General features: G+C 34.6%; 9 protein-coding genes, 2 long non-coding RNA genes and 1 pseudogene across 11 annotated transcripts; 9 read left to right on the forward strand and 3 right to left on the reverse strand.

Annotated features, from left to right (window-relative positions):
* Positions 1–6999: 6999 nt before the first annotated feature.
* On the forward strand, positions 7000–8797 carry LOC123662065 (HIV Tat-specific factor 1 homolog). The gene has a single exon (XM_045596954.1). It carries the CDS (start codon positions 7171–7173, stop codon positions 8731–8733), a length of 1563 nt encoding a protein of 520 aa, XP_045452910.1. The 5' UTR covers positions 7000–7170; the 3' UTR covers positions 8734–8797.
* A 9526-nt stretch (positions 8798–18323) lies between these two features.
* On the forward strand, positions 18324–18442 carry LOC123662563 (annotated as a pseudogene).
* Positions 18443–20180: 1738 nt separating this feature from the next.
* LOC123662143 (WD repeat-containing protein 20) lies at positions 20181–23484 on the forward strand. Its single transcript, XM_045597028.1, has 4 exons — positions 20181–20462; positions 21038–21220; positions 22037–22248; positions 22605–23484. Exons 1-4 carry the CDS (start codon positions 20181–20183, stop codon positions 23482–23484), a joined length of 1557 nt encoding a protein of 518 aa, XP_045452984.1.
* A 4828-nt stretch (positions 23485–28312) lies between these two features.
* On the reverse strand, positions 28313–36928 carry LOC123662144 (translation initiation factor IF-2, mitochondrial). The gene is made up of 15 exons (XM_045597029.1): positions 36685–36928; positions 36440–36593; positions 36092–36212; positions 35676–35839; positions 34869–35049; positions 33916–34092; positions 33501–33550; positions 33112–33326; positions 31931–32009; positions 31360–31485; positions 30870–31095; positions 30275–30396; positions 29724–29907; positions 29334–29474; positions 28313–28944 (listed from the first exon to the last, which is right to left on the reverse strand). Exons 1-15 carry the CDS (start codon positions 36708–36710, stop codon positions 28772–28774), a joined length of 2139 nt encoding a protein of 712 aa, XP_045452985.1. The 5' UTR covers positions 36711–36928; the 3' UTR covers positions 28313–28771.
* Positions 36929–37713: 785 nt separating this feature from the next.
* Positions 37714–64476, forward strand: LOC123662229 (protein phosphatase 1B). Its single transcript, XM_045597101.1, has 4 exons — positions 37714–38643; positions 43393–43510; positions 63003–63117; positions 64200–64476. Exons 1-4 carry the CDS (start codon positions 37831–37833, stop codon positions 64306–64308), a joined length of 1155 nt encoding a protein of 384 aa, XP_045453057.1. The 5' UTR covers positions 37714–37830; the 3' UTR covers positions 64309–64476.
* A 92-nt stretch (positions 64477–64568) lies between these two features.
* Positions 64569–66646, forward strand: LOC123662339. The gene is made up of 2 exons (XR_006744485.1): positions 64569–64947; positions 64999–66646. It is a non-coding gene; the product is annotated as an uncharacterized LOC123662339 (long non-coding RNA).
* Positions 66647–69455: 2809 nt separating this feature from the next.
* On the reverse strand, positions 69456–77805 carry LOC123662145. Its single transcript, XM_045597030.1, has 9 exons — positions 77248–77805; positions 76629–76808; positions 76012–76205; positions 75790–75923; positions 75535–75662; positions 73941–74181; positions 72761–72896; positions 70621–70705; positions 69456–69639 (listed from the first exon to the last, which is right to left on the reverse strand). The coding sequence occupies exons 1-9, from the start codon at positions 77803–77805 to the stop codon at positions 69490–69492; spliced, it is 1806 nt and encodes a 601-aa protein (XP_045452986.1). The 3' UTR covers positions 69456–69489.
* Positions 77806–78691: 886 nt separating this feature from the next.
* Positions 78692–84000, forward strand: LOC123662280. The gene is made up of 2 exons (XR_006744469.1): positions 78692–78737; positions 83848–84000. It is a non-coding gene; the product is annotated as an uncharacterized LOC123662280 (long non-coding RNA).
* Positions 84001–84018: 18 nt separating this feature from the next.
* LOC123662279 (protein preli-like) lies at positions 84019–93644 on the forward strand. The gene is made up of 6 exons (XM_045597142.1): positions 84019–84242; positions 84632–84810; positions 84910–85017; positions 90732–90837; positions 92270–92419; positions 93501–93644. Exons 2-6 carry the CDS (start codon positions 84719–84721, stop codon positions 93642–93644), a joined length of 600 nt encoding a protein of 199 aa, XP_045453098.1. The 5' UTR covers positions 84019–84242; positions 84632–84718.
* Positions 93645–97978: 4334 nt separating this feature from the next.
* On the reverse strand, positions 97979–99686 carry LOC123662389 (probable methyltransferase-like protein 15 homolog). The gene is made up of 3 exons (XM_045597234.1): positions 99498–99686; positions 99144–99409; positions 97979–99093 (listed from the first exon to the last, which is right to left on the reverse strand). Exons 1-3 carry the CDS (start codon positions 99566–99568, stop codon positions 98078–98080), a joined length of 1353 nt encoding a protein of 450 aa, XP_045453190.1. The 5' UTR covers positions 99569–99686; the 3' UTR covers positions 97979–98077.
* Positions 99687–131980: 32294 nt separating this feature from the next.
* On the forward strand, positions 131981–373168 carry LOC123662146 (neurexin-1). The gene is made up of 27 exons (XM_045597031.1): positions 131981–132289; positions 135408–135541; positions 207031–207175; positions 247978–248119; positions 288040–288189; positions 290466–290626; positions 295316–295342; positions 349160–349318; positions 349971–350123; positions 353590–353709; positions 356216–356408; positions 357033–357224; positions 357776–357919; positions 358859–359073; positions 359709–359817; positions 361020–361619; positions 361686–361886; positions 362297–362413; positions 362917–363095; positions 363966–364137; positions 368120–368337; positions 370215–370397; positions 370950–371056; positions 371266–371480; positions 371823–372104; positions 372367–372509; positions 373067–373168. Exons 1-27 carry the CDS (start codon positions 131981–131983, stop codon positions 373166–373168), a joined length of 4872 nt encoding a protein of 1623 aa, XP_045452987.1.
* Positions 373169–378829: 5661 nt separating this feature from the next.
* Positions 378830–382272, forward strand: LOC123662148 (the record flags this gene model as incomplete). Its single annotated transcript, XM_045597032.1, has 3 exons — positions 378830–378877; positions 378970–378998; positions 380415–382272. Coding segments are annotated over 3 exons (1935 nt in total), but the record flags the coding sequence as incomplete, so codon positions are not given.
* Between the last annotated feature and the right edge of the window lie 88791 nt (positions 382273–471063).

Genomic DNA, 471063 nt, shown 5'->3' on the forward strand with positions numbered 1-471063 from the left:
GGTACAGTAGTTTTATATTTACACAAGTCGAGAACCGGATTAGATAAAAAAGAGTTGGCTGCTTCTGCAGAAGTAAATTGTACAGAAATTTTATTTCGACCAACGTTTTTAACGCCGTCATTAACAACGGATTTAATTTTATTTGTATGTAAGAACTGACCAAATTTAATGGCTCGGATCGTAGTTCCTGAGGCTGGGTCTGAGACTTCTCGTGAGACATGGACTATAAAAGGACCTTTGTCGTCCTCTGCGTAGCTCTTAGGAGCTTCGGAAAAAGAGGGGTGAACATAAACGGTCTGTATAGAGGGAATAGCGGCTGTAGGATCGCTTATAGTTATTTTGGAGAGGGATTAGTGGACAGATCATCGGCTGCTAGACGTTTTCGAGAACTCTGAGGATCACCAGGGTCCGGTGGATCCGGAGGTCTGTCTAGGTCCATTATAATTAAAAGAAAGAAAGAAAAAAAAAATTAGTTAGAAAGAAATAATTTGATTATTCTAGTTAAAATACAAATAAAAAGCACTTACCAGGACTTACGAATGATACTAGAAACTAATACAACTAATTACCCACTATTTTAACTAAAAAATTTACAATAAATCCTAATAAAAATAAATTAAGCGACAACAATCTCTCTAATACGTGTGTCAACCATCAGTTCGCGCCAAAAAAACTCCCAGCAAAGTTCTTTACACTTCACACAATTATTTTTTCAAATAAAATTTTGATGACATTGACAGTCTGATCTTGGTCGTTTTATAGCGAAAATTGCAATCAAATATTATAAATGAATTGATTATGTTCAATTTGGTTAAACATTATTATCTTTTAGTTTCAACATTTTTAGTTACTATTATTATATATTCGTAAGATACTATGTAATAATAATTATAGTAATAAAAAAATTGGTTGTCTGTAAAGTTGGTTTACGGACGATAGTTTAACGTAACAACCAGTAACAACGTCATAACAAAACATAAGCAAGTTATAGGAGAGCGCGGGAACTTTGAAGTGAAAAGGCGGTCTTTTTTTTTCAAAAATATTTTATTAATTTTATAATTCATTCACTGGAGTTTTTTATAAATAAATACTTATAAATTAATCAAGAGATGGGGAGAAGTAAGAAAAGGAAAAAGAAGGAGGAAGGTAACGCTGAGGACGACTCGTTGAGCTCCGACTCCGAGTCCATAAAATCTGTTGAGCTAACAGACGCCGAAAGGTATGCCCCGTTTCGGGTAGCCGATTACGTGCGGCACTACCCTGAGAACGGGGGTAATTTTGACTATATTGTATTCCTGGAGAGTACAGAGGCTGACAAGCCAATCGGAACAAGAGACATGATGACACTCGCTAATAGCATAAAAAAATATAATAAAGGCGTGAAACAACTAAAACGCATTAATAAAAGTAAAGTTGGAGTTATCTTTGATAGACCTGCTTTTGCTAACGCGGTCTTAGGCAACAAAAAATATCTTGATGGGTACAAACTTAAAGCTTCCCTTCCGGCTGCCGCTACAGAGGTCACTGGGGTAATTTCTCATGTGCCTATAGAATTATCCAATAAAGAAATATATTCAGCTCTAACTAGCACGAAAAATATTATATCTATACGTAGATTTATGCGACGTGTAAGAGAAAATGGAGAAATAAAATTAATCCCCACAAAAACAATTTCTATAACCTTTTCCTGTCCCAATTTACCAGATAGTGTGGACCTCAACAGCTGGCGGTTCGAAGTACGGCAGTACATCCCGCCAGTAAAGCAGTGTCTAAAGTGTTTAAGATATGGTCATATTGCAAAATTCTGTAAAAATTCACAAAGATGCAGCATTTGTGGCGAAGGTCACAATTTTAAAGATTGTCAGACTCCTTATACTGCAGCCAGTTGCTGTCACTGCTCTGGCAATCACATTGCCATATCCCCTGCATGCCCTGTTAAAAAAGAAAAAATCCAGCTTAACAGAGATAAATTTCAGAAAAAAAGCTTTGTTGATGTTTTAAACAGCTCTCACTTTCCATCATTAAACAAAACTGATCAGTTCTTATCTCTTTTAAATTCCGAAATAATACTCAAATCTATTACAGAAGCTTTAGTAAAACTTATAACACTAAACAAAAATAATGAAATACCTATCTCTTCCCAAAATATTAAAAATGTCCTGCAAGATACATTAAAAAAGGTTACTAATAAATAATTTGTACTTTATGGATACTTTAAATATTGTGCAATGGAATGCTCAGAGTATTCTACACAATCAACATATTTTTAATTATTTCCTTTTGGACAAAAATATTCACATTGCGTTAATTTGTGAGACTTGGTTAAAGCCTTGTCAAAAATTTAAGATACGTCATTACAATGTAATTCGTCTTGATTCAGGAAACACCCACAATGGCGTAGCCATATTAATACATAGCTCTATTTCTTATTCTAAAATTGATACTTTTTATGATGACTCCATTCAAAATGTTGTTGTTCGTATAAAATACTCTAGCAACAAAGAACTTACTATCATAAGCTTTTACAGTCCAACTAATTTCAATCCTGCTTTTTCTAAATCTAAACTAGACAGGTTAATTAAAAGTTTACCAGAACCAATCTTCCTAGCAGGAGATTTTAATGGCCTAAACTCAGCCTGGGGCTGTTCTACTTCTAATTGTCGAGGCAAAGACATTTTAGAGTCTATCAATAACAATAATTTGGTTATACTTAATGACGGAAGTATGACCACTGTTGGTTCGCACATATGGAGACAGAATGCTCTTGACTTAACCATAGTATCACCTTCATTGGCTCTAGAGTGTGACTGGTCAGTACATGACGATCCCTTAGGCAGCTACCACTTTCCTGTAATCACAAAAATTTTACTTAATAACAATCATTACAATGCCACTCCTATTCCCAATAGTAGCTCACTACCCTGCTTCCCTAACCTGAACAACGTTGATTGGAACATTTATAATTTAAATGTCCAACTATTGCTCACTGAATTTTCTCTTGATACACAAGACCCCCTTCATAACTACACAAAATTTACAGATATTTTACACTCAGCACTGTGGAAATCATCTTCTATTTCTAAGCACTCTTTGGTTAATACAGCTTTATCTTCATGCTCTCCTTCTAACTTAAATAAAAAAAAAAACTTCTTCCTTGGTGGAATTTCAATTGCACCAAAGCCGTATTAAATAGCAAAAACGCTTATTTGACTTTTAAATCTGATCCCACTGAGGCTAATTACATTAATTTTAAAAGACTACAAGCCACCAAAAAATATATTATCAGAAATGAGAGAAGAAACAGTTGGATAAAACTTTGTGAACAATTTAACAGATCGACTCCTATATCAGTCATTTGGACGTATATGCGAAAATTTAACAAAAGCTATTCTCCACCTTCCCATAACAACTCTGACTATTCTTGGATCTTTGATTTTCTCAAAAAATATACTCCAGATACTGTAGAGCCAGCCTTTAATCTTAATTCTTTCTGCCATATTCTTCCTAATCAAAATTTTATTATAAAATCTTTTACCATTGTCGAATTAAATTCTGCTATTTCATCCAGAAAAGACTCTACACCTGGCCTTGACTACATTTCATATAAAATGCTTAAACACCTGTCTTCTCAATCTAAACTAATTTTATTAAATATCCTGAATCTTCTTTGGGAGCATAATCTTATTCCTATGGATTGGAAGGTTGATTGTTTAGTACCTATCTTAAAACCCAACAAGGACAAGTTTAACTTTGATTCATATAGACCTATAGCATTGACTTCTTGCATGGGAAAAATATTTGAACAACTTTTAAAACAAAGATTGGAACATTTCATAGAGTCTAATCATATTTTACCTTCTAATCAGTTTGGTTTTAGAAGAGGCAGGTCTTCAAGGGAGAGCATTGCTCACTTACATCTTGATATTTATAATGCTATACAATCAAAGCAAGCTCTCGCTGGAGTTTTCTTCGATGTAGTTGGAGCCTTTAATAATGTTAACCATCATATTCTATCCACGGAATTAGCTGCGATTGGTTTACCTGTAAAAGTTATACAATGGATTTTTAATTTTTTGCACAGTAGGAAGGTACTTGTTAAGTATAATAATAGACTTATTGGTCCAAGGCTTTCTCATAAAGGTACATGTCAAGGTAGCATTTTGAGTCCATTGATTTTCACACTTTATATACATAGATTAAACTTAATTCTAGGCTCTCATATATACAATTTACAGTTTGCTGATGATTTGGTAGTCTATTGTTCTAGTAATAATATAACTACCCTAAATCTTAAGTTAAACGAAGCTTTAGTTAAATTAAATTCTTATTTTAATTATCTTGCATTGGACATTAGCTTTGAAAAGTCTAAAGTCATAGTTTTTAATAAAGTAGGGTCTGAAAGAATTAAAATAAACTATAATAATATATCTCTTCTTATCACAAATGAAGTTAAATTTTTAGGTGTTACATTCATGAATCACGTGCTGTGTGGCTACGGCACTAAAGAATTTAGCCACCCCCTCTCTTCCCGTAGGTGTCGTAAGAGGCGACTAAGGGATAACACAGTTCTGCTACCACCTTGGAACTTGAGAAGCCGACCGATGGCGGGATAACCATCCAACTGCTGGCTTTGAAATACACAGGCCGAAGACGGGCAGCAGCGTCTTCGGTGCGACAAAGCCAGTACTGCGGTCACCAACCCGCCTGCCCAGCGTGGTGACTATGGGCAAAACACACGAGCTCACGTTATTTTTGGCGTAAACTTGTGTAGGCCTATGTCCAGCAGTGGACTGTATAGGCTGTAATGATATTCATGAATAACTTATCATGGAACAAATATGTAGACCACATAGTTGATAGAGCTCTTAAGGCTCTTAATATTTTAAAGTCTCTTGCAAAAACATATTGGGGTTCTGATCCAAAAATCCTTCTTACCCTATATAAATCTCTTGTACGCAGTCATTTTGAATATGGATTTCTATGTTTTTCTGCTAATGACAAGTTGGTTAACAAATTAAATATTATTCAAAATCACAGCCTGAGACTTATCACTGGCGCCATGAAAACAACCCCAATTAATTCGTTACAGGTCGAGTGCAACATTTCCCCTTTACACCTTAGATTTAAATATTTGAAATACTGTTTTTTGCTAAAACTGTTTTCCATTAGTAATCATCCTCTAATTAAAAAGCTTAATTACTTACATAGTAAATATCCTGTAAATGCTCCATTAACTTCTAATAACCCATTTATTCTCTTCGAATATTCATTCATGTTAAATCTAAATAACCAACACAAAATACACAGTTCTAGCAATTGGATGTGTTACGAAAAGGAGTTTGACTGTCTTATTAATCAAATCGATATTATTATTGACCATAAGCTAAAAGAGCGCCAGGAAGTTTACAACCTCATAGCACAATACTCTGATAAGTTCAAACAAGTTTACACAGATGGATCAAAAAATGATATAAATGTTTCCATGGCCTATTATGTACCTCATCTGAAGTTTGGCCAAGGCGTCAGATTGAAAAAGGAGATATCAATATTTACAGCTGAAGCTCTAGCAATTACTGCTGCCCTAGAATTCATTAAAAAACAAACTAATCAATATTGGCTGATCATTACTGACAGTATGAGCGTTCTAAAGGCTTTAGATAATTATCAATTCAGTGCTAATACAAACTTCATCATTTTAGAAATAAGACATCTCCTTTATCAACTATCCAGAAGAAACTACAACATCAAATTATTGTGGACACCTTCACATATAGGAGTAAGGGGAAATGAACATGTGGACTTTCTGGCACGTTCAATTGTTGACAGTGACAGCGGCAGCCCTGTTGATGAGAATGTTGCCGTACCATACACTGATCTATTAGTTGCTATTAAATCAAAAATCCTATCTGATTGGCGTGATCTTTGGCGACAAACCTTGTTAAGAAAAGGATCTTGGTATGCTCAGATAAATCAAGATATTGGAAAAAGTCCTTGGTTTACTAAATCGCATCAACATAGAAGCAGAAAATATTATACAATACTATGCCGCTTGAGATTTGGACATTGCAGATTTAATGCACATTTGAATCGTATGCGTATCATCTCATCGCCCGTTTGCCCACATTGCACCAACAACTCTACACAGTCTTTAGATCACATATTTTTTGAATGCTCCGCTTTTAATCTGGAACGCCTCTTATTTATAGCCAACTTGTTATCAACTTCTGGACCAAAAAATGTCCCGCGCAATACACAAGATTTATTGACTAATTTGGATAACTATACTAGTATATTTGAATTTATTTGCAATACTATCAATGATATTTGAAACAGGATCAGGACCTTCATTCATCGGATGTGAAATTTTATTTTGATATTTCAGGCTTCGGCCTATTTCAGACTTGGTTTCGACCTCGCCTATCACTTATAGACAAAGAAGAGTAGACGAAAATATGAAATTTCAGACTTGGTTTCGGCCTTACTCTACCAGTCATCGAATCAGAAGAACAATAAAGTTACTTCAGACTTGGCTCCGGCCTTTTGATATATCAGAACGAAACTTACAAATTCAGACTAGGCTGTATGGATTATAGTCCTTTGCCTTTCCCTATTGGGGATAAATTTTAAAACAACAACATAAGCAAGTTATTTTACTTTTTGCAAAACATACTCCTCGGACGTAGGTATATGCTATAGGTATAGGTCAATCAAGTGGAAGAGAGATAGATGCGGCTGACGCCAATCAATCTTCCCACTTCACGTAAAGCTACAAATGAGTCATCCTTTTTCTTTCATGTCGCCGGCGTTAATCAATTTATTACACGTTATCAGGTCAAAAATTCATTTATCTAATAAATATTTTGAAAATTGCTTTGAATGCAACACCAAAAAACTTTAACAATGGGTGGCTCAAACTGGTGAAAAGCTGAAAATTGACATTCCCTTTGTTGTCGTTGCGGTCGCTTAGTGGAACGACCCAACAGAACGTCAGATACAGATTACAGATAGTCGTAAAATTGTCAAAACGAAATTATTTATAAGCAGCCGAAAGATTTTTGATTTTCTAGAAATTGGCTTATATTCATTATAAAATAACATAATAAGTTTCTTATAAGATAATGTAATAAGTTTCTTATAAGATAAACCCAGTGTTTTCAAAACATAAGAACGATGGATAAACCCGAAAAACCTGCGAAGACAGGATTTGTTATTAAACTTTCCTGCGAAACTGTTCAGAAACTAACTGAAGAAGAAGAGAAAAGTAAAGTTATTAAAGAAGATGACACCATCGATACATTCAAAAAACTGCCGAAAGAGCAAACTGAAGTAAAAAGCGATGAAAATGTTCAATGTCAAATGTCTGTATCAACTAAACCTGAACCAACAGAAACCATTACGGAAGCTAAATCCGCAGACGATAAAGAAAGTCCAAAAACACAGACTGATGATTCATTAAATAAGACTAATAATGAAAATGCTGACACTACTTCTATGGAAGAAATTTATGGTAACTATGCCCCATATATAACTTATGTAAACGATGAGGCCATTTATACAGATCCTACAACTCAACAAAAATTTACGTGGAATAAGGACACCAACTCTTGGACTCCTAAAGAAGGTGAAGTGCCTGGAAGGACTTACAGTTATGAAAATGATACCCATGTGTACACTGAAGCAGATGGTTCAAAATTCTTTTGGGATAACGAGAAGAAGGCTTGGATACCAAAAGTAGATGATGAATTTTTAGCCTTTTACCAAATGGCTTACGGTTTCGTTAACAATACAGCTAAAGAAGAAGTAAAAACAGATAAAAAGAAGGAGGTAGAAAAAAAATCTGCAGCGGGAGTAAAAAGAAAGAATGATCCTGAATGGTTTGAGCAAGCTGATGAGAAAAATACAAAAGTCTATGTATCTAACTTACCATTAGATTTGACTGAGGAAGAATTTGTAGATCTAATGCAGAAGTGTGGACTCGTTGAACGAGACCCAAGTTCACAGAAAATGAAGGTTAAACTGTATAGAGATAAAGAACAAGACTGTTTTAAGGGAGATGCCCTCTGCACATACATCAAAATTGAGTCTGTAGATCTTGCACTCAAGTTACTTGACGGCAGTGACTTCAAAGGTAACAAAATAAGAGTAGAAAGAGCACACTTCCAAATGAAAGGTAAATACAATCCAGCTCTCAAACCAAAGAAGAAAAAGAAAAAAGAGTTGGAAAAAATAAAGAAAATGCAACAGAAGTTGTTTGATTGGAGACCGGAAAAGTTTATCGGAGAACGATCAAAACATGAAAAAGTTGTTATCGTTAAAAATCTCTTTCATCCGTCTGATTTTGATAATGATGTGCAACTTATACTTGATTACCAGCAGGATTTAAGAGAGGAGTGCAGTAAGTGCGGAGAGGTTAGAAAGGTTGTGATATACGACAGGCACCCTGAGGGAGTAGCTCAGATCTCTATGAAAGAGCCTGAACAAGCAGACGCCGTCATTCAACTTATCAATGGTAGGTGGTTTGGTAAACGGCAGATTACAGCCGAAACCTGGGATGGTCGTACTAAATACAGAATAGCTGAGACTGATGCTGCTTTAAATCAAAGGATCAATAAATGGGATGAGTTTTTGGAGGGAGAAGAGGGAGCTAAAAAGAAACCAGAAGAGGACGTTTCAAAAACGTCAGAAATAAATCCCGTGAAAAAGAATGTAACAGAACAAGATAAAGATTTATAATAATTTGTAAATATTATCCATTATGTTAGCAAATTATAGCAAAAAATAAAGTAGATTAAGATTTTTTTTCTTTTTTTTATCTTATTACAATGTTATTATTTGTAACAAAATATATAAATAAAAATTTTAAAATTTTTGTTTGTTTTGCTTACTATACTATTTTAAGAGGAAAGGGTACCGGCTCTTTCTCCATACAAACATAGGTAACTGTTTTCTCCCTGGATAATGACACAAGATCAAATATTTTTGTGACACAGAACCTTTTGCTGCCATGACCATGCCCCTGTGTTTTGATTTTTTTCATATTCTTATTATCATAGGAAGTAGGAGACTTCAAAAACTCGAAATATTGCATAATTTTTTGTACATTTTCGGACACTTATTAAAAAATATATATGTATATTTTCAAAAAAATGAGAACATAGGGGCATAGCCGAAGGCTTCTTTTTATTTGTAAAAAAAAAAATTAAAAAAAAATTGCCATGTTTTGAGGAGAAAACAGTCGACTACGAAACACTGTTTTGGTCAAAAATTATTTACCTAAAACGGTCTGAGCTGCAGTTGTCCCTTTCTTGCTTTTTGGGGGATAGGTCTGGGGGAGGGAAGGGTCAAAGCAATACGTATATACGCCTGCGAAGTGATGCCTCATAGTCGATAATTATATCGATACACTAGTGATGTAATTTTTAGTCGATATTTTCTAAAATTCGTATTAACAAAATTAAATAATTTCTCTTTTCATAACTACAATAAAACCTTATTTGTATATGCGGATTTTATTGTAACACTGTGCAAACCTGGGCTTACGAAGGGTTTCGCTAACAAATAACAATGATAAATAATTATGGTAAATAACTATGTTGTTTGTTTTTGGTATCAAATTAAAGGGCTCAATACAAGGATTTCAAAAAAGTATATTATGATTATTATTACCGTAATACTAATAAAAAATACAATTAGAAAGTTTAAAAAATTACGACTGCTCTTTCCCATGCCTATGCCAAGCAAGCTGCGAGCCGGGCTTCTTCCTCGCCTCCTAGGAGAAAATCAACTTCGGGGTTTACTCTTTCCAATATATTTTTTTTATCAATTTCGGAATACCCTGTAAAAAGTTATGCATGGTCAAAAAAATATATATATAGGTACGTGACAACTTTAGAACCTCCTGTTTTTTTTTTATCCGTAAAAAATTGCTTAGTTGTTATCTTGACATTACTGAGGAGCAGATTGTTAAACTTGATCGAATCTATGTACCTATGCGATTCGTATTTGGACTTCGCAAATAGAATGATATTTCTGGATTGCGTAAAAAAATTAAGTGGCACCAGTGGCGTAGCATACTTTAGGTGGGCCCTGCATCAAAATTAGTGGGGAGGGAGGGGGGCAAATGAAGGGTAAAGATTTCTCACAAAAAAATGCTTCCATTAAATTAAAATAAATATTTATTGATTATAAGTTATTACTTCCTCCTAGAATAGCGAATAGTGAGTGTAGTCTGCTGTAGCTGTTCCTGTTCCATCGAAGTCCTTAGGTAATTTTTTATCAGTTTTAGTTTTGAAAAACATCAAGTTAAACCTCCGGAAAACTGGATCTAAGGCTATTAAATTTTATCAGCAATAATTCCATGAGTTTCTTAATGGAATGAATGTTTTAAATTTCAGATTTTAATCTAATTTAAAGAGCTTGTAGTTCCAAGCTGGAGAGTTATCAGCCTTGACCTGCAACAATAGATGCGGGAAACACAATTATTCTTTACATTTTTTTTTTTATATCTCAAGTGGATTTCAAAGTTATCTTGAAAGGACGTGTTTGTAATGTAAAATGATAATTTTCTTAATACAGTTGCTATGCAACATTTATTTATGTATTTAACAAGTTATGTCGCTCTCTGTGTCTTTGCTGTGTGGTTACGGCATTAAAGAATATAACCACCCCCTCTCATCTCGTGGGTGACGTAAGAGGCTACTAAGGGAAAACACAGTTGCACTACCACCTTGGAACTTAAAAAGCCGACCGATGGCGGGATAACCATCCAACTGCTGGTGATTCTCAATTTAATCGAAAACTCGTGTTTATCGTGTAGTCATATTTAAATTTCATCGACATCTGATAACAACTTTTTGAGTAATCTTTAATAACGCGTATTTACTTGACTTTCACTTTCGTCTACCTTTGTCGTATTACATGTCGATATAATTGAAGTCGGTTTTTTTTTCGTTTGCGAGCAAGTCGAAATCGGTCCACCCAGTCAAAAGTTCTGAAGTAACATATATACAAAAAAAAAAACCAGTCGAATTAAGAACCTCCTCCTTTTTTGGAAGTCGGTTAAAATCAATCTGATACGTATTATTATTTTGTAAGTGTTACAGTACATGTTTGAAATTGTTGTGATTTATTTAGCTATCTTTGTGTAATTATTGAATTTTTATCTTGTTCCAGCCTTTTCAGTTGACTTTATAATAGTTGTTATTCACGCAGGCGGCTTTTCTTGTTTTTTTTTTTTAATTATAATATTATTTTTAACCATTGTTATATCGCCGCAATTATATGTTAATTAATACATATAACCTATAGGTATCTATGTATTATTAACTGCGACAAACATAAGACATTACAAATGATATAGGTACTAAGACAAACGTTTTATACCATGTATGTACTACATTACATATATATACTATACTTACACTTATACTATATACTACATGTATACACTATAATTATGTATGTATCTCAATACCCATTCTTACACACACCTCAACCATGTAATTACATACCTAATTCATAACTAAAGTACCTAAGTATTTCGATAATTACCCACAAAAATATAGTAATGTATCAAGTCACAAAGAGTATCCAAGTCAAAATAATAAAACATAATAATAAGTAGTTTACGAAATCCAATAATAGTAAGCCGAGTCACAGCAATACGATGCAGAACAAATTCAATAAAACAAGCCAAATTCAGAAAAATAGCACTATGCGCTATATGTATTCGTAGTCAATCACAAACGAAAGATGCGAATACTAAAATATCGTCAACAATTAATAGCTGAATAGCTGGCGCACGCACACTAACAACACGACAGTCACACATAGAAAAAACGCAGCGGAGATGGCGCGGGGCGCGGTAGCGGCATGCAGCGCGACAGAAACATTTTATTCAAATACCTATTTTTGAAAAGTCTCTCCGGTACCCTTTCCTCTTAATGATACAGAAAATGACTATGACTATGACTATTTTTTATATATTTTAAGAGAACATACCCATACTACGTGACCCATTTTTACAATACTTAAACCACCTCCCCCTCTTAGTTAACACCCGTTGTATTTGATAAGACACCCCCGCCCTCACGAGTTTTTACGTACTAATTCAGAAATATGGTTTAAATAATTTTTTGCAAACAGAAAGTTAAAAAAATATAATTTGCTTCACGTTTGGCTTTATTAATATCATAAAAGCCCCATATTTTAAGCACTTTATCATCATCGTAACTTTAGCTTATCGCAACAAGTTCGCGCCAAAAACTAGCCCGTTGGCGCAATTTGTAGTGACCCTGCTTTCTGCTCCGGGGGTTGTGGGTTCGATTCCAACCTCGAGTATGGGTGTAATATACAATTTAATTATTTATATATTTATATATCTATTCTCTGGGTGTATTACATATTTATTTATTTATATATGTATCACTACATAGTATAAAACAAAGTCGCTTTCTCTGTCCCTGCACATGTATGTACGCTTAAATCTTTAAAACTACGCAATGGATTTTGATGCGGTTCTTTTTAATAGATGGATTGATTCAAGAGGAAGGTTTATATGCATAATAACATCCATTAAATAGTGGAGAAATACTGTTATTTTTGAGTTTTCTAATGTTATGTCGTAAATTTTTTTTTTTCGCTTAAATTGCAAACGCAGGCTGAACCTTACGAGATTTATCAAAATAATGTGCTAAGTATTGTACACATTGAAAAGGTCTACAGAAAACTTCGCGATGGTATATACCTATCTCTTAAGGATATCCCACAATAACATTTTTTTGTCATTTACTTTTTACGACAAATAATGGCTAATTTTCGAAGCGATTTTAACCAATACAGCATTAATCCTTATCCAATTAAATACCTTAAATATGTTTTTTATTTAATATAGATCTATAGGCCCTTTACAGCATATGATTTAAATGAATATTTTCGAAGATATTACAGATTTAAAAATCGCGGTACGTAGCGTTTGCGGCGGTTCCGGCCGGCTTTTACTCTTAAGGACGCTATCACATTTTTCCACAAATATCAGTGTTTTTCACGTACCATTTTAATTAATTAGGAGTCACCCTGAGAGGATATTTTGGTTTCAAATGAAAGATAATATATTCATCTCCGAGTGAGACCATAAAAATTCTATAGCCCCATACAAACTTTTCACACAAATACAGTTTAACCATCACAGAAATCGCAAAAAATTAAAAAAAGACGGGTCTGAATAGGAACCATTGTATCTAAATACACTGCACTAAGAAAAATAACTACACTAAGAAATTGTTGCTTATTTAGTCCTCTATGCGTAGCGCTAGATATTTTATATAAAAATAAATAATATTTCCATTTATGAGAAAAATAAGAAACGCTCTCAAATTTCTTCATACATTTTTTACAAGTGAACCATCGTCGTTCGTCATTCCGCGCCGAAACGCGCTCATGGAAGCACGGCTGTATCGCTTCAGCGCAAGTAATAATTACGTAAAAAATGAGTTCCTTGTGTGTACTGTGCTTGGACGAAATTGATACTTCACAATCGATTGTCTTTGCTATACATCTGGTTTATATATAATAATCAATAATAATAAGTAATCTTCGCAATTTGTCTTCTTTTCAACCGATTTCAAAAAAAGGAGGAGGTTACTCAATTCGACCGTATATATATATATATTTTTTAATGTATGTTCGGAGATAACTTTTTCGTTTATGAACCGATTTTGATAATTCTTTTTTTGTTGGAAAGGAGATAGTAGTTTGGTACTATGATAAGGAAACTAGGATCTGATGATGGGATCCTAGAGAAATCGAGGAAAACTTTCAAAAATCGTACGGGTGACTAGTAAATTTAATCATGTTTTCATTAAGTACTATAAAGCACTACTATTTAATAAAGGTCTGGAGTCGATCTGGTGATGGAGAAGAAAGATAGTCGAGGGAACTCTTCAACAATTTATAGCAATTACCTGGTGTTTGAACTTAATTCGTTTCTATCGATGAGAACTTTGCACCTATATGAGTTACAAGTGCCATTACAGTCTGATGATGGAGACGAAAGATAATAAAGGGAACTTTTCAACGATTTATAGCAATTACCTGCTGTGTGGTCATCTGTGTCGCAGGACCAGGTTTGATGATGGAGCCCATAAACACTCGAGGGAATTTCTCAACAATTTACAGCAGTTACCTTTTGCTGTTTGACGACCGCTTTGATATAATGGTGCATGTGCCGTGTCGGCGGCGCCTAAACACCGACGGTCGCGGGTTCAATTCCCGCTCGGAGTAGATATTTATGTTCATACTAATATTTTATTTTTGGTCTAGTTGTTAATCCTTGTGGTTCTCCCAACCAACCTAGCCTCAGAGAACACGCTAGGCTGTCAGTCCCGGTTGTTTTAATAATAATAATAATAATAAAAAATACGTTGTTATTACGTACACCTGATAGCGAACTTTACTCATAGTATGTCGACGCGTTAGCGCAGCGGTCACAGCACTGGCTGTTGCGCTGGCGTTAGTGGGTTCAATCTCCGCGCAGGACAGACATTTGTATTGGCCATATAAGATGTTTGTCATGATCTGGGTGTTTGTGCTTGTATATTGTAATATTTTATAATATTGAAGTCGGTGCCAAGTAAATACTACAACAACCTGACTACAATAACAAATACAAACAACACACACAAAAAACAAGTACAAAAAATATTATTAAATATATCAAAACAATAACAGAATAATAACAGTATTCAAACTAATTTATAGTCAATGAAACAAATTATGAAAGAAAACTGAATACAACTTACGAGTAGATACTAGAGTAGTTATTTTTTTACTTGGCACCGACTTCAAAATTATAAAATATTTATTAAATCATTTCTGATTAACTAAATCAAAATACGAATTACTTTGTACTAAGTAAATTTATTTTTCACTTTTTAGTTTCCTGTTTGAAGTCTTTTTTTTTTTGTTAAAAATTATTTTATTTTAAATTTACATTCATCATCATCATCATTGTTCCGTTTGCAGAGTTATAAAATAAATAAATTTCTAAAATAAAAGTAGCCTAAATTACTCCTTATTGCATAAGGTAGTACAGTGAAAGTACCGTCAAAATCGGTCCACCCGTTTCAGAGATTAGCCGGAAGACACAGACAGACAGACAGACAAAAATTGGAAAAATGTTATTTTGGTATATGGACCGTGTATACATCCGTATGCATTTAGTAAAAAGCAGTATTTTAATATAACAAAAGGACACTCCAATTTTATATATTTGTATAGATTGTTTACGTAAAATATGTTATGTTTATATTATTATAATGTTAAAACTATAATTATATAACTTAAAATTGTATGTGATTTTGAATTATAAAAATAGGTGTATTATTGTCTATTATATTTTATTGTATAGTACGACGAACGAGTAGTAGATACTTTGACGCCTTAAGACATCGTCATAAACAGAGTAAGGGAGAGGTTCCGTGAATAGTAGGTAACAGTAACTTAGTAACAGTTACCAAGTTCGAATTTAAACTTACAACTAAATTTACTAATCAATACCAGTAAAATTAAAAATTAATACTTTCAAGTACCAAGATTAGTTACGTCGGTACAAAATCGAGCAGAAAGCGGTATCAATGTGTGCGTACGTGTAATGTTATTGTGTTGCGATTTAAATACCTAAACTTGAGCGAGTTAAAAATGTGATAGCGTCCTTAAGTTAACGCGTGCGGGCCACGGGCAGTAATGAATAAATCAAAACTACTGGATCGATTTTAATCATTTTTTCAGTGAATGACATAGGCTATAATTATATTTTATACCCGTGCGAAGCCGGAGCGGGTCGCTAGTTATTTATATGTGTGTTTATCTCAAAAAAAATGTAGCTATATACAAGTCGGCTGTAACCTATAACAGAAGTATTAAGTTGCTTACTTTAAGAATAGACGACTGTGTGTATTGTGTATTGTTTTTTTATAGATGTTTATTAAAAAAAAATGGCGCGAACCCATGTGTTTTGCCCATAGTCACCACGCTGGGCAGGCGGGTTGGTGACCGCAGGTGTATTTCAAAGCCAGCTGTTGGATGGTTATACCACCATCGGTCGGCTTTTTAAATTCTATGGTGGTAGTCTAACTGCGTTATCCCTTAGTCGCCTCTTACGACACCCACGGGAAGAAAGGGGGTGGCTATATTCTTTAATGCCGTAACCACGCAGCAAATTTTATTATAGTTCGATTCAATTCAATTCAATTTTATTAAAGTGCGAAAAATAAGTCCAGTGATTGATTGTGCCCTGCCCTTATTCTATTGTAGAGGGTGAAGGAGTGCACAGATGTTGGCTTCGTGCTGCCGCTCCGTGGCCTCCTTTAGAGCCATGACTTCCTCACAGAAGGAGGCCACGCCGACCAGCACTACTCACTGCCGAGCATGGAGCGGACGACGCTCGAAAGTGAGAGGTCTCCGCCTACAATGGGCACCAGGGCCAGGTTCCCAAGTTGCGCATTCCTCTAAATATATTGTGACGTGCCTTATCCATCGTAGTGCCACACTCATGACATGTAGAGATAGTTTTCCTCCTAGCTATTTGTTACAGGTACTTACCGAAGCAGCCATGTCCAGTAAGTACCTGTGTCTTAGCGATTCCCACGAACGCAGTCTTCGTTCTGATGATCCGCTTATCTCTTGAAATTCCCTCACACTATCGTCTTTCTTATACTAAATATGTCACTGTTCAAGCTTCGCGTCTTTGGGAATCCTTACCTTTGCTTATTAGACGTGTACAAACCCTTTTTCTTTTTAAACAGTCAGGAAGCATTTTCTAAAAATTCAACTTTAATTAAATTATGTGTATGTATGATATTTTATTATGTATATAAGATATTTATATTTAATATATTTATTTGACGCGCTGGCGCAACGGTCACAGCACTGGCTTGTGGCTGTTGCGCTGGCGGTTGCGAATTCGATGTGGCACATAACAAACATTTGTATTGGTCATAAAGATATTTGCCATAGTGTGGGTTCTTGTGCAGTCCTTGTGGGTCTCTCCACCGTACCTCGGAGAGTACATCAATGTCTTCCTTCAGCTTCAATACACAATCTACAACGTCTTAAAAAATTCTGTTGTAGCCTACTAAAACTACTACTGGGGCTCCTTGCCACTATACAAGAACAGTACGAGAGCACCTGAATCAACGATTCCCCAGAAGGTGGATTGGGCGTGGCGGGCCAATTCCGTGGCCTGCACGCTCACCAGACCTTAACCCCATCGACTTTTTTCTCTGGGGATATTATAAAGAGGTGGTTTACGGACGCGAAATAAACACGGAAGCAGAGCTGCGCGAAAAACTAAGGCTGGCCGCAACAAAAATTAGACAACATAGAAGACATTTTGAAAATTTGCTATAAATAAAAATCAGTCATAACTGTTTTAATTATTTTATTTATCATGAATGGTAATTATATCGCACACAACCAACCTAATTTATCTTAGAAATGAACAATAGGTGCTTTTAAAATAATTGATTAATTTAGGACATTTTACGGCCCTGTACATTTAAAGGCAGTTTACGGCTAAAATAGGCCTATTAAGTACCACTTTTTTTGTTTTATAATCAAAGCTGAGGATCTTAGGAAGTTTTTAAAATTACTAAAAAGTCATGAAACTTTTTCGTTTTTTTTTTTATTAAAAGTTCAAAATTGAACTCCGACTCGCTCAAACCCAAATTATTTATTTTCGATCTGAATTTTTAATAACTTTTATTAATAGTAGGAAGCTAGGTATTTTATCTGTGAGAGTACAACTCATAAGGACTAAGACACAAAAAATAAAATTAAAGAAAATGGCTTAATTCATAACGAAAAAAAATTTTTTTCATAGTTAGGTCGAAAATTTTTAAAAATATGAAAAAAAAATCATATCTCCTAAACTACAAAAAATCGCAGAACATACATGGGGTATTTCCGAATACCTCCAGATGTCAGCAATCCAAAAAAAAATTTTGGACGTCAAACATTGGACCATCCTGTATATGTATTAATTTATATATGTGTATATTTAAGTATGTTTACAAGTTTGTCTCATTTTAAATTTTTGTAAGTATCACAATTTGTACACCTACACCGACACAATACCATCTCCGCTGCCCCTATGTGGCCTGGAAGAAATCGCTTTTCAACGATTTGGCCACCCTTTGTACCTCATAATACATTTGTTAAGTTTATATTTTGCTATGTATTCTGCTTTTAGTGTTTTTTTGAAAGTAAAACTTAGGCGCATGAAGGAAATTTTTTTATGAATCAAACGTGTCACACGTCATAAATTTTTAAACGTCCATAGCATGTTGAATACCCCGGTACTCGTCCGATCACCGAAGTTAAGCAACATAGGGCGCGGTAAGTACTTGGATGGGTGACCGCCCGGCAACACCGCATGACGTTGGCTTTTTGTTTTTTTTTCAATTCCTTTTCCTTTTTTTTAATTAGTTTTTTTGAATTAGTTTGCCAAGGAAGTTTCACTTCTGACATGTGTACTCTGTACGCATGCAATTTTTTTTTATACAACTATGGCAATCAAGCGTACGGCTCACCTGATGGTATGCGATTACCGTAGCTACCGTAAAACCAGAAGCATTGCAAGCGCGCTGCCGACACCTTTCCAACAAGAACACAACACTCCTTGAAAGCAGTATTTTTTAGCTATGATCTTCTGTAAGGTTGAGGACTACCCCAGTCGGGCTGCTCCAGATTTGGAGCAAGAAATTTCCTGCTGTGCCCTGCCTCCATTAAAATAAAGTGAATTAATATTATTAATAATATTTAAGTCTGGGCTCTGAAGTTGTGGTAACAAAGCTGCCATTGATGCTAACTGTCACAAATTCGAAGTAAGTTTGAAGCAAGTATTCTATCTATATCTAGTCAAGGTATTTGTCTAGGTCGATCTTCTATCTCGCTGATCAAATCGGCCTCTAAAAATACGTCAAGCCATCGGACCTCGTTTTTGAGATAAGATTTATGCTCCGTAGTAGCATGACGAATTAGGCCCAAACCAAGGCAGAGGAGTCTGCGCATCTATGAAATATTCTTTTTTCAGTGTAATTATTTTCATAGAACAATATTATACAATAGAGCTTGTAATAGCTGTATTACTAAGTAGCACATTTTTACATGTAAAGTATAATAGGGCAATTATTTTTTAATATTTAAGACAGTGGCTTTTATTCCCATACTTCATCTTCATGCAATTTAAATGTGTAATATTATTAGCTATGTGACTTTTCACTAGTTCAAACATTTTTTTCAATTCCATTTCATTGTAAAGTTTCACAATTTTTTTTTGGGAATGTGTGTCAAATTTTTTATTTTTGGCTAGCTGTGCCCGCGACTTCGTTCCCGTGGAATTTAATAAAAAATTAGTAAAATATTGTTCAGTTTGCTAATTTATAAAATAGATAAATTTCTAAAATAAAAGTAGCTTAAGTTACTTACTACATCAGCTATCTGCCAGTGAACGTCCCGTCAAAATCGGTTCAACGGACAGACAAAAATTATAAAAAAATGTTATTATGGTATATGTACCGTATGTACATCCGTATGCATTTGGTAAAAAGAAAGTGGTTATTTTAATATAACAAACAGACACTTCAATTTTATTTAATTGTATAGTTAATGAAATAAAATGAAAATGACACATCAATACTTATCACTGTTTCGATGTACCATTTTAATAGAATTCTATTATTTATTGAAATATAATGTTTGACATGTATTATTTTAGTATTATTGTCTAAAAGCATGAATGTTTTTGCATAAAAAGATATTTTCTTCATTTTTAATTTTTTTTCTGATTATTTTGTACAAAAAAATAAGAATTAAGATTCCATAGCTGACAGATGACCATAAACAATGGGCCGTCATGTTGTCTGACATGACACCTGACTTTATAAGTTGCATACACAGGAAACACAGGAACATCTAATTTGTTTCGACATTTAATATTTTAAACACACTAAGAGCTATTTAATTATTAACTTATTAAGTACCCAATGAGCTGATCAGACTGAATATATTTGAGCTATGGGAATTGTTTATAAGCGGCTTACGTCGCGTGAGGGTTGAGGTGTCAACTGATATTAATCGGGCTTCCCAGGCGGTCTCAATGAATAATAACAGGATATGATAACATGGCCGTGCAATCTGACTCTGGCGGGAAGGACGATGTGAAGACACAGTTTGTGACGCGCGAGGGGACGTATCGATTGATGACTCTGTCGGAGTATTCGAGGCCTAATCGTGTGGGATACACAAGTGGATCAGGTTCCACTCATGTACGCGTGTCACTGGTCACGCTGCCTCCGGGGCCGGGCGGAGGAGCACCCGGGTCGGACGGACAAGGCTCCGATGACAGAATTTGCTTCAATCATGGCAAGGAGTTGTATGTTTATGTGTATAGAGGTGTTAAAAAGGTAATCTTGTGTTTAAAATATTTGCTTACAAATAACTATTTATTACATCATCTTATTAAATAGATAAAAGTTTGTAGAAGAAAGTACTTTCCAGAGAACAATAGCCGATAGAATATAATCTTGTAAAAAGTTACATAATTTTATTTTGTATTTGTAGTTTGTTTAAGTGTTACAGTTGTTAGGTTTTGATAAGGGATCTATAGAGATAAACGTCAACCAGTACTTATGTGGTATTTATTGCCTTTGTAATTGCTGCCACTACATGTGTAATACATTTATATGCACTTTTATATTCGATTCATTTGTTTTACATGCAATCAAGCTGTATTTAGGCAATGTTTTGACTATCACATATATTTATAAATCAAGTTACTAATTACTGGCGACCTGTCCCTACATATTTAATGTACATATACTTACTATATTACTAGTAACGTTACATTTTGAGTAATTATGTTGTCTTTATGATTTGTTTACACATTTTTTTTTTTTTAATTATTATATATGATTTAGAATGTTGAATACAACAATATTTGTGTTTATTAAAACATTATTAATAATACTAATTGTTTCAGGCTGCAGATCTCACTAAACCAGTGGACAAGAAGATGTACAAGGGTACGAACCCAACTTGCCACGACTTCAACAATGTCACTATGACGTCGGACAGTGTTTCATTAGTAATAGGATTTTCAACTGGCCAAATTCAACTCATAGACCCTATTAAGAAGGAATTAAGTAAATTGTATAATGAAGAGGTGAGTTATTATAAATAATAAATTAAGTAAAATAAAACAAACACGTGAAAATAAAATAAAATATCTCAAGAAATGAGTAAAATATAGAACTTTAAAGTTGCACTGGCAAGAATTATTTTGTTACACATGGCACTCCAGGGCTTTACGTCATTTGACCTAAACGACGCAGAACATATTCGCAGAATAATGACTAATGTATTGTTTTGTAGTTGCTTACGCCGTTCATTTCTAATTTTGTAATGTATCCATTTGTATGTTTGTTGTGTTGTTTATATATTGTATTGTTCCCGTATCAAAGCACAACAGTTAAAAATCCCAACGAGAGCGTTACGAAAAGTGTGATCGGGCGAGGCAAATGTAAGTTGAGAGGGAAATGTTAGTGAATATAGAAAGAGAGAGAGTTACGTATCGTAAGTTTTACTTCAGTTGTGTGGCCTAAAGCACACTCGTTTTTTTTAAGTTAAACATTTTTACACACGCTTGACTTGGAGAGTAAGGTGGTGAATACGTCACGAGTGTTACAAAAAGTGTGATCAGGCGAAGCGAACGGAAGTTGAGAGTGAATGGAGCTAAAGAAGATTTACTTCAGTTGTGTGTCACGTTGCACACTCGGTTTTTTAAATAAAATTTAGTATTTGAATATTCATTGATATAACATTATTATATTACATTAGATTAACATAAGTCTGATATCCAATCATATGTTCTTTTGGGTCTGATTAGTTTGAAAGTAATGTGTATAGTAACTTTACTTTTGGTACTAAAATTTTATGTTTTACAAATATATGTTGTAACATAGGATGATATAATTTTCAGAGGTTGATAGATAAGACACGAGTGACCTGTATTAAGTGGGTGCCGGGCTCCAGCAATCTTTTTATAAGTGCACACGCCTCCGGCCAGCTCTATGTTTACAATGAAGAGCTAACCTGCGGTACCACGTCACCTCATTACCAGCTTTTCAAGCAGGGGGAGGGGTATTCCATTCATACATGTAGGACTAAATCAACTAGGAATCCACTGTATAGGTTAGTTAAGATTTGTTTTTGGTTAAGTCAATTAAAACAAGGCGGTGTCTTTCATAACATTGCTCAGATAAATTTAATTCATTACATAATTTAAATGGTTTTTATAATAAGTATTGGGTCAGTGTTCATTTGTTTTTATTTAAAAATAATACTATATCTTGCATCATAAAATTCTATTATCTATGTAATATAGACAGTGTTTTTGTAAAAAGTTTTAATATTTTAGGTTTCTTTTGAGAAAGTTTAGAATGGCTTTATATTAATTATAAAATAAGCAATTTTATTAAAGGTGGTGTACTCTTTTGTTGTTGATATTTTTGGACAGTGTCTTATAACATGCATACAATATCTTCCAGGTGGGTGATAGGTGCAGAGGGTAGTTGTATAAACGAGTTTGCGTTCTCTCCGTGCGGGACCAACTTGGCCGTGGTGTCGCAGGACGGCTTCCTGAGAGTTTTCCACTACGACACCATGGAGCTGGTGGGGCGAGCGCGTTCATACTTCGGAGGCTTCCTTTGCGTGTGCTGGGCACCGGACGGCCGCTATGTTGTCGTCGGTGGTGAAGACGACCTCGTCACCGTGTGGTCACTCGGGGAAAGGCGTGTGGTTGCGCGTGGTCAGGGCCATCGTTCCTGGGTGTCCGTAGTAGCCTTCGATCCCTACGTGGCTACGCTGTCAGAGCCCGAACGCGAGCCCGGAGCACAGTGTTACCGCCTCGGTAGCGTCTCCCAGGACACTCAGCTGTGTTTGTGGGACTTAACCGCAGACGTGCTCCGACCGCCGGTTAGAACGCGCGCCTCGGCTCACCTATCACCTAATGGAGCTCCGCGCGGCACCGGCTCCCCGCCCAATCCCGCTCCGCCCCCTACACGCACTAAAGAAGAGGGTTCTGGATCGTTGGGAGCGCAGTTCACTCAGAGGCTGGGGTTTTCGTTCGGAGAACGTCGGTCGGAGCATCGAAGACACGCGAGCGGCACGCGGCCGGCGGAGAAACGCGACTGCGATCCGCTGCGTTTGATAGGCACGGCGGCGTGTCCCCGCTTCGACGAGTGCCCGGTGCTGGAGCCGCTGGTGTGCAAGAAGGTGGCGCACGAGCGGCTGACGGCGCTGCTGTTCCGCGCCGAGTGCCTGGTGACGGCGTGCGCGGACGGCTGCGTCAACACGTGGGCGCGCCCGCCGCACGACCGCCGGCGCGAGCGCGAGCGCGACCGCGAGCGCCTGGACCTCGTCGACTAGTGCACACACACACGTTCATATACACATACGGGCGACCGAGTCACGAGCGCAAGCGAGACTGCGACCGCCTCAACCTCGTCGACTTCGACACACATTACACACACACACACACACACACATACACACACATACACACACACATACACATACACACATATATATGACGCGAATGACGAGCGCGTGAAGGAACTCTGTACAGCATTTAAAGTGCGGTTAAGTGAGATGAGAATATACATTATGTGAATATGAGACGTCGTTCTGCATGTTTTAAATTATTATATCGGATGCGAATCGATTTTTATTTAATATGGATAGTTTAATGTTATGATTTAATATATAGAGATGGAAACGAATTAGTTGAGAATTCTTTGAAGGTGTCGTTTTGATGTTGTACATTTATAGTTATTTACAAAGACTTTGCATAATTCGCCTTAAAGACATCGAGGTACTGTCTACGCTTATTTTTAATAGGCCTCACATGTGAATGGCAGCTGAAATAATAGTCATTGAGGCATAACACACATACTGTGTGAACATAACTGATCTGTGGTGTGCAATGTTGCCAGTATCGAAGTGATAACTTGAAATATTACATTGATTGGATTGTAAGATACATACACTGAGAACTTTGCTGAACTTTTTTAGTTAGAAAAAATTATATTCTGTATGAAACAACATATGCAAATATATATAACATACATATGTGTATATGAACAAACTTAAATGTTTGTCAGTTAAATTTTTTTTAGAAACCGTTAAGAGATTTTTTTTCTAAATATTTAATTTACGGTACTCAAAGTATTTAAAAATATATTTTTTGTCCTTTTGATGTTTCGTTAATGTACCTTATATGTTAAAAATATTTAAGCTTTTTTTTTCAATTCATCCTTTAATTTCTGAATAGTTTTTTTTATTTTTATTTTTTATTAACGAATAAGAGTTCAGCACAATTCCATTGTTGATTGTTCAAAAAATGATAAAAAATATTTGTAATATGGCAATAGTATTGAAATTCGATTGTTAAGACGAGTGTACATACCTATATTAATCTAAGACATTTTCGTTTCGGCTCACATGTAAATATAGCATGTAGGTTGTTTAGCAATCAAAGATTGCGTGGTTTATATAAAACTCAGAATTAAATTAATTTTAAACTAACCTCAATAAAGACTTAAAATTATTTAAAATTGAGAGGACTTATGTACTGAGTATTTTCAATGTCAAAAATAATTATTTATTTCATTTTTAACCGATTTAATATTGTTGGAAATCGACGTGTCTTTTAAGATTTAATCGTTTGATCCAGTCATATAATTCTTAGGAAAAGTTTTGGGTAAAAATGGGTTTTAATATATATTTATTAAAATTTATAAAAGACGTAAAAAGTCCGCGTCGATGTGAGCGATTCGCTTTATTAGTCGCAATAAATAAATAGTCAATAATTGTTTATGTTACAACTATGAAAGAAAAAATATGTATATAAAGTACACAGAATTTAGACGAATATATATTTAAAAATAATTTACTATTTGTAATAATTTTTGATTCATTCCGATACATATGTGTATAGTTCTAATTTTTTTTAATCTCATTTTATTATAATAAGAGATAATACTTACGTACTACATTACGCGCTATACGCCCAAAGGCTTTGCTTTTAAAGACTAACTTAAATTTTAACATAACACCAAAGGAATGGTCATGGCAGCATCAGAGCCTAATTAAGAACACATTATTTCTAATATTTTATGCGTTGAATTCTATAGAGAATACATGCAGATGAGAATATATTCAACTAGTATTCACTTCTCTATTTTGCACAAATGTCAGGCTCTGGTTATTTATTCATGTATATCTCTGTCGTCATTTTGAAGACACTAAAAATCTCAAGATGTCGACCGTGTTTTAAAAACAGTTCTTTTTAGTATTATGTACATAGTGCCAAGATGGCATTTTTATGACAAATTTTATATTCTATGTTGATGTTGATGAGTTGTCAATGATATGTTTTTCAATTAAGATGCCTCCAAAATTATATCAGCTTTCTGTCCTAGTATACAGGATTAATAATAAAAAAACACAAATCTGCGACCTTTGACCAACTTGACGTACACTCGTGGTGGACTTTTTAGTTTTGTTACACTATCGATAGCTTACAAAAATCTAGTTTTTACTACTTTTTACTACTTTTCCTTAAACTGTTTTTACACATTTATAATGACTGGACTGATGTCGATTATTAGTTGTAATAGTTGATTTATCATTCAGAGTCTTGCGAGCCATCGCAACGCTTTCAACAATTTAGCAAATTTTTAAACTGTGGTTTAACTTTAGTATCAATTTCATTTCTGTATCTTCAGTAAGTACCATGTCCACTATACTCGTATATATTCTTTCGTTATAGTCGATAGCCCTATTTTTAGTATAGTCATGGAACGCGTAACCCCAACGACCACTTGTATATAACATACATTAATAAGTTTATTGATTGTAATCGCATTTTATTAATGATATTTGACTTGTTTCTAGACTAATTGTCAGTATTTATAATTTTATATTTACATATTAAAAAAAATAAAAATTAATAATATATATTGAGGTAAATATATTATTTATCTACATACAACCCTTTTGAAATAACACGAAAACAGTAATTACTGTGAAATGGCTGTTATTAATGGTCTCATAATTTAGAACTAACAATATTTTATATGATTTTAATGAACGTTGTGTTGCGCGTTCGTAATAGAAAGAGAAGAGATAATTGACGGATATGTGAAGAAAAAAGAAATCTTGGAGGTAATTGTCAAAAGTGGTCATTTTTAAACAAAATCTAATACAATGTCAATTCCTCAATATAATTTTTAGACGATCCATATTTTAAAAAAATAGTCTATTACAAATAAGTTTACATTTAAATATTTTTTATTAATTATTTAGAATTTTGGAAAATGAGATTTGACTACTTTTGAAAATTGCTTCGTTAACTATGTATAGCAATTTTTATAACTAAATTGATAGGTACACTTCAAACATAAAATGTTATTTGTTGGTACAATTTAAAGTTGAACTTATTTTTTTTTAATTTGTGTACGAGCCTTTCAGTAGCTCGAATTTTTCTCCTGTTATTGTTAATTTGCAAATTTTGACTGATTAAGTATAACGTTTCATAACTATTACATAGTTTGTTTCAATAAATAATAGAGAATGTGTTATACTAAAAAGTATTTTCTTTTTACTTATTCAAATCTGGTATCATACATTCGTTTAAACAATGTTTATTGCGTAATTAAACTTGTTTTGACATATAATTTGTTTTTCAAAAATTATGATTTTAAAATGCAATATTATTTACGTAAAGCTTTTTGACTGCGGTCAATTGGTAGTGATTGCCTTATTGTAATATAAATCAGATATATGATTCTTTATCTTAGTAAGAACTGATGCAATAAAATGTAAAGAAATAATGATGTTTTCTAAAATGAAAAACTTTCATTAGTGTATTATATCAAACAATTCTTTATTATTGTAAAAAAAATTAAAAAAACTTTTGAAACATTTTCAGATTATCTGAATTAGATATTGATATGTACATAGATAATATATGTCATTGTACATTCATTTAATAAAATATGGTTAAATTAAATTAGGTATACGATTTTTCTGTGTATTCCGAAATAATTTACTTGTAATCAAACGTTTTAATGTTTATTTTTGAGTATATTTTTGCCGCCATTACATAATCAAGAAAATAAAATATACAAGATGTAAATTGTAGAATTTCTTTTTGTATTTTTTATACTGTAATAATTGAGCCTATATAGTAAATATTGTATATATAATGCGAATTAAATCCTATTGTATGTATCTTTCGTTTGATAGTCAGTGTTAGTTCCATACAAAGTTACTAGATGTCGCGTGGGCGATTAAATTAATTTATTGATGAAGTTTGTTCAAAACTAGTGAGACACGAATTATGAGCCTATGAAGTTAAAATAAATAGACGATTCTCTTTATATTACAATGCAGTTTTATTTGCGATACGACTAAAACCAATAACCTTTATCTATTGAAAAAAATATGTTTTTTTTCTATTACTGAAAAAAAAATAGTTGAAGGACCAAAAAAACTGTATGGTACAGTCTATGGTTGAGTGAGAGATGACATGTGAGGGAAGGTTATGAGGGAAACCAAACCCAATGAAAGTCGATCTAACACTATATTTATTAAGAATATTTTGAGTATATATAGGCAGAAGTACAGACGTCATTTGACGTCATTCGTAGCAAACTAATAACAGGTTTATTAGAAATCAGCATCAGTCAAATAATTTCGTAATAAATCAGCTAAATTAAGGGTTATTAATTTGCAAGACATGCAGTCATATTGCTCAATATGCGTTAACCCGTACAGGTTTCTTTTGTTTAGATATAAGAATATATTTTGCATGGGATTGTAAAATATCGAGCCTATATTCAATAATACATCTTAAATTTACTCCACAACCCTACTTACCCCAAACATTCTTAACTAAGGTGGGTGAGGTGGGTATAAAAGTTAAAAATAATAATCCATGGCAATATAAAATGTTGTTTAGTTGGCTCTAATAGTAACCATTGGGTTAATATTTTGCTATCATTTTTTGGCTGATAAAGTTTTTATTTGTCTTAATATAAAAGTCACTTAAGGCAATTGCAGAAAAGAGCCACAATAGTAACACCAAAAATCTAATACTTCTATAACAGTTCTTGACGATTCCACTTTTCAAATCCTATCATGACAATGTGACATTACTCGATGTTATTGTACGGAAGCAATGAAAAAATCATTTTCTTTGATAATTTATTAACTAATTCTATAAATTATCTACTTATTACAATCAAATGTAAATTAATCTGCATACGGTAATAATAGACTGGAACATTTGAATTCGACGTTTTTTCTCTTGCGGCTGTCATGTAAATATGACTTGACAGACTTGAGCTAAGTTATTTTGGAGTATTCATAATTTTATTCACATACATGGTATTAGATTGAAGTTTGCGGCCCACCGCTCTTTTCTATCACCAGTGATTTTGAGTTCGACATAGAAAGGCAGAACACTTTTGACTTCTTTAATCTTACTGAATAAAAAATGTGCCATTTTTAGTTTCATTTATATATATTGACCGTATTTTCTGGTAACTTAAATGGATAGAATCAGTTAGTGTAAGTCTTTCAATGATGTAAAAACTTCGATTTCTTCAACCTATTTTCTGACAATTTGGTTACTATTGGGTACAATTGTCTAAAATCCTGGATCCCAATTGGTTTTGCCCGAAACATCAACCATCTTATAACAAATAACGGTGTCTCCTGGCTGAACGCTAAACGCCGGGTCTTCGAAACGTAGACCACATTCCATATCACGTTTTATTGTTGTCACTTCGTCTTTTAAATGTTTCATTGATGCTAATTTACCTGGACATTGGAATTGATTACTATAATACAAATATAAGGGGAGTACGGGAGAACGTGGGTAAAAATTTTGACTATGAGACATATAAGATATTAGGCATCATAATTTTACGAATTAGTTAACAAGGTTTATTTTTATAGTTAATAAAATATAAAATACGTTTATGAAAGAAAAATAAAATAAAATGCTGTCTAGTAACCAATGCATCTCTGTATGTAATGCATATGTACTGATTGCTCAATTGTTCTTCAGTGCAATTAAAATTTAAGAAAAATAAAAAATGGACAATTCCCTTGAAAATTCAGTTAGTTCATAAAAAATCCCGTACCGTTTCTCCATAAGGTCATATAGTATAATATAAATATATAATAACTGGATTTGTATAAAATACCTTCAAAAACAACCTCCTGTGCCCTGATTACCCTGTAAAGGGCATTCCTGACAAGCGACCCCTTCACACAGCGACAGCCAGCCACTGGGACTTTCTTCTTGCCTTCCGATACTTGGAACTCTTGGAGAACGTTTGCCTCACCTGGCGGACAGGATTTTAATGAGACTCGTGTTATTATTCCTCAAATTAGGTGACATTTTATCAAAACAAATTATAAGTATAACGTCACCTAAACTATTGTTAAATTAATTTTTATTTAATATTGATTTGATTGTTAATATACCTCAGCAAGAGAGTCAACACTGGACAATATCACTTAAAATTCTCAAGTGATGCTATTTCGGCCACTATCACGAAAAATCCTCAAGTGACCACCGTCCCTACACTCACCGAGCAACTCCTCATCTTGTGTGACCGGTATCCGTGCATTGAGCTCTTCTTTGACGTCGTCCACTAGCTTGTAGATGACATTGTGTCTCTTAATCGTCACCCCACTATTCTTGGCCTCCACGGACAATGCTGGTGGACACTCCACGTTAAATGCGTATATTATAGCCTTGAAAGCTTGCGCGACCTGGAAATAAAGAATGAATAAACGTTTACACTCAATAATGCTTGGGTAAGTTCCGATTGTTTTTATAGACTCGTAGTAGCGATTATGTAAAATGGCCATAAGTTATCAGCAGAGAACAGCGAGTTAAATTAAGCTTTAACCCTTCTCCTTTGTGGGGAACTTACTCAGTTGTCGAACTGTTACAGAATGTAAAAAAAAATAAGATGAAAATCGTGTGTTAGGGGTTAGAAAAATATCTGTATGGTCTTTACGAGCATTTCACATGTTTAAGGATCGATTGGGACCGCTATTACATCAGCAAAATGATATCACTTCACCAATGAGTCTGTATTTATGTTTAAAAAAATTCCAAGCCATAGACAAATACCTCGATGTCGTTGGGTGTGACTTGTCCCACGCCGTAGTTGACAAGTTCCAGTTTGACGCGATCGTGCTCGTCATAAGTTTCCAGAATATCTAGAATTGCTTCTACGGATCCGTCGACATCACCTAGTTGGAAAAACATATATTAATGGCAATATTATTGACTATTCAAAGCATTTATATGCTATAATCTAATATAAAAAATTCTCGTGTCGCGGTGTTTGTAGTTAAACTCCTTCGAAACGGCTTGACCGATGCTCATGAAATTTTGTATGCATATTGGGTAGGTCTGAGAATCGAACAACATCTATTTTTCATCCCCCTAAGTTATAACGGGGGGAGGGGGGTTGAGGAAGTTAATAACATAATTATATTATGGCAAAACAACGTTTGCGTGGTCAATATTTACCTAACAACCAGACAGGAATTAAATATTTGCATAAACAAAAATATCCACGCCGAGCGGAAATCCCCGCGACCGTCGGTGCTTAGGCACCGCCGTTTCGGCATATGCACCATTACATCAGAGCGGTCATCCCTAACTCTCTTGGAATCTGACTGAAAGGTAATTCTAGTTGGACCTCAAAGTAGCCACTGACCTTTAACCAGCACACTGAGCGTGGGGTGGTCGTCGTGCTGGATCATCTTCTGCCGGGGCCCGTCCGGCCGCGTCCTGAAGCGACCGATCGCGCGCTTTTGAGCTAGCATCTGTTTGTACTTGGCTTGGTGTTCGCTCTCCTTGATGCTGATCGCTTCGAGGTCGGACTCCTGCTTCTCCTTCATGCGTTGGTTGTGACGCCATTTCATTACTTCGTTTGCGCGTTTCTGTCAATAATGATTAAAATTATGTATATGGCAATTTTTGTTCGATTTACTTATTTAGTTAGTAACATAACTGCTGAGTATAGAGGCCGCTTTCTCCATGTAGGAGAAGTGTCGGAGCTCAACCCACCACGCTGCTCACTGTGGGTTGGCGGATAGTATATAGCAATACATGAATCTATAGTACATTTATATACCACTACGCCACCTGCGGTCGCCTGCGGTCGCCCACGATCCCTGCGGTCGCCCACGGTCCTGCGCACTCACCTCGCTGTCCACCTCCAGCACGCGGTCGCCGGCGGCGGGCATCTCCCGCCAGCCCAGCACGCGCGCCGGCGTGGCGGGCGGCGCCTCCTGCAGGCCTACACCTGCGCTGTCCTGCAGCACGCGCACCTGCCAAACGATCTTCATACAGAGTGCGTTCACACACAAACGACGTTCGTACAGAGTGCGTTCACACACAAACGACGAGCACGTTTATACAAAAAAAATATTGATAGATAAATTTATTTATCTAATTATCCTCTAATCCTGTTTTAATAAAAAAAATTTTTTAAGGCTGTATTTTGTAGTCATACTGACAGCATGCCGTGAAATTTTCAGTTGAAACGTTTCTGAACAACGCATAGCTGATAGCTGACAGCGGCCGTATCTACCTCACTCAACCATCTAACAACACTGATGATCAACGTGCAGTCAGATCGATTCTAAAATTAGCCTTAAGTCTTAAGCTCAAGAAGAGTATAAAAAATACAATAAATTAAAAAAAAAATTTTAAACATATATTTAAAAAATACAACTTCTTCTCTTCATCGTTTATTTAAAAAATAGTTCATACCTTTGCCCATCCGTTTCCGGCGACGATAACACATCCTTTCCGCAACGTACCTCGTTGTACTAGCACCGTTGCTTGCTTGCTAATAAACAAAAAATTCTTTATAGATCTACAGTTCGGTATATGAATTATAAAATCAAAATCAAAATCAAAAATAGCTTTATTCAAATAGGCTCCAAGAGCACTTTCGAATCGTCATTTTACAAATTAAAACTTTAAAAATAAATTATTATTTTTGTAAAAGTGAAGCTACCAGCGATTTGGAATGTAGAGTCTGCAGAGAAGAATCGGCGAGAAACTCCGCAGTTACTCTTTTGAAAATAATATATAAACTGTGTTTTAGTACAAAATTAGAAACATGTTGCATGAAATACAGCGTCACTAAGTCCACACATCTTTATCAACTATGTAATCATGCACTAATAAGCTTTATCTATTAATTTTTTTTAAATAAAAACTTTACATTTATGTTGAGACAATTCCAAAATCGTTTGTGGTATTTTATTATACATGCGAATACCATGACCCAGAAAGGAAACGTTTACTTTGCGCAGTCGGATACTTGGAGTTACAATTTTGTTATTCCTAATATGTACGATTTTATTTTTGTGTTACCCACACATTAGGAATTCTAAACATTTTTGAATATCATATCAAAAATTGACCGCCGTGATGCTACGGACCGTGTGTGATCGACACGGTCAGTCGGAGACGCGGGTTCGAACCCCGCTGGAGCGGTCAATTTTTGATATGATATTCAAAAATGTTTGTTATTCCTTCTCGTGTTTACAATGCGATTATTACTGTTTATTTCAAAACAAAGAATATTTTAGTGGATATACATAATATTGTTATAAATATACATCCAACATATAAAATCCAACTTTTATCGAGGTAGGACGCTGCAGGATTTGACTGCTGGATTTGGACTGGGGTAGTACCTCAACCTTACAAAAGATCACAGCTAAATAATACTGCTCTCAAGTAGTTTGGTGTTTCTGTGGTGAGGTAGAAGTTTCTAGGAACGCTCGGGAGTAGCATAGGCAACGCGCTTGCGATACTTCTGGTGTTGCAAACGTCTACGTCTAGGTTACAGTAACTGCTTTGTAACAAGTGGGACTTATGCTTGTTTGTCGTATTTGAAAAAAAAAATACAAAAATAAAATTAACACAGTATAACTCACCCTGTCCTTGGATCAACAAAGGCTTCAATGACCACCCCCTCCACATACCCCCCGGGGTCCGCCTTTAGGTCCATCAGCTGTGCTTGTAAGATGAGCGCTTCAACTAACGTATCAAGATGCAGCCTCTTTAACGCCGAGATGGCTACAGCTTGAACGTCACCACCTAACGCTTCACAGACTAGGCCGTGTTGTGCGAGAGAACGCATCGTTTTTTCCTAGAAAATGTACATTTGATAAAATTTTTGATGTTATATAGGTCTGTCTGTTTATGAGAGTGAAAATTTTAGTGTGTTTAAAATATGTTAAAACATTAAAACTTAAAACTGATTTAACAATAGAATTTTTAGTGGAATTTAAAATATATATATATAGAATTGAGGCATACCTACAATGTTCACACCTGGCTTGTCGATTTTGTTGATTGCCACCAGTATGGGAACTGAAAAAAGAAATAAAGCTAATATATAAACACTTTCGAACTGATAATAATAAATTATAGAGATAGATCATTTTGTAATAAATTATCAATCTTATTATGTTTTGTTTCAAAATTTGGTTAAAGATGAATAATATTTGTATTTTTAAAAATTCATCGGCTTCCCACACCACGTCCATGGGCTGACATCGAGTAGAAATATCTTACATCGTACTGGCGAATCAAATTAGCCCGCCACTTATTTTCTGGTCACTCTTTTCAGTAACTTATCCTGGTGCACTACCCCAGAACCACAATTAATTGGCAGGTCGAACTGCCCCGCCACTTATCTCCGGGTGGCTCCCCCGAACCCCCCGCCCCGCGCTCACCGTCCGCCTGGCGCGCCATGCGCACGGACTCCAGCGTCTGCTCCATGACGCCGTCGTCGGCCGCCACCACCAGCACCACCACGTCCGTGGCGTGCGCCCCGCGCGACCGCATCGCCGTGAAGGCCGCGTGGCCCGGCGTGTCGAGGAACGTTACCTTCTCGCCTGACGGTAGCTTCACTGTAAACAGATGTTCATACAGGTAAGGTCATCATCATCATTACAACCTATACAGTCCACTGCTGGACATAGGCCTCCACAAGCTTACGCCAAAAATAGCGTGAACTCATGTGTTTTGCCCATAGTCACCACGCTGGGCAGGCGGGTTGGTGACCGCGGGGCTGGCTTTGTCGCACCGAAGACGCTGCTGCCCGTCTTCGGCCTGTGTATTTCAAAGCCAGCAGTTGGATGGATATCCCGCCACCGGTCGGCTTTTTGAGTTCCGAGGTGGTAGCGCAACTGTGTTATCCCTTAGTCGCCTCTTACGACATCCACGGAAAGAGAGGGGATGGGTATATTCTTTAGTACCGTAGCCACACAGCACAGGTAAGGTCACTTAGAGTTATTACTCGTAAAGTTCTTTTATGACCTTAATTAACAATTTGAAATCTTATTAACGTTTGTACTACATATTATCACATCAGCCTATCACAGTCCACTACTGGACATAGGCCTGCACAAGTTCGAGCCAGAAATGGCGTGAACTCATGTGTTTTGCCCACCACCACATATATTATAATAGTATTAGGAAGATATAGTACTAGTAGGAAGTAATATACTGCTGATACAGCATCACATCCAGGCATACAAAAGTCCTTGCAATTTGTGTATAAATTATTGAGTAATAACTAAGCACAAAATGAGTCTATAATAACCTAGATTGGCGATCTCTTGAGTTGTTTTCTTTAAGAAAACCCGGTCTCAATAAAATAGATGATAAATTTACCAGAACCAACCTTCAAAAGCTCCTATATGTTGTGTTATCCCTCCAAACTCAGTGTCAACAACAGATGTATCTCTTAGAGCGTCGAGAAGTGTGGTCTTCCCATGGTCTACATGTCCCATTACACATACCACTGGTGGTCGAGGGCGAAGCCTCTCGGGAGGCGCGGGAGGCGCTGGGACTGCGTCTTTATTCTAAATATGATATTGTAGATTTAGTTTCCTAGTAGACCTTATTTTAAGATCTCCTTAACATGTTTAACGCCATGGGGGACACCAGTTGGGCCTCACTTATTTAGTCCATGGGGCTAGTTAAAAGTCCTTATTTACAACGATTTTTTAATAAGTTTTTATTGCACTACCTACCATTTTTAAGGATCTTACTTATTTTTCCTTACATGACATACATGACATATTTTTTTAAGTCATATTTTTTAAGTTGACTCTGGCTCTCATTTATGTGGTCTCTTCCGCGGCACCAATGAAAAAAAATTGTGTGTTGACTACATGGAGTCCCCCATGGCTCAAACAGAAAAACTAAAAAATCAAGCCAGTATTTAACGTGTTAATTCCATAAAATAAACGACTCAAGGGATAGTATATTTTGGCTAACCTTTTATTTATATAAGGCTGCCATAATTCCATTAAATAATTCAGTCAAGGGAAAATATATTTTAGCTGTATGTATATAATATGTTTCAAATTTAACTTTAAAATTTAAGCAAAATTTGTAGCCCTAAAATTTGGCCACTCGAGACTCCAGAGTACTGGTAAATCTGCCAGTAATCATGCTAAGAGTTTTTATACTTCTCATACATTACCTCTTCTTTTTCCACTTCTTCGTCAGGTCTAGCGACAATTTTGAACCTGCAGCCAGATATTTTTACAACGTCTCTTATTATCTGTGGATTATGGATCACGGTGTCTTTTCTGTATATTGTATCTGAATTTTTATCAGCAAACTCTAAGGCCTTATAGACATGGTCTGAAATTGTAAAGGTGAAATATTTTAAAACAATATCTTGATCACTTTTCTTATATGATCTTATGATTATTTATTATTATGTAATGTTTGTATATACACATGTACAATGTTACTGGTTTAAGGTCCTTTGCTTATATTTATCCTATATTTGTTATACAAAAATAAATACAAATTGAAGTCTATGTTTTTTTTATTTTCATCCATATCGCATTTTTTTAATACAAAAATGTACTAGAAAAATACTATACCAACCAACGTTTTTTTTCAAGACATCAGCAATCTCCTGAACCGTCATGTTACGCCATATTCCCACAACCTCAGAGCCTGCCTTTGGTGAATATCTGATCACCCTCTTTCCTTGATTCTCTATTGCCTAAAAAAAAACATTAAAAAAAAGAATTATAATATTTTATTTGATAAATTTTAATTACATGGTTTTTAAGGTTTTGTAAAAGTATATTGGGTGTTAATAGGAAAATAGTACATCTCAGTAAACAAAATAAAAATACAAATTCTGTTGTTTTATATTGATATTTATGTTGAAATAGAAAAGAAGTAACAATATATTATTAATTTACAACACTGTACCAATATTTTTACCTTTTCCTCTGAAGATTTTCTTTTTTTAAAACTTATACTTGATACTGAAATGCGTCGTCTAGTGGACCAGAACAATTTCGAGTAATCTTTACCAGTTTCTGGTATTTGTAGAAAACATTCATTTTTTAAATGTTTTATGGGTAACCTAAAAAAACTATAAAATTAGAAAAAAAATACGATTCAGTTTAGAATTAAAAATGTGGGATATAATATTTATTATTATTTAATATTTTAAGAAAACTTACCATCTTAATACGACACTTCTAAACATTGTTGTGTAATAAGGCTAACGTTTCATTCACTAAATAAGTATAAATAGATTAAAACGATACATTATAAATATAATAAGGTTTTATAATGTTACGTTGTTTCATTAAAATATTATTTTTCGCATAACATAACCTTAAATTCTTATAACATAACCTTACTAAACCTTACTAAAGATAGATATGTCTAATGTCCATGTCAGATTTTGTCTATTGACAAAAAAAATCTAATAAAGATAAAACCAGAAAGTGTTACTAGCTATGAAATTATGACTATAATATAAAATATAACCTATACCTAGATAGAGAGGCTGATACCATACAATCGTACATAGATGTACATAGGTGTATACATAGGTGTAGCTAGCTACATATATACTAATCTGTGGTGTAGACGTCTAGTTAAGGCCTTAAGGCAAAGAGTATATAAGGCCTTAAGGGATATCGTTATTATGATATTATAAATTGTTAATCAGGCATAGGCTGAAAAAAGGTTCACAAATTTTATTATTAACTAGGTACTAAGGAAAATATATGCATATAACCTAACTTTCGTTTTCCTTCATCAGATAAAATAAAAGTTTACTAATGAAATCTACAAAAAAAAAATGAAAACTATAAAATCTCAATAATATTAGTTTGAGAAGCACAATTCTTAAGTCTTTATAACTTTGTTTTTGGTGATTTCGTCCAATATCTTTCTTGTTACTAAAGCATATGAAATATCATATGAAATTGACTATGTAATTATGTATACTTTTTATTGGGAACCAGTCATAGACAATTACTATTTATGTCCGCCATTCATTCTTTTGAGTTGCTTTTTCGTTTTACGATTTCGTAGAGAGCACCATTTGTCACTGAGTTCGACGCAACATCATAGTATTGTTAATTACGTAGAAGCAGAGTATTCAGAGTAAGCTGCAAAATCAAAATCTGGACTTATCAAACCTGTGCCAATAACAATTGAGTGTAACAGATTTATAATTCACCTGAGACGAGATCGTATCTTAGATCCAGTGATGCTTTTACTTGCCTTTAACGTTATCGGTCGCGACGTTTTTTCGAGTGCCTGATGGTGTGGAAACTATGTGCGAATAGCGATACAATACAGAGGGACTCAGCATGGGGGCCTTTTTAAACAAGCCCGAGACTAAGAAGTACAACGAGAGCGGAGAAGGTAACGGTCTTCGCTATGGCGTGGCGTCGATGCAGGGCTGGCGCGTTGAGATGGAGGATGCACATCACGCGCAGCTCACTCTAAACGGAACATTATCGGACTGGTCGTATTTCGCTGTATTTGACGGCCATGCGGGTGCACGGGTATCAGCTCACTGTGCGGATAATTTGCTCGAGAGTATCCTACAAACTGAGGAGTTTCGGCGAGATGATATTGTGGAGGCGATACGTGCTGGTTTTCTCGACCTAGATAAGAAGATGAGAGAGCTGCCTGAGCTTTCGAACGGCGTGGAAAAATCTGGATCGACAGCAGTCTGTGCGTTTGTCTCTCCTAAGCAGATATACATAGCTAATTGTGGCGATTCTCGAGCGGTTCTGGCACGGAACGGAGCACCGATATTCGCGACCCGAGACCACAAACCGGAGTTGCCCTCGGAAAAGTCTCGTATAGTGCAAGCTGGTGGTTCTGTTATGATACAGCGCGTGAACGGCAGTCTGGCAGTATCGCGGGCGTTAGGGGACTACGAATACAAGAAGGTGATGGATCGTGGGCCTTGTGAACAGCTTGTGTCGCCGGAACCCGAGGTGTCAGTACACGAGCGGCTAGAGTCTGAGGACGAGTTCCTGGTATTGGCCTGCGATGGAGTGTGGGACGTGATGAGCAACAAGGCTCTGTGTGCATATGTGCACTCGTTACTGCAACTCACAGACGATCTTGTGGCTATCACTAATCAGGTCATCGACACCTGTCTTTATAAGGTAAATATGTTAACTGTAATTTAATATGTTTTCTCAATGATTACACTCCGTTTAACTGCACAATAATTACATTTGTCAAATAAAGGTTTTAATCTGGTTAGTGTTGCAAAAAATCAATGGAAATATGAAACAGTGGAGTGAAAAGTCTTTAGATCAAATATGTACATTGATTATAACTTTCATTTTAGAAATATCAGAAATGTGTGGTACTTATGATCAAATAATTACTAAACACTTCATTCCTAAGGAAGACTCTAAAAATTTTGGCATGTTTCCTATGAAGTTTTCTGCTTTAAGTTATTTGTCTTCTTTTTGTATCTCAAGTAATGGCGCTACTGACAAATATATTGTTTATAAAACCCGAGATAAGTAGTCGTAACCTGATCACACACAAAAGTAACGAGGAATGATTATTATATTGTAACATTTTTAACTTAATTAGGGGTTTGATATTAAATTATTTGACATTGACCTTACTAATATAATTAAAGTAATACATAAACTGAGATCAAAAAATAAGTTACAAGAAATAAATATTTACGATAGGTTGTCTTGTTGTTGTGTTTTTTAATCTTTAAATGTCATGATATTTTTTACACAGATAATATTTTGCACGTAAATGTTAGCTAATAGTATCACGTTCAATTAAGTAGCAAATATGTGTGTAGATAATCAAAGATCTGCTTTGTGTGCTGGTGTAAGGAATTAGAATTTATCAGTTAAAATTTAATATGTAATAATAACATTATAATATTAATATTTCTGGATAAGATAGCTTTTGAGGTAAACAAGTTAGCTAAAGATCTGTAATTCTGGTTATAACAATAAATTCTTATTTTACCCAAATAATTTACAATATCTTAACCAGCCAATCTGCATGGCAGTTTATCGGTGGAATTAAAGTAATACAAAAAGGCTGTCAATAAAACTATCTGATTTGTAATAGATGACAGATAAAGATTTATTATATATTTCGTTCATTTTGACCATTCGTCTCCGCTTTTGTTGGATATGTTGATTTTTAACATCCGAAAGTTTTAATTTGATTGTTGAAGCAAACGAAACCTAACCACTTCACCTCCTGCTAATAAATACTAGCAGTAATTTATATAAGAAATAAAATTTATCTGTAAGAGAAACAGGCACTTAATTTGACAATAATTTATTTTTAGAGCTTAAGTTTAATAGCTTAATAGCACATAGGGTTTGAACTAAAGTAGATTAATTACAGTCTTATGTTTAGTTTACTTTTATATATGTACAGTAAATAATTGTGTTTGCTCGCAAACGAAAAAAAAACCGACTTCAATTACATCGAAGAGTAATACAATGTAGATCGACGAAAAAATAGTCAAGTAACTACGCGTCATCAAAGATTACTCAAAAAGTAGTTATCAGATCTCGATAAAATTTATATGTGAACACATGATAAACATCAGCTTTCGACTAAATTAAAAATTATCAAAATCGGTACACCCAGTAAAAAGTTATTACGGATTTTCGAGAGTTTCCCTCGATTTCTCTGGGATCCCATCATCAGATCCTGGTTTCCTCATCATGGTACCAAACTAGGGATATACCCTTTCCAACAAAAAAAGAATTATCAAAATCGGTACATCCAGTAGAAAGTTATGCGGTATAATACAACGTAGGTCGACAAAAAAGCGTCAAGGAAAAACGCATTATTAGATATAACTCGAAAAGTAGTTGTTAGATCTCAAATAAATTTAAATGGGACCAATCGACACAAACCACCTTTCGAATAAAAAAAAATTTGTCGAAATCGGTCCACCCGGTCAAAAGTTCTGATACATAAAAAAAAAAAACAGTCGAATTGAGAACCTCCTGTGTGTGCTGTGTGGCTACGGCACTAAAGAATTTAGCCACCCCCTCTCTTCTCGTGGGTCTCGTAAAAGGCGACTAAGGGATAACAAGGTTCCACAACCACCTTGGAACTTAAGAAGCCGACCGATGGCGGGATAACCATCCAACTGCTGGCTTTGAAATACACAGGCCGAAGACGGGCAGCAGCGTCTTCGGTGCGACAAAGCCAGTACTGCGGTCACCAACCCGCCTGCCCAGCGTGGTGACTATGGGCAAAACACATGAGTTCACGTTATTTTTGGCGTAAACTTGTGGAGGCCTATGTCCAGCAGTGGACTGTATAGGCTGTAATGTAATGATGAGAACCTCCTCCTTTTTGGAAGTTGGTTAAAAAACTATACAAATATGACAAATGGCATGTGTAACAATGTAAATCAGTTTTACAATTGCAACTGTATAAAAATCACATTATAACTAAAAATAAGATAAATTCATTGATTGATTGAGTATGTAATGTCTCATTGCTTAGTATAGGCATTTTCTCCATGTATGGAAGGGTTAGAGCTCTAGGTGAGAAAATCATGCATACTCATTTTTTTTTTGTTTTAAACAACTGGGTCAGTAATTAAGCATACAGCTTACCTGCAACACCAAAAGCATAACAAGCATTTTGCCAAACCTACCTTCAATCCCCCCACTCATCTTACTAACTGTTTGCGCTTACATGAATATGAATATGAATAATTTGTTAAATTAATGCTAGATTATTCGACTCCATTTTTGATGGCTTCGATTCTCTCTTGCAAGTAAAGTGACGCCTGGGCAGGAACGGTGATACCAGTTGTAAAAAACTAATTTACTGTGTTGCAACTTTATACAATAAAACTTTAACTTAAAATATGTATAATAAAATCTTCTTATTAGTGACAGCCTAAACACTAACCATAGAAATACATACTACTTGTAAACAGTATTATTTAGCTGTGGTTTCGAAGAATTGAAAAAAAAAAAAAAGAAATATTGTAATATATATTCATATATATCAATATTCATGTTAAATAGAATACAATGCTATGAAGATATAGGGATTTGATGTAGGTATTACCCTTGAATGTCTTAAAAACAAATTCAATTATTGTATTTAAATAGTATGTATTGTTCTATGTTAATAATTCTTCTATGAGCAGAAGAAAAAACCCATGAAAAAGTATAAATAGCTCTTTATATGTAAAGATATGAAGATTATCCAAAAAGTGCATTACTACATCAGTGTATTGTTTAAGTAAGGTTATTTATTATAATTATGGTTATTAGTTAAATAGGAATATTTAAAATCTTAAATATTATCACACAGCATAGATAAAATATGATTTTGAAATTACTATATCAGTTGACAAAAAAAATCTAGTTTTGAAATTTATTTTCTCGTTTCAATGTTCCATCTTCAACAAATGGAAAAAAAAATGTAAATGGTATATCAGAATCCTATTACTAATACTGCTATCTGTCTGTCTATCTATAGAGATAGCTGCTATCAATCAAATTTAAGTGGGACCATGTGACAAGCACCGCCTTTCAATTAAAAAAAGAATCATCGAAATCCCAGTAAAAACTTAGTAATAACTGAAGTATATAGCAGGAAATATCCTGCTTAAAATCTGGAGCAGCCTGACTAGGGAAGTACCACGACCTTACAGAAGATCACAGCTAAATAATTCTGCTTCCAAGCAGTGTTGTGTTCCTGTGATGAGTAAGGTTACCAGAGCTTTTGGGAGGGATTGCGGGTAGGTTCAGCAACACGCTTGCAATGCTTGTAGTGTTGCAGACGTCTGTAGGCTGTAATCGCTTGCCATCAACCCCTAAGTAGATAGTAAAAGTTTTACAGTATAAATTTATTTTTTTTCGTTTAATAATCGTCAAATAAAAGCTAGTTTTTTAAAAAGGTTTTTTTTTACTTTTAATTTATTTGAAGTCTGGTAATATTTAAAAATTGCATATTGGTATCAATCCATTATTTGTGAAATCCACTAAGGGACTTGAAAAGTAACAATTACATCTTATTTTACTAAGTACAGAAAGGCATTATTAACAAAAAAAAAATTAATAGCTAATTTTTACAAACATAATTAAACTAAAATAGTGACAACATGAAACCTATATATGTATATGTTATAAATAGGTCATGCAGCCTTAAAATATCAGAATCAAAGCTATTATGTATTGTTTTATTCGTGCAATAGTGGTAATTGTGTCACCCAGTCTTTTAAGCCCGCTCCATTTGTGGTATAACAATGAGTTCATTCATAACAGATTGTCAATATCTGCAGTACTATTCATTTTTGCTTTGACATAGAAAGTAGTGTATTTGCTTATGTTTTTCTATTTTTATTGGTTTAGAAGATCCTTTCAATTGTTTAGGGTGATGTTATATTTACTGTTCATTTAAAATATAATTTATTTTTATTTTAAATGTAAAAAAAAATTATCTGACATGTTAGGATGCTACCCAAATCTCACACAACATTAATTTTTGAGTGTACGTTATTTTTGAGACTAATATTTTCTTCAGTTTCCATAAATGATATAATTTGAAAAGGCACTTTTAATCTCGTCAGGTTACTGTGATGACTCTGTATAAGATAACTATGCAATACATATATTCCCCTAAGTTTTTTTTTTAGCTTCGAAAGGACGATTGATTCTGCAGTATGATTTTTCTATATGTAGCGTGGTTTAGAAGACGTCTGTAGAGAACATGGTGATAGATGCTTATATACTTTATATAAAAACCGTTGTAATTAACTCAATTTTAATTATATTTACACACGACTAAAAATATATATATACAATATGTTCTAAATTAATTCCTTTTTATAGGTACAGAGAAAAATATCCATAAACCTAACCAAGACATAAATATTTCAGGGTAGCAAGGATAATATGAGCATCGTGTTAGTGGTGTTCCCCGCCGCACCGAAGCCCAACCCAGAGGCCCAGCGAGCCGACCGAGAATTAGACGAAACGCTGCGACAACGACTCACAGGTTGCTATTACTCTCTACTGCATGCCTGCGCGCACACGCGGACCGACAGACAGACAGACGGCAATAGTAGCGAGGTGCAGGGTTAATGTATTTGTAATAGGGTTTTATATGGTCATTTTCTTTAAATTATTTGTCATTTTTACTATTAGAAGTACTTATGTCGAGGCCCCCCCGGGAATAAGAAATTGAGGGCCCCCATTAAAAGTCTATAGAGCAATTGTAGTAAGGTACAGTGTTGATGTTACAAGTTTAATACATTTAATTACATGCTAATTTTTTTGTAAATTATTTATTGGCATTGTATTAGAAGATACGTATGAATTTTTATGACGAGGCCCCCGGGAATAGGAAATCTCGAGGCCTCAAGAAAGGTCTATAAAGCAATAGTAGCAAAATGCAGGGTTGATGTAATACTTGTTTAGATTGGTTTTGTACGTTTTTTGTTAATTATTTGTCGGTATTACTTCTAGAAAATACACATGTACTTTTATGTCGAGGCCCCCAGGTATAGGAAATTGAGGGCCCCACGAAAGATCAACAGTGAGTTCATATCACTGTTAAATAGGCTTACTAATTTTATTTATTTTTATTATTATTGAGTTTAAATTAATATATTTTGTTTTGCCTTTTTGATAATGAGAAACCATACTTTGAAATATTTAGGGCCCCTGGTTGCAGTGGGGCCTGTGAGGAAATATACATTGTAACTAAGTAGTATGAAGATACTAATAACACACGTCTAAAACGGAATAAATAATGTTTATAGAAAATGGCCCTTAAGTGTGGTCTTAGTTTTCATCATACACAGATAGGTCTGATATAAACGTATAGTGTTGGGTAAGGTGGTGTTGGTATTAAAGACAAACAATTATCAGATAAAAATGTGTCATAGTTTTGATTTTAGCGCAATCAAGTACTAGAGATATGTGTAAAGTACCGTTTTGATTATATTACAGAAAACCAGTGTTTATATATACATATTTATTTGATAGGCTGCATTTATTTCTAAAAACAGGAACGCTGGAAAGGTAAAATATATAATAATAAGTTGAAAAAAATATTAATAATTTTGGTAATATTATTATTATATTTAAATGATAATTAATTTAATAAAAACCCTTTTAATATAATAAAAACTCATTACAAAGTAGAATTATTATGAGTAGATTATTAAACAATTATATAGTGAGAAGTTCAAGAGAAAAGTAATTTAAAACAATTATCATACATTTTACAATAATTATCTTTATTACATTAATACATAAAAATTATAAAATATATTACGTAGTATCTACATAATAATAAAGTTGCCTTAAAGTACGTCATTTTAAGAGTGATTCATATTGTGATAAAAATATATAATCAATGTTATCGGCTCACAATCTCTGAGCATTTTAGTTAATTATTTTTATACGATTTTCGTGTATTAAATGAAAATTAACAATGTTATTACGATTCAAGTTTCGAGTAACTCTTACGTTTAAACTATTATTAACCGTTTTGTACGTATTTGCAGTTTCAAATTTTTTTCGTGTCTTATATCTAAAAACTATAAATATCTTTTAATTTTCCACTTGTGTATACAAATTCAAGGATTTATCGATTAAATATTAATCGTAAGTTAATGCTCATACGATTAATTTCTATTCATAACATAACAATTTATATAAATTAAATTTTATCCACGTGCCAAAACTTTGTTTACAAAATAGCGCCATTATTATTACGTAGTTTTTTTTTAGAATTCGAATTTGGAATCTTATCAGTTCGATGATATTACCAACGGTTCTTTTTAATCAAATTTATAATGATAATCAAGTAAGCTAGGTTATCTTTAAATGTTTTTAATGTGAATCGATTTCAAAACGCATCTTAGACTAATATCATCAGTAATCATTTCATTTACAATATTAATATCGTAAACAGTTATTTGTTACTTGACTTCTCTCCGCCGCTTTACCCTCCTGCATTATAATAATATGATTATGTCTGACCTTTTTATTAACTGACTTCCTAAAAAAGGAGATTCTCAATCCGATAGTTGGTTTTTTTTTTAATGTTAGCTCAGAACTTTTAGATTTTTTGAAATCGAAATGTGGCGTGTCATGTGGTCCCATTTAAATTTAATTGAGATGTGACAAACACATTTCGAGATATATCTAATAATGCGTAAAATCAAATGTAATAATTATTATGACATTAAAAACTATTTTAAACCAACTTTGAAAAAAATTACAGTGTCTATATTTGACATAGTTCCGTAGGACACGAACCAAACAGATTGCATTAATTTCGTTTGCATGATCTAGTTTATCAAACGACAGCTTTGCATGGAATGATACATATTATGTATGTAGTAACCGATATTCGTAGGTTTCCGCTTTACATATTCAAGCTATGAACACATATCGACGCCAAGAAATACTACACCAACTGAATTATACTCTAAAACACAAAGGTATTATGTTTTTCAGGGAAAACTGATCTTCTTTATTATATTTCTACTGTTACTAGTTAGCTTAATGATCTACTGACTTTTAACCGAGGTAGGGCACAGCAGGAAATTTCCTCCTCAAAATATGAAGCAGCCCGACTGGGGTAGCACCTCGACCTTATAGAAGATCACAGCTAAATAATACCGTTTTCAAGCAGTGTTGTGTTCCTGTTGGTGAATAAGGTGACCAGAACTCCTGGGGGGATTTGGGGGTTGGGTCGGCATCGCGCTTATAATGCTTCTGGTGTTGCAGGCGTCTATAAGCTACGGTAATCGCTTACCGTCAGGTGAGCGGTACGATTGTTTGCCGACCTAGTTGTATAAAAAAATACTGAATGTTATTAAAATTGCGTTAGTAATGTAGAAATTATCGATACATTTTTCTTTTGAAGCCTGTTGTATTTCTATAAACAGAGTTGGACTAGTATTCCGTCTCTTAAAAGTAGTGATTTGTGTATTAAAAAAAAATTGTATACAAAATATTTGATTATTCGCGATTAACCAGATTCAATGTTAATGCAAGTTAATTTATAAGGGATACAAAGAAAATATTTAACTGCAAAAAACAACCAATGCTTTTATTCGTTACTCTAATGTGATGTCACGATAAATACATACATACTACATGCGATTGGCGGGCTTTACCCGTGTGATTTAAACCCGTCGTCGTAGGAATGTCTGAATAAATATAACACAGTTTTGTTATTTCTCTAGCTATCTACTTCGTCATCATCATCGTCATTTCAGCCTATCGCAGTCCACTGCTGGACATAGGCCTCCATAAGTTCGCAGCCAAAATGGCGCGAACTCGTGTGTTGCCCATAGTCACCACTCTAGGCAGGCGGGTTGGTGACCGCAGGGCTGGCTTTGTCGCACCAAAGACGCTAGTGCCCGTCTTCGGCCTGTGTATTTCGGTCGGCTTTTTAAGTTCCAAGGTGGTAGTGGAACTGTGTTATCCCTTATTCGCCACTTACGACACCCACGAGAAGAGAGAGGGTGGCTATATTCTTCATTGCCGTAACCACACAGCAATCAAAGCACAGTATCTACTTAACGATATTTAATTGCTATCATTTATATTAGAAAAATAATGTTGTGAACTGCAATGAACTGAACTGGTCTCTTTTTTAATCTAGGAAAAATATTTGAGCTTAATTCACTACGCTTCTCTACTGCAGATGATTTCCCTTGCATTAATAACGATCGCCATCATCATCGTCATTACATTGTGATGACAACCAGGAAAAATTATTTTTATATATCACAAAAGATGCTAATTTTTTATTTCCATAAATGATACACACAAGTAGATATACACAAAATCATTAAGTCGTTTAGATTACAGTGCATGCTAAAATGCTAAATAGATCCAAAATACACTCGATATACATAATTTCATATATGTACACTTATAAACAAAATCTTACGTAGGTACATTGAAGAATTCATTAACCTTCTTTCGTGACAATTGGGTAAATTATTCAATTAACTGACGACTTCTACTAATTTGTTTATTTTGCACTGGGATTTTTCCAACATTTAACTTTTTACCTTGGCAATGAAATAATTTATAATAAATTTATTGGCGTCAATATTAAAAAAACATAGATTTTTTTTATTTGTTGAATAAGTAAATATGAACAATTTTAAATTAAATATTAAATTTGGTAGATTTCAATTTTTGGTGTCAAATATTTTGTTGTCTGATTTATGACAACCCTAAGTACACAAATTCAAGTATTACAATTATTTTTTATTATGTTATCTATACAGTAATAGTCATTACGTAAATAATATTTTACTTACACTTGTGACTTAAACGTGACTTACCGCGATTGCGATTATTCGACAACAAATATCGGGAAACACACTTATTTACATTTTTTTATACTATGATTTTGAATGCATATGATTACCGTAGTTTATAGACGCTTGTAACACCAGAAGCATCGCAAGCGCGTTGCCGACCCTATCCCCAATCCCCCCCAGAAGAAGCTCTGGTCACCTTACTCACCACAGGAACTCAACACTGCTTGAAAACAGTATTATTTAGTTGTGATCTGAGATTGAGTGTCAATATTTTAGTGCACGAAAGTTAACGTTTTAAAATTATAATGAAAAAATAATTAATCACTTACAAATTTATTACCATTTCTTAATTATCATAATTACCATATTTAAAAAGTAACAAAAAAAAAATAGAATTATATTATAAGATTTAAAAATATTACATTCATAAATTCAATTATTTAAAAAAAACTTAAATCATTAAAATGACAATTGTAGGTACAGGATAAACCTACTTATTCAATTATATTTATGAAGGAATGACAGGACTTCGTTGTCAGTACTTTCTATTTATATTTCTTTTAATAATAATGTAACTATCTCGAAGTTTCTGCGCTTCTTAATAAATATACAGATCACAATGCCTCTATTCCGTTTGTTTCTCGTATTCAATTCAGCCTGGTGAATATACCTTTATTACGAGTGGGCTTTGTAATGTACGGATGAACTGTCGCGAACTTGAAAGCAGCGTAGGATGTACAGTAAGCATTGCAAGGAGGCCATTCAATCGCTTTAGTTCTACATTAATTTATATTTTTATTTTTTAGTGCAATCAAGACAAAAAATTGTAGTTACGTTCCTTGGTAGTAGTGAGTTTAAAAATTAAAAAATTTCAACAAATTATATTACATTGTATTATATTAGGAGCTTTCTGAAGCAAGTTTTTATGTAATTATAATATGATTTAAGCGTTCCCTGAATTTGCCGCTTTATTCTTTATCCTACCTTGTCCCATTTCTAAAACCACGTCTAGACAAACGAACATATTCTATCACTAATTATAGTCTTTTGAAAGTTTACAAAATTTTGTGACCCAAGATATCCTGGAGGGATTGGGGATAAGAGATTTACAACGCCCTTACGATGCTTCTAGTATTACAGACGTCTATAGGCTACGGTATTCGCTTAATTCGCTTACCATCAGGTGATCCGTACGGTTGTTTGCCGACCTAGTTACATAAAGAAAAAATATGACAAAGTAAATGACCACATACTACAACAGTCGTAGCTTGCATGGCCTCTTTAACGTCGATATGATATGAGCATATATAATGTCAGCGAAAGGACAGTGACTGTGCCGTAAAGTGAACGCTCCTTTAGATGCTGGAACTAATTTGTCATATTAAAGTTTTTGTCTTATTTAACATTGGATGATCTAAAGAACTGATTATCATTGATAAAAAATCTGTTTCGTTTTAAATCCTGCTTGACAAAACTATTTTATATTTGTGTGTGTGATAAAGGTTTCTGAATACGAAAATTTTAAAACAAGTCTAATAATGTAGGTATTTACAAAATATTAGATGTCTAAATTAATTAACCCATTGTTATTTCAGCTTAAGAGTGGCATTTTTTGTTATTTTTAAAGCAACGACTATCGTAACTAAAACAATTAATTGTGAATGACGATAAAAACTTTTTCGTGTATTCTTACAAAGAATCACTTTAATTACTATATGGAATTAGTTTTCAGAGATTTAGTGATGTCTCACGTCAAGTTTATATTTGGACGTTTAAAAAGCAAATTTCAATTAACTGTCTTTGATTTTAGTTACTATAGATATACGATACTTCGTGTATAGAGTAATATACGATTCTTAACATCCCTAGCATAGGCCTCTTTCTCGTCATCGTTGGCGGAACTAAAAACTTTGTACCCCTTTTTACGAAAATTTCACTGACGGAGGAGTATGAAATTTAGCACACTTATAGTTTATATAGAGTAGGAGTGCAGAATGCTAATATTATTTTAAACAAACATCCACACACTACCACGTATTTGACACATTCACTCTTTTGTAACTTTGTTTAGAAGTTTTCGATAACAGAACCTTAATAATGTTCAAACTTTAAATTTAAATTATTTATCGTCGAAATTACACTTAAGGTACTTTAAAACAACAGTACCTTTAGTTTTTTACAATTTAATCTCTAATAAAAATATAATATTTTTCTTTTGTAAACGAAAAACCGGCCATGTGCGAGTCGAACTGGCGTACTAAGGGTTCCGTACAGACAAAATTATTAAAAATAATTTTTTTAATGATGTAACTATAAATTTATACTTTTCGCAATTTTTCATTTATCCGTACTATAAGACGTTGCTTCGTACCAAATTTCAAGATTCTGAGTTTACGGGAAGTTCTCTGTAGGTTTTGATTCCCTTGTGAGTATCGAAAATTTGCTACATGTGTTGGCTTCGAACTTTGATTTTTTCACAGTTCCAAGGAACAGTAGATTTGAGTTTTTGATATGAATTTGAGCTTGATGCCTCCCACGTGTCCCTGAGAAAAAGGGTCTTGACAGACAGACGGACAATAAAGTGATCCTATAAGGGTTCCGTTTTTTCCTTTTGAGGTACGGAACCCTAAAAATCGGGGGCATATTATTGGACTTGGATTGGAGAATGGAATGGTTAATGTCGACTTTTCGGTTACGACTATGTAATGACGTTTGAAATATATTCTCAAGATTTCAAAATATCGGATATAGAAATAGTTTTAAGGAAAGCCAAATGTATCTTATATTACTAAATTTATGTACTTTAAGATTTACACTCAAAGACACATTTACTGTTTAAAAGTGTTTTCCATATAAAGTCAATTAGTCGTAGTCTTCCTGTGCACTACTTAGTAAAAATCAAATAAAATTTTGTCTATAGTATACCCTATATTGTAAATTTAAAAATTTAATTGTATTACATGTTTATCTTCAAGAATAAGGGCCTATTTTACCAATTGTGGGTAACGCTATTCGACGGATGACGACACAAATAGACTTTGACAGCGGGAGGTAGAATAGGTCGGTCCGTTTCACCACAATTATTATGCAACTTTAAGATGTTCATCATCATCATTACAGCCTATACAGTCCACTGCTGGACATAGGCCTCCACAAGTTTACGCCAAAAACAACGTGAACTCATGTGTTTTGCCCATAGTCACCACGCTGGGCAGGCGGGTTGGTGACCGCAGTACTGGCTTTGTCGCACCGAAGACGCTGCTGCCCGTCTTTGGCCTGTGTATTTCAAAGCCAGCAGTTGGATGGCTATCCCGCCATCGGTCGGCTTCTTAAGTTCCAAGGTGGTAGTGGAATTGTTTTATCCCTTAGTCGCCTCTTACGACACCCACGGGAAGAGAGGGGGTGGCTAAATTCTTTAGTGCCGTAGCCACACAGCACAAGATGTTAATTTATATGAATAGAAATGTCTCATAAAGATATAATTCGATGGTAAAAATGAATAATAAAAACTTTACTGTCGGATACTGTCATCTGTCAAATAGTGTTATCGACAACTGGTTGAAGATGGCGCTAAAATTTACATAGTTATAGAAGAGTTCATATACATATGAATTTATTTGTCAGAGAGACACTTCTTTAGAGATTTTCTTAATTACCTACCTCCCCTACTTGTACCAATTTCCTTAGATATAACTTTATATGTAACTTGACCAAACTCTTTTGCTATAAAAGTCATAATTTTTATAAATATTAACTTTTTTTCTCTTATTATACTTAAAACGTATTTAATAGTTACGATCATCATGCGAGTACATACAATTTTCAGCTTCGAAATATTAATTTCATTAGAAAAACGATTCAATTTCTTTATACGAGTACAAACGTTTAAAAATGGTTTAAAAATATTTTAGCTATTTAATTTTCATCTTGCCTTATTTACAAAATAATATGAAATATTAGCATTGTTTTCTATAGGAGATGACATTATTTATTTATTAGTACTTAATTAATCAACTTTAACTTAATATAAGTCTTCACAGCCCGTTTTAAAAAACTTATCTTTTACTCCGATTACTATTGATGGTTTGTGAAAACACAAACTTTTTGTTCAGAAAAAAACTTCCCAGTTAAAAAAAATGAACACGATAATTATATTAAATTAAATTAATTACAATGTAGTACAGTACGGTCCATATAGTCAAAAAGCGATTTATTTTAGGGGTCGCCGATTAATCATCCCGCATCTGTTGATATGTGGTTAGGTTGTAGATTAACCCCCAAACCAATTTGCATAACCCCCAGCCAACAATCATTGAATATATTCAATAATAAATAAATAAATACATATGACACCTAATTAGAGCCTTCCCCTTTCACTTTGACATTTCCTTTTTTTTCGGGATAGACGACACTACGTCTGCTAACATTTAAATTTCGAAAATGATTTTTGAAATTGAACCGTTAGGAACAATTCGTTTTTTGAATATCGAAAATTGGCTTTAGTTAATGGATATTTTACTATTGGTAATATAACTTTACAATTCAATGCATTTCTTATCTATTTTGATTTAATGATTCATAAAACACTTTAGTCAGTGACGTAAGATCCTTATGTTCACTTGAATCCTAGAATATATGTATTAATTTTACCATGAATCGTTATCAATTGTAATATTACTTGCGTTTACAGTTTATTTATGTATGTGTGCTGTTTAATTTATATAGTTATAAATTGCTGTGATTGTTGATAGATTTGTTATTTTTTTTTAGTATTTTCGTTAATGGGTGTAAATAGTTTGTTTAAATATCTAGTGTATTTTTTCTTTCTTTTATTGATTGATTGATATCCCAGTGTAGGTCTTTCTCCATGTAGAAGGGTCGGAGCTTAATTTATTATTATGTGTGTGAATTTTTTTATTGTATGTAATACATTTATTTATGTGTGCTATATTATTGCATATTTATTTGTTGGTAATTATAATTTATCATTTAGCTAATTTTCGTCGGATAAAAAAATGTTTTTAAATAGCAGGTTTTCATGATCATTTCACAAACTAAAGAAACACTCTATCTGTTAAAGATATAAGAAAAGTGTTAAACGGTAGTTAGTAAAAGTAACATGTGTTACCTTTACGATCACAAAAATGTGATAATAAGTGCTCCCCATGTACAAGTTCATTATGTTGTCAATTTTTACCTTTGTGATATTGTAGAGTTCAACGACCATTATACCTAATAAAAATAATTCATATAATTATATTATAATAATATTTACATTGTTAAAAATTTTATTATTAAAGTCAGTTTTGAAATATTATTATAGTTTCATTGCTTTAGTCCTAACTCTTATGATTTGTTCGTTGCTAATTGGCGTGCTAGTTTTTTTTTACTACGTTTTTTCAAAAAGGGTTAAAGCAATGAACGTCCGGTCGTCGCGACGTCTCACCGACGAGTGGAGTTTTTCGAACGTTTCACGCTAATATAAGCGAAGCCGTATAACGCTTCGAGTAATCCTAGCTGTCTTTATCGATCTTATTTTCGATTTCAGTTGAGGGCTGTCGACCGGTTCGAACCAGTAATTTCTTGATTTTATTAGACGTAAAGCAGCGTTCTAGATTGAGGAGAGTTTATTAACGTCGCTCGGTCAAGGGTGGATTAGGAAATTACCTTACTGCAAATATATGACCTTATAGCAGATCCTAAGATGCTTAAAAGTTCATAAACATTATTAAAACTGTTTTATTTAGTTCACTGGTTTTCAATGGTGGTGAAAGAGCACAGATAATTTTGCCAATGTAACGCAGAATGGAGAAGACAAAAAGTAGATTGATCGGTACGGTCGAGAATACAACTTTTGTTAAATTTTGAGGGCTTAAAATAGTAATGCTTAAGTTAATAAACATGACATAAATGTTGAACTTAGAAATGTATACGCAGATATAACAATTCAATTTGTTTAATTCCCCGGCAACCCTGTTGCCATAAGTTTTAATGAAGTAAATAGTATCTCATTACATAAGTTAATCAAAATTTTTAACTGATAAGGCTTCATAATGAAAATGTAATTATATTATATTTTCAATATTGTCAAGTTGTGTGGCTACGGCAGTAAAGAATATAGTCACCCCCTTTCTTTCTGTGGGTGTCGTAAGAAGCGACAAAGGGATAACACAGTTCCACTACCACCTTGGAACTTACAAAGCCGACCGATGGCGGGACAGCTATCCAACTGATGGCTTTGAAATACAAAGACCTAAGACGGACGGGCAGCAGCGTATTCGGTGCGACAAAGCCAGCCCTGCGGTCACAAATCCGCCTGCCCAGCGTAGTGACTATGGGCACCACACATGACTTCACGCCATTTTTGGCGTAAACTTGTGGAGGCCAATGTCCAGTGGACTGCGATAGGCTGAAGTGTGTTTGTGTGTGTGAGTGTGTGTGTCAGTATTAGGCTAAAATCATCCAAAAATATTTCGTAATCCATAATTATAATATTATAACTAAAGTACGGTCCACGCTGTACGTAGTACACACTATTCATGCGGTAATTCGCCTCGCTCCAGGCCAATTTCTTTGTTTGGTTTCAATCACAAAATTCTTTTTACAGTCGCGTGCAAAAGTGTCCGGTCGAAGATAATTTCACGATTAAGTAATGTTTAAAGGATGCAAAATGAAAACACAAATATAGCATCGCAAAGTTCTTTTATTAGACGATCAAAATGTGTTATTTTAAAAACATTTCACAACTATTCATAATTATTGATGACACTTGTCATAATTCGAAAAAATTTCCCTTCATTAAGTGTCCGGCCACGGATTGCTCAGTATACACGAGAAAATATAATGAAACCTGTGCAAATGTGAAATATTTAACTGAGGTAGGGCACAGCAGGAATTTCCTGCTCAAAATATGGAGCAGCCCGACTGGGGTAGTATCTCGGCCTTACAGAAGATCACAGCTAAATAATACTGTTTTCAAGCAGTATTGTGTTGCTGTTGGTGAGTAAGGTGACCAGAGCTCCTGGGGGGATTGGGGATTGGGTCGGCAACGCGCTTGCGATGCTTCTGGTGTTGCAGGCGTCTATAAGCTACGGTAATCGCTTACCATCAGGTGAGCCGTACGCTTGTTTGCCGACCTAGTGACATAAAAAAAAAATATTTCTCAATATTTGGTAGCCATACTCTCTTATACACTTTTTGCATACCGTTCCAGTGTTGCAGGCACGGCTAACGGTAATTGCTTACCATCAGGTGGACCGTACGTTTGTTTGCCACCTCAGTGGTATCATCATTACAGCCTATACAGTCCACTGCTGGACATAGGCCTCCACAAGTTTACGCCAAAAATAACGTGAACCCATGTGTTTTGCCCATAGTCACTACGCTGGGCAGGCGGGTTGGTGACCGCAGTACTGGCTTTGTCGCACTGAAGACGCTGCTGCCCGTCTTCGGCCTGTGTATTTCAAAGCCAGCAGTTGGATGGTTATCCCGCCATCGGTCGGCTTCTTAAGTTCCAAGGTGGTTGTGGAACCTTGTTATCCCTTAGTCGCCTCTTACGACACCCACGGGAAGAGAGAGGGTGGCTAAATTCTTTAGTGCCGTAGCCACACAGCACCTCCACAGCCTCAGTGGTATAGAATAGGATAATATATATTGCAGGCGTCCATAGCACACGGTAACTCCTGACCATCAAGTAGATTGAATGCTTTTATACTACCTTAATTTTATTACAAAAAAAAATATCTTAGTAAATACAGGCGTCTATAGGTTACGGTGACTGATTACCATCAGCTTTTGTGCCGCCCTAGCGGTATTAGAAAGTAATATAATCCCTACTAAAATATTATAAAATGTGAATGTAAGTTTGTTTGTTACGCTTTTACGCGAAAACTACTTAACCGATCATCATGAAACTTTGTACACATATTCTTGGAAGTATAAGAAGTAACATAGGATACTTTTTATATATAAAAAAAAAAATTAATAGAGTGAAGCCGCGAGCTAGTCTGGAATAACGGAGAGTTACTTTTACCACAGAAAAGTGTACGGTTCATACGGATTACGCAAACGTAGTAACGGGTAACAAAAGCTAGTTAAAAATACGCAGTTTTGTATCGTAACCGTATTAATAAAATAACGCACACATAGACATAGCTTAGAAAGTCACGAGACTCGCAAAGGTTACGTCAAGGTTGAAGGTTTCAAAAAAAATAACGAATTTTTTTACGTGATTACAATTTTGTACTCTAAACCCTGTGTAATAAAGTGGTGGTTTAGGAAAGTGTTACGTGTCGCGGAGTAGTCGAGGAAGTGCAGAGATCGTATACCTTCTATTACAATTGTAAAGTTTAATGTAATCTTAATTAATGTATCGGTTACATTATGCGTGTAATGCTTTTTCTTGAGCGCCTTTTTTTTAAACAATGGTAATTGTAAATTTTGTGTATAACTATTTTACTTATGACGTTGGTTAGATCTACGGTTTTTGGGTTTCGAAAGTGAGGGTAAACGGAACACTTATTAAGATATGCTTGATTTTAGTGAGTTGTTATGAAGATTTATATATTCATCTCTTTTGTCACGGCTTTATTTTTGTAACAGTAATATGTTGACTTCCAAAATGTCTGGCGAAAATTAAAGCAAAAAATATAGGAAATCGTTCATGAACAATTTTCTTTATTCGCCTTTCTAGTTATATTTGAAAAAATTGTTAAAAAGGTCAGCATTTTTAAAATACTGTCAAATTATTTTGTTTTACTATAACAAATATATTCTCTTACTACGAGACCCGATGCAAAATAGTTCGTCTAGTATGGAAAGTAGTGCAAAGCGTAAAATATAGAAAGTAAATATTGACAAAATAATTAAGAACGTTTAATAAAATGTAAACAACAATTCGAAGTTTTAAAGTTTATTTTAACATAACTGAAATTCTTTCATGACTTTCGCTTCAGCCTGTAATATCCCACTACTGGGCATAGGCCTCTTTTCCCATGTAGGAGAAGGATCAGAGCATAATCACCACACGCTGCTCCAATGCGGGTTGGCGGATATATTCCCTACTATGAGTAACGATCGCTATCAGGTGTACATGATAACAACCGGGACAGACGGCTTAACGTGCTTTCATGACTTTACATGACATAAATTTTTTTTTTTTTTTTAAACATAATGTAAACGTATTCGTCTACCCTTGTCACTCACGCAACATAGTTCGTTTACCACTTAGTTGTGTCGCCTTTGCTCTCAATGACTGCTTTAATGCGAAGAGGCATGGTTGCAACCAACGCTGCACACTTCTCAGGCGTAATTGACTCCCAGACAGCCAAGAGTTTAGCCTTTAAGTTGGTCTTCGATCTTTATGGATTTTAACGGAGAACTTTTTTCATTTTCCACCATAGGGTTTCGATCGGCGACAAGTACGGGCTGTCAAGTGGCCATTCGATTGTACGGATGCTTTTCGCAAGTAGCCACGTCATTGTTGTCCTTGCAGTATGGCAGGAAGCACCATCCTGTTGAAAAATGAAGGAATCTTGATGCTTGAGTAACGGAATAGAGGGCAGTAAATTCTCTTCCAAAAGGTTTTGATACCTTGCAGAATTGATAGAACCATCTACAAACTGCACCAACACCAGCAGACATGCAGCTCCATATCATAAGAGACGCCGGAAACTTGACTTTGCGTTTGAGACAATCAGTATGAAATGCTTCATTTTTGTTCCGAATCACTTTTTTCCTTTCATCGCCGACTATCGCTTGAAATTTGGGCTCATCACTCCAATCATACTACGCCACTGATCGGAAGTCCAATTTAAGTGATCACGAGCAAACTTCAACCTCTTTTTCTTTTGTACAGCAGTCAACAGTGGTTTCTCCTTCTCATCTCATCACAGCCTATATAGTCCACTGCTGGACATAGGCCTCCACAAGTTCGCGCCAAAAATGCGTGAACTCATGTGTGTTGCCCATAGGTTTCTCCTTAGCGGTGTAAAATCCGTAACCCATTCTTTTTAGGACTCTTGCAAGTATCAACTGAGACGTCTTTGTGAATCACGTCCTTCCATTGCACCGTGAGTTCTCCAGCTCGAGCACGACGATTATTTTTGATAATTTTCTTCAGGATTCTGTTTTCTGCTCCACTTGTGATGCGTGCTCGACCAGTTTTCTTCAAACAAGAAGACGTTCCATTCTTTTTATAGTGCTGAATGATAGATTGGACTGTAGACCTGGGAAGTATCATCATCATCATCATCATCATCATCATCATCATCATCATCATCATCATCATTACAGCCTATACAGTCCACTGCTGGACATAGGCCTCCACAAGTTTACGCCAAAAATAACGTGAACTCATGTGTTTTGCCCATAGTCACCACGCTGGGCAGGCGGGTTGGTGACCGCAGGGCTGGCTTTGTCGCACCGAAGACGCTGCTGCCCGTCTTCGGCCTGTGTATTTCAAAGCCAGCAGTTGGATGGTTATCCCGCCATCGGTCGGCTTCTTAAGTTCTAAGGTGGTTGTGGAACCTTGTTATCCCTTAGTCGCCTCTTACGACACCCAGGGAAGTATCAAGTCTTTAGATATTTGGTAACTTGATTTGCCAGCATCGACCCCAGAAACTATTCGCTTTAAAAGCTCTTCACACACGGGTTTGCCACGACCCATTGTTATTTGAAACTAATGAAAAAAACTGAAATTTTCAGAATTTATACTGTTTTACTTGACAAATGATACAGAATTGCTTTTACAAATTTAAATTATGCAACATAATAGTACAAAGAAGGAATAATCACCGATAGACGAACTCTATTGCATCAATTAATAATTTTGAATTAATATTGAACTATTTTGCTAATAACTTCTTCGAATTTAAAATAGAATATGTATAAATTTAAAAAGCTAAAATAGTTTATTGGTTCATAATTAAAAAAATGGCATAATTAACGCGACATGCGATAGTAGAACAGCTTAATATTTTATATAGATATACAAAAATAATGAAGTTAGAAAAAAATCTCACAGAGAAAATTTTACACTAGACGAACTATTTTGCATCGGGCCTCGTAGTACAATAACAAATCAAATTCACATGCTAACACACACACTGTTGTCTTTTCCAATGGTAGACAATTGCCTGTTTTGGCACATAGAATATTTATTAAAATCAATAATATGTTATTCAATGTCAAATTAAATCGCTTCGTTTACGCTTTAGCCTTTAATATCTCACTGTTGGGCATAGGCCTCTTTCCCCACGCAGGAGAAGAATCACAGCTTAATTATAAATCAAAAATTATTTTATCTAAGTAGTCTTCAAAAGCACTATTGAATCGTTACTTTACAAATAAATATTGTATTTATTTTAATTAATTACTTATAAAAAGTGAAGCAGCCACCGCTTCGAAATGTAGATTCTGCAGAGAAGAATCGAAAAGAGACTTCGCAGTTGTTTTAAAAAAAAATGTTAGAAACCGGACACATGTTATTGTCAAATGCATTATTTTTATGCAATAAAATGGCGCTATAATTACGAGTAATATCAGTATTTAATTAATAAACCGTTATCGCATCGTTATCATCTTGTAAGTAATTATTTGTAGACTAAACATGTATCGGTTCAATGAAAATTGATATGTTTGTTGATTTATGATGGTAATTTTAAAAGGAGATGTAACTTAAAATAAGTTGTTTGAGTTAAAAACCGGTAAACATATGAACAATAGTGATGTTATGTTGTCAATATTACTGCGAATTAGAAAATTCTATTAATTAAAATAGAATTTAAAATTTATAAAGAGCACAGAAGTACTGTCAATCTGCTTAGAATCAAAATATTTCTCAAAAAAAAAAAGAAATAAAAAAATTATAATTTTAACACAAAAAGCTTAAATCCTAAAATTTATCCTTTAAAGATTTTTCTGTTGAGTTGTTATTAAAATCATATTTGTGGTTTTACAATAAAGTATAAAATATTTAAATAAAAAGTGTATATATTTTAGTATTTGTAATATTTTATTTGTTCATGCATCTCCGTGCAGTCTACATTCTGCAACGCCTCGGGCGATAGCCCCCATCTGACCCTATTATGAGACACGGACACGGAACATAAAATCTTTGCGTGAAATAGGCCACCCACTTGGAACATTTTAATATAGAAAAAACTAAATATTTTTCATTTCTCTTACAGGTAACGTTACATTTACAAGTAGTTGGTATATTATATTTATTTATAAGGTTTTAAGAAAAATATAGATATGGTAGGAATTAGTGTAAAATTATTTGAATAAGACCCAAGATAATAGTCATCCCGGTTTCACACTACTAAACGAGAAACTAACTAAATGATAAATGAGTATCGAAAAGAAACTAGCTGAACGTCATATAATAGTACTTTGTATTTATTTGGATTTTACATACCATTGAACTTTTTTGTCTTTTCTGGTAAATTATAAAAAAATCTAACTTACTCGAAAAGAAATCACAAATGTTTATCTTTAAAACATAATTTGTAATGTAGTTTTTTATACTAATAAACATTAAATTAATATCAATTTATTATGGTATTTGATATCACGTTTAATGTTATGTAAAAATTCTGAAAATTATAGCATATAATTATAGCAATAATAACTTTTCGTTCTTGGAAAAATTTATAAAACAATTGTGTTTGCAGGCGAACAAAAAAAAACCGACTTCAATTATATCGACAGTAATACAACGTAGGAGGTAGACGAAAAAATAGTCAAGTAACGCATTATCAAAGATTACTTAGTTGTAATCAGATCTCGATGAAATTTAAATGTGACTACATGATAACATCTGCTTTCGATGAAATTAAAAATCTTCAAAATCGGTACACCCAGTTAGAAGTTATGCGGATTTTCTAAAGTTTCCCTCGGTTCCCTGGGATCTCATCAGATCCTGGTTTCCTTATCACGGTACCACACCAGGGATATCTCCTTTCCAACAAATAAAGAATTATCAAAATCGGTTCATAAACGACGAAGTTATATCCGAATATAATATATATGTATATATTCGGTCGAATTGAGTAACCTCCTCCTTTTTTGAAGTCGGTTAAAAAATAAAACTATTTGTAATAATATATTTATAATATATATAAATTTAGTTGTGTATATTTCTCTTGAATTAGGCATGTTGAAAGGTTTATACGTTTAACGTTGACGTATCGGAAATCAGCACGAAACACGTCAAAGCGTCATACAGTTTCAGGGAATAACGGTTCTCAGTAATTCGTTATTGATTTCGTCCAATGTTACGTGGATTTTTAATATTTTAATGTGTGATACGATAACTAAGCGGTTTTAGAATATTTTTAGTCGAAAAAAATAGAATTTTTCGATTTTATCTCTATTTTTCTTAATTTTGCTGTCATGTTATATACATCAAGGTATAGGATTAACTAAGTAATCATATAAATATGTAATATAAAATATTATCGAGATGTTTACAAATTTGTGATAGTCGCACTCGTACGTGACAATTAGTATTATTGTTTTTTGAGTATGTATATTAAAATCAGCTTTTTAAGCACTCCGTTGTTAAATTGTGTTATTATTTAGTAAGTAGTTCTAGAATAAAACATAATAGCACCGTTGCGGACTACATCTCACACGGTATCTTATTTATATATTACGGTTATTCATATTATTGTTATAACTGTTACTGTACGTACTGTACGAGATTCGCTTCTTTGACGCGGGTCAGCCGGTTAGTCAAACAACCGTACGAGTCCTCACAGACTGACTCTACTATCATCTTGCCAATGGGTCGCGATCGACCCGGGTTGCAAGAAATGATTGACCGACACAGCTCTACCTCCTCTGATTGAGAGGGAGAAAAAACCATGGTTAAATCCGCTTATTACGTCCATTTGTGAATTTGTATTTACGATTTTGTTCGTGTAACACAGAACACACTAGTAAACTTGTACTTTATTTGCTTTAGTTTCTCCATTGATAGAAAATGTTTTTTTTTTAAGTCTAAAATTTTCCAAAAAGCGGTGTTGACATTTCCAAATGTGATATTTTTAGACCTTTTTTTTCAATCATAATATTATGTTAAATTTAAATCTGTATTTTGTATAGTACTTAAATAGTATACTATGAAAAAACCCAAGTTATTGAACGATGTGCGCTTTCGTACTATGGTATTTTTGTATCGACTATTTTGGCTGCATTTCCAGGGATACCGGGAAAGTACAGTATCAGCCTTTAGTCAACTAATTACACTGCGACGCGACGTTGGACATTATGTTAAACTTATTTTACCTTAATAATAGATACGTTTTAACGTTTATCGTTTGTATGTATAGTGATTATAGTACTAGCTTAATATTGTGTTATTTAAAAAAAAAAAAAAAACTTGAAATATAGTCTTCTTCAGGGTTAATGGCTTTCAATAGTGCTAAATGAGTACAGATGATTTCGCCAATGTTACGTAGAATGAAATGTAGTAATAAAGCAAGTTAACGCTTGACACTAACGCCTCTCACTGAGATGTGAGTTCTGTTTCGGCCTCCGGAAACACATGTATTTGTGTTTGCACGCTAACAAAAAAAAAAAAACATTTTAATTACATAGATAAGTAATATAATCTAGGTACACGAAAAAATAGTCAAGTAAATACGCGTTATCAAAAATTATTCAAAAAGTGCTCGTCGGTTCTCAATTAAATTTAAATGGAGCTATATGCCAAGCACCACCTTTCGATTAAAAAAAGAATAATCGAATTCGGTCCACCCAGTGAAGTTCTGAGATAACATACAAAAAAATATATATTCGAATTGAGAACCTCCACCTTTTTTAAGAAGTCTTTTAACATTATAACCATAAACGCCCAAACTACGGCAACCATATCTTTGTTGTATATTTTTATATTAATAATGTCTTCTAATTTTGATCTCACACATCTTTATCTATTTTTGATATAGAACCAGTAGACTGCCATTTATCAGTAGCTAAAAACAGCAATCTTCTATTTTTTAAATTATATTTCAAATTTTTTATCTATGTATGTCCACTTCAGCCTAATACAGTCCACTCCTGGACATAGGCCTCCAAAAGTTTGCGTCAAAAATGGCGTGAACTCATGTGTTTTGCCCATAGTCACCACGCTGCACGCTTTCTATGTATGTACTAACTCTAAAATGTATAATTTCTTTCCAGCGCTAATACAGCAAAACTCCGGTCAGGAGGAGGACGTGTGCTTCTCCAACGTGCTCAAGGAACTCGTGAAGGAGAACATACCCGGTCTGCCGCCCGGTGGTGGTCTAGCTGCTAAGTGAGTTGATAATTCTTACTTTTCATACTCTTTTGTTATTTGTTGGTCGTCCTTTCTTTTACGGTTCCTCTGTCAAAAGATATAAAGAAATATATTAATTAAACTCTTCAATGTAAAGTAGAAAAATAGTATAGGATAAGAGGTATTGTTTTTATTTTTATTATTATTTAAATAAGAGATGTCCTTTTTTTTCTATGTTAAGTAGAAAGAAATTTTTATAAAACGTGTACCGTTATGTCTTATGTCAGTCGTAACGATAATTTATAAAATTGAAATCTTAATGAGTATAAAAGAATATACCATATTTAATATGTGATTGTAGAATGTGGTTAGCTTGAATTAGAAAATAGGTAGAGTCAAATATGTCAAATATGTAAGGATATTCGTCGTGAGCAAAAGTCGAGCCTAAATCGACCGAGAATAATTTTCAAAGAAGATATTAAGAAAGTCTGTTTATCAGAGGAAGAAAGTTAATAAAATCAAGCTCTCAATTTGCATGAATTGAATTGGCCTTAGACTTATTTAATGCTATTCAAAGACCTCTTATTGTATAGGAGTTTAATCCACCAAGCCACTTCACTTCGGGTTCGTTAATGTTTTCCCTACTCCGGGGCGCTGCGGAAGAACCCACAAGAATATATACCCAGAAAAAAAAACTAATTTTTGTACAAACACAACAATTCACGCCATTTTTGGCGCGAACTTGTGGAGTCCTATGTCCAGCAGTAGACTTATTAGGCTGAAGTGATTAGTGAGTGATGTTATTATAGGCATTTGTGTTGGTAATATTTGCTACTTCCCTTACGGGCCTTTCATAAATTACGTCACATGTTAAGGGGAGTAGTACAACAGGGGTCTCATAAATAGGACAAGCTTTGATAAGGGCGGCAGAGGGGACCAAAAAAAGCTTCAAAATCGTGTGACGTAATTTATGGATGGCACGAATACTATTATGGATAGTAATGTAATGTATTTATGGACACCAAGCGGTATTTACACGGGTAAGAATATAGGTAAACTTAAAATTTTGTCTTATTTTTGTCTCGGTTTGCGTATAATAAAAATTGTCGTTATCTTTCCAGGCAAGCACTACTGGACAAGATATACAGGGAGTTCTACCCGGAACACACTGACAGCTCGGATACGTTCGACTGTCAAGCGGAGCTCGCTGAGGCTTTCGGAGCGAACTAGACGCCGAGCGCTGCCTATTGAGACTTAAAACACGTATCGACACCCGCCCGGTAACATGGGGGGCTGGCGTGCAATACATTATTAGCTTTTTATTTTATTTATTTATTTATTTATTGCACATAAATAGTATAATTCACAGTAGTACAAAACATAAATAATTTTTATTGATTTTTATACCTTTTTTAATAAATGAAAATACTATTTATTTCGCCATAAGGTGATTTATACACACTTGATGAATATTAAAAAAATATCTCAAAAAAGTAGTAAAAACAAAAAATCAAAAACAATCAATTTAAAAATTTCTAAGTCTGAACATTACATACGTTACAAACTAAGGTAATGTTGCGTACATTTATGTAGCACATGCTATCTGCAACCTTAAACGTACCCAGCAACTTTAGTACTAACGGACCCGGTAGACGTTGTTCTGCCCGAAAAATAGTTTCACATTACGTATGGCATGCCGACAACAGCGCCACCTACCGGGCCCAGTTGTGTTTTCAAACCATCCATGATCCTATTGAAATGTACTCATGAAATTTCCAAAATTTTTTTGGATTCAACCAAATTGGTCCAAATGTTTTGTAGAAGTTAGGTGACAAACACCCATACAGAAGAATTATATAAATATTAAAAGTTTTAAAATTTCGCGCTTGCTATGATCACATTTGAATCTGAGGCACCTAGTGCGATAATTATTTTGAACTCACAAACTGCAACGAGGCCGAAATATCGGAGTTTCAATGTAATAGTTCTGTACAATCCAGTGTTCTTTTTATTTTGTATTTTAATCTGGCCACAATAAAAAAAATGTTCTTCATATTTTCTTGTATTTTTTTTATAAAGCAATGTTTTCATATTAAAAAGTATAGTCGAAAATGTTTTAATTTTATGTTTTTTTTTGTTCGCCAGCTCTTCAATAAAAACATATCTCTATTCTTGATAGATAAATACCTATACATCGCGTTAAATTAGTTCAAATTATCTTGATTAAAAAAGGAAAATATGTTATCGTCGACCTATTTTTTATCTGTGTATGGACCAATAGTAGTAAAGTTTTATGAAATTAAATCGTTGGTAAGCTTAACGAAAATTTTGACTTTATACCCATCGAAAAAGTATGACGTTTAGGTGTATTTTCTGGTATGCAAAGTTTTAAGCCTCAATAGCGTAAGAGTGGTTTCGTTTTTTTTTTTCGTATATTTTGTGATCGCTTAAATATATTCATCATTATAGTGTAAAAAATAAAATATATTTCCTAACGAGTGATTTGCATACGCGTTTTGATGAATATAATTTCGCGTTAAATAAATTCGATTCCTACTCGCACTGCGGAATGTTTGACAACTTGTTTTTGTAAATAAAATAAACGCGTCTCGAAGTGTATGCAGTGTGAGTGCGACTCGCTAATGTTCGGTACCTACGTCTATGTATTGTCGTTAGATTTTAATCGCTTTGTAAAAAATCCCGCTTCTATCACCATACAAATGCTTGTCTCTAGAACGATAAGTGATGGTAGGCTGAAACGACGACATAGCTGGGGAGTAACCGAGCAGAAATAAATTTTAACATTCAATACTCTAGCCTTATCTGCTGTGGATTGAGTCATAGACAATTTTTTTTTCTCCCTATGCTAAGGTCAGGTATAAAGTACACAGTCCACAGCATTTTCACATGAATTAATGATTGGCAAATGCGGCACTACACAGCACAAATTAATTTCTTCCGGACAATATTATTAGTAAAATAGATTAAAATATAATTGTAAATCAAAGCCTTTAGGTAATTCTAGAATTTTTCGTTTGATGTTTCAATCCCTGTTCTGTTCCATTGACTTTGTCTAGATGTGTTATATAGTGATTCGATTTAAATATAATGTAATTAATAAAAAAAGTTTGAACTTATTTCGAACCCTATTTTGTGTTGTCTGTATCGGTTCGAGCCGTGTTTTGATTATCTGTGGACTTCTGCAGAATAGAACTGATGATTCTGATAATAATTTTTTAATATTTTTTTTTGTTTATACAATTAAATTTCTCACCTAGATGTGTACGACTGATTTCGTAACAATTGTTTATCACAGTAATAACTCAATTTCTAGATGGTGTATCAAAAATGTAAAGTTATTATTGGCTAATATACGTTATAAAAAAGGATAGAAAAAAGTGTATAGCGATATAAATGAACAATGTAATAAAATAAGTATAAATTTTTGTATTGTTGTTTCAGAACATCTGCTTTTCTAAATTTCTGCGATCGTTCACAGATAACTTTTTTCTATATATTTCAGTTAGGCCAGTCACTGTTAGTGTTTGAAATAAAACTTTAGTTGTAATATTCGTTTTCTTTCACTAAACAAATCCTGAAGCTAACTTAATAAATAAGTATGTGTAATATTCGATGGGCGAAATATTTAATTGACAGTGGTGCCAGTTGAATAATTTCATATGTCCACACCTAATAAGGGCCGGTTTCATCGGTTGCGGGTAAGTTTATCCTGCAAATAAATTTCGAATAGTCTAGAAGCAGGAGGTAGAACAGGCCATAAGAACCTGTTTCTTCTTAATAAACTATAACTTATATATTTATATTTGCGAACAGAAACATCTCGTAAGTATTGTGGAATTCGATGGTAAAAAAAAATTCATTACCATATAACCTACCTACCATCCGTCAAATAGCGTTATTCGCAACCGGTGAAACAGGTACTAAATCTTAATCTGTGCGTGTAGTTTTTGTACATAGTTGTGTGTTTCATCGTGCCCCATTAAATGGACCCCATTGACATATTTGTTTTAAGACCATAGTTTTATATTGAGTCAGTTAAAACATTAGAGCTTCAATAATTTTTTAGTCTCTTATGGAAATTTCTAGAAAATATACGCAGTGTTATGAGTCAAATATAACTATATATGTAGGTGTAATATTCGTACTATTTTGGAGTAGGGTAGTATGTATTATTATATATTTGTATATTATTCAAACAATTTTACTTGACCATGTGTATTAATTTGGAATCTGAAGTTTAGTGACTGACTCAATATAATTCTAACCATTATTTACTAATAACAATAAACTGTTTTTAATGGGACTTTAGAGTCTGGTTTTCACTAGGTATTTTTTCGTTATGCAAATTTATTTTGACATAATTGTTCGTCTTGAGTTATAGTTGAAATTAATGGAATTGTTTAAGATGTTTGTGCCTGGGAAGTAAATATGTCTTGATTGAATATCTTTTTTGACAAAATGTACTGTCATAAATATTTAATATAGTTTTCAATGAACTCGTACTTATATTCGATGTTTCTTCTGAAGTGCATCTGTAAGGTCATAAATATTTCAAAATATACAAAAATTATTTACTATTTCAATATTATATCATAATAAAAAAAAGAAGAAATTAATCTTTACAATAACTACTGGAACATTTGGAACGATTGGAAACTATGGTACTATTGAAACATTTGGAACTATTGGAACCATTGAAACTATTAGAACTATTGCAAGCATTTCTTTACTTCTTTGTTACAAGTTTTAATTAAGATATATTTTTACAATATATAATTAAATTAAAATTTTATAAAATTTCAGATTTAACTCCTAGTAAATACAAGACGATTTAAAAAAAAGAGGATACCAATTAATTGTACCTTGTGAATCACATTGCTTTTGTATCGTTAGGTGTTTCACAATTTATCATAAATTTTTTTTATGATTGCTTTAATAAACGCTTTGTACTTAAAAATCATCTCACGATACTTGAATGTGTAGAAATTAGTCGATATAAAAAAAAATGCGTTATTTATTGTTACCAGAATATAATACGATATTTTCAAGTACAACTTAAAATCATGAAAATTTATATCGAAGTACACCATTTGATAATCTTGAATAATATTCAATGTTTTATTAAACCTTTGGTTTTAAGTTGTATTCTATTCATTTCATCTTGTGTAAATAGAGATATACTCGTGTACCTGCTCGACCGGATCTTTAGGGTCTAAATACTATGTGGGGTTAGAAAATATCTATTATAATTATGTTCTCTGCCGATTTTATTACGATGCGAGGAATCTATTTTTTTAAATTGTAAATTATGTCAAAAACAAATGTGGATTCCGCGCGCTTGTTGTAAAGTTGGTAGCGGCATATTAGGGCTTGGTAGTCTTTTCTTTGAATTTTTAACAATGTTTTTAATTTTTATTCTCTTTTGTGTATGTATGTACTCTGTTCGGATTTTTTTATATATCAATTCGCTTACATAAAACCGTTTCGGTTTTTTAGACATAGGTAGTTTTTTGTAGTCTATGATCTTGCGTCATCGATTTGTCTTAGTTTTTTTTATAATAATATAATTTTTTTCTTCTATTTTGTGAATTAGACCAAATATATCTGGCAGTGGGTTTTGAATTGAAATAAATCTTATGTCCATCCGAGGCGAATAGTTGTAGGGTTATTGTCTTTTTTTTTTTAATTTATAGTTTCGCTTTCGTATGAAAGTTGAAGTGTGTCTCGTTATATCTAGTAGACGCTTGAACAATAAATAAATACCTGTATGTACCTAAAACATTTTTTATTTTACACATTCTAGTTAAGCTACTACAGTGTAGTATAGTGGTTTCGAATCCCGTCAATAAGGACGATGACAATGAACTAATCAAAATAATAAATAATAAGTGTGTACTTTACATTCTGTTGAAAATTCAAAATTTTGCTTGTATAGGTATGCATAAAATCCGACCGCCCTGGTGTAATGGTGCGTGTGCCGTTTCGGCGGTCCCTAAACACCGACGGTCGCGGGTTCAATTCCCGCTCAGAGTGGATATTTATTTCCGGTTAACCAACCATGTTAACAACGACATTGTTAGTCCTTAACAACCATGTTAGTTCTCTTAAAAACCATGTTAGTCCTTGTGGGTCTCCCCACCGTGCCTCGGAGAGCACGTTAAGCTGTCGGTTCCGGTTATTATTTACACCCGATAGCGATCGTTGCTCATAGCAAAGGATATATTCACATTGGAGCAGCGTGGATTAAGCTCTGATCCTTCTCCTACATGGGGAAAGAGACCTATGCCTAGCAGTGGGATATTACTGGCTGAAGCATTGCGTAGCGATGCAATAAATCCGTGCAAAGACAAAATACATTCTTGGTTAAGTTTTTTATTCATATCTATTCAGTTAAATGTCATAGTTCTCCAAAGATCTTATGAAGTCTTGTTGGAGTACGAGTGCGTTATACACAAATCTTTCTTCTGCATCATCAGACTCTTCAGGTTTCCTGTGCTTGACTTGCTTCGCTTTCCATGCGTCTAACTTTTGTTTGATTTTCTGTAAAAAATAATAATACACGTGCCTTTCCTACTAAGAAAAACTAATGGTATTTTCCACTTATGACACCTTATGACTAGGCTGTACGACTTAAATCCTATTTTACTTCGTAAACTGTTGTGACCAGGGCGTCGTCAAAGGTCTAGTTTGGGTTTCAATTGGCTATTTGACAACATTAATAATATACCAACTACAAATTATGGTCATCCTTTCAGATAATAGCATTAAAAAAACAATATAGGTAAACAGATATAGATAGGTAGAAAAATGTAAAATTTATTGTTTTTTTTTTTAATATCACTGAAACGCCCTGTGATCAGGTTCTTATGGCTGATTTACACAGTACGAGCTAGCGTACGAGTCAGCTTTCCGAGTAGCTGCACTGCAGTAACTCGCACTGTTTGGACGTAAGTTACGAGTAACTCGTACGTCCGAGTTGGTCAGTAGCTCGCATCCGAGTTACTTAAACATTTTTTGCTTTTACATCCCGGTATACTGTACTCTGTGGCTTTCAGTGATATTAAAAAAAAACGTTTTACATCCCGGTATACTGTACTCTGTTACTTTCACTCTTTGCAACTCGCACATGACAGCGGCTCGGCTGTCGCTAGCATCGTTTGGACGCGTTCGGCAGTAGCTCGCCAGTGCCAGCCGGACAGTTTGGAAGTTTTTTTTTGAACCCGTGTTTTTTATTGGTTATAGATATTTTCCAATTTTTAACATAATATTGTCGTCATAGAGCGTATCACCGTTTTTTTAATTAAAACATATTCACTCGACATTGCGACTCGACTCGAACTGGGCAGTAGCTAGCTGTCGTAAAGACAGCAAATGCGAGCCGAGCTACTGGCGGACGAGTAGACAAACCGAGTAGCTGTCTACTGGTCAGGCAGCAGCTCGCACTGTGTAAACCATCCTTTAAGGCTGCCTTACTACTAGTTACAACTATATGTATAGAAAGTTATAGAAAAAAAAATCTACCTCTTTGCGATCGTTATGTATTTTTTCACGATACTCAAAAGCTTCCTGCTTCATCTTCAACTTGTCATTATCACTCTTCTTAAACCTACAATAGTTGTATTGCATTATTATTTTCAAAAATATTTATAACATTAACTGAAAGCAAGTAAATAAAAAAAGCTATGACATAACTAGATTTATAATACAAACAAGTGAGGACTTAAACAACCAGGAATTGGTATATAGGTAGTTAGGTACCTACTACCTAGGTGTGCTATATCTTAGCTCCCATGAGTCAACCTATTATGGCTTAATATAAAGCTTATGTATTCAATAATTGTGTGTAAAAAAACCAACTTCAATTACATCGACGAGTAATACAACGTAGATCGACGAAAAAATAGTCAAGTAACTACGCGTCATCAAACATTACTCAAAAAGTAGTTATCAGATCTCGATTAAATTTATATGTGACCACATGATAAACATCAGCTTTCGATTAAATTAAAAATTATCAAAATCGGTACACCCAGTAAAAAATTGTTGCGGATTTTCAAGAGTTTCCCTCGATTTCTCTGGGATCCCATCATCAGATCCTGGTTTTCTTATCATGGTATCAAACTAGGGATATGCTCTTTCAAAAAAAAAAGAATTATCAAAATCGGTACATCCAGTAGAAAGTTATGCGGGATAATACAACGTAGGTCGACGAAAAAAGCGTCGAGTAAAAACGCATTATTAGATATAACTCGAAAAGTAGTTGTTAGATCTCAAATAAATTTAAATGGGACCAAATGACACACACCACCTTTCGATTAAAAGAAAATTTGTCGAAATCGTTCAACCCAGTCAAAAGTTCTGAAGTAACACATAAAAAAAAATACAGTCGAATTGAGAACCTCCTCCTTTTTTGGAAGTCGGTTAAAAAATGGAATATTTCCAATTCAAAAACAGTTTGAAAAAAACTGATTTTGCTAGCAGACAATACGGGAAAAGGTCGGGCTTGATATGCAATAGAGTAAATAAATAAACAGATACATAAATATATAATAAAAAAAAAATTTGACTAAAAAACTGTAATAAAATGGATCGAAACTATAACCTACGAACTTGAGACACTTTTGTAATTAATACATAAAAAAACACACACACACACACACACACATAATTATATGCCGCATGTTTAATTTGTAAAAACTATGATACTTTTTATAAACATTTTTTTCTCATATTTGTGTGTGTACTGTTAATACATAAAAGTATGACAAATGAAATGGAAGAGCGAAGTTTCCTAATACCGGCTTAATGGGCTTAAAAGGAGGTTTCATGTATGTACTACTCTTTGTACTACTTTGTGAGGAAACCAGGAAACAAACATTTTTTTATCCACGATTATAATATTACTTTTTTTTTAAATTTTTAAGTGGAAGATAAATAACACGGAAAATAATCCCCAATTATAATTTAAGATTATTTAGCTTAAAATGATGCAAAAACGATTGTTTTTAATTTTACCTTAATCAATCTATACATATAATAAAATGGTAGGAAATTCAAAACTGTACATCGAATATTTTTTTAAAAGAATACTTGGTATGTGATCTACAATCGATACCGAAGCCAAAAATATGGTTTTTAGAATTTTTGTCTGTGTGTCTGTTTGTCTGTATGTATGTCCGGGATAAACTCAAAAATTACCGCATGGATTTACTTCAAATTTGGCACGAATATTATTAAAAAGTCGGGTCAACATATAGGCTACATATTATCATACTATCACCTACCGGGAACGAGCAGTGAACCTCTATTTCCTCAACGCATTCTGTAACAACGTGTAATCTAACGACGCATATTTGAATGTTGTTGTTATTATGTTAAAAACCATGCTATATAAGCTAGCTTCACACTATAAAAATCACGCAATATAAGTAACTAAGCCGATAAACATAATTAAATGAATATAAGTAGACAAGACAATTTTAAAGCAGCGCCATCTATGAGATTTTTCTGTAGATATGAAATGTAAAGAAGAAACGGGTAAAATGAATGTAATTTTAAAAGGCATAATCGTAGGTATTTTTGCTGCTGTATAGCGTTCACGCAGACGACGTCGCGGGCAGCAGCTATTAATATAATACAACAGTTACTAGAAATAACTTACTTCAGTGCGAAAAGCCTACGAGCTATGTGGTGTATTGGATTCTTCGGACGAGTTTCAGCAACGTCGTACAAGATTTCAGGCAAAATATGACCAAAAGTGTCCCATAGATACTTGATCCCTTCTGAATCTAATTTACCTTAAAGCTTATTAAATTTTAGTGCAGTGCAAGCTAAGACAAACTTATAATTAGATAATTAATTAGTTAAAATATCATAAACTTGACTTTGATATCTTTTTATTATGTTCGTGAGCGCTTATAGTATTTAATGGTATTAGGAACTGGAAAGATAGGCCAAGTGCGAGTCGGACTCGCGCACGAAGGGTTCCGTACCATTGACTAGGTAAAATATTTAGACAATTTTTTTTATCTAAACATTTTATTATTTTAATTATATTATTTATTATTAAAGTAATTATATACAATTTAGTATTTTGTGACTATTTCAATCGTCTACCTGTCTGCGCCAGCGTTTGTTACCATTAATTGGTATCGAGCAAAAATAGGAAAGAATGACGTTTTTTGTATCTGTGCCCCCTTAAGTATTTATTTTATTTTAATTTTATTATTTATTGTTAAAGTAAAAATACAATTGAGTATTTTGTGAATATTTCAAGTGCCTCCTTGTTGCCTTTATTGATATCAAGCAAAAAAGGGCGAAAACATCGCGTTTGTTGTATGGGATCCCCCCTTAAATATTTATTTTATTTTTAGTATTTGCTGTTATAGCAGCAGCCAAAATACATATTTTTTGAAAATTTCAACTGTCTAGCTATCGCGGTTCTTGAGATACAGCCTGGTGACAGACAGACAGATGGACGGACGGACAGACAGCGAAGTCTTAGTAATAGTGTCCCGTTTTTAGCCTTTGGGGACGGAATTCTAAAAATGATAAACATATGTGGTTTGGGATCCAGTTGCCTGAAAATTCAGTTAGTTTCGGTTTCGAACAAGATAAACTGCCAACGATTCTTCTCAAAATATAGTCATCATACATATATTAGTAAAATACCTGAAATGCTTGCGATGATTTTGAGAAGATTCCAATCGAATTAAGTACCTATCTAGTGATCATTTTTACATAAGGTTGAACGGTAAGTATCAGCTTATGGTGTTAACATTTCATAGCAGGAATAAAGAATGATGCCCAAATTTTTGACGTTTTAATTACATTTTCTCTACCTTTGATTTCAACGGGTTTTACATCTGGTAATACATCTTTATCAGTTGGGGTTTGTATTTGCATACGACATTCACCCATAACTTGTTCCGAATGTCCACAATCCTTGGATTCTTTTACGAATCTATCTTTTTCTATTTTGTAAGTACTTGTACATGGAGCTAGTTGATACAGCTTTTGACCACTATCGTCAATTATAAAACGACCCATATTATCGTAGAAATATCTATCTTTATCTGGTTTCTGAAAACAAATTTTATTTTAGTTGACAATATTTATATTATATATATATATATATATATATATATATATATATATATATATATATATATATATATACGTGCAATGGAACGGGCTATGTTAGGTTGGAGTCTCTCTCAAAGACAGGATTAGAAATGAGACTATCCGCGAGAGAACGAAAGTAACCGACATAGCCCACAGAATTAGCAAGTTGAAGTGGCAGTGGGCTGGTCATCTGTGTCGCAGGACCGATGGCCGTTGGAGTAGACGGGTCCTAGAGTGGAGACCGCGTCTTGGCAAACGCATTGTGGGACATCCTCCGGCCCATTGGACCGACGATCTACGTAAGATTGCCGGTTTAGGCTGGACGAGGATTGCGGAAGACCGAAATGTGTGGCGCGAACTTGGGGAGGCCTATGTCTAGCAGTGGACTGCGATAGGCTGAAGTGTGTGACAATATTTCATCCCTCTATCTACACGTTTAAAGTCCAATTTAAGAAATTTAATGATAGACAACATAAAAATAAACGCCTTAAACCCAACGGCTACCAGTATAATAAGAATCCAAAGTCGAGGATTCAAAAACACATACAAAACAAACACAAACGCTTAAAACAAGACAAACATCTGTATGATCAATTCAATTATTTCGTCGTTCGTTATGAGTGGTGATTGAAGCCACTGTCAACAGCTCAACAGCCTGAATATTGTGCCCCTTTGCCTTCAATGTATATTTTTATTTAGTTTAATTTTTCTATTTTATATGTAATACGTTAGTATTTTTTTAATGTAACTAGGTCAGCAAAACAAGCGTACGGCTCACCTGATGGTGATGGTAAGCGATTACCGTAGCTTATAGACGCCTGCAACACCAGAAGCATCGCTAACGCGTTGTCGACCCTATCACCAATTCCAACTAGGAGCTCTGGTTACCTTACTCACCAACAGGAACATAAAACTGCTTGAAAACAGTATTATTTAGCTGTGATCTTCTGGAAGATCGAGGTACTGCTCCAGTAGGGCTGCTTCATATTTTGAACAGGCTTGCTGTGCCCTACCTCAGTTTGCTCCATATTTTGAGCACGAAATTTCCGCTGTGCCCTGTGCATGATAAATGATTACTTATTTATTTATATATTGGTGGTACATGAATAATAATAGCGTAGACCAGAGCCTTAAATAATTGCCTAAATCTCTAGACATAGATCACCTTTATTAAAATTAAATCGTAATTAGTGAGATTGAGGATCATAGGTGAACTTTAATTGTCTACAGTGCAATTTATTCATAATTTCTAAAAAGATAAATTTAAAAGTGGGCAATATATAATTTCACGTTTTATAAAAATAACATTACTTCAACAAAATCACCGACGCAATTTACGTGAAGTTCCTTAAGACCATAGTCGAAGACATATTTTTGATGACCGTATTCGTCTAAGAAATATTTTCCAATATTGTCCGAATACATAATGCGATCTTGACCTACAACAAAAGAAACATGAATGGCATAACTGTCTTTGACCAATCTCAATATATTCGGTTTGTAAATAATAATTCAGAATGGTTGTTTCATTATAATAATTAATTAAAATGTTAGTACTTTTTTTACCTCTTACACTGAAAAAAGTAAGTAAAGTCTTTGCTGCGTTCGATTTTAACTCTCTTATTCTTTCCAGGTTTTGTTTAAATCTTTCACCCATGTTTTCCCAACATTTTCGTTTAGGCGCTGGTATTTCGGTATCGCTTAAATACATATTCGAAAAAAAATTAATGGTAATCCCAATTATAAAAACCGTAAAAAATATTTAAAATCATTAAACGTATTTTGTACTTTAAGGAGTCAAACAATTTCTTCTGTTCCAGAACTTTCTCTTCTTCTGCTTGTATTTTCTTTAATGTTTTCTTAATTTGCTCAAATTCATGTATTTTTGTGTCCCAATATTCATACTCCTCTTGAAGACGTTTATATGGCACGTGTTTGGAATCTTCAATTTTATCTTTTATTATTTCCATGCTACGTTGAACCTATATTTTTTTCAAATGAGGTAGAAATATTTCATTAGAAATTTAAGTTACGTAGAGTATTTTTTTAGGACCGTTAGTAATTATTTGCATGTACATTTAAGTACGGACTTGGAAGAAAATGTACTAAAAACAACCCTTCATTCTAACCTTAATGTGATAGTGAGCAAGTGAAAAAAAATGTTCATGACATTCTGGTACCTTCTAATTCTAATTTGTTGTAGCTTACAAAAACAAAGAAAGAATACTGCTTACGAAAGTACCGATAGGTATATCGAAAACTCAAGAGTAGTAATTAACGCAAAACATGGTAAGTGATCCATTTTACATCTCATTACAATATATTACCGGATATAAAGGTTTTAGAAGTTTAAAAAATATAGTAGGTATAGTTTAATTTAAATTAATATTTTCAAGCAAACTAACTTCAGCAATGTCCGCAGACGACCGGATATCTTGCCGAGATAACATTAGATGTTCCTTATTCTTTTCATAAAGACGTATCAATAACTTGGATATATTCACTTCTGATCGTTCTTCCATAGTGCGGACGTTATTTCGGACGCGAGTTAATATCTCTTTAAGACTGATGTGAATTCGATCAATCTGGAAAAACAGATCATTTGCTTGCTGTTAGAATAATTATTTATTGTTGTTATTATATGGTTGCTTAAAATTAACCATGCTTAATTAAAGTAGAATTCTGAAGAGATCTATGTCTCGTAACAAATTTCTAAAACAAGTAGGTACATCTGAATGTCTACAGTGAATATTATGTCGGACAGTGCGTTACATTAACTTATTTTTCATTTAACATTTTGCAGAATCTATTATTTTACGTTATAAAAGAGCGCTACACCAATAGATGATAGTCTGTCTATCATGGTATATGGTGGTTGTGACAATTTTCTTAAGCCATTGTTAATATGTTGTGGACAATCAATGGTTATGATTATCAAAGGTGATGAAAGAAAAAATAACTTTTTTACACGGAAAACCGTCATGTTACTAAAACTAATAATTTTAAAAAGACTAATTTACTAACAACGTGTGTCAATTGTTCAGATATAAAGTAGTAAGTGAAAACAAAAATATCATTTTTTCTTTGCAATGAAATTGGAAAATGTTCTTTGGCAAATGCTTCTACTTTAGTCTGTTTATCAAGTTTTCGAAGATAGTCTCTCATTATAAATAGTTGCTCCATGAAAGATTCGAATTTTTCTTTTAAATTATCAAATATTTCATTTTCAAGAGAATTTTCAGGTGGAAGAAATTGTTGTACAAAATCGGTTTGTTTCATCTCATGAATGAGTATGGTTTTCTCCATCATTTGCATTAACTCTTCCTTATTTATTGTGTTGCTACATCTGTCTGCTTCTTTTATTGCTTCATCCATCTTTTGAGTCCAATGCTCGATGAAACTGTTAAGTATTGTTTTTATTTCACCGTAGTAAATATGATACAGTCCATCTTCAAAAGTTATTTCATCGAGAAGTCGAATGTAATTATTTAATTCAGTTGCTACATCGTCATTTAATATAATATAAGGTTCAGCTAATGATACGTCTCTTAACTTGTGTAGGAATTGTTTATTAAAATCCATTTTAATTATTTGTTTCGGGAAAATTTGACGTATACGTAAATTTTAACACAACATTTGTGTAAATTTGAATTCCAAAGAGTTTATTGCATTTCTTTTAATTTTATTATTTAATTCGTAGAATTTGAAATATTTGATAGTGCAGGTAACTGAATTTATAGTTCATACTAGCTGTGCCTACGACTTCGTCCGCGTAGAATTCAACAAAAAAGATATTGTTTAGTTCGCAGAGTTATAAAATAAATAAATTTCTAAAATAAAAGTAGCCTAAGTTACTCCTTACTATATCAGCTATCTGCCAGTGAAAGTCCTGTCAAAATCGATCCAGCCGTTTCAGAGATTAGCCCGACAATACAATTAATATTTCATAAAAATTGATTCAGTAGTTTCGGAGTTACATGCCGATAGCAGCGCCACCTACCAGGTCCAATTGAGATAAAAACTGAAAACGGAGTTTATCTGGAACATACATCGTGACACAAATTTTTTATATAAATAGATGATTACAAAACTAATATTATCCTATTTAAAATCTAATGACACACTTTTGAAAAAAAAACTGATTAGCATCTTTAACTTGACAATTTATTACATAATTTATTAAATATCTAATAGAAATTAGGTTATTGATAAGAAATTATATAACACAGGTATATATTTTAATAATTACCTAATTTCTATTATATAAATATATAAACAGAATAAGATAATATGTTTTATGACAGATAATAACATACTATATTTTAATCTGTCATCGTAATGTCAAATGTAGTATGTAATTCTGTGAGTTCTGTCTGGGAATGCTCTGTGCTGGTAAGTGTCAGTTACAAGCGTTTTCGAGTGTTTAGTGATTTTGTTTTTTGTTTTTTGGCAATTCCCACCTGAATTGAATTATTTATATATTTGTTTGTGTTGTTTACTGTTAAGTGTACGTTGTAAGTAGTTTTTTTTTGTTTTTGTTTTTTGTTTTAAAAAAATGGATACCGACCCGCCGGACCCCGGTGGAGGTAACAAAACCAACAGAAAAAGACCTTTAAACGATCCTTCTGACTCTGACCAGACTAAAAGGTTAGTTGTTAACCCATCTTCGTCGACTCCTTCAATTCAATTAACATACACCAGCCCCGAATTTCAAAACGACAAGAGGTTATACTCTTCGGATGATGCTGCTCCATTTGTCGTTCATGTCACCAAACCTGAGTCTGAATCCAATAGCGGTACGGTTCTTCGCCCTATTCAATTTGGACATTTCTTATTCAAAAACAACATCAAAAACATTGTAATGGATGGTATCAAGAGAATTGGTAGGAACCGAATTTCTATTGAATTTAGATCAGCCGAACATGCTAATCAATTCCTAGACCATCCCGCCCTTGGAGCTGCTGGATTTACCGCAATAATTCCATCTTATAGTGTATCTCGCATGGGAATTGTTCGAGATGTCCCAGTAGATTGGTCTATGGAGGAATTTGTAGCTAATTTAGAGGTTCCCCTTGGATACGGTAAGGTTATGAAAGCTAGGAGATTGAGCCGGAAAGCTATTAATGATGGTTCCCCTACCTGGATCCCCACCCAGTCAGTTGTCCTTACTTTTAATTCTCAAAAGCTCCCACCTCGTGTTTATTGTTTTTTCTCCTCTCTACCAGTTGAGACATATCTATTACCAACAATACAGTGTAACAAGTGCTGTAGATTTGGACATATTAAAGCACAATGTAGGTCCAAACCCAGATGCTATAAATGCTCCCAGATGCATGAAGGGGAAACATGTAATGTATCATCTCCTACATGTCTTTATTGCTCTGGTCCACACTCAGCAAATGATACTTCTTGCCCAGAATACTCTAGGCAGAAGTCCATTAAATTGATCATGTCTCAAGAAAGCATATCTTACCTCGAAGCTTCTGCCAGATTCCCTCATGTAAGACGTTCATTTGCTGACTCTACAAGAATCTCTTCCTCTTCTCCTGCTTCCCCTATAAATAGAAAGAATACTCCTCCAACGACAATCTCCTATAAAAAAACAGTATTTACTCCTCAACGCCCTCCTCCCCCTATCACACCCGGCTATGACAGTCATGCTCATAGGGAGATTGTAGAGACACCTGTTTCTGAATCTCCAAATGGATGTGCAGTCCCAAATGATTCTCTCTCTCCTAACGATAACGTTATTGAACTTCTTACTTCTCTCCTGATCAACTTGCTTTCCCGGTTCAGTGATTCCGAGCTACCGAACAATATTCACAAAAACTTAACTCAGCTTGCAAACCTCATTCCCAACAATGGAGCACATCATCCTACAGTGGAACTGTCGTAGCGTTAAAAACAAAATCCATGAATTATTATATTTAATTAAAAAGCACAATCCATTAATTCTTGCCATTCAGGAGACGTGGTTAAGACCTGGTTCTCATTTCAGAGTCCCGGGCTATACATGTCTCCGGGACGACAGGACTGATGGCAAAGCTGGAGTAGCCATATTGGTCTCCAGGAACTGTATATATTCTTCCGTTTCCATCCCCTCACACAGTGACTTAATCAATATTGTGGCTGTCCGCATTTTAAACATTACTTTCTTCTCTGTGTATATACCTGAACCCAATATTAACGTCCTGTGTGAATTCTCATCTGTCATCTCGTCTATTTCTCCCCCTATTGTTGTGTTAGGTGATTTTAACATTCATCACACATCTTGGGGTTCCCATTATTGTGATTATTTGTCCCCATATTTTTTAGATATCTTAGATGATTATAACCTTGTTATGTTAAATGACGGGTCCCCCACTCGCAGAGTCTCCCCTCTACAAAACCCAAATAGTGCTGTAGACTTATCATTCTGCTCTGCATCCCTTTCTTCCCTATCCTCGTGGACCATTCTCCTTCATTCTTTTGGCAGCGATCATTTTCCAATTGTTATATCACTATCATTCTCTTCTAGACCTACTGTTATCCCTATTCCCCCTAGATTGAAATTTAATATGGCCAAAGCAGATTGGTCACAGTTTGCAGTAGTTACGGATAATGAAGTTAGTCATATCCCTCCTGTCCAATCAAATAACGTCCACCTAGTGTATAATTATTTTAAAAATGCACTCTTGCAAAGTGCTGAAAAGGCAATTCCTTTAAAAGGTTCTGGCACTTTTAAAAGGACATCCCCTCCTTGGTGGGATGCTGATTGCTCAAATGCATGTAAGCGTCGCAAAGATGCAGAGCGACAATACTCACTTTCTATGAGTCTAGATAATTATTTAAATTATAAAAGAGTGGCAGCTGAAGTAAATAGACTGCTCTCTGAAAAGAAAAAGAGGGGCTGGTACCACTTTTGCGAAAGTTTATCCCCTGCCTCTCACCCTTCTATTGTTTGGAAAAACATTAGGAGATATAGAGGAACACTTTCTGCTAGTGATAACCATCAGTCCAATGACACATCTACTTGGATCAATGCCTTCTCGCAAAAGTTGGCACCTCTATCGGTCCCTTCATTGGAAGAGTGTACAACATATATAACCTCAAATCATATCCCATCAAATCAATTCGATGCCCCCTATTCTATGGAGGAATTTCAACTGGTTTTGCAGTCCTTAACAGACTCCTCTCCTGGCGAGGATGGTATTCCTTATTCTTTTATCGTCAAGAGTGGTCCAGCTACTCAAAAGCTTTGCCTAGATATTTTAAATTATATATATCAATCGGAAGTCCCTCCAAATGAATGGCGAAGACAAATAGTTTTGCCTATCTTGAAACCGGGAAAACTTAGTACAGACCCGTATGGCTATAGACCAATAGCATTATCGTCCACTATCGCTAAGATCCTTGAACACCTTATTAAAAACCGATTGGAATGGATTATGGAAAGTGGAGGAGTCCTTTCCAAAACTCAATTCGGTTTTCGAAAAGGCTTTAGTACTATGGACAGCCTTGGGATCTTCATGACAGACTTACGTATTGCATTCTCTAAAAAAGAAACAGTTGTGGGAGTATTTCTTGATGTGGTATCTGCATATGATAATGTTCTTCTTCCGGTGCTCAGGCAGAAAATGCTAAATCTGAGTATCCCTGTGAGGATGACAAATTTTATCTACAACTATTTTTCTTCCCGCTCTATTATTATATCTACAAGACATTCTTCTTTCCCTCCAAGAATGGTGTGGAAAGGACTCCCTCAAGGCTCTGTTTTGAGTCCTCTCCTTTATAGTATATATACTCACGACTTAGACCTCTCAGTTAATTGTTTTTGCAATGTCCTTCAATATGCAGATGACCTATCACTATATATTTCCTCCAAAGACATAAATGAATGCACTACTCGACTTAACTCTGCCATTGCCTATTTGAATGATTGGTTAGGTAATCATGGGTTGTCTATATCTATTGACAAAAGTACTGTAGTGGTTTTCTCTCGTTCCAGACTTGTTCCTGACATTAATATAACTAGTAACCAACAAGTTTTCCCGGTTAAAGGTAGTGTAAGATTCTTGGGTGTTTATCTGGACTCAAAGATGACCGGTATACATCACATTAATCACATAAACCAGAAATGTGAAAAGAACATTAATATGTTACGGTCCCTCTCAGGAGTATGGTGGGGCTCCCATCCTTATTCCCAGAAGCTACTTTATAATTCCCTTGTCCGTAGTCATTTAGACTATGGATCTTTTCTCTTAGAACCCTGTAATAAATTATCTTTAAAGTCATTAGACAAGATCCAGTCCAAATCACTAAGAATCATTATAGGCGCCATGCGATCCTCCCCAGTTAATGCTCTCCAAGTCGAATGTGTCGACCCTCCTCTTCATCTTCGAAGACAATACCTATCTGATAGATTCCTTTTTAAAGTCTTTCAATCCCACTATCACCCACTTATTAGTAAACTCCATATTCTTTCCCAACTCTTCCCCTCCTCTAATTATTGGTTGCACAAAGATCCCCCATGCCTCTTAATCAGTTACCAAAAACTGACTAGTCTCCCTTGCCCTATCTATCAATGCCGACTTAATCCCCTTTTTGATACCCCTTTTGAATCTCTTATATTCCCACCTCACATTATCCTTGACTTTTCTATTGAGAAAGGCTCACCTTTTGCTAACTTTCAATTTAATCAAATAATAAACGAACAGTTTAAGGACTGGATACTTATTTTTACGGATGCATCAAAATTTTCTGTTCATAGCTGCGTTGGGGTGTCCGTCTGGATCCCTAAAGTAAATGTGATTTTAAACTTTAAATTACCTGCCATGTCTTCAGTTTTTACAGGGGAATCAATAGCTATCTTAGAAGCACTTTCTTTTATAGAATCACATCATTTAGATAAGTCCATTATACTGTCAGACTCCAGAAGTGTTCTTAAAGCTATTGTGTCAAACCCATTTAGGTCAAAAAACAAATTTTCTTACATCCTGAAAATAAGACAGTTACTTTTTAAATGCCACTCACAGAACATTCGGGTTGTGCTTGCATGGATTCCTGGACATAGTGGGATTTTAGGTAATGAAAGTGCAGATGCTTTTGCTAAAGAAGCCACAATATCTGGTATCCTTAGTCAATTTAAAGTACATTGCCAGGATCTCATCCCACTTGCAAAGACTCACATGATGACTAAATGGAATAACCTTTGGTCTCAGTCAAGCAGATCCTGTGGCAGATATTATGCTGAAATACAAGACTCCATCCCTCCAAGACCTTGGTTTTTCCAATACCGTCAAGCTTGCAAATTTGTCTGTTCAACAATATGTCGCCTTAGACTTGGACACTCATGTACTCCTGTATTTCTTGCAAAGATCAGGATCAGGGACAACTCTCTTTGTGAATGTGGGATCGACGAAGGTACCCCAGAGCATATCTTTTTCTGTTGCCCAAAGAATTATCCTTCTCTTTATGACTTACTTCCTCCATCTATTCCCCGTCCTTGTAATTTCAAATCTATTTTATCGTATGTACATATCCCTTTTATTGATATTTTATGTTCGTATATATCAACTAACAAAATTAAATTGTAATGTGATGTCCATCTAATAAATTAACAATTTGTGTTTGTGTTTGTTTTAGGTAATTCAACAGTGAAAGTCTGCCACTTTAATACCGTATAAATATTTAACACTTGTACTCTCATGACACCAATATTCTTAGCAGAGCATTTACCCTAAACATAAAATCATAGACTCACTCTGACATTGGCAAATCCTCACGGAAGCCATTATACAAGAAGAAGAAGAGTTCTGTCTGTGACCATGATCAAATTTCGTTGTGGACTCTGGAATTATCTGTGAAAAATATTATCGGATTTTTATCTAAAATCCTCTAAAATATGAATGATAACATGAGGTTTTTGGATAAATCAATCATCGTAGGCTTAAAATAAATTTGTGGAGTGTGAGAGTGACTGTGTGAAGGGTTTACTAGAAAATATTTCACAAAAATACGCTCCACATTTGCGGCACTTGGTAATTATTTATTTTTTCTTTAAAATTTTAATAGCTATGTGTATAAAATTGTAGACTGTTCTAACACCTATGAAGAAAGAATTATAAAATTATAGATTTAAAATTTTTGTACTCTATTGTTTTGTATGTTCAAGAGTAGTTGTCCTTAATTGAATATTCAAATTGTATGTAGTTGGATTAACTACATACCTACGTGATCGCAGTCACGAAGTGCATTCTTTGTTTACATTAGTCAAATACCTTCAAGTTTCGGCCCTTTATAATTTAAATCATATTTTGACCTAGTTTTAGTGTTTATGTAACCCGATCGCTAATACGATACACATAACTATGTATAAGTTATTATAATTTTTACGAATTCGAACTTAACGCTTCCGTGTTTCTATCAGTGTAAAAAGTGAAAATATGGCGCATTGAAGAATTCAACTTGTTTTTGAAAATAAGCATTCCAATTTTGAAAAATAAGATTAACAAAAATGGCAAGATACTATGAAAATACGACGATTTTCAACTTTAGCTGGGATCAAGTCGCTCGAGGTTATTGGAAGAGATATCCAAATCCACAAAGGTATCTACTTGCTTATTTATACAATAAATGTACTTTGATTTGTGAAACTTCTATATTATTATATATATTCTACTTACTGTATTTTGTATATATTTTCAGTACACATGTGCTATCAGAAGATACTTGGAGTAGACAAGTAAAGGATGGATGTTTGTACACAAAAAGACTGCTAACTAAAACAAATAGGGTACCAAAATGGGGTGAAAGGTATGTATTATTTACCTAGCTTTACATAAACATAAATTTAATAAATTTGTAGATAATTTTTGAAAGTGGTCATTATTAGATTCTTCTGTTTAGGGTTAAAAAAATGTATTCTTTTCAAACTAAGTCATTTAATTACTTTGTTAATAAATTCATCACTCATCATCATCATCATCATCACTTCAGCCTATCCCAGTCTACTGTTGGACATAGGCCTTCACAAGTTTGCGCCAAAAATCGCGTGAACTTATGTATGTTGCCTATAGTCACCATGCTGGGCAGGTGGGCTGGTGACCGCAGGGCTGGCTTTGTGGCACCCAAGACGCTGCTGCCCGTCTTCGGCCTGTGCATTTCAAAGCCAGCAGTTGGATGGTTATTCTGCTATTGGTTGGCTTAATAAATTAGTAACTTTTACTTGTTATCTATAGTGGAATTAGAAAAATGTGTTTTTTTTTTTTTAAATTATCATAATATTTCTATTATTTATGTTTTTTGTTTATTGGCATTAGTGCAGAAATGCCTTTGTAAGGCAGAGAGGAAAATATACAAAGGAGATTTAATTGAGTTATAATTCATAAATTTTGTTATATTATTTTTACATTCAAAATCTAATGTGTATCTATAGCTAATATAATTAACATAGACATAAGATAATTTCCATGCACCAGGGTCATATTCAAGGTTGGCCAAAGTAAACATCAAGGCCATCAATAAAGATAATGTAAACAAAAATATTTACAAGTAACTGTCTATAAATTGGGCAATAATGGGTGGTAACCAGGGTCTTTTTAATATGTTAATATGAAATAATATTAGGTTCTGAAAGTGCAGTTCTTTTTTTATAATGTTTGATAATATTAATAATGATTATATAATAATAATCTTTTTTGTATCTGTTGGTTTATCAAAATGGATTTAACAACATTTGAATTATACAAATCCTTTCAGCGTCTTGAAAGGCAAACATTTATTAGCAACTGTTGGGTAACAAAAGATTGATTTCATCAAAACGATTTTTGAACAAAAGATCACTTAGTGTTACACAAATATTATCGTAAATATTATGCTATGTGAGATATTTTATTTTATCTTGTTTTTATGAGTAATATAGATAATGAATGATAAATGAGAGGTTACAATGTATGTATAACCTTCACCTCTGTACAGCTATCTCTAAGAATAAGTAATTACACTTATTTTTTATGTTATAAAGCGGTAGGAGTCATAGTAGATTTTTAAAACTAATCATATCCATTCTTTTAATACACCGGATATGACAAATATATATATTTTTTTATGTCACTAGGTCGGCAAACAAGCGTACGGCTCACCTGATGGTAAGCGTAGCTTATAGACACCTGCAACACCAGAAGTATCGCAAGCGCCTTGCCGACCCAATCCCCAATCCCCCAGGAGCTTGGTCACCTTACTCACCAACAGGAACACAATACTGCTTGAAAACAGTATTATTTTGCTGTGATCTTCTGTAATGTCGAGGTACTACCCCAGTCGGGCTGCTCCATATTTTGAACAGGAAAATTCCTGCTGTGCCCTACCGATAATTATTGAAATATTTGAAAGAAAGTTCATTTCTAGTACTACAAACTTAAAATAGGTTTTAAGAAATTTAAATTATTATAATATCAAGTATTATAGCAATTATTATATTAGTAATAATTTAGTATTATAATTAAGTTTTATAATATTATTAGTTTTAGTATAGATTAGATAAATATAGTATAGGAGTGTCATGTACATATGTATACAAGTCTCTATTACAGATATTTAAAAAGAAATTATTAAAAAAAAAATAATTATTGTAACCATGGTTTGAGATATTAAATTTGTTCCAATCCTCAGCATGTTACTTCAAAATATTGTTAAATAAATTCAATTTAGGAAATGACCACTTTTGAAAATTACTTCCTCATATTTTTTTTAAATCTGATCAAACTTTTTTTTCATTGTTACACATAATATTGGTGAAATCATCACTCACATCACTTCAGCCTATCGCAGTCCACTGCAGGACATAGGCCTCCCCAAGTTCGCGCCACACATCCCGGTCTTCCGCAATCCTCATCCAGCCTACACCGGCAATCTTACGTAGATCGTCGGTCCAACGGGCCGGAGGACGTCCCACACTGCGTTTGCCAAGACGCGGTCTCCACTCTAGGACCCGTCTACTCCAACGGCCATCGGTCCTGCGACACAGATGACCAGCCCACTGCCACTTCAACTTGCTAATTCTGTGGGCTATGTCGGTTACTTTCGTTCTCTCGCGGATAGTTTCATTTCTAATCCTGTCTTTGAGAGAGACTCCAAGCATAGCCCGTTCCATTGCACGTTGAGCGACTTTAAACTTGTGGACCAGTCCCTTGGTCAGTGTCTACGTCTCGGCTCCGTATGTTAACACAGGCAGGACGCATTGCTCGAAAACTTTTGTCTTCAAGCATTGCGGAATCTTCGAAGTGAAGACTCGACGGAGTCTGCCAAACGCCGCCCAGCCCAACCGAATCCTCCTATCGGCCTCCTTCTCAAAGTTGTTGCGGCCTAGTTGGATAGTATGGCCTAGGTAGATATAATCCTGAACAACGTCAAGAAGGGTACCACCGACCGATACCGGTATCGGTATGACTTGGTTGTTAAACATAACTTTCGTCTTATCCAAGTTCATACAGAGACCGACACGTCGGGAGGACTCGTTTAGGCCGGCCAGCATTTGGCCTAACTCATCCAGCGTCTCCGCAAAGATGACAATATCGTCGGCGAAACGAAGGTGAGAGATGAATTCACCGTTGACGTTGATGCCCCGTTCCCCCCAATCCAAGGTCTTAAAAACATCCTCTAGCACAGTGGTAAACAGTTTCGGTGATATTACATCCCCCTGTCTTACCCCGCGCCGGAGGGAAATAGGTCTTGTTCTTTGGTCATTGACATGAACGGTCATCGTCGCCGCGTCGTACATAGATTTTAGTACCTCGATGTATCGCCAGTCGATATGACATCTCTGCAGAGAGGCCAGGACAGCCCAGGTCTCGACGGAGTCGAAGGCTTTCTCGTAGTCCACAAATGCCATACACAGCGGTTGATTATATTCTTCCGTCTTTTGGATAATCTGCCGAACAGTATGGATGTGGTCCACGGTGCTGTAGCCATTTCGAAACCCAGCCTGCTCTGGTGGTTGGAATTCGTCGAGTCTTCTGGCGAGACGATTCGTAACAACCCTCGAAAACAGCTTATAGACGTGGCTCAGAAGTGAGATCGGTCTTTAATTCTTTAACAGAGACTTATCGCCTCTCTTAAAGAACAGCACCACCACACTCCTGGACCACGCCTCCGGCGTGGTACCTCGGTGGATGACGGCGTTAAATAGTCTTGCCAAGGCTTTCAGGACAGGTCGCCCTGCGGCTTTAAGGAGTTCAGTGGTAACTCCGTCATCCCCCGGGGCCCTCCCGTTTTTAAGCTGCCCGAGCGCTGCACCAATCTCATCCTCTTCGAAGTCCGTGATACACTCCGAATAATGGCGCAACAATGGTGCCCGTGGATCTTCGGTGTCCCAAGTCGCAGGCTTGCGTGCGCTCGACGAGTACAGCTGTCCATAAAAATTCTCAACCTCTTCTCGGACCTGAGGGCGAGAGCAGACGGTTCTGCCATCTGCTGTTTTAAGCTTCGCAAGAAGGCTTCTCCCCAATGGTCTTTGGAAAACTTTGGACCCCCTATTCTGCTCAATCAGAGTAGCAACCTCTCTCGTATTTGAGCAGCGGAGGTCTCGGCGAATAATTTTCCGTACCCTCTTGGAAAGAGCCCTCTGTTCTGGCGAAGCAGCCGGCAACTCGCGCCTCTGCCGCATCAGATCCAAGGCTTCGGGAGAAAGTTTGGACTGCTTCGTTGGCTTTGTTGGTGGAAAATGCCTGCGACCCAGTGTACACACCGTCTTCACCACGTTGTCGGTTATCTCGTCCACGTCGCTAGTAGTTTCCAGCGAATCGAATCGGTTTTGGAGTTCCAACTGAAACTGCTCGGAGCCACATAGTATTTGGGGCAGCGTAGGTCGGAGAGTAGATTTCATCAAGCGGGTCCGCTCCTTTCGGAGACATATATTCAGAGTGCCCCGTACTAGCCGGTGGTCGCTGCCGGTGTTAAACCTGTTAACCACTGAGACATCTCTGAATATATGCCTTTTATCCGCTATGATGAAATCTATCTCGTTCCTCGTCACAGTATCGGGGCTTTGCCATGTCCACCTCCTTTGGGGCTTCTTCTCAAAAAATGAGTTCATCAAGAAGAGCCCCTCCGATTCGAGGAAGTTGACAAGCGTCTGCCCCCTGTGATTCCTGTGCCCCAATCCGTGTGGTCCGATGCTCGATCCGTCGCGGCCTTGTACTCCCACTTTAGCGTTGAAGTCTCCCATAACAACGCTGTAGAAGGTCGAAGTAGTGCCATGTATGGCCCTTGTAATATCTTCATACAAGGCTTCGACTTCATCGTCAGAGTGTGCCGAGGTCGGCGCATATACCTGTATCACTTTCAGGGAGTACCTGTCGGTGAGCTTAAGTACAAGGTACGCTACCCGGGTCGACACACTACTGACTTCCACAACGTTGTTAGTGAAAGTCTTGTGAACCAGAAAACCGACGCCACCTTGGGAAAGCCCATCACCTTCACGGAAGTAGAACAAGTGCCCTGAGTCCAGGATCATCGTGTCCTCTCCCTCTCTTCGGACTTCAGACAACCCCAGTAAGCTCCACTTAATGTGACTAAGTTCTACCTCAAGCTCGGTGAGGTGATGGTCCAACCGTAGCGTGCGTCCATTATACGTAGCCAGGAATATTTTTCTATGGCAGCCTCCCGTACCCCGGTGATTCTTGGCACCCTCTACCCCACCGTTACCACGGCCGCTGCCGTAGCCGGGAATAGTGGGGCTGCCGGGAACTGAGGGCCTTATTTTTAAGTTCGAACTCATGGGGGTTTTTGCCCATAGTCACCACGCTGGGCAGGCGGGTTGGTGACCGCAGGGCTGACTTTGTCGCACCGAAAACGCTGCTGCCCGTCCTCGGTCTGTGCATTTAAAAAGCCAGCAGTTGGATGGCTATCCCGCCATCGGTCGGCCTTTTAAGTTCCAAGGTGGTAGTGGAACTGTGCTATCCCTTAGTCGCCTCTTACGACACCCACGGGAAGAGATGGGGTGGCTAAATTCTTTAGTGCCGTAACCACGCAGCGCATTGGTGAAATCATCAACATTTATTTGTTTTGTTGTCAGGTGAATAAATGAGTTATATTTTTGTTGACTTATGATGAAAATCTCTTCAATTGAGTGTAGTAGAATTTCATATGTGACGTAAATTGTTATGATGTGATAAATAGCTCATCTTGTTATTTATCTATTTATAGATTATCTTGATAAACACATATATGTTAACGTTTTTGGTATTCATATGTAAGCATTATTATACTTGTCTAGTGTAAAATATTGGTCTTTGTTTGATGTTAATAAGTGTGAAAAACTAAAACTAGCCCATTGGAGCAATTGGCAGCGGCTTTTTACTTCAGTAATGGGTTCGATTCCCACGTTGAGACTGGGTGCTATGTTTATATATGTATTATGTGTTCCCTATGACAGGCATTTAGTTGCCTTCTGTAGTACCAGATGACTGTCTCTATGTTTTAATTTTTTTTTATAAACTAATTATAGGAGGTGAAAATATTTTTTTCAGATTTTTCAGTGCGAAATCAGTTAAGATAATTGAAGAGAGCATAGTTGATCCAGAAAAAAAGGTGTTAGTCACGTACACAAGGAACTTAGGATACACAAAAGTTATGGTATGAGTTTTTAACATACAGCATAATAGTATATTTGTCATGTAAATTGCTTATATCGGACCTTTATAGATTAGATTACGTTTGGAAACATTTCGTATATTTTTGTATAGCTGATCATTATTATTGGTAAATTTCATTATGTTAAGTGACTAGCTTGTTGATGCAGTTTAGAGACCCTGCTCTCTGCTCCGGAGATTTTGGGTTCGATTCCCACCCTGAGTTTGGGTGTTAATTATTTTTATTTTAAGTGATATGCCCTTATAACTAAAATTGGTGTCAGTACTTAATCATTTAGCAATATTAAAATAATATAATGTTAAGAAATGTGACTTAGTACAACAAAACGGATAAAAGTTTCTATATAAGCGCACCAATTGTTACAACTTATATTTAACCTAGGACTTCTATTGCTTCACAACCTTGACTACTAATATTCTTATAACTCGTAATTGTTATAAAATTACTTTTGTTCTCATTTTCTATATTAAAAGTAACAATAGTAAAAGTCACTGCCAACTGGCATCGTTTCGAAATATCCTTCTTGAAAGCCATTTTAACCTGGAGAAGAAGAAGAAATATCCTTCTTACATTTTTGTCTATCATATTTTGCCTTATGTTCTTATTTATTATATTTTATTACTTGGTTATTTAGTTAACCAGCAATTATTATGTAAGATATTAGCTACCTAGCTACTGCGACTTCGTCTGCGCTGAATTTAACAAAAAAAGCAATTGTTTACTTTGCAGAGTAATAAAATAAATAAATTTCAAATATAAAAGTAGCCTAAGTTACACTTTACTACATCAGCTATCTGCCAGTGAAAGTCTCGTCAAAAATCGGTCCGGCCGTTTCAGAGATCAGCCGAAACAAACAGACAGACAGACAGACAAAAATTGTAATAAATGTTATTTTGGTATATGTACCTTGTATACATCCATATGCATTTAGTAAAAAGCGGCTATTTTAATATTACTATGAAAATATATATCTAATCGCAGCCTATCGCAGTCCATTGTTGGACATAGGCCTCGAGTTCGTGCGAAACATGGCGTGAACTTAAGTGTTTTGCCCATAGTCACCAATTTACAAATAGTAGAAAGTAGTTAAAAGTAATATATATAAAATGTAGCTTAAAAATTATGCTTAAAAAATGAAGATTAGAATTAATCTAATTTGTTGTTAGATGTTTTAATTCTGACTTAATTTCAATAATATGTATTTTAGGTAGTCCTCTATCGATGTATCTTATAAAAATTTAGAAAAAAAAACCAATTCAAAGAACGTAAGAAAATTGGGACACTTCACATATAATCAGACTATATCTATAAATATATATGTTCCACTAATTAGAATTCTTTGTAAATTGCTTTGCAATAGTTGTTTATTTAAAATAAAGTTTTTTTACTATTATTTTTATTGTATTTGTTACAGAGTGTGGTGGAACGTGTGGAGTACAGGCCTTCAGGTCATGGGCAGACGATAGCCAAGCGATCAGCCTGGATTGATTCACAGGTGTTCGGCTTCTCGAGGGCCATCAGGGCGTTTGGAGTTGAACGGTTCAGGAAGAATTGTAGTCAAATGGTGTGTATGATAACTTTTACATAACAATAGCTTGACAGAATTTTTTTGAAATAACTCGCCTTAAAGTTATGATTTATAACTTTGAGTCATATTGAGGGTAGAAGATAAACATACGCTTCAGCCAGTAATATCCCATTGCTGGTCATAAGCCTCTTTTTCCATGTAGGAGAAGGATCAGAGCTTAATCCACTACGCTGCTTTAATGCGGGTTGGGAAGATAAACATACGGTATGTTTATTTTCTACCCTCAATATCACTATAATATGGAGTCTATAATTATGGAGTTTGATTGTAATAAATTAATAAAAGTATATACATATATGGGGTATTTCATGCCAAATCAACCACTTTTAAACTCGACGCCTTTCGATCTGGCCAAAAGTTTTCCATTCTTTTCTAGCCTTCGGAAAACCATTTTTTTTTATGTCACTAGGTCGGCAAACAAGCGTACGGCTCACATGATGGTAAGCGATTACCGTAGCTTATAGACGCCTGGCAACACCAGAAGCATCGCAAGCGCGTTACCGACCCAATCCCCAATCCCCCCAGGAGCTCTGGTGACCTTACTCACCAACAGGAACACAACACTGCTTGAAAACAGTATTATTTTGCTGTGATCTTCTGTAAGGTCGAGTTACTACCCCAGTCGGGCTGCTCCAGATTTTGATACTGCTTCAAGCAGCACTGAATCAAGCAGTGTTGTGTTCCTGTGGTAAGTAATGTGACTTGAGCTCCTGGGTGAGATCGGAGTAAGGGTCGGCAATAAATGATTATACTTCTGGTGTTGCGGGCGTCTATACGCTACGGTAATCGCTTAACATCATGTGATGTTTTAGAGACTATTTCAATGTTTTGTATCCAACCCATAAACTAAGTGGAAGGGCACTACACCTTGGGACACCGAGGTTGCTCCAGGAAGTCGTCGGCAACGTGAAGGGTCTGCTAGGCTTCCTCGAGGAGCTCGGCTGGCACGAATAGTGCCCACCAGCCGATCACGCAAAAAAGGCGCACCGAGACGTCGAGTTGCGGAAAATAGCCCGTGAACAACAACAACAAACTAAGTGGAGCCCGTCGGTTCCAGGTGAGCGGCTTCAACGACGTGCTGGCGGGCATGTTCCCGCGGCCGGGCGCGCCGCCCGTGGCGCAGGCGCTGCGCGACATGCGCGGCGCGGCGGCCGCGGCGCGCGCCACCGCCAGCGCGCTCTCGGGCGTGCAGCGCAGCTAACGCGACTGAGAGGTAGGACTTTTTTCTTTTTTTTTTCGAATTGTACAGTGCTGTTGGCCCTAGCGGCCTTTACAGCGTCACCGGTGAGAGGGGCTGGGTACTATAGACACCGGCCGCGATGGAAGAAGGGGAGCCCTCTGGGAGGATCGCACCTCGGCTTTAGAGCGTCGTCGGAGTGGAGGAGGCGCTATGCGGAGCGCTGAGACGACTTACGGACGATCCGCTAGGCGCCTAGGCGCGTGCGAGCCGTCAGAAGGGGACCGGGCTCCGGGCGAGGGGGTAGTGTCGGCGAGGGGGTAGGGCCAACGACGCGCTTGCGGCGCTTCTGGTGTTGCAGGCGTCTAAAGGCTACGGTAATCCGACGTTCCGTCCGCTTGTTTGCCGAACTAGTTATATATGAAACAAAACAGTACTACAGTGGAGTATAACATGTAAACTAATGCTATAAAGCTGAAGAGTACGTTTGTGGTTGAAAAATTCTTTTTATGGCGCAGTCCATTTACCGAGTAAAGATACATAGAATTCGAAAATATATTTTTTAAATTAAATTAACACCGGTGAAACTATGGCACATCTAATATACAATAACAAAAAATACTTAAGGACACTGTTACCAGAGACTAATTAAACATGACTAGATCTGTGTGACATCCTTGACTTAACATATCAGTGTTGCACACTGCACCTTTTGTCAGAAATTGTAAAACATGTTATATCTATTAAATCCCAGTGCCCAGTGTGACCGATTAAGCTTCTCCTTCAAGAGTAGAATCTTTTGCCTAGTTGCGAGACATGCCTACTGCATGATACAAATGTACTGCATGATACAATGTTGTTTGTAACAAAACGAAAAACGCTAGTAAATATTTAAAAATGTTGTTATGTTCAGACCTGATTTAAATTAAATAAATATTCTTTTACAGGAAGAGAAAGCTGTCCATCAAGAAGATGAAAATGTGTCCAGCTAAAGATATGAAAAGTAAGAAAGTATGAAACTTAAATTATGAATAACGATTGCATAATATGTTTGTACAAAAAAACTCAACGAGTACGAGTTCAAATGTTCCATAGATTTTAAGATTTAGTCAAATATGTTCTTGGGTAAATGTTAAAAGAGTGTTCAAATAAGTTGCTCCTTTCTTTGTAACCAATAAAAAATAATTTTGTCTTAATTATAATCTTTAAGCATTATGCTAAATTTTTAAAGCAGTAATAAATTTCAACTTAAAAACTTTAAATCGTAAAGTAATCGATATGTAATATATACAATAATAAGTATGTTGTGTGATACTTGATCAGAAATGCATGGATAATGCTTCAAGAATATGAAATTAATTGTATAAAATACAACACTGCCGTCATTCACAAATACATTTGTGCTACTCGTACCTTAGACAATGATATTACAAATGTTTCAATAAAATATTAAAGTAAGTCTATGTCATATTAACATCAAGTAAACTCTTAAAATTTCACGTAAGAATTAACAAATTCGATAGAATCATAAATTTTTATATTTATGTACTAGCGACCCGCACTGGCTACGCATGGGTACACCCACAGCTAAAAAATTAAAAATAATTAATATTTGCAATGCAAGCGCAAAAAAATATGTTTATTAACGACATCACATTACAAACCTCTAAAACTATCAGTGTGCTTCTATTATATTACGCAAGTATTATATATGTAAACTTTCCTCTGAAATGATTTTATTTACTAAAGAAAACCGCATCAAAATCCGATGCGTAGCTTTTAAGATCTAAGCATACAGACAGCGGGAAGCGACATTCTTTTATACTATGTAATGATAATGCTATATTAACTTCACTCTACACTAGAGTTCATTCATGAATCAAATAGTATGTACTAATTACTGTATTTATAGAATAAAAACTAAAAAAGTAGTATTATAGTAGATTACACAATATTTACCCGGTGTTGCTAAAAAATGACAAAAAAAATTGCTCGATAGTTGAACACATTGTTTTTTTATTTTGCATTTTATTGTAGTATCATTGTGTACCGCATTCCAACTGTGGGATTTTTATGTGAACACAGCACTCTTAGATTGAATGTACAGTTGTAATATGTCACACTTTGAATGAAAATATAAACAGCTTAAAATTTGTAAATACCTCATGTGATTTTTCGGATAATAATGTGCTTTAGGACAACTAAAATACTAAAAAAGTAAAGGATTAAGAAGAAAAAATATTTTTTGTGTATTTAATAATGATAAAAATGAGTTTAACTTGACAAAAATATTAGCAAGATATGGTTCTAATGAAATTGAAAATCAACTGAATCGCTTTAAAGTATGATTTGAGCTCTGGAATAATATATGGCGACAATGCTATCAATTAGACAAGTTCCAATCAATTCTATAAATGCGAATCGATTAGACAAATGCGAATCGATTAGACAAATGCGAATCGATTAGACAAATGCGAATCGATTAGACAAATGCGAATCGATTAGAAAAAGGTCGAAATAGCTGAAAGTTTTGAATAAAATCGCCACGATTTCCATTTGATAGTCTGTTTATATGTATATTCTCCTTTTTGAGGCGATGTAAATCTCTAAATGTTATTATTAAAATGCTTGTACATAAATCGCTTGTAAATTTATAATTAATATGTATTAAGTATATTCCATATTTAGTAATTTAGATTATTTATTCCTGAGTTGCCAGTCAACATGTTTGATTTTGAAGGAATTGGATATGAAATGCATTTTAAGTGTATAAAAATTTCAGCAAAATGTGTCACCTTCTAAAATGGATTGCATGATATTTTTGTACCCACGCATTTTAATGTAGTATTAAATAATGATAAACAGCATAATGCTATTGTAATTAAAAGTATCATGTGCTATATTTTAAATTGTCTCCTGTGGGAATATAGTAAATATGTAATTAAGATTTAATGTTAATTGGTAACCTTTAAAATTAGAAGTAGTTACCATTATATTGTCAAAAAGAATAAATATACTGATAATTAATGAGTCTACATTGCTTTTTGTGTTTTATTCTATAGTTCACTGAATAATTCTATCCTACAACAGTACCTATATATATAAATACGCTTTAGCCTATAATATCCCATAGGCCTCTTTCCCCATGTAGGAGTAGGATCAGAGCTTCCACCATAGTTACTAAACACTGCGGGTTGGCGTATATACTTTCTACTATTAGTAACGATCGCTACACCTGATATACATGATAACAAACGGGTCTGACAGCTTAACGTGCTCTCTCTGGAATCGAACCCGTGACCGGGTGTTTAGGTGCCACCGACACGGGATACGGACCTTTATACCAGAGCAGTCGTCAACAAGGCCTAGGTCTTATTTTTAAAATACATATAACTATATATATATATAAAGGGGTAAGACAGGGGACGTAATATCACCAAAACTGTTTACCACTGCGCTAGAGGATGTTTTTAAGACGTTAGATTGGGGGGAACGAGGCATCAACGTCAACGGTGAATTCATCTCTCACCTTCGTTTCGCCGACGATATTGTCATTTTTGCGGAGACGCTGGATGAGTTAGGCCAAATGCTGGCCGGCCTTAACGAGTCCTCCCGACGTGTCGGTCTCTGTATGAACTTGGATAAGACGAAAGTTATGTTTAACAACCAAGTCATACCGATACCGGTATCAGTCGATGGTACCTTTCTCGAAGTTGTTCAGGATTATATTTACCTAGGCCATACTATTCAACTAGGCCGCAACAACTTCAAGAAAGAGGCCGATAGGAGGATTCGGTTGAGCTGGGCGGCTTTTGGCAGACTTCGTCGAGTCTTCACTTCGAAGATTCCGCAATGCTTGAAAAAAAAAAGTCTTCGAACAATGCGTCCTGCCTGTGTTAACATACGCAGCCGAGACGTGGACACTGACGAAGGGACCGGTCCACAAGTTTAGGGTCGCTCAACGTGCAATGGAACGGGCTATGCTTGGGGTTTCTCTCAAAGATAGGATTAGAAATGAGACTATCCGCGAGAGAACGAAAGTAACCGACGTAGCCTACAGAATTAGCAAGTTGAAGTGGCAGTGGGCTGGTCATCTGTGTCGCAGGACCGATGGCCTTTGGAGTAGACGGGTCCTAGAGTGGAGACCGCGTCTTGGCAAACGCAGTGTGGGACGTCCTCCGGCCCGTTGGACCGACGATCTACGTAAGATTGCCGGTGTAGGCAGGATGAGGATTGCGGAAGACCGGGATGTCTGGCGCGAACTTAGGGAGGCCAATTTACAGCAGTGGACTGCGATAGGCTGAAGTGAGTGAGTGAGATATATATTTTAATAAGCTTTAAAGTTAGCAAAAAAAAGATTGAAACAATAAGTTCATATTTTTATTTACAATCTATACAGACTAAAATTATCCACATAAGTTTACAATCTCCTATACTATATTGCTACTATAAAGTATTTATTTTATTTTAATCGCAGCTCTTAATCTTGCACTTCTACTTCTAGGGTTTCTTTCAACTTCATTTTCAGAAGGTACTTCAACATGTTTAGTGATTGCTTTCCATGGAGTATCTAAAAACTGATTTATTGTATCTTGATCTTGTACTAACATCGGACTGAGATATCTCAAAGGAACAGGGTTGGCTGTTTCGTTAATTATATTTCCAGCAATGTGTCGTTTAACGATGGTATCTTCAAGAGAATGAAAACAGATTGTAACTAATCGTCCATTTAACTTTAAGTAATACTTTGACAGAACCATTCCATAGTTAAGCTCGTTCAGTTCATTATTAACAAATATACGTAATGCTTGAAATACTTTAGTAGCATTGGACTGTGGTCGTTGCAGTTTGTCTAATCTAAATTCGTCAGGACAGCATGAATCGACAATATCGACTAATTCGTGAGTTGTATCTATATTTTTTATCATATATCTAGCTTGAATAATTGTTTGAGCTATTTTCGCAGCTTTCTTCTCTTCTCCGTAGATTTTAAATATTTTGTAAAGTTCGTGTTCATTAGCAGTTGCTAAAACTTCTCTAGCTGTGATTTGGTTCGGGTCTCTTCCGGCGTCCATCCTCATATCAAGATAACCATTTTTACTGACAGCAAAACCTCTTTCACCATTGTCTAGTTGCATGGATGAGCAACCAAAGTCAAATAATATGCCATCGATCGAAGATTGTTTGACATCAATATTTTTTAACAGTGCAGGAAGTTCACTGAACCTTCCTAGCAGTGGAGTTACTCTATTTGGATACAACTTTGATAGTTCTTTGGCTTTTTCAAAGGCAACTGGGTCTCTATCTAATGTTATTAATTTACAATCCGCTGAATCGAGAATCTTTTTAGAATGACCACCGGCTCCGAAAGTCATATCAATGTATAACTCATTGTCACTCGGTTTCATGTGTTTTATGACTTCATTTAGCATAACTGGTGTATGGTCTTTATAGTGTTTACTATGGAGCCTCTGTTTTAAGATGTAATTTAAGCATCGTGTATTTTTTGAAATCATTCTGAATCTCTTTGAAAGATTTTTCTAAAGAAACCCTTGTTTTCCTCTTTTAAATAAGTTAATACCTCATTAGACAGAATAACGTTGCACTCCTCGGGGCTCAGACCAGTCGCAGTGCTCTGTTTGGTTCTTTTATACTTGTCTCTGTAATGATTGTCTGCTATTTTGTTTAGAGCGTTATATTGACGATTGCACAATTCAGAATCTAAGTTTTGTTTATTAGATGCCTCAAAAGCTACTTTCACTTTATCTCGGATAACTTTGCCAAGATCTCTGAAAATTTTATAAATATAATTTAATTTTAAATACAGTTTAGTTAATATTTAATATACATAAGTGTAGACATGTATAAGATACTAACCTATCACCTTTAGAAGCGTCAACCGGCCATTTAGCAATCAATTTGGTAAATTTCTTATACTGTGAAGTCATAGTTAGTATTCACCCATATTAGAATAAAAATAGTAAGCGAAAATATCTCTTTTCTGTCATAAAATTTTAAGCTGAAAGTGACCTTCGAAAGAAACACAGATTTTAACGTGCCAACAGTGCCAATGGCAATTGCGATTTATGCCATAGTTGATGTCAAAAGTTTGTCAAATTGACAGTAAAAAAACGTTTATTAGCAGATATTGTTTATATAAGTCTAATAATTGCAACAAGTAAGTATTAATTTATATTCTACGTGATATTGGTGAAATCATCTGTACTCATTTGGCACTATTGAAAGCCATTTTAACATACCATAAAGAAGAAGAAGCAAAATAATATACTTCAGAAATGTATATCGGACTTTATCTAATGTTATTTTGATAGTTTTAAGCATTTTTATAGCACAACTACTTTGTTGCAAAAAAATGTGTATTATGTAATTGAATAACTATATTTTTAACCGACTTCCAAAAAAGGAGGAGGTTCTCAATTCGACTGTATTTTTTTTTATGTATGTTGCATCAGAACTTTTGACTGGGTGGACCGATTTCGACAATTTTTTTTTAATCGAAAGGTGGTATGTGTCAATTGATCCCATTTAAATTTATTTGAGATCTAACAACTAATTTTTGAGTTATATCTAATAATGCGTTTTTACTTGACGCTTTTTTTGTCGACCTACGTTTGTATTATACCGCATAACTTTCTACTGGATGTACCGATTTTGATGATTCTTTTTTGTTGGAAAGGGGATATCCCTTGTTTGGTACCATGATAAGGAAACCAGGATCTGATGATGGGATCCCAGAGAAATCGAGGGAAACTCTCGAAAATCCGCAATAACTTTTTACTGGGTGTACCGATTTTGATAATTTTTAATTTAATCGAAAGCTGATGTTTATCATGTGGTCACATATAAATTTTATCGAGATCTGATAACTACTTTTTGAGTAATCTTTGATAACGCGTAGTTACTTGACAATTTTTTCGTCGATCTTCGTTGTATTCGTCGGTGTAATTGAAGTCGGTTTTTTTTTCGTTTGCGAGCAAACACAATGTTATTATAAAAGCATTGATTTATTTAAATTTATATAGACTAATAGCTGTCCCCCGCGGTTTCACATGTTTTAGTATAAGGAAAAAATAGCCTTCCTTAGTAAATGGACTATCTAACGTAAAATATTTTTTTTCAATTCGAACCACTAATGTAAATAGCCTGAAAAACAGACTTTTCAGCTTTATAAAATTAATATATATATATATATATATATTATTGTATATATATATATATATATAAACTATATTTCTGAGATTCAGATTATATATATATAATCTGAATCTCGGAAACGCCTCCAATGATTTTAATAAAAAGTATGCAGGGGATTTCGGGGGAGATAAATAAGTCTAGCTAGGGTTCATTTTTAGAAAATGTCGTTTTATACCAGTTTTTAGACAGTGAAAAACTGACTACAATATCGTTAGAAAATGAAGGTTTTCGCACTTGTCAATAAAGTTGTAATAGTGCACATAGGCCCCTCCAAGTTCAAGTTCTCGAAGTTGTTGCGGCCTAGTGGGATAGTATGGCCTAGGTAAATATAATAATATAATATAATAATATATAAGTTGTAATAGCTGAGGTGGAAAATCGGCCGGTTGCGATCGATCGAAAATACCACGGTTGAAATCCTCAAATTTCCAGATCTATTATTATTTTTTCTTTTTTATTTTCTAATTGCACTCGTTATTTTCTATCTAAATAACCAGTTCTTATTTTTCATTATTGTCGGTAAAATCGAATAATATTATTTATATTTTATCATTATTTTTTTTTATTTTTGATTTTTTATACTTATTTATATTTTTTATTATTGTCGGTAAAAAATACTATTCATATTTTATCAATATGTAATTAGTATTTAAATATGATTTCCAAAAAATATGATTTACTAAAAATACCGAGCTAAGCTCGGTTACCCAGGTACTAATATTGATATAGATAGTACCTAAATAGTAATTCATTCGTGCACTGAGATCCTCACATGTTTATCTATGACTGATCGTAACAGGGCATTAATTGTTGTTGTTAAATATTATGTAGGTAGTAAAACTTTCACTCTTGGACAAGGTGCATGTATAACTAGGTTCATAAGGTTCACATAGTTCACGATTATACACATAATACATTTAAATCTATGGTGGTTCTAGAAGTATTCTATAGGTAGAGCGTAAAAATGATAATACTGATATTAGGCTAGGCTTTAGATTAAGAACCGTCATTTTGAAATTAGATAAGATAGGTTATTTTTTGTTGTAACGAAATTATGTCGATAAACGATCTAATTTGAAAATTAGATAGGTTAGGGTTATTTTTTTTTGTAACGAAATTATGCCAATAAACGGTCAAATTTTGAGCTTAGATAATTCGACGGTTCTTAATCTAAAACCTTACCCTGATATGATCTTATCGGAGTTAACTCCTCAAGTAACGATAGAAGGTCCGTAGTGTTAAAAAGATGTGAGGAGGAAAACCGTACAGTAACGCTGAGCAGTGTTGCTGGTTGTGAGAGTGATGTTCTATCACACAACGTAGGTATCTTGCGTTTGCTTGTGTTGGAATGAAAAAGAAAAGACATTAATGGTTTGTTTATGTTGGAATGAAAGAGAAAAGTTGGAATAATCGGGCCCAAATCTGGTCGGATCGACGAAAATTTGACTGGATCCGGCCAGAATGAAAACGACACCCATCCCAATCCCTTCTTTTAATATACGACAAATTGTTTGATCGGTGCTTTTTATTTATTTACCTTTTTATACTATGAAGGTAGAAAGCCAGCATGTGGTCCATTCGATAGTAAGCAAATACTGTAGCTTTTGGTAACCTGTAACACCAGGATTATTGTGAGTGCGTCGCCGCCCCTATCGCTATCCCTCCCCCGTAGCTCTTGCCACCGTACTTACAACACGAACAGAACACTATTTGAGGGTGTTATTTAGTTATTATTCTGTGATTACTTTTTTACCTGTATTACCTTATTATACTTACAAACAAACAGATTTTTCGCTGCAGATATGTACTTACCGTTATTTAACTTATTTTCTTCAGTTCGAATGTAAAATTAAAAAAAATTAAAGTTAAGTTTCTAAAGTAGTAAAAAACAGCATGTTTAGAAACAACTATAGTTGGTACCAATTTTTTCTTCGCTAATAAAGTTTGGGAAGTTATACTGAAATAAAACATTAAAATTTATACAATCTAATGACCACTAATTGCGCTTTTAAAATTTCAAATAATTAGCAGCTACTTTAATGATTGGCTACGACAAAGCCTAGCAATTTCCGTAGGCAGTGCTTACCGGACATTACTAAGCATTGTGCACTGTTATTACATACACCAGGGACAGAAGGGCTCATGTTGCTTGCATGGTAACTTGAGAGCTCAAAGTGGCCAATTAAAGAAACGAAAAAATAATAGTGTATAGTGGTACATCTTATGAATATTGGATATAATTTGTCAACAATTTTAAAGATTAAATACGTTTTAAATGCGTATTACGATTTTATATACAAAAATAGATTAACAAATATCCAAACATCTAGGTATTGGTTGGTATGGTTGGTTTCGATTATTGTTTTTGCTTTATAACGCAAGTAAAAAGTACCGAACTTTAGGAACCTAGGAGAATTCGAAGAATATATTATGATAATAACTATATATAAAAAAAAAACAATATATAGATATAGTGCTGTGTGGCTACGGCACTAAAGAATTTAGCCACCCCCTCTCTTCCCGTGGGTGTCGTAAGAGTCGACTAAGGGATAACAAGGTTCCACAACCACCTTGGAACTTAAGAAGCCGACCGATGGCGGGATAACCATCTAACTGCTGGCTTTGAAATACACAGGCCGAAGACGAGCAGCAGCGTCTTCGGTGCGACAAAGCCAGTACTGCGGTCACCAACCCGCCTGCCCAGCGTGGTGACTATGGGCAAAACACATGAGTTCACGTTATTTTTGGCGTAAACTTGTGGAGGCCTATGTCCAGCAGTGGACTGTATAGGCTGTAATGATGAATATATAGAATAGTCTTGGTCAGTGGACTCGCGTCGATTTTTATAGATTCTAAGGCAAGTTCATTAGTTATCTAAATTTGCAGAGAAGTACCGAAGCATGTGTTAAAAAAAAAATAAAAAAATATGGAATAACAAAAGCACGAGCATTATAAGCCTGTGGATATATCACTTAATTTATAAAAAGAATTATGTGGTGTCATGGGACACCAGGTAGGAACAAAGTTCCTTCGGATAGTATAGAAGCAACACAATTTGAAAAAAAAATGTTTAATTTTATATATATTTTCTAGTTCTTGATTTTTTTTAATTTTGTTGATTGGTTTTTAATTAAGTACATAAAAGTATTTAGGAAATTTAGTATTTTAGAAAATAGCAAATACCGTAAAATAAAATAAAACAAACAAAATAATAATAATAATAATTCAAACTATTAAGTGAAATAAAAAACATAATATGTCTATTTATTTTTGTCGACACTATAAATTACTTAAATAATTAAAAAAAAGTTTACTAGTAATATTTTAATTTTACACACGTCATACTAAACAGTCGTGTGACTGATATAACGTCACTTCCGTTATATATTTTTCTTACGGTTTTAGTATCACATTTTTTTTCAGTTCGCTCGCCCAGCCAAATATCAAGCCTGTCGTAAGGAAGTTCGTTCCAAAAAATGTAAAGTTTTTTAATTTGAATAGCGCCAGTGATAGATTTATTCGTTTTACTATTTAACTACTATTTCGAAGCAAACTTAAGCTCAAGCCTACAATGTTTAAGTTAACAATTTAATAGGTAGTAGCCGATGTTTGTACTTGTGGTTAAAATAATTGACACAGCTAAACAAATTATTACATCTCAGTTATATTTAATTATTGACGTGTAGTTATGAGACTATTAGTACTAATTCGAGTTAACTGTAGGCGAGATCTATTCGATTGGCTCCTAGCCATTAACTCTTAGATGTAAATATATAGGTACATATAGGCTCTTTAAATTATAAAACCAAAACACAAGATTGATGAGCATTTTATTTTTAAATCCTTAATATTCATTAAAATCGTCCAATCGTCTACAGAAGACACGCAGATTTTTTTAACGATATTATTATCATACTGCTGGACATAGGCTTCCACAAGTTCGCGCCGAAATTGCCTGCCCTGCGGTCACCAACCCGCCTGTCCAGTGTGGTGACTATGGGCAGCACATATGAGTTCATGCCATTTATGTCGCGAACTTTTACGATATGTACTACTAATATTACAAAGCCGAAGAGTTTGTTTGTTTGCTTTAACATTTACTGAAGAGGGCTATGGGCTATATAGCTTCACGTTAAGACCAAAATGAGCTATGAGCGTTCATAAGAAATGTTACGAATACGCGAAAAAATAATTATCATTTTATAGAGTTTCCATCGCGGGCACTGCTTAAACGGTTAAAGCTACCCAAAAATTATGTATGACAGAATTAATTGATTAGCGACAGCATACTAATGTCTGTCTTTTAAGGTTAACTCATTATAACCTTTTTTATGGTAATCAAATTTGTTCTAAAATAAGGCATTATTTGCGAAGGCGGTTTTATAAACATGATATAAATATAAATCCTTATCCAAATTAATACGTAATTCATCGCCAGTATTTATTTTCAAATAAAATTGTCCTTGACATCATTTGATTTCAATAAACATATTAGAAGATATCATAGTTTTAAAATAACTCTACAATAAATTAATGATCACAAAAAAATTATTTTATTGTATTACTATTAGATAGGTATATGAATCCTTACGAAAGTTATGAATGAAAAATAATTCATTATGAATGCAATTTTGAAGATAAACTTTGTCTTTTATAGCTTTTAATTTAGACCCATAATTTAGGAGATAATGTAAAATCAAATGAAACGACAACGCGTCGGGCCGTTCGCCGGTGTTAGCGCCGAGTTGAAAAGTACCTAATGGTTTGAAAATGTTGTAATAGGTTTTTTTCTCAAACACAGTTGGAACCGCAGGAACAGCTAGTGAAAATATATATCCTTAAGTCTGGATTGAATCAGCTGGCATGTTCTATTTATTTTACTTTAATAGAATACACACGGGCTTAACAGTGTAACAGAAATAATGTGTACTAGTACTTTAATAATGTTTTTAAACTTTTTTAATACTAAAACAATATTACAACACTAAGATATTTAAGTTTTATGAGATTCAAAAGTAATAACGTAACCTTAATAAACTACTCCTGTATTAATTTCACCCTCGTTCATCCCTCGAACGCATAAACTGTCGAATTTATGTTCCCGCCCTTATTGCTTCTTCCAACAAAGAATTTACTCGACTCCTCACTGCACTTCTCAACGGGAAATTTCGTTTACGAAAATCAACGCTTTTTTCAACGATGATTCGTCTCGTATTATTTGATTGGGATTTTTTTATTTATAATATTTATTGCGTTATTTGTTATTAGTGAATGTTTGAGGGACTATGGGTTTGCGCAATGTATGTTGTAGTTTTGTAAAGGTGCTCCTGAAAAGTGTCACTGGTAGAGGGTTATGTTGAACGTTACAAAGTGTGAGCCTTTTGTTTCATTTAAGGTACGGTTCTGTGAATACGTAAGACATGGTTACATACATTCTTTATTAATTATTAATACATTCAACAATTGAATTTCATATTAAAATTTAACTCTAATAATATAATAACAACTATTGCTTCATCTAACTTATTTTTCAGCAACTAACAGAAACAAGGTAAAGGCTATATATAAGCTTTACATTTTACATTCAAAATTATATACAATAAAATAACTAAAGGTAGCACACGTGAAACCTTTTATTTTATTAACAAATATTTGCCATACTTGATCAGATATTAAAAAAAAATCATTACTTGATGGTTGACACTAGACAGATGTATACAAAATAATCCGCCCAAACGCTTCAAAGGCACTCCATGTTAACCGCAGGGCGGGTTGCGCGCGCAAACCGCCGCCATTTCTGCCTGCAGTCGTACTCAGCGCGCCTCGCTCGCGCCATGCGTCCTAAATCCTGATCTAATTACATAATCTAAACCTTCACTTTATAAATTACAATAAACACGTACCGTACTATAATTTGTGTAGACATTTGTGAATAGTTCTGTGCAAATACAAAGGCGAATGGATATTGAATAGGTATGTAATTTACTCGTCTACTCTTACCCCTAACACGCTACGTTACCATTCTGTTGTAATACAGAACGTAGTATTGGTCTATTGGTCCATTTTTAATTTATATTTAAATTTTTTGTTGTGGCCATACTATGCTGGGTTATATGTGTATGTATGTGTTACTTTCCTTTGTTTGTGTGATGCCATTACATCTTTATACGAGGGTGATATTTTATGGGGCTGTATACGACGCTACGCTGAAAGAAATAGTTATGTGTGTCGAGAAGTATGTATAAGTATGTCCTCGTAAGATTATTTTTAAAAGAATCTTCCTGATTTATGTGAGTTTCTTTTGAAAAGTAATTGCATGGAAATAGTTCACTCAAGTATTCATTTCGTTAGTATTTTTTTTGTTATTGATATCTGTACCTGACTGTCAAGCGGCGATTTTCAATTATATATTCGTTAGAACTAAATCTTTTGTAGTTCTTGTGTAGATTATTGTGTAGTTAATAAACACCGATTAATGAATATAACATTAATTGAGCTTAATATTTTCTATAATTATTATTTTTACAGTTACTTCATTCACTTAAAATATCTGTAAAAATTAAAGGTATAATTTTCATTCATATATTTTCCACATAAACATGAAAAAATTTCATAGAAAAGAAGCCTTAATACATACATATAAATGATACTTTATATGTATATTCGTCAACCCGCAGTGGAGCGCGTGGTGGATTAAGCTTCGATTCTTCTCTTACATGGAGATAGAGTCCTATGCCCAGCTGTGGGATAGGCTGAATCGTGAAAGGATACTTTTGGATGTGGAACATAATATATCAATTGCTATTAGTTTACTGTTATGTCTCTAGATCGCCCACTGCTGGGCAAATTAATCTCCTCCTATGGAGGTGAATTTTTGGAGTTTATTTCGCCACGCTGCATTAAAAAAAATTACACACGTTCTTAACTTTTTGTATAAAAATGTAAGTACGAAGGATGAAAATTCGTGCTCGGATTTGAATGTCTGATATCAAATTGACTAGAATAGTCAATCTATTAGAATATACATAATGCATTTGATGATATAATAAGTTTTTATTAAACGTAACAACAACAAAAATGCATGTATTTGACACTATCATTTTTTAATAAAAAAAATTGCACTTGAACATTCATGATCAGATTTAACTCCGTGAGGCCTAATATTAATTCAGCAATTCAGTCTACTGAATTAATGCTATTATTATTAATAATTTTATGATTAATAATTATATTATTAATATGGTTTTATTAAAGGTAATAGCATTTCATACTACACCTCAAACAGTGCGACTTACGTTGGCTCGATTTTACGGCTAATTTTAATCTCCTGTAGATCGTGGAATTCTCTTTTTATAGCCCATAAACATTCTGAATAAAGATAAATAATCTTTAATATAAGGTATACGTATATATATATATATATATATATATATATATATATATATATATATATATATATATATATATATATATATATACGTATACGTGTTCGTAATATATATATATATATATATATTACGAACGCTTTTACAAATTAAAAGATAGATAGAATTAAATGTATCATCTTTCTCTTATTCCACGTAGGAGAAGGATCAGAGCTTCCATGCTGCATATGTAAAAGCAGTCTCGTCGCTAGATACTGATTTCTTCCAGACGACATTTGGATTGGATATAACATGTGAACAAAAGAAAATGTTTAATCGTATTACATAATATCACTACTAAATAACAACTAAATAATTACTCTGTAAGCCTGCTGTGTGATTACGGCTGCTGTGTGGTTACGGCTGCTGTCTGGTTACGGCAGTAAAGAATATAGCCACCCCCTCTCTTCCCGTGAGAGTTGTAAGAGGTGATTAAGAGATAACACAGTTTCACTACCACCTTGGAACTTAAAAAGCCGACTGATGGCGGGATACCCATCCAACTGCTGGTTTTGAAATACACAGGCCGAATACGTCAGCCGTCATACGTCGCCGTAGCAGCGTCTTCGGTACGATAAAGCCAGCCCTTCGGTCACCAACCCGCCTGCCCAGCGTGGTGACTATGACGGGGGGTGGCTATATTCTTTACTGCCGTAACGACAGCCAAGTAAGGGCGATATAAAAAACGAAGTTCAAGGTCAGTCCGAAAATGAAGGTAACGATTAATGGCACGTACTTAGAGTGTTTGTATAAAAATATAGAAATTACAAGCTGAGCCGAATATGGCGGTACGAAGTTCACCACTTCGTATTGCCATATTACGCCATATTTTTTTGTAGTAAATATATCTTTTTTTTTCTTTTACAGAAACCTTTTCCTGACAAACAAAGATATTTTTCGATTGTAGATACATATATACATTTTAGCGATTTATTTTTATGTACTTAGTATATTTGATATAAAAAAATTCAAGTTTTCAGCAGCACGATAATTCATTGATTTCCAAGCACGAGTTTTGTTAATTAATTTTGTGAAAAACGAGGGAAATTATAAAGTTTCAAGTGCAAGGTCAATTTCAATAGTTGAATAAAAATTGTTACACAATTTTTTCAACCAAATTAAAAAGTTATGGAAGCTGCAGTCTGAATACAATGCAATTCAAAATGAAAACTGTTCTTTAGATTTACCTACACTACGGTAATTGTAGTTATTTTCAGGACGATTTTATGAGAAAGAAATAAATCCTGGCACTCAAACTAAGAAAACCCGCGACTAAGGTATCGCTGAAATAAGTTTATTAAAGTTTTATAAATCTTTTTTTTATACAATGATAGGCTTGCGTTTGACCACTATTTCACTTGATGATAAGTGAAAATGCGGTCTAAGATGGAGCACGCTTACCTAGAAGTGACCTATTCACTCGCGACTTAAGCCAATATAACATTTAGATACCCATTCAAAGAAACCACGAATCTTCCTCTTAAGCGAATTTCCAAATCCACGTCTGCAACTGTCACTTAGGAATAAATTAGGAACATATTTAAGCTGGCGATAAAACGGTGGTGTTTAGTTATTGTTCCCGAAGAATGGAGATTAGGAATTCTGTTTTACTAATTTCCTTCTAATTTTCCAAGTATAAATTGTAATTTGAACACAAAAAAATACCAATCCACTGATATGCCGTTTACTGATTCATATTGTAACATCCCACTTTTGGGCCTTACAGGCCTTTTCCCGTCGGTCCCGGTTGTTATCATCTACACCTGATAGCGATCGTTACTCATGGTAGGGAATATATCCACCAACCCGCATTGGAGCAGCGTGGTGGATTAAGCTTTGATCCTTCTCCTACATGGGGAAAGAGGCCTATGCCCAGTAGTGGGATATTACAGGCTAAAGCGTATTATATTCGGTTATTAAAATTATGATATTTTAATAATAAATATGCTAAAAAAAAACAACACAAAATATTTAGAACTTTTAATGAATTATGTATATTCTCTATCTAAATTCGCTAGCGATTCTAATTAATAAAAAAAAAAGTTAGTAAAGTACACAATAGTGGGTTTAAAAGCCAAACAGTGAAAATTATTTTTTTTAAATAATCTTTCGGTAATATTCTGCGCATTTATCAAAAGAAAAAAAAATATTTTATTCAACTAAAAAGGTTCGTTATTATCAAGAGAAAATAATTTTGGTCTGTAATCAAAATATTCGTTATTCAATTAGGTTTTCAAGAACAATTTTGTTATAATAAGAATTTTAATGGAGGAATTGTGATTAAGAAATTATTATCGGACTTATTTTTTGAATGCTCCTAAAAAGACAGAATAAAATTTTAACGGTTAAACATGAAAAAAAAAACTGAAATATGTATCGTCGAAACACTACCAAAAAAGCCAAAAATACCTGGATATTAAAACAATTTACAATTTTACTATGCGGCTGCATCCGCTTGAAACTCGGTTTATGCGGAAAGTATAATACTTTTGAAATTGAATAATTATAGTTTCGAAGATCGTTGAACGCTTCCATTAACATAAATACATACTTAAATGTATTCCAGTTTTCAATATCTTTGGAACCTATCTTTACTTTACCTCAAAGCGTCAGAATATTCTGCATCCTTTCTGATTCAGTCAAGTTTTGTATACGCTCATTTTATATGGATCATATCTGGGTACGTTTTTAACCAACTTCCAAAAAAGGAGGAGGTTCTCAATTTTATTTTATTTTTTATGTATGTTACCTCAAATTTTTGAGTGGGTGGACCAACTTTGCTAACTTTTTTTAAATCGAAGCATTTCATATGGTTCTAGCTAAATATGATTGAGATCTCAACAGTAATTTTCGAGTTATATCGAGTAATTCGAGTTATAAAAGTAATTCAATTTCATAAATATCACTCTTTGATTCTGATTACGAGTATAGCACATCTTTTTCTATTCTATGTAATTCACAACTCTTTCTATGACTTCTAATTGTTTCAGCTAAATATTTTGGTAGAGCCTAAGCCTGAAATTAATACTAGAGTATTACCGTGCATCGTTGAAATACTTTAGCTTTGAGTTTCAGGCACAGCTTCACAGCATAGAATGTGTTCCAAATATTCAGTAGCAATTACATTGCACGCCTCCAAGGAGGCTGTACTTTAACTCTTACAAAATTAAAACTACGGAAAGTGTTTAATAATAACAATGCATTAATATGGTATAAAATACACACTTTTATACAAATACATATCAAACTATAAAATAAATATCATTTGTCTTTTTTTGACTACAATTATACTAAAAAGTATCGATTAAATTAATATTATATATATAAAGAAAAATGCAATATACAGACTTAACAGAGCACAAATGCGGTCTTATCATATTTATTACTAGCTGTGCACGCGATTTCGTCCGCGTGGGATTTATCAAAAAAGTTATTGTTCAGTTCGCAGAGTGATAAAATAAATAAATTTCTGGAATAAAAGTAGCCTAAGTTACTCCTTGTTACATCAGCTATCTGCCAGTGAAAGTCCCGTCAAAATCGGTCCAGCCGTTTCAGAGATTAATGTAGCTTTGGTATATGTACCGTGTATAAATACATATGCATTTAGTAACAAGCGGCTATTTTAATATTACAAACAGACACTCCAATTTTATTTATTTGTATAGATTATATTGTAATGGTGCGTGCGTCGCGTCGACGGCGCCTAAACATCGACGGTTGCGGGTTCGATTCCCGCTCGGAGTGGATCTTTGTGTTTATACAAATGTTTATTTCCGGTCTGGTTTTCAGTCGTTGTGGGTCTCCCGAACGTGCCTCGGAGAACACGTTAAGCTGTCGGTCCCGGTTGTTACCATGTACACCTGAAAGGCCTCATCTCCATACACAGGACAGAAGAGTTAGAGCCAAAACTCTAGTTCCCTCCTGGTTGGCAGTCTCGTGGCACGAAATGAACCCAAGATTACCACCGCAAAGACTCGCACTATAACATAGGAACCGCTGTCATTATGAATATGATTAATATCCGCTAACCTCAATTGGAGCGCGTGGTGGATTAAGCTCTGATCCTTCTCCTACACGGGGAAAGAGGCCTTTGCCCAGCAGTGCGATATTACAGGCTGAGGCGTAATGCGGTCTTGTCTCTATTCAGACACTGATAGTGATTCTTACAGACAACCTTAACTATCTATGAAGGAAATAAGTAACATGACATATCATACACGATACACTGCACGAAAATCAATAAATATATTAAAATACGAAACGTAATTACATAATGAAAACAAGTAATTAATTACGAGTATTAATTCACAAATAATTAATGTTTCAAGAGCTATCCTTTGTAGATTTGTTAGTAATTTTTAGTACAACATCAATTCCTAGAATAACTTCATTTACGTACACATTAAAATCTCACAATTTGCATAAAGCGATTGCGAAATATGTAAATTTACGTCTAAAAATTACCGAGCATTAACAATTTCACGATGCATTCCACAATAAGCCGTTTGAGTGCTCCAGTTGTTAGCAACTGTGCCTGCGGGATGCGGTTTTGTTCTGCACATTTATGTTATGAAGATATTTATACTGAAATTTACGTTAAATTTTAATAACGAGTTTTGAAATGCGGTTAGTATAAGATTTTATTTGTTTTTTAACCGACTTCAAAAAAGGAGGAGGTTACTCAATTCGACGATATATATAAATTTTTTTATGAATATTCGACGATATCTCCGTCGTTTATGAACCGATTTTGTTAATTCTTTTTTGTTGGAAAGGAGATATCCCTAGTTTGGTACCATGATAAGGAAATCAGGATCTGATGATGGGATCCCGGAGAAATTGAGGGAAACTCGAAAATTTGCATAACTTTTTGCTGTGTGTACCGATTTTAATGATTTTAACTTTAATCGAAAGCTGATATTTGTCTTATGGTCACTTTAAATTTGATCGAAATTTAATGAGTACTTTTTGAGTAATCTTTGATAACGCGTATTTACTTGACCTTTTTTTTTCGTCTACTTACGTTGTAAAACTTGTCCTTGCAATTGAAGTCGGTTTTTTAACCGACTTCCAAAAAAGGAGGAGGTTTTCAATTCGACTGTACTTTTTTTTTTAATGTATGTTACATCAGAACTTTTGACCGGGTGGACCGATTTCGACAAATTTTGTTTAAATCGAAAGGTGGTGTGTGTCAATTGGTCCCATTTAAATTTATTTGAGATCTAACAACTACTTTTCGAGTTATATCTAATAATGCGTTTTTACTTGACGCTTTTTTCGTCGACCTACGCTGTATTATACCGCATAACTTTCTTCTAGATGTACTGATTTTGATGATTCTTTTTTTGTTGGAAAGAAGATATCCCTAGTTTGGTACCATGATAAGGAAACCAGGATCTGATGATGGGATCCTAGAGAAATCGAGGGAAACTCTCGAAAATCCGCAATAACTTTTTACTGAGTATACCGATTTTGATAATTTTTGATTTAATCGAAAGCTGATTTTTATCATGTGGTCACATATAAATTTTATCGAGATCTGATAACTGCTTTTTGAGTAATCTTTGATAACGCGTAGTTACTTGACTATTTTTTCGTCGATCTACGTTGTATTACTCGTCGATGTAATTGAAGTCGGTTTTTTTTTCGTTTGCGAGCAAACACAATTATTCGTTTGCAAGCACAATATAATAAATAAGCAAATATGTCGACGATGTTTTATCTTTTTGTTTTTTGACGTATAAATGTAACGGCAATGTAAAATATGTTATAGGTATATTGAAAGTGTTTATAAACAGTTATTTATAGTAATCGAAGATTCGAGAAACGAGCTATTTAATGGAATGTTTCCAAAGTATTCGGACACATTTAGACCAGAATGGCATTTGTATTAAATGCAGGAATTGTCGCTACTTAGACCTGCGGTTCTGATTCGGAATGCGGTAGAATTGTGATAATAGTGGTTAATAGCTAAGATAGCTTTGTTCTAAATATGTAACAAGCTGGTATTCTAATTCGATTCAATTGACTGAAATTGATTTATATTACTGTATTGACGGAGTCCTCGACGGCTCCTGGAGTGGAGACCGCGTCTTGGCAAACGCAGTGTGGGACGTACTCCGGCCCGTTAGACCGACGATCTACGTAGGATTGCCGGTGTAGGCTGGATGAAGATTGCGGAAAACCGGGATGTCTGGCGCGAACTTGGGGAGGCCTATGTCCAGCAGTGGACTGCCATAGGCTGAAGTGATGATGACGATGATGATTGACGGATAAAACATTATTTCCTATTAAAGCATGAATATCAATTTTTATATCAGTAACAAGAGTAAACGTGAGTCATCCACACTGGAACCTTTTTTTTAAACAAAATCACCAAATGATTATAGATGAGCTTAATACATCTTGAGATACATACAGCTAAGGAATCGATGGAACCGAAACAATGAGGACCAAGCACAACTTGGATTACTTAGTTGTACTTTGGACATTTTCGGATATCTGGATCTAGTTGTACTTTGGACATTTTCGGATATCTGGATCTAGTTTTACGGTATTTATCTTTGTATCTGTGTTTGTGGCTTCTGTTTTGGAATGCACAAAGTACATTGCTGTCTCCTGGGAAGGGATATTATTGTCGATTACATCACAGAAATCAGAAACAATATTCGTAAGATATCAAGTGAAAACTAGTTATATGCATTAAATGTACTTGGTAAGAAGGAATTCAGTTATTTCCGGTAAATTCAACATGATTCCTAACAATCTAGCTCATTAAATTAATCAGTTTCATTGCAATGCAAGGATCCGTCTGTGGTAATAAATCCAAGGTCCTTCGCGAATGTTTGCACATCATATAAAGATTAAAAATCAATTTTCTGTCAATAGTTATAAATCCTTTAAATGCGGCAATAATCAACTTTTCAATGACAAGCGTTTTTTCCTAGTAAACTTCATATGGTAGCCTTCGCTAGCAATGAGCGTCATACTATTGACGTTGTACCAATTAATAATTCAGCCAAGATCGGCTAGCATAAATTTCTACTACATAGGCTATTACGTTAGTAGTCTCCATCTTTATTTATGACTAATATTTGTACATGCCATACAGATATATGACTTGTTTTTGATTTTAAGGCTGTTAAGCGTGAAGTATACGTTATTTTGTAAACAAAATTAAGGATATACGCATCGTGGTCTCAAAAATATTGTATCCTGTGATAGACAGTTGGAAAGAAGACTATTCGCACCAGGATACTGTTAACACCCTTTCTGAGTACAGACCACTAAATTGAATACGATGTTCTGTCCTGATAGATACATACAAGAACCAAATCAAAAGCCATAAATAAATAAATGAATATCTACACAATATACAATTTCTACGTATGTTTATCAAAAAAAAAAAATAGTTATAACAGTCGGCTGTTACTTGTAACACAAGCATTAAGTTGCTTACCATAGGAACAGACGACCGTGTGTGGAGGTTATATGATATTTATTTATATTTTTTTTATATATATACTAGGTTATTCCCGCGGCTTCGCTCGCATTGATCTTTATTTAGTAAAAAGTATCCTATATTATTTATATATATATATATTATATTTATTCCTATATTATATTCCTATATTATATTTATTTATATTATCGCGTGAATACGTAACAAATAAACTTACATTCACATTTATAATATTACTAGGGATACATAATGTACGTTTTGTTAATTAATGGCCAGTAAATAAGCAGTATTTAAACTGCGAAAGTTAATCACACTGTTCATTTATCTCTCAAATGACCAAAGGTTATGCGGGCGTTCGTTGTGGTCTAGTTATTTGTTATGTGTTTTTTGGAAGTCTAACAAAGGGAACTCTATCATGTAATATTGTATGGGCTATTAAAAAAAACATCGATTTATTGGGAGGAGTAAAGCTGGTTCGTTTTAATTCCGTTGGAACATTTAAATTGTAAGTAGTTTTGTTAAATCTGATCTAGATTGGTTATCAATCAATTATTTTGCGATTTTTATTACAAATATTTTTTATTTAGGGGGCGTCCAGAAATCACGTGGTCACATTTTAGCCCTTAGACTCCTCCCTTCCCTCGTGTAGCCTAACGTAGCTTTTCCTGTCAAAAATGGAACGTTTTTTTTGTGAAATTTTCTACTCTTTACATTACATTCATTAAAAAAGTACGAGTATTATATGAATTTGTCCTTTACCATGCCGTGGTAACTATTAAATAAAACGAAACTAAGCAAATTACTGTAAACATTTTTGTAAAATCGATATTAAAGTATATTTTTTAAGTTGTCCTAATAAAGAAATAAAAATAATATAAGTAACTTGTTAGGCTAATGGCAACCGGGATCGACGGCTTGAAAAGCTCGCCGAAAGAAACAGTTTGTACAAATGTTTACCGAAAGTGGTAGAGACATCGTCGACTGTCGGTGTTAAAGCGACTACAAGCACTACACACCAGAACGGTTATCAGTATATATATTCTTTATTGCACTAAGTAAATTTTACAATAGTCATTATAATATAGAAAGTTGGCAAGGGTGAACTTATCTCTAAAAGAGGTCTCTTCCAGTCAACCCGTGGCAGTGAGAGATAATGTGAACGCGAGGCAAAGTAAAGGAGTAGAAGAATAATAAAAAAGCATACAAAATACATACACTACATATACATAAACATATATAAACATACACAGATACATCCTACATACATACATAAAACATAAAAATAAAACATATATACATTTCATACATCTGTAATGATTTTAGAAAGCAGATAGTTTTTAAGATTGTTTTTAAAAGTGGACAGCGATGAGCTTTCTTGAATGAATTTTGGGAGATTATTCCAAAGGTTAGCAGCGTATATAATTAGTATAATACTATTAATTATTTGTAGTTATTAATACATAAAGAAAATAAAACAATAATATATAATACATTAAAATGTATGTTTGTGCATATTTAACATATGTACTTACAAATTTTTCGCTGATTTAAATCATTATTTCAAACAAAAGCTAATAACCATTAAGATGCTATCAGAGCTACGTTACACATTTTCTCGTGACAGCGGAATAAATGTAACGAAATTTACAAGAATATGTAATAAGCGCTCCAGTGATACGATCTTGAACGATATCGATGAAGATATACGAAGATATATTTTGTGGTGTGTATTTCTAATCTTTAAAACAATACTTCGTAAAGATAAATAAGAATAATTCTACATCGGTTGACTGTGATATTTTAAAGTAACTATGTTATATTAATACACGACCTTACTAGGGTGGCTAGTATAACCGTAGCCTACGATTGCCAGCAACATTAGTAACATACCACCTAGAGCTCTGGGTACCTTACTCACAACAGGAACACATCACTTCATCACAGCATCACAGCAGTCTTTCGCAGTCCACTACTACAGACATAGGCCTCCACAAGCTCACGCCAAAAATGGCGTGAACTCATGTGTTTTGCCCATAGCCACCACGCTGGGCAAGCGGTTTGGTGACACGGTCTTCGGTGCGACAAAGCCAGCCCTGGCTTGATGCCGTAACCACACAGAAGACGCTGCTGCCCGTCTTCGGCCTGTGTATTTCAAAGCCAGCAGTTGGATGGTTATCCCACTACGGTCGGCTTTTTTAGTTCCAAGGTAGTAGTGGAACTGTGTTATCCCTTAGTCGCCTCTTACGACACCCACGGGAAGAGAGGGGGTGCCTATATTCTTTGATGCCGTAACCACACAGCATCACTTGAACACAGTATTATTTACCTGTGAACTTCAATAATTGCTACTTTGCATGATACTTGAATTATTACGGGTCGCTTTACTAAACTATTTCTCATTTTGCGTGCCATAAATAGAATATTCATACAATTTCAGTGTTTGTGTCGAATTCTGTCTCTATTATGGAAATCAGAGATCGATTTTGAAACCGGAAGTTTATGGTCATAAGAATTGTAACTGAAGATTATTTGTCAGGAATACCTGTACTGTATTTTAAACGCTTGCCCTATCCTACTACGCTACTATCCTGGGAATGGTCTCTTGACGTAAAATAAAGCTGCTTAAGCGATGATTAAAAAACGCTGAAGAAAACGCACCGGTTATCTAGTTACTCGCATATCTATTGATTATCTGTTTGTTTATTTATAAATAGTCGTAAAAGTAACCATGTTTAGAACCGACGACATGTTTCTGATTAATTACGAACAGGATTAGAGGTTTTTGTTCGCTTTGAGCATGTTCATCTCAAAGGGAAATGAAATGGAAGAATTACGTACCTACTGCTCCGCTGGCCTGGTCTCGCTTTTATATTGAATGATTAAAGTAGCTCGCTATGATACTGTTTATTTGAATAGAAAACGTGTGATGTTTACAATTATAACTATGTCAAAAGGTAGAATCTGTAATTATCTCAACTTCTATGACCTGTGTGTTCTCAAATTCTGTATGAACTTTGTAAATCTTTTATACAGGATATTATGTCTAAAGTAGTGGTTGAAATGGACAGTTTAAAAAAAGTCCCGTGGAGTTTCTTTGCTGATTTTTCATTTAAATTTAAAAACACGACATGTAAAGCGATAATCCAAAATTGATTTTGAGTTCATTCTTAAATCAGCAATGCAGTGTTGCGATTTAAGCTTAAGCTTATTTTTTATAACTATATTATCTACAATGAAGTAATTTGAAGGATTATTCTTTAACTCTTTTCTCTCATGGGAGACGAATGCCAAGTACCGAGATACTTGGAGGTTCTATCCAACGATGGACAGTTTATAATTCGTCCTAGCACAGTACAGGAAGGAAGTCTCTTTAAGTGTGTCCTATAATAAGGTAATTTTAGAAAGGCTCCTATATAAATCTAGAGTAACAAAAATTGAGTACATAATTTATTTACAAATTTTTACGATTTCACAGTTTCCACCTACGCTCACGAATAAAGGTTTTACAGATTTAAGTCGTAGTCTCGTAGTTATTTATGCTTGTTTTGTGTGTTTCGGAGTTCTCGGAAAACAGATTAATTCCAAGCGCGTTGAGTATGAGTCATCAATTTATAACAATATAGTGTCATAAAGAAGCATCTACGGATAACACATTACGGTTATTTTATATGCACGTTGTTGGGTAATTTTTCATATTTTCTAATGTTTACGTGAACTCATTATAATGAAACGAATGTTTCGGATACTTTACAGCAACCTTGGTCACGGGAGGACTCAAAAACTTTCCTTAAAAAACTTTAGTTTGAACATTATTAAGGTTCGGTTGTCAAAGACAAGAGAGCGAAGATAGTCTTGAGAGAGAAGAAAGATACTCTTACTACTATACTACGAGTATATACTTCTATTATAATAAACAAAAGAGTATATATACGTATGTGTGTGTGTGTGTGTGTGTGTGGCAAGTACATGGTAGTGCTGTGTAATGTTTTTTTTGGAACGAAGTTCCTTACTACGGCTTGACATTTGGCGGGGCGACCGAACTGAAAAAAAATGTGATACTAAAACCGTAAGAAAAATATGTAACGGAAGTTACGTAATATCAGTCACACAACTGTATGATATGACGTTTGTAAAACTAAAATATTAGTAGTAAACTTTTTTTTAAAATTATTTATGTAATTTTATACTGTCGACAAAAATAAATAAAGACACGTTTTTTTTTATTTCACTTAATAGTTTGGATTATTATTATTATTTTGTTTGATTTATTTTATTTTACGGTATTTGTTATTTTCTAAAATAATAAATTTAGGTTTAAAGAATTTATTCTCAAAAAGAAAATTCACTTACATGAGAACAACATAATAAATGTATAATACAAATATTCGCCTTATAAGTAGGTACTTAGTTAACGGAATATAGTATAAATAAGTCGTTTTATATTTGTTCTTAATCACTATAAAAGTGGGTACTCTCTAAAATATACTTTGATAGTTGAGACTTAAATCCATTAACTGAGCTTACATTTTTTATATAGGAGGTAATTAAATTAATTAAATTTCCTAAATACTTTTATGTACTTAATTAAAAAAAAAATTTAAAAAAAATCAAGAACTAGAAAATATATATAAAATTCAACATTTTCTTAAAATTGTGTTGCTTCTATACTATCCGAAGGCACTTCGTTCCTAACTGGTGTCCCATGGCACCACATAATTTTTATTGATTAAATGTATGTTTTATGCATAATTCAAAAAAAAAAAAAATATTAGCATTCCGCACTTCTTCTCTATAAAAACTACAAATGTATGAAATTTCATACTCCTCCGTCCGCGCATTTATCCTAAAAATGGGTATAAAGCTTTTGATTCACGTATTGATGCAAACAAATCGAGAAAAGTTTTAAAAAAAAAATACTTTCTATTTTTCTTGGTTCTAACGAAGTCGTTGAAACGATGCTCAAGATTGTATCGTTTTACTATGAATATAAAATTTACTTCGATGAAGTTTTCTTTTAAATACAAATCTCCATAAAAATATCAGATATAAAAGTGTTTTATATTGAATTTTTTATAACAGTTATTATTTTATGCGTTTTCTTTTAAGCCCGTTGGAACGTGTTCGGTTTTAATTTAATAATTTCATTAAATAAGCAAAGGTGTAATTTTATTATGACTGCTCAAACTAATGAATTCTTTATAACCAGATAACATTAAATTCCACAGCATAATTAGATCTCGTTATTTTATAAAAAAATTAACGTTATTTAAAAATATCGCTTTAATTTTGTATCAAGAATTTAATAATTTACAAATATGTAATTCAAATTATAATGAATGACTGTTTACCGTTTTTTACCGGTATTGTGACAGCAAACTTTCCGATTTTATAGTTTGTGTTTTACTATTAAATGAAAAAGCATTTAAATACTAGTAAACGTTTTAGAGGTCACAATACACTATATTAGGTATTATATTATTACTACATTAGAAATTTCTGTTCCAGAAAAAAGCATACACGGTAGCAAATCCAAGTTAATCCCTTTCATGGATTCCTGGATATCATATAGCATGTCTAATATATGCACATAGCCCGGTTAGCTTAATTCGCCCGGATCATATCTTTGTGACCTATGGTCATTACCGGGATGCAAATGCTGGGAAGCGAGATCACTGGGATGACGTTTATGATTTTATCAATTTGCTTTCCATTTTGTCATTCTCTAACTTACCGGCTTATCTTATGAACATATATTTGTAACCGAGTATCTTGATCCGCTCGGGTTATATCTTTATGACCTATGGTCATTACCGGGTATATTTTGTGAAAGGAGCGAAGTTTATCATTTTATAAGTTTCCTGGCTGTTTACCCTTGCTTGTTGGTAAATTATGGTCATATGTTTTTTTTAAACAAAATATTTAACAAAAATTTTTATACACTAAAATATAGATATATATTAATATCATTATTCAATCTGAAATGATGAAATATTGATTTAAATGAGAGAAAGAAATGAAATGAGATGAATATATACGAGTATATGTGTTAATTTGTGACTATTATTTATATTTGTTTTATATATTTTTAAAATTTAATTATTTAATTGATTACAATTAGAATTATTATTATTATTTTTAATAATTGACTAGCTTGTTGGCGCAGTTTATAGTGACCCTGCTGAGTCGGGGTGTGATATAAATATTTATTTATATATGTATTATGTATAAGTATGTTTATCGAAAAAAAATGTAGCTTTACTAGTCGGCTCATACCTGTAACACAAGCATTAAGTTGCTTACTCTAGGAACAGACGACCGTGTGTGTATTGTCTCGACATTTATTATTTATATTTATTTTATTAATTTAATTGAATTATTTGAATTGTTTTTTTTTTATTAATTGTTAAATCTAATGTTATTTATATACAAAATCAGTAGGATTATAATAAAATCTGCATTGTGAATTTGGGATTAACTTAACTAACGCACTGGGTTCTCTGTAATGTTAGATATAAGCGTTTTATGCATTAAATAAATAAATAAAATAAATAAGTAAATCATATCAACGAACCCACAGTGGGGCAGCGTGGTGGTTTAAGCTCGAACCCTTCTAATACACGAAGGAAGTGTGAATGCCTATCATCACCATAATATCATAAGCTGTACAACCAGGAGGTCTTATTGCTAAATACCAAATGTTTTCAGACAAACAGTTGCAGAAAGAATAAATATTGTTTTGCAGATTAGCAGATTGTATAACAAAAATAATTAACCCAGTAAATATTCTAAATAAATAGTGATAGATATCTTTGGCCAGTTGTGGGACATAATCCAACAACAGGGTAAATAACAGATTACGGTAACGTAACGCGTCATACGTTAGTAACGTATACAGTAACCTGTTGTTTTAAATGCTACGTAATAAATCACAAAGCCACATCGTTACTATCACCCTGCTCAGAAAAGCAGTGGACTTTCATAAAACTCGGAATGTAGACGGCTCATACTTTCGTTCAACATGGAAAATGCATTTCGTTCCGAAAAATGAAATGAAAGCAATCTCGTTGATATCCAAAAAAATTGGCTAAAATAAGTTTTTAACGCTGATCTTCTATTATGTGTTTCCTTAAATTTTAAAATAGTATACTAGTTAAAGCTTGTAATGATACTTCTGGAAGTTTCATCACGATTTTTAATTTATTTATATTTAAAAGTAATTGTGATATTTATGAGTAATTTTAATCGAGATTCATTTTTAATATATTTATAAGCACGTCGTTTAAACATATTCAGATTGATTACGCTATTAAAATGAAGACTAAAAATAAAATTTGACGTTGATTTAAATATTTTGGAATCATTTTAACGATAATTTTAGAATTTATGATTGAAAAATTTAACGATAATTTTACAGTAATTAATGATTAAAAAAGATGTCATTTTTTTTTAATAATTTTTTATTTCATTTACCATATGTGTTTACATAGGGTCCAAAAGAATTTTTATCAAAGGTCAAAGAAGGCTTAAATATATCGACCGCATTTTGAAATACAAATACAGAGGTAAGATTCTAATAAATAAACAACAACACAAACATCTTTCCTATACAACGAGCTTACGAATTTATTACATCGTCTTTTTGAATACAATATTTATAAAAATGTAAATTTAACCTAAATTGTATAACATTGGGTAGGATCGTCTCCGAGTTAGTTCTAATCCATTGAGTTCAGCTTATACCTATACGTATCACGAGGTCTATGCCCTTTATGTTCGGTCGTGAGAGACGAACACGTTTTCCGATAGCGCCTTCGCAAAAAACTGCCTATTCCTTACGGATACTTGCTTCCATCGTTTTCGTTTCAATTTATATAACGATATCGTAACATTTTTCCTGAATTTTGTTACAAATAAGCTGATAAGTTTGGTTATTTCCGTACCATTTATTTAAGGTAAACTGTCTGTTAGAGGGCGAGGCTGGTTTGAACACGTATGAATGAATATTAGAACTGGGAAAAAGAAATGTGGTTCAGAGGTTTTGTTTTTTAGCTACAGTTGTTACTTCGAGCTACTTTTAGAGTGAGACTCAAATTGGTGGTAATAAATGTACAATAGCTATGCTTTATCACAATGCGAGTATGTCTGGCAATTAAGTATTGTTTGACATAGGTATGTCCATGCTACTGCGGTATGCGAGACAGGATTTTATTTTACTGGGATTCGCTAAGTATGAGGATGATGAGTTTGACAATCTTACTCTAGATATATAGCGAAGATTATTTGCATATGTACGTAGATAAGATACTACGAGTATTACAAATAACAGACTTTAGAACAAAGATCGTTTGTATGTAAATTTTCATATAAGCCTTCGAGTCAATTTTAAATTGAAATGCATGAAGTATCTAGAAAATAAATAGCAAAAGGAGACGAGTAATCGCTTATTCAGAATGGATGAAAGCTGTACGTGAAATCGACGGCGAGCTATCGGCGAGAACTTTCAGTAGGCTCTGAAACGTTGCCAACTTTCTTTTTCCCAGTTTTATCTCTCGGCAAAATTTCCAGAAGTGGTTGCGATGTTGGAACTTGATAGATTTGTAATGAACCCGAAAATTGATCTAATGAAAGGTGTGATTCAATTTCGAAATATCATTGCATGTTCATGCAGTAATTTTGAATAAAAAAAGGTCGAATAATTTTCGTTGCGGTGAATCAAAACTATTGAAAAAAAAAACGAGTGTGCTTTAAACCACACGACTGAAGTAAAACTCATTTAGCAATAGGCCTGTACCATAAGCCTGTACCTGCGCCTGGGCCTGCGCTGCGTCTTAGATATACGTAACATAACTGACGATGAGAGAAAGAGAGAAAATGTGTGCTCACACCTCTCTCTCTTGCTCCGTTCGCCTCACCCGATCACACTTTCGCAACGTTCTCGTCACGCATTCTCCAGCTTATTTAGTCAAATCAAGTCTTAGTCAAGCGTGCGTAAAAAAGTTTTATGTATTGCAAAAAGAAATACTAAATATACTAAATAAAATCCTCATACTCGAGCGCTCTTAAGTGTGAAATCTTGTGTGTGGAAATATGTCATGACAAACATCTCTATGGCCTATTAAAATATTTGTCGTGGGACCAAACTCGCGACCGACAGCATAACAGTCAGAGGTTGTGAACATTTTAAAATATTAGATGCAATAGGAGTAAGCAATTTCACATCTAGTAAGAATGGGAGTACACAAGTTGTCAACATTATAGCGTATGAATATGTGACTGCTAGCATTGGCCCGCGGCTTCGCTCGCGCAGGAAACTTACCCAAGGAAGTGCCTAAGAGTTAAGACTATTTATTTTTTCAGTTTATGCTGAAAGCACTTCTCTATATACTACATTAGAGGTCTGCCTTCAGATGCTAACACGACCAAGTTGGTAGATGAGCTCACTCTCGAGCAAGCTTCGTAAAACTGGCCGTGCGAGAAGCAATCCCCTAAGATCAATTCCTGCTGTTTTCAGACTTATTGATCGTCATTGCGAAACAGACCCTTAAGGGGGAATTGCAATCTTTTGAACTCGAATGGGTACTCCGTTGGTATAAGTGGTATCCGCGGTATATACACCGATTCACCTCGAGCACAGCCAGTAAATATAATGGCCTCTACTACGTTCTTATGTAAGGCTTTCCCACGCAACCTGGCCCCATTGCACAACTAAAGTGGATTGAAGATTTCTCAGTAGCATTACTGGAACTCCCACTTTGAGCATAAGTGTGTGAGACAGTAGACCATATTTTTATGTCACGTCCGCCGTCTTAGACTTCGAAATAACTTATATTTTCGCAATCAACGTTCCAAAAAACATAAATAACGACACCCATGTCGATTATTAGGTTTATTTACCCCATTTCACCCCCTAAGGGGTTGATTTTCGGAAAATCACGAAAAACGTATTTGATTATTTATTTTTGGGATTACTCCTAAGAAGTTTCGAATCGAAATGTCCATTTTAATATTGTTTCGCCATTCAAATTTGGAACCACCATTTTAGGTTGAATTTCACCAGGTTGAATTTCGAAATATCATTCCTTATTCCTTGTATACATCATAAAGGGTAACTCTGTGCAAAATTTTAGCTTTTTATGTCCAAGGGTTTGGGCTGGGCGTTGATGAGTGAGTCAGGACTTGTCTTTTTATATATAAAGATAAAGATTATCAGAAAAACGTAATCATAAAAACGGTATAATGATTTTGATTTCAAGAATTCTAAGCAATGAATTAGCCTCTGACTTGCGTTGTATTGATATTACGTTGTATGACACACAATTTTTAGCCTGAAGCCTAAGCTATAGTCTGATATACACTATTATTATTAATAATTTTCAATAAACTCGATCCATTAGAAAGAGAACAACAGATTATAAATCTTAAAAATATTGTTTCATCGCTACAATATAAGTAAAACACATATAATTATTATATTGCAAATATATGTATACTCAATGTACCGAATTGGTCTCGCCACGATACGAGTATGTATAGATTAACCGCTCGATCGAGTTAAACTGTCGGTTTTAACTAATGGTGATTGCTGGTGTGTTCGACAATTTAGTTGTGAATTTCTATGTATTTTCATTTCAAAGCTATCAAACGATGGGTATTCAGATTTGGTGACGTTACGGTTTTAGCTGTGATGTGTTATTAGCTGAAATACTGACGACAATAAGTCATAGATGACTTTATGACTATTTTGTTGTGTATTTAATACATCTATTTCTTTTTTTTTACGACTAGGTCGACAAACTTAAGCTCTCCGAGGTGGTAAGGGGTAACCGTAGACTATAGACGCCTGCAACACCAGAAGCATCGCAAGTGAGTTGCCGACCCCACCCCTAACCCTCCCCAGACTTTGACCACCTTACTCTCCAAAGGAACACAATGCTACTTGGTAAGGTCTGGTGTACGCCATTATAACAGCATCATACCAACAATTCGCATATACAAATTAGTTACCGTATCGTAGTGTGGTGGTCTAACTTCATGCCGTTATCGTTAACGTAAAACCCTAATGAATTAATACTCTTCGTAGAGAAACTATTCGAAGTAAAAGCGTCTAACAAATTAATCTTCAATCTATTATATGAAAATGATACTTTTGCCTAGAAGTGGAGCGGTTTTTGGCAATGTAGTTCATCCAACGCATTACACCTTTAGACGTTAAGCCCAATGAATCAGCTCGCCTACATCAATACAAATTTGGCATACTTGTCAAATACGCTTTAAATTCAAGATACCCTAAAATGTATAAATAGTAAAACAATACACATTTCAAATTTTACAAAATATTGAAACCTATAAATCACAAAATGAAAATGGTTTGCGAGACAAGATAAAGCTTGTTCGTATTTTATTGAAATCTGAATCGAGTTGCAATATCCATAACGTATTTGACATAACAATGAAACGATTATTTGAATTTTGATTCGAGAATCAATCAAAATCAAGATGTTATACATTAAACTGTCTTTAAAAACACTTTTCAATCATTGTGTTATAACATTTGTATAATATTCGTAATGGCAGAACACAACATGGTGATACATAAAAATGTATTTCTATTTTTCTTCTTCATGCCATAACTTGAGAACCACATTACCAATGTAATTTCTTTTATAAATCGTTTTTCAAAATTTCGTAGTAAGTTTTTATACAAAACTACAATAAAAAACGAGTGTGCTTTAGAGTTGTACTTTTTTTTTGCCACACGTTTTCTCCTCAAGTTAAGCGTGCGTATGGAAGTTTTACTTAAAAAAAACAAAAAAAAAAACTGTCAAAAAAAAAATAAAAAAAATCAGTAAGTTTAGTGAGTATTTCAACTTCACAACTTTTACAGTTGGCAAGACAGGACGACGTCATCGATAAATCTATTAAGTTATAATCGTTCATTTTGTTGAGAAGAGTCGAAATGAAACTGAACAGTTTAATTTAGTTCATTTACGCCGAGTTGCACGAAAAGAAATTAAAATTTAAGTAGTGATTAAACTAATTTAATCGCAAGATTTGTATGAAATTCTGGTGATTAAATTAGTTTAATCTCTACTTAAATTTTAATTTTGTTTCGTGCAACTTGGCGTTATTCTATATGAATGCTAGTGTTTTTAAACCCAAAATGTCTTCTCTCCTGGAAGTTTCAAGATTAAGGATCTTTACCTAAATCCGCGGACATTTTCTTTCTGTTTTTTATCGCGACACAAACAAAACACTAACAGTTAAGTTGTTTTATATTTCGTCATAATTCTTTTGTCCTACTTGCGCTTTTTATGTTTCTGTTTTCGCTACTAAAATGACTACAGTCGATCCAATAGCATCTTAAGTAAGAATATACGATTTCTGTATTCTTTTTGAAGTACAACTTCTTTACGCCCGCTTGACCTGGGAGTAAGCTAGTGAATGCATGATGAGAGCGTTACGAAGATTATGACAAGGCGGGGCGAACGGAAGTTGAGAGGGAGATATAAGTTAGTGAAGATAGGAAGAGAGAAAGTTACATGTCGCATATTACTGTAGGAGCTAAAGAGGTTTTACTTCAGTCGTGTGGTCTAAAGCACATTCGTTTTTTTTTTCGTATTATTCTTTAATTAATTTAATATTCCTGTTTGCGGTTCATTACTTTAATTTTAGAAGGTTTTTAATAACGCAATTTCAAGTTTAATAAAATAAGTTGTGTCCAAACATATGTAAAAATATTTCTTATATATATATAGCCATTAATAAAAAAAAAATATTCTGGAAAAAAAGGCAATTTTAAAATTAATAATTTAACCATGAATAAATGCGAGTTAAAATCCATAGAATAAATAAGAAACAACGTGACTTTTTTACGTTCTCTTACGATATGGGATCATTGACTAAGTAAATATTTGAAGTTGTTTAACATTGAAGGTTACTTACCGGCCGAATATTTTCGTATGAAGAATCGACATAAGACGAAATTAAAGATTAATCCATATTCTTCAGTGGCTTAATAATATTGAAAATGAATACCTACTTTACATATTTTGACTAGCCCGTTGGCGCAGTTTGTAGTCCCTGCTTTCTGTTCCGCGGGTTGCAGGTTCGATTTCCGCCTGAGTCTGGGTGTAATATTTGTATTTATAAATTTATATATGTATTATTTCTATGTATATTTATCAAAAAAAAAAAAAAAAATTATAACAGTCTGCTGTTACCTGTAACACAAGCATTAAGTTGCTTAATATGGGAACAGATGACTGACGATGTTAAGTATGAGATATTTATATTTATTCATATTTATAGGAGTAGATACTATATAATTAGAGATCAAAGACAAACAAAAACAAGAAATATGTTTCATATTTACTGAAACTTAAAGTGACTTTGTGATTGTACCTAAATAAATAATTATTACTGTCTACTTTGATTTTCAATTAAAACGTTTTAAACAAATTCTTGACGAAGTTCTGCTAAATCGGCGCAGTTCTTTAGTACTTTTGTCCTGTTCTTGATGAGCGCATTCAGTCCCCGTCCTAGTTTCCCGTATCGGCAGTTGTTTTGTTCGCTCAAGAGGTTTTTGTACCTGAGAATCACTTCTGCCAAGAAACATTTGTTGGCAACTGATAGAGACTTCTTAAAATTTCGCTCGGGTACGCGCTAATGATTCGGGAATTTTGTGCCAATGTTAGGTTTTCTTTTAGCCGAGTGTCTATGAGTGTTGTGTGTATATTCGCTGATTAATTGCTTTAGTTTTTACTAAAATAACTTTGAATTTTATAATATATAATACATTATTTTGATTAATATACAGATATAACTAAAAAATATAATATGATATTTCAAATTCATACAAGCATTTTTTGCAAAAAAAATCTTTATTTGAAGAGAATGTGTATGTTTTGAGTTGAAATATACATTAAACATGTTTTATAATAATCATCATTACAGCCTATACCGTCCACTGCTGGACATAGGCCTCCACAAGTTTACGCCAAAAATAACGTGAACTCACACAGGCCGAAGACGGGCAGCAGCGTCTTCGGTGCGACAAGCCAGTACTGCGGTCACCAACCCGTCTGCCCAGCGTGGTGACTATGGGCAAAACACATGAGTTCACGTTTTATAATAATAACAAAATAAAAATTTGTCGAAGTAATTTACAATTTTTACTTTATTCATTAAATTATTTTAATTTCACTAATTGCATTCATGCAATCACGTAACACTAACAACAAGTACCTCTCATATTAATTAAATAATTTAAAACACTCGATAGTGGCATATTGTGTTCGAGTATTTGCATAAAAACTCTTTTATAGTGATAATTATTTTTTTTTCTAATTATTCTTTTTAAAGGTGACGAATATTTTTATTTTATTAGCCCGTTGGCGCAGTTTGTAGTGACCCTGCTTTCTGCTCCGGGGGTTGTTGGTTCGATTCCCTTCCTGAGTCTGGGTGTATTGTATATATTTATTTATATATTTTTATATGTATTATTTATAAGTATTTTTATCAAAAAAAAAAATGTAGCTATACCAGTCGGCTGTTACCTGTGTGTGTATTGTGTAGATATTTATTTATTTATTATTTATTATTATTATATTTTGATAGCGATATTAATTATGATATAAAGGTTAAAGTATAAATAAAATAAACAATAATTTAGCCATTCAAAAATCAATATTATTATTAAAACTCTGTCTACGCTTATATGAGTGATTTAATTTGTAGAATATAACTAAGTTCTTTTTCGTGTCAATGATATAATGCCAGATGTGTGTACAGCTAAACTATAATCCTGCCTTAAGACTAAATCACCGCTATTATTTAATTGATTTTTTGTACATAGCTTAGGAAATGAATGTAATATAAATGTTGTTGAAATAATACCCCTCCCTTGTATCTATCCTGTACTTACGAGTAAGGATATAGTAAATAAACAAAAAAGAAGTGTGCTTTTATTATTATTTATTGGTAAACAAACAGCATACAACAACACAATTAATTCACAAGACAATAAGAATGATTAAGCCAGCAAAGTTTCCACTTATATCTAACTAAATAAAATAAACGTGAAATTATTACTTAAAACAGCAACAAATATATTACACAATACAAAAAAAATATAATTGTACATATAACATATATATATATATATATATAACACGAAAAAAAAAAACAAACACAAATATATATTATATAAATCGAACATTACTACAAACTCACATTGGAAATAATTTTGAGAAACAAATAATACCTATAGCCAAAAATAACAATAGTTTTAAACATTAACTTTTGATCACACTTTTCATACCACTCGTCACACATTAGCTTACTCCCCAAGTAAAAAGTGTGTAAGAAGTTTGACTACAAAAAAAAAAAAAACGAGTCTACTTTAGACCAAACGACTGAAGTAAAACTTACGAAACGTACCTCTCACTCTTTCTATCTTCATTAACTTATATCTCCCGTTAACTTATAACTTCTGTTCGCTTCGCCCGATCACACTTTTCGTAATGCTCTCGTCATGCATTCACTCGCTTACTTCCTATGTCAAGCGTGCGTAAAGATCTTTTACTTCAAATAATTGTGTTTGCAGGCAAACGAAGAAAAACCGCCTCCAATTATATCGACAAGCAATACAACGTAGGTAGAAAAAAAAATTGTCGAGTAAATATGCATTATCAAAGATTACTCCAAAAGTTGTAATCAGATCTCGATGAAATTTAAATGTAAAAATCACATGATAAACATCGGCTTTCGATTAAATTAAAAATCATCAAAATCGTTACACCCAGTAAAAAGTTATGCGGCTTTTCGAGAGTTTCCCTTGATTTCTCTGGTATCCCATCATCAGATCCTGGTTTCCTTATCATGGTAAAAAACTAGAGATATTTCCTTTCCAACGAAACAAGAATTATCAAAATCGGTTCATAAATGACGGAGTTATCCCCGAATATACATAAAAAAAAATATATATATATATACGGTCAAATTGAGTAACCTCCTCCTTTTTTTGAAGTCGGTTAAAAAATAAAATCGACACCGCCTCGATTAAGCAGTCTAAATAAAGCCTAAGATAACAATAGCGTGGCGCCATAGTGATATACGTATAATTTTGTTCAGCTATATATATTTATACACAAGTTAATTTTAATCATTTTGTTGCAGGCTCACGAGAAATGAAACGCAAACGGTCGCTATCAGGCGTCGCTTGGTGACGTTTAGCCGCCATGTCGGTACACGCCAGAACAATGCGTTACATATTATTCTGCCTCCTGTCTCTTTCGCTCAACAGAAACCTCGCGTTCGTCCTCGACAAACAGAACCCTTACTCCCAGTTCAGAAAATGGAACGCTGGACTGAACGGTACATTGGAACTTGAGTTCAAAACCGATCAACCGGACGGCTTACTTTTGTATACAGACGATGGTGGCACTTACGACTTTTTTGAGTTGAAACTAGTGAACGGTGTGTTAAGGCTGAGGTATAATTTGGGCGGCGGTGCACAGATAATAACTGTGGGAAGCAATTTAAATGATGGCCACTGGCACAAAGTTCAGGTAAGTTCTCTAATTTATGTCAGCGATAAGCTTAGTTTATTTTGATTTTTGCCTTCAATTTATATTGCGACATTTTTTAAGGATGTCAATTTTTTTTTAGAATTTATTTCAATCACCTAAAATAAGTTGATATTTACTCAGCATTTTTTAATTTTATATTATGTTTTTTTTTTTGAATGTCGTTATTTCTGGAATTTTATATCATGTTATTTTTATATTTCAATTTATTTTCTATATTATGTTATTTTTAACGCATTTATGTATTAAATTGTAGGTTTTATTTTTATTAAAATACTAGCTTTTACCTTACTTCACTCGCATTGAAATTTTTTTTGTAAAAATTATTCTATATCCTATGTTACTTCTAATACCTCCAAGAATATGTTTACAAAGTTTCATGATGATCGGTTAAGTAGTTTACGCGTGAAAGCGTAACAAACAAACTTACATTCGCATTTATAATATTATTAGGGAATTTTTTTTTTTTTTTTTTTTTTTTTAGTTATGTGATATATCCACAGGCTTATTATGCCCGTGCTTTTGTTATTCCATATATTGTTATTATTATTATTTTTTAACATGCATCGGTACTTCACCGCAACTTAGAATCCAGAAGCCTTAATAACTAGTTTTAAAATTTCAAATTTCTAAAAGTCGACGCGAGTCCACTGACCAAGACTATTCTACATATTGCTTATTTTATATTCTTATATACTAATTATTTTTATTATATTTACACTTATTTGCTAACTAAAATATATGTACACTTATTTTCTAACTACAATATATGTACACTTATTTGCTACTTACAATGTACACTTAACCTATGTTATTGTTAGTAGTTAGGTACTTTTTTTTTTTGTGGTTAGGAATCGTTTTGTCCATTTAAATTTAATTTTTTTTTTTTAAATTTTTTTTTTATTAATATATTATATGACTAATCCTATCTTATTAAGTAAATATATAAAGCCTTATCATTACAATTACATTATCCTATTCCTATACTATTACATTCAATTTTATTATTTATATTACTTACTTTACACTTTTATCTACGCATAATTTATACTTACAATACAATAATGTCTTCACACCTCTACATTTTTCAACATTTTGAGCACATTCTCAATGACGGCAGCATCTCTATGGTGAATGGCCATCTTGAGACTATGCTCAAGGATTTTCTTGTCCGTCATCTCCGCTGCCCTCGCCACAAAGCGACCAATTGCGTCGTCACGGTCGTCGGTGTAATAGACACAGGTGTTGGTGTGTCTAGTCACCGCGACTACAGCGTGCGAAACGCTGTCGTGGATCTTGAGCCTCCTTGTATTTGTCTGGAGGACGATGACGTCCTCATAGGTCTGGCCCTGCGCCTCATGAATGGTTAAGACGCGCGATCCCTCACCGGACCCGTATCCCTGGTCAGTCAGCAATCTCTTCTCCTCTTGCGTAAATACCAGGTACAGGGTTCGGTCCCTTCCTACAGGAATGCGCGCGCCTGTGAGACTCTCCACTCGCAAAGATCGGATCTTTGTGCTTGAGCTGTACACGGACTTGTAAACCTCACTGATGGCAAAGGCGACATCTTTGGGGTTACGATGCGTGCACGACAACTCGCACGAAATAGTCGTTATAAGGGTTGGTCTACAATACCGCATTTCGAACAGGTTATCCCTGTCGATGTACGGCAGTTGGTTTATGTCTCCGATGAGGACTACCTTCTCAGCTCCCGATAGTCGGGCGGCCATTACTATGGCTCCGAAATGGTTCATGAGGGCTTCGTCCACCGTTAGGCGGTTGATTTTTAAACCCTCACGGAAGCCATTTACCAGAACGGAGGCCATAGTACGTACCCTTTGCTTGACCTTGTTGCCATAGCGGTGCACCAGTTTTTCTTTTAGATCTTTAGCCGCCTCGACTGTGGTCGTAATCACGACTTCCGTGTCCCCATCGAAGTCCCTGACTATTCGGGTTGTCTTGCCGCATCCTGGTACCCCGTTTATCCACTCCAGTGATGGTAGTTCCCAGGTCACGTACGGTAAGCCGGCTTCGGCCCGGTCGCCCGTGATGGTTTTTGCCATCCGTAGCATCCGGTCGCCCAGCATTACTTTCGTGCATCTCGCCACTACCACCACCGGGTCCCCTTCGGGTGTTTCAAAGGTTTGTGACTCCTCGTCATTACCCTCAGACTCGACCGCGCTCACGAAGCCTGCTGTGATGTTATATGCGGCCATATACCTACCCGACATCTTGCCCTTGAGTATTTGTCGGGTATCACTGTTGTATATGGCTGCTTCGGCTTCTTCGAGTTCCACCTCCAGTAATCTTTGGTGATCGTACTGGTAGGCCTGCATGATCTTTTTGCAGGTGGCCAAGCTTACCTCGCGGTTTGCCTTAATAATGGCCAGGAACTCGATTAGGGCATTTTCCGCGTGTTGAAGCGGTGTGGACGCCGGTCGAAGTCTCGGTGGTGATACTTGTCCCATATCGGCCCTAGTTCGAGCGGCCGGTGACGCCGCTGGTTGCCTCGGACTATTGTCTTTGGTGAACCTGCTCAGCGCCTCCGATAGTCGCTCTCCCTGTCCAGCCTTTTTGGGAGAGGGGTAATGGGGAAGCTTACTTTGCTTCGGGGAGATATTAGGGAATTAGGGATATTAGAGATTAGGGATTAACGTTAACAACTGCTGTGGAGTCTAGTGTAATGGTGCGTTAAGGCGCCTAAAACACAGACGGTTTGCGGGTTCGATTCCCGCTCGGGTTGGATATTTGTATTTATACAAATATTTCTTTCCGGTTTGGATGTCTGTCCTTGTGGGTCTCCCAGCGTGCCTCGGAGCACTTGGCACGTTAAGCGGTCGGTCTCGGTTGTTATCATAGAAACCTGATAACAATCGTTACTCATAGTAAGGAATATCCGCCAAGCCGCAGTGGAGCAGCGTGGTAGATAGATTAAGCTGCAATCCTTCTCCTTCATGGAGAAAGAGGCATAATTATGACCAGCAGTGGAATGTTACAGGCTGAATCGATTAATGGAAACGTAAAAGAATTAACTTTTCTGTTACTGGTAACATTAAAAGGAACTTCCCGAAAATTTTCAACCAAAACCAATTCCCACTAGGTGGCGCGTCACGACGAACACACCTCATTATCAGTGGACGGTAACATACAGAGCAAAACGTCAAGAGGCAAGGAGTTCGCGTTTGGCAAGTTCAATACTAACTCCGATGTCTTCGTAGGGGGGATGCCGCCATCGTGAGTACATTGCATTTATAATATTGAAAATTATAGTACCAATTATAGCAGCAAATCTGGAATAATTGACTTTCGAACTAAAATACACTAAGATAAAGTTCAAACTTAATTGTTTTCTTTTGAGTAGATACGTCGTTTTTACCAGCAGTATTTACGCAATTTCGGTTTTAAGCCTTACGTTATATATTTCTATATATAAATAACACAAGTATGTGATACTATATTATTAAAGTTGTAATTTTTAATCATTTGAAATTACTTTTTAATTTCACTGAACTGGTGTATTAAATTTGCAAAACTATTTTCACATCTAGTGAGACACTTATATTTATTATATTTAATGATTTTTGACATACAAATCTATTCAGTCTACATACGCTTTTACGTAAATACAGTTATTTGCCAAATAATAATATATATTATCTGTTTTTATCTTGAGGCTATCCATTATAATTCAGAAATTGCTAACAAGACACATATGTATACATATTTACGTTCACTTTGTGAGAATCTGACTTATTATAAATAATGATTTCGATTCAACGATGTTTCTGTTTCTTTAAATAATTAGTAAAATAATATAATTGCCTTCATTTCACCAAACATTTTTTTAAAAAAATGTTTCCATTAAAACTGAAATATATTTTACCTTCATAATTATTTCATTTAAATAATTTTTAAGTACGAAAATAAAACTAACCACATTAAAAATCTCAAAAAGGTTTTATGAAATTAACGTATTAAAAATCTTCGTAGTTTTCTGATGCTTTTATTTATATACCCAAGCTTGTTGATTTTATTTCAAACAGTCTTCTTTTAAATAACTCGAGTCTTAAGCTTATTTCGATCCCGATACGAATTAAAATGCCACGCTAAGCCATTTAACGTTGACTTGTAAGGAATTCCAACGCTTCTGTACATACGTTTGGTTGTGTCACAATTTTTAACCGACTTCCAAAAAAGGAGGAGGTTCTCAATTCGACTGTATTTTTTTTTAATGTATGTTACATCAGAACTTTTGACCGGGTAGACCGATTTCGACAAATTTTGTTTTAATCGAAAGGTGGTGTGTGCCAATTGGTCCTATTTAAATTTATTGAGATCTAACAACTACTTTTCGAGTTATATCTAGTAACGCGTTTTTACTTGACGCTTTTTTCGTCGACCTACGTTGTATTATACCGCATAACTTTCTACTGGATGTACCGATTTTGATAATTCTTTTTTTTGTTGGAAAGGAGATATCCCTAGTTTGGTACCATGATAAGGAAACCCAGAGAAAAGTCCCAGAGAAATCGAGGGAAACTCTCGAAAATCCGCAATAACTTTTTACTGGGTGTACCGATTTTGATAATTTTTAATTTAATGAAAAGCTGATGTTCATCATGTGGTCACATTTAAATTTTATCGAGATCTGATAACTACTTTTTGAGTAATCTTTGATAACGCGTAGTTACTTGACTAGTTTTTTGTCGATCTACGTTGTATTACTTGTCGATGTAATTGAAGTCGGTTTTTTTTCGTTTGTCTGCAAACACAATTATTTCGGGTATTCTTTGTGGAATACTTGATACAATAAGATTTTTCGTGTAAAATTTGTCATTTAACGCTCATTAACCTTCTGTGTGGAATTTTTTCTACGAAGATTCTTAATGTGACAAAAATTTCCATACTCTTTGTTTTGACTTAATACACGGATTCAAGAGTTACTTATTATAGTCGTCGATCTCGACATCATATCATTCAAATTAAAATTCCACAATTCTATATCTTCTATTGCCAGACCTTTTTTGACTAAACGAACTGGCGTACTGATTCAATTGTGAAATGTTGCATTGTTATCAACAAAAAGGCTTCAAAATTTACTACTTATGTTACCGAACACGTTACGCGTTCAATGTGTGCTTATTTATTTTACTTCAAGTAAAATAATATAAAACGAGTAACATAAAACGAGTTTAAAGACATATATATATTTCCACTTCTGCTAATAATGACTAAATAAACTCCATAGAGGCTAGTAGAGAAAGTTCAAGTGTAGGGGAAGAAAAGTGAATTAGAAGCGATTATAGCAAATAAAACTTATTTCAGAACCATTTGGACTGTGTTATTTCTTGTCGAAGGTCTATACGATAAGTAACGCTGAAATTAACCGAAAAACTTTTCTAGAGGTTAGTAATGGAAGAATTTAGTGGCAAAGATTCGGTTGCTAAGTTCGTGTAGGTATCATTGAGTTTTATAGGCCCGAACTTTGGTCGACAGAGTTTTTTGTGCACTCTCGAAAAAGGCAAAAGCATATTTTTAGAACAGCGCATTGAATTGGACATTGCATAGCTTTGTAATGCATTCGCCGATATAAATAAAACACTGACAAAATCGCGTGGTTTAACAAGGAAATTTTTGTAGATTGCCTGGTATTTTTTTGTTAGAGAATGCAAACGTTAGAAAAAAATTGCGTTATAAATACAAAGATTAACGCCAAATAAAAATTATGAAGCATTGTCAAACAGCCACATAGGCAATTTTTAGGTACAAAAACTTAAGTAAAGTCATATGAAAAACATATAAAGTTAATACATACTTTTTCGTTTTATTCAGACAGAAGATAAGATAGAGACAGATAGATAGCCCTGCGTCCGAAATAAATTACGCCGGTCGTCCTCCGATTACGATGTGTGGTAAATTTTCGGCAATTAAGATGGAACAAAATCAACACAGATTTAATTGGACAGAAATTCATGGCCTACTTTGTGTTGATTTTGGTATCTTTCATTTCCAATAAATTCCAATATATTTGGTTTAATATACATGCAATGGAACAGATGTAACAGCAAATGGATTAATTCGCTAGCATTCGTGGATGATTATTCCACAATGCCATCATGCCGTGCCATACAAATGGTGAATGAACTTGCATTGTGTCTGTTTTCAGATCCCGACACAGGATTAATATTCTACTGGATATTGTTGAGTGCATAGTCTTTATTTTTTATTACAAGTGTAAGAAGTATACGTATGTATAATATTCATTATTAAAGATGAAATTACAGAAATTTGTTTTTAGACATTTGTGTAACACGAGACGATTTATCCAATTTCACTTTAATTTTTACGGCTTACATCAATAAATTTTATTTCATACTAAATTTTTGTTCTACAACTATACAAGCAAAAAGTATGTATTAGTGTGAGAATACATGTCCTGTTCATTGCTGAGTGAGTTTAAGCTAAACACCTCGCATTTGACGCTTTACTAACTAAATTTAAAACCGTATACAGTTTGTGTAAGAAATACGACGCAAAAGATGAAATTTTAACTTTTGAAGAGCTCCGTGACTTTTTATAGGGTCTCTTAAAAGTATTTTTATTGTACCTTTCCGATACAAACAAAAAAATAACAATGAATAAGCATTTTCCTCCAGCAATTCTTGTTAAGCACTTAACAAAATCTTAACCAATTTTCTTAAAACCGCACAAAAGTCGAACAACGGAAAGACTTTGATTGAAATAACAAAGAGGTACTCAGGAAATACATAAAATGGTCTGTTTCCAAGCCTCTCGGAAGGCTGATCGTATGATGAGACGAAGTCATTACGACATTTTTTAAAATACAATTTATGAGAAACTCCGCTTGCTCCACTACGCTGCTGAAATATAAATTGATGAATTTACGTATTAATTATTTCCAAACCGTTCACTGCAGTAGAGAAGCATGGCAGATTGAGCTCTGACCTCTTCTCCTACGTTTTCGAAGAGTACTATTCCCAACAGTAAGATGTCACTGTCGCGTTATGGTGTGAGATAATGGTGAAAATTGAGAATATTAAGTTAATAATACGGGGTGGAAGGTAAAGCGCGAACAGAATAGAGGGTAGGGTTCGAAATAAAGCGCGTTAGGCACCTTGATTCTAAGCCTATATTTCCTCGGCTGGCCGAAATTACGACACGTACCTTTCTATGTAATGAAACGACACTGGCCTGACTGATCCCCGGCGCTGGTGGTTTCTTCTTCGCTTCCGTCTGATGCCCGGCGGAGATCTCCACCGGTAACAATTGCCGGTAATCATTCGGCCGGCTATTAAGTTCCTCGTGAAAGGTAGGAGGTAATTGGGAAATAAAAAAATTGAAAATGAAGGATGAAGATGAATGATGAATGGTGAATGATGAGTGATGAATCCTGGAATCCTGGAATCCTAGAACGTAGAAAGTTTCATGTCAGGGAAGTAAACACAATTCAGGCACCAATGTCGCAATAAGAAAATACTAAATAACAATTAATTTCTTATTTAGCTTAAGAATGTCATCCCTACACACATCAAAAGATGGCTTTTATTAACGAAGTACTCGTAAATTAAATAGATTCAATTTAAATTCACCTAAGTTTCGTTTGAATGAATTTTACTTAGTTTTCATTAATTTGTATGTATAATCTTCAGAATTATTTCTGAATCACTGGAAACGTAAACAATAAAATGCAAAATAATTAAATCGTATTTTCCAAGTTTAAATATTAATGAAATGCAATAGCTCGTAGCGTAAGTTCGACATTGTCATGAAGCCGTCTTAAAGTCACAGACACATAATATATTGATTAACGGCTTAGTCATTGTTCGATTTCTTCAAAGGGTCCAGAGGAAATTGATTAAATGCCCACTAGACACCGATGGCGATCGACGAAGCTGTACAAATTCTAAGTAATTGATATGGATTTCACGTGGGATTGTCTCCAGTCGATCTGGTATTAGTATCACTTTCTTTCGTTTTCTTTCCTACGTCAGTTACAATTTCGTTTAAATTAATTGTTCTGAAAAGGAACCTCGTTTGGTATAGATTGGTTGAATTTTTTTTTTTTTGTATTAGAACTATGTCATTGTGAATCGTAAACCGATTTACGTGTTTCTTTTTGTAACTATCTGTTTACATGATCTTTTTGCTTTTACACGTCTTATAAGTGAATATAACTGCGTTATCTAATATATAAAATTCTCGTGTCGAAATAAATGTGTCGAAGAGGGTTAATAAAATATTAAATTTCGTGTACATATCGGGTTGGTCTGAGAATCGGTCAACATCTATTTTTCATGCCCCCTAAGTTAAAAGGGGGGGGGGGGATCGAGAAGATTAATAAAATATATGGCAAAACAACGTTTGCGGGGGTCAGCTAGTCATTTTATAAAAAAATTGTGAGAGGCAATAGTATAACAACTCACAACTCAACTAATGGAATACAGAGGAAGAGAGAAATAATTTTCGTATGAAAAATGCAAGAATTACGCTTAGCACAGCACGTTAAGGGGCTACACTACCTCAGCTCGAGTTCAGATTTCACCCGTACTAACCACACATGAGAATTGAGAGTGGTTGGTTGTTCATCGCGCGAATTATATGTATTTTCTCCCCACAAACATTACCAATAGTTATTTTTAAAAAAACGCAAAAGAAAATTTTAAGGGAATCGTGTTTTCGAAACATTTGAAAGATAGTAAGTCCTGAACTTTACCATAAATAAATTTCAAACTTAAATATTCAGTAGTTTGGAAGATATGGACATCCTGCCGAGTGGAAAATAAGCAATTTTCAGTTAGCATACACTCTTAGCGACTTCAAAATTAGAAAGAGATTGTCGATTCCCTTGCATTTTTTATGAGTGCTACCTCATAATTTTTAACAAGGTGTACCTATTTAATGATTATTTGTATATGGAAGCTGGTTACCTGTCATGTGGTACCATCTAAATATAAGCAAGATGAGACGATTAGTTTCTGATTTTTTTTTATAATCCGTATTTAACTGAATTGAACTACGTTGGTTATGTTTAAATTCTTTTAGGTAGCTGTCGATTTAAAATGTAGTCGGTTTTTCTTTTGTTGGAGAGCAAACATAATTATGTAAAGAAATATTTAATCTCAAAAAGATTAAGTACCATGACTAAGGCTGAGTCACGGTTGTTATTAGGACATATTTTTTTATCATCATTACAGCCTATACAGTCCACTGCTGGACATAGGCCTCCACAAGTTTACGCCAAAAATAACGTGAACTCATGTGTTTTGCCCATAGTCACCACGCTAGGCAGGCGGGTTGGTGACCGCAGGGCTGGCTTTGTCACACCGAAGACGCTGCTGCCCGTCTACGGCCTGTGTATTTCAACGCCAGCAGTTGGATGGTTATCCCGCCATCGGTCGGCTTTTTAAGTTCCAAGGTCACCCCCTCTCTTCCCGTAGGACATAATAATAACATTTAAATATCTACTAATTACAAAGATTTCTGTATTCTCCGTAAATTTGTTTTTTAATGACTATACTCGCCCGATCGCACTTTTCGTAACGCTCTCGTCACACATTCATCAGCTTATTTAACTTTAAAAAAAAGCTTATAGACTTTCGACATAGTTTTACAATATATCTTAGTTAATTAATGTATTTTGTCAGGCATTGTTTCAAGTCAGAGTGATATTAAGTAGAAGTTTAATGATTTCGCTAAATGCGGTCGCTCCATATGTTTTTAGAATGGGTAAATATCTCCGAGTCTCTATAACTTTTTCCACTAATACGAGTGTGGCTCGTTGGCTGCGAACAACAACTTTCGGTGGAAGTTGAGAGTTGGCCTGTTTCCAACCTTTAATTCATTTTCACGCAGGAGTTTTAATTGACTCGGTTTACTATTTTATTTTCCCAGATAACAATACAATAGCTTAACAATTTAATGATTATTCTGTTTTGCTGTAGCGTAAATTGAAGTTTTTTTTTTTTTTACGTTTTAATTGTATCAATATATATAAAATACGTAGATCATTATAATCATATTAAAGCTCTTGGAGGGATGTGGTGTCGGTAATAACTTATTATCAGGTGAGCTGTACACTTGTTTGCCGACCTAGTTGTATAAAAAAGTCATAATTGTAAATCTAGTCAGCATCGCAAAATATCAAATTATTATCATATGACATTTTAAGGTGGTCAGTCAGTTTAGTTCAGTTAAATGTCAAACGAGTCACACCACTGATATTTCCAATGCTCTTTTTAGCCTTTAAATTAGTCTTAACGTGGGCGTTAAATGAAATTATTGCAAAAAAAGTCTTGGAAGATATTCTGTGACATTTAAATGTCTTTACTTTGAAGTCGTGTAGAAGTGGTACGTTTAATTTTTTTCAGGTTTTTTAAAAATGTAACTAGATCGGCAAACAAGCGTATAGCTCACCTGACGATAAGTGATTACCGTAGCTTATAGACGCCTGCAACACCAGAAGCATCGCAAACGCGTTGCTGACCCTATCCCTAATTCGTACCAGGAACAAAAAACAGTTTCATTAAAAAAATAAGTACTCATTGTACTTGTTGACGTAATTATATTTAGGTAAAAACATTAATTTTTATTATCATGTATCCATAGTGTTGCCCAAATGCAAGAACAAGACGAGACTTAGCCAGTCTTGGTCTTGGTCTTGCGCCAATACACCTGGTCTTGGTCTTGGTCTTGGTCTTGCGCTCCCAGTCTTGGTCTTGGTCTTGGTCTTGCAGCAAGAGTCTTGCAAGTCTTGCAATTACCTATTAGTCTATTACTATTTATTAAAGTTTACTTTAAATCTTAGAAAAACGTATTAGAGTTGGAACATTGTGAGCTTGAATTAACATAGCCATAGTAAAGATCAAGCAGATTAATAAATAACTGAAGATTTGATAAGAAATTCGAAAAATCAACTGACCTATATGTCGTTTTCCATGGAAGTAACTGTTTCTTAATAAACATTTATGATTTATAAGCTTACATTTGCTAAAACATGTAAAAAAACAAATTAATTACAATAACTTGACTGTATTTTAAAGAACAATACTTATCTGTCTAGAAAGAGATTGAACCCTCAACTTATAAGAAATTTAATAAAAGAGTTTTACGATTTATCATTTATTTGAATAAAAAATAAAATACAACACAAATCAACAGCTTTATCATTAGGTTATGATACTTTATATCAATTTTTTTGACCAAGAATTAATACAAAGTAACCATCTGGCTGACTCATCACTTAACCTATTTCTATGTTTTCTAATTACTAATGATGCTTTAGAAAATAACCTCTCAGCAGGTACTGAAGTTGCAGGTATTGAGAGAAAATCACGGGCCATTTTCGATAAAATCGGATACTCTGTCTCATGCGTCCTCCACCAATCTAAAATGTCTTCCGAGCTGGCAGTTCTTGGTTTTCTCAGGTACTCCTCCAACTCGTCTATCACTAAGCCTTGAAGACAAGATCCAGATGACGTCGAGGGACATTCATAGAGTTTATCAAAGTCTATTACGTCTTCATCTTCATCACATACTTTATTTTCTTTTTCTGGTAATTCCAGAGATTTGTTCAGTGAGTGTAGACTTTTATATTCTTCATAAAGTTCATTGAACTTGCGCAGACTTTCTGTTTTAAGTTGCTTCCCCCACATTGTCAGGTCAAAAGTCTGAGCCTTATGCCTTGGGTCTAAAATTAAAGAAGTACAATAAATCCAGTTGCTCTTCTTGTAATGTTTAAGCATTTTGTCTCGAGCTGCTCAACGTCACTATACCTCCAAAGTTACTATTCCTCGTGGACGAAGTCGCGGGCACAGCTAGTAAATACTTACTCTCATCATCTCTCTCAGAGATATTCGGGCTGGTAAGTAATACAAAACTCTTATCGCAGGCTTTTTATTTTATTAGTAGGTAAGTACCTACGCTTTTTATATTATTTTATTAGTTTTGTAGAATTTTTTTACACGTTTCAAGTATATTTAAAAGTGGCTACAATATTTATTAAACGGGTGATATTTGAACACTTTTTGCTATTTTTTCTTGTAAAAACTTAAGAAATATAATGACTAAATGTACAATAATAGTACCTAAGTAATTAGTTTAAAACCATATAAGTAATCAATATTATAATATATACTTACTAGAATGAATTAATATGACATCTACTACCTATCCTTACCATTTTATCCTAATCATAATACTACTTGCGTGATCAGTATAATGTATTCATTTTCATTCTAAGCACTCTGAAACTTATTTATTCTTTGGAACACCTGTAGGTACTCTTAAAATTCGAAATTATTTTGCATGAGTATACCTACGCCCTATGGCGGCAATCAAATAGTGTCAAATGTTATGATTTCGGCGTGGCGGCAACGATTGTTTTAGATTTCAAAAGAAGCCGCCGGCGCGTGTATCATAACCATGTACTTCCGAAAAGAGGCAAATTTCTTTGAGAAGTAAGTACAAAACCTTTGATGCCGCATTATCAAAGTGCCGATGGTTAAAACATAACTATGCATGCACTCAGTTTGATTTTAATAGATATTTTTTTATTCGCTATGTTTATGGTATTAGTCGTAATGCGCATAGGTCCAGTTTTTCATATTCTTTGATACAGTTTTTTGCGTCTCATAGAATTCCTAAGCGTACCTACCTATACACCGAACTGTTACACCTAACTACTCAGTGAAATAGCGCTAAGTCCTAGCTGCAAGACGCAAGAGTCTTGCAGGCTATGTCTTGTTCTTGCTCAAGTCTTGCACGGTCAGTCTTGGTCTTGGTCTTGCTAAAAATACGCGGTCTTGTTCTTGGTCTTGGTCTTGCAAAAACGCAAGAACAAGACCAAGACTGCAAGACCAAGACTGAATTTGGGCAACACTATGTATCCATTAATAAAATCAAACAGACAACACAAATTTATTCGTCGATGTAAATTTTTAAAACTAAGTTAATTCCTAAGATAATAGTGTTCACACAACAGTTTTCTCTTACTCTCACTCACTCACTTCAGCCTATCGCAGTCCACTGCTGGACATAGGCCTCCCCAAGTTCGCGCCACATATCCCGGTCTTCCGCAATCCTCATCCAGCCTACACCGGCAATCTTACGTAGATCGTCGGTCCAACGGGCCGGAGGACATCCCACACTGCGTTTGCCAAGACGCGGTCTCCACTCTAGGACCCGTCTACTCCAACGGCCATCGGTCCTGCGACACAGATGACCAGCCCACTGCCACTTCAACTTGCTAATTCTGTGGGCTATGTCGGTTACTTTCGTTCTCTCGCGGATAGTCTCATTTCAGTCAGGAGTCAAAGGCTTTCTCGTAGTCCACAAATGCCATACACAGCGGTTGATTATATTCTTCCGTCTTTTGGATAATCTGCCGAACAGTATGGATGTGGTCCACGGTGCTGTAGCCATTTCGAAACCCAGCCTGCTCTGGTGGTTGGAATTCGTCGAGTCTTCTGGCGAGACGATTCGTAACAATCCTCGAAAACAGCTTATAGACGTGGCTCAGAAGTGAGATCGGTCTGTAATTCTTTAACAGAGACTTATCGCCTCTTTTAAAGAACAGCACCACCACACTCCTGGACCACGCCTCCGGCGTGGTACCTCGGTGGATGATGATTTCTCTTACTGCGATTCTTAATTTGAATTTCCCGATATTATGTGGAGGTTGTAGGCGTCATGGTCGCGGGTGACTCACAATAAATATATACTCACTTCAAATAAATAAATTCTCTTTTCCTTTATCTACAGCTAATATTAGTGGAGCAGTAACTGTAATATCACCGCGCGGAAACACTGCGGAACCCCTTGTATAAAATGTAATACAATAAAGCTAGGATGATTCATTTTATTGACTCTACAGAAATCCGATTCAGAACAAATATATTTTTTTCTTAGAAAGTATCATTTTTTATAAAAATAATAACTTCTATAAAACAGAGAATTTTCCAAGTCATTCCTCCCCCTTCTAAAAATAGCATTATAAAAAATATCAAGTTCAAGACTTGAACTCAGGATGACTATGCAGCACATAGGTACGTGACAGTAAGTCATGACATCACTAGTCATAGCGTCAAAAATTTTGTAATATAAGATGGAAAAAACTATCACAAATTATGAAACGCTTATGAGGTTTGCCTGTATTATTCCATATTGATCATTCAACGCTGTCATATATATATATATATATATATATATATATATATATATATATATATATATATATATATATATATAAATGTTTGGCTGCATGTCCTTTATAGAATCGTAAACTATGCATTTGATCATGTCACGATCTTCTGCAGTGGTGTGCATGAGTCCACGAACGTTTCTGAATTGGTTCTTACACAACCAAAAACAAAAGAAAAAAAAAAACGTAACAACGCGCGCAGGGTACAGCTAGTATGAAATAAAATCTTACATTAATGTCAAAGAGCAAAATAAAAAAGAGTCAATAATATATAATTTTATATATAAATGGGATGGGATGCTTCAAAAATATTTCGTCATATTGAAGATGAATCGATATAATACCGTATATGCCCTACGAGGTTCATCTGCATTGAGTACATTTGAGTACATATCAATTTGAAAATTGATTTGTAATATGAACATATGATGCATTTCGTAATACCCTTTTTATATATAAATTTACTTATAGTTGTAGGATGCGCATTTATCTGATTTGATTTTACACTAAGAATTTAAATTTGAAAATGATTTTAACTCATTTTCTCTTGTTTAATTTTGGTTGTGTAAGAATTCTTTTATAGACAAAACAAAGCAAATGACACGCTAGTAAAAATAAATAACAATATTCAATTACGAACGTACACATTACACATACATATAATGACAAACAAAATAAAAAAACATCAAAAGCTAAATGTAGTATTTTTTTAAATTTGCTACTGTAAAGATAATTGTCCGTCTTCATTACTGCTACTGGGTGTCATCGCGAGACTAATATAGTATCTGCTAACTTTAATTATCTTTCAGTGTCCAGCAGTAGATGGGTAAAAATATTGTTTTTTTTTCTTAAGTGAGCGAATAGTTAGTACTTAAGTACTATATTGTATTATCACTAAGGATATTTTTTTTAATTATATTATGTAGGAGAGAAAAGGAAACTGGTAGACTTCTTTGAAGGACGTTATTTCCTCCTGTCAGTTCTCGACTGATGCAATTCTGTTAAAACGTCGAGAAAAATCAAAAGTGCATAGTTAACACTACTGAAAAAGACAAATGTTATAGATAATATAAAACCCAAATTTTTTAAATGTAATGCAACAAATTATAATTTTTATGTCTGTCTGATTAATTATGAAAGTAACTATTTACTATATAACTTTGTTGTTTATCTGTTAAGTTAAGCGTATTATTCTCTGTTTATTTTATAATGTTTCTAAAATTCCATTTCACTAAAGACTGGCAAATTTCAAGGCAGTGCGTAGCACAAAGAAAAAACTCGAAAGAAGCCTTCATGTGCTATCGCAAGTATTAAAAACTTCGAGCTTTCGCCGTGAGTAGCCTCAAGAGTCCCTTTGTTCACGGTAACGAACTACAAAGAAAAAAGTAAACTATCACATGCTTGTTCTATGCTGACAGTTTTAAATAAAACAGTGGAAGATGAGCGCCATCTTTGAAATTACGTGATTATGTTAGAATTTTAATATCTTAATTTTCTAACTAATTTTGTGGAAGAAAGGGCTTATATTGAAGACCAATCTGGTGTTTTGATGAAAAAATTCTCTCGAAATTTATATTTTTAAGTATGCACATATTTTTTCAATTCATATATCTTTGGTCAAGGTGTCTGGGTGTCTCACTGTATATGACACCGTACAAAGCGGTCGATCCCGGTTATCATCAGTTATCTGGCAACGGTTGTTACTTACAATGAACGAGCGTAGCGGAAAATATTGCAACAAATTCTTCACAAAAAATTGCAGTAGCAGCACAAAAAAATAATAAATATATCTTTACCATGTATGTACGTAGATACATGGAATATTTTGCGGTTACAACTGCTTCTGACACGTATAACATTGGTCGATGGCAGTAATAATCGTATTGTTTTGTTTTCATTCATTCAACGAATTTCTACAAAACCTCATCATTATATATTTGTCTCATGTGCTTTACGATGTTTACTATCGGTTATCTAACGATTATTATAATAATTATTATTATAATTTTTAAATCGAACGAATCGAAGTATTCATTTGGTGCAAGTATTGATTGGACGGTTTACGTTGTCGTTAGGATTTTTATTTTCCTTTTTACACTATTATTTCAGCTAGCTATTTTATTTTAGATTTTACAAAAATATTTTACTACAGCAGAACTTAGAAGTGGGCTAAATAGATATTATGTTTTAATGTCTTAACAACAATTTCGCAGAGAATCAGTGTTATGTAACTACAGTTATATTTGGTATGTGTGAGACCTAGAGGACAAAAACTTCCCTTTTCATCGTTAGTTCCTTGCTTCCTTTCTCCTTAACTGTTGTAAAGGTTCGAGGGTGATCCATTAATATCAGATGACCCGTCCGCTTAATTGCTGGCTATTTATTTTTCATTAAAAAAACTCGAGTAAACGCGATAATAGTTACTTCAATGTGGTTAATATTTTGCTATTTCTTTGTAACTAGTTACTAATTGCATCGTTTACCACGTGTTCATATTGATTTTTGGAACGACTTTTTAAATTATAAATAAAACTTAATAATACTTGAATATTATTTATTTTTATTATTTAATTTACCATAATTGTTGTTAATCATTGTTATAATGTTACTAGCTGACTCCGCAAACGATGTTTTGCCATATAAGTTATTAACCCTCTTATTCCCCCCCTTCTCTCTTATAACTTAGGGGTATGAAAAATAGATGTCGGCCGATTCTTAGACCGATCGGATAGGCACATGAAATTTCATAAAAATCGGTCCAGCCGTTTCGGAGGAGTATGGTAACTAGCATTGTGACCCGAGAATTTAATACAAAAGATAATATAGATAAAAAATGACGAACAATAAACAAAGTAAATATTTGGTATACAAATTGGAAATTAAAATCAAAATTATATTTTGTTTCATCGTGACTTTTCCGTTAGTCTGGTAGATTAGGTAACATTTCGCACGATCGTTTCAATTTTGTAATAAACATACAGATTTATACGTTACTTTGTTATTTTTCAGTAGTATACTTATTAAACATCCATTTAAATACAGTCAGTCTGACTGATTCTGTAACAAAGCATGACATTCGCTCGTCCAAGTTTTGAGACATTTATATGGAGTAAATTTTCTATTATCTTCAATCTTTGGCCTTAATCCGTCTATTGCAGATGATTTAGACAGTGTCAGAAAGACACTGTGTTGCCTAGGACACTCTTCAGGAAAACGCAGAGTTGCCTAAGCTCTGTGCCACCCTCTCGACCTCACTGGCTAGGCCCACAGGAACGATGAGTCGATACGTGTGGAGCCAGTTCGGCTGCAGAAGTCTTTCGCATTTTAGAGCTATGCCACAAATGCATTCTGGGTTTTAAATGAAGTTTTCCTTCTCCAGGACCCTGATGATTTTGAGCCAGGCTTATCCCTCGATCGCCTTTTACGACCCCCACGGGAAGAAAGGGGGTGGTGCTATTCTACTCAGCCGACAAAATGGAATTGTACCAAGAATGCTGGCGGCAGCATTTCCTCGTTGAATCGGTATGCCGATTCTTTAGGCAAAAAATGCACCAGCCCTCTTGTCACCAGTGGAGGCAATGAGACGAGGAGTTATTTCATTTAAATTTTTACATAGGCTCCCCTGTAATGGGTTCCCCTGCGATACCAAAAAAAGGGATTATTAAATATTTCAGCCAAACACTGAAACAGTCATTCACATAATTTCAATAATAGTAATCTTTTACAACCAGTTTGCAAAACAAAACTTGTTTTGCAAGTCCTCTGGGTAAGTCTCTACGGCTACGTAGTTACGCTACGAGTGCTACGCCGTTACATAAGTGCTACGAGGCTAGATTATTTTTTGTTTTAATATAATTAATGACTCCAGTGTGGCATTCTAAATCTTTTCGTATGTTGTGAAATGTGAAAATTCCTTTTGTTCGGTGAAAATGGTTTTATTATTATGATTGAGTGACCGTTTACATATCTTTTTAAGGCCATCAATCTTCTTTAAGTACATTTGGGGTCAAAGGTTAATCTAGGTCCATTATTACATTCAAACCACCATACTTATAATCGTTGCGAATAAAACAGTTTTATAGAAATAAAAAAAAGTTTATATATTCTTTGTAATATATATGTAAAATGTGGGTATTTATTTTATTAGTGTAGTAGAAGAATCGGTGTGATAATTGTAATCTATTTTACAGATAAAGTCTTCAGTTAAAAAACGTCGTATGTCTATTTTGATAATAATTTTATTAAGATCGTTTTGTACATTAAAAAAAATAAATGAAATTTAATGTTTTCTTTAAAATTTCTTTTCTAATGATTAAAATCGATGCGTCAAAACGTTAAGTTCTATTTTTATTAACTGAAAACTTACAATAATGATATACGATAATAGAATATTTACCGTTTTACCGATTTCTTATTAGATTATGTTAGATTTTTTAATAATATGCTACTGATTTGACTCAATTTATATAAAGTACCGCTTGTAACAGACGGTATTTATTCTTTGATTGGATTTTATCAAGAACACTTAAACATTGAGAACTACAAAGTGTTCACGTTGGTCGCTGTAAATAGATTTTATTACAAGGATTATGAGAGATATTAGTTAAAGTGATAACGACGTGTTGTTTTAGTGACGATTGATACGTTACTGACATCTTAATAAAGTTACATATACCAGTATATAAGTGTATAATCTATGGTTACATATTTACAATTACACTAACTCATACACCTACACTACGCACTTACGCACACACTAATATTTATAAAATATCAAGTCTATTTATAATAATGTCTTATGCTATAAAGTAAGCTAATACACTTTGCAACAAAAAATAGATATATTTTTTTTGTACGAAAAAGTTCTTAGTCATAGTTTTACACGACCTATTCACCCCATGTGAAGGGACCATCATTGAGCAATTTCCTAAGGACGTCGTCACGATTCTTTGTATGTGGCCTCGTTGTTGTATATACATATATAGAGGATTAAACATCATTCTGTTTCACTTTAGTCAAGTATTTTTTGTTTTTTTCTCGCTCTCGCTAAGTTTAGCGCAGGATGTGTGTATGTGTGTGTCATGTACATTCATTATGTTTCATTGACCCTAGATTAACCATTTTGTTCATATTTTTTACTACACTTTCCGCGTGGCTCGTCCTCTTAGTTACATTACCTTTTAAGTCAGTTACTATATATATATATATCGCACATATTGGCTATTTTAACTAATATTTATTTATTACTAGCTGTGCCCGCGGCTTCGCCCGCGTAGAAATCAGTGCGTCACAAAGTTTTCCCGGCAAACTTCCAGTGAAACTATTATCGAAATCGGCTTAGCCGTTCCGTAAACCTTTCTCTCTCCAAGCTCTCTCTCCATTGGTGAAATCGCATGAAAATCCGTTCTGTAGATTTTGAAGGAATCCATCACATATACTTTTGGGGACTTTGTTTTATAATACGCTAACTGTCGCCTGCGACTACGTCCGCGTGGTTATGAAGATATGCATTACTATTAAGATGTTTAACGCAAATATTTTTTTTATTTCAGTCACTTGAAATGCTTATCAAACTGAGTAACTTTTTAAAAGGCACAATTTAGTATAATTTAATAGTTATTTTTATAAAACCTCTCTATACACCACATTTTTAGTTTTATTTTCAGGCTGTATATGTTTCATACAAACTATCAACCTTAATTAAACCCTCTTAGCGGTGGAATATCGCATAATCCGTTCTTAGCGGACGTCAACTAACTATAATCTACCTCCCTGCCTCATCTTTGTCCATCCTGGATGGATGGACCATCCAGCGGTTATTAAGTTCTCGTGATGAGTGAGTCAGTGACCTTTCTCCTTTATATATATAGATTACGGTGCATTATTTGGACACCTTCTCGCTATCTATAGAGCATACATTTTAAATTTCAAGTCTTTTACTTCTAAAACATAGGACTTTCATACAAACTTCCAACCCCCCGTTTAACCCCCTTAGGGGTCGAGTTTCGCAAAATCCGTTCTTAGCGGATCTCTACGCTCTATAAGGAGCCTTCCTGCCAAATTTCAAGTTTATAGCTGTTATAGTTTCGGAGATTTCGTGATCAGTGAGTCAACCTACCTACCCCCGTTTTAACCCCAAAAAGGGGTTGATTTCTAAAGATACATTATTTGGACGCCTTTTCATCATCTATAGAGCATGCATTTTAAATTTCAGGTCTCTTACTTCAAAAACATAGGACTTTCATACAAACTTCCAACCCCCGTTTTACCCCCTTAGGGGTCGAGTTTCGTAAAATCCGTTCTTAGCGGATGTTTACGCCCTATAATGAGCTTTCCTGCCAAATTTCAAGTTTGTAGGTGTTATAGTTTCGGAGATTTCGTGATCAGTGAGTCAACCTACCATCCCCCGTTTTAACCCCAAAAAGGGGTTGATTTCTAAAGATACATTATTTGGACGCCTTCTCATCATCTATAGAGCATACATTTTAAATTTCAAGTCTTTTACTTCTAAAACATCGGACTTTCATACAAACTTCCAACCCCCCGTTTTACCCCCTTAGGGGTCGATTTTCGCAAAATTCGTTCTTAGCGGATCTCTACGCCCTATAAGGAGCCTTCCTGCCAAATTTCAAGTTTATAGCTGTTATAGTTTCGGAGATTTCGTGATCAGTGAGTCAACCTACCATCCCCCGTTTTAACCCCAAAAAGGGTTTGATTCTAAAGATACATTATTTGGACGCCTTTTCATCATCTATAGAGCATGCATTTTAAATTTCAGGTCTCTTACTTCAAAAACATAGGACTTTCATACAAACTTCCAACCCCCGTTTTACCCCCTTAGGGGTCGAGTTTCGTAAAATCTGTTCTTATTGGATGTTTACGCCCTATAAGGAGCTTTCCTGCCAAATTTCAAGTTTGTAGGTGTTATAGTTTCGGAGATTTCGTGATCAGTGAGTCAACCTACCATCCCCCGTTTTAACCCCAAAAAGGGGTTGATTTCTAAAGATACATTATTTGGACGTCTTCTCATCATCTATAGAGCATACATTTAAAATTTCAGGTATCTTACTTCAAAAACATAGGACTTTCATACAAACTTGCAACCCCCGTTTTACCCCCTTAGGGGTCGAGTTTCATAAAATCCGTTCTTAGCGGACGTCTACGCTCTATAAGGAGCCTACCTGCCAAATTTCAAGTTTGTAGGTGTTATAGTTTCGGAGATTTCGTGATGAGTGAGTGACCTTTCGCTTTTATATATATTATTATTATAGATTATAGATTTGTACAAGGAACATTTATTAGCAACTTATAATATAATAATAATAATTAGATAAATTACATTAAACTAAAAAACCCTTCATCATCATCATTACAGCCTATCACAGTCCAATGCTGGACATAGGCCTCCATAAGTTTACGCCAAAAATAGCGTGAACTCATGTGTTTTGCCCATAGTCACCACGCTGGGCAGGCGGGTTGGTGACCGCAGTGCTGGCTTTGTCGCACCGAAGACGCTGCTGCCCGTCTTCGGCCTGTGTATTTCAAAGCTATCAGTTGGATGGTTATCCCGCCACCGGTCGGCTTTTTAAGTTCCAATGTGGTAGTGGAACTGTGTTATCCCTTAGTCGCCTCTTACGACACCCACGGGAAGAGAGGGGGTGGCAAATTCTTTAGTACCGTAGCCACACAGTACCAAAAAAAAAACCTTAAGTATATTTATATACATAATATAATAACTAAAAAATATTATTAAAAGTATATACATAATATAATAACTAAAAAATATTATTAAAAGGAGTCCCTTTAGGCAAGATTCCGAAGATACTGGCAGCGTTCCCCTTTTGAATAGCTAGACTCTCTCGGTCTCCTGTGACGTCGAATAACCTTTTTGCTATTTCCTTAAAAAGTGTTATAGCACTAGGACCCCATGGACCAAGAGTCTCGACACCGAATGGGACAAAATCATATTCGGAGCCTAGACCCCTGTATTTGTCTGCTTTTGTTTTTTCATGTTGTTTTGTTTTTATGGCTATTTTTGTATAATCTTATACGAATATATAAAATTCTTGTGTCACAATGATAGTTACCATACTCCTCCGAAACGGCTGGACCGATTTTCATCAAATTTTGTGTGCATATCGGGTAGGTCAGAGAATCGGCTAACATTTATTTTTCATACCTCTAAGTTATAAGGGGTGGGGGGTTTAAGGGGGTCGATTACATATATGACAAAACAACGTTTGCGGGGTCAGTATGTATATAATATATATATATGTTGTATATATGTGTTTGAAGCTTATTTGTTATTTACATGTTATTTTTTATTTTGACTCTAGATAGATAATATAGAGATGGTTAGTAAAAATTCATAATAAGGTTCATGTCCGTAAAATATTAGTATTCAGAATTCTGGGACAATCATATTTCCTTGTAGCAATATTAAACTATTGACTAATGCACATAGAGCTATAATAGATTAAGCCATAAAAACATTTATTTCTAGCTTAGAAACTAATTCTGAACTGCTTAGTGTGACATAGTTTCAAGCATTTGTTAAGACTTTAGTTTTGCATACCCTTAAGTAAACTGATAAATGATTATAATCCTTATTACAATAATCATAAAGTTTATATCAGAAAAACATTGCCGTGTTTGTATTCGTAACATCGTAAAACAAAACATGACCTATCTCATCTCACATCAAAGGGCCTCGCTAAGCCTCCTTAGGATGTTACTACAGAGTTTTGGGTTATTGTTGGACCATTTTTTGAAATTGTTTTGCCAATGTCCAACATCGGATATGTTAGAACAACGGCCAACATTTTAAGAAAAGGAGCTACCAAATATTTATTGATATATTTCGAATTGCGTTTGTTGTACTTACTAAAACTTGAATTAATAGAATACGATACAATAGAACTAAGCAGTTATAACGAATCCGATGGACGTAAAAGCTCAATCGAGAAAAAAAATGTAACATCTTTGGTTTCCCAAATAAATTGCTTTTATTAATTATATATTGTAATTGTAAAATTGTTGTACCATCTATTAATTTTTATTTATTGTAAGAAGAATTGTTTTTGTGGGTCATTTGTTATCCGAAATAAAAAAAAAATAATTATTTATTTATTATTAAAGATGTCATTTGATTGACATTATTTTGAATTTATAATGTAAAAAAATGTTTTATCTCATACTTTTGATATAATTCATAAGCTTTTATAATCGTGGCTTTATTTATTATTTAAAGCAAAAAAAAAAAATTATGAATACCTAAAATACTATGTAACATTTTACGTCAACAAAGATCTTTTAGTCTCGTTAGTTTGACATTAATTTTCAGACTCTGGTTCAAATGTTGGGGCCAAGGTGCAAGGAACTTGTGCGATGTAGGTCACAAAATGCATATTTTCATCTTGAACATTCTTGTGTATATTTTTAAATATAAATAACCAATATATCTTTGTTTAAGTATCGAAAGAGGGTACTACGTTAATTTTTAACCAATTTCAGAATAGCTTCTGAATTCGACTGTATGTTTTTTTATGTTTTACTGAGTTCAACGACTTTGACGATTTGCTTTTATATGAAATCTGACGAGTATTTTGTGAGTTATCCCTACTATTATCATATTATTATTTTTACTGCTGCGTGGTTACGGCAGTAAAGAATATAGCCACCCCATCTCTTCCCATAGGTGTCGTAAGAGGCGACTAAGGGATAACACAGTTCCACTACCACCTTGGGACCTAAAAAGCCGACCGATGGCGGGATAACCATCCAACTGCTGGCTTTGAAATACACAGGCCGAAGACGGTAGCGTCTTCGGTGCGACAAAGCCAGCCCTGCGGTCACCAACCCGCCTGCACAGCGTAATGACTATGGGCAAAACACATGAGTTCACGTCATTTTTGGCGGGAACTTGTGGAGGCCTATGTCCAGTAGTGGATTGCGATAGGCTGAAGTGATAGTGATGTGTACTGTGTGTACTATTTTTTTGACTACCTCATCACTCATCACTTCAGTCTATCGCAGTTTGACTACCTACGTAGTGTAAATATAATTGACATGTATTAGTTTGATTGAATATAGTTTAACTGTGCTAATACCAAAGAATCCGTCTAAAAAACCATAACGACTACTTTAGTTACTTTTCGTCCGGTGGGAACGAGATAATAGACGATATCTTTTTTCTGATTATTCCATCATTAGTTCCAATCTACTTCCCTTTATTCCTTCTAACGGAAACGTGTTTATTGTTTTTTGGTCTTGTAAGTGCTTGTAAATGTCGGTAATGGCTTAACTTCGGTTGAGTCAATTATTTGTAGGCTATTAACACGTAGACTGTAGGGATGTTCTTGATAGGTTTTAATGTAGTAATTTATAAAGATTTATTTTCATTAATTATAATTAAAGTACTTTTTCGTCTTCTTTAGTATTAATGATGCATATATTATGATTTTAAATAGTGCCAAACGAACACAGATAATATTAAGTACTTTTAAATTTAATGTTTTATATGACATATAAAAAAAGTCTAATATACTAGTTGCGGCTCTTTAAATTAATAAACTTTATTTAAATTTAGAATACCTTTAATAAGTTTTCGCTTTTTAAAATTCTAATTATCACTAAAAATATCAAAACAAAAAAATGTTCTTAGAAAAAGAAAAGTCTTAAAAATTTGCAATCAGGACTCGTTATTAAGTTATCAAAAAGATGTTTCATAAATCACTTCTCTTTGACGTAAACGAATATCTCATTAGTGAAGCTATTACTGACTACGATTTACAAGTTAAGTATTTCTTTTATATCTATGTATGCGTCATATTTTAATGATTCATATTTGACATTAATATTGATAGACTATAATATTTAACAACTTATGTTTTGTATATGTCCCCGCGCACACGGAATTCTCGCTGTGTATTTTATGATCTATAATTGTGTTTGCTAGCAAACGAAAACAAACTGACTTCAATTACAGAGACAAGTAATACAATGTAAGTAGACGAAAAAAATTAACTGTGCTGTGTGCTGTGTGGTTTCGGCACTAAAGAATTTAGCCACCCCATCTCTTCCCGTGGGTGTCGTAAGAGGCGACTAAGGGATAGCACAGTTCCATTACCACCTTGGAACTTAAAAGGCCGACCGATGGCGGGATAGCCATCCAACTGCTGGCTTTTTAAATGCACAGACCGAGGACGGGCAGCAGCGTCTTCGGTGCGACAAAGTCAGCCCTGCGGTCACCAACCCGCCTGCCCAGCGTGGTGACTATGGGCAAAAACCCCCATGAGTTCTAACCTAAAAATAAGGCCCTCAGTTCCCGGCAGCCCCACTATTCCCGGCTACGGCAGCGGCCGTGGTAACGGTGGGGTAGAGGGTGCTAAGAATCACCGGGGTACGGGAGGCTGCCATAGAAAAATATTCCTGGCTACGTATAATGGACGCACGCTACGGTTGGACCATCACCTCACCGAACTTGAGGTAGAACTTAGTCACATTAAGTGGAGCATACTGGGGTTGTCTGAAGTCCGAAGAGAGGGAGAGGACACGATGATCCTGGACTCCGGGCACTTGTTCTACTTCCGTGAAGGTGATGGGCTTTCCCAAGGTGGCGTCGGTTTTCTGGTTCACAAGACTCTCACTAACAACGTTGTGGAAGTCAGTAGTGTGTCGACCCGGGTAGCGTACCTTGTACTTAAGCTCACCGACAGGTACTCCCTGAAAGTGATACAGGTATATGCGCCGACCTCGGCACACTCTGACGATGAAGTCGAAGCCTTGTATGAAGATATCACAAGGGCCATACATGGCACTACTTCGACCTTCTACAGCGTTGTTATGGGAGACTTCAACGCTAAAGTGGGAGTACAAGGCCGCGACGGATCGAGCATCGGACCACACGGATTGGGGCACAGGAATCACAGGGGGCAGACGCTTGTCAACTTCCTCGAATCGGAGGGGCTCTTCTTGATGAACTCATTTTTTGAGAAGAAGCCCCAAAGGAGGTGGACATGGCAAAGCCCCGATACTGTGACGAGGAACGAGATAGATTTCATCATAGCGGATAAAAGGCATATATTCAGAGATGTCTCAGTGGTTAACAGGTTTAACACCGGCAGCGACCACCGGCTAGTACGGGGCACTCTGAATATATGTCTCCGAAAGGAGCGGACCCGCTTGATGAAATCTACTCTCCGACCTACGCTGCCCCAAATACTATGTGGTTCCGAGCAGTTTCAGTTGGAACTCCAAAACCGATTCGATTCGCTGGAAACTACTAGCGACGTGGACGAGATAACCGACAACGTGGTGAAGACGGTGTGTACACTGGGTCGCAGGCACTTTCCACCAACAAAGCCAACGAAGCAGTCCAAACTTTCTCCCGAAGCCTTGGATCTGATGCGGCAGAGGCGCGAGTTGCCGGCTGCTTCGCCAGAACAGAGGGCTCTTTCCAAGAGGGTACGGAAAATTATTCGCCGAGACCTCCGCTGCTCAAATACGAGAGAGGTTGCTACTCTGATTGAGCAGAATAGGGGGTCCAAAGTTTTCCAAAGACCATTGGGGAGAAGCCTTCTTGCGAAGCTTAAAACAGCAGATGGCAGAACCGTCTGCTCTCGCCCTCAGGTCCGAGAAGAGGTTGAGAATTTTTATGGACAGCTGTACTCGTCGAGCGCACGCAAGCCTGCGACTTGGGACACCGAAGATCCACGGGCACCATTGTTGCGCCATTATTCGGAGTGTATCCCGGACTTCGAAGAAGATGAGATTGGTGCAGCGCTCGGGCAGCTTAAAAACGGAAGGGCCCCGGGGGATGACGGAGTTACCACTGAACTCCTTAAAGCCGCAGGGCGACCTGTCCTGAAAGCCTTGGCAAGACTATTTAACGCCGTCATCCACCGAGGTACCACGCCGGAGGCGTGGTCCAGGAGTGTGGTGGTGCTGTTCTTTAAGAGAGGCGATAAGTCTCTGTTAAAGAATTACAGACCGATCTCACTTCTGAGCCACGTCTATAAGCTGTTTTCGAGGGTTGTTACGAATCGTCTCGCCAGAAGACTCGACGAATTCCAACCACCAGAGCAGGCTGGGTTTCGAAATGGCTACAGCACCGTGGACCACATCCATACTGTTCGGCAGATTATCCAAAAGACGGAAGAATATAATCAACCGCTGTGTATGGCATTTGTGGACTACGAGAAAGCCTTCGACTCCGTCGAGACCTGGGCTGTCCTGGACTCTCTGCAGAGATGTCATATCGACTGGCGATATATCGAGGTACTAAAATCTAAGTACGACGCGGCGACGATGACCGTTCATGTCAATGACCAAAGAACAAGACCTATTTCCCTCCGGCGCGGGGTAAGACAGGGGGATGTAATATCACCGAAACTGTTTACCACTGCGCTAGAGGATGTTTTTAAGACCTTGGATTGGGGGGAACGGGGCATCAACGTCAACGGTGAATTCATCTCTCACCTTCGTTTCGCCGACGATATTGTCATCTTTGCGGAGACGCTGGATGAGTTAGGCCAAATGCTGGCCGGCCTAAACGAGTCCTCCCGACGTGTCGGTCTCTGTATGAACTTGGATAAGACGAAAGTTATGTTTAACAACCAAGTCATACCGATACCGGTATCGGTCGATGGTACCCTTCTCGAAGTTGTCAGGATTATATTTACCTAGGCCATACTATCCAACTAGGCCGCAACAACTTCGAGAAGGAGGCCGATAGGAGGATTCGGTTGGGCTGGGCGGCGTTTGGCAGGCTCCGTCGAGTCTTCACTTCGAAGATTCCGCAATGCTTGAAGACAAAAGTTTTCGAGCAATGCGTCCTGCCTGTGTTAACATACGGAGCCGAGACGTGGACACTGACCAAGGGACTGGTCCACAAGTTTAAAGTCGCTCAACGTGCAATGGAACGGGCCATGCTTGGGGTCTCTCTCAAAGACAGGATTAGAAATGAGACTATCCGCGGGAGAACGAAAGTAACCGACATAGCCCACAGAATTAGCAAGTTGAAGTGGCAGTGGGCTGGTCATCTGTGTCGCAGGACCGATGGCCGTTGGAGTAGACGGGTCCTAGAGTGGAGACCGCGTCTTGGCAAACGCAGTGTGGGACGTCCTCCGGCCCGTTGGACCGACGATCTACGTAAGATTGCCGGTGTAGGCTGGATGAGGATTGCGGAAGACCGGGATGTGTGGCGCGAACTTGGGGAGGCCTATGTCCAGCAGTGGACTGCGATAGGCTGAAGTGAGTGTGAGTGAGTGAAAAAAATTAACAAACGCACTAGTCGTCACTAGGATTTTCGAAGGTTCCTCTGGATTTCTCTGAGATTCCATCATCAGATCCTGGTTTCCTTATCATGGTACAACCCTCTCTCCTTTCCAACAAAAAAATAACTATCAAAATCGGTTCTTAAACGACGAAGCTATCCTTGTACATACATTAAGAAAAATATAGTTAAAAAGTGTGTCGATGAGCCAGATGTGTTTTGATTAATTGCAAAAATGAGCCACGTATGTTTTGGAATATATGGATGAATTTAATTAATTAATTAATTTATTTATTTATTCATAAGTCATCATCAACAAGGAGTACAACAACAAATACAAAATTAACAAAGTAAACAGCGGTATCTAGATGATTGCCTAGTATTTTACAGATATCCTTAATTTAATAATTAAGTTAATATCGTTTAACATCGAAATAAGTCAAATTTTGTAGTTTACAATATAATACGATGAAATCGAGTTCGAATTTAAAAGCAATATCCTTATTTAATCATTTTTTCCAAAAAATGAAACAACAACTTTTTTATATCATTTTATCTATGTTATTATTTATAATAAAGTCGTTACAAAAACATAGTTTTCAGAATAAGAAGTATAATAACCTATGACGCATGATTTCAACCGTATCGATATTTGTAGTAAAGTTTCCTGTTACCATACGTCAAAGCTGAATGCTTTACAGCCCGTACTACTCCTCGACTACATGCCTTTGTAAGTGGTATAATCTGTGACTAGATTTTAAAACAATAAAACAAATTAATCTTCCACATTCGCAATGTAACCGTAGATGTAAAACTCGTTTATATAACTCTATAGATAAAATTGTACATTAAAACGTAGCTTGATAACCTAAAAAGATAAAATATTATCTGATGTTTAATGTAGTTTCAACTACGTTGGCGGAAATAATTTTCAAATTTTCGACCGATCCAACAACCGTAGCGGAGTAGAATAACATCGAATTATCTGCGCCTTAGAATAATTTAATCAATTTTCTCAGAGCCTGTCTTTGGATTATTGAATTTTCTCATCAAGTAATTCTGTGGTAATGTTTATAATATGGTAGTTAATTAAATAACATGTAGGGCATCCTTCGTCGATCGAGAAATTAATTTAAGATACAATTTAAATGATGAAAACTTAATCTTGCGTGTTAAATATTGTAGGATCAGTTCGGTTTTCAATTAAATAAATTCGAATTTATTTCACTGCTTGATCTGTTTACATTGGAATTTTCTAACCTAACCTAACCTCTTATTTCAATCTACACTACAAACAACGTTCACTTTAAACATTGCTACATATAAATAATCAATAGTAACAATTATTGTAGTTTTAACATTGATATTGTTACTTTTTAAAAAAAAAATTATTAAATGAAGGAGTTTGATCACGAAGTGATCATGTCACCCCTAAAGGAGCTTCTATACAATTAATCTCTAAAATAACCTATTTATTACAAATATGACGTGACGTCTTAATCCTATTAATACTAATTTATATATCCTTGCCTCTCCAGACGTTGGAAAGGCCAGAATACTATTCCATATTCCTGTGTGTGTCGAAAGAATTTACATTTATTCTAATAAGAAATTCTGCCATTTCTGCTTCGTTCCGGATGCATTCAGCCATTATGTGAAGCACATCTTCTATTTTGTTGCATTCTGAACAAGTTGATGACGTAGCCTTGCCCATTAAGAGTGTATGCTACCTCAAATTGCTTATTTTCCACTCGGCAGGATGTCCATATCTTCCAAACTACTGAATATTTAAGTTTGAAATTTATGTATGGTAAAGTTCAGGACATAAACTATCTTTCATATGTTTCGAAAACACGATTCCATAAAATTTTCTCGATACAAAAAATCGCAAAGTTACCTCTATTTTTGTCTTAAAACCTTAATATCTCAGTAAATATAGAAGTTATGGACTTGAGATTAAGCATGGTAATTGAAATAAGTATAAAGAACATTTTATATGTTGCGTTTTTTAAAAAGTAACTATTGGTAATGTTTGTGGGGAGAAAATACATATAATTCACGCGATGAACAACCAAGCACTCTCAATTCTCTTGTGTTTTTAGTACGGGTGAAATCTGAATTCGAGCTGAGGTAGTGTAGCCCCTTAATGCGTCGAAGCTGTTTAGCGGGACATGTCCGGATCGCAGCCTGAGTTACAATTTCGATTCTGCTCACATTGGCACCAAGAAACCAAGGATGGTTACACAAATTTGGTTGTACTGTTCTATAACCATATTCCTTTACTTTGACCGTTCATCGAAGTACTCCTGCCATAATTTTATAACATTTGCTTTCAACTTAAAATATCGGAATACAGAGGTAAACACTGATAAGGTATACCATCAATCCCTGTGATATTGTTACTTGATTATAACAATATTTTAATTTTTATTTATTATTTTATAACAATATTAATTCTAGTTAATTAATACTGGATTCTAAAAATATATACTAAATGTAATTTTTGAAACAAATTTAAACGTTAATGTTAAGTTTTATAGTTTTATATAGTCATTTAAGTGTAGTGCTGCTTCAATTTCGATGGTAGCTGGTTCAATGTAGGTGCAGTTATAGTCATAGTTTATTTTCAATTGTTTAAACAAATTTCAAATTACAAAGTATTCATTTTTCAATGATACATATTTATACTAATATTATAAAGCTGAAGAGTTTGCTTGTTTGTTTGAACGCGCTAATCTCAGAAACTACTGGTCCGATTTGGAAAATTCTTTTTGTGTTAGATAGCCTATATATCATCACGCTAAGGCCAAAAGGAGCGGAGCACCAATGAAGAATGTTTCAAAATCGAGGGGTCTTTTTTCCTTTTGAGAGCTTCCGCTGCGTGCGCTGTTAACAGTTAAAGTTTCGCAAAAATCATGTATGACACAATTGATCCTCTTTAAAAGTTCTAAAAAAAAGTCCGCGACAGCATATATCTATCTTTTAAAGTTGGCTCACTATAACCTTTTTTGTGCTAACCAAGTTTGTTCTAAAATAATGCATTATTTGCGAAGATGTTTTTATAAACATGGTATTAATCCTTATCTAAATAAATAAGTTATTCATCACAAGTATTTAATTTAAAACAAAATAGCCTTTTATATAATTTGATTTCAATGAGTATCTCAGGAGATATCGCAGTTTTAAAATAACATCGCAGCAAAATAATGATCAAGTATTGCGCGCGCCTCTGATCCACGCGGACGAAGTCGCGCGCAAAAGCTAGTATAAAATAACTGTGGTATGAAAGTATATGAATATTTTAAAATACAAACACTACACTTGTGATGCTGTTAACCGACCGGAACCCAATAATGTAGTGACGTTCATTTCGTGGTGGGATTAATAGCGATGTCGGCTTTACAAAACGCTGTGTGTATTTCACATTTGATTCCACCAGTCATCTGCCCCGACTGTGAATACAGTAAACTGTACTGTACTACTACGATAATTATAAATTTAATTATTCATTACGCAGACCATTGACACATCGTTAGAACACCATAATATACACAGTTGTACATGTAATTCATAATTATCTGTCTTTTCAGGTGTATACAACATTTATTATGAGTACAATAGTTTTTTTTTTATATATTAAAACGCAGTGTGCGACATCCTTCGGCCCGCTAGACCAAGATCTACGTAAAATTGCCGGTATAGTGTCGATGAGGATTGCGGTAAACCGGCATGTCTGGTGCGAACTTGGGTAGGCAGTCCATTAACGTCCAGGAGTGGACTACAATAGGCGGAACTGACTGACTGACTGACTTAATTAAACAGAAATATAATTGTGATTTGTAAATAACTATTGGAAAGTGCTTTTTAAGCCTAAGTACAATAACGAAATTTCGATTTCCACACAGACCAATTAAGATGATGTAATAAAACTAAGTAGCAGCAAGCAGTATTGTGTTCCTGTTGGTGAGTAAGGTGACCAGAGCTCCTGGGGGGATTGGGGATTGGGTCGGCAACGCGCTTGCGATGCTTCTGGTGTTGCAGGTGTCTATAAGCTACGGTAATCGCTTACCATCAGGTGAACCGTACGCTTGTTTGCCGACCTAGTGACATAAAAAAAAAAAAAAAAAAAACTAAAATTAAAATACGAATACGAAGAATCGTATCCAAATATTCAACGTACAGATGACCTCGTTTTAGTTTTATTATATTTATGGATGGGGAAGTTTTGTTATCTGAATAATAGATAAGTTAGTATTGAACTGGGCTTAACTATCTTAAGTTCGGTCCGCTGAGACGGTTTGACCCAGATACTTGATCTACTTGTAACATATATTTGTGAGTATGACATAGTTGACGTCAATACCCTCATAATATTGTTTGTTTGATAGCGTATCTCTGGAGTGATTAGTCAGATTTGAATTAATAGGATTGTATAGTATGTTTATTACCTGCCTATTAAGATTAGGTTAGACTATTTGTCTCTCCTTTACTCTCATACACACATTTACATTATACACTCTCACACAAAACTTAAACGTCATATTATGCAATTGTTACAAGATTTTCCAGAAAAAATATATTTCGTAGATTTAATAAGCTCAACTGACAGACTGTCTGATATATTTTTTTATTAAAAAGAATGTCCCACCTCTTTGCTTTCAATCAGAAATGTATTAATAGTTTATTAATTTTTCATTGTCGAATGTTACAGAGTCTGTAATTTAGACCTCATAATATAATTTTTTTTTTCGTTTTGCTTAAACATTCCAAATTCAAAGTTTTTTTTTTCCTTTCAACCTGGCACACTTAGCCCGTTCTTCTGCCTTTAACCATGCAAGTTTCATATCTAGATTTATACAAAAAATATGAATCAAAATTCAACCGCTCTATACTGATGTATCGTTCACTTTGATAACAATAGACGAAGGATTTCTAAATTACCTTGTATTGTATAGCCGGCTTTCGATTTGTAGACGTACATTACTGTAGATCACCTCATACTTCATGCTGTTGTTTCCATGTATATATTGAACCGTTTAATATAACCCCATGTTCCCCTATTATATATTATATTTGGGTTCATATTGAAGAGGTTCGGGGCAAATCTAGCATGACCCAAACTATGTACAGATAAAAAATTCCACTCATGATATCTATTTTAAATGTCATGACTGTTGAGTCATATAGAATCTATTAATTGTTTACGAATTCATTTTATTGTGGTGGGGATACAACAGGAAATACTTTGATCAAAATCTAGAGTAATGCGACTGGCGAAGCACTTTTTATTTACAGAATATGACAGACAAATAATACTATTTTTAAGTAGCGTTATGTTCCTGTGGTTGGTACTTAGCTTGAGGTAGCTTGGGGGTAGAGTTGGCAATAAAATGGAATGTGGAATATCCTTGGACGCCTGTAACATGTCCATAGGTTATGGTGACCGTTTACTAACAGGCCTAGTGTTAGCGAGTTTTCCGTTAGTGGTAGTTATTATTTAAAATTTACAGTCGTTTGTCACATAATTGCACTTAGAATTCCACTTACAAATGTTATAGAAATAACGGGTCTGTAATAACAAAAACAGCTGTGTGCACAAAGTATTTTGTATATATAAAAACATACTGAATAAGTACATTCTGTACGTAGCATCTAAAAATATTTTTTATTAATTCCTCATCGAGTTATGTATCGCGTGACGTTATAGTACATAAAATTGTTTTTAGCTTTATTGCGTGACTAATGGTCTCGGAAAGCAATAATTCGAACCGTACCGTTTGAGCTGGATCCGAATGAAAAATAAACTTAATAAAAATCAACTATATGGTATAATTTCCCGTTTTTAGTGTACTGTTCTCGAATTACGTGGAACTTAATGAAATTTCCTATTTTGTTTTATACAGATTATTGAAATGAGATTTCCGTGACGAAAACAAATTTAAGTGCGTTGTGCTCGATAATATATTGTCATATAATAAATTGAATTTTAAAACAGAAATGGCTTTCGATTAGATTTGATTCAGCCTGTAACATCCCACTGCTGGGCATAGGCCTCTTTCAACGTAGGAGAAGAGTTGGAGCTTAATCCACCACTGCTCCACTGCGGGTTGGCGGATGAAATGGTATATTGATTATTAAGATCAGTAATAGGTGTAATATCCATAAAAAATTTCAAGCCTTTTTTAAATATTTAAAGAGGGTTTGTTCAAACATTGAAGATGGCACCCTAGTGGAAACAGCTTAAAATTATCTTCGTTTACATATAAATATGATACAACATTTTTGGTCCTGACGATAATGGGTGACCTAATATTATATTAACTATACCAATATCAAGCAGATTAATATCATAATAGTTATAAATATCTGTCTTTCCAGTTTTACCTACACACATTCCATGAGTATATGATAAACATCTTTATTTTGGTCGCACGCTGAACAAGGTTTGCTATTCAAGGGAGTGTGGCCGGATCGAAGTCAAAAAGCCGTGACTAAATCTTATTTTTAATTTTACGCCAAAAAAAATGGTATAAGCGGAAGTGAAGGTTGAATGGTTTTATACCAAACTAGCTGACCCGGCGAACTTCGTATCGCCTAACAGTGACTTTTAAGTATTATCACAAATCTTTTGTATGGGAGTATGGAAAAGTGTTGTTTTTAGACTTTTTCAGGAAATTTAAAATTTTTTTTTTTCGAATTTTTCTCTCCGTAAGAACCATCCTCGTACTTCAAGGAACATTTTAAAAAAAGAATTAGCGAAATCGGTCCAACCGTTCTCGAGTTTTGCGCTTAGCAAAACATTTTGCGATTCATTTTTATATATAAGAAGATGTCTTTCGTGAGCGATCGGACATCAAAATGCTCGTTCCAAATATCATTACATTTTATTTTAACTGATCTTGTAAGTTCACTGAAATATGGAAGTCTGTGGGAGATATTTTACTATTGAATAAGAAATAATATTAGTACCTGGTGAAGTATCTTTATTTTTTATACAACTATTTGATTCATACAACAATATTTCTGATTATAAACTTGCATTATCTGAAACGAACATAGGCATATCAGGTGTAACACAGTCCGGTGCCTTCGAGTATCTTAATACAGTTTTAATTGTCAACACAAGGTTTTAACATTTTGTATTCCTGAAACCATTTCAAATAATGCCACATTTTGGCTGGTTTTGTAGTTTCACGTAATGAATCACATAAAGTTAAAATAGTTCTCTGATTTACCTGTACTTTTTCACAATCATTGGCCTTAGCCTTAGTAGACAGTGTCAGGTAGACGCTGTGTCACCTAAGACACTCTTCAGGAAAACGCAGAGTTGCCTAAGCTCTGCGCCAACCTCTCGACCTCACTGGCTAGGCCCATAGGAACGACGAGTGGATACGTGTGGAGCCAGTTCGGCTGCAGAAGTCTTTCGCATTTTAGACCCTATTCCGGGTTCCAAATGAAGTTTTCCTTCTCCAGGACCCTGATGATTTTAAGCCTGATTTATCCCTCAGTCGCCTTTTACGACCCCCACGGAAAGAAAGGGGGTGGTGCTATTCTACTCAGCCGACACCACACCGCACAACACAATTTTTCACGATTATGTGTCTTAATTTTGGGGAGTAGGATTCCGTCTGTCTAGATAACGCTAATCTACGTTCTGCTACAGTTATTACTGACTGGTAAGTAATAATAAGTTTTCACTTCTGCCGTGCGGTCTTAGGCACACACAAAAAGTTTTTATTTTATTTTTTTTTAATATAAAGTAATACATTTCCATAATCAAATATGTTAGATGACGTGAAGATACTACGAGATTCAAAATGTAGATTGATATCTATTAGAAAAATCGAACACTAGTTCAACAATAACTATTTCAAAAAACATTATCAGCACAAATTTAGTACTGATAAAATACTGTGATATCAGTCATTTATCCTGCATGAAATCACATACTTTTTGTTTGTTTAACCAGCGCTACTCAATCAACATTCATATTTGTCCTAACGACTTTTTAACTACCTATGTACGAATAGTTTCAATAGGAAAGGCCGTCAAAAATAAAGGAGTTATTTAAATTAGCTTCAACAAGCATTTACGACAAGGAAAAGTTGTCTTTAAAGTTCATCTTGACCTTAGCTGTGATAAAATATATTTTTTTTAATATTAATAGGTCGGCAAGCAACGTACGGCTCACCTGGTGGTAAGCGATTACCGTCGCTTATTGACGTTTGCAACACCAGAAGCATCGCAAGCGCGTTGCCGAGCCCATCCCCAATTCCCCCCAGCAGCTCTGGTCACCTATTTATCAGCAGTGCTTGAAAACAGTATTATTTAGCTGTGATCTTCTGTAAGGTCGAGGTACTAATCCAGTCGGGCTACTCCATAATTAGAGCAGGCAATTTCCTACTGTGCCCGACCTCAGTGATCTTCATAATAATTTGGTATTTCTGAAAAAGTTCTGAAGCTTACCTGCTGTGTCACAGTTTGGTAGATAGTAGGTTGGTTTCATTCATAACATATACCGGTGAAGAGTGTTTACAAGTAATTAGCAGTCAGTTGATAATCATGTCAGTAATGACTAAATAATGATTTAGTACACCAATACATATCATTGCATATTTAAACAAACACCATGTATAAGCGTGTAGCAAATCTTATCTGATAAAAACGCGAACCTAACATGGTTGTAGAAATATTCACGACAACCACTTATTCATCGGAGCACGTGTCGAACATTAGTCAGATCAGCCATAACGATCACGTGTCCTGTATTATATTACTGGGCGCGCTACGGAATATTTAACCTTGTTTTTTATGTACCAGTGATGTTTAGGATATCAATTTTGTAAAAGGAAAGGAAGAAGGAAATAGTTATTACTTTGTTAAAATATTATTGTTTGACAACTAAGCGCCGCGTTGGCGCAGCGGTCACAGCCATGCATTGTATCTGTTGCGCTGGCGGTTGCGGGTTCGATCCCCGCACATGACAAACATTTGTATTGGCCATACAGGTGTTTGCCGTGGTCTTGGTGTTTGTGCAGCCCTAGTGGATCTCCTCACCGTGCCTCGGAGAGCACGTTAAGCCGTCGGTCCCGGTTGTTATCATGTACATACACCTGATAGCGATCGTTACTCATAGTAGGGATTATATCCGCCAACCCGCATTGGAGCAGCGTGGTGGATTAAGCTCTGATCCTTCTCCTACATGGGGAAAGAGGCCTATGCCCAGTATTGAGATATTACAGGCTGAAGCGATTGTTTATAGAAAAAATAATAAATGAAAATATTTTTTAAAACACTGGTTTTGTATGTTTTGGTGTTTTATCGTGTTAGTAAGAGTGAGGAGACAGGGCTTAGTTTGCAATATCACACTTCAAAATAGTACGTTTACGTACGTTTATGAACACAACAATTTCTTTACTGTATTGAGTTCTTGAAGTCACTTCATTAGAGCAATGTATTGAAAACGTTTGATGTTTTTTGTCGAGTTTTTTCAGTTCCAACAAATGGTAGCTTCACATTTCGTATAATTAATTAAAAAATATATGAAAAATTAAAACCAAAAGCTCTTTTTACCCAAATAGGGGGCATTTTAGAATCATCCTTTAACAAATTATAAATATAAAAAAAAAACATGTAAAAAAAAAACATTTTAAGTGTTTTTCAAGCTTACTTGAATAAAAAAGTATTTTAATGGAAAATATTTAATTCATTATACGATATATTAATAACATTTTTAATTATAGGTAACTTAACTTTAATTTCTGGCTACGCGTATCGGTTCTTTTGATAATATTAATTAAGTAACGTTAATTATACTAATAATTATCGGAGTAAGTCATTAACGTTGTATTGAAGAAAATCAAGTCGGAAATAACACTATAACTTTGACTATACAGTACAAGTAGCTACTATCAGGCGGTCTATATGCTTATTTGCTACCGTGGTTGCGTAAAAAATATGTATGATGTATGTTTAATCACGGTACTATTAGGAAATACTGGTTCGAGTTGATAAATACTTCTTGTGTTGGTAGTCCACTTACCACGGAAGGTTAAAGGCCATTTTTTTCCTCAAATTAATCAGTGAAACTAAGGGGCGAAACCAGTATGAAGAAATAGACAAAGAGGTCCCAAGGACTCGTTCATTTAAACATAATGCTTATGAAAACTTATGCACGGTCGAATTGTTAGATGCTTGAGCCAATTATAAAATACACCTCGTACCTAGTAAAGTAGAACCTTATAATACAGAAATCCTGAATTCATAATAAAATTTAAAAATAGAAACATTCATTTGACCGGTAACTTCGAAAGTCGATTTTTATAAAAGTCTTTTGTTCTTTATACGTTTCATGGCTAGAAGCCAAGTCGGGTTTTATTTCAGACTTCTTTGTTTACGATATTTAGTGATGAGTCAATGAAATAGTGATTTCATTTTAACTCATTCATATTTGTACGAAATTCTTAACGTTTAAGATGGATGTGATTTGTTTTTTCTCCAGTCATTCAGTCGTGGTTATTAATCATGCAGTTTACGTGGTTAGTTTTGAAATTATGTGGGTACCATCCCTTTCCCTATATTCTATATATTATTCCTCTAACCTCGCTTAATGGTGAAGTATTTGCAGGTTATTTAGTTGAGTTTATGTTAACATTTATGTATTTTCGAGTTGATTATTTGAAACTATCGTTCTATCGATAGTTTAACCCAGAAAATATATTGATTAAATCAATTTATAACAAGAAAATGAAAAAAAAAAAAACAGTAAGTTTATATTAAGTTTCACTATTTCTGACTTTATTATTTTATGAGTGGATGTACCGAAAAATAAAATGTAATAAGCTTCAATAAACAAATAATAAAGTGACACTTTCTACAGTTAAATATGATCTCTCTTTACTAAAAATCATAAGAAACCAGGCCGTCAGAAGTTTTTTTTATACATTCAAAAATGTGTTTAAAATTTATTGTGATTTAATACATCCCAAAAGACTTTATATAAAAAAGTTTATACAAAATATTTATAACGACAGCTAATACCGATTATCTAAATATATTTCAGCTTTTAGTTACAAGAGCCTTCGGAGCATGTGCGTCGCATTAGTTTAGTGAACGCCACTTAAAGGACGTGCTCCAAGTTAATATATCATTAGTTTTCAGAATTTACTAGACATTATATCTTTTATATGGATTTTTTTCGCAAGGTTCTGATTTTAATACGGATAATTATTATAAGTATTTGAACTTTACACAACGAACACGCTATTAAAACGTGCTTAGTACACGTGTGGTGTATTGGACTTACCGCGATTTTTTTTTTAAGCTTCCGATATTGCAGCGAAGTTGCAGACGCCCGTGACTATCAAATTAAAAGTACAGATAATTCATAATGTAAAACATCAAATGTCAATAAAAGGTTGAAGATTACTTACGATAAAAACTGTCATGGCTTTTGGAAGCACTGCTGGAAAAATTTTCAAATACGCTCAGATTGGCAAACGAATTGCAAAAACTCAGATATCCGCTTTGAACGAGGGTTGAAACCGATGTGGTCATAGTCTTTCGCACTTTAGATTCACTGCTCCAACACTGTTCTCAATGCTATTAAGTTTCCAAAACTTGGAGTGACAACGACATAGGAAACAATATAACTAGATAGTTCAAGCAATTTTTCAATCAACAATCATATTAAGAAGCTGTTTACTTAGCTTTTATCATTATGAATCTGTTCCTGTTTTCATAGTAGGTATAAATTTTTTTATATAAATAGTCAATTTGTAAATACTTACACTCTCTAAATACAGGGGTGTCAAACTCAATTTTGTAGAAAGCCCTATATTAAATTTAGAATGTGTAGGCGGGCCAGATTCAAATAAAAGAAAAATGTAGTATGCGCATTTTAAAACTGCCGTAGAGGAATCGATCGGAATTGCGCTCGCGGGCCGTATCTTTGACATCACTGCTCTATTATTACCACCATATTCCGAAATTTTGACTAAATAATGCTTAAAAAAAGAAGAGTGTAATAAAGAGATATCAAGAAGTATCCAGAGACAAAAGGTAATAAAATTTATTTAAATTTTATATGAAACTTGTTCTAAAATACAAAACAGTTGTACACAATAACACTCGGGACCAGTTAGTGGGTAAAGTTTGGTGGACACTTGGTGATATTTCTCTATTTGTATAATTAACAAACTTTGGCGCGAACAATGAACCATGAATAATTTATTTGTTTCATTTTTAAGTTAGAAAGAGTTTGATCTTACGATTAAACGAAGAGAAAGATTGTTTGTTTTCGTTACAAAAGAATAGTGTAAAATATTTATTTCCATTTCGTTTTTTTTACGTTTCGAATGAGTAATCAATTGAATCAAGAAGTTATTATTAAATGTAAAGTATCTTAAAAAATATTACGAGTATAATGATGAACACAACCTCAAAATATAATATGTGTATGTACATTGTATGTCAGAATTATTTAGCTATTTTAGCTATTATTTATTTTCGTACTTCTTGCTATGTCTAACCTGCTATATGACATTTTCTCACATGATCCCATTAGCAGATTGGAAGACATTTCTTGTAGAGAATTTACCATCCACCTTTACATCCATCAACAGTACATTAAATATTTCTGTAATTTTTTTTCATGCACACATTGCAATATGCATTTTGATTCTACGGTTTTTAACGCGATTGTTATTTTGATAATTCATCGGATCAATCCGGCGACGTCGTAGGTGAAATGGTCGTGCGCGACTCTTTCACTACATTTCTTCTAATATGACGGAAATGCCTTGTTGTCAGCAGACGACATGCAGGGCGTTGATGGTAAAGCAATATTTCCGTTACTACTAATATTATAGGCAGTAAAAATAAAATGGAAACAAATAAAAATTAGGTAAACAATGTTCATAAGACTATGTATATTGAAACGACTATACATAAAAGAGTACGAGAAATTGTTTTAAACAAAAGCACTGATATTAAACTTGCTCTGTTATTCTAAAATATATTCGTGTATTCCACGAATATTTTTTTTAATATCACTATCAGTCAATATGGGAGAACTAAATCAAATCACGTAGCGTTAGAGGATTACAGATCGAATATAGTAAAAATGTTGGGATGGAACGAAATCGGCTTAAAAAACACTAATACATAACCTTTTAGTGTGATATGGTATATGGAAATTCTATATTGAATTATGGTCTTTGTGGAAAATACAGTTAAAGTACTGGGAACGAGTATGGTAATGATCAGTTCAGTGGGTTTTGTTAATCTGTTTTTTTTTCCGGACATTTTGGTAATTTGCTCGTTGTAATGGCAAAAAGTTTGTCAAATTTGGGACTTAAGCAAAATTGCTTCTGACGTCGGTGTGTGGGTATTTTGAAGTTTTTTATGCGTGTTCTTGGACCATATAGTTTCATTCATTTGGAGACTCAGTCAGTCAGTCAGTTCAGCCTATTGCAGTCAACTGCTGGACATAGGCCTGTCTAAGTTCGCTTCAGACATCCCGGTTTTTCTCAATCCTCATCCAGCCTACAACGGCAATCTTACGTAGATTTAGAGACTGCTAAGTGTCAATTATTGCTTTAAGTGATAATTTAGTAGTAAATTTTTTGTCATACCAAACTATGACCATTGGACGATTTACACCTCTTGGGGCGTTTGGGTAAAACTGATGAAACAGAGAGTGAAATAGTTTTAAAATTAAAATAGTCGTACAATTTGTTTTCACAGTCGACATATTACAGCGACCGGTCCTCAGAGCGCTGTTATAACGTACCGTTGCTTCTAAAAGTACATGTAAATGCAATTTTTAAACTAGTTTCGTTTGGTTGGAAACGTTCTTTGTTTCAACGTAAACATATATTTGTTATATGGAATCGTTGCTTTTTATATTCCAACTAAATTTAATATGTTTTTTCTCCATGTTTTTACGCTACAGTTGTGGAAATATATTTAGCATCATATTTTATAAGTTTTTTTCTGAATGTCTTATTATTTTTGTAGTTACAAGTGCACAGTTCAGGTTATACTACCTAAGAAAAATAATGCAGTGCATAATATCGATGAGTATACAGAGTCTAAATCGTTATTCTAATATATAAAATTCTCGTGTCGCGGTGTTTGTAGTTAAACTCCTCCGAAACGGCTTGACTGATTCTTATGAAATTTTGTGTGCACATTGGGTAGGTCTGAGAATCGAACAACATCTATTTTTCATACCCCTAAATTATAGTGGGGTTAACAGCATATATGACAAAACAACGTTTGCGGGGTCAGCTAGTATATAAATAAAAAACGAATCGACTTGATGTATATACGCACACGAGCTGTGCCTGTGGTTTCACGCGTGTTAATTTGAGGTAAAAAAATAACTCACAATCTTCAAAATGAATTTTTCAATTTGGAGCGCATTCAAACAAACAAACCTTTCAGTTTGATAAAATTATGAGTAGTATAGATTATTATATTGGTATAGTACTACTACACTGTAATTTTGTTTTGATTTTTATCGTCAGCTTATTAAGTATTATGTATGTATGTATGTTTGTATGTATATGTGTATGTATGTTTGTATCTGTTTATGTATGTATATGGTTGTATGGTATATATATGAATTATTTGCTCGTGTATAATATAACGTTACCTTATATTTCCTTCCTTTTTTCTTCTTAATGTGAATTTTACTAATACTCAATTTTGCACACCTACAAACGTCTGCTCTTGTACGCCCTAAGGTTGGCTGGTAGAGAATGCCTTTAGCATTCAGCCCGACTTTTGTACAATTATTTAATGTATTGTGCATTAAGTATTAATAAATAAACAAATAAATAAATTAATAAATATAGATGACTTCCTAAAGACTGTAAAAATTTGTTTGGGATCAGTTACTTTACTAAAATATATATATTTATAGGTATATTCTGCAATGTTTCAAAGGTTTTAAGTGTAGCCTGTACTTACCGCAGGCTTGCGGTGAGACGAGAAGTATTCGATGCTTTGCGGAAGATAAATTGAAAAGATCGTTTATCGGCCAGCACTATCTATAGTACAAATACCGCAGCGTAAAAACATATAGCGTTTTAACGTTTATGACGTCTGCGGAAATGCCGCTTTATATCATTACCGCAGGGTGTCCCATTTATGTACCAGTTGTCATATTTCATACAAGAATTTGTTTATTTATGTTTAGTAATACTATATAAATGGGGTTTAGTTTCGTGTTTTGAACAGCCCGTTGGCGCAGTTTGTAGTGACCCCGTTTTCTATTTCGGGGGTAGTGGGTTCGATTTCTATTCTCCTGAGTCTGGGTATATATGTACTGTACAACTAAACTGTCTACATATATACCATTTCCTTTACCCAAAGGTAGCCTGGAAGAGATCGCTCATTAGCGATAAGGCCGCCTTTTGTACTTCTCTCCTGTTTCTATTTTTGTAATTTTGCTCACTCTTTGTGTACAATAAAGAGTTTTTATTATATATATATTTGTAGATATATTATTTGTATGTGTGTGTATAAAAAATTGTAGCAATATAAGTCGGCTGTAACTTATAAAATTAGCATTAAGTTGCTTATCTTTGGAACAAACGACAGTGTTTGTATGTTATAGATATTTATTTATTATTACTTCGCTTCAATGCGTCATAGTCATATGTTATATTGTCTCCTACTTTCTGTTTCCATTCCACATATATTGTATTCTGTAAATCAATATATGTTTTTTTTTTTAATATTATTTTTCATATACTTAAAGTTGACACCCCTAGGCTATAAAATGCCCAAGCTTTTTACTATACATCTCGCATTAGGATTGATGTATAAAATATAAGAGACTTATGATTTTTATGCCTGTATCCAACCAATGCAATAGGCTGGACTGACTGACTGACTGACTGACTGACTGACATGCATTATAATTATGCTTATCGTACAGACGATTTACAACTTAAAACTACAGATAGATAGTCCTGTGACTGCCTAGTTAAGCTGGGGTGCGGTCCGACTCTGACGGTATTTTTCCGTTACAGCATATTTCTGTTTTTGTATTTGTTTGTTGATTTGTGTATTTTCATGCCGAACACAGGATAGTTCTTTGAGGGTTTGACGATGTTTTTTATTATCCGAGTAAAACTCTTTGTGTGTATGTCTTTATTAATATGAGTGCATTAATGTCTAAAGTGATTAAGTAAAATAATATTGTTACATACATTTACCTAGTTATTATTTTGTTATGACTCGGCAATGATATGTGGTATTTAGCTGTCACATTTATATTGTATCCGAATATTCGTATCTCATTAATTAAAATAAAGCACTATCACCTATAATACAGATTTATTCCTGTTATAAACCAATGTTTGAATGCGTGAAATTACAATATAGTCGTGTTTCCGTTTGTGGTATTTATTATAACTATCTATGTGTATCTTGTAACTTATCTTAACCCTTACCATATAAGAAATATTGTGGAAAAAAATATATAAATAAAAACACTATGTTTCTGTTGGTGAGTAAGATGACCAGATCTCCTGGGGGGACTTGGGGATAGGGTCGGCATCGCGTCTGTGATGCTTCTGGTGTTGCAAACGTCTATAAGCTACAGTAATCGCTTACCATCAGGAGAGACGTACGCTTGTTTGCCAATCTAGTTAAATAAATTAAAAAAAAACAAGAGGATATCACTAGCCAAGCAAATAATATTTTTTTATTATCTCCACAGTATGAGTAGAAACTGGTTACAATCATCATATTATGCCTTGAGTACATTATGTCGTTGGTCCCAGTTATTGTCGTAAATTATTTAGCAACCTAGCAATAAAGAAGTGTGATGAATTAAGTTCCAGACCTTTTCTAACAAAGAGAAGGTATTCGTCCAAAGGTCGTCTTTAGATTTTCTTAAATCAATTCAGTAAAAATATAAATATACAATACATTCGTATTGTAATACACTGAGAATATATACGCTGTGTGGTTACGGCTTTAAGAATATAGCCTACCCTTCCTTTCCTGTGGGTGTAGTAAGAGGCGACTAAGGGATAACACAGTTCCACTACCACCTTGGAACTTAAAAAGCCGACCGATGGCGGGATAATCATCCAACTGCTGGCTTTGAAATACACAGGTCGAAGACGGGCAGCAGCGTCTTCGGCGCGACAAAGCCAGCCCTGCGGTCACCAACTCGCCTGCCTAGTGTGATGACTATGGGCAAAACACACGAGGTCCCTCCATTTTTGGCGCGAACTTGTCCATGAGGCCTATGTCCAGCAGTGGACTGTAAGAGGCTGAAATGATGATGATGATGATGAATGATGAATATATTTCATTTTTAATGAATTTCTCTTCTAAGAAATTCTGCTTCTATTAAAGATAAAGGTGTTAATTCATTTTGAATTGGCAAATATACATGCTGCTGTTCTATTGAGGTCGGTATAAGTTCTTAAACAAATTATGTTACGTCAAAGTATATTTTGTTTAAGAAGATAAGAACACTTTTTGGTTATAATGACGATACTACCGTTTTAGAAATTAGATAACTCTTAAGTAGGGCAAGAAATTCTAATGTTAGTCTTTTCTAACAGACTTATTAATATGTTGATCTTGTAAGTTATCTTTTACTGAATGTTATATTTTTCCTTTTAGATGTTTTATTATATGTTTTCAACTTTAGCGGGCCTGGCTCGGATTCGACACGTGTCTTTGTGTCACGGTTAGCCTTGACTCAAACCCACATACGGAAATAGTTTTCATCTTTCACGTAATTTATATTTAGTTCATGAAAATAATATTATAAGAGAGTAATTAATCACGTTATCAGGAAGCTTAGAATTTTATCTCGGGACAAGGGGACGAATTCTTTTAATTAAATGTTACCAACTTACATTTTATGACGTCAAGGGGATTTATGAGTAATGCTTTGTGCTAATGACTGAAAGTTTTTTTTGGGTCACGGCGACTTGGTCCCATTTACTTTCGACCCCTGCCGTAAAGTATCCCGGTAGTATATTATGGCAGGGACGGTTTATATCGGTATAGAGTATAAAATGATTGGTGACATGTGTTAGTGGATTCTTTGCTTGTGTGAGTTAACGTTTTTGTGTATGTATCGGACTTTTTGATAGGTTACATGTGTGACTTTTATTTTTATTTTGAGACTCGTATACATTCTGGTAAACCTTTAGATTAAGAACCATTGAATTTTGGGATTTTGGGGGGAATGGATGGGCGCTACCCCCGGTACCACTGCCTTTGGAACCCCATGGTTATAGAGATAGCCATGGTTAAAGTTTTGAGTACGTAAAACCGATCTTGATCGCAAGATCAACAAACCATACAACTTACGTTACTCATGCTCCGTTCCGTAGCTTTCTCATGTTATTTTCATGTTGTTTTCACACGGTTTTTTAATAAACGATATAACTGATGTTTAACGACTAAGAGATAGATGACCATACAGCCTTATTTTATGTTATGTTTTTACTTAAATATATTTTATTTTTACTTATTTACTGTCATATACGAAACATATTTAATATTTCAGTTCATTTTTAATAATTGTAGGTTAGTTAGAAAAAAATAATTGAAGGTACATTACATCTTACATCACATCTCTTTTTAAAAAGAGAATATTTTTTGTACAAGCATGTTTCAATGTTTATTTAGATAATGTAAAGTTATGTTACAAAATTATTATTTTTTTCTCCAGCTAATAATTTTTACGTAAATAATGCTAATAATTAAGAGTTCGTTAAGCTTAATATAAATTTGAAAAAAGTTAATTAACAAATAATCTTCTTTTGTTAGCTGATGTAATAATTTTTCAACAAGGAAGCTTAAGCATATTTTCAAAGCTAAATGATAAGAACCCATTCCGAAGTATGCAAACGAGCCATTTGAGAAGATTTGCTATTATTACTTCATTCTTACCCATGCTTCATTCTCTTTCACAAACGTTATTTTAGCTTAGAATAAATAATTACCGAATACATTACCTTGAGAGCAGAATAAACAGCAAACAATTTAAAACCTTACACCATACGAAATAAGTGTGAAAATCACGTCAGTGTATATTTCAGTTATTATTTTTAAGCTTTATCACAAAGGAATAGAGTTGAAAATAATGTTCTATGTACTGCATTAATAATGGTGTACTAAACGTATATCACAGATTCAACTGGCAAATAATTATACGATCGATTTTACGTCGGATACGATTGTTATTTATTCGATTCGTTCGATTATTTATGGTTGGGATGTTTTAATCGTGATTAATTTTAACGCGATTATTTAAATGATCATAAACGATTACGGTAATTAATGTTTTGAAAATGATATTCGATATTGTTTTGATCGAATATGTGAGATTCAAATTGAATATAAATTAGATATTATCGTTCGAAAATGTTTTCTTTGCACATAATACAGTTAATTAGTTCGATAAATAGATTTTAAAGCGGCTTTAATTTAGTATTGATGAACGTAGTTACAGTGCTAATTTGTTTTAATCGACTAAAAATACAATTCGACTGTTTTTTTTAAAATTTTGTGTATATTTTAATTAGGTGTGTCGATTATGATGATTGATTTGTATTTGAAAGTTGGTACTTGTCTGGTTCTATTTAAATTTGACTGACGATTAGTTTTTAAGATATACCTAATAATGTGTGTTTTATGGTGTATGTAGTTTATGGTGGGGTCGTGGGACATCAGATAGGATTGAAGGAAGTTCCTTATTGTAAAATATTATTTTCAAGTTCTATTCGAGGTATAAAGAAAATAATTATTCGTGTATACATTTTTGTTATGATTTTATTATCAATAGAAACAAAAAAAAAATACCTTTCAAAATTATCTTAACACCTTTTATTTATAATGATTTATAACAGTATATTATAATTATCTAATGATAATATAATAATAATAGCAAACTAAAGTCATCACTAGACTATACATTAGACACTGTATAGAAATCATACAGGACTATACTTAAGAATCTTATTTAACGTTAAGGACATTTTTTGCTGGCTGGGGTACCCCTTTGCAACGGCCCATAAGGAACTTCGTTCCAAAAAAATTAAAAAACAGTTAGTTTAAGCCTGTATTTTTTGTCAAAAATACCATTTTACAAAATACCACCACCTTGTTTCACTCACCAAATTACCACCACTCATGATTGTGACCGAGGTAAGTTAACAAGCTGTTGTGCATTTCCTGAGGCCGTCAGCCACATTCGCGTTTCCCTCGAGATAATTCTCCGATACTAATCGAATAATAGCCCCGAGCGAGATGGTGTCGCAATTCCTGATCTCGGTTTGCTGACTTCAAGTTCTGTTTATGTCTAGTAACTTGATAAGGGAAACTTTTATGACGTATGACAGGGAAAGCGTAACAATTCATATGTATATAAAATAGGTATTTAAATCTTCTTTACTGACCTGTACCTACTATAATTTTGTAGCGAGATCTGTCTCGCAACATGTGGACTAAGAACTGACGTATCCTACATCGCGATATTAAAGTTATCCGAAGATTGAAAATATATATATATATTCGGAGCCTAGACATGTATTATATATATATATATATATATATATATATATATATATATATATATATATATAAACCGACGGCTTTACGTGCTCTCTGAAGCACGGTGGGGGAGACCCACAACGACAGACATCCAAACCGGAAAGAAATATTTGTATAAATATAAATATCCATCCCGAGCAGACGACACGCACCACTACACCAGAGCGGATGTCACACCAGAGCGGGTGTCTTAGCGGTGGTCTATACTTTTTTCATAATCTTCTTCTTCTCACGATGCCTCTTCTCTACGAAGGTTGGCGACCATCATCTTAATCTTCGTAGCTGCAGCACGGAAGAGAGAGCGAGTACTTAGTTTAAACTATTCACGGAGGTTCTTCAGCCAGGATGTTTTCCTTCCAGGTCGGCGTTTTCCATAAGTTCCAGTTTTCATAATATTAATAATGTATTGGATATCCATAGTATATGTTAATAAGGATTATGAGTTTTTCTAAATTCTTTAAAAATCAGTTATTTAACAGTCATGCAAAAACTATTTATGCATCTTATACGCAAATCATTTCGTGTCCCATATTCATTCTTTCGCGAATAATACTAAAACATTTTATGGAAGACATTTAGATCTTAAAAATGTTACCAGAGAAACACTATACCTATACTATTTATTTCAATAAAATCGAAACAGAACAGAATGGAATCCGAGCAGGCGAAGCCGCAATAAAATGGCAAACAAGCTTCCGAATAGAAAAGGTCTGTTAGCAATAAATAAATTTTGTTCTTGCATCGCAACCAATCATCTGTTCCTTTTGTTTTACGAATACTTTAGTTTCATTTATAAATTTAGTTTGGAATTTTTCCCGTTTATATCGAAGTACGTGTTCCGCGGTTCGACATAGAATCGTAGATTTTTGTAGAATTACTTATCGTTTTTCATTCGAAGGATAAAATTAGGTTTTTGGGTTTCGAACTATCGCGTCCGCAATTCCATTTGCATTTTACACTTAAATGTTTCGATCTAAAATAAAGGATTCCAAATACATTCAGGGTAAGCTTCAATTTTCGGGGAATTAATGGATGTGTATTTCACGACCGTAATTTAATTTTTGATTACGTTTTATTTTTGTCTAGGGATATAAAACTCGTCGTGTACACAAATAAACTTTTGGGTATATTCCTTCACATCCCTTTTGTCTGCGCTATGCATTATCATCTTGAGATCTGAACCGTGACTTTAGACTGCGAGACGCCTTTTGTGCGACATCCTTTTACGCGCATATTGAGATGAACAGCATGCTTTTATCACGATTCTTGTATGAGTTTCTCGGCGTCAATAGATATACCGTAGTTCGAAGACCCGGAGCAATTATAACTTTTTGCTAGCTAGGGATAAACTTTGTCTAGTATTTATATTAGTGTGATATAAAGTAAGTAATTTTAATAAGGTTTTCAACCAAGAGGTTATTTTGTTTTGGTAAAACTTGACAGCTTTTCTTTTTTAAATTAAGCATGAGATTAAAATGAAAGACTAGGAAAAGAGTTATGAAACTTGAAAAGTACAAATCGCTTTAGCCTGTAACTGTACTTTGTGTCACACTGCTGGGCATAGGCCTCTTTTCTAATATAGGAGAAGTATTAGAGCTAAACATCTGTATGGCCAATACAAATGTTTGTCATGTGCGGGGATCAAACCCGCAACCGCCAGCGCAATAGCCACAAACCAATGCTGTGACCGTTGCGTCAACGCGTCGTCAATCAAAAAGTACCTGGGTGACCGAGCTTAGCTCATTTTTGGTAAATCGTGTTTTTTGGAAATCATATTTAAATACGAATTACATATTTATAAAATATGGATACTATTTTTTTTACCGACAATAATAAAAAAAAATATAAACAAATATAAAAAATTAAAAATGAAAAATAACTAAAAAATAATAAAAATAAAATATGAAAAATATTTTTCGATTTTACCAATATAAAAATAAAAAATAAGAACTGGCTATTTAAATAAAAAATAACGAGTGCAATTAGAAAGAAAAAAAAAGAAAACATAATATTCGATCTGAAAATTTGAGGATTTGAACCGTGGTCCTGAGGTCGATCGCGACCGGCCGATTTCCTACCTAAACTATTACAACTTTATTGACAACTGCGAAATTTACCTTCGTATTGCTCGTTTAATAGTATAAGATATAAGAGAAAATTGCTTTCCACTCTCATCTTCTAATAATAAATTAGAAAAAAGATGAGACACGAGTTTGTATGCAAAAGATTTTATATTCTATTTCCAGATTTAAAGATCATTATCGTCAAATTTGAACTTATAACTGTCACTATACCAATTACTGCGCGACCAACCAAACAATTGTCTAACAATCAAAAGTACACAAACTTCTAACTCAAATCAATTTCAAAGTAACACACTAAGTTGGAACTGTCACTAACTTCAAATGAAGGGACCTTTACGTTCCGACAAAAGTTTTTTTTTTTTTAACAAATAACAAGCAATTTTCAGCAGATGTCTTCGTACTTTGAAAATATGTTAACGAGTACTAAATCAGACTCCGAAGTCGCGAATAACAAGCCATTTCTCTCAGTCGGCTCAGCCCCATAGCACACATAATAAATATTAATGAGAGCTTAAATATTTATGACTGCAGCTCCCTAATTCAATTTGGTAGTTTTCTTTCCTTATTCCGTTAGGTCTGGCCATTTTTTGTATTAATGTTGTGTTTTCCTAAGTACACCTGTGACTTCTTGACCAAGAATTTCTATATCCCATGTTGAACTATAATTATTGTAAAGGTTCTTCTGTTGGCGCAAGAAAAGGCTTCTTTGTATGCACTAAGTAAAACATTGTAGATTAAAAAATTTCACAACGAACATAAACAATAATTTATTTTAATGCTTTTTTACGTAAGAAATATAAAAATTTATTTAAAAAAATAGAAATATATTTTCAGCATAAAGTTTTGTTCTCATGATAGTTTTTTAAGTTCTTAGATTTTAAATCTATTCTGGAATTAAGAATATAAATATTATAATTTGATATGACCTATTTATTACAATATATGTAAACGCGATCTGTGGGAATATGTGAGAAGACATAACGTTGCTATATAATTTAATAATGTTATCGATGCTCTAAATAACCAAAGTTATAAAAGAAATAAATTCCTTGAGGTTGGCAAACGTGAGCTTAAGCGCTGATACACTAATCCCGTTTTATTTCCCACCCGATGTTGCAATATGTATTAAAAATCTAAATTCCTCTTATTTCGGGAGCCAATCGAATCTCACAAGAAGAGCCGGAAAGACACGGCGAGTTTCCATTTTGACAAAATTACCCTCGTAAAAGTGGGATGGGAACGCCTAAGGAATCTTAATTGAGTCCGCGTTAACAGGCTCTGGACTAGATCATAAGAAAATGCGGATTGAAGGAAACAAAATTATACAAGTTGAATACTATGATTGTATATCTTTGTTTATATTTGTACTAATATCTAAAGAGTAAGGGTAATCTGTATGTTTTGCTTTAATTTGGTACCCGGTCCGGAAATATCAATTCCGGTGATTCCAGTCCGGATTTCTATTTTCTTTTCCTCCCGTGACCATAGTTGCTGTAAAGTATCCGAAACGTCGGACATCTAAAAAACTTAATAAACCGCGATAAAATCCGAAAAAGTTGTTTCATTATAACGAGTGAAATTCGCGTTAACAAATTATTTCGACTTTATTTCTTGTGTTTGTTACTTTATAACTTTTTACTGGTTGTACCAATTTTGAAAATGATCCTTTTTTATTCCAAATATAGTGCTTGTCATGTAATTCTATTTTTTTTTATTCACGAGTTCTTTTTGAGTTATTTTTAATAATGCGTATATACTTACACTTTTTTTTCGTCACTTACGTTGTATTACTTGTCGATGTAACTTAAGTGGGTATTTTTTCATTACAAATATTTAATGTTCAAAATTTTATTTATACAAAATATTATACAGATTTACAATTCACAACTTAAGAACTAAATATTTACAGATAGTTTTGGTATAAATCATGTTCGCGTGGATAATATTTAATTCAATGTAAAAGATTGTTTATTATTTAGGTTTTAAATTTTGTAGAAAAGTTTGACATTGATGAAGAAATGTGTCAATTTGTAGTTTTCTATTAAAATTAAAATACAAGTTCAAGCGCGATTTGTTTGTACGTATCCGCTACGTCTTACTATTTAACCCAAGCTCAATTAAATGTCTAAAAGAAGATGGTATCACTAAAATATTGCGTCATTAATACGAAAATACTGGAGTTTTCCTTTAGAACGGTTAAAACAGAACAGAGCTTTAGTAAAAGTGCTATGAACGGATATTAAGCTATAATTTATAATTTAATCAATCTTATTGAAAGCCTGCAACTTGATCGTAGGGCTTAGTTCTATAATGTTAGAATGGAATGGAAGCTAAACTTAAATTATGTCTAATATATTTGATTGACGACTATTATACGTAGTGGTAGAGAGTGTGAACTATTTAGAAGAGTGCGTATATAGAAGAGCAGATATATTTGTATAGATGTCAAAAAAATATTCTGGTCTAAAGTACATATATGTGCGAGAGTCAGCATCGTACCTACAATTAATATCAGTCGTTACTCATTGTAAGTAAATTATCCACAGTAAAGCATAATAATAATCATAATAATAATCGTTTATTTGCAAGGACATGGTGTTGAAGTTGTACAAGGTTAACATTAGTATAATCCAATCATATTCTATCTTACGGTGTGCTAATATCAATGAGGTTTAATACAATATATTTTTAACATTACAATATAACATAACATTTTTAACATAACAATAGATTAATTATCATTGAATTATTTATACATTATATGATGATGACGGCTGTTGCCCTAGCGGTCGTGGGTTCGATTCCCGCTCGCGACAGGCATTTGTATCGACCATATAGATGTTAGTCGTGGTCTGGGCGTTGTGTTTGTGTATTGTGTGTGTTTCCGGACCCCCCAACACAGGAGAAAATCCTACTGGGGGATCCGTTGAATGTGAAGCGTTTTATTATTATTATTATATGATATAATTTCTTCCTAAAACTACTCACTAAACTAATTGATATTACAATAATTGAAATGTTTATTATATGTCACGTTTTATTAACTATCTTTTAAAGTCATTAAATCAGTATTCTAAATTCCGTGTAATAAAACTTCATTAACATCGTAATACATTTTCTCCAACAGCAGATCAAACAATTTTCTCCTAAACATTGTAATTGTAAGATATTTTAAGGTATCAGGTAACGTGTTAAAAACATTGATTGCAATTGGGTACTAAGCTCGAAGATTTTTCCCATATATCGAAATATTACTTTTCTGGTTAGCGGGTATAGCAGGTTGAGTCAATCAATAAAACATATATCACTGGGTATATTTTACCTCCATGTCATTAAATATTAAAAGGGAGGCGAGTAAATTTAGTTCATGGATCCCTTAACACGTACCTTGACAGTATTTTGATAATAAGTACATGACGGTACTCACGCATATTGGGTTATTAGAGACAGTTGGAGTGACTTGTTTGTCTTGCTTCATCTAGACAGGTCTGTAATGAAATATTCGAATTGTGTTATTTTTTGTAACATTTTGTTTAAACGTTACTAACAAGATTTAGATGAATTATTTTTTTCTTATGGCCCACTTACTTAGGGAAGTACTTTGACCTTGCAGGAGATCACAGCTAAATAATACTGCTTTCAAGCAGTGTGGCGTTCCTGTGGTGAGTAAGGTACCAGAGCTAGTGGGGGGGATTGCGGATTTAGGTCGGCAATGTGTTTGCGATGCTTCTATTATTGCAGGTGTCTATAAGCAACAGTAATCACTTACCATCAGATGCCATCATTTATTTGCCAATCTAGTTGCATAAAAGGAACAGACAAACAATAAATTTAGTGAGCATAAAATTATAAAAACTACAAAGACAGCCAAGAAATATCCAACTGGCAATGAAGGCTCCTATAGGGTTTTTACTTGGAAGTTTTAAGTGCTATCCGAGGCTGGACCGATGGATCCGATGGGAGCTCACGAGGACAAACACCGGCCCACACAGTCGTACACAGCAGGAGTATTGGCAATCGGTGTTAACAGAGTATCTTACTGATGCAGAAGGGTTGTAGGTGTGTCACAATCTGTATAATTATATCTTCATGCTATTTAAATTACATTTAGATAGCATGAATACGATGTACGCCTATTAAACTATAGGTTAAAATTTTCAGAAACTGCATTTCTTATAGTTTTTCTTTATCGTCGGTAAGAGTTTAAGTAACGTGACCTGAGACGTGACTTACTTGACACATCTGACGATTGTGATGAAAAGACAGTGACAGAGGACAATTTATAATCCTCATTTGTTTACGTGACGCGGTTCTGGACCAAAAGTTATAGCGTCAGTTAGACGCAATAAATTAGTATTAATAACTAAGCAGTCCTTGCTGTCTACAAAGTTCTTTCTTTTTAAAATTAATAATAATTTTTTAAATTGCATGTGAATAAAAAATTCGTTTTTTTGATAAGGCTGTAACTTTTAATACTTTAGATGTATAATATATATTTGGTGTCTATATTTGGTCTCTAACAATTTCTAATATTTTAATTCTTTTGTAATTTTTTTTCTCGGACTTACAGAATTAGAACAGAGCGAATAACTACATTGTTACTTGGGATTATTAGATAAATTTTATTAAGGATTTCTCCAGTTCATATCTGAGTTTGTACAAATGTTTTCTGTGAGGTTTTTCCGGTTTCCCTTCTAAGAAAAGACTTTTTATAATACTAAGCAACGATTCATCTTCATAAAGCTGGGTTTATCGTATCTTCAATAGATTTCTATTGAATTGTATTATATACTATTTCTCCGTATTAAGAAAATATTCAAGTATTTGTTTATTAAAACAGGAATAAAAGGATCAAATCAATTTAGGTTTTGTGTCCAATTGCAAAATATATTTTGATTATTTGACAATTTAACAAAATAATTATAAGTGAAGACGACGTTTCTATACTAATATTATAAAGCTGAAAAGTTTGTCCATTTGTTTAATGAATAGTTTGCCTGATTTTTTTAACAAATTGAAAAATTATTTTTGTATTATAGCCCATTTACGACGAAGGCTATAGACTTTTCCCCTCAAATTAACGCATGTGAAATCGCGAGGTACAAGTAGTATATAATAAAATAATTAAATAAATATTACTTTAGAATTCATTGAAATGATTACTTGACTTGTAAAAAATTCGTTTGTGTTATTGGCATGATAGTCACTCTTGTGTAATTACAAGAAGGTATAATAAGATTACCCGATATATATAGTGATTGTGTGACATAGGATATGTGTGTAGTGACATAGGATATATCTGTATCACTACACATATAACATATATGTCTACAAGAAAAAGTTACAGTGAAAATGTAATTTTCAACAAATTAAAATTCTTTCAAGTTAATAGTTTGGCCGTAGATTAAACCAAAGTTTGTCTTAGCTATTGCAAATTGCGGTTTTTTGGTATTGTAAGGAAGAAATTTCAGTTAAATTTAGCGAATTTAATGCGAATTTTAACCATGAAATTAAATTCAGCTATATTCCTACTCGGGAACGTTTGCAAATTAAATAAAACGGATAGCTAAATAGTAAAACGAATTCGCGGAAAGTTCTATACGATTATAACACAAGCGTGCGTGTAGTATTATATGAAATGAAGCTTATTGAAACAACGAAGAAACAAGGAAACATTTGGTTTAGTTAGCCCTAACGAAGTGAACTAGGTCACGCAGATACCTAACTAAAACTAGATTGTACCGTTATTTTCGAGCCAAAAGTGAATTGTCCGACAACAAAGTTTTTGTGAGAGAAATCTGATGCTTGGTACAATTAGCATTTTATTATTACCTTATGCGACCTTTAATTTAATTGAATAGGATGTTTGCACTTCTGCTCTTTTGTTCCTTTTTTCCTTAAAATTTCTTTGTATTGGGTCTAATTAAATTAATTTTCTTTTGAGAAATTTTAATTATTCATTTTTAAGGAAATCTATTTACGCTTTGGTACAGTGGTTACAGGCTGATTGCTAGCGGTCGTAGTTTTAGATTTATGTATATAAAAAAATATTTTGTCCGGGCGTTTGTACACATACACAATTTCGTATTGTATATGTTTTCGGACTCTCGACACATTATTCATATGTTAAATCTAATATATGAAATTCTCGTGTCGCGGTGTTTGTAGTTAAACTCCTCCGAAACGGCTTGACCGATTTGTGTGCATATCGGGTAGGTCTGAGAATCGAACAACATCTATTTTTCATACCCCGAAGTTATAAGGAGAGGGGGGGGGGGGGGGTTTAAAGGGGTTAATAAAATATGAATATATATCCTTTTTTGTCAACTGTTTCCTGTATTTTTTTCTAATTATTTTAGTGACCTGTTAATTAGTGTAAGTGATGCATTGTAAATGTTCCTATTAACAATAAATAAATAAAATGTACATATTTCTGAAATAAAAGTAGGTAGAATGCGACTAAATCTGTAAGTATAAGGATGCTTCTGTTTTGAGGCGAAACGTGCGTCGAGTGCAGTTGCCGATCTGCAGAGTACAGCCTGGAGCGGTTCTAGTATATTTTACACTTTCCAAGAAATATAGCATCTTTACCGACTCGCAATATTTTCGTTGAGAATAAAATTCACTACATTTGTCTTTGTAGTTTTTATTTTTATTTTGAACACGTTTGCTGAATAAAACACAGCTGCCGCTTCGGATTCCTTTGTTTCAGACGTGGTCATATCTGGCGAATAGACTTTGGCGTCATACGGGAAACGATGTATGCGTATATTTATATAAGTTTTGTATTTTTGGAAACGATATTGATATGCTGCGTATTAAATGTGGTTTTACAAGCATTGAGTATTAACAACGGCTCTGTTGTAGCGATGTGGTTTGCGGATTCGAGTCCCGCTAGAGATGGATTTGTACAAATAAAAATCTTCACTCCGAGCGGGAATCGAAAGCGCAACCGCCGGTGTGTAGGCGCCAACACGGCTGCGCACCGCTAGACCAGAGTGATCGTCACTAATAATATAACTGGGAATGTTTTTACTTCAGCCTGTAATATCTCACTGCTGGGAATAGGTCTCCTTCTCCATGTAGAAGAAGGATCAGAGCTTAATCCACAACGCTTGTTTTGTCTCCAATCAAATTAGATTATCAACAGTAACTAAATGAAACTGTTTGAAAATTCAGTTTTCATTTGTGAACAATAATAGAGCACGGGCTCCGCATTACGTCACGTCAAAGGGCAGAGACCTTTTGATGAGAGTTTGCTGGCACACGCATTACCCCTCGAAATTCATCATAAAATTTTCGTTCTAAAATTTTACAAAAAGATACGTCGGAATTTGCTTTAAGGAAATAATATGCACTAGTTTTTAGTATGAACGTACACAGAATGATTGTTAGAGCGGTCAAAGCTTAGTTTAATATTCTAAAAAAATGTAATTCCAGTAAGGAGGTAGGAGGAAATTATGACCTATTTATTCCAAATTGAGGACGAGAACTAACTCTTTCTCTTGTAAGTTAACTTTCGGGACGTGTAATAATAAGGAGTGATTCAATCCTTTATCAATCGTTTCAGCCTTGTCCCTTGATAAGGTAACTTAATACTGTAGCTAAATTAGACCTGATCACGTTATAATATATGTACATCTTTCATTTCCCTATCAATAAATGGAAGTCAATAATGTTGTGTAATGTGTAGTACAGTATATCGCTTGCTCGCGCCCTTATGACCTAAATACGTGGTATTCTGTTCGATTGTGTACGATACTGCAATGATAATTCTTTTATTTCATTTTATATGCTATGTAAGTGTAACAACCTATAATGAAATATTGTCTGTATTCCAAATATTAAATTAAACATAACAAATTAAGATCGAGTAAGTGATTGATACATTTTTTGGTCATATATTAAAATTGATACTCTTCTATATAGGTAACTTAGCCTGCAACACATTCTCCTAGGAATATTGGTAAAATCGATAATCGTAAATTTAGAGAAATATAGATGCTATCTATTGGTGTGGCTGATCTATACCTCTATTAGGTTGCATGTAACTTTGACGATTTTCTATATATGTTTTTAATGAAGTTTTTATGAATATGGTAATAAGAATTGAAGGTCGGGAAAGTCTGTTAGTGTAATATTCCTTGCAAGTATCGGATCTATTCTTGACTAGTTTGAACTAGAACAGTTGTGTTTGATAATAATATTATATTTATCATATACAGCTGTACGTATATTGTGTCCACAATATGACAAATGAGCTGTGTGGCTACGGCACTAAAGAATTTAGCCACCCCCTCTCTTCCCGTGGGTGTCGTAAAAGGCGACTAAGGAATAAAAAGGTTCCACAACCACCTTGGAACTTAAGGAGCCGACCAATGGCGGGATAACCATCCAACTGCTGGCTTTGAAATACACAGGCCGAAGACGGGCAGCAGCGTCTTCGGTGCGACAAAGCCAGCCCTGCGGTCACCAACCCGCTTGCCAAGCGTGGTGACTATGGGCAAAACACATGAGTTCACGTTATTTTTGGCGTAAACTTGTGGAGGCTTATGTCCAGCAGTGGACTGTATAGGCTGTAATGTAATATGACAAAAACGTCTAGCCGAGCTCATTGACCTACGACAATGTTTTCGTCACATAAGACCAGCTACTACTAAAGATAACGATAAATCACGTACGGTGGTGACATCATAAAATCTGCATACATGTCAAACTCAAACCTCACGCAAAACAGGAGCAAGGCTGTTATTTATGTGCTCCGCTGTCGTTTAAGAAAATCCATAGTTTATTCGAATGGGGACGGGATGAAATATTTATTCTTTATTGCTTGTATTTTAAATGTCGTCTCGTGGGCTATTTCTTGCGTGAAATGGTCTGGAAGTGAACGAATGGGGACGGCAATGTGAGATCGTATATAGATATGGGTCAATTTATACGTATTGATGGACAGGATTGTTTTGGATTTAAGTGTGACGATTTAAAATAGTATTTGCTTAATACTTTACTGCATACTTTATAAACACCTGAAAGAAAATGACAAAGATTGTGTACAACACGTCCATAAAAACTACTCCAATACTACGAGATTTACAGTATAAATACGCCGTTTCAAGGTGAGGTCCTTTATTTGAAATTGTAAAGGCGATAAAATTTTGTATGGAACCCATATATGCACACCGTTGAACAAAACGTTAGCGCGATTTAATTGCGTACAGCGACATCTATCGTCGAGTTGCGAAATTACATACTTACTAAAATAAAGTATATGACAATTTATTACAGAATTAAACAGATTGCAAAGGCGGTCTCGTATCATATGATAACTCTTTCAGATATTACATCTGTACTAAAAATGTATAAAATAATACAACAAAATATATGCCTGTATTATAGTACTAGGTCCGCAAACAAGAGTACGGTTCACTTGATAGTAAGCGATTACCGTAGCCTATAGACGCTTACAACACCAGAAGCATTTACCAAACATAACCCCAATTCCCCCCAAGAGCTCTGGTCATCTCACTACAGAAACACAATACTGCTTGAAAGCATTATAATTTAGCTGTGTATCTTCTGTAAGGTCGATGTAGTTCCCCCGTCAGGCTTTTCCAGGTTTTAAGTAGGACATTTCCTGCTGTTCCCTGCATCAGTAGCAGCAAAGTAACAGTAACCTTTATCCCAGTAATAGTAAAACCTTAAATTTTCCCGTCTTAAATGGCTCTCATGAGATTTTACTTTTGTGTAGGGGGACCAAAAACACTCACGATATATATAAACGCTCTGACCACGGAAAACATATGTAAGGCCTACGCAAAACGCGTGTATGCCAACGGAGATTGAACCCGGACACACCACCGCGAAAACCTGCGCTGAGATTATTGTAATTAAATTGAAAATTTACTATGTTATTAAAAATACGATTCCTTATCTTCCTTTACAAGAAGCAATATTACAATAAAGAATGGGATTATTAAATCTTTTACTGTTTTCGCTAGAAAAGAAAACTCTAATAATAAATAACACTAAGAACTAAGAACACAAAGTTCGACACAATTTCGTTCTCTAACGGGGTTATAGAAGACATATAAGAGTCTAGACTGCGCGCTTGATACGGGTCTAGACATACCGTCACCAAGTCTATATAGCTGGCTTAGGATCTGTGACGCCATTACGTCTTTCGATAAAAAGGTTTTACCATTCCCCTTTTCCTTTGATTTAGTGAATTTAAGATGAACGTGGCCGAATAATCTAACATAATATTTCATACGACTGTAATATTACTAGTGGTTGACCAGTGGTCGAAATTCGGCCATAATTAATTTAAATTTGTGTGTATGTTCTAAGGTGTGAAAAAAAAAAACAGATTGGCTAGAAAAAGATTGCCTAGAAATTAATTCAAATTATAAGTTTTTGCTTATTTATGTAATATTAGATACATATATATATATATATATATATATATATATATATATATATATATATATATACATACATATATATATATATATATATATATATATATATATATATATATATATATATATATATATATATATATATATGTATGTATACGATTACTAGTTTACTCAACAAACTAGTACTTAAATATTGTTTTTAAGCGAAAATATTGTTTTTTAAATTTTCATTTGTACTAAACCTTGCTTTGTCTATAAAAACAAAAAGTCGTCCAGAATTTATGAACGGTCATACATATCGGGGATTCATTTCTATATATGTAGAAGATAGATTACAATGTATTTCATTCAAAAATTAATCCCTTAAAAGCTTTTTAATTTTCTAATGTTAACGCAAATTTCACTCATTATAATGAAACAAGGTTTTTCGGATTTTATCGCGGTTTATTAAGTTTTTTAGTTGCCCGACGTTTTGGATACTTTACAGCAATCGTAGTCATAGAAGGGCTGAGCTTTTTAATTGCAAACAATTGCGTAAAAAATGATAAAAGATAAAGGAAAAATATAAATTCTACAATGTCGAATACCCTTTTTAACCGACTTCCAAAAAAGGAGGAGTTAACGTTAATTAAGAAGATTTCATAACTGTTTCTAAGATAAAAGTTCAAAGCGTTTAATTAAAAGTCGGTCTTTTGAAACATTTCGCACAAATATACAACATTTATTTGTAAATGAAGAATCAATGACAAATATTTTTTAACCGACTTCCAAAAAAGGAGGAGGTTCTCAATTCGACTGAATTTTTTTTTTAATATATATTACATCAGAACTTTTGACCAGGTGGACCGATTTCGACAATTTTTTTTTAATCGAAAGGTGGTGTATGCCGATTGGTCCCATTTAAATTTATTTGAGATCTAACAACTAGTTTTCGAGTTATATCTAATAATGCGTTTTTACTTGACGCTTTTTCGTCGACCTACGTTGTATTATTCCCCATAACTTTCTACTGGATGTACCGATTTTGATATTTTTTTTTTGTTAGAAAGGATATCCCTAGTTTGGTACCATGATAAGGAAACTAGGATCTGATGATGGAATCCCAGAGAAATCGACCGATTTTGATAATTTTTAATTTAATCGAAAGCGGATGTTTATCATGTCACATCGGTCACATTTAAATTTTATCGAAATGTGATAACTACTTTTGAGTAATCTTTGATAATGTGTAGTTACTTGACTATTTTTTTGTCGATCTACGTTGTATTACTCGTCGATGTAATTGAACTCGGTTTTTTTTTCGTTTGCGAGCAAACACAATTATTCTTATCAAAACTGTGCTGGTCAATATGTAATCTTTAAAAACTTCACAGAAATATGAATACAGATAAAATGGTAATATTACTATTTAAGAAGCATTTTTCATTTAATTTATGGAATAAATCAGTAACATTATTTGAAAAATTAATGCAAATAGATAACAGTCACGTGTGTGTAAAAGAAGCAACTGGTTATTGTTTCAAGATAAAAATATATCAAGCGATTCTTAGGAATTATATATAGAGATTACGGAGCGCCGCAGTCCCGACGGGACGCAGATTCAATTATCCCGCGTGGACACCGGAGTCCCGGGCGTCATACTTCTATATTGCTTATTTCATTTAACAATCCCTTTGTTTTCCGTTAGTAATAAACATTGCTAGTTCATATTGTAAAAGAATTACGGGATGTTTCTGTAATTGAAAGATGTATGTTTTGTTTCGTGGTAAGTATCTTGGATTTGAATTTCTAACTGACTTTAAAAAAGGAGGAAGTTACTCAATTCGACCGTATATATATGTTCGGGGATAACTTCATCGTGTATGAACCAATTTTGATAATTCTTTTTTTGTTGGAAAGGAGATATTCCAAGAGTGGTACCATGATAAGAAAATCAGGAAACCCTCGAACATCGTAGTGACGATTAGTGCGTTTGTTAATTTTTTTGCGTCTACTTGTCGTTGTATTACTTGTCGATGTAATTGAAGTCGGTTTTTTTCGTTTGCGAGCAAACACAACTATTTATTATTATGACTATAGAATCGAAAGGTATGAAAAGGCTTTCCGGCGGGATTATTTAGTCCCGCACATGATCCGAGTGGTATTAAAATAATACGTATAAAATATTTTTTAATATATAACTTTATTATATAATTTTTAATTTTTTTTGTAACATTTCGTTTCGATAATCATATACTACTCATATATACTATATTTAAAAGATATATAAGCTCATATTTTTATCTACTATTATTTTTGTTTTGTAAAACTTAACCTTCAAACTGCAGTCATTAATTATGTTATTAAATGGTATCTCTAATACATAATGTAAACAATTTTATTTTATTATGTTGTAATAGTTAATAGACTTACTATACGGTCCGTATAATTTTGTAGATCAACATAAATAAATAATTTCCTCTTTAGAAAATGTGATATAACTATAAAATGGAATTTAAAGTTCTTTATGCAAACAAATTCTTGAATGTTGGTCAAAAACAAATTTGTTATTAAGAACGAAGAGCAATGGTACTTGTGAATAAAGTAGTTTTAGAATTTCATCGAAGAGGTTTGAAGTTAGTCTGACTTGAAATTCGTTCCCATGAGAAGGAAGTTGATAGCGAGTGCGGAATAGAAGTGACTTAATTTTGTTAGCAAATTCTCTCAAACGCTGTTGCCTCAAAAGACACAATTCAAAAACGTTGAATTGAGGTATCTTCTATATATTAATACGTGAAGCAAAAACTTTGTACCTCTTTTTATTCATAAATTTTCAAATTGCGCGGACAAAAAAACATTACACACACTACCACGTATTTGACACACACACGCATATTATATATATTCTTTTGTTGATTGTCAAAGTCTGTAGTCAAATCGAAAAATAATAAAAAAAGGTTTTTTTTATTTTCATTATTTTTTTTATTTAAATTTTTAATTATGGTCGGTTTTGAACTCTGGGCGACCACTAGTTTTGTTAAATAATTTATATTCAATCAAATTTATTAAAGGAATGCTTGCTTTGAAGCTTATTGAAAACTCGTGTATGTAGATAAGGATAGGATATCAAAATCTATAAGAGGTGTCTCATTCTGTATCTGAGCTGATCTTCATATCAAAACAATTTAATTGTCAGTAATCATGTCATGGTGTAATCCGCACTACAAGCTACAATACGTTTTGTTCCGCAAATCAGTACCCAAAAATTTCCTTGGATATAATAAATGCCCCTCACTCAATGGTCCTCGTTAGAATTTACTCCTGTGTCGATGATCCGGAAACATTCAATATCTACATAAGCAGAAATGACAAACAAGTCAAAATATTTTCTATTTTTTTTCCTGTCTTTTTTTAATATGAGTAATCACGAATGAAGTTGTGGTCACAGTTTGTACCTATTCTGTAATACTATAAAGGTATACCGTAGTATACAGTACTGTAGTATATAATAGTGAACAGCTTAATAATGTTTTATCACCAATAATTATCAAGCTGTATTACAGACGCAATATCGCATAGGGTATCTAAATGGAAATTATAAATATTAACGTCAGCAAAATATAGTGAAAGATATTTTTTTTTTTTGTAATGCCTAATTTATAGGCAATCAAAAAGAGAAGCTTCCATACATGGAATGAAGTAAGAGGTACTCATACGTAACTTCCTGTTTAACATACTGAAAAATTCCAGTTTCAGACTCTCACTGCTAACAATCAAAGTTAAATATACCCCAAGGTGAAGGTGACCACAAGTTCAGTTCCCAACAGCACGTTACCTTAGTATTTGTGTAGTCGGGATCACTAGCTAATTAAATTGTACGAGTAGCACCGCTGAGAATTCTAACTTCTTGAGAGAACGCTGTGTGTCTGAGTTAAGGAGACACGAGCTCAAAAGGTCTGGAGTGAAACTGGATGTGTATACACCATGTGTTTCAAACTTAAGTAGGGAATACGGAACAATGTGACACAAGCCTTGTACCTATACAGTTAATTTTCCTCCTTAGCTTTTTTGTAAGATTTTTATTTTCAGGTGTTAGATTAGGTTTGCATCGAAGTAAATAAAATATTGGACAAATTTCTAATCGTAATTAAAAAAAAAAAAAAAAAAAAAACGAATAAAGTTAGGAACAGAATGTAAATTCTGCAGAGAACAATCAGCAAAAAAAAAAAAAAATCTTTAAAAAGAAATAATTCTTTAAAATATCAAATGTCAATTATTTTAAATTTAGTCTTGCATTAAATGTAGCGTCACAAAACATCTTATTTATTAATATAATTTTGAATAGAAGATTCTAGATTGCGAAGTAGGATGATATCTGTTTTCCCTAATTTTTGTAAAGCGCTTTACGTTTTTTTTTTTATTTCTTCAATTAATAATTTACTTTATATCAATAAGGTTTGTAACACTATGATATTTGGAGTGTGTAGTCCAAATTATTCAGCTTAATGATCTTCTGTCGTTTAATATCTTGATATATACCTAATAAGAAAATATTTAAGAAGGACTTATATCATAGTTACCGTTCGTTATTTTTTTTAAAATACTTTTGACAAAGATTCTATCTTAATTAGTAAAGCACATTTATGTGTTCGATGTTTAACTATATTTTGGTATAGATCAAATTATTATCCGGCTAATAAGATGCTCGGGATCATTTCTTTCTTTATTATAGTTATTTTTTGCAGTTCTTTGATCAATATACATATTAATATAATCTATTTCTTTTCAATCTTGTCGATATCAAGGTTGGTTTCAATAACCAACATATTATGTTAATAGTACCGATAGTATAATATTCCACACAGTTGGAGTGATTTACGAGAGACATATCAATCGGGAAGTTTCTGGAAGTTTCTTAGCATAGAATTTAATGTGTGAATAATAGTTGTAGTGTGTTTAAGTTACAATAGTCAAGTTGCTGATATAATTAAAGTTACATTACTACAACTAAAAACGTTAAACTAGAAGATAAATGGTTTAGACCGACATCATGGAAAGGTTATTTTAAACCCCTAATAAAGTAATGGTAGCCATACGTATCAGGTCTTTGGTTACGATGATAGATCCAGTAGGTAGTACAGACACATCATAAACAACGGCTCGTGAGATTAAGTCTTATCACAGCTCTTTTAGGCAAGTGGCTTTTTTTTAATGTTTGCGTAAATAAAAATGAACTATTTTTGTTAAACGTTAGTAGAGTAACGTGTTGTATGAAGATTCTCCTTTTTACCTTTCATATTAGTAGCGCCTTTTTTACACAACCAGCTCAGCAAGCAAACGTACGGTTCACCTGCTTGTAAGCGATTACCGAAGTCTATAGACGCCTGCAATATTATAAGCATCGTGAGCGCGTTGTGACCTTACCCCCAATACCCCTAGAAAGAGTTCTGGTCACCTTACTTACCATAGAAACGCAACATTGCTTAAAAGTAGTATTATTTAGCTGTGATCGTCTGTAAGGTCGAGGTACTTCCCCAGTCGGTCTGCTCCAGATTTTTAGCAGGATTTCCTGCTGTACACTACTTCAGATAGGTTCCGAGTTTGACACATATAACAACACCCAATTTAATACATTTTAATTATAATTAACCCATAAAATGTTTCTCATAACATACAGTTTTCTACACATTTAAATCAGTTTGACAATATCCCTTATTCCCCTATTTTAAATTTCTAATTTCCCTTAATTTATCTCGATCTTCACCGAACTTCACCGAACGTTTGGTTTACACTTGTGTTTGTGTAAGAATCACTTGCGCTAATTAAATTGCACCACCGGGATCAAGTTCTCAAGATAACGCTGTGTATCAGAAACTACTGCATCAGATGGATTAAAATTAAGACGGGTTTTGAAATTGTGTTCGAGGAAATGACTTCGTTGTGAGTTATACTTGTAGAGATGTAGATTCTTGCTAATAAAGTTTATATAATTTTTGATTAAGGAATCTACCATATTAAGATTTTATTGGAACAGCTTGTGGATTTACTACTGTTAGGTGCGGGTATCTTTTCATTTGGGAGAAGGTACGCAGATTAATTTGCCCTATTAAGCAGTCAGTTGAGGGACAATTTCGTTACCAAGAGATATGATCGCTACGAGTGTAAGGGTATCATTATTTATCAAGCAACTGAGCCGGTTAATTAATTCAATATTTTTGAATTTGTAATTTAGTTAGAATTTTTTTTAATATCAATGAAAACTAAAATGTTGCCAAATCAATTACGACTGTATTTTTCAGTCGATATTTTTATATTTCTGTAGATTAATTCATTGTGCTACTACGCATGGATTATTTTTTTACTTATTTATATTTATATTCCACCTGCCCATCTGAAAAGCAATATCCTTCTCATTATCAGTTTGTTTGAAAGAGATTTCTTTTTAGCAATAAGATTGCCTGCAAATGTGTAATAAAGTATATTATTATTATTATGCGTGGATAAATACGACTAGGGATTGACAATATCATGACAGAACTGGATGTCGTAGTTACAGTCAAAGTTTCGATTCTTGCTAAGAAAAAATATTTCTATACACCTTCCCAACCTGTTATAGACTACTGCCCCTTTTGCAAGAAAATAAAATTCCAACGCTTCCCTTCACATAATAATGTGAGGGGGAGTTAATAATACCAATTTTATATAACCATCTATTAATAATTAAAAATTAAAAACGATTCTCTCTCCTTCCCTGTCTATAATGGTGCTACTCGTGGTCGTGGCTGAGTATCGTGATTCATCATCATCATCACAGTAGCCTTTCGCAGTCCACTACTGGACACAGACCTCCACAAGTCCACGCCAAAAATGGCGTGAACTCATGTGTTTTGCCCATAGTCACCACGCTGGGCAGGCGGGTTGGTGACCGCAGGGTTGGCTTTGTCGCACCGAAGACGCTGCTGCCCGTCTTCGGCCTGTGTATTTCAAAGCCAGCAGTTGGATGGTTATCCCGCCATCGGTCGGCTATCCGGTTCGGAGTATCGTGATTATTGATGTTTAAATACACTAAAACATGTTACAATAAAAACATTTAACTTAGAAAAAGACTGTACAAAGTTTTATTATTAGTTATATAACAAAATTATAACTTTACCAGCAAATGCAAGACAATAATAATATACAAAGCGTGGACAGCCCGCACTGAGGAGACCTCAAAGGCATATGATACAAGATGATCAATGAAAATTACAAAATAAAAATAAAAAACATATTCAATATATAGAACAGACATTGATCAGATATCATGAGTTCGAGTGTAAATGAAATTAAAATACTACTATCAAAAACATTATATATATATATATATATATATATATATATATCTATACTAATATTATAAAGCAGAATGTTTCTTTAAAATCGCTTTTCTCAGGATCAGGCTGGAGCTGAAAAACTATTGTGAAAAATTTGTGTTTGTAAGTTCATTTATCGAGGGAGACTAGAAAGCTACTGAACTAGGCTATATAATATTCAAATGAACGCGGGTAAAACCGTGGGGAACAACCAGTATTCTAATAAAATTATTGATACGTGAACAACGTAATTTTAATATTATGGTTAGATAGGAAAATATTTTTCAAAGTATTTATATGCAAAGGCCGTAAAACTTCTTCGTATTCCCCGATGCGCCCCTAATCTAAGTTGGAAAGTTTTTAAAACCCGCAAAATAAGCTGTAAGGGTATAATCAATCTTATTACCACAAACGTGTATTTGATGAAGCGATTTACTTAATGTTTTTTATAGTTTAAGTAGAAAATGTTATTAATATTTTGTATATTATTTTGTGTTGTGTTATAAAACGGATTATCTTATAAAACGGATTTTTATTTAACATTTTCGTTAACATAATAATATGTGACAATAATAAGTGTATTAATAAATGTTATTAACATAAACACACGCTCGTCTGTTACTAAGATAGGCTAGATTATAAGTAACAACCGAATGATGTAGCTACATTCTTTTTTCAAATGTATGACGTATGTTTAAATAAATACATGTCAGGAATCGAATCGTAGGGTTGTAACTTTAGACACGAATTTGGGGTTAAATTTTATTACCACAATGGACTAAGCGTGAGAATGTACAATACACTGCCTGATATCATAATAGAAACAAAGTCACTGAGTTATGGAGAAAAAAATAAAAAAAAAACGAGTGTGCTTTTAACCACACGACTGAAGTAAACCTTCTTTAGCCCCATTTAACTTATATCTCACTCACAACATCCATTCGATCACATTTTTCGTAACGCTTTCGTTACGAATTTACCATTTTACTCCCCAAGTCAAGCGGGCGTAAGAAGAAGTTTTACTTTAATAACTATGATATTGTACTGCTAACGTAATCTGTGATTTGTCATCTTCACGATTTACACTGATAACTACGTCATCTATTAAAAAATTAAATGTTAACCGCCAAGGCTCATGATATCTGTCACTCAAACGGAGTAACATATGTAAGCTATGGTTATGGTAATAATGAACAATATGATAATAATTTTGATCTAGTTTTGTGAACAAAAAATACTATTTTATTGAGTCATTACATAAATAATTTGATTTATATATCCTGGCGAAAACGTGTCAGTAATTTCATTGACTTAATAATTATTTTTACGGCAAAATGTCGTAAAGACTTACATTACGACCAGTTGGTCGTAAAGAAGGTGAAGTAAACGGACTTCTTTGACAAATCTCATAAGAATAGTCAGAGAAAAAGCTCGACGTTGCGGAATTTAATTTTCGTCGTGAGAATTTTCAATTTTTGTAGTATGCCGCTAATTTTGTAACAGCACAGAAAAAATTGGAATTAAAACATTGCAATTTGTGTCATCGTCGTTGGTTCGACTTAAATATTTAAAAAAATGGGTTTATTCTCTTGATCAGAGATTTCAACCAAAAAATACAATTAATCTATTTTATACAAACAATATAATATCTGGACAACAACATGATGTTTTGAACAAAATAATATCATATTTCACAGATGTCACAAATTTAACTTCTTCCTTACTTCATTCTATAAATAATATCTCAAAATACGTTTTTGTTACGAGAAATGATAGTGAAAGGGGGCTTTAATGACTTTTTCTTGAGGACTAACAAAAATGCCTCCTTTTAACTTGCAACAACTTGTACGTTACAATTATTTAATTGTCTGTATATACAAATTATTGCCAGTTTTTAGTTGTTTTCAAAAATGTATCCCTAGTTATAAACCTCTTCATCTCTGACTTGTATGCTATAATTATAGAATTGTCTTGTATATACAAATTGCCAGTTTTTAGTTATATGTTAAATGTAACTAATATATTTGGCTTCACTTGTACGTGGAAATTTAGTTTTCAGATGCTTAAATTGTAGTTAGTTAGTGTCTTACTTAGTAGTAAACAACCGCTCTGTCTAACACGGAGTTATGCAGAACACAACGACATTCTTGCAAAAACATTTACGTATACCGTTGCATCGAAATGTGACAAATTCTAGGAAAATCCAAAAAATGCTACTTGCATCAAAATTTAACGTTCCAGATAAATTATGACCACATATTTGTATTTACAGTGTCCATATTTTCGAGTTTCCATTTACACATATTTGCTCTTATTTTGATGCCGACTAGTGTTACCTACTAATTTTAAATAATCTAGTTTGTAAAGCTGCGCTTTTTGGTAGTATAATAAAAATTTAAAATGTTTTGTCAATTATAGTTATATGTAACTAAAGTATCTTATTTATATCGTTCTACAAAACTAAGTGAAAAATTCATTAAGAATTTTACTTAAAAAAAGAATATGCGAAAGCGACAATCCAAATAAAAGTCATTAGTACCGAGTGTGGGTATTCGATTTGTTTCTAAAATAACTTATTTTAAATCTGGCTCTTAAAATTTCTAGAGTTTTTTCCTACACATAAAATATATGTCAAGCTGTGCTCAAATATATTGCGCTGTCAACATTTGATAGGATAGAAAAGGAAGGAAGATAAATCGTGTCCTTGTCTCGCTAGATGGATTGTGCAATCGTAGTCGAGTTGAAAAGGCTTCGCTTGCGAAATTGTGTTCTTTTCCAAGTCATTTCTCCTCAATCTAACCGGATAATATGTGTTTATTCAATTCTTACTATTAATTCACACTCTCCACACATCTTTTTTAAATTTTCAATGATTAATAAGATACATTTTTCATCTACTCAAGTTTAAATGTTTTTTTTTAAAGTTGTAGTAGACTAGTTGGCACTTATTGTTAAATACAGCTATTTAAACTATTTATTTGTTAATTAAATTTAGTTTAAATTGTAAGAAAACAATTATTGTACAACGTTGATTTAAAAAAAATGTAAAAATATATAAGCTCGCGTGTTTCGTGTTGTATAAATTATCATAATTAGGCCGCTATAATCTATATATTAATACGTGAAGCCAATACTTTATACCCCTTTTTACGAAAATTACACGAACGGAGGAATGTGAAATTTCGCACACTTATAGTTTATATAGGGAAGGAGTGCAGAATGGTAATATTTTTTAAAATTATGCATAAAAAACATTAAATCAATAAAAAAAAAACATTACACACCTACCATGTATTTGACACACACACACACACACACACGCATATATACTATTTTATTTATTATTATAGAAGTATAGTATTTGACAACAGAACCTTAATAATGCTAAAACTTATAATTTAAATTAATTATAGTCAAATTTCGACCACTGGGCGACTATTACGAGTAGTTACTATAAAAATGAAATGCCGAAATAAATGTGTTTTGAAAGTCTAATTTTCTGATAATTTCAAAGGTCACAATAATTATTTTATTATACTGTGGCCAATACGTATTTCTGTACTGCTCATAATCTGGAGCATCCCGACTAGAGAAGTGCCCAACGTTACTAAAAATCGCAGCTAATGTGAATGTGATGAGTAAGGTGACCAGAGCTCGAGGGGGGGGGGGGATTGGTAGATTAGGCAACGCACTTGGCTAGCTTATGGTGTTGCAAGCGTCTTTAAGTTACCGCAACCGCTTACCATCAGGTGAGCCGCTTGCTTGCCGAACTAGTTTTATTATATCTACTCAATTATTACAATTTAGTGAAAAATATAATAGAAATATCTCTAACTTGATTACTCATTAATAAAGTGTTAAATTGATCTTAACAAAACATAGTAGAATACTGAGTAAATGAGCTTCATTCTTAATGCGTACGGCCAAAGAATGGAACTCTCTACCAGCGTCTGTGTTTACGTAAAACTATAACCTGGGGATCTTTAAGTCGGGAGTGAATATGTTACTTCTAGGTAAGCATGCTCCTAGACTGCATTTTAACTTATCATCAGGTGAAATAGTAGTCAGTCGCCTATCATTGTATAAAAAAATGAACTTCTTCACATTGCTTTCCTAATAAAGACGTTAAACGCGTGTAACTTCTGAATTATTAAAACAACCAAACCACTAAATGGATTAATTCTTTCTTAATTCGTTTTCAAAAAAAAAAAAAAGATTTAAATTAACAAAAAGAAAATTGTCAATAACAAATGTAATTCAGCTAATATAGATTCAGATAATATAAAGCATCACTATATTACGATAAAGTTTTTAACCTGTCAGCGACCCAAACTCCGTGATTTAAATGTTTAAATGCTATATTAAGCAAAAACATGGTAAAATATCCCGTTTCACAAATAAATCAACACGATGCGAGTCCCATAAGTGATGCAAAACCATTAATGTCAACGCAGGAAAACCTGTCCGGGTCGTTAGCTTATATTATAGGCTTGACTTTTTGATGACGATTATGAAAATAATTGTGCTCGCAAATGAGAAAAAAAAACCGACTTCAACGACTCAAAAAGTACTCGTCAGATCTCAATTAAATTAAAATGAGACTATATGAAAAGCATAATCTTTTGATTGAAAAGAATAATCGAAATCAGTTCACCCAGTAAAATTATAACGCATAGTTATCATCATCATCATCATCATCATTCCAGCCTATTGCAGTCCACTGCTGGACATAGGCCTCCACAAGTTTGCGCCAAAAATGCGAGAACTCATGTGTTTTGCCCGTAGTCACCACGCTGGGCAGGCGGGTTGGTGACCGCAGGACTGGCTTTGTCGCACCTAAAACGTTGCCCGTCTTCGGCCTGTGTGTTTCATAGCCAGCGGTTGGGTGGTTATCCCGCCATCGGTCGGCTTCTTAAGTTCCAAGGTGGTAGTGGAACCTTGTTATCCCTTAGTCGCCTCTTACGACACCCACGGGAAGAGAGGGGGTGGCTATATTCTTTGGTGTCGTAGCCACACACCACTATAATATAACGCATAGAATAAATACAAAATGCAGCCGAATTGAGTACCTTATCCTTTTTTTAGTCTATTAAAAATAATCATAGTAAATATAATTTGAGTATCCAAGACAATAAATTATTACTAGACGATTCACAATCCAGTCTACGATATTGTTCTGCTTTTGTCTTATAGTTTTTCTATAAATTGAGCAGCTTGAAATAAAAGCCTATTCCCAAGACACGTTTGGTTCGTTTATCCCCCCATTTAGGTACGTTTTGTTTTTAACTGATATAAATAATCTAGCTATTATTGTACTTCTGTTTTTTATTTTATTGTCATAACACTTTGAGCTTATACTTGTAAAATGACTACGGGGAATAAATTTCAGTTTAAGTTTTTGTCTCACCTCTTGACAACAAATTACTCCCCTAACCATTCCAGAGCTGGAGAGTGTGTGTCCATATACATACACTAATTTACACACTGATTGTCTTTCTTTTTGAAACTGTTGGTTACGTGCCCAGACATAATTATTCAGTTACAATTTGAATGTAATTTACCTTACTACTTATGAACACAGTTCTCGGTGATACAAATAAGCCTATTAAACGTGACCTTTGTCTTGGAATTTATCACAAGACCTACTTTTCTTAGATAATCATCTAGAATACATACTTCATAATACAATAAAATTGACTATGGGTAGTTAATGTAGTAAACATAATAATAATATAATTTATTACCTTTGATCTCTTATAATCATATAATTGACTGTTTATATATCATTGTTCCCAGGTATAATTCAAAACTGACAACGCTAGCTCTACCATCGGTTATCTTTGAGCCAAAGTTTAAAGGATCAGTTCGAAATTTGGTCTACTCAGATTTACCGGGACAGCCACCCAGGAGACAGGAACTGCGGCATTCGAGAGATTTGAAGGTGAGTTCAATTAGTTTCTTAATTTTATGGTAATTGGGAAATTACTGATCTACTTGATGGTATCTAGGGAATAGGCCTACCAACGTCTACCACATAATGTAATAATTTTGATAACGATGGATAAGGACAAATTGATCAACAGTTGGTTACTTCTTCTCTGTTTGTTCTATTAGCGGGATTTATTGCAAACCATTTGATATGAATAAGCATTTGGTTTAAATTTTTTTTTGTAAAAGAAAGGCTAGTTCGTTTCGTTTTTAAATTGAGTAAAGATTAAGCAATCTTTTTCCGTTTTAAGAGTAGATTCAAGTAAAAAAATTCCGAAAAACACAATTCCGCTTAACTAAATTGAAATAGGTACCTAACTCGTAAAATACGAAATGATCGCCTCTCAAGGACTTTTTATTAAAGAAAGAATAAAGCTGAAAAGAAAATAAAAAAATTCCATGCACTCTATATTTTATAAATATCTCAATTTTCTGAGCTCATTGTCAAGCGTTATTATACTACGGAAATGAAAAGTTAGTGTCTTCTAAATAGAGTTCGTTTTAGAACGTACCTTTACTTTGAAAACGTTCAGTAAATCCAACAAAGAAATTCCATGGCGTTCTACTTTAGTTCAAGTCAAAAGCAGAAGCGTGTACAAAGCTTTAATTTCACCGCATAAATGCTTATACCTTTCCACGGATAGCTTAAATAGTATTATTATACATGTATTATAAGACATTTTCGTATGAATTTACTTAAATATCTACCACATGCAAATTGGCTGCAGTAAAGTGGCTGCATATGCTGTGCATGTGCTATAATAGTTATTTACTCGTATTTTGGATATAAGTGTGTGTCTATAGTGTCTAAAATAGCTCATTGAAATGGATATTTGATTTTAATCTTTAAATATTTACTATCATTAATTAAATTTTGACTGCCCTGTAGCGAAAGCGTTGTATAGATCATGTCGGCTTCTTTGTCAACGTCAAAAAGCTGTTTATTATATTTATATGATCTTTATACATACGTTGGCGGTTGAGAGTTTGACCTCTACACATGACAAACATTTGTATTTGTCATACAGATGGTTGCCGTGATCTGGTGTGCAGTACTTGTACACATTTACGGACCGTACTTTTTTAACCTTTGATATTTTTAAAGAAGATACCTTTGTACCTAGAAGGATGTTTACAAGCTAATTTAGTTCTGTACTAGTACTACTACTGCGTACGTACTCTGTACTAGTCGGCAAGCAAACGTACGGCTCACCTGATGGTTAACGATTACCGTAGCTTATAGACGCCTGTAACATCCGAAGCATTGTCTGCGTATTGCTAATCCTATCCCGAATCCTTAGGAGCTCTTGTCACCTTACCACAGGAACACATTACTGCTTGAAAGCAGTATTATTTAGTTGTGATCTTCTGTAAGGTCGAGGTACATCTCCAGTCGAGCTGGGAAATTTCCGGCTGTGCCCTACCTCAGTTAGTTGTAATTAGTTATTTCGATACATTGAATCCCTGATATAGTCTAAATGTGTGTCATAGCGTTTGTGGTCGCAGTCCTCCAAAAGCACTTGACCAATCTTTTGTTTTTTTATCTGTATATTACATACCGATAGTTGATTATGGTGTTCCTATATTTTTCTTTTTAAAATTTACGTGTTTTACTGTTCGCAAGACAGGACAACGTCTGGTGAACTAACTCCAGCTGACCCAGCTCATTTGTATATAAACTATTATTATTCGATAAAACTATCGACGCACGGCTCTTGAATTCTCCAGAACATGCAATGTCGATGAACAGAAGTGGCATTTGCATGTATATTATTCTTGCGTGAACTGTGGGTCGTTAGTAAATTTTACTAAAGGTCAGAGAAAATTCTTTGTATTCCTGTATATCATTTATACTTAGAAAATTATGGAATTTTAGAGATAAAATGTTACTGTGAAAAATTACCCTTAAATGTATATCAATATTTATTTATTTATTAATACTTTATTGCACAATACATTATAGAATTGTACAAAAGGCGGGCTTAATGCTAAAAGCATTCTCTACCAGCCAACCTTAGGACGTACAAGAGCAGACGTTTGTAGGTGTGCAAAATCGATTACCAGTAAAATTCAGATAATCAGTATCGCTTATGTAAGTGTAAATTTATCGCTTAATGATTTTTTACGAAAGCCCAGACATCCCAAGAGATAAAATATGTAAAAAAGTAATAAACACCAACTTTTTTTAGTCAAAAAAATATTTTCAAATTTGTGTCTTAACTTCTGTCTTTGAGACTATTCAGTCGTTGAAGAATTTTTTTTAGAAGAAATTCTGAGATACATTGCCACAAAACTGGAATGAAGCAGTGTGTTTGATTTAGCTGCAACTCTTCTCCGTCATTAATTAATATGACTTCATTCAAGTTAATGATAAAACGCAGTATTAAATGCCACAAAACAATTACACATTCCCTTTGATTATATAGACGTGTCAAGCACATTCCCCTACTTTCTAGAATCAGGTGCATGGTGCTCAAAACTTGTAGATATTTAAGTTAAGCGTATCATTAATTAGGGTACATGGTACATTTGAAAATACCCATACATTTCACTTCTAAGCCGTGTGTTATTTTGTCAGACTAAGAATGAACGATACTGTGTAATTAGAGACGAGAGATAGCGTCTTGGTCTTAAGGAATGTTTGTCTAGCGTTGTATGTTTTAGTAACGGTTTCTTGAGAATACTGCTTCTAGTATTATACCATTCATGTATAAACTATAAAATCTTGTTGGACTAAACAGTAGTAATTTAGTTTAAAAAGATCCTCCTTCACCTAGAACGACTCATATATTGAATATAAGTTTGTTTGCTCGCAAACGATAAAAAACGGACTTCAATTACATTGACAAGTTATACAACGTAAGTAAACGAAAAAAATTAACAAACGCACTAGTCGTCACTACGGTTTTCAACCAACCCGCATTGGAGCAGCGTGGTGGATTAAGCTCTGATCCTTCTCCTACATGGGTAAAGAGGCCTATGCCCAGTAGTGGGATATTACAGGCTGAAGCGACGATTTTCGAAGGTTCCTCTCAATTTCTCTGAGATCCCATCATCAGATGCTGGTTTCCTTATCATGATACCACTCTTGAGATACTTCCTTTCCTATAAAAAAAGAATTATCAAAATCGGTTCATAAACGACGAAGTTATCCTCGAATATACATAAAAAATATATATAGGGTCGAATTGAGTAACCTCTTCCTTTTTTGAAGTCGGCTAAAAAACTATTTTAGGCTAAGACAATCACGATATTTACAACTTAATGTATATTAGGTTTAATATATTTACATAAAAAAATGAGGGAGGACAAAACACAAGTAGCAACTTGTTCAATTTTAAACTTGCCCTTAACATTGATTAAAGTCATTATTTAATGACGCGGAAACGTCAAACTTCAGCAACTGTCAAGTCTTCGAAAGTTTCGAAAGTAGAAAATCTCGGAGTGATCGTATAATATTTAGAACTTAACTTTACATGTCATTAAAATTTTTGATACTTTATATTTTGTGTGTTACAGTAAAAATATTATAAGTATGAAAATATACTACATTTCGAGTACAATTTTTGTATAACTATTAATACTTTTCAAAAGAAACAAAAAAAAAAGAAAAAGATTTTGTTAGTTCCGATTTTTCTCCAATTTAAAATTATGTCGTCGTTATTTGGGCAGATCAATAAATTATAGTTTTTTTTTAAATAGTGTTGTAGTATTTTAATACAATGATTTCGTCAAAGTATTTTTAAAAATACATCAACATTTCAAAGTAAGCCTGAAAATGAATTTGTTGTAGTCACTACCAATTCGATAAAAAAAGCTTAACAACTGTTTCATATTTTTTTTTTTAGTTAAGTTCACTTAAGACTTCAAAAAAGGTAAAGTTTCTCAATTCGAATGTTTTATTTTTATGTATGTTACCTCAGAACTAGTTACTGGGTGGATCAATTTTTTTTGTCGACCTACGTGTGTTCCACTTCATAACTTTTTACTATAACGGCGTTATACGGATTTTGATTATTCTTGTTATAGTCAAAAGCTGATGGTAGGACCCATTTAAATTTGATCGAGGTCTGGATGCCTACTTTTTGAGTAATCTTTAAAAACGCGTTTTTACTTAACAATTTGTTTGTTAACAGTTATATTACTTGTCGATGTAATTGAAGTTGTGTTTTTTTTTTTCGTTTGCGAGCAATCACAATTATTGTATGTTTGAACTGTAACAGTTTATTCAAATGATAATATCAGCAGCTAAGAATATGAAATGTGGCTAAAAGAATGAACTAAAACGAAACTGTTAACTGAGGTAGGGGCTCAGCAGGAAATATCCTGCTCAAAATCTGGAACTGTCCGACTCGGGAAGAATCTCGACCTTATAGAAGATCGCAGAAAGCATCTTACAGAAGATCGCAGCTAAATATCACTACTTTCAAGCAGTGTTGTGTCTGTGGTGAGTTTGGTAATGAGAGCTATCGGGGGGAGGGGTTTGGTGGTAAGGTCGGCCACACGCTTGCGATAATTCTGGTGTTCCAAGCGCCTATAAGATAAGGTAATCACTTAGAATCAAGTTTTTCTCAATATTGATCCTAAAATAATATATTTTTTTAAATCTAATTTTGTACCCAGTAAAAAGAGTTCCTAGAATTTTGTTCTATTCTGAAGTTTTTTTTTCTTACGAAATCACAGTTCAGATGTATAATATTTTTATCTCCGAGGCTCATATGAAATAGTACAATGTTAGATATTTCTATATATATACTTGAAATGTATCGAAACATAAAATGTTATTTCAAACAAATGGAGTCAAGGTGACACCACCAAATAAAATATAGCACCGTCTGGCCGGGTTATAGGTGAAAACGTTACCATTTATCTTTAGTCGCGTTATTTCGGAGGCTGTGTATGCAGACCGAAAGGTCATTCAATTTATTTTCGTAACTTGACCCATTTAGCTTGCGGATTTTGAGCGATGAGTCATTGACTTTGAATTATTTATATGAATTTGTAATTGGATACATTGTGGGACTTTATTTTATTTGTGGATTTTTATTTTAAGTTGAGACGGTAAAGTGAGGACACTAATCTTTCTTAGTACTTTCATTCAAGTGCTAAATTTGTCTTCGAAAATCATCTTACGCTATGCGGTGATTTATCACCAAGACCCTTTTTTAGAATAATGTTTATGTCACTAGATTCAATGGAATCCTGGTCCTAGACTAGGAAAATAATTCCTTAGGGGCTCTCTAAACTTAGTGTGTGTTTCTGTGCGTGCGTGTATGTGTCTGTAGCATCTTTTAAAACATTTAAGATTTCTTCCTTCTACCCCTATATATAATTTGTTTTAAGTCAAGTCTTGCCTTTTAATTTTCTTTTTTGATATTAATAATTTCTAATGTGGTACTAACTAAAAAAAATTCTTTTGAATCTGTCAATCTAAGGTCATCTGAAGTCGAGCTTAAACAATATTTTGCCTTAAATGGCTCTTATCAAAGCATACAAACCTTAAAAAACATAATCTTAATAGTGTTCAATAAACAAATATATCTGACTAGCTACTGCCCGCGACTTCGTCCGCGTTGAATAGTAACTTGAAAAAAAATCCCCAATTTTGAAACATTTTTCATTAGTGCTCCACTGCTATTGATCTTAGTGTGATGATATATAGCCTATAGCCTTCCTCAATAAATGGGCTATCTAACACTGAAAGAATTTTTCAAATCGGACCAGTAATTCTTGAGATTAGCGCGTTCAAACAAACAAACTCTTCAGCTTTATAATATTTGTATAGATTATTACCGAAGTATTTCGGACGTTCAAGCTAGTATATCTTACCAGATAAGGTTGTATAAGGCCCATACATCAAACGCCGGTTCTATTTATCATATGAAGATATTAAGTTTTATACGGCTAGTCGGTGATCTATGACGCTCAGTCTATACTAGAAATAGGACACCATTGTACCGTTTTTAACCGACTTCCAAAAAAGGAGGAGGTTCTCAATTCGACTGTATTTTTTTAACCGACTTCCAAAAAAGGAGGAGGTTCTCAATTCGATTGTATTTTTTTTTTATGTATGTTACATCAGAACTTTTGACCGGGTAGACCGATTTCGACAAATTTTGTTTTAATCGAAAGGTGGTGTGTGCCAATTGGTCCCATTTAACTTTATTCGAGATCTAACAACTACTTTTCGAGTTATATCTAATAATGCGTTTTTACTTGACGCTTTTTTCGTCGACCTACGTTGTATTATACCGCATAACTTTCTACTGGATGTACCGATTTTGATTATTCTTTTTTTGTTAGAAAGGGGATATCCCTAGTTTAATACCGTGATAAGGAAACTAGGATTTGATGAAGGGATCCCAGAGAAACAGAGGGAAACTCTCGAAAAACCGTAATAACTTTTTACTGGGTGTACCGATTTTGATAATTTTTAATTTAGTCGAAAGCTGATATTTATCATGTGGTCACATATAAATTTTATCGATATATGATAAATACTTTTTGAGTAATCTTTGATAACGCGTAGTTGCTTGACTATTTTTTCGTCGATCTACGTTGTATTACATGTCGATGTAATTGAAGTCGGTTTTTTTTTCGTTTGCGAGCAAACACAATTATAACTTAAATTATGATGATCAGTGTCATTTTTATGCAAGGTTTTGGTTATAATTATAATGGTTACAGTAATTAGTTGTTGGGCTTAGCGGTCACCGTATCATACGCTCGTGTGTCTAGACGCCGTTATAGGACCATTGGGGCTCTACATAGGGCCGCATTATTAGTTGTAGCGTTCGTTTGCAAAATTTCACTTTCATTCTCTCTACCAAGGGAAATATATCAGTATGTTTTGTATTAAAGGACAAAAAGTATCCAGTATTCTAGTATGGATTTAAATAAGCAATCCGGTTTTATCCAGTTTTATTTAGTACTTACGGCAAGAAGTTTGGGTAAGGTAAGGACAGAGATTTGTCATAGAATTTTGATTTGAGATGTTACAAAAAAAACAGACAATAATAGACAATTCTTAATATACTTCCTAATTACCTTAGTAAAGACAGAGATTGTAGAAAATTAAAATATCTTAGATTTGACTTCAGCATCGATTGTAGACTACCCTCGAAACTATAGCTCAGTAGATTTTCAACTTACAGAATTGGACTAACAATCCTATTGTAAGAATAGATTAGGGTAAAAAATCAATGGCGTATAACAATAGAAAAATCATTATGACGTGATTGTGACACACTTGGTACAGTAGAATTTGGAATCTGTCAGAAATTATTATTATCAAGTAATACATCGACCTCAGCTATCGATCTGACCTGATTGATTGCGATATGACTTATTTGTAGAATAAGAGGGCTTGATGTAAGCTTGATTCGTGTATGATTTATTCGACGGGATTTCATTTTAGTGTACGAAAGCTTTGCTAATTACAGATGTGTTAGTGCCGTTTTGCTTTAAGTTTGGTTTTAGTTTGATTTGAGTGGAAATGATATATAAATATTTATTTCGCATTATGGCAAAACACATTTCATTCACGAAAAGAAAACAAAAAATAATTGGTTGTCTGTAAAGTTAATTTACGGACGATAGTTTAACGTGATAATGTCACTACAAAACACCTCCTCGGACGCATAGGCTAATCGAGTGTAAGAGAGATAGATGCGGCGCAAGCGTACAATGAGCGTAACGAGACAATGAGCGTAACGTACAATGTGTCATTCTGTTTCGTGCATGCAGCCAATTTTCATCGATTTATTAGACGTTGTCACGTCAAAAAAGTTAAAGTAGTAAAACTTCATATAATTAAAAAAAAATACATTAGGTACATTATAAACTAAGGCAATATACCTAGTGTTATCCAGTAACCTTAGTGTAATCGATGATAGTTATCAACTACACATGAACAAAAAACTTCTTTTTTGTTCATGTGTAGTTGATAACTATCATCGATTACATACATATACATATACCATTACGCTACTTTTGTGATACTTACAAGTTAAAATAAACTAAATGCGCGTTATTTCTTCAACGTAAAACCTTACTCTAAAATTAAAATAGCATCTTTTGATATTTAAAAAAATATTTTCGATAAAGAAGTAGTTCTAAGATAAGAAAAAAAGGTAAGAAAGTGCAGAGTTTCTTGCCAATTCTTCTCTGCAGAATCTACATTCCGAATACGGGCTACAGCTTCACCTTTAAAGATAATAATCACATTAAAATTTTAATTTCTAAATGACGATTCGAAAGTACTTTTGTAGCGTATTTGAATAAAGTTGTTTTTGATTTAGATTTGAGGTATCAAAAAACATAAAATACGAAAAACATACAATAATAGACCTCTCTTAATATGCTTACGTAAATATAAAGCGAAATTTGCTTGTGCGTACAGTAAATAATAAATAAATAAATAAAAATAATTTATTTCTATAATCTTTGTTAAAATTAATCACCGAGTCTTCCCAGTAAGTAGTCAGAGACACTTGTATTGGAAATGACTCGCTGAGTATTTATAGCTTTCTGTATTAGTCAAAATTTTAATGAATTGACAAGGCAAAGAGTATTAATTACTACATAAAATCACTTAAAACTTTGTTACATAAAGCTATTAATTAAATTTAACATAACAAGTTTGTAACTATGCTTCATACGATAACAAAATATAGATCTTAGGATAATAAACACAGCCGCGTCTGTATTACTAACTAGGTTCTGTTCTAATTCCATACATAACACGTTGTTATGAAGCCTGATCGAATAAAGTAATATTTATTTTGATTAAACAGTTATGTTTAGATGACTGACATAATGTGACGCATTTTCTTAATTGTCACTGCTCTTAAATGAATTGTGATGTAATTTGTCACGCTACCAGTTATGTAAACTTATATTATAAAGATGTAAGATTTGATTTTTGTTCCTTTGTAATGGATAACTCATAAAAAAATAGACCCATTTTGAAATTTCTTACACTAATAGTATGCTATGTTATCACTGAATGACGAGATTATATTTTAAACGGGAGAAAACGAAATAGTTACAATTGCGTAATCTAATTCAACATTACCCTAAACTTAATAAGCTTTGAGACCGATATCGAGATTAATTTTAATAAGCATTTTTAAGCGTGTGTTAAAAAAGCCTTAAACATCTATGACTATATTAATATTATTTCATATATTCCATACATTATCGATGAATTATTTTGGCTCATTGATCAAAGAAGAAGAAATAAAAAGCGTTTTAAAAACGATGGTATCGTTTAACGAAAGGTAAGTCAGCTAAAGTACAAAGAAAAGAATGGACGTATTCCCTTATACAATTGGATCGGGAAAAATTAATTGACTGATATTAGAGATGAAAGAATACTTTAGCGCACTTATTAAGTTTGAATGTGTTCTGCAATTTTATCAGGTTTTATTATGAATTTTCTTTGTTTTATTAGTATGTAACGGAAGGCAAAATAATATAGTTATGTAAGTGATATCTGGCGCAGTGGAGGGCTTACAGTATAAAGATGAGTACACCGAAGTTGTGGACGTTTTTGAATGAATGTGTTCAACTGAGTTTTTTTAACCGATTTCAAAGAAGAAGGAGATTATTTAAGCGACTTCAAAAAATTCTTTTATATAATGTATATTAATTTTATGTATGTTCGGGGATAACTCCGTCGTTTATGAACCGATTTTGATAATTCTTTTTTGTTCGAAAGGAGATATCCTAAGGGTGGTACCATGATTAGGAAACCAGGATTTGACGATGGAATCACAGAGAAATCGACGGAAAGCCTCGAAAATTGTAGTTACGACTATTGCGTTTGTTAATTTTTTTCGTCTACTTACGTCGTATTACTTGTCGCCGTAATTGCAGTCGGTTTTTTTCGTTTGCGAGCAAACACAATTATTGAGCTGCTAAATATATTTATTCTTCATAAAAAGTGTTTTGCTATACAAGTATATTATATCTTAGAGTGTGAATTAAGAAACAGTTTCGAATTAATAAAATCTCTTACAGCTCTGGTAGAATTATATACAAGTCACGATCAAGAGTAAGAGAAAAAAGGGCAATAAAATTTTTGTCTGCAAGCGTTCTATTATTGGCGTTAACTTTCAACTACAAATTGACTGTTAAAGTCAATCGTGAGCTGGGTCAGTTATAAATGTGCACAGGATATTTTATATGACCTAAATTTTGATTTTCTGGACTACTTCGTACATTTTTGCTATAAACCTTATTCGATTTATTACGATGACTTAGACAAAAACAACCACTTTGGTATGATGATGCGTGTGTCACGTGCGTACGTCTAGACACCGGCTATTTGCGGGTTTGATTCCCGCACCGGGATGCATTTGTATTTGTGCAAATATTTCTTTCCAGTTTGCATGTCCTTGTGGGTCTCCCCACCGTGCCTCGGAGAGCACATTTGTCAGTCTTGTTTCTAATATCATATACACCTGATAGTAATCGTTACTCATAGTAGGAAATATATCTTTCAAGCCGCAGTGTAGAGCGGTGCATTAAGCTCCAATAATTTTCCTACATGGAGAAAATGTCTGCTGACCCCGCAAACGTTGTTTTGCCATATATGTTATTAACCCCCTTACCCCCCCCCCTATAACTTAGGCCTATGAAAAATAGATGTTGACCGATTCTCAGACCTGCCCGATATGCACACAAAATTTCATAAAAATTGGTCTATCCGTTTCGGAGCAGTATTTCAACTAACTTTTGTTTAACTGAGGTAGGGCACAGCAGGAATTTTGCTGCTCAAAATATGGAGCAGCCCGACTGGGGTAACTTCAACCTTACAGAAGATCACAGCAAAATAATACTGTTTTCAAGCAGTATTGTGTTCCTGTTGGTGAGTAAGGTGACTAGAGCTCCTGGGGGGATTGGGGATTGGGTCGGCAACGCGCTTGCGATGCTTCTGGTGTTGCAGGCGTCTATAAGCTACGGTAATCGCTTACCATCAGGTGAGCCGTACGCTTGTTTGCCGACCTAGTGACATAAAAAAAAAAAAACATTGTGATACGAGAATTTTATATATAAGATATATAATATGTCAAAAAGGAATATTATCAAAAAGGAATTCCGTTTTACAATTTTTTCAATTCTACTGTTAAAACGACCTAAAATAATTTAAAATATACTATCTAATACGCTTTCATACAAATACTACGATTTCTGAAAGATTTCTATTTAAATTTTTCAATTAGAAAAGTGGTACAATTCGTTCCTTTGATTTTCTTAAAGCAATGATATAAAAATAATTTTATATTGTTCAACTACTTTGTTATCTTTCCTAATTTCGTTTAATCTTCTTACGTTTCAGATTATCTGCTTTATAGCTAAACTTAATCCGTTTACTCTTTCTCTTAATAAGAAAATTCCTATATTATATTATATTATAGATAGAATTACTATGTTTAGATATTTCTCTTGAATACATTTTTATTAGTTGTTTTTTTGTTTCTTCAAAATTTAGGTTTTCATTTCGAAAATTTGTCTAGACACCGACAGTCGCGGGCCAAACCCCGCTGAGTCAAATTTTTTTTTTTTTGCATTGCATGGATGTTTTTGCGTTCTTCCACCTCATTCCTTGGAGATATCTCCTAAAAATCATAACTCTTGGTAGAGATCCGTCAATCTGCAACAGCACATAGTCATGGATAAAACTTAAACTTTGCTCCAATACGTTGTAATTAACAAAGTTTCTTTATAGCAGTGACATTTACAGGCTTTTTTATTCAAATGTCGTTAAAGTATAATTTTTTTTTTTTTAAATCTGTAAAGATTGTCTGTAATTGTAAAATGATACTACTGTGTGGCTAAGGCACTAAAGAATATAGCCACCCCCTCTCTACCCGTGGGTGTCGTAAGAGGCGACTAAGGGATAACACAGTTCCGCTACCACCTTGGAACTTAAAAAGCCGACCGGTGGCGGGATAACCATCCAACTGCTGGCTTTAAAATACTCAGGCCGAAGACGGGCAGCAGCGTCTTCGGTGCGACAAAGCCAGCTCTGCGGTCACCAACCCGCCTGCCCAGCGTGGTGACTATGGGCAAAACACATGAGTTCACGTTATTTTTGGCGTAAACTTGTGGAGGCCTATGTCCAGCAGTGGACTGTATAGGCTGTAATGATGAATTGTACAATGATTATAATAAGCAATTCAGTAGCATTAGAATTTATAGATAGACAAAGTAACTAAGAAAGGACGACGGTCGCGCACTGGCTATGTCGCTGGCTGTCGTGAGTTCGATCCACGCTCTGATCGCTATGATTTTTGAAGTGAAACTTCTTTAGGTGTATGAGGGGTAAAACTTTTACGGATCAAACGCATCACGGCGTCACGAGTCATGAATTTTTAAACGTCCATACCACGTTAAATACGCCTATTCTCATCCGATCACCGAAGTTAAGCAACGTCGGCCGCGGTCAATACTTGGATGGGTGACCGCGTGGGAACACCGCGTTCTCAATTCGACTGTATTTTTTTTTTTTAATGTATGTTACTTCAGAACTTTTGACTGGGTGGAGCGATTTCGACAAATTTTCTTTTAATCGAAAGGTGGTGTGTGTCAATTGGTCCCATTTAAATTTATTTGAGATCTAACAACTACTTTTTGAGTTATATAGGAAACCAGGATCTGATGATGGGATCCTAGAGAAATCGAGGGAAACTCTCGAAAATCCGTAATTACTTTTTATTGGGTGTACTGATTTTGATAATTCTTTTTTTGTTGGAAAGGGAATATCCCTAGTTTAGTACCATGGTAAGGAAACCAGGATCAGATGATGGGATTCTAGAGAAATCGAGGGAAACTCTCGAAAATCCGTAATAACTTTTTACTGGGTGTACCGATTTTGATAATTTTTAATTTAATCGAAAGCTGATGTTTATCATGTGGTCACATATAAATTTTATCGAGATCTGATAACTACTTTTTGAGTAATCTTTGATAACGCGTAGTTACTTGACTATTTTTTCGTCGATCTACGTTGTATTACTCGTCGATGCAATTGAAGTCGGTTTTTTTTCGTTTGCGAGCAAACACAATTATTGTTTTTTTTTTTCAATTCGTTTTTTAAATAGGTTTTTATTTGAATTAGTTTGCCGAAGAAGTTTCACTTCTGACATGTGTACTTTGTACGCACGCAATTTTTTTCTTATTCAACTAGTTCAGCACACAAGCGTACGGCTCATTTGATGGTAAACGATTAGCGAAGCTTTAGCCTACTAAACTTACTAACAGATAGGCCTACATAGATTGTAAACAGTGACGTAACAGAAGCCATAGTAGCATCCCACTACGATAGTATCCTTACAATGGCGCGCACTTCATTGGGTAGATATTTCTGAGTTTCTGTTCGGGGGTGGACGGTGGCCGTTGTGATATACGGCGTCAAAGGTAATGTTATATTTATAATATACATAAAAAAAACATGAGTGTGGAGTATGAAAGAAAAAAATGGCATGTTTAAAATTAAAAAAAAAATATCTTTTATTATTTTAAATAGGTTTAGGTAATATTAGATATTACAAAGCTATTTAAAAAAATACTTTGCAATATATTTTATCTTAATAATTATATTCTATTGTTAAATTAATTTGGCGTCATAATAATAAATTACATAAAAAGTCCCTTAATACAGTCCCAAAATACGAAACCTGTGTTTTCACCTCTTATATTAGGTAAAATCAAAAGAGGATTTATTCGCGTAACATTTTAAAGCACTTTTCTACCAAATCACTTATTCAATGAAAGTTCACCGTCTGAAAGCGTTGATTCTGTAATTCTTTTTTTTTTTAAATCACAGATTCATAAATTACACATGACAAGCAATAATAAATAACGCCCAAGATTTTATTTGCCAAGCCCACGCATGTCTGTTATTTTAATATTGCGTTTCGTAATAATATGTATAATTCCCTAGAAGTTCCTCGCGGTTTCACAAGGCTTAATTTGAGGAAACACCAACCGCTGTACCGCGCGTGTGGCATATACGCACCTAAACACCGGTAGTTTGCGGGTTAGGTTACCGCTTGGGATGAATATTCGTATTTTGACAAATATTTCATTGCGGCTCTCCCCACCGTGCTTCTGAGAGGACGTTAAGCTGTCGGTTTCGGTTCGGGCGTTGTTATTATCGGATAGTGATCGTTACTTACACGAAGAAAAAGGTCTATACCCAGGTCAATAGAATGTTACAGGCTATATCGATCGAAGTTGAGGAAAAACTTACTAAAATGTTAAATATTCCATAGCCGTCATCGGTAAATGGACTGCCCAATACAAGAATAATAGAATATAGCACAATCAAATAAACATAGATTGTGAAATATTAACTTTGATGTCTAAATGGAAACCTAAAAAGACAACAATGAGACTATTCAGCCTATTATCAAGTTCCATTCAAATCCGTAAAGCCGTAGTACAATAAAAATGTAATTTTCATATGACCTGACACAGTTCCAGCCTCGTGAATGATAAGTGCCAACAATTTGTCATACAAAGAGTTAAGTTGACCTGCTTGGCACGTTCACCATTAAATGTTATAGCGTTTATATTAACAATGTGTTAATGGAACTCCCCATTGTGTCTCGGAGAACACGTTAGTACACAGAGTAGGGAATATATCCCCCAACCAGCATTTTAGCAGCGTGGTGGATTAAGCTCTGATCCTTCTCCTACATGGGGAAAGCTATGCCCAGCAGTGGGATATTACAGGCTGAAGCATAATTTTCCTAATGTTAGGCATTTTGAAATTGCATAAAAGTTTTCTTTGACGGGAAGAACTTTTTATTTTAGCCTTTTTATTCAAACTTCTACATTACAACAGACAATGCTAAAATGACAATTTCTTACATAATAATAATAATAATAATAATATTCTTTATTGCACACCATTAAAAGATACAAACAAAAGTAGTATAATTAGAGGAAGATGTACAAAGGCGGTCTTATCGCTAAAAGAGCGATTTCTTCCAGACAACCTTTGGGTATAGGACAGCGCATAGAAAAGCGGCATCTATGTATGATTATAATACGTTTAAATATTATGTTATCACATTTTGTCGAAACATCGTTACAATATGAAATTCGATGTAATCCAATAAATATTTAATTAAAATATTATATTACAAGTCCAAATCCGACCATATGTTTTCACTTCGGCTGGCACGCCACCCACGCAGACGAACACATTACCTGCGTTCCAAAATGGTTGTTAATATTTCACAGCAAATTAAGCAATTATTGTTCCATTCTCGAGGCCGCTAAAGGTCGTTTTCGGGTGCACCATTCATCATAATATTCAACTCTTTACTTAATGTATTCTCGAGGGACAATAGGGATAATACGAAGGAAGTTTTAATGTAGCGTCAAGCAGTATTTCGCGAAAATTGTCAAATAAATAATAAATATTATAATGTTTAGCATTTGCTCTTTTGAAATATACGAGTAATGCAATAATGCGAACGGTCGTTTGTTTTCAATGGAATTCCAAAGGATTTTGTGTATATTATAAATGAGAAATTAATTGAACGTGATATAAATTATGTTGCTTGATTTCCAAATAATTAAAAAAAAATGGTTATAGAAAAGTGACATTAATAAAAAATAGCAAAGCGCATTTAAAGTTTTTACTTTTATTAAAATTATTAATTTTTCCTCATAATTTTTATATTTACAGGTAAGTGTTACATATAATTTTAAAGATATTTACATAAAGATTAATATCGCTGTTATTTTAAAAAATAAAAATATTGATTAAAAATGGCAGAGCGACGTTTTTCTACAATCAATATGGCGATGACCGCAGAGTACTGAAATGACACTGGTGTCATCTAGTGTGCTTGACGTGTAATTTTATAAAGGGTCTTTTGTTGTTAACAGACTCTTTCCCACAATAACTTTATTTTTAGGAAATTTTGAGAAATGTCACGACGATTGTTATTTATTTACATAGATATTATATAAAAGTTAGTATAACACGAAAGTAAATTAACTATTGATACTTATTTGGGAATTGGGGGTAGGGTCGGCAACGCGATGCTTCTGGGGTTACAGATGTCTATAAGCTACGGTAATCGCTTACTAACAGGTGAGCTGTACGCTTGTTTGCCGACCTGGTTGTATCACAAAAAAAAAAACTTGTTCTCAAAATCAAAATCAAAAAAACAGCTTTATTCAATTAGGCCCCAAGAGCACTTTCAAATCGTCATTTTACAAATTAAAACTTTAAAAATAAAGTTTTATTTTTGTAAAAGTAAAGCTTCTGAACTGAAGTGAACACAAAAAATATACATTTAAACCTGCAGTAAAAGCCTTAACTTGTGCTTTTTTAAAATTGTGTTATTTTCGTAGTATCAACATAAGCACGCCATCGCTTTGTCTTGTATCGAGCAATATTTTCTAAGACGCTTTTACTATCTGAAACGACGAAATTGCCATCATTCCTGCTCCTCACTTAACACGCCACGTACTCAAGTGCCTCTGAAATTGCTGTTTTTACAGTCCCGCTGTCGTGATTAAAACTACGAGTATTCTAATAAAGTTGAAAATTTTATTCATGCTTATAAATTGAATTAAAGTGATCTGTTTTATTGTATGGTTTTACATGAATCTTTAATGGATTGTAACATATATAGACTATTTTATTTATTAGGACGTTTACCATATATCTTTTTAAGATCTACCGCTATAGTCATTTTGAAAATACCGATGTTTCGGTGACGTTGCCGACACTACGGTGATGGGCATTTTCCATGTCTAACATTTATCTGAGATAGAGCTCAGCAGAAAATTTCCTGCTCAAAATATGGAGTAGCCCGACTGGGGTTGTACCTCGACCTTACAGAAGATCACAGCTTAGTAATACTGCTTTCAAGCAGCATTGTGTTCCTCTTGGTAAGGTGAATAGTGCTCCTGGGGGGATTGGAGATAGGGTCGGCAACGCGCTTGCGATGTTTCTAGTGTTGCAGACGCAGCATAAGCTACGGTAATCGCTTACCATCAAGTGAGCCGTACGCTTATTTGCCGAACAAGTTATATATTAAAGAAAATAAATTAAATAAAGCATGTCTTTAAATACGATGGATTTTTTGGTTGTAAAAAATTGAATTCGTAAAACACGAAAGCAGCTTAAAAATCTATACAAATAAATAAAATTGGAGTGTCTGTTTGTAATATATAAATAAACGCTTTTTACTAAATGCATATAGAATGTTAACACGGTACAAATACCAAAATAACATTTTTTTACAATTTTTGTCTGTCTGTCTGTCTGTTTGTTCCGGCTATAATCCCTGAAACGGTTGGACCATTTTGACGGGACTTTCATTGGCGATAGCTGATGTAATAAGGAGTAACTTGAGCTACTTTTATTTTATAACTCTGCGAACCGAACAATAACTTTTTTGTTAAATTCCACGCAGACATAGTCGCTGGCACAGCTGGTTAAAATAAAAATAAAAATATAAATAAATTACAAAATGCTTGCATCGTTAGTTAAAATTTCTTTGAGTATTAGTTCATAAAAAATATTTGTCATTGATTCTTCATTTACAAATAAATGTTGTATATTTGTGCGAACTGTTTCAAAAGACCGACTTTTAATTAAACGCTTTGAACTTTTATCTTAGAAACAGTTATGAAATCTTCTTAATTAACGTCTACGTTCCTTCATTTAGTCGAAGTAATGTTTTCATTTGTCTATTTTAGTAACTCTATGACACATTAAATTAAAACTAATGAAATTAATTTAATTATCATAACTTATGTATTGTAGTTGTAACATCCCACTATTGGGTATAGGCCTCTTTCTCCATGTAGGAGAAGGATTGGAGCCTAGTCCACCACGCTACTCCACTACAGGTTGGCGGATAAGTTGCCTACTATGAGTAACGGTCGCTATCAGGTGTACATGATTACAACCGAGACCGACGGCTAAACGTACTCTCCGAGGCACGGTGAAGAGACGTACAAAAATTGCACAAACACCCAGACCACGGGCAATATTTGTTTGTCGTGTGCGAGGATCGAACCCGCAACCGCCAGCGCAACTGATAGGTATTTATGATAACAAACGGAATCGACAGCTTAACGTGCTCTCCGAGCCACGCTGACGACATTCAAACTGAAAAGAAATATTTGTACATATACATATCCATCCCGAGCGAGAATCGAACCCGCATACCGTCGGTGTTTTAGGCGACTTCTCGCACCACTACACCAGAGCGGTTATTTTGTTTGAGTTCTATTACAATACTGAATTGAAATTAGAATTTCCTAAATTATTTGAAAAGTGATATTTTCGTACGTAAATTAATAATATAACCTTTAATATAATCAGTTAAAAATAAGCGCACTTGATCGGTACTCTCGTATAATCAGTTTTATGCGAGTAATTGAAAATCAATTAATTTTCGCCTGCTAATTAATAACACCTGCGAATCCGATGTAGTTAATAAACCCACTCGAACATAATAGTCTGACGTACACGGTGATTGCCGGCCATCTTGTGTCGTCATCAATCTGACACGTTACACGCACACACATTTAACTCGCACACATGCACAAGTCATATACAACGTACACGTTAAATTTAGGTTGAAATTCATATTGATTTTATTAGTCTACGGAAACAGTGTTATTCCTTGATAGTCATATGTTTATACTAATGTAATACGGGGTGATTATTGTTTAACGAATTTGATATATAGGTTGAATGCTGTAAATAATTGTCGCGTATCTTAAATTATATGTTAGTGCCTTTTGAAGTTGAGTAGTTGAAGTTGAAGTACGAAGAAAAAACTTTTAAAAACTTTAATTCCATAACTATTCCATTCCACCTATTCCATTCCATTAGTAACAAGAGAATTAGACGAGAAAAAAAGACGAGAATTGGAGTTCTAATTTAATTGAAAATGGAATAATTTCAAATTCTAAATTTATACATTACTGTTATTCTTATTTCATATAACTATAACATCGAAAAGCGAAGTAATAAATTCTCCTAACTTACATATTATATTACCTATTCTCCTATCTTACATATATTAGCTATAAATGCTAACGCAGAAGAAATGTGGTAACCAATGTACACATAAACTTAATTACTTTAAACATTTGACATAGGTACAAAACTAGATATAGCTGTACCAACCAAGCACCTGTTTCGTTCAATTCCAAATGCTTTGTCATTAAACGATCTCACGAACAATTAATTATTCTGGATCCAAGGCACTCTACCTGAAAACAGTTTGTTGTTTGTGTAACAAGAAATGTTAGTATATTTAATGATATCATAATAATGGCAACTCAAACTCTTGGGTATTAATACAAATATTAAACTCGAACAGTAAAATATAAATTAACTATGAACTTATGAACTTCGAGAGTTAGTTACAATGCTATGAGTTTGAAATTGTATTTTATATACCTAAGTTGTCTTAGGGCTTGTTGTACCTTTTCCCGATAAAGTGGTAAATTATCTATTAGTAATGTGCAAGATAAAATGGTTTAATTAATGGCCCCTCTCTTACCGTGGGTGTTGTAAGAGGCGACTAAGGGATAACATAGTTCCGCTACCACCTTGGAACTTGAAAAGCCGACCGATGGCGGGATAACCATCCAACTGTTGGCTTTGAAATATACAGGCCGAAGACGGGCAGCAGCGTCTTCGGTGCGACAAAGCCAGCCCTGCGGTCACCAACCCGCCTGCCCAGCGTGGTGACTATGGGCAAAACACATGAGTTCACGCTATTTTTGGCGTAAACTTGTGGAGGCCTACGTCCAGTAGACGATACGACTACTACGACTACGACTGTAAAGGCTGTAATGATGATTCTAAAGCTTTCACCATAATATAGATCTCTGAGATTTTCTGAGGATTTGTATCTTCTATGTATAAATAGTGTTTGGTTATAATGGTATGTCATTTGTGAATTTTATTAAAGCGATTTTAAAGAACATAATAATGTTTCGTATTGCACTATAATTAGGTACAACAAGAATTCACGATATTTTGATCGCGTTGCTTTAATAGTATTTTGAAAACTTGCTAATCTCAGGATAATTTTAATTCATAACTAACACAATATTCCTAATGAAGATATTTGATTCGCCATTGTGCACAGAATGTGACCGAGTAGAGGATACATATCATGTTTTAATGGAATGTGTGCGAATTGAAACTGAAAGAAGTTTGTTTTTTATGCAGTACTCAGAATATAATTTAAATAATGTGGTGGTATTCAATAGTATCTTGGCTTCACCAACTTCTGAAGAGAGAAATGTTTATAAATTAGTCCTAATATATTTAAAGAGAGGTTGTTGATTTAGTTAAGAATGATGGAGGTGACGTGGTCACTGTGTGACAAATCACCTGTTTTTTAAAGATTAAAAAAAAAAACATAATAACATTGTAACAAGAAAATATCATCACGTAAATGTCAACCCACTTCATTATAAAAAGTGCGAGTATTAACTATTTTAAAGTAAGAATTTTCCAAATGCAATTTTAATCGAAAGGTGGTGACTCGGTTAAGAATGTTCGAGTACTCTTACAGTGAGTGGGGCCACCGACTGTCGAAGCACCATTGTGTAAGAATAATGTATAATGTGGTCCCACTTACCATTATATTAGTTTTTATGAAAACTAAATTGGATTAAGAACGAGTAGTGAAAACTTTATAGATATTATTTCAGCTCATTTGTATTTTGAATATCTTAAAAGTGTTTTTTTAGTATTGAGATTCTAAATATCTTTAAAATATTTATGTAAAGTTGCACATTTCATGCTTATTTTTCGACTTATCTTTGAAAAGTTTTGTATTCTATGAAGCGATTAAGTTGTAAGGTACAAAAATTGTTTGACAAACGTCTGCGAAACCAGTGCATTACTAGTGCATTACTGTCAACCCAGCGTACCCCAAAATACTCTTGGTATCTTAGTTACCAGCAAGTTATTATTTGCTTTATACTACGTTATTAAAATCTTATATAGTATCATGACGTAATAGAAAAAAATCTTTCTAAGCCTATAGAATCCGACAAAGTACCTACCTATATAATAATGTCTGTATTAATATGTGCCTGGTACCAATATTGTTAGTTACATTTAGAGTTTTCGTAGTAAAGCCGTATTAAAGTAATACGTAGACACTTCTATTAGAGATAAAAATATTTTCAAGGGTTGAAATTAAAATGTGTGTAAAAATCATATAAATCTTAAAAATCGTATTAATTAACGTACGTTGGTGTTATGTTTCGCCAGTTTTATTTACATTGAGGGCTTGTTTTGCCTATAGCTGATAAAACTAATTAAGTAAACTTTAAATTCAGGAGTCGTAGTTTATTCATTTTACCTCCTGCTGATAAAACCTATCTGTAACTTATTTGCTAGGTAAACTATCAGCAACCGGTGCAACGGGTTCTCTAAAAATAAATTCAAAATAATTATTGTTAGCACATATATATGACCATTAAACGTACAAAAAAATGTGGTGTCGTGGGGCACCAGATAGGAACGAAGTTCCCTGTTATAAAATATTAATTTCAAGTTCTATTCGAGCTACAAAGAAAATAATTATTCGGGAATACATTTTATTATGATTTTTTTATCGATTAAAAAAAAACTACTTTATAAAATTATCTCTACACCTTTATTTTATTTACAATGATTCATAAAAATGTATAATAATTATCGAATGATATGATAATAGCAAACTTTAATAATAGTAACAGTCATCACGTGGACAGATCATAAAGTAGTATTAGACACTGTATAGCTATCATACATTGACTATACATTTTTTTTTATATCACTAGTTCGGCAAAGAAGCTTATAGACGCCTGCAACACCAGAAGCATCGCAAGCGCGTTGCCGACCCAATCCCCAATCCCCCCCAGGAGCATAAATAAAAAATACATAAAAAAACTCACGCTTTTTTAACGTCACGGACGTTTTCTGCCGGCTAAGGTACCTAAGCAACGCCCTGTAAGAAACTTCGTTCCAGTAATTACATACAAACAAAGATAAATCCATGTAATTTTTAAAGTAGAATCGCGTACAAAGCTTTGCGATACTTATGTAACGATGCTACATAAGAAGTGCGGTGAAATCATCGTTCCGACGTTATTTACGTCGGTTTTTATCGTAAATAGCTTTATTAGTCGTAAATGCATGTTATAAATAAGAGAAATGAGTGTATTAAAGATTGTATTTAGGTCTCTAACGATAAAACAACGATAGTTATGAATTTATAGCACAATAAATGTACTTGACGTTTGCGTCTAAATTTTGTGGCCTCGATTGCGTTCTTTCGATTGATATATTTTATGATCTGGGAAATAATTACCATACGGCTTTTAAGTGAAATTCTTTTTGAAGTAAAACTTCTTTAAGCACGCTTGACTTCGGGAGTCAGCTGGTGAATGCGTGACGAGAGCGTTATGGAAAGTATGATTTGGCGAGGCGAACGGAAGTTGAGGGGAAGATAAAAAAGTTAGCGAAGGTAGAAAGAGAGGTAGTTACGTTTTGTACGTTTTACTTTAGTAGTCTAAAGCACTCCCGTTTTTTATTTGTAACTTAAAGTATTATAACGAACTTTTTAATAAAATTCATAAATCTAAGTAGATTGAATGTGTGAATAATACAAGATATATAAAAATTTTCGTAATCTTTTTCATCTGAAACGTAAAAAAGGAAAAGGACTATCTCTAAAAAAAAAAAAAACAGACGTAGCGTGGTTTAAATAAAATAATAATAATACAATAAATATTTGGAAAAAAGTTACATTTTGTTTGTTTAACGCTTTTAGACGAATGAAAGTTTTTCGTGACATATTCATATTCATATATTCACTGAATAAAGATTTATTCAGTTATGACTCAACATTAATGTAAAATAACATACATAAATAATACACTTACAAGTTAAAAAGTATGTAATAGTATTAAGTATGAGTTACATCAGAATATCCATTTGAACCCCTCAGCTCACAACGTCTTAAGGGCTCAGTCGTTATAACATACGCGTGTGATGTTATTATCTGTTAGCGATGACAAATGTAAATGACAACTTAGTGTTCAATGTAATGTTATGTAATCTAGTCATTTTATATCTTGAAAAGTATAAGTTATAGTTGTAGTTTAGTTTTTGAAGTACAACTTCTTTACCCATACTTGACTTGGGGAGTAAGCTGGTGAATGCGTGACAAGAGCGTTAAATAATAATAAAAAATGTTTGAGCCAATAACGCAGTCTCAACTTTAAGCTATCTAGGCATCTACAACTTCTTTCAGTTCAGTTCAGTTCAGCCTATTGCAGTCCACTGCTGGACATAGGCCTCCCCAAGTTCGCGCCAGACATCCCGGTTTTCCGCAATCCTCATCCAGCCAAACCGGCAATCTTACGTAGATCGTCGGTCCAACGGGCCGAAGGACGTCCCACACTGCGTTTGCCAAGACGCGGTCTCCATTCCAGGTCTGCTCCAACGGCCATCGGTCCTGCGACACAGATGACCAGCCCACTGCCACTTCAACTTGCTAATTCTGTGGGCTATGTCGGTTACTTTCGTTCTCTCGCGGATAGTCTCATTTCTAATCCTATCTTTGAGAGAAACCCCAAGCATAGCCTTTACAACAACTTCTTTAATGTTATGTATTTGCAACTGTAGAATTTCTTGCTGTTCATTCACAACAGAATCTATATTATTAAAAGGTAGCATCATAATAACTATAATAAATGTATTAAAGGCTTATACTAATACAATTTTTAGAATAACGATTCAAGATTGCGTTTAAAGCCTAGTTGAATAAAGAAATTTTGGATTTATTTTGTTTATGTGTCTATTGGCGGTAGTAATCAATTAACACCAGGTAGTGCAGTCTGCTCGTTTGCTAATATACTTATAAAAAAAATAATCCATATAAATACAAATGAATGTTGCTAAGCGCTTAACTCGGAATGGACCGACCGAATCGGCAATTTTTTTTCGGTATGTTCCTTAAGGCCCACGGAAGGTATTAACATAAAAAATAATTATTAAAAAAAAATAATTTTTACTATCAACTTTTGACAGAACGAAGTCTGTCCGGGCAGCTATTAATATAAATAAATAAATATACATATTTTACACGCACATACACGGTCGTCTGTTCCTAAAGTAAGCAACTTGATGCTTGTGTTGTAGGTTACGGCCGACTGTTTTAGCTAAATTTATTTATTTTGATAAATATATATAGGAATAATACATATATAAATACAAAATTACACCCAAAATCTGAGGGGAATCGAAATCGCAACCCGCGGAACCGGCCACTACAAACTGCGCCAACGGGCTGGTCATCAGAGACTGTCCAATAGAGATTTTTTGTAGTAAAATTTGAAAAATGTTGAGACAATGGAAAACTGCGTTATCCAGTATCAATATAGATTTGAACAAGACCCTATATCGATATCAAGGTCAATAAACTAGCGAATAATGACTGCGAATAAAACTCAGCCCCCGTATCGAGAATTCAATATACGGGTGAAACGTTCAGAATAATCTCCGATAGCAAACATCGCGCGCGATTTTCCATTTCGGATCGTATGCGGAAAAATCGTAGATGGATTTAGTCTGGATTATCGACTAGAAGTGGTTTATGTTAAAAAGTAAAATCAAATATTAATATTAAATTCCGAATAAAAATAAGATAAAAGTGCGTATCTTGATTTAAATCCATACATATAAAAAATACAGTGTCTCTATACAAACTCCAGAACTTTACAAACACCAAAACAGGGTGGACCAGTTCGATGATTCTTTTAAATCAAAAGCTGGTTCTTGCCATATGGTCACATTTAAACTCTATCGATATTTTTTATGAGTACTTTTTGAGTTATCTCTAATAGGACGAATTTACTCGACAATTTTTCTGTATACCCTCGTTAATATTCTAATATACCTCATAACTTTTTACTGGGAAGACCAATTTCGATGATTTTATATTTTTAGCTGAAAGTTCGCGCTTGTCACATGGTGACAACACAATTTGATCTCAGAAGACCTCATGAGGCATGAGACCTTTTGAGTTATATTTAATAATGCATTTTTAATAGGGCGAATTTATTCGACAATTTTTCTGTATACCCACGTTAATATACCTCATAACTTTTTACTGGGAAGACCAATTTCGATGATTTTATATTTTTAGCTGAAAGTTCGCGCTTGTCACATGGCCACATCCAAATTTGATCTGAGGAGACCTTTTTGAGTTATATTTAATAATGCGTGTTTACTTTTTGACGACGCGTTGGCTCAGTGGTCACAGCACTGGCTGTTGCGCTGGCGGTCGTGGGTTCGATCCCCGCTCACGACAGACATTTGTATTGGTCATATTGATGTTTGTCGTGATCTGGGTGTTTGCGCTTGTGTATTATGTGGGTTTCCGGACCCCCGATACTGGAGTAAATCCTACTGGGGGTCGATGAGTGTGAAGTGTTTATTTATTTATTTATTTACTTATTTATTTATTTATTTATTTATTTATTTATTAATTTATTAATTTATTTATTTATTTACTTAACTATTGATTCGTCTGGCTATGTTCTATTACTTGTCGATGTAATTTAATTCGGTTTTTTATCGATTGTGAGCAAATACGATTATTTTGGTTCACACGTTTAATACGCTGTCGATATTTTATTTATAACTGAGGTAGGGCACAGCAGGAATTTCCTGCTCAAAATATGGAGCAGCCCGACTGGGGTAGTACCTCGACCTTACAGAAGATCACAGCTAAATAATACTGTTTTCAAGCAGTATTGTGTTCCTGTTGGTGAGTAAGGTGACCAGAGCTCCTGGGGGCATTGGGGATTGGGTCGGCAACGCGCTTGCGATGCTTCTGGTGTTGCAGGCGTTTATAAGCTACGGTAATCTCTTACCATCAGGTGAGCCGTACGCTTGTTTGCCGACCTAGTGACATAAAAAAAAAATTACGTATTTATAATACGAACCATCAGTAAGCCTTAAGGTTTTCTTGATAATAACTCGCGTCTCCGTCAGCGTACCTGAGGCACTGTAATACCTTCAAGCCATTAGGCCCTGAAATTATTATTAGATCGAACACGCAACCAACTAAACGCTTTCGTAGTAAATACATACACGTGTAGTGTTTGACTTTGAAAATTATTTTGCTTTGAAGTTATATGATCAAGGTGCTGTTAAACATGATTAGACCAGTCATTTTAAGTTATATCTGCGGAAAAATTCCTAGTGAGCTGAATTTTTGTAAACAATATGTATATATTACGGTGTTGTAATGAAGATTTGAAAAATCGACATTGATATCGTGCCGGCTAAAAAAGTTATAAAGGTCAAAAGGTCATGAAAATAAAATTTTCGCGAATATTTCGCGACCTATTGCTCGGAGGTCAATAGAGGTCATTATAAAAATTGTTTGTCGTAAAATTATGTACAAAAAATGCTTCATGCTTTTTTCTGTAAAATGTTTTCGGATTAGTTATAAATTGTGTCATAATTATATTATGTAAATTCATTTATTTTCAGCCTTGCTGTAAAAAGTCTCAAAATCAAAAAAGAAAAAAAAAAAAAACTTACTGGACTGCCTATAATTTTATTCAAAAGTATTTAAAATATAGATTTGAAGCAATGTTTTGTTGAGAATCACAATAGCGTAGAATTGGACAAAAAGATTATCGTGAGTTAGCCTATTTAGTGCTCGTATTATTTTCCGGAATAATTTAGTTCAACTTAGGTCAACTTTGACAGGCGCTAATATATGAAAAAGTGTATTTAAACTGACAAACAGTATTCTACGTTCTTTTCAATATCCACGTTATCTGATAAGTCTTCTGTGACCCAGTGACACAGATTGCATTGAGTTTTTCTCTTCAGCGGAATATTATAGTTTTTATTACCCGCTTTTATAAACTATTTTTCCTTTTCTCTCGCATTGTACCTGAGGTGAGGGATCTTTCGATGTTATTAAAATATATAGTAACTACACCATTTGTGTAATTGATTTTACTGATGCATAACCCACATAGTTTGCTGTATCCATTAGTTTACTAATAGTAGAATTTTGAAACTCATGTCAACATATATGTACATGTACATGTGTATACCTGAATAAGAATTTTACACAATTTTAGAAAATTTTTCGTCTTATATTGGCAATAACATCTGTTAACCTGGCAATTTCAAAATTCACCAATTCTAATTATATTGTCATTGGTAACAGGTCAAGTGTAACTTTGTAGCATCTATATATCATGTATTTGTATCTGCATTAAAGACGTATGTGCTTTCTATATACAATCTAGATGTGAAGAATGTCGCCTCAATAAATAATAAAACGTAATCCCAGTTTGTTATGTAATTTGCTTTACGTCCAAAACGACAGCCAATGGACTGACTTTTTACAGTCTGTAAGCGTCCGAATGAATAAAATTTTCTTTTCTATATATGAGACCTCCTTAGTATGACCTTCTTGAGACGATGTTCGTCGAGTAAATAAATGAAATTAATATATTAGTTAAAAAGATATACCTAACGCTCGAGGCAGATGAGAGGCTGTGCGTTGAAAATGTTCAATATTAAGCTCGTCACGTTCTGGAGATTTATCTCTCAATGTGTTCTTCATAGTGTTAGCTATGTTCTCTATGGAAAGTATAACAAGGTTAACGATATCCAATATTTGTAAAGCTTGTGCCATCGAGGGTCTCAGTGGACGGTCAAACTAAAAATGACGCTGAAAGTGTATCGTTGATAATTATTATTATAATACTTTGAACGAGTTTACAGGAGAGAAAAACATTTTAAGCGTTTTAAATTTAAAATTAATTAAAAGTCTTTAAGTCTTATTTGAACGACATTCTATGATTTTTTGAATCAAACGAGCGCAATTGAAGAATTGAATTATCTTTATAATTAGTTTAAAACATAAATATAACTTTAAAGATTACGTATTCAAAGTATTGTAGTATGAGTGCGACACTTAGCATTTTTTTCCGATTCATTCACTAGCCATATTGACTCGTAGACAGGCGGAAAATATTAGGATTTTAGCCGGATCGGTTTCTGTTAATGCACAATTAATATTTGCGGCATCTAGTTTCATTTTATCTACGAACGAAAAGAAAATGTAAAACGTACACGGATAAACATTGTTAAGAAAGGACATGAGACACCAAGATTTCATAGATGTTGATTTATATTTATTATATTTAAATAATTTATGTGAATAAAAACCAGTCGAAATGTAAATTATTTTCTTTTGAAGAAATTCAAAAATAAAATCCATGCTTCCGTATTCATTCTAAAGAAGTCTATCTTAAGACGGGAACTTTCACAAATCCCTGGACAGTTGGATGGTTTTATGTAAGTCCTGAAAAGTCCTACAGAAAAATTGCTTTTCCTGGCAGCATTCGAAAAACAATTTTTTAAATTTTGTTAACGTTCCCTCACAAATAAGTGTAATCGCAAATCTCGGGGGAGGGAAATTGTACGTTCAATGGAAAAAAAGGTTACCGTGCCCTTGATGTATGGTGTTTATTGTGTTTTGTAAAATCTGACAAATCTGACGTGGGTTTGACACGACAAAAGAAATGCGCGAAATTGGGAAATTTAAAATGGAACAGTTTGTGTCATTTCTGCATTGTTTTAATACAAAAGACGGAAGAGAAGATATTGATCTGGACAGTTATTTCAAAAACGGTTACAATTTTTTTTGTGTTAATGAGATGATACACTAAAATCAGCCTTAAGTTTTAAACATCGATAAATATTTTAATTAAGTAAGAGACATAAAATTTTTTACAAGTTTTACAATATTTTTTTTGCATTATCAATACTACGAAACAGCCTTTAAATTACTTACTTCTGGACTAACTGTTTTGTCAGTATAGGAACTGGGTATGAGCTAAATTTGCTAAGCTGTGCCACTGCGGGATGGTGAATAATTGTTCTACCAAGAAACTTACTATAAGCATTCTTATTCGATGTTGAATTTTCAAAATTTGCATTTGACGAAAAAAAAAAATTGCATACGAATAGCTTAAAATTATTTTTTTTATAACGAAATTATATTTTTTGTCAGAATAAATTGGCGTCACACGGTTTCGAACACGCTATCCTTCTAGAAGTGTTCGTGATTTCTGTTATTAGCGTGCTCCCACTTTCCTTATACACGAATATGGATATTTAATTTTATATAACTAAATGACTTAAGGGGTCAATCTAGGTTTTTAGGACAAACTTAATAGGTTATTTGTAATTATTGCTCCGCAAAACTTGGTCGTGTACATGTCATGAACATGATTTAGCATAAGAAACGGAAATATTGTTGAACGAAGACATATTCTAATATTGTGTTTAACATTGATGTTGTTTCGAGAATTTGATATCGTAGCAGAATTAAACTATTTTTCAGATTTATTTATTCAGCCTGTAGCATACCACAGCTGGGCAAAACTTAATACTACACTATGAGATATATGACCAATACGGAGTTACTGAAATCCACTAGTAATGAAACAATTTGACAAGTGTTGGGTAAAACAATGGATGTTATCATCGTTACTAGAATAATAAATTCCAACATGGGGTTTTAGAAATACACAAAATACACAATTACTAATGCTCAGATTACGATAAATATCTGTATGATCTGTAAAAGATGACGACGACCAACGTTCGATGACGCGTTAGCACAACATTCATATTATAGTAATAGGCGCATATGATATATAATAATGACGCCGCGTTGGCGCAACCGTTACAGCCATGGATTGTACCTGTTGCGCTGGCGGTTGCGGGTTCAATTGTATTGGCCATACAGGTGTTTGCCGTGGTCTGGGTGTTTGTGCAGTCGTTGTGGGTCTCCCCACCGTGCCTTGGAGAGCACGTTAAGCCGTCGGTCTCGTTTGTTATCATGTACACCTGATAGCGATCGTTGCTCATAGTAGGGAATACATTCGCCAACCCGCATTGGAGCAGCGTGGTGGATTAAGCTCTGATATTTCTCCTACATGGGGAAAGAAGCGTATATTATTAGGCACCTGTACATGGCATGCAATTTGTATTGGTCATATAGATGTTTGCCGTGGTCTGGGCGTTTGTGTTTGTATATTGTGTATTTCCGGACCACGAGACAGAAGTAAAGCCTAGCGAGGGCCGTTGAGTGTGAGACGTTTAAAAAAACAAATATTTGTCATTTTCGAGGGACGTACGGGGATCAATTCATTGCTGTGGCCATTGCTCTAATGCGTCATCGAATTTCAATACCCTATACGACAATGGCACAAAATATTTTTTTAGACCAAATAATCTTGACGTCGATATCTTTTTTAACAACACTTGTATAGTAATAAACAACAATAGCACTGAAGGACACATCTATTTAATTGTCTGTCATATGTTCGTCAATGAGTCAATACATAATTTCCATTGGTAGTTGGATAAGTCGTGAATAAAATATAAGTCAGCTTTTCCTTCATATGTAAATATTCTAAACGTAGAAGTTTCAAGGATGTACAGCCGAGTAACTTTTAAACAGATAGCTTATATTATTTTGAGCTAAAATTTTTTTGGGAAATTAATCTGATTGAGAACGTTACCTTCATATCAAGCATCAGTTTAAGATCTGCACCATCATATACGTTTTTATTTCAAGATAATATCTAAAGGGACAGTAAACTAATACACCTCATAGACTATGGATTGACATTGATTTAATAAAACTTTCCAACTTCGTAATTACAAAATTGTTTATCTCATTTACTGTAGATGTAGATTTAGACAGATAGGTCTGCATGTCGTTTCTCGTCTAAAAAGTAATACAAATCTATCCTAGGAGCATTTAAGCGAAGGATGTTCACCCATCTTAGTGCACTTCACGTTTTCAACTAGAAATGTATTTCAAAAAAGGTCTTGGCAAAAGAAAACGAAAGTGCGACCATTAGCTATTCGGCAAAATCCGTTGGCTAGCTTCCAAAAGTTTGGAACACCTGTAGAGATTTTACACGCCGTCTTTATATTTAATTATCCCATTTTCACTGCTTGAATAAGCGTTATCCGTGAGAATTAGAGCTTAAATGGGACGTTTGAAAAGTGCAGCTTAAAATCTGAATTCCGTAAAAGAAAGTGCACTGTACTGTAGTTTTAGTAACAGGAAAAGGTACTAGCTTACTGTGACGCCTGGTGTTTAGTTTCGCAGGAATTAATGTTTCGGAAATTTGCGCTAAACATCTAAGTCGATAGAGCATGAAGATGATGATGATGATGGATTTGTATAATTAGTTTGTATGACTACTGGTTTTATGATAATTTTTTTAATATGTGAGTTGAGCAAGAAATATGTAACAAATTTGCAGAAATAGTTTGTGACTGTTGCGCTGGCGGTTGCAGTTTCGATCCCCGCACATGAGAAACATTAGTATTGGTCATACAAATATTTGCCGTGATCTGGGTGTTTGTGCAGTCCTTTGTGGATCTCGCCACCGTGCCTCGGAGAGCACGTTAAGCCGTCGGTCGCGGTTGTTATCATTTACACCTGATAGTGATCGTTACTCATATTAGGGAATATGTCCACCAAACTGCATTGGAGCAACGTGGTGGATAAAGCTCTGATCCTTCTCCTACATGGGGAAAGAGGCATATGCTCAGCAGTACGATATTACAGGCTGAAGCATATATTACGAGTAGATGTAGTTTAACAATTTTCTAAGTGTCGTCGGAACGATAACGATTGAGGGCTTTAAATCGGAATATATTTAAATTACTTGTTGCTTCAGGTTCAGGCGTTTAATAATAAAGTTATGTTAGCTAATTATTGAAATAACGATTAAATATTCGTGTTTACACATTTTTGAATAATTTTACTGAGTTAATTTTGTTAAACAAAAGTACGAGTAAATGGGTTAAATATTAAAAAAAAACTCGTACAGATTTACGTGTCTAATAAATATTTACATAACCCATATTTGAATGTAGCGTAATTTTAAAATTCAGTTAATTTGAGTGACGCTTATGGCACATAAAATTAATGTCATAAAAATTGATGTCTATGTATGGTATATAAAAGACATTTTATCTTGAGTTATTTTTTGGAGTTTGTCTATTTTTAAGCGTATGGTGGTTGAAAAAAAACGGGGAGTGGAATCGTGTGAAAAAATTGATACTAACGCTCAGTGACGCTGAGTGTGACGGCTTACAGCGCTTTTAGCTGTTTATTTAAAATGTAGGTATAATGTATAGTATACCTGCATTTACTGTACCAATATAAAAAGCAAGAGTTAATTATAATTTCTTAAGCTTTTCTATTGATTGAATTATGATTTTAGATTTTAGTTTTAATTTTAATTTTGATTGAATTTTAATATTGATTTTTTTTAATTTTTTATTATTGTAATTTTGAATTTTAGTATTTATTTTAATTTTTTAATTTTAATTATTGTAATATTGATTGAATTTTAATATTGCATTTGGTGATCATTTTAATTTTGGGTTTGATTGAATTTTGGTATGTTGATTTTGATGTTAGTGTTATTTTTATTGATTTTTGACTTGGTATAATTTGTTTGTTTGTCATTTGTCACAATTGTTGGAACTAACATAGTTTAGGAAAAAATGTAACTAACAAAAATATGGACATATGTCTGAAATAAACTATTATTATTATTATTATTTCACTGAATGTCACTCCGCCCGCCCAATACATAATAGATACATATATTATAATAACTACTTATATAAATAACTAGCTGTGCCCGCGGCTTCGCCCGCGTTGAAATTAGTGTGTCACAAAGTATTCCCAGTAAACTTCCAGTGAAACTCTCATCAAAAATGGCTTAGCCGTTCCATAAACCTTCCTCTTGCCAATGGTGGAGCCCTCTCTCCAATGGTGAAACCGCATGAAAATCTGTTCAGTAAATTTTGAGCGAATCGATCACATACATTTTTGGGGACTTTGTTTATAATACACTTACTGTTGCCCGCGACTACGTCCTCGTGGTTATGAAGATATGCATTACTATTAAGATGCTTAACGCAAATTATTTTTTTATTTCAGCCACTTGAAATGCTTATCAAACTGATTAACTTTTTAAAAGGCACAATTTAGTATAATTTAATAGTTATTTTTATAAAATCTCTCTATACACAACATTTTTGGTTTTATTTTCAGGCTGTATATGTTTCATAAAAACTACCAACCCCAATTAAACCCCCTTAGCGATGGAATATCGTTAAATCCGTTCTTAGCGGACGTCTGCTAACTATAATCTACCTCCCTGCCAAACTTTATCTTTGTCCAACCTGGTTGGATAGACCATCCAGCGGTTTTTGCGTTCTCGTGATGAGTGAATCAGTGACCTTTCTCTTTCATATATATAGATTACGATGCATTATTTGGACACCTCCTCATCATCTATAGAGCATACATTTTAAATTTCAAGTCTCTTACTTCAAAAACATAAGACTTTCATACAAACTTCCAACCCCCGTTTTATCCCTTTAAGGGTTGAGTTTCATAAAATCAGCTCTTAGCGGATGTTAACACCCTATAAGCAATCTTCTTGCCAAATTTCAAGTTTGTAGCTGTTATAGTTTCGGAGATTTCGTGATGAGGGAGTCAACCTACCATCCCCCGTTTTAACCCCAAAAAGGAGTTGGTTTCTAAAAATACATTATTTGGACACCTTCTTACCATCTAAAGAGCGTACATTTTAAATTTCAAGTCTCTTACTTCAAAAACATAGGACTTTCATACAAACTTCCAACCCCGTTTTACCCCTTTAGGGGTCGAATTTCGTATAATCCGTTCTAAGCGGATGTCTACGCTCTATAAGGAGCCTTCCTGCCAAATTTTAAGTTTGTAAGTGTTATAGTTTCGGAGATTTCGTGATGAGTGAGTCAACCTACCATCCCCAGTTTTAACCCCAAAAGGGAGTTGGTTTCTAATGACACATTATTTGGACACCTTCTCATCATCTATTAGGCATACATTTTAAATTTCAAGTCTCTTACTTCAAAAACATGGGACTTTCATACAAACTTTCAACCCCTGTTTTACCCCCTTAGGGGTCGAATTTCGTAAAATCCGTTCTTAGCGGATGCCTACGTCTTATAAGGAGCCTACCTGCCAAATTTCAAGCTTATAGATGTTATAGTTCCGGAAATTTCGTGATGAGTGAGTCAACCTACTATCCCCCGTTTTAATCCCAAAAGGGAGTTAATTTCTAAAGATACATCATTTGAACACCTTTTCACCATCTATAGAGTTTACATTTTAAATTTCAAGTCTCTTACTTCAAAAACATAGGACTTTCATACAAACTTCCAACCCCCGTTTTACCCCCTTAGGGGTCGAATTTCGTAAAATCCGTTCTTAGCGGATGCCTACGTCTTATAAGGAGCCTACTTGCCAAATTTCAAGTTTGTAGGTGTTATAGTTTCGGAGATTTCGTGATGAGTGAGTGACCTTTCGCTTTTATATATATTATTATTATTATATAGATTATATAGATATAGTAAATTTACTTATACTTACATATATAAATATAAGCGGGTGGAGGAATACGCCTCGGCAGGGAGATCAAACGGCCGGGGGTTAGGGCTGAAGGCTGAGAAACTGGCGGACAATCCTAGCCGAGTCAAGTAACACCGCCTTCTGCATCCTGGCTGCGAGCGAACCGTCCCGGATCCCCAGTTGCCTCAGATGGTGAGCGAGGCTAACCGGGATCAAACCGTTGGCAGATATTACGATAGGGATTATTTCAGCAGACCCCACACCCCACATGTCGACAATCTCGTGCGCCAGATCCAGATATTTACGTTTTTTCTCAGTCTCGGCTTTCACGAGGTTCTCGTCATGCGGGACGGTGATGTCCACTAAAAATACCCTCGACCGTGCCCTGTCCATCACCACGATATCAGGCTTGTTCGCCAGTATCGTCCTGTCTGTGGCGATAGGCAGGTCCCAGTAGAGCCGGACTCCGTCGTGTTCGAGTACTGGCACCGGTGAGTATTGGTAATACGGCATCCTCTGTTCCAGGAGACCGTACATAAGAGCAAGCTCTTGGTGGAGAATCTTGGCCACTTGGTTGTGTCTGTGCAAGTACTCAGTATTAGCAAGCGCGGAACAACCCGAAAGCACATGCCTGAGTGACTCACCGGGATGACGACAGGCTCGACAGAAGTCGGGAGTGCCATCCTTCAGGACGTGCTTTCGGTAGTTGTTCGTCTTGATTCTTCTCTTCTTGATTGATCTCTTATTATTATTATTATTTCTTTTATTCAATATAATTTCTTATGATTACATTTTTAAATATATTTATAAAAAAGACAAATAAAAATATTTAAAAATATAAAAATAGTAGTCCTCCGGTGGCAGGTTGAGGCCTAGGCCATCGGTAGTTAAGGTTCCAGGCTGAGGAACCTCCTCACAATGCGGGCCGTTTCAAGCAACACTGCCTTTTGAATCCGACCCTTGATCCAACAGTCAAGTGAGAGTTTCTTAAGGTGTTGGTCGAAACTCTTCGCTAATAGACCATTAACCGATACAACAATAGGAACAATTATTGTTGAGTCTACATTCCACATGCCGGTAATCTTGTGGGCAAGGTCTAAATATTTACTTAATTTTTCTTTTTCGGCCTTTACGAGATTATCGTCATGTGGAACTGTAATGTCAACAATAATTGCTCGGCGCGCTGATCGGTCTACTAGCACTATATCAGGTTTATTGGCTGCAATAAACCTGTCAGTGACAATAGATCGATCCCAGTAGAGCAATGCACGACCATTCTCAAGAAATGGCATTGGGCTATACCTATAATAAGGCAACTCATTTTCAACGAGGCCGTATCGAATAGCAAGTTGTTGGTGTATAATCCTGGCTACTTGGTTATGTCTGTGCAAGTACTCACCGTTAGCAAGATGACTACAACCGGAAACAACATGTCTAATGGATTCTCCAGGCTTATGGCAAGCCCGGCATATGTCTGGAGTTCCGTCTTTCATGATATGTTTCCGGTAGTTATTCGTCTTAATAACTTCGTCCATAATTGCACAGACAAAACCTTCAGTTTCTCCGAAGAGGTTCCCGTGTTGTAACCAGGATATAGAGCTGGGCTGGTCTACATCTGGGTCTGTCAGAACTTTGTAGAACCGGCCATGTAATTCCTTACTCTTCCATACGGCCACGCGGTCAACGGTACGCATTACTATAGGCTTACGCCATTTCTCTTTGCCTAAGGACAGCGGAGTAAAGCCCCTATCAACTGCAACAACGTCCATGTGCATATCGCTCTTCATATTTAAAAAGTAATTTCTGAGATTATACACCTCACGATTGTGGAGATTTTTAGCGTTTAAAAAGCCACGACCCCCACATTTTCGTGGGATGTATAATCTCATCACAGACGATCGAGGATGGTGTATTCGGTACGTTGTTAACAGTTTACGGACTTGGCGGTCAAGGGTATCTAATTCCGTTTGAGTCCATCTCAAAATGCCAAAGGTATAGACGATTAAGGGCATAACCCAACTGTTAAAGGCACGCACCTTGTTACCGCCCGAAAGAAAGCTATTAAGAACTTTCTTCAGCCGGCCAAAGAATCGTTCCTTTACCAGTTGTTTCATGGCTCCGTCATCAATGCCCAATGCCTCTGAGACATTCCGAGATATTTATAGGTTTCACCTTCGTTGAGAGATCTAAAAGACAAAGAGTTGTTAAGTTTTAAATTTTATGATGATACAGTTCTACCTCTTTCTACATGGATGACAGCGCATTTATCCACACCAAACTCCATTCTTATACAAGTGCTAAAGGTTTCTGTTATTTTTAACAACTTGTATAAGTCTGGTAGTTTGGATGCGAAAAGCTTCAAATCATCCATATAAAGTAGGTGAGAGATTGCTTTGCTTCCTCTACGAAGGTGAAAGCCCAACCTTGAATCCTCTAATAAAGTGCTTAAAGGGTTCAAGGCTAGACAAAACCACAATGGACTCAAACTATCACCTTGAAAAATACCCCGCATAATCCTTATCGGTTCAGTCGATCCTGAAACATCAACCGCACCCGGATGACGTAAAAAAGTGTTCCACTGTCTCATACACGTACTCAGAAAAGAGCACAAAGCAGCATCAATTTTGTATAGCTCCATTACTTTCATAAGCCATGTATGAGGCACTGAATCATACGCTTTCTTGTAGTCAATCCAAGCGGCAGCCAGATTTTTCCGGTTTCGACGTACCTGTTGGCATATGGTCATGTCTATGAGGAGAAGTTCCTTGTTACCGCGACTACCAGACTTACATCCGTTCTGAGTCGTAGCCAAAATATTATTTGTAGTAATATGTTTTGTAATTTTTGTGACGAGAACAGATGTAAGTAGCTTATAGATGGTGGGTAAGCAAGTTATAGGGCGGTAGTTTTTAGGATCAGCGGTACATCCCGATTTGTATAACAGGAATGTGGTACCAGTCGTCATAAATTTAGGTAAAGTATTAGTTGAAATTGCATTTTGAAATTGTGATGCCAGGATGGGGTGCGAACTATGAAACCATTTAAGCCAAAAGTTATGCAATCCGTCCAGTCCAGGACATTTCCAATTCGACGTTGAACGGATTGCATAACTTATATCTTCTGGATTTATTTTAATTTGTTCCATTTGTGGAAGTGAGCTGCACCTCCTCCTGACAACATCCATCCAATCACTCTCAATGTGGTCAATGGGGTTCGACCAAATATTTCGCCAAAAATTATTTATCGATGCTCGGGTCGGTAAATTACCATTGACCACATTAGTAGTGCACTGTTCCCAATTCCTGTATACCTTTCGTTGGTCGCTTTGAAATATGCTATTTTGATGATATCGATCCCTGCGTTTTTTATACCTCTTAATGCGTTTTGCCCATGCACAGAGTTTTTGCTTCAGAAAATCTATGCGGTCTGAGACTGATGTTATGTACTCGTTGGATCTTATATTTGTACCCGCAAAAGCCTGGTGTACAAACCGCATGATTTTTGGACGCCTATTACCTGCCCTGAAACATGTTAATTTGGCTATTAGTGTTCTGGTTAAATTTATTTGTTTTTCAATTCTGGCCTGCCAAGCTGGAGCTGTATGGGATGGTAAAGTAATTTTATTTGATTTAAACTTCACATTAGCTACATTACAAACAGCTGCAGCTCCACAGTACAGAAGTGAGTGAGTATCGGATAAATTTTGAGTGCTGTCTAAATATTGTTGTAAAATTTTATCCATAACACCTACTAAAGCCAAATTACGTCTGTGAATAGGCAAACGAGGTAGCTGTGGCCTAATATTTGGTGGCAAGGATCTATATTTCAAAATAGCATCCTCCAAAGCTCTTCTCATAGGCTCATTATCCTGTTCGTTTACCGACAAATCAACACTGTTAGGAGATATATGATTTATATTAAAATTTATTACCTCTCTTTGTTCTTTTTGTGATGTTTGTATATCACGAATGTGACTAACAGTATTATTATTATTATTATTATTATAATTAATAAACATGAAGGTGATCCTTCTTAAGGAGTGAACTCCAGTTGCGTGTCGAAGCTTTGTTCCATCGTCGACCTTCAGTATTGCTTGAAAGAGGGTTGTAGGCTTGTTATATCTTAGTTTAAATTTTAAATTCAATTATTTATCTTTGTGTCCATTTGTTATAAATATTCTTTGACGGTTCACAGGAAAGTGGACATAAGGTGCCAATTAAACCACTAATTGCAACCAATAATTCTTAGTCATTAATCATTTCAATTCTTTGTTTTGTTGTTGTATGGATTAATTAGTTGTACAACTTTCTTCAATGTTTGTATGTATTTTAGATGCCTGATGATGGTCCAATAAAGGATCGAAACGTCGCATGAATTTGCAATTAGTGGTTTGATTGGCACCTTATGTCCACTTTCCTGTGAACCGTCAAAGAATATTTAAATTCAATTTTTTGTACTTAAAATATATTGAAGAATCGTGAAACAAAATTGCTTCCAATTTTTAGTTTTACCTTTCATTGCCCATTTCAAACCCATTATAAATATAAAGAGTATGCGCAAGCGAAACCGCGGAAATAGCCAGTGTAAAATAATGTACGTATTAAAACTTCGGTTTACACACGCGACCTTCACAATCGAGACCACTTTGTTGAAGATTTCATTCGTTAATTAGAATCTACGAAGAGTCAAGAACCTCTCAGAATACATCGTGTATTTATTTTGTATTATATTGAAGATTCGAGATCTTAAAATGAATTGTGTAATATATTGAATCATTCTTAATGATACTTATGTGTAGACACTCAACAATTTTATGGATTTCTGCATAAAATATTTTTTTACCTGGCGAATTTTTAAAGTATTACTATTAATAATGTATAGTATGTGTATATCTATATCTATTTTAAAAAAATGAGAGTGGCCGTCGACAATGCGGTAAATTAACAATGTAAGTCACACAATGTAAATTATAAAGCATGTAGTGCATTATAAAATTAATGGAGCATGTAGAAAAAAAAAAAAAGAAAAAGAAAGCTAAAAAAAAACCATAGTCGTAAGTGATTATTCTAGTTATTATTATTTAATTTAATTCTAATAATTATTCTAATTAGTATTATTATATAATTATATATATCTCTCACGGTCAGTTTTGGACTCACCATCAAAATAGAGAAAATAAGCTTTAGTTCGTAATTCGAATGCAATGTTGAAAATAATACGCCTCAACGCTTGAAAATTAAAATTTAAATAAAAAAAGGCATGGGCACTCAAGAGCCTATGGATGTTAAAATTTAAATTAAAAAAAAAGTATGTGTATATCGGTTTTACGAGTATATTATAATTCTCAAACAAAGTCAATTGTCATTTCGCAAAAATAAACAAAGTTTCACGTTTGAAATTTTTGCTGAGCAAAATTTCTTATCAAGTAATTAATTTGGTATAACAAACGCTTCACACTCAACCTTCCTCAATAGGATTTTATGTACTCAATAGAATAAAAGAAAAAACGCCCAGACCACGACAAACATCTAAATGGCCAATACAAATGTAAATATGTCGTGAAGGGATCGACTCCGCGACCGCCAGCGCAACAGCCAATGCAGTGACCGCTGCACTAACGTCAATTATATGTTCACGTGCTAATCTAGGTTTACACTATTTATTTATTTATTTACAGAAAAAAAAAAATACAATTTATGTGATAAACAGTGCAGCAAAAACAATTAGCAGTTTAACAGTGCACTGTTTCTAAAGTACACAAAAATCTCATGAAGCATATAGGTATACCAAGTTTAATTAAAAGCTGTTTGGTAGTTTTATTATAAAAGACTTTATGATATAATTATCATTTTGATTCTTTACACCTAACATTTTTAACCCTAATGTTATTTTTATCAAAACGAACTGAAGAAGAAGTTTTCTTTAAATTTTTAAGTTTATTTATTTGAAATGAATCATAGTTCCAGGTTATGTTTAGACTTTTCATTAGTACCGTTCTTGAAAAAGCAATAAAGACGAAAATCCTTTAACACCCAGTTTCTCATAATATATTAATAAAATAAAGATAGTCTCTTAAAGTCAAAAATTTCAATATATTTCACGAATAAAATTTCTGTTGCCTCCAACGTCGAAATTTCCATTTTATCTAGTTTTAAAAGCAATAAAAAATAGAGATTAATAAATCCTATTTCGTTGACAGAGTTCACGCATCAGTAACGCGAGCGGCGACGCGTGCGAGAGACGTGACCCGTGCCAGCACGGTGGCGTTTGTATCAGCACTGATGATGGACCTAGCTGTGAGTGCAGGGACGGTGATTATGAAGGCGCCTTCTGTGAAAGAGGTTTGTTTAGCTTTTAAATGCTTTTAACTACATTATATTTTTACTAGTTATATATTTTTATTTTCTTTTAATCAGGGCAATGTTTTATTGATTACGAAGTGGTTGAGTAAGTAATTCAATTATCTTTATCAAAGTTAATGTGTTTGGTGTTCATTTGTTACCAATTAAAATAAAACGTAATAAACAAAAAGTAGACTAATAAAATTTAGGAAAGCAAAGTTAGATTTACTGCATCATTATAACGTATTATTTAAAAAAAAATTAAAACAGTGTTTAAGAAAAAATACGCTTAAGTAACATTTAGTACTTGGAGTTTCTTGAAAGTGGAACTTATGGTTAATTTCACAAAAGAAAAACCGAATTCCTTCACATTATTTACAAATAAGTAACATTTTTAACACTTACCAGTTGAAAATTTAGCAAAAAAAACTGTAAACTAGAAGGTGACTATTAATCCAGACATTGCTTTTAAGCGAGACTTGCTAGCTAATGGCAACACTACGTGTAATGTTAACAGAACACGCTATTCCTCTATTTGCACGGTAGTTCTTAATATAACTGAACAAGCTAAGTATTTTCGTCGAACACTAACAAAATATTAAAGACTGCTTGATTTACAATGTTAATTTGATAGATAAATCAAGAATAGTTGATTTTTTTTGTTAGGGTTTACCAAGGGATAATTATGGAACCTCTTTACTACATTTTCTACATAAGAGACGGGATTTCTATCTAGTATCTCCTTCTAGCGATATAAACGTAAACAAATGATTTTCTAAAGATTTTTTTGTTATATATTCAATATATAATAAATGTGCCAATATTTGAATTTCCAATTATTGAAAAGATGCTGTATATGCTTCGATTTAATTAAATTCTGTTCGCTCTAATGTGTTGAAGTTATGTGTTTACGATTTTAATGGTTTATATATCTATTACTTTACAGTCTACGTTAGATCTGTAGACATACTTTGTTTTAAGCTTAGTTTTTCTAATCACAGCAACATTTATAAATAACACAGATATTTCTGTTACTAAAATTGTAAGCAAAGGGTATTTCTTTTGTCTGTGGTAATTTTGGGCAGTAGCTGCATTTATCTTTATACTGCACTGAATGATATAAACATATAGAATACATGATATTTCAGATAGTCTTATCTAACACTTTTTTAACGCTATCAGAATCAATATATTTTAAGTTAGTTAACAAATTTAGTGTAAAATTTTAAGAGAAAAAGTTAAACAGCGGGTCAATTTTTAAATTGGAAATTTACTCATTTCAAAAACCTGAAGCTCTCATTTGATTACAATCGGTACGAAATATGCGAATGTTACTCCATGTGAATTGTTTACAGAATACTCATCTGCATGAAATTATACTTTGAGTTGTATAGAATTAAGCATAACATATTCTTAACATCTGTGGTAAATATTTGAATATTTATCATATAGGCAAACTACAAGACTTACTTTTCACCTTTATTATTACCATTCTTTTTCCTATTTAATATTTTTAGATTGCTTTTCTTAACTATAAACTTTTGTGTCAGTCCTGCTAACGATAAATTATAAAGGCCAACTGTTTTTAACACAATTGTGTTTAAATTTGATTAGATCACAATAAATAAAGTAACTTTAGATGGAAGTACCAAAAAATATTCGCATCGCATCAGTACTAATAACGCTATATATATGTACAAACGAGACATAAGGAATGAAGGAATGTACGCTAGTGTAATTTAGTTCGAAGCGACTAGTTAGAGGGTCGTTAGTTAAAATGTATGGATTCAAAACGGTCAACCCGCACGCCACGGTTTAAAGCCGGCGAGGCATATATAACAGTTTTGATGCGGTTAAATATTAAACGACAGATTTACATTCCCAACTTAGTAATGTGGTAGAATTTTTTTTCCTGAAACGCTTAAAAAGGGTGGTTAAAATCTAATAATAGAGGAAAACTAATATGACCACAATGGAGAAAAGTATGTTGATAGCTGATATGACATGGTGCATAAGTGTGTTTGTATATGTTTTAATTTGTAATTTCATAGTTCTCAAATTAGATTTTTATGTAGTATTTTGTCATCTTTTTCAAGAGTTTTATTGACTTTTGTAATTATTTCAAGAAATTTCTTGAATTGATTATAACATGATGGTGCATCGTCATCTGTAAGTTACTGAAATACAGCAAAGCTATTCTGTGTTTCCACTTACCAAATAAAGTTAAAGCGGAAACTAACAGCTGATGTCGTTTCTTCAACAGATGTTCAAACGTTTCATGCCAGTGTGACTAATTTCTGACGCCCAACTGACGTGACAACATTTGGACCAAAACATTGCTATCAATATTCTGCGGTATTAATTTCTACATATACTAGCTTGTGATACTCATAGTGTTGCTGGCATCTATTAAATAAGGCAAGTAATTGTTTACCAAAAACATCATCCAAAATGTTCTAATTTTAATACTCATCGAGTTTTAAGATAATGTCGAGAACTTATGTTGCATCTCAGACACTTTTGGCTGTAACTGATTGCTTGAAACATGATTTAAATTCAACTGAACTATAATCACAGGATGGATCATATATCATAGGATGGCAACTTATAATTATATGTAGGCCATTAATTATTGTCTTCTTATCTGATGAGTCAAAAAATTTATAACAAAACAATGAAAGGTGATATATTTTCATTGTTTTATCTCAGATATATTTTTATTTAGGATGTCAGCTGAACCTGAACATTGTAATAGGTACTACTGAGTACAGCAGGCAACATCCTGCCCAAAAACTGGAGTAGCGCAACTGGAGCAGTACCTCGACCGACTCGACTCGACTCGACTCGACTACAGAAGATCATGTTGTGTTTTTGTGGTGAGTAAGGTAACCAGAGCTCCTGGAGGGATTGGGGAAGTAGGGTCAATTAAAGGGACGAATTTAACATAACTGAAGATCTATGATTATTAGACTAAATAGTTATTAAATACAGCCCTGGTAGGAACTAGGACTTTATTGATTGCCTGGTTTTAAGTGAATGTCTCGAGGTTGAGTTGATAAATGAAGCACACATTAGTCTATTAGTACAATTTTTTTTTTCAAATCTGTCTATTATTCTTGGGATTAGTAAGCGAACAAAATCTTTAGCTTTTTATTTTTATATAGACTATAATATTTTATATAATATATATAGCTTTGAAACACTTACATTTCGTTTTAGCTTAAATATTTCGTGAGTGTTACGGATGGCTCACTTTTCAGGACTCCTAAATGTCGCTAAAACTTCATTGTATCAGAAAGTTTTACTTTTAAGTGACGTAAAGACAAGGAGTGACGCGCTTTAGGTGACAGCTCTAATCCCTAGTGACAAGATGTCTTCATACATACATCCATGTGTAGTAAGATTTACATCTCTCTCTTGTCGGTCCCTCATGTCTGAGGATCGTGGTCAGCATCAGGATTGCATCTGGAGCGGATGATTTGCCTCCACCGGTCTCTGTCCATGGCGTCTCTTATGACCGTGTATAACTTAGTGGCGGATGAGTTTTAAACCTGGTCTGCCCATCTCGTTGGTGAACGACCGCGCGATCTTTTGCCGTCCGTGTCATGAGTCAGCATGAAAGATTTACATATATGAAGTTATTGCTTATTTGAAATTCCTCACTTAGGGATAAGCTGTCGGTCCCGGTTGTTATCATGTACACTTGATAGCAATCGTTACTCATAGTAAGGTATATATCTGCCAACCCGCATTGGAGTAGCGTGGTGGATTAAGTTCTGATTCTTCTCCTACGTGCGGAAATAGGCCTATGCCCAGCAATGGGATATTACAGCCTGAAGTTTTTTTAAAAGTATTTTATTGGTTATAATTTGCAACTTACAAATAAATAGGTACAATTCACACTTTTACAATTAGGCTACATATAAGCTACATATAGGCTATAGTACAGACTATCACGCTATTGAATGTTATATTTAATGCGTATTATTTCATTAGTATGTTTAAATAGGAATAAAAATAACGAATTTAATATAAAAATAAAATGTCAACTAGCAGTTGTCTTCAAATAAAGCTAAATTTTATAAGTATATAAATATTACTTGTCTTTGTCACGCTTGCGATATAAGCCGCGTGCAAGCGAGATAAATAGATTTTTCGTGATTCGTATACAAGCTTACGTTACGCCACACGCTTACTCACAGGCACAATATGGTGATGTGTGGCGCGTGCTTGCCTAAACTAATACTTTTATAAGTGATTTCAGGAATCACGAAACTTATCAAAATCTTCATATTGGCTGATTGCATTTGATTTTCAAGAAAAAGTATTTAAGGACGTCTAGTACATAAAAACAGCCGGATCAGCAGGAATTATATGAAATCATAGCTAAATAATAAATGCTTTCAAGGTTTTTTTTTTTTTTTTATATAATCGCCTACCAGCAGGTGAGCCATACGCTTGTTTGCCGACGAAGTCATAAAAAAAAACGAGTGTTCTTTAGACCACACGACTGAAGTAAAAAAATTTTAGCTCCTACAGTAGTATACGAAACATAGCTCTCTCTCTCTTTCTAGCTTCACTATCTTATACCTCCCGTTCAATTTCCGTTCGCCTCACCCGATCACACTTTTCGTAACGCTTTCGCTACGCATTTGCCAACTTACCTCCCAAGTCAAGCGTTCGTAAAAAAGTTTTACTTCAAAATTAATATCCTTAATTTATAATAAAATTTATACTAACGTCAATGGGGTTTTAAATTGTGATTAAAACATTGTCAAATGATTCGTTAAAAGGGGGAAAATAATTGAAATACATAACAGACTATCGTAAACACTTATTATAAATAACGTTAATACTCCAGGTGATATTTAATTGGTAGCTTGTGCTCTAGTCTCGGCGACTTTAAATTCTGCCTTGTTTATTACTATAAAACGGCTAGAATAAAGTACTTTGAAATACTGTTAATTAAATTCTAAATTATTTAACAATCTTACGTATTTTCAAACGATGTATAGAATAAATAATCACGTAAATATTTAAATAGTTCAATGTTTCTGAATTTAGGGAAAATGATGAAATACCGGTGCGTTTTATGTATTAAAGTTGATATGTACGATTTTATTTTTGTGTTACCCACACATTAGGAATTCTAAACATTTTTGAATATCATATCAAAAATGAGCGCTCCAGCGGGGATTGAAATTTTGATATGATAAAAATGAAAGAAATTTTAATATGATATTAAAAAATGTTTATGAAATTTGTCATGGCGTAAAGTAAAGGAGTAAAAAGAAACGGAAGGAATTTCATAAATGTATAAGAAATTTATTTCCGTCACCCCTGCACCAGAGCAATAAGGCAAATTGATTTTAAACTCTTTTTCGATATTCGAAACGAGGAACTTACCCAGCAAATGATAAATGTCCCACACGTTTACAATGTTTTTTAATTCATTAATTTATGTTAGTACAAACATTATTAGATTTTTATATTAGGCTAGCTGTGCCCACGACTTCTGCGTTTTAGGTTTCTGTTTTTTGAAAATTGTATTTAAAGTAAAAGTAAAAGTATATAAGTATTATAAAAATAATAATTTGGAAGTTTGTTTTCTACTCGAAAACCTTTTTTTTTGTTCGTAATATTCTATTGAGTTTGCAGTCTCAAGCGCACCGATTATTCTCTTTCATGACTTCCTTATCCTACGCATATTGGCTTAATCGATTGTGTACAATAATACAATTGAATGCCAGTTACGTATGCATACCAATAATAAATTCACTAATAAAACTAACGATAATTGCTTAGGCTTTGTATACTTTCTGAGATTAGATTTAATAGATAACAGAGCGTCTGACATGCGGACTTCTATTATTATTATCATCAAAATAAAGTTTAACTGGTTTTTATTTTAAACTGACTTCAGGGTACTCAATCCGACTGTTTTTAACTGTTACTTCATAAGTTTTTACTGGGTGAACCGATTTTGATGTTTCTTTGTTTAATCAAAAGCTGTTACTTGTTTGTGGTTCCATTTAAATTTGGTCAAGATCTGGCGACTACTTATTGAACTATCCCTAATCATGCGTATTTGATAGACAACTTTTTCGACAACGTATCTATGTTGTATTACTTGTCGTTGGAAACTCACTCGCTCGCTGCAGCTTGTAATATCCTATTGCTAGGTATAGGCCTCTTTCACATGTAAGAGAAGGATCACAGCTTAATCCACCATGTTGGTCCAATACGGGTTGGCGGGTATAACAATGCAAACTGAAGTCGCTTTATTATTTAAACAAATGTTAGATAGTTTGAAATAAGTGTATTCAGAATTATGTAATGTGGATATTTACGTTGTAGTGGTTATAGAGTGAAACCGTGCGTCTTATTTAGATAATATATCATTTCATCATCATCATTTCAGCCTCTCACAGTCCACTGCTGGACATAGGCCTCGACAAGTTCACGCCAAAAATGGCGTGAACTGATGTGTTTTGCCCATAGTCATCACGCTGGGCAGGCGGGTTGGTGACCGTATATAATATAAAAAAGTATAATTCTGTTGTTAAGTTACATAACGTTATATCGTAGTCGAGGGAGCTTTGTACCTTTCTCGGAATATTCATTCTGTTCGTTGTCAATTCAGAATCCAGAATCCAATTTATAAGGTAATCTGAAATGTGTATTACGTGCACGATTGTCGGAGTCGATATGAATTATTTGAATTGGATTTTTTTAGTAATGTTTTCGTACAAACAGTTGAATGTAGTTTTTGTATATAAAACTGAGCTAAGGCACACTAGGAAGTATCTTTCTCAAAATCTGGAGCAGTCGGACTGAGGAATCACCTTGACCTTACAGAAGATCACAGCTAAATAATTTTTTTTACATCACTAGGTCGGCAAACAAGCGTACGGCTCACGTAATGGTAAGAGATTACCGTAGCTTATAGAAGCCTGCAACACTAGAAGCATCGCAAGCGCGTTGCCGTTCCAATCCCCAATCCACCACCAGGAGCTCAAGTCACATTACTTACCACAGAAACACAACACTTCTTGAAAACAGTATTATTTAGTTATGATCTTCTGTAAGGTCGAGGTACTACCCCAGTCGGGCAACTCCATATTTTGATACTGCTTTAAGCAGCATTGAATCAACCAGTGTTGTGTTCCTGTGGTAAGTAATGTGACTTGAGCTCCTGGGTGGGATTGGAGTGAGGGTCGGCAATAAATGATTATACTTCTGGTGTTGCAGGCGTCTATACGCTACAGTAATCGCTTAACATCATGTGGGCCGCATGTTTGTTTGCCGATTTAGGTGTATAAAAAATATACCTTATATATAACTGTGGTAGTCTTAAACTTTTTTGGGTTATAATCTACTTCAAATAATTTTTCAAAGACATGATATTTTTAAGAATTTCAGTCAGACGTGCTGTATCAAATATATGACATAACTAGTTTAAATGATTAACAAGTTCGTCAATATTGTTAGTTTACGTTTTTCTTTTCTTGTATGTGCGTCGTTTCAGCATAAGTCTAACGAATTCAATGCAAACTTTATTGTGTTTTAAATTTAAATGATTTTAAATATACACTGTTGTGAAAATGTTTATTTTTCTTATACGAGTATATAGTAAAAAGTTGGCAAATATTTTTTAAGAAAATCTGGTTACTACGAAGTTTTGTTTACCATTGATCGCGAGAATAAGCTACAGTCTCCCCACCATTAAATAATCCAGCGCTGCTAGACTGTGCTCCACGCACAAGAGATAAATTATTTCAAACTATTATTCTTTATTTTAACCCAACAATTCGATTATAATTTGAATCCAAGGTGGTCCTATTACTGCATGATGAAGTTATTCAAATAAAATTGTACATTCAAGGAAAATAACAGAAATTCATAACCGTATATCCTTCAGCCTGTAATATCCCACTGCTAAGCATAGGCCTCCTTGCCCATGTAGGAGAAGGATCAGAGCTTAATCCACCACGCTGCTCCAATACTGGTTGTCCTATACACAAGAGCGTTTTTGGTAACCGACGATGAACGATAAGAAATTGTGGTGCAACACCATGAAAATTATTAAATATAATAATAATAATAATAATAAATATTTTATATTTGATTCTTTATTTATTATGTTATTAATTATTTGAGTTATAGTAACATATTTTTGTATCTATGACTACTTTCTTTAATTTATGCCAGTAATAAACTTTTCGGGTGCACTGAAGAAAATGTCTTTAATAGATAATCACAGTCCTATTTTAATGTCAATTATATCATCGCAATGATAAGCATCTTCTATATTCGCACAATACTTCCAATTGAAAGCAAATGGTAATCGTATCGGCGAACGAAAGTTTGACAGTCAGTGCTATATCTATTTCATCAATAATTCTTGTAACAAGAATTGATCACAACGACGTAATACATCATATTCAAGTACGTTGACTTCTTGACAATTTCGAGGCACTTCGCTCGCTTATCGCTTTCAATAGAACGTTTCAGAAAATTCCCGTGTTCGCGTCGGCGTCAACCAAAAAAATTGTCAGTTACATTCCCGCGTACATTTTCACGAAATCAATTTCGACAATTGCGTTAACATGTCGTTGACGAACGTAATCGCGTGTTACGTTCGCTTTTTTAACGAATAAGTACCGGGGAAACGAGTGAATGGTTTATTTTGAAAATGAATGATCGATATTGTTTACGCAGTGAGATGTCGATGAAACTATGACTTGTGAAGCGTATTAAATGTGTAAGTATTTGCTGTTTTTGTTTGTAAAACATCTCATACGTATCCATAAAATTACTTAACTTATAATTTGTACCGATTCAAATCCATTAACGATATCATACTAGAATTTATCTGTCAGATACTTCTAATCACTACATGTGATATCTATTTATTTATAAGTTGAGGTGAAACAGGCCATCAATCCTGCTGGTAAAATATCAAATATCTTATCAGTACGTTGTAGTCATGTGAGAGGTATTTTTTTTCTTTTTATGAAATAGTTAAGACCGCCGTTGGTTTTTTCATATTGTCAGAATGCTCTAAAAGAGAAGGTTCAAGTTTGAACCAGAACTACTTGGCTTTATCTTTCTTTAATCTTGACAACAACTTGACGACTTGGCCTCGGTGAGGTTCGCTGATCCGCCATAAAGTAGTATGATGGATATCTCCATATTTTTCTCCTAAGCCATATAACAGGATTCAGGTTAATACTAGTCTTACGGATGGTAAAAATTTTTACTGTCATAGTTACGATAACAACTTAATAAAGCGCTCGACCTACCTCAATTATAAATGTAAACGTTAGAATAGATATCGGAATATATATCTGATATCTGGATCTCTGATAATCTGGTTTAAATTCAGTGCAAAGGCTATGGAAATAGCATAATGTTAGTTTTTCATGAAAAACTGGATGAAACCCATGCGATGCTAGCAAATTGGGCTAAGATCTAGACTAGGAAAAACCGAATTATGGGGTTTTGGGGGGTGGAGGGCGGAGGGTGTAGGGGAAGCTATACACGGTAACACTGCCACACTTCGAAGCCCCATGGTTATTGAGATATCCATGGTTAAAGTTTTGAAATAAGAGGAAGAATTTAAAGCTATTATAATACCTTTGAGCTCCGCGTCTGACTTTACCTTAGCTCCGGCGCTGCGAGCAGTGCAATCCATACGCCGTTTCACAACTAAGTAAATAAATAAAAATAAAATAGATTTAATTAAAAACATAACATGAAACAAGGCTGTATGGTCTAAGACCTTTGCCTTTACACTTATTTAAACAAAAACAATGAATTTATGCTTACATTGTTTTGGAGCGAAACGATAAGTGGCCTGTCATTTTTTATTAAAACATCTATTTCTCAGTTGTTAAACATTAGTTGTATCGTTTGTTAATAAACCGTGTGAAAACGTTAAGTGAACGTGTGGAATGTTAAAATCAAGTGCCAAATGTGAAAATAACATGTGAAAACGTAACGTAAGTTGTATCGTTTGTTGATCTTGGAGTCGAGATCGTTTTTATTTTGAAAATAACTTATGAAAAGTAAAAAAAAACGTATGAAATATAAAAATAGCGTGTGAAATGTGAAAAAAAACACGCGTGAAATATGAAAATAATGTGTGAAAGCTGCGAAATTCTTCTTCTAACCTCAAAACTTTAACCATGGATATCTCCATAACCATGGGGTTTCAAAGTGTGAAAGTGGTACCAGGGGTGGCGTTCTCCACCCTCCCCCCCTTCCCCCCACGGTCCCTAAATTCGGTTTTTTCTAATCTAAAGCTTTACCGCAAATTGTTGGAACTTCCTAATCAAATTCAAAAATATTTTAACGTTATAAAATCTTTTTACTACGCTATCTTGCAAAGATAATTCGTCAAAAAGAAAACAGGAGTAAATTACAAATTCCATAATCATCTTTTAGTCATACAAATACCATTTAAATAATTGTGTTTATTCTTAAACAAAAAACAAAAAAAAAACGTATTTCAATGTACATCGCCAAATACTAAATACTATTAACTAAATTAGGTATGTCACAAAAAGTACACATCATATATTGCTCGAATTAAAACAAGATTACAAGACTAGCGCCACCTTTCGAATAAATAAAGAATCATAAAAATCGGTATATCTAGAAAAAGTTATGAGGTAACAGACTAAAAAAATTTATGATCGATTTATACAGTTGGATGAAATCATAAAGGTAAGCACTTGTATAATTTATGAGTTTAGTTACTCATATTCAGATTAAAACCATCTGAATTGGAAAACGGAAATTTACGTATTTTCGCAAACTGTTAGTCGTTTGTTTAAGTGTCACTCCTGTTTTTTATAGCTCGAAATCTGTTGGCACCGAAAAATATCTGTTCGTCCTTTTGCTGCGTAGAGTAGAGCGTGGATTTAGTTTAATATATCGTCAGTAAAGGACCTCTGAGAAATAAAATAATATTTAGTAGATGTAAAGCTTTATTTTTTTAGTTGAAAACTAAAGACGAATGCACTAAAAATAATTAAATAAACTTTTCCCTTTAAAACTTCTAATAAATGTATAACGTCATTACATGATTTACATAATAAAAATCTTAAAATTTATATGACATAATTTATTAAACTTGAATACAAAATTTCAGCTCAATCGGTTAAAGATATTTGCTTTAAAATTGAATTGCAAGATTCTAACCTAATAAACATACATACATACATTCTTACATTTATACATTGCAAAATATATAAAAGCTTTTAAAAAAAAGGTGGTATGAAATTTACTGGAGCTAGTATTCTATACTTTTTACTTTTCGTTGTATTTCGTTCACAGTAAGATTTAAAAAATCACTGTTTCACTGTTCCTGACCAAATACATTCTAATTTAAATTCTGATACTCGTCGAGTATTTTATTCATAAAGCAGAGCGTACATTCTTGTTATAAAACATGCAATTGCTGCCAACACTGTTCCACAATAAGGCTGCTAAGCACACACCGTCGACAATACCGTTCAACCACAATTGCATACTCAACTAGAAACTAGAAAGTTATACTAGAGATTCTCGTCGACTTCACACGGGTATATATTCATTTTTATACGCCTCCAAAAACGTAAGACGTCCTCAATACGATTATATATTTTTTATGTGTGTTTCCTCATAACTCTTTATTCTGTGGAACGATTTCGATGATTGTTTTTGTAATCGAAATCTGGAATTTGAATTTGATCGAAATTTAATGGACACTATGAGTCGTGTATAATATTGCGTATTTACTTGACTATTTTCCGTCTACTTGCGTTGTGCTACTGGTCGATGTATTCGTTTTATTTTATTTTTTTCGTTTTCGTGCAAACATAATAATAATAATAATAATAATAATAATAATAATAATAATAATAAATACTCTTTATTGTACACTACAAAGAAATGTTACAAAAAGGGATACATACGAAGAAAGATGTACAAAGGCATGTACATAATTTTTGTATTGAAATAATCGTTCTAAATGCGTGCGTAAATAATTGTACTTAATGCGTGTAGGGACATATCTACTGGAGAAAACTTTTTTAACTATATAATTTTTTTTTATTAAAAAAAAAATCAACTTTCAATATTTAAGTAAAATATTTTTTATCTAGGAACTTTAAATTTTGCTTTATAAAAATATTGGGTAATTCTGCTAAATTTAAGTAATTAAATGAAAGTCTGCACATTTACACTTGAAGGATTTCAAATCTAATTTCTTCTTTACTTTTCACAGGCATTAAGATAATATTGAAAGTTCAAAGTCAATAAGTTAAAATGTTAAATTACTCAAACTAATACATTACCACGGCTTCAAGGCGATATTTCCTCTGAGATACGCGATTTTTCAACTTCTCTAACAATTTCCAACAATTTCCATTACGCTTCTATTCAAGGAAATATTTCTATTAGAATTTCTAGTAGAAATAGGGAAAATATTTCATTCGTCTGTCTTGTTTAATTTATGCGTTGAATGTTTTGTTTTATATTTGTTTTTGTTCTTTTGTTATAGAAACAAAAAAGTTGTTTGTTCTGGAACAAAAAAAGCAATTTCGATTTATATCGACCTATAATTAAATGAGAACGTAATCAAAATATCGAAGTCAATTAAGTAGACATTAGGGGGTATACATAAATAATTACGTGAGCTATTTTTCGATCAATTTAGACCCCCCTCCCCTCCTTAGGTGAGATTGACGTTGAATATAATAGAGATTGACGGGAACTAATAAAGTGTTCAAGTGTACTATGGTTAATTTATTGAAATTAAATAAAATTCAATGCAAAACCTAATGATTTTAATAGCCATGAGATTTATTTTAGCGTGCAAAATGAACACTCAAAATATTTTTTTTTAATATTTTTTATTTTTTGAAGTTGATGTGAGAATTTGTATATTATATTATATATGAAATACTGGAGTCATTTTCCCTGACTTAGGGAAGGACGACCGTGAGTGTGTAAAAAAATATCCCAATTTCGCTGATGGACGTGTGTTTTTGTCTTCAATTGTAAGCGTTTTTTTTCATTACTTTTTACGGGATAAAGTTGAAATAGAATACAATATAAAATGGAGTTTGTGATTTTTAGTAAAAAAAGTTAATAATTTTCTAGCGTTTAGTTTTGCTCCTTATTCTTGATAATAATTACATCGTGATCTAAAGTATTTTTAAATTAAATTTTAATATCGATTTATTTAATAGCAATTTGAAGTGAATAAAACTTAGACTAACTTGTTAGCGTGGCTGATAACAGAAGCTGACAGGAGCAATGGACGACGACACATATAATTTTTTTTTGTTCTATGCGCGTTCCATGCGCCGTTTCTGAACGACTGCAAAAGTTGGATATTTTTTATATTTCTAATTACTTCCTTGACCATGCCGTGGCAACTTGAAAATAAAACATCACTCATAATATAATTTTCGAACATATTTGTAAACCCTGTTTCAGTATAAGTTTTGAGTTTTCCTACATGAATAAATTGTCCAGTTAGAATATATTCATTTCTACAAGATTTGAGTACAATAACTTCACTTTCAAAAATAATTAATAATTTAATTAATAAAATGACAATTCGAAGGTACTTTTGAAGCTTATTCCAATAAAGTTATTTTTGATTGTCTAAAGTTTCCAGATAACTAACCGTAGTTACTAATAAAACACGTTAAAATCGTTCGACAATATCAAGTATATAAATATAATGCCATTATCCATCAAAATATTTATACTGTCGGAGTAAACAAGCGACGGTTCTACCGAACAGCTCATTTAGTATGTAAAACAGAAGATTACGAGCCGCATATGTTTACGCATAACAAAGTATCTTTCATCAAAATATCGTTTTATGTGTTACAATATGTTCTGACGTCATCACGTGGTTTGGGGTTCTGTAGGAATAAAACTCCAACTGGTGAAAATATTTGTCGATCAAGATCAAAATTAAGTTTCTGCCTGTAACATTCCGCTGCTGGTATAGGCCTCTTCCTCCATGTAGGAGAAGGCTGCTCAACTGTGAGTTAGCGGGTACCGTGTATTCGTGAAGAGTACTTTAAAATAGAAAAGAAGAAGAGAATTTAAAATTTTAGGCCTTCTTGATGTTTTTCGAGTACGCAAAGCCGCTAGGCATCATTGTATATTGTTGGTAGATTTCTCTCTTGGGCTGGATACTAAAAAATTCGGTTTTGTATATTCGATTAACATGGACTGAGTTCAAAATAAAATATTTGTTTCCTTTTTGAGTTAAATTTACATATTGAATAATTTTCTTGATTATATAAAACGTGTCACCAGTAAAACGAACGAAATTTTTCGGAAACCATTTGTATTTATTCTTTAATAAGGCCAAATTTGAATCGTGTTTTTTTTTTAAATATAGATAACTGACATTGTTGCCTGTATTTTATCTGTGGTCATCTATGATTTTGACAATTCTCATAAATAATTTTATCTATGATTGCAAAATAGTAAAAAAAACGAGTGTGCTTTAGACCAAGACTAAAGTAGAACTTCCAATCTTCACTAACTTATATCTCCCTCGCAACTTCCGTTTGTCTCACCCGATCACACTTTCGTAACGCTCTCGTCACGCATTCACCAGCTTACTTACCACAAAAAGTATTATTTAAAATATTCGATCAAATCTTACTTAAAATTGAATTAATCTTATTTGTTTGATTGTAAATTATTATTGATTGTAAAACTAAAGTCTTCAAACTTATGGATTGCATTTTTTGTTTTGCAATCTAAGATCTTAATCTTCTTACACTAATATGTATTTTTACGCACACGGCAAAATTGTATTTGAACATTTATAAAGATAAGATTTTATTTTCCAAAACATTTTTATTTCGTTTGTATTAAATCAATATTTGCATCTTATAACCTCGGAAACGAAGCCATTTAAACAATAAAAAAAAAGTGAGAACTTTTTAAGGACAATAACATAATTGGTAATAAAAGTTTTTCATCTTTATTTTAACTTTTTTTTTTTATTGTATTAAAAAACATTTTATAAAAATGTAATATTAGTACGTATAAAATACAATAATATCTATAATACAAAAATGAATCAGTCCTAAAAAGGAGTTCAGAAACTAATACCCACACACTATATCTAGGTCAGCTCAAACGCTAAAAATCTAAATCTAGATCTGAATGGAGTGTGAAAAGATCCCACCTCGCTTGACCTGTCCCGGTAATGAGGCGTTCCGTTCCGTTATCCCTTACCGATGGAGCGATCCCGGCTAATGTCTTTTTTATCTAAGGATATATCTTCAACGTTACCAAGTGGGTTCTGTTCATCATGAACTAAGTCCTAGAGTGTTTTATGATGATCGTTTGGTGCGGTTTTATCTCTTTATTTTTGGGTATTTGAAAACGTTTTGTTTAATTTTGTGATTATTTTCTCGTTTGGGTTATGTGTAAGCAACAAATGTCGTGTAGGTTCTACTAATGCAAAAAAATTAGTGAGGTGTTGTAGAATAGCAGGTTTGATTTTATTGGTAATCGATGGAATTACGGAATAATTGTGGTTATTATTAACTTCATTTAAAAAAATAATGTTATCAAAAATATAAGAGAAAATTGTTTTCAAATCTCATTTTCAAATAATAAAATAGACAAAAGATGAGCACGAGTTTGTATGCATAAGATTTTATATTCTATTTCCAGATTTAAAGAGAATAGTTTTGTCGGATTTATGACTTTGCGACAGAAGGCTTCTAGCTGCCTGTATCTCATTCGCCTTTGATGCCAGAATATCTCTTACAATTCACGAAAAAGGTATTCCATTGTAGATGCAACAATTTATAACACAAAACAGGTGGAATGCAATGTATTTCCTCGCTTGCGAAACAAAAAAAAAAAAATTGGAAGCACTCCAATATTGTTTTTCTTTCACTAAAATGCATTTTCATTTTGACCGAAAGGTTTTCCAATCAGACATTCGAAATGAAACAGAGCACTTATTCTAATCCAACACCATTCCAATTTTAAAACTGACGGCGCGGGAAATGTGTCATGCGAGTCACACGGGGATAGGTTCCGGGTTCTGTCATCGAGTCATTTCCGGGACGCCATTACCCCTGACGGAAATGGCCAAGCGACTGAAGGCGTTCGGATATTCGGATCCTGGAAGGTTCTTCGCGAAGTTATATTATTTGAATAGCTGCCTTATGTGGACGTCTTAAGATTTAAATTTTATTCACATAGCTTCTATATTCAAATGTAGGTTCGATCAAATATAAGGGTTTAACCTGAAATGTAGCTGATTCTGATCTGCAATTTTGGTCGCTTGGTATGTAAAGTAAGTCCATGTATTAAAATATAAAGATATGAGCTTATCGCTTCGTACTAATTGTTACAAATTTCGTTTTTTTTTTAGCTTTTCTAATATTTACTAAAACTTGTTTTTTAAACAAAGTACAAAAGTACTAAAGTCTTAGTGTGAACGAATAAGAAAGTTTTATGGTGTTAAATTAAAATTAACTTTGTAACAAAAGGAACTGCTACTGAGGTCGTCAATAAATAGTCGCTCATTTTACTTTGTTATTTAAAACATGTATACGTCACGTGAGGGAAATTACAGCTACACTTTATATGAAAATAGCACTTTACAATGAATGCACTCATTTAAATTGGAACCGCTTACATAGTTTACTTCAACACTTTGTAATGATTTCTAAACTTTAGCAGCACGTAACTTGTGATTAGCTCGTTGGTGCAGTTTGTAGTGGCCCTGGTTTCTGTTCCGCGAGTTGCGGGTTCGATTCCCACCTGAGTTTGTGTTTTTATATTTATATCTATATGTATTATTTCTATGTAAATTTACCAAAAGAAAAATTTAGCTTTAACAGTCGGCTGTTACCTATAACACAAGTATTAAGTTGCTTATCTTAGGGACAGATCACTGTGTGTGTGTGTGTGTGTGTGTTTTTTTTTATATCACTAGGTCGGCAAACAAGCGTACGTCTCACCTAATGGTAAGAGATTACCGTAGCTTATAGACGGCTGCAACACCCCAGGAGCTCTGGTCACCTTACTCACCAACAGGAACACAATACTGCTTGAAAACAGTATTATTTTGCTGTGATCTTCTGTAAGGTCGAGGTACTACCCCAGTCGGGCTGCTCCATAATTTGAGCAGAAAATTCCTGCTGTGCTCTACCTCACTTATATGTGTATGTTATAAGATATTTATATTTTATTTATTTATTTAGGAAACGTTAGAGACAGGGAAATAAAACTTGTGTCAGTTTTCTTAGCATCAAAAACTGTTCTAATTGTAATTTTGATCTACCCTAAATCTTTAAAAAAAAAATTAATGCTGCAATTCAATTTTTTGTAACAGTTTCTTCAATTATAAAGTACCTTACAAAATATCACAGCTAAATAATACTATTCCTAAGTAGTGTTGTGTTCCTGTGGTCAGTAAGATAACCAGAGCTCCTGAGTATCTTATCATTAAGCGGAGTGAGCTTGTTTACCACCATTATCTGTTCAACTTTATTAGCTTTAATGAATGAAAACCCAAATGGATTCATTTATAATCACCCGTTAAATGCTATTTGAATACCTACGGAATATTTTGATTTTATGAAAATGTGTCCCTCGACGTTTTCATCTCGGAACGGTTAGAATCGTCACTTAATTGGAAATTCAATTTTGAGCCGTAACATTTCGTGCGGATTGCAGATTGTTTGTTTTTTTTTTCAGCGATTTCAATGCGATCACAGATGGATATTATGTGCTTCATTCTTTGATTTTTTTACGACAAAAGCTTTGAAATTAATTTTGAATTGATTGTAGTTTATTAATAAAATAAATAAATGGCTAACATGTACATAGCCGGTGATTAATTTATGGGAGGTTAAATTTTTGTTATTTCTGACTGTACCTTAATTCCGGTGCTGCGGGAAGTGCACTCATGCTCCGTTCCGCGACTTTCACACGTTATTTTCGAACAAATGTACGTTAAAAATGCTCTCTACTGCAAAATCAACATACGATACGAACTGACCTTTAATGACTGACAAATAGACACTTTTAAACAAAATTACGCGTCACTTAGCGTTTCCTTCAAAAACAATTTAAACACAAAAGCATTATTTTTATCTAAATAACTGTATATAAATTAGAAACACAATAACAATTATTAAAAATACGATACGAACTGACGTTTAACTTATATTTTTATCCCTTGTTCATTCTCTTAACAATTATTTCGTTTCGTCGAATTATTATTCTTCATTGCTAGGCGTTTCGCTGTTGGCGTATTTCGTGTGATGTGGGGCTGTGTATGCAGTCATTGGTGGGGTTCGCGGTGTAGATTAGGCTCAGCACTATATAAGCGTTGGTGCTGTGCGGCTCCTTCCTTTTACTTGGTCTTCAGCCTCGGTTAGGTTCAGGGTGCGATTTTGTTGGGGTTCTTGGCGTGGCGGACACGTGCGGTGCCGTTGTTGCCGGTGATACCACGGGGTAGGATTTTGTGTCAGGGGGGGGGGGGTAAAAACCCACTCCCCCCTTCACTCCCTCTCCCCCATAACACTAATGTTCAGTGTAAGTAGGTTTATGCAGCAACAAAACACAGCCTTAAAAAGCTGTTATGCGCTCACTGCCCGCGAGTTGAGATTTTTAACAGTAACTTGAAGGTATTTGCAACTAGTACTTGCATACATTATCGCGCCGCGAACGCACATCACCTTACCTGACGCGACCTTCACGCAGGCTCCTTATGCGGATGTGTTATCGTGAAATACCATGAACATTTAACATCTTCTTAACTCCAAGAATTCCATGTGATGTGCAGAATCCAACCAGCTGGTGTGCCCAATCGATAGTGGAAGTCATCATCGATTCTCTAAAGTATGAGTGCATCCTATTTTGTTGCTGCATCCCTATTAACGTCCTGAACATCGATTCCATCGACAGATTATTCCTGGTCTGACCCAAATGTAGTAAGAAGTCACCTATCTTTTCCTTTGTTGAGGTGCGTTTGCACAAATATGCTGAGAATATTTTTTGCGATTATTAGTATTTTAATACAGGATTTTCTAAGGTACGTTACTACGTACGTAAGTACGCATTCTATTTTGTTGCTGCCTGCCTATTAACGTCCTGAACATCGATTCTATCGGCAGATTATTCCTGGTCTGACTCAAATGTCAGCCACCTATCTTTTCCTTTGTTGAGGCGCGTTTGCTACAAATATGCTCAGAATATTTTACGATTATTTGTATTTTAATACAGGACTTCAGGTGTCCTAACCTAAAGAGTCGGTTAATTGTAAAATCAGAATATAGGGATATAAATATTTTTTAAATTATATTTTTTAAAATTGAATTAAAGATTAGCGCATTCTAATGAAAAGAAAACATTTCAGCATTATTAATACAGATAAAAATCCCGTTCGCAGAAAATTAGAAAAAAAAAAACTTTTTAATTTGACTGATTTCTTGTGTCGCGAAATCTTCGCCGATTACGAAACGATTTTAATGATTTCTTTTTCGAAGAAGACCCTCGAGGCTCTCATTTAAATTTAAGGAAAAACTTCCACCCTTAATTAAAAGAAAGATTTTATTTTAAATTCAAAATATCGTTTTCAGACGATGCCATTAGTCAAAACACGAAATCGTGAAATATTTATATAAATTACTATATCACCCGTCGAACTTCCTACAACCGTAATTTTTCAGGATTACTTTTTAATTTTCAAAGAAGGAGTAGGTTCGAAATTCGATTGTATTTTTTATGTGTGTTAGAACTTTTTACTGAGTGGAACGATTTTGATGATAATTTTGTTCATATACCTAATAAATATTATCGAGATCGGACAAGTGCTTTTTGAGTAATCTCTAATAACGCGTATTTACTTGACTATTATTTCGTCTACCTACGTTGTATTACATTTAGAAGTTTTTCACAATTATATACAAACCTTTTTATTATATTTCAACGAATTATTTTTATTCACATAAATTTAAAATATTATTTTAATACCATAACCATTAGTCAAAACACGAAACTCGTATAAATTTTATACAAACCATTTAAATGTCTACTATGTCTTGAATAGCGGAATTCTATCGGATTATATAGATAGATATTTCATAGATATATTTTATAGAGATTCATTGATTCGATTTAAAGACAAACCGGAACGATTCAACTGTTATTTGTGTTCGATGTTCAACTTTTGACCTCAAAAATTCGCTATTTGAATATTCATTTCCATAAATCGAACTTCCGGTTTAGCTTGTGTCAAAATACACTAACAATTTTAACGTTATCATTGTTGGATTAGAACGATGCGTTTATTTCACTTTATATACAAAGTACCTATGTTAGTGTTTTATTACGATTATTATTATATTATATTCGATTAAAATTGATTATAATTGATTAAAACTGGTTAGTACTGGTTTAGAGCGGTTTGTGGTGGATTAGTAATAGCGTAGTTATTTCATTACGCGAGTACTAGGAATACTGTAGTAGGGATTTATATTTTTTAAATTTAATGATTATTGCGTAGGTTTTTGTTTTAGTAAAAAAGCTTAGAGTAGGCGTTGAAAATGGTTTATGGAATGTAAAATCATATTATAAATTTTACTGTAATTATATGGTTTTTCTTTAATTTAGTAAGGGAAGGTACATCAGAAAATATTTTGGATGGATCACAAGGAATTTTTTGTGTCAACAGCGGGCGTTGGGTTGCCAATAAACTTGAAATACTCGCGATGTTACAGACGCATAAAGCAATAACCGCTTACCATCAGATAGACAGCTTGCCTCAACAGTAATAAAAAAGCTTGTGTGTTATTTACACACGGCAGAAGTGAAACTTCTGAAAGTGAAAGATTATTTTTACCGAGAATATAAAATACTATGTGATGTATTGTATCTTATTCTATCCTATACAATTATGTGTTTGTTTTTTTTTTATCGTGACGCATTTGCGATTCATCGAGTTTCAAATTACGATTCTAGATTTTCACTTCAAAATCATTTTGGTAGTGTGTAATATTTTATGTTGTCTAGTTAACCTTAAATATTTAAAAGGTATTTGAATACAAAACCCTTAAAAAGTATTGTAAAGTTGGTAAAAGGCGGTGTCTTGTTTCAATATAAAAAGCTTTTCTACTGTTAAGCATTCCATTTTTCCATTTATTCCTTTGTTTGTTTCATCGATTTCCGCAGATTTTAATTCTTTCTTCCTTATCACGTAATCTATTCAAAAATTTTGCGATATTCCTATTTTGGTTAAAGGATATTTCGTATTGTTTTTGTTTAACAATGAATTTCATTATACGTTTTATTGTTATGTAATATTTTGACGTGACAAGGTCTAATAAATCTATGAAAGCCGGCTGCATGCACGAAAAAGGATGACTCATTGTCCCGTTACGCTCATTGTACTCTTGCGCCGCATCTATCTCTCTTTCACTCGATTGGCCCATACGTCCGAGGAGATGTTTTGTTATGACGTTGGCGATAAACCATCGTTCGTAAATCAAGTTTACAGACAACTAATTTTTTAAATGTAAGATTGATTTCCCTACTGGCAGTAACAGGTCTAATTAACTATATTGAAAACATTTGATTAAAAGTATTACACCAATAAGAACGAAGTATTGTATTCGAAGTAATAAAGTTATAGCTTATGGTAGAGGACACTTTAACATTTAACATATAGTAAAATAAGGAGAATTTTAATTACTTTGGCAATGTCACTGTTGTGATATTTAACAGAGATATATATATATATATATATATATATATACACCAATTAATTTAAAAAATAAACTTAAAAATTTATTTCTTGATACTATTGTGATAATAATATATTTGGTTGTGTGCATCTTTTTGAGTTTTGAGTCCCAGCCTGCTTCTAATAGGTGGGTAAATGTGATTAAAAATGTGATTATTTTATATATTTTTTGGTTCATTGGTTATTACTAAATAGCATTGTCGTAAACCTGCGCGGAAAAAAAATTAGAAAAATATTTTTGAAATCTATTCATTATAATATTTTTGTGAGTATAATTATATAGATAATTAGCTGTGCCGCGGTTTCATCTGCATTGATATGAGGAAAATTGGACAATAGCCTCCTCGGTAAACGGGCAGGCCACCACAAAAAATATTTTTTTAATTAGGACCAGTAATTCCTGAAAAAAGCGCGTTCATGCAAACAAACAAACTTTTCAGCTTTATGTATATATATATAATATCAATAAAGATGTATAAATTTGCTAGCGAAAATTGTCCTACTTACTCGTAAACTTTTTGTTATTTCATATCTATCTGAGCTAGAGGTACCCGCCGCGGTAAACGCGGTTTTCCCACGAAAATCCCAATTTACGAGAAAAACTGGATAAAAAGTGTCCTATATGTTGCTCCATAATCACCTCTATGTTCTAGTAAAAGTATCATAACATGATTCCGAAGATAAGCCCGGACAAACAGTTCTGGTTGAGAGACTGATAGACAAAAATTTTAAAATCGCTTGTTTGTGTACATGGACTTGATAAAACACAGATACTTTGAAATTACAGACAGACACTTCAATTTTATTTATAATAAATTCTGAATGGACTCTGAGAAGTAATAAATCAAATAAGTCTCATCAAATAAGTTGAACAGAGGTTTAAATAAGTACTTATTAAAATAAAGAAAGATAAAGTAAAGGATACAGTAATGTAGAACGAGTAAATATAATCAATTTTTTCGTATTATATAAGGAAAAATCATCAGACAATACTAATACTAAATGAACAATAATATTAGTCAATAGTAAGAGAGCTGTTACTTTAACAGAGGTAGTAGGTACTCATTTTATTTTATACTACTCCGTCAGTCAACAATGGCTTATGATCATCTGAATATGAATTATGTTGTAATTAGAGCTACTGGGGGAAATTGGGGATCGAATCGGCAACGCGCTTGCGATACTTCTCGTGTTGTAGACGTTTATTGGCTACGGTATTCGCTTACCTTCAGGTGAGCCGTACGCTTGTTTGCCGATTTAGTGTGTTATAATATATAGTTTATATTTATTTTCAAAAGAGTAGCTGCGGAGTTTCTTGCCGATTCTTCTCTGCAGAATCTTCATTCCGAATCAGTGGTAGCTTCACTTTTACAAAAATAATAATTTATTTTTAAAGTTTTGATTTGTAAAATGACGATTCGAAAGTGCTTTTAGAGCCTATTTGAATAAAGCTATTTTTGATTTTGATTTTATATATATATAAAGACATTTAAAATCTGGTTGTCAGAAAAGTTGGTTTACGGACGATAGTTTAATGTGACAACGTTATAACAAAACATCTCTTCGGACGCATAGGCTAATCGAGTGGAGGAGAGATGATGCGGCGCAAGTGTACAATAAGCGTAGCGGGACAATGAGCGAAACGGGACAGCGAGTTATCTTTTTTCGTGCATGCAGCCGGCGTTCATCGATTTATTAGACGTTGTCACGTTAAACATGTTATCATTTAGTAGGATTATAAAAAAGAGTTCCTCGTTAAAAGCTCATGACCATAAATTTAGTTGAGGCGTTAGTTAAAGACCTAGTTATTTAGATTTAAGTTTAGAATATTATGCAAAAAAAAAAAAGATACGCTTTAATTTCTGAGAATTGCCCGCGATTTTCATATTCCCCGGTGAATACAAATAAATAGAGTTTTTTCGTTTTGTTTTGGTTATACTTTTCATAATAGCACTAAGGGAGGTTACACAGCTGAGAACAAAATATAAATGGTCACGATGCAGGAAACTACAAATGTATTGTTTCTATTCATACATGTTTACGAAGTCCCAGACGCAAGTAAGTCATAAGAAGAAAAAAAAAACATATTTCAAAATATTTATTCTATACCAATAAATAAAATTAGAATGTCTGTTTGTAATGTTAAAATAACTTTTTATTAAATGCATATGGATGTGTACACTGTGTTATGTACACGATACATATACCAAATTAACAGTTTTTAAAATTTTTGTCTGTCTATCTGTGTGTCTGTCTGTTCGTTCCGGCTAATCTAAATTTTAACTGAGGTAGGGCACAGCAGGAATATCCTGTTCAAAATATGGAGCAGCCCGACTGGGGTGGTACCTCAACCTTACAGAAGGTCACAGCAAAATAATAGTGTTTTCAAGCAGTATTGTGTTCCTGTTGGTGAGTAAGGTGACTAGAGCTCCTGGGGGGATTGGGGATTGGGTCGGCAACGCGCTTGCGATGCTTCTGGTGTTTCAGGTGTCTATAAGCTACGGTAATCGCTTACCATCAGGTGAGCCGTACGCTTGTTTGCCGACCCAGTGACATAAAAAAAAAATCTCTGAAACGGCTGGGTTGATTTTGACGGGGCTTTCACTGGCAAATAGCTGATGTAATAAGGCGTAACTTAGGCTACTTTTATTTTAGAAATTTGTTTATTTTGTAACTGCGATCAGAACAATATATTTTTTCAAATTCGACGCGGACGAAGTCGCGAGCACAGGTAGTAGGTAATAAATAGGTACAAATGTGAAAATTGAAATGTACAATATGTCAAAGTATAATACTTAAAATTTCGAACTTTCACCCAGTAGAAAATTATGATACACATAAATAATTGATTGCTTGCAAACGAAAAAAAGACCGACTTCAATTCAAACTTTATTTGTTTTTGAGAATTAAGAACCTCCTCCTTGTTTGAAGTAAGTAAATAAAAAAATTGTATTGAGAAACTCATCATATATAATGGTGATACAAAACATACTTTAAATGTTTGTAATGTAAAGTTTAGAGCAGTGTTTTAAAGGCTGAACACAATTATGGGATCATATGTACGATTTTATGTTTGTATTACCCACACATTAGGAATTCTAAACATTTTTGAATATCATATCAAAAATTGAAAATTTGAATATCATATCAAAAATTGACGGCGCCACGGTTCGCTTAAACCGAATATAAAAATCATCATATCAAAAATTTCGATCTAGCGGGTACATCGTTCCATAGCTTAATTGGCTAGAGCGCCGACACGGTCAGTCGGAGACGCGGGTTCGTGAACCCCGCTGGAGCGGTCAATTTTTGATATGGTATTCAAAAATGTTTATTATGGGATCAATTGATTGCAACTGTCGCTCTTACAAATATTCAGTTTGATATTTGAAGTGGTTGCAGAGATCAAAGGGTGAGTTCAAGTAGTTTCTGTCTCAACACGGAATTCCCCTAGTCCACCCGAAAATAATTATTTGTCCTAAAATTGTAAGGTATTCCAATAATAATCAGAATAATAAAAAGGAAATAAAAAAAAGACAGCATACATTTTAGCAACAGAATACGCTTCACACGCTTCAGCCTGTAATATCCCACTGCTGGGCATAGGCCTCTTTCGCCACGTAGGAGAAGGATCAGAGTTTAATCCACAACGCTGCTCCAATGCGGGTTGGCGGATATATTCCCTACTATGATTAACGATCGCTATCAGGTGTACATGATGACAACCGGGACCGACGGCTTAACGTGCTCTCCGAGGCACGGTGGGGAGACCCACAACAACTGAATGTATGCACCAAATTGTTTTATTAATATTAAGGTAATGCCTGCGTGTCATGAATCATGATGTAGGTCTAGTTCAGTGACTATGGATCATCTTCTCAAAGCAAATTACTTTATAAATAATAATATCTATTAAAAGCAAAGTAACCATTTAACGGCACTCAAAATCAAAGCCGAAATTAAAAAAAAAAAAAAATAAAATAAAATGGGCTTCAAAAGCACCTTTAAATCGTCACCTATATAAGTGATGTAATTAATTATTTTGCAAAAATTCAACTCACTTCAACTTATCACAACAAAAGTACTTTCAGTGAACCTGTTATCTCTTGGTTACCAGGTTTGATATAATATTCGAATATCATGTCACAATCATAGCATTATACATCAACTGAAGTTAGTACACACTAAATTCATGCATATTTATGATAGAACTAGACATCCCGCGGGGCTACAAGTGCGTTGAAAAGCGATGCTTGTCGGATCCAATATTTTTTTTGCTGCAGTCGTATGAGTCATAGTTTGTTGTATTCTTTTATCTTAATAAATATATTGTTTGTATACTAATATATAGACAGATAATTTATTTACAGAAATAATTTTTAACTTTTCAAAGAAGTTTGTCAGCTGCGTCAGGCGACTCGAGCATATGGCTTAATTATTATTTAATTTTAAAACAGTAAACTGAAAATCAAAATTGATGCTTTCTATTCGTATAGATACAGCAAATGCACACAAAAAATATATTGGTATACATTATTCTCATATCTTCTTCTTCTTCTGGTTAATATGGCTTTCAATAGTGCCAAATGAGCACAGATGTTTTCGCCAATGTAACGTAGAATTCTCATATCTTACATAATCAGCCAAAATCGCTGTAAAATGTCAATCTCAACGCCAATAAGCGTCAGCGCCACTGAGCGTCATCTTTGATTGTTTCACAGAATTTCACTCCCCGTATTTTTTCATACCACGGGCTTGTACATCGTTTCTAAAGTTATAATATCCAAAAATAAGGCAAAACATGTAATTATAACACTTATGTAAACGGTTCAGACTTAGTACATGTTGTAGTAGAATACCGAAAGGCTGTGAATTCTACGAGAATTCCAATAAATAATAATAATATACAAAAATATACCCTTGAATCTAGACGGTTATTAATGAGATGAACACATTCAACAAACAGAACTCTCCAACTTTATAAATATAGATAGACCGTGTGTGTTTCGGGGTAAAGGCGCGTATAAATTAACGAGAATAATAATCATTATGCACGGGAATACGAAATTTCGTAAGCACTGCACAACATGCATGAATTTAGCTTTTTATTGATGCAAATATTGTAAACGACACGTAATTATAATATTATCTATGCTAATATTATAAAGCTAATAATAATAAAAGAGTATATATGCGTGTATGTGTCAAATACATGGTAGTGTTTGTATTTTTTTTATTGATTTAATGTTTTTTATAAGTGTGCGAAATTTTATACTCCTTCGTCCGCGCAATTTTCGTAAAAAGGGCTACAAAGTTTTTACTTCACGTGTAGATATATTATATATATATATATATATATATATATATATATATATATATATATATATTTGTTGATCTATTTTAAATCTGATGATATAAAATGTCAGGTTTCTAATTAGTACTTTTACAATGTCTCTGGATTTAGAAGACATAGGATGGGACATAGTGGCGAACATAAGAGGAGTTCTACGTCTAGCCGTGGACTTCTAAAGGCTGATGGATGACGGCTTTTTCATTACTTCTTTTATGAACATTTCAAAATCATCCATTATTAATCTTATGGAGTTTTCCAACGATATTTTATAACTGGGCGCGGTGGTAATTAACTGCATTATTACTGCGAGTTTTGGTCCTTGAAACATATCCATACATGGTAATGGTTAATATTGAGCATTGTTGTGCAAATTTCTGCAATGAAGGGATTTCGAGTAAAAATTCCGCGTAAAAAAGTAAAATTCTGTCGGCCACATAACTGGCTTAGCAAATGTTAAAAAGGTTTATAATATAAAAGCGTACCTTGTATTCAAACTCACTGGCAGGTACTCCCTGAAAGTGATACAGGTATGTGCACCGACCTCGGCACAGTCTGACGATGAGGTCGAAGTATGATGAGGATATATCAAAAGCAAAAAGGTAAATGTGAGAAAAAATACATATGATTATAATGTCTGTGGGAAAAGGGGATCCTTTAATAACCGACGGACAACTGTTTCGCTTGTGTTACTTACTTGTTTTAATAATTTCACAAGAAATAGCACTCGAAGCGGGCGAAACAAGGTGGCTTGTTTTTTTTATAAATGTTAAATAAGGATACAATATTTCCCGGGATATTAAAAATGTTTAAGGAAGTGCATAACAAAAGGGTAGAACGCAGAGTAATAAGATTTAGTCACACTTGTCAGAGCAGCTCAGTAGATATTATATTAAAGGCTTAGAAAATTTTGCGACTTTTGTAAAATAAACTATATAAATTTGTATATTGTTTTAGGAAGAAAAATAATGAATTAAAAATACAAAAAGATAATTATCTCAAATATAAAAGAAAGACTAGAGTTTACAGATCGACTCTCTAAATAGACACAAAAAAGACTTACTAGTCTAAGAAAAAGATTAATACCATATCAAATGGTAACTAAACGAATCAAATAACGCCGTCTATCGGAACCAAATGGCGTTATTAGAAAACTTCGTTACGCCTTTAGACTTTGCTCGATAGATGGCGTTACGATAAACGTAACGAGGTCATTCGATCAGTTGATTTTACCTCTCATATTTTTTTAAATATCGAAGGCCTTATATGAAAATCGATTTTTAAGGAGTAAACTCCAAAACCTAGACGGTTCCTTTAGGTATTCAAATCTTCAAAGAAGTAATTAGGTTGAGCTGAGTCGATGGTTTGTTTGACTTATATATTGTTACTAGCTGACACCGCAAACGTTTTTTTGCCATCATCATTACAGCCTATACAGTCCACTGCTGGACATAGGCGGGCAGGTGACCGCAGTACTGGCTTTGTCGCACCAAAGACGCTGCTGCCCGTCTTCGGCCTGTGTATTTCAAAGCCAGCAGTTGGATGGTTATCCCGCCATCGGTCGGCTTCTTAAGTTCCAAGATGGTTGTGGAACCTTGTTATCCCTTAGTCGCCTCTTACGACACCCACGGGAAGAGAGGGGGTGGCTAAATTCTTTAGTGCCGTATCCACACAGTATATCGTAACACAGTAAATCGCGTGTAGTGTGATGGAGCTACCGCGGTAATGCCGATGGTCGCTATATAGCAAAAGAATAGGTACATACCTATATAATAATCTATACGAATAAATAAAATTACATTTTTTTGCCATATATGTTATTAACCCATATGTGCTCACCGCCCCATTTTTAAAACGGCAGGTTATTTATTTTCTGTGTCGAACTAAAACTGTGGTTTGATTATTGAATGGTAGTGTTCGCTTTGTTTACATTTTGACATTATAAAAAAAAAAACGAAAAGTTGCTGGCGCCATTTTTTCTGTTTTATGGAAGAATAGAAAATGCAAGTGTGGTGCTCACGATGGCGGGAATAAAAAGTAAGTTTATTTTTTATTTATTTAAAACCGTGTAAAGCAGTTTTTTTATATGTATTATTTTATATTTGATTAGTTTTGTGATAAAAATCGATTCTTTCGGTTGAGATTTAGTTTTTTAGAGGCATTATTTATAGCGCCCCATTATTGGGGCGCTGGGCACGTACTTGCATGTTGATTTCAAACTTCATAGTATATGTGTTATATTTTATTTACATTGTTTATAGCAACTTCCAGTTATATTGGTACTTTATATGTTATACTTTTATATTTATTATGTTGTTTTAGGTTGAGTTTGGCAGAAATTATCGACTTATTGGAGACGGAAGATGAGGACACTATCTACACATAGCCCAGCAACCAAATGTTGACGAGAGACTGCGATAGTGACGAAGTAAGTGCGCTTATAGGTAATATCAATCACCTGACAGGCAATCAACTACGAGCTGAGGCGATGCTTGTATGTGTGCGCAAATCGGGTTCACTTTTACAAAGATAAGTTATAGAAGTGGACTCGATTGATGACGACAAGATATCCTTATCGGGAGATGCATCCACTTCTGCGCCAAAAAGAGGTAGCACAGGTAACACTAATCCCGATCTAGGTATTGGAGGATCTGTCATTACGAACTTGGCGGCCAAATTGTCTACAGATTTTCGAGTTCATGTTTACATAGACAATTTCTTTACATCGTTTAGATTGCTTATCGCTTTGAAGGATTTTGGTCACCAGGAGACATGAACAATACGGGCCAAAGGGTCGAAAATGCGCTGCTGGAGTCAATCGACGACATAAAGAAAAAACAGCGTGGGAGCTATGATCAACACGCCTGATGTTTCATCAAATAATTGATGAAACATCAGGCGTGTCCCTAGTGCGATACAACGTCAGTAACGTCGTTACCGTAGCTTCGACCTGTGAAGGTGTTTCTCCAGTTGGATCCGCAAGCGATGGTCAAGTGCTGAAAAAAAAACCCTCGATTCAACAGCCCTTTTGTGTTCAAATGCATAATCAATATATGGGCGGAGTAGATCGTCTAGATCAAAATATAGGCTGCTACCGCAATAGCATAAATAAAAAAAGTGGTATTATTCTGATGTGTGGATGTGTATAGATGTTCTTAGATGTAATAAAAATTTCTTTACAACCTCTATAACAGTTATTTTATTAATATTACCCTTTAAAATAAATGCAATTGAAAAAATTAAGGAGTGGTTATAGACGTGATCTGCCGTGCTCAGCGCCCCAAAATTGGGGCGGTGAAAATGTCCAAAACGGCATATTTTTTTTATTTAATTTTCAGAATACCTTTATTTTTATGCTTATTGGACTTAGAATAAAACGAAAAAATATCAGTTTTTACGAAAAAAAAAAGTTGAGCACATACGGGTTAACAGCCTTAATCCCCCCCCCACCCCTTATAACTTAGGGGTATGAAAAATAGATGTTGGCCGATTCTCAGACCTACCCGATATGCCCACAAAATTTTATTAAAATCGGTCGAGCCGTTTCGGAGGAGTTCAATGTTTAACACCATGACACGAGAATTTTATATATTAGAGATGGCGGTTATAGATTAAAATATAGCCACCACAAGTTTGAATCACTGTAGAACAATATTTGCGTAAGTGCGAAAAATTTTTTAGCCTTGCAATTTCTCGCAGTTTTTTGCTAAATACAGCATTACAAACAATCAATCGTTTCTAGACAACGATTAACAATGAAAAGTGTTTTCAATTAATTACGGCGTTTTCCAAAGTAATACAAATTACATTTTTTACTATCATGGATCGGTGCTGTGGTCACAACAACTGACTATTGCCAGCGTTTGATGATTTGATAAGTGTTCCTACACTCGATTAAAATACTTAGTCCTACTTCCATTAGGTAATGTTTCTACAAAGTAACTTTACTAATCACGACGATAGCACAGAAATTCGGATTGACAGAATTTGTATCTTTGCAGTAAAATACAGATCCGTATTTTAGGGTAACACCAGCACCCAAGGCTTGAAAGCTTTTGCGTCCGAAAAGTACGTAATAGTAGTATTCTCTTTGACTAACGCAATATTCAGTCTCTTTATATCCTCTCAACTTCAATTATAACGTGGATTATACTAAAAAATACTGTGTACCATACTGTGTACTGTGTGGCTACGGTACTAAAGAATATAGCCACCCCCTTTCTTCCCGTGGGTGTCGTAAGAGGCGACTAAGGGATAACACAGTTCCACTACCACCTTGGAACTTCAAAAGCCGACCGGTGACGGGATAACCATCCTACTGCTGGCTTTAAAATACACGGGCCGAAGACGGGCAGCAGCGTCTTCGGTGCGACAAAGCCAGCCCTGCGGTCACCAACCCGCCTGCCCAGCGTGGTGCCTATGGGCAAAACACATGAGTTCACGTTATTTTTGGCGTAAATTTGTGGAGGTCTATGTCCAGCAGTGGACTGTGTAGGCTGTAATGAGAAATACTAAAAAATAACTATATACGTTTTCTATTTTCTTTTGCAATATTGTCATTGTTCGTAACGTAATATAGCCACCTTCTTCGATAAATTGGCCATAAAAAAAGGAACAGTAGTTCATGAAATTTGTATGTTCAACTGAATAAGCTCATTAGCGTTGTATTATTATTATAGATGCAAAATCAGAAACTATGACAAGTCAATGTAGGTAGTTAAATCAAACTAAACTTACATGAACAATGGCTCTGTATCCAATTAGAGTTGTTCCTGTGTCACCGCAGAACTTCGCGTACGAATTGCAATTACATGTTATTAAGCGTGCAGTTTGAGCATCGTTAAGGCTGACTCTTACAGAACTATCATAGTTCAGGCTTTAAACGAAAACTTTAATGTATTTAGCTGATAATATGGAGAAAAACTGGGTATGACGCGTTTTCATCGTAGTTAGTTGTTACTCAAAACGTCTATGATATAAGTCGATTATTTTGATTGATTGAGAAGTTTACTAGCCTCAATATATTGTTAGGAATGAGGAGTACGTTTCATTTGATCCTGTATCCTGCGCGCGTTGCTACGTTTTTTTGAACCTTTGTGGTTCATGACATGTTTAAATGGATAGTTTACGATTCTATTAAAGACATACAGACAAACATTCACACACACACACATATATATATATATATATATATTATATATATATATATATATATATATTATAGCGTTATCAACCATAGAAATAAATCTATCTATATATATATATATATATTATATATATATATATATATATATATATATATATATATATATAGATAGATTTATTTCTATGGTTGATAACGCTTTTTCAAAATATTAATGAGACAAACGTTGGTATTGACATTGACATTTGATTGTTATTTAGTTCACGATACTGTTAATTAATTCCATTAAGAAAATTTATAACGGAATTTATTTTATTCCATCAAATTCAAATAATTTTAATTATAGGAATTTGTAAGGTAATTTAAATTTTAATTGAAAAAATAAGTGATAGAGGAAATTAGGAATAAATGGACCAGTATTTTAATGCGATTCTAATTTCAGACTCCTAAATTAAATTGGTATACTCGTATCTAACAGAAATAGCTATTTTACAGTAATAGATAACAATTTCTTGTATGAAATTTCTTTAATTTGCTGTGTACGATATTAATAAAATCTATATGAATAAAAATGAATGTTGTTAAGCGCATAACTTGAGAATGGCTCGACCAATTCGGCTAATTTATTTTTTTGTATGTGCCTTAAAGCCCACGAAAGGTTTTGATACATTTTTTTTGTATTAACTTTTCACAGAACGAAGTCTGTGCGGGCAGCTAGTCTCTTGTATATAAAATGCTCATGTCACAATGTTAGTTACCATACTCCTCCAAAACGGCTGGACCGATTTGTATGAAATTCTGTGTGCATATCGGATAGGTCTGAGAATCGGCCAACACCTATTTTTCATACCATTAGTTATAAGGGGAGGGGGGGGGGGTAAAGCATATATGACAAAACAACCTTTATGGGGTCAGCTAGTATTTAATAAATGGTATCGTAATAGAAGTTGAAATTGAAAAGCGAAAGATAAGGTTTATACATGATAAATACTTATATTTATTTATAACACAATACAATTAATGATGATTGATGGTCTCATTAACAATGGCGTCTTAGATGTTTCGTGATTGCGTTTATTGTATTGACGGTACCTTAGTTAAAGGATTGGTCAAAGGTCAAATTCGATTTTATATATTGGTAAAGGAAAACATTGTAAGCAAATTGCTTACCTCTTGAGGATTTCTGCAGCATGTACGTCAGCCAATTCTCACAGGTAAAGTGTTACAGATTTTGCTCATGAACAATGTTACCAATTTTGTATTTAAACACAGTTTTTTTTTTAAGTATCTGCGGAGTTTCTTGCTTATTCTTCTCTGCCAAATCTATATTCCGAATTCTATATTTACTTTTAACAATATTTACAATTTTAATTTGTAGGATGATGATTTCAAAGATGCTTTTGAAGTCTATTTGAATAAAGGTATCTTTGATTTTGATTTTGCTCCACTTCTTAAATAAATAGGGGTAGCCTTAACTAAGTATCCTCACAGTTTTAGAATAGCTTCAGTCTAGTGTGAAGTATTCCACAAGTTATATGTCTTAGTCCACAACACCTAACTTTCCGGATTTCAATAAGCAACTTGTATGATAGTCTTAGCGTGAACGCATGTAGCACTTATTATAGCATAAAACAGATTTTGTTATTTATTTTTATCAGTACCGAAGTGCCCTCCAAACAAGTTTTAAAATATCTTCGATGAACAAAAATTTACCTGTTATAGTTTTATTATAAATATAAATTTGTAAGATTTTATTTTTGTGTTATCCACACATTAGGAAATTCTAAACATTTTTTAATATCATATCAAAAATCGACCGTTCCAGCGGGGATCGAACCTGCATCTCCGACTGATCGTGTCGGTGCTCTAGCCAATTAAGCTATGGAACGATGTACTCGTTAGATCGAAATCTTTGATATGATGATTTTATATACGGTCTAAGCGAGCGTGGCGCCGTCTATAGTCTATATTTTTGATATGATATTTAAAAAAAATGTTTATAAATATAAATATTGTGTTGAATAAATAAAATTTTAAAACAATCTTCTGGTAGATATTTGTGACCACTTATTGTTTATCTTTTTAACCGACATCCAAAAAAGGAGGAGGTTCTCGTTTCGTCTGTTTTTTTATGTATATTAATTACCTCAGAACTTTTTACTGGGTAGACCGATATCGTTAATTCTTTTCTAATCAAAAGGTGGTATGTGTCACGTAGGTCCATTTACATTAATTTAGATTGATTATTAATTTAGATTGATTATTAATTTAGATAACATTAATTGAGATGATTTGACAAGTAATTTTTGAGTTATATCTAATAATGCTTGTTTGCTTGACTGTTTTTTGTCACCCTACGTTGTTGTGTTGTTATTTATTATACCTTATAAATTTTTACTGGGTGCACCGATTTTGATGTTTGTTGTATATATCAAAAGCGAATACTTGTAATGAGATCCCATTTAAATATGATCCAGATATAATGAGTATTTTTTTGAGTAATCTTTGTTGACGTGTAATTACATGGCGGTGCGGGGATGTGCCTGCGGTCATGTTCAATTCTTTGTCACGATGACATCTATCGGAATATTGTAAGTACTATTTGGGTGATATTTGATGACGCGTATTTATGAGATGTTGCATATTATGTCGCAACTGACGGCATAAAACTAGTTTATCTAAATTAGTATAGGTATTGAACAATTTGGATTTGAGCCTCGTGATAATTATATAAATTAGCACGCGTCACGAAGTTGATTGATTACCTGAAATTTCATATAACGATAAATAGTAATAGATTTACAAATATCCGACATAAAGTATAGACAACTCTCTTTGATTTTAGTTCAAGCGCTTTTTTTTTCGTTAAATACATACAAATATAATTAATCTCAGAGACAATAACTTGTCTCTTTCGATACTGTTAAAAGTAATAGAACCAATGATTCGTGAAATCATCTGCTATATTGGAACTATTGGTAGTTATTGTTCTAAGTGGATGAATGAATGAATTAGTGAATAACTTGCCTCAGATAAAAAATGTGGTAATATAAACAGTAAAACATTAATTTAAAATTCAGTTTACATTCCGACCAAATATCGGGCACGATCATAACTTAAGTCTCCTTGACTAGCTGTAAAGTTATCTCCATATTGAATTTATGAAGACGTTATACTTGTATAAATTATTCATCCTCCGTTTAAGTTTACTCTCGTTGTCGAATTTCATCAACTTCAACTTCACTGCTGGACATTGGCCTCAACAAGTTCGTGCCAAAAATGGCGTGAACTCATGTCTTGCCCATAGTCACCACGCTAGGCAGGCGGGTTGGTGACCGCAGGGCTGGCTTCGTCGCACCTAAGACGCTGCTGCCCGTCTTCGGCCTGTGTGTTTCAAAGCCAGCGGTTAGATGGTTATCCCGCCATCGGTCGGCTTTTTAAGTTCCAAGGTGGTAGTGGAACCTTGTTATCCCTTAGTCGCCTCTTACGACAACCACGGGAAGTGAGGGAGTGGCTATATTCTTTGGTGCCGTAGCCACACAGCCCACAGCTAAATTATTTATTGAATTGAATTTTACAGTTTGAATGACAACTTGATATTTTAAAGTTGGATCCTTGTCTTGTATCTATAAAATAAGTTGCAATGATAATAAACTTGATAGCATTAAAGAAATATTGAAAATTAGATTTCACGAGGGATTACAACTCTAAACAGCATCTTAGTCCGTTTCAAAACGACATTATTGAGTGTTTTTGTAAAAGTGATAAAGGCTCAGTACTCTTAAATATTTTTAAATTACTCTTAATGTAATTAAATAGTTATAGTTTTTTTAATTTATTCTGAACACTAATGAGAAATTCTTGTACACTTGTTTTAATAAATACACCGTGAAGATAACAGATGTCTCTGGGCTGTGTAAACTTTAATTTTAATTCAGATTTCAGATTTATTTTGGTCTATCGAGAAAAATAAAAATTATTATTAAAAAAAAAAACGAATGTGTTTTAGACCACACAGAGAGAAAGATTTGTGCTCGCACCTCTCTCTCTTGCTCCGTTCACCTCACCCGATCTCAAATCTCGTAACGCTCTCGTCACGCATTCACCAGCTTACTTCCGAAGTTAAGCGTGCGTAAAGAAGTTCTACATCAAAAAAAAAAAAAAAAGAAAAGAAATAAAAGAGGTAAAGAGTTCACTCTCGTTGTTTACAACGAGTGGTCAACGCAAAGAGCTCGTGGAAAGTGTGCTATTCACAATGGTCATCTCTTTCAGTTGACCATACAGCAAGAAGATTGCAAGCTCAACGTACCAGAGTATAATAGTAACCAATGGCAGTAAAAAAATATACAAATAAAAGAAAAAACTTTTAGGACTTATGATTCTAACGTTGGATTTCTCAACTAATGACACCATCTTTTATTCAATTCGTGATTGATATTTGCGAACTGTCAAATACGTGTAGGTTAAGATTTACTATAGCTTAATTTTTCATTTTGTAAAACCTTAAAGATGTTGAAATATACCAGTTTGGTCATTTTTAAATCATGGTGTGACCTAGGGATGGGCAAATGAAAAAAATATATCGATATATATAGTATCGATATTTTTAAAAAGTATCGATATATACTGAATAAAAAATATCGATATTTCGATATATCGATATTTTTACTACAAATTGAAAATTAATACATATTTGGCAAGTATATTAATTTTATTACATATTATTACAATGAAGACTTAATTATTATGATAACAATGACGAATATATATATTATTGTATATATGAATTACATATTATTACTAGCTGCTGTGCCCGCGACTTCGTCCGCGTGGAATTTAACAAAAAAGTTATTGTTCAGTTCGCAGTTATAAAAAAAAATCTAAAATAAAAGTAGCCTAAGTTACACCTTATTACACCAGCTATCTGCTAGTAAAAGTCCCGTCAAAATCGGTCCAGCTTAATGAACATGTACGCACACGTTACACCATAGATTAGCATTAGAATCACACTTCGGTATTTGATCACACTTAAATTAAGTCTAAAGAAACTACCCATAGACATGTTTTTTGGTTGCGTTCACAAACTACAGATGGATATAGACAGCACTAATACCAAAACTCGCAAAATCTCGCGCGCTGTTACAGTTATTCATTTACAGATAAAACGGACCATATATTGAAATAAAAGTAGAATAAATAATTCATTTAAAATATAATATAATTAAAAAAAATATCGACTTCGATATTCAAAAATAAATATCGATTATCGATATTTTGAAATTAAAAATATCGCCGATATTTATCGATATATTTTTGAAAAAATATCGATATTTCGATATATCGATATTTGGTGCCCTTCCCGAGTGTGACCTAGGAAAATAGGTGTACATTTATATACAAATAGATTAACCACAATATATTGAGTGTATATTCTGGAGTGAAATTATACGAGTGAATTTCAGTGTTCTGTTTCTTTAATCTACAGTTTTCAACTACACACAGCGAAACATTCTAATCAATAAACAACGTAGCAAATTGAACTATAATAGATTTCTTTCTGCAACAAAGTCTTAAATTATACAGAACTTGCCGGAGTGTGGCGAAGTTGGAACCATTAATCAATCCTTGCTTCTTTCAGGTGTCGAGAACTTTAAATACGATTAAAACTGCATAAAGCTTTGAACTGCAAAGTACATTCATCAATTAGGGGCACAAAAGAGTTCCTTATTCATAGTTTGTTTGTTTGTTTTTTTTAATAGAAACGAAAATCTGATACGTTTATTCTCGCCTGTTTTATCTTGCATTTATAATTAACTAGCGACCCGCCCCGGCTTCGCACGGGTACAATGCTGATACTAAACATACTACAGAATGTTTTTATTTATAGTTTGAAGCTAGCTTATTGCATGGTTATTAACATAATAACAATATTCAAATATGCGTCGTTAGATTACACGTTGTTACAGAATGTGTTGAAGAAATAACGGTTCACTGCTCGTTCTCCGTAGGTGATAGCGTCATGATTTATGGCCTATATGTTGACCCGACTTCTTAATAATATTCGTGCCGAATTTGAAGTAAATCCATGCAGTACTTTTTGAGTTTGTCCCGGACATACAGACAAACAGACAAAGATTCTAAAAACTATATTTTTGGCTTCGGTATCGATTGTAGATCGCACCTCAAGTATTCTTTTAAAAAAATATTCAATGTACAGTTTTGACTTTCCTACCATTTTATTATATGTATATAGATTATAAATTAATGCTATTTTTGACGTCTTTGAAATTATTATAATTTTCTGCAATTGTTAAACAATCGGATATAGATTGATGATTAATGTTTACCATTAATCTTTTCTTGTTTAAACAATATTTTTTTTCTCTCAAAATTAGTATATCGTATTATATATAAAAAAAATTGTTCACTGTATTTTACTTTAATGTAAGTCTGTACGCGATAATGATCACTATAAAGTGTTCAAATGTCAGGACGTTAAAAATGAGTAATACACATGATTTAAATCCGAATGAAATAGTTGAATGAATCGGTCTTTTATTACGACATTATTCATACAAACGCGACCCTCTTCCTCATCAAAGTATAATAAAATATCTCGGAATATAAGTTGGAAAATATAGTGATACATATAATGGTTCAAGAAGATCAAAAGGAATCATGTACTTAGCATATATTTTATATTCAGGGTCCGAGATCGTACCATTAAATTTTAATTTCGCGTAGGGAAATCGCACTTGTTACTTGTTTTTTCTTACAATAATTTTGTAAGTATTGAGGGATTCTGTTCCTCTTTGATGTTTGTTTAATAGTCTATACAAATAAATAAAATATGAGTGTCTGTTTGTAATACTGAAATAATCGCTTTTTACTAAATGCATATGGATGTATACACGGTACATATATCAAAATAACATTTTTAAAATTTTTGTCTGTCTGTCTGTTTGTTGTGGCTAATCTCTGAAACGGCTGGACCGATTCTGACGGGACTTTCACTGGCAGATAGCTGATATAGTAAGGAGTAACTTAGGTTACTTTTATTTTAGAAATTATTTTATAACTGCGAACTGAACTAAAACTTTTTGTTAAATTCCAAGCGGAAAATGTCGCGAGCACAGCTAGTCATGTAATAAATATGAAGTGATGTCTTTCTATTAAGTCTTTTTATATGGAGGAAAGGGTTTTGCGTTTAACCCTCCAGATTGGTCTACTGTGAGTGGAGGATGCCTTAACTTCTAATGAGGATTTCTCTGATTTTTTTAAACTTATGTTTTAACAGTTTTAACTTCTAGTGAGAATTTGTCAGATTTTAAAAAAAAATGTAGTATCAATGTAATGTTTGCCACTCTTTCAATTCTTTATGGTAAATTATTAGAATCTAAAATGATCAAGTATCGCTTTTCCGCGGTAAGGCCGCCCTTTGTACTTTGTTAAAATCAATCTATATGTATTATTTCGTTTTAGGTGTACAATAAAGTGTATTGTTATGTTATGCTATGTCATGTACGTATATTTTAAGACAATTTCTTTCCATCGAATTCGAAAAAATCTGAAGAAACTATCAATGTATATAAACAGGTTCAATATTTTTTATTTTATTTCAGACAAAGCACCATCAGAGGCAACCTTCCGTGGCGCTGAGTTTCTTTCGTACGACCTGACGCAGACTGGTGGGGAACCGTTCGTCGGTACTCAGGATGCAATATCTCTGTACTTCAAGACCAGACAACCCAATGGCCTGTTGTTTTACACAGGTACTTTGAGACTTTTATCTTTTTACTGGCAATTTATAAAATAATTTCTTATATAAATGATTAAAATAAGAATAATCGGAATATTTATTAGTAGCTTTCAGTTACTGCATTATAAAAAACTATCGACCCGCCCCGGCTTCACACGGTTGTAAAAACTATCAGTGTACCTCTACCATATTATGCATGTATTATACATATAAATCTTCCTCTGGAATCACTCAATTTACTAAAAGAAACCGCATCAAAATCCCTTGCGTAGTATTAAAGATCTAAGCATACAGACAGCAGGAAGCGAGTTTGTTTTATACTATGTAATGATATCATCACCAAGCTTCCTCTTAATGCACTTATTGTCAATTTAATATTAAAATACATAGGACATAAAAATAAAATGTTGAAAATAATCCTGAATTATTAGACTGAAAATATTTTTTTTATAACAGATATAAATTTTCATAGATATCTATTATAACATATTTAACTTTTGGTAGATATTAAAATCAAAAAAAAAAATGTCTAAATAAATAAATACACGGTCATCTGTTCCTACGGTAAACAAATTAATGCTTGTGTTAAAGGTAACAGCCGACTGTTATAGGCAGTGGCGTGCATAAAGTTTTTAGACAGGGTAGGCAGTCAAAAAAAATATATGAACAGCCACACTGCACTTACTTTCTTGCAATTTTTTCCTAATTTATTTCAATTTTGTTGGGAATAGAGGCTTTTAGATAGTTTCAAGAACAGACAAATAAATTATTGGACACGTAAAGTGCATTTATACTAATAATGCAGGCATACAAATACACGTACACAGCAACCAACCGACACCTATCAAACAAATCAGTTACTGGATAGACATAGTGATATCATAAGGCCGGAATTCTGATAATTTCGTTTGTGTTAAACATAGGAAATCATTGATAACACTAATAATTAGTTACGAAATTGTATGCTTAATGAAAGTACTTGTTTATTTATTAATAAATGAAAAATTATAACGTCATTGTTATTTATGTGTTAAATCGATACGCCTGAACAATTTTTAATTTATCTGTAAAATCGAATATGTTGAATTTCGATGCACTATTTACTTTCATCAAACACACGTCTCCGTTACATATTTCACAAGTAAATTTATTCATCACTAATATATTAATATTTTCACTAATAACAAGAACGCACAAACGAAAAATTTAAAGTGAATTATCATAATATTACTCTGTGGAATGTTGCGAATATGCGATCGTTTCAAAAATCATAATTATTAGTACAAACGGTATCGAATTCAAGACAATTTAATTTGACAGGTTATTCTTAGGCTGTGCCTAATTTCGTTGTTAACCGACCAATGCTAAAAACACAATACTTTGTTCGTATTCCATATGACGTGTGCGACATTATAAAATTGTAGGATTATATAATGTCTTACTGTCATAGCTAACATTTGTTATGCGATTATAGGCAGAAGTCTCATAAAAGGCCCGTCTTCGATGCGCACGAAGCGCTGATATCGCATATATGACGGCGGGTTTTTTTGAATTTATGTCTTTTTCAAAAATATGAATTCAAATATAATTGTAATGTTCATGTTTTATATATCATTTTTAGTAACATGCCAGGGTAGGCAGTGCCTTTCTGCCTATATGGAATGCACGCTACGGGTTATAGTTAAATATATTTTTGATAGATATACAGAGAATAGTATATATATAGAAATATAAATACAAATATTATACCCACACTCAGGTGGGAACCGAACCCGCAACCCGCAGACCAGAAAGTACAATTACAAAAGTACACTACCGACTGCGCCAACAGGCTAGTCAGATGTAATGAATTCCCGTGTAATTTTTATTTCATTATTAAATTTAAGGTTAAAATATTTTCTAAATTATTAGGATCTTCAATGCAATTCGAATTATCACAGTAATATCACATATATTCATAAGAAAATAATAAATACTTAATTAATTTTCGTTTTAAGGTTCCATCTCCTATAATTTTGACTTTATTTTTTTAACAAAATTCACTGTAGCGACTGTTAAAACAAATTTAGCAAATAATATAAATCCTGATATTGTTTGTAAATTTTCTACTGTTGGGTTTTTAAAAAGGGCTTATTAAAAGCTTGCAGTTGAACTGTAAAATTATATTAGAAACAAATGGGATTTTTTCGACAGGCTTTTTCTTAGGTAATTTGAAATAAGTATATACTTCGGTACAAAAAATAATAATAATAATAGAGAAAACTTACCAAAATTCTACATTCTTACCAGGTCACGAGGCTGATTACCTAAACCTGGCTGTTCGAGATGGCGGTCTCTCACTCACCATGGGACTTGGAAACGGCAAGCAGGAAATGCATATAAAACCTTCGAAGACACGGTTCGATGATCACCAGTGGCACAAACTAACTGTTAGGAGACGGATACAAGAGGTAAGACATCTTATGCTGTTATTATTAAATATATGTTATTATAAAAAAATATTCTTTATCAACAAATATTTCATCCTTTCTTCGATACTTTTTTCATACATTTTATCAATTTAAAAATTTCTGCTTAGTTAGTAAGTTATCAAAGTTAAACGGGATAGGCTTAAACGAGATAGGTTTACCGTGGTAGGGCAGAAAGTATTCTACAGAAAATGTGAGGATTCCCTATTGGGGAAGTACCGCAACCCTATAGAAGCTTCATCGCATCATCATCATAGCAGCCTTTCGCAGTCCACTACTGGACATAGGCCTCCACTATCCTATAGAAGTTTACAATCATAATACTCAGCTCAAGTAGTGTTATATTTTCATTTTGTGTAAGATATGGTGATGATGTTGCCATGCGCCTGGTTTTGCTTTTTTAAAGGCTAAGGTAATCGCTTACTATCAAGTGAGCTGTATGACACCTGAGTGATATGAGAAGTCAGCGAAGCAGTACAACTACCATGAAACTTCAATGAAATTTAAAAATTACTACAACAATGTTATATAATGCCCCCCATTTTGCTGATTCGTCAGTTCACCATAAGTTGCCTCCAATGAGAAATATATGGGCTGTTTTGCAAAGAGGGTACTAAGTATAACGGTTTGGGAATATATGTCTCACGAGAAAAGCTCTATTAATAGACCAAATAGAATAATTTATTACATTATTCGCTAGGTGCGTGACGGTAGCGCCACTCGAGGTATTTACTAAAGGACGTTATCTGAATGCAGTATAATAATGATATTTGACAATAACAAATTTTTTATCGTTAAAACAACAATCAATATGTGAAAAAAATATAGTGACGAAATTACGTGCTATTTTATTTTGAATTGAATATCTAGAAAAAAAAGTATCTATTGATAAACAAATTATTTAATATTAAGTACATGTCTCATCATCATGATTTCAGCCTATTGCAGTTCACTGCTGGACATTGGCCTCAATAAGTTCGTGCCAAAAATGGCGTGAACTCATGTGTTGCCCATAGTCACCACGCTGGGCAGGCGGGTTGGTGACCGCAGGGCTGGTTTTGTCGCACCGAAGACGCTGCTGCCCGTCTTCAGCCTGTCTATTTCAAAGCCAGCAGTTGGATGGTTATCCCGCCATCGTTCGGCTTTATAAGTTCCAAGGTGGTAGTGGAACTGTGGTATCCCTTAGTCGCCTCTTACGACACCCACGGGAAGAGAGGGGGTGGCTGTATTCTTTAATGCCGTAGCCACACGGGAATAATATAGTAGAATGTCTAGGTTAAGTCGATTATAAATCACAGTAGAGACCAAAAATTTATTAAAAGTAAAGAATAAAAATAAAAAGATAATTTAATAGCTGAATCTTGAAGATAACGTAAGATATTTATTATTTTAACTAACATTTTTTTATTTATTTAAGCCATCCATCATCCGGTGATCCATCGACAATATACATAATATTGTGCAACAATATGTAATACATGTTTTTAAATTTAATAAACACGTCATCTAAGGAGGAGGATTGCAAAATATTTTTCATAACTTCTATTATTTTTTTTAATAAAGTAGATACGAAATTTTTTTGTGTGTTGGATTTTGATAAATTTCACACGTAAAATTTTTAGACGTAGAATTTTGATAAATTTCACACGTAAAATTTTTTATATTCCAATTTATTAATTTAGATAATATATTATTGTGTCAAAAACATTTACCAATTGCCAATTGCCTGTTATACTCTGTTATTAGTAATACTGAAATTAAGGTTATTATGTTATTACTTACTTTCGCCGTCTTACTGTTGCTATCAACTTTTCTCTTTGATTTATTTTCCATTTCGTAGTTGGAAAATTTATAAAATTTACACTCACTTTTCTGCTAGTTTTTGTACAATTAACGACACAGCAACTCCGGTTACTCATTTTATTAAAATACTAGCTGTGCCCGCGACTTCGTCCACGTGGAATTTAACAAAAAAATATTGTTCAGTTCGCAGAGTTATAAAATAAATAAATTTCTAAAATAAAAGTAGCCTAAGTTACTCCTTATTACATCAGTATCTATCAGTGAAAGTCTCGTCAAAATTGGTCAAACCGAGATTAGCCAGAACAAACAGGCAGACAGACAAAAATCGTGAAAAATGTTTTTTTGGCATATGTATCGTGTATGCATCCATATACATTTAGTAAAAAACGGTTCTTTTAATATTATAAACAGACACTCCAATTTTATTTATTTGTGTAGATTATTATTAATAAAAATTTAAAATATTCGTGGGATTTTATATGTCAGCGACCTTTGGTACAAAAATTAACCACTGCGTACGCTAGTGTCGATTCGGCTCACCCCGCCATGACTTCGCAATTAGCGAATAGGCTATGGTAACCGCTTACTTTCGCTGTGAGGCTACGGCATTAAAGAATATAGCCACCCCCTCTCTTCCCGTGGGTGTCGTAAGAGGCGACTAACGGATAACAAAGTTTCACTACCACCTAGGAACTTATAAAGCCGACCGATGGCGGGATAACTATCCAACTGCTGACTTTGAAATACACAGGCCGAAAACGGGCAGAAGTATCTTCAGTGCGACAAGGCCAGACCTGCGGTCACCAACCCGCCTGCCCAGCGTGGTGACTATGGGTAAAATACATGAGTTCACGCCATTTTTGGCACGAACTTGTGGAGGCCTATGTCCAACAGTGGACTGCGATAGGCTGAAATGATTATGATGATGAACCTCTTACCATCAGGTAAACCGTATTTTGCCACCTGAGTGATGTGAAAAGTCGGCGGAGTAGTACAACCACCACGAAACTGCTATGAAATTTAAAAATCACTAAAAAAAAATATATACAATGCCCTTTCACTGATTCGTCAATTCACCATCAGTTGCCTCCAATGAGATATATATGGGCTGTTTTGCCAAGGGCATACTAAGTATAATAGTTTGGGAACTTATGTCTCACGATAAAAGCCCTATTAATAGACCAAATAGGATAATTTATTACATAATAGCGCAACATTTCTTAGTAAAATGGTCATGGAACGTGATGTACGACAAATCGTTTCTGAGAATACGTCATTAGTGGTGTAAAAATGTTTTCTTTTTACGTAATAACAATTTCGACGAAGTGATTACCACACTTCATTTATTTGTTTGATTTGTTGTATAATTCGAAGTAATATTTTCACATTGGAGTCTATTATTTCTAAATAGTATGGCTGTTTCAACGATTTATTGTGACTAGATATGATTATGACTAAATCAACTTTACAGACAACCAATTTTTCTAAACATTTTTCTCAGTAAAATGTAGATTAAATTCATATTTTCTCAACTTCGCTCAAATAAAATGTGTTTAAGGTATATGCAGTTTAGTGTTTATTAAATAAAAAAGTGATTATCAGAATAAAAGTTTTCATTTAGTTGTCATCTAGATCGAGTATATTTCAGATATATTCCTATACGAAAAAAAAGACCGAACGTAATTATTTGTTTATGGCGCTGTTAGTGACCCCACTTTTTGTCCATGTTTTATTTTGAAAAACCAATATTTGAGTGTAAAAAGAATATAATAATAATAATAAAGCCCTTAATTCTGGGATTAAAGATAATGTACGCGTTTGCATCATTTATAACTTATGTAATGTCTCTAATCACAGTGCCTCTTGGCATAGGCCTCGTCTAATAATCTCTACTTTGGCCTGTCCTGAGTTACCCGTCTCCACCTTGGGCCAGCTGTCATTTTGAGGTCATCCTCCCATCTTATGCACTGTCTTCCACGGCTTCTCTTCTCATCTCTTGGGGAAAAGTATATAGTAATGAATTAATAATGTCTTTTATAATGATAAAATCGATATCTGTACATGTAATAAACAAGATATTCAGTTACCTATGTATTAAGTATGTTTTGCTTTTAATTTTTTTATCTTGTTAGAGACAGAGTCCTATCACTTATTTCATTCGATTACGGTGAAGTCCAAAGATGGGTTATGGTTTGGATATGTGTTTGTCTGCTTTCAAATGTTAGTTAGTCAGTCAGTTCGGTCTATTGCAGTCCACTGCTGGACGTATGCCTCCTCAAGTTCGCATCAGACATTCCGGTTTTCTACAATGTTCATCCAGCTACACCTAGAATCTTATGTAGACCGTCGGTCCAGTGAGCGGCAGTCCTGCGAAACAGGTGCCCAGCCCACTGCCACTTCAACTTGCTAATTCTGAGGGCTATGTCGGTTACTTTCGTTCTCTCGCAGATAGTCTCATTTCTGTTGCCCGTTCTGTTGCACGTTGAGGGACTTTTTATTTGTGAACCAGTCCCTTCGTCCATGTTAAAACAGATAGGATGCATTGTTCGAAGACTTTTGTCTTCAAGCAATGCGGAATCTTCGAAGTAAAGACTCGACTATACACACTTTTTTGATAAACAATGATGGTCATTAAAAATACTTCTATAAAATGATACGATTCTGTTTAAGTGTTTTAAGTTTAATTATCTACAAAGAATATAACAAGCGATTGCTAAGCTCCGAATTTCCTAAGCGACTATTTACTTATTTCGTGTAGCAAAAGTGTCGTAGTTAATTGAGATTATCCCTGTTATTACGATTTTCAAGAATAACATTTTCGTATGGAAAACTTACGTAATGTTTTAATTTTTATACGTTTGTTTGCAGATTACGCCATTCACGAGCTTCTGCAGGGTAAGTGTTGAAATGCAAATGTTTAACTTTCATTAATGGTTGTTCTAGTACAAAAACTTATTTTGTTTTGTACACGTATAAATATTTATTATAACAAAGTAAGACGCTTTAAATCTGATTCCCAAGTGGCTTATATTATGTAAACAAGTTGATTCGGCAAGCGTTGTCTTGCCGCTAAACGCTATTCAAAAATAGGGGTTGATGGTAGAAAGGTGAAAATTTAGGGTTGTATGTATTTTTAATGCCGAATTCTAATATAGTAAGTATATAAAATTTTGTTAAAAAATAAAAAATATATTTAGAGGTGGGTTGGTGAGTCACCCTAATCGTTTAGGGGTATAAAAAATAGATGAGTATACAAAATTTGATAAAAATCGGTCCAGCTGTTTCGGAGGAGTTTGGCAACAAACACTGTGACCGAACGAAAATCGAATCCATTGCCGGATGTTGCTAATATGCGCCACTACATAAGAATAATTAAACTGTAAAATGTGTCATTACGAGTATAACTGATTAAGAACATCAATCACTGATTCGATAATTACATAGACTATCCGTTTAATATTATAAATTGATCCTCACGTATTCTATCGCCATTGCAAATTAAATTGTTTATGAAACAAGATTAGGTATATCATGTTTGAAATGGTTAAAGAATTGGTACAAAATTAGGTAAACAATTAATTTCCATACTTCGATAATTGTTATTGTTTCATTTTTAATTCGTTAAAAAATGAGCCAGGCTTATAGTTCACGTCTCATTAACCATGCAACAAAGGTTTGGTAGGCGGACTATTCCGTTGACTCAGTGTGCAGTGACTCTTCTATCTCCTCTGGGGCTTGTGGTTTTGATTCCTGCCCCGATTCTGTAATTAATGTATCTATTTATATATGTACGCCTCATAAGCGAATCGGATGAGGTTGTGCTTTACACTCGCCTTACAAAAATCAAGCGATTTCTTAAAATAAAATTGTCTCTATTTATTTTCTATCGCACTAGAACTAAAAAAACTGTATGATACAGTCTATGATTGAGTTAGATATAACGTGTGAGGGTGAGAGTCGATTAATACAACACACACATCACAAAAAATGTTTAAAAAATTATTTCTTGGACGTGCGGCGTCAAATGTATGTATGAAAAACTTAACTGATCAAGTCCATTTATTTTTTATACGCTTCCGTGTGATTTAAAACTAAGTAATTTCGAAGATCACGGTCTAATGCAATGTAGTTTATTTGTATAACTAGCGACCCGCCTCGGCTTCGCACGGGTGCAATGCACATACTAAATATAAAAATAAATATTTTAAATGTTTATTTACGACGTCACATTAGAAACTTCTAAAACTATCAGTGTTCCTCTACTATATTATGCATTTATTATACATAAAACCTTCCTTTCGAATCACTCTATTTACTGAAGAAATCCTCACCAAAATCCGTTGCGTACGACAGCGGGAAGCGACTTTGTCTTACACCACTTTCGTATAATAGGGTATTCCACTATGTTCGAAAAAGTAGTTCAAAATGTTGATTTTCTAATAAAAAGCAACAAAAAATATATATATTTCGGCAATATAAACACGCTTTCATGCCATAAAATTAAATTACATTTTAAACCTTTTTTGTTTCTGCGAAAACGCTATCAACCATTTGGTGACGTAAAATTGTTAGCAACAAAAGTCGTGTATGACGTATGTAAGACCGAACTCGTTCAATACGTCAAAAGTTCAATACTTTATACCTATACTCTTTATCGTTCAACGTTAACAGCTACAAATATTTGGTTTTTGTGTAAAATAATGAATTACAATAGCTATCGTTGGTGTGTAGTGTCTAGCTGTACAAATACTAGCATTAAAAAAAACTATTAAGTCTTAATTTGGCAGTAACATAAGGAATAAAACATAACCTAACACTTTCTAACATTATTTTTCAAATTAAGTATACCTACATAAAAAAAAAATAGTATAATATAACAAATAATACTTATAAAGATGTTTTAATATTCCGAAATTCGGCAGAACAGAAGTGGGTTACATGCAAAAAACTTTGCAACCATCATTGAATCAATTTTTGGCAGATTCGTACTATCCGCTTTTACAAAACCTTTTTGCATTTTAATAAATGAAACCAAAGAGCACAAGTATTACTCCTTGAAGTTAAAGTTGATAGATATGTACCTAGCTGTTTACAGCTCTGACAGAACTTTGTTTTTGTTATTGTTCGTATGACGTCATATCATGGCGGGTCGTGGATTAGGTCACGTGATATACAGATTAAAATATACGACTTTTAATTTCAATATAATAAAACAATAATGTGTATTTACGATTCCAAATCAGAATATTTAAGTGTATTTTTACATAAATTTTAATTTTTATCAAATTTTATAATTTATTTTTCACTACCGAAAGTATTAGCAATAAAGTAAAAAAAACGAGATTATCAGGCGTGCACTTTTGTATTTTCCAAAGTTTTTTTTATTCTTTTATATATACATACAAATTACGGAAAAAAATGTGCAACTATTATCAGTCGGCCGATGCCTATAACCCTAGCATTAAGTTGCTTACCTTAGGAACAGACGACCGTGTGTAAATGTTAAAAGACATAAAAAAAAAATTAAAAGGTTTGTAGGAAAAGTATATGAAAAGTTTTTGGTTTTTAAAATTGAATAATTTTTTAAAATTGGATACAGAAAAAAACGACTGTTTATCTTGCTGCAAAATGAAATTCTTGACTCATATTTGATAACATTTGCTTACATTATCGTAGCATATCAGAATATATCACAAAATCAAGAGTATCGGATTAAAAACAATACCAGACGATTACAAGATAAATCCAGATAACATATCGTTGTGTTTATATGTGTTAACTGATCCTAAAAATTCAACTCGTGTTGAAAAACGACAAATGTCCATCACTCTTTCAAAAATAATATCATATTATTTTTTTTCTTTTGCTTTTATATTTATGTTATTGGTCTTATCATTTCTAGTGGTTTTATTAACAAACGTGACCTACTTACATGTAGGTAGGTGCATCAGTATTATGGGAAAGTGAAGACATAGGTATAGGGTATTCACCATCCCGCAGTGCAATAGCGTACTCGATTAAGTTCCGACTCATCTACATGGAAAAATATTTCTATGCCCAGCTGTGAGATGGTACAGGTTGAATCAATTGATCAATCAATCGGGTATTTTGTTTTCTCTGAACTAAACATCTTAGCCTAGTTACTTATGTATCTTATAGTTACCAAAGCGTAAATTGTTCTTAATTTAAAAATGAGATCTTCTCTTCTATTTTTTGAAGTCGCCTCAATGGGTCTTTCAAATTTATGAGCAATATATTTTTAATCTATCAATATATATATTTTTTTAATTTTCCTTACTTATATAACTAAGACGTTTTATTCACTAATATTAGTACCATGTCTTTTCCTTCATGACATTAGCAGAGAAGTTTTTTGATAAAAAAAGCCTAGTAAAAGGTCAAAAAATGCATAGTATAAAAATTTTGGTGTAATTCAATTATTATATTAACAACTTTAAAATAATAAATAATACTTAAAAATTTAGACGCATAAATGTGATGCTTTTATATATTTACTAGCTGAATTCGCAAACGTTGTTTTGCCATATATGTTAATAACCCTCTTAACCAAACCGATATGCACACACAATTTCTTAAAAATCGGTCCAACCGTTTTGGAGGTGTATTAACTAACATGTGACACGAGAATTTTATATATAAGACTAGCTGACCCACAAACGTTGTTTTGCGTTATTAACACCCTGAAAACCCCCTCTCCCTTATAACTTAGGGATATGAAAAATAGACAGACATATCTGATATGCATATAAAATTTCATAACTAACATTGTGCCACGAGAATTTTATAAATAAGAAGATTGATTTTTTTTTGATACGTTATCCACATAAAAATATGTTATCAATATGATGATGTTATCTTTGATGACTATCTCCAAATTCTGTATAAATTCGGGATAAATTGAAATACAAGAACACAGATCACTGAATAATGTTATCGTAAAAAGATCCTACTCTTTACGCAGCAAAAAATAGTTCTTTTAAAGTATTAAATTTTGAGTAATTTCGTTTTCTTAAAATAATCACGATGGAGTTGTGTTACTTACTAACTCTTATATCAAAATTTGTTCAAGTAGAAATAAGTGACGGTATTTTAGAAGGGCAAATTGTAGAAAATCCATATGGATGTCCCTACTATAGCTTCAAGGGGATTCCTTACGCCGAACCACCGATTGGTGATTTGAGGTTTCAGGTAACTTGAATTTACTTCTTAAAACTGATGTAGATAAAGCAATGAAAGTCCGTTTTATTTCCTTGTCGATTTTTGTTACTAACTATTTAGTAAAATCTAAAAAGCCATAATTTTTCTTAGAACTATGTTGTTTATTTTAGCCACCTCAACCAGTAAGACCATGGCAAGGAATCCGACCAGCTATAAATCACGCATCACACTGCTATCAATATCAACTCACATTAAGTGAAATACCTCCTTATGGCAGTGAAGATTGCTTATATTTAAATGTTTACAGCCCAAACATTAGACCAGCTACACCGCTACCTGTTATGGTTTTTATTCATGGTGGTGGTTTTGTCAGCGGCAACGGAGATGAAAGTTTGTATGGGCCACAATTTTTAATCAGAAAAGACGTGGTCGTGGTAACCTTCAACTACAGGTTGGAAATTTTAGGTTTTCTCTCTCTTGACACAGAAGATATCCCCGGAAATGCTGGAATGAAAGACCAAGTAGCGGCAATGAGATGGGTTAAAAAACATATCAAAAATTTCGGAGGTGACCCTGATAACATAACCATTTTCGGAGAGAGCGCTGGAGGAGTAAGTGTTTCCTTCCATTTAGTCTCACCCATGACTAAGGGCTTATTTAAAAGAGCTATCACACAAAGTGGTACTATAACAACTTGGTTCTCGGTTACTTTTAGTCCACGTACTAGAGCTTTATTACTAGCTAAAGAAGTGGGTTGCGATTCTACAGACGATAAAGAAATAGCTCAGTGTTTTAAGTCATTACCTGTTGAAAAACTTGTTATGAGCACAATACCTACAACATACTGGCAGTCTGAAAGAAAAGGTACCAATGTTTATTATGGTATCGTCGATGAATCACAATTTGGTAATAATGAAAGATTCTTTTACGGTGATTCATATGAGGTCTTAAGAAATGGTATACACGAAGGAGTTGAGGTCATGAATGGTTATACAGCAGACGAAGGAATATTGTATTTCGCAATTGCCAACGATACTGATAAAGTGTTTGAACAAGCAAACAACTTCTTAGAATTCTTTGTGCCTGAAGCTATGGTTTTCAATATTCCGCTAAAAACGCAAATGGAAATAGGCAAAAGGTTCAAAGATTTTTATATGCAAAATAGAATAGCTTCCAAAGAAACATTAGATGATTTATTAAAATATCTCAACTTTGAAATATTCGTGTATGGGGCCATGGCTCAAGCGAAAATTATGGGAAAGAATAATAAAAATAAAAGTTATTTATATAAATTTACTTGCGTGTCTGAACTGAACTTGTTTACACAACTCACGAGACTAGAACAACTTTTCGATTACAGGCCAGTGGTGGCTCATGGTGATGATCTCAGTTACCTATTTCCCAGCATGGTAGTTGATATGAATTCTACAACATTTAAGATGATAGAGCAAGTGACAACACTATGGACAAACTTTGCGAAATATGGGTAAGTAGTTTTGTGTCAATCACCGAATATAAATTTCAGTTTTTTTCCTTTAACCTACCTAACTCTATCCGAGTATTTTGTTGAATTCACCTTCACAGCCCGTTTGCATAGGATGTTTAAAGATCAAATATAATATACGTTTTTATTTTCAGTGATCCAACACCTGATGACAGCTTGGGCGTCAAGTGGCTTCCGTATACAGTCGAGAACCAAGAATACTTGGATATCGGTGAAAATTTAGTTCCTGGTACACACCTAGAGAAAGAAGACGTAGAATTTTGGGAAACAATGTTTGAAGAATATTTACCACAATACCTACCATAATTATTTTTTAATAATTATTTGCATTATTAATAAGAGTAGCAAAATAATTTTTCTACGTAAATAACAGAATAAAACATAATAAAATTTCTAATTTCAATATACACAAAAGAAATAACCTATTCATTATTTGTCGAATTATATAAAATATAATTTTAAACCTAGAATAAAAACGGAAAAGGTACACAATCACAATCATTGAGGTCAAGGATGAACAGACGTACATTACTTAGCGAAACTTATTCTGTTCGTGTCACTCTTGGCTGTGTATTTGTTATCTTCATCTTGTTTTGTGTATACAAGAATGCTTTATTTTCTTTCTTCTATATTATTTATTTAATATACTTTTTCTACACACACACAACACTATATTTGGGGTTGGTCCTGTTCATAAACATGTGGCTCGTAGCCAGAAAAACTGGGAAAGATTTGACATAAATTATTATTATACTCATACTGAAAGTGTCACATAACTTATTTTATTTTAGATAGCCTATAATTTTTACGAAGAAACTTCCTATATGTAATTTAGCATTATAGTCTTTATGTATGTATCATAAGTTTATGAAATATATAATAAGATTAAATATAGATATACTAGGATCGTATACATAACAACTCATCCGTTCGTCAAGCCACTAAATCTCATTAGTCCCACTACGTTTGCTCGTCTCCTTTCTCCTTGTATATAATTTCGCTCGGCAAATATTAATCTGTACAGAGTTGCCACTATTTTGCTTATCTCGCTTCTGAGTATTCAATATATTTTGTACGGTGGGTAAATTAATTGTAGACCGTGTACAACTGTACACGTTCATAAGACCGGGTGGTTAAACTTTGTGACGGTAAATCCTAGCTATCATCTCATAACATCAAAAATGATGTTTCGATTAAAATTTTAAGAATATTGCAGTCTCTAACAGAAGGTTACGTATGAATTTATTTACTTTTGGTTTCAAGACTTTGTAAGATTGCAAATTGAGGAAAAACCGTTTGTTATAAATTTTTATCTCGACTGATATAGTGCTGTTCATTCCGCTTGTTTGTCTGTTTTGCAGTAAAGTTTTACTTTTAAAATATAAGTTATTTTTAGAGACACGATATACAGTTCTTAAGATAGAAACTTCACGCTTGTGCTTAGGTAACAGCTGAATTATAGATATATTTACAAATTTTTACACCAACATGTACGAGTATACAAGAATATAATCGGTCTGAAAGATCCTGATGTTATATTATCTTACATGAGACATCTGTACATTTTTATAGATTAGTGTAAGTACAGATTCAAAATCAAAAGTTCCCGCAATATTCTATTGCGTTCTAGGCTAAGCTTCGAACGACGGCAATAAATTGTCAGATGTCTTTAACGTTATGTAACCCATAAACGAATAGTTGTAAGATCCGAACAACAGACGAACTTCACCCATCTGCTTAATCGATGAAAATTGTTTTATATTTATTTTAGTACATTAGAAAATAACCGCAAAAGGGTTGATTGAAAATTACTGGCCAGGATATATTTAATTCAAAATTGATAAACTTTTATTTATTTATAAATGCAACTACGAGCTTAGAAAATAAATATACTATCTACCAAGAGTATGAAGCTTGTAAAAAAATGCAAATGTTGGATTGTCTATTATTTACTTGGCATAACTACTGGGTTAGCAGGTATAAATAGTTATGTTAATAGAAACTGTTCTAGTTACTTTCACCTACGTGTTTAATAAATAAATCTTACATCAACACGAGCGCTCTTTCATTGCGAATATGATGACACAGGGTTGTCTGCTAAAAGTCTGGTTTGAATGGCGGTCGCTGAATATAATACAGCCTGGTCAGGAATTTTTCAGTCAACTTTTTTGCTATTTATCTTTAACATACCAAATAAGATAACTATTTATTTTTTATCCATTAAGTAGATAGTTGCAGATCACATGTAGTGCGTACCATAGACTAAAAAATATTTTACGGGTATGATTTTTTTGTTGTTCCTAAATTACCAAGGGTAAATGTTACAAAAATACGATTCCCTTGGCGATACAACGAAAGTAAAAAAAAAAAGCAAGTTTAGATCACACGACTGAAGTAAAATTTCTGCACAATAGGCTTGTACTGTGTCTTAGATATACGAAACGTAAATGGCTATAAGGGAAAGAAAATGTTTGTTCGCACCTCTTTATCCTGCTCCGTTCGACTCGCCCTATCACACTTTTCCTAACGCTTCGTCACGCATTTACAAGCTTACCCTTTAAATCAAGCTTACGTAAATAGCGAACGAATTTCCGGGTAAAAGTAGTTAAATAGAGATTTGACACATGCTATTCTGATTTGAATTTTTTTATCGTAACGAGTTTGTTAGATCGTTTCCTATCACATTATGTGTCTATGATATGAGTAAAACTCTTGCGCTGCAGTAACGTTTAGCAAACTTTCATAGAAAACTTTTTTCATATCGACAACGTGCCGGAGTCTGTAATGAAATTTGTTCTTCCGTTATTTTTAACATGTGCTTTAGATCCCATATCGCTTATAATATTATGTTCGTTTTATGTTTAAATTATTTATAGCTCGGGTAAAGCACCAAGTATTATTAAACTTAAAACAAAATATGATTATACTATTAGTTCTAATATGTCGCATTCATGTTATATTATAATTTACTGTAAGCATTATAATCTTATTGTGTGAGTGAGAGCATATTGCATAACATACTCGTACATGTTATGTACAACGATATCGATTCGATAAAGATATGCATATAAATATATCTTTTTTTTGATGTGACGCATTTGATTTATTTATTATCTTTCTACGTATCTTAAGTACTTTGCGTTTTAAGCTATATTAGATATTTATTTTGTTCTTTGAGGTCTAATAAAACATTTTGCTCCATCTAAGAGAAGGGAGCCTAATTTATCACGCTACTTTATTATGGGTTTGCGGATAATTCCCCTACTACGAACTTTCACAATAACCGGGGCTTAACGAGCTCTCTGTGGCATGATGGGTGGTATGTCACTAGCACGTACACTCAGGACAGAGAAAATAATTGTACCATCACAAACATCTACTCGTCATCGTAGTATATCAGAATATGTCACAAAATCATTAGTATACGATTTAACATAATACGAGATGATTTCCAGTTAAATCCAAACAATATATCGCTGTGTTTACATGTCAAATCAAAATCAAAATCAAAAATGGCTTTATTCAAATAGGCTCCAAGAGCACCTTCGAATCGTCATTTTACAAATTAAAACTTTAAAAACAAATTATTATTTTTGTAAAAGTGAAGCTACCACCAATTCGTAATGTAGATTCTGCAGAGAAGAATCGGCAAGAAACTTCGCAGTTACTCTTTCGAAAATAATATATAAACTGTGTTTTAATACAAAATTAGAAACATGTTGCACGAAATACAGCGTCACTAAGTCCACACATCTTTATCAACTATGTAATCCTGCACCGAGTAATAAGCTTTATCTATTAATTTTTTTTTAATAAAAACTTTAAATTTATGTTGAGACAATTCTAAAATCGTTTGTGGTATTTTATTATACATGCGAATACCATGACCCAGAAAAGAAACGCTTACTTTGCGCAGTCGGAAACTTGGAGTTACAATTTTGTTATTCCTTCTCGTGTTTACAATGCGATTATTACTATTTATCTCAAAACAATGAATATTCTGGCGGATATACATAATATTGTTTTAAATATACTGCGACACGATCGTTAATATGTCCACCTTTTGGAAAACACCCGTAGGGAGACTCGAGCTCCAAGATCGTAAATGTCGCGAATAGCCCTTTTTGCAAGATAAATATAGTCTCAATATCTGCAGCATTACCCCACAGTAACAGGCCGTAAGTCATAACACTATGGAAATAGCTAAATTATATTAAGCATGCAGTTGCAACGTCGGTCAGTTGTCGTACTTTTCCAACTGCGAATGCCGCGGAGCTGAGTCTACCATTCAAGGATGACAAATGGGAATTCCACTGAAGTTTTGAGTCCAAATGTATCCCTAAAAAAACTGTAGTATCATTGATAATAAGCCTCTCATTACTTATTATGAAATTATAATTTGGATGCTTAACATTAGGTAACGAAAACACAACGCACTTGGTTTTTTTGGCGTTCAAAACCAAGTTGTTTATTTTAAACCAATCTTGAATTCGCGACAAAGAAGCGTTCACGTCATCATAATTTACTTTTTTCCTATCAACTTTAAATATAAGAGAAATGTCATCTGCAAATAGCACTATATCACAAATATATTTAACATAAAATGGCAGATCATTTATATTTATTAAAAAAAGAAATGGACCCAGAATCGACCCCTGTGGAACGCCCATTTTTAGCACAGATCCAGAAGACTTCGTTCCGTTTATTGATACTTGTTAAATTCTATTAGATAGATATGAACCAATTAGATTAAGAGCTTAACCATTAACGCCGTAATACTCAAGTTTACTTAATAAGATCCCGTGGTCCACGCAATCGAATGCCTTTGATAGTTCACAAAAAATAATGTCTTAAATTGATCCTTAAAAATTCATCTCGTGTTAAAAAAGACTTATAGACCATCACTCATTGTAAAATGAACAAAGTCGTACCGTCAAGCGGTTTCGTGTTTCGGTACGTTGATCGGTGTAGCCGACTGAGAATTTGGGTCGAAAAAGTTGTTCCGCGCGAATTGGCCAGTCTGACTAGCACTGGTGCCGCTGCGCTGTTTTGATTGGTTCTGGAGGGTAGCGGGATCCGAGGCACGGTGCACCGCTGGCCGACCGCAGGTAGTTGGGGGCCCAATTAATGTGCCAGCCACACACGAAAGGCTGCCCCGCCAACTGTCGAAAAATCCCGGGATGCGCCATCGTGCCGGTTGGCGACCGGATGAGAGGGCCCGGTAGACATCTCCGGGGGGCTCGGGCGTTCCTGCAGTCTCCAGTCCAATCCCCTTTTCCATCGCAGTGATTCGGTGAAAGTCTGAGGGTTAGTAGTGTGGAGCCTCGTTTCACTGCCTTCTTCTCACCTTCCTTCACTCGCCTTTATGAAAAAGAGTAACAGTATTAACAAGACAGCACAGCGGTTGCACTCCCTCTCACTCTCAGTGCACCTCTCTAACATTCGAGGTTTGCACTCCAATCTCGTTGCAGTCCACCACCATCTTGAGACTGAGAAACCGGCCCTACTGTTCCTCTCGGAGACGCAGATCGGCAGCCCGTCTGACACAGCATACTTGTGTTACCCGGGTTATACCTTGGAGCATAATTTTAAAACACACGCGGGTGTTTGCTTATATGCCCGCGACGACATATGCTGCCGGCATCTTCGTAATCTTGAAGATCCCAGCTTCTCTAACTTATGGGTCTTGGTGGACACAGGAGTGGAGAAAATTCTTTATGTCTGTGTTTACCGTTCGCACAGCGGAGATCTGGAGACAACCAGGCTTATTCAACACCTTAGTGAGGCGGCTGATGCGGCTCAGCACCGGTATCCTACTGCTCAATTGGTAATGCTGGGGGACTTTAACGCCCACCACCAAGAGTGGCTATTCCCATACCAGCACACTGACCACGCTGGTAGAGAGATTCGCAATCTCGCTTTAGCGCTCAATCTCACCCAGCTGGTCCAGGAAGCAACAAGGGTACCCGATGTTGACTCGCATACTGCCAACTGTTTGGACCTTTTCCTGACAACAGATCCTGACCGCTATTCGGTTTCGGTCTCATCGCCTTTAGGCAGCTCCGACCACTGTCTGGTGAAGTCCATATCCGTCCATTCACCGCCCTTACCCTGCCCCAAAGGCACCCGTAGAATATGGCGATACAAGTCAGCAAACTGGGATGAGATGCGTTCTTTCTTTGCATCGTACCCATGGCGACAGATTTGCTTCTCCTCCGATGATCCCTCATCTTGTGCGAATGCTGTGGCTGATTTTCTGCGTCAGGGAATGGAGTATTACATACCATTCACTGACGCATCAGCATCCGTGGCAGCTCGACCCTGGTTTAATTCTGACTATTCTCGTGCTGAAGCAGAAAAGAACACTGCTTACTTGGCCTGGGTCGACGCTCGTAACCACAAGACAACAGACGTGGGTCAGAGGAAGAAAGCCTATAACAGAGCCACTAAGTACTGCAAGAAGGCTCTGCGGAAGGCTCGATTTGACCGCATTTGCAGAATTGGGACTAGACTTGCGTCATACCCACCTGGTAGTAAAGCCTTTTGGTCCCTGGCTAAAGCGGCCGAATCGAACTTCTGTCGCCCCTCACTACCTCCACTGATAAAACCTGATGGATCACTAGCCCACACCGCTGAGAAGAAGGCAAACTTGTTTGCAAATCTCTTTGCGGAATCCTCGCGTCTTGATGTAGGCAGCGCCACACCTCCAACTTCTTCGATTCGATGCGAGACGTCTATGTCTGAAGTCCGAATCCGTCAAAAAGAGGTCCTTAAAACCTTGCGCAATCTGGACGTAAATAAAGCTAGTGGTCCTGACGGAATACCTGCCATAGTACTCAAAACTTGTGCGCCTGAGTTGTCTCCAATCCTGACACGTCTGTTTCGTCTCTCTCTAGCGACAGGACAAGTGCCGAAAGCCTGGAAGCAAGCTAACGTGCAGCCTGTGCCCAAAAAGGGCAGTCGAGCTGACCCTGTCAATTACAGACCTATTTCCATAACGTCCATACTCTGTAAGAGTATGGAACGTATACTGAATAACCGGCTCCTGGCACACCTTGAGAAGAACGATCTCCTTAGCGACCGACAGTTTGGTTTTCGCCGTAATCGGTCCACGGGTGATCTTCTGGTGTATGCCACACACATTTGGAGTGAGGCTATCGAGAAACACGGGGAAGCCATTACGGTCTTGCTCGATATCTCGAAGGCATTTGACAGGGTCTGGCATGACGGCCTTATTAGCAAACTTCCTTCATACGGCCTACCCACTTCTCTCTGTGTTTGGATATCTGACTTCCTGAGGGATCGATCGATCCGCGTAGTCATAGACGGTTGCGATTCCGATCGTTTGGCCATCAATGCCGGGGTTCCTCAGGGGTCTGTACTCTCGGCAACGCTATTCTTGCTGCACATCAACGACCTGCTTAAACCCGGTACTTTTGGGTATGCAGATGACAGCACCGTTGTCGAGCGTTACGTGTCCAGCGCACGAGCGAGTGGGTCTGAGATCCAATCGCTGAGGGAAGCTATGATTCAGCGTCTGAACTTGTCCTTTAAAGCTGTCTCCGATTGGGGTGACGCAAACCTGGTCAAGTTCAACGCCTCTAAGACCCAGGCGTGTCTTTTTTCGGCAAAGCGGAGTCCTTTCCATCTGACTCCCTCTTTCCGAGGTGTGCCCGTGCCCATAACCGGCCGCCTGGAGCTTCTTGGCGTTACTTTGTCATCCACCCTCAATTTCGGCTCATACATAGAGACAAAGGCTCAAACAGCTGCCAGAAAACTAGGCGTCCTCTCGAAGGTGAGACGGTACTTCACTCCGGAACAGCTTCTAAATTTATATCAAGCGCAAGTTCGATCATGCATGGAGTACTGCTCTCATCTTTGGGATGGCTCAGCCAAGTACCAGCTGGAGCTTCTCGAGTCGATTGAGAGACGAGCCAGGAGGCTCATCGGTGATGATGCACTGGTCGCTGCAAAGCTGCAAAGCTTGCATCATCGACGAAGGGTGGCCGGTCTATCGGTTTTTTATCGGATACACTTCGGAGAGTGTGCGCAGGAACTCCATAACTTGATTCCCCCTTCCCCCTTCCCATCATCGTACAACCAGACGCTCTGCGTTACGCCACCCTTATATGGTTGACATTCCCCTTATACGCACTAAGCGATTCGCTAGTACATTCTTGATCCGTACAGCCAAAGAATGGAACTCTCTACCAGCGTCTGTGTTTCCAGAAAATTATAACCTGGGGATCTTTAAGTCGCGAGCGAATAGGTTACTTCTAGGTAAGCGTGCTCCATCTTAGACCGCATTTTCACTTATCATCAGGTGAAATAAAAAAAAAAAAAAATAATAATAATAGGTTTTGTTTTATATAAGAACTGCTTTCCCCCAATCTTCTTACGGGTGACGCTGAAAATCGGTGTTGAAACACGTGATCGCACGTTAAGCCGTCGGTCCCGGTTGTTATCATGTTCACCTGATAGCGATCGTTACTTATAGTAGGGAATATATCCGCCAACCCGCATTGGAGCAGCGTGGTGGATTAAGCTCTGCTCCTTCTCCTACATGGGGAAAGAGGCCTATGCCCAGTAGTGGGATATTACAGGCTGAAGCGAACAAATGCCGAGCATCATCCATTTCAGTGCTCCCACAAATGCATCGCTATGCAGATTGTCGCATTCTATTTCTTTAATTTTTTTTTATTATCATTAATATTTTTATGTTGGTATTTACCTATTAGTATAATTATTTTTAATTTATTGTGTTTTATTTTAGTTGCGTATTATGTAAATTTTTTCCAATTTAATTATTTATAACAACTACACAGGTATATTTTAATGGAGTAGTTATCTTGTAATTTTGATTTTTTGTCTAGTCTTTAAGTTGTCTGTATATCGATGTATGTATGTGAGTGTGAATAAACGATTATTATCATTTTTTTGGAGCTTACTCTTTAAAAATCGATTTTCATGTATGGCCCCCGGTATGAAAAAAACATGAGGTGTAAAATCTTCTGAACAAATTACCTCGTTACGTTTCTCATAACGCCATCAATCGCGTGTCACGGTTCCCCTGGTCTATTAAAGATCTAAATGAAACCAGGGTACCATGAATTAAAAAAAATTTACTAAATTAATTAACCCGGTGAGGTAGATAAAAATGTATGTATACGGGCGGGGTCGAGCACTCAATTCACACAAGCTCCAAATGCAGTTCGGCTCAGGTACTCTCCTGGTTCGCCGTGCAGGTGGTAATCCCGGGAGTCGCGTGGCAGGATTCCGCTATCGACCGGGGGCGGCAGGAACGGGTAGTTCAAAACCCGGCGGAGTGCACTCTCGTCGTTGGGGTTAAGTGGAAACTTCCAAAATTGGTGACCCAAACGTCGAAATTGGTGACCCAAACGTCGAACCCTGGAACGCGCCATCAAAATATAAAAATAAGCGTTCCAGCACTATTTGCAAACATCCACGGCACTGCGTTATAAAAGAAAGCACCTAAATTGCAGCAGTAGTGCCGTGGAATCATAAAGCCAGAAGCGGAGAGTAATATTTAAAAAAAAGAAGGTTAACTGATAATGAATTTACAATTTTAAAAAAAAATATTAAATATGAGGGTAGAATTTGAAAGATGATGAAATGTAAGAAAATAATTTAAATGAGATTTATGCTACTGAATACAAATATTATATTTTACATTAGGCATGATTACTTGCATTAACTACATAAATTGCCTGCTATATAAAAATACCACTTACCCAGTTTGGGGGTGATAAACACTGACACTATATATATTTGTTGAATCGAGACAACGCTAAGCAAGGATCACAATAATTTTATAAAGTACGGTTACGATGCTTAAATATATATTAGACACCGTATTAGAGACCGTAATAAAATATGTGATGTGCGTTAACTACTTTCTTGAGACAAAATTCCAAAAATGAATGACGCGGCGGCGACCAGTACTGCCGTTTTTATAAGCCGAGACAAAAGATTCATTTGAATTTTTGAAAAGTTAAAATGTTGCCCGCGCGAATATATAAATGCCGGTTGATGAATTTATATAATTTGTTTGTAGAAAAAAAAAATAATTTATGATAAAATAGTGTATCATAAATTATTGTAGATTTTCATGCAAGATTTAATTATAATAAATTAATGTTTTTTTTTTAAAGAAAAATCATTTCACGTATTTAAAATATTAAATTTAAGCATATTTTAATTTAGCAGCACAAATAATGTACGTATAACGTTACACGCGAAAAGTCTAAAGCCTAACGACGTTTTCTAAAAACGCCATCTCGCCGTAACGTATCATCGATAGATGTCGTTATTTGATTCGCTTATTTATTTATTAGATATTATCTATATTATTTATTAGCTTTATTTATTTATTTTACAGATAGCGTTATTTGATTCGTTTATTTACCATTTGATATGGTATTAATCTTTTTCTTAGACTAGTAAGCCTTTTTGTGCCTATTTAGACAGTCGATCTGAAGGAGTAAACTACAGTCGCGCGTCGGAGTTGACACACATACATTTTTTTTCGCTTTTATATTTATAATATTTGTCGTTACATTTCTAGTATGTTCATTAATGAACGTGATCAGTTTACGTGTAGATACATTGGCATTATCAGATAGTAGCACTTCGTCAGTCAAATCAATGTAATATTTGTACATATCTGGAAATATCCAGTTGTTCATATCTGGAAATACCCAGTGTCATAATCATATCACCTTGGGATTATTACTACCCGAAGCAAATTACATTGTTAATATATGTAGATTATAGCTAGAATTAACGCCGCATTGGCGCAACGGTTACAGCCATGGATTGTACCTGTTGCGCTGGCGGTTGCGGGTTCGATCCCCGCACATGACAAACATTTGTATTGGCCATACAGGTGTTTGCCGTGGTCTGGGTGTTTGTGCAGTCCTTATGGGTCTCCCCACCTTGCCGCGGAGAGCGCGTTAAGCCGTCGGTCCCGGTTGTTATCATGTACACCTGATAGCGACCGTTACTCATAGTAGGGAATATATCCGCCAATCCGCATTGGAGCAGCGTGGTGGATTAGGCTCTGATCCTTCTCCTACATGGGGAAAGAGGCCTAAGCCCAGTAGTGGGTATTACATGCTGAAGCGATAGCTAGAGTTAAACACTTTTATTATTACCCTCAAAGCTGATAGGCTATTTAAAAATATTTTACTTCTTGAAGACATACAGCTATATATTCACCATCTTTAAGACACACAGGGTACATACTCACCATCCCGCAGTGGAAAAGCGTGTTCTATTAAACTCCGACTCATCTCCTGCATGGAAAAAGATTCGTATGCCCAGCAGTGAGATGGCACAGGTTGAATCAATTAATCAATCAATCAGTTATTTTGTCTTCTTTGAACTTACATCTTAGCCTAGCTACTTATGTCCTCTTATAGTTACCAAAGCGAAATTGTACTTGATTTAAAAATGAGATCTTTTATTCTATTCGCTGAAGTCGTATCAACAGAACTTTCAATTTTATTATGAAGAGTATAGTTTTTCGAATCATATATTTTTTAATCTTTCCATATTATTATTTTTTTTAATTTTCTTTACTTATACGAGTATAACTAAGGTCATTTATTCACTAATATTAGTACCAGGTCTTTACCTTCATGATATTAATAGTGTATTTAAATCGTCATATCATTCATAGACCACTTTTTTCATATCGACAACGGACCGGAGTCTGTAATGAATGTTCTTTCGTTATTTTTAACATGTGCTTTAGCTCCCATATCGCTTATAATATTATGTTCGTTTTATGTTAAAATTATTTATAACACAGGTAAAACACCAAGTATTTTTAAAACGTAACTAAAAACAGAACCACTAATATTGGTATCATTTCTTTATCTTAATGAAATTAATCGAGTATTTAAATCACCATATCATTCATCCGTAGACAAATTTGATAAAAAAGTCTAGTGAATGTTCAATATAAGCTTTATTTTTATGATGCAGTAGCATATACATTTGAGTTTATTTTAATTGTTGTATTATCAAGTACACTTAAAAATCTATATACAAATAAATAAAATTGGAGTGTCTGTGTGTAATATTAAAATAACTGATTTTTACTAGAGTAATGTGTACACAGTAATACGGTACATATTCCAAAATAACATTTTTTATAATTTTTGTCTGTTTGTCGTCTGCTTATTTTGGCTAATCTCTGAAACGGCTGGAGGATTTGACGATTTTGACGGAATTTTTACTGGCTGACATAATAAGAAGTACCTTAGGCCACTATTATTTTATAATATTATTCACTTTATTACTCTGCGAACTAGGGGTGGCTCGTCCTAAAGAGCGCTGGTGCAGTGCATTCCCACATATAATTACATGTGTAATTTTACATCCTATATTTCTTTATATTAAATACTATACTATGCTACATTAAATTATTTCTATTTTAATATGCCTTTACACTAGTGTATTATTATACTATGTACATTTGGCATTAAGTTAGACGAACGGAGCGCCAGTGATTGCGTTCAATGAAACTAAGTTTAGTAAGATTCCTAGCACTGTATTCAATGAGTGTAAAAGACACGGGACGACGCAAACGTTTTTTTTTTTTGACAAATTAGTCTAATCTGGAGCACCGCTTACGCGCGACTTGCAGGATTTGGCCGTGTGGTGTGTGGCGTGCGGGGTGTGCCAAGTACCACGGAGATAATTTGCCTAAAACTATGCGCTGTTGCCGTTCTTATGTATACAAATAAACGGTGACTTTGCAGGATTCGGCCGTGCGGTGTGTGGCGTGTGGCGTGCGGAGTGTGCCAAAGGCCGCGGGGATAATTTGCCTAAAACTATGCGCTATTGCCATTCTTATGTTTACAAACAAACGAGTCGGCTTCGTCGGTTATTAAGCAGTTTTTCTTAACTAATTATAAAAATAACTTGTGCGCGACATTTTTTGTTAGAAATGGAACAATATAGTGTAATCTTTGGTAAGTCTATAGATAATCGGACTCCGTCTTATGGGGTTTGGGGGGAGAGGGGTGAGAGTGGGGGGAGGGGGCGTGGGTTACCCTCTGGTACCATTTCCACCATTTGAAGCTCTAAATAATACAATTCTAACCTCAAAACTTTAACCATGATATCTCCATAACCATGGGGTTTGACACGATGGGAGTGGTACCAGAGGATAACACACTCTTCCCCCTTCTCCACCGCCCAACCCTCAAAACTAAAACCCCATAAATCGGAGCCCGATTGTCTATACACTAGGCGTATCTTTTATTAAAAATTGTGAAAAGACTCAAAATGTGCCTCGACCTGAAATTGTACTTACTAAAAATGTAATACAAAAAGTAATACTTTCCGTGTTTTTAAATCTGAACAATATTTCAAAACCCTTTGGTTGTGTGGATGATGAGTCGTTATGTGAAGTCGCGGGCACAACTAGTATTAAATAATTCTTAAAAGTTTAGAAGCATAAATTTGATGTTTTTATATATTTATTGATTTTTGTTTTGAAACGTTATCCACATAAAAATATTTTATCAATATTATAATGTTATCTTTGATGACTATCTTTAAATTCGGTATAAATTGAAATACAAGGACACAGGTCACTGAATAATGTTGTAAAGAAATCCTACTCCTTACATAGCAAAAAATAGTTCTATTAAAGTATTAAATTTTGAGTAATTTCCTTTTCTCGAAATAATCACGATGGAGTTGTGTTACTTATTAACTCTTCTTATATCAAAATTTGTTCAAGTAGAAATAAGTGACGGTGTTTTAGAAGGGCAAATCGTAGAAAATCCATATGGCTGTCCCTACTTTAGCTTCAAGGGCATTCCTTATGCCGAACCACCGATTGGTGATTTGAGGTTTCAGGTAACTTGAATTTACTTCTTGATACTGATGTCGATAAAGTAATGAAAGTCCGTTTTATTTCCTTGTCGATTTTCGTTACTTACTATTTAGTAAAATCTAAAAAGCCATAATTTTTCTTAGAAGTATGTTGTTTATTTTAGCCACCTCGACCAGTAAGACCATGGCTAGGAATCCGACCAGCTATAAATCACGCATCACACTGCTATCAATATCAACTCTTATCAAGTGAAATCGCTCCTCATGGCAGTGAAGATTGCTTGTATTTAAATGTTTACAGCCCAAACATTAGACCAGCTACACCGCTACCTGTTATGGTTTTCATTCATGGTGGTGGTTTTGTCAGCGGCAGCGGAGATGAAAGTGCGCACGGGCCCCAATTTTTAATCAGAAAAGACGTGGTCATGGTAACCCTCAACTATAGGTTGGAAATTTTAGGTTTTCTCTCTCTTGACACAGAAGATATCCCCGGAAATGCTGGAATAAAGGACCAAGTAGCGGCAATGAGATGGGTTAAAAAGCATATAAAAAAATTCGGAGGCGATCCTGATAACATAACCATTTTCGGACAGAGCGCTGGAGGAGTAAGTGTTTCCTTCCATTTAGTCTCACCCATGACTAAGGGCTTATTTAAAAGAGCTATCACACAAAGTGGTACTCTAACAACTTGGCTCTCGGTTACTTTTAGTCCACGTACAAGAGCTTTATTACTGGCTAAAGAAGTGGGTTGTGATTCTACAGACGATAAAGAAATAGCTCAGTGTTTTAAGTCATTACCTGTTGAAAAACTTGTTATGAGCACAATACCTACAACATACTGGCAGTCTGAAAGAGAAGGTACCAATGTTTATTATGCTATCGTCAATGAAACACAATTTGGTAATAATGAAAGATTCTTTTACGGTCATTCATACGAGGTCCTAAAAAATGGTATACACGAAGGAGTCGAAGTTATGAATGGTTATACAGCAGACGAAGGAATATTGTATTTTGCAATGGCCTCCAATACTGATAAAGTATTTGAACAAGCTAACCATTTCCTAGAATTCTTTGTGCCTGAGGCTATGGCTTTCAATATTCCGTTAAAAACGCAAATGGAAATAGGCAAAAGGTTCAAAGATTTTTATATGCAAAATAGAATAGCTTCCAAAGAAACATTAGATGATTTGTTAAAATATCTCAACTTTGAAGTATTCGTGTATGGGACCATGGCTCAAGCGAAAATTATGGGAAATAATAATAAAAATAAAAGTTATTTATATAAATTTACTTGCGTTTCTGAACTGAACATGTTTACACACTACACGGGACTAGAACAACTTTTCGATTACAGGCCAGTGGTGGCTCATGGTGATGATCTCGGTTACCTATTTCCCAGCGTGATAGTTGATATGAATTCTACAACATTTAAGATGATAGAGCAAGTGACAACGCTATGGACAAACTTTGCGAAATATGGGTAAGTAGTTTCGTATTAATCACCAACTGTAAATTTCAGATTTTTTCCTTTAACCTACCAAACTCTAGCCGAGTATTTTCTCCAATTCACCTTTACCGCCAGTTTGCATGAAATGTTTAAAGATCAAATATAATATATATTTTTAATTTTCAGTGATCCAACACCTGATGACAGCTTGGGCGTCAAGTGGCTTCCGTACACAGTCGAGAACCGAGAATACTTGGATATCGGTGAAAATTTAGTTCCTGGAACACACCTAGAGAAAGAAGACGTAGAAATGTGGAAAACAATGTTTGAAGAATATTTACCACGATACGCACCATAAATATTTGTTATTATAATAATAATAAATATAGCAATTAGTGCAATATTTATGTTACGGACTACAAATACCATTTCATTTAATTGGTTTGAAATCTCTTCATATTTATTTCATCGTTATGTTTTTCATTTTCTTAATGTGTACAACCCTATATTTGGGTATGATCCTGTTCATAAACATGTGGCTCGTAGCCAGGAAAGCTGGAAAAGATTTAACATTACTAATTGTTATACTCATACTGAATCACATAACTTATTTTATTTTCGACAGCCTAAAATTTATGTATAAGCTTATGAAATATATAATAAGATTAAATATAGATATACTAGGATCGTATACATAACAACTCATCCGTCCGTCAAGCCACTAAATCTCATCAGTCCCACTCTGTTTGCTCGTCTCCTTACCCTCTCCTCCCCTACTTGTATATAATTTCGCTCGGCAAATATTAATTTGTACAGAGTTGCCACTATTTCGCTTATCTCGCTTCTGAGGATTCAATATATTTTGTACGGTGGGTAAATTAAGTGTAGCCTGTGTACAGTTGTAGTTGTAGTTGTACACGGTCATACAACCGGGTGGTTAAATTTCGTGTCGATAAATCCCAGCTTTATTAAAAATGATGATTCGATTAAAATATATCAAAAATGATGTTTCGATTAAAATACAGCAGTCTGAAATTAAAGTTGAGTCTAGACAGCGTTACAAAATATTTATACTTGAAGATTAGTTTAAAAATAGTTTTTTTTTAATTGTAAAAAATACCCTCATAGGGTGGATATCGTCTGCGAATGTCGAAGTATATTATATAAAATATATTAAAAAGTAAAGTAAAGTATATTAAATTTATCAGAAACAAAATATTGTATATCATCGGCGTATGATACTTTTATCTTCTATTATGTATAACGGTGTCAGTCTTGTCTTGTTCTCTTCTATTGGGCATTCATGTCATAATCATAGTATGAAGCACTCGAATCGTCTCTAACGAATAAACTATTACATACAAAACCTTTTTTACAATTAACTATAAAGATAAATGCTAACTTAACAAGCGCGAAAACAACCGATTTGAATGATACCGGTTGTATTATAAAAGCTGTTTATCAACGCACACGCACACGCACACGCACACGCACACGCACACGCACACGCACACACACAGACACACAGACACATAGACACACAGACACACAGACACACAGACACACAGACACATAGACACACAGGCACATAGGCACACAGACACACAGACACACAGACACACAGACACACAGACACACAGACACACAGGCACACAGACACACAGACACACAGACACACTTCAGCCTATCGCAGTCCACTGCTGGACATAGGCCTCCCCAAGTTCGCGCCATAATACGTAACTATGCGCGTAATATATATAACTATAAATCTTAATACGCTTTTTAAATATTAATTTTAAGAATATTTCAGTCTCTAACTGTAATTTTTTTACTTTTTATTTCAAGACTTAGTAAGATTGCAAGTTGACGAAACACCGTTTGTTATAAATTTTTATCTCGACTGATCTATAGTGCTGTTCATTCCGCTTGTTTGTCTGTTTTGCAGTAAAGTTTTACTTTTAAAATATAAGTTATTTTTAGAGACACGATGGACAGTTCTGAAGATTGAAATTTTACGCCGGTACTTAGGTACAGCTGAATTATAGATGAAGGATTAGTAGAAGAGAGAGTTAAAATAATTTGCTGCCGGTATGGATGAAGTCTTTTTTAATAATGAAGAACCGTCTCGAACAAAGCAATATAAAATAAAAAATTACGGTGAATTAAAAATTTACAAACGCATATAAAATTATAAGAATGAGTATTGCTTACCATGCTCCCGGGCGTTGAAAGGAACTTTCAACTCGAAGTTATCAGTGGTAACGGGTAGTTACCACCATTAGCTTATTATTCCCGTTGATGTGTGTATGTCAGCAAAACGAACGACGCCATCGGTCCCCGGATGGACGGCAAGAATTCGTCCCAATTTCCATTTCAGTGGAGGTAGATTTTCTTCCTTTATCACCACTAAGGAATTCAGCTGTAAATCCTCCGTCCTTACATATACATATATACATACATATATGGGGTCACTAGAATGCCTAGCTATTATTCGGTCTATCCTAATAACCTCACATTTATTTGACTGTTACTCTCTAATGTACTTTATGTACTCGTAAAAGATGTTCTTAGTTTTATATGATTACTATATGTAGGAGATAATTATTAATAACAAAATTTAATATGTAGATGAATTTAATTTAGAAAGTAAACGATATTACAATTAATATGAGAATGTAATAATAATTAAATTTAGATGCGCGGTCAGTTTTAAGATTCGTAAGCAAGTGTGGTGTGTGAGCGCCGTTCAGCCGAACACTTCAATTCTTGATGGCGTCATATTTCTTTCAACGCATTGGTTTTATCGTGTGGTCCAATGTGTAAATTTTGTAAGGAGCTGGTCCAAGTTGATAAAATAATATTGTGGCGTTTATTATCATCAGGAAGTTCGCCACACATACATACATATAATCACGCCTCTTTCCCGTAGGGGTAGGCAGAGACCACTTCTTTCCACTTGCTACGATCCTTACATACTTGTTTCGCTTCATCCACTTTCATTATTCCCTTCATACATGCTCGTCGGTTTAGGGTACTCTTGACCTGGCCTTATTTCAAAACGTCCCGTTATTTGGTCTTGAAATGTCCGCCTAGGTCTACCCCTTCCAACATTTCCACTCACACTCGCCTTATACACTTTTTTCGTCAGTCGTTCTTCATTCATTCTCTCGACATGACCAAACCATCTCAGCATACCTTTCTCAATTTTTGTCACTACATCTTCTTTCAGACCACACCGTTTCTTTATTTCACTATTTCTCATCCTGTCACTCAGTTTAACTCCTATCATACTTCTTAACGCTCTCATCTCAACTGCATTTATTCTGCTTTCATGTCTCTTCTGCCATACCCAACTTTCGCTTCCGTACATGAGTGTCGGAAGCAACACCCCCTCATGCACAGCCAAACGAGCCTTTTTAGACACCTTCCGACTGCTCATAAAGGAGTTCAAAGCTCCGTTCACCATGTTTCCTGCATTCACTCTTCTTTCAATATCACTCTCACACTTTCCATCCCTTGTAAACTTCGAACCCAGATACACAAACTCTTTCACCTGTTCAATTTGTTCATCTCCAATCACGATATTACAGTCTGTCACTACCTCATCTCTTTCAAACACCATCACTTTCGTCTTCTTTACATTCATCTTCATTCCCTTTCTAACAAAAGCTCCACTCATAGCAGTTACCATCTCCTGCAACTCCTCGGCCGAGGACGCAAGTAATACTTGGTCATCAGCATAGAGAAGACATTTGACGAGTAACTCACCCATTCTCAACCCACTTTCATTCTCTTTTAACTCTGTCAAGCAATTGTCCATGAACAAGTTAAACAGCCACGGTGACGCTACACATCCCTGTCTAACACCTTTTTCGATATTAAACCATTCATGGTATGCCCCGTTTATCCTCACACAAGCACTAGAATCCCTATAAAGAGATTGTAGTGCTCGCATGAGTGCGTCGCTCACACCGTACACGGACAATGCTGACCACAATTCATTCCTCACCACTCTATCATAGGCCTTTTCCAAATCCACGAACGCGCAATAGACCTTTTTGTTTTTTGCTAAAAACTTTTCGGCTATGCACCGCAAGGAAAAGACCTGATCCGTACATCCCATTCCCTTTCTAAATCCCGCTTGTGCATCCCATACTTTTTCATCTGTTTCATTCACAACCCTTTCAATCAACACTTTCGCATACAATTTACCGACGACGCTGAGAAGGCTTATACCGCGGTAATTTATGCAGTCCTGCCGTGACCCTTTTCCCTTATACAACGGCACGATTACGGCTTTGCACCAGTCTTCCGGTACTTGCCCATTTCGCCAGCACAAATTGAAAAGGCAGTACAGCTGGCTAGCCACTATACCCTGTCCAGCCCTCAGCATCTCGACGGTGATCCTGTCATACCCTGCAGCCTTACCTAATCTCATACTTTTCAGCGCTTTCACTATTTCATCCATGCTTATCTCACTTTCATCGACATTTATACTACTCTCAATGGAAGGTGCCGGATGTTGTACCTGCACTTCCTCTCTTTCAAACACACTTTCAAAATACTCTTTCCATCTCTTTAACACACATTCTTCTCCATTTATAACGCTCCCATCTTGACTCCTGATTGTGCTCAGCTCCGAGGGAGAAATTTTTCCTCTGGCTGTTTTGATGGATTTCCAGAAAAACTTAATGTTTGACTGAAAATCTTCAGTGAGCCTCCTATCAAAATCATCCTTTCGTTCTTCTTTCTTTCTAGACACCACTTCTTTCGCTACTGATTTCAATCTTTTATACTTCGTTCTTGCTTCCTTTACCTCGTCATCCGTTGCCTTTTGAACCTTTTGGTTAGCTTTTGTTGCTAACCAATCCAACCACGCTTTCTTCTTTTCTTGCACAGCCTTTTGTACATCTTTATCCATCCACACATTATAGTTCTTTCTTCCTTTCCTTCTTTTAGCTACCCCGCACACCTCAATAGCACTATTCACGACCCCTTTCTTAAAAGTCTCCCACAAATTCTCAATCACACCTATCTCTTCTATGCCTTTAAAACTTTCTTTCAGTTTCTCTACATACTCATCTTTCTTTTCTTTTCCTTGTAGGTTTTCCACTTTTATTCTGGCTAAAACACTCGTAGGCTCGGCCCCTCGGTGGCGCCATCGTTTAAAGAGGCCACGTATTCGGGCTATGACCAGGAAGTGGTCTGTGTCGAGACCAACACCGCGGTATGCCCGAGTGTCAAGCACTTTCTTTCTCAGTCTTTCATCCACAATTACAAAATCAATCATACTTCTAGACTCACCCTCATCTCTTGTATACAAATGGATCTTTTTGTGTTCAAACATTGTGTTGACCACGCAAAGATTCCATTCCAAGCATACTTCAAGCAGACTTCTCCCATTGTCATTCACTCTTTCGTCCCTAAACGTACCCAGAACTCTTTCATACCCATCACGCTTTACTCCAACCCACCCATTAAAGTCCCCTAACATTACGATCCGTTCATTTTTTCCGCATTTATTCAAGACCTCTCTCATGCTATCCCAAAATTCCTCTCTCTCTTGTTGGTCTTTTAATGACCCACCTCCGCACAGATCCGTCGGTGCATAGACCCCAAGGATAAACAAGCGAGTGAGTCCGACTTTCAATCTAATCCAGAGGAGTCTTGGGCTTACACATTCATGCTCCATCACACATTCAACCATTCGAGAGGAAAGGATCACACCAACTCCTTGACAGGCTCGGCTGGTTTGGGGGACTCCCGACCAGTATGCCGTGTAGGGTCCATGTACCGTGGTGTCACACCCTTTCCTCTTGGTTTCATTCACGCACAAAATATCTATGAATCTTTCATCCATCATCTGACATACTTCATCTACCTTACCATCCATTCCTCCTCTTACATTCAACGTAGCAAAGCGGCTCTCCATAGGCCGCTTTTCGCCCCCGCGAGAAACGAGACGTGATGGGTGGCGAACCACACCGCCGCCATTTTTATGAATAAAATTTTTTCGGTTATCCATTGCGTTCCCACGAGTAGCTAGGGAAAAGTTTGTCCACCCTGGCAGAGCCCCGCATGCCAGGGTAAGGCTGGCCTTATTCTGGGTCGCCCGGTCCCAGGGCAATATGGCACGCTTACGACTAGGCTTGCCCCTAGCCATGCATCCATCCGCGCGGCAGACGTTGGATTGGCGGGGAGGGTAGGAATAGGGAAAGGGAAGGGATAGGTGGTGTGAACAAGGAAGATTGGTAAGTTAGAGTGGGAAAATAGGAAATGTAGGATATTACCACCCAGGAGTGCAAGGGATAGGGCAGTAATAGCTAGGGAAGCCGGGGTCGCATACCCGTATATCATACCACAACTACCGGACAGGTAAGTTGGGATGAGTATCCCATGACTAGAGATATATATATATATATATGTATACAATTACATAATCACGCCTCTTTCCCCTGGGGGTAGGCAGAGACCACTTCTTCTTCGTCCTTACATGAATGCTATTTAGTGCGTTGTTGCAATTCAGAAACGTACTCTTTACTCCATCTCGCCAGATATGTTGGCGGAGTTGCTCGATTCTTTGAAAACGAGTTAAATGATTTATGAAGTGATCTTGATATTTTGGCTGTGATATGGAAGTAAGTGGACGACCGATAAGGAAATGGCCTGGAGTCAGCGGCATGTAGTCAGCAGGATCTGAAGACAGCGGTTTTAGTGGACGAGAGTTTAATATGGCTTCAATTTGAATTAAAATGGTGTTAAATTGCTCGTACGTAAAATTACAATTTCCCAACACTCTCTGAAGATGATACTTTGTTGACTTAACACCCGCCTCCCAGAGACCACCAAAATGAGGAGTATACGCGTGAATAAAATGGAACTTTATTCCATCATTGGCCATACTTTTACCCAAGTAATCGCTATTCGTTTTTAAAAATTTCGAAAGCTCCATTGTACGCACCAACAAATGTTATCAGAAAAAATATCAGTTGGTTTTCCTCTTCGCGAAATAAATCTATATAAGGCTAGTAAAAGCTTTTACATGTTAAATCACCCACAAGCTCTAAGTGCTACAGCCTTGGTGGTGAAGCAAATAAAAATTGCTATATACACCTTCGCTAACCTACATCCGCGACATTGGACGACCAGTACGTTATCTTTGATATCGCGTTGGTTTACTGTTAATAATTTGCTCTGGAACGCAAAAAAACTATGTGTTTAGAATTCATTGTACCAAATGTAAATAAAATTGATAACACAATAAAAATAAACGGGGAAAATCTTATAATTCAAAACTCCTCAATTTTTCTGGGGGTGACCTTGGATAGTAAGCTTCAGTGGGACGCTCACATTGATACATTGGCGGGAAAACTCAGCTCAGCTGCCTATGCTGTCAGAAAAATTAGACAGTTTACCGACGTGGAAATGGCTAGGCTTGTCTACTTTGCCTACTTCCATAGTGCAATGGAATCTTATTGTGGGGCGGAGCAGCTAATATTGAAAATATTTTTAAATTGCAGAAAAGAGCCATCAGATCTATCTATAACCTAGGTTCACGCGTATCTCTTCGTGAAAAGTTTAAGGAGATTGGAATACTTACGGTAGCTTCACAGTACATTTATAATAATATAGTCTTTGTGAGACAAAACATTCATTTACATAAACAAAGAGGCGATACACACAATCGTCTTACTAGAAATCGTCATAAACTCGAAATACCATCATGACGCCTGCGCAAAGTGCAAAAACCCTTTGTGGGGTTGAGCGTACGCTTATTTAATATGATTCAGGAGTTGTTAGATTTGCCACTGCACAAATTTAAACAATGCGTAAAAACTTACTTACTGAGTCGCGGTTATTACAATGTTAATGAATTTCTTAATGACAAATTTTAGTATATTTAACATGCATTATAAAAGTTTATTTAGATTAAATATATTCTTTTCTAACAAAGTTTTATTGGATAAATCGGCTAGGCATCCGGCTAAACACAAGTTAGTATAGAAAACTTATGACGATGTAATAGTAAGTAAAACACAAGTTAGTATGGAAATTTTGTAATTAGTATAGTGTATTGTAGGTTAGTATTGAAAATATTGTAAAATGAATATTTTGAAAAGTGCATCTGCTGAGTTTCTTGCCGGCTCTTCTCGGCAGAATTCGCATTCCGAACCGGTGGTAGACTCATGACGTGTCATAAGAGCCACAGGTTGGCCTACATGAAATAAATAATTTTAATTTGAATTTGAGTTTGGCGCTTGCGCACGTCATCGGGCTGGCGTAATCCACGTCGGTTGTCTCAAAGGGATGACCACCTGGAAGGACGCGCTCCTGTGGTAAGTTACCCATTAAAGCGGTAACGACCCTGCCTTTCATTCGATGACACCGCACACATTTATGATAACAAGCCTTCGCTAAATTGCGACCTCTTATAGGCCAATAGTTTTCCCTAATTGAAGTTAACAATAACTGTGGGCCAGCGTGTCTGTCTCACTCTTTTTTGTCATCAATCTTTTATGCTCATAATCAAATAATATTTTCGTAAAACGATTAGTGGACTGTAATACTAATGGGTGCTTTTTATTATGAAGAAAATTAGAATTCTCAAGACGTCGTCCCCCAACAAGCATTAAACTATTTTCGTCTAAATAAACATTAAATTTTAAGAGAGGACTGCTTTTAGGCATAGTTTGTTCTTTAATCAATAAACTATATTTTGAAAAACATTCCTTTTGACATTTCAAAATAATTAAATTTAATGCATCCCTTGATTCATCGTCAGATAAAAACTTATTTGCTGGTAATTGTTTTTTGCAACACCTAACAAACCGCATTACATGGCTACGGAACGAACAAGACGTAAAAAGTTAGAAAAACGATTAAACTGAAATAATCCATTATGTAATGTACTGTTGTCAACGACAGCGCTTAACGAAACGTCAGGTCGAGTTTCCGGTAGAAGCTCAGAATGGTTGACTTGAGAAGGCCAACGAGACGAATCCTTCATCAAAAATTCGGGACCAGGCCACCACAAATCATGTTTGTGCAAAGTACTAATATCGACACCACGATATATCAAGTCAACTGGATTCATGCAGGTTGGAACGTGTCTCCATATGCAAGTGTCTGTCTTTTCTAAAATATCAGCAACGCGGTTGCGTACAAATGTACAAGTACAAGGCAACATCTGTAACCAACCTAGCACTATGGTCGAATCGGTCCAGCAATAGACACGACTTATCTTTGCCTGAAGCGAGCCTACGACCTTGTCATATAAACGGGCTCCTATCAAAGCTCACACAATTCCAATCGTGGTAATGTCATAGGTTTTATCGGTGCTACTCGACTTTTGGCCGTTAACAAACGAACCATGCAGTTACCTTTATCATTTTAGGAGCGAACATATACGCACGCTCCATATGTCCGGTCAGATGCATCTGTAAAAATATGAAGCTCTAAATCTTTGTATGAATCACAGACTGTAATGCTAAGAATGCGGAAATTATTTAAAAGATGCAAACCTTTGACAATGTTTTGCCAATGCATACTAATTTTAGGTGGCAATAAGTTATCCCATGATAACTTGTCTAACCACATTTGTTGCAATAGCATTTTTATGCTAATGATGTATGGGGATAAAAGATCAAAGATGCGAGCGATAATTGAAAGTAAATCACGTTTCGTATTACCATGAGAAGTCATCGATGAGTCTATAACTAGTAGTTCAACAATAAGGTAGTTTAATTTCAATTATTTCACTTACCCTCAAGTAACAAAAATATAAAAAAAAATAAGCCTACCTAGCTAACCCCAAAAACCATCAATTCAGAAATTACAGTCTAAACAATTTCTAAGGTTGCTCAGTCGTAGAGATAAGGTTCTTTAACATTTTCTAACATTTAAAAATATATGATGAGTATAATGAGTTTAACGAGTATACCACCAGAATTCCAATAACCTTGTAAAAATAAGCATAGATCAAACTAAATAATGATAAAGTCTGTACCTCTTCTTCACTAATTCATTACCAATTACTTCAATTGTCAATTTGCTCTGGACATCCACCGGGTGTTAAGGTTTCAACAGGAAGTTTCGAGGAGCAGGATCTCCAGCCCAATGGGTTTTACTTTAATACGGACAGGTGTTTCATTGCTCTGGTTATCCACGGTAGACTCAGCTTCCAAAAATATTGAAGAGATCCCCTCTGGTGTTATTAAAATTCCAAATTCAAATATCCAGGCTTCGATGATTGAAGTTTAACAAAAATGACAGAATGAAATCGAAATATAATTTTAAGTTTGAGTTTTGGTTTGTAACTCATTTAAGTTCCATCTTAATTTCAAGTTATAATTTTTAATATTTAAATTTTCCTACATCATGGTAACCCAAGTGTATTTTCTATTAAAGTAATGAATTTATTAATTAGTTACAGAAAACAATAAAAAAAAAACACAAAAAAAAACCCTGAAACAAAGAAAACACGTTCTCAAAATGGCGGAATAGTAACCTATGCAAAATTTAAAAGAATGGTTTGAAATCTTACCAGAGTAGATTGCATATGTGAAATCTCTCGTTCCCGCCATCCTCGAAATCAGATAAAAATATCTATTTCATAAAAAAAACAAAACAAAGGAAGCTGTAACAAAAGTAAATTACGAGTTAATATGACACCTATAGGTTATCACAAACCACCAAGGAAAAGGTCCCACCAAAATATCGAAATCAACTCACCATTATTGTTGAGATAAATAAAAAAAAATTATTCTACTTTAGAGACATAATTTTATAACACAGGCGAACCTGGCCAAAGAACAACGAAAACGTGAAATCTTTCCCTCGCCATTTCCAATCATGGTCGAAGCGAAAATCATTCAACCTGGCAGTGTTGCCACTCAAAATTAAAAATTTATCCATTACCACAAACCGAAAGAAATCTATATAAATATTTTTTTTATTATTATTTATAAAAACAATTTGGACAAAAACCCTATGAAATTAAATAAATATTTAAACATGAAACGATGTAAAAACAAAACCGTGCAAATACATAGCAACTCTCCAAGCACGCCATCTAGTGAGCCCGCAAGCTTCGCTAGACAAACCTCAATACTAGGATCTATAGTAATACTGCAGCTAGAACCAGATGTCGCTATGCACAATATTTTACTATGTTACATGCTTAGGTGACTTCATGCAACGCCGTGATGCCCGCATCAGCGAATGTGATAAATCGGCTCTACTTTGGTCCATAACACTTACAGATGTGACACATAACACTTACGGAGTGACGTTTGAGACGTCAAACGGTACAGTTCATATCTGTGTATTCTCGCAATTTAAATAAAAATACGTATTTTTACCCTCTTTGAAACGCGTGGTTGTGAGTGTTGTGTGCCTGTGACGCTGTGGCATTGTGGGTGACACTCTGGGTGAGTTCTTTCCCAAAGAAAACTCGCGATATAATAATATATATCTACTCGTATAATATTATAGTAGAGGGTACTCTGTGAATTGAGCGTCTGCGCATTTATTGCTCTACAGATCATAGTTTATAGCCTTGTCGCATCTATCGTGGAATAGTGGAACTAATTAGTACCAGTGCAAATATGGTTAATTGTGGGGGATGTGGTAAATTTCTCTCGCCGACAGGTGCCGTCACCTGCTCCCTGTGCCCGAACAAATTCCATAGGGCGTGTGTCGGTATTTCGGACAGGGGTCAGGCTTGCAGAGACTGGTCCTGCCCCGCTTGTAAGCGGAACTTTCGGAAAGGCGACAATAGCCAGACGCCGGTGAAGGGGATCGAGGAGGCGAGCGGGAGCCCCTCTAGCTCTCCCGGGGCGACGTCCAAGGACGTCGTCGTGGAGACTGCGGCCGTCGTCGTCGACCTTCGACGCGAGGTCGCAGAAAGCATCGCCGCTATGAGGGAGTTTCGGGAGGAGCTGGTACAGCTGCGGATGTCTCTCTCGAATCTCAACGAGCGCATGAGTAGCGTCGAAGAGAGGCTGGACGCTCTCGAGAAGCGCCAGGACGCCGGCAGCGCGGAGGAAGTCGTCGCACTCGAGCGCAAGGTCGAAGAGCTCAAACTCGAGCTCAACGAGCGGGACCAGGAGGCGCTGCTGTCCGACCTCGACATCGGGCACCTGCCCGAGGACAAGGGCGTGAGCGCGACGCATGAGGTGGCCGTGCTGGCGGCGCGGCTGGGCGTAGCGCTGGAGGCGCGCGACGTGGTGTTCGCGGAGCGCGTGAGCGCTGCGCCGGCGCCGGGCCAGGCGCCGGGCCGCCCGCGCCGCCTCGTGGTGCGCCTGGCGCGCCGCGGCCTGCGGGACGAGCTGCTGCAGGCGACGCGCGTGCGGCGCGGCCTGGCGGCGGACGGGGGCGCGCGCGTCTTCGTCAACGAGCGCCTGACGCGCCGCAACCGCGTGCTCTTTCACAGAGTGCGCGAGGAGTGCGGCCGGCTCAAGTGGCGCTACTGCTGGACGAAGCGAGGGCGAATCTTCGCACGTCGGATGGATGGAGGCCCCGTTCATCAGTTTCGCTCGGAAGATGACTTGTCACGGGTGTTTGGCGACAACAATTGAAAGATTCGAAAACGACGTTCGACCTAAAATTGAAAGATTAGTTAGAATAGGAAATGAAACACAGTATCTACTTATAAACATTGTATTTAAGTTCATTTACAGAATTTTTCAAACAGATTCAGCTGATGCTCACACATATAATGTCTCTATTTCACTATATACTCATAGCAGTTCCCACTATTATACTCACTACTTAACATTTGCTTGCACACAAACAGTATTTAACTCATACATTCACTACTTTAACTATACATGCATGCTACACACAATATTCAAGTCCACACCTACGGTATCTAATAACAACTGGTTTATAATTCTCATTGTTACCTATATATCTATGTTCATTGCAGTAAACTATCTTTTATTTTTTATGTCTCTAATTATTATAAACAATGACTAACAAAAAAAACCTAGCTGTTGGATTTTTGAATGCGGGGTCGCTATCGACCAATCAGGATGAATTTATAGCTGCCATAACAGATTTTAGACCGGATATAGTGGCTATTAACGAGACCTGGCTCAGGTCTGGTGAAGAGAGTAGGGCTCCAAGTTTGGTGGGCTACACTCTGAGACACATCCCTAGATCAATCAATATTAAGGGAGGACGAGGTGGGGGTGTGGGGTTCTACATACGCAAAGGAATCTATGCCCGTTGTGGTAAATATCCCACGTCTGACAAGGTGGAACAAATGTGGATCACGACCCGTATACAAAACCAAACCATCACTATAGGTACAGCGTGCAGACCTCCCTGGCAGGATCCTGGCATCTTTTTAGATGCCTTATCAGATTCCGTAGCGGCTCTGCATCGAAATGACGGAATAATTCTAATGGGTGACTTCAACATTAACCTTCTCGAGACAAATACCAGTAGGTTCAGATTATTTCGTGATTTTTTGAATTGTTTCTCACTACAACAGATAATCACTCAGCCAACTCATTTTACCTCCCGTAGCAGTAGTCTGATAGATTTGATATGCTCTGACATGCCTGTGGGCTTGGTTGATGTAGAACATATTCCAGAGCTGGGTGCGCATGCCCTTCTAAAAGCAGAATTCAAAATTAAAAAGCCAAAGTATCAACCAACTTACAGAACATTAGGACCACTAAAAGATATCATTCTCGATCAGTTTTGCGATGACCTAAGCTCAACTGATTGGGAATCGCTTGAGCAGTGTGGTAGTGTCAGCGAGATGGTAGAGTCTTTTACCAACTGTTTAATCAAGATATTTGACATGCATGTCCCCATTATAAACTTGAAATTAAAATATCCCCCCCATCCATGGATTACCGAAACTATTAGGTCAATGATGCGCATTAGGAACAAATATCATAAAAAGTATAAAATAAAAAAGACAGAGAACACTAAGGAATCCTATAAACTAATGAAGAGCATAGTAACCAAGGCAATAGAAGAGGAGAAAAAGAGTTACTTTAATAAATTTATCAATAACAACATAGGTAACTCCAAAAAGCTGTGGAAAAACCTCAAGCATACAGTTTTACCTAATAAAAACAAAAGTGCTGACTTACCTTCACACCTTGCTGATCCTGATGCAATCAATAACCATTTTCTCACAGTTTCGGGTGATAATCAAACTAACTTTTCTGATCTTACTTATTTTGTGCATCATCGTCACTCCTCATCCACTTTCTCTCTTAGTCCGGTAAGTGAGGAGGTGGTTCTGAAGGCTATAATGAGGATCAACTCCAATGCTCAGGGTCATGATGGTATATCATTAGACATGCTCCAGCTGACACTGCCACAAACATTGCGCACTATAGTTGCGATCGTTAATCGCTCAATAACAGAAGGAGAATTCCCAAGTGGTTGGAAAACTGCTATGGTCAAACCCATACCGAAAGTTAATGACCCTACTTCTGTGCAAGATTTGCGGCCCATCAGTCTGGTACCTTGCTTGTCAAAGGTATTAGAGCGTATTGTCTGTGACCAATTAACCAATTATATTGAGAGCAATAGTCTACTTCCATCGTTACAATCCGGTTTTCGTAAGGGACACAGCACGGCAACTGCCTTGTCGGACATTGTCGATAATTTGCTTACCGCCCAGGATCAGGGGATGGTCAGCCTTCTCATATTGCTTGATTTTTCACGTGCATTCGACTCAATAAACACTGCGCTGCTGCTGTCTAAGCTAACATACTATGGTATCGACCTCCACGCTGTAAGATGGTTTCACAGTTATCTGCAGAACAGGCAGCAGTATGTAGAATTGGTTAGAGCTGATGGGTCACGGTATCGGTCGGGAGTTCAGTCTGTAGGTCGTGGGGTCCCTCAGGGCTCTATACTGGGGCCGATCCTCTATGCGTTGTACAGTGCCGACATAGTAGAATGTATCACCTTTTGCAAATACCATCTCTATGCTGACGACCTGCAGCTGTGCTATTCGTTTTTGCCAGTTGATTATGACTCTGCTATTGATAAGGTAAATATCGACCTAAAGACAATCTCAAGGTGGTGCAAAACAAACTGTCTTGTCCTGAACCCCAAGAAATCCAAGCTCCTCGTAACTGGTTCTAGAAAAAAGATTGCTCTGTATGATAACATACCCATAAACATAATGATAGGTGGGGAAAGGGTGGAGCGTGTGGTCAACGTTAAGAGCCTGGGCCTGGTGCTTGATGGCGACCTCCGCTTTGAGAAACATATTATGGAGTGCGCCCGTAACTGCTTTTATAGATTGAAGCTTCTATATAACATTAGACCCTATATCAGCGAGAGACTAAGATTAACCTTGTGCGAGTCACTCATACTATCTAAGTTAAACTATTGTGATACCGTCTATGGTCCATGCTTGCTTGTTAGAACTTCAAAACTCATACAGCGAGTGCAAAATGCTTGTGCACGGTATTGCTTTGGTTTGTCCTCGCGAGCTCATGTCACACCTGTATTAAATAATAGGAACATACTGAACATGGAGTCTCGCCGGAGGATGCACTTGTCTACAATGATGTTCGACTTACTGAGCACTGGAACACCGCAATATCTATTTGGCAAATTGGCGTGGACTAAGGTGCATGGAGGGTACCCCAGGCGTGCTTGTACTAGTGTTTTCGAGACGCCGGCGCACAGAACTGCTGCCTTTCGTGGATCGTTCAGGTTTGCGGCCTCCCGGTGCTGGAACGATTTACCGCCACCAATGCGCGAACTAAAATCCAGAGTCACATTTAAACGTCGTATAAAGATACAGTTATTAACTTGGCAAAAAACCTAACTTACCTACGGGTCTACGCGACTTGCCGGGGCGGACTTTGTCTCGGTTTCCGGGGGGTTTGCACTCCTTGACTGGTCCCTACTACGCTCTATAACCACTGCCACGTCATGATATATAATTCTATTGTCCACGTCACGACCACGTTGCAAAAATACAACAAATTTTTTGTACAAATATGTCGTCGTAACTCTTATTTGATGACAGTGACGTGACTTTTTCTCGCGTTAGCGGGTTGTCGCTCTGGACGTGTGCGTTTTTGGTGACAGCCTTGACAGAAGCTTGCACTCTGAATACGTTTTCTTATTTATGTATTTATTTATTTATTTATTTTATTGATTTAATGTTATTATTTATTTTATGTATTACATATATATCTCTTTAATTATTTACTATAAGTATATTATTGACTTTGACTGTTAAATATGAGTGAGCATCATTTGTGTGACTCTAGTCAGGCTGTATGACTGTTATATTATTATATATTTCTTTTCTTTTTTCTGGAATATTTTTATTGTTACTTCTGTTATTTTTTTCTCATTATTAAGTTTTTTTTTCTTCTTTTTTTACGTGTCTATCTTTCGTTGATTTTTATTTTATATTCTCTTTTTTATTAAGCACATTATGTTCTTGTGGCGTTTGGCGTCTGAAGTCGCCGATGCAGGCTCTGACGGAAGAGCAGCGCCTTTGCAGTAACAATTTGCTGCTAAGCAATGCTGAGGCAGAGACCTGGTTGGCCTTCTAACTTATTGTTTTATTAACATTTTAAATGATTATGGCCAATAAAGAACTTTTCTTTCTTTCTTTCTTTCTAGATGAAGGACTAATGTTGGCAAAATTGCAACATATATTTGTAGAAACTAATGTAACATGCTTGTTACTGATAGTACCAGAGACTATCTAACCTAATTTTGTTTCACAGAGTACAGGCTTTCCTTCACCTAATTTTATTTTGTGTGACCTTAACAAGTCTCAGAATAGGTCAGCGCCTATTAGGATGTCTACATCAGAGGGCTTATAAAACGTAGGGTCAGCTAAACATATCTCAGAGGGAATATTTAAATTAGATAAGTTTAATTGACAACTTGGCACCTGAGAAGTAATTGATGGTAAAACAAAACAATAAACATTAGTAGAAAAACTGTTATCTAATGATGTCATGGTAGCACGACATGTTTTATCTACGTGAGAGCTCACGTTATTTATGCCTTAGATTGACTATTTACCTGACTAGTTGGTAAATTTAATCTTTTTCACAACCTATCAGTCCTAAAACTCGATGTACTGCCACTGTCAAGAACGGCGCGAATGGTATGCGCACGATTATGAAGATCATATAGATTTATCAAAGCGGTTGATAACAGAACTTCGCACTGCTTAAGATCACCGCAGGCTGTGACGTGAACTGACAAGGCTACATTATTTATGTCGCTCATAGTACATGGTGATGGTGATGATGACGGTCTATCGGTCAGGCTACTAAAATTATTGTCTTTGCGAATATTCAACATATTCTTAGAGTTCGAAACATGAATGAGCGTATTATGCTTACGGTTACATAACTTACAACCCGATTTTTTACAGCGGTTAGCAAAATGACCCTTATGCAAACAGTTATAACACACCTTATAATCTGGCAATAATTTAAAACGATCATTGTTACTCAACGAAAGAAATTGTGTACAAGTATTTAGATTATGGTCACCTTTACATTTAGGGCAAGTTCTCGTAACAAAATCTCTGCCGGAATTGATTGGACTTTGAGCTACCATAGACTTCAACTTAGGACCCCTTACAAATGAAATAGTTACATTGTTTCATGAAAGTTCTATTGTTTCTATTAAATCAGCGCGGTTACGCATAAACCTAATGAAATCCTCAAATTTTATAGAATTGTCTTTATCTTCACGTCCCTTAAATTCCTCCCATCCGCGAAATGTTTTTTGATCATCCCATCTGCTTGATCGATGAAAATTGTTTTATATTTATTTTAGTACATTAGAAAATAACCGCGAAAGGTTGACTGAAAATTACTGGCCAGGATATATTTAATTCAAAATTGACAAACTTATTTATTTATAAATGCAACTACGAGTTTAGAAAATAAATATACTGTCTACCGAGAGTATAAAGCTTGTAAATAAAAAATACCAATGTTGAGGTGTCTATTATTTACTTGGCATAACTACTGGGTTAGCAGGTATAAATAGTTATATTAATAGAAATTGTTCTAGTTACTTTCACCTACGTGTTTAATAAATAAATCTTACATCAACACGAGCGCTGTTTCATTGCGAATATGTCACAGGGTCGTCTGCTAAAAGTCTGGTTTGAATGGCGGTCGCTGAATATAATACAGCCTGGTCAGAAATTTTTCAGTCAACTTTTTCGCTATTTATCTTTAACATACCAAATAAGATAATTATTTATTTTTTATCCATTAAGTAGATAATTGCAGATCACACGTAGTTCGTATCATAGACTAAAAATGATTTTACGGGTATGATTTTTTTGTTGTTGCAAAATTACCGATGGTAAATGTTACAAAAATACGATTCCCTTGGCGATACAATGAAAGTAAAAAAACAAAAAATAAAAAGCAAGTGTGCTTTAGATCACACGACTGAAGTTAAACTTCTGCACAAAAGGCTTGCACTGTGTCTTAGATAGACGAAACGTAAATAGCAAAACGTAGCTATAAGGGAAAGAAAATGTTTGTTCGCACCTCTTTATCCTGCTCCGTTCGACTCGCTCTATCACACTTTTCCTAACGCTTCGTCACGCATTTACAAGCTGACCTCCTAAGTCAAGCTTGAGTAAAGAAGTTTTACTTCAAAAAATTATTGTTGAAATTGATCATGGTATATCGTGTGTTTTTGCGTTTTGGTTTTGGTGACATTATTATTATATATTGGGACTTACTCTTCTTTGAGTACAATATTGGACTCTCTCTTATTTTGACATTTATATTTGTGATTATTTTCAAACTGATTGTTAATGGCTAAGAATTTCTCAATTTTGTATCAGAACGTCCGCGGCTTACGTACTAAAACAAACTCATTTTTTAGGAGCATCTTGGGTGTGGATTATGATTTTATTTGTTTGACTGAAACATGGCTCTGTGATGGTATTTTCAGCGAAGAACTGTTTGATTCTAGATATTTGGTATATCGGCGTGATCGTGAGTATAAAAGTCGTGGTGATAGTATGGGTGGAGGTGTCTTAGTCGCAGTTAAGACCGATATACCGGTTCGATCGTCAGTATCAATTGATGTGAAGAATTTTGCTGGTGAAGTAATTAAAGTCTCTATTCCTTTAGAAATTGGACCTCTCCTTAAGCAGCTCCATATTTATTGTTGCTATTTTCCTCACAGTAGATTCCATGTTGAATCTCTCTGTGATTGTTTTGAACATATCACAAATGAAGTTTTGACGCATCCCGATGATAGTTTTTTTATAATTGGAGATTTTAACATTTCGAACTGTATTTGGGATTGGGATGGGAAATTTATGAGCATGTGTAACTTCGATGATAGTGACCCTGGAGTTGATTCATTGTTCAGTTTCTTAAATATTACAGACCTAAAACAATTTAACAGTGTCCCTAATGAAAATGGGCGATATTTGGATTTAGTAATTAGCAACTCTCACTGTGTTGTGAGTCGCAATGATTCTCCTCTTACAAAGGAAGATGTCCATCATCCTACACTTAAGGTGAAATTAAGTATTGCTTGTGATAGATCTACTTTTTCCACTCCTCGTAAGGTACGCTTATTTCGAAATGCTAATTATAATGAAATAAATGAAGTCATATCTGGTATTGATTGGTGTCATTTGCTTAGTAACGGCGATATCTCTGATGCTATAAATTTATTTTATGATACTATTAACTCCATAATTTCGCAATATGTTCCAGTAAAAACTTTAAAAGGCGACAAAAGGTATCCTTTTTGGTATACTAATGGTCTAATAAAAATAATATGTGATAAGTTGCGTTGTCATAGGCAATGGAAAATCTATGGTCGAGTATCTGACTACAACATGTTCAGCTATCTGAGAAACCGTCAAAAACAAGTCCAAATTGAGTGTTATGATAAATATATATATCAATCAGAATTAAAAATTAATAGGAATAGTAAATTTTTTTGGGCTTTCATTAGGTCTAAAAGGGCTTCAGTAAATATACCTAAAGATGTTTTTTTCAAGAATGAGTGCACCTCCGATGCAAGCAAAATATGTCAATTTTTTAACGAACACTTTAAATCTGTCTATTCAGCGCCGTCTAACATTGCTAGTTCTTATGGGTCCCAAGGTAATGTGTCTTCTAAAAGTAATTTGTCGTTAGGACGTATTGAACTTACTGTTAATATTGTTATGAAATATCTCAGGCAGTTGAATGTTGATAAGGGTTCAGGACCGGATGGCTTGCCACCTATTTTTTTGCAATTGTGCCACAAATCTTTGGCTTATCCGCTTCTGCTTTTGTTTTCTTTATCTTTACGATCGGGTATCATGCCTGATATTTGGAAACGATCTTACGTTGTTCCTGTGTACAAGTCTGGTGATAGGCATAATGTTGAAAATTACAGACCGATTTCAAAATTGTCTACTGTTGCTAAATTGTTTGAGAAAATTGTGTATGACAATATTTATCCGAGTCTTAGGCCTTTCTTAATGAGTCAACAGCATGGGTTTGTGGACGGGAGATCAACGGAGAGTAATTTGTGTGAGTTTGTCCATCGCATTTCTATTGCCATGGATCAGGGTTACCAGGTGGATGTCGTGTATACCGACTATTCTAAGGCATTTGATAAGATACCACATGCAATATTGATAAATAAACTAGAAAGAGTCGGTATACATGGCGATCTACTTCGATGGCTTTCTTCTTACCTATATAACCGTAGCCAAGCAGTGACAGTGAAAGGGCATGTTTCCTCTTTTGTGCCCGTTTCTTCTGGTGTACCCCAGGGCTCGCACCTTGGTCCTCTACTTTTCAATATTTTTATAAATGATATACATAAATTTTTCGAGAATTCAGATATACTTCTTTATGCTGATGACATGAAAATTTTTAGGTGTGTATCTAATAATTCTGACTGCATACTACTTCAGAGTGACTTAAACAAATTGTGTGATTACTGCTCAGTGAATTCTATGTATCTGAACATAAAAAAATGCTACGTGATATCCTTTTCTCGTAAGACTAACACAATTAATTTTAATTATCAACTTAATCAAGAGACAATAACACGAGTTACCGAGGTGCGAGACTTGGGTGTTTACATCGATAGTAAATTGACTTTTAAGTCACATATTAATTTTGTTACTGCTAAAGCATTCCGAATGCTTGGCTTTGTGTTGAGAGTGGGACGTGATTTTAAAAATGTCAGCACAATTATTCTCCTTTATAACTCTTTTGTAAGATCTATCTTGGAATACTGCTCAACTGTATGGAATCCATTTTACAAATGTCATGTTGCTCAATTGGAAAAAATTAATTATAAATTTATAAAATTTTTAAGTTACAAAGCTTCGCCGCATATTCAAGATATCCCGTATATTCCTTCTTTAGAAAATCGTCGATTGGAGAGAGACCAAATATTTTTATTTAAGTTACTTCGTAATTTTATTGATTCCCCTTATCTACTAAGTAATATATTATTTAGGTGTCCCAAAATAAATACACGTAATCAGTCCCTATTTTACGTGCCTAGAACTAGGACCAAATATACGCAGAATAATTTTACTTTTAGAGCATGTAAAATGTACAACCAATGTTTTCATCACATTGATTTTGCAACTTGTTCAGTGCAATCTTTAAGGAGTGAATTACGATATGCAATAAATTTTTGATTTTTAATTTATCATTAATTATTTACATAATTCATGAATTTTTTTTGATTTTGTTATAAATTAATTTAATTATAATTTTATTATAGTATGATTATGGTATGATTAATTTTTAATGTTGTATATATCTGAATTTGTTATCTTTTAATTATTTATTATTTAATTGATGATTGTATGAAATGTTTCTATTCGTACATGTTTACCTAATTATTCAATTTACTACTGTTGAATTATTTATATTTCTGTGTGTATCGATTATTTCTTATTAATGTGTGCTTTTTAGCTTATTAATGAATTGTTTACTATTGGAAACTTTATTGGTTTATGTATTAGTTTTATAAGATTTTTTTTTTGTATTATTGTACTGTTTGTTTCCAAAATAAAAAAAAAATAAAAATAAAAATAAAAGTAATAGCGAACGACTTTCCGGGTAAAACTAGTTAAATAGATATTTGACACATGCTATTCTGATTTGAAATTTTTTATCGTAACGAGTTTGTTAGATCGTTTCCTATCACATTATGTATCTATGATATGAGTAAAACTCTTGCGCTGCAGGAACGTTTAGCAAACTTTCATAGAGAACTTTTTTCATATCGACAACGTGCCGGAGTCTGTAATGAAATTTGTTCTTTGCTTATTTTTAACATGTGCTTTAGATCCCATATCGCTTATAATATTATATTCGTTTTATGTTAAAATTATTTATAATTCGGGTAAAGCACCAAGTATTATTAAACTTAAAACAAAATATAAAAATAGTTTATTTGCTCAAATTATGTGGTTTACATTATCTAGAAGCCCTGCGACCTGTGCTAGCTTAAGAGAAGCTGTGTTACAGGCCACAGTGTCTTCCCCAAATATTTGTTTATTGTTACATAATCAGACTTTGCGTTCAGATAGCGAAAACATAATTGAAACTGTAGACAAGGATGACAATAACACAATAATGAAACAAAAATTATAAACAAAGAATTTGAAAACAAAAAAGGTTGACAATTATTAAAGTATGGGAAAAAAAAAATTTTTCATTAATGTGTGTTTAGTTGTGATTGATTGTGTGTGTGTGTGTGTGTGTGTGTTTGTGGATGTGTGTGTGTGGATATGTGTGCGTGTGAGTGTGCGTGTGTTGTATGTGAATGTGTGTGCGTATGAGTATGTAAATAAGTGTCTGCGTTTAGCTGTGATTTGGAGTGAGTTTGACCTATTATTTTATTGGTACGAATAGATTTTCAATATTTTCATAGTCTTGTGTTTTAAGCCAATTAGTTACTATCTTTTTTAAATCACGGGATCCTAATTCTTTAATTTTAATTTTATCATTTATAATGTTAAATAGTTTTGGGGCATTGTAATCGAAATGTCTTTTGGCAAACTGAGTTCTACAAGGTGGCAGTGGTAATCTTGTAATCCTTTTGTTGTTATCTATATGTGTAGGTATGGTTTTAGGGTGATATTATACTATTAGTTCTAATATGTCGCATTCATGTCATATTATATTCTACTGTAAACATTATAATTTTATTATGTGAGTGAAAGCGTATTGCATAACATACATGTTATGTACAATGATATCGATTCGATAAAGATATACATAATTTTTTTTTTTTTGATATGACGCATTTGATTTATTTATTATCTTTCTACGTATCTTAAGTACTTCTCGTTTTAAGCTATATTAGATATTTATTTTGTCTAATAAAACATTTTGCTCCATCTAAGAGAAGGGTAGGAGCCTAATTTATCACGCTACTTTATTGTGGGTTTGCGGATAATTCCCCTACTACGAACTTTTACAATAACTGGGGCTTAACGAGCTCTCTGTGGCATGATTGGTATTCCACTAGCACGTACACTCAGGCCAGAAAAAAAATAATTGTACCATCACAAACTCGTCATCGTAGTATATCATAATATATCACAAAATCATTAGTATACGATTTGACATAATACCAGAAAATTTCCAGTTAAACCAGACAATATATCGTTGTGTTTACATGTCTTAAATTGATCCTTAAAAATTCATCTCGTGTTAAAAAAGGCTTATGGACCATCACTCATTGGAAAATAATCTCCTTACGGGTGACGCTGAAAATCGGTGTTGAAGCACGTGATCGCACGTTAAGCCGTCGGTCCCGGTTTTTATCATGTACACCTGATAGCGATCGTTACTCATTTGCAGATTGCCGCATTCTTTTTTTTTAATTCTTTTTTTATTATCATTAATATTTTTATGTTGGTATTTACCTATTAGTATTATTATTTTTTATTTATTGTGTTTTATTTTAGTTGCGTATTATGTACATTGTTTCCAATTTAATTATTTATAACAACTACACAGGTATATTTTAATGGAGTAGTATCTTGTAATTTAAATTTTTTGTCTAGTCTTTAAGTTGTCTGTATATCGATGTATGTATGTGAGTGTGGATAAACGATTATTATCATTTTTTTGGAGCTTACTCTTTAAAAATCGATTTTTATGTATGGCCCCCGGTATGAAAAAAACATGAGGTGTATAATCTTCTGAACAAATTACCTCGTTACGTTTCTCATAATGCCATCTATCGCGTAAAGTCTAAAGACCTAACGACGTTTTCTAAAAACGCCATCTCGCCGTAACGTATCATCGATAGATTTGATTCGTTTATTTATTTATTTATTTATTAGATATAATCTATATTATTTATTAGCTTTATTTATTTATTTTACAGATAGCGTTATATGATTCGTTTATTTACCATTTGATATGGTATAAATCATTTTCTTAGACTAGTAAGTCTTTTTTGTGCCTATTTAGATAATCGATCTAAAGGAGCTCCAGTCGGGCGACGGAGCTGACGCACTCACTTTTTTTCGCTTTTATATTTATAATATTGATTTAAACATTTCTAGTGGGTTCATTAATGAACGTGATCAGTGTACGTGTACATACGCATTATAGTAGTAGATATATATAGTAGCACTCCGTCCGTATAGTAGGTATAGATAGTAGCACTCCGTCAGTCAAATCAATGTAATATTTGTACACATCTGGAAATATCCAGTTGTTCATGTCTGGAAATACCTAGTGTGAAAATCGTATGACTTTGGGATTATTACTACCCGAAGCAAATTACATTGTTAATATATACTGTACATTATGGCTAGAATTAAACACTTTAATTATTACCTGCAAAGCTAATAGGCTATTTAAAAATATTTTACTTCTTGAAGACATACAGCTATATATTCACCATCTTTAAGACACACAGGGTACATACTCACCATCCCGCAGTGGAAAAGCGTGTTCTATTAAACTCCGACTCATCTCCTGCATGGAAAAAGATTCGTATGCCCAGCAGTGAGATGGCACAGGTTGAATCAATTAATCAATCAATTAGGTATTTTGTTTTCATTGAACTTACATCTTAGCCTAGCTACTTATGTTCTGTTATAGTTACCAAAGCGAAATTATGCTTGATTTAAAAATGAGATCTTTTATTCTATTCGCTAAAGTCGTATCATCAGAACTTTCAATTTTATTATGAAGAGTATAGTTTTTCGAATCATATATTTTTTAATCTTTCCATATTATTATTTTTTTTAATTTTCTTTACTTATACGAGTATAACTAAGGTTATTTATTCACTAATATTAGTACCAGGTCTTTACCTTCATGATATTAATAGTGTATTTAAATCACCATATCATTCATAGACAACTTTTTTTATATCGACAACGGACCGGAGTCTGTAATGAATGTTCTTTCGTTATTTTAACACGTGCTTTAGCTCCCATATCGCTTATAATATTATGTTCGTTTTATGTTAAAATTATTTATAACACAGGTAAGTATTATTTGTAACACAGGTAAGCAGAACCATTAATATTGGTATCATTTCTTTATCTTCATGAGATTAATCGTGTATTAAATCATCATATCATTCGTAGACAAATTTGATAAAAAAGTCTAGTGAATGTTCAATATAAGCTTTATTTTTATGAATCAGTAGCATAAACATTTTAGTTTATTTTAATTGTTGTATTATCAAGTACACTTAAAAATCTATATACAAATAAATAAAATTGGATTGTTTGTGTGTAATATTAAAATAACTGATTTTTACTAAAGTAATATGTACACAGTAATACGGAAAATGTATTCCAAAATAACATTTTTTATAATTTTAGTCTGTCTGTCGTCTGCTTATTTTGGCTAATCTCCGAAACGGCTGGACTATTATACTATGTACTTTGGCATTAAGTTGGACGAACGGAGCGCCAGTGATTGCGTTCAATGAAACGAAGTTTAGCAAGATTCCTAGCACTGTATTCAATGAGTGTAAAAGATACGGGACGACGCAAAGTAAAAGATTTTTTTTTGACAAATTAGTCTAATCCGGAGCACCGCTTACGCGTGACTTTGCAGGATTTGGCCGTGTGGTGTGTGGCGTGCGGGGTGTGCCAAGTGCCACGGGGATAATTTGCCTAAAACTATGCGCTGTTTCCATTTTTATGTATACGAACAAACGTGTCGGCTTCGTCAGTTATTTAGCAGTTTTTCTTTGAACTAATTATAAAAATAACTTGTGCGCGACATTTTTTGTTAGAAATAGAACAATACTGTGTATCTTTGGTAAGTCTAAAAACAATCGGACTCCGATTTATGGGATTTGGGGGGAGGGGGTGAGAATCGGGGGAGGGGGTGAGAATCGGGGGAGTGGGCGTGGTTTACCCTCTGGTACCACTTCCACCGTGTAAACCCCATGGTTATGGAGATATCGTGGTTAAAGTTTTGAGGTTAGAATTGTTTTATGTAGAGCTATCACCCTACCTTAGAGCTCCATGTCTGACCCAACCTTAGCTCCAGCGCTGCGGGAAGTGTACTTATGCTCCGTTTCGCAACTTTCACTTATTATTTTCGAACAGGAGTACGTATAAACGATTTTTGATTGCAAGATCAACAAACGATACGAACTGATATAAACGACATAGACAACATAGACAACATAGACTGAGACTGACGCTTTTATACAAAATGGTCGTGGTGTATTTTATTTTATTTCATGTCATGTTTTTTACTCAAATATATTTTTACTTATTTACTGTCATATACGAAAAATATTCATTATGTTTTATTTAGAGTTATTGCAATTAATAGCTCTAAATAAAACAATTCTAACTTCAAAACTTTAACTATGATATCTCCATAACCATGGGGTTTCATACGACTATGGTGGTACCAGAGGATAACACACTCCTCCCCCTTCTCCACCGCCCAACCCCCAAAACTAAAACCCCATAAATCGGAGCCCGATTGTCTATACACTAGGCGCATTTTCTATAAAAAATTATGAAGAGACTCAAAATGTGCCTCGAACTGAAATTGTACTTGCTACTTACTAAAAATAAATCTTTTACGTGTGTTTTTAAATCTGAACAATATTTCAAAACCCTTTGGTCGTGTGGATAATGAGTCTGATGTGAAGTCGCGGGCACAGCTAGTATTAAATATGTTAATGTTTAATTATGTAACATGGGTTGTCTGGAAGAAATGGCTAATTAGCCATAAGTCCGCCCATTGTACTTCACTGTCTGTAACTATCTTTATGCTTTGTTTGTAATATATTTGTGGTGTACTTACAATAAAGTATAAAATAAAATAATAATAAAATAATAAATAATTCTTAAAAGTTTAGAAGCATAAATTTGATGTTTTTATATATTTATACGTTATATACGTTATCCACATAAAAATATTTTATCAATATTATAATGCTATCTTTGATGACTATCTTTAAATTCGCTATAAATTGAAATACAAGGACACAGGTCACTGAATAATGTTGTAAAGAAATCCTACTCCTTACGCAGCAAAAAATAGTTCTATTAAAGTATTAAATTTTGAGTAATTTCCTTTTCTCGAAATAATCACGATGGAGTTGTGTTACTTATTAACTCTTCTTATATCAAAATTTGTTCAAGTAGAAATAAGTGACGGTGTTTTAGAAGGGCAAATTGTAGAAAATCCATATGGCTGTCCCTACTTTAGCTTCAAGGGCATTCCTTACGCCGAACCACCGATTGGTGATTTGAGGTTTCAGGTAACTTGAATTTACTTCTTGATACTGATGTCGATAAAGTAATGAAAGTCCGTTTTATTTCCTTGTCGATTTTCGTTACTTACTATTTAGTAAAATCTAAAAAGCCATAATTTTTCTTAGAAGTATGTTGTTTATTTTAGCCACCTCGACCAGTAAGACCATGGCGAGGAATCCGACCAGCTATAAATCACGCATCACACTGCTATCAATATCAACTGTTATCAAGTGAAATCGCTCCTCATGGCAGTGAAGATTGTTTGTATTTAAATGTTTACAGCCCAAACATTAGACCAGCTACACCGCTACCTGTTATGGTTTTCATTCATGGTGGTGGTTTTGTCAGCGGCAGCGGAGATGAAAGTGCGCACGGGCCCCAATTTTTAATCAGAAAAGACGTGGTTGTGGTAACCCTCAACTACAGGTTGGAAATTTTAGGTTTTCTCTCTCTTGACACAGAAGATATCCCCGGAAATGCTGGAATGAAAGACCAAGTAGCGGCAATGAGATGGGTTAAAAAGCATATCAAAAATTTCGGAGGTGACCCTGATAACATAACCATTTTCGGAGAGAGCGCTGGAGGAGTAAGTGTTTCCTTCCATTTAGTCTCACCCATGACTAAGGGCTTATTTAAAAGAGCTATCACACAAAGTGGTACTATAACAACTTGGTTCCCTGTTACATTTAGCGCACGTACTAGAGCTTTATTACTAGCTAAAGAAGTGGGTTGCGGTTCTACAGACGATAAAGAAATAGCTGAATGTTTTAAGACATTACCTGTAGACAAACTTGTTATGAGCACGATCCCTACAACATACTGGCAGCATCAAAGAGATGGCCCCAATATTTATTATGCTATCGTCAATGAAACACAATTCGGTAATAATGAAAGATTCTTTTACGATGATTCATACGAGGTTTTAAGAAATGGTATACACGAAGGAGTTGAGGTCATTAATGGTTATACAGCAGACGAAGGAACATTGTATTTCGCAATTGCCAACGATGCTGATAAAGTGTTTGAACAAGCTAACCACTTCTTAGAATTCTTTGTGCCTGAGGGTATGGCTTTCAATATTCCGCTAAAAACGCAAATGGAAATAGGTAAAAGGTTCAAAGATTTTTATATGCAACATAGAATAGCTTCCAAAGAAACATTAGATGATTTATTAAAATATCTCAACTTTGAAGTATTCGTGTATGGGACGATGACTCAAGCGAAAATTATGGGAAAGAATAATAAAAATAAAAGTTATTTATATAAATTTACTTGCGTTTCTGAACTGAACATGTTTATACACCACACGGGACTAGAACAACTTTTCGATTACAGGCCAGTGGTGGCTCATGGTGATGATCTCGGTTACCTATTTCCTAGCATGATGGTTGATATAAATTCTACAACATTTAAGATGATAGAGCAAGTGACAACGCTATGGACAAACTTTGCGAAATATGGGTAAGTAGTTTCGTATCAATCATCAAATATAAATTTCAGTTTTTTTCCTTTAACTTACATACTCGTAACTCTTTTCGAGTATTTTCTTCAATTTACGTTCACCGCTAGTTTGCATAGGATCTTTAAAGATCAAATATAATATATATTTTTAATTTTCAGTGATCCAACACCTGATGACAGCTTGGGCGTCAAGTGGCTTCCGTACACAGTCGAGAACCGAGAATACTTGGATATCGGTGAAAATTTAGTTCCTGGAACACATCCAGAGAAAGAACAAGTAGAAATGTGGGAAACAATGTTTGAAGAATATTTACCACAATACGCACCATAAGACCAAAATATTATTTTTATATTCAGCCTTAGTATCTTTTTTTAATTTGTAAAAATGACGATTCGAAAGTCTTCTTGGAGCCTATTTCAATAAAGCTGTTTTTGATTTGATTTTATTTAATTTGATTTGATTGGTTGCAACATTGTTACAATAAAATTCATATTTCGTGCGAACTTGTGGAGGCCTATATCCAGCAGTGGACTGCGATAGGCTGAAATAATGATGATGATGATTATTATTTTTTATTTGAAATATAAAAAAAAATCTTCACTAAAACAAGCATTCAACATTAGCATCTCCCCAGACATATAGACCAATGCGGCGCAAGCGTACAATGAGTGTAACGCTACAATGAGTCATCCTGTTTCGTGCATGCCGCCATCTCTCATCGACTTCTTAGACGTTGCCACGTTAAAATCATTGTTGATTTATCCACACACCGGTATTCGACATTGTACGCTCACAACATCAAAAATAAGTCAATAGCATATAGCAACAGTAACAATACGATCAACATTTTACATAACTACCCTCCAACTTTTACAAACCAATCAATCACAAAAAAATGCAGTCGGTGCAGCTTATGCATATACACGGGGTGATTTACATTGGACGATATTATTTAATGTTAATTGTTATTGACGGCAGGAAATATTGCTTTTATTGAAGAGATAGGTTTAGTTTAGAGGTATTAGATCCAGATTTTTTTTATCCTAACATCTAAGTGACGCAAATGCTAATGACATAAAACGAACTTACTGACCGTGATAAGTTCAACAGCCAGTGCTGTAACCGTTGCGCCAGCACACTGTCGATAGTCGATATATAAAAATATTTCACCTTGAATTTGTTCATGTATAACGCTATACAGCCAATCTTTCAATGTCAAACTTACGAATATCGTTACAGTATTAACTTAACTAAAATTAAGACGTTTGCCTCCCTTTTTAGAAAAAATTCCACATAAATTAATCATCATAATAATAATTAATCATTTAAGCAAATATTTATAGATATTTGCTTGCTCTACCTGCATTCATAGCTATAAAATGTATTGTTGCTTTTATTTTGTAAATTAATTAATTAATAAAATTATATACATTGAGGCACAATACAGCAATGCTGCCATCTGACGGCTTTAATTTTGAATCAACTTCAACAACGACGTTTGACGGTTGGTAAATTTTTTGTTTAATTTTAAATCAACTCACGTATAAATACTTTTTTGTAATTTTGTAAAGTGATAATTATTATACTAATTTAGTGCGAATTATTCGCAAGTATATTGCAATATATTATTTGCAAGTGTATTTTTAGTAATATGGTATACTGTATTTTTAAAATATTCCAACTTATTATGCACTTATTTATTAAAGAACAATTAGAAAGCATAATTAGTGTTTTAATTTAAAGTCGTGACATAATTTCGGCAAGTATGAAATAAATAAAAAAGGTTAATTCAAAAAAAAAAAAGGTCACGGACGCTAAAAGTCTGTAATGACTTGCAACTAAATGAAAAATGTTCGCCTAAAACTAAGAAATAAATTTAAAAAAAGTTGTTTCATTTTGCATAAATAACTCCTATTATGTTGTTTAAGGTTTAGCATGTTTTAAGCGCTATTTAATTATCATAAAACACAAAGGTTTTGTTTATAATAGTGTCAAGGCCGAACTGGTACGCCGTAAGTGTAACTATAACTCACGTGTAAAATTATTATATAGGTACAATATTTCCTTAATTCTGTTTTAAAGATTGATAAGAATTTCATTGTGCATTAAATTTAAAAGTAGTATCACTTTGATAAGTCGTAAATTCAATTCGAATCAAAAATTATATATTCTCCATTTTACTTTTAAATCTATACAAATAAATAAAATTGGAGTGTCTGTTTGTAATATTAAAATAATCGCTTTTAACTACATTCACTTGTCTGTCTGTCTGTTTGTGTCGGCTAATCTCCGAAACGGCTAACCCGATTTCGTTGGGACTTTCACTGGCAGATAGCTGATGAAATAAAGAGTAACTTAGGCTAGTTTTATTTTAGATTTTTTTTTTTTATTTTAAAACTGCGAACTTAACAATAATTATTTTGTTTAATTCCACGCGAACGAAGTCGCGCGCACAGCTAGTCTAGAATATAAATATACCGTCGTTGCTGATGATAAGATGTTTGAAACTCAAAATTTGATGCTCAAATAAGTTTATGGTAACTTCAACTGTCAAATGAAATTACATATGACTAGCCCGTTGGCGCAGTTGGCAGTGATTGAAAATTTTAGTTATGTATGCGATGATTAAAAAAGTTATCTATCAGCTATTCGTTCTGTTCTTAAAAATTCGTTCTGTTGTTAAAAAATTAATCGTTAAGGTGCTTGTCTTAGGAACCGAACTCTTTGTGTATAATTATAATCATCTAATGTATAAAAAAACTCGTGTTGATCGATTTTTATAAAATTTTTCGTGTAGGTATATTTGGTACGTCTGAGAATATATCGTGAAATTTTTTAAGCCCCAAGGTCATAATGGTGTCCCTCTCCGTATGGCAAAACAACGTTTGCTAGATCAGCTAGTATTTATACTCTTGTATATCTGTCAATCAAATAGAGCCTCGTGATGGATTAATCGCCTTTCTTCATAAAACAAAAAGCCTACATCAAATGTTGAAACAAAATCACCTAAAATTTCACGATGATAGAAGAATTTCACTCATTACGATGAAACAACTTTTTCGGATTTTATCGCAGTACCTATTAATTTTTTAAGAGGCGCGACGTTTCGGATATCTTAAATGGTCACGTAAAAACTCAAGCCCTCTGTGACGTAAAAAAGTTAATAAACCGCGATAAAATCCGAAAAAGTTCTTGCATTATAATGATAAATTAAATAGATCTTCCTTTTATAATTAGATCCCCATAAAAATAACTTTACTTACTCCCCGATCTTTCGGATTTAGCTATTCGCGCTCACATGCAAAAATGCATTCAGTGTATGTTATACCAATTCTAAAACAAATGCTTTTAGGAATATCAAAATGGTGAATGTGAATATCAAGATCTTGGAAACAAAAAAAAAAAAAAAACAAAACAATTTTTTTTTGGTTACAATATTTTCGCTACTTTTATATTTGAAATCGATTAAAATCTATAATTTCATTTTTTTAATTTGTTCACAGGTCTCAGCTGTTGTGGACGATGTGTATTCAGAACATTCTCACGTAGCTGGATCTTTCACAATGTTGGCCAGTTCCAGAGCTCATGTCGGAGGGTCATTAAACGCTAGGGCACTACCGGGAGCTAGGGTTCACACCAATTTCATTGGTTGTCTTAAGAAGGTTAGTATTTTGTTAGTGTTCATATTGAAAACAAAATTTATGCAGATTTAATATAATTTCAGAGATGAATAAAGATTTTTAAGTATGAGGTTTCTCAAATATTATTAGCATTATTTGGATCAGTCATTTACAACTCATATTTTAGTATTGAGAAATGGCATAACACTAAATTTTCTGAAATATATTTTATAAAATATATTTTATAATTTACATATAATAATCAATACATATAATAAAAAGGTAACGGATCGCTGTCTTAGACATGAAAAGCTGTAAGCAGCCTGTAATATCCCACTCCTGGGCATAAGCCTCTTTCCCCATGTAGGAGAAGGATCAGAGCTTAATCCACCACGCTGCTTCAATTCGCTCCAATGCTCCAATGGAAAGTATATGAGAAAAAATATTATTGGGACATTTATCAACGCAAATAGCACCCAAACAATGATTGTTAGAATTATTGTCTGTTTGTCTGTGCGTTTGTGCAAGCTAATCTCCGAGTCGGCTTATTCGATTGAGATATAGTTTTCACACGGCTAGTATATTAAAAAATTATACACACACACCCACACATACATGTATATATTTATTTATATAAATTCTCAACTAGCCTTTAAGATACAAGTGCCGTTATTAAAATGAACCTAATTTGTAGGTGGAGTTTTCTGCTGACACGCTTCGTCTCAACCTGATCGACTTAGCTCGAACTGGCAGCAAACTCATCACCGTCACTGGAAGGCTAGAATACGCCTGTACGGCTACTGATTCTGCTGACCCTGTGACATTCACCACAAGAGATGCGCATTTAGTAAGTTTATCCAACCTTGAGAAATTTCATGATAGTTTTTTTCTACAATTTTCCTTTCGAAATTTCGACAGAAGCTGGATAAACATCAAGTATAAGACAATCGATGTAAATGAAATAGCGTTATAATTATAAATATTTCATTATATGAAATCCACTAAAAAATTAATTATATAAATTAAGCTGATAAATATCGCAGAGTATTTTTATTTAAGCCTTATATAAATCATTAATCGAAAAAACTACATAAATAAATAAATTGGCAATTAAAATTGAAAATACAAACGAAAGAAAAAAGTCAGAACAAATTCGTGCAAATTCGTAAAAACATATTAGATTGTGAAGTCTAATTAAACTATGCAAACAATTTAATAAATTGAGGTGAAAACGCTGGATGACACAAATATTTTAGTAGCGCTAATTTGCAGTACTCAACATTTGCAAAATTTTAGCTGTGAATAGGTACATTATCCATTAATGCAATTTTGTGTTAGTGTAATGGTATAACTTTATCAAGATTCAAATTAATCTTAAGAGAATGTACTCTAAAAGCTATCCTTGCGGTCGACCGTACATCGTGGTATTACGCAGACTTGTACCGCGTAGTAAGTGAGTTAGCAAACTATTTAAAAGTTTTTAAATTACTAATTTTTATTCTTACATGTATATATATGTTATTGTATGATAACGTATTACATTAATACCTGTAAAAATAGTAAATTCGTTAATAAATCTATTGTACGATTCTTCAACGCTCCTTAAAAGCTAATGTCTAAGAAACGCTGTAACACCTTACTCATTAAAATGATTTTATACTCTAGAGTATAAGGTTTGACTAAAGCACTATTCTCTCTTTGTAATGTATTCTGTCTCTTTGTTTCCCCTTTGTCATGTTTCATATTCAGGAAGCAAATTTTCCGAAGGTCCAACTTCGAGGCTAAGTTTGTAATAGTTTCAATCATAAACTCATTTCAGTTTGAATAACATTCGGAGCGCCGCTATCCAAACTTCGCGTATACGAACAACAAAAACTTTCACATACTTCATTACATTACAATGGCGTCCATCGTGTGGAATAAGCACCAATTAAAAACCATAGTCTGCGTGAAAAATCGTCCTCAATAACCCGACCCATTATATATAGCGTTACTAAAGTGGAGAGTGCTTTAAACGGCGGACTCTCGAATTCGACCGAGTGTTCGGAGTGGTCTTGATCTGATTAGATCGGTATTGGATTTGAGTTAAGCGTTTGACTACCACTCTTAGGGACCCTCCAATGTTTGGTACATATAAATGATTTGATAAGTGATATACGATACCATTTTAAAATTAATGATTTTTATTTGAGTGTCATTTTCACCCGTTGTTGATAAAATGCTGATAGTTATTTGACACGTAACAATATCCAACATAAATATTCGAATATATTTTTCCGATTTCAGCTTCAAATTCTTTACCTATTAGATATTCGCTGTGATTCCAAAATGCTGATAGTTATTTGACACGTAACAATATCCAACATAAATATTCGAATATCTTTTTCCGATTTCAGCTTCAAATTCTTTATCTATTAGATATTCGCTGTGATTCCAAAATTTGTAGTTTAATTTACACGTAACTGATAGGCTATCTTTATCATCAGGAGATAACTATATTATTATTTGTCAAGCGAAAAGATAAATTACTTGTTTTTACTAGTTTGTTCTTGTATTAATAAATATTTGATAAATTATTGAGATCATTTTTGGTCTGTCAAACGATATAGTAATTTCGTAAGTTCTTTCTTGTTAAATCTCATCCAATTTATTATCATTTTCGATCAATTTAGGCCAATTTTCTCAATGTAAGTCGGTATTGATTCATTAAATCAATTTACACCTTAGGTTATATATATACTTCGCTTTTGTTTGATAGCTTGTTATAATATTGTGTGTCAGATGTTTATTTATCAAAACTGTTCGTGGTAAGATTTTTTTTAAGTTTTCTGGTTACATTATAGGTTTAGAAGGCGTAAGGCAAAGGGACATAAATTAAAAAAGAGCGTTTATTAAAAGAAAAAAAAAATTACAGGTATAATTTATAACAGTTTTTAAATTTTATAAATATATGAGGGTCTTAAATTAATTTGTTAAAGGTTAACGATACTTTTTAACCGACTTCCAACAAAGGAGGAGGTTCTCAATTCGACTGTTTTTTTTAATGTATGTTACTTCAGAACTTTTGACTGGGTGGAGCGATTTCGACAAATTTTCTTTTAATCGAAAGGTGATGTTTATCATGTGGTCACATATAAATTTTATCGAGATCTGATAACTACTTTTTGAGTAATCTTTGATAACGCGTAGTTACTTGACTATTTTTTCGTCGATCTACATTGTATTACTCGTCAATGTAATTGAAGTCGGTTTTTTTCGTTTGTGAGCAAACACAATTATTACTAATATCCTCCATACTTCTTCTTTTACTAATTAACAGCGAAGGAACTAAGTCTAAATATAAAATAAACTTTGCGTGTGTTTATGTAATCAACGTAAATTCGACGAAATTACTAAAACCTTAAAGACTATAATTAACGCGATTAAAATAATTGATACAATTAAAAGTAAATCGATACTAAAACTTTCTCTATCAACCAAAAAACATTTTCCTGTGGAAAGACTAATGCTTCAAATATTAATATAGCACACGACCTATTTTTGTCACATTATATTGAAAGCGTAATTAAATTTTAGAAAACATTTTTTCTCATACAAAAACACATTTCAAATAAAATATTTTGTATATGAGCGAAGTGGATTTCGTCCGTATTAAAGGTCACTGAAACCATTCAAGGGCCTCAGCTTAAGGGGGTTGAATGAATAATTAATTTCATTCATGTATTTGAATTGCCTAATTTTGTTTTTACCCACGCTCACTTTGACCTTCGGCAAATGTTAGTAATGTTGTTATATTATTATAATTACTGCAAATACAGGCAGGTGGAGTTGATGGAATAACTGATTTAATATTTCGATAACGTTACTGTAAATGGCTCGAGAAAAGGGTTGTCGTAAAAATATTAAGCGATCGTACGCTCAACGCTGTCGGATAATGGAAGTTTGTGGCTTAATCGGAGAATTTAGGTTGGCGCTATGCGATTTAAGACTTAAAAATTCTTTACACTAATAATACTTGATTTTTCATGTAAATTTTATGAAACTTATTTTAGCTATTACTTTTATTTTTACGAACGTAATAATACGAATGAAAATTATCGTGACGTGGATACAGAAATTGCTTTAACCCTGGTCATTTAAAACAAGGCCGTCGAGAATCGATTGTAATTTATAGCATTTTAATACACGATACTGTTTTGTAATTAAGTTTAATTGTTCAAATGCCTTATCTGAATTATCAGAACGCTCCAGGAATCATATTATAATAAAACTACTATTTTTCTGTGATGATTTATAGCTTTTATTCACTACAGATATTACCGAAATGGGAAGCGGTGAAGACTGGAACTATTTCGTTCAAATTCCGAACGAATGAACCGAATGGACTAATTCTCTTCAACATGGGCGCGAAGCCACCAAGGGTAGGTTGCACGGTAAGGGGTGAAGCTTTTGGGGTTGGACCGTCACCACAAAAGAGACCACTAAAGACAATTACCATCAGAATCATTATCATCAACATCTTTATCAGAAACCTCTCAATTTTTCAAATTGTCACCTGAAGCTTCGTCATCAATTTCATTACCATTGAAATATTTTATACGAGATTGCAAAATAAGATTGTCTTTCATTTCTTTTAAAACATTTAATACACTTTATTCAATATCAATATTTTATGTAACGAACTTATCAAAGACCCTTAAAATGTGTATTCGGAAAAAAAATCGGAATATTATAATTTGTGTTAAATTATTCTTGATTGAATTTTTTTGTTTCGTTTTTTATTTAAGACATCAAAGAAATACATAGAGGATAGATAATAATTCAAGCATCTAATTAAAGAGAGGTCTTTGAACAAAAATTTGCAATCTCCTATAAATTGTACTTAGTGGATGAGTCGGAGAATTAATTTCGCTAAAATCTGAATCGGTAACAACGATTAAATATTGCTGAAAATAATTTAAAGTTTTACATTTAATTTCTCTTTTTCGTTTCATCCACTGAGAATACTGCATGGTAGGTCAAGGTAACGAGACTGAACAAAAATCGGAAACACAAACGTAGGGGAATTTGTGTATGGTACCTTATAAAGTTTCACCCACTTGGAAATGTTGAAGTGTGTTGTTTATTTTGTGGTTGATGTGCACGTAGAACCCCAAGCACAGTGGTACACAGAACATCCCGAGCACCTGGTTCCGACGGCTTCGCCAGTATTATACTGTGGACGTTGTTTTCGAGAAAGGCTTTATTAATACCTACACAAATTCGCACCATAATCCCACGGTTTTGACTATCATATTAATTATTTTTAAAAAAGATTAAAATATAGTTTTAGATACACATATAACGTAGATACTTCTAGATATATTATTAGTTTTATTTGCATTATCCGCTGTTATATTGTTAGGACTTAGCCACTTACTTCAACCAGAGCACAGAATACAAAAATGTCAAGATTTGATTATAATTAATTCAATTTCCACCTACATTTTTGGGCAAGATAATAAATTTTTATTTTCTGTTTCAATTGTCATTAAAAAAAAATCTTTTATTAATTCTATTCTTTGTGAGTGTCAGAAATATTAGGTACGTTAGACAGTACAAGCAAGCTTACAATTTGCATGTCTAGTTTTAGCGAATGTTAGTATTCAGATTGTTTGCGAATACTTTGCATGTACTACGATGGGTGAATTGGAAATTTTTATTCTGCTTTTTAGAGAAAGGTTTTATATTTCAGTTACTTGTTATCTTTTTGTGTTTCGTTTCAAGTATAGTGGTTCTTTGTTACGATTTAATGAATGCTTCTAAGTTATTTTTGTACATATAACTCTTTGTATTAAAATAAAAGAAGAAATTTGTAGAATGATTTTAAAAGTATTTTATAACATATTTTATTTATTTTATTGTTTAATATTAAACTGTAAATCTTATGTATATTGCATAACTGGTCTATTACAATATATGTAGATAGAACCCATTGAATAATCTATCTCGTATAGCAGGGATTCCTATTACTCTTACTTAGGATTTGCATAACGAAGATCAAACAGTATGGATTAGTTTGTGGCCGTGTCTCTAATAGTTACTAATATGAAATAATCACTCGTATTCGTTTTAAGAATAATTTTTTTACTTGTATTTCTATTTCCGTTTTTTTATGTCAATTCCAATAAACATTTTTCTTAGTTCAGAACTAAATTATATAGTGTATCAATTGAACAATATTTTCTAAACATGTAAACGTTTTTTCTAAATAAATAATTTTTTATTAAAAAAAAAAAAACGTAAGAGTAAATGTTCCAAATGTTAGACTGAGTACAATATATGGATTCATCATTCATCATCATTACAGCCTATACAGTCCACTGCTGGACACAGGCCTCCACAACTTCGTGCGAAAAATGGCGTAAACTCATGTGTTTTGCCCATAGTCACCACGCTGGGCAGGCGGGTTGGTGACCGCAGTACTGGCTTTGTCGCACCGAAGACGCTGCTGCCCGTCTTCGGCCTGTGTATTTCAAAGCCAGCAGTTGGATGGTTATCCCGCCATCGGTCGGTTTCTTAAGTTCCATGGATTGTATTTGACAAAATATTCGATAACGTATCATAAAATTATCCGATGAAAAAGGAAAGCTATATGCAATGGGACAATATTTTTAAGTGTAACCGACCTCTTATAACTTATTTTCCTTAAAATTCTTAAAGAAGGTAATTTTAAAATGTATGTAATTAGAATCAACTCCAAAATATGACAAATAATAGATACACTATGTACTAAACTTTAAAAATGTACTAAATAGAGGTCTATTTCTTAATATATATTCTCTATACTTTTTCTTCTATGTAAGTCTATTGGTAACTTCGCTTTTTTTTACTTAATTTCATTGATCTCTTCAGAATCAACTAATTCTTTATCGCCTTTATTATTTCTGTGTCTTCCAGGCGGATCTCTTTGCGGTAGAAATTCTCAATGGGTACATATACGTCCACGTTGATCTAGGGTCTGGTGGGGTTCGAGTTAGGGCTTCTCGACGAAGGGTTGACGATTCACACTGGCACGAATTTCTTCTGAGAAGAACTGGTAGAGATGGGAGAGTCACTGTTGATGGGGCTAATGCAGAGTTTAAAACACCTGGTAAGATTCTTTTTTATACGACTAGGTCGGTAAACAACCTAACGGCCTCGCGGATGGTAAGCAGTTAGCCTAGTCGATAGAGGCTTGCAATACCAGAAGCATCGCAAGTACATTGCCAACCCTATCCTCGAACATATCCAGGAGCTCTGGCCACCTTATTTACCACAGAAACATAACACTGCTCGAAAGCAGTATCCCCAGTAGGGATGCTCCACAATCATTAAAAATATTGAAAGAAATATTATCAAATATGTTGAATTAAAACAATGGAAATGCCTCTCACTGAAAGTGTACAAGTAGAAATACATCCCGATCACTACAAACATCTGTACAGTCTGTAAAAATATCTGTTCATGAATCAAACCTATTATTCTAGCGCATTCGTCAGTTAATGTTAACACAGCGCCAACGCTTCGTCTTTGATTAATTTCTACGATTTTTAAATTTTGTGTATCTTTTAATAATTTAAAAACATGATATAAATGTTAGTAACTATTTTTCATCCTTTATTCGCAACAGACTTCGCGACAATGTCTTTAACCATTATTTGTGTTCCATTAATTTGTTAGTTGTTTAAATTGCGATTGTGAGTAATAGCAGCAAAATAATGTGTATTGGTTAAAGGTGAATCAAATCAACTCGAGTTAGATGGTCCTCTATTCGTTGGTGGTCTTGGATCAGAGTATTCAGCCTCCAGAACACCTCCAGCGTTGTGGACAGCGGCTCTACGACAGGGCTTCGTTGGATGTATTCGGGATTTGGTACTTAATGGAAAGCCACAGGATCTTACAGCATATGCGAGACAGCAGGATTCCGGTAAGTTGAAAAATTATTTAGAAAAGTTATTTCGAAATTTAAATAATTCAATTTAAATTATAATATACTTACAGCCTGTTTCCTCGAAGTTTTATTTTATTAGTTGAGGTAGAATATTCCCTTTTCCAATAATCCATTTTTTTCTTCAACTAAGACCGTAAAAAGGCGATGGTAACGAATACCGTAGGCTATAGACGTCTTCATTCCCAGAAGTATCGCATGCGAGTTGCCGCCCATTTCTCTCAAGCAGCTCTGTTCACTTTACTCACCAGCAGGAACACAATATTGCTCGAAAGCAGTATTATTTAGCTGTGGTCTTTTGTAACGTCGAGTTACTTCCCCAGTCGGGCTGCTAAATATTTTGAGCAGGAAATTTCCTGCTGTACCCTACCTCAGTTAAAATATGGAACATAAATTCCATTATTATTGATATTACTAATAGGAGTAAAAGTTTTATGATTATTTAAAGAAATTCTGGATAATGCACAAAATTACTTATAAACTTTTGTAAAACTTGTTTATCTTACAAATGTACAACACTACAATTTCAGCATCAGTCAAACCGGCCTGTCATGTTCTGATGAAGCAGTGCGTCAGTTCTCCCTGTCAGCACAGTGGGATCTGTTCAGAAGGTTGGAACCGACCTCTCTGCGACTGTTCCGCGACTAATTACGGTGGTCCAACATGTGGGAGAGGTAAAAGAAACCTTAAGTTATTTTATTGTTTAATAAGAATAACGAGTTTTTTGTAATGTGTTGAATACCGTTAATTTGAAAATTTTCTTATATGGAATGTTAGAGATTCAAAAACAACATTAGCTGAATTTTTTTTATTAGAACTAATTTTTTAAACTTGTTATTTCTTCGGTCAATAATATAGTTGAATTACATTTGCTTAACACAACCATTCAAACATTAATTGTTTAGTTATTTCTGCAAAATAAATAATTCAGCTGCCCTGCGGTCACCAACCCGCCTGTCCAGCGTGGTGACTATGGGCAACATACATGAGTTTACGCCATTTTTGGCACGAACTTGTGGAAGTCTATGTCCAGCAGTGGACTGTATCAGGCTGAAGTGATGACGATGACGATGATGAAATAATTCGACAGCATTTTATTTTATTTTATTTTATTTATTTATTTATGTATTCTTAATGTACACCAAAATACAGACACATATAAAGAAAGATACAATACAAGATGTACAAAGGCGATCTTGTCGCTAAATAGCGATTTCTTCCAGATAACCTTTGGGTACTGAACACGATTCAGCAGTAGCGGTTAGAAGTGTGCACATATTAAGGAGGAAAAATCAATAATAAATAACGTTAAACAAATTGTTTACATGTTTCATATTAAAAATCCGAGGCATTATCAGACATCCGTAGAATAAACTACGATATGATAGACTTACATAAATATAAAAAACTTATATATAAATAAGTAAATATTTTAGTATATAATAAATAAAACACATACACACATATATACATACACTTATATAAATACAAAATATAAAGTAAAACTATAAATCACGACAGTTATGAATTAATGTATAATAATATATATTCGTCCATGTAACTGTTTTTTAAGTGATCAACCATAAATTAATTATACCACTTCGAAATTACAGAATCACCAACAATATACCTAAATGGTAGTCAGCACCTCACAGCTGCCCTTGGATCGGAACACGTCACTCAAACTGAGGAACTTCTCCTACGGTTCCGTACTACTAAAGCGGGGTTACTTCTCAGAACTGCGTCGGAACATTCAGCTGATAGGATCGAACTAGCTGTGGCTGCTGGAAGAGTTAGAGCAAGTGTCCGATTAGGTGACAGAGAAAAGGTACGGTAATTGTTACTATCAATTTTAATATTGTTTATACCATTAGCTTTTTTCTTCGTCCTAGTTTTTAGATGAAAAATTAAGATAAAATACAAGAAGAGTGATCTTTAGACGACTGAAGTAAAACTTACGAAATGTAACACTCTCTCTCTTTCTATCTTCACTAACTTATATTTTCCTCTCAATTTTCGTTCGCTTCACCTGATCACACTTTTCGTAACGCTCTCATCACGCATTCACCAGCTTACTCTCCAAGTCAAGGGTTCGTAAAAAAAGTTTTCCTTCAAAGAAATTGATTTAAAGTTGGTTCCGAAACATCATCGATTGCGGTCGCGTATATACATAGGTATGTACTTAAACGTGTTGTTTCGAAAACATTTATGTATGGAGACAAGAAAATGACAAACAAGAAAGAATGAATATGCTTTTCACAAGACTTCAATATTTAGCGTTTGAGAGCGATCATTTGAGAACTGTATTTGTCCATAGACTCTAAAAGATGATGTTTGAAAACGTCTATTTTAATTAAGAAACAAAATCTAAAAATACAAATCTAGAACTTCATATACCTATATTTTTTTACAGTTATTCTGGTATAAAAATTAATTCTGATACCATTATATAAAATTTTATAGAATCTTCTAGCCGGTACAAACGTAGCCGATGACAAATGGCACACGGTACGGTTCTCGCGCCGGGCATCGAACCTCAGGCTGCAGGTAGACGGAGGGCAGTCAGTCCGCGGTATGTTATGTACGTATGCACGGGACAGCACCCGCACCATTTTTATTTTGACCCTAATGTAGTGGAACATAAGGTTGGTTTTGATTTTGCTCTGTTGATACCAGAAAATATAAAATGACATGAAAACATTATCTATGAAAGATTTGTCAATGATTACATTAGTATTGAGAATGCAAGAGAAATTGATAAAGATCAGGAGACGAAACTTCTCCTTAATGATTTTTAAAAATTTAAAGTCATACAAATGAAATATTTCTAAAAATTAAGTGTAAATAAAATACAAAGCGAAATCAATATTAGAGTTAATGTAAGAAACGTTTCAATATTAAATGGAAATAGTTGAATAATTGCACAGGAAAATTTAAAATGTAAAGCTCAAAAAAAAAAAGATTGAAAAATGTGCAATTATGAACCTTAGTGTGATTGAAATATTGTTAATTTCTATTAACGCTAAATCTATCGCAGGAGTTCCTTGGTGTTAAATGTCCTATTAGTTGTAGATTAGAAGCTTATTTTCAGTTGGTTTTAGCTGGCACTTGGTACCTTCACTTTTCTGTTCTTCTAACGCTTTTATTTCTTCTAATTTGTTTGATTTTTCTTTTCTTTCTCCCGTAGACTCCTATTCTTTATTTCAAAAAGTAGTGTATTTAGTGTAACATCTTGTTTGAGCGTACTCTTATAAAATTTTAATAATATAATTTTATTTATCAGAACAGATGTCTCTAACAAGTAATTACACACTAAATTAGACATAACTATTTCTGAACATTTGTCTCTTCTCGTACACAATGAACGACACGAATTAATTTGTATTTGACTTTTAATCTACTTTTAGGTACTGCAACAGTTGTAACGTAGTTTCTTCCTGGATTTACAAAAGTTTAAAGTTATATTAAAACTAGTTTAGCTACAGCTAGATAATGTTTAAGTGTAAAATCGCTATAAATTATAATTTTTGTCACTACACTTTCAATTAAAGTAATTTAGACCTATGAATAATATTTTCTGTGGAGCTTGGCTAGTAGATTGCAAAATTTATTGGGCTAATAGACTCCGGAGTGTAAATATGTTTTGAGGCTGCTAATCGTGAACATTTAAGGCGTTTACTTTGCTGGTTTCTATGATTTGAAGGTCAATGTTGTGTCTAAATGTTAAAATGAATCATTTATTTTATTTTGTCAATCAATAAATTTGTTTTGCAGCTGAAACAATTCTAGGGAAAGCATCTACTTTAGAAATATCAACTTTGCATTTAGGAGGTCTTTATCACCCGGAAGAAGAAATTCAAATGACGTCAACATTACCTAATTTTGTGGGCTACCTTCAAAAGTTTATTTTCAACGGTATAAAATATATAGACATGGCAAAAACTCTCGGCATTGGGAATTCTGATGAAAATAACAATATATATGATGCGTCTAATATAATATTTACGGGAAAATTTGTGAAGCCTGATTCTTTGAATGTTTATAAGGCTGTTACGTTTAAATCAAAACATACATATGTTGGTTTACCATTACTTAAGGCTTATGGAAATACATATCTCGACTTCTATTTCCGAACGACTGAAATGGATGGATTGTTATTTTATAATGGAGGAAAGAAACAGGATTTTATAGCTGTTGAATTAGTAAACGGACACATACACTGTGTATTCAATCTCGGAGATGGGGTGGTGACAATGAAAGACAAATTGAAGAATTTCCTAAACGATAACAGGTGGCATACAGTATCAATAAGGAGACCAACGCCAAAAGTTCATACGATGCAAGTTGATGAAGATTTGGAGACTCATACTACAGGTAGGATCAAAAATTTTGTGATTGCGTGTACATCTATATAATAATACTAAAAATTTCTTATTATAGGTTCTAACCTAATGTTGGAGTTGGACAGTGTTTTATACGTTGGTGGGGTACCGAAGGATATGTATACGTCATTACCAGTGGGAGTGTTATCGAGGCAAGGATTTGAAGGATGTATGTCTAGCTTAGATCTTCCTGGCGAATCACCATCGTTGATCGAAGACGCTGTTGTACCTAGCTCTTCATTAGTTTCGGGGTGTGAAGGTATATTAAAAGCTAAATTATTATTTCGAATATTCTAATCTAAACTATATATATACTTCAGTACTGCTGTTGTTGTGTAATATATTAGTGCCTATATTTTTTTTTTTTTTTGTAAAATTGCGCTACATTTTTTTGAAATAATCAAAATTATTATTTTGAACATTGTTTTCTAAACTATATAATGCAGTATTGCTATTGTTGTACAACATTTTAGTCCTCACTTTTTTTTTTTTGTAAATTTACCCTACATTTTTTTTAAATAATTTGATAACTTTAATTGGTCTAAGTCATATTTGGACAGTCATTTAATTATTTTCGTATAATAATATACATATTCTGGATTAATATTTTACCAAACATTTATTTAATGGTAAGCTGTTTATTTTAACAATTACCTTGTGTGTTGTCAGGTCCGACCAAGTGCACGCACAACGCGTGCGCCAACAAGGGCGTGTGTGTCCAACAGTGGAACACTTACGTGTGTGACTGTGACCTCACTTCCTTTACTGGACCCACGTGTTATGACGGTGAGAAAAATATTTTTATATGAGAGCTAATAAAACCAAAGAACTACAATCAGACGTACATGTATAAGACAATTTGTACCATACGTCGTTGAACTGGGCTAGGCTTTAGATTAGGAACCGTTATTTTGAAGTTGGGTTAGGGTTATTTTTTTTTTGTAACAAAATTATGCCAATAAACGGTCACATTTTGAGCTTAGATAATTCGAAGGTTTTTAATATAAAGCCTTGCCTTGAACAGCTAGATGCTATATCTTGTCGCTTAATTGTGTAAGATGGTTGATAGTGATATTATAACAGCAAAATATATAAAAAGACGTGGTGTATTTTAAATTGTACATTTTTATGTCGATGTTTATTTTTAAATTGTAATAAAAATAATGTTAATAAACTAATAAACTTATTTTTCTCCCATTTTACGAAATGGATACAGTCTATGAACTAAAACTGCTAGAAGTAATTATTTTTTTACAAAGGTTATTTACTATATTTGTCTTTCTTTTCAGAATCTATCGCATATGAATTCGGTCCTGGTCGAGGTATTATAACATACACGTTTCCACCAAGCGCGGTAGCAGACACCGAAACCGATAAGGTAGCTGTGGGGTTTGTCACTAGCAAGTCTGATGCCGTACTCCTGAGGATCGAATCTTCCAACACGCAGGATTATATGCAAATGGAAATAGTAAGTAATGAAACACAAAAATATTAAGTTTTTCTATCTCCTGTAAAATTCATCACGTGAACTTACGACCTTCTTGCCACTGTTGGTTACGCGGTATAGCAGTATCATCAACGATATTCAACTCTTAAACTGTTATTAATATTAATATAAAAGTTATTTTTTCAATGGATTTGCTAAAGTTTTAAAGTCACAATTAATGTTCCGAATCTGCAAGTACTAACTAAAAAAAAGCAAAACGAAATCATAAAACTACTTACTCACTGTAGCTATCTATTTCGTACACAAAAAGTGTGCAAAGAAACTGGTTTGATGACAGTGTCGCAAATATGTAAATATAGCATATTATGTATGTACATTGGTGTAAGTGAAATTGTTTAAAAGATTAACACTTAACTATCATTTACTAAAAAAGGACTAACACAAAAATAGCTGACGAAACAAATGAATGACATTACTCCCGTACTCCTGTAAGAATCAAATATGTTAAAAAAAAGTATGATATACAAACAAAATAGCAATATTAAATAAAATACAACTATTTAAATACTCTTATGTAATCTTGTTTTCTCAAGTATTTACTGTAAATTGTTTCTGAGAAATAATTTCTTAAATCATATGATTAGGTAATGAAATAATAAGTGACGAGCAAAATATTCTCATCATTATTTTGCTATTAAATTCACAAAGGCACAAAATAATATACTGTTTCTTTTTCCAAACCACGTACATACATAGATGTTTATTCAAATTTCAAGTGTTATTGTATTCAAATAAGGGAATTAAAAAAAATCTTGACCGATTTCTGATATATTTTTATTTGTGAATTTTACACTACCTTTTAATATTCCAATACTATGTTAACTTTATCAGATTCGTGGAAACCTCTTCATGGTATACAACGTTGGTGATGGTGATCATCCATTAGGTGATGAAGCGGCCAGAGTGGATGATGGCGCCTACCACGTCGCTAGATTCACTAGAAACGGCAGTCGAGCAGCGTTACAGCTAGATAACTATGCTGTTAATATAAGACACCCGCAGGGTAAGTGGCATTTGAAATATTACTGAGATTATGGAAAATTTAGAAGATTATTATGGTAATAAAATTATAAATTGGCAATGTTATGAAAAGAAAAAACGCAGTACTCATTATTATTTTGGGGAAGTCACTGTGGCCACACAGTTTTTTTAATCTAGCACGGATCTTCTAAATAATTTAAACTACCTACTTTCAGCAAAATAAAACAATTATTAATTATTTAGTATTAGCAATAAACACACTTATTCCGTCTTTTTTGTGAGCTAAAAAAAAAAATACTAAAAATCAAAAATCAAAATGTATCTCATTATGTACGGTTCAAAAGCGCTTTCGAATCAGTCAATTTAAAAATTAAAGTTATATATGTTTTAATTAATTGTTGCTAAACGTGAAGCTACCACCGATTTGGAATGTGGTTTCTGCAAGGAAGAACCCACAAGAAATACGGAATTACTCTTGAAAAAATGGTGATTTATTATAATATTAGTAATAATCTATTTGATTAAATTAAATTCTTGCATGAAATAATTTTAACATTCCAAAATGCATCATCAGCATCTATCATCTTGATATCGTCTTCAAATTTTTTACTTTACGTTATTTCTTGGGTTGAGGAAAAAGATAGAAGTGGAGGCTAGGGTCTAGCGAATGTGTTAAAGTTATTGTCATCCCATTTCTTGATTAACAGCTATCACATCTGATGAGTCATTGTGTGCGGGTGCGTTGTTGATGAAATAGCTGGAGTGCTTGAAGTTTTCCACTCTTTTATTCCTTGATGGCCTCACGTAATCTTTTTTTTTTGGTTTGCCTAATAAGAGCTTGAAATAATTACTCCCGATTCCAAGTATCTTACCATAATAGTTCCTTCACATCACGTAAGAATCGTTGTGGTTATCACATTTTGAATAGTTTTAAAATTATGTATAACCCTAAATTGCGTGCCTCCTGTGATATGTGAAGTTACGCCCATTTATGATTTTAACAAAAATAATTTTATATTTAATATCTTTATATTTTCTTTGAGAAACGTTGTGCCAGATGATACTGCAGTCGATACACGTATCATCTCGTCGACGTGTTCGCGTCATCGTTTGAGTCGTTCCACAGAAGTCGTGATCAGTCTTCGTTGCTTGTTTCGTAAAGGCTTTCTCCTGTAACCATATGTCCCAGCCAGATTTTTCTTCGCCTTATACAGGTCTCTTAGATTGCCACATCCTCAGCCCATTGCCACCTATCTTTTCTAGTGTAACGATAAATGCACCTATCCCTTTGTCGATACTGCAAGCGAAGGTTGGCCTATTTCGTATGGCTGCCTGTCTCCAGGATTTTTACATGAAGCGTCTTACGAGCCTCAGTGAGGTCTCACGTCGATTGCGTTATCCACTCATTGTGCTTTTTCATTTGGTGTCCGGAGTTCGTTTCATGTTAGACTATTTTGTTGCGAGAGTCTATTCTGACGACATCTACCTCCAAAGAAGAAACGCAACTATACTCTTCTTTCGAAAACTTTCTTGTATAAGTGCATCTAGTTTACGTACGTTATACCTTCGCCCTACCCTGCTGTATTATGATGGCCATCGAGCATTTGCCGTTTTTAGGCGACCACCAAATATGGTCACTGTGGATGTCGCTAACGCATCGGGAGATGTCCAGGTGTATTTATGTAATAAAAGGGATCCTCCGATGGCCAAATTTTTGTTCTGGTAGTGTGCGAGGAACTAGGTACTCACCGTTAGGTCTAGGTCTTAGGTTTTAGGTCTCCCATTAGGATAATAATTTTGCCTGCGTATATTCTAACAAGGTGTTTTGAAAGGGACTGTAGAAAACATCCTAGCTCTCTTCACAGCGTGGGCGTAACACTGTACTATAGACACATTACGTGCCTCAGAGATAAAGCGAACAAATTGGTTGCAAATAAATTATGCATATTCCATGCCAAATGTTGTCGGTGAATGATCGTTCTGGTTTTGCTTTGTTTCAATTTTGTAAATCATTACATTAAGAGTAGTGGGTGATATACCCGCTGTGCCGCAAGTTCGCAGTGAAACCCGGTTTTATTCCAGTATCCTCCCTAGTGGATACATTCCATCCTTAGCTACTACAACACAAGTTAGCAGTCGCGCGGCTGGGTATCTGTAGTAGAGCCCAGAGTGAATGACGGAGACCTGGATGAGTTTAACTATACAAGTTTCATTTATTACATAATTGTAGCACCTAATAAATGTGGATAAAGTGCAACTCGGGAAGTTATTGTCGTACATAACGTTTAAAATCAAATTTTTACAAAAAAAAACTAGGCTATTTATTGAAAGATTATTATTATTCTACAAAACAATATACTTCAGTTTAATCCTAGATCACTAAACATATTACGTTGTTACCATGTCACTAAACATTCGACTGACAGACGAACAAATAAAACTACAAATATTTGTTTTATTTATAATATGTCTGAAAAAAAAAAAAAAACAATATGGCACGGATGAGTCATTATTGTATATTAAGTTTTAGCAAATAAACATGTGTTTCAACTACTTCTCACAGTCATTACAGGTTAGAACCGTGTGCTTCCCGCAAATGGCCTTCTTATACATGTAGCACGAGTATTTGGTCATTCTGCGTTTTTTATATGCGCAAAATCCGTTCTTGAGTTGAACTAGTTGCAGCTTCATCAATTTTCAAAATATCTTTTATGGTTGCTGTAATATCCCTTCTCAAAGTTAATGTAACATAGCGTTCGTGTAGCAAGGATCAGTAAGGCCATCAGCTAGTTTTTGCATGAGAGCTCTACGCTTCAAGGACTTTTGACCTAGCTTGACCATATTAGGCGCATAAATAACATATACGTTGACCATGGTCAAATTTAAAATGTTATAAAATACTGCTAGAGACCACCTGTTAGTTTTACGATTAGTACTCATACCCGAACACATTTTATCGATGGTAGTGACGGCGCCTTTGGTACTATTATAGAAATAAATTATTACTGGTTTACTTGTCACGCCTTTAATATTAGGTTGATATTTAGCAGTGCACAGAAAATATACCATCTTGTTATACTCAGGTTTGAATGACACTAGAGCTTTCTCAGCAGCAAAACCAAACATAGAAGTGCCAACATGCTTATCTTTTGGGTTTTAATTTCTGATAGAATCTCTTTCTTATTACTATGAACAGTACCAACAATAGTCAATTTCATTAGAAATAATACAGCTAAAGGAACAGAAGTAAACCATATCCAATATTCCAATATCTATAGTAATGTTTCTATTATTTCCATATAAAGGTTCATACAAATGCTTCACAACGTACATTCCAAGAGGCAAATTTATTATTATTATACAAACGACAAACAATATTGTATCGCATTTGACCAATATAAGCATTAATAAACAAAAAAAAATAATTCAAAAGCAATGTAGATTTTTTTTCACAAGGTGTCACTAAACATTCTTTTGTGGGTCGAATAATTCGCAATATCTCCGGAACTGTTATGAGTGCAACTGCGTCTCTTCCGCATGTGACAATAATTAACCAATCAGGAAGGTACTGACGCGGGCAACGCAGTTAGGCGTCGGGAACATACCTGCACACCGAATGCGGAAGGGGTCTGTCGACTGTGAGACGGGTGATCTAGGGTTAAATTTTTCAAGAATTTCTTAAATTATATTTTAGGTCTAAATGTTGTTTTATAACTGGTATCACTTGTCACAGGAGCACGGAAATATTTACCAGAAAAACTAAAATGTTAATGAACGATAACAGCTGAACCTTGTCCATTTATTTCACAATCAATTATTGTTTGAAATCTTGTTTTTACTCTTTTATAATGTGACGATGTTCGACTTGTATTAATTTTATCACAGGAGGCATAGAATTCATTTCTAGCTAAGTAGTTGGCTAGCACTGCGATATGACAATTTATTTGTAGCTTAAGCAAGTTGACGACTCAGGGTCGTTAGAAAGTGATGCATGTCGGTTGCAGGCGGGCAGCAGTCGTCGATCTTCAACAGCATGTCGCGCGTTACGGTGGGCGGCGGCGGCGGCGGCGCGCGCTCCTTCAGCGGCGTCGTGGCCGGGCTCGTGCTCAACGGGGCGCGCCTGCTCGACCTCGCCGCCGCCGCCGACCCCGCCGCCGCGCTGCGCGGGGACGTGCGCCGCGCGCGCGCGCCGCTCGACCGCGACCTCAACCGCATGCAGCAGGTGAGCGCGCCGTCACACCGTCACACTGACGCACTGTCACACTGTCACACTGTCACACTCACGCCCCGCCGCCGCGCTGCGCGGGGACGTGCGCCGCGCGCGCGCGCCGCTCGACCGCGACCTCAACCGCATGCAGCAGGTGAGCGCGCCGTCACACCGTCACACTGACGCACTGTCACACTGTCACACTGTCACACTCACGCCCCGCCGCCGCGCTGCGCGGGGACGTGCGCCGCGCGCGCGCGCCGCTCGACCGCGACCTCAACCGCATGCAGCAGGTGAGCGCGCCGTCACACCGTCACACTGACGCGCCGTCACACTGTCACACTCACGCCCCGCCGCCGCGCTGCGCGGGGACGTGCGCCGCGCGCGCGCGCCGCTCGACCGCGACCTCAACCGCATGCAGCAGGTGAGCGCGCCGTCACACCGTCACACTGACGCACTGTCACACTGTCACACTGTCACACTCACGCCCCGCCGCCGCGCTGCGCGGGGACGTGCGCCGCGCGCGCGCGCCGCTCGACCGCGACCTCAACCGCATGCAGCAGGTGAGCGCGCCGTCACACCGTCACACTGACGCACTGTCACACTGTCACACTGTCACACTCACGCCCCGCCGCCGCGCTGCGCGGGGACGTGCGCCGCGCGCGCGCGCCGCTCGACCGCGACCTCAACCGCATGCAGCAGGTGAGTGCGCCGTCACACCGTCACACTGACGCGCCGTCACACTGTCACACTCACGCCCCGCCGCCGCGCTGCGCGGGGACGTGCGCCGCGCGCGCGCGCCGCTCGACCGCGACCTCAACCGCATGCAGCAGGTGAGCGCGCCGTCACACCGTCACACTGACGCACTGTCACACTGTCACACTGTCACACTCACGCCCCGCCGCCGCGCTGCGCGGGGACGTGCGCCGCGCGCGCGCGCCGCTCGACCGCGACCTCAACCGCATGCAGCAGGTGAGCGCGCCGTCACACCGTCACACTGACGCACTGTCACACTGTCACACTGTCACACTCACGCCCCGCCGCCGCGCTGCGCGGGGACGTGCGCCGCGCGCGCGCGCCGCTCGACCGCGACCTCAACCGCATGCAGCAGGTGAGCGCGCCGTCACACCGTCACACTGACGCGCCGTCACACTGTCACACTCACGCCCCGCCGCCGCGCTGCGCGGGGACGTGCGCCGCGCGCGCGCGCCGCTCGACCGCGACCTCAACCGCATGCAGCAGGTGAGTGCGCCGTCACACCGTCACACTGACGCGCCGTCACACTGTCACACTCACGCCCCGCCGCCGCGCTGCGCGGGGACGTGCGCCGCGCGCGCGCGCCGCTCGACCGCGACCTCAACCGCATGCAGCAGGTGAGCGCGCCGTCACACCGTCACACTGACGCGCCGTCACACTGTCACACTCACGACCCGCCGCCGCGCTGCGCGGGGACTTTTGTTAGTGGAACGGCAATTTCAGCGGTCGTGATCGATGGCGATGTGGGCCTTTGATGTCATGTGTTCTCAGATGACTGACGTGGCGTGTTACAATCACACAATATTAAACATGATTTTGATTACCTACCTAAAAGGCTATAAATGAGTAAGTTTTTATTTTTTATGGAAATAAGTATCCATAAGATTTTAAAATGCTTTTTGAAAATTTGTCTGATCCCCTATTAAGTTCTATGCTATCCAGCTATCACTTTCTTTTACTAATTCTCATGTTTCCATATTTGCGAATAAACAAAGTCAGATGACGCTTTATTGCCGGTAGGTCACCTTGTCATGTCATCTAACAGTGACATCTCAAAGCGCGGCAAAAACAAATACTTAAAGAGAGGCAACTCTCCTTATAGTTGTAATACACCATACAGTAAACGTGTCCCCCAGACCCCGCCGTCCGGCTACGGCGGGCCGGGCGCGCTGGACGAGCTGGTGTACTCGGGCGCGGGCTCGGGCTGCCGCGACGACGACGAGGACGCGTGCGTGCTGCCCGACGCCGGCTCCGGGGACGACCTCATCACGCCCGTCTACGTGCCCTCTACCCGCCGCCCGCCTTCTAAGCTACATAAGGTGCTTATTAATTTTAAGCTACTTCATCATCATTGATATGCCTCAGCTTAAAATTTGTATCGACTGAATCATTCTGTTGCTTTTTAGACTAAATTTGTAATATTAATTAAAGATGATAAGGCGGTGTAATTAAAGATGATAATGGGTGTTTGTGCAATCCTTGTGGGTCTCCCCACCTTGCCTCGAAGAGCACGTTAAGCCGTCGGTCCCGGTTGTTATTATGTACACTTGATAGCGCTCGTTACTCATAGTATATCCGCCAACCCGCATTGGAGCAGCGTGGTGGATTAAGCTCTGATCCTTCTCCTACATGGGGAAAGAGGTCTATGCCCAGTTGTGGGATATTACAGGCTGAAGCGATAAGGCAAATAAACATGCGATTTTAATTTATGATAATACAGTAACTATTATGTTTATTAAAAAAAATGATGTGTTGTGCTACATTCATGTTGTGCTACAATTTCAGTCATTTTAGGCATGTGCTTTACACAAATGACTATGAATGCATTTACATCTGTAAAAAATTGTATGTTATATTTGTAATTATTTCAGGGTGATATTAGTGGCAAGCTTATGAAGCCCTGTGACGATGAAGACTGCATCGAAGGCTCTGGCTCTAGCGGAGAAGAAATCACTGAACCAGAACATCCGCCTACTACGTAAATATTTCTTCTTTTGATGTACATAATTTTTAACTCAACAACTCTAGGAAGTTTTTATTTAAATGTGCAATAGTATTATGTCGCTTTTGTCCTTACTGGCACATGTTTGCTCGGCTTACATGTTTTGCAAAATTTGATTTATCCATTGAATTATTTTTTGACCCTGTCTACTGATTTGATATCACTAACCAATATCCTCTCTACAGTTCTGGTGCCAGCAGTACTCACGCAATGACGTCACCTACCGCTGTTATATCAACGGAACACGTAGATAAATCCTTGCCAGGGTCCACTGATAGTGGAACTGATTCCCCTGGCACTACTAAGAGCGATCAGACCACGCTACCAGACCATGACAACATGCATGCTGGTACATTAGACACTGCTACAACTCCTGAAAAAGGAACCACTCCTACCGATGGTAAGTATGCTGAAGTAAAAATAATATGAACAAATAAAGCTTCGATACAACCAAAAAAATCGATACCTAGTTAGCTATCTTAGTTATATTTAAGATATTGGAATTGAAAAACAAATGTTTATTTATTTTATTAGGTTCTAAAGACAATGTAATTTCATGTTAGGTTTATTTAAATCATTATTTAAAAAATTATTAAATATATTGAGTGAACAAACATTTATTTCTAACAAAATTACCATAACAGAAGAGCAACAAAACGCGACGAACTTTCTACGAAAACGTGTACCTGGTAAAGACTAGTAAATAAAAATTTATTTGTTTTTTTTTTTTTTATTCTAGCAGATCGCTCTCACGCCGGACACTTCACTCCTACAATGACAGGCAAGCACACAGAATCAACCCGGACCACAGAAGAAGATCATCACATACCAGACTACGAAGACAATAAGAACGAAGTAGACACAAGGTCACCCACGTACGAGATTGAGGAACAGGATAGGGGACACAGAGGGAACTTAGGCTATAATGGATATGAAAATGAAATTACCACTAAGTGGTATCATCCCAAGACCACAGACAGCAGGGTTGTACCACCCGAGTCTGAATTCTTTGCAACTGTTGTTGGTAAGTTTGATTTTTAACCCTAATTTAAATTATTTGTTCTTGATAAGTAAATATAAGATGGATAATAATGTCACGTGTAGACATTCTAAGCATATACTTCTCTTGCTTAGTACAAAACCTTATGTATGGTGTGTTATAATAATTTTGCAAATTATACCCTGCCAATACAGTATGGAACATTGAAGTTTTATTTAAGGTCAAGAAGTACTATTTCTGAAGAAGTTTTTTCTATTATTATTAATAAAAAAATGTAACTTTACAGGTATAGTAGCTTCAGTTTTAATCGCTATAATCCTGATCGTGATCATCGTGCTCAAGCTGGTGTTCCGCCTCGACCCCTCGTACAAGGTCACTGAGGACAAGAGCTACCAACAGAGCGCTAGTGCGGCGTTGCTTGGAAATCAGGTAACAAACTAATTAATTATGAGTCATAAACTGTCTAATAAATCACTACAGTATTTATTATTTCTTAGTTCATTATATTTAAGGTATTTTATACTTTTTTTACTCCCTGCGTGGTAAAGGTATTCCATGTTAGACAAGTGTAGAAGTTTATTCTTACATATATTACATACATACAGACTTTGAATTTGGAATTCGAATTTGAACGCGTCTCTAGCAGACGTAGTTTAGCTGCCAGAGTTTGAATTTGGAATTCGAACTTGAACGCGTCTCTAGCAGACGTAGTTTAGCTGCCAGAGTTTGAATTTGGAATTCGAACTTGAACGCGTCTCTAGCAGACGTAGTTTAGCTGCCAGAGTTTGAATTCGGAATTCGAACTTGAACGCGTCTCAAGCAGACGTAGTTTAGCTGCCAGAGTTTGAATTCGGAATTCGAACTTGAACGCTTCTCCAACAGAGTAGTCTAGCTGCCAGTTGAATTTGGAATTCGAATTTGAACGCGTCTCTAGCAGACGTAGTTTAGCCAGCGTTTGAAGTTGGAAGTGGCACGTGTTGCAGCAGGCGCACTCGAGCTACCAGAGCGCGGGCGCGGGCGCGGGCGCGCGGCCGCTGGCGCCGCCGCAGCCCGTCAAGCGCGACGGCATCAAGGAGTGGTACGTGTAGGGGCGGGGCCTCGCGTACTCGGCGACTGTTCCCTTCGTTGTAACTAAACAACTCTCGGATTTTGTTGTTTATTATGTTTTTTAAATGACCGACGTTTAGGATACTTTACAGCGGCTGTCACGGGAACAATCCTCCCGTGACCGTCATCCGAATCAGAAAATGTCGTTTAAATTATAATGGCTGCAATTCATGTAAACATTCGAAAACGATATGTTTCTTTTGTGTTTCTTTCAAACTCCTCGTTTTCGGTGTTTATGTTTACTAAATCAGGAATATTAAGTTAACGTACCGGACAAAAGTTATGAGGTACTACCCGTTTATGTTTCTTTCAAACTGTTTGTATTTATGGTGGTTGCGTTAAATGAAGAATTAGAAAAGTTTAAGTTAATGTACTTAATAATAAATTTGAGTTTTAACCCGTGATAGTCAATTAATTATTTGCCATGTTTGCCTCTTGACCTTTATTTGTTATAAATTTGTTACGTTGGTGTTTAAAACATTACAAATGATTTAAAAATATAAAAATTCGATTATTGTTGTAAATTTATATTAAAATGAAGTTTATTTTAGAAAAATAAATTAACAATTATCTCCACTTGAAAAGTTAAAATGTCACGCATGGAAAATGTATTTGTTTCGGATTCAGAAACGATTTCAAATATACTTTATTTTAACGCAAAATCATCATAAAATTTGAATTTTACCTAGAATATAATAACGGTCTCAATTATTCCATTACCTTTTATTATTCTATTAACTTTGGATATATTATGACAGATACTGATTTGCAATTTATGAAATAACACCATAAACAAAATTGACGGCCACACCACCAACGTAACAAATAAAGAACATTTTTTCAAGTGCTTGGTCTGAGAATTAGTTTATTACACAAAAATTCTCGCTGAAACAAAAACTGTCTAAAATAATACCAACAACAAATATACGTATATTGGTAAAAATTACGAAACAGGTCCAAAAATTTAAATTGGGTCTATTAGTTAATTTATATAAACTAATCTTCATCTAGTCATTTATGATCATTATAAACATTATTTCGATTCATCGAGGTGCTAAGTACATTTGTAATATTATTGACTCCGAATTAACAACGCGAGCGGTTCTTATCACAAGTCACCTAAACCGGAACATATCAGCCGTAGGTCGATATATATACGATTAGAGATTCGAATATCAACTCGTAGACGCTTGATTCCTTAATTAGCTGAATGGATATTAATCGAAACGATGCTGAAATCGATTTTAATGGTTGGTATGAATCGATTAATAACGATTGAGTTGCATAAGATAGTAATGAATTATCGACTGATACGCAAGTGTTAATGTAAATATTAATTATTGTAACGTAGTCACTTGTGCGATCGGGTGTGAGTTATTGCGGAAATCTGTAAAATTATGTGGAATTTAGCTGTCGTGAAGCAAATCTTTGATTTGATTTCACCCTTAGATTTATTATAACTGTTTCTTTGGATGTAGATTTTCAACGGATACAATTTCTTTACTGATTATGTGATTTTAATTCCGCTTTCCTTTACAATCTGCATCAACTTTTAAACTACCTTTATTTCTTTCTTACGTACTTTATCTTGTACTAAGACTTAAAATAGATTGGCTATTCATCCATAGATAGGTATTTCATCAGATGTTTTACTACCTAAATTATCTTTTTTAATTTCTATTGATAATATTAATATATTATTATATATATTCTTGTTATTATTAATTTTTAATATTATTACATTACTTACATTGTGTTGGTTTTGTACGTTTGGTATATAATTTTTCTTCTCTTTGAATAAGAATAAGTCATTAAATATCTGATGGATATAATTTAAATAAAACATTACGAATAACGGGTACAAGGCTTAAAAATTGGGCTGTCATCACTGATAATGAAGCATATCGTTCAACAGAAGACTACGGCACTTTTACAATAACAAGTTTCTCTTTCCTATATATATTAGGTCTTATACAATGTTTTTAATATATAGACGAGGCGAGTAGGGAAATTAATTATATCGAAGGTCGATTAGCTTGATAGAGACAGGTATGAAAATATAGAAGGCGTACGAGCTTGTAGGAAATGGTGGTTTCATAGAATAATTTGTTTATTAACCTGTTGAGTTTAAAGTTTATGTTTATTTTTCCAATAGAGGCCTAATTCAAAAGTTTATTTCAAGACAATTATAATGTATTACAAATTGTTGAATTGTATTGTAAATATTTATTAACTCAATACGAGAAATAAATGAATTATAACTAATCCGGGACTCGTTCCTCGAAGCGTCCTAATCGTATCCTATTTATGAAATAATAATAAAAAATCATCGCAAAATCTCATGACAATTTCAAAACTTATAATGCATTACATTTTTTTTAACTTTTTTATTATTTAAATGAAAAATGAACGCAACAAAATGATCTCTTATTTCATTGTTATATCTTTTAGTACGTAAATTTGTGATTAAGTTCGATTTTTTAATGATGTTATCTTCGTTTGTATTACCTTTGTCTTTATTATATTTTGTCACACCATCAAAGTAAATTAGTTAAGTAATTTCGCCCTAAGCTTAATCGTTTAAAAATTCCTCTAAAATTTTTTTTTGTATTATCGAAAAAATATCGCTTATATTTTTTACAATAAAAACATCCACCGTCCCGATTTCCTCTTTCCCAATAAATTTTTCAATTAGCTTTAAATAAAAATCATATTTATATAGATTGTTATGGAGCACAGGTTTTAGGTACTCGAAGTTGCATTTACTGTATATAATTAATGTAATTAAACGTAAACGTACGGTGTAATGTCACACTCGTTTTATGGCACAAAATGTTAGAACAACAATTTGTTTGTCAATTTTAGATTGTAATTAATGGTTAATGTAATTTAATTGTTCATTTGTACCGTATAATTGTGTTTTCGCTGTTTATATTTAAATGTCTTACATGCTTGTCTTAGAGTGGATGATCATCAGATATTTTAGTGTGGGAATTGACGACTGTTTTTGGAGATTCTTTGAGATCTTCATTATGTGTTTGTTGTTGATTTAGTAGTAAAGAATCAACATCAATATCTTTTTACTGTGCTTACATAATGGCCAGTTTTATTGACTGTATTTTAGACTTCATTGTGATTAAATTACGTTCCATTTCTCATAATTTTATTATATTTGGTGATGAAATATCTGGTGATTTTTAAAAACTTAATAAACATGCATAATATAGATAGCGAATGTGTCCGTGTTACATTTGTTTATCTGCGTTTAAGTCATTGCAAATATCAATTGCAATGAGAATGTTTGTTGCAAGTTTGATAGTTGCTATTATAAATTTGGGTTGTTCACGTGAGTTTGTCTCTGTTGTTAATGATTTATTTCTATCGACAGCATTCAATTGCAATTGTTGTACAGCCGATTTCGATCGGACCAAGGTTTGTTTTGTGTATAACGTCAAATTTTGAAAAATAATAATAAATTATGTAATTAACATCTTGGGTTTGTTTTATTTATCTCATAATATAAATATAGTTACTATTCTATTTCAAATTCACTTATCGAAAAAAGAATATTTACATTTATGTTCGTGAAAAGATTAAATATAAACTTATTATCACAAATGTGAAAGTCTGGATGTTCCCTGCAGAATATATCAGAAATGCTGAATAGATCCGGAGGAAATTTGTTGCAAAAACAAATTATTGCATAAAATAGCAAAAGTTTCCAACGGATAGATTTATTATTGGTATGTATAAAGCAAAAAATTAATACAGAATGACGTATGTTAGTGTTTATCTTACAAAATTGTTCGGTTCGTAAAGGATAACATAATATTTGTACCTTACAAAAACCTAGTATCCTTGTAAGGAGTTTTACTAAGCTCTGTATCTAATATTAATCTTTTGTATAAAAATTAAAAAGCATTCAAAGTTACGGTTCTCGGGTTATCAACCTTTAAGCAAACGAAATACATTGAAGTAAACTAGATGGCGTTGTGTTGCGAGGCAACTAAAGGTTTAGTTTCAATATAAATAGATGGCGCTGATTAAAAATGTTATGTATATTTATTAATTTGGTTTACTGATACCGAAAAAGCAAACACGATATCTTCAATATTACATAGAATTTTTTCAAGATTTTCTGCTACTTTATATCATCATGGCTTGTGTTAGCACTGCTGTAGAAAACTATATAACTTGGATACGTGAATGTTGTTTGCAACACGCATAATTAGTGTTGAAATTATTTTCTATATCTATTGAGAAGCCGATTTTATCTATTAGGATTAATGTATTTGACAGCGGTAATATAATATCGCATCCGTACGTTAAGTATCGGGTTTAGGGCAATGAGATAATTGTAAAATCTCGCACATTTTGTTTGCATATTAAACACATTAGTCATTTCAATAAAATTAAATGTAAATTATAGTTTGTTATTTTATAATAAGTAAAAATCCATGTTTTATTTAATCCAACGAAAGCGGGCTCAGAACTTTTTTATACCTCTAGTGCGTAGATGGCAAACAAGCGTCCTTTCCACCTGATGGTAAGTGATTACAGTAGCCTGTTGGACACTTACAATACTAGACCTATCGTAAGTACGTTTTCAACCGTGCACCCGCCCCTAAAAGTTAATCTGCCATATTTGTCTATTACGTAATTTTTATACAAATAAGTCGGCATAGAAGCATAATTTTGGCCTGCGATATCAGAAGCATTGCAAGCCATTTGCCGACCCTACCACAACCTCTCTCCCCCCAGGAGTTCTGGTGACCTTAATTACCACAGGGACACAAAACTGCTTGAAAGCAAGGTTATTTAGCTGTGATATTCTGTAAGGTCGTGTTTTTCCCCAGTCAGGTTGCCCTACCTCATTTTTTCAGTTTATCATACATCACAATATATGTGTGGCTACGATACTAAAGAATTGAGCCACCCCCTCTCTTCCCGTGGGTATCGTAAGAGGCGACTAAGGGATAACAAAGTTCCACTACCATCTTGGAACTTATAAAGCCGACCGATGGCGGGATAACCATCCAACTGCTGGCTTTGAAATACACAGGCCGATGACGGGCAGCAGCGTCTTTGGTGTGACAAATCCAGTCCTGCGGTTACCAATTTTAACAACACACGACACCGAGTAAAAAGTTAGTAAAGTAGCATACATTAAAAATACAGTACTCGTACACTTCAATAACATGTTTTTTTGAAGTCAATTAAAACCAATAAATTCATTCAATACACTAAAAAGAATTTTATTTACATAATACTAGCTACCCGCGCCGGCTTCGCACGGGTGCAATGCTGATACTAAATATACTACAGAATGTCTTTATCTATAGTGTGAAGCTAGCTTACGACATGGTTATTAACATAATAACAACAACATTCAAATATGCGTCGTTAGATTACACGTTGTTACAGAATGCGTTGAAGAAATAAAGGTTCACTGCTCGTTTCCCGTAGGTGATAGCGTGATAATATGTAGTCTATATGTTGATCCGACTTCTTAATAATATTCGTGCCAAATTTGAAGTAAATCCATGCAGTATTTTTTGAGTTTATCCCGGACATACATACAGACAAACAGACAAAAATTATAAAAAGTATATTTTAGGCTTCGGTATCGATTGTAGATCACACCCCAAGTATTCTTAAAAAAAAATATTCAATGTACAGTTTTGACTTTCCTACCATTTTATTATATGTATTATAATACTAGAAGGCATTTTGTAAAATATACAAAACTGCAGAGCGAACTGCGTAAAACGTAATATTAAAGTATGAAGACGTAATAACATTACGGCAGAGGTACGTGCCAGCGCGGAGAGTTCTTTACCTGAATTTCATTTTAATACATTTTATATTATACGGCAATTTTTAATTCGGTTAAAAATATAGATAAATAAAATTAAAAAAAGATTAACATAAAATAAAATTGAGATTTACAAATTAAATTCAAAAATATAAATAAATAAATAAATGCTTCACACTCAACGGCCCCCAGCTTGTGTGACCAGAAACACACACAATATAAATGAACAAACGCCCAGACCACGACAAACATCTATATGGCCATTACAAATGTTTGTAGTAAGTGGGGATCGAACCTGGAACCGCCAGAGCAACAAATCTTGAATTTGAGTGTGTAATTCATTCATTGTTGTGCTGTTACACTCAAATAAAAATTGTGTAACAAAAAAAAAACGATTATAAGCTTTTTTCTGTAGTTATATTATATATTATGTTATCTTTGGCTCGTTTCTTTCGGCATTAGAGAAGTTCACGGCGACTATTATGAAAATAATCGTAGGAATATTACTTATGATTGGACGATTTAGTTTTAAATGTCAAGACATTGTTAAAGGGAAAATATAAAGTCAGTTGTGAACAACTTAAAATATATGTTGAAACTTAGACATTCATTTTTTTCTAAAGTTTTGTGATTAAATTATAACTTATAAAAGAAAAGGGAAAAAACAAAGAAAAGTAAAATAATTCATTTTTCTATAGTATAACCTTTATCGAGATTTGTTTTATTCTATTTATTTAGAAGTTACTCGTCATAAATTATATATATATATACATATATATATCATAATTATATATGTATAAATATTCAGTTTAAAAAAAGTTTACGACCGATTCTCAGACCTATCAAATATACACCAAAATTTTCATAACAATCGATCAAACTGTTTCGGAGTTTGGCCCCTAACACTGTGACACGAGAATTTTATACATTAGATATATTTTGAGATTTATTAAATTGAAATAAACTGCAACAGTCTTTAAGCGTCCCACTTCTGGACCAAGAATTATTTACTTTACAGAAGAAGAATTCACCACATTTATCTCTATAGAGTAGTAGAAAATATTTTTACCATGATTCATGATCTTTGTCATGGGTTGCTCATGATAATAGCCAGAATCGTCGGCTTTACGTGCTCTTTGAGGTACTTTGGGCATAGTGACAAGTACATACTACCTACTACTAATTTTAATGATTATCGGGGTATTAATAAAAGCATAAAAATAATTTAAAAGAGGAACCAAAAGTGAAGCGCCTCTGACTTCAATTCCTATAAATTTATTATAATTTCAATTTGCCTTACTTCTTTGTTAGCCTAGCACAACGACTGACAAAATGCTCTCAAGGAGCTTATCAATTTATTTACTGATAATATTTATAAATTATTCGGTGAACTGTAAAACATCTCTTTTCAGTGCAGATGATGATTTTGTAAAAATATCAAGCAGCGCTGATTGTGTTTTGAATTTATCAGCGAAATATTTTGTTGATAAAAAAGCCTTAAGTGGCAGCATTGTTGTAGTCAGTGTCAATTCCAATGCTTCAGCTGCTGAAAGTCATTTATTAAGAACGATGCATAAAGGCAAAAAATATTCTATAATGGTTAAAAATGCATTCCGACGACACGCGAATGCGTCCCACTTTACGGAAAAAGCTAAAAACTATCTGCTTATATTGAAAAAGAAATTCGAACTTATGAACCATTTGGGACAATTAAGCGGATTGCCGACATGGAATCCCTTAGCAAAAGCTATTGTGTATTATAAATTAAAGAAAAGAGAAAAAGGTCCTGAAATAGCGATGTCGTTTATAAATGATCTTAGAAAATACAAAATTCTAAAAAGTATTGCGTTTATATACAGTCCCTTAACGGAAGAAGTCACTTCATACTCATGGACCCCGTACAGTGACAAAAATTGTGCAGGAAAATGTGAATCTGTATATATTTTAGACAAATGTAGTAACAATAGTATAAAACAATTAGAGGTTCAAAGGGAAATGTTCCCATTAGACCTAAAAGGCTGCCCTTTAATAACTTACGCCGTAATATCCGAACCGTACGTGATGCCTCCCGAAAGGAAAGTTTCGAGCACAATGTGGAACGATGCTTATGAATTTCAAAAAGGCGGAGATATTAATCTCGTGAAGATTGTATGTCAATTCGCAAACATGAGCCTTATTATTCGTACGTCTCAGAAACAGGAAAATTGGGGGGAAATTAATCCTAATGGAACCGCGACTGGAGGCTATGGTTTGTTGTTGAACGACTCAGTCGATCTTCTCATCGGTAACATAGAAGTTACTAGAACTATACGTAAGTTGTTCCATCCCACTGTAAGTTACACTCAAGACGAGATGACTTGGTGTGTGCCTAAAGCGAGACAAGCAGTTACTTGGGACAATCTAATTACAATATTTCAATGGTCTACATGGTTCGCCACTCTGACGAGTATTTTAGTTATGGGTCTGTTATTTCATTATTTGCACTACAGAGAAAACAGATCAACTACAAAATGGCCGACAAACTCAATTTTGATGACATTTTGTATGCTACTCGGCTGGGCAGCTAAATTCGATCCCAAATCGTCACCGTTCCGCATACTGATATTTGTTTGGCTATGTTTCAGTTTAAACATGGGGATATCGTACGAATCATTTCTAAGGAGCTTTCTAATGCACCCACGATTCGAGAAACAGATAAATAGCGAGGCAGATCTCATTCGGTCTAGAATTCCTTTGGGAGGCAGGGAGATTTACCGATCCTATTTTGAGACTAATAACGCAAGCTCGTTTTATTTGTATCGCAAATATAACTCGACAACGTTCTCGGAGGGGATAAGGCGAGCGGCTCTTGATAGGAATTTCGCCGTTGTTTCTTCGAGGAGGCAGGCCGAATACATGGATCAAAAATTAGGTAAAGGTGCGGCGTTGATTTACTGCTTTCACGAGAGCAATAACCTATACAAATACGGTGTTGTTCTACTCGCTAGGAAATGGTTCCCGATGTTGGAGAGGTTCAATAATATTATACGAAGTGTGTCGGAAAACGGTCTAATAGATAAATGGAACAAAGAGCTATTTATTCACAGCATCAGGTCGGATGGAACTAGCGCTATCCTGCCGTTAAGTATTCAGCATTTGCTTGGGGCTTTTATGTTGATTGGTATCTTATATAGTGTTAGTATTATGGTATTTATCGCTGAAGTAGTTTTGGGTTTCCTTAAGTATAGGAGGGAAATAAAAGTTGGAAAATGTAATGTACCCATTCCGTAAACAGTAAAAGAATCGATTTTACTAATTTTATTAAATGTATACATTTTTGCATATTCACGATTTAAATAGTACAATTTTAAACGAGTAGTGTTTTCAGATAATGTTTTTTTGCACAATAATAAATTTTTAAATTAAAATAATATGAACATTTTTGATATATATTTTTTTATATTTAGAAGTAGTATTAAGAAATGTCGTTTAATAATATAGATACTATATAAATATGAAGTAACGTCAACTAAAGAGTTAGTAAGGAAATGTGACGATATTATATACACAAAAAACACATTCAGCTCAATGATTGACATTATAACCTTATTCAAAATCCAAGAATCGAATGCGAAGTATTTCAAAACAATGGAAAGTTTTCGAGACGTGAAACAATGTAACGATTTCTGTACTAATTAAATACGCTCCGTTCAAATTGTTTTCATTGAAAATATTGCAGTATGAGAAGGTTTCGTCTCAGTTTCATTTACGAATGAAACTTAAACGTAACGATAATGAACGCCAATTCATTTGTTAGTTTTTATCCGACTGTGAAAATGTCATAAAATTTGCAAGCTTTTCTATCTTTGTTTTTATAATTTTTAGGTCTTAGTGCGTCATGCATTCAGCCTGTATCATTCCACTGCTGGACATAGCCCTCTTTCTCCATATAGGAGAAGGATAATCCACCACGCCGCTCAACTGCGGTTTGGCGGATATGTTCTCAACTATGAGTAACGATCACTGGTGCTTATGATAGCAATCGGGACCGACAGTTTAACTTGCTCTCCGAGGCATGGTGGGGTGACCAACAAGGACAGACATCCAAATCGGAAAGGAAAATTTGTACAAATACAATATCCATCCCGAGCGATTCGAACCCACAAACCACTACACCAGAGCGTCCTGTAGGATAAGTAATGTTGTAGATAATTAGATAGACAGTTTTATCTGAATTTTTTTGTATACTTGTATAGTTGATCTACCACACCTTTACCCTGCTCTGCTGGTATTCATCCGTATTATTGAATGTCTATAGTTATTTGTTTTTACTGAATGTCTGTAGATTATGATAGTTGGATGATTATATTTTTGTAGTAAGTAAACAAATTCGATCTGTCTATATTGAGACTGGAAAAAGAGCTAGTAACATAGGCATACGACCTAAAAATTTACAATTTAATATAATACCTATAAATGTACTTTGTAAAAAAACCTATTCTATAACAGAAGAAAAGAAGTTTAACCTCTTATTTGTAGAAGAGAAAGTAGTTTAATCTTCTACGCTTCTTAACTATACAGATTGGCAAAAATTCTAATATCAACATACCCACATGGCTCAATTTTTTTCTGAAATTGCGGTTACCTCAAAATGAGTTCTTTCAACGCAGCATAGACGACGTATTTCTAGATCGTTTAAAAATTCAACAGTGCTAGGTAGCACGCAATACATAGTGCTTGCATAATTATGTAGTACTGGAAGGTTTTATTTGGTAGATATTGGTGGTGAAGCCGTCTCATTTTTATTTAGATTTACTTTTAATCAGAATCCAATTGACTTGATAAAAATATATGCCTTAAAGGCTTAAAATATTAGGACGAGTTCATAGACTTATATTTTTTAACCGACTTCAAAAAAGGAGGAGGTTACTCAATTCGACCGTATATATATATTTTGTATGTTCGGCGATATCTCCGTCGTTTATGAACCGATTTTGTTAATTCTTTTTTTGTTGGAAAGGAGATGTCCCTAGTTTGGTACCATGATAAGGAAATTAGGATCTGGTGATGGGATCCCGGAGAAATCGAGGGAAACTCTCGAAAATCCCCATAACTTTTTACTGGGTGTAACGATTTTAACGATTTTTAATTTAATCGAAAGCCGATGTTTATTATGTGGTCACATCTAAATTTAATCGACATCTGATTACAACTTTTGGAGTAATCTTTAATCATGCGTATTAGTCGTGACTATTTTTTCGTCTACCTACGTTGTTGTCGATATAATTGAAGGCGGTTTTTCTTCGTTTGCCTGCAAACACAATTATGTTTGTAATTGTTCTATCAGTTACTAAGTTACAAAGGAATCTTATTACAATTGACATAAATGGACATATACATATAGATTGACACAATATAATACTAAAACCTTCGTCTTGAAATTTCCAACTTTATTCCATAACTCCTTGGTTTCCTCTCTCGAAAAGGCTTAACTCTTCCACTGGTAGAATGACTCGAGATAGGAAGACTACGTTGTCTAGAAAATCGAAATAAAAACTAACTCCATATACGTATTTTCTTCTCCTTTGTCCTATCTTAATTCTTATACTAATTTACTATCGCATTAGGTAATAAGCCTGCAATGGTAGTATATTTATCGCAATAAATAAATCACGCTTCAGCCTGTAATATCCACTACTGGGCATAGGCCTCTTTCCCCATGTAGGAGAAGGATCAGACCTTAATTCACCACGCTGCTCCAATGCGGGTTAGGGGATATATTCCAGCCGCTTTGGCGCAACGGTTACAGCCATGGATTGTACCTGTTGCGCTGGCGGTTTCGGGTTCGATTCCCGCACATGACAAACATTTGTATTGACCATACAGGTGTTTGCCGTGGTCTGGGTGTTTTTGCAGTCCTTGTGGGTATCCCCACCGTGCCTCGGAGAGCACGTTAAGCCGTCGGTCTCGGTTGTTATCATGTACACCTGATAGCGATCGTAACGCATAGTAGGGAATAAATAAATAAATAAATAAATTACTTTTTGTTATTAATATTTTTTCTAGTACGCACTTCGTTCTATTTATAAAAGTATGTAAAATATGATATCTTTCCTGTAACTGTGCAGTAGAATACATTTAGTTACCTTTCCAAAGTATCTAATCCTTAAAAATTATTACATAAATTTAACCCTTAACTGTTTAGTTTTATTAAAGTCGCATTTACCGTGAATCGTTTATTCGATACATTACATAGCTAATATTTCGAAACATATAATTATCAACACATTACTATGGATTCAGTTTAATCTAAGCCACAGATAAATCAATAACATTCTTGTAGTTAAGGCGATAAGGTTTACAATTGCTTGGATTTTCGGTAAGGTGATTTTGTATCACAGTACGAACATATTAGGTGCTATGGTTGCTCTAATTATGTTCTATGGTAACTGATTTAATTAAAGTACTGAATGGATTATGTTAACTGTAGATAATTAGATGATCCCTTCACCCGTTAGTATAGGTATGATTCATTTCATGTACCAAACATGGAATTAAATATTTGAAATTTATACTATAAACTATTTAAAATAAAAATTAAATAAAATTGTCAAAAAAATGAAAAAAAAAATGTCGGAGTAATACTTTTATAATTTAGGGGTTTAAAAATACATTGCGATCGCTTGTTAAACCTACCAAATATGCACAAAAACTTATAACAATCGGTCAAGCTGTTTCGGAGTTTGGCCCCTAACACTGTGACACGAGAATTTTATATATCAGATGTACTTTCTTGGAAGAGACTTTAAAAGTTATTTTGAATCTAACAATTATATAATGTCATGTAATGCAGTAATTTGTTATAGATAATATACATATTTATTCAACTGTCCTGGATTAAAACCAGCGCGCTGCAGCGGTTTCTTAGAACACATTAATTTGACATTTATATACCAAGTATACATAATAATAAGTTTTGTCTGAGATAGAGTTTTATATATACATTCTTTATTGCACTAAGTAAAATTTACAATAGTCATTATAATATAGGAAGTTGGCAAGGGCGAACTTATCTCTAAAAGAGATCTCTTCCAGTCAACGCATGGCAGTGAGAGATAATGTGAACGCGAGGCAAAGTAAAGGAGTAGAAGAATAATAAAAAAAACAAATAAAATGCATACACTACACATACATAAACAACTTTTAACTGAGGTAGGGCACAGCAGGAATTTCCTGCTCAAAATATGGAGCAGCCCGACTGGGGTAGTACCTCGACCTTACAGAAGAAGAGCACAGCAAAATAATACTGTTTTCAAGCAGTATTGTGTTCCTGTTGGTGAGTAACGTGACCAGAGCTCCTGGGGGGATTGGGGATTGGGTCGGCAACGCGCTTGCGATGCTTCTGGTGTTGCAGGTGTCTATAAGGTTCGGTAATTTGTTGTTACTCATTCTAGGGAATACATTCGCCAACACATCGTTGACCATCGTCTTGGATTGAGCTCCGATCCTCTCCTACATGGAGAAAGAGGCCTATGCCCAGCAGTGGGATATCACAGGCTGAACCGTATCGTAATAGTATGTTATGGCTCGGTATAAAATAATCAATATTTATGAATTTATATCACGTTGTGGTAAATATGTTGCATGCGTATCGATTTTAATTAGGGAAGTATGCCTCAGGGAGAGTGGAGCTCGTAAATACCGCGAATAGCGCTTTTTTTCCCAAGGAAAAATTCTTTCTGTACTTTATTATCTCATAGTATCGAAACGAAAATATTCGAAAACAATGGAATTAATTAAACGTTGGCTTTGATTTTAAATAAATAAATATATACATATTATACACCTAATTATTTTTTTTCTATAAACATAGATACAAATAATATGTATATAAAGAATATAATATATAAAATATAAATAAATAAATATCTTATAACATACACACACGGTCGTCTGTTCCTATGGTAAGCAACTTAATGCTTGTTTTAAAGGTAACAGCCGACTGTTATAACTATATTTTTTGATAAATATACATAGAAATAAAACATATATAAATATAAATATTACACCCAGACTCAGGCGGGAATCAAACCTGCAACTCGCGAAACAGAAAGAAGGGCACTATAAACTGCGCCAACGGGCTAGTCTGCGCCAACGGGCTAGTCAAAATATAATAGAAATATTTGTACACGTACAGAAATATCCAATCCGAGTGGGAATCAAATCCGCAATCCCGATGTTTAGGCGTATACATGGCACACGCACACTACACCAAGGTTGTCATATCACACAATTATAGCCTTAGTTTTGAAGTAGTATAGTAGTGTGTGTAGGTTGTTTCAAAATAATTTGCTAATTCAGATTTCATAACGAGATATCCAATAGAATTTCTTTTGTAGTCACTTGCAATGCACTCACTCTTCACAGAATTACTATATTATACTAACTGTACCCCGCGTTGCTACGCTTTATTTTGTTTTCATTTTTTGGTCGTACCAACTCAGAAACCTTTGTGGGCTCATGCACAACACTTTGCCGAAGATCATACGTGATCAAATGCATAGTTTACGATTTTATAAAGGACATACAAATTTAATATATAAAATTCTCGTGACGCGGTGTTTGTAGTTAAACTCCTCCGAAACGGCTTGACCGATTCTCATAAAATTTTTTGTAGGTCTAAGAATCGAACAACATCTATTTTTCATCCCCCTAAATGTTAAGGGTAGTCCACCCTTAATTTTTTTTAGTTTTTAGATAAATTATTATTATTTTATTTTTTTATGATACAACATAAAAAAATACATACAACCCGAAATTTTCAACCCTCTACGATCAACCACTATTTTTAAATAGCGTTTAGCGGTAAGACAACGTTTGCCGAGTCAGCTAGTATATATATATATTCCAATGCTAGTTCACTAATGTTCGTATGAAATGTTCTGTTAATTTAAAAACCCCTGTACTTACTTCGAGGTATATCTTGATGATTTAGTAAAATATCTCTTTATACATACAACAATTGAGCACTATGTTCATTTTCTTTACATATTCTTCGTAGTTTTAAAATTTCTTGGAAGAAATCGTTACTAAACCATAACACCGTTTTCAGGACATTATTATATATGTCACTTATATACCTAGAATAATTTCTATGTGGTATAAAAAAGTGTGTGTGTCAGCTCCAACGCCCGGCTGGAGTTTACTCCTTCAGATCGACTGTCTAAATAGGCACAAAAAGGACTTACTAGTCTAAGAAAAAGATGAATACCATATCAAATGGTAAATAAACGAATGAAATAACGCCATCTATCGGAACTTTATTTGGTAGATCGATAGATGGCGCACAAAAACGTAACGAGGTCATTCGTTCAGTGGATTATACTCCTCAATTGTTTTTAATATCGGGGGCCTTATATGTAAATTGATTTTTAAGAAGTAAATTCCAAAATATTTTTTACAATACGAAACGGTTGTTTTGCTTAAGTCTTACGTTAGTTTCATTTCACCCAATATTCATCAAAGTTTGTTTCGGTTTGAGTTAACTAATCAAAATGATATTTCTGTATTTCAGTTCCAGTAATTTAGTCTTGCTAATATGAAGCTACCACGAACTTAGAAAGTAGATTCTGCCGAGAAAAATCTGCAATAAACTCAGCAGTTACCGTTTAAAACAAAAACTATTTATGAAAATATTTCACGTCTTCGGTGCGACAAAGCCAGTCCTGCAGTCATCAACCCATGCCCAGGGTGGTGACTATGGGTAACACACATGAGTTCACACCATTTTTGGCGTGAACTTGTGGAGGTCTATGTCCATCAGTTTACTGTGATAGGCTGAAATGATGATATTTCAGACGGTCATTAAGTAATACCAGCTAAACCCGTGCGAATATGCATAAGTTGATTTGAAATTGAAAAATAAAAAAAAATACCGACAGTCAATCATGTTGACGCTGTTTCAAAACTAAAGCCGCCATATATATAATTTTAATAATTAATTAATTTACAAAAATAAAAGCAATAATAAATTTTTAAGTTGTTGTTGCCGGTAGAGCAAGCAATTATCTATAAAATGATATAAAATTTATGTGGTGTGATTGTGAGGTTTTTTTTCATAAAGGAAGGCAAACATCTTAAACCTTAGCGTATTGATATAACTATATGACTTCCCACAACTTACTATAACATCAATCTTAACTTAATTTCACATCAAGCACTTAAACTATCAAACCCGTTTTTAATAAAGCGTGAATAATCACAATTTAAGCTTAACATATTATACTCAGACAGTTCAGTGAACCCGCAAATTAATTTCTCATAGTGATGGAAGAAGTTTTAGCCGTCAGCGTCATTGTATCTATTCTCTACTATAACTAATGGATGCGCGTCTGTTCCGTCAGTTTCAAACGCTAGAGATAAATCGTTCTTACAAGGCCCGGTCGCACTTAGGTCGGTTAGAGTAAATTGTCCAGACCTCAGGGTGTTAGCTAACCTTGGAGATACTTATTTTGTGAACGTGACGTTGTCGTTTCGTACGACATTTTTAGAAAAACATTTTTTAAAATGGTACAGAAGAACTGATGTTGTTAAATATTGGAACAATTTTATAAACTTCAAATTATAAATAATTATCTCACATTCAGTGATCCAGCAGTTGGGTAAAAACCGAAAACATACCTACTCGACAAAAGTACAAACTCTCAAATTGCAATAAGGATTTCGATCGAAGCAGGTCGATCTTACCACAAGTATCAATTGCTGTGGCCACTACAATTAATATCAGTAAAATCTTTAATTTGAAAAAAATTCCAAGTCATTTGAGAAAACAAATAATTAAATTGAACTGTATTAAGAAAATTATTAACCTCAATAGTTATCATTGCTCATCATCAAGTCACAACATCCACTTTGACATCATTTTTTCTCAACAAATATGCTTGTGAAATAAAAATAAACAACTAATAAATTAAGAACCATGAATAAGTTATGAGTATAGTGCCACTGGGCTTGCAAAAACTGTCAACTAGATGATGTTGTGAAGTCTATCAGACTCAACTTAGCTCATATTCTTTATAGTGTGTCTCTTTAGAGACGTGTATTTATGGTGATTTTTTTTTAACTTTAGCATGAGTCTAGCTTAATTATATTTATCGATTGATTTTTTTTATGTAAGTGATATGTCCACAGGCTTATAATGCCCGTGCTTTTGTTATTCCATATTTTTTAATTTTTTTTTTTAAATGCATCGGCACTTTACTGTAACTTTAGAACTAGTCTTATAGTCTCTAAAAATCGACGCGAGTCCACTGACCAAGACTAAGTATACTAAGAGTACAATACAATACAATACAATACAAATACTCTTTATTGTACACTATCAGAGAAAAATTTTACACCGTAAAAGAAAATATAGACATGTACAAAAGGCGGTCTTATCGCTAAAAGAGCGATCTCTTCCAGACAACCTCTAGCATGAAAAGGACATGACTAAAGAATTAGACGGCATGGAGGTGTACATACATAATATATACATATAATACGTAAATATACATATATACACATACACATATTCATACATATACATACATACATACATACATATATATATATATATATATACATATACATATATACACATACACACATACATACACATATACAAACACATATATATATCAAATATATATAAACATAATATATAAAGAATATGAAATTACAAATATACATACGACAGAAGAGAGGAAGGACCGGCTAAAGTCATTGTCAAGTAATATTTGTAGTAAATTAAATTTATAAACTTATAATGTGACTCATCAGTTTAAATAGTGTTTCTTTAAGTAACTTTTAAAAGTGTCTAGTGATTGTGCCCGCCTTATATTTACGGGTAAAGCATTCCACAACCGAACAGCTTGTACCGAAAAAGAGTTAGTATAAAAAGAAGAAGTATGAGAAGGAATTTTAAGAATAAGATTATTATCCGATCGAAGAGTTTGATAGTAGCTCAAAGCGCTCTTTTAAATAGGAAGGCGTCTTTGGATTAAACAGTACGCAGTAGAGAAGTGAAAGAATGTGAGTATTCCGGCGGAGTCAAATTGGGAGCCACCCGAGCTTTTTGCGAAACTCAGAAATGTGGTCATATTTCCTAAGTCTAAATATGAAGCGAATAGAAAGGTTTTGAATACGCTCGAGTTTATTTAATTGATCTTCCCTGAGGTCGAGGTAACAGGTGTCGGCATAGTCGAGAATAGGAAGAAGGATGGATTGTGCCAACGCAATCTTGGTGGGAATTGGCAAAAGATTTCGTAACCTACGAATGGAACTGATAGCAGTAAACATTTTACGACTAATTTCCATAATCTGTGAATTCTAGGTCAAATTTTGGTCAAAAATAATACCTAGATTTTTTACTTCAGAACTATAAGGAATAACATTGTTGTTAAATATAACTGATGGCAAAAGAGAGTGATCCAAACGACGAATCAAATGGTGGCTGCCAATAATAATAGCTTGACTTTTCACAGGATTTACTTTTAGACCAAATGAGTTACTCCAATTAACAATTTCACTTAAGTCGGAGTTAATTAAGTTAATTGTATGGTGAATATCATCTAACCTAGAATGCGCATAAATCTGTAGATCGTCTGCATACAAGTGGTAGAGAGAAGAAATACGGGAAGTTACATTATTAATAAAAGCTGAAAATAGCAGAGGCGATAGAACGCCTCCTTGAGGTACACCGGCATTGACGGTCAGCCAATCAGAATATGAGTCCTGAACTCGAACCCGCTGACGGCGACCGTATAAATAGCTATGAAACCAGCCAATTACCGATGAAGATAAGTTAAGGGAATTAAGAACCGCCAGCAGAATGTCAAAGTCTACCGTGATGAAGGCATTACTAAAGTCTAGTAACGTCAAAACCGTGAGTTTCTGGCCGTCCATAGCCTGTCTGATGTCATCAGTAATCTTGACCAAAGCAGTCGTCGTACTATGACCCGCTCTGAAGCCGGATTGAAAACGATTTAGAAGGTTGTTTGAACAAAAGAAACACTCAAGTTGTTGGTATAAAATTCGTTCTAAAACTTTAGAGAGGAATGAGACAATGGAAATAGGACGGTAATCACTGTATGAAGAGGGATTTCTTTTTTTTGGAAGTGGGGTTATTTGGGCATCTTTCCATGGGGAAGGAAAAGTCATAGTCGCAACTGAGTTATTGAAAATGGATGTTAAGACAGGAGTGACATAATCAATAACAGGGATAATCATTTTCCGGCTAATGCTATCAGAACCAACAGCATCAGACTTTATGGCTAAAATATTCCTCTTAACATCACCCTCGGTTAATTGGCTAAAAGAAAATGAGGAAAATGTGGAGTTTACATTGGCAGAAAGAAGAGAAATGGTATTGGACTTGATAGCGTTATCAATAGCATCTGAAGAGGAGAAGTGATTATTTAGTAAATTTAGGTCAATATTATTTGAAAATGCATTTTGATTGTGTACTTTGCCGACTCCAAGTGTTTTTAAAAATTTCCAAATTCTAGAGGTATTGCAGTCTTCTGTTACAGATGTGAAAATATGCCGTCGATGAGTATCTCTACAGAGTTTGTTGCAGCGATTCCGGATTATTTTGTAACGGGATTTGTTTTCAACTGTTGGATTTGACCTATATTTTGCTTTTGCTAAGGTACTAACGTGCAATAAAATTGTTTTCTTTTTTTTTTTAATTATATCCGTGAACACCTATATAGGTATATTATACTAAGTATAGATATGATTTTATTGTACATATTGTTTATTTATTTTTTTATAGTTATTATAGTTATTGATTGATTAATTAGTACAGCCTGTATCCCAGTGCTGGATAATATGCCCGAATGTATTTATAGAATTTTGCAATTTTATTCGCAAAGTAGTATAGCTATGTATGGTATTGTATTCCATATTTTTTGTGACTTTATCTGTAACTTGAGAACACTAATTAATCGAAAATTTCAGAATTGTTTACCACAATCGTATTTTATTATTTATTTATTATTATTTAATTACAGATTTTAGATCATAAAATAATATGGATCCATTTATTTCATAACCATATAAAAATCCACGTGTGAAATTTATATATCAAATATACAGTGCAATGTACAAAAGCATCTTATACGATTTGAATACATTGTCTGAGTGAACAATCTCCCCGAATTTTATTAGTGGCATGATTTAATCTGTTAGCGTAGTGGCCAAAGCGACTGGTTATTTCTCTAATCATAATAGATAAGATCCCATTTCGTGGCAAATATTTGTATAGCCCATTAAAAAATTCATCATTACAGCCTATACCGTCCACTGCTGGACATAGGCCTCCACAAGTTTACGCCAAAAATAACGTGAACTCATGTGCTTTGCCCATAGTCACCTCGCTGGGCAGGCGGGTTGGTGACCGCAGTACTGGCTTTGTCGCACCGAAGACGCTGCTGCCCGTCTTCAGCCTGTGTATTTCAAAGCCAGCAGTTGGATGGTTATCCCGCCATCGGTCGGCTTTTTAAGTTACAAGTTGGTAGCGGAACTGTGTTATTCCTTAGTCGCCTCTTACGACACCCACGGAAAGAGAGGGGGTGGCTATATTCTTGAGTACCGTAGCCACACAGTATTACATTAAAAATTATAGCACAAATATTTGGATTGCTCTGTGCTTTTGTATTTTTTTTTACGTGCTTTCAGAATATCGATACATCAATCTTTTCTTATAAGAGTTGTTGAATTAGGTGCGTTTATCATTATTTATTTATTTCAAAACAAAATCCAATAGACAATGATCTTTCAACCTAGAATCCAGAACATTATCTTAACTCCTATTATACTTGAGCACATCCAACTTATTTTCAAGATCTCAATTTAGATGATAAACAAGGCAAATAGATTCCATTATGCGATAGTACTATATACTAGAAATACGCATCGTTATGCGTCACGTCACCTGGAACGGTATAAACAGAATATGTGCCTATTTCGTGTAAGATATTGTTTTCCATTTTCGCTAACTGCTCCTTAGGGAAACTGGTATATTCAATGGCACAATGAATCGGTTAGTAGCATGTATGAGCCGTAAATAAGGATCTTCGCATCAAATTATATGATCGACTCGAATTAGTGTTGTTTCGGTTCGGTTCAGGGTTTAACGTCTTCTTTGATTGGAGATGAAGATGCTATTATAAATTAAAAGAATGTATTTGAGACATGTATATGTTTATATCTACCAAAGTGTAGATCAACAGAATATGATCACTCTCTTCAATAGTAAGAATGATTATTTGCCCATCAGTGGTAGGTATATTTGAAACTGTTTGAGTTATCAATTAATTGGTTTAGTAATTGAATTTATGTATCACCATTTCTATATGGAGAAAAAGGCCTTTGCCTAGCAGTGGATGTGTGCTGATGTGAAACGACTTTTCGTTTATTTATTTTTAAATATTAAAAGTTTTTATAATAAAAATAAAAAACAATATTTTTCACAAAAAAAAGTTAAATAATCTAACGTTACAACTGGTTTTAATATGTTTTAGTGAAATCTCCTTTCATACATCACCTATATCAAGAATATTACCTAAAGTGTCTTTTAATATATTACTTTACTTGGAAAGTCCTTTAGGAATTCGTGCCTACATGGCAAACGTTTTAATTTACTATTTTTGACTCAAAGATATTTTCTCCGAAATGTCAGCAACTAAACTGCCTTGACCATAAACTTCGCCCGAAACAAAGTTACCAAACGTATCATAAAACGTTTATTTATCAAGAAATACGTTGAAAATCTAAATTTAAAAAAAAATGCCTTGAGTGAACTGTGATGTACGAGATAAAGGAGAGCATCTGTCTGTCACGGGCCACCTACCGAGACAGTATCATTCATCTTTATATCCTAAGCAACATTTTTTGCAGTTTCTATCATCCCTATACCAATACCATAAGTTTCAATTTTAAGGCTACCAACTTAAACCGAATATTGTAGGACTGATGTGTTTCCTAATTTATGACGAACGTAGCTCTTAATGCGTCGACGTAAAGGTGTTATTCGCGTTGAATGAAATATGAGTGAAGAATAAATAATGTGATGTTTTTGTTACATGCGAAGAGAGACGTACGTTTCTTGTTAGGAAAATGACACTTAATACGTTGCTCGTACATTCATTCGATTCTTTTCACTTTCAAACATGCTAATGAGCTGGTGTTGTTTTTTGTTTGAATTCGCGATAAAGGTAATTAATAGGATTTTACTTTTAATCTAAGGATTGAAAACTTGGAAAAAAGGTAAGGAAAAAAATGTCGATAATTTTGAATTCAAAGAAGTTTTCTCCAAACAAGAAACAAGCACCAAAACAAGAGGTAGGAATTTTGTACTACTTAATTAATAAAAATATATAATTATTAGTTTAAATCATATTGTTTTTATTTATTTCTCGTGGGTCTCCATTGTGCCTCGGCAAGGCGTAAAACTGTCGGTACTGTTGCTACCATAGACATTTAATTACAATAGTTACTTATAATAGAGAATATATCCGCCAAACCGCAGAGGAACAGTATGGTGGCAGCTCTGACCCTTCTCCTACTTAGATTTAAGCAGTAAAACAGTACGTCGTTACAGGCTGGTTCATTTATCAATCAATCTGATGTTTAACTCAACAGTGAAATATTATCTTTCGCGTTTTACAAAATGGTGTCGACTTATTGAACTTACCTACTAATCACCATAAGTTGGCATTGAATGGACAATAAAATTAAATCCATTTAAACTCAAAATTTTCACACCCTAATAAAAACGAAACCTCCAACCTGCATTGAAGCAGCGTGGTAGATTAAGCTCTGAACCCTCTCCTACATGGGGAAAGAAGCCTATGCCCAGCAGTGGGATATTACAGGTGATGCGAAATGAAGCGAAATAACACACCCGGGTAACTTGCATGTCTCATATCGTTAAGACATATTAATCCATTAATACGTTGTGGAACAGCGTAACGGATTAAGCACTAACCCCTTTAATAGAAAGAGAGGCCTTTGCTCTCTGAGAAGGTTTATCAAAAATTCTACTCATACACTTGGTTGGAGCAATATAAAGTAATAAATATGCAGAATGTTTTTAAAATTAGCTTGAAATCAAGATGAGAGGAAGTTAAAAATTAATGGTGTTTTTAGATTTCCATAACACATAATCTTACAGAGAGAGGATAATGTTTGTCTTGCGTTTGAATCTTGATTAAAAGAGTAGAAAATCGGCTTTCAAAGTTTGTAAATATTTTACTGGCACGTGTATCTTCTCTCTATGTATATTAATGTGAAATTGGATATGTATGGTTTATTCTAGGGATCTGTGCGATTTAAGGAAAAGAGTATCATTATTGTTTCTTTTAATACTCACACAAAGAGCAAGAGAGGATTGTGAATATTCGCGTTTGCAGAAAATTAAAGTCGAATGTGGTGTGTTGAAAAATTGAGATTCTCTTCCTTTTTTTGCAACACCGAATAACAGTGACCAAACACATTCATACATTTTAAAATAAATGAAATTTCTTTTTGAAGGTTCTTATTCGTCTTCAGGTGACCTTCTTTTGAGCAATAATTTGTCGGCATCAAAGCCTTACCTTACAATTTGATGAGTGACTGATCATGACAAGACAAACCTTTTTCATTCGCATATATCTTTTTTAATCTAAGGGACGGCTGAGCTTTGTGTTAATATTAATTTCAAGATATTTTTTTTAAGGAGTTCATTTTGATACTTGTGGGAGGAACAAAAAACGAATCACATAAACTGGGTAAAAAATCTCGGCGTTATCGGTATCATACATAAACGAAAAGAAAAGCCGACTTCAATTACATCGACGAATAATACAACGTAGATCGACGAAAAAATAGTCAAGTAACTACGCGTTATCAAAGATTACTCAAAAACTAGTTATCAGATCTCGATAAAATTTATATGTGACCACATGATAAACACCAGCTTTCGATTAAACTAAAAATTATCAAAATCGGTACACCCACTAAAAAGTTATTTTGGATTTTCGAGAGTTTCCCTCGATTTCTCTGGGATCCCATCGTCAGATCTTGGTTCCCTTATCATGGTACCAAACTAGGGATATCCATTTTCCAATAAAAAAAGAATTATCAAAATTGGTACATCCAGTAGAAAGTTCTGCGGTATAATACAACGTAGATCGACGAAAAAAGCGTCAAGTAAAAACGCATTATTAGATATAACACGAAAAGTTATTGTTAGATCTCAAATAAATTTAAATGGGACCAAATGACACACACCACCTTTCGATTAAAAGAAAATTTGTCGAAATCGCTCCACCCAGTCAAAAGTTCTGAAGTAAAATACTTAAAAAAAACATACAGTCGAATTGAGAACCTCCTCCTTTTTGGAAGTCGGTTAAAAAAACCAACCGAATCGATAACATTTTTGAAATCGGTTGAAAAATAAAAGCACTCAAAGATAATAATATCACAGACTACCAAATATCTGTGGATATTGAAACTAAATTAAAAAATTATAATTAAAAGAGCTATAAAGTTACTTCATATTTTCTGAAAAATTTCATGTAATTTTAAATATCAGAAATGAATTTTTTTTTTTTTTATGAGAAATACGTGATGTTTTCAAAAGTGTTCACAAAGATATTGTCCCTGAACTGAATGAAGATTCGTGAGGGAGTCTCTGTTTTGGTTTTGCAGCTTTATGGTGTGGTCTTAGTTATAAGAGAAATATATATTTCATTATAAAGAGAAAGATAGATAAATAGATGAAATAAAAAACATAATAGATAGAAGAATATATATTTTTTTTATTATTAAATGATTTGTACGCTGCACCGACTATCTATGTAAAATTGCCGGTGTAGGTTGGATGAAGATTGCGGAAAATCGGGATGTCTTTCGCGAACTTGGGGAGGCCTATGTCCAGCTCAGTGACTGAGCTGCAATAGGCTGAGCTGACTGACTTAAAGGATTTGTAACTGAAAAATTGTGTTATAGTAATTCGAATCATTATAGCGTTACAATTTATTTATTCATATTCGTTTATTGAATTCTATATTGCACACACAACAGAAATAAAACATTTTGTAACATTTATAACGAATGATCTATTGAAAGAATTTTATTTTATCCAGTAATTAATATTTTTAGGTTATATTATTTTTGTTTACAAATAACTAACCATTTGTTAATTTTCATGGAAAATTTTAGTTTGAAACGTGTTTCTGTGAATTGTAATAAATAATGTTGCAAATAAAAACTTTATTTGAGTGTATAAATTGATTTAATTGCCTTTTGGTTGCCATCAAAGCGAGGGCTAACAACGCAAAAGGGAAATGAAAAATCGCAATGTAGAAATAATTATCACTAGAATAATTTAATGACGAATCTTGACGAAGTTAAATTAAATTAACTTTAATGTTTATTTTTCATTCACATATTTATGAGCATTATTTTTGAGCCGTGGAAATATAAAAAATATGTGTTTGCGAGTGTGTGTATGATTGTGTGTGTGTGTTTGGGCGTGAGTTTTGTGCGTGTATGTGTGTGTGTGTGTGTGTGTTTGTGTGTAAGGTGCATGTGTCACTCTTATATAACGTTTTGACCTTCGCACACACTGACTCCATTTAACTAATAACCAAATAACGAAACCTAATAAATACCAATGCATTATTTTAATTAATAAAACCTTTGAATCACCAGACAACTTTAAAATAAACAGAAAATAATAAAAAATAAAATATTTAAAAAATAGTCTATTAGGATACAACAATATGTATCGACGCGTATACCCTTAATACGCTTCAGCCTTTGAATTAAACTGAATCTGGCATGATTTTAATTCTATAGATCAAAAGAGACTCACGTCGTTTCGTCATTGTCGCTCAGCGTTTGCCTTTTATACGAGATTTAAAACTGCCATAAAAAATCTTTAAGATCTCTTAGCGAATACGTCCAAATAAGAACTTCGTTGTTGTTTTTAGTGCTCTTTCAAGGGCAAACATTTGAGTATTTTTTTTTTGGAGTTATTTTCCATGCTTTTTGAATTTAAAGTGAATTCGTCAAAGTAATAATGACCGTTATATTGAAGTGTTTAAGAGATTTGATAGAAAAACTCTTGTCTACTGTTAATAATATTAAAACAGTTTGATAAGAGATAGAGACAATACATTAATATTGTGTCATATAATGTTGGCACGCTTTAATTTAGCCGATAAGCTGTCAAGCAGTTTGGCGGATTATGAAACTGTAAAGTATTCGGTCCAATAAAGAAATTATTATTGAAAAAAAGACAGTCGAAATTTCTGAATAAAAATTTTCCGATTTCGTAAGCCTTTTTTAAACTACACAATACTCTACAGATATCAAACAAAATATTTTAAGCTTCCGATTTCATTTGATAGCAAGTGAGTTAAAATGAACAAACGGTCGGTCTAAAATAATTTCTGAACTTATAACTAGACATGCAGTCTGCCTTAAATCTTAATCTACCCAGAAAAACTAAAAGAAATAACACTCTGTTTAGCTTAAATGAGAACACATATTGACAGTCACAATTGAAAATAATTTTTCCTTTATGAAAGTATTTACTTAGGAACAAGTGATGCAAAAATGTCGTTAAACAGAAACTATCATCGCCAATTCAGCTGAAGCAACATGGCTCGTTTAGTCTTTAGTAAAATTTACTATAGTTATATACATGTGTATTTGTAAAATACATACCAACTCCGATACCATTATCCTCCATACATTAATTCGCCCCGGGCAGGGAACGGTTATACGGGTAAAATCAATAGTTATAGTAATTATCCGGATGCTTTGAGAATTTACAGCGCCATTATAAGAGCGTTTTCTCATTGACCGGCACGATAACGATATATCGTCACGGATAAAGTACCGGACAACTTAAATAGACTTGAATAAGTAAATATGTTTTAACAAATATAGACGGTTGTATATTATAAGGTAACTAATGCCTGAGTTTCTTTCTGTTGATGAATTTAGGTATAAATAATGTACGTAAAAATATTACACCCAAACTCGGTGTGGGTAATGAACCCACAACGATTGGCGATATACGCTGTTTTGTAAATCTTTAGAGCGGACTTCTTTAATACCATTATGGTATGGTTTCGTATACATTACACATATATATATATATATATATAATATCAGTCAGTATCTGTATTGACATGCCGTGTGGTGTCGGCCGAGTAGAATAGCACCACTTCCTTTCTTCCCGTGGGGGTCGTAAAAGGCGACCGAGGGACAAACCTGGCTCAAAATCACCAGGGTCCTGGAGAAGGAGAACTTCATTTGAAACCCGGAATGGGGTCTCCGTCAAGCATTCGTGGCATAGCTCTAAAATGCGAAAGACTCCTGCAGCCGAACTGGCTCCACACGTATCGACTCGTCGTTCCTGTGGGTCTAGCCAGTTAGGGCGAGAGGGTGGCGTAGAGCTTAGGCAACACTGCGTTTTCCTGAAGAGTGTCCGAGGCGACACAGTGTCTGCCTGACACTGTCTAAATCGTCTGCAATAGACGGACTAAGGCCAATCAGATTTGTATTGGTCATTTCTTGTTTTCTCTTGGTCTCTTCTTTTGGTTGGTATTGCAAAAAACGAGCTACCGATGTCTACATAATATCGAATTACACTATTCACTAGGACACAGCAGAAAAATATCTCAAAATCTGGAGAAGCCCTTTTTTTACCCAGAGGAAATCCCTAACGGATGCCTACAGCCCGGGGGAGCTGGAGGGTATGTCCGAGTCGCACGGACTAAAACCTCTGGAGTGTTCCTTCGACACGCCTGGGCGGAATCACGGTGACGCAGTTGCACTTCCGCGATCTGGCGATCTGGAGAAGCCTGACTGGGGAAGTTCCTAGACCTTACACAAGATCACAGCTAATTAATATTGTTTTCAGGCAGTGTTGTGATCCTGTTGGTGAGTAAGGTGACCAGTGCTACTGGGGGAAATGGGGATAGGGTCGGCAACACGCTTGGAAAGCGTCTGGTGGTGAAGACGTCTATAAGCTACGGTAATTGTTTACCATCAGGTGAGCAGTACGCTTGTTCGCCGACCGAGTTATATATTAAAAAACTAAAGGCGTAAATTTCCAAGTATATGTATGTATATGTTGTGTAAATGCGAACTAAATAATTCTATAATGTTGCGTATTCTATTAGGTTAGTGTAGTGTTAGTCACCGACGTGAAATGCAACATCATCATATAATTACAGCTGTAGTTTTTCCGCATCGATATTAAATGACAGTGCAAGTAAATCTTAAAACGCTCTAAGGATTACACAATGTACAAACGGTAGTGCTAACAAGCTTGGCATTTAATTTGCACAGAAAATGTACCCGATATAGTTATTAGGATCAAAGGTGTAATAGAATTAATTTGTACAATGGAAGCATTTCGTTCAGCAAAATTTGTCTGTTTTTGGATATGAGTAGCAAATCTGAATTATTTCGTTATAATAATCAATTTTACGATATTTGAAATAACAAACTAAATTTGACCTATTCTATAATTTTCCAATTTTGGGATTGAGAAAATATTGCGACCGTGAAAACTTATGTTAAATAAATATATTATAGAAATTGTATCCTGGAGAGACTTGGCTTTGCTCAGGACTTTGCGAACATCGTCTATATTTTTTATTTAAATCTAAAGATTATAACAATACTATAAAGTTTACTGAAATATTTTTTTTAATTATACTCGTATGTTTGACGTTTGACCTTGGATTATTATTTTTGTTAAAATAGATCACGTGTTTCATGATTTTTTTTGATGAGTTATTTGACCCAACTTCTTCGTCTTCAGTTTTTATCTAAATCCATTAAATTATAATTTATTTTATAACAGTTATATTAGATTTATTTATTGTTAGTAACATACACATTTACACATAAATAATTCTTATAAATATAATTCAAATTTAATATTCAAATCACATGAAACATGTAAAAGATAAAAAGAATAATTTAAAAGAAAGAAAACTAATATCGGTGTCAGAGTAGTAATGAATTTCTTAGTTTCTGGAATAATGGCGGACACGTGCCACCTTTTTCATTATATAATTGTCAGATGGATTTAACGATCGTGACTAAGGAATCTTGGTCACTAGTTAAAAATGCATATGTAATAATTATTTTACTATTTCCAAGCTCCACAATAATTATTACACGTGTCATCGTCATCGATTTGCTTATTCAAGAACCATTATTCTTACAAACTTTTTTATTTTTATAATATATTTGTAAATTTGGATGTTTTTAACATATAAGTCGGAATCATTTTAAAACATAGTGATACCTGTAATTGTTATCAAATCATTCAGATATGAAAAAAGAACAACAATTTGACTTTAAAATGGACTTATTTGAATTAATGACCCTGGCCGAGCTGCTGATATGTATTCAGAGACTAGATAATGATTATTTTTGCGTTTGTCCACCTTTGTAAAGACGAGGTGTTTTCCGCTTCTAATTTGAGAGACCTTCTTTCCTCGCCATATTGCATTGTTTGTTTTATACTTGTGGCGACATCTATCGCGCAACATACTAACTACGTAATTAGAGAAAAACTGACGAATGCTACATCGCGCTATCAGAGTTTTCAAAGTGATTGAGTATACAAGAACCCGACAACAACCGTTGGGGTCAGTAGCCCGCCAGACACAACATCCGTCTGGTTGAAGGATCCTCCCTTTGCGATGGCGGACGTCATTCTTCACACCCCGTTTCACACGCTACTAAATACTAATACAAAGTTGATATATGAATATAGTTCTAAATATTTTATTCCTAAACTTATATTAGGCACTTAATTATCAATTCATTAAACACTCGGTGTATGAAGCTTTTGACATCTAATTGCTATAACATGCGCAATAACTAAAAAAATATTGTCAGAGTAACAGATTATACTTACCTTTTAATGTACCTGACATTAAACTAAGTTTTAGTAATATAATATTAAGTACGTATTGAATCACAGTTATGAACGATAAAAACCTCATTACGAAATCAAAATTACAGCATAAAGGAGTTTGTCTTTATCGTCAGCCAACAGCCGCAAATAGCCAAGTTTTATTCCCTTTAATTTAAAGTTATATGTGAAACAGTTGGTTGCAGAATATGGGGACATGTGACGCAATGTACCAACTTTGCGAGACAAAAAGATGCAAAAAAATTGCGCGCGCAGAAACGTAAAACTCGTTGGTGGTCAGCGAGTTGATAGAGTATGTTGAAACAGCTATGGCTCATGTTAAAATTATGAAAAAATAATCACACATTGCTTTGGTTTTCTGTATGTTAGTTTATCTATTGCTGAATATATTCTGTACATAAACTTATATAATAAAATCCTACAAAATGCTTGCCGCAACAAAATTTTTAACATGTAATATTCGGCAATAAAAAAAAACCGTGTTATACTTTTTCTGTTCGAAAAAAAAATGTATATGTCAAAATTGATAAGCGTTCATTAAACCTATGCGGTATGGCAGCTGATAATACGTCATATTTGTATTAAAGTTTTTAAACCAAAATAAGTTTATAAACTACTTAACACGTGGAAAGCTGAATTTTAAGAATCCAGCAAAAGAGTCTATATTTTTTTTATCTATGACTATGAATTTGGTGCATTTAAAATTTTTAATGTTTGCATCTGAAAATTTCGTTGTTAATTACCAAACAAAAAAAAAAAGATTTGCATCACCTCTTCAAATTGGTCTAATCTTTGACCAGCCGGCTTATGCATGGCTGTAAAATTTAACGGTTCACAATAAAGTGCTGAAACTAAGTCCGTAGCACATAACTCGCGACACATGTGCCCATGGCCATAAGGTTATGGGCTGTTATTGAGAGTGTTTTTATTATTGCCGAATAAGCGGGACCGATTTGCGATCGGCCTTCGCACGTTAAACCGCTTTGATGTTCATTGACCGTTATAAATTCATATCAATATTTATATCGGAACATATTGAGTCATTTTCATTTAGATTACAGATTTTTTACAAATTTACAGGTTTTTGAGCATTTTTTTGTGCTATCTAGACAAGTACTCGAAACGTCAACGCAAAAAGGTTTTTAGTAACGGTAACATGTATATGTAATATCTAAAAAAAAAAAAAAAATATATATATATATATATATATATATATAATTTTTTTTTTTTTTGGAAATATTCGTTGTTCTTAAAAGACCGATGATTTGTTTATGGACATGATACATATTTTTTTATTGCTGAATTCTCTATCGTGCCTTTGTTGTGTGATTTCTATACTTAATAGTGGAAATATTAGTCGGCCTGTAGTGTAGCTGTATGTCGATTGGATGTTAGGTAATTACGAAATTCTCGTATTTAGGTTCAGTTTAAATGATAACCATCTTAATTCACTCAGATTGTATTCAATGTAGGACATGTTAAGCCTAATAATTATTTGCTCGCAAACGAAAAAAAAAACCGACTTCAATTACATCGACAAGTATACAACGTAGGTCGACAAAAAAATAGTCAAGTAAATACGAGTTATCAAAGATTACTCAAAAACTAGGTCTCGATGAAATTTAAATGTGACCACATGATAAACATAAGCTTTCGATTAAATTAAAAATCAACAAAATCGGTACATGCAGTAAAAAGTTATGTGGTAAAATGCAAATTTCGATTAAAACATTTTTTGTCGAAATCGGTCCACCCAGTCAAAAGTTCTGAAGTATACATAAAATAATTCAGTCGAATTGAGAACCTCCTCCTTTTTTGGGAGTCGGTTAAAAAGAAATTACCACTTAAACAAAGTATCGACATAAAGTATTCTTATAAAACATAGAGAAATTACTATGAAAGGAAGCCCAATATGAGTGGTGACCACAATGTCGTTCACCTGGAACTATCCATACGAGCTCCCCGGTGAGAAACTTTACCAATAAATCCCGGGCGCGGCGCGTTTGTAATTGGTCTTACAATTAAATGTTACCTCACTAAATCCGTCGGATCTGTGATAAATAATTTTAAATTACCTGTTCGCTACTTTTGTAATAGAATGGTCTAAGCTCTTTGGGAATGGTACAGCAGTACAGAATATGTGGATAAGTCGTAATCACAACAATACACAAATCTAGACATCTATACAAATAAATAAAATTGGAGTGTATCCGCTTTTTAATAAATGCATATGAATCTATACACGGTACATATACCAAAATAACATTTCTTACAATTTTTCTCTGTCTGTGTGTCTGTTTGTTCTGGCTAATCTCTGAAACGGCTGGACCGATTTTGACGGGACTTTCACTGGCAGATAGCTGATGTAATAACGAGTAACTTAGACTAATTTTATTTTAGAAATTTATTTATTTTGTAACTCTGCGAACCGAACAATATATTTTTTAGTTCCACGCGGAGAAGTCACGTGCAAGATTTATTTTTAATATTCAAGAATGCCAAATTCAAGTTAGCACTTAGCAACGCATTGAAGGCTACTGTGAAGCTGTAAATGGTTACGGTAAAAAGTTATAGATTAACTATTAGTAGATTAGTTGACCCAATCTACGAAACAGTATATTGTGAGTATATATTATTATATTCGTTATGTATCTAGATTGGCAAACAAGCGTATGGCTCACCTGATAGTAAGCAAATACCGTAGCTTATAGACATTTGCAACACCGTAAGCATCACAAGCGCGTTGCCGAACCCATTCTCAGTTCACCCCATGAGCCCTGGTCACCTTACTCACCAACAGGAACACGTCGCTGCTTGAAAACATTATTATTTATCTCTGATCTTCTGTAAGATCGAGGTACTACCCCAGTCGGGCAGCAGTCAACATTTTGAGCGGGAAATTTCTGCAATTTCTTGCAGTGCCCTACCTCAGTTAAAATATTAATAATATCAAGTGATAAAATTTAACGCACGCTTTCCAATATCTTGGAACCGCAAACACGGTCAGTTTTTAAAATACCTTCAATATTTATACAGATATTACACATATATTTGGAAATATTGATAAATTAAAAATTAGAACATGTCCGGAATGTGAGGCAGCAGCTGTAAATTAATTACGGAGATGCTTGCACGATGTTTCCTTGCATCAAGAGCGTGAGATGAATTGTAAATACGGAACGCCCAAATATATCTGTTGCAAACTTCTATAACTATTACGCTGACCTTTACATAGCTTCAAGGTACCGCAGCATACACATACCCATCACGCACACACGCACACACACACACACATACACACACACACACACACACACACACACACAAACAAACATTCATACATACAGACACACACGCACGAGCAAGATTGTGACGTAATATTCATTTAACGATATGCCTTTTAGTGAACCCAGTTAATGACGCTATGTACGTGTTGTATGTATTTTTTAATAGAATCGTTTAGGATATTAAGTTCACGTGTGAAACGTTTTTTCGCCAAAAATCAAGCCACTTTTTATTCTGTACATGTTCACTCATTATACCCTCAGCTCCCAGTGAAATATCTGTGGTCGAACCACGCATACGAGCGTCGGTTCACAATGCAATCTGGGGTAAGGCTGATAGTTTATAGTGTAGGCGAAAATATAGTTGTGCATGGAGACGGAACATTTTAGGTTATCATTTACGATTACGTTAGATTCATTGGGTGGTTTTAGTTGGTTTACTTAGAAATGATTTGTTTGTTTGATGATGTAGGTAAAGTTTGTAATTGATACATAATTCATGAAGTAGGATGGAATAGCAATATTGTGAATACAAACAACATATGCTTCGTAGCCAACAAGTGAATAAATAAAATCCAAATTTCTTGGCAATGTAGTTTCAAGACAATGTACTATTTCAACGGTTAAATAATTAGGACTTTAATTAAAAAAAAAAAAACACTTTTAAGCTTAACGAGCTTAAGCCATCTTCTCATATGAGAAGCTATGGGGTATATATATATATATATATATATATATTATATTTGCATTATTATTTTTCACTAAGTAGTTTTATTTCACGTACAGTTTAATTCATTTCTTTAAAATCATTTTTTAGTTATATTAGGCCATACTATTGTTCGATAAAGTTTAATTTTATCTATACAAATAAATAAAATTGGAGTGTCTATTTGTAATATTAAAATAACAGATTTTTAGTATATAGAAGGAGTAACTGAGGCTACTTTTATTTCAGAAATTTATTTATTTTATAACTCTGCGAACTGTACAAAAAACTTTTTCGTTAAATTCCACGCGGACGAAGTCGCGGGCACAGCTAGTTGTAAAATAAAAATCTTTGTTGTTCTCAATAGGATTACTTACACTTAATAAGAGTAATGCAATTTAAATTTCGGTGAAAATACAAAAGTGATAAAGAAATTGTTTAAAATATTTTATGAAATTGGACGATAACCCTTAAAGCGGCAATTTAAAGGAAGACAATAAGGACGTATTCGTGGCACGAAAGCGCCAAATTCGCGACTCCATAAATATGCGAGCGGGTTAGATCCGTTGTTAGCTTGAACGCTTTTGGATAAGTCGATAATAAGTTTTGTATTGCGATAGAACATAACAAATTGGTTGATATTTTAGTATAATCTATAATATTAAAATGAATGCTTATCTGTATGTCCTTAATAGAATCGTAAAAGATGCATTTGATCATGTCATGATCTTCAGTAGTGTTGTATTAAAGCCTACAAAGGTTTTGGAATTGGTACGACCGAAAATAAAGCATACACGCGCGTAGGGTACAGCTAGTTGGATTATAGTTATGTGTAAATTACAACATTGTTTAATTTGGATATGATAAGAGATCTACTAGCTCTTAGAGTTTCGAAATAGATTGTCTAAGTGTGTTGAAGATAGGAAAAAACGACTTCTAATTTTAACTCTTTCGAACTAAGCTTTTTGTTTCTTTTTGAAGTTATTTATACCTCTTTTAGCGTGTTCAGGATAAATTATGATGGTATTTATTTACGATACGCGACCACACCGTCACGAAAAAACCAACCGAAGAAGAAGTTAGCAACGTGAAGTTAGCTAGCCCATGATGAACTTCTTACGTGCGTACCTACGTAATACACACCTTTTTTGAAATATATTATCTTTTTACGCAGAGGTATGCTTAAATAGAATTCATAATCATATATTTGTAAATTCAAATTGCGAAATAAAATTACTTAAAACCTTTTTACAGGTTTTTTTTTTTAATTAATAAACCGTACTGCGGTTTAATCTTAATAATGAATCCGATACGATCAAGTTGGCGTCTTTGAAACTGAGTATGACTCAGTTTTCAGGTGCTTAGTTTTAATAAATACATCTTAATCTTAACGGCAAAGGGATACATTGTAACTACTATGTCCTACAATGGGATATTATCTCAATTTTGACTACACTTCAACGTTGCATATGCTGTGATAACTAATTAACATTATGTGGAGCAGTCTGTGCTTATGTCTTAGTTTAGGTTATTATTTATATCACTTAACTGTTCTAGAAACTACCAAAATTACAGATCATGTTGTTATTTAAGTTAAAATAAAATAAATCAAGAGCCTGCATCGAGCGCAGATAAAATGTTGCCAAATGCACCAATGTGACGTATTGCCAATTTATAGTCTATAAAAAGCGTATATTTGCTAATTCTTTATAGTATTTCAGTTTAAACTACTTTTTGATATTTTGTTCCCATAATTTCAGAATTCTATAGAATATTTTTTACAGATAACTGAGTCACCAACCCGCCTGCCCAGTGTGGTGACTACGGGCAAAACACATGAGTTCACGCCATTTTTGGCTCGAACTTGTGGAGGCCTATATCCAGAAGTGCACTGCAATAGGCTGAATGTGATGTGATGAGTAACTCGGAGGAGTTTTTTTTTTTTTTGTTGATTTTTCTCTGCAGAATCTACACTCGGTGTCAGTTTCACTCTAACTACTTATAAATGATTTTGTAAAACAAATTTAACTTTAATTCGTAAACTTACGGTTCAAAATTGCCTTTGAAGCCTTCTTGAATAAAATTTTTAATTTTGATTTTGCTGCGACATTAATTTACTCAGAACTTGAGAATAATGTAAATATGAACGAGAGTATAATGTAATAGTTACGAGGTGACCATGATTTTGGAATTCATAGAAGACAAATATTTACAAATATAGATTTTTGTTTGTATTTACTTGAATTCCATGACATATCTATAATTGCAAATATAGAACATCTCAAACGCTATTTGGTATTGTTGAATGTGCTTGTACAATACACCAACATTGCGTATTGTTATACGTATGACTAAACGTTGTGACAGAATTAACAGCAACTGATTAATCCGCTAGCGGTTGTGAGTTTGATCCTTAAAAATAGCAGATATTCAAATAATATATATGTATTAATATTTACAGGCCATACAGATATTTTTCGTATTTTGGACGGTTTTGCCTGCATTTTGTGTGTCTCCGAATCCCTGGTTTCATAATACAAAATTCTCATTCATCATTCATCCTCAACGTAGGCAGATCTTTGAATGTTAAGTGCTTATTTACTTTTTTTATGTAACAAGATCGGCAAACAAACGTACCTCACCTGATGGTAAGCGATTACCGTAGTTTATAGACACCTGTAACAGCAGAAGCAAGTGCGTCCCCCAGGAGCTCTTGTAACCTTACTCACCAACAGTAACACAACACTGCTTGTAAACAGTGATATTTACTTACATAGTTATAATTATTCTGCGTTTGTTTTAATAATGCTATTTAGAAAATTGACTCCCCATAGACAGCTACGTTCATTGTAAAAAGTTGGGCAAATAGTTTGTGTACAAAATGGATCGTTCGTTTTACAGTTTCAACAGGACGCCTCCCAGACGAAACACATCTAAATTCAGCAAAAATTTGGCCCTTTTCTGCAGCCTGCGAATTATGGCTCCTATTACGTACAACACACCAATTTTTTTATCTTAAAATATTAATGCATGCTCGTTATTCTATATCTTAAATCGACGTCATAAGAACTATATTAGACTGTACAATATTCTGTTTAGAAAAAAGGACCCAGTGGAAGGCGTAAGGCCGGAAAATAGCCTTCGATATCCGTTCCTTTACGTCTGATTCGTCACGGGCGTTGATTGGACATATGGATGCGATTTTCATTCTTATTGACTACACAGGGGGGTAATTTGGCGTAAAATGGACTTTATGTTTCTTTTATCGAGCTGATATAATAGGGAAATGGTTTAAAAGACTGTTGCATGGATGAAAGTGGTGGAAGAAAGGGTTTATTATGCTTCCGTGTATTGTTGTCATACGCTTAGTCATATCATACATTTATTCTAGAGAAGTGGGAATTCATGAAATTTATTTAAGATTTATACAAAAATAAAAAAAAAATAGTTTTTGAAGTAAGAATTCTTTATAATATTTGTGATTTGAAACTTGATGAAAAGAAAATGCGTCATAATAAAGTAACAAATATATAAATGTATAGGTTAGAATGAGATAGAGCACATTACTGTTCAAAACGCGTAAGCGACGCTTTTTGCATGGCGCTTACGACCTTTTTCAGAATACCGTGCTCATCGTCGATAGAACAAATCGCAACGGTCTACCTTCCTACAACTTTACATATTGTTACATTTCTGCCGTATATGAATCGCACACACGCTTCTGTTTAGGGTTCCGTACCCAACGGGTAAAAACGGGACCCTATTACTAAGATTTCGCTGTCTGTACATCCGTCCATCCGTCCATCCATCCGTCCATCCGTCCGTCCGTCCATCTGTCTGTCTGTCACTAGGCTGTATCTCAAGAACCGTGATAGCTAGACAGTTGAAATTTTCACAAATTACCTATGTATATCAGTTGAAGCTATAACAATAAATACTAGAAACAAAATAAAATAAATATTTAAGGAGGGCTTCCATACAACAAACGCGGTTTTTTGAACTTTTTTGCTCGATATAAATAAATGGTAACAGGTAAGCACTTGAAATATTCACAAAATACTTAATTGTATTATTTATTTGAATAATAAATAATAATATTAAAATTTAAAAAATATTTAAAAAAAATTGTCTAAATATTTTACCTGGTATAATGGTACGGAACCCGTCGTACGCGAGTCCGATTTGCACTTGGACGATTTTACTTAATGTAATTAGTTTATAAAAACGAAGTTTAAGTAAATAGTAATTTTACTAATTTATAGCTCATTGGGTGTTTGTGCAGTCCTTGTGGGTCTCCCCACCGTGCCTCGGAGAGCACGTTAAGCCGTCGGTCCCGGTTTTTATCATGTACGCCTGATAGCGATCGTTACCCATAGTAGGGAATATATCCGCCAACCCGCATTGGAGCAGCGTGGTGGATTAAGCTCTGATCCTTCTGCTACATGGAGAAAGAGGCCTTTGCCCAGTAGTGGGATATTATAGGCTGAAGCGATAGCTCATTATTAAATTAATTACACATTAAAATATATATTTTATGATTACTTGTTAAAATGCTTTCGTCTCTACATGAAATGCTGTATAGTACATTATATACATTTGTATAATGAGGAATGGTATATTAATGTATTTTGTACAGTCGGTGCTGACGCTTAAGGCGGGATACAATCTCCTAAATAAGCATGTTGTTTTGAGATAATTGGACACGTAGTTAAATTAGCTGAGCATTTGCGGTAGTTGAGAGGAAATTATAAATGTTACCTACAATTTTAGACAAGACACAGATAATGTAATCATATCGTATTTAGATTTAAAAAAAGTGTGTGTGTAGTTACGTACGCACATAAGAAGTTATACTTTATTGGCTAGCTAATTTCACGTTTTTACTTTTTTTGGGTTGCGTAGTTAATTTCAGGGTGTCGGTTTTTTGTGACAGGGTGCGCGCGCATCGTCAAAATTTACTTTCATCATTTTTCCTATATAGTTATACTTGTAGTGTCCGAAAAAATATATGTATAAGTCAAAATTCCCGGTTTTCCGCAATCCTCATCCAGCCACCACCGACAATTTTACGTAGATCGTCGGTCCAGCGGGCCGGAGAGCGTCCCACACTGCATTTGCCAACACGCGCTCTCTACTCCAGGACACGTCTGCTCCAGCGGCCATCGGTCCTGCAACACAGGTAACCAGCCCACTGCCACTTCATCTTGCTAATTCTGTGGGCTATGTCAGCCAGTGTGTCGTTACAGAAGACCACGTCTAAATAATACGATTAGTATGTACCTACTGTAGTGTAGTTATTAGAGAAACCAGAGATCCTGAGATTGCGTTATCTCAAGAGCTAGGGTCAGCGACGAATTCGCGATACCGCCTTTTTTGACGACGTCCATAGACTACGAAAATCGCTTACCATGAAGATTATGTTCATCATCATCACAGCCTATACAGCCCACTACTGGACATAGGCCTCCACAAGTTTACGCCAAAAGTAACGTGAACTCATGTGTTTTGCCCATAGTCACCACGCTGGGCAGGCGGGTTGATGACCGCAGTACTGGTTTTGTCGCATCGAAGACGCTGCTGCCCGTCTTCGGCCTGTGTATTTCAAAGCCAGCAGTTAGATGGTTATCCCGCCACCGGTCGGCTTTTTAAGTTCTAAGGTGGTAGCGGAACTGTGTTATCCCTTAGTCGCCTCTTACGACACCCACGGGAAGAGAGGGGGTGGCTATATTCTTTAGTACCGTAGCCACACAGTACAGAAGATTATGTTTGCTTACCTTATAAGTATTTAAAAAATGTATTATTTAATCGATATTAAAAACATCTCTAGTCTAGCCTTCTAGCGATAGATTTTTAACACAATACGTATGGAACTAAGTTCGAAATTCCATATCAAGTAAGCAAATTTAGAGATATATAAAATATTGAAACTGGCTGTAAGTGACACATCAATTTAGATGGCGTAAGCTTACAATGCAACTTATAGGAACGCTAAGTAAGCAATGTGTCAAACTGATCGTGGGTATGACGAGCAGTGTATTATCTAGCTGGTAATAAAAGACATCACCAATTCGATTGGTTGTATTACAATTTTTTTTATTATTGCGTGTCAAGATCAAGTCATGTAATTATTATTTCCTGGAATACAGGCAATGGACGCTTCAGAACCTATTGCTTCTTCTATTTAACTGTCCATCTGTTTAGTATTTTTCTTACGCGTGTACTGCAAGACAACTAAGATTGAGACAGATGTCTGTTAGTCAGGGTCGATGTGATTTTAGCTTAAAAAAAAAAACACAGACAAAAGCCTCAAACTAAAAAAATCAGACAAATCAATTTATGAGAAAAAAAAAAATTACTTACTATATAAATGTAATTGTATTTGTAATATCTACGTTGCTAAGAATTACAGAAATTGTACGGTTGTATTAAGACTAAGAAATTAATTTTTAACCGACTTCAAAAAAAGAAGGAGGTTACTCAATTCGACCGTATATATATATATTTTTTTTTTTTATGTATGTTCGGAGATAACTTCTTCGTTTATGAACCGATTTTGATAATTTTTTTTTTGTTGGAAAGGAGATATTCATAGTTTGGTACCATGATAAGGAAACCAGGATCTGATGATGGGATCCCAGAGAAATCGAGGGAAACTTTCAAAAATCGTAAGGATGACTAGTAAATTTAATCATGTTTTCATTAGGTACTATAAAGCACTACTATTTAATAAAGGTCTGGAGTCGATCTGATGATGGAGAAGAGAGATAGTCGAGGGAACTCTTCAACAATTTATAGCAATTACCTGCTTTTTGAACTTAATTCGTTTCTATTGATGAGAACTTTGCACCTGTATGAGTTATAAGTGCCATTACAGTCTGATGATGGAGACAAAAGATAGTCGAGGGAACTCTTTAACGATTTATAGCAATTACCTGCTGTTTGAACTTAATTCGTTTCTATCGATGAGAACTTTGCACCTATATGAGTTATAAATGCCATTTCAGTCTGATGATGGAGACGAAAAATAGTCGAGGGTACTCTTCAACGACTTATAGCAATTACCTGCTGTTTGAACTTAATTCGTTTCTATTGATGAGAACTTTGCATATATATGAGTAATAAGTGCCATTTCAGTCTGATGATGGAGACGAAAGATAGTCGGGGGTACTCTTCAACGACTTATAGCAATTACCTGCTGTTTGAACTTAATTCGTTTCTATTGATGAGAACTTTGCACCTATATGAGTTACAAGTGCCATTAAAGTCTGATGATGGAGACGAAAGATAGTCGAGGGAACTCTTTAAGAATTTATAGCAATTACCTGCTTTTTGAACTTAATTCGTTTCTATAGATGAGAACTTTGCACCTGTATGAGTTATAAGTGCCATTACAGTCTGATGATGGAGACAAAAGTTCGTCGAGGGAACTCTTTAACGATTTATAGCAATTACCTGCTGTTTGAACTTAATCCGTTTCTATTGATGAGAACTTTGCATATATATGTGTTATAAGTGCCATTTCAGTCTGATGAGGGTTACGAAAGATAGTCGAGGGAACTTTTCAACGATTTATAGCAATTACCTGCTGTGTGATCATCTGTGTCGCAGGACCAGGTTTGATGATGGAGCCCATAAACACTCGAGGGAATTTCTCAACAATTTACAGCAGTTACCTTTTGCTGTTTGACGACCGCTTTGATATAATGGTGCATGTGCCGTGTCGGCGGCGCCTAAACACCGACGGTCGCGGGTTCTATTCCAGCTCGGATTGGATATTTATGTTTATATAAATATTTATTTTTGGTCTAGTTGTTAATCCTTGTGGTTCTACCAACCTAGCCTCGGAGAACACGCTAGGCTGTCAGTCCCGGTTGTTATTACGTACACCTGATAGCGAACTTTACTCATAGTATGTCGACGCATTAGCGCAGCGGTCACAGCACCGGCTGTTGCGCTGGCGTTAGTGGGTTCAATCCTCGCGCACGACAGACATTTGTATTGGTCATATAGATGTTTGTCATGATCTGGGTGTTTGTGCTTGTGTATTGTGTATGTTTCCGAACCCCCGACATAAGAGAAAAAGCATCCTTGTTAGGTCTACCCATCACTAAAAATTGTAAAATAAAATAATTTTTAACAAAAAAAAACCGACTTCAAAAAGGAAACTAAAAAGTGGAAAATAAATTTACTTAGTACAAAGTAATTCGTATTTTGATTTAGTTAATCAGAAATGATTAAATAAATATTTTATAATTTTGAAGTTGGTGCCAAGTAAATACTACAACAACCTGGCTACAATAACAAATACAAACAACACACACACACAACAAACAAGTACAAAAAATATTATTAGATATGTCAAAACAATAACAGAATAATAACAGTATTCAAACTAATAGTCAATGAAACAAATTATGAAAGAAAACTGAATACAACTTATGAGTAGATACTAGAGTAGTTATGGTTTTACTTGGCACCGACTTCAAAATTATAAAATATTTATTTAATTATTTCTGATTAACTAAATCAAAATACGAATTACTTTGTACTAAGTAAATTTATTTTCCACTTTTTAGTTTCCTTTTTGAAGTCGGTTTTTTTTTGTTAAAAATTATTTTTTAATATATATGACGATGGAAGTACCTTCAAAAATCAACCGTAAAACATAAGTAATAAAGTCGATATTCATTTGAGAACTATAACGGGACTCAACAGAGAACAGTTGCTAACTTGATCAAGAAGTATACATTTTTTATAATCAGCGTCAAGAGCCTACGACTATAAATTTCAAAACTTCAAGTGGCGAGATGTATGGCCATTGTATATTCCCGAAGGTAGAGTTTAAAATTTTTTTAAATAAAAAAGATGTTGAAATTATAAAGAAAACTATATTGTGTATTCAACTTAAGAATGAAGAGCTACTTTCATCATCATCATCAGTTCACCCTATCGCAGTCCGCTGCTGAACATAGGCCTCCACGAGTTCGCGCCAAAAATGATGTGAACTCATGTGTGTTGCCCATAGTCACCTCGCTGGGCAGGTGGGTTGGTAACCGCAGGGCTAGCATTGTCGCACCGATAACGGAAGACGTACATTAATCGTCCATAAATTCAAATTCATTTGGGGCGATTGTTTATGATTGACCTTACGGAGAACAAAAAAGGTACAGAAGACAAGTACCTTATGTAAATAAGTAAAAAATAATAATTTCGACAAATCGTTTAAACGAAAATGTCAATAGTAAATGTTAAGGCTTGTATTTAAAATAAAAGTATCTGTAACTATTAGAAGATCAAAAAATTGTAATATTAGATTTAAATACAAGTTTTAAAGACAAGTGTTCTACCAAATATCTTTGTGACAATATGAATAATATCGTTTTATTACATGTCCAAAATTTGCCTTCAATCCCATGTAGTGATAATGTACAGTTTGGAAATTATTTAATTTAAAACCTCGAATAGACTCCCAGGAAAGGCTCCCCTCGAAAGGCTCCCAGTTAGATAAAGGCAGAATCCTAGGGGGTCCGAAAACGACCCAGATAATCACACACGTCCAGTACATGACTTAAATTTGTATGGTCAAAACGAAAATTGGCCTTGAACGAGGAATGAACCTACAAACGTTAGTGCAATAGCCAGTTACTATGGAAACTGCTTCAACCTATCTTTATAACAATTGTCATTTCTCAAATACATCGACCAGTAATACAACGTGGGTAGATGAAAAAATAGTCAAATAAATACGCATTATTAGAGGTAAATTAAAAACAACTTCTCGCATCTCGATCAAATTTAAATAACACCATATAACAAGCATTAGATTCTTTTTTATTCGAAATAAAAAAGAATCATCAAAAACGATATACCCAGTAAAAAATTTATGAAGTAACACACATAAAAAATTCAGTCAAAATAAGAATCACCTCCTTTTTTGAAGTCGGTTAAAATGAATCTTAATAATAATAGTTAAGTATCAAGGCATAGTTTGGATCAAGCGGTTAAAATGAAAGCACATCTGGCCCAATGTTATGACATGTAATAGGAGTTTACTTTGACTAAATTTAAAAAAGGTCATTTAGATTCTTGTGAGAACACAATTCGTTTTATTTTTGGTTTATAATGAGTGCAATGCTTTAGAGTTCCGTAGATGAGTAAATTAAACCAACCTCATTGAATAGGGGTTATGAAAAATTACCGGCCAGTTTCAGTATTCAATCTATATCTGAATTTGCTTACTAGAGGTAGATTATGACGTAAGCTTCTAAATTCTATCGCTAGTAGGAAACCAGACATGAATAGATTATTGAAAACGGTCGTAAGTCAAAAGGTATGGTTCACTACTTGTTTAGTATTTAGTCTTGTGATGTACATATATAGATATTTATATAGGCACAGCTAGTTGTACATCTATAATCTATAATCTATAATCTATAATCTATAATAATATAATAATAATATATATAAAAGCGAAAGGTCACTCACTCATCACGAAATCTCCGAAACTATAACATCTACAAACTTGAAATTTGGCAGGTAGGCTTCTTATAGGACGTAGACATCCGCTAAGAACGGATTTTACGAAACTCGACCCCTAAGGGGGTAAAACGGGGGTTGCAAGTTTGTATGAAAGTCCTATGTTTTTGAAGTAAGAGACTTGAAATTTAAAATGTATGCTCTATAGATAATGAAAAGGTGTCCAAATAATGTATCTGTAGAAATCAACTCCCTTTTGGGGTTAAAACGGGGCATGATAGCTTGACTCACTCATCACGGAATCTCCGAAACTATAACACCTACAAACTTAAAATTTAGCAGGTAGGCTCCTTATAAAACGTAGACATCCGCTAAGAACGGATTTTACGAAAATCGACCCCTAAGGGGGTAAAACGGGGGTTGCAAGTTTGTATGAAAGTCCTATGTTTTTGAAGTAAGAGACTTGAAATTTAAAATGTATACTCTATAGATAATGAGAAAGTGTTCAAATATTGTATCTTTAGAAATCAACTCCCTTTTGGGGTTAAAACGGGGGATAATAGCTTGACTCACTCATCACGAAATCTCCGAAACTATGACAGCTACAAACTTGAAATTTGGCAGGTAGGTTTCTTATAGGGCATAAACATCCGCTAAGAGCTGATTTTACGAAACTCGACCCTTAAGGGGATAAAACGGGCGTTGGAAGTTTGTATTAAAAGTCCCATGTTTTTGAAGTAAGAGAATTGAAATTTAAAATGTATGCTCTATAGATAGTAGAAAGGTGACCAAATAGTGTATCTTTAGAAATCAACTCTCTTTTGGAGTTAAAACGGGGGATGGTAGGTTGACGCACTAATCACGAAATCTCCGAAACTATAATACTTACAAAACTTGAAATTTAGCAGGTAGGCTCCTTATAGGGCGTAAACTACTGCTAAGAATGAATTTGACGAAATTCCAAATAATGCATCGTAATCTATATATATAAAAGAGAAAAGTCACTGACTCACTCATCACGAGAACTCAAAACCGCTGGATGGTCTATCCATCTAGGTTGAACAAAGATAAAATTTTGCAGGGAGGTAGATTATAGATAGCAGACGTCCGCTGAGAACGGATTTTACGATATTCCACCGCTAATTGGGGTTGATATTTTGTATGAAACATATACAGCTTGAAAATAAAACTAAAAATGTGGTGTATAGAGAGGTTTTATAAAAATAACTGTTAAATTATACTAAATTGTGCGTTTTAAAAAGTTACTCAGTTTGATAAGCATTTCAAGTGACTGAAATAAAAAAAATATTTGTGTTAAACATCTTAATAGTAATGCATATCTTCATAACCACGCGGACGTAGTCGCGGGCAACAGTTAGTGTATTATAAAACGAAGTCCCCAAAAGTGTATGAAATCGATTCGCTCAAAATCTACTGAACGGATTTTCATGCGGTTTCAGCAATGGAGAGAGGGCTTCACCATTGGCAAGAGGAAGGTTTACGGAACGGCTAAGCCGATTTTGATGAGAGTTTCACTGGTAGTTTGCTGGGAAGATTTTGTTACACACTAATTTCAACGCGGGCGAAGCCGCGGGCACAGCTAGTGTATCTATATTTATACTATAATTATGTCAATTACCAATCATTTTGATGACTTTTTAACTGACTTAAAAAAAGGAGGAGGTTACTCAATTCGACCGATTCGATTCGATTTATATATATATATATATATATATATATATATATATATATATATGTGTGTGTGTGTGTGTATGTATGTTCGGGGATAATTTCGTCGTCTTTGTGGTACCATGATAAGAAAACCAGGATCTGGTGGTGGAATCCCAGCGAAATCGAGGAAAACCCTCGAATGTCGTAATGACGACTAGTGTGTTTGTTAATTTTTTTTGTCTACTTACGTTGTATTATTTGTCGATGTAATTGAAGTCGGATTTTTTTTCGATTTAATTATTATTTAAAACAATTAATGATTAATTTCAAAGATTTGTAATCATCACGTAGGAATTTATTTATCCAAAAACTGATTTATCAGTTTATAACTGACATAAAAAGCTATCAAAACCTATTGTAAAGAAATACCAGGAAAAGTAATGAAGATTACATATACACATAAAGATATTAATAAAATATCTCGAGAGATGCCCATTGTTAACGTCTATATGGGGAACCCTTGATGGACAATATGATCGCTTACTTGACGGTATACATTTAATACGTCATCGTTTCCTAAAAGTCAACACGAGACTTATAAACTTCGATCCGACTACACGCTGTTACCAGATGTTTTGATACACACAGTATGAGTGAAATAAAAATATTTTAGATCTTCTATAATATATTTGAAAGGATCCATTGGTGTTGTTGTACCAGTTATTTTATAAACTATTGATTTTTTTTACTATAAATTACTAGGTCGGTAAAACAAGCGTACGGCTCACCTGATGGTAAGCGATTATCGTAGCTTATAGACGTCTGCAACACCAGAAGCATCGCAAGCGCATTGTCGAGCTCATTCCCAATTCCCCCAGGATCTCTGGTCATTTTACTTACCAACAGGAACAAAATTCTGCTTGAAAACAGTTTAATTTAGCTGTGATATTCTGTAAGGTCGAGGTACTACCCCAGTCGTGATGCTTCATATTTTGAGCAGGGAATTTCCTGCTGTGCCCTACCTCAGTAAATGATTATGATTTTGTTGTTTCAAAATTTTCATTTATTTGCTCTTGAAGTGAAGAGAACAAACTGCATCAGCCTAGATGCGTACTGTGAGCATAGGCCTCTTCTTTATACAGGATAAGGATTGGAGATTAATTCATTACAATGCAAGTTGCTAGACATATTTCTATTTTCACAATCATGAGTAATGATTACTATCAGTTGCCTCCGACGCACGGTGGGTAGACCGAGAGAAAAAAAAAAAAACATCTCTAACGGCTATACTCTTAGAACCCAAGATTGTCGGCATTAAAGTAGTTATTTGCATCACGCCAGAATCCTGACTTCCGGCATTTTTTTTAAAGTTTTAAATAGGTGAGGGGATTAATGACATCGTATCAAATTGACACTCTGGGTCGCTAACCAGAAAAATATATATATTTATGTTTATTTTAAAGATAGACCTTTACCTAAATATCACAAATAAGTCAAGTATGAGCTTCAGATATATATTTATCAAATACGATGACAAATTAATTCCGCTTGATGGAGATTTTGTCCGCAAATCCCATCAAAGTAGGGATCGGAAATGCGAACATTTAATAGCCTCAGGTAATATTATTTTGGTGTGATATGAAATACAAATTAAGTTTCTATGCAAAATAAATGATAACCTGTTGTCTTTGAAATAAAAAAAAATGTTATAACAAATTGGAATTGCTCACTGAGTGTTACTTACCACAAAATTAAGTCTAACAAGTTAAGGCTAAGCATAAAACGAAATTAAATTTTTTGATTTTTTAAGCCCGAATTTGATTCAAAATTCAAATAAGTCTGTTTTCACAGTTGGCAGTAACCCTGCATTTCAGTCTGACAGCAATAAATTTACATGTAATACGTATTATGCTCCCGTATATGTTTTAAAGAATTTGAAACGTACAAACGCCTCCACGCACTCCTTTAAAATTATTGTTTGTAGCTTATACCTAGCAGCGCTCTCTAGTAGCTTGCTTAGGAAGTAATGATCGATCATTAAATGATTATAAGTCTGATTAGTTTATTTGGTTCTTTCAGATTATCACAGATGGCTTTGATTCATTCACATCACATGATATTTTATTAAAACTAAAAATTGAACTAGAATTGAAACTACAAATAATTATTGAAAAAATTTAAAAAAAAATTATAGTTTAGAGTTTGATAGGTATTCTGTATAAAATTGTGTAATATATAGCATATTCTTGCATGTTTATAAAAATATAGAGGTTTAAGAGTAAGCGCTTCCTCTATTTTTTTATATTGTGAGATTAAAGCACAGCCTCCTTGGAGGCGTGCAATATCGACATTCAGTTACCAAAATAAGTGAATCTTGAAAACAGAGGATCGTATATTTAAAAAAAAATGCCAGATGGTGATGAGAAATATTGCGAGGAAACTTACATGAAACATGACAAGAAAAGTTAAGCTTAAGCCACATATTAATTATTAATAATAAAATATTTTTATGAAATTTTAAACACAATGTATAGCCCGTCAAGAAAACTACACTTTTTCTACTGGATCTAACCTTTATTAGAAAATATATAGGCGAAACAATTTTCAATGGAGACGTATATATCAAAACCATAGAATCAAATGATAGCGCGATTTAAATGCGTATAACGACATCTATTATCGAGTAGCAATATTATGTTGAACAGTTTCAATAATTCTTATGAATATAAAATAACAAATAAGACAGTTACTTTTTAAATGCCACTCACAGAACATTCGGGTTGTGTTTGCATGGATTCCTGGACATAGTGGGATTTTAGGTAATAAAAGTGCAGATGCTTTTGCTAAAGAAGCCACAATATCTAGTATCCTTAGTCAATTTAGAGTACATTGCCAGGATCTCATCCCATTTGCAAAGTCTCACATGATGACTAAATGGAATAACCTTTGGTCTCAGTCAAGCAGATCCTGTGGCAGATATTATGCTGAAATTTAAGACTCCATCCCTCCAAGACCTTGGTTTTTCCAATACCGTCAAGCTTGCAAATTTGTCTGTTCAACAATATGTCGCGTTAGGCTTGGACACTCATGTACTCCTGTATTTCTTGCAAAGATCAGGATCAGAGACAACTCTCTTTGTGAATGTGGGATCGACGAAGGTACCCCAGAGCATATCTGTTTCTGTAGCCCAAAGAATTATTCTTCTCTCTATGACCTACTTCCTCCATCTATTCCCCGTCCTTGTAATTTCAAATCTATTTTATCGTATGTACATACCCCTTTTTTTTTGATATTTTATGTTCGTATATATCAACTAACAACATTAAATTGTAATGTGATGTCCATCTAATAAATTAACAATTTGTGTTTGTGTTTGTTTTAGGTAATTCAACAGTGAAAGTCTGCCACTTTAATACCGTATAAATATTGAACACTTGTACTCTCATGACACCAATATTCTTAGCAGAGCATTTACCCTAAACATAAAATCATAGACTCACTCTGACATTGGCAAATCCTCACGGAAGCCATTATACAAGAAGAAGAAGAAGAATAAAATAACAAAACATGCAACATTTCATTACAGTTGTAGACGCATAATTTATTTAAAAGATTTTTTGTAGAGACATAAGTATTCCTTATTTTACATTTTAATTACATATCCACTCATAACTTAATACCACCGAAGTCACTCCAAATAAAATCAACAAACGTTGAAAAATAAAACATAAAAACACGGTACAAATCGCATTCAACATCAACTTCACAATCAACGTATGTTTCGTACATAATAGAATTTCATCTAACCCAATCGTATATTGAATAGCGATCAATAAGCAAATCATACCTCAAAAATTCTGGAAATTTCCAAACAGTGCTAGCTAAATCGGAATCGTATTACAAGGATCGGCACGTTAGAACGGATTTATTGTCATGCTGGTACGGGCTTGCGGAAACTCATTTCTGTACAAGTGGCGTGACGTTATAGTACAGGGACCGAATGTACAATTCATTTCTTTCGATTATAATAAACAATCATATTTAGAGTTTAGGCATAAACTCGTTGATATTTAATGGTAAGTGGCAAGTACAAGTAGCGCTGCCTGGTGTTCAAAATTCAAACTAAAGTAAACGGGTTAGCTAAAATAAATGTATTGTTGATTTTCCCATGTCGGGCCGGAATGGAACCCGGTCCTGCTAGACATGGCGTCGTCGGGATTGTTCAGAGGTGAGCCGGACAGTCCCCATGGAGGAGAAGTATGGTCTTTTCGCTGAGGCCAGCCTGTCGCTGGAGGGATCCTGTTGCCTGCAGATCCGGGGCCCTCCATTAAAGCGGCTGAAGGCTCCCACAGGGGTTGTGGTCGGTAGTGCACCCCCAAGAGCTGAAGCCGACATACGGTCTAGAAATACCTACCCGGGCATCCTGGACATCACCCGTAAATGGGTTACCCTGCGATATCAAAAAAAAATGTTGATTTTAATGTCGAGTGAACTTTACGTATAGCAATTAGTATTTTTTTTTAATTATTGGTTAAAAAACAAAGTAAAAGTAAAATGAAAAGTACTGTTGATAACGCGGTTGTACGTTTCTTTCTTTTTTTTTTTTAATATATAGACTAGCGCTTGACCGCGATCTCACCTGATGGTAAGTGAAGATGCAGCCTAAGATAGTGCGCGCTTGCCTAGAAGATGCCTATTCACTCTTGATTTGAAAATACCCAAGTTGTAATTATTAAAAAGCTGTGCTGTGTGGCTACGGCACTAAAGAATTTAGCCACCCCTTCTCTTCCCGTGGGTGTCGTAAGAGGCGACTAAGGGATAACAAGGTTCCACAACCACCTTGGAACTTAAGAAGCCGACCGATGGCGGGATAACCATCAAACTGCTGGCTTTGAAATACACAGGCCGAAGACGGGCAGCAGCGTCTTCGGTGCGACAAAGCCAGTACTGCGGTCACCAATCCGCCTGCCCAGCGTGGTGACTTTGGGCAAAACACATAAGTTTACGTTATTTTTGGCGTAAACTTGTGGAGGCCTATGTCCAGCAGTGGACTGTATAGGCTGTAATGATGAATTATTAAAAAGATTTCTCTCCCAGAGAAACTAAAAGTAAAGCTTGTCGTTGTGTTTATGGGTGTAAAAGTAAAGCTTGTAGGGAATCAGATGTTCGATTTCATTTTTTTCCTAAACAAAATAATTTTGTGAAAATCACAAATGCTTTCGGTGAAGAAGAAAAAGTTAATTGTAGAAAAAATTGGCAAAGCGTGTTGAAAATTGGAAAAAATGTTAACATGCAAGTTTGTTCAAATTTAAATCATGACTAATGTGATATTTTATTAAAACTATGTCATTTAGAGTTGATATAAAGATAAAATACACTTGAATATGTTATAAATATTTATTTAAATTTAAACATATTTTTGAAGAACGATTATTTACACAAACATTTTCTGTTCGTAGATGAAACGATTTTCAAGCCAGTCAAACCGTTACTAGAATAATAAAAATATAATTTATTGAGCTTTAGTAGAAAAAATTAAACATGAAGAAGCATATGAAAAAATATATGTAATAATTTAAGCCTACCGTGTACAAAATATCAAGACACAAGCACTATGTTATATGTCCTCACTCTTTCCGGGTATACAGCTGCACTCTGAGGAAATAACATTACCAGTTTTACCAATAACTGTTGTTATTTCGTTAGGATCTGATTGGGTTTTAGATGATTGTATACAATAAAATAATAATGCTGTGTGGTTACGGCATTAAAGAATATAGCCACCCCCTCTCTTCCCATGGGTGTCGCAAAAGGCGACTAAGGGATACTACAGTTCCACTATCACCTTGAAACTCAAAAAGCCGACTGATGGCGGGATAACCATTCAACTGCTGGCTTTAAAATACACAGGCCGAAGCAGCGTCTTCGGTGCGACAAAACCAGCCCTGCGGTCACCAACCCTCCTGCCCAGCGTGGCGTGCGACCATGGGCAAGACACATAAGTTCACGCCATTTCTGGCGCGAACTTGTTGAGGTCTATGTCCAGCGGTGGACTATATTAGGCTGAAGTGATGATACAATAAAATAATAATACATACTGTTCATCATTTTCAGTCAAGATCCCCGTGTAAAGTAAATTATTGCAATTGCAAACTTGCTCGTCTTCAATAAAACTTCGGCTTTTTGCTGTCGAGCCCAAATGATCCAACACTTCATACATTGATAAAAACTCTTTTTTTACTAGCAGAACTTAACTTAATTTTCTTTTAATAACTTTATAATGAATAAAACTTTAAAAACGAATTTGTTTACATACGGTTTAGTTAATCAGCCGACCCGTTTTCGCTAGTTCTAGATATCGCGAGATATCGAGTTGGCGTAATTGCAACTACCAACTACCAATAGTTACTATTTCTATGGGTTATCATGTTATGGGTTAACGTTTCATTTCACAGTGAATGACCACGACTAAAAATGAAACATATTATTTAACAAAAAATATCCTATTAATTTTCAAATGATGGTCACAATACACACTTAATTTACGTCTAACTTTTTGCTCTTTTTGAGCATTCCTCTTGGACTTTTTTCATAACCGTTTCAATGTTATTTATTTATAATCTAAAAAAAAAAACCTAAAACATTTGCTTTATTTCATCCACTTAGAAAAAAAAGTAACTTAAAATATAAATAGGTTTTTCTAAACATAATTTACTGTAAAATATTGATTCTAAAATCGAAATGTAATATCAAAATGTAACACAAGTAACGTTAAAACAGAATAAAGCACATTTTCAAACTAGAACTCCTGTGACCGCTGCGTAAACGTGTCATCTATATATAATATTAATTATCATTTATATATTTTCTTTTTAGGTTTAATTTTCAATATTTGAATTTCATATAACAGATATATAAAGGTTCAATTATATATGTCTTTCATTATCATGTCCGACTAGCGCTTAGGGGCAGATCAGTCAATTAGCAAACGAGGGGAACTCGTATATTTAAGCGTATATAAGTATTAGAGGATCTCGTCTGTACATCAAATATGATTTGATGGAGATTGTTTTGTGATTATTAAATTTTATTTTTAGTATTTTTTAATTGTCTTTATTGAATAAATTTTTGTTTAATCGCTTTTCCTTGCCATTTCAAGTACATTGGCGTATATTTTATTCTTGATTAACGAACCCACAAGCTGTTAATTTTGTATACTGTTTGAAAATGTCATTACTGCAGACGGTTGGAGTCTAGAAGTCATAACACAAAACCTAAAAATGGTGGAGTCTTATACTTTATATGGATGGTGTAATATAATAGGGTTTTATATGAAACGTGAAGAAATACAGAATAACTAGACATAATATAAATAGACATAAACTAATACGACCAAGTGCCAGACTAAAAATAAACTATGTAAGCACATTTAACCAATCAATAAAAAAATATAATAAACATCCTAAAGGTTGGATACAAGAAGAGAGTGATACTTTATAAACAAACTAAAGAAGTTACTAGTCACTAAATGTTACTAAAACATAAATGAATACTTAAATGATAAACTATAAGACCAAATATTTATGCTGATGAAAATATATAGATATACTACTAGCTGACTCGGCAAACGTTGTCTTGCCGCTAAACGCTATTTAAAAATAGGGTTTGATCTTAGAGGGTTAAAAATTTAGGGTTGTATGTATTTTTTAATGTTGTATCATAACAAAAAAATAATTTATCTAAAAATTAAAAAAATACATATAGGGTGGACTACCCTTAACATTTTTATTACAGCCTTTACAGTCCACTACTGGACATAGGCCTCCACAAGTCCACGCCAAAAATAGCGTGAACTCATGTGTTTTGCCCATAGTCACCACGCTGGGCAGGCGGATTGGTGACCGCAGAGCTGGCTTTGTCGCACCGAAGACGCTGCTGCCCGTCTTCGGCCTGTGTATTTCAAAGCCAGCAGTTGGATGGTTATCCCGCCATCGGTCGGCTTTTCAAGTTCCAAGGTGGTAGCGGAACTATGTTATCCCTTAGTCGCCTCTTACGACACCCACGGGAAGAGAGGGGGTGGCTATATTCTTTAGTACCGTAGCCACACAGTACCCTTAACATTTAGGGGGCTGAAAAATAGATGTTGTTCGATTCTCTCACCTACCCAATATGCACACAAATTTTCATAAGAATAGGTCTTGACCTAAACGGCTTGCCGTTTCGGAGGAGTTTAACTACAAACACCGCGACACGAGAATTTTATATATTAGAAGATTAGTATAAAATATATATTGGACGAGAACAGATAGTTTATATTACAATATATATTACTAAAAGCGCTTCCTCTTTTCAACCCAATTATTTCGTGCCCCAGCGGGGTCCATAATAGTGCTCCGTATCTTTTAAATAAGTACACTGTAGATTATGGTTATGAAATAAATAAATGAATAAGTCAACGTGTACACAAGCTTAGGTACTTAAAGTCTAGTCATAGAAATAATAATCTTTATCTTAGGAAGCCTTAGGGGAAAAATTCGATCGGGGTAGTATTTCGACCTTACAGAAGATCACAGCTAAATAAAACTATTTTCAAGAAGTGTTGTGTTTCTGTTGGTAAGTAAGGTGACCAGAGCTCCTGGGGGAATCGGGGATAGTGTCGGTAACGAAATTGAGATGCCTTTGGTGTTGCAGACGTCTATAAGCTACGGTTATCGCTAATTATCAGGTAACAACACGCATGTTTGCCAGTCTAGTTATATGAAAAATAAAAAAAAATACTCCCGTTCACACAACATTGTACAATTATATCATCGTTATCTTTCATATAAATCGCACATTGTGTTCATTAAGTGTGTCAATATTAAATATTTTATAAGTCTACCTGAATGGTTTTTAAGTAACCTTTAATATGTCTACGGACACAAAATATTTTACTATGTAAAAAGATTTGGAACATAAGATTTGGTCTTCCCCACTAAAAAGGAATTAATTTGAAGAAGAAGATTATAGAGTACAGAGTATTGTATCATATGAGTTTGTAGTGGTGTGTCTGGTGGAGTTTTTTAAAATCTTATTATTATTTTATGCTTAAGTAATTCAAAAAGCAATGGCCTTTTATGTCCATCTTGTTTCAGCATTTAATTACTATAAATTTGAGCATTGGTGTTAGGTGATTCTGTTGAGTGAGTTGAGTTGAGTTGAGTGTGTTGGTTTACTCATATTAGAGTTCGTACCTGTGAGGGTAGGTAATAAGAAAAAGAAGTAGGAGAAGACTCAAAATGTAATTTAAGTCAAAAATAATAAAATAAAGCACAATAAATGATTAGACGATTACAGTACTCTAAATATTACAAATTGCGCTATGGATGAAATTGTATGCTTTTACCGACAATTCAGTTGATTGAGATTGTGGCCTGAGGCTGCATTGCAGGCTTAAAGAGCGTTATCTATTACACAGTGGAAAGTAATAAATTCAAATTTGAGTATTCGCGTTAAGCTTTTTAAGTAGTATCTGTAACTTGGTGATAAGTATTAAAGGAATTCTGACGCTATTTTTTTCCATTAAATGTCAAACATTTTTTAATTGAAAGTTTTGTGGTGTGGTGTGTTGTTGAAAGATTTTTTGATAAAATCTTTTTTTTACACTCCGTTAGATAGTTTGTGTTATATTTATAATTGGAATTATATTGAAAATTACTTGCGTTATAAGAATATGGATAAAAAAATCAAACAATTACAAAACTCATTAGTGTAAAAAAGAGGTCATAAAGTTTAATGTCTAATTTTATTTGGTTCATTTATAACTAAAACAAAGCCAGATGTGAGTAATGTTATACATGATGAAATATGTTTATATTTAAACGACCTTCATGTCATAACAAAAACATACATGCCTCCCGAACTAACCACGTAAGATTGTGTTAGAAGCATGCGATGGGACTCAACGCATGAAATATTTGAAAACGTTCAAATGTTATGTATGTCATTTTTATCTCAAACTGTCCTTTTTTTTCACGTGGGGAAAATCCATCATGGATACCCTCCAGCGCGGGGGCACCAGAGGGTTATGTCAGACTCCTACTGACTAAAAACCACCACGTGTGAGCAGTCATCCGCCTGGGTGGTGCGAGATTGGGTCGCGCTAGCATTCGCCACCTATCTCAAACTGTCCTGCCCTATTCCCTTGCCAGTATCTTAAAATGACCTGCCCCAGTTTGTCTTCGAAGCAATTCACTTAATGAAAACATAATAAATGAGCTTGAGGAAAAATATTTTGAAGTAAAAACGACTGTTCTGGTTTACTGGCACAAAAAGTTTTAATAATGAATATGACAGCATCATCAGTATCTGTTCGTTTCACGAAACCCTTAAAACAATAGCTACCCTTGGTAGGAAATTATATCCTAATCCGTAATAGATCAGCGTGTTTGATAAAGTATTTTTTTTAATGTATTATCATCATCATTGCAGCCTATACAGTCCCCTGCTGGAGGCCTCCACAAGTTTACGCCAAAAATGGCGTAAACTCATGTGTGTTGCCCATAGTCACCACGTTGGGCAGGCGGGTTGGTGACCTCAGGGCTGGCTTTGTCGCACCGAAGACGCTGCTGCCCGTCTTCGGCCTTTTAATGTATAATGAAGAGGTATTATTTTTAGAGGCCGTTACAGTTCAATAATTTTTTTGTGGTGAAGAAGCGTACGGCCTGCCTGATACGACCTCTCTACAACCCCTGGCCACCTTACTCACCACAGGAACAGTTATTTAGCTTCAATCTTCTTGTAACGTGAAGTTACTTCCACAGGCGGGCTGTCCCAGATTTTGAGCAATCTTGTTCACTTCCTGTTTGCCTGCCCTACCCCAATGATAATACGTTGCAATTTAAAGTCACTTTTATTTGGAGGTATTATAATTCAGCTGTGATTTTCTATATAGTGAGGTGATGTAATTTTCCAATCGAGCAAAATTTGAGGAAGAAATTTTCAGTTGTATTGTAAAACTTTAACAAAAGTTTTAATTCGATAATGTCAAGAAAAGTTGTCTTTATAAAACGAATGTCAAGCATAATGTGATTTAATTTACCAGAAAAAAATCTTCTTGTGTAAAACTTAGTCTATTTAATAATGCAAATAGAACAATTATCAGCTTAAGGCCTTAAGAGGCAGAAGTAATGTTTAACGATGTGAAAGCTAATTTTCCTAATCATCTCATAATCTCAATTGCCATGAGCAATTAATTTATTATTACTATTTATGCCAATTAAATTCTTTCTTTGTGGTAGATCGCGCGATTGTTTGATATTCTAGTGATAAATTTCGTAAAAAAAAACGAGGTGCCTAGACCACTAGTGAACTAAAAGTTTTTTAACTCCATCTAAGTTATATATACTTCTCAACTTTCTTTCACCTCGCCCGATCCCATTTTTCGTAACGCTCTCATCACGCATTCATCAGCTTACTCTCCAAGTCAAGCGTGCGTTAAGAAGTCTTAAAAAAAAAATAAGAAATACGAGTATACCTTGTTATGGTAATATCACTTTGTAATATTTACTAAGCTTAAGCTGTTATCATGTCACCAATATTTATTTGTCCACCTCCGTAAATTTATTACCTTCACCAAAAAAAAAAAAAATTTACAAGGTTTTTAAATGTTTTAAATTCCGATACGATGATCATTTTATGTATTACACTAAAATTATTCATTCCATTTTTACTTGACCGTTTTCTGCTTTTATTACATAAATATATAATTCAGTTTAAAATAATTGCCAAAATCAATTAAAATTTGATAACAATAACTACAGTCAAACGAACCACAAAATTTTCGTATCCGAACACAAGATCAATTTGGATGATGTCAAAATATATCTGTTTGTTCATGCGAATGAGTTTTGTGATTTAGTGAAACTATTTTTTGTACGTAAAAGACTGTAAAAGATATTATTTCATCGAATACGCTTTGAATTCTACTCGTACAATCTTTAAATGAAACTCCCACATCTTCACACGTGAAAAAATTTCCAAAGGCGATTAACATAAACTAATTTAATATTTAAATCTAGTAGTTGACTCCGCAAACATTGTTTTGCCATATATATTATTAACGCCCTTAATCACCCCCTTCCTAATAACTTAGAGGTATGAAAAATAAACGTTGGCCGATTCTCAGACCTACCCGATATTCACACAAAATTTCATAATAATCGATCCAGCCGTTTCGGAGGAGTATGGTAACTAACATTGTAACACGAGAATTTTATATATGTATAAGATATCCAGGTATGTCTAAGTGTACATCTTTTTCAGGCTAAGCCAATTTAAGGTTTAACACAAATATCTAATCCGCATCCATAAAAAGTAAACAGGCTATGTCTGTGAATTATGATGTTTGACGAATTATAATCTTACACCTTTTTTAGTTTGTTTTTGTTTTGTACGAGTACGTATACATAATAACATACACACATGCACATATGTTGCGATGTGAGGCAATATCTTTTTCAGGACAAGGACTACCATTAGCTGTCTAAATTATCGAACCTAATATCTGGTGTAAGTTACACACCATCTAGTCGTGTCTATAAAAAATTTCGTGAAATCAAAAGGAAATCGTACTTACATATTAGTGTTTGCTGGGAAACCAAAAAAAAAACAGACTTCAATTACATCGACAAGTAATACAAAGTAGGTAGACGAAAAAATAGTCAAGTAAATACGCATTATCAAAGATTACTGCAAACGTTGTAATCAGATTTCGATGAAATATAAATGTGACCACATGATAAACATTGGCTTTCAATAAAATTAAAAATTATCATAATCGGTGTACCCAGTAACATAAAAAGTTATGTGGGTTTTTGAGAGATTCCCTCGATTTCTCTGGGATCCCATCATTAGATCCTGGTTTCCTTATCATTATAGGTTCATAAACGATGAAGTTATCCCCGACCATACATAAATACATACATATATATACATACGGTAAAATTGAGTAACCTCCTTCTTTTTTGAAGCCGGTTAAAAAGTGAGTGAATCAGATAATCAGTGATTGAGTATAATAAATAATGAATATAATAAATAGTAATAATTATGTCAACGTAATCAATATAACTATGTTTTTTTTTCTTTAAACGATTCGAAATGTCACGTGCACAAAGTCACGGGTAAAAGCTGGTATGGAATATGGGAGAATGACGCGACAATATTGAATTTTCATATTCAAATACACGACGAACGTAATTAAATAGGAATATGTGTAATTGTGATTGAAAGCGTATATCGTTTGAATGGAAAATGGCTTCGTTGACAATTTTATGGATATCGCCTATCTTGTTTATTATAATTATTTTGTATGATTTAATGTTTAATTAATTTCGATCACGTTTGTTAGCGACAGGCGTTGTTAGGGATGACTTTTATGTTAATTTTTATTTTTTGTGTTGAGTTTAATCGACATTTATTGTGGATATATATGAAACCTATAATATGAATGTTTTGTATTGTGTGGGAGAAGATATGTGTAAATAGACTACTACGGAAGCCTGGGGTCTATATAGGTATAACTGAGGTAGGGCACAGCAGGAAATTTCCGGCTCGAAATATGGAGCAGACCGACTGGGGTAGTACCTCGACCTACAGAAGGTCACCGCTAAATAATACTGTTTTCAAGCAGTGTTGTGATCCTGTTGGTGAGTAAGGTGATTAGATCTCCTAGGGGGGGAATTGGGGGTAGGGTCTGCAACGCGCTTGCATTGCTTCTGTTGTTACAGGCGTCTATAAGCTACGGTAATCGCTTACCGTACGCTTGTTTGCCGACCTAGTTCTATAAAAAAAAATAATTACAGATTGGCGAATTACTTTCTTATTACGATAAATGATTGGTATATAGTGTAAATAATGACTAAAAAAACCGACAGACTTACAAACACTCCGTGAACTCTAATTAGTACAAATACTCACACCAGTAAAAATATTTGTATGTGATCCGAGCGGCAACTGAAATTTGGTCACTACCTCACAATAACGATCTCAAGAATATATTTTACTGAAATGGAAATGAAGGACCAATTTCAATACAGGTATGACATCTCAACTTTGAACATATTTCTTTAAATTCTAAGTTCAACAAACTTACCGCATAAGTAATAAATTCTCAGTAAGTGAATTCGACAATCGAATGTATGTGTCATTGGAACTGAATAAGAGGATTTATTACATTTCTAAAATTTCATATGGCACTAATTCCGCTGGAACCTTTCCAGATTCGATATGTTCTTATAATTGAGATGTTCGGAACTCATGTTTTTGTTAGGTAACTTTGAATTTCTGCTCTTTTTTATTGGAGTCTTATATCCCAATCTGTAATCTTTTGCCATTTAGCCATTATTATTTTGCCAAAATATCCCATTATATTTTTGACTGATTCAGCCTGATCTTAAGATCTTATCTTACTGGTGGCAGCCTGTAACATTTTACGAAACTCGACCCCTAAGGGGGTGAAACGGGGGTTGGAAATTTGTATGAAAATCCTATGTTTTTGAAGTAAGAGACTTGAAATTTAAAATGTATGCTCTATAGATGGTGAGAAGTTGTCTAAATAATGTATCTTTAGAAATCAACTTCCTTTTAGGGTTAAAACGGGGGATGGTAGGTTGACTCACTCATCACGAAATCTCCGAAAATATAACAACTATAAACTTGAAATTTGGCAGGTAGATTCCTTATAGGGCGTAAACATCCGCTGAGAACGGATTTTACGAAACTCGACCCCTAAAGGGATAAAACAGGGGTTGGAAGTTTGTATGAAAGTCCTATATTTTTGAAGTAAGATACTTGAAATTTAAAATGTATGGTTGATAGATGGTGAGAAGATGTCCAAATAATGTATCTTTAGAAACCAACTCCCTTTTGGGGTTAAAACGGGGCTGGTAGGTTGACTCACTCATCACAAAATCTCCGAAACTATAACACCTACATACTTGAAATTTTGCAAGTAGGTTTTATATAGGACGTAAACATCCGCTAAAAAAGAATTTTACGAAACTCGACACCTAAGAGGATAAAACGGGGGTCGGAAGTTTGTATGAAAGGCCTATGTTTTTAAAGTAAGAGACGAAATTTAAAATGTATGCTCTATAGATGGTGAAAAGGAGTCCAAATAATGCATCGTAATCTATATATATAAAAGAGAAAGGTCACTGACTCACTCATCACGAGAACTCAAAAACCGCTGGATGGTCCATCCATCCAGGATGGACAAAGATGAAATTTAGCAGGGAGGTACATTATAGTTAGTAAACGTCCGCTAAAAACGGATTTTTTGATATTCCACTGCGAAGGGCGTTTGATTGGGGTTGATAGTTTGTATGAAACATATACAGCATCTATAAGTTCGCCTGCTAGGCTATTTATACTGCAGCCTGAAAATAAAACTAAAAATGTGGTGTATAGAAAGGTTTTATAAAAATAACTAATAAATTATACTTAAATTGTGCCTTTTAAAAAATTACTCAGCGTGATAAGCATTTCAAGTGACTGAAATGAATATCTTCATAACTACGCGAACGTAGTCGCGGGCAATAGTTAGTGTATAAAAGTGTATGTGATCGATTTCCTTAAAATTTACTGAACGGCTTTTCATGCGGTTTTACCAATGGAGAGAGGGCTTCAAGGGGAAGGTTTACGGAACGACTAAGCCGATTTTGATGAAATTTTGAGTTTCACTGGAAGTTTTCCGGGAAAACTTTGTGACTCACTGATTTAAACGTGGGCGAAGCCGCGGGCACAGCTAGTAATTATATATAAATATATTGTTATATTGCGGAAAACCGGGATGTCTTGCGCGAACTCAGTGAGGCCTTTGTCCAGCAGTGGACTGACTGACTGACTTGATATAACGCTTAAACAGATAGTCGATTCCGTGTTCATCATCATCAGCATCTTCACTTTAGCTTGATACAGTCTACTGCTGGACATAGGCCTCCGCAAGTTCAAGCTCCTCATGTGTGTTTGCCATAGTCACCACGGTGGGCAGGCGGATTGGTGACCGCAGGGCTGGCTTTATCGCACCGAAGACGCTGCTGTCCGTCTTCAGCCTGTGTATTTCAAATCCAGCAGTTGGATGGTTATCCCGCCACCGGTCGGCTTTTTAAGTTCCAAGGTACCACCTTAGGTAGGTTAGGTAGGTAGAGGAATGTTATCTCTTAGTCGCCTCTTACGACATTCACGGGAAGATAGGGGGCGGCTATATATTTTATTGCCGTAACAACACAGATATTTTGTCCAAATGAAAGTCCAGTAATAAAATAAAAAATAAATAAAACAACTACCGCACATATAAATTATATAATGTGTATAACGCCTGACTGAGCGCAGTAGTCAGTGGTCGTCGCCCAGGCTACATCTGACGCCCGTTAGCAATAGTTTTCATTCATTTGTTTTGTTTCATTGCATATTGGAAAATTACTAAAATAGGAAACTTCGTCATTTTTTTATCGTCCGCTTAACTTAAACACGCCAATACGCCAACACGCCAACACGCCAATACGCCAATACGCCAACACGCCAATACGCCAACACGCCAATACGCCAACACGCCAATACGCCAATGCGCCAACACGCCAACACGCCAATGTGCCAATACGCCAACACGCCAATACGCCAACACGCAAACACGCCAACACGCCAATACGCCAATACCCCAACACGCCAATACGCCAACACGCTAATACGCCAATACGTCAATGCACCAACACGCCAACACGCCAACACGCCAATACGCCAACACGCCAATACACCAATGCGCCAATACGCCAACACGCCAACACGCCAATGTGCCAATACACCAACACGCCAATACGCCAATGCGCCAACACGCCAACACGCCAGTGTGCCAATACGCCAACACGCCAACACGCCAACACGTCAATATGCCAATACGCCAACACGCCAATACACCAACACGCCAACACGCCAATGTGCCAATACGCCAACATGCCAACACGCCAATACGCCAACGCGCCAATACGCCAATGCCCCAACACGCCAACACGCCAATGTGCCAATACGCCAACACGCCAACACGCCAATGTGCCAATACGCCAACACGCCAACACGCCAACACGCCAATACGCCAATACGCCAACACGCCAATACGCCAACACGCCAATACGCCAACACGCCAAGACGCCAATGCGCCAACACACCAACACGCCAATGTGCTAATACGCCAACACGCCAACACGCCAATACGCCAACACGCCAACACGCCAATGTGCCAATACGCCAACACGCCAACACGCCAACACGCCAATACGCCAATACGCCAACACGCCAACACGCCAATGTGCCAATACGCCAACACGCCAATACGCCAACAGTCCAACACGCCAACACGCCAATACGCCAATACGCCAAAATGCCAACACGCCAATACGCCAACACGCCAACATGCCAACACGCCAATACGCCAATGCGCCAATACGCCAACACGCCAACACGCCAACACGCCAACATACCAACACGCCAATACGCCAATACGCCAACACGCCAATACGCCAATGCGCCAACACGTCAACACGCCAACACGCCAACACACGAACACGCCAATGCGCCAACACGCCAACACGCCAATACGCCAATGCGCCAACACGCCAACACGTCAACACGCCAACACGCTAATACGCCAATACGCCAATACGCCAATACGCCAATGCGCCAACATGCCAACGCGCCAATGCGCCAGGACGACAGGACGCCAACAAAAATAACAAACCTGTTTAATAACGAACCGTTATTTATGATATTATATCAGTCCAGGTCCGAAAGAAGCCACTTCGCCATCTAAGGACATCGTGGCAGGATAGGAAATTGACTTACCCTTTTTGCGCTTGATAAAGCTCCAAAAAAATTTAGAGTTTGAAGACAAAGCTGTTTCCCGGCTATTCAAATACAATTTATAGTTTAGATTATGAAGCTTCGCGCAACGCTCCCTGAGAAACTTAAAAGTAATTAAATCACGAGGGTTGCCATTTTTACGATATTTAAATTTTTCATTGATAAAAGTCATCAGTGCTGCAGAAAACCATAGCGGATATTTACTAGACCGTGTTTTGGATTTGGGCACATGTTTAGCAATGATAATTCTCAGAACAGCAATCATAACTCGACAATTTCTTCTCCCAAGAATATTATTCAGGGCACTTGTAATTTTGTCATAGTTAGCTTTGTAGAAGCGGAACTTAGCCTCAATACAAGATTCGAGCTTTTCCTGGAAGTTAATTTTAACGGAAAACTCAATAGGAGGGTGTAATGCTTCTATCCCGGAAAGAGGGTCCTTGCTTTCGCTCAATTGGGAGATAACCAGAGAGCTAATTACTAGGTCTAAAACGCGATTTTTATTATTTTTACAACAATTATACTGTGTAAGAGCATTTAATGACATCAATCAATCAGTAATCATTTTATTCAACAAATTATTCGTTGTTATCGGAGTCAGTGCAGGGCCAGTCGTCTAGTTCCAACACAGACCACCCAAGTTAAAATCCCCAAGAACGATTATGTTAAAGGAGCTAAGTTTATCAATTATATGATTTGTATTTAAAATGAAGTGTTCCAAGATATGTTTCTGTACCGGAGGGGGAATATAAACGGTGCAAATGTACAGATAATCAGTTTGACCAATGGTATTTAGCAGTTCAAGTTTAACCCAAAAATCCTCACAGTGCGATATACAATTTATGTGGAGTAACTGTGAGATTTTTCCCAAATAGGAAGGCAAACATCACAACAAGTTTATTAATATATGATATGATATTATGATATTTGAGAGCCAATTCATTGACGAAAGCAATCTATAAAATATTACGCTACAACGATTAATAAAATAAAAATATTCCAAAATCGAAAAAATGTATCTCTTTTCGTAGCATAACAGATGAGATAATATAAAAAAAATTATCCCAACTATTATGATAAAAATAAGACATGATAAATATTTATAATATTTTTTATACAACTAGGTCGCCAAACAAGAGGCTCACCTGATGGTAAGCGATTACCAGAAGCATTGCAAGCGTGTTGCCGACCTTACCCCGAATCTCCCCCAGGAGCTCTGGTCACCTTACTCACCACAGAAACACAACAATCATTTATTTATACTAACCTATATAACCATTTATCCATTCCGTACTCTCAGTTATTATATGATATTGAAAAATTAAAACGAAAAAGGTCCAATGAAAAAAAAAATTACATTTAAGTTGTTACATAGCGAGCAATGAACACTTTGTGACTGTCACAAAAAAAAAATTGTATAATTATTATTTTATTTATTTATTGACAATTGACTTATCCCATATATAAAATTCTCGTGTCGCGGTGTTTGTAGTTAAACTCCTCCGAAACGGCTTGAGATGGTAGGTTGACTCACTCATTACGAAATCTCCGAAATTATAACACCTACATACCGGCGAAGCTAAGCTACAACGACTTCAAAGGCTAGCTTGCATGGCGACTACGGGCCGACTGCGGCCCTGGAAGCCCTACTGAACTTGCCGCCGCTGCATCTGTTTATCCAACAGGAGGCGGGAGCGGCCGCGGTAAGACTCAGGAAGCTAAACCTATGGAGAAACGTAAAAGTAACACATACAGGTATACTTGGTGAACTGGCGAACAGGGAACCGCTCATCGAAGCGGTTACCGACAGGATACCCAAACAGTACGTATTCGACAAAAGATACAGAATACAATTACATGAAGACCCAGGGGAGGGCATCAACCCCAAGGAGTTGAGAATCATCACAGACGGGTCGAAAACATCAAAAGGTACAGGTTCTGGGGATTACTCAGAAGACCTGAATATCAAAATGTCATCGCCATTGGGAATCCACAACACCGTCTTTCAGGCGGAATGTATGGGAATCATAATGGCTGCAACAGCGATCACTTCTAGAGAGGTACAGGGTTTTCCAATCCGTATTCTTTCCGATAGCAGATCGGTCCTGCAAGCCCTACAGAGCGACATTATGACATCGGGGCTAATACGAGTGCCATCGAGCTCTGACGAAGGTAAGTGAAACAAACACCATTATCCTTCAATGGATAAAGGGCCACAGCGAATCGCGAGGCAACGACGCGGCTGATCGACTAGCGAGGACTGGATCGGAGATGAGGGTCCACGGACCCGAACCCATTAGGCCTCTGCCTTTCGGATGGCTGCGCAGCCAGCTGCGACACAACACCAAGGTAATGCACCAAGAATATTGGACAAACCTAACCACCTGCAGGCAGACCAAGGAAGCTCTTCCGACGATCAACCCAGGATTGTCCCGCAAACTTCGCGGCTATGGGAGAGCCCAGCTCCGACTACTGGTCGGGGCTTTTACCGGACATGCCTTGCTTAATAAACACTTACACAACTTAGGTGTTACAGACAGCCCCTTATGCAGAGCGTGCATGGAGGCAGAAGAAACGGCCTCACACTTCCTGCTGGATTGCGGTAGTGTGGCGAACTACAGGGCGATACACCTCAGGACACCGAGGTCGCTCCGGGAAGTCGTCGGCAACACAAGGGGTCTGCTAGGCTTCCTCAAGGAGCTAGGCTGGCACGAATGAGGCCCCCAGCCTACCACGCAAAATAGGCGCACTAAGACGTCGAGTTGCGGAGAATAGCCCGTGGAAAATCAATCAATCAATCAAACACCTACATACTTGAAATTTGGCAAGTAGGTTTTGTATAGGACGTAAACATCCGCTTAGAACGAATTTTACGAAACTCGACACCTAAGAGGATAAAACGGGGGTCGGAAGTTTGTATGAAAATCTATATTCCATCAAATCTATATTTAGCAGGGAGTTAGATTATAGTTAGTAGACGTTCTCTAAGAACGTATTCTGCGATATTCCACCGCTAAGGCGGTTTAATTGGGGTTGATAGTTTGTATGAAACATATACAGCAGGTATAAGTTCGCCTGATAGGTTATTTATACTGAAGTCTGAAAATAAAACTAAAAACGTGGCGTATAGAGAGGTTTTATAAAAATAACTATTTAATTATACTAAATTGTGCCTTTTAAAAAGTTACTCAGTGTTATAAGCATTTCAAGTGACTGAAATAAAATAAAAAATAATTTGCGTCAAACATCTTGATAGTAATGCATATCTTCATAACCACGCGAACGTAGTCGCGGGCAACAGTTAGTGTATTATAACAATAAGTCCCCAAAAGTGTATGTGATCGATTCCCTCAAAATTTACTGAACGGCTTTTCATGCGGTTTTACCAATAGAGAGAGGGCTTCAAAAGGAAGGTTTACGGAACGACTAAGCCGATTTTGATGAGATTTTGAGTTTCACTGGAAGTTTGCCGGGAAAACTTTGTGACTCACTGATTTAAACGCGGGTGAAGCCGCGGGCACAGCTAGTATATATAAAAGCGAAAGGTCACTCATCACGAAATCTCCAAAACTATAACACCTACAAACTTAAAATTTGGCAGGTAGGCTCCTTATAGGACGTAGACATCCGCTAAGAACGGATTTTACGAAACTCGACCCCTAAGGGGGTGAAACGGGGGTTGGAAATTTGTATGAAAATCCTATGTTTTTGAAGTAAGAGACTTGAAATTTAAAATGTATGCTCTACAGATGGTGAAAGGTGTCCAAATAATGTATCTTTAGAAATCAACTCCTTTTTGGGGTTAAAACGGGGGATTGTAGGTTGACGCACTGGTCACAAAATCTCCGAAACTATAACACCTACAAACATGAAATTTAGCAGGTAGGCTCCTTATAGGGCGTAAATTATCACTAAGAATGAATTTTACGAAATTCGACCCCTAAGGGGATAAAACGGGGGTTGGAAGTTTGTATGAAAGTCCTATGTTTTTGAAGTAAGAGACTTGAAATTTAAAATGTATGCTTTATAGATAGTGAGAAGGTGTCCAAATAATGTATCTTTAGAAATCAACTCCCTTTTGGGGTTAAAACGGGGGATGGTAGGTTGACTCACTCCTCACGAAATCTCCGAAACTATAACAGCTACAAAATTGAACTTTGGCGGGTAGGTTCTTTATAGGGCGTAGACATCGATCCACTAAGAACGAATTTTACAAAACTCGACTCTTAAATGGATAAAATGGGGGTCGAAAATTTGTATGAAAGTCCTATGTTTTTGAAGTAAGAGACTTGAAATTTAAAATGTAGCTCTATAGATGGTGAGAAGGTGTCTAAATAATGTATCTTTAGAAATAACGTTCCTTTTAGGGTTAAAATAAGGAATGGTAAGTTAACTCACTCATCACGAAATCTCCAAAACTATAGCACCTACAAACTTGAAATTTGGCAAGTAGGTTCCTTATAAGACGTAGACATTTGCTAAGAACTGATTTTACAAAACTCGACCCTTAAAGGAATAAAAAGGGGGTTGGAAGTTTGTATCAAAGTCCTATGTTTTGAAGTAAGAGACTTGAAATTTAAAATGTATGCTCTATAGATGGTGAGGAGGGGTCCAAATAATGCATCGTAATCTATATATATAAAAGAGAAAGGTCACTGACTCACTCATCACGAGAACTCAAAAACCGCTGGATGGTCCATCCATCCAGGATGGACAAAGATTAAATTTGAAATTAGATTATAGTTAGTAGACGTCCGCTAAGAACGGATTTTACGATATTCCACCGCTAAGGGGCTTTGATTGGGGTTGATAGTTTGTATGAAACATATACAGCAGCTATAAGTTCGCCTGCTAGGTTATTTATACTGCAGCCTGAAAATAAAACTAAAAATGTGGTGTATAGAGAGGTTTTATAAAAATAACTAATAAATTATACTAAATTGTGCCTTTTAAAAAATTACTCAGCGTGATAAGCATTTCAAGTGACTGAAATAAAAAAATAATTTGCTTAAACATCTTGATAGTAATGAATATCTTCATAACCACGCGAATGTAGTCGCGGGCAATAGTTAGTGTATTATAACAATAAGTCCCCAAAAATGTATGTGATCGATTCCCTCAAAATCTACTAGACGGATTTTCAGGCAGTTTTACCAATGGCGAGAGAGATTCAAGAGGAAGGTTTACGAAACGGCTAAGCCGATTTTGATGAGAGTTTCACTGGAAGTTTGCCGGGAAAACTTTGTGACTCACTGATTTCAACGCGGGCGAAGCCGCGGGCACAGATAGTATTAGTATATAAAATAAAATATGGTAAGCAGTTCACATACGATCTAAATACGTAAACGTTACTTCAGATACCATAACTTACACCTACACCAAACATTCAGACTTATATTCAAACAAATTCATCAAACCACACATAGGCGCTATACGTTGGGTTTATTACTAATCAAAACATATTACCTGCTACACACACATCCACACATGTATATATCGTTTATATATCCGTGATTTATACATACGCCTCCATTACACACAACGATATATTCACATATGACCTAAACAAATATTTGTTATGCTTTGGTTCCGAACAATGGATTTTTGACCATTTGGTTTACTTATTTTACGGTTAGAGGTCGGATGTTAGTCGTAGTAGGTATTTTTCAAATAAGTGATTAAGTAATGCTTGAGTGAGATTTCTAGTATTTCATCAGCCATCATCAGTTCAGCCTATCGTAGTCCACTGTTGGACATAAATCTCCAAAAATTCGCGCCAAAAATGACGTGAACTTATGTGTTTTGCCGATAGTTAGCACGCTGGGCAGCCGGGTTGGTGACCGCAGGGCTGGCTTTGTCTTACCGAAGACGCTGCAGCCCGTCTTCGGCCTGTGTATTTCAAAGCCAGCAGTTGGATGATTATCCTGCCATCGGTCGGCTTCTTAAGTTTCAAGGTGGTAGTGGAACTGTGTTATTCCTTAATCGCCTCTTACGACACCCATGGGAAGAGAAGAGTACTACTACCGTAACTACACAGCAGCGTTTAGTATTCGTTCCTACCCGACTTCAAATATGGGTATCAATTCGGTTGCTATTTTTAAAACCGATTTTACCTTTTGTAAACCGATTAATTAAGGATTTCTGAACCAAATTCTTTGATTCTTTTTTTTTATTGCAGTAATTTTCATTTTTCGCGTATTTTTGTTAACATGGACGATATAATTTTCGCGATACTTAGTGTACGACTTTTTTTATAGATAAAGGAAATACTCTTTCGTAATGACAATTTAATGCTATACAAGGCGTCAGATTTATGTAGGACCACAGAACAAAGCAAGCTCTAGGCTTATAACTAGTAAAGAGACATTATTTTTTATAGATAAACTAGCTGACTCATCAGAAAGTATTGTGTCTTGCGAAATTTAAGGCGTGTGAAGTAATTTTTTTTAAATTTCTTTCTTTTTAAGAATCTCTCTCGCAATCACTCTCTCAAATTATGACGTTACCGAGGATATTATAATGATGTTAATGAATTAATAACATTTTTAATTCGTAACACAATCATTAAGTTGCTTATGTTAGCTTATTAGCGATTTATTTATTTATTTATTTATTTATTTATTTATTTATTTAAGGTGAATTTACAGTTATGATAATACACAATTATAGTTTATACATATTAGAAAATTAAAGAAACCAATTACAAATTCACACAGATAGACATAAAATAGTAATTAAGGCAGATGTTGAGCTTGCAATAGAAACAACTTATACACATTATATTAGTAAATATTTATGTAACTGTTTGTAAATATTTAAGTAAATATTTATGTACTTGTAGTCTTTCGACTTATTGGAAGCTCCTATTCTATAGTTGCAGGGCGCAGGCGTAGGTTATACTCGCACTCTTTACAATACTATGTAGGTAGTACTTAAAATGATTATAACAAAATTGTAATGCGATCCGATCCCATCTATCGTGTGGCATAGGGAGTAACTCAGAGCAGTGCCTAGGACTTGCGACCCAGGTGTAGGTTTAAGGAGATCTCCTTTGAGATGCGCATCAACGCTCACCTTCACTGCTCGAGTTATCCGCCATAAAATGTAACAATTAATTCGTATGCACAAATTAATTATTGAATGAGTCTAGGTTAAGCTACTAGCAGGATACAACAAATGTATCGTGCCAAGCCAGAGCCAAGACTGCCTTAGCCGAGGTGACACCGTTCGTTTTATACATGTCAGAACAATTCGAGTAATATAATAAATGAGGGTAGGTGACTATCGAACGATGTGCTAGGTGGCGCGATCGTTGCATCTGTTGTTTAATAATTCCTTTCTAATTGCGTAAGACAGCGCTATTGCTGACACGGCCAACCCTGACAATCGCACGACCTCGTGCGTCCATGTTGTGCATCCGCCAACTCGGCGTTACTACTCCCGACCTATACAACAGTAACGGGTAACATTTATAACTGTTCGGCTATTCCTGACCAAAACGCTGAGACTGTAATGCACTAGTGGGTCGGGCGTACTGGGCCCCTTCATCCCTTCCTAACATAGCATGGCCCGGGCGTACGTGGCCCCTTCAACCAGCTTACTAACCGTGGGTCGGGCGTGCTAGGCCCCTTCATCCCTTCCTAACATAACGTGCCCCGGGCGTACGTGGCCCCTTTAACCAGCTTACTAACCGATAAGAATACAACAAAACGAACGGAAAGAACTAAAATACCGATGTACCCACTAATAAAAGAAAATAAAACGATGATCGAAGTACCCACTAATCACCACCAAATATTGCAACTAACTTGCACACTAGCTAAAAACAGATGTATCGTCAGGTGGGCCTATAACTTCAGCTACTTTCTGAAATAGCTTCCACACCGGAAGCGAAGAGAAACATTTCTTCGTTCAATGTAACTAACTGAATTAGTTAAATTTTGAAAGTGGGGGTGGATCTTATCCCACTTCTGATGTAGTCTTTCGACTGAATTGGAAGCTCCTTTTCTATATTTGCAGGGCGCAGGCGTAGGTTATACTCGCACTCTTTACAATACTATGTAGGTAGTACTTAAAATGATTATAACAAAATTGTAATGCGATCCGATCCCATCTATCGTGTGGCATAGGGAGTAACTCAGAGCAGTGCCTAGGACTTGCGACCCAGGTGTAGGTTTAAGGAGATCTCCTTTGAGATGCGCATCAACGCTCACCTTCACTGCTCGAGTTATCCGCCATAAAATGTAACAATTAATTCGTATGCACAAATTAATTATCGAATGAGTCTAGGTTAAGCTACTAGCAGGATACAACAAATGTATCGTGCCAAGCCAGAGCCAAGACTGCCTTAGCCGAGGTGACACCGTTCGTTTTATACATGTCAGAACAATTCGAGTAATATAATAAATGAGGGTAGGTGACTATCGAACGATGTGCTAGGTGGCGCGATCGTTGCATCTGTTGTTTAATAATTCCTTTCTAATTGCGTAAGACAGCGCTATTGCTGACATACTTATAATAATACTAGGATGGTTTTATTCTAGTTCAAAATAGATGTTGGAAAGCTTGCGTCTTGCAGAGATATGACTTACATTGGACAGATCGAAATCAATAGTCATACACAAGTCATTGAAGTGTTTACCAGCTCTTAGTAAAAATGAATTCTGCCTATAATTGCTTTTTGCCAAAGGCACATGTATAGGTTTAAAATTTCTGAGATTACCAGTAGGAACATTAAACTGTAACAGAGACAGAAGGTCGGGGCAATCAACATCATTAGAAATGATTTTAATCCAGAATGCTGTGTCGGCTATTTTGCGACGATATGCCAACGGTAGAAGATGGTGCTTCCGACAAATGTGATCGTATTGGTCGGACTTATATGTTTCTCCAGTACGATAACATAAGTATTTTAAAAATCTTTTTTGTATGTTTTCGATCCTATCGATATAAACAGAGTACCTCGGACTCCAAACTTGTGAGGCATATTCTAAGCCACTCCGGACCAGTGAACAATATAATATCTTCAGCGTCTTAGCATTAACGAAATCTTGCGTATTACGAATTAAAAATCCCAGAGCTTTCGATGCTTTGGACACTATACCGTCAACATGTTTGTCAAACAGAAGTTTGGAGTCGTGCGTAACACCAAGATCACGCATGGAACACACCCGCCGAAGAACCCTTTGTTGGAGTGAGTATTCGTACGATATTGTGTTGACTCTACGACTAAATGACATTACTGTACATTTTTCTGGATTCAAGTCGAGTTTATTTTTAAGACAATACGATTGGAGTAGATTAAGATCTTCCTGCAACAAGATGGTGTCAGCGTATGTGCGTATCCTTGCGAAGATCTTCATGTCGTCAGCAAAGCAAAGAAGTTTAGATGTTTTTAAGCACTTCTCGATGTCGTTCACGAAGATAATGAACAGTAGTGGGCCAAGTAGTGAGCCTTGTGGCACGCCACTAGGGATTTCAACTCAACTAGAGATATAATTATTAATAACTACTGCCTGAGAACGATTTTCGACATAGGAAGCAAACCAACGCAACAAGTCACCGTGGATACCGATCATTTCCAGCTTATCCAAAAGGATTTCATGTGGTATTCGGTCAAAAGCTTTGCTATAATCGGTATAAACTACGTCCACCTGACAGCCATCATCCATAGCATTAGTAATGTAGTCACCAAGTAAGACCAGATTAGACACCGTTGAACGTCCCTTAATAAAGCCGTGTTGCGAAAGACTGATGGAGTGACATAAAGCCGAGTAAGTCTGTCCATATATCAATTTCTCAAAAACCTTTGCAATAATACATAATTTAGAAATAGGTCTGTAATTTGATACCTCAGACTTGGAACCTTTTTTGTGGACAGGAGTGATATATGCCCGTTTCCATATATCGGGGACACGGCATTGAGAAAGAGAAAGCTTAAATAATAATGCAATTGGTTTTGAAATTAATGCAGAGCAATTGATTAGAAAGCAGGTTGGTAAATTATCGGGCCCCGCTGACTTACCAGGATCAAGACGTATCAAAATATCATGTATAATCTTCTCATCTACTGTGATAGACGAGATGTAAGAAGTGCAGTTAGAAGCTTCCCGAGACACTCGATGAGATCCACTTCCCGCATGAAGGAAGGATGACATGAAAAAATCGGAAAAAGCGTTACATATTGTCTCACCGTTATTAACCTCTTGTCCATTATATCGAAGCACATTAGGTATCTGCATAGACTTGTTTCTATTTTTTATATGAGACCAAAATCTTTTCGGATTAACTTTGATTGAATCTTCAACATTATTAATATAATTTTGGTAGCAAGTCTTTTCTAGGGATTTAAATCTCTCACGTAGTATTTTGAACGAGATTAGATCACTTTGATTCCCGTAAGTTTTAAACTTACGCAGGTGTTTCTGTTTTTCATTAATGAGTTTTTTCAACGGCGCAGTGTACCATAATGGGTACGCAGTACAAGTTGTTATTTTGGAAGGACTGTACTTATCGATTAGAGTATTTACAATGTTGTAGAAGAAAGAGATACATTCTTCCAGGTTCCGAGACGAAAATTCAGCAACCCAATCTATGGTACTTAGTTCCCTGTTAATCGATGAATAATCACCACGATTAAATAGAATCTTCCTTCTAGGTGCTGGGCTTAAAGATGAAATTTGCAGATTAGGAATATTAAGAACTAGAGCGCCATGGTGTTTGTCAATAGGTACTAACGGGTCTCCATTAAAATCAGTTACGTGAACAATGATATTAGATAAAACAAGGTCAAGAATCTTACCAAAATGATTATAGTTACCATTATATTGACGCAAATTTAACGAACACATTTCATCTACAAGAAGTATCTCATTGGGAGAACTGTGATTACTCGGCTCGAACGATTTATCAGAGGTTGGGCTGGGCGTCCATTTAATATTACTTAAATTAAAGTCACCTACAATAATAAATTTACTTAGAGGATTAGAAATAACAACGTTGTTTAAAGACGTTAGAAAATTTTGCAATTGTTGTGAAAAAGATAATCCCAAATTCTCCTTACATAAATATAAGACACATAAGTAGATATTATCAAGACAATTTTTATTTTTAGTTTTATTTTTATTAAATAAACTAACGGTTAACCATAAGTCTTCCGCAGTCGAATGATAGTTAACTTTTGGAATCACCTTGAAATCACGGCGCACCGCAATCAGGACCCCACCACCCCTGGTCAATCCCGTAGCCGAATAATCACGATCGCGGCGAAAAACTACATAACGCGCATCAAATAACTCCGTGTTGTATATACTGTCGAGTAACCAGGTCTCTGTGATAACTATAACATCGAAGGTACTAGCACAAACATTACGATAGAACTCAGTTGTCTTAGTACGAAGTCCCCGAGCGTTCTGGTAATAAATACTAATGTCCATCATATTAAGTTAAAATAATATAAAAAAGCAAAGCGGTCAACATAATAATATATATATGAATATAGTGTATATTTGTATAATATATACTTCTATAATTCAAGTATTTGTTATGAATAATATATATTTGAATACAGTGATTTACTAAAATAGTCACACCAAATGTTCCCACTAGCATTTCTAAACATTTATTATAAATTATCTTATCTTAGGAATAAATGACCATGTTTGTTTGTTAAAAATATTTATTTATTTATTATTTGTTTTTATACATAAAATTTAACAAACGGAATTTATGAAATGGATAAGATCTTCGCTATCTCCACAAACTCTTTATTAAATAATAATAATCTAGTCTAATCTATATAAATAAAAATGAATGTTGCTAAGCACATAACTCGAGAATGGCTCGACCAATTCGGCTAGTTTATTTTTTTGTAGGTTCCTAAAGGCCCACGGAAGGTTTTAATACCAAAAAAACAAAATTAAAAAAAAATACTATTAATTATTATTGACAGAACGAATATATAGTATAAAAAAACAGCGTGCACGTAGTAAAATATAAATAGTAAATTGTAAAACATAATTTAGAAAAAAGAATTTCAAATACAAATTTTTGACATCTATCAAAAAATATTTTTATAAAAAAAAACAAGAAATGAGGTTTCATTATTATTTCCATATAAAAAGTCTATATATATTATAATACGCCACAGATTGCTCATATTGAGATAAGTACGACATTTTTCGTTCAAGACCCATGTGAGCTATACAGTATGACCATTAATCTGATGAAGGCATTACACAATTAAACAAAGACACATCTCCATACACATGATACACGATTACACCTTAAATAAATAAATGACAGCACGTCAGCAATTATAAAACATTAAGATGACAATATAGCTCTTAAAACTTTTCAATTAAATACCACTTTTCCTTGAATAATTTGGTCAAATAACTGTCATGTCGACGCCTGTTCTAACAGGTGGTACATTTTGCACGCGTATCGCTTCCAAATGTACAAAATAATCTCATAATTTTCCATTATTTTAGTGTACACTTTTGTTTATTCGGGCACGTCTTGTTTTGATAATAAAATATAATTGAAACTGTTATTAATTTATGTATTTGTAGGGCAAGCAAAACGGATAAAATATATTTATAATGCAACAAAATAGAAATGAGATTTATTGTACTTTTATGAATTACGAGCGGAAAGTAACATGGTTGTTTAGCATTAATGTACTGTATTATGTTCATCATCATCATTACAGCCTATAAAGTCCACTGCTGGACATAGGCCTCCACAAGTTTACGCCAAAAATAACGTGAACTCATGTGTTCTGCCCATAGTCACCACGCTGGGCAGGCGGATTGGTGACCGCAGTACTGGCTTTGTCGCACCGAAGACGCTGCTGCCCGTCTTCGGCCTGAGTATTTCAAAGCCAGCAGTTGGATGGTTATCCCGCCATCGGTCGGCTTTTTAAGTTCCAAGGTGGTTGTGGAACCTTGTTATCTCTTAGTCGCCTCTTACGACACCCACGGGAAGAGAGGGGGTGGCTAAATTCTTTAGTGCCGAATTTATTAACTGTATTATGTTGCTTAGAATATACTATTTTTAATTGTAGGTGCATTTTCCCGTATCATTAAAAGTACATATAGCATTTAAAAAATCATAATAAACATAAAGTTCTATGATATAAAGTGATGTATATGTATGTTATTGTCTGTGTTTTTGATTAAAAGTAATCAGTATTTGAGATTACCAGATTTCCCACATTTTTATCCTTAATATTTGAACACAAGCAGGTTTAAAAAAAAAACTAAATATGCATGAAAAAGTGTTATGGAATGTAGTACACACGTTTTATAAGGTATTTTGTGTTACAGTCTATTATCTTAGTCATATCAATAAATTTTATTACATTTATGATGAATGCCCTTATAGACAAAACACAAAAGTCCATAAATAACCAGTACGATAGTCATAAAGATACGATTCTCGCTTGCCTATTGTTTAGAGTACTAAATCCGTTATTTAAAATAATTTATTATCGACATTAACATTTGTACATGTTTCCGAACGACGAACGTAAATATTTCGTGAGCATATGTCTTCAAGGACATGCGTCGCACGCGATGCAACGCGCCGGCAATAATCCTATACATTTGCTGCATTAGTATAAATATGTCGATATCAAAGATTAAATGTTGCAGAGGCGATTTAAATGTATAGTATGCATTATTGGTCACGTTTTACTGTCAAGCATTAAACGTCAGCCTATTAGAGGTATGTAAAATTGTTTCGTTAAATTTATTATGAACTAATCAGTCCACGCGGATTTAGTCGCTTTTGAATTAACTTGTTAATGCTTAGAATAATAAATGTGTTATAACATGATGTTAAAGAAACAGACCGATATACAAACTTTACTACTTTTTCACTTCTCAATTTCGTTCATATTATTTGTAAATGACGTGTATGATGACGGAAAATGTTTATATATAACATAAACAAATATCTCTATAGTTATTTTTTCTTCTTCTAAATTTAAAAAAAGGACTGCTGGTAATAATTTTACTCTACATGAAATCTAATTGGAAACATTTACAAGTTACCATAAATTTAAATAATTTCCTAAAGCAACCATAAAATGATTCCCATTTTGATACATCTATTCATATCTCTACTCTTTGACCAGACTTCTAACCGTTCACAAATCAGTCGGTACAGCGATTGGTACAAAGAAATACCATTCAAAGTTATTTATATTGTTATTTTTGGACGACGTTTAGTCTGTTTATGTTAGGAACTGTAGGATACTGGAAAGTGTACATGCATTGTCTTGTGGGATTCGAAAGTAAATTATTTACCTCTCTGTGATAATGGGGTTGACGACCGCTCTGGTGTTGTGGTGGGCGTGTTCTTTAGGTTCCTAAATAACGGCATTTTCGGGTTCGACTCCCACTTGGGATGGATATTTGTATTTATACAAATGTTGGTTTCTGGTCTGGGTGTTGGTCCTCGGAGAGCATGATAATCATTCGGTCTTAGTTATTATCATATACACCTGATATTGATCATTACTCATAGAAATCAATAAATCCCCTAATTTTCAGTGGAACAGCGTTTCGTGTTAATCTTTGACCCTTTTCCTACATAGAGAAAGAGCTATGCCCAGCAATGGGATGTGCTGAATTGTATTAATGAGGTTAACAAACTGAATCAAGTATTGATCTGCATTAAAAGATATTGTTACTGTGTATATATTTGAGATACAATAAAAGAAAAAGATATAAATTCAATGCATATAAAATCTGGTTTATAGCGGAAATCTTGTTTATAAGGGGTAACACAGTTCCACTACTACCTTGGAACTGAAAAAACTGACCGATGGCGGGATGACCATCCAAACGCTGGCTTTGAAATACACAGGCCGAAGACGGGCAGCAGTGTCTTCGGTGCGACAAAGCCAGCCCTGCGGTCACCAACCCGCCTACCCAGCGTGGTGACTATGGGTAAAACACATGAGTTCACGCATTTTTGACGTGAATTTGTGGAGGCCTATGTCCAGTAGTGGATTGCGAAAGGCTGTTGTGATGAATTTTTACCCCTAATAAGAAAAGAAGATAATTAGTATGGGTATCTTTATATATGCGAATCTATGTATGAGTTATTCTGACTGTAACAGTTCTAATTTGATTTTATTTTTCTTGTTCGAAATATGAATTTATCAAGAGTACTCTTAGCTATATTTCTTGACCTACTTTTTTACTCAAACCCTTCTAAAAATCATTAGTTCATTTCTACATCGTCATTATAGTTGGGTATTATAGTAAGCAAGCTGCTTAGAATCGAACTTGCAATATGTGTACAGGACCATTACTGCCCTCAGTAACATCGTTACAGGGGTATTACAAGCTATCAATCTAAACATGCAGAACAGATGGCCGACGTAAAACTGACTGCGGCTGTATATACGAGCGGATCACAAAGGAGTCCTGTTTATAATTGTTGAATATTAGTTTCAATACCTATGACTAAAATTAATTCTTTCAATTTGGCGGCAATACGAGTAACGATGCAACTTCTTCTGACCATTCAAATATCGAGGTCTTGAGATCACTTTGATTAGTCCGCTAGTGCAACTGTACCAAGAAACCCTGTTTTCTGATCCATGGGTTGTGAGGTCGACCTAAGATCAGCGTGTAATATATGTATTCATTTAAGTTCTAATTCTTTTAATACGTGGAGATAGAGGCCTATGATTGGCAGAGGAATGATACAGGCTGAAAGCATATGTACGTTTATCAAAAAAAATGTAGCTAAATCAGGTGATTGTAACATATGTATAACTGATGCATTAAGTCAGACAAAGATTTGTTAGTTATTTATATTTCATAACTTTATTTTTTATTATCGTACAATAAGTGAGTTTTATTAGAACAATCAAAATGTCACGAATTAAATTTGCTACACACATTTGGATCATGAGCGCTTGTTTCGCCAACCGATCTGGTGTAGTGGTGCGAATAATCGTCTAAAATATCGACAGTTTGCGCGTTTGATTCCCGCTCGGAATAGATATTTCTATTTCTACAAATATTTCTTTCCGCTATTAGTTCCCCCATCGTGCCTCAGGGAGTACGTTAAGCCGTCTGTCCCGGTTGTTATCATATCCGCCGTAGGGAACATATCCGCCAACCCGTAGCGGAGCAGCGTTGTGGATAAAGCTGCTATCCTTCTAATACATGGAGAAATAAGCCTATGCCCAGCAGTGGCAATAACAGGCTGAATGCATAATCGGATCATAGGCTTTATTGTGTTTTCAGGTTACTTAAAGTCGTGACAGTTTGTTTTCATAGTTGGAAAATATAGTACAATATAGTACATAATCAACTTTTTCGTATAAATATAAATACATACAGTAGTAAATAATTTACTTTTTCGTATAAAAATATTTAATAAAATATAATTTATTTCAGTATTAATATTTAATATGTAACAACATAATGGAACATAGCTTGTTTATTAGTTTCAATAATTTCATATATAAAAATATGATATTTTTAACATATTTTTGCTTCAAAACATCGTTAAATTTTCTATTTAATATGCCGATCCCTAGTAACGGTATAAAACTAAATTGAACCATCTAACCATTAAAATATAATTTTGTAATATAAACAGAATAAAATATTTTATGAACAAGATATTATTTGTAATTTTAAGAATATATTTATAAAAATATTAGATATTTTTATTAAAGTGGATGAAATTCGTTAGTATTACTTGATAACATGAGAATTCTGATTTTATTTTTGTTTACTTGAACGGGTTGAAGTTCTTATAGTCTAATATATGCTAGTACTTGTATTTATTTAAAAAAAAGGAAAAAGAAATATTGAAAGAAAAGAAAGTATAACAGGCCGTGTCATTTATGCAGCAAAATTTTCCAGACAACTAAAATAAAAGAAATATTATAAAACAGATATCACATGGATATTCAATTTTTTTTACTCTTTTAATTTAATCCCCGAATGATTTATATTCACAACTAGATGAAGGATTATGTGCTAATATCTACGACTTTTTTCTATCGAAAATATGCTCACCGAATTTACTAGTTGTAATAACCTACAATACATAGGGGCGGAGCAGAAACCGCAGCAATAGACTAATTCGGCAAGTGCTTAAACAATTTCAAGACAAACAATCTATTATTTAGTTTGAGTCTCAAACAAGAGTAATTTTAATTAGATAAGTTTGTGTTAAAGCCCTCAAGTCTCCTCAGTGTCCAAAGTTTTTCAAGATATCTTAAACATTTTCCCGAACTCAAGATTTCATGGTGAGTGGAGATGACTCAGGACAGATCGTGTAAATCAACACCAGACAGGCGCAAGATCATATCTAAGCAGATGATAATACGTGTTTTGTTTGTGGTATTTTATTTGTGCTAAAATTTGTTTTGATTGTTGATTGTTGTGAGGAATCTTAATTATTTATAATTTTAAGACTTGATATCACTAGGTCGGCAAACAAGCGTACGGCTCACCTAATGGTAAGAGATTACCGTAGCTTAGACGCCTGCAACATCAGAAGCATTGCAAGCGCGTTGCCGACCCAATCCCCAATCCCCCCAGGAGCTCTGGTCACCTTACTCACCAACAGGAACACAATACTGCTTAAAAACAGTATTATTTAGCTGCGATCTTCTGTAAGGTCGAGGGTACTACCCCAGTCGGGCTGCTCCAGATTTTGAGCAGGAAATTCCTGCTGTGCCCTACCTCAGTTAAACATGGTGCCATATTTCCATTTAAGCACAGCAGAAAATTTCTTGCTTACCTTGGAGCAGTTTACCTTCACGTAGCTTGAGTCGATAGTTTATAATTTTGATTTGATCGTTATTGTCACCTTGATATTTTTTCATTTATTTGATAAATCCTTCTCGTCTTTGTGGGTCTCCGCACCGTGCCTCGGAGTACACACTAAACTGTAAGTTTCGGTTGTTTTCATAGACAACTCATAGAACTATGAGTAACGATCGCTATCGTAGTAGATAATTATTCCAAATATGATTTTGTAAGTCCTAAAGTTGACAGAGAACGTTTGTAGCAATTAACTCGTTTAATGTTCAATTTTATAATCTATTACGAAAATAATTAAACAAAACGAGTGTGCTTCAAACCACACGACTGAAATAAAACTTCCTATCTTCACTAACTTATATCTAGAAAGACGAAAGAAAGAAACACGTTATTCGGAGCAACACTCAAAACGTAGACAGTTTTTACACAAAAAATTACAGTTAAATAGAAATAATAATAATTAATAAAAAAGTACATATAGAAAAAAAATTACAAGACCAGTAATATAGACTACAAAAACTATATCATCAAAAAAAAATCTAAAAAAAATGTAAATCTAAAAATCTATCTCTCAAATTCCGTTCACCTCGCGCGATCACACTTTTAGTAACGCTCTCGTCACGCTTTCACCAGCTTACTGCCTAAGTCAAGTGTACGTAAAGAAGTTTTACTGCAATAGAAATTTGACTAAATAAATAAGTGAAAAGGCAAAAGTTAATATTGTTAAATGTGTCAATAAGATGAATATCAAAAATGTTCGTTATAAACAATATAAATAGGTCAATGGTACGCGATGGTGTTTCGTGATGGCAATAGTTAGAGTTAGTTAATACACGGGATGGTCACATTCGAACATGCGATCTGCTCGTTTCACTGTTTCTGTTTCATTGTAAATACATTCATAATTTATTTTTAATCAAGAATGTCTGATAACTAATGATAATCCGTATATTTATTTATTTATTTATTCTTAATGTACACCGAAATACAGACACATATAAAGAAAGATACAATAGAAGATGTACAAAGGCGATCTTATCGCTAAATAGCGATTTCTTCCAGATAATCTTTGGGTACTGGTGTGCACATATTAAGGGGGAAAAATCAATAATAAATAGATAAAAACTACGATAATAAACTTACATTATTATTAAAGAAAAAAAGTAAATATTTTAGTATATAATATATATGTACACAGACATATATGTACATAAACACATATATTCATAAACATATAAAAATATCTACATATATACCACCATTACAGCCTATACAGTCCACTGCTGGACATAGGCCTCCACAAGTTTACGCCAAAAATAACGTGAACTCATGTGTTTTGCCCATAGCCACCACGCTGGGCAGGCGGGTTGGTGACCGTACACACACACAAATATATGCATATATGTACACATAAAGTACTAAAAATCGCGACAGTTATGACTTAATGATCGACATATAATGCTTTTTAAAGCGTTGCTTGAAGCAAGCTTGCGTTGGAGCTTGTTTTATTGAAAGCGGAAGAGAGTTCCACAGGCGGACAGCATTAACAGTAAATGAATTGGAGTAGAAGGAGATAGAAAGGGCAGGCATTTTCAGAAGCAAATTGGATTCAGATCTAAGGGAGCGTTCATGGGAATTGCAAAGAAACGTAAACCATTCTTTAAGGTAGTGAGGGGCATTAGGATTAAAAAGAACAAAGTAGAGTAGAGTAAGTACGTGGGTATTTCTGCCAAGGCGAATTGGGAGCCACTTGAGTTTACTGCGAAAATCGGAGAAGTATCGGAGAGTAAGGTTCATATTCGGTCTTCGCAAATATGACCAATATTTGCGAAGACCGAATATGAACCTTATACAGAGATTTTGAAGGCGCTCAAGCTTATTTAGTTGAGATCCAGAAAACACGTATCTGCATAATCAAGGATTGGTAAAAGTAGTGATTGTGCCAGTATAGTTTTTTATTAAGATAATTTCAGTTTCAATACAATAGTGAACAATTTTGTATATTTGACTAGCCCATTTATTTGCCCATCTTAGAAACAGAAATGATCTTAGGGTAACTGAGAGACTTTTGAAAATAGGTATTTGAATAAAATGTTCCTGTTTCTCGGTATGCTACCGCCGCGCCCCGAGACAAGAAAGGGACAACGGCAAACCAGACCGTTTTAGGTAGATAATTAATGACCAAAATAGCATTTCGTAGTCGACTATTTTCTCCCCAAAACATAGCAATTTTTTTAATTTTTTTATGTAACTAAAAAAACCTTCAGCTATGCCTCTGTTCTCGGATTTTTGTAAATATGCGTAATTTTTCTTTAATGAGTGTCTGAAAATGATTAAAATTTAGGCAATATTTCTGGTTTTTGAAAACTCCTATTCCCTATGATAATAAGAATATGAAAAAAAAAACCAAGACATACGGGCATTGTCACGGCAGTTATGTGTTTTATTTAAAAAAATATTTGATCTAGTGTCATTATCCAAAGAAAAAACAGTCGACTACGTTTGTATGGAGAAAAAGCCTATTTACTATCTGACATTAATTATATTTTAAATTTCGATCATCTCGATTTCGAGGCATTTCGTTTCTTAATTACAGATTTGTCAATAGAAATAATTAAAGACAGAATCAATCATCAATCATTACAGCCTATACAGTCCACTGCTGGACATAGGCCTCCACAAGTTTACTCCAAAAATAACGTGAACTTATGTGTGTTGCCCATAGTCACCACGCTGGGCAGGCGGGTTGGTGACCGCAGTACTGGCTTTGTTGCACCGAAGATGCTGCTGCCCGTCTTCGGCCTGTGTATTTCAAAGCCAGCAGTTGGTTGGTTATCCCGCCATCGGTCGGCTTCTTATTATTAAAGACAGAAATTGTATAAATATCTCTATGTGCAAATGCATAGCGTTAAAAATAAACACGTAGAGGCAATATTATCGATAAAAAACGATAATTTTTTTTTAAGCAATTGATAAAATAATATTTCATTTAAATGAAAATCGAATATTAACTAAAAAAAGGATGTCAGAATAAATCCTCCCAATAAAATAGTTTATTTATGATATAATACAGTATGCGTAAATAGATTTCTCATGTAAAAATAGACATTTTCCTATTTCTGTTTGACGTCAACAAATTTTGTTCATCCCAACGTACGGAATAACACGTTCCGAATTACGACTAACTACTTGTCAAAGGATTCTCGTTTCGCACGTGTTTCCTAAATATAGTATTGCCATGTCTCATAGAAAATATAGGACTGGAATTAAAAAAAATACATATAATTTACATCGGTTACACAGGTGACCACACAGGTCATCGGTACCTACTCGTACTACATAAACGGCAAAAAAGCCTGTAGTCGCTTGCTGTACCAGGAGCGTTGCAGGCAAGCGCGTTGCTGACCCTATATCCGACGTTTTCCAGGAGTTCTACCCATCTCACCACAGAAATACAACTCTCTTTCTGATCTTCTGTAAGATTCAGCTACTTTCCCCCTTCCCCTATCGGACTGCTTCATACTTTAAGCTAGATTAATATCTATAGGGCACGGTAATCCGTGCCCTATCCTAATAACATTACATTTGCATTTATCGTGTCCTATTTTAATAAAATTGTAAGTTTAATGATCACTAATTGTAATTTAGCTGTGTGGTGTACTGTGTGGCTACGGTACTAAAGAATATAGCCACCCCCTCTCTTCCCGTGGGTGTCGTAAGAGGCGACTAAGGGATAACACAGTTCCACTACCACCTTGGAACTTAAAAAGCCGACCGGTGGCGGGATAACCATCCATCTTCTGGTTTTGAAATACACAGGCGAAGATGGGATGGGATGACAAAGCTATTTTTGGCGTAAACCCGTGAAGGCCTATGTCCAGCAGTGGACTGTATAGGCTGTAATGATGATGATGATGATGATGAATTATAATTTATATGTTAAACTGCCTGCAATTGATGTATATAATAGTGCCGAAATACTAATGGAAATGAAATTATGACAGCAACTTAAATGTTTATTCCACAGATATGTAAGACTGTCCGTAGAAACAGCGACATATGGTAACCGTTCGACGTTCCACTAGCCTTTTGGCTACTGGACATTGCCCTTATTGGTTGTGGTTTTTTTATCAGCCATTTTACGTTTCTTTTTCGGCGTTTTTGAGCGACGCCGCGTGCAATTGAGGCCTCGATGTATGCATTTAGACGAAGCGTCCTTCCAATGGATATGTGCTGTGATTTTTGACAAATGTTTGAACTGTTCTGTCGGTCACGAATTCATTTGGTCATAAGCTTTATTTTGCGCGTTTCATTTCAGAGTATCATCGACCGTCTAGACGGTATACAAATTCACGTCAGACTTTTTCGATATTTTTATTAGAACGTTGGACAGACTAAATTCAATCCAATTTATTCCTTTTTTAAATTTCCAAATCTTTTGGAATCTGTTAAAAAAAAATTGAATCGCTAAAATATATGTACGCGTATACATTCCAAAATACTTCACTGAACTGAATAATAACTTTTAGCGTTCGTTATTTTCAGGAAAAGGTTTGTATAAAAAAATCTAAATTGATATAATTGATTGATAGAATCAAAAAAAAGAGTGTGCTTTAGACCACGCGATTGAAGTAAAACCTCTAAACAATAGGCCTGCACTGTGTCTTAGATATACGAAACGTAATTAACTATGAGAGAAAGAGAGAAAGAAAATTTGTGCTCGCGCCTGTCTCTTTTGCTCCGTTTGCCTAGCCCGATCACACTTGTCGTAACGCACTCGTCACGAATTCACTAGCTTCGAAGTTCGCCTGAATAGCTAATTTAGAATAAAAAGCAATTTTAACTGTTACAGTTTGTTTAATATTCAACCGAATAAAGAGTACTTATGTCGCGTGGTAAATTACACGTTGTATTCAAGAGATCTTTGCCCAGTAGGTCATTTACATGCAGACACAGTACGCTGTAACTGTTTGTGCAGTATATACTAAGAATAGTTACAGTAATTTCCTTCAAGTAATTAAAGTACCAGTTTTTTGTTCCTTTCTTTACACCAATTTAGTTATCTGTATACAAACTACTAAAATTTTGTTAAGTTTATGCTGTCGTAATTGTGTATATTGGGTTGAATTTCGTAGTAGTCTGATTTAAATAAAATCATTAATGTTGTATAACGTTTTCATGGGACTTAGAGTATAAATATTATTATAATGTGCTTTCAAAATATAATAATTTTAATACTATGATTTATTTCTCAAAAATCCATCAATTCCAAAATTTTATTAGAAAAATGTACACAATAAAGTGCACTAAACAATTCTGCGAATGTACGAAATTTAAATCAACTTGATTTCGAACATTATAAATGTGCTAACACTTTTTCAGGAAACACACACACACACACAGACACAACGCTCGCGCGCGCTTTTTTAACTTCCTGACATTAATCCAATTGATCTAACACAGATGAAGGTAGGGTTACATTAAAAAAAAATTATTTTAAATGATCGCAATTACAACAACGACGGACTGAAACAACACACAGATGAATTTCATTACGAATGATTCATAGAGAGAAACATTTATTCCAGTTTCGCGGTGATCTATTTTTGATTCGAATCGTACGCTTTCTCCAAATTTATTGATTAAATATTTATTAGCAAATCAATGTAAATACAATTATTCGACAAACGAGAATTACAGTACAGGGTAATATAGTTTTAAATATTCTGTCTGGTCTGTAAAAATAAATTTGCAATCGAGGTGGAAATGGCATCATGATCATGAGATACTTTTGTATACGCCATGGAGAAGATAATCGTTTTTGAGTGTTTGAGTTTGTATCTGTGCTGTGTGTGCTTCATAGTCTGTTTTTGTGGTGTTAGTAGCCGTCGTTTGTAAGCCATTTGTAATATATTAATAAAATAAAGTCGTGAGAGGTCATTTTGTTGTAAAACGTAGTATGATGGTGGTTAAAGAGAATGTTCTAATATATGATAATAATGAATAATTTTTAATTTGGTAGTCTAGGTACATATCGACTAGCCTGTTGGCGCAATATATAGTGACCTTGCTTTCTCCTCACGGGGTTGTGAGTTCGTTTCGCGCCTGAGTCAGGGTTTAATATAAATATTTGTTTATAAGTATTATTTATATAAAAAAATAATATATGTAGCTATATTATTCGGCTGTTACCTATAACACAAAAATTAAGTTGCTTACCTTAAGATAAGACAGATAAGACAGATGTCTGTATGGATATGTTAATAATTGCGTTTTTTCATAAACGAAAAAAAAAACTACTTCAATCACATCGACAAGTAATACAACGAAAAATACTAAAATAAATACACGTTATCAAAGATTACTTAAAAAGTAATGGTTGGATCTTAATGAAATTTAAATAAGACTACAAAACAAGTATCAACTTTTGAATAAAATAAAAATTAAAAAAATCGGTGTACCCAGTTGAAAGTTACGCGATATAAAATACAAAGTATGTAGGTCGACGAAAAAATAGTCAAGTAAATACGCGTTATTAGCGACAGCTCAAAAAGTACTTGTCAGAATCTCAAGTAAACTTAAATGGGGCGATATGAAAAAAAACCATCGAAATCGGTTCGATCACTCAATAGTTTTGAGGTAACATACATAAAATTAAAATCGAATTGTGAAACGTCTCTTTTTTTTTTGGGAGTCGGTTAAAAAATTGTTTACGATAGTGATGTGTAGGACGCCTAGCAACACGATGGACAAACAATTTGGTTGAGCAACGGATGCGAACTGACCACGATAAACGCCTACGTTTAGAAGTGGGCGAAGATTAGATGAAAAAAAGATTTTAATTTGTTTTGCTTGTTTCTTGTTTTGATCTTGTATACACCAGTTGATCTCAACCTGAAAACATTTATGTCGTCTGTTCTTAAGTTTGGTAACTTTAATTGGTCAATATAGATACTTATTTATTTTTAATAAATATACATATGAATAAATATGCTTATTCGATGTGATATGTAATGTGACTTGGGAAGGGAATCTAACTCATAACCCCTGGAACGATAAACTGGATCTCTACCAACTACAATCTGCCATCCATGTTCAATACCGTTTTAGATAAGTAAGTTAAATTAGAGATAAAAATGTCAGTACCTTTATTATACAGTAGCGGAAAAACCTGAATCGGCTATATGGCGTAAATATTTGGCACAAATCTCAATTACCTTCGTGCTGCATTCGATGTACCTGATCTTAAAAAAAAAAAATCAATGCAAAGCAAAAATGTTTTAAAGTTTGGATATTATGTAGCACCCACTGATGGCAGTAGGTCAGATAGAACTAGATTTGATTTTATTAAGGTGGGACAGAATAAGAAAAATGGTGCTCAAAATCTGGAGTATCTTGACTGAGGATGTACCTCGGTCTTACAGAAGAGCTATTTTTATGTGGTGAGTAAGGTAGTCAGAGCTCCTGGCAAAGGTAGAAAAGGAGGTTGACAATGCGCTTGTGATACTTGTGGCGTTGCTGACATCCACAGGCTAAACTAACCGCTTACTATTCAGTGAAGTGAACACCTGTCTGCTATCTTGGTACTACAAAAAAGCATTTATGACACACTACATGGATTTGTATCACGAATATCTAATTATCAGTAATATGGTGTCTCATCCATTTCTCATTAAAGATGTAAAGACTTCGTGCCGCTGTATTTCATGCTAGATATAACTAATTTTATACTAAAACATAGTTTATGTATTATTTTTAAAATAGTAAATGTGGTATTTCTTACCGATTCTTCTCTCTAGAATCTACATTCCGAATCGGTGGTAGCTTCACTTTTAAAAATAGTAATCACTTAAAATTTAGACACCGCGTTGGCGTAACGGTTACAGCTATGGATGGTACCTGTTGCGCTGGCGGTTGCGGGTTCGATCCACGCACATGACAAACATTTGTATTGGCCATACAAGTTTTTGCCGTGGTTTGGGTGTTTGAGCAGTCCTTGTGGGTCACCCCACCGTGCCTCGGAGAGCACGTTAAGCCGTCGGTCCCGGTTATTATCATGTACACCTGATAGCGATCGTTGGGAATATATCCACCAACCCGCATTGGAGCAGCGTGGTGGATTAAGCTCTCCTACATGGGGAAAGAGGCCTATGCCCAGTAGTGGGATATTACAGGCTGAAATGTAAAAAATTTAATATGTAAAATGACGATTCGAAGGTACCTTTGAAGCCTATTTGAATAAAGTTATCTTTGATTTTGATTTTCTCATAAAAATTATAATCGTTTATAATGAATATCTCGACAAGAATCAAAAAACATCGTCTGGACATATATTGTATGTATGTAGTACTTTTACTTTTCTCCTTTAATTTAGGTTATTCTTACGAAATGGCTATTTGCCCGATGTGGATGACGTCTGTACTTCTTGCCTATATATACCCAAATAATCTCAATAAACTTAGTGTTAGATCGACTTTCATTGGGTTTGGTTACCCTCATGTCACTCATGTCCTCACATGTCATCTCTCACTCAACCGTAGACTGTACCATACATAATTATGTATTTGCTTTTAGTACCAATTTAAAATATGTGGGAAAATATTTAAAGGAAGATCTAATTATCACATTAAAGATTTACAAACAAGTTCTATGATTTGAAAATACACGATATCAAGTAAAAATACATGAAAATAAAATTACGTCAAAACGAGATCTAAAAAGATCGCTACTTTTCTCCCAAGTAGAGTTTCGGTCCTAAATAAAAGTCTAGAGCTCGTTGCAGACTAGAACGAAAAACTACATTGTTGTTAATTAAAAACATTGAGTAATTAAGGCACTCGAAACTTGGTTGATTTTGACAGATGCTTTGTTTGAGAAACCTAGTTACCGGATTTTTCTTGAAATATGAGTACCGTGGACTCGTTATATGCAAGTTTTATCTAACAATGGAAATTGTATTTCCTGCTTTAGGTGCTTAGGTATGACATTTAATGAGTGTTGATGAACAATAACTGATTCAAGATAATATTGTGGTGAAGTGGTGATGAAGGTGCAATTTATGGTTAAATTTCCACTTGGAGCGGATATTGTATTTAAAAATATTTTTTCTCAAATATGTGTCCTTGTGGGTCTCATGCCTGGGTCTAAGAATATCAGTAATATACAGCTATTTAGCTGACTAACGGTCGACCGTGTATATATATCTATCTTCTTCTATATAAATAAAAATGAATGTTGCTAAGTGCATAACTCGACAATGGCGTGACTAATTCGGCTAATTTGTATGTAATACCCACAGAAGGTTTAATACTAAAAAAAATTATACAAAAATTAAGAAAATAATAAATTACTATTAACTTTTGATCGAATGAAGTCTTTCCCAGTACCTAGTTTATAGGTCATCTTACACACACATGTTCTAAAATTTCTATTTAAGCTTATTCAACGTAAAATAAATTAGTAGTCTTCTACCATCTTTGTTCGCTGCGTACAAACAGACAAAATTTTTCTTTTTATCATATTAATGTAACTACATAAAAAAAAAACAGCCCACAAAGAAGCTGTAAAGTAAATGACGAGCTATTTATATCCCCTTCAAGTTTTTATTCACAATCCTAAACCCCATGGTAATGTCACGGCATAGTAAACTTTGCTATGGGCTCCATAAATAATTCTTTTAACAGTGTCATTCGCACAGCTATGGATGAAATTTTATAGGAGCGATCTTTGGACGCGTGCTTTTAATGTGTCGTTTTTTTGACGCTCAAATAAAATAAAAATAGAAACATGAAAAATACACGTGTTTTTATGGTTGTTTAGATATTCTCAACGTTTAATATTTGATGACGACCGCTCAGGTGTCGGTACGTGTGCCGTGTCGGCGGCGACTAAAATACCGACGATCGCGGGTTTGATCCCGCTAGGAGTAGTTCGACGACGCGTTGGCGCAGCGGTCATAGCACTGGCTGTTACGTTGGTGGTCGTGGGTTCGATACCCGCTCACGACAGACCTTCGTATCGACCATATAGATGTTAGTCGTGGTCTGGGCTTTGTGTTTGTGTATTGTGTGTGTTTCTGGACCCCCAACACAGGAGAAAATTCTACTGGGGGATCCGTTGAGTGAAAAGCGTTTATTAATTTGTTATTAATATTTGTGTTTACATAAATATTTATTTTCGGTCTGGTTGTTAGTCCTTGTAGATCTCCCCAACGTGCCTCGGAGAGCACGTTAAGCTGTCGTTCCCGGTTGTTATTTGCACCGGATAGCGATCATTAATCATAGTAGGGAATATATCCGCCAACCCGCATTGAAGCAGCGTGGTACATGGGAATAGAGGCCTATGAGTAACAGCGAGACGATACAGGCTGAAGCGTTAGTATTTGATCCTTCATTGCGATATGTCGATAGGATAAAAAAAAAATAAGCACAAAAGCACAAATAACGAAAAACACCTATATAATCCAAACAAATATTTATTATTGAGAATTGTAATCGGGTTCACTAGCGCTGCGCTGTGGAAACTGCGGTTATTTTTCGCTTAATAGTAAACTTTATTTTTACTCGAGTCTGTATGCGGATGGTTATGAAAATACACTTTTATTAGCTATTAATGTCATTAATATTTATTATATGCCTCATCAGTTTCTTTGGTTTAATTACTTTAAATCTTTTGATAAGAAAATATTTAGAACATAGTATTATTGTTCTCTCTCTATGTTATAACTTTTAAAATTACGTAAATAAAAAAAAAATGTGGAATATCTGTGTTTATTATTAATAATCCTTGAAAAAAAAAAGTTTTATGGTAATCTGTACACCCAGTAAAATGTTATAAGGTAACGCTGAAAACCCCTATCTCCTTTTTTGAAAACGGTAAAAAGTGTGTGTATCAGCTCCGACGTACGACTGCAGTTTACTCCTTCAGATCGACTGTCTAAATAGGAACAAAAAAGGCTTACTAGTCTAAGAAAAAGATTAATACCATATCAAATGGTAAATAAACGAATCAAATCTATCGATGATACGACGAGACGGCGTTATAAGAAAACGTCGTTACGCCTTTACGCGATAGATGGCGTTACGAGAAACGTAACGAGGTCAATCGTTCAGTAGATTTAACTCCTCATATTTTTTTCATACCGGGGGCCTTATATGAAAATCGATTCTTAAAGAGTATATTTCAAAAATAGAATACTATCTTAAACGAAGAAAATCGTCTTATTATTTCATGATACTGTTTTGTAAATTAATACCACTTCTTTAATTTCTTACATTTAAAAATAAACTCGTGATGTAAACGCAGGCTGAGATTATTTTATGAAGTGTGTAAATTAATTTGAAACTCAGCACTCATTACGGTAAAACTCCTAACAATATAAAGTAATACAACGCTGTACGAGTTAACTGACGGCGGACTCCGTTTACATAATTCTGAAACGATATTATTTTATTCAGAATATAATTACGTAAAAAAATTAAAGGATATAAAATTGATTTATTTATATGTATGTTTGATTATACATACACAAACATATATATATGACTATTATTAATTACAAATTGTTAAATTACGGTACTTGCATTACACTGTGCATCACCGTCAAAGACTGAGCTTCTTGGCATAAAAATATACTCTGGCTGCATCAAAATATTTTACACGCATACAATATACTATCCTAAAAACGAATGATATTTTTTTTATTATTTGTTCATATCTACGATAGCTTTGGAGAGTTAACTACATTGATAACGATACGTACATAAGAATGGAGGCCAAATTGCAACAGGATTAATTAAAATTAAAGTACTAAAAATATCTCGAGAACTAAAATATTAAATGTATTTAAATAATAAAAGTATGTAGTAAAATATTTTGTTTACTAAAATAAAATAATAAATAAGATTATTAATACTGTCTTTACGACAGAATGTAAACGGAGCCGTCGAGACGTGAAGACATTATATTAGGCGACGCGATACGAAACCATATTAATTCATTACAAAAGTTAGAGAGTACTTTAGAATTAATTACAAGAACCGATGAATATTTGTTGAATTCACTATTTATGGTACAAAGTTCAACTTAATAATGCATATTTTTAAACTAGGAATTCTTTGCTGTTCTAGTCACTTAACTATCAAATGTGTTACTGCTATGTTTCTATGATTAAGATTAGTCTAAAGTCTTTATTTCTGCTATCTAACGAAAAATATTTTTTTATTGCTTACTCCATATGAAACTAAATAAGACGCACTGTGTAAAAATAATATCGTGTGTGAAATAGTGTGAACAAGGAGACAGCAGTGAAACTGAGCGACACTGAAGAGTGACGCTTATAGTAATTTTAGCTGTAGAAAGTTAGGTATATTGTTATACCAGCATTTTTTTGAAGTTACACTTCTTTACGCGCGTTAGAGAAAAAATATGAGGGAAAATACCGACACCCTGAAGTTAGTCAATGAAATATAACTTCTTACGTGCGTACATAAGTATATACACACTTTTTTATATAACTAGATCAGCAAGCACGCGCTTTCCCGACTCTGTCACCAATTCCCCCAAGGAGCTCTGGTGACCTTACTCACCAACAGAAACACAATACTGCTTAAAAGCAGTATTATTTAGCTGTGATCTTGAGGTACCCCAGTCGGGCTACTCGATATTTTGAGCAGGAATTTATTTTACTGTCATCATCGTCATCATCATTACAGCCTATACAGTCCACTGCTGAACATTGGCCTCCACAAGTTTACGCCAAAAATAACGTGAACTCATGTGTTTTGCCCATAGTCACCACGCTGGGCAGGCGGGTTGGTGACCGCAGGGCTGGCTTTGTCGCACCGAAGACGCTGCTGCCCGTCTTCGGCCTGTGTATTTCAAAGCTAGCAGTTGGATGGTTATCCCGCCACCGGTCGGCTTTTTAAGTTCCAAAGTGGTAGCGGAACTGTGTTATTTATCCCTTAATCGCCTCTTACGACACCCACGGGAAGAGAGGGGGTGGCTATATTCTTTAGTACCGTAGCCACACAGTACATTTATAGTATTTTACTGTACCGATACGAAAAGCTAGCGTCAGTATATATTTTAAATAATCGTACGTGGGAAGTAAACTGCAGTTGCGTGTAGGAGCTGATATGGATCCTTTTTTTTTCATTGGAACTTTACTTGAGATAAATGATTTTCCTCCAAAATAAATAAACTAAATCTTTATCTATATTTTTACTTACTATAGTCCTCAGCTATTTTTATATACCTAGTTGAGTAAACAAACCTACAGCTCACCTCGTATTAAGCGATTACCGTAGCTTGTAGAAGTCAGAAACACCAGAAGTACCGTGAGCGCGTTGCCGATCCTACCTCCAATCCCCCTTTTAGTATCTCTAAGTATTAATTGATTTTCTAAATAAATTGACTATTTAAATAAATTATTTACGCTATGACATAATTTAATACACATTTAGTTGTAGACGTAGCGTTCAAAATATTATTTCTTAAATTTCTTAAGCGATAGTTACTTTTTTTTTTTATATGTTTATATATATTTATCCTACTAATATTATAAATGTGAATGTGAGTTTGTTTGTTACGCTTTCACGCGAAAACTACTCAATCGATCATCATTAAACTTTGTACACATATTCTTGGAGATATTAGAAGTAACATAGGATACTTATATTAAAAAAAATATTCAATGCGAGCGAAGCCGCGGGTAAAAGCTAGCATGTAATAAATCAAAACCAAGCAGTGTTTGAATAGTGTGCTGATATAATAATATTTTGAAATATTTACATACCCCAAATGGTATTATTGTTTTTTAATATAGATGTTGTTTTGACTCACGGTAACATTAAAAACTAATGTCAGTGTAATATATGTCAGTCGAGATACAATTTTTTTGTGTGAATTAGTGATAGTAATTTTTTTTACAATATAAATATGTATAAAAAATTAAATATAATAGATGTATTTCAGTCGTTTAATTAGTGACAATAGATTAAGGAATTATTTTTAAATGTTATAGATATAAGAATAAATATGGACAGACATGGAGGCATATTTTTACAGAAATAACAATTGAAATAGATTAGAATTCTCTAAATTTCAACCCTCAATAATTTACTGTTATCTTTCAGGTACTAAACTAATTTAGTGGAAGTATGATTATGTTATAGAGTAAATAACCTCTTGTTCGCTAATATAATATTCGAACCGCAAAAAAATATCAATTACTAAAAACAACTTATTTTAGTAGATTTTAAAATTGTCAGTAATGATACTTCCATTAAAATTTACACACGTGTATAAAATATCGTGAAATATTATATATTTTAAAACAATTTATATTTAAATATCACAGCTGGGAGTGCCTTTTTTTATTATTAACTAGCGACGCGCCCCGGCTTAGCACAGTTGCAAAAACTATCAGTGTTATCTTATCAGTGTACACTATATTATGCATATAACATACATATAAACCTTCCTCTGGAATCACTCTATTTACTAAAAAAGCCGCATCAAAATCCGTTGCGTAGTTTTAAAGATCTAAGCATACAGACAGCGGGAAGCGATTTTGTTTACTGCAGTTTTTGTGTATACTATCTAATGATAGAGCGTTTAAAAGCACCAGTGTAATAATCGTCTGCGAGCACATTAAAATGACGTAAGGGCAAATACTTTCAGTTTATTAAGGTCTGTAATGTGGGCCTGTGGGGTCGGTTAGCTGCGTTAGCGAATCTCAATTGGTGTAATGGATGGCCATCCATAATAAAACAATGAGGTTTTGCTTTCAATGTTGATCATTCTATTAACTTGAACTGGACATATTTTATGTTACATTTTACGTTTTCAGTTGGAAATATATAGCTTTTGTAAGTATTATGATAAAAAATATAATTTTACGCTTGTTTTAAATAGTGAAAACATTTAAAATATTAAATTGATTTTAATAAAAAAAATGTTTGGTGCCTCTTTGGGGCCTCTCCGCGGCAATTGGCTCGTGCACTGCGGTCGCGACTGTTTTTGCCCGCATGAAAACTTTTCGTATCAATCATATAATCATGGTATATGCAATGTTTATAAACACCAATAACTTAGTGTTGTGTGTTTACGGAAAATTTACACAAGATTGACTTCCTATTGAGGACCTTAAGTACACTGTAGGCTATCATTGATTTAATAATTAATCATATTTTTATGGTTAAAAAGCTTAACATAATAAGCCAGAAGTAAGTCGCCTAATATATATGATAGTTAAAAGAAAGAATGTTTATTTATACATATAATACAATGGTAGGAAAGTCAAAACTGTACATTAAATATTTTTTTAAAAGAATATTTGGGGTGTGATCTACAATCGATACCGAAGCCAAAAATATAGTTTTTAGAATTTTTGTCTGTTTGTCAAAGTACTGCATGGATTTACTTCAAATTTGGCACGAATATTATTAAGAAGTCGGGTCAACATATAGGCTACATATTATCACGCTATCACCTACGGGGAACGAGCAGTGAACTTTTATTTCTTCAACGCATTCTGTAACAACGTGTAATCTAACGACGCATATTTGAATGTTGTTATTATGTTAATAACCATGCTATAAGCTAGCTTCACACTATAAAGACATTCTGTAGTATATTTAGTATCAGCATCAGCATTGCACCCATGCGAAGCCGGGGCGGGTCGCTAGTTCTATATATAAGCAATAAGATCAGATTTTAAAAGTTACTTTACAGTATAAAATCGATAATAGCGAATGAATTTCACAATAAACTAACGTTAACAGCCATTGATAATCTTTATTTTCGACATCCAATGCTTTATCCGTTACAAATCGAACGAAAACAATATAGACCAATATTTTTAACATTACAGCTTAACAAATCAATGTCAAATACATACAAACGAATAAATATTTGTATCCCGAAATGTACATTTCAATTTGGGACGGTTTTTATTACATTAACATAAGGATTAGTTTAGCTTGTGTTACGCTATTGATATGTTAATATGGGTTCGAAATTGTTTGAAAGTCTTGTCAGCGTTGGACAGGTAAGCGTTTAGACTTGAGATTGCTCGTTGAACTGTGAATAATTTTGTGATTCGAACGTCACAATTGTTTAGAAAAATTTCGGTTGTGTTGCTTTTAAAGTAAATGGTAATGTTTCCATTTTTATTATCAGTTTCGCTTCAGATAGCCAGATATATTTATATTTTCAAATTCATTTATCTTCAACAAATACCAC

The sequence above is a fragment of the Melitaea cinxia genome, chromosome 18, assembly GCF_905220565.1.
Source record: "Melitaea cinxia chromosome 18, ilMelCinx1.1, whole genome shotgun sequence".
In the NCBI taxonomy this organism is placed as follows: domain Eukaryota; kingdom Metazoa; phylum Arthropoda; class Insecta; order Lepidoptera; family Nymphalidae; genus Melitaea; species Melitaea cinxia.

What these genes read in the sequence shown, in the direction of transcription:
- LOC123662065 (XM_045596954.1), top strand. Translation starts at nt 7,171, where the DNA reads ATGGATAAACCCGAAAAACCTGCGAAGACAGGATTTGTTATTAAACTT.
- LOC123662389 (XM_045597234.1), bottom strand. Translation starts at nt 99,568, where the DNA reads ATGACTTCACAGTATAAGAAATTTACCAAATTGATTGCTAAATGGCCG. An exon ending in GACGCTTCTAAAGGTGATAG is followed by an intron (nt 99,410 to 99,497) that starts GTTAGTATCTTA and finishes TAAAATTTTCAG; the next exon opens with AGATCTTGGCAAAGTTATCC. An exon ending in TAGAAAAATCTTTCAAAGAG is followed by an intron (nt 99,094 to 99,143) that starts ATTCAGAATGAT and finishes ACATCTTAAAAC; the next exon opens with AGAGGCTCCATAGTAAACAC.
- LOC123662144 (XM_045597029.1), bottom strand. Translation starts at nt 36,710, where the DNA reads ATGTTTAGAAGTGTCGTATTAAGATG. An exon ending in AGAAGTGTCGTATTAAGATG is followed by an intron (nt 36,594 to 36,684) that starts GTAAGTTTTCTT and finishes CTAATTTTATAG; the next exon opens with TTTTTTTAGGTTACCCATAA. An exon ending in ACAAGATGAGGAGTTGCTCG is followed by an intron (nt 29,475 to 29,723) that starts GTGAGTGTAGGG and finishes CCTGTCCGCCAG; the next exon opens with GTGAGGCAAACGTTCTCCAA.
- LOC123662145 (XM_045597030.1), bottom strand. Translation starts at nt 77,805, where the DNA reads ATGGATTTTAATAAACAATTCCTACACAAGTTAAGAGACGTATCATTA. An exon ending in CTGAACAATTGACACACGTT is followed by an intron (nt 76,809 to 77,247) that starts GTTAGTAAATTA and finishes CTGTTTTTCCAG; the next exon opens with ATTGATCGAATTCACATCAG. An exon ending in TACATAACGATCGCAAAGAG is followed by an intron (nt 69,640 to 70,620) that starts GTAGATTTTTTT and finishes TATTTTTTACAG; the next exon opens with AAAATCAAACAAAAGTTAGA.
- LOC123662279 (XM_045597142.1), top strand. Translation starts at nt 84,719, where the DNA reads ATGGCAAGATACTATGAAAATACGACGATTTTCAACTTTAGCTGGGAT. An exon ending in AGATATCCAAATCCACAAAG is followed by an intron (nt 84,811 to 84,909) that starts GTATCTACTTGC and finishes ATATATTTTCAG; the next exon opens with TACACATGTGCTATCAGAAG. An exon ending in GTACCAAAATGGGGTGAAAG is followed by an intron (nt 85,018 to 90,731) that starts GTATGTATTATT and finishes TATTTTTTTCAG; the next exon opens with ATTTTTCAGTGCGAAATCAG.
- LOC123662143 (XM_045597028.1), top strand. Translation starts at nt 20,181, where the DNA reads ATGGCCGTGCAATCTGACTCTGGCGGGAAGGACGATGTGAAGACACAG. An exon ending in TGTATAGAGGTGTTAAAAAG is followed by an intron (nt 20,463 to 21,037) that starts GTAATCTTGTGT and finishes TAATTGTTTCAG; the next exon opens with GCTGCAGATCTCACTAAACC. An exon ending in GTAAATTGTATAATGAAGAG is followed by an intron (nt 21,221 to 22,036) that starts GTGAGTTATTAT and finishes TATAATTTTCAG; the next exon opens with AGGTTGATAGATAAGACACG.
- LOC123662229 (XM_045597101.1), top strand. Translation starts at nt 37,831, where the DNA reads ATGGGGGCCTTTTTAAACAAGCCCGAGACTAAGAAGTACAACGAGAGC. An exon ending in GCTGCGACAACGACTCACAG is followed by an intron (nt 43,511 to 63,002) that starts GTTGCTATTACT and finishes ATTTCTTTCCAG; the next exon opens with CGCTAATACAGCAAAACTCC. An exon ending in GGTGGTGGTCTAGCTGCTAA is followed by an intron (nt 63,118 to 64,199) that starts GTGAGTTGATAA and finishes TTATCTTTCCAG; the next exon opens with GCAAGCACTACTGGACAAGA.
- LOC123662146 (XM_045597031.1), top strand. Translation starts at nt 131,981, where the DNA reads ATGCGTTACATATTATTCTGCCTCCTGTCTCTTTCGCTCAACAGAAAC. An exon ending in GTAGGGGGGATGCCGCCATC is followed by an intron (nt 135,542 to 207,030) that starts GTGAGTACATTG and finishes CATTGTTCCCAG; the next exon opens with GTATAATTCAAAACTGACAA. An exon ending in CGGCGTTGCTTGGAAATCAG is followed by an intron (nt 372,510 to 373,066) that starts GTAACAAACTAA and finishes GTGTTGCAGCAG; the next exon opens with GCGCACTCGAGCTACCAGAG.